This window comes from Ursus americanus, chromosome 27 (genome assembly GCF_024610735.1).
Source record: "Ursus americanus isolate L20-20 chromosome 27, mUrsAme1.1.p, whole genome shotgun sequence".
NCBI classification, from domain to species: Eukaryota; Metazoa; Chordata; class Mammalia; order Carnivora; family Ursidae; genus Ursus; species Ursus americanus.
The window spans coordinates 6,574,510-7,151,225 of NC_142153.1; the positions used below are offsets into that span (position 1 = coordinate 6,574,510).

At 40.9% G+C, this 576,716-nt stretch overlaps 1 protein-coding gene and 1 long non-coding RNA gene across 6 annotated transcripts; both read left to right on the plus strand.

Moving 5' to 3' along the window:
• The first annotated feature begins 60,885 nt into the window (after window positions 1-60,885).
• Window positions 60,886-92,508, plus strand: LOC148107604 (uncharacterized). 5 transcript variants are annotated; one of them, XR_015721957.1, is made up of 5 exons: window positions 60,886-60,965; window positions 62,944-64,828; window positions 65,626-66,187; window positions 66,438-66,600; window positions 79,823-92,508. It is a non-coding gene; the product is annotated as an uncharacterized LOC148107604 (long non-coding RNA). The 5 variants fall into 5 exon arrangements; XR_015721956.1 differs by having other exon boundaries at window positions 62,944-63,042; window positions 64,498-64,828; window positions 65,626-66,600; XR_015721954.1 differs by having other exon boundaries at window positions 65,626-66,600.
• A 9,820-nt stretch (window positions 92,509-102,328) lies between these two features.
• Window positions 102,329-446,461, plus strand: ZMAT4 (zinc finger matrin-type 4). Its single transcript, XM_045779181.2, has 7 exons — window positions 102,329-102,452; window positions 173,713-173,818; window positions 226,442-226,531; window positions 294,478-294,634; window positions 319,735-319,962; window positions 397,158-397,254; window positions 443,861-446,461. Exons 2-7 carry the CDS (start codon window positions 173,717-173,719, stop codon window positions 443,874-443,876), a joined length of 690 nt encoding a protein of 229 aa, XP_045635137.2. The 5' UTR covers window positions 102,329-102,452; window positions 173,713-173,716; the 3' UTR covers window positions 443,877-446,461.
• The last annotated feature ends 130,255 nt before the right edge of the window (window positions 446,462-576,716 follow it).

Here is a 576,716-nt window from a genome sequence, read left to right on the forward strand (position 1 = left end):
TGATACTTCTGGCTCAACTCCCTGGTCTTGATATGTTCAACTCACATTTGCTCTTTTCTACCTCCTTACAAGGAAATAGCTTAGTTACTTGAAAAAGTGGTCAGGGGTTTCTTTACAAGGACTGTCTTTATCCATAGTAAGAGGTCTTTTGTTTTTTCAAGAACTATTTTTATTTCTATATTTCTAGCAACTGAGGATGATGATGATTGTTGGTCCAGCTGGGCTGGGGACACAATTGATAAATTCATCTCCTTATAGAAATGGAGCTCATCTGAATTGAGAGCAGAGACCAGATCAGCCAACGTCCTGAATTTCCAGTTGAGACAATGAAACCTAACAGGAGTAAAGTACTTTCCCAAGGCACGTGGAAAGGGGCAGAGATCAGACTCAAACTTTTGGTACTGAGACCAGTACCATGTCCACTTTTCCAACCTGTGCCCTCCATCACCACTCTTCTCTTCTAGTTCCAAGAATGAAATTGATGTCCAAGAAAGTGGTCACCCTAGATTCATGTTTGCCTGGTTCCCAGCACCCTCCTGCCCCATCCAACAAAGAGGAGGTGGTACTTGGATGGGAGAAGGAAGGGTGGTGTGCTGTGTAGTGCTCTGATTGTGTCTGTCTTGGCTGCTGGGTCTCCCTGGTCTCTTGACTTTCCTGTTTGCTCTTGTGTCAATTTGTTGCTCCCTGATCTCACTCATAGGTTCCTGATTTTCTCTATACCCCTCATATATTTTGTTCCCTTGAGTGCCTCAGACCTTCTCTGTCCTCAGTCACATTCAGCTTGATGATACCCAAATTAATACCTGTAGTCAAAGCTTTTTCCCCTGGCTTCTGAAGCCTGTGGGTCATCCAAGTATATTTCCCCAGTATATGGTTCACAGATCTACTTGTGTATCACTTCCTTTTTTCTAATCTTTTTTTGGTCCTATAATATTTGCAGGAGCATCTAACCTGGCCCACGAGGCCCTCCATAAGCAGGCATCTGCCTCATTTTTGACATGATCACTCTATAGTCTCTGCCTTTCATTGTATACTACAATACCACCAAATACCCACCACCCTTCCCGTCCCCATGCACACGCACCTGTGACAGCTTGTAGTTCTCAACACTTTCTGTACCAACATGTCAACATAAAGAAGACACTACTACCCATAATATATGTGTGTGTGTGTGTATGTATGTATATATATATAGATATATCTATATATATCTATATATCTATATCTATATCTATATCTATATATATATATATTTTTTTTTTAACACGAAGAGTCTCATAGGAAAAAAAGTAAGTTCCTAAAGAGTAGATGTGTCCAAATCTTGGAGGGGAAGGATGTAGAATTTGAGAAAGCCCCCAGAGTAATTTTATTTGTCATCCCCTCCCTCATAAAGGGATTTTCTCCCTCACTGGAAATAGCTGTGTGAGGCAGATAGGATACCTCCACCCTTTCCCATGTGAGACAGAGGCTCCATTGTCCTGACTAGATTTCTGTTCCCTTAGACAAAATGATCTCTTTCTGTCGCCCCTGAGACAGGGTTCATTTTGGAATCTGAAGGTTTCCCTGTTTAATTGATGAGGAACTAATAAAGCAAGCTCTGTTCCTTGGACTGCAGCCCTCTTGATGGCAGAATTCTCATATCACTTTTACGCACATATTAAATTGCAGCCCAGAAGCCAAATCTTCGACTCTTTGTGAACTTAATGGAAAGCTCAGGAGGCAGGCAGTAGCAACAGGTAAATGATGAACAAGAGCCATTGTGTGTCTGGAGTTATTAAATTTTCTTTGGGGCAATCTCAGAAAAATGCTCCTGGGTCTTAGAATAATAGATTTTGAATCAGAATGGACCTTAGAGGTTATCAGAATCTCTTACCCAGGGTAGAAATCCCATCTACAGTGACCCTGATAAACGGTTATATCCAGCTTTTCTTCATGCACTCCCAGTGACAGGGAGCTCACTGCAGCTTGAGGCCACCATTTATTTTTAGAAAACAGAAAGCTTATGTTAGCAAGTGCTTACTTCATAGTTGTTCAAAAATATAATCTGTTTTTAGAATAAGTTTCTGGATGGAACCCAAAATACATTTTCTCCATATTTATTTCTTGTGGCTCTACATAGACGGAGCTAGGTAATCCTAACTGAAAGACTCATGGAAATGGATGGGCTCTGAATTCTGTGCCCAGGTACCCTGAGTTTGTTTGGAAAGCATTGATCACAAACATTTTGTTCTACTGTCAGGCCACATGTTCTCGTTTTGGTCCCCAGTCACTTTTTAGCATGAGGATATCCAGGATGACAGTTTTTCTGGTCTCAGTAACTACTGATTGGAAAAAGAAAGCATAATGACAAAAAGATAATATAATAATAATTCCCTTAAATGAATTTCTTTTCTAAGCCACAATAGCATTTACATTTATTAAGAATTTATTTTAAGTGCAGAACATTATTCATTTATCATGAAGACTCATTCTTACAAAGACTTGTATCTGCCCAGGCACCTGAGTTCTATGTGTGGGAAATTAATTATTGTGTTTTATTTTTTGGTTTGGAAATTGTGTCCCTAGACACTGGGAATATGTCTTTGTTTTGGATGACTGATATTTTCTTGTATATTTTCTTACCTTTAATAGTGTTTCTGAGAATCACCTTTTTGCTGCTGACCACTCTATTTATCCCACCTCCCCATGTACCATGGTGCCAAGCAAACAATCAGATTGAACAAAATAATCATGGTGGCAGCACAGAGTCTTATAGCTTCCTGGAACTCAGAAGGGGGCAGGAGAAGCAATCTGACATGATTGTAAGATCACAGGCTCAGGACTTGAAAAACTGAGCTTGCTGAGTGCCACCATCCCCTGTGTGACCTTGAGTAATTTACTATGCTGTACGTCTCCAAGCCTTTGTTTTTCTCATCTGTTATATGGGGACAACAATGGTTTCTATCTTATAGGGGTGGTATGGGGATTGGCTGGGTTGATAAATAAGCCCAACACAGTGTCCACAAATTCTAAGTGCTGTAGTGCTATTTCTCTTTTCCTTGTCCTCTTCTCCATCTTCTTCATCATCATCATTATCTTCATCATTATTGTCACTATTATCATCCTTACCCATGCTCAAGAAATAACACTTGGGCCATATTCCTGGCTATCCCCTGGCACAGGATAAATTGAGGCAACCAGATTCCTGTGGTTTGAGAAATGTCTCTTGACATGTCAATTACTGCAGAAGTGAGTGGTTTGGACAACAGCTAATAAAAGAGGCCTGAAGCTCAAAATACTAAACCTCGCTTGTAAACCACTGCCCACCATCACAGAGGCCAGGGGTCAGTGTACTTTCTACGAAGGGATAGATGGTAAATACTTTCTGTTTTGCAGGTTATACAGTCTCTGTTGCAACAAACAACACTGTCCTGGAGTGAAAGCAGCCATAGACAATTTGTAAATGGGCGGGCATGGCTGTATTCTTTCTTTATAGACAATGGCATTTGAATTCATTTAATTCTCATGTTATAAAAGAGTCTTTTTTTTAAGCATCAACAATTTTTTTAAAGATTTTATTTATTTATTGACACAGAGAGAGAGAGCACAAGCAGGGGGAGCAGCAGGTAGAGGGAGAGGGAGAAGCAGGCTCCCCGTTGAGCAGGGAACCCGATGCAGGGCTTGATTCCAGGACCCCAGGATCATGATCTGAGCCAAAGGCAGCCGCTTAACAAACTGAGCCACTCAGGTGCCCCACCATCAATGATTTTTAATCATGAAAACTATAAGAATCATTCTTAGCTCATGGAATATGTAAAAATAGGCAGCTAACCATATTTGGCCCATGGGCCAATTGACCAACTAAGCCAGTTCAGCACAACCGCTCCCTTCAGCCAAACCTCTGATGATGTCCGTATCTATATAATTCAAGGTACTCTTGCTCTTCTCAAGAAACCTATTAGCGAAGGGAGGGACATTCAGTGGGGTGAGCCCTGGGCTCCACATTCCTTCAGGGAAGGCCCTTGGCCCATCTTCAGGGCCAGGTCAATAGGGCTGTAGGTCCTCTCAGGCTAAAACTAAAGGAATGTAAGGCCTCAAATGCAAAGAAGAGAATATTTTAAATTTGACTGCTTCTCCACAGCAGATCTGAAATGTCCTCTTTTACCTTCCTCTAGGGATACCATCCATGAATGCTTTCTCCAAATTTTTTCTTCTTATTGAAAGGAGAGGCTTTTGAGGGAATGTTGGGAGGCTGGGGGAGGAGAGGGCAATTGACCAGCTGTCTGCAGCCAGACAGGCAATTTCACAAGGAGATTCCTGGAGACACATGGTGTAGTCTTTTGTACTTGCCTCTTCCACATTCCACCAAGAAAGTTCTCCCTGCTGGAGAACATGAGCAAGTGCACTGGGAACTCAGGCCTCCTAGACGCTGGGGCTGCCAAAGGTACACGAAGAGATCTGAGGATGGTCAGGAGTCGCCTGCTGGATTCTTCTATGGACCCTGGCTTTTCTTTAGGGGAGGAAACTGCCCCGGCCTCATCAGCAAGCCACTTTTGTTCAGTGCAGCCAATTCCAAGCAGATATGGGCTCAAATGAAGTTTTTCTGCTTTTTGTTTTGTTTTGTGTTTTGGTGAAGAAGAATGAGGCAAAATAAAACACACACTCTCTCATCTATGGAACATAAGAACTAGGAAGATCGGTAGGGGAAGAAAGGGATAAAGAAAGGGGGGTAATCAGAAGGGGGAATGAAGCATGAGAGACTACGGACTCTGAGAAACAAACTGAGGGCTACAGAGGGAAGGGGGATAGGGGAATGAGATAGGCTGGTAATGGGTATTAAGGAGGGCATGTATTGCATGGTGCACTGGGTGTTATACGCAACTAATGAATCATCGAATTTTGCATCAGAAATCAGGGATGTACTGTATGGTGACTAACATAATATAATAAAAAAACATTAAAAAAATAAAAAATAAAACACACAGCTTATGGTACCTGAAGAGTAGCTTCAGCCTTGATATTCTGCTAAAATCTGTTATTTGACTTTGGGGCCTTGGAAAGTCAAACAGCCCCATGCTGACTTCAGTGTCATGCCACCTCTGGACTTGTGAAATCAAAGATCCTGGGATTTCATTGGTTAACAGCGCATTTAATGTTAATCATATTCACATGGCATATTATTTGAATGTATTATTAATAAGTGAATATTTGCTTTCATATAAAGGTAAGCCCTCTAGATGTAACTTGGAGTGAAAGATCTCTTTGTGCTTTATATGTTGGAATTCTATTCAATAGTAAAATGCTGTAATAATATTTGTGAAAGCTGTTAGTTTTATATAAAAGTTGTCAAGTACTTTCAAACTCCTAAATAGACTGACCCTATACAAGTTTAAGAGACACGGTGAGAGTAGCCTAACTTTAGGAAGGATGCTTATGTATTTTTTGAGATAGCAAATGCTTGTAAACGTTTAGATAATCATACAAGATGGAATAATAGAGATTATGTCATATGATACTTTGATCTTCATATAATTGATATTTTGACATTCAAAACATTAAAAGATCTTGGAAAACTATTTAATTGTTTAATTTTTTATTAATTAAAAATTATTTAATTTTTGTCACTGAATCCCATTTAGGTTGTGAATTTTGTAAGACAAAATACGGTCTGGACTTTTTCATATTTGGTGAAAAATTCAAAACAGATAGTCATTTTTGTAAACACAAAACTTCATAAGGAAAAAAATAAAACCTGCAAAATCATAAACTATGACTCCCAAGATAGACCATCTTTGATCCAAATATAAAAAGTGTAAAAAAAAGTATGTAGGAAAAAAAGAAAGCATAAGAGATATATGAGATACTTCCAAATGTCTTGCTTCTTCCTCCATCAATCTGGATTGAACCTGAAGTTTTATAGAGCAAACTCTTATTGTACCACACTATTATATTAAACTCTTCAGATTTACTACTAAAACTTCTAAAGATAAGAAAAACTATTGAACAGTGGTTCAGGCTGATTCTCTATCTCAAAGGTTCATTCTATGAGGATACTATTTTGACTGTAGTCAAGCGTCGAATTTAACACTTGGTCATTTGGCGTCTGACCGACACCCTTGGGCCACAGGTCTGGCGAGGACTGCGCTCCCCTCCCTCTCAGGGGCTGCGATCTGAGAACCCCACGTTTCTGACCTGATCCCTGCTGCTCAGCGCAACATTCTGCCAGTAGGAGGCGCTGGCGGGTGATGCGAGAAGTCGGTCACTTTGCTTTCCGCGGTCCCAAGACTGCGGGGGCAGCCGTGCAGCCTCCCGATACAGGGGTACGGGGTTACCGGGGTACAGAGCGCAGAGACTCCTGACTCTGGCAGCAACCTTGCCAGTGACGGTCGTGGCAATGCCAGCGGAGGTGTTGCAGGCTCTAGCAGCGTCAGTCTGTGTAAGAGCATTGGTGAGGACTGGCTTTAGTGCTCATATGGAAAAGAGGGAAAATAAGGTTGTCAAAGTTGGAATGGCAAAAATTGACAAGGCAAGAAACAACAATTGTTGGAGAGGATGTGGAGAAAGGGGATCCCTCTACATTGTTGGTGGGAATGCAAGTTGGTACAGCCACTCTGGAGAACAGTGTGGAGGTCCCTTAAAAAGTTAAAAATTGAGCTACTCTATGATCCAGCCATTGCACTACTGGGTATTTACCCCAAAGATACAGACCTAGTGAAGAGAAGGGCCATATGCACCCCAACGTTCATAGCAGCAATGTCCACAATAGCTAAATCGTGGAAGGAGGCAAGATACCCTTCAACAGATGACTGGATTAAGAAGATGTGGTTCATATATACAATGGAATATTACTCAGCTATCAGAAAGAACAATTTCTCAACATTTGCTGCAACATGGACGGCACTGGAGGAGATAATGCTAAGTGAAATAAGTCAAGCAGAGAAAGACAATTATCATATGGTTTCTCTCATCTATGGAACGTAAGAAGTAGGAAGATTGTAGGAGAAGAAAGGGATAAAGAAAGGGGGGGGGTAATCAGAAGGGGGAATGAAGCATGAGAGACTATGGACTCTGAGAAACAAACTGAGGGCTTCAGAGGGGAGGTGGGTGATGGAATGGGATAGACTGGTGATGGGTAGTAAGGAGGGCACATATTGCATGGTGCACTGGGTGTTATACGCAACTAATGAATCATTGAACTTTACATCAAAAAATTAAAAAAATACATAAAAGAAAAAAAAATAGGATGCAGCTGGACTTCAGTGAACATGTCCACCAGGCAAAGAAGCTGTGTTTTCCTCATCTCAAGGATACAGATGTGTTTTCTTTAGTTAGATACAGAACTTAGATATTTGGAAATCAAAGTGGGATATTTATGACTTTCCTGTGTGTCTTCACCTTCAAATTCCTTGTTCACGGATAGAGGCAGGAAAAAACTGTAGAAGATCGGGGTAAAGTCTAGAAAGGACACATAATTCTAGTATGATCTCCTGCTAGAGAACTTGTAAACACAAATATGAATGCATCCATTAAGAAGAATTCCTTACATTTTTATAGTCTTTGGTGAAAACTTCAGCATGCATTATTTAATTTATCCTTGCAATAAATCCGTTAAGTAGGTTTCGTTATGACCCTGATTTTATAAATGAAAACATGGATGTTCGGACTGCTATGTGATTTGCCCAAACATATACAAGCTGGGAGAGCTGGGATTTCATCGTGGGACATCTGATTCTGGGTTTTTATTTTCTCTCTAAAGTAGTATTTCTTCTCCACATTTTTTTTAAAGTTCTCATCTCCTATTTTGAGAAACTTAAACATTTCCTTTCCTTCTTTAATGTTTACTTTCTATGCTAAGCGTATTGTGCTATTAAAATTTCATAGATTCATAGATATACATGTTGGAACTGGATGTAGGACACTCCCCTCCCTCTCTCCTCTACATTCTTTCATTTTTTTGGTTCAGAAATGCTGCCTTTTCATTACACTGCTTCTTGATGTCATTTTAGTTGGTCTTTATGATAATAAGCAAAAGGATGCGCATCCTTTTATAACGGAGGTTCCATTTTTGGATACTAATTTTTATTCATTTGTTGGTTAGCTATAATGATCTTCAAGTTAGTATTCAATAAACATATAAAGATATATACTTAATTATCATTTTTTGCATAGCTTAAAGATTTTACACATGAAGAACAAAGCAGTTGTCCAAAAATTCTAGGGACTTGGGGTGCCTGGGCGGCTCAGCTGGTTAAGCACCTGACTCTTGATTCAATTCAGGTCACGATTTCAAGGTCCTGGGATTGAGCCCCAGTTCAGGCTCTGCACTGGACGAGGGATCTGCTTGTGATTCTCTCTTTCCCTCTGCCCCTCCCTTCACCTCAATAATTCTTGGGACGCAGGTTTCCCCAGAAGTATGTTTATGTAGCTGCATTGTCTTCCAACATTTATTTTTATAGAAAAACATGAAGTCAATTTGGTTTTGTTCAATTTATATAGCCTTAAAAAATATGCTTTGTTTTTCCTGGATTGAAGTCTTTTAAGAACTTTTCTTTAATTTTTGCATAAAAATTGCAAATGTCTGTCTGTATAATAAGGTCTCTTTTTACTAATCTTTGTTGTGGGGACTTTTATGTGCACAGTCTTTGTCCTAGTCTGGGTTTTCTAGGAAACAGAGCCTGAGACAAAGTTCACGTATTAAGGCTAAGGAAGGTGCGATGCCAGGAGGGCAAGGTTGAGTGCGAGGCAAGGAGGGAAAGGAAACAGAATTTTGTGAGTTCTTGACCTGGGTAGAGCGTCATTAAATAACATAGCTAGTTCTGTCCTTCCTTATAGTTTCTTGTCTTTCGTGCTCCAAGTTCCTCCATGGGGTGTTAACTTCCCCTCATTTCCAGATTCTGATACTTTGCCACGTCCCATGCCCTGAAGCAAGGTGCTTCAACCATGTAGAAAGGAAGACCCAGAGCCTCTGCCATCTGGTGGGGTCCGTCCTGGCTGCTGTGGCTTCAGTCACAGTGGGTATGATGGAGGCCTTGCCTGTAATGGAGGGACGGTCCTCACCATGAGGGACCCCGGGCAGAGGTGGTGTTAGGAGATAAGGCACCAGAGGTCAAGGCTCTCCATTGAGCAAGTGGCCAAGGGTCCCAGGGGCAGGTGGTGTCAGACAAATCAGGGAAGAATGCAAACTGGGTCCGACACAGTCACAACTGTACATGCTGCTCATGTAGATAGTTCTTTTCTTTGCTCTGTCTTCGCAATTTTACTTTCATTAAATTTTTTTTCTTGGTCTTCTTCACTTAAATTTTAGGGAAGTTTTTCAAATTTGTTAAACAAATAACTATTTCAGTTACTTTCCCAGTGACATTTGTGCTCTTCATTGCCTATGAGTAAATTTGAATTCTGATACTGCATTTTTAGTTTTCTGGAAATCCTGGTCTCATCTAGGTAATGCTGTCATCTTTTTCTCACAGCCCGTTCTTTCCCTATTGCAAATGCTAAGTTAGTTTTCCAAAGGTTTTATTCTAATAGTAATTAATTCTAATAGTAAATAATTTTTAGAGGTAAGATTTTTTTCTTTCCCTTTCTTTAATTTCTCAATTCCAAAAAAAAAAAATTTTCAATTCCATTTTCCTTATTCTCATCTTTTTCCCCTCATAGATCTCACGCTGGCATTTAAAAACATTTTTTTCCTTCACTCTAACAAGAGTTCATCTATACTGATAAGCTTTATGCATTGCCTTTGGCTGCACTGGTCAAAGTGGATTTTGGGTGTCAAAATTCATGGTGTTTGCAGGCTTTTCACCCAGTGCTGCTTATCTGGACTGAAATGGGATTCTGTCTCCCGGCTGCCCAGAGCACATACTTTCTGTCTCTCTCTTTACGTAAGGGTTCATATCTCCCACGATCTTACTCTCAAGACTCTTCTTCCCACTGACATGTTTTCTGGATGCTACGGTCTTCGACTGATATAGAAAGAGAGATAATGGAGATATGAAAAAAGACTGGTGTAGTAAGAGCCAGCTCCCCGGCACTCTTGTGTTTCTGAGCCAGGGGCCAGAGAGTGGGGTGAAACTGAAGAACGCAACCACTTTCAGGAGGATGGGATTACTCTGTTACTGTCAGCAGGGCACAGGTGGGATATTTTTCAGTTCAGCTCCATCTACTTTATAGTTAATAAGAATTCTTCCCAGATGCTGGAAATAGATTAGCCATCAGTTCTAGTTTTTAGTGTTGTTTTTAGTTTTCCTCTTTTCCTGTGTCTTTGCAGGCATTTGGGGAGGACACTTTGAGAAGCTGTGTCAGAGGCTATTGACCCCAGGGCACTTTATGGCGGTGGTCTTTTGGGCCCCCATATGTGTGCCTCTCCTCCTCACTATTGGTAAAACTACCACTCATGGCCCCCTCTCAAATACCCTCCTCTCCTTTCTGTGTCATTACCAATTCTGACCATCCTACAAGTTTCTTTTCTTGCTTGAAGATCTCCTGGCCATTCTAGGACCCAGGCTCCTGGTTATGCTGTGCAGGTGAACAAGTAGTTATGAAGGGTCTTAGTCTTGTGCATGCATCAAATTTCTCCACTAGACCATTGGGTTTATCAGGGAAAGGGTCACATCTAATTGATCCCTCCTCCATCTTCCCCATAGAAGTGTACATATTACACACAGTGTCTTTTGTGATAGTCACTTATGGATGTGGAATTTCAGCACCATATCTAGAAGGCATCTTGACACCCACATTTGCTCCCAAACACTAAACATTTCCGTAACAATGGACTAGTTTTGGGGGAATGGGGGGGCACATAAGTTTGTAGGACAAGTGCACTGCCTGTATATGGGTTGACTCCTATGTACTCTTTGCTGAAACATCTATAGTGTACATCTGGTGGAGTCATGGTTACCAGCACAGACTCTGGTGTTAGTGGCCTCGGGTGGAATCCTGTCTTCGACATTGGCTAACTATGATCTTTCTGTGTCTCAGTTTCCCCGTCTGTAAAAAGGGCAAATATAGTATCCTCTCCATAATGTTTTTGTGAAGATTAAATAATTTAATACCATTTAATTACTAGGCTGGCACATGGTACATACCATGTAAGTTTTCTTTCTTTCTTTCAAAAACAATGCTGGTCTCATATTTGGATGTTTTCTTCCCAAAGCCAAGGGTCTCTGAAAAAGCATTTTATTTATTTATTTATTTTTTAATGATTTTTTATTATATTGTGTTAGTCACCATACAGTACATCCCCGGATTCCGATGTAAAGTTCGATGCTTCATTAGTTGCGTATAACACCCAGTGTACCATGCAATACGTGCCCTCCTTACTACCCATCACCGGTCTATCCCAATCCCCCACCTCCCTCCCCTCTGAGGCCCTCAGTTTGTTTCTCATAGTCTATAGTCTCTCATGTTTCATTCCACCTTCTGATTACCCCCCCTTTTTTTTCCCTTTCTATCCCTACCGATCTTCCTACTTCTTATGTTCCATAGATGAGAGAAATCATATGATAATTGTCTTTCTCTGCTTGACTTATTTCACTTAGCATTATCTCCTCCAGTGCCGTCCATGTTGCTGTAAATGTTGAGAATTCGTTCTTTCTGATAGCTGAGTAATATTCCATTGTATATATGGACTACAGCTTCTTAATCCATTCATCTGTTGAAGGGCATCTCGGCTCCTTCCACAATTTAGCTATTGTGGACAATGCTGCTATGAACATTGGGGTGCATATGGCCCTTCTCTTCAGTATGTCTGTATCTTTGGGGTAAACACCCAGTAGTGCAATGGCTGGATCATAGGGTAGCTCAATTTTTAACTGAAAAAGCATTTTATAGAAGCCTCTCTCTCCCCACCTCCCCCCACTGACTAACTGGCCATCTTTGCCTGAGATTTATCCCTCCATGGCCTGTCTTGCCTGTCAAGAGGAACCTTGCACATTTCTTTCACAGAGTTCCTTTTATCTCCCTTTAGGTAGTCTGACAAGGGATCAGAAGTAATACATTCATGGTGAGGGTAGTGGAGACCTCCTAGGTGACACCGTGCCAGGTCACATTTTTATTTGTGCTTTTGGCAAGCACTCCCTATTCACCTGCTATCGGCCTGGCTCTCTGCCAGGCCCAGAACACATTCTCTGGGGGCGCCTGGGTAGCGCAGTCGTTGAGCGTCTGCCTTCGGCTCAGGGCGTGATCCCGGCTTTCCGGGATCGAGTCCCACATCGGGCTCTTCCGCTGGGAGCCTGCTTCTTCCTCTCCCACTCCCCCTGCTTGTGTTCCCTCTCTCTCTGGCTGTCTCTCTGTCACATAAATAAATAAAATCTTTAAAAAAAAAAAAAAGAACACATTCTCTGACCCAAGAGGCTTCTGACTGTGCCGTGCATGTGCGTTGGGGCAGTGGTCAGAAACAGCCCCCTCCTCCTCCTGGAAACAGCGAGGTAGGTAGGGTGTTACCCTTGGTGTCACTGGAGACCATTTTAGGAGGTGGACAGACATGGCATTAAATTGGGTAACATAACGAGAAAGCTGCTTATTGTTTAATTCTCGGCCAGTCCTTCCAGTTACCTCCAGGAGAAAGCCTTCGTGTGACGCCTTCACCATCTGTCTAACACTGGCTAATTTTCCTTCTGAAAAATGGAAGAGGAGGCCTGAGGTTTGGCCCATTAGGCAGATAACAGTATCTAGCTAGAAAGTAATAACTTTATTTCATTTGCTCTATATCTTCAGAGTTATCTTCTACCTGTGGTAATTGACCCATAAATGGTTTTCCATTTATTGAAGAAATACGATGCCTCTTAAATATATGTTTATATATGTTAAATATAAGTACAGTTAATCACATAAATGTTAGTGTATTTAAGTTTAAAAAGGGATCCACTTGAAAAATCAAGGGAAAACACATATGTCTGCATACATGGCCAAACCATTGAAATGGAACTCAACAACCGAAGTCTGAGAAATAGTGTGTGGTGGAAAGGACTTTGGAAATGATGTGAATTATTGTATCTTGGCTCTGTCCTTTTTTAACTCTGTGATTTTAGGCAAGTTATTCAATGGCCTCTTCCAATGGGGGCTAACAATATTTATCCTTTAAAGTGATTCCGAAGTTTAAATGGACTGCTCTATGTTGCAGCACTTAGCGTACTTCTTTAGTTCCCTCTTTCCCCCTAAGTATACCATGAGGACCACTTCCTTCTCTACCACGAGAGCTCTGCTCTCTGCTGCTTTCCCCATCCTCCATGAGAAGAATCTGGAAAAGGTTTATCTTTAGTCAACTTTGACTTAGCAGATGTCTGTAAGAAATTTAATGAAAAGGTATCTATACTATACTGTACAAGGATAAGAGTCAGAACCATAATACCTGGAGGGTCTGGGTCTAGGTATTCCTGTTCCTTCTGCAGGTTCCTCTTAACTTCTGTCCAGTTATTTTATTTTATTTTATTTTATTTTATTTTATTTTATTTTATTTTATTTTATTTTATTTTATTTTATTTTATTTTATTTTATAAGATCTACCTATTTATTTTAGAGTGCGAGAGCATGGGGAAGCATGGAGGCAGAGGGAGAGAGAAACTTTAGCAGACTCCTCGCTGAGCCCGAACCTGACATGGGGCTCAATCTCAAGACCCTGAGATCATGACCTGAGTTGAAGTCAAGAGTCGGTTGCTTAACTGACTGCACCACCCAGGGACCCCAACTCTAGTCCAGTTTAAAACTCTGAGGTCAGCAAGACCTGTTTCTACTGGAGTTTTAGGCTGCCATGGATGCCACGCTAGCCGCGACTTGTGTGAGGCCTTGCTGGAGCTGCAGCTGGGGTACTTTTCCACTCAGGCCCCAGCCCTGTAGGAGGGGTCCTGAGTTAAAGCCCAGACTTGACCTAGTTTAGGGAGTATTGTAAGGAGATGTCTTTGGAGCCAAGGAGAGGTAAAGAGGAAGTGAAACAACTATGCCTCCTGGGGCAGAAAGAAAAAATGACTTCTGTCCTCTGTCCTTAGCTCCCTGATGTAGATGTAACAAGCCGAATGCTCAAGTGGGAGGTGGATCTTTTGGTGGGAAAAAGGTTCTGTGGCTGTCTTAGAGTGGAGAACTTTGGCCTCTGGGTCTCAGTTTCCCTCTCTCTGCCTCTTTCCTTTAGGGTAGGGATACCTACTTCCTGAGACTATCTTTATTTCTGGGAAATTAGAGGGGCCAGAGTAAGATACAGAAGAGAAGGAGACTGGCTGCCAAGTACCTTGTCTGGATTCACTGGCTTCAGGGAAGACAGACAAAAGACATCTTTGTCAGTTTATGTGACATGGTTCTTTGAGTAGTGAGGTCAAGCAGTTGAGGATTCAGGACAGAACTTATGTTGAGGGGTAAGGAGTAGAAATTTTCTTTTTCTTTTATTTCTTCTTCTTCTTCTTTTTTTTTTTGAGTGTAGTTGACACAATGTTACATTATTTTCAGGTGTGCAACATAGTGATTCAACAACTCTATACATGATGTTACTCTCACCACTAGTGTAGCTCCCATCTGTCACCATACAACACTATTACAATACCACTGATTATATTCCCCACGCTCTACCCTTCATCCCTGTTACTTATTCCTTTAATAGGTAGAAGCATGTATCTCCCTTTCACCCATTTGCCCAAACCCTCCCCCTCCCCTCTGGCAACCATCAGTTTGTTCTCCTTATTTATGGGTGTGATTTTGCTTTTTTAAAATTAATTTGTTTTGTTTTTTAGATTCTACATATGAGTGAAATCATGTGGCATTTGTCTTTCCTTTTCTGACTTATTTCATTTAACATAATACCCTCTAGGTCTATCCATGTTGTTGCAAATGTTAAGATCCCTCTTTGTAATGGTTAATATCCATATATATACATATGCCACATCTTCTTTATCCACTCTTCTATTGATGGGCATTTGGGCTGCTTCCATATCTTGGCTTGTAAATACAGCTGCAATAAACATGGGGTGCATATATCTTTTTAAATTAGTGTTTTTGTTTTCTTTAGTTAAATACCCAGTAGTGGAATTGTTGGATCAGTAATATTCTATTTTTAATCTTTTGAGGACTCCCCATGCTGTTTTCCACAGTGGCTGTACCAATTTACATTCCCAGCAACAGTGCACCAGAGTTCCTTTTTCTCCACATCCTTGCTAACACTTATTTCTTGTCCTTTTGATTCTAGTCATTCTGACAAGTATGAGGTGACATCTCACTATGGTTTTCATTTGCATTTCCCTGATGATTGGTGATGTTGAGATCTTCTTATGTGTCTGTTGACCATCTGTATGTCTTCTTTAGAAAAATGTCTATTTCACTCTTCTCATTTTTAAATCATATTATTTGGTTCTTTGGTGTTAAGTTATAAAAATTTAATATATTTTAGATATTAACCCTTATCAGATATATCATTTGCAAATATCTTCTCCCTTTTGGTGGGTCTTCTTTTTGTTTTGTTGATGGTTTCCTTTGCTTTTATTTTGCTTTTTTTCCCCTTGCCTTAGGAATTTTATTTTTCCATTCATTCATTTACAATTGAATTATCCTACAATATGTAAAGCATTTGCTCACATATGGTGGTCTTAATTACAGTGAACTCTTTATTACAGAACTCTACTTCAGTAGAGTATTTCACTATCAGACATGTAGTAATTGCAACTCCTGGGAGTTTGGGGACTGAGGCGAATGCTACCTTGGATCTTCTCAATAGGAATCAGGAAAGCAAACCAAGACCTCTCAAGTCTAACACTGACACTCTGCCACCACTGTGAAGGCTTTCTTGATGGCTCTACCATACTAAAAGCTTCACAGCTTACTGTCTCTAGTACATATTTGACCCACTTGGCATTTGTTGTCTTATAGAATCTTATATTTTGTTTAACCTGTCAATTTTATTATTTTTGTCTCTCCAAAGCTTCATAAATTTCTTGAAGAAAGAGAAAGGAAAGCAATATATTTATCAAACAATTCCAGGTATCATGTTAGGTTTATTTTACATTCATCAACTCTGGAATGTATTATTCATTTTTAAAAATCTATCTATCTATCATCTATCTATCTATCTATCTATCTATCTATCTATCTATCTATCTATCATCTATCTATCTATGTATCATCTATCATCTATCTATCATCTATCTATCTATCTATCTATCTATCTATCTATCTATCATCTATCTATCTATCTATCTATGTATCATCTATCTATCATCTATCTATCATCTATCTATCTATCTATCTATCTATCTATCTATCTATCATCTATCTATCTATCATCTATCTATCTATCTATCTATCTATCTATCTATCTATCATCTATCTATTTGTTCTTGAGAGAGAGAGTATGCATTAGCGGGGGGTAGGGGCAGAAGAAGAAAGAGAAAGAGAATCTTAAGCAAGGTCCACTCCCAGCATGGAGCCTGACACCAGGCTTGATCTCACAACCCTGAGATCATGACCTGAGCCAAAATCAAGAGTCAGATGCTTAACTGACTAAGCCACCCAGGTGCCCCAAGATCTATTTATTTTAGTTCCAGTGTAAGTAACATACAGCATGATATTCATTTCAGGTGTACAATATAGTGATTCAATAAATGCACTCTTAATCCCCTTCATCTACTTCACCTATCCCCCCACCCGTCTTCTCTCTGGTTAACTCTCAGTTTGTTATCTATAGTTAAGAGTCTGTTTTTTGGTTTGTCTTTTCTTCCCTTTGTTCATTTCTTTTGTCTCTTAAATTCCACATATGAATGATATCATATGGTATTTGTCTTTTTCTGACTGACTTATTTCACTTAGAGTTATACCTTGCAAATCCATCCATGTTATTGCAAATGGCAAGAATGCATTCTTTTTCATGGCTGAGTAATATTCCAGTGTGTGTGTGTGTGTGTGTGTGTGTGTGTGTGTGTGTGTGTGTGTTGACTTGTGTAAGTTCTTTATATATTTCGGATACTAACCATTTATTGGATTATGTAATTTGCAAATATCTTCTACCATTCAGTAGGTTGTCTTTTAGCTTTGCTGATTATTTCCTTTGCTGTGTAGAAGCTTTTTATTGTGGTGTAGTCCTAATAGTTTATTTTTGCTTTTGTTTCCCTTGCTTCTGAAGACATATCTAGAAAAATGTTCCTATGGCCCATGTCAGAGAAATTACTGCTTGTGGTCTCTTCTAGAATTCTTATGGTTTCAGGTCTTACATTTTGGTCCTTATTCCATTCTGAATTTATTTTTGTGGATAGCATAAGAAAATGGTCCAGTTTCATTTTTTTTTGCACGTAGCTATGCAGTTTTCCCAGCACTGGGAAAAGATTTGTTTGTTGTTTTTTGAGGAGGAGATCGTCTTTTTCCCATTGCATATACTTGCCTTCTTTATCAAAGTTTAATTGACTGTCAAAGTATGGGTTTGTTTCTGGGCTCTCTATTTTGTTCTATTGATCTATGTGTCTATTTTTTGTTTCAGTACCATACTGTTTTGATTACTACAGCTTTGTAGTATATCTTGAAATCTGGGATTGTGATACCTCTGTTTTGTTTTTCTTTTTCAAGATTGCTTTGGCTATTTGGTCTTTTGTGGTTCCATACAAATTTTAGGATTATTTGTTCTAGTTCCATTCATTTTTCTTCTAGCTGTGGAAATAAGACTCAGAAAAACTGTGACTTACCTAAGGTCACATGGGCATGGGCCATAGTTTGGTACAAACATCTAGCATGGACAGTTGCATACAGCTGTTGTTCATTAAGAAGTCATTGATGGACTGTCCTTAAAAAGAAAACAAAACAAAGCTAGCTACTTTTGGACAGGATGTAGTGGGGAATTTGGGTGATAAGACAGGATATGTGTGCATTTTCTTTCTTTGCCTCTGAATTCAAATCTTTCCTGCTCTCTAAGACACATGATCTTTTGTGACAATGCTGAGACCAGCTGTGTCAACATGACTAAGTTGTTTGTTACAGAAAACTCTCCTGGGAAATACAATACCACAAACCGACAAACAACTATGCTGTTCTCCTGTATTGGAGACAATTGTCTGCTCCTCTGGGTAGACCATCCGCTTATTCGGTAAGAGTTTACCTATTAAAATGTGCTCTAGGATTCTTGCTTCACTGTGTCCACCACTCCTAAACTATTTTATCACAGAATCTTCCCAGTGAGTTTGCTGCCTTAAGAGATCTAACTTAACCACTTGAGCTGAGACACCAAAGCCCTACAAATAACCCACTTCTAGCTATCCTTTTCTAAGACACAGATAAGCCTCAGTCAAGGTGTAGCTCTTCCTTGTGAGAGGGGCTTAAAATAAGCTTAATTTTACTTTATTATCAGATTTTCTGGTGATATTTAGGGTTTAAACAGCCCTCAAGCTTTAGCTTCTTTTCATCTTCAATAAGATAACAACATTGGGCTGGCTGGTTAGAATAGTAGGCTCTTAAGGCAAACCCGAAATGAGTATTTGAGAAAAGGCACACACGGTGGCTGGTGGTGAAAACTCAATATGGTTTCGCCTTTGTAAGATCAGCAAGTGCTGCTGGCTTCTATTAGTGTCTAGCCTTTGCTGAGAAGCCAGTTTGTAGAGTAAGTCAAAGGCATGGGTTCTGTTTTCTTGGAACTGAAATGTTATACATCCAAGGTACACCCTTTTAAAACAAGACTTCTTTTGAGAAGTGTCTAAGTGTTTAACTGTTATTTTTAATATAAAATTTGCATCCCTTGTGGTATAAAGAGGCTGTGGGGGAAATATTCAGTACATCAAAATTACTCCCTCTACCATATAAACATTTTTACTCTCCAGGTTTGTGAAGATGTGGAGATATATTTCATGGGTATGGATGATTATGTGTGGACATTTAAAAATACAAGTTGTTTATTTACCCACATTATTATATTAGATATTTTTAGCTAATATTCTAGCTAATATTTTCTGTGAGACCAGAAAATTCTCATTTAACTGTCTTAAACAAAAGAACATTTCTTATTCCAGATAAGAAAATGTCTAGCGTTCATTCTGAGACTGGAGCATGATGGCTGGGCAGTTATAGTCCTTGTCTCCATATATGATAAAATGAGTATTTTTTCCTTCATCTCATTTTTGGGAGTAAGAAATTCTTTTTCAGAAGAGGTCCAGCATACATCCCATCATGTATTGTTGGCCAGAATTAAACCATGCATCTTCTATTAAGCCAATCACTGCAGGGAGAATGGAGTTACTAGAACTGGCTCAGACTGAGTAGGCTCTACCCCTAGGAATGGGATCTCCTTTCTCTGAATTACACAGGGTTGATACTTAAACAAAATAGGATCCTATTAGCAAAGAAGAAGGAGAAATAGAAACTGGATGGGTAATTAACAGTGCTTACTAAATCTGCTTATTTAGTATAGCAGACTACATGCATATGGAATACAGCATAAAATCTCATTGGTGAACTTCCAAATTGATAGCAGGGAAGGAGATTAGTTAAAAGTACTAAGCATAAATTAGGTGCTGAGATAATTTTCCACAGGAAATGTATCACAGATAGGTAACTATCTGTTAAGTCAATGGTTTCTGGAGTACAGAGAAGACGGTGTCTTCCCTGGTGGTCCCAAAGACCTATAGGGAGGACACAGCTAGAGGCTCTGTCACTTTGCAAATCAAATTATAAACAACTAAGTGGATAAAATTTAAATGCAGCCATCCTGCGACTGAGTAGCTTTTTTGTAAAAAGCAACCCTCACTATTCATTTGTTTAAGAGCCCAGGAGAGGGTTAGCAAGCCAAGAAGTAGAGGAGAGGCTATAACCTTTTCCAATTGTTGTTTTCTATTCTTGGAGTAAATAAAGATGGGAAGGAGAAGAAACAATAAAAATTTTTTTAAAGATGCCAAGGGCCTTTGTTCTCAGTTTGGTCCCCAAAAGACCTGGTACAAAACTGTCTGTTCCTGGAGGAAACTATTATGAACTAATTTAGGGTTTTGAAATTCAAACCCAGTATATACATCTCCATGATACTTACAGAGCATTCCCAGATGATGTTCAAGTCAATAGCAAAGGTAATTATTTCTTCATTCCTTTGCCCGTTGTGTTCCATTGCCAATAGCGAAAATAATCTACATCTAAGTTGGTCACTAATCTTACTGGAATACATGATGCAATTGTATCTATATGTTTGTCTTTGGCTTGTTCACATTTTCAGGATGTTGTCCACTTTTTAAAACATCTTCATGTTTCATAAAAACTTTTCAAGATTTCCTAAGGTAAGATAATTATCCAGCTCTATATATGCGAGTGCTGAGTTCAGAGGTAACGACTTTTTCTCAGGACATGTAATTAGTTGGGGTTGGGGGGATGGAAGGTGGTGATGGAGTCTACATATTCTAACCCTAATCTTGAGGCACCAGATTGTATATGGACCATTTGCTCATTTGATTCCCACTGTGAGTAGAACTTGTCCTCTCACTTATAATGATGAGGAAAGGATTATTTTTGGATGACTGATGGGGTGGGGGTGGGGGTTGGTGGTAGGAGAAGGCAGAAGATAAGGAGGATATGGAGGTATAAGGTTCCTGTGGGATCTTTGGACCCTGCAAGTGTTCTGAACACAGAAAGTATCTCTTAAGAAGGTTAAGAAAGTGTCTTTTTAGGTTAGGGGATGGCTGAGTTCAACGATTCTATATAGCTTCCCTTTTTACCATTCAACACATTTTTATAAGTGAAGCCAAGTTAAAAAATTTCAGAGAAAGTTTTGAAGTAAGAAAGAGTCTTTAAAGGTCAGTGTGAGGAACTTCCAAGGGCTCTTAGGATAACGGTAGATGCCAAAATTGGAATCTCTGTAAGTGTTCTGCAAAAATTTCAAATAATAGCACCTGTACCCTATGTCTACAATATAACTAAAAGGCAGAGAACATGACAACCTTCAGTGATGTGTGAGGAACAGACATCTGAAACCAAGAGCCTTGGTTCTGGAACCCTCACCACAGGCTGGAGACTGTGCAGAACAGAGGAAAGTACATCTGGGTCCTCGCAGGGAAAGAACCCAGATAAAATCTTAGAAATCTTAGAAAGTGAGAGACCTACATGACTGGGAAAATTTGAAAACAAGTCTGAGACTTGGGTTCAGATGGCTACTGTAGAATCAAAAGTAAATGACATGAAAGCGTAGATGGGCAGAGGTCTTGGGAAAGTACCTATTGTGGCAGGTGACTTAAAAGAGGCTGGTGTTCCTTGGAGGTTTGATGGGAAAGAGAAGGAAGGAAGTGAGAGGTAAAAGTCAAAGCTCCTAGGGAAACAAAAGAGTGCCATAGTATCCAAGGACACACAAAACCCTTCCCCATTAAAAAAAAGACATTTTTAATTAAAAACAAACCATCTTAGTATAGTGAGAGAAAAGTGAGATCTTGAGTTAAGAAACCCATTGAGTCACCTAAATTCTTTACCCCCCCCCACCTACAGTTGTTATTGCTGACCCAGGAAAATATAAGACATTTTAGAAAAACATAACACAAAAGACAACATTCATATAAAGCTACTATGAGATGAAAATCAAAGATGACAATAAATATTACCCTTTTCCCCATCAAAACCAACCATAAGGTGGAGGAAAAGTATAACTCAACATTCTATCCAGTCTATGTATTCTTAAATAAGGATATTCAGACTTGAAACAAATGCCTTGGATCAAAAAATTAAAGATAAAGTGACTTAATCAATAAAAATTGGGGCATTGAGGGAGGGAATAAAAACAACTGACAGTACAAAACAAAATTAAAATAAGAGATAAATGGAATCAGAGAAAAAGTGATAAATATAGATAAAGAGGCCAAAAAAATCCTCACATATAATTGGAGTGAAAGGAAAAGGAGGAAGATGAGGATGAGGAAGGAAGAGAAAGAATTTAGGCTCAAAAATCTGAAAGAATAGCAGGAACAACCACAAACCAAACAAAACTAGAATACTTAAAAATAATAAAGGCTACTATTTATAATGAAGATATGATACTTATGATATCTATGCAACAAATAACATAGCAACTAACTTCATAAATTTAAAACAAAAAGAGGGAGAAATAGAAGCACATGTCGATATGAGACTTTAACATTCAGTCCAAGACAGGTCTGGTGGATAAAATATTAATGAGGATATAAAAGAACTTGTTAAGGTAGATCTAATGGATTTAGGTCGAATCTTATACTGTATTAGTGAAAACTCTTTAAAATTCGTGTAATGAACAAAACTCATTTATGAGGCCAGTATTATACTGATATCCAGACAAAAACATCACAAACATCTCGATGCAAATACAGAATAAAGGGACAAAACTATGTGATAATCTCATAGGAAAATAATTTGATAAAATCCAACACTTTTCATGATAAAAACGCTGAACAAACTAGGAATAGAGAATTTTCTCAATCTAATAAAGACCAGCTTTGAAAAACATGTAACATCATAAAGATTAAAGTCTGAATGCTTTTCTTTTAAGATCAGGAACAAGACAACAGTGTCTGCTCTCACCACCTCTTTTCAACATCGTAATAGGAGTTCTACCCAGAGCAGTTAGGTAAGAAAAAGAAATAAAATACATCTAAATTGAAAAAGAAGTAAAACTATATTTATTCACAGATGACATCCGTTTGTATATAGAAAATTCTAATGTGTATACAAAAATATTTTAGAACTGATGAGTTCGGCAAGGTCGCAGGATACAAGATCAATGTGGTAAGCAGAATAATGGTCCTCCTTTCAAAGATAGCCCACATTCTAATCCTCAGAAGCTGTGACTATGTTTGGTTACATGGCAACAGGGATTTAAGATTCTGATGAAATTAAGGTTGCTAATCATGATTTTAACATAGGAAGATTATCCTGGATTATCAGGGTGGACCCATGGGATCACAAATCCCTCAAATTGGAAGGTGGAGAAGAGAAAGAGATCAGAGTGATGAAATATGAGATGAATGTGATTTGATGTTACTGACTTTGAAACTGGAGAAAAGAGGCCATAAACTAAGAAGTCTAGATGCTGAAAAAGATAAGGAAACAGATTTTCCTCTAGAGCCTCCAGAAAGGAATGCAGCCTTTCTGGCACTTTGATTTCAGTACAGCCTTGGGCCTCCGACCTATAGAATTTTATATTTATAAAATCAACAGTGTTTATATAGGTTAGCAATGAACAATCTAAAATTAAGTTAATTAGGGACACATGCTCAGTTGGTTAATGTCTGCCTTTGGCTCAGGTGATGATCCCAGGGTCCTGGTATCAAGTCCCAGCTGGGCTCCTTGCTCAGCAGAGAGTCTGCTTCTCCCTCTGCCTTCTGCTTCCCCTGCTTGTGCTCTCTCTCTCTCTCTCTCCCTCTGACAAATAAATAAATTAAAAAAAAAACTTAGAAAATAAAATAAGATTAAGTTAATTAAACTACCTCATTTACAATTGCATCAAAGAGAATAAAATACTTAGAAATAAATCTATAAAAAAGTGTAAGACATGGACACTAAACACTATAAAACATAACCGAAAGAAATTAAAGAAGGTCTAAATAAATGGAAGGACATCCCATGTTCATGGATTGGAAGACTCATTGTTAAAACAAAAATACTTCCTAAAATAATCTGTGGATTCAACATTATTTCTATCAAAATTCTACCTGGATTTTTTGCAATAATTTACAAGATGATCCTTAAATTCAGAGGGATCTTGAATAGCCAAAACAATTTTGAAAAAGCAAATGTTGAAGGATTCACATTTCCCAATTTTTAAGCTTACTACAAGACTATTTACAAGAGTGTGGTACTTGCATAAGTATACAAGTATAGATTAATAGAATATAACTGAGAGTCCAGAAATAATCCCACATATTTATGGTCAATTGATTTTTGACACAGATGCCAAGATAATTCAATGGGGGGAAAGAACAGTACTTTAAAAAAATGAGAGTAGGACAAATGAACATCTACATGCAAAAGAATGAAGTTGGCCCTCTTACTTATATCATACACAAAAATTAGCTCACTGTAAGTCATTGACCTAAATGTGAAATCTAAAATCATAAATCTTTTATAGGAACACATCTGAGTAATGTTCATGATCTTGAATTAGGACTTGTTTCTTAGAAACTAAAAGCACAAGCAACAAAAGAAAAAAAATGGGTTATTAATTAAAAATAAATTAAATTAAATATAATATAAATATAAAAATAAATTAAAAATAAAAGCTTTTCTGTTTCAAAGAACATTTTTCATCTTTAAGAGAGTGAAGACAACTCACAGAATGGGAGAAAATATTTGTATTTCCTAAGTGACTAGTATCCAGAATATATAAAGTAATCTTCTGTCTCAATAATAAAAGACAAATATTCCAATTAAAAATTAGGCAAATGGTTTGCATAGAAATTTCTCTAAATAAGCTATTTAAGTGGCCAAGATAGTCAACATCATTATTCATTAAAGAAATACAAATCAAAATCACAATGTGATACCAGTTCACACCTAGTAGAATGACTATTCAAGAGGACAGACAGGGGGCGCCTGGGTGGTGCAGTAGTTAAGCATCTGCCTTCTTCTCAGGGAGTGATCCCAGCGTTCTGGGATTGAGCCCCACATCAGGCTTCTCTGCTGGGAGCCTGCTTCTTCCTCTCCCACTCCCCCTGCTTGTGTTCCCTCTCTTGTTGGCTGTCTCTGTCAAATAAATAAATAAAATCTTAAAAAAAAAAAAAAGAAAGGACAGACAATAAGAAGTGTTGGGGGAGGATGTGGAGAAAGAGGGACCCTCATGTATTGATAGTGAGAATATGAAATTATGTAGCTACTTTGGAAAACAGTTTGGTAGTTCCTCAAAACTCCAAACAAAGAGTTACCATGTGACCTGGCAATTCTACTCAAGAGAATTGAAAACATACGTCCACACAAAAACTTGTACACAAATGTTCATGGGAGCATTATTTATAATAGTCAAAAAGTGGAAACAATCCAGGTGTTTATCAACTGACAAGTAATGTCAAATGATAAAAGTGAAACAATTTAGTAACAAGTTTGATGTTCTTTATTCAAGGGAAAACAATCCATGGATTGGGGAAGCACAGTGTTTCACAAGCAGTGGAGCCCTCTTCCGAGGGATCTGGGGCAAGCGTGAGTATTACAAAGCATTAGAAGAGGCAAGGCGGAAGCAAGGCACCCTGGTGAGGAGATGGGGAGTTTCCTTATAAGGCCAGCAGGTTCTGTTTTCTAGGGGAAGATAAACTAGCTAACACTGAGTTGGAGCATTGTGAATGGTGCCTGTTAGGTTCTCCTGACAAGTGCTTCTTGTAAGTGCAACCTGACCGACATTTAGATTTGGGACAGGGGCCAGGCCACTGGCTGTCTCCATTTTGTGGGTGCCAATAGATATATTTTTTTCAGCAGATAAACAAAATGTGTTGTATATTTATACAATGGAACATTATTTGGCAATAGAAGGGAATGAAGTACTGATATATGCTACAACATGGACAAATATTTAAAATATTATGCTACGTAAAAAGAGCAAGACACAAAAAGCCATATAGATGATACAATTTTGTTTATATGAAATGTCCAGATTAGGCAAATCCATATGCTCTGGAATTAGATAGTGGGGATGGTTGTACAACTTTGTGAATATACTAAAACTAGATTGTACACTCCAAAGTGTAAATTGTATCTCAGTAAAGCTGTTACTTAAAAAATTATCATATACAGAGAACAGATTGGGGGTTTCCAGAGGTTGGGGGGTGGGAGGTGAATGAAATGGGTGAAGGGGGTCAAAAGGTACAAAATTGCAATTATTAAATAAATGTCATGGGATGTACTTTACCGCATGGTGACTATGGTTAATAACTATGTTGCATTGTAAATTTGAAAGCCACTGAGAGAGTAGATCTTATTTTTTTAAGATTTTATTTATTTATTTTATTTCAGAGATGGGGGGGCAGGGTGGGGGAGGGAGAGGGAGAGAATCTCATGACCCTGAGATCATGACCTTAGCCAAAATCAAGAGTCAGACACTTAACCAACTGAGCCACCCAGGTGCCTCTGAGAGAGTAGATCTTAAAAGTTCTCATGACAAGAAAAAAAATGTAATTCTGTATGGTGATGGATGTTAACTAGACTTACTGTGTGATCATTTTCACAATATATACAACTATCGAATCATACTGTATCCCTGAAACTAATATAAAGTTATATGTCAGTTATATTTCCATAAAAAAGTTACAGTGAAAATATTATATATCAGAATTTATGGAATGCAGTTAAAGTAGTGATCACAGGCATATTTATCACCTTAGATATTTGTGTCAATACAAAGGAAATGTTAAAATTAAATGAATTAAGTCCCCAGATCAAAAAGCTAGAGAACAAACAGCAAAGTAAACCAAAAAATAAGCAGAAAAAAGAAATAATGAAGATAAAAGCAGAAATTAATAGGGTAGAAAATGGAAAAATAGAAACACTGAATAAATTAAAATATTGTATCTTTGTATAACCCACCAGTTAAACTAATCAACAAAGAAAGGATGCATAAAGATATAAAACATAGGAAATTATAAATTACAAGGTTTGTGAGCTGTTTTTTACTCCCAGCACTTCTGACCCACTGGGTGTCCAATTCAATTCAGTGCTGACACTAACTACCTTTGCAGACCTCTCAGGTCAAGGGCTTGGTCACACAAAACTGCTCCCCCCACCCATTTCAAATGCCAGTTGTAAGTCCTGGGTCTCCTGTACTTCTAAGGATTGGGCTATAAATTCAGGGGTGTTCATGACCCCCCTTTTCAGGTTTGATAATTCACTAGAATGACTTATAAAACTCAGGAAATACTTTACTTCTGTTCAGGGGTTTGTTATAGAGGAACAGCCAAATGGAAGAGATACACAGGGTAAGTTATGGGGTGAGGATGGCAGAGAGCCTCCATGCTCTCTCCGCATGCACCACCCTCCCAGCACCTCAGTGGGTTCACCAGCGTGGAAGCTCTCTGAACCCTGACATTTTGGGGGTTTTATGCGGTTTCATTACAAAGGCATGATTGATTAAGTCACTGGTTATTGGAGATTGAACTCTCCAGCTCCTCTCCCATCCCAGAGCTTGGAGGGTGGGGCTGAGAGGACCAACTCTTCAATCATGGCTAGGTCTTTCTGGCAAGCAGCCCCCATCCAGAAGTTATCAAGGGACCCCTAGCCACCAGCCATCTCATCAGCATGCAAAAGGCATTCATATCACTCAGTAGATTCCAAGTGTTTTAGAAGCTCTTGTGTCAGGGACTGGAGACTAAAAGCAAATATAATAAAACATGCTCCTATCATCTTTACTACTCAGGAACTTCACAGCTGTAGAAGCTCTGTGCCAAAAATGTGGGATGACAACCAAAGATATACTTTTTATTATATCACAGCATCACAAAGGAACTAACATATTTTATATAAATTAATCTTAAAACCTAGATGAAACAGATAATTCCTTAGGAGAATGCAATTTGCCAAATTGATTTCAAAAAGGATAACAATTGAACAGACTAATTTTCATTAAAGAAATACGGAAAGTCATCAGAGAACTATGCCATTCAAAAAATAACTCATCAAGCCCAGGTGATTTCAAAGGTGATTTCTATCAAACCTTTAAATACTGATACTATACCAATTTTTTTCAGTTTAAAATGGATTACTTTGAAATTATTTTTGTGAAGCAATGCAATATTAATATTAAATGTAATAAAATATCACAAAAAGAAGAGAATGCAGATTGTTCTCACTTAGGAATATTTTGGCAAAATCCTAAAAGGTAGTAAATAGAATTTAATAACATCTTAAGAAAATAATACACTATGATCAAGTGAGATTCATTTCAAGAATGCCAGAAATGGTTAACTATTAGGAAACCTATTAATATAATTTGCCATATTATTAATATAGGAAAATGTTTATGTTCTTGGATGGGTATAGGCCTTCAACACAATCCGACATACTGTTAAATGGTAATTGATGGATACTTTTTAAACATGATTTTTATATATAGCATTACATTGCAAAGTGTACCACTACACCTTATGCCTAAAACAGCATCTTCCCGGTAAAAGAGTAGGGGATATTCTATAGGTCAAGAGAAAGGCAAGATGGCCAACATCACCAGTGCTAGATAATGCTATAGTGAAAGTATTCACCTGGGGCGCCTGGGTGGCTCAGTTGGTTAAGCGTCTGCCTTCAGCTCAGGTCATGATCCCAGGGTCCTGGGATGGAGCCCCGTGTAGGGCTCCCTGCTCAGCGAGGAACCTCCTTCTCTCCCTCTGCCTGCTGTTCCTCCTGACTGTGCTCTCTCTCTGTCAAATAAATAAGAACTCTTAAAAAAAAAAGAAGTATTGGTCAATTCAGGTGTAAAAAAAAGGCAGACTACATAAAAATATTGGACCGCATAAATTTTTACAGAAGTTTTTTAAAGTAAAAAAAAAGCTATAAGAAATGACAAATTGGAAGAAAATATTTACAGATACATCTCACAGAGACTGGCCTACTCACCCTGGGAAATCTTTGAAATTGAGGTGGATGAGACAATCGGAAACCTGATGGGAAAATGAGCACATAAGGAACAGACAGTTCACAGAAAAACATATCTAGGTGACTCCTAATCTTATAAAAGATGTTCAACTTCACTGAAAAAAAAAAAAAAGAAAAGAAAAGAAAAGAAAAGAAAAGAAAAGTGGGCTGCCAATTAAAACCACATTGAGGTATAATTTCTGTCCTACTGATTTGGTGAAAAGTCAAAAGGCTTCAGGGCACACCCTGGGTGAAGCGTGGGGGAGCAGGCACTCTCCTTTGCTGCTGGGGGCACACGCCATGGGAGTTCCCTGTGCACAGGAATCCTCAAACAGCAAACAGAAGGGCATATAACTGCGTTTACCCTTTGACCAGCAATCGTACTTCTAGAAATTTCCCCTGAAAATCGGTCTTCACAAATTTAAAATTATATATATAATATATATATAGTTAAAAATTAATATATATAAAATTTATATATATATACACATATATATATAAAGTTATTTATTACAGGTATTTGGAAGAGCAAAATACTGGAAACAAATTGAAAGCCTGTGAGTAGGAGAATATTCACGCAACAGAGCCCTGTTACGACCAGACACAACTGAGGAAGATTTCTAAGCACTACGTTGAGTCCTTTTTGAAATACATTAACAAAAAAGAGCAAAATGAAAAACAGTTACATTTACTTTGTTAACTTCTGTGTATAAAAGGTGGGGAAATTAAAATACGAACCTGTGTATGTATTGGTTCATTTTTGCAAAGAGGAAATACAAGAAAGGATAAATTAGACCCTAATAAAACAGTGACCAATACTGGTTTCACTGCTCTATTCTTGTATTTCTTTTATAGGTTTGAGGTAAAACAAATGTTGAAAATTAAAAGAACAAAACAACACTCCCCGCCTGCAGCTCCCTCCCTAGCAGCCTAATGGGAGTAGCGGTCCATATGTGGGGGAGAGGAAGTGTCCTCGGGTTTTGCCCTGCTGATTGGGAGGAAAGCAGTAATGGGTGATGGGTGGACAATTTGCATGTGTCAAAGGGCAAAATAAATCACCCGACCCCGGTTCTCATCACTGTCCACTTGGAATGTTCTCGTGTCTCGTGATTCAGTTTCTTCCTCCTCCTTCCCTTCCCTTTCTCTTTCCTGAGCTGTTGGGCTCTGAGGTTTTCAGAGATGGAAGAGTCCAGGCTCAGAGTCCAGGAGGAACTTGGACGGGCAACAGGACAAGTACAGTTCTTCTGTGTGGACTGTGGGAGATGACCACCGGGGCGCTTTGAGATACCAGAGCGGACCTTGTCTCCCTCTTCCAGATGCATCCGCGCAGTCTCTCCTACAAGATTTCTTGTAGGATGAGCGTCATCTACCCCAGAGAGGGCCACCTCCCCAGGTGTGTGGTGCGGGGATGTGCAGAAGGATAGCCCTGACCTCACTGGAACTTCTCTCTCCCCTGCAGGTCAAAATTCCTTGGAGAACAGCTTTCTGCTCAGGTGGTCAGCTGTGCTCCCTCCCTCACTGCCCAGAGACAGGCTCTGGAGGGTCTAACGTGCCTCCCCCCGCTGATCTGAAGGGGCTCTGAGGTGCTGGCAGCGGCAGTCGGAGAGGAGCCGCGGTCCAGTCTGGGGAATGAAAGTGCCCACAACCGGGGGCTGCTGGAGGTGTTTCTCTGTTTATCAGGACCAGGAAGGACACAGCACTAAAGGGAGATCTCAGCCATCCTGTCACTCCCCCTTTACCTTTTGGTTAGAAGAAGGAGAGAGGGAGGGAAACTGGTGAGCTGTAACTTCCCTTCTGAGGATGCTCCGTGGTTCTTACCTGGAACGGGGAATTCAGAGGCGCCGGGGTTTGATTTTTAAACCCAACCCACTTCTTATTTTAAATATCTCCTTTGTGGTGTAAGCTGATTGAAAGTGGGATGGGATTGGCCTCTCACTGATCTTTGTCTAGAGGAGCTCTTAGTTGTTTCCACCTCGGGATTTGACTCAGGACATCCCTTTAGTGAAAATGTGTAAGATGTAGGCTTTTTTTCTTTTTTCTTTTTTTTTTTTTAAACACAGGTGGCTGCAGTTCCGCTCTATTCCACAAGGTGGCAGGTTTTGCCTGGAAAAGGGGCTCTTTGCTGGCCATTGCCCACTCAGAGGCGTGGCTTCACAGAATTATGTTCCTTGACAAACATAATTTATATTGATTGCTTTTGTTAATGCATCTGAGAGAATGTATGTTTAGGATACAGTCTTGGTGATGTTTATTGCCTTTTCTATTTAGAAAAAGAAACTAAAACAAAGCAGTCTTTAACCCTTCCAGTGCATCCTTATTATACTGGATCAGGCAAAAATAACATCAGAATCCTGGAAAAGAGGCAGAGGGGGAGATGGGAGAAACAATTGGGCAGACACAGTGAAGAGCTTTCTATGCCATTGTTCTTTCACTGTAACATTAGTTAATAGCTCAGTATTGCCTCGTTCTAAGTAATTCGGAAAGTGGAGAATGCCTTTCCTGCCATTCCTTTGTGTTGCTACGATCATGCTCGCACATGGGCTCTGCACGGATTTGGTGTCACTACAGCCCTCCCCAACTCACACAATCACAGGCTTGTACTCTCATCAAGACAGTCTGCCAAAGCCCAACACCGTTGTTCCGTGGCGGCTTTCTTGCCTACTTGTTGATATATGTTCTCAGAAACGACTTCCCAACAAAAATACAGAGGGTTCATATTTGAGAAGAAACACAGAACTAAGGACATGCTGGAATCCTCATTCTGCTCTTTTACTTTCAGCCTAAAAGACAGGAGAAGATGCAAAGAGACAAGAAACAAATCCGAAAGCTCTCATTGGGATGACCATTAAAACAGTATTTTGCCGGGTACCTGTGCCCTGCCAGACACTTGTCTCACACTAGTGTTTTATTTTTTGAGGTCTTTTATTTTTTGAGTCTAAGGCAATTTTCATGATACTGGTTTAAAATCTCATGCAAAGGTTATGAGTTCATAGAAAACCTGAAACAGACCCATGAAGATGACAGAACTCTCTCCTGCCTGCTGCCTGTCCCCCTCCCGCCCATTTTCTTGGTCCCTGGCTGATCACCACTCATTGCTCCTGGGCTGACGCCTAGCAGAGGTGGTTATACTCCTGGGACTTTGAGCTGCATGAATCAGAAGGCCACAGACAGCCTTTCAGACCAGGGGCAAAGAGCACCTAAACGACATATAGTCAGTTACTCAAAGAGGGGCGGAATCTTGCCTGGAAGCCCATGGCAGGGGCGGGGGACCAGCAGCTCTGTGTAGATAGAAAGGCACATCAGCCAAGCTGGGGATTGGAGTCCTGGATGACAGGCACTGGTTTCTCACACCTGGCTTCCAAATCAAGGAGCCTGGGCAAATATTGCTTCCTATAGACTTTCCCTAGAAGCAATTTCTATGGAATAATACTAATAGGACACCACCTTTTCAAGATACTCTGCTTAAGGATTCAAAAGTAGTTCCTTGGATTCCAAATGTGCCGCTTTTAAAGGCTCAAGCTAGGGGATTTTAGAGGTGAGGCGGGCCCCCCGTTTCATCATCACACTTGCCTGGCCCCTAAAACTCTGGGCAGTAGGGACTGGAAGTCTGTTCCAGGCAGGCCCAGTGGACCCAGGGAAATCCAGCCTCAGCTTGCTCCCACACACCCAAGGATTGGTCCCACTTCACTCCATGCCCATGGAGCCTCAATGGGTTTCACGTCTTCAGGCATTCATGGCCTATTTGCCTTACTTTCCTACATGTCTAAGAAACATTTTCCTCTTTCCTCTGATCCTCAAACTTCTCTCACATCCTCTTTCACTGAGCAGATTGAAGCAACTGGAAGGGAACTCCCCAAGAGCCCCAGTACCACATCTCAGTCTGGAGCCGTGGAAAAGCGCTCCATGCCCCTGGGCACACTGCGCTGTCTGTGGACCCCCTCCCTCTCACCAACCAGGATCATGGCTCCAACCATTCTGCCCTCTCTCTCCCTCAGAAAGAACTCATTCTCTCCTCCCCTGGATGGTACCAGTCAGCATACAGACAAGCTGTTGATTCTTTCATTTTAAAGAAGTCAACAAAAACAAAAATATCCATCTTGCTCTTCATATTTTGCCTGGCTTTGCAATGAGGGTCTTTTCCTCCCACTTCTCTTAAACCCTCTCCAGTCGGGACGATTCGGCACCACAACTCTATAGAAACTGCTCTTAGTAAGGTCCCTGGTACCTCGTCTTGGTTAAATCCATTGGTGGGTTCATGGTTCTCTGTTTATCTGACCGTGGGCAGCATTTGACCTGGTTGCCCACCCCCTGTTCTCACAGCACTTTTTCCCTCCTCTTGCCTTCAAGGGCAGCTCATTCTTTGGCTGCTCTCTTATTCCACTTGGCTCTCCTTCTCCAACCCCTTTGCTGGGTCCTCCCTGGGGTGGGACCTCTTTCCTTCTCCACTGTGCCCACCTGCTCAGTGATTGTATGATTACAGTGGCCTGCATGCCCATGACTGTCAGCCTCATCTTCAGGCCCCAGGTCTCTCTGCTGAACTCCACATTCACAGATTCAGCTGCCTTCCCGACATTTCCATTTGGCAACCAATAGCCACGGCAACTCAACATGTACAAAGCTGAACTTCTGTCTTCTTGCTTCAAACCCATCCACTAGTGGCCTTCGCCATCTCTCTTTATGGTAACTCAATCCTGACAGTTGCTCAGGTCAAAAATCTGGGTATTGTCATAGACTCCTCCCTTTCTTTAATCTAACCTATTTGGGGCTCCTCCTGACATGACTCTATCTTCAAAATGCATCCAGTATCTAGCCAATTTCTCAGCATTTCCATGGCCACCAGCCTGGCCCAGGTCACCATCCTTATTCATTCTTGCCCCTACAGGGCAACACTGCTTATGTCATGTCACTTCTCTGATCAAAACCTTTTGATAGCGCTCCATTGTCCTATGTACAAGGTAAAAAGCATGTCCCCACCATAGCTACAGGAGCCCGCAGGAAAATCTGGCTCCCTGTTACTTCTTTGGCTTCATCTCCCCCTGTCCTTCCATGCCACTCCCATGACAATTTCACCCCCATCCACAGTGGCCTGCCTACCCTTCCTCAAACCTGCCAGCACTCTTCTGGCTGATGGCCTTTGCTCTTTCTGTCCCCTGTACTTGGAATACCCCTCTTCCCAACATCTTCTTAGTTAGCTCCCTCTTCACCTTCTTCAAATTTTCACCCAGTTATCGTCTTTTCTTTGGGTCTGCCCAGATCACCTCACTAATACTGGGTCCCCTACCTTATTGGCAAACCCCAGCTCCCATTATCCTGCTTTATGTTTTCTATTTTTTCCATATCACATATCACTATATATTCACATATGTATTTATTTATTATGTTTATTATTTACTCTTCTCTTTCCACTAGATTGAAGCTCTGCAAGGCAGTGACCTTCCTATATTTTATTCAGTGATGTATTCCAAGTGTCTGACTTACAGTCACCATTCAATAAATAATTGTTGTTGAATGGATGAATGGATGGATGGATGAATAAATGAATGAACACAAGCTGGACAGTATATTAACAGCTCAGTCCCCACCAGGAGCTGGACAGTGCCATGCTGTCTCCTGCTGTCTGGGGACTCCACCTTTATCTGTCTTCATTAGCCCTCCAGTGTGTGGGTGTCCTATTGGCGACAAATGTCCGTGGGCACTTCTTACTGGGTTTAAGTTTGGGCTGGTCTGGTCCAGGGTGCAGGTGTGCCCTCAGCAACTGAGCAGATCCACTGGTGCCAGGTCTCAGGTCTGGTGGGGAATGAGAGGCTGTGAGCAGGAAACACAGTCCAGAGGGGAGAGCGGCAGGATTCAAGGGGACGTGGATCTAGGGAGAAAAATGAAATCATGATGCGAGGTTTGAGAATAAAGTCTGAGAATGACATTAGTCATTGCTGGAGGTCTGTTCTGTGGGGGTATTGCTGGCTTGAGGCACAGACTGGGCTGTCAGACTTTTCTTTGTGAATGCACAGACTGGCAGATGTGCTCATCACTGTACAGCGTTTCTAGAACAGTGCCTGGCAAAGATGGTCGGTGGTAAGTGATTATTTATGGGATGCTTGAAAGTTTGTTGAAAGGGGTTTTTGAAGGATGAGACAGTTCCTAGTCCCTGGATCTAAACTCTGATCTAATAACCTCCCCCCCTCCTCCAGTACCTGTTAGCAGAAAGGACCCTTTATTCAGTAGATGATTATACCCTGGCAGCTTTGTGCTCTGTTCTCTGGGCTCCTGAGGCAGATCACCTGGGTGTGAATCCATCTGCGTGACCCTGCACACATTGCTGAATCTTTTGTTAGGGTTCAGGTTTTTTCATCTGAAAAATAAGGTAATAATATTTCTTATATCATAACGTTGTTGGGTTTGGCTCACATAGCCACAGTATTTGTTATTGTTGGAAGTCTGAAAACCTCTCTCATTGCATCCCTGGTCACTGGATAGGACCTGCATCCACGAAGTACGTGTCTATGGGATCATAATACTGTAGGCACTTACTTGATGTCAAGTTTCAGGCCGCATCTCAACTTTGGTTGTCATGACTCTTCTATTTCCTTCTAGCCTATCTCTTAGATGTTTAGACCAACCAGGAGCTCAGTCCGTCTCACCTCAGAGACATGGGCCTCTTCTTGGAAAAAGCTGGCTGTGGCACCAGCTTGGGCCTAGGTGGTTCTAATGGACTCCCTGTAGATCATGGTCCCGGGGGCTTTGTGTCACGTGAGAAGGTGATGCCAGGGGCAGGTGACAGCCAGTAGTTGTAGAGGTGGTGACCTTCAGACTTCTGACTTGCAGAGGTCCTCCATTCCAGACTGGTCCTGCCCAGCTCACCAGCTCATTCAGCCTCAGACTTTGGCTCGACTGCACAATTAAAAGCTTCCAGAGGGACTGGAGAGCAGCAGTGTGGTTAAATGGTCATGTGGTAGAATGCAGATGATTCATGTGTAAGAGGCCACTCCACCTAAACATGTAAACAGCAACTGTTACCATCTGTTGAAGCCTCTGGGTATTCGCTTAGTAACTTCAAAAGGATGAGCTCTGACCAGGGTCCAGAAGTGCACCTGGGTTTGGGAATGGCTCATGGCTGCCACCAGAAGCTGGTGATGAGGAGGGGCTGGGGCGGGGGCCGGACTGGAAAGGCCTAATTTTACTCCCTGATCTGCTGTTTACTAATCCTGTGACCTTGGACAAGTCACCCTCCTTTCCTAGCCCTCAAGGTTTTCAGTCTTGTTTTACTGGCAGAATCATTTTTTAAAAAGTTATTTCATGTGGAAGCCAAATTTATGGTTATTACAGATCAAATCAAAAGTAAAACTGCTCTGAATGAAAAGGGAAGGGGTTGGGATGGCCCAGAGCCTTGCTTATTGAGAATGTCCTCTCAAATGGTGCACATGGATGGGTCCTGGGGTGTCTCTGCTTTCCCCCAAAGGCTTTGCATAAAACAGCTTGAAGCCCCCTAGCCCCAGGGATGGGTAAGGCCCCTTCTAGCTCTGACAGGGGGTGTGATTTCATCCGGTAGAATTGCTATTGGGATTGCTAACATAGTAGTTAGGAATGAATGAGCTGGCTGTGGTACAGAGGGTGAGGAAGCAAAGATCTGCTGAGGCAGGAGAGGATGAGGAACCAGACCATGTATTCCCAGGGAAAAGCCATTCCCAGGACAGCAGCTTTACGTACTGAGTATCCGACAGGGCTCTCCGCTGGGGACCTCAACCTCTAGGATCTCTTTCAGCCATCTTGCTGTTCGGGAACCCCTGCCCTGTTTCAACAGATGCACAAGGCATTTGCCAGCTGGTTTTAAAATCTTTTATGTCTTATTGCCTCGTATCCCAGTTGGAGATGTGAAGATGAGTATGACACAGTCTCATCCTTGAGGTACTCAGTGTCTGGTGGGGGAATATCAGAGTGCTGGGAATTATTTGCATGTCTAGGTGCTCTCATGGAGACTGGGGAAAGGTCACTCCAGCCCAGAGGAGGGGGCCACTCCCTGTGTCTGGGGGAGGCCAGCAAGATGGCACAGAGGAGCTGCCCTCCAGGCTGTGGCATATATGTGTAAATATATATTTCAAATATATATTAAGACCGAGAGACCACAAATGGACCTGGACAGCAGTGGGAAGGAGGAAGGGAGCTGGGAGGGGCCCCTTAAGCAGGAGGAATAGTGGGTGCACAGTCATGGGGCCCTGAAGAAGGAGCACTGGACTGCTTTGAGAGCAAGTCTGTCTCCATACAGAAGCTCATACACTTAAATCCAGGTTTACACATTCCTCCTGGGGGGCCCACACTACAGAAGGAAAAGGCCCCTCCATGTGAGCTACAGGTTTAACTTTGGTGAATAGTTGGACATTTGGTGAATAGTTGGACATTTAGTGAGAAATGATGTCAAGTCGTTATTAAAATTATTAGAATTTCTTTCCTAGAAATTTCTTTCTGCTCATTGAATAAATTACCACATGAGACCCAATGCAAATATTTATTTTGGGCGCTCTCTGCATATTTCTGATGATACAACTGGTTGACCTCTCATCAAAACAGAGCTCCAAAGAGACTCTCTTAGTGCCCACTTTGTCCATGCTTCCTGAAGGCAAAGGAAGGGAAAGGGGCCTTGGAAGATTCTCACAGAGATTTGAGAGCAAAAGCAGCTATTTCAGTTCAATGACTTTTCTCTTTTTATCAGAGACAAATTCCGTAAGAGTCAATCAGGGCCTGGGTAGAAGGTGGAGCTCCCTAAGAGAGGGAACCTTCCCCACATTTTTACTTGGCCAACCCTCACCTCCCTGAATGCATCTTATGGGGTGGGGGGTGCGGAGAATCAAGGTGCTGGGTTTTGTTTCTGCAACAAAAACACGGTCAACACACATTGCTCAGACTTGACAATAATCTTCTCATCCTGATTACATTCCCACCCCCTACAAATAACACTTTTCTCTCCTTTGTCCCCCTCTCTGCTCTATTTTTGCTCACATATGTATTCCCTTGATACTTACACCTCAACATTCTGCCCCATCCCAATAAGCTGCTAGAAAAACTGAGGCTTTTATCCATCAATAGGAATAGTCATGCCCGTAAATGTGCATCTCATGAAGGCCTCTTCCCAGAAATTCTTGCTGAGGATGTTCCAAATTGTGCCCCTTACTCACATTTCATACAATTTGTCATATTATAGTCTTTGCAACAGATTCTATATCTGCTGAAATATGTGTAAATACATATTTCAAATATATATGAAAATTTATAAGTACATATATTCAACTTCCTTCTTAACAGTTCTACTCTGTCTCTACTTTCAAGTCTTTGAGGATTGGCTAGCTGTAAATTACACGTCATCAATGATTGTCTGACCAGGGAACAGGGACTCCTGGCGCCCCACTTGCTGAGGGGATGGTGGACAGTGGGCTGTGAGCCACAGGCTCAGGCAGTGAACAGACTAACTTTTGCTCATTCCTAAGTGCTGAGCGCAGTGCCTGGCGCAGAGTGGGTGCTCAGGCGTGATTCAGCCAGTGGGTGGATCAGTGTGATCTCCTCGACAATTTAAGTCCTGTGTTGATCAAACAAGATGAGGAGCTGACAAATGCCCTGTCTTAGGGAGTGGGAGTTCTCAGAATTGTGGCCGAGTGTGTGGTGTTGCTTCTAAAATGGGGCCCTCATGGATGCGGAAGTGTCCTTCTGGTGGGACGTGGGGAATAGTGGGCACGATGATGGTGATGGGGACTTGGAGTGGGATCAGTTCTTCCAAGTAAGCTACTCTTTATCTACAGAGGAAGGAAGATCTTCAGTGGCTTTCTCCTCTGCCGCCATCTTTCTGGGCTCCATATGGAGCTGGGAGAGAGAAAGGTCCTTCTCTCTATTCCAACCACTGGGGGAGATGAGCCTGGTGTTACTGTTGTGCCTGGGACTTGTCCTGGGTAGATTTTCTTCCTGAAGGAAGCTCTGCTTGGAAGTCAGGGAGGGAGATTGGCATGTCAACTCTTCATGCAGAAACAGGGATACCATGTGAGTGCACAGTCAAAGCCAGGCATTGTCAAGCTTTTCCTATAAAGTGCCAGATAGCAAATAGTTCAGACTTGGTTATACAGTCTCTGTTACAGCTGCTCATTTCTGCTATCATAGTACAAAGGCAGCCGGAGACAACACATAAACGCATGGGTACGGCTATGTTCCGATAAAATTTTATTTACACAATAGGCACAGGCCAGATTTGACCCATGGACTGTAGTTTGCTATCCCCTTCTTGAAGTTTATCACTCTAACTTGACAACTGGATTTTGATCTTTGTGCTCCTGACCTTTTCAATTTGCTGAATCCCACAGACCATGACTTCTGTATTTCTAACCCCAGCCTGGTCGCCCAGCCCCAACTGCTGGCTGTGTCTTTTCCTCGGACTGTACTTTTGCTCCTGCTGACCCTGCCATTACTACACATACAGAGACAGAGAGGAAGGACAAGGGAGCCAGTCAAGGGTAAAGCCAGAGGAGACAGTGGAATTCTCAAGAGGAAAAATGTAGGTGTCCATCTCTGGGATGGATGGATGAGGAATATAATCCAGCCAAGCTTCTTTTCTAAGTCTGCTGAGACTACTATTTAGTGTCTCCCTCACACAAAACCAACTCTAGAGCACTAGGTGAGGCTCCAGGGAGACATTAGAGAACTCTGGTCCGGGCTGGCATATAGTCTGGGAGTTAGGGGGGAAATCTTTTGATTTTTTGGATGTCACCTGGAACTGATGGAGACCCTCAGAGGATATGCATGTCATTCTGTCCCCTCTGGGTCAGGCCTCTCTTCTTGCCTCTAGTTGGACCTCTGAGGTATCACTCTTTCTATACAGGCTGGAACCTGTTGGAATTTGATGGAGTCCTGGAAGTCACTGGATCTAATTTTATTGTGTTTTACTGCTGAGTAAACAGAAGCTCAGGGAGATAGAACGACTCACCCAACATCACATGGCTAGTGAACAGCAGAGCTGAGACCAGGACCCTGGTCTCCTGACGCTGGCACCTGCCCTCAGCACTGCACCTACCTTCCCCAATATGCTCTCTTCTCAGTGCTCCTCTCCTGGTGAAGAACAAGCCAACATAAGTGGAAAAGACCCCCAGGAAATCTCTCAGCACAGCAGCTTACCCCTTCTCCCCGCCTGTTGCTCTAACCCATCCCCCACCCCCACCCCCACCCAGGGAACCACCTTCGTTCAGATTCTGCAGCAGGTAGAGCACCCTCCGAAGGTAGCTCTGGTGTTTCTAGAAGGAGAGTTCATTAGGAAAAGTAATTATTCAAATGCCTCAGGCAGAGCAAATTCTACCTTTCCCTCACTCCTCAACCCCCTGTGAGTTCTCAGGACACAGAGCCTCATCATCTGTATTCTCTCCATAAAATACACACTCCAGTGGTGTGAGCTGATAGGTATTCTTCCTATATTTTTTAAAAAGGCAAACACAAAATAAAAACAAGAGGACCAAGGAGATCTAATTAAGACTCCGTAAAGCAGGGGCTGGTATCTCCATGATCTGGCTGCAGTAAGATTGCTGTTTTCTTTCTATGCTGTCGCTGATATAAATGAGTTCTTAATTCCTCCTTTTGTGAAGAACAGGTTATCAGGCTCCTATTCATTAAGTTACTCCAGGGCCTGCAGCAGAGCTTAATGGTTCTTTAAATTAGCAGCCTCTGCCTTTAGCACTGTCGGTGGGGCAAGAATAGGGAGTCCTGGGAAGGGAAATAAATTTCCCAGGATTTGAGGGCTACGGGACATAGCAACAGATGAGTGACCTTGGAGGTATTTGGAGGGCAGGCCCATCTATCCCCGGATCCACAGGATGAAGTTCAGACTCCTCACTGTGAACCGAAGGGCCTCCCTGCTCTTTCCTCTGCAGCTTGCCTCTCCTAGCCTGATTGATCCCTCCCCTCACCCCTGTCTCCCCAGCCACACACATGGTGGCCTGAGGGACTCCCTCTCTAGGCAGCTCTTGCTATTTCCTATTCTTGGAATGCCCCTCTTTCTCTTCCTGCTTCCATCTGGCTTTTCTCAAGACTCACCTCAAGACCCTTCTCTCTAGGAGGACATTTCTGACCACTGAATTCCTCCCTTATGACTGTCAGAGATTTTGAAAACATCCCTGAGATTTTGCACACCTTCCTAGTCCTCTGGACCCTAAAGCCTCATGGGTGGGTTCTTCTTCAGATCCAGAGCTTGACTTCATGTTTGACTCATGTTGTTGAGGAGGGAAGAAGGGAGTAGGAGGAGGGGAAGGAGGAAGAGGGGCAGAGCAGGCTGTACAGGAGGGTAAAGCCACTTGATATTCAACACTCCTCTGGACCTGGATATTTGGTGAAGAATTGAGATGATACTCTGCTTCCTTTTGACGTCCCCCAACCAACACTGAGCACTGGCTTCAAGCACTTTTCATCTACTTTTTGTTCTTCATCAGCCTGTAGATTTCATCCCAATGCACCCTTTCTTACCGCCCCACCCCCATTTGCTGCGTTACCAAACTCAGGGCACACAGATGCTTCTTCAGGACCCCTTGGAAAGTGAAAGAGTTTAAAACTGAATGGGATCCCTTGCAAGAACACCGCCTCATCCACGAGTCATAGGGATCCAGACTCCTAGGTGCTGCAATTCTATGTGTCCCTTCATTTCAGGTACAAACCATTTTCAGTTTAAGTAATGCCACACCTCAGATGCAGAAAACCCTTTTACTATGGGGGTGCCTTGGTGGTATAGTCGCTTAAGTGTCTGACACTTGATTTTGGCTCAGGTCATTATCTCAAGGTCGTGGGATTGAGCCCTGTGTCGGATCCAAGCTGGGCATGTAGCCTGCTTAGGATTCTCTCTCTCTTTCTCCCTCTGCCCTTTCCCCCTCCCCCCCAAAAAACCTCTTTTACTACCATTATTATTTTTGCTATCCCTATTAGATGTGCAAGCTAAGTCAGGTGCCCTAGAAGCAGACCAAGAAAATGCTCCTAGGAAAAAGTAGGAGAGGGAAGACAGATAGACAGAGGGGGAAAAGAAGAAGCCAAGTGAGGGCCTGGCTTCCATTGACCGCATAGTGGACTCTGGAGGAGAAATTAGTCCTCAGAGTTTGTCCTGACTCTTGCAAGTTTGCTGGGCTCTCACACTCCCAAATCAGTTATCGGCTAAGGAAGGAGGGAGGTGGGGACTCCCAGGCACTTTGGTTCTCTGGGCTGAGGGACAAACTGACTTTCAGGTTCAGCCTTTAGACACAAATCCTGGCAGATGCAGGGAAGTGGGCATGCAGAGTCAGCAGGATCCGGCGAGGTCCGGATGAACCTCACAAGTGCCCACTATAGTGTGTATGTAAAACCTAACATCCCTTGAAACCACAGACCTTATAACCCATAGGTAACCTAGCCTCGTACAGGAAAATGAGGTCCAGAGAAAGAGAGAAATACTTCAAGTTGCACAGATTTAAGCAGAGCAGGGACTTGAGAGGACCTGAATGGGGGACTTCGGACCTTGGTTGAGGCCTCTTGTCTGACATCCAGCCTTCTGTCATCAATTTGGTATAAGGAAAAGATGTCCACTGGTAACCCATTGGGGTAAAACAATATACTGGTTCTAAATTTATCAACCATTATTTTCAAAGTAATTATACTGATGCAAAAAGATTTCTTCTCTTTAAAAAGCATTTACCGATTTCAATTGAATTGCAAGGCCTCCTAGTGCCTGAAAGGTCAGATATTTTACAAGAAACCAAATCCATGTTACAATTCAGGTTGCTTGCCTCTATCCTGCCATCCCCTTCTTTGCCCTGTCCCAACCTCTTGGATCACTGAAATGGGGTCAAGTGATGTGCCTACTTTCTTATAGGTGATCAGCGGATGAAATGGGAAGAAAACCCAGACTCCACATTAAACCAAGTTGAAGGCCAGTACTGTCCTGATGAGTCAATTTTTTATTCTTTAACTGCAGGTTTTAAGGGGAATTGTAATAAAATTGCTCTATAGGGCTTATGTGCTTGTTATCATTAAGAGCAGTTTGCTCAGCTAATTGTCAAGAATCGGGTATCATGTTTGCAAATTTATCTTACATGGCATCTCCAGCCTGTAAGTACCGCCAAATTTTGAACACCAACAAAAGCGAAATATTCTTCTCCACACTGCGCAAAATTGTCCAGCAAAGTTTCTCAAGCAAATTACCCTGCGGCTGCAATCTTCTCCACACGACACATTTACTGTCCCCACTGTGGGCCTTTGAGGGGACGGAAAATGAGTTTGGCAGCAAGAGCTGTCCTCGATTCCCCGCCGAAACAGTATCGTTTCTGCCTTAGTCATAAATAAATAAACTTAAAATGCAAAAGGCAGTTGGAGTGTCATTACCAGCAAGTGTTGACAGTGTTACCTCCTTGCTAATAGCATTTTAAAAATTAGGGGTTTTGCCATTGAAATTCTTCTGAGCACCATTAACAAGTCATATGGAAAGCAATATAGATGTTTGACAAAGAGCAATTAGATTTTACAGCTTGTGTGAGTGAGAAGGATCCCAGGCAGGATGAAAAAGCCCAGAGATCAATCCCTGCTCCCAGCCACCAGCGTAAAACGAACCCAAGTAGTTTGGGGTGGGGAAGAGTGGAGGGGAGTGTGTGTGACAGCATCTAATTGAAAACTGACAAATGAAACCAGCGACTGACAGGACCAAGTAAACATGCAGCTTCTTAGGCAGGTCTTACTACCCTGGGGAGATTTCTTATTCCTAGGATGGAAGGTGCTTTTCTTTTTTTTTTTTTTTTAAGATTTTTTAAAAATTTATTTATCTGACAGAGATAGAGACAGCCAGCGAGAGAGGGAACACAAGCAGGGTGAGTGGGAGAGGAAGAAGCAGGCTCCCAGCAGAGGAACCTGATGTGGGGCTCGATCCCATAACGCCGGGATCATGCCCTGAGCCAAAGGCAGCCGCTTAACTGCTGTGCCACCCAGGCGCCCCAGAAGGTGCTTTTCTGGTTTGGGTCCTTGACAGTGACCCAAATGGGGCTAATGTCCATTGGGACTGTGAATAGATTTTAAAGAGGTGTTCCTAATGGATTGTCTGCTTTGAGACTTAGATGTCTTTTAAGTGAAATTGAGTGTGTTACACTGATGTTTGCTGTCAATCCACTCACAGCTTTGAGTCTCCTCGGACACGTGGCCTGAAACCCAGGAAATGCACCTGGAATTTGGCAATCCCTGTCACAGCTAAAGCACAAGCAGGGCCTACCAGTGAAGATCGCTTGTGGTCAGGAAAGAGCAGCCCAGGAGGAAAGCTATTTATCCATGCTTCGTCTTACCTGAAATTAAATTAGAGTTGTGGAATGCTCCCTGTTGCAAAATGTACACGGGGTTTCTCGTTTGCTGAGCATACCTGGGGAGAATGTGGTTTAGGCCAATCTGGAGTCTCTTGTTTCAGGTTAATTTGGGGGGCATTTTCCATGCTTTAACAGTTGTGTCTGTATCAAAAAAACCAAAACAAAAACAAAAAGAAGTTCCTGCAATTAAGATTTAGAATTTACAAGGGACCTTGTGAGAGTAGCCAAGGGAAGTGGTGAAATTGTCTCCTGAATCCCTGCAACTGTTTAGTATCTCGCTCAAGGCTGGTGTAAGAATTAGGTCAGCTCTTGAAACCACCCAGCCTTAAGATATTACAATGCCATGAAGTTCAGATTTTATATCAAGATTTGTAGGAAGTTTTCCTCCCAGTGTTTCAGGGCCTGTTAGCTCATTTGTCAAATGGGAATAACAATAATACCTCTCAGAGGGTTGTTTAAGAGCTCTAAGACTTACATGAGGTCCTGCACGAATGAGATAATGAATATGAAGTTACAGGTAGTTGGTTCAGCAAGATGTACATCTATAAGATTAGTTTAAAACAGCTTTCAATGTCCCCTTGCCTGTGTACAGGGTCAGCCCCCTTCAGCTATATGGACCTTTTCCTTCTCTCTTTTTTGTGTGTGACTTAAGGGAATTCCCCTGTGCATAACATGTGAGCTATAAGTACCCTTTTCATTACAGACAGGAGCCCATTTGTGCTTCTTCCAAGAGAGACTGGTGAGGAGCGGGAGGGGGTGGTACTGTGGAGTCTGGCAGGTGGCCCACTGGGTGTGCAGCAGGTGTGGATTTGTCCCTGAACCTTTTCAGGCTGGCTGTGTTCTGGGTCCCTCTGGACCTGGGAGGGCTCAGTCCTATTTGGGAAATGGAAGTAGCTTATTGGCTTATCAAATGATCGTGAAAGCCTCTACTCTAAAAGCATTTGGGGAATCCTGTTTTTGAAGAACTTTGGGCTAGCCTGGGGGAGGGTCATGTTCATGGGTGCTTAGGCACAGGAGTACCCCTTTTTCTGAAGAGACAGACCCTAAATGAAGAAATAGCTACATCTGGTCATTTCCATGGGGGTCTGTGTGCAACCCTGAGACCTCTGAACGTGGCCCTGGTTCCTCATGTTGCCCGTTTTATACACGGGAGGGGGCTAGTTTGCTAAGGCTTTGGCATTGGGCCCTGTACTACCTGAGGCAGACATCTGGGTCCCCAAGAACAGCCTTTCCTTATAGGTCAGACTCTTACCAGTTCTCACCTGAGCACTAACTAGGCTGTGATTATGTGAGACCTAAAATCTGTGTCCTTTCCTGACCCCGGACAGAGGAGGATTAGTTTCTGTTGATCTCCCACAGCAGCCCTGCCCCCAGGCATACACTCTACAGGACCAATCAATGAACACTTCACTCACCAGGAATATAGGACACCTATGATGTCAACTAATTGTCTCCTGATTGTAAGCAATAGAAACAGACTCTGACTAGTTTGGGGGCAGAAAGGGGAGCGTGTTTAGACACTTGTAATAGCTGCAGACTGCTAATGTCCACCAGAGCTGTTCTCCCCTTCTTCCAGCCAGAGATGACATTTCCTAGCCTCACCCTGACAGCCCCGGATGCCCGGATGCCCAATTTCTGGCCAATGAGCATGAACAGGAGTTGCACACGTCACTTCTAGGCCTGGCCCCTAAGACCTTGTGGGTTCAGCCCTGCACATCTTTCCCTCCTCCCTTGGGCTGGAGTAGCTTCAGCTGGGGAGGCTTGTGAGGGCACAGGGTGCTGAAGGTATCAGAGCTGTGGCCACTCTGTGACTGCATGGAGCCCAACTGTCCCAGGCGGCTGCTACTATACCAGGAATAAGCTTCTGCTTTGTTTGAGCCTCTGCAATTTGGGGCTCTTTGTTTTAGCGGTTTGACCTTCACCCGAATTAATTCAGGATAGTGAATCAGAGAACTGTTGAACAACCAAGGCTTGAGAAAGCACGGCGGGGCAGCTCTGGACACCTCAAGCAGCAAGATTCATGCATCTACTCTCTGGTCGCTGCCATGAAGTAGCCTCCTCTTCATTGTCACTACTGGAGGCCTCTACTCATTTAGGCTTCAAATTCCCATGAGATGATCTGACTGGCCCAGCCTGGGGCAGGTCTCTACCCTGAGATCAGTATGCTGTGGCCAGGGAGACAGGGTCATCATGGAAATGCAAACGCTGAGGTTCCCTACCTCTTTGTATCTCCATTTTTTCTGGGAAAGGGGACCACTGGGCACCGTTGTTGTTTTTGCCATGTATACGCCGGAGTCGGATGAGGCAATGAATACATGGAGAGGGCCAGGGATTTGGGTTTTGGTGGGGAGACAGGAAAATGAATAGACACACGATGGAGAGGTATGAGCTAACACTGAGGTTTTTGTGAGCTATTATGAGAGCTCAAGGAATAGGCAGCTGACATGACTGGGGGAAGGGGCTCAGGAAGATGTAGGACACTGAGAGCAGGGTTACTGCGGTGGAAGGAATCTGACAGACTCAGGCTGACATTCCAGCGCTAGCGCGTGGCCTAGAGCAAGTTATGTAAATTACCACTCTGAACAAGGTTCCTCATTTGTAAAAGGAAGAGGGTGGTGTTACTACCTGTGTGATAGGACAGAGCTTGAGCTAAGCTGAAGGTGAGGAGGGGAAATGGTAGAAAAGAAGGGAGAAGAGGTGATATTACTGTTCTACCTGGACAGAATTCATGAGCAGATATCCCTAGGTGCCCAACCGGCCGTAATCAGTCTGTTGTTGCCAAAGACTCTTCCTGTTTGATCCGGATGCCATCTGTGACGGTTAGTTTCATGTGTCAAATTGGCTGGTCCATAGTTCCTGGTTATTCAATTACACACTCACCCAGGTGGTGGTGTGATGACATTTTGTAGCTGTGGTTAACATCTATAATTGGTTGACTTTAAGTGGAGGAGATTATTCTCAGTGATGTAGATGGGCCTCCCGCCATCAGCTGGAAGGACTTAAATGCAAACCTGAGATTACCCTGAGAAAGAAGGGGGTCTGCCTCAAGACTGCAGTGTCAATGCCTCCCTGAGTTTGCAGCCTGCTGGCCTGCCCTGTGGATTTCAGACTTGCCAGCCCCAGCAGTAGCGTGAGCCAATTCCTTGAGTGCATCTCCTCTCTCTATATATAGATGAACTACATCTCACTCTAGAAATCTCTGCCTATATAGAGAGATACTAGATATGAAAAATTATATAGAGATAGTAGATATGAGAAAAACTATAAAAATCATAATATGGTATATGTATATCATAATCAATTAGATATCATATGTGATATGCACACAGATATGTATTTCATTTATATGGAGAGAAAGAAAGATTTTCAAGGAATTGGCTCTTGCCCTATCTATCTCTCTGTCTGTCTGTCTATCTATCCGTCCATCCATCTCACCTATGGTTCGGTGTCTCTAAAGCCCTCTAATATGCCGGATCTCTACTCTTTTGCCCATCCAAATGCACACTGAGCCTACGGAAGTGTAAGCAGCTCTTCATTGTTATATAGGGCAGTGGTAGAGGGTCAGAGGTGGTGGCCCTGGAGGCTCTGTCTTTTTACCATGAGCTGTTGGGTTGGACCTCTGGGTCAGGTGGCATTCAGGGAGGCCCAGGCAGCCATGCTATGACTTCCAGACTCTTGTTCCTCTATTGGTTTTGTTTGTTTGTTTTTACTGTAGGTGCAAAGATTTAGTTACTCATGCTTCTCGTTTCAGGGCATCTTATCATACGTTCTCTCCAGGCCCCTTTCTTGGTGCTAGGCTTCGTCCTATGCTATTCCTTGTGATTCTCCTTCCCTGCCTGAGGCCTTTCTAACATACTTGATATATATTTTTTCATTTTAGTTTGTTTTGTTGTAGTATGTAGCATATAGTGTATAAGTATTTTAATGTACATAAACAGAATTGGGTTTTTTTTCTTTCCTTTTTAAATTCAGCAATATGTTTGTAATATCTCTTGCTGTAGGTCTGTTGCTTCTAACCACTGCAGAGTACATCACTCTGTATCCACCGTATTTATTCCATCCTTCCCTCAGAAATGAGCCCTGATCCCGCAATCAGCGCTGGAGCAAGCAGCCCCAGGTGTGCACCTCTGAGAATTTCTCTGCCATCTATACCGAGGAGTGGCGTGTATGGGCCATAGAGTATCTGAACGCTGAACCTACGCACTTCCAGAATGGTCCCCAGAACGGCTGCACCTGTCTACACTGCAACAGCACTGCCCGAAGGCTCCTATATCCCCATATCCTGGAAAACCGCTGGCATTATCTAGCTTTCTGATTTTTGCCAAGCTGGTAGATGTTAAGTGATGGAGCCTTGATGTTTAATTTACATTTCTCTAATTACTAATCAATGTGAGCATATTTTCATGTGTTTGCTGTGCTCGTGGACTTTTCTGCTACAAACTGACTGACTCTTCGTGGTTTTGATTATTTTCTTTTGGGGCCTCTGACTTTTTCTTGTTGATATTTTGATTTGAGAGAGTTCCTTGAAGATTTTTCAGTATTAGTCCTTTGTCAGTTTTAGATGCTGTAAATATTTCTTTCCATTTTGCTATTTGTCAATGAACCTTCATTGTACAAAATTCCTTAGTTTTGATGTTTTCGAATCCATTAAATTTTTCCCTTATGCTTTTTAGATTTTTAAAAGAAGTTCTTCTCTAACCCTACATTATAAACATGCTAGTTCTTCTCTAACCCTACATTATAAACATACGGCAACATTGTCTGTTTGCATTATAGTTAAGATTCTTAATTCTTCTGGAATCCATCTTGAAATGCTGGATTTCAAAAAGCTCTATTTTTCTTAATCTAGTGAGCCAGTTCCCCCAACCCTTGTATCAATAGTTTGTTCCAGGTTATTTTGTGGGGCTATAAAATTCCCATACCTACACAGGGCTCCATCTCAGCTCTTTCTTCTCTTCCTTTGGCCTGTGTTTGTTCATGCATGTTCTGTACTGTGTATTCCTTTGGTTTTATAGTATTTTTAGTAAGGACAGTCTTCCCACCTTACTCTTCATTTTCGAAGCTGACTTAGCTTTTTGTATGTTTTATTCATCTATATATTGCTATTGTTTTGATAAAAACTGGAAAGATACAAAATCTTTTAAAAACATGTGTATGGTATGAAGAATAAAATACAACAGATACCCATGTACTTACTCCCAATTGATGAAATGAAACATTATCCTTTGAGCTCCCAGAGCACTACTGCACAACCTCTTCCATGGCTCTATCCTCCGAGACAACCTTTCCCCAGAATTTTGTGTTGATCACTCCCTTGCTTGTCTTGGTAATGTGCATAACTAAATAGAGATAGTTTAGATTTGAAATTTTGTTTTTACCTTTGATTATTTTTTAATTGTGTATAAATGGACTTATAATGAATGTTTTCTCCTTCCACTTTCTTTATTCCCCCTTCACCTTATATTAGCAAAATTAATATCTGTTGTTACATGTGTTTTAGACCCTTAATTTTCACTAATGTATAGTATTTCATTGTCTGAACATACCATATTTTATTAATGATTTATTCTGATGTTGAATGAGTTGTTTTCAGTTTTCTCCTGCTAGTAGTGCTGCTAGAGACTTTCTTGTATATTCCTCCTGCTGCTCATGAGCAAGTATTTCTTTACAATGGAACTTCCTAAACTGTTGGGCCTCAGGACTCCTTTTATTTCTAAAAATTATTGAGCACCCTAAAAAATATTGGTTATATGAGTTATGTTCAATTATATTTATTGTATTAGGCATTAAAACTGAAAAAAATTTGAAGAAAACTCAATTCATTTAAAATAACGGTGATATTGGAACAGTGAAAATACTCTGTATGATACCATAAGGATGGATACATGTCATTTTACATTTGTCCAAACCAATAGAATAAACAATACCAAGAGTCAACCCTATTGTCAACTATGGACTTTGGGTGATTATGATGTGTCAGTATAGGCTCATCCATGGTAGCAAATGTTCTATTCTGGTGGGGGCTGTTGATAATGGGAGATGTGCATGTGTGGGGGCAGGGCATGTATGGGAAATATCAGTACCTTTCCCTCAATTTTGCTGTGAACCAAAAACTGCTCTAAAAAATAAAGTCTTAATACAAAAATAATAAACCTTTTTGTGTTGACATAAATAACATACCTTTGTGAAACATAACTCTATTTTCTAATATAAGAAAAATTAATGAAGAGTGTTGTTTTACATTTAAAAAACTCTTTAAGAGAAGATAGGTAGATCCTTACAACTGCTTCTACAATCTTATTGTTTTTTTTAAAATTAATTAATTTATTTTAGAGAGAGAGAGAGAGAGAGAGCGTGCGAGTGAGGTCAGGGGCAGAGAGAGAGAGACAAGCAGACTCCCCACTGAGCGCAGAGCCCAGAGGGGCTGGATCTCACGACCTTGAGATCATGACCTGAGCCGCAACCAAGTTGGACACTTAACTGACTGAGCCACGCAGGCGCCCCTTCTACAATCTATTATTAATTGTTGTTTTTGTTGAAGTACATGAAGAAAATCTGGCCTCAGTCAAATATGTATTAGGAAAAGGTAGTGATATTTTAATAGCCTTTTCAGATAATTGTGGATATTTTTCTCTGATACTACAGTAGACCCCCTTATCTGTGGTTTCACTTTCCAGTTGCCCATCATCAACCACAGTCTGGAAGCAGATAATCCTCCTGATGCCTCATCAGAAGGTTGATGCCTACGACATTCACCTCACTTTATCTCATCACAAAGGCATTTTATCTGCTTTCATCATCACAAGAAGAAGGCTGAGTACAGCATAGACAGATATTTTGAGAGAGAGATCACATTGATATAACTTTTATTATGGTATATTGTTACAATTGTTTTGTTATTAATTGTTAATCTCTTACTGTGCCTAATTTATAAATTAAACTTTATCATAGGTATGTAGGTATAGGAAAAAACATAGTATATATATATAGGGGTTAGTACTCTCTGTGGTTTTTCACATTCATTGGGGGTCTTTGAATGTATCCCCTGTGGGTAAGGAGGGACTACTGTGTACCAAAACTTGACAACTAGTAATTTCTCTAAAGGTTAGTTGCAATGTGAAACCATATCAATGACCTTTTTATACTCTGTTACATTAAAATTTATTGGTCTACCTTGTGCTTTGAGTGGATCTTTTACTCATGTATGATTTTGTGACGTCACATGTTGGTCATTTAGACTTTGGTTTCACTGAGTTATGCAGGTATTAAAAATAGTGACACATTTCATTTTAAGATATCAGAAGATCACATTCATTAATATCACTACTGATCTCATTAGAAAAGTCTTAAAGTATTGGGAAGTTGTCAAGCTCATGGTGGTAATTACAAGGTTTTCAAGATTCTGATTTTCACTTGAAAGGTTGAATTTTACCATCGGCAACAAATAATGTTAGTTTTCCCTAGAGCAAAAGGCTCCCATCATTCATTTTTGAGAAAATGTCTGTTGAATATTCAAGTCTGAATAACCATAGTTTATCTGTCAGTACTTGTTTCAAACAAAAATGATATTCCATGAAAAAATAGTTCAGCTCACAACCCAAACAGTTACACAAGGGCTTTTTCTCAAGACAATTTTCATACTTCAATATGCAACTGAAGTGTTTCAGGTATATTTCTCATTTTATCACATAGAATGTTAAAAAGATGTTTATCAAGGGCTGAGATTTAATAAAACTAATACCTTTTACTGAGTTAAGGACTTTCTTAAGTCATAATGGCATTTTAAAAATTACAAGTATGTGATAGTGATAATATGCAGTGGAAAAAGAAAATATGTCTAAGTATTATCACAAAAATAGTTTTGACCTTGCAGAGCCCCTGAGCAGGTTTCAGGGATCCGTAGGAGGTCTTGGACCATGTGGGGAGAGCTTCTGCTCTACTGTACGTATGTGGGAGTGCAATTGCTAGGTCATACAAGTATTCATATCTTCACATTTACTAGATAAGGTGAGCTTATTTTTTAAGTGATTCTAACAATTTCCACTCCTACTGAGGATGTGAAAGATTCTCATTTCTCTGCATTCTCGCCACACTTGATAACCAGATTTTTATATTTTGGCCAATATGATGGGTAGGCACCCATACCTCACTGTGGTTTTAACTTGCATTGCCCTGGGCGAGCACCTGTTCTTATCTTTACTGGCTATTTGTCTTCTTTCTTCCATCAAGTATTTAAGTTTAAGTGTTTTGTCCAAATTTTTTTCTTGCTTTTCTGTTTGTTGGCACTCTTCGTGTAATACGGATTCATCTCTCTTTTTCTATTTCTAGAACTCTTCCCTTTTCATCCCCCCCCTTCTTTTATCCTGAGGTCTGTCTGTCTTCCCTATAGAAAGTATACATTTTTAGGAGTTTTGAGCCCCCCCCCCCAGTATCTTTACACGTCTTGCAAGGACTGTGGCCCCTGGTATTGTTAGACAGTCTGCCTTTTTTTCTCCTCTACTAGGATGGCTGCATGGCAATGGACTCTGGTGTCCATGACTGACAGCTTTCTTCAGGAGGGAATGGGGGAGCTCTGTACCTAGGACATTGCCCACCAGGATTTCGTTTTCTTTAAGGCTTGTGCTGATTGCATAGGCTATATTAGTTGTCATGAATGAGAGACTTGGAGACAGAAAGGGAGAGGAAGGAGAGCTTTGCATGAAGAAGAGAGAGGAGGAAGAGATTTTGAGTGACAGGGGGAAAGGGAGGTGGCCAGAGGACCCTTTGAGCAGTGAGAAGCTGCATCACCAGCTATGGCAGCTCACTAGAAATGGGAGGTCATCCTATAGAATTGGGGGATTCCCAGCCTCAACAAGGATTCCGATGCCTGGGGCACAGTGTGCAAGATGCAAGACTTCTGATCTCCAAGTCCCCTGCAACTGTGCCCAATGTGGATGCCAGCACTTACTATGACTGGTGGGGTGGGGGGCTTCTGGTGGTCCTTGTGCAGATTCTGAGCACCTCATGAAGCTGAGCTCTCTGAAGTGAGGTTATCAGTTCCTCCCAGATGGATGAGGACTGAAAATCAGATAGAAAGAGAATAAAGAAATGGATATTTCTAAAACAAAAACACTCAAAAAGATATCTGTATCCCTATGTTTACTGCAACATTATTTACAATAGCTAAGATATGGAAGCAGTCTAAATGTCCATGCATAGATGAATGGATAAAAAAGATGTAAGATATATATATATATATATATATATATATATATATATATATATATACACACACATACACAATGCAATATTACTCAGCCATAAAAAAGCATGAAATCTTGCCATTTGCAACAACATAGATGGATCTACAGGGTATAATGCTAACTGAAATAAGTCAGAGAAAGACAAACACCATATGATTTTACTCATATGTGGAATTTAAGAGGCAGAACAAACAAACAAAGCAAAATAAGACAAACAAAAAACCCAGACTCTTAGCTATAGAGAACAAACTGGTGGTTGCCAGAGAGGAGGAGGGTAGGGGGATGGGTGAGACAGGCGAAGAAGATAAGAGCACACTCATTATGATGAGCACTGAGTAATGTGAATCAATTATTGAATCATTATATTGTAACACTTGAAACTAATATAACATTGTATGTTAACTATACTTGAATTGAAAAGAAAATGGATATTTCTTACACTCAGGTTTGGGGACTGATATTTATGACTGCTAAAATCTTAGCTCTAGGGGCGCCTGGGTAGCGCAGTCGTTAAGCATCTGCCTTCGGCTCAGGGCGTGATCCTGGTGTACTGGGATCGAGTCCCACATCGGGCTCCTCGGCTGGGAACCTGCTTCTTCCTCTCCCTCTCCCCCTGCTTGTGTTCCCTCTCTCGCTGGCTGTCTCTCTGTCACATAAATAAATAAAATCTTAAAAAAAAAAATCTTAGCTCTGATTTTATTTCTTATGAACAAATAATGCTGAGAACACACTCTCTTCTCTTCTGGCTCTGAGTAATAGCTCCCAACTTTTTACATTGACAAATAGTAATAGGCCCATGGCCAAATTAATCAGTGAATTTGTAGATAGTGTGGGTTTGGGAATCTGTCTTTTAATAAGCTTCCAGTGATTTTGATTCAGGGAACTGTGTTTTGTTTGCTAAATTTTTCCTGAGTGGTTGGTGAGGGATACAGTTTCACCTGACTCTGTCTCAACAACTGTGGTGCAAGATTGTTACCACTATTAAAGAAAATGCTTGCGAAATGCCCAGCATGAAGTTAAGGGCAATTAGTGATAGGTTCTGTTACAATGATTACTAAAACAGGTGTTACTTGGGTTTAGCTTGAAAGGTTGAGTAGAAGTTGGCTAAAGAATGGGGAAAAGGTGTGTCAGACAGAGAAAGATCAGCACCCTCCCAAGAGAGCATGACACATCCATGTGGCTGGAACGTAGAGTTGTTAGGAGGCTGCTTCGAAGGGAGCTGCTGGAGAGGTGGGCAAGGATCATGTCTTTGTATGCTGAGGGTTTTGAAAATGGAAACGAACAGGGGGAATTCAGAGGGGGAGATGAATCATGAGAGTCTAGGGACTCCGGGAAACAAACAGGATTTCAGAGGGGAGGGGAGTGGGGGAATGGGTTAGCGCGGTGAAGGGTATTAAAGAGGGCACGTACTGCATGGAGCACTGGGTGTTATATGCAAACCATGAATGATGGAACACTACATCAAAAACTAATGATGTACTCTATGGTGACTAACATATCATAATAATAAAAAAATTGGAAATGGCATGCTTGGCCAATGGATTGGAAGGGAGAAGGCCTGGAACTGTGGAGAACTGGGAAGGGCTGTTCTAATAATTCAGCCTCATCCACCTTGCAGTGCTGTGCTGCATGAGATCAACTCTTACTGCCCCTTGCAGTTTGGGATCTGTGCAGTAGTTGCTGTCTTCCTTTTAAGACGTGTCTGGTGTGTCATGTTTGTAATGATAGTAATCAGTTATAATTGCGCTGACAGTATCTAGTGAGAAAGAAAGCGGCCATGCATTAAAGCCAAAAGATTGGTCAAAACTATCCCCGTAGGCTGTGGAGCCCAAGGCCATATAAAGGGCGTTTGGAACTAGCATGTTACTCTCTGTGCCTCCCTTAACAGGTTATTTTCTGAGCTAGATAGGGTATTCCCCTTATCTTGTGGCTGGATGGCTGTGTCCCAAATCAAGGATGCATAATTCACCCTGGGGCCACCTGCCTGAGAAAGAGAGACCCAGAGGGCAAAAACCGAAAGAGGAAGTCAGCTTCCTAAATCCATTGTCCTTCTTTCCAGAAACCTGATGAGATTTTCCTTTAGACCTTGCACCTTGAGCCCCTTTTTGCCACCTGGCTTCCATCCTCTGATTTTTATCTCTTTTATTTACTGCTATCCCCAGCATCTAGAACACTGCCCGACACATCTTAGTCACTCTGAAATGGCTGGCGGCTGGATGAGTAGCCTCTGAGGAAGTGGGGTACTGGCTGCTGCAGGCTTATCTTCCAGCTCACCTCATTCTTGCCCGTTCCCTCCCGCAGGTCAGCCTCACTTGCTGCCGGCTCCTTCCCGCAGCTTGGAAAGGAGCTCAAGTCTCTCAGGTAAAAATAGAAACACTCTCCAAGGGCCCTCTAGCTAATATTCTGTCTGCCTTGTCTCATTTTCCATTCACTCCTCAAACTTCTCCCATTGTCCTCTGTGTCCCCCACTCCACTGGAAGGACCCTCCACAAGGTCACGAGTGGTGCCTGCTGAGTCACTGTTTGCTTTTCAGTCCTTACCTTAGCTTTCGTTTAAGGGCCACTTCCCTCTCAAAACTCCCCTCTCCCGGGGAGGAAATATTGTGCTTCACTGATTTTTCTCAGGTCCTGGTGCCTTATACAGCCCCTGGCCTCGCTTCTTCCTCTTCAGGCTTCCTCATCTTTGGGGCCCCTTAGGGTTCCATCCTCAGCCCTTTCTCTTCTGGCTCCCTTGTTCCCCAGGGGACGGACGTGCTGAGGGCCCACCAGTGCTCCCTTCCTAACTCCAGACTGATCACCACTTCCTGGACAGCTGCACAAGCTGCCTCACAGGAGACCCCAAGGGGTGACAGAAACAACCCGGGGTCTCATCGTGGGCGTGGGGGTCTCCTCCCTAAGACACCCTGAGGGCCAATGACTATATCCCTCAGGACCCAGTATTTATTAGAGTTGAATTTAATATGGGACATTGGGGGCACCTGGGTAGCTCAGTCAGTTAAGCATCTGCCTTCAGCTCAGGTCATGATCCCAGAGTCCTGAGATCGCGTCCCGCATCGGGCTCCCAGCTCAGCGGGGAGCCTGCTTCTCCTCTCCCTCTGCCCTCTCGCTCCTCCTCCCCCTGCTCTTGGTCTCTCTTTCTCTCTCTCGCCGAATAAATACATACAAATAAAACCTTTAATATGGGATGTCGGTGAAAGGGCACTAGAGCATGGAAGAAGCAGAGTGAAGTGGCCACCACCACTGAGCCAGGGGAGCCAGGAAGAGGTGGTTGAGGGAAGCCAGAGGCTCTGCGGGCCCTCTGCAGAGCTGACATTGAGACCAGGTACAGAGAGCACACCGTGGCTGGGGCTGGACCCTCAGGAGGTGGGAGAAACTACAGGCTGGGACTCAGGGCTCTGAGAAGGACACTGACCATGCTTCTCTTTCTGAAGGGATGCATCAGGCTGGCTGTAGAAGGTGCAAGAGCATCTGCACTACTTCTGCTGCCAGGGTTAGGAACCTCAGGGGCAGGCGGATGGGAAGCAAGTGGAGCAGGCCTCATCCTTCTCCTTCCCTGTTGCCCTCTAGTGGCCCTTGTTGCTAGAAGCTAACGGGAGCCCTCTGGAAATGGAGCAATGTGGCTGATTGGGACCCAAACTGATCCTTAGCATTTCATCATTCAGCTCCAAACCTGCTCCTCCCCCTGTGCCTCACGTCCCAGGTAATGCTCTACCTGTTCATGCTCCAAGTCAGCCCAGTGGAGTCCTCCTGGATGCTGTCTTTTCTCATAGCCCACGGCCTCCTTAGTTTTGAAGTTGTCCTTTCCTTTTTGTCCCTGGGGCCCTCTGCACTCATGTCAACCCTTGTCATCATCAAACTAAGAAACAACTATAATGGCTTCCTTCCTGGTCTCTTTGACTCCCTTCTTGATCCCTCCATACCATCCAAGCCTTAGCCAAAGTGATCTTTCTAAAAATTAATCTGATAATATGACTCCAGTGTTGCACGCTCATCCATGGCTCTTCTTTGTGACATGAGAACGTGCAGCACCCAGGAATGGCATTCTGAGTTTCTCATCAGCTGGTTTTCTCATCATCTATTGCCCTCCCTGGCCTGCCTTGTACCTTCTATGTCAGCCATGCAAAAGTACAGGTGGTTCCATGGAACTGCTCTCTCCCTCCACCATCCATGTCCCTCTGAAACGCCGACCTGCCATCCCATGTCTTGGCTATCTGCAAACTCCTTCTCATGTTCTTAAAACCAGCTGCCGGTGCTTTTTCTGAGAAGTCTTCCCTGATCTCTGCAGGGTGAGTTAATCATTTATTCCTTAGTGCCCCTACTGTGGCCTGTCTCTGTAATATTATTTACCACATTGAATTGCATATTTGCATTTGTAAATCTGTCTTCCAATATGAATTAAGATTAGATTCAGCAAAAAGTAGCAGGAAATCCCAAATAGTAAGGGCATAAAGAGTGTAGGTGCTCATTTCCAAGTCACAGGTCAGTTGGCAGGCATTCCCAGGCTGGCACAATGGCCAGATGCTTCCACCCAGTTGACCCACCTCCCCTACCGTACAGTTTCCATTCCTGGTCTGAATGGCTGGCTCTTCCAGCTCAGCTCATTGGGTTCACATTCCAGCCAGCAGGGGGGAGACAAAGGAGGGTGAAGGACACAGCTTCTCAAGCTCAGGCCACCTCCCCAGACCACAAAATTCTGAGAAGAGGATTGTACTAGCTTCCCAGGGCTGCCGTAACAAATCGCCTCACACTTAGAACCACAGAATGTACTCCCTTACCGGTTTGGAGGCCAGAATTCTGAAATCAAGGTGGCGGCAGGGCCAGGCTCCCTCTGAAGGCTCTAGGGAAGGATCAGTTTTGTGCTTTTTTCTTAGGTTCTGGTGGTTGCTGATGATCTTTGTCATTCCTTGGTGTATAGACACATCACTCCAATCTCTGCCTCTACCTTCACAGGGGATTTCCTCTGTGTCCGTCTGTCTTTACATGGCCTTCTGATAAGGACACCGGTCACTGGGTTTAGGGCTTCCCCAGATCCAGTACGACCGCTCTCAACTAGCGATATCTGCAAAGACCTTATGTCCAGGTCGGGCCACATTTTTGAGGCTCTGGGTGGACATGAAGTTTGGAGGGACACTGTTCACCTGTTCACTGTTCCTCTTGCCAGTATGAGGCGCAGTATCTGGCACATAGTAGGAGCTGAACAAAACGTTTTCAGAATTGCATGCAATGATTACTGGCTTCCAGGATGTTTGGCTACAGTTCCCTTCAATTAACATTCCCTGAGTTTCCTTTCCACAGGGCTGGTTAATCATTTTGTAACATTTTCTTATGAAAAATTAGAACCAAATCAGTGTGGGATGACTTCCTGGTGATATTCACACTCATTTAAAATTCATCTTTTTTTTTTTCAAAATAAGATATGGACATAGTTTAAAAGTGAAATAATGCTTTAAAGAATTAGAAGAATTTATGGCAACATAGAGCAATTTCCTTCCCATGCCTCAGTCCTGTTTCCCGGATACAACTCCTCTTCACTCTCCTGGCTGTGTCTTGTGGTATTTAACTCCGTGTTCCTAAGGAACCTGGGCATATTATCAATTTGAGTCATCGTAGCACCTGTCAGTGCCTTACCCCTGTCCCTTTGGCCTTACTTCTTCAGCGCAGGTGGCCTGCTTCTACTTGCCAATATCTGCATCTCTTTGCTTGAAGACTTTTCAGAGACCGCTCTGTCTGTGCTCAGGGCAGGCCAGAAGTGCCGAGGAATTACCCCAGAGGTAGCTGCCAATCTGATGGGCCTTGGCGTGTAATTCCCTCAGTCTGGCACACTGCTGGCTAACCCTGAGGCACGCACTGCACCAGACTTTCTCTGCTGGATTGAGTTCTGGTTGCCCCTGGTAGATTTGGGTTGATCATGAACCCTTATTGTTGGCCTCTCTCCACGCCTCTGTGGTATTTTATGTAACTCCCAAGTAAGCCTTTTTTTTTTAAATATATATATATACCATTTTTTTTATTGTGGTCAAATAGACATAACATGAAATTTATTATTTTGATGACTTTTAAGTGTATAATTCAGCAACATTAAGTACATCATATTGTTGTGCAAACATTACCAGTACCCATCTCCAGAATTTTTCACCATCTCAAACTGAAACTCTGCACCCATTAATGAATAACTCCCTGTTTCTCCTCCTCACCCCAGATCTCGGTAACCACTCCAAATAAGCTTTCACATTAACCCTTGTCTCAGGGTCTGCTGCTGGGGAAACTCAAGCTAGGATGAATATTAACTATTGATTTTGAATCATGGTCATTCATTCATTATTTTACTCAACCAATTAAGTATCTACTATGTGGTCAGTGGTATTCAATAAGATTTGTACTATACATGTTAGGAAATGTAATGAAGGAAAATAAAGCAAAGATGATGAGTTCTATAGGTTGGGGGCATTATTTTAGACACTTAGGCCAAAGCAGTGATATGTAAGCAGAGACTTGAATAAAAAAGGGCAGTGGGCCATGTCCTGTTGAGGGGGCAGTGCTCTAGGCAGAGGGAATTGTCAAGGCAAGAAACCAGAGATAGGAATAAAGTTGGCTGAGGATTTAGCTTTCTTACTCCTTCTACCGACATGCATACACACTCCTTCAATCTTCTCAACATACTGATGTAGGAAAGACATTAGGGTTCAAAGCCAACGGCCAAGAAAGAACTCATGAGACATCTTTGGTGCAAAAAAGTGGTTTTATTAAAGCATGGGGACAGGACCACTGGGCAGAAAGAGCTGCACTGGGGTCACGAGGACTGGCCTATTATATACCTCCAAGTTGGGAGGGGGTTAGGGATAGGGTAAGTCTCCAAGGAATTTTGGAAGCAAGGTTTCCAGGACCTTGAGGGGGCTAGTTATTGCTGGGAAAAGGCCCTTTATTACCATCTAATAAAACCTTAGTCATAAGACCCCCTTAGTCATGACCATTAGTCATGAGATGTATATTGGTGGGCCATAGGCTTGGGGATGATCACCAACATGTATCTTGGAGGGGTTTAGAGATAAAGGAAGTTTCCAAAGGAAATTGTACACGTTAATGTAAACTCACAGGGTCCTGGGAGTTGGGCTAAGATTGCCTGTTGTCCTTAGCAAAGTATCAACCTCAAGGCAGTTGAGTCCCTAGAGGAATGTCACTCTGCCTGTTTCAAGGACTTGTCAACGGGCTGTAGGTAGTAAGGAAATTTAATAATTTTTCTTCTGCCTTTGTTTCCCACATCATAAACTAGTAGTACATTGTTCCATTATTAGGCTCATACAAATGTTGTTCGCTGCTAAGCCACAGAGGGTGTTATTGTTATAGTTTTGCTCTTATGTAAACTTTTGTTTTTCCTAGAGTTAGACATTCTTTTCATTTGCTTTATTTAGTGTTGGTGAGAATTTGATACAGAAGCAGAACTACCAGTGTGTGTGTGTTAGTTCTATGGGTTATCTTCCTCCTGAATCTTCTGCTTTTCTGCTCCCTTCCTTAGGTGTGGGACGTGGCTATCTTGGGGCTTCTTTTCACTGGTTTTTGAATCTATCTCTGGCTTTCTGGATCCAGGCATCCTCTTTCTGGATGTAATCTCTACTTCTCCTTCTTTACTTTTATGTATGTATGCCTGTGTTAGGATGCTTGTTGAGAAGACATGACTGCTGATTGACCCCTGAGCTGGACCCTGACAATCAGAGTCTCCCTGCCCCCCTTCCCTGTCCTTGGAATATGGGTTCCATTTGGCTTCCCTGCTTCCAGAAGCTACCCCAAGGACACAGCCTTGAGATAGTGATGTGGTGCAGAGACCATCTGGACAGCACACGTGACTGAACCCAGCGAAGGCCTCTACATAAACTCGTAAGATTTGGTGAGCTGGTACAGAGATCTACTCGTCATCTTGCCACCCAAGACAAACCTTATAGGTAAGTTCCCTTTGCTTATTAAAAACGGCCACATACCAGCCTGGAGTGGCTTGCTTCTTTCTTTGGTTTGTCCCTGCCTTCTGAGTACAGGGGCTGGTTTCAGATTACACCTGGGATGCTCCCAAGGAGCTTGCAAACCAACAGTGTGTATGTATGTGGGTGTGTATGCATGCATGTGTGTGTATGCGTGTGTATGCATGTATGTGTATGTATGCGGGTGTGTATGCATGCATGTGTGTGTGTGTATGTATGTATGTGTATGTATGCGGGTGTGTTTGCATGCATGTGTGTGTATGCGTGTGTATGTATGTATGTGTATGTATGCGGGTGTGCATGCATGCATGTGTGTGTATGCATGTGTATGTATGTATGTGTATGTATGCGGGTGTGTATGCGTGCATGTGTGTGTATGCATGTGTATGTATGTGTATGTATGTATGTGGGTGTGCATGCGTGCGTGCTTATGTATGTGCGTGTATGTGTGTATGTATGTATCGCTGAATTTCATCTTCTAGTAGCTCCTAAGAAGTAATGTATGGGAGATAGAACTCTTATGTACTTCCATGTCTGAAAGTGTCTTGTTCTAGCCTCAAACTTGATTAATGGTTAGGTTAAATGTTTAATTCTAGATTGAAAATTGGAAATCATGTTTTCCTTCAGAACTTTGAAGGGCTTCTAACATTTGGTATTGTTCTTGAGAATCCAGTGCCATTCAGATCTCTAGCACATTACATATGTAAACTTCCTGTCTCCCTCCCTTCCCCTCCTCTCCTCTTTTTCTCTCTCTTTCTTTCAATTATCATTTGTGTCCTGAGTGTGAAATTTCATGATTAGGTTTTTTTCGTTGTTGGCATTTTTTCGTTCATTGCATTGGTTATATACAGGCCCTGTTAATCTGCCCAGATTGGAATTATCCTGCATTGTTTGTTTCATGTCTTTCTTAATATCTTCCTCTCCATTTTTTTATGTTCTTTTTCTATAGAACTTCTATTTAGTTATGAGTTGACCCTCCTGAATTGCTCATCATATTTTCCTGTCTGCTTATCTATAGCTCATTTGTTTGTTTCTTCCTCTCCTCCCCTTCCTTCTTCTTCCTTTTAAAAGTACTTATATTTTCTTGATTTCATTGAATCTTTAGACTTAAAACACTTTAATGTTCGTAATTTCGTTTTAATTTTATTTTAAAAGGAGCTTTTTATTCTCTAATTGCTCTCATTTTGGTATTACAGCATTCTACTCTCATTTTATGAGCAGATCATCTTTTTATATCTCTCTAAAGATATTGATGATCTTTGGAAATTTTCTTCTGTTTTCCACATTGTCTTTCTTTCCTGATAAAAAATTCATTTCTTTGTTTTGGTCTTCATATTGAGTGCTTTCCTTAAAAATCTATTGAAGCTTTGCTGTCTGTCCACATTTCAGAATAAAGGACTCAAGAGTTGATGTGAAGCTCTCTGACTGTGGCATGGCATTGACTCCCAGGCATCACTAATGGGTGGTGGGGCTGCAAGTGGGCTTTTTCATGGGGAAACCCTCAAATATAACTGTACATTTACTCTGGGTTATTGCTTATTAATACAGAATTCTGTTTCTTGAGAAAATATTGTCCCACCTCCTGCCTTGGGATGTATATCTTGTGACTGGCATTTGCAGACTGGGACTGGAAGGGGACATGAGGAGGGATGGTTTCTTTCTTCTGTAGACAGACATCATTCAGTTTCTTTCTTCAGCCTCATAGTTCACCCATGCTTGCCAATGTGTCTCAAGTGCTCTTTACTGAAGTCCACCCTGCAGGGGTATGGAGGGGTGCTATGGGCTGAATGTTTCTGTCTCCCCAATTCCATGTGAAAAGGAATCCCAAATGTGACAGGATTTGGAGGTGGAGGCCTTTGGGAGGTAATTACATGGAGCCCCTATGATGGGCTTAATGCCCTTATACGAAGAGATACGGAGAGCTTTCCTCTTTCCCTCCCCTCAGTCACATGAAAACACAGCAAGATGGCAGCCATTTGCAAGACAGCTCTCACCAGGAATCGAATTGGCCACCTTGATCTTGGGCTCCCTGGACTCCAGAACTGTGAGAGATAAGTGTTTATTGTTGAAGCCGTCCAGGCTATGGTATTTTGTTATGACAGCCCAAGCTGATTTATAAAAGGAGCCATTCCTTGTTTGTACAGGAATGGGGAGGAGATTTGGGAGCCTGATATTTTTGTATCAGAGTTTCAAGATGGGGCTGCCTGGGTGGCTCAGTCGATTAAGTGTCTGCCTTTGCCTCAGGACATGATCCCAGGATCCTGGGGTCGAGCCCTGAATTGGGCTCTCTCCTCAGCAGGGGAGCCTGCTTCTCCCTCTCCCTTTGCCCCCTCTCCCCTGACTCTTGTTCTCTCTCTCTCTCAAATAAATAAATAAATAAAATAAAATAAAATAAATAAATAAAAATCCAAAAAAAATTTTCCGGATGGTCTTAGTTTCGGTATCTCTTCTTGCCCCACCTTTCCCCAGAACTCAGCACCTTCATTCTGGGACCCCCAGGGTCCTTTGGGTGGACTGATAAGCTGCTCGGCTTTGTCTGCCCTATGTGGTGATGTCCCACCCACTCTCTGACTCCTGGGATTTTGCTGCTTTCTCTCTTCTGCTATAGCTTCTTCTCTCATTGTCTTTGTGGGTCTACTTCTTTACTACAATAGTGCTGCTGTTTCAGGAGGGAGCAGATATAAGTACTTATGCTCATTCCACATATTTACCTGAAGAGTCTCCCCTTTTGCTGGGCTGATGGTTATTGCTCTTCTCCACACTTCAGACTGCCCTCCTGTAGAATGTGTGCAGGGATGCTAGCAAGAGCAAGAATGAGGTCATATGTAAAAGTACAAGTCCTGGGCTAAACTATGGCATTGGAATGTGTGCTCTGCCATGCATGAGCTGTGTGTCCTTGGACAAGTCACATCCTCTTTGTGTCTCAGGATCCTCATGTGCGAAATGGTATTGTAATAATATTATAATAATATGAGAGATAAGGAAGATCATGCCTGTAAAATACTTCGCTGTTTTGAGCACAGAGTAAGTGCTTAGTAAATTGGAGCAATTGTTATTGTTAATACAATTAATGCATTAATGTATTTCTCAGAGATAAGAATGTCTCTGCAAGTATTATCATTATTACATCTGAGATTAGACCAATTATTATTTTTTTTCTCATTTTAAAGATTTTTATTTATTTATTTGAGAGGGAGAGAGAGAGAGAACACACAAGCAGGGGGAGGGAGAAGCAGAGTCCCCACTGAGCAGGGAGCCCCACGTGAAGCTTGATCACAGGACCTCGGGATCCTGACCTGAGCTGAAGGCAGACACCCAACCAACTGAGCCACCTAGGTGCCCCGAGATTAGACCAATTATTACAGGAAAAAAATCCCTATTGGTTTCAACAAAGCAAGTTATTTGTTACATTATTTATTTATAATTATTTAATATCATTTTGTTCTTTGTGGTTGATTTACTTCGTTATTGATGAAGCATCTAGTCTGTATCCCTGCAGGGAACACAGAAGCATGAAGGTACAGACTTTGTAGGGAGCTCTCCATTCAGCCAGAAAGAAGAGTTACAGAACAGCTCAAGAGGGAGTCACGAGGTAATGGCAGAAGTGAACCAGAGATGAGCAAGGAGATGTGGGGTTAGCTTAGAGAAAATGTGGCTTCATGGAAGATGTGGAATCAGTCTGGGTTTGAAGGAAGAGGCACTTCCAGTTGCATCAAAGAAAGGAAGAGGTCCTCTGGGTGGAAGAAGCAGCAGGATCTCCCCCAGGGAAGGAGGAGAAACTTTGTGTTTGCACATCACCTTGAGAAGAAGGTGGGGAGAAGCAGTCGGGGGTAAGTGTGGATATGTGAGGTGTAATTGGACTGTGAATGGCTTAGAAGGTGAGGCCGGTAATGTGGCAGATGCTGGATTCCTGCACAGGAGGATGGCTGATGGGCCTTCGAGCAGCAGGTCTCTCCCTGGTGCTTTACTTCGGAGTCCACCCGACCCTAAGGAGAATGAGAACTCAAGGAGAGTAGTTTCCAAACTTGCCTGAAAAGCTGAGTGATGGGATGGATGAAAAATTGATGGGAGACATAAATATTGCAGGAGAGGATGTACCAGATACACTTAAGGATAAAGTTAAGAGAAAAACCTACTGCTGCAGAGGAAATCAGCTCCTGCCTTGGGGAGACAGAGAGGAGGGTTGGGGGAGGGATTCCTGTCTGGAGCTCCTTGGTGCCATTGCCAGGCTTGGGGGCTCCCGAATCCTGGGAGATGCTGCGGTTCTGTGAAGCTCCGAAGAAAGAGGATTGCAAGTGTCCACTGGGTGGGGGTGGGGGTGGGGGTGGGGCAGGCGCCACCTTGCTCAGCCTCCGGGCTGCTGCTCTGGGTTTCTTCCAGCTCCTTCCGGGGAAATGCAGATTTGGCCTCAGAAAAGCTAAGATCTCTCTGAACTCTTAGGTACTTGAAGACACTGGATAGTTTCCCTGTTCCTCAAGCCCCAAAGCTCTTCCTGGTGCAGGGACTTCCTCCTGTCCTCTGGCTGTTGTCTAAAAACCCCTGTCACCCAGTGTGGTCCCCTAGAGGTCAGTGTTCCGGTGCTCTGAGTCACTGTTCTGTTTTCCCCTTCGATCCATGTTCACCTCAGAGAACTGGCGGAAGACCTTTCACCCCTGATGGGTGCGACGAGTCCTTGCATCTAAATGCCAGCTGACTACCTTCCTTCTGAAAGGAGTAAAGGGGAAGAGCTCGAGTCTTGACACCAGCTCGCCAGCACCCTCTCTACATCTCAAGCCATTTCTCATCAGCCTGTCTCTGGCAGTTTCTTCTGGGATTACTGAAGATTTAGCTGGACTGTGTGGAAGGGGGGTGCATAGTGTGAGGGAGTGTTTACAGGCAACTGAGGCAGAGAGTGAGAATGGTCATTCCCAGCGGTGTGTGGGTAAATGTTTAACAACCGGCTCTTGGGGGCGGAGGAGGACCCTTGACTGGGGACATCTGCTGATCTCTGTGGTGTCAGTACTCTCACCCCGACCCATTTGATGCCACCAACAGGATGTCCAGCTGCTCGCACAGTTTCCAAAGACTTACCAGAGTCTCACACAAGCTGCTAGACATCTTCCCCAGCACATCACTGGTCCCACTATCTCTGGAGACTTAGAAAGCCAAGTTGCCATGATGCCTTTTACCATCAGCCACAATAGAACTGGGTATCTTGCCTCCCTGAGCCTCAGGTGGCCAGGAATGTGGGTTTCTCTGGTGCCAGCATAGGTCACTAATGCAGAAGTTAGGAACTGGAGAATCATGTGGAGCTTTGGAGAGTTCCTTTGAACTCAGTGAGTGCCACAGGGCTTGTCTGGTGCACCCCACAGTCAGATGCAGGAAGAGGGAGGGCAAGTGGAAAGCCACTGCAGTCACTCAGAAAAGCCAATGATTGATCTAACTCTCCCCCGCTACCAGGGATAAAGACTGCAGCTCCTCTCACCGGCTGGAAGGTTTCGGATAGTGTTATTGCAAGCCTCAGAAGTCTGTGGTAATGAACGGCTAACACATATCGAGCTTCATTAACAGGCCAGGCACCGTGCTGGCTGCTCTGTAGGCAGCTCTACAACATCCCTAGGAGGTAAGTGTGATCTTTATTCCCACTTTACACACAAGGAAACTGAGGCTTGGATTCAATCATGAGCCCTAGGGGACACAGTTGGGAAGGACTAGAGCTGGGATTTGAAGCTGATTCTGTTTGGATCTAGAACCCATCTTCCTAAACACAATCTCCTAATTCCTAACCACATATTACCAAACACAAAGTCTAGGCCCTTCCTGGAACTCCGGGCAATCGGGTGGTGGACATATCCTTTGCTCTTTCCGGTGTCTGGCTCTCTGCAGCGGGAACCCATAGGACCTTGCAGAACTGGCCTTGGGGGCCAGGTTGCCATGTTCAGCTCACCCTGAGCGGTCTCCAGCTTCAACCCCACTGCAGTCAGGAAGAAGTCTGGAAGCCCAGGTAGTGTGGACCCTGAGGATGGAGGCAAATATCACCCTCTGTTATGGGAACAAATTAAATCCTGCCAATGGGGAAAGAGCTCAGTCTCTGAGAAAGGAACAGAGGGTCCTGTGGCTGTCACTAAGACCCCAGGTGCTCTCTGGAATGCTGTCAGGAAGACACCAGTGCACAGAGGAACTCATGCAGGGTAAGCGACAATCTCAGGAGCTGTAAGACACTGTCACGGGTCCTGTGGCAATGACAGAGGATGTTAATGACTGAGAAAGAATTAGGGACCTAAGCAGAACAGACTGAAGCATGTCAGGGTGTCTCCCCTAATTCATGGAAGATGCAATTTCAAGCAGGCAGTGCTGACTGCATAGACAGACGACTCCATACCCTGGAAAAACCGACTTCATTGAGTTTTCCTTGCTTGATTGGCTACGCCTTGAGAGCTCCCTCTCCCTGCATTCTATGACTCTGAGGCATAATCGGGTACCTGCTTATCTTTCTAGCCTCCTTCTCTCCACCACATCAAACCTTCTTCCGCGTCTTTGTTCACCCACTGCTGTCCTTGGAATGACCCCACCCCCAACCTTGGGTACAAACCTTCACACCTCCTTCAAGACATAGCTCACCTCCTCCTTTGGTTCTGGTTCCTTCCCTACTCCCTCCACCCCCTGCTGGAAGTATTCCTCCCTCCCCTGCACCCCCTAGCAGCCCTTCTGTATCTTCCTTGTCGCATGTTTTTATCTGTATCATATCTGTGTGCAAGGAAGCTTCTTGAGGGCATGACCCATGTGGAACTTATGGCTGTACCCACCAGAGCATCTGGCTTGGTGCCTTGCTCAAAATAAGGATTCAGAAGATATTTGCTGAGCAGGATTTTTTATCTTATTTTGGGTGTGAACCTACCCCCTAAAAATTAAATTTGGGCAATGACCTGAATTGGTTACCTGCTGGGCATGCCTCTGCCATTGCAAGGATTACCAGCCAGTACCTTATGAATTTGATGGTTATGCATTCATCCCTAAATATGTGCTCATCCTTAGATGAACCAATAAAATTTAATTTATTAATCTGCAAAACTGAGACCCAGACAGACCCTGACCTTTGATGAACCCACTGCATAAAAAACACACGGAAAGCACCACCTAAAGCAGAATAATGCCTCTGGTTAACCTTCTGAATGTCAATCTTCCATAGAACTTCTGCGTTAGAGGCAAGAGCCTCAATTAGATGAGGAAAGTCCGTGATAATGTGTTCAGTGCTACACTTCAAAATGATTAAGCGCAGAGTCTAGCCATGCAGGGGATCCCAGACATCTAAATGTGCCGTTGTGCTGAATTTCAAGTACCTTTTCTTGGTCTGCCTTGTAAAAATTGCCTCTGTCGGTTTTAATTCTGACTCAGCTGAACAGCAGGAAAGGTGAGGGCCAAGCAGCCAAAGTTGCAAAGGGAGTGAAAGTATCTACCACCTTACAGGGGAAATGCAGCAGCTTAGCTGCAAAGAGGAAAATCACCTGTTGTTCCCATGGGGATGCGGGGGTGGGGGTGGGGGAGAGCCCAAAGCGAACTAGCAGAGCTCAAGGAGAGGGTGGGGTATTACGTGCCTCGTCCAGTGGCCAGGGCAGCCCTGGACTGTCTCCACCAACAAGGCTGCCAGGGCCCCCCCGCAGCCTCCAGACCCACACAGCCCCAGGGCCCCAGGACACCCAGTTAGCACCTTGCAAACACATCAGCTGATCCCAGCAGTTCCTGGAGGGGAGGGGCTCGCCCTGACTCTCCTGGTGTGCTTTTTCTGCAGTCCCACCACCCTAATAACCTGCCAGAATCCCTGCCCCTGCTTCCCTACATTGCTCCCACGGTAGTGGGAGATTCACGCTGTCCTCCAGGCTCCAGAACCAGTTTTGTCCGGAGTCAGGGGTGATTGAATTTGTGCTCATCCACAGTGCGAGAAATATGGCCTTGAGGCAAACATGCCCCCAACAGACTTGTGTATCTTTGCTCATTTTATTTATTTTTTTAAATTTGCAATTTATATATTTTTTAAATTTAAATTCATTAATTAACATATCATGTATTATTAGTTTCAGAGGTAGAGGTCAGTGATTCATCAGTCTTATATAATACCCAGCGCTCATTACATCACATGCCCTCCTTAATGTCCATCACCCACTTACCCCATCCGCTCCCCCCTCCAGCAGCCCTCAGTTTATTTTCTATGATTAAGTGTCTCTTGTGGTTTGTCTCCCTCTCTGGTTTCATCTTGTTTTATTTTTTCCTCCCTTCCCCTATGATCCTGTTCTGTTTCTTAAATTCCACATATAAGTGAGATCATACACTAATTGTCTTTCTCTGATTGACTTATTTTGCTTAGCGTAATACCCTCCAGTTCCATCTGCGTTGTCGCAAATGGCAAGATTTCATTGTTTTGTTGGTTGAGTAGTATTCCTCTTTCCTTGTTTTAGACGGGAGTCCACTCTGTGTGACCGGTCTCCACCCCTGTCTCTCCATGACCATCACCATAGCTCCCCCTCACAAGAGCCAGTGTCATCGAGCCTACCTGCCAGGACTTGCTGAGAGCGTCTCACGGATTGTCTTACTGATCTCACCCTTTGGATGGTCATGTGGGTAGGAACTCTTTCTCCCATGAATAAACTGAGGCCTAGAAGGTTTAAATATTTGGCCCAGGTGGGATTTTTGTCCCACCGCCTTTTCTTCTTGCTGTCTACAGCACCTTACTCATCCCCTTTAGCCCATCTTCTGTCCCTCCCCTAAGCTATATAGCTGTGTCTTCACTGCCTGGCACATGGATGTGCCAGGGGCTCCCAGAGGGCTCCAAAAGTAGGTCTCCAGTCTCCTCACTGAACAGGGCTCTCTCTACACTGATCCTGGAGGCCTTCCTAGTACCATCCCTCAGCAGCTCACTAGCTTCTTCCCCAGACATTCGTCCACCGTAACCCTTGTCAGAATTCCCATCTCCTTCCCGCCATCCCCACGTGGACCGTGCGGCCATCTCAACTCCTCACCTTTCCATGAACACCTCATGCATTCTGGGCCCTGGGGTTTTTTTCCTCAAGAGTTTAATTATTTATTATTTATTTATTTGAGAGAAAGAAAGAGAGAGGCAGAGGGAGAAGCAAACTCCCCACTGAGCCCGATGTGGGGCTCGATCCCAGCACCCTGGGAATCATAACCTGAGCCAAAGGCAGATGCTTAACCAACTGAGCCACTCAGGCCCCCGCCTCTGGATTTTGCACAGGCTTTTTCTCCCTCAGAGAATACTCTGCCCTCCTTCTCAGATAGACCCTTCTTAATCCCTCAGAGCCCATCTTAAATGCTCTCTCCTTGGACAGTTTTCCTTGTGCCTGGTCAGTTCTACTGTGTTCCCACTGGTCAAGTAGCCTAGTCACTTGCGTCCGTGAATGTTGTTCACACTCCACTGTGAGCTCACTGGGAGTGGGGGACCCTGTGTTATCCATGTTTGAATTTCCAGTGCCCTGCACAGCCCACACTACTAGCAGACATGTCTATTTGAAGTTCATTCAAAGTTTATTCACATTCAGTGTGGTATTTGATCTTGACAGTAAGATTGTGAAGAAGAAGGGAGTTTAAGTGATGGAGAGAAGGGATAGGAACCCAGGAAATAAGAAGACTGGCAGTACTCCACCAGGAAAAGCTAGGAAGATGGCATGATTCCCTCTATTAGTCCATCCCGCTGCCATCACGAAGTACCGCAGACGGAGTGGCTTAAACAACAGAGATTTATTTTCTCACAGCTCTGGAGACTCAAAGTCCTACATTTAAGTGTTGATAGGGTTGGTTTCTTCTGAGGCCTCTCTCCTTGGCTTAGAGATGGCCATCTTCTCCCCGTGTCCTCACATGGCCTCTGTTGTATGTCTGTGCCCAAATTTCTTCTTCTAAGGACACCAGCCATTTTGGATTAGGGGCCAGTCGTATGCCGTCATTAACTTAAAACACCGTTTGAAAGGCTCTATCGCTAAATACAGTCACATTCTCCGGTATTAGGGGTTAGACTTCAACATATGAATTTGGGGGACCCAATTCAGGCTACAACATTCTTTATGGCTGATGGGAAGGGGATGAAGGACCCATGGGTGGTGTTCTGACCAGCACCATACATGCTAGTAGAGGGGGTTGCCCTCACCATCCCTGTCCCTCCGCCTTCCTACAAGGCCTAAGAGCACCCAGTAGGGGATGGAGCCTCAGCCATCACCATCCTTCCAGCCTCCTCACAAGGCCCAAGTCTATCAGCAGGTCCACAGGTATCTCAAACTCCCAGCCATCTTACTTTGGACAGACGACCTTGCTGAGTGTGCCTCTCTGACTGTCCTCCTTTCCTCCAGATGTCTTCATAAAGGCAAACCCTCCAAGGCCCTCTGCCCTGGTCTCCGTGCACACAGTGCCTGCGTCCTGAACGTGCTGCCACTGACTGTGGGTAGTCTTCCCTTTTGTTCTTGGTGAAATCTCTTGTTCTCTAATCATTAGCCTGTGTGGTCTTGTCATTCCAGCAGCACTGCCAGCTCCTTGAAACCTGCACTGTGCCGCACCCTTTTCTTCCTCACAGCCCCTGACTCGGAGCTGGCCCCGTGGTCTGCACTCAGCAAATACTGGTTGAAATGAAATGAAATGCATAGACATGCTTTGGTTCTATACACTCCCTTAACAGAATTAAAAACAAAAGTTCAACTTTGGGAGCAAAGCCCCAGTCTAACATTTTCTCCAGCTTTCCTCTGATTTCCTCCTTCCTCACTCTTCTGAAGGTTGAGGTGTGCAGGGAGTGTGGAGGGTGGTCTCGGGCACATCAGAGGAAGCAGCTAACCCACTGTGCCACGGCTCCCAGCTCTCCATCCCCCTCTGTCGTTGTCCCCTGCCCTCTCTGGGTGCCTGCCTCATATAGGTCCTTTCTCTCTCCTCAGCCCTTCCTCTGCAAACACACGACAATTTCTTGCAGGACAGAGCATTAGGTACGGGGGTCCTCTCTGGCCAGGTGCCTTGCTTCTCTGAAAGGGGTACTCTCTGTCCCAACCAGAGGTGTGGCATTGCCGGCTTATCCCAATTCCTCCCAGTGCCTCAGGCCAATTTTTATGTCAAAATAGGTCTCTGAAGCCCTAGTCTATAGCTGAGTGCCTTGAAAAATACTTTGCCTTATAAAATAAGTTAGGAGAACACTGTTTTCCTCTTGGGAATTCACGATCTAAATATACACATTAAAGGCTCTGAGAAGTCCTGCAGTAAAGAAACATGCTTACCTTTCTTTTGCCTGACTTTCCCTACCTTATGATTATACTCCCCATGACCCCTGGATAGCTCCCCCTCACAAGACAACTCTTAATATGCTGGGAACTCATTTGGACTTTGGGACTTACAAGTAGGGCAGCAAGTAGAAAGTAGAAGTGGGAAACATCAGGAAAGGTGCTGTGATAGCAGCAGCGGGTAGCAGGGCCCAGCATGCTGCCTGTCTGTGGGCTCTCAGAGCAGTCTAAAGTGGGAAGAAGCAAGACTTCTGGGGCCTGCCTCCTTGGCATATGCAATGGTCAGAGGCAGGAGGGAAAATGAAATTTCTTAAGTAGTGGCAACAGCAGAGCCGCTGGCCGCATTGCTGCCTCCCCTCCAGTGCTCCCCTGCATACCTCTCAGCCTGGCTGAGGGAAGACCCTGAACCTTGAGAGCTCAGCCCACAGCTCTGGTCAAGAGTCAGGGAAGTGGAGCCCTGAGCAGCTGTCAGGTGCACAGTGGGAGACAGAGCAGGCTTAGGCTTTGGTATTCTGTTCAGAAAGCCTGTCAGGACTCATATCAATAGACTGATATTCTTCTGATGAAATTTCTTCCCGTGGCTTCAGGGAAGAGCCTGGGATGTGGAGTACAAGGGAAACAGCTCCAGATCTCAGTGGTAGCAGTGACCTCCTCCCGAGCATGTGAAGTGGGTGCTGAGGCTCTTGGGGGGAGCTGGAGGGAATGTCAATGTCCCCAGAGGGAGAGCACTAGGCTGTCTGTGCATTCCTAAAGTGCCTCCCTTTCTCCCCTCTTTCCTCCCAGCCCTATCCTCATAGGCAGCTGGCAGGCGGCAGGGGTGGGATGTGTTGGGGGTAGGGTGGGGGCCTGGGGGGACTGTGTGACCTACCATGCAGGTGGCATAGGTACAGATCTCATTCAGAGAACTCCATCAACTTTCCACCTGCAGCCTGGGTCAGATGGCGGGTCAGGGCACTCTGTTCCAATGGGAGGGGTGAGGTACCTTGGCTGTAACGATGGGACTGCAGTACCAGCTAAGCAAGGATCACACTGCTGAGGCAGAAAAGGCCCTAAGGAACTGAGCTGGGTTGCAGTTACAGAGATAGATTTCCTGCTCTTTTCCATATCTCATCATTAATACAGAAGCCCAACCGTGTGTCTGATGAGTAGGCGGAAGGAGGCGCCATCACGTGACTGTGGGGGACCTGCAGACTTCCTGGAAAACCTTGCTTTTCCTCTGAGGTAGATGCTCTGGAATCTGTGCAAACTGCAGGCATTTCAGCATCTTGATTACAAGAGACAGAAGAGGCAGGGTGTGTGGCACAAATAAATCCCCAAAGAGCCCGTGCCTCCTCTCTAACTGTTGCACCTGCTTGCATGTTTCCTGGCCATGGCCCTGAGAGCTGCTCACTTCCTGAAGGTGGGAGTAGAGCCAGGAGGATGAGGCTTCAGGTTGTTGTATACATGAGGGAGATGGTGATCCCCTGGGGGCTGGACAGCAAGGCAAGACTATAGTGGAAGCCCGTATGACTGAAGCCCGGTGGACTTGGGTTCCCATCCTGCCTCTTACGCTTACTGGTCTTTGTCAGGTTATCAACTTCTAAGAGTCTTGATTTCTTCATCTGTAAAACTGGATTATGATACATGCACTCATTTATTTACCAAATGATATCAATAGGTATAAATACATACTAAGGTGTATTCTGGGTGCTGGAAGAAAAACAGCAAAGGACACACAAAGTCTTTCCTCATAAGATATTTATAGTCTAATGTGGGGAGATAAAAATCTCAACAAACAATTATACACTGTGTCAGATGGTAATAATGTTGAGAAGGAACATAAAGCAGGGTGAGGGAACAGAGAGAGACAGTGTACATGTGTGGGGTTGATGCTTACCTCAAGTATGATCAAGGAAGGCATCTTCGATAAGGTGATATTTGAACAGAAACGGGAAGAAAATGAGGTGCCATACGCTATCCAAACTTGGGAAAGAGCGCAACCAAAGGTGCTGGGGTGGGAGAGTGCCTGGCAAGTTCAAGGAACATGAAGATGTTGTGTGTGGCAGGAGGGATGGGGCTAAGGGAAGAGTGGGGGAGAAGAGAGTAGAGAGATTGTGTGTGTGTGTAGCGGGTGGTGGAATCATGGGCACCTTGCAGAGTTACTCTAAGTGAGATGGAAAAGCCACTGGGCGCCTTGATCAGAGAAATGACACAGCCCAACGTATGTTTTAGAAGAATCACTCTGACAGCTCAGTGGAAAATAGATTTTAAGACTGTAAATGGAGAAGCAGGAAGTCCAGTTGGGGGGCTACTGCATCTTCAGGTGAGCGATGACAACAGTTTGGATGGCAAGGGTGCTAGTGGTAAGCAGTACTCAGGATCTGGATATATTCCATAGGTAGAACCGATAGGACTTTCTGGTCAGTGGGGTAGGGTATGTGAATAGTGAGATGCAAAGACTGACCTTAAGATTTTGTCCTAAGCAGTTTGTAAAACAGATTTATCATATATTGAAATGAGCAATATGGTGGGATGCAAACACTTCAGTTTGTGTGGGGGGTGCTGGAGTCCGGAGTCTGGCTTTATGTGAGGTTGCAGGTGTCTGTTCGACAACCAGTGGAGATGATGAGCAGACAGTTGCATATGACAGTCTGGGGCCCAGGGGAGAGGCTGGGCTGGGACACAAGGTTGGGAATCATCAGTGTCTAGACAGTTTAAAAAATTTTGGCACTGCATGAGATCATCAAGAGAGTGAATGAGGATAAAGAAAAGAAGTGGTCTATGGGACACTCTGACGTTTAAAAGTCAAAAAAAATGAAACCACCAAGGGAGACTGGGAAGGTGTGCCTAAGACAGGGTATGGTTCCCAGCACAGAGCAGGTGCTCAGTAAAACATAGCCATCATCCTCCTACCCACAACTATGTTTATGGTTAGAGTCCTGGAAAATGAAGTTTGAAGCACAAACAGCAAGATTCAGGAGTGTGCACTTTATCTACATTTGTCCTCTTTTCCTTCTCTTTCCTCTTTGGTTACTCATTGCCCATGGTCTCAGACTCCCATCTACTTAATAAAAACAAAACAGAATAATAAAAACTTCTGGATATGTTAAAATGCCCAGTGTACAACTCGGTTCTAAGTAATCAAGAAAAGCTGAGTCTGGGTAGTCGGGGTGGGGTGAGTAATCACTGGGCAGAGTCATCATGGGGAGAGTCAGGAATCTGGATGTGGCTTTCTCCTCTTACAAACTCATGGAGTGACTTCAGGCAAGTGAGTTCATGCCTCCTGTCCTTGTGGAGAATGGAGACTTCCATTCAGGTAAGAATACCGATCAGCACATCAGTTTCCTTACTCAGATGGCAACTTGCCATTTGCTTGTCTTGTTTCCAAAGCATATGGATCCTATCCTCAATTATTAAAGTAAGATAATGGTTCTTTTGTTTTCCCTCTGAGAGTCTAACCTCGAATTTTTGGCTCTTTAGTACTCAGGAAAGTCTGAGTGAGAAGTGCCATTTAGGGGTGACTGTCCAAAGTCCCCCAACTTATCCATCCCTGTAGGCACTGTGAGACCTGTGGATCTCATTGGACCACCAGAAGGACAATTACTTGAACCATATTAGTTTATTTCCTTGAATAATTATCTTGTTTGAATTGTACTTTAGGAACCATGCCCTTGGCTTTAATTAAACGTCCTTGAAACACTCATGCAAAGTTCACTGCTGCATTTGCAGAAGAACTATTGTTGCAAACATCATCCTATGCCATTCTGGAAAAGCCTTTCCAAGTGTTTTTGTGGAGCACAAGTCTGCAGGATAGCAATAAAAATTTCATTATGGGGAAAGGTTAGTGAGTTTGGAAAAAAAGTATGTGTCCTTCCTGAAGGTCATCTAAAAGGCTTTACTAACAAAAAAGATGTGGATCCCTGGAAAGGGCATAAGCCATGCAAGATTTCCCATTTAATTGACCATAGAATCCTATTTGGGTGGCATATCTCTCAGGATTAGTCTTCCATGAGCCCAGAAGAAGAGTTTCTGGATGCTTCATGCTCAGATAGTTCAGGACCATGGACTGGGTCGTGGGAAGACACAGAGAGGAGGGCTTGTAAGCAATTGACAGGGGAGCCTGTAGGTGGATGATCAATGACTAGGCATCATCAGTGCCCAGTGGTCTTGGGCAGCTGGGTCCCAGGAGGCTACATGGCATCCAGGCTGTTTCAGTAATTAACTTTGCCATTCGTGGAGACAAGCCATGTGATCCTTGTGTAAAACAATACACAAAGTTAAAATATTAAAAAAATATATTTTAGTGTTAGAGAAGGGTGTAGAGGTGTTTGTTAGATTAAAGTTTCATGGTAGTGCTGGAGAGGGATGCCAATTGTTTCAAGGGCTTGCTACCTGGGAACTGCAGGGAGTCTCCCTTTTTCACTTCCAAACCTTTATACTTCATCAATCCTCAAATTTCAGTCTCTGAAGCTCTAAGAAAACCCTGGGGGAAAGCTCTGTTCCTCCCCTCACTGGGCCGATCGACCAGTGTAGGTGTGCGTGCAGGTTGCATGCTCTCCTATTGATGCAAGGTTAATTATTTAGATGCTAATAATTTCACTTTAAAGTGGGAATTGAAATATGTTTTGCTAAAGCTTCCAAAGAGGGGGAGGAAGGAAAGAAGAAGCTGGTAGATCAATGGTAAATATGATTGCCTGATGGTGTGGGTCCAGCAGGACCCAGAGGCTACATCCTTAGCTGGGAGGTACAGCAAGATGATCAAAATATCACAGGCATCCTTAAGAGAACCACACTGGCCAGCAGGGTGTGTGCGGGGTGTCAGCCTGAGTGGCTTTCAGATGTGCAGATATTTATGTGGTGAGATAGATGGGATGCTTAGTAAGTCCTCTAGCTCTAATATTTGTCAGACTTCCTGTAACTTTACCATTAGAATGAAATTCCTCTGACTCCTAGAGCTCTTTCTGTATCCAAGAGCCCTTGGACATGTGAAATTTCTGGGACAGTTCCTACCTTGCTATCACCCAACAGTGTAGCTCCAGGGTAGGAATGAGGGTAGTGGGGATGGAGAAAGGTGCTTGTGTACCCTGATCCCCGGTCTGTGTACCTCTAAGGTTAAGAAAGTCAGCGTGCCAGTTTAAGAAAAACCTCCAGGACCATGTTACCTCTTGGAGGCGGAGTAAGGATTGTTTTCAGGGTGGACTCCTCTTTTACCACGTGGTGGGTCTGAGAAATGAGGCACCGTGAGTTTAGCTGTTGTGGCATGGCCCGAGCCTCACCCACTGGGGTCTGGAGATGAGAAGAGAGAAAGACGTGCTTTGACCCCGTGCAGAGCTGCTCTCTCCAGACCATGCCCCGGGAGAAGGTTTGGCTTGTATCTGCGGAGGGGTGTGAGAGTAGGTTCCCAGGCAGGAGACGGAAGACAGGTCAGAGAGGGAAGCTGCATGATTGTCTCCCGAGGGACCCAGCATTAGAGAGCCTAATCCTGGGTGCAGGTCGTCTGCTGCCCTCCGTCTGTCTCCCAGGCAGGAAGCAGCTTCTGTGGGGTTCCATCAACTCCCTGAGAGGTAAGCAGACCGGACCGGAAGTGGCCACCTCCAGCCTCCGAAAGCATATATGTCTGCCGGGCGGCTCACACTGCACAGGGAGACGTACACACAGCAGGAGTATGCATGGAAGGGGCATGCACACGGGGGGAAGTCACAAGGATAAGTGACAGCGGTGGCGACGGGTCATGGGTAGTGGCTCTGGTGGGGTGAAGAACCCTCTGTGGACTTGCATGGACCAGGGGGTGGGGTGGGGAGGGGAGCAATCCGCGGTGGGAGTGGCAACTAGCCAGGGTTGCCCCACTGTGGTGGCTTTATACCTTTAAGGTGTAAGGTTATAGCAGAGCAGTAAGGCAACCTCCCCATCAACACCCCTTGGAAGCTCATTCTGGGGAGAACAAATATATGTGTGGGGGATGTGAATGGGGTTGGGAGGAAGGCCAAGTTTTTGAACTCGGTGAGGCTGTGTATTTATGGAGTTTGCTCTGTGCTAATGTGAGAGTTCTCAGAAAGGCCCGAGTAACAGCCTGCTGGAGACCCAGTAGCCCCACAGGCCTCCTGAGGCTGACTGGGCTGTGGGGAAGCCATTATCAAGGCCCCAGGGGATGTGGGTGGACAGCCGAGGAGTTGCCTGGGGCTGTCACCGCAGCGGGGAGCGCGGGAGGCAGGCATTGCACCCGTCTTTACACACCCTCCTCTTTTGGGTCATTCTTCGTAAGGACCCTCGGAGCTTCCCACAAGGCAGGTGCTCCATAAACGCTCACAAAACAGAAGGATGACTGAATGCGGCAGACAAGGGCCCTGACTGGGGAGGAAGGGGCCATCTGTACAGTTTTGTTCAGAGCCGTCCCTGAAGAAGCTGACGCTGGCTTTGCATTATGTGAAGGGCGGGCCCAGTGACCCTCCACAACCCAGGAATCCTGAAATATTTAGAAGCTCTAATGTTTGTACCAGGAGAGAACAGAGCTTCTTTTGGATGGGAAGTTCAATTATTCAGGAAGGTGAGAGTCCCTGCGAGGCTGGGAAGGCGGGAACACGCTGGGAGGCCCACCTCCCTGTCGGGCTGACTGGGGGGCTGAGCCCAGGGGTTCTGCCTGGGGGAGTCTCGGCAGGTCCTGTCATTTGCCCTGCTCTGTGGGTGATGGGGAGCTCCTCCCCAGCGTGCTGGCGCTCTCGGGTGCTCCCCTGTGACGATACTCATAATTAAATTGTGGCAACAGCCTATTTCTTCTAACAGAAGCTCTGTCTGAGTCAGTCTGGGGTTTGGTTCGAGGCAGTGTCTGTGGCAAACAGCCCTTTCGGCTGCCATCGCGGGCTGGCAGGTGAGTTCTGTCCTGACAGAATCTAAGCTGATTTTTGTCCTGATGGAGCTTGTAATTATCTGCATACGTAAACGAATGTGTACGCAGGTGTATACTGGTCGGAGCTTTCTCTTTCTCGGGGAAGCGTGGTTTTCAGCAGCGTGAGGCTGGGAAGACAGACGTTTCATTATTTCGAAAGTCCTGTGGGGGCAGCTGTCACACAGCGTTACTGCAGTTGCCCACGGCCCGCGCACAACACTGCAATGGAGACAGCTCCATCCAGCACAAGCAATGGTGGGGAATGGTTGAGAATCCTGCTGCGTTTTACAGGTCTCCTGAGGGAAGAACTTCTGAAGAGATGAACGCAAGTAGGTGTTACTGTGGTTGAAACGAGGTTTGGTTCATTCAGTCCTTCAAGAAGTTGTTTATCCCGCTATGTGCCAGGCATCTAAGGAGAGATGTAAACGCCTTCAGAGACTGCAGCTGCATGGAAGGAAGAGCTAGAAAAGCATTGTTTCTTTCATTCATTCATTCATTCATTCATTCTCCCATAGGAACTACAAAAAGTTTAACCCATACGAGGAGCTGCTTGCTCTGACCTTGACATTCTGGCTGGGAGACAAGGGTATGAACCAACAACTATAATGATTACAGCCCAATGGAGAGAGGCACAGGACAGGTGGTGGACTTGCACAGAGGAGGGATTTTTAATTCCAACCACTGAGGTCAAGTTCATTGCGGGTTCATGTTTATTCCCACAGGTGCTGCTGTGTTCTTTTCTGGAGCAGTACTCCCTCTTCAGAAGCGTGAGGACTACCAGCCTTCTTTCCTCCCGCTGTGTCTCAGGGTCACCCAGAGGGCATCTCTGCCATCTGCATGGATGGTCTGCTCTTGGGCTGGACTTCCATCCCCACTGCCAGGGGGAGAGCGCAGCTGTGCCTCTGTGGCAATTTGGCCCGATTCAGTCACTGGGGAAGACGGGGATGGTCAAGTTTGTGAGATATTATATATTTCAAAGTTATTTAGTCTTGAGTTACCAATCCTGGTTGCTGGGTGAGTTTCTAAATCCAGGGACCTGATAATTTCTACAGGGCCACTGTGGTTAGGCTGAGGGAATATTCCTTCCAGCTCTCCAGCCAGGCTCTAGGATGACAACGTTTCCTCCGTATTAAGGAACAACCATCTTTCATGGACAGAGGACTCGGTCTCATCAGGAACAGCACCGCACTGTGCCCTGGAAGGTTCTAAATGCCAGCAGCTCCACGCAGTGATAGATAAATGGGTGCAAGGCATGAAGGGACATTCACAGTAGAACAGAAACTTATGCCCAAGAAACAAGGAATGATGTTCAGCTTCTTTTCATCAAAGAAATGGAAGTTCTGAATCTGTAATTTTCCTGCTCATATAATTGGTACAAAGTTAAAAAAAAAACCCACAAGATGTGCTGTTGAGTATATAGGAAAGAGGATGTTTTCATCCATTTCTGCTGGTGGGGATATAAACTGGTGCAAACCTTCTGGAGTGTAATTTGGCAATTTTTGTATCAACAGCCTTAAAACGTTCATAGACTTTGAGCCAGTAATTTTACTTTTAGGATTTTGTCCTAAGGCAACAATCAAATTTATGTATAAGATTTATGTTCAAGAATATTCATCTCAGCCATTAGTGTAATAGAAAAAATATGAGAATCTACCTAAAAGTCCCACAATAGGGGGGTTGGATAAATAATTGATGGCACAACTAAAAAATGGAAAACAGTTCATTCATTAAAAATGATTTTCTCAAAGAATATTTAATGATGGGAGGAAACAGTGAAAAAGCAGGGCACAAAATGCTAGATGGAGTATTTCAATTTTGTTAAAATTTTAATAATGCAAGTACAGAAAGTGATTAAAATAACAGTGGAGGTTTGATGATGAGGCATTTTTCCAGTATATTCTTCTGTAGTTGGTGCTTACAATAGAGCATCACGTATCCTCTTTGAGCCTCGGTTTACTGCTCTGTAGGATGGGACTCCCCATGCCTATACTGCAGTGTGATTGGTCAGATCAGCCACAATATTTGCAAGTCCCCAGCCTATTGTGATGCTCAATGAACAGTTATAATATCATTGACAGCAGTTGCCAGTCACATACCCCTAATCCAGGCACTGATTCACAGCAACTACTAAGGCTATTTCCCCCTCTGCTTTTATCAAGACAGCAAAAAGATTATTTGAAAAAAATCTAAGGAATTTTTTCTGAAGTTCTTAATATTAACCTTCTTCAGAAGGATTGATGAAGCTCAGCTTTTTTAATCTAGTGCACTAATCTCCATTCTTTCCAGTTCAGAGTTCTCCTTATTCAAAATCCAGGTTCTGTTAACCGTATCTGTTAACTTATCATTTGCCTTGTCTCAGAATATTCTACTGAGATGATGCAAGCTACATATTTACTAATTAGAGAGAATTCTGGTCCCTGAAGCTGAAATAGTTCAAAGTTCTGTTTTAAGTGGAATCATCTTCAGTGGAAGAGAAACAGTGGTTTTCCCTGATGCAATGTTGCATGCAAAATGCCTGTTGCTTTCCTCTGTAAGATTTGGTCTTACATCTCTCTTTTTCTCTTTCTGAGGTCTCTCTGTTTGTGTCTGCCCAGAGGCCCCTGTTCTCTTGAGGCTGAAATTTATACTTGGTGGGAAGAAATATCTTTCAGGTGAGGTTGGAGTTGAAAAGGATCCCACTGTGCAAAAATTTTTAAAAAGGGCAAAATACATGTCTTATGAGCCACTACTAATTATCCCCTCTGTCAGCCTAGAGCTTTATTTTTAACTAATCCACATCTACCAACTGTGAAGGCCCAGCTCATGGGATCATTTTGGAGCTCCCAATGGGTGCCCAGGACAGGTATTAAGGCGGAGGTAAGAGGCACTCTGCCTTCTTTACCTACAAGTATTGGGGCATCTTCTTTACAAAATGACACATTCCCAGCTAATTTGACTCATGCGGAGGGGGAAAAACACTTTCCCAGCAAAGTGATTAGAGAAAGGTGGAAGCTAAGGAGGAAGAGGGCTACTAGGGTGGGGAAGCATTTTATTGTTAATCGATGGGTAAGATTGAGCTCCTGATCTGTAAGTCAGGCAGTCATAAACATGCCATGCAACTCGTGTAATGAAACAGCTAACAGACTGCGGCGGCTCACCCAGGGTGATGCCGTTGACCATCTGAAGATGAGAAAGCCCGTTTCGACTGACCGCCACACTTACTTCCCCTCGGAAGGGAACCAAGAGGAGCATCAGTATCACAGTTGGGGGTGCACAATCACTCCTTTATTCCTGCTTCAGTCCCAGATTCAGATGGTTGGGAGTGGAGGGGCTGTGGGGGGCTTGGAGTAGGTGTGCGTGTGTTGCCCATGGGAATGCTTCCTGTTTCAGGAAGCTCTGAACGGGGCACCTGCGGTTCCAAGTCAACACTCTGGACTCTCGTCAGGATACTTTCACTAGGAGCTGAGGTGACTTTCTTACCCTGCTACTAATATCTGAAATGAGGACAATGCCCACCAACTACCCAGGGATGCTATGCAGACTCTGGGAGCTAGTGGAGAACCCTAAAAGTCAGTGGTGCCCACAGGGGGCATTATTACCCCCTGGGATGAGCTTCCGCTCTACTTAATTCATTTGGAGAAAAAAAAAATTCAGCTTCTCTTTGATGCCAGCTGCTCAGGAGACATTCACTTGTAATAGGATTACAGAGGTTTTATTTATAAATGATGTTTCTTTTCTCTTTGTGAAATAATTTATTCTCATTGTAGGGAATTCAGAAAATACTGAAGATATAAAAAGGAAAACAAATTTCGCCCTTAATCCTATCACTTAGAGGTAAACACTTTTAATATTTTCAGCTCTTTTAGCTGACTAGATAATTAGGTAAATGAAAAAAAACACCCACAAACATTATGGTGGGCCATTTCCTTCGTGGGGAAATGGTGTGTCCCATGGGCTATGCCTCTAGCTACCCGCCGGGGAATTGAGGAGGGCAGATTTCTTTAGCTGGGTTGGTTATCTTCCAAAAGATAGTTCTTGCCATCCAGTGTCAAAAGAAGATGATACTATTGGGGTGCCTGGGTGGCTCAGTCAGTGAAGCGTCTGCCTTCAGCTCAGGTCATGATCCCAGGATCCTGGGACTGAGTCCCTAGTTGGGCTCCCTGCTCAGTGGGGAGCCTGCTTCTCCCTCGGCTCATCCCTCCACTCCTCCCCCTGCTCCTGTGTGCTCTCTCTCTCAGATAAATATATAAATTAAATCTTTAAAAAATTAAAATAAAAAAAGAAGATGATACTATTATCTGCTGATGATTCCAAGCCAGTTGCCATTTCCCTAAACCTGAATGCATGAGACCTAGTACAAATTTAAGCAATTCTTTATTAAAGACTTTAGGCAGTTGGCCCAGTATTATACCCCTGATCAAACTATTTCACTTTTTTGGACCCAGTCATAACTTGTCTAGGCATTTTGTGTGGGTGGGGGCAGGACGTCCTATTTGACACCCCTTTTCTCTCACTTTGTCTATTCATTTCCTTTCTTTCCTAAAATACCTTTTCTCCAGGATGTATCTCCCTTCCCTGTTAAATAATCCAATGCCATTCTCCCAGGTCACTTCTGTGTCTTCACATTTTCAAGCTAAACCATCTGCTAAACAATATGCAAGTGCTCCAGAAGTTGGGATAATTCCAACTCAGGGCACCCTCCCTGAGGAGGTGGGGACACTGTTGTTCCATGGATGGGGTGGAAAATAGGACATGTATATGGAGGTGGCTGGCATTGGGGAGGGAATTCCAATCCAGGATGCATCTGACTTTCTTGACTAATATCAAAAATAAAAATTATCTCACCATCAAGAAAATGATTTCTCTCAATAAGAGAACTATCTTATTTTTCATTTTGATATAACTTTGACACTTTTTGTTTTCCATGTCATGACTAAGACTCATGCAGGCAGGCCAGGTCTGAGGGCCCAGACGGGATCCTACAGGAACAGCTAAGAGGGTCCTTGGCTTCACGCAGGAAGGAAGTCAAACATGAGCCAGCTATAAAAAGAGATACAGACAGAGCATCTGGGAGACTCAGAAAGGAAAAGAGGGAGCCCAGTCTTTGCTTTGGGTCTGGGGGTTTTTGTTGATGATTGTGGTCTGGTCCACATGTCCTCTCAGGCATCCAGGAACTGGTCAGAATGAGGACAAGGTCCAGGTGTGATCATAAGTCATTTATTCCCTGACGTCAGCGGTCTTGGCATCTAGCACCAGTGATCTGGAATACACGTATGATAACTTCATCCAGTCATTCTCACCTGGTCCTTCCTTGGATGTTATCTATTCTGGAGAAGTCATTAACTCCTTGTCCCTTGTGAGGAGGACATATGTTATTTGAATTCTGAGGTGTGTGTAGAGTGGGTTGGGAGTACAGGTCCCGGCAAGAATAGAAGTCAGATAAGAAGCAAAGGAAAAAAAGCAAACAGATTTTTCTCTCATGGAGTCCCTTCAGTTTCCCTGTCTCAAGACCTTTACATGGCTACATATTCTCACCTTCCCTGCCTGAGATTCATCAGAAAACATTCTTTCTTACTTTACCTGGCAACAGAGAACTCCTTCATTTTCCTCTAATGACAAGAATTCCCTTTGACCCTGGGAAAGAAGCGAGCGAGATTCTGATGTTGGGACGGTGTAGAAAAGTGACCATCTTTCTGCTACAAGTACGATGAGTGAGGGGCAAACGATGTATACTGATGTATGACTGTTACCAATCTTTGCCTTTCTCCTGCTCCTTCTTCCTTCCTTTTCTGCCTGGTAGACCTGTCCTTTAGGTTTGGGGTGCTGTACAGGGGAGGGGGGAAGAAGGAAGGAGGAGGCTATAGGTGAGTGGGCAATTGGGCTGGTGGAGGAGACTTGGTGCAAGAAATTTTGAAAAGTGTGAGAGCAGCTGCTGTGGGGTAGAAAGAAGGGCCAGAAGAGAAAAGGCAAGTTTAAAAAATAATTCTGTGATGTATATATCCCCCTCAAAGACTCTAACAAAAGTACTTCAGCTATTTTACAATTCCTTTTTGGTTGCTGGACTCTACAGTAAAAAAAAAAAAAGTTCAGTTCACTTAACTTTATATCATGTCTCCATGTCATTAAGCATTATTTTAAAGACATGTGTCTTAATGGCTCTATCATGTACCATAATATATTTAACCAATCCTCTAGTTTGGGATAGTTAATTTCAATTATTTTGTTGCTTATGGATAGATCTGTAATGAATATTTTTGTCTGTAATTCTGATGATGTCATTTTGTTGGGGTACTTGATGGTAGTTGGCATAACAAACTACCTAAAATCTCAGTGGCAGATTAAAGGTTTATTTCTAGTTCAATTTGCTGCCTAGGGTTGGAGTGGGGGAGATCTGTTATTTGCAGATAGCTTTGCAGATACTCAGGCTCCTTCCACACTGTGGCTTTACCCAGCTCAGGTCTTCAGAGCCCCACACTGAGTCCTCTGCTCTGAAAGACAGGGAAGAAGGAAGCTTGGAGACTGTTCATAGTGCACCTGTGAGAAATCAATCCACGCTGGATTGTGAAGGGACATGCAAGGAGGCTGCAAAGGGACTCTGGCTCAGGCAAAGGGGAAAGGACGTGGGTATTGGCTAAGAACTAGCTATACTGGTTTACTCTCAGGTCTTTGGAATATAAAGGGTTACATTTCTTTTATTTTTTAAAATATTTTATTTGAGAGAGAGAGAGAGAGAGAAGGAGCGGGGGGAGGGGGGCAGAGGGAGAAGCAGACGCCTGCTGAGCAGGGAGTCTGATGTGGGACTCAATCCCAGGACCTGAACTGAAGGTAGATGCTTAGCTGACTGAGTGACCCAGGCGCCCCTAAAGGGTTACATTCCTGTGATCCTTTGCCAATACTAGAGAATTGTGTTTTGCTTACAGAGACATTGAGCTTGGGTCTTTCCACATCTTTCCAAAAGCTCTTCTCAGGCTCTTTTTTCTACCCTACGGCCCCCTTGTCTCCCCAGAAGCTCTGGCAGGATACAAGATACCATCCAGGAGGAGCTCACACCTGCTGTAGAACCATGCCGGTGTTACCCGCGTCCCCAGCTCCTTGCAGATCTCAATGCAGGCTTATTTTCCCAGATACAGAGCAAAATCGTAGCTGGCTCTATGGGTGTTTCAAGGCCCCTGATTCTAAGACTGAAGGATGACTCCATGCCTTTGTGAAGTGCTGCTAAATATCAGGACCCCTGCCTGGGAGGGATGGTGGGAAGGGGGAAGGTGGTCTCAAGGCACTGACATTTCAAACACAGCTGCCTTCCCAAGCCATGGTTACAGGCTTTAGTAACTTCGCAGTCATGCCTGTGATTGAGCATCAAGACCATTAAATGCTAATTGAGTTCGAAAGCTCCCGCCTCCTGCTCTAAAACTTGCTGGCAATAAAGGGCTCCTGGCCGTGTCTGGAGTTATGTACTGGGGACAATGTGGTCAGCTGCCACTGTCCACCCTTGCTGCTGTTCATCTGGACAGGGAGCGATTGCTACGCACAAACAGACTTTTTCTTTTTAAGCAGAATGCCGGTTGCTGTGGCTAAATCAATACTCTGGAGAGAGCTGTTTGCCCTCAAAACTGCTGGTGCTCATAGGACGCTAACGTGTGCCCTGACGTCCATCTGCTTTTTGTGATCTATTTTTTCAGATATGAGGATTTGGCAACCTTGCGATTTGAAGTTTTCCTGGAGGGAAATTCAGGGGATTTCCCCCAAATTAATGCAATTTTTTCTTTCCCAAGCAGCTCCTTTTCTTGGGGGCCCAGGAGAAAGAGCTTCTGTGAAGCTCTCCTTCCATATGCACCTCCCACCATTCTCTGTTTTCATTTTCCCTCTTGCTTTGCTCCCCTCCTCGCCCTGCCCCCCACCCCTATCCATTCCCAGGAGATCTAGGAACCAGGTCCAAAGGTAAGGTTTCTGGAGAATGGTTATATTTTACACATGTCTTGCAACTAGAGAGATCCTTGTTACTTAGGTGAAGAATCCGAGCCAGGAGTTGGTGGAGTATTGATGTTGGAATCCCTGTCTCTCCACCCTCACCAGCCATTGTGCCGGCCTTGCCTCTTCTCGGAGGAAGGCCTGTGTCATCTCGTGAAAATACAACACCAGGCACAGGGACCATCTTTGTTGTTGTTGTTGTTGTTGTTAAGATTTTATTTATTTATCAGAAAGAGAGAGAGAGAGAGCACAAGCAGGGGGAGCAGCAGGCAGAGGGAGAAGCAAGCTCCCCACTGAGCAAGGAACTTGATGTAGGACTCGATCCCAGGACCCTGGGATCATGACCTGAGCCAAAGGCAGACGCTTAACCGAGTCCCCCACAGGGAACATCTTGGCTGAGAGAGCAGGAAGAGTAATGCTGCTGATGTGCTCCCAAACTCCTGCCTTACGGGCTCTGTGTCATTTCCTCTTGGGTGTACAGCATGGGGTCCATTCCTTAGTGCCCTTCCAATTCCACCCACCCTCTGCATGGGTGCTTTCGGACGGCCACTGAAAAAAATGAACAAGCTCAATGCCTACCACTTCCTGAGTGCTGACGTCATGACACGGGACCTATAATGACATTAGATGATGTTTGTTGAGCTCCTACTGTTTGCCTGTCAGTGTGTAATGGCTGCAGTTCAGTCATTTAACCCTTTGGACAACACTGTGAGTTAGCATCTTACTGAAATGGAAACTGAAGTTCAATGTGGTTAAGTAACAAAAGTCCATGTTTTACCCCCTACACTAATATAAATTATAGAATATATAGGATATATATGTTATAAATGTGCAATATATACTATACCTGTTACATATATTATCTATTTTATGTACTATGTATTTTTTACAATCTTTGCCAAAACCTTGCAAAGTGGATGTTATTATTTTCATTTCATGAAGAAGAAAGCAGAGGCTCTGACAGCCTGAGAAATGGTTATGATGTTGCTATGTCACAACTAGCAAGTCATTGAACAGAGATTTGAATCCCAGTAATTCTTCTTTTTTTCTTTTCTTTTCTTTTCTTTTCTTTTCTTTTCTTTTCTTTTCTTTCTTTTTCTTTTTTCTTTCTTTCTCTCTCTTTTTCTTTCTTTCTTTTTCTCTTTCTTTCTTTCTTTTTCTTTTTTCTTTCTTTCTCTCTCTTTTTCTTTCTTTCTTTTTCTCTCCCTTTCTTTCTTTCTTTCTTTCTTTCTTTCTTTCTTTCTTTCTTTCTTTCTTTCTTTCTTTCTTTCTCTTTTTCTTTTTTCAAAAAGGCTATGCTCCAAAACATATTTTGGTCAAGTGGCTTAAGTAACTCTCCCTCAAGGTTACCACTAAAGCAGAAAATAGGACACCAGTGCTTCATCAGAAATTACCAAAAGGCAGAATCGAGGAAGAATAATGAAAAAAGGCCCAAGGAGATGAGTAATGCCCCCCCTGGCTAAATAAACCTCTGGAAAACAGACCCACTTTTTAGAAACTCCTGTGAGGGATGGGCCTGGCCCTGGAAGAGAAGCACACCCTGGGCCCGAGGTGCCTTTCCGAAAAGAGAGCAGAGGACTTTTCTGCAAATCATTTAAGTTACCAGGAGGTGAACAATTCTTTCCTGAGCATTGTCTTGTCTTTTAAAAGAACCTATAAGGGGACACTACTTTATCTCCAGTTTAGACATAAATTTTGCCATGTTTTAAGTTTTGGTTAGACATAGAACCAGAAGGAACATTGGCTTTTAGAAAATAGACAATGGTATAAATTATATAAATATAAGCTTTATTAATTAAAAAGAGACAGAGTCGGTTCATATAAACTTGGTTTTGAGAGAAACACGGATGAGGGAGCCATTTTATTTAGATGAAGGAGAAGTTTCAAGGAATGGTTAGCAGCTGGTAATACCTATTTTGTGGGCTAATGTTGAAGCAAGTAAATAATGACCTCAGGGAAAGATCAGAGTGATGTTTTATCGAAATCTGGGGCTAAAGGGACCTTAGAAAGTATCTAGTCCAGTGATCTCACTATAAAAATGCGGGAACTGAGGCTTGGCATGAGGCTCAACCTCCCTGTGGTCACGGAGATACAGTTGTGATGCCCAAACCTCTCTTACATATTATTTCTTGAATAGCTGTGCGCATCAAAAGCAGAAAAGGTGAAGAACATTTGTGTTTCTAGTCTTAGGCCCTATCTCTCTGGTACTTTTTGCCTTTAAACCCTGTTTTGTCCCTATATGGAACTTTTTTTTATTAGTTGTAATCCATATGGTCTTTTTAAGGAAAAGACCAAAGTCAAGGACTTCAAACATTATTTTATGTATTTTTTTAAAACAATATGTGCATGTGGTACAAAATCAGAAAGTTATAAAAGGTAAAGATTTAGCAAATGGTCTCCCTCTTATTCCTGGCTCCGCCCAGGCAGCTCTCCATCCTTGAGGGGCTCACTGCCAACAGGTCCCTCTGTGCCTTTCAGAGTATCCTAGCTGTGGACAAGTACATGTATAAATATGCACTTCTCTTTTTCTTTCTGGTTTACACCAGTGACAGCACACTCTTCAAGGTGTCCTTCATCTTGCTCTTACCATTTAGCCATGATGGTGCTCAGGTCAGGCTGCCCTTAAATATGTCAGAGTCGAATATTGATTATTTCCAGTTAAAGTTACTTGAGAAAGAGGCGGTGCAAGGAGGGCATTCTGACCCTCCTGTCTGCCCCCTGAAACCTGGAAATAAATCCCCCTTGTGAAAGGTACCCTCCCTGCGCCAGGAGGGAGAGATACAATCTTACCGCCAGAGATTGAGAATTCAGGTGTGAAAAGGAAGGCTATGTAAACAAAATTACACTTGGTTTTTTCCACTAATTAGTACCCAAGCCAAGTTACATTGTCTTGTCAGTTCTTCACAAATATATTGTTTCTTTTCTCTTTTTTAAAAAAGATTTTACTTATTTATTTGAGAGAGAGAGAGCCCAAGCAAGGAGGACAAAGGGAGAAACAGATTCCCAGCTGAGTGGGGCGTCCTGACTGGGGCTCGATCCCAGGACCCTGAGATCATGACCTGAGCTGAAATCAAGAGTCAGATGCTCAACCAACCGAGCCATCCAGGTGCCCCACACATGTATTGTTTCTTTGTTTAAAGGGTATATAAACAGCCTGCTGTGGTCACCGTTAGGTGCTATGAGACTGCTATATGTGTGAATGAAATTAATTTTTTCCCTTCTATTAATGTGTCTTGTGTCAGTTTAATGAGACCAGCCAAAAGAATCTAGATGTTTAGGGGGAAATTTTCCCCTCCCCAATAGCAACATACCTTGGGGAATGCTAGCATGTCAGATTCTATCCAGTGTTTCTTTCTCTTTAAATGCCTACATAGTCTTTTATAGTCTGAAAGTACTGGGATTTTTTTTTTTTTTACACATTTGAAGGTTGTGTCCTCTCTTTGCTCTTTCAAACAATGCTGCGATAAATATCTTTATACATACATCATTTTGCACATGTGGGAATAAATCTGTAGTATGAATTCCTAGAAGTGAAATTATGGGGATAAAAGGGATGTGTCCTATATTTTGTTGATTCCCCCAGTTTTCTATACCACTAGAAGAGAATGGAGTACCTGTTTCCCTACTCCATTGCCAACACATAGACTCATCAGGCTTATTTTATTTATTTATTTTTTACTTTTACGCTATGTGAAATTGCAAAATATCTGATTGTACTTTGCATTTGCATTCAGAGTCAGGTTGAACAGCCTATGTTTAAGTCTTTGCAGAAATAAATATTGTTTCTTTCTTTTGCTCATTTTCCTACTAATTACTGGTCTTTTATTAATTCATAAGAAATTTCTCTATATTAAGAAAATTAGTTGCTTATCTGTATTATTATTTATAAATATTATCTCCATTTTGTTACTTGCCTCTGATCTTGTTTATTGTATATCCCACCCCTCCCCACCCCTACTAGCCATGCAGAAACTTTCTTTATTGTGAGCAAATGTGTGGATCTTTCTCTTTGTGTTTGGATTTTATGTCATATTTACTAAGACTTTTTCCACAAAAAACTATAATACAAAATCTCATAGTATACCTTAAATACTTTTTAGTATTCCCATTATCGTCTTTAAATTTTTGATCCATCTGAACTTTATTTTATGGAAAATATATGCTAAAGAATATACCTCTTTTTTTTTAGATGGTAATACAGCTGTCCAAATTTCTATAAAGTAATCCATGTTTAGTGCACTGATTTGAAATGCTACTTTATCACATGAATTCAAATCTACTTCTGGTCTTTCTGTTTGGAACCATTAATTGGTCTGTCTAGTCAAGAAACAGCACAACATTCTTATTCCTATAGTTTACAATATATTTTAATAGTTGGTGAGGTTCTACTTTTTAAAAACATTGTTCATTCTTTTTGCTTATTTATTTTGTATTATGAAGAATAAAACCCATTTGCCTGTTTGTCCCTCTCCTTCTAAAAGTACTATGGGTTGCATTATTTTATGATTAATTTAGGGGAAATTGACATCTTAACGATGCTGTGCCTCCAGACCTAGGTTAAATAAAAATGATGATAATATGTACCATTATTTCAGTTTTGACTTTAATGGGAATGCTTGTGTTATTTCTACAGTAAGCCTCACACTAGCCTTTGTGGTGATATCCATACACAGATACATGCAAATATGTACATAAGTGTATTATACTTTTTAATGAAGTGTCTGTATATTTCTATTTCACAAAATTATCAATAATTGATTTCAAATTCATCAAGTACTTTTTTGAAATCTATAGCAATTATTATGTGATCCTTTCTCAAGCATTTGATTCATTCAACATATGACACCTACTGTGTCCCAGGAAATACTGCAATTACAGGGTATCTAGTAACAAACAGAGAAGACAGGTCTCTACCTGCTTATAGTCCAGTGGTATCATCTCAAACCTATTTTGAGATGATAATATGGTAAATTATGTTAATCAACTTTCTAATATTGAATCGTTCTTTGATTTCTACGGTAAGCCTCACATAGTCATGGTGTATTATTCTTTTAATGTACTACTTGATACTGTTTGTCTTGCATCCTATTTAAGATTTATGGTTTGACTCAGAGGTAAAATTAGCCTATATTTTCTGTGTGTGCTCTCTTTTTTCAGATTTTGGTATCAGTATTACCTTTTTTTTAATAGAAAGATTTAGATGACTTCCTTCTGCTTAATATTCTTTGAGTCAGTTTGAATAATGTCAGATTTATCTTTTTCTTAAGTTTCTGGTAGTATCCCTTTGTAAAACAACCTGCTGTCTCTTGGGGGTATAGTTTTTTGACAATTCTCTTTGTTTCTTTTATGGTAACTGGTCTGTTTGGATTTACTATCTCATTTATGTTGCATTTTAGTCTCTTATATTTTCCATTATGTCTGTTTTTTAAATTTATTTGCATAAAGATGAATAAAATATTCTCTTCAGATAACTTCTTCTGTATTTGAGGTTATTTTCTTCTTATTTCATACTTGAATCATTCTACTTTTCTCTTTTGCTTGATTGGGTGAGTTAGCAACTTATTAATTTTATTGTTTGCCTTTGTCAAAGAACCATTTAATTATGTATTTATCCTGCCGTTTTTAGTTTCCTGATTATTAATTTCTGGTTTTATTTTAATTAATCATTATTTCTGTTTCTTTTAGGCACATTTTGTTTTTTATTTCTAACTTGCTTATTGTATGTTTAATTAATTTTTTCAGTTTCTTTTGATTATTAATGTAAGTATTTAGGACACTTTATATATTAATGCATTTTTTTTAAAGATTTTATTTATTTATTTGACAGAGATAGAGACAGCCAGCAAGAGAGGGAACACAAGCAGGGGGAGTGAGGGAGGAAGAAGCAGGCTTCCAGCAGAGGAGCCTGATGTGGGGCTCGATCCTGTAACTCCAGGATCACGCCCTGAGCAGAAGACAGATGCTTAACCATGAGCCACCCAGGCGCCCCATTAATGCGTTCTTAAGGCATTTTCTTCAAAACACCATTATAGCTGTTTTCCATAGCTTCTAATATGTCGTACTTTCATAGCTAAGGACTATTGATGCCAAAATGACATTTGTCCCCATAATGCCAGAGTCAGTATCATGATCTTGAAGACTTTTGATTAGAGAAATAAAGATTAAGACTTACAAACTCATTTGAGGGGTGCCTGGGTGGCTCAGTTCATTAAGCGTCTGCCTTCGGCTCAGGTCATGATCTCAGGGTGCTGGGATCGAGCCCCGCATCAGGCTCCCTGCTCAGTGGGGAAGCTGCTTCTCCCTCTGACCCTTCCCTCTCTCATGCTCTCTCTCTTTTTCTCTCTCAAATAAATAAATAAATAAATAAATAAATAAATAAATAAAATCTTAAAAAAAGACTTATAAACTTATTTAAAATAGTTTTCCACTCAAATATTTGGGAGAATAAAATCAAATCACATTAAAATAAGTAAGATAATTGTTAAAAGTGCCAAGCTGTCTTTATTATTTGATTTTCTTAATACATTGCTCCCAAATACTGTATTTTGAATTAATGTTGTTTAAAAGGACTAACATTTTTTTTACTAGATTACTAGAAAAAAAAGGGAAATTACTATTATCTTTGGTCTCCCAAAGTCCTTTTAAGTAACACTTTAAGAGGATCTGAGTATTTTATAATAGGCATATTCATAAGGAAGAAACCATAATTTACTCTGTATCTGTACCCTTCAATCAAGGAGAACTTATCTACGAGGTAGTAAATAGCCCAGCAAGCTTCCTTGTGTACATTAACAAGAAGTAATGCATTGTTTTCATATGACATTAATCAGACTCAAATACATTTATTGAGAATGATTTCATATCCAGCACTATGCTGATGAATTCAGATACATCAGCTCATGTAATAATCCTCCTAACTTTAAGATAGGCATCAACGTAACTTTTAATGTTAGGGAAACTAAACCTCAGAAAAGGTTGCTTGCTCTGGGTGGTAAAGGACATAGCTGGGAATTAACACCAGATTCTCTGATTCCTTATCCAGCTCTTTCCAAATTAAAAAGAATGCACCAAATATCGGTCAGGTAGTATATCTTTTTTCCAGTCTGCTCTGAAAATGGCAATTATGTCAGACTGACAGATGTTTCATTCTTTCTATAAGCATTCATTGAGCACCTACTTTCTACAAGACCCTCCTTGCACAGAGATCTCCTAGTAGATGAGATGCTCTGCTACCCAGAATGTTTGCTGATGCAAAGGAACAAGTTGTAGGGCTTGGGAGAACCGAAGTCACCAGGAATCAGAGGAGGAGGTCACTCAAGAAGAATGCAGACCTGGGATTCTGAGGATGCTCCGAAGGTTGAAGAAGGTTGGAGGCCATGGAAAGGAGGAATAAAGCAGGCAGGAGGAAAGGTTGCAAATAGAGTAGGGTATCATTTATTATAATACACAAATAGTGGGTGTTTGTTCTATTATTTTTTAAAGGTCCTAATATTGAAAATTAGCCAATTTAATAATGACAATAGCAAGACAAAAAGAAGAAGCTAAAGAAAAGGAAAGGGAAAAGTAGTTCCCGGAAGCCACAGAAAATTACAATTTGGGAAGTGTAAGATATTGATTAGGATGTCATCCACTCTGTCCCTTCCATCTTCAGGCAGAATTAAAATGTTCCAATAAGATGAAAGAACATAGCTATGGACTAAATTGTGTCATTCCAAAACTCATATATTTTTTTAAAAATTTATTTATTTATTTGAGAGAGAGAGATAGAGAAAGCACAAGCAGGGGGAGCAGCAGGCAGAGGGAGAGGGAGAAGAAGGCTCCCTGCTGAGCAAGGAGCCCTATGCAGGACTCGATCCCAGGACCCTGGGATCATGACCTGAGCTGAAGGCAGATACTTAACCAACTGAGCCACCCAGGCACTTCTCAACATTCTTATTTTGAATCCCCAATGCCCAATGTGATTGTAGGAGATAAGACTTTGGGGGAAGTGATTAAAGTTAAATGAGGTTGTAGGGCATGGCTTTGATCTGATAGGATTAGTGTTCTTATAAGAAGAGACACCAGCAGCTCTCTCTCTTCACCCTGTGAGGACACAGTGAGAAGATGGTCATCTGCAAGTCAGGAAGAGAGCCCTCACCATAACTCAACCCCGCCAGAACTTGACCTGGGACTCCAGCCTCCAGAACTGTGAGAAAATAAATTTCTGATTTTTAAGCCACTCAGTCTATAGTATTTTGTTATGGCAGCCCAAGCTGACTAATACAAACATATTATATTTTAGAATAGTTCCCTAAAACTCGAACTCCTCACTAACTCATTAGTATCAGTGACCTTGACAGTGATCAGATAAAAAAAAAAAAAGGGTTAGCAGTGAGGTGAGGGGACTGCCAGAGCAACTGAAGAAAGTTTTGTTAATCACATATACCCTACCGTCCGGAGGTAATTTTAGGCAATGTTAGGGAACCCTCGAAACTTGGTGAGGATGTTCAACAAAATAAATTGGGAAAGGTGAGAGAGTTTTGTGTAGAGTTGCTTGTGTGTAGAGGAACTCACAAAGATGTGATATTTAGGGGGAATTCCTAATCTTTAAACGTGAAGTCAAGAAAGGAAATCATTCCCTCCTACAAATATGATTTGTTACCCCAGAAGATGAAGTCATTGTAAATGGGCCAAAGGTTTAAGCCAGTGATACAATTCATTCATCCACTCATCCATTCTTCCACAAATACCTTATGGAGCCCTTGTGTGTTTCAGGCCTTGTTTCCTGGTCAGGTCAGGATGCTGCTCTTGGATTCTCCAACTTCCATGATCATTACATATTGAACAGCAAATATTCTTTTCATTGATCTTGGTTTTTAAAATGTTCTATTGGTCACGACTCTTTGATAAACATTTGTTTATAAACTCTGCCCCTCCAACCCCCACTTCTTAAGATCTTCAGTATCAGAGTGAGGAGTCCAGCAGAATTTTCCCAGCTCAGTTTTGGAGAAGCTTTACATTTACTTCATAACCTCGAGAAATATGTTTCTAACCTGCCAAGATGGAGAATCCCAGCTGGGCCTTTCTTTGCAACTGATTATTAGCTTCATTAAAACTTCCACTTATGAATTGGCAACATTTATGCCTTATTCCCATAGACTGGGTCATTGTACCACGCCTATTACAAGGGCAGAAGGACCATATTTCCTTACAGAAATGCTGCCCTCAGTGGAGCCAGGAGGGAAGAACTATGAAAGGAACACCAGTTCATAGAAGCTGTAGATCACAGAAGCCCAGCAGTGCCTTGAAAGTTGGTGAAAAAAATTGAAGGCCACTCCTGATCATGGCAGTGACATTGCTATAAATATATTGGCATATCTGTTCTTTTCTAGCCCTTCAATGTCTTGAGCTATGGAGACTGTTTTAAGGAGCTGTGTCTATTTCAAAGCTTTCCTCTGGAAGCTTAAGACCTTCTTAACAGTTCTTTAATAGCTAAAAAGCAGAGTTGGATTCTGAAACTCCATCGCTCAGACATTTTGTAAAACCAATGCTAAGAAGATTTAAGCTGAAAAGTTGGTGCCATCATTCTTTTCTTCCTCATCTGCCATCCTGCTGGATCCTCCAGCCCCGTCAGACATCCATGCTGCACGCTTAGAAATGGGGCTGGTTGTAGTGAATTTGCTGGTTTTAGAGTCAGTTGCTGAGGTTCCCTGGGAATAACCCCCCAACCCAACTCCTGAGAAAAATCAGTAACATGCTCGATATGGCTTTATGTCTGTCTGCCTTCACAGACAACTTTAGCCTAAAATCTTTAAAAAATCAAACGTTTGCTCTTCTTTTTTTCCCTCTAGGCAATGTAGGCGAAGAGGGGGCATTTTATTTATTTATTTCATTCGGTTAGCTTTACATGTTTTCTTTTCTCTAAATGGCTCAAAAACCAGTATAGGTCAACTCTAAGAGGAAGAATACAATTTTAGGAATATTTATCATGAGGTTTAAGATTGATAATTAAAAAGGAAAGCAAGAATCATAAACAAGGGAAGAGGAGAGAGAAAGAGGCATGAAGGGATGACAAGAAATACACTGGAGTTCAGGATAAAGGGAAACTGGAGGGAAACTGGATCCCAAGACCCTCTCTTCATAGTTAGCCCATCTATCTTGCACCATGGGACCAAAGCCAGGCCCTCGGCCCTGGTCTTGTGCATATCAGCAATAATTGGTCATTCCTTACCCTTCATACAAGTGAAGAGACCTTGTTTAAAATAGGCCTTGATTGTCTTATGATCCTAAAATAAAGTCAAAAGAAAAAAAAAATGTCTGGTTCCCTTAATAAACTAGGTGGTAAAACAGAAGCATTCCTCACAGAGGAGGAGGGAGATTTATTTTGGTTGGGGGTGGTGGCTAAGGGGAAACTGATGGAATCTTACTGTCTCCCTTTTAGGAGCAGTCAGAGCCTTTCAGGACAGAGGATAAAAGGCTCGGAGGTCTACCAGCAAACTGATGAGGGTCTTGGTGGGGAGAAACCAAGGGAACACAGTGTTCTAGAAGTTGTTACAGAGCAAACCAGCACCTGTCTTCTGGAGAGTAGCCCAGAAGGGGAAACTGAAACAGCCAAGCAGACAGGAGTCTTAGGGAAGGAGAGATGTGCCTGGCTCTTGATGTCTGGCTGTGGTCTTGTTAGGAGATGGCAGGGTGGGAGGAGCAGCCAGGGGAAGATCAAGAGGCCTGAAGGAGCACGCTCACAGGGGGTGCTGTGAAGGGACTGGGGCACATGAGGATGAGGGTGGAAGAGGTTAGACAGGTAAGATAGAGCCAGGTGTCACCTAACTTCAGAAGCCAGACACAGGGGAGGCCAGGAAATTTAGGCCTATGTTTCTCAAACCCTAGGCTACTCATATGTGTGAAGCATCTTCCTGGAAACTCAGTGTTGCACAAATACTTGGGGCAAATCATTCTTTTTTTCTAAAAGATTTTATTTATTTATTTGAGAGAAAGCACAAGAGAGCATGAGCAGGGGAGAGGGGCAGAGGGAGAGGCAGAAGCAGACTCCAAGCTGAGGAGGGAGTCTGATGTGGGACTTGATCCCAGGACCCTGGGATCATGACCTGAACCAAAGGCGGCCACTTAACTGACTGAGCCACCCAGGCGCCCCTGGGGCAAATCATTCATTAACCCATGTACTAAAACAAACATGGATATATTTTGGAGTAGACCACAAAATTGGCATGATTTTAATAATAAAATATGCATACTTAAAAAAATTTTTGGCTGGTAGCGATCACCTGCATGACACCGGTATTCCCCGGGTACTCTTTTCCACATTCGGTTCATTGATGGGGCAGTTTGAGAATTTCCTTAGGCAAGAGGAAGTGAAATGGCATTGCCCAAAGCTGTGCCTTGTGCCTGGAGCATATTTTCTGCCCCTCTGAGCATCTTCTGGTCCCACTCCAAGAGCTGGTCTGACATGCTGGACTAGTGGAGCGAAGTGGTTATGCATCACATCCATAGTGGCCCATGCCAAGACATCACTGCTTAATATCAAGTGGCAGGACATTTCTGTAATCTTTTGTAGGTTGGTTTGCCATCATTTTCCCAACAGCCTTAGAAATAATTATTCTTACTCTGATTTACAAAAGAGAAAATGATGTGTGGCAGGTATTGTGAACATGGCCAAGGGGTCCTTTCAAGAAGACTTCTATGTTAGGACATGGGTTCTGTCAGGCAGGGGGTCCAACAGTTGTATTCACGTGTGTGGACCTGTATTCTGGAAGGGGGCTTCATGCCAGTGTGATCAGCCAGCCTCATGGAAAGCATGCTGACCTTCTCAATTCAGTTCTCCAACTTCTGTCAATTGATGCACTGCTGGACAATATTTAATGACAGCTTTTAGCTCCATATTTCTTATGAAGAACTTAACTGAAGCAAAACAGAATGCAGGTGGGCAATTTAATCTTGCAAATGTCTGTCTGTCTCTGTTTTTCTCTTTCCGTCAGGTTATTTACAACTCTGGCTCACTAATAAATACAATCATGACTTGAACCACCAGAATCACCTGCTTTTACTTAGCAGGGTATTTTAAATAATAAAATATTCCTTACTGTCTTCAAAACCTCATGAAGCCCTGTCTATTTTAATACCAACTTTCTGAAGACTCATTAGTAATTAATGAAATCATTAAGAATGGTTCATGGTGACTGACACCTTCCTGGCAACCACAATCCCCTCTCGTACTTAGTGGAAATGTCACTGGCTCCACAGGTTTGATTTGGGGGGTGGAGTGGGCGGGTGGAGGGCGAGGGAATTAGATTACATAAAGTTTCCCAACAGCCATCGGCTGGAAGGGAAAGCTGTGAGTATGTTCCTCCAAGTTTCTCTACTTAGGGAGCTGTGCTGGGAGAAGTTTTCTGAAAAACCTTTCCTTCATCCAATGCTGGCTTTAAGAAATCCTGCTAATATCATGTTTTCACTAAAATGGTATTGTGTGGCTCAACTCAATTAGCAAAGATGTAGTGTTGAAAGTCACCCTCTTTTTTTTTCCCTCATGTTTTCACACATTTCCTTCTTTCTTGGCATTGCCTAGATTTATTCTCCTCTTCTCCCTTTTAGGAACAGAATTTGGCATAAATAAATGATAACTGAGAAAATGGTATAAACAGAAGCGTAAACGCAGGGTTTCTCCAGCCTCCCACGGAAGGTCAGGGTGATTTGTTGTAGCAAGTGGTTATCCACAGGAAAGATGGTAGTTCCAGTGGCTGCTACTTCATTTGTGTTTTAATAAAGAAACCACATTCTTGCCATAATGACTCAAAGTGGAGCATGAACCCCCCAAAGCCTCACAGACCACTAATGCACTGAAACTGTTATGTCAAAATGGACTGCTCTGCCAGGGCACCGGCCACGGAATGGAAGTCAGTACATTTCATACCCCAATGCATTTAAATTGTATGAAGCTGATATTTAATACAAATACAAGTGCCAGTGGAATCTGCATATTTAATATGCATTCTCGAACTCTCAGAATTAAGCAGTTGATCTATGGGACACAAAGGGATCATCCTTCTCTCAAAGAGAATATTTTATGACCAGGCAGTTTAAAAGGCACTGACATAAACAACTGTTTGCAGCTCTCTCTCTCTCATCTTCAAAAGGCAAATAGTACATGTAAGGACAAGCTGTTTTAGACAAAGCATTTTAGAAAATCACTTGAAATGCTTCCTTTTCCTTTAAGGACAACTGAACTTTTGATAGATGCTCAAGAGAGTTTTTATAATTTAGTTTGTTTCTTGTTTTTTTTTTTTTTTTTTTTTTTTTTGCAGGGGACAGAGGGATAATGTGAGGGAACAAAGCTGAAACCTGCTTCTCTTGGATGTGGAAATCTTACTGCTTAAATCATAAAGGTGTTATTTATGGTTTTTACACCATGACTGAACATGCCAGATTTTCTGGGGCAGTGTCAATTTTAAATGAATAGCTAAGTTTAATTTCATCACTGCATCTTTGTAAGAATTTCACCTAGACAAGTGAATAAAATTGAAAACAAATATTTTGCCACATCCCCTGTCCTAGTTTTTTATTCTTAATATACAGTCACTCTCCTTTTAGCTATACTGATATTTGGAAAGCCATTATGGAAATGACTTAATTTTTGGAGGTATATGTCTCACAAATAAAATGTGCATCCCACATCTCATTTCCTTCTAATGCTTGAGGGAGAAAGAAGGCATTGATGAAGAGCTGCCTCATTTTCTAGAGAGAACAGAGGCCCTGAGCGCCGAGAGGGACTTCCTAGCTGCAGTAGTCACCATGTCAGTCTGAATTCTTGCCTGCTGGACTCCAAGCTGGGCCCCCTCCCCACCCTGCCCCTGCTGGATGAGGGCTCACAGCACGATGATGATTCCATGAGGCATAGCGCCATGCACACTTTTTGTTTTGAATTGGGTTTTATTAGTCATCCCACTCACTGAGTACTAGGTGCTGTCTGTGGAGTTATAAAGATATACACGATGCTGTCTCTGTCCTTACGGAGCTTGCAATATATTAAGGGAAGCCAGGTATGTACCCACGAAGCAGAAGCTCACTGGACAAGGCAGGGGGATCATGCCATTTGCTTCTGAGGATGCAGATGGTGATAAGGGTTGCTGTGGTTCCCAGCCACGGGGGAGGAACTGGAACTACAGCCTCAACCACTCAAAGATGTGCAGATCCCAGAACTGTGAACAGTTAGTTTCTAACTAATCTGAAACTTGACATTCTAAGAGCTTTCTTTAAAAGATCCCTTTTAAATTCTTTTTATCTTCTTAAAAAAATTCCTCTACCAAATAATGTCCTTTACATAAGGTGAAAAAATATATTAAGGGAAATAAAACCCAAAACTTGTGCTTTATGAATTTTTGTTGAACAAGGAAAAACATTTAGGCTGTCCCCATCCCTTGAGTTCTTTCTCTTCTTTCCCCTTGCCTTGGTTGATGACAAGAGTCTAAACCATTAATTGAAGCCAGGTCAGAATAAGCAAAAGTGAGGTGAGCTCTGGACCTCCCAGAGAGAGCAGTGAGGAATTCCAGACTTTCACTGACATTAAGAACAGCCCTTCTGAGACTCCGAATAGGCTGCAAAGGGAAATTGTCTTCCAGGCTGGGGTTTTAGGTGGACCCTGAGGAAAAGAACTGATGGACAAAGTCCAGTGAAGGCACATAATATGTTCCCTCAAATAATCTAAAATGACCTTCACATGCCCTCCAGGGTGGCCCCGGGAAAAAAACATCAATATATTCCTTCAGCCCTTACCTTGCTCAGTCTTCCAGAGCCTGACACAGGGAGAAACCCCACTGTTATATTTCTCTCTGCCCCCAGGAACGTTCACCAGTTGGGGGGAAAATGAGGCCAGAAAATTGTTGCTATGGGCTCTGTTTTGTGGAAGTTAAAATGCTGGAGCAAGAATCTGATTGCTTGATAGCTCCATCTCTCCCTCTCTCTTTCTCACCCCCCCACCCCTTCCCGAGAGCTCTCCTTCTCTCCTACCTCCCCCACCACCCCCTTTATCTACTCTTCCCTCCTTCCTCCACTGGACTCTCAGTCCTGCCCCCACCCGGGCCCGAGGAGAGCCTTTCAGGTTGTCAATGAAACATGGAATTATTTCCTTTGATGGCTTAGATAATAGTAGGAGCCAAAGCAATGAGTGAGGTCGGCTGAAACCAATGCAGTCCTGCCCGGGACTAGAGAGCCAATCGCAGGAGCAGAGGGCGGGGCGTCGGCGCCAGCAGATAATTGCTAAGTGCATCGCTAGCACAGTTGGGCCGAGCTGCCGAAAGGTCTGGTCGCAGAGACAGGAACGCGTAATCCTCAGCGTGCTCCATCCCGACGGCATCCTTCCCCGGCTCGGCAGGGCAGGGAGCCTCTGGCCACCAGCCCCTCTGCTCCGCGGAAAAGGTACTCCTGCCTGCGTCCCGGGGGGTGCTGCTCTGGCTCTGCCGTTCTCAGTGGCTGGCAGTTTAGCATATGTAGAGGGATTGCAGAAAGAAAAGTTTAAGGGAGGAAACGTGACAAAGGTGGGAAATCACCGTCTTTTGTTGGGATGAAAACAAGCTGACAATTTGGAAAACTTCTGCGCTGTCTAGAACTGGCGTTGTTTACTACTCTCTCAATTAGCTGCACTCGGGTCTGTGGAAATGAGTCTGGTCTGGGGCGAGGGAGACGGCACGGTTGGGGTGTAAATTCAGGTTTGCTGGGTGAAGGGAATTGGACCCCTGGATTTGCTGCTTCCTGGCAAACCCATCACTGGGAGGCTGATGCTGAGAAATATGATTGGTTGGTTGGGTTTTCTGCCATAGGGTCTGCCCCCTTTCCATTACCTTGACCTGCCTTCCACCAACTATGTGACCTTCAACTCGAGTCCTTCCTCAAACTTTTGTCTCCTTCCACCTTCCTCCCTTTTGCCCACTGTCTCAGTTCATGTTTTTTTTTTTTTTTTCTGGTGGGAAAAGAAATTTCCTGGGGTGTGGGCCGCTGTCCTGTTTGACCTGATGGGCATCTGTGACACACAACTTGGTGAGAAACAAGCGAAACAGTTCTTAGAGGAAGAGAAATTACTTAATTGATTAACTTCTGAAAACTGGAAGACTTTCCAGGCTTGGTGTGTCCTGAAATAAAGGGGATGGAGCTACCTGGTATCCCCTATGAAGGTTACACCCTTATCAGAGAAGGACTGTCCAGGGCAGAGCATGCCAATGGCTGTAAGAGGCGGAAGCTGGTGGGAGGGGCAGACTCCTAGGGGCTGCTTCTGTTGAGGTACGCAGGTACATCTGGACCTCAGAGGGTGCTGGGGCCACCAGCTACACTGTTTCTGTTCATTGCTCTCCAAGCAAAAAAGCTCGCCATGGTCAGCAGCTGGTTCAGCCTCGAAACACCCTTGTGCATTCTAAATTGCGGGACCACAAGGGCCTCACTTGCTCTGAGACCCACTTTTCGGTCTGGGGAAAAGTCCTTTCCTGGAGCTTCTGCAAATGGGAGGTGTTAGATAGGCCTCCTAGGAAGCAAGGTCCCCATGGAGAGAAAGGTGATGTGCTTGGTCTTGAACTTCCTGCCCGCTTTGGTGCAGGCAGCTCCTATTTGAATGCCCTACAGCAGTTCACCAGGTATGTCCTCTGACCTGCTGGATGCTCTGAAGCTGTCAGTCCAGGACTGATCTTACAAGTCCCTGGGGCTTTGGGGAGGTCAGGTGAATTACCTCACCCTGATTTCTCTCCTCAACCTGAAGCTGCGGAGCTTGATTCCCAGTCCCTGCAAGAAGTGAATGTCCTGGGAGGGATCCTCCAGCAACCCCTTGTCCCTGTGACACCCTTCCTGCTGAGGTGTGGATGACAGTCACCTTTCTCTGGCTCCACAAATCACTTTCAGCTTTTAATTCTTTTCTTTAACTGCCACAACAGGTCCTCCACCTCCTTTACGCAGCTATTTTGGGTGGGAGTCGTTATTGTTGAAGCTCTACTCACAATGGTTAAAAAAACAGCTGCCTGATTTTTTTTTTCTTGGTCAAGATACAGTCAGCTTTCTCTTCTGCACATGTTGTCTGACAGTAAACAAAACAAACTTGCAGCCCTGCAAATTATGGCTTTATGTTTGGAAGCCTGGAGTGGACGCTGAGCTTTTGTCTGCTGTTCGGGCGTATTTGGGCAGACACCTTCTCCCCTGTGGTCTGTCTGGGGCACTTGACCCCCAGAGAGCCCAGGAGAGGCAGCACCCAGCAGGTGGGGGGAGCTTCAGAGGGGGCACTTTGGTTTTCAAGAAGGCAGTCATAAAACTAGAAAATGCTTTTGAGTTTCAGGGGTGCCTCGAACCAAAAACCGGTAGCGAAAATGGAGGGTCCTTACAACTGATGTTGACCTGCTAGATTTCTACATGATAGAGGACATTCCAAGTAAGGCTTTTAAACCAGCTCCTGAATGGTGACTCATGCCTGGAGAGGAGAGAGGCAGGGTTGGGGGAGGGAGCAGAGGGAGCGCTGGGAAGTGCAAGTGGGACACACTGGAGCGCTTGCCATGTCTTCTCCTCCTCCTCATTCCTCTTCCTTGTAGTTCCCCATTTGGAACAAAGATTGCTAAAATAACAACTCTAGACTAAAAAAAGCATAATAGGAGCTGAAGAATAATTGATGAAATGCAAAACACCATCATTGCAACTTCACCTTGGATGGGGCATGAAATCCAGGATCAAGCCTCACTGCTGTGATCCACTTTGGAGATTTCAATCTCCTGTTAGGCTGATTGGTTCCTTGTGAAGCATGGCGCCTGTTTGTGTGTGAAGGGACTGATTGGTGCTCAGAAAATTAAATTTGTTACTCGTCATTTCATCAAACATGGTAGCTTTCTCCAGACCCTGGGCAAGCACCATCCATAGATCTAGCATTTTCTCCTCTCCCCACCTGGGCAACTAGGCTTTCTCTCTTTTAACTACGGAGCTGAGCAGGGGTTGCCCCTTTCTGCTTTCACAAGCCCTGGGTGACTTACCTGACAAGTAAAAGTCCCTTCCTTCCTTTTCTGTTCTCTTTCCTGTCATCTCTTTTCATCATAAACACATCAGTCAATAATCTCTTTGCCAACCTACTTGATCTCGTCATTTTGTGCCAATTTTCCTGTTAAAGAAAACTGTCCCCTGAAAATAGGATTGAAAACATATGAACATTTTTATCAGAGAAGAGCCTTTTAGTCCTTCTATTTTAAAATTTAATTTTGTGGTTTTGGGGAAATCAAATAAGCACGTTTATTAGTGTTAGGTGTTTTTGTGAGTGCTGTTGAGATGTCTTCTTTTTTCTCTTGGGTGGATGCGTGAACTCCCCAGTTATTCTGGGGGTGTGTGTCTGGAGTATCCCCCTAAAGGTGAAGAGCTTGGAGCATATGCTTCTCTTTATTCATCACAGGGTGAAGCCTGTTTTGAAATCTAGGCTCTAAATTGTACTCACCACACATGGTTATTTTACCCCTTCATTCTTAGGAAAATTTCATAGCCCAAATTATTAGTAAATAGTTCACATGACTTACTTTTCCTTACACACACACACACACACACACACACACACACACACACGCCCCCTTCCTTCCTCCCTACTCAGGAGCTTTTGCATGCCAAACAATCTTACTTAATCTGATATATGCCTCTCTTTCTCCCTTCCTTTCTGATTCTTCCTTCCTGTCACTTAAGGGCACCCTAGAGGTTGAGATTTAATTTTAGACACCCTGCTCACCTCACTTCTAAAACAGTTAGCCAAGGGAAGTCAAGAATTCTGGGATGCTCATGGAGTTTCCCTGTGGGAGCAGTGAGACAATCCTTCACCATGTTCTGTTCCATGCAGACCTCACCAGAGCACCTGGGGTGGTGCAGCTACCCCTCATGAGACAGGCAGGACAGACCGTTCTGAGCGCAGGCCTGTTAGATGCACAGAGACTCCATCAAGCAGAACCCTCACTGCTCTGCTGTCCTGACACCCACCCACCTTCAGCCCCCATGCATCAGACTGACCTTGGACACATTAGCCAGCAGTGAAATGTGCCTGTCATTCTCCCAGCTCCTTTGTTCTTTGTTCCCTTCTTACCCCTACATCTCTCTCTCCAGAGTTAGAAAGGATCAGATCTCTTTATTCTTACTAGGGTGTAAATAGTTAAGAGTGTTGTCACTGACAGAGGTGTTTGAGTTCTTAATGGAAATCAAAGCTGTTCATGGTGGACTTGCAGACATCTGCCTTGGGAATCGGAAGATGGACTTTGGGTGGGGAGTGTCTGGGCTGTCGTGGACCTTGGCTTTTCAGTTCAGGCTGGTCGTGCTCTCACCCCGTCAAGGACATGCTGCAGCCACTCAGGGCATTGCACCGACAATATTTGTCATCTAGCACCCAGAACCTGATTCCTCAGCCTTGACCTTGGGCACTACACTTATTTTGCCTATTCTGACCTCAGTTTCTTCATATATAAAGCCAGGGACTTGGACTATGCTCTCATTGATCCCTTTTCTGCTCTGTCCTTCTCTCTGGATGTAGCCACTGGAGTTATAGATCCAGCTGGGAACGTTAGAGCTCCAGAAGGACATGGAGCTTATGGAGCGTACTTCAGTGTGGGCCACGGTGCCCAGGGATGCTTCAGATCTGGAATCCATGAAGGCAGGTCGGAGGGATGGTGGCTGCTATGCCACAGGAAAAACAGGCTGAGGGGTGATGTAATAACTGATTTTGGTTTAGGAGGGGATGTTACATGGAGGATGGCGACCAGCTGTTCTCCATCTCCAGTAGGATTGAACGAGAGAAAATAGACAGAAATTGCAGCAGATGGACTTAGATTAGGTATGAGGAAGAATTTTCCGTCAGCAAGAGTTGTTAAAAAGGGAAGGTTGTGGAGCCTCCGTGATGATCTTTAGGAAATGGATAAGCAGAAGATTCAGCTGGAGGAGGAGGCAGAGCGCTGTGAGGAGCCTGAAGGAGGGGCTGTCTGGTCCTGGGATCCTGGCCCTTTCCCGAGGAGGGCCCTTTGTGGCCGAGAGCCAAACTCCCTGGGATGGAAGGAAGGGGTGTAGCCAGCCTGCATGGCCCTCCAGGTACTGCCTCGATGGGCAGAGCCTGTCCACTGCTTGAGGCTCTCTCTTCAAGTCTAATCTTTCCTTTCCAGATGTGGCAAACAACGCCCAGCAAGGCAGCAAGCCTTGGTGTCCTCATGCCCTGACCGGATTGCAGGGTCAGGAACTGAATCGAGATCCTCTATCCCTTCAGTCAGTGTATTTGCTTTGTAGGTCATTTTTGCTCTTGCTTCCAAATTGAATAGACCATTTACATTTTCTGGGCTCCTAATTTTTCTCTAACCAAATGGTGGAGACAGGGATACCTGCCGTTAAGCAGCGTTTTTTGAATGCCCTTTAATAGCATGGCACAGTCAACTCCACCTTCCCTGATTTATACAGCAAACTCTTCAGCCTCAGTCAGTGATTGGGAAGGGCTGCTGCAAGGCCGGGGCTGGGAGAGTGCCTGCCAGAAACCGGCTCAGAAAAGAGGGGACTGGGTACAGTGGGAGGAGGAGCAGGAGGAGTGATACGAAAAATATTATTCAATCTGAATCTTACAGAGCTGAGAGACTTGAGACATCTAGTTCAAGCTCCTCATTGGGGAAGTGAAATGAGAGTTCCACAGCATGGTTAGGATCTGGATGAGACGCTTAGATGACCAGTTACCTTTACAAAACAGAATTGGGAATCTCATTCGGGTTCTCATTTCTTTTCTTTTTTTTTTTTTTAAAGATTTTATTTATTTATTTAACTGAGATAGAGACAGCCAGCGAAAGAGGGAACACAAGCAGGGGGAGTGCGAGAGGAAGAAGCAGGCTCCTAGCGCAGGAGCCTGATGTGGGGCTCGATCCCGTAATGCCGGGATCACGCCCAGAGCTGAAGGCAGACACTTAAGGACTGCGCCACCCGGGCGCCCCTTGGATTCTCATTTCTGAGAGAGGCTTCTACAATGTGGGGCTGAAATTCCACTATTCCTTCCAGCCAGACTTGATTCATTACTGGGCAGATATGTCTCTTGAGCATGCTTGGACCCCCCTGGGAGGAGCTTTAGGGGAGGCCTGGGGAAGGTACATACTGTGGCAAGGGGGTGGGCTGTCCCAAGGCCTAGAGGCGGGCTCCCTGTGGGGTCAGGGCGGGAGCAGGGTGCTGCTGACCCGCTGGCAACCTGTGGATGGAAACAGCCTCACACTCTCGAGAATGAGGCAGAGGCTGTGCCGGCTGTGCCTTGCAGTGGTTTGAGTCATGTAGGAAGCAAGATGGATTGGTGAAATGAACACCACAGAATAAATTCATAATTAGGAAGCGCATGTGTGTAGTCACTGAGTACAAGGAAAGAAACATGGAAGGCTGTGCTGGGCTAGCTAGGAGCTGGTAGGGGGTATCCAGAGCCATGTTTCTGTGCTCACAAAGGCATCCTGAGCACTGTGCCCAGCACTGAGACAGGCACTGGGGAGTCTGTCAGAAACAAAACACGTGCGGTCCTCATCCTGTGGGAACTTGCTAGGGAAGACCATTAGCCCCTGAGGCAGCCAAGCAGGATTGTGTCTGAGGAGACAAAGGGGAAGAGGGCACAGTGGGTGCCAGGGGCCTGGCTGCCAGGTGGTGAGACAGGCTTGAAGGGTGGAGAGAGCTGGGGAAGCTGAGGGAGAGGAGGAGGGGGGAGGGCACAGGAAAGGACAGAAAGGCCAGGGACTGCAGAGCCTGTCCTGGGAAGGTGAAAGAGCCCACATCCATGGAGAGAACCTCGAGAAAACAGATGGTCAGGATAACCCAGGGTGGCCTCATCTCAGCCCTGCTGCCACTGTTCCTTTCCATTCAGAATGACACTCAGGCTGACTTCACACTTCTGTCCTCAACTTCCATGTCACAGACTGCAGCAGAACACAATAGGTGTGGGGAGCAGGATGCTGGCATATGCTGGGTGTGGGGTTGACACGTGGTTACCCTTACTTGATATGGTCAGAGGAGGCCTCTTGGAGAGAGCAACACTTGACAGGGACTGGAGAAATAAATAGGATCCCACCAGGTGGATGGGGAGGGGGAGAAGGAGGGCAGCCACTCTGGCAAGACTCAGAAGCGTGAAACAGCACAGTGTGTCAGAACACTATGAGTAATACTTGAGTGTTGCTGCGTCTGAGCACACGAGGTATGTTTTTGGGGGTGCGGGAGAGAGAGAGGGTGGGAGTATACCCAGGTAGGAAAGGACCAGCTGGTCATAGTGAGGAGCAGAAGGTTTTTAGGCAGGAAAAGGCAGTCACATTTGCATTTAGGACACATGAGTTGTGAATGGAGGATGGGGGTGAGGTTTGGGAGAGACCCAAAGCCGGGCTAAGGGGATGGTCCCGAAGTCATTTTGGTGCCATCCAGGTGAGCAGCGAGGAGGGAAGAAGGAAGACTCTGGCAATAGGAGAAGAGGAGGGGACAGCTTCACAGGGTGACACTTTGACTTCCTAAATTATCCTCAGTCAGGCAAAAATGAAGAGGAATTTTTCATCCTCTGGAGGAGAAGCTGACAGGTGACAAGGAAAGTTCACACGGGTAGATGAGAAAGAGAGAAAGAGAGAGAGCAGTGCCCCCCACTGAAGACAGGATGGGAGCAAATGGGTTTCAACAACAGGAAAAGGATATAAGCTAGACATTAGCATTAATGCCTTAATGGAGGGATTGTTAAACACAGGGACAAGGTCAGCAAAGACGGCTATGAACTGATTCTCTTCTCCATCGAGTATTAAAAAATCAGTCTGTCCCCTGATGAAAGAATAGGCAAAGGATGTGAACAGGGAGTTCAAACAGAGAAAAGAAACACAAATGACCAGAAAAAAAGATGTACAAGTGTCCAACCTCTCTAATAATTAAAATATTACATTAGAAATAAGATACCATTATCCACCTACCAGATGAGCAAAAATGAAAACGATACACCCTGTGTTGTTATGAATGCCAGGACATGGACATTTGCAGACCTAGCTGGTGGGAAGATCATTTGCAAACACAGGAGACATGTCTCAAAAATATACCCTCTAAACCAGCAAGCAATTCCTCTTCTAGGAATTTATCCTACGGAAATAATCAGAGCTGTGCAAAATAGTTCTAATCAAGAATATTCCTTTCAGCATTACTCATTATAACAAAACATTGTATGGGGGGATTAATTAAATATAATATGGCTCATCCATAAAATGGAAATCAAGGAAGCTATTAAAGTTACATTGAATAATATGTAAGAATATGGGAAAATGCTAATAATATATATAAGTAAGTAAATACAATTTTGTAAAAAAAAAAGAAATGCATACAGTCATGAAAAATAGAATGGAATATAATATATCAGAGTGATAATGGTGGTGATCAGGAAACATCTGATTCTTTTATTAGACTTTTCTGTATTTCCCAAATTTCGTACAGCGAATGTGTTGTTTTACATATCAGAAAAGCACGCTCTTTAAATTAGTTACTCAAACCACAAATGTTGGAGCAGGGACTATACATGTAACAATGTGTCCGGCACAGCACTATCTTGCTCCCTAAAAGTCGAAAGGCAGACAGCCAGGTGTCCTCAGTCCATTCGGTGAGATCAGATAAACACGCAGAGGCAGCGCTCTTGCTCAAAGTCAGCTTCTGATGTTGAGGGTGCAGGATCTCTGTGCTGGGAAGGGTGACCACAGGCAGGGGCAGCCTTGCTGCTTCCTCCTCCCCCTGCCCCCCACACATTGCCAGCCTTGTCCCTTACAGTGGTCAGACCTAGCTTAGCCTTTAGTTGGTATGTTTACATGCCTCACACACATCTGCAGATGTTGTAAGTGGAGAAGTTGAGGCTCAGAGAGGCTCAGGGTCAGGGTCACAAATCTAGTGAGTGGCAGAGCTAGGTGACAAGGAACCTGGGTGTCAGAGCCCGTGCACGCTTCCTGGAGTGGGCTGTTGTATATAGCTTCTCGTGCTATTGAGGCCAGCTGGCAGATTTCCAGCAGGAAGGTGTGGAGCCACCCTCCCCTCCTTCCCAGAAGCCATGCCTATTGCTTAATTCACTTATTAAATAAGACCGAATGAATGCACCGCCAGCTCCTGCCAGCTATCACATTCAGAGGAGTGACTTAGGGTGTGGAGGGTCTCCAGCGGTGCCCTCCTGGTTCTGCTTCCTGACTGACTGCCTCATCTGTGGCTGATTTTACAGACTGCTTTTGCTTCCCGTGGTGCTTTCCTTTGTTGCATAAACTGGGCAGCCTGAGAGTCCCGCTCTCCGTGGAAGTCACAGCTGGCTGGCTCCATGGTGTGTGCCCAGGCTGCATGGGGGCTCTCTGAGGTGCTTTCCCTCCACAGAGCAGGTGGTGGCTCCGAGGGGCACATCCTTGGGGCTTTCACAGGCTTAACTGGGAAGAGTGGAGAGGCCTGCTAAAAGGTAGGGCTGGATGAGGAGTGGTGTGGGCTGTGTGGCTGATTTGCTGCTCTATTTATTTTAGTAATAACGCACATTTGTATGGTGTTTTGTATTCACAAGCCTCAGAGGTGGATGGGGCAGGTGTCTTTCTCCCTTTGTGCACAGGAGGAAATTGATACTTGGAAAGGCAAAGCCACTTGCCTCAGTTTGTATGGGCAATAGGCAGAAGAGCCAGCATGGAACAAACCAGATTTTCCTCCTGCAAACACCACCCCACCTCGTAATTAACAGGGGCTTCTTGCTGGCCACGTGTCCTAGGTGCAGCAGGGGTGGGCCACAGCACCCTGTGTGGCCCTGGCAGGTACTTGATGACTTAGTTGATAGTAGCATACACGAGGGGACTCTGGAACACAGGTGCATTCAGCTGAGTCCTGCCGTGAGGCTGAGTCCAGTAGGTGCTGAGAAAAGTAGATGCCAACGAGAGTGTGCGTGGTCACGGAAGGCTTGTGGAGGATGAGGCTCCTCAGCGCTGAAGGATGAGGGCAACTGGAACAGAGGAGGGACCTTCTTGGTATGAGCTGCGATCTGGAGGCAAGAGCTAGCATGCGATGTTGGAGGCCACTGAGGGGCCTTGTGGCTCGGTCAGGAGGTGATGGGGAGAGGTGCCTTGCATGTCCCTCGTCCCAGGCTTTGCTTCATTTTTCAGAATCCCTCCTGTGTAATAAGCCCAGGCAGTGCCACTGGGAGGAAGCAAGTAATGAGTTGGGGTTCTCCTATGGATTCCCTCCTTCTCGCTGTCTCTCTTGGTTTTGCTTCCACTGAAAAAAAAATTGCCCTGTAGGGTTCCAGAAGACAGGAAGGGGCATTGGGTTGGTTCCTGTTCTGCCAGCCCTCCCCTGCCTGCCTGGAACTTAAGGTTTTCAGAATGTGAGAAGAGGAAAGAAATGTTATGAGCCAAAAGGAAAAGAAAGAAAAAGGGAGCAGAATAGGGAGTCGGAGGGGAACTCAAGAGGGGTGTTTGGAAATGAGGGAGCACACGGAAAACGCAGAAGCAAAACCTCTTTCTAAATTGTAGATTTTTTAAAAAGATTTTATTTATTTATTTATTTATTTATTTGAGAGAGAGGGAGAGAGAGAGCGAGAGAGAGCGCATAAGCAGGGGAGGTGGCAGAGGCAGAGGGAGAAGCAGGCTCTCTGCTGAGCAAGGAGCCTGATGTGGGGCTCCATCCCAGGACCCCAGGATCATGACCTGAGCAGAAGGCAGACGCTTAACCTACTGAGGTACCCAGGCACCTCTAAATTGCAGATTTTTAAGTGTGACAAGACACAAATAAGAAAGGAAAAAGAGTCTGAGACTACCCTTTCTTTTCAAATTTTTAAACATTTGGTCATCAGCCTCATTTTGCAGAAGAACCTGAGGCAGGTGCGGTTCACAAAGCTGGCTGGCTGTGGATTGCAGGCTGGTGCTGTCAGCTGGGCCACCCCCTCTGGCTCACACCTTCTGGTCCAGGCCTGGTGACCATGGGGGTCTTGGAGGGGGAAGGGGGCTCCCTCTGCCTCCAGAGCCGCCCCTTGCCTATTTCTCCCTCTGGCCTCTTCCTGGTTTCCAGGAGGCTCTGCAGAGAGGTGCGGGGAGCAGCTGGCAGGCAGGACCCTTGCCGCTGGGGACCTAGTAACTTGTCCATTCCCTGGGACAGGTCAGTGAGGGATACTGCAGGCTACAGGGCTGGGAGAGCTTGAGGCCCTCCTCTTTGATTTCACCATGATGGAAATGGTGAGTTTCTCTCTCTCATCCTTCAGTTTCCTGAACAAGGATGTGAGCTTCTAAAATGTTACGTGTTCACTTATTCATTGCTCAAAATAGTGAGAATTGATAGTCACAGTTCTAAGGTTTTAGGATACAGTACTGGACAAAACTGACCCAGCCCCCATCCTCCCAGAGATGCTATTCCAGGGAGGGGAGACAGATGGCAAACAAAGAAGTCAATTTGTAGGAGGGCTGATATGTGAAATGGGGAAAAATGAAGCAGAGCAAGGGGATGGGGAGAGTGTGTGGGGAGGGTGTGTCCGGAGGGTCTCAGTGATAAAGTAACACCGGAGCAGAGACCCAGGGCTATGAAGGTGATCTATGCGGATGTCTGGGGGAAGGGCAGGCCAGGCCAGGAGAGGCCCTGAAGCTGGAGTTATCTGGGGGTGCAGATGTAGCCATGAGGCCAAGGTGAGCTTTATCAAACCCCTGAAAAGTTTTGAGCAAAAGAGTAACATAGTGTATGATTTAAAGGGATTTCTCTGGCTGCCTGGCACGTGCCCTGAGAGCACTTGGGAGAGCTGTGTGGAGGCAACAATCCTGGCCGGAGAGGGTGGTGGCTTGAATTAGTGGTAGCAGGGGGGTGGGGGTGGGGAGTTGGAATAGTCAGATTCTGGATATATTTTGAAGGTGGAACCTATTGAATTTCATGATGGGTTGAATGTAGCGTTTGAGAGAAAGTGGGTTCACAGATGAATCCCAAGGCTTTTGGCATGAGATGGAAGTTTGTGGAAGTTTGTGGAAGGAACAAATTGGGGGAATCAGGAGGTGAGAATTTTGTTTGGGGAGATGCATCCAAATGAAATGCCTGCTAGTCAGTTGGGTTATGGGTCTAGAGTTCAGAGAAGTCTACGCTGGAGAAAAATCTTGGGAGTTGTCCATGTATTGATAATATTTAAAATATGGGGCCAGATGAGATAACCTGGAGAGTGAGTGTAGAAAGGAGCTACAAGGACTGGATTCTGGGAACCCCAATACTTACAGATCTAGAAGAGGAATTGGTGAAGTTTTTGTTGAAGAGCCAGATAGTAAATATTTTAAACTTTCCGGTCCATGGTCTTTTCTACCATGAGTCTGCTTTGCCTTTGCCACACAAAAGCAGCCACAGACAACATGTATATGAGTAAGTGTGGCTGTGTTCAATGAAACTTCATTAACAGAATCGGGCAGCTGGCCCGCGGGCCGTGTTACTGACCTTTGTTCTAGGATTTGAAGATGAGCCAGCAAAGGAGACAGAAAAGGAGCAGCCTGAGATAAGGCTGCCTCAGCACCTATGTGAAGCATTTTCAAGGAGGGGTGATCAGCCAGATCTCGTCCTGCTGGTGTGTGAAGTCGGTGGGGACTGAGAACAGAGCATAAGCAGGGAGGCCACCGGCGCACTGATGGCATGGGAGGTGAGGGCCTCGTTGGAGCGGTTGGCGGAAAGGTGTTGGAGATGGCTCATGAGAACAACTTCATGGAGGAGTGGAGGTGTGTGTGTGTGCTTAAAATGGGAGAAATATCAGGATGTGTGTGTGCTGGTGGAAACAATCCCGTCAAGAGCACAGAAGTGATGCAGGTGACAACTGCTGGAGCCACGGGGAGGGCGGAGCTGGGACCCAGTGACTGGGACGGGGTGGCCCGGCTGGACGAGTAGACAGGCAGGGGAGGAAGGGCAGTCATGGTCACAAGGCAGTCGGGTGGGTGGGTGGGGGGCGTGGTGGGATGGGTGGGGGTCAGAGTGGGGACTGTCTCCTGTTGCTTCATTTTCTCAGTGACTGGGAAGGAAGATCAAGAGCTGTCACGTGGGGGCACCTCACATATTGCATGGTGCACTGGGTGTTATATGCAAATAATGAATCATGGAACATTGCATCAAAAACTGGGGAGGTACTGTATGGTGACTAATATAACAAAATAAAAATTAAAAAAAAAAAGCTGTCAGGTGGGGAGGGCATCTCGGTCAAGGGCTGTGGAGACAGATGCCCCCTGAGCACAGGGGGAAGGGGTTGGGAGACAATGGAGAGGGTGTGAGTCTCTAAATCAAAATTAAAATGTTTGTGTCGATGCTATCACTTGAGCTTTCCACTGTAAAAGGGGCTCTGTAAATTCTAAAGAGTTATGACTGAATTAATAAGGCCAAGATGAGGGTGTGGATTGAAAGTTCTCAAAAAACTGTTTCAGATTCCCATAGGCCTGGAGCTGCCTACCCAGGTGGCTCTTGTACGGCTGTATTTTTTTTTTAATTGAGCTATAATTGACATATAACATTATATTAGTTTCAGGTGTACAACATAATGATTTGATATATGAATATATTGCTACATGACCACCACAATAAGGCTAATTAAATCCATCACTATGCATAGTTACATTTTTTTTTGGGGGGGGTACGATTGTATTTTGAGGAAATGGAATTGCTGACTGGAGTTACTATCACTCCTCCGAAATCAGAAGTTGTGTGAGGTGGGGAGAGACCACTGGCCTGGGGTTGAGGGAATTAGGGGAGGCCTGCTGCAGTTTTTTTCTCTCTCCTTCTAAAGCTTTTTTATTTGAGACTTCTTACTTATTTTTTACATCTTTTTATGAGGCAGGAGAGAGGAGGGAATGAGAGGAGGATTCCTCTCTCTAATTTTTATGTGAAGACATCTCTCTCCTGGGGAGAGAAGGGACCTACCAAAGGTCCTTGATCTGAATGTGGGGTGGACCCCATAAGGTGAGGGCTGAACCCTCTGGTGTCATCCTCTCAGATGCCCTAGGACAAAGGGAGGTGAGGGGGAGAAGTGGCCTCCTGGAGAAGTCCGTACAGTTTGGGAAGAGGGAACAGTTCATAGAAACTAGGAAGAAATAGAACACCTCCTTACTTCTAGTTAGATGCCTGTAGGGAGAGAGCAAGGAAGACAGACGAGGGAACCAGTGGGATTGGTGGAAGGAAACTGACTTGGGAGCTTCAGAAAAGAGAATAATCTAGGATCATAGACCCAGTAGAAAGCAGGGCAGGTGTTTACCTCCGAGACTGTGCCGTGTGTGGCACTGGAGGGGTAACTGCGGCTTGAGGGAAGTGAGGGATGCTCGGGGAACTTCAGAAAGTGTGCCAGGGGAGCCAGTTTACCTTAATACACTGTCCATGCAGCCCAGGAATGGGCACAGCCTAGGACAAAACTGGGCGTGTACAGGACCTGTGATTGTCCCCGGGCCCATCTGTGTTTCAGAGAGGGCACTCTTCTTTGATGACAAAGGGTCTAAAACGCTGTGCTCACTTAGGGAATGAGGTTGCTTGTGGGAGTGATAAAGGCACTACGGAGTTTGTGGTTCAGGGCTGACCAAGGAAGAGGATGCATTTGTCTTTTCTCCAAATCTTATTGCTGGTGGTCTTTCGGAGATGAAGTAAAGAATATGGAAGCGCAGAGGTGTAGGGACCCAAGTTTATCCAAATCCAGGTTACACCACAGGCCTGGCTCAGACAGTGCGTGTGGCTGCTCCAAACCTTCGTTTCTCCAGCTCTCAAATACCAAACGATACCATCTCAGATTTATTGTATGGAGTAAGCAGAGTGTTAGCTGTAAAGTGTCCAGTGTGGTGCCTATAACAGAACACATATGCAGGAATCTGTGGGAATGCAGGGTGACAGGGGTGCGGGTGGGAGGGGCAGCTTCTCTCTAAGGATGGGCCAGGCTGGGCCAGGGTAGTGGTCTGGGGTGAGTAGGTCATGGATTCCATGTGCTTCTGCTGCAGTAGCCATCTCAGGGTGGCTAGTAAAAAGGTCAGAATACCTGTTTCTGAGTTTCAGAGTTCGAGTGCTTCTTCCCAAATACTGCTGGTCAAGGTACCAGAGAGGAATGGTATAGAATGGCCAAAAAGTGCGGTGCCTTCAAAAAAATAAATCTTGCAAAAGAAACTCCGAAAGCTGCAAGAACCATAATATTGAGAGAGATTTAGAGGGAACCCAAAATCCCTGCAATGCTTAGAACAGCAGGAACATAGATTTCTCACACTAATCAAGTGATTTGTGGGAAAATCCTATCCATCTCCCTAACCTGAGCTGAACCAAGCAAATGGTGGCTGCGAGTCGCAGAGTGAGCTCCGAGGCAGGCACAAGGCTGGTTTATGACCCTGCAGAACTTCGCCGTGGCATGAATTCCAGGGCAAGCAGGTGACTCCCAAGGAGAGGAACCCCCTCAGCCAGCTCCCTATCAGCTGTCAGTGCGAGGTGGTTTGTGGGCTAGGAGGGTGTCTCTGACCTGCCGGTGGCAGAGTTTCTTGGGCTTTCATCCGCTGAGAGGATTTCACGTGTGTGTGTGTGTGTGTGTGTGTGTGTGTGTGTGTGTGTGTGTAGGGGTGGGATAAGCACACATTTCCTCGGGCGTCCTACGAGTGATGTGGTGGACAGGCACCAGGCCGTGAACTCTCTGCATGGAGAGGACACTTCCAGTGGGCCCTTGCCAGGTCTGTGTTTTCAAGCCCTTCCATGCTGTCTGGCTCCATGCAGTTGATATTATCACTTTTTTGTTGTGAATGGATATTTCCCAGTCTAGGTTTAGTTAAAAATTCCAGGGCATTCTGAGTAATCTCAAGAAGGCTTAGGTGAAGCCAGTTTAAACTTTTTGCAATGTAGAGAGGAGACACTTAACGTGTCACACTTGACGTGTGGGGAGATGGGTGGGTGGCTGGGTTGGGCTGAGGAAGGAGGGGTTGGGGGTGATGTGTGAATCTTGGCACAAGTGCGTAGTGTCAAAACATCCAAAATGCTGAGGGCTGTTTTTCTACACAGAAAAATAAATTCGTTAGAGTTCAGAGAAAGAGGACTACAGTGGCTAAAGACACAGAAAAATGTTTGACTCTATGACTAATCAGCAGAGCAGAATGGGTTTCTGGTGTCAGGCTCTCATCCTGGCTCTGAGAGTGAGCTGCTCGACCTTGTGAAAGTCATTCAGTTGGGCCTCAGTTTCTCCCTCTGTAGCGGGAGGCTGAGAGGGCCTACCATACCGGGATGCCATGTCGTGGTGAGGTGAGGTCCAGTCACCTCTTACCACTGATAACAATGCCAATAATAACAATAATAAAAGTGCTAATTAGAATGGAAATGAGATGCCATTTTTCCAGCTATAAAATTACTGAAGGTTAAAAATGACATTGCTCAGTGTCATGGTGATATGATAGAATGGTATAAGGTCCTATTATTAGAACTGTAATTGGTGCAACCTTTCTGGTAGGCATGATTTTGGGGAGTTCCGAACTTTCCATTTACTTCTAAGATTCTCTCCTGAAGAAATGGTCGGAGATGTGAGGAAACATGTGTATTAAAGTGTACACTGTGGAGCTATTAACTTTTCTGAAACACTGGAACCAACTTCCTCCCATAGCAGGGAAATACTTAAATAATCATGGTACATCCATACAGTGGAGTAGTAGGCAGTCACATAAAAATGCTTGAAGAATGTTAGTGACGTGAGACCATGCCCATCAGCCATAGGTTAAATATTTTCTAAACTGCTTAATGAAATACATACATATGTGCATAAACATGAGTAGAGTACACCAGGATGCTTACAGAAACTCTTTCCAGAAGGTGAGATTGTGGAGGATTTTTGTTTTCCTTTTTATATTTTCTTCTGCAGCTCCAAATATCTTACAGTGAGACTTTATTAATTTTTTTAATTAAAGTAATTAAAAACTGATGGAAAGAACAGGAGATCTGGTAACCTGAATGAACCAGGTGTTTGCCCTGAATGGGAGAAGAGAAATGGGAAGCATTTCTCGGGGAATCAGGTCTGGTGTGGATTCCCCGGAAGCTTGTTGGGAGGCTGTGTATGGATCCTTCTCTCCCCGTTCCCTGACCAATGTGGAAGAAACCGATGTTTTGGAGATAAAAACAAACATTTAGAAATGAAGAGGCAGAAGTGGGTATAAGGTGAAGACAGCAGCAAGCAGAGCAGATAGTTTGCCTTGGTTTGCTCTCAGCCCTGAAATCCATTAGCTTCCTGGGAGCCACAGATGGTGACAACCCACATGTCTAGTCACTACCAAAGCCATACCCAGACTGGAGCCTGCTGCCCTCTTTCCTAGGAAACCAGGAAGAGTATCTTAAAACTGCAGCCCTGCCTACAGAATGCTCCTAGAACATGGGGGCTGGAGATGCCAGGGATGATGCAGGCCAGTTGACAGGGGCCATGGGTCCAGGGGCAGGTGTGTCTCACAGGACACAGTGGTCCCCAAGCCTGGGCCAGGTTACAGGGGTGTCTCACCTATGGCATCATGCAAGTTGAAGCATGGGGCATCTGAACAGAATGTTTACAAATTTTATAATTCATTAAGTGTACTCACAGAGCTGGCTATTTAATAGAAATAACTCTTTTATTCAACAAATACCTTTCGAGGACACATCATGTGTCAGGTCTGTGGCCTGGTGAATAAAGCAGAGACCTCAACCTATGTGGAATTTACTCTTTTCTGTGTATTGGACAATTTAGTTCTGATATATATCTTTAAAAATCTGGAATTTTTTAATATATTGGTTTTGCTTAAAGTAGGACACACTTGCTTTAGGTCTGCAAAATACTGTAGAAATAGTGATTTTTTTTCCTTTAGTGCAGATGTCCCAAAGTGTTATATAAGTTTAAATATTTTTCTTTAATTCATCCTTGTGACATCTCTGTGAGATGGGGCAAGGAGGGGGTGCTGCCTGCCTTCAAGTGAGGTGAGGGAAGGGACATTTTTGGCTCTAGCTTTGGCCCTGCTGAAAACGTCAGGGCAGCTGCGGACCTGAGTTCAGTGAGGGTGTCTCTCTTGATTGACTGTTGATGGCCACTGGCCACTCAGAGGGCCCATTGCTGAGGAGATGTGTGTTCTCTGCCCTCTGGAAACCACTCATTCACCTCGAACTTTTTTAAACTTGAAAATACAATGGCTATTGTGTTATTTTTTCATTACACTCTGTGCCAGAATCAGGTTGCCTAAGATCCTTTGCGGTACAGGATTATGTTTAGCAAATGTAAATCATAACTTTTGTAAAGATGCAGCCTTCAGCTGTAGAATGTGTTGTGACTTAGGTTTTTCCTCTCTGCTTTGGAATGCACCCAGATGTTTTGCTTCTTTTAAAGATCTGACATGACCATGGCCGGCTCTATAAATAGTACCAAACATCAGCTATAATGCTGGCACGACGCTGATTTTTTTTCCTGCCACCCACTGAAAGTCTTGGGAGAAATTCTCTCTCTCTCTCCACACACGCACGCGCCAGCTCACGCACACACACACACACACACTTACAGTTATATTTAGGCATAAGTAAAAACCCTGAATGTGTTCAAACACATACGTATTTTGTTTCTTTTGTTTTTAAGGAATTAGGTAAAAAGGAGTTAAAGAGCTTTCAACAACAGAAAACAAAAGGACTTTCCCAAGTATCTATGATGTCCAGGCAGAGTACTCAATTAAATTACCCCCTGCCACTAAACCTCACAGTCCAACAAGAGGACAGCTTTATTAGTAACTAATCCTACCAGACTTCCTGGGCATAAAACGTGAAAAGATTCCTTTTATACGTTCCTGGGGATTTTTAATACTTATAGAAAGAATCTCTAATGGTTGTATTAGTTTGCTAGGATTCTGGTAACAAAGTACCACAGACTGAGTGGCCTGAGGAACAGAAATTTCCGGTCTCACAGGTCAAAAGGCTGAAAGTCCTGTGTTAAGGTGCCAGCAAGTGGGTTCTTCTTGAGGGCTCGAGGAAAGGAGCTGTTCCAGGCCTCTCTCCCTGGCATGTAGATGACCACCCTTCTTCCTGTGTCTCTTCGAAATGTCTTTCCTCTACATGTCTGTCACTGTGTCCAAATCTCCCCCTTTCATAAAGGTTCCATCATACTGGATTAGAGCCTACCCTAATGACCTCATTTTAGCTTGATTACCTCTATTAAGACCCTATCTCCAAAATATTTAAGACCCTATCTCCAAATAAGGTCAGGCTCTGAGGTATTGTGCGTTAGAACTTCAAATACGAATTTTCTGGGGTAGGGGGTACAATTCAACACACAACAAAAATCTTTTAGGTAATACTTGTACATCTGGGAATAACTTGCCTTAAACCATCTGAGATTGATAATATTTCTCCCCCTCTTCCCTCAGTGAGGAACAACTTTCCACGTTTCCCATTATTTTCAAATTTAACTTTACTAACCTGATCCCCCCTACTGTAGCCAAACCCATTTCCTCTTCTGTGGAGCAAAGAGAGGACAGCTGGTCACCAGCCTTGGTCTAGTGGCTTAGTAGCTATCTTGAAGGACATGACATTCCACCTTCTCTTTCTCCCTCATGTCTTGGCCTCCCTGCAGCCTGACCAATGGTCTCCTATAAAGAATGTCTTGGAGGAGGTCCTGTCCTTCTCCAGTTGGGTACCCCTGAGTACTATGGGCTGACTTGGCACTGCTGAGGGGCGTGGGGAGCAGACAGAGCAGGGAGGAGCTTCATCTGCATTCAGCTCCCAGCCTAGCTGTCTTCTGGGGCCACCAAGCCCCGACTGCTAGTTTGCATACCTTCCTCCACATCCGGTGAAGACACCATATACCACACACACCACCTGTTTCCCCACTGTTCTTCTTAACTTGGAAATCCCATAGGTAGTAACTAGTATTTTCACTGCCAGGGTGGGGCTGTGAGCACCGATATGATATATTGTAGTTAATACTTTTCAGACACATGCTCGTTCATTTCTTTTTCTCTAATCAGCTGCTCACACCAATATGCTGTATTGTGTTTAATACTTTTCAGACACATGCTCATTAGCTATTTCTTTTTAACCCGTTCCCTTGTCTGAACCAAGTTGACATGCTCCTTGGTCTCCCTGCTCAGTGTTTCATGTTCTTATACCCACACTCATCACACCCAAGGGGATATGTTGGGCAGAGGCAAGACTTAGCCTTGGCTATCTTTATGCTAAGTACACTCGCCTGGACGAGAGACTTTATATGCACTCCCATAAGTGACACTTGGACAGGGAGCCAAGGAAGAATCTAGAGTTCCTCTAGGGAGAGCTAGAAACCTGAAGGACAGGGATAGAGCCTGGTGTGACAGAGAAGAAAGAATTTAGTTTTGTTCCTGGCTGTCCTGCTACCTTCCTAGATGCTGCAGGGGAATATAGTTGCCCGTTCCGGAGACAAGCACAAATAAGTTCCATGCATGGAAGATCGGTGGGTATATGTCCTCGTTGTGGTGTGTTCATCTGTCCTGCTCCTGAAATTCTGAGTAGTGCAGCTGGAAAATCCAGTAGGAAAATGGGAAGAGGGGGAGGCATTTTTCTTCTGTTGAATTATGAATACAGACACCACCGCCTTCTTTGGTTTTGCTACTAAGATAAGCCATGTCAGAAGCTACACCTGCTGCAGCCAGTCAGGTCAGACCAAGAGGTATGATTAGGGAAGGCCTTGGGCCACTGATCAGATACAAGCAGTAAAAAAAGTCTCAGTAGCCAAAAGTCATTCATGTGCAAACGTGTAATCATTAAGAAATTGTGTTTGAATTAGGTATGCTTAGCTGTCCTGGGAAGGGTGCAGAGGACCAAATGCCAAATGTAAAGCACATTTTGTAGTTTTCCCTTGGAAGTGAGAGTGAAGGGAAAGCTTAGGAAAGCTGTATCTCATTAGCTCGGAAAGGGGGGAGCATTCTTTTCTGAGGGTGTCAGCCATGGCTGTGGGCCCCCAGTTGTAAGGTTTAGTGGATGGATCATTCCAACCACACAGTAGGAAACTGCTAGGTGAATCCTGGAGTTTTACTCCACTCGGGGGGCCGGGGGGGGTGGTCTTCCCCGGTATACCTTATACCCGTGCATTTAAAAGCAAACATATACATGCTTTCCCTGTACCTTCCACCCCATCATCTTGAGGTGAGCCCAGAATGTAACTCTTGCTCTCTCAGAGGTTCTTTTCTTCAAGAGAATGCCAAGTGGTAATGATCTTAGCAGCTGGATGTGATAGGTGCATTGTAACAAATGCCACAGTGGCCCACACCAGTTCTGCTTCTCGAAGAGCACTTAAGGATAGACATGCGATGGGACACCTCCTAAGTGTTCAGGAGTGTGCCGAGCCCACAAGAGGCTAAGGCATTGGCCCTGCCCACAAGCTGCATGATATAGATGAGGAGACAGACATACCTCAAATGAGCGGAGAACAAGGAAGTGTTCAGTGGGTGCTAGACAATGCAGTGAACATGCAGAAGAAGTTGGCCATTGGGTGGTGGTCAGAGAAGGCTGCAAGTATAAGTACAAGGAAAGGTTGAGCTAGGGCTTAGTTAGACTTAGGAAGTATAGGTGTGTGTGGGGGAGAAGTCAGGTTCTCGGGCTGGGAATGTGGCATGAGCAGAGGCCCCTAAATAGGCATGAATGTGGCAGGTGAGATGAAAAGGAGAATGACCTGAGATCTCTTGGCCACTAGCCTGTGAAGGTTGATGATGCTTTGCAGAACAGTCCTAATTCATGTTTCTATAAAGCAGAAGTGGTGAAGGGGAAGGACACCTCTAGCTCGTCACAGAATCCCAGGCAGCTGTCATCAGTACCCCTTTCCCTGCCTGGTAAGGCTGTGGCTCCTCTTCAACCCAATTCCCCACTGCCTTGCTAAACACTGTGTGCCCTGTGCCTAATATAACCCCCGACTCTTCTCTAGAGACCCTCGGTTGGCCCACTGCCTGAATTGGCCCCCTCTACCTGAATGCCTCCCCTCAACTCCACAGGTTCAAATCCTACCCCATCCTTCAAGGTTCAGTTCCAATGTCATGTCCTCCATGGAAACTGCCCTTGTCTCTCCTTTCCTGTCCCTGGCTCTCAAGGATGCTGTAGTCACTTTTGTGTACTTCTATTAAATGTTCTTACTACTTACTAGTGAATATTGATTGAGTTCCTACTATGTACCAGGCAGTATTCTCTGTACCTTGGATAAGTCAATGAATAAATCAAAAACTTCTGTTCTCCCTGAGTTTACATTCTAACTGGAGAAAACTGATAACGAATAATACAAATGATACATAAGCAGATTATATACAATTTTAGAAGGTGATAACTGTAAAAAAAAGAAAAGAAAAAGGAAAGCAGAATCCTGGGGTCAGGAGGAGGGGGTTGGGAATGCTGAGCTAGGGGGAATGGCATCAGGTTACAGTTTTAAATAGGGTTATCTATAAATAGATCTCCTGAAGAGGGTTATATGTGTAAAGACTTGGGCAAAGGCCCTGAGGTAGAAGTGTGCCTGATGTGTTCAAGCAACAAAGAGGCCAGTTTTTTTTAAGGTTTTATTTATTTGAGAGAGAGAGAGAGAGAGAGAGAGAATATGAGTGGTGGGGAGGGGCAGAGGGAGAGAGAGAGAGAATCAGACTCCCTCCTGAGCAGGCAGCCCGATGTGGGGCTGGATTCCAGGATCTGGAGATCATGACCTGAGCTGAAGGCAGATGCTTAACTGACTGAGCCACCTAGGTGCCCCAAGGAAGCCAGTATTTTTATATAGACTGAGAAAGGTAAAGAGAAGCAGGGAAGGAGTTCAGAGAAGAGTAGGGGGGACATCATATAGGGCCTTGTAGACCAATTTTAAGGACTCACAGAGCCAAGCAGGATTTTGAGCAGAAGAGTGAAATGATAAGATTTATTGTTTAAAAAATTCATGCTGGATTCTGTGTTCAGAATAGACCAAAGGCAGGAAAATGTGGAAGCAGGAGACCAGTTAAGAGGCCACTGCAGTGGTCCAGGTGGCCTGCACTAGGGTGAGGCAATGAGAAAATGGTCAGATACTTTGCATATTTTGAATTTTATTTTTAATGAGTAGGTTGTGATATAGGGGAGAAGGACAGGAACCAAGAATGACTACAAAGATTTTGGCTGAAACAGTTGGAAGGCTGGAGTTGTCAATGCTGGTGAGGGGACAGGCTGTGTGTGAGAAGGGGCAGTGGGCCAGCGGGAAGTGTTTGAACTGGTCTTCATTGACTGGGAACTATGTTAGGAGTAGGTACACCATATGATGCGCTTTGCTGTCTCCTTAGGGACTCGGGGATTGTACTTGATGTGTGTATCATATTCCGGAGCTGTTAGGATTGCAAAGAATTCCTGCTTTGGGAGGACGTCAGTTAATTTCTCAGTGATGGTTTAGATCAGATCTCTATGTCTGGCTGCGTCCCCAGCTGGGCATTTTTGCTTCTTTGACATTAACCAGAGGTTCAGTGACAGGTCTCCAGCAGAGGTAGTTTGATGAAGATTTGATCTTAGGTGGGTTAATCTCATGAGCCACCAGGACAGTTGATATAGGCACAGAATATTTTGTTGGAACTAATCTTTCGTCACCTAGTCATTATCACACCTAATGAAGATGATTAATCGGTGTTAATTAGTATGCTAACAGAGTGCGAGTACTGTTAAAAACTAAATGTTCCTTTTGGATTCTGGAGAGACTGGAATGGGGGTAGGGAAGATAAGGAGGGTGTATTTGGCTTTACATATAGCCCCATGCTGCAGAGATTTCTGGTCAGAATCCCACTTTGTTGGTAGAGAGATTTGGTTGGAAGCACACACAGGCTAACGCAGGTTACTTTGTTAAAATATTTTTAGTGCGGCTGTACCAGTGATTAAGATTGTTGACATTGAACCTGCTTATGTTTATGTCATTGCAAGAGCAGACTCTTTACCTACAGGTACTTATGGAACATCTACTCAGTGCCAGCCATCATGCCAGTCATGGGGGAAAGGAAGGGTGTCTGACACACTGTCCCTGTCTTTAACTTTCTGTCTGTTAGAGAAGGCAGATGCGCAAACAGGGATAGGTAGGGTGGAGTCTCAGAAGAGGTAGCCGCCGGTTACTCAGCCAGAACCAGAGGGGCTTTCTAGAGAAGATGGCGGTTAAGTTGTGTGGAGATGAGTGTGAAGTGGTTCTGGCAGATGAAATGGAAAGGCCGTTCCAGGCAGATGGGAACAGTGTGACAGGAAATGAAGCTGAAGAGGCAAGCCTAGCCATGAAGAGCCTTCTAGGCCGTAACAAGGAGTTGAACTTTATCCAATTAGTAACAGATAGATATCAAAAGTTTTTAAGCAGAGGAATGATGCAAATTAATGACTGCGTCCCTAGAGTGTCATGAAAGATGGGGTTGGAGAGGTGGGATTCTGGAGTCAGAAAGATGAAAGGCTTTGACGGTAGTCCAGGCCAGAATGATGACCTGGATTAGGGCGTTAATGGTGGAGACCACTTGGAGAGGCATTGGTACCTTGCTGCACCTAGGTTACTTTTGATTCTTAAAACTCCTCTATAATGATAATGACATGTACCAAGAGCTGGGCACTTTCCTCACTTAATCTTTCCAATGACCCTGTAAGGTAGGTACTGTTAAGAACAGATATGTGACGTAAACTGAAGCACAGATAAGGAAAGGATGCCCAAGGTCTCCTCTAACCAGGGATTTCACAGTCCATGCCCTTAACCACACCATTGTTACTGCCTCCAGGGTAGGTAAAATCATCCCATTTCATGGATGAAGAGAATAACAAAGAGACAGGAGTTTTGGGGGAACGAGGAGAATGGAAGAGTCTAGGATGGCTATTAGTTTGGGGATTCTCAGGTCTCAGGAAATATGAAAATTCTGCCAATGGGCCCAAGCATTCCATAAGGGGTAGTGTCTGGGGTGGCAGTTAAAGGAAAGAAAAGGCATGCGAGTGTGTCCCTGTGAGGAAAGAACCTTCAATAGGAGAGAATGCAGTTCAGTTGTCACACTTGCCGACTCCCTTTTCCTCCTCTGGAGAGGGAGCAGTCGGTGTGTGGTGGGAGTGGAATACCCTCCCGTGGGCCTCGCTTACTTGGTTCATATTAACACCTTGACTCTTCAAGTGTCTCAGGGTGGAACCGAGGTTGTCAAAGTGGAATTGACATCCTCAAAAACAACGCAAGTCAAAAACAGCGGGGTGGGCTCTGCAAGGTCGCCTTTCCTAACCCCCAGGGCTGCTCAACCAGTTGAAGAGCTTCTGGGAGAACTTTGGGGGGACCTTGTTTGACCCGTTTGTGTGTGTCTCGATCTTCCAGGTGACAGGGGTCTCTCTGTGGGGGCCTTCCTTTGTCTCTTGTTGCTAGATGACTTGGCTTTCTCATCGAGGTCAGGGAGCTGAGGAGGCAGCCTCTTGAGGAGAAACCATTTTGCCTAAGTGCGGCTGCAGGGACTTCCTCTTCAAGGATCTGTGGACCACTTGGGGGGGTCTGTCACTCCCCAAAGCAAAAGCTAGGGTCTAGCAGTCGATATTGCTCTGCTGCATCAGGGAATCCCGGCACCAAGGCCTCTGGGAAGGCTGCTGTTGATTTGGAAACATCTACCCAGTGACAGGGAAAGGTCAGAGTGGCAGCTTTCAGTGACTCATTTGCATCTTGGATGATGTTCTAAAATAGCTTATTTCTGAGAGCCATTAAATACTGATAAGTGAGCATTTTTGTAGACAGAAAAACAAATAAGGAGCGACATTAACATTATCTTTCCTGTGCACATGTGGCTGTGCACCCAGGGAAGACTGATTTGGAGCTTGGCTTGCCAGTCAGGTGACATTGGGGGTTTCTCCGATGGGCCAAAGGCAACACATCCCTCCAAGCTGCGGCTGCCCCCTTCCTTTTCCCCAAGGATTCTTCATCTAAATCTCTTTGTCACCTTGTGTGGAAGATTTTTTTTTTTTAACCTCTCGGGGCTTCAGAAACTGAGGTTTATTGGTACTGACAGCCCCTGATTATTTAAACTCCTGGAGGCCACAATTTCTGCTGTGCTGGTCCACAGAGAGTTCGGCTGGCTGGCCCCTGCTGACCGCCCTGCTGGTTCATGCTCTAAGGCCCACATGGAATAGCAAACCTCTCTTTAAATTCTAAAATAGCTAACAAAAACTAAAAACAAGCCAGTCCCCTGCACTCCTCCCTGCCACTGCCAACCAGCAGCACCTCTCTCCTTAAATGCAAATCTAGTTCTCTGATGACAGTCTGATAACTTTAAGCAGCAGAAATGTTGCATGCAGTTTACTCTGGGTATGACCCACAGGGGTGCAGGATGAGAGGCTGCTGGAGGGAGAACCACGCTGTCACCCCTGCCTTTGCATCCCTACTGACCCCCTGGGACAGGGCCAGAGGCCTTCCTTCCCAGGAGGAAACTTTGAGACCATAGTGGAGGCATTTACCAGGACGTTCATGGTCCTGTCCAGGCTGGAAAGGCAGGAGGTGGGGGGTGAGGGGTGGGAATCACTGTTACTTAGCAACAGCCACATCCTGTGACAAGACTTGTGTCTGAAGGAAAGAGGTTTTCACTGGCACCTGGAGAGGTTCCCTGTGCCTTTCCCCAAGCTGGGGAAATCTTGGGTTGCTCTGTGGGGCACCCCCTTCAGGGTTCCTCACTGTGGGTGCTTCTCTTGCTCTGAATAGGGGCCTCCTGCTGAAGTGTGAGGTGTGTATGGGCATGTGTGTGTGTGAGCATGTGTATGCACGAGTGTGTGTATGAACACGTGTGTATGAGTGTGAGCATGTGCACACGTGAACATGAGTGTGTGTTTGAGCATGTGTGTAAGCACGCACGTGTGAGCATGGATATGTGAGTGTGTGTACGCATGAGCGTGTGTATGAACATGTGTGTGAGCACGTGTGTGTAAGCATGTGCACACAGGAGTGTGTGTGTGTGTGATCATGGTGGCTGTGGTGGGGAGTGGAGTGCAAGCAGTGGCTCCATCGGTGTGATTCCAGAGGTCTTGGAATCGCCCTCTACGTTCAAGTAGAAGCCTCCCCTTTGGACTGACTGCTGCAGTGACCGCACTTCCCACATTTGCCCACGTTGGCCCTAATTTCAAATATCCTGTTCTACTTGGAAATTATGTCACATAGGTTTCCCTGAAAGCCCAAAATTATGATGAATTTCTTTCACATTAGGCTTTAATCTGAGCTGAAAAACACATATATTTAGGAGTAGTAACTCCTGAGTTCTTATTATCATTCTAGACTCCACAGGAAGCAGTTTATCAAATCCTTTCCTGAGAACACTTCTTTAATGGAAGAGAAAAGAACATGAGGGAATGGGGCCAGCCAATGGAAGGGTTGGGTAAGCTTCCATTGCAGAGGCTGAGAAGCACAAACTGGAAAATGGGGTGGGCATGGAAGATAGATAGACCCACATCTCAGCACCCAGGCTGGCTGGCACGTCTCAGTCTTCCTTGGGAAGACTGGCTCACTGTTGGTGATGCTGGCATTTACAGCCTCATATCCTGGTGGGCAATCTCTTTTGTGGTTTTTTCCTACCATCCCCTTGCTTCCACTCCTCCCTAACCTTCTCTGCAGTGCCATGGAGGTTTTGAGAATTCCTGTTCATTGCAGCCTAATGCTCTTGATATTTCTGGAGAGGTAGTTCTGGTGGTCTTTTCTCCACTGCCCCCAGCTATTCTTGTTATGTTTGCATTCTCATGAAAGAGGGAGGAGTAGGCTTCTTAAGAAATTCCTTCTCTTTTTCATACCCTTTACCTGCCCCTGATCACTCTTAAGCAAATGGTGTAGCAACTCTTGTAAAATAGAAATTCTCGCCCAGTGTCTCAGTCAGGCAGTCAGACATAAGCTCCTGACAATGGAGTAATAACGTGCTTCCTTTGAATCATTCCCATTCCTCTGGGGATGGAGAAGTTTTCAAGTAAACTGTCTCACTCATCAGCCAACCTCCTTGGAAGGTCTTGGAAAGGTCATGGGACTTGCTTTAAAAATAGGGGGGCTGGTGAAGAGAGGGAAGGCTGACACATGCATCTGGAGAACTATGAAAAATAAGCAGATGGCACAGCAAACAAAAGCTCCTCCTCAGAGAGTGCGTCTTTTAAGACTGTGGTTCCTCTAGTACCCTCTTCCTTAGACTAGAGAGAAAGTCTCCGCTTTATTTGCAAGAGCACAGTCTAGCCTCATTTCTGCCATTCATTTTTAAGGTCCACAGTTGTGAAATTGGCTTTACTTCATCAATTGGCACATTCATTCAATTCCTTACACTTATTTTTATTTTCAGCATCTATTATGTACGTGATGTTTGATGGACAAATATGTGCCAGAACTACTCTGTAGCTCTAAGAATCCATCTTCCATCTGGGAGGAGAACATATAACATGTAAAGAAAGGCTAATACAGAGGTCTTTAGTAGTACGAGGAAGACACGGATGAAATAAATAACTAACTTCTGGGAAGGATAATCTTCGCTTCCAGAATTAACTAGACTTCTTAATTTTTATCTTGTGTGAAATTGGAAAGATCCTCAAGGATGATGATGAAAAGATTAGGGAATGAGATCAATGAGAAAGAGCTAATGAGTCTGCACTGCCTCAGCCAGAAGAGAGGTGGAGAGGTCCTGCTGATGGCTGCCAGGTGCATGGAGGATTTCTTCATTAAGAGCCCATACATTATTCTAAGTTTGCCTCAGAATAAGGCTATCAGTGATAGCTCTTTTTTAAAAATGATCTATCATTCTGCAGATTATATGAGGAGTTTTATACCCATTGTTCACTCACATTTTTTATTACTATGGAGAACCGTGTGTCAGTTACTATCCTGGACACAGAGGTGACTAAGGCAAAGTCCTTGCCCTAATAGAGTTTGGGGATCATCTCATTTTGTCCCTATAATAACCCTGGGAGGTATATATTTTTATTCATCTTTTACAGAGAATGAAATTGAGATTAAAAGAAGTTAAATCTGTAAGTACTGTGCCAAATTCAGGCATAGTAAATGGCAGGATGGAGGTTTAAGTCTAAGTCTGCCTGACACCATAGCCCAGTGTTACGCTCCACACCCACAGGCAAAGAATAATCCTCTAGATATCAGTACAAAGGCGGTAGGCACAGTCAACTGGTAAATTTTTATGGGAGGCTTATATGTATATCCAACTAATAGCATATTATATAAGACAGTAGTTATGCAGAACAAACCAAATGTGGTATAAAGTTGTAGAAGAGGAGTAAATTTCCTTGGTGAAGATGAAGGTTGAACTGGGTCTTCTAGAAGCATGAATGGTACTTGTGTGGCTGAAGGGAGGGTCTTCCAGTGAAAGGCAATAACACAAACATGAGTGAGGAGAGGTGGGGGCAAACATGAGACGCGTAAGGTAGAATGAAGAATGGTATGTGAACCAGAGGGTTCAGGTGGGGGTGCTGTGGCCAATGGGGTTGGACAGGTGGAACAAAACCCATTTTGCAGGACTGTGAGGTCAGGAAGGAGAGCTTCAGTTGGTGTCGTAGGTAAAATTATGAACTTTTTAATAAGGCAGCTCCCTAAGAGTGACGGTGTTTAAAATCATGAATTTGGTGGTGGTATGCAGAAGAGACTGGGTGAGCAGAGCCTGAAGTCAGGGAGGCTGACTGGTGTACTGCCTTTGGTAGCAACAGAGAGGGATGGATAGATGTTCCTATGAAGCTTGTTAAGATAAGCATCAAACCTTAGGGCTCAGTAGTGGATTGTGATGATCTTTGCTTAAAGATGGGGTGGGGTAGGGGGAAGGTCTATGACCTTGGACTTTGTTTTGCCTTCAAAATTGTAACTCAAACATTTTTTTCCCTTCAGCTTTTGTGTCCTGGCCCCGGTTAAGCCCTGACAATGTCCACATGCCGTCTGTGATTAATGGGCTTTCTTGACCCTGGTCTCAGGGCAGGGAAGTGTTGTGTCCTGAGAAAGCAATGGAGTAAACCCTCAGACAGTGCAGGGCAGGAGGTGTGCCAGATTTAATTCTTTGTTCATGGTTCTGTAACAGAGCTTAGCTGTGCCTGCAGGCAGGTGTCCCAGAGCAGCTGGGAGCACCAGGTACAGAGGAGGATGACTTGTTCCCCTCACAGAGGTTTCCAAGCTGCTCTAACCCATGGTTGCTTTGCCTACTGGTCTCCTGATATCCCATGGCTCTCTTGATTTTGTCCACTGTTAATATTTTGAATATAGGAGTTTTATAAATACAAACTCAATGGAATTGAACATTTTTATATGAATATACTTGTAAATCATTTGTTGATTTTTCATTCAACACATATATTGATAATACATTATTATATATTATACAAATATGTTAATATGATTGACCTTTAGACAATGTGGAGGTTAAGGGCACTGATCCTATGTGGCCAAAAATCCCGACTTTTGACCCCCCCCAACTTAACTATTAATAGCCTGCTGTTGACTGGAAGCATTGCTGAAAACATAAATTAACATAAGCAGTTGATTAATACAAATACATATTTTATATATTACATGTATTGTATACTATATTCTTATAAGAAAGTAAGCTAGAGAAAAGGAAATCTTTTAAGAAAATCATAAGGAAGATAAACACATTTACAGTACTGTACTATATTTATTGATACCATAAGTTTTTATATTTATTGAAAAAAATCTGCAGGTAAGTGGAATTGTGCAACTCAAACTTGCATTGCCTAGCTTATTTGTGCTGGACACTGGGCTAGTCTCTGCAGTATAGCCGAGGACGGCAATCCCTACTCTCGTGATGCTTGCAGTCAGCTAGTGAAGACAAATAAGGAAAATAAACAGGCAAATTCTATAGCATTTTACAAGATAGTAGGTGCAGGGTGGAAAAATAAAGTAGCATAGGAAGAATTAGAAATGCTGGTGGAAGGGTAGCAGGAGATGATTGGAATTCTACATAGGATGGTTGGTGATATTTGAACAAAGACACAAAAGAATTGGGTGAGCTACATGGCTATCCAAGAAGAGCCTTCCAAATGGAAGCAACAGCAAGTGCAAAGGCCCTGAGGTAGAGCTTGCCTGGCATGTTTTAGAAGCAGTAAGGAGGTCAGTGTGGCTGGAGCTAAGGAGCCGAGGGCAGAGCAATAGGTGACTCAGACAAACAGGCAAAGAGGGCAGAAGGGTGCAGACCATATCCAGCATGCAAGGTCCTGCAGCCCCTGTAAGGATTTTGGCTTTTGCTCTGGGAGCAATGAGAAGCCACTGAAGAGGTCTGAGCAAAGGGGATCATAGGATCTGACTTATGTTTATCAGGATCACTCTGGTTGCTCCTTTGAGATTAGAATAAGTAGCAGGAGAGGACAGGGAGGGACCTGGGGGGAGAATATCACAATGATGTAGGTGAGAGACAGTGGTGTCTTCCAACAGCATGGCTGCAGGGCTGGTGGAGAGCTCGGTGTATTCTGAAGTTAGAGTAGGAGAAAGAAGAGTTAAGGGTGACTTTGTCAGCACATCTGTTCCAATCCAGTGCTTGCAAACCACAGTCGCTCTGTGGGTAACCATTGGGCTTACTGTGCCCTCAGGATGCTGCTTAAGTGCAGACCAGTGGAAAAAAGTATTAAATAGTTTCTCTATTTATGTGCCCTGTGTGTGTGGATGTGTGTGTGTGTGTGTGTGTGTGTGTGTGTGTGCAAGTACGTGTGTGAGTGTGTGCATGTGTGTGCTTTCCTGTGGATACTCACATCCATAGCACTGAATCCATTAATGGAAGGCATTGTCTCCAGTCTCTCATGCTCATGCCAGCTACTCACACACTGGAGAGAAGCAAAAACTTCCCCTTGCCACGGGTAGAGCATTTTGGTTGCACATTTTGCAGGTGTTGCCCTCCTCTTAATTATCCATCTACTTCCTTTCTCAACCCCCTCCTTTTTGGAAGTTATAAAAAAAAAAGCCACATAAAACAGCCAGATGTGAGCCCAGTCTCATCAGTAATCCATAAAACACCAAACACACCCCACTCATCTCTCATGCTTTATGAAAAGTTAAAATTAAATCAGGGCAGTGTTATTAAGCTAAGTGATTTTTGCTGGATTCGGATGAAATCCTGTGTGTGCCACATTGTTTGTTGGAAATGTGCCTGGGGTGCCTGTGGGCTCCGAATGCACATCCACCAGCTATTAGTGGAAATGGATCTGCTTACAATGGGGCACTTGAGGTTTCCCAGCCCTGGGACATCGGCATGGTGTGTAGAACACTCATGCCCAGCCCTAGATCCTCCGGTGCTCACCAACCCTTACAAGTGGAGATAAGATACAAGCAAAGGGGTGCAGCAATAGACATCCTGCCTTTGCAATGATGGATTTGGATTCCAGAGGGAAAGCTGCAGGAATAACCTTTCTAGGGGCCCTGGATGGTTGGTAATAGCAGTACAACATTCTGAGGATGCCGTGTTCTGCAGAAGCCATGAAACATAATTGTTGATCCGTGCTCTCAGCCAGGAGATACCCGAGAAAACCAGGCTGGCTTAGAGCTTGGCATGTATATCTGGGGTGGCTCCTGGAGCTGATGCTTTAGTATACCCATTCATTTGCTTCACGGCTCTCTTTCTTTTGGAGAAGGTGAAAAGTTAGTTCCTTTGGCATCCTATCATCTAAACATCTGTTGGGAAAGGCAAATTGAAGCTCAGCAAATAGTAGGACAAGGAAGGCCATCTTTTAGGACTCAGACTTTCACCTTCCGCCCAGTGCAGTGAAAACAGCCTAAGACGGAATCACAAAGTGTAGGCTTGAGGCTTTGCTTTACAAACTGAGGCTGCAGACTTCAGGGGACTAATTTTCTAAGTTCTGGCTTCCTTCTGGTCCCAGTAAAATAAGAATAATAAGAATGATGTAATCCTTCTTAGGTTGTTGTTGGGAGAGATAAAGTGTGTTTTTAAATCACCCAGCTGGGGGTTAGCGTGGAACAGATGCAGTGTCAGTGCTTATTGCTCATCCTTTGTGGACCTGGAAGGAAAGAGGCCTGGGGTCACGGACAGGTTGCCCTGGGGGGCGGATCATTTCCTGCCTGGAAGGCCTCTCTGCCACAAGGCAGGGTAGCTCTCCACTGCAGACCTGCACAGCTCTCCTCACGCTCCGATGGCAGTGCTGGAGGAATTGTGTGCAAGATTTTGTTTGAAGGGGACATTTTCTGAGGGATATCAGTCTTGGCATGTATTGGTGCATTCGAGTCTGCATTCACGACTTCCTTTTTGTCTTGGACTTTGTAGTGCAAAACATTGTGTGAAGCTCAGAAGTGTGAGAAAGTAGCATTTGCCACCCTTGCTACGAGTCATTTAGAACTTGTGAATTCAGCAAAAGATTGATTCTTTCAGCCTTTGCCTTTTCTGAGAGATATCCACACACATATACACACACGCACACACATGCACAGAGACATTTTAGGGGAATCTTGCATCAAAATTTGCCAATACAATTTAATTTCCCATTTTTTTCCTGACCCTGTTCAGAATTCATTCAGTAAAGTTTTGTGCTGTCTTCTAGGTCGCTCTTTTATTCAAAGAACCGACTTCCTAAATAGAGAAAGAATTTCAATAAGTGTTTCAATAAAAGTGCTCACGATTTTATATTTTTAGGAACTTGGTACTTCATAAATATTGGAATTTCATATCATCCAAATCAGCGTCAGTGCATTTTCAGTTTTTGATATGTGGTCACATAGAGTTCAGTATTTGAGAAATGTAATTTGGTAGACTTTTTATAGCCATCTCCTAACGTGCTAGAGGCTGTCTCTATATCTGCTCAAGTTCAACTTCTATCATCACAGTGCATAAAAATACCAGTCCCTGGGGCAAGTCATGACCCCACTGTAGTCAGAGACCAAGAATTTAAAATTAAGACATTGTGCCACCTGAATGACCTGGAGTCACAATGATGTCGCCAGTCATGGCTGCCAACAACTGTGGCAGGTACTCACACCACTCTGGGCAAGCATGGTATTTGACCTCTTTTGCCCTTGCCACTAAGCTGTCTCAATCGTCAGAATCATCCCTTCCCACCCATAGGGGGAGGACTGGAGGTGTCAGCATGGCTACCTATCTGAGGGTCACCGAGGGCCCTCTCTCCTAGAGCCACCTCACCAGTAGAGTGGTTTTTCTCAATTTTCCCCCGAATTCTTTTGAAATGCAAACACTATCAGGTAAGTAATGTTTTAGTGTTATTTTCATCTGTGGGCATATATCCAGTGTAGTAAAGGGAGAAGAGGAAACTCTCAAAGGGAACGTGTATCACAAGATAGACCATTTGCTGCTGATTTTCAGGACACTGGCAGTTGGACCGGCTTTTCTGTCCAGGATGAAATGGGCCAGATTTCCTGAGCTTGGGACAACACGACTCTACTATATTTCTATCCAAGCAAAAGTCAGATGCTTTCATTTACTGGGGAAGGTCATTTCATCAAGCATACAATTCCATGCCATGTGCAAACATTGCTTGTGTACTTTCTATATGTTGGACATTGTGCAAGGCACAGAGATGAATAAAATATGAATACAAATATATTCCCATTTCTAGGATCTTATGATCTTGTTGCTGAGCAAGTAATAAGGTGTGATAATTATTTTATATAGGTAGATGTTGCAATAAAAGTGTGTATATAATCTTAAAATGAATACTTGATCACGAGTCTTCGTGATAGATAGCTTTACTTTGGTTTCTGACATAAATTAATGTTTTTCACAAGGTCTTCCATAATTGATGTCTCATAAAAGTTTACTATTTTGTTTAATTTGGGGGGATTTCATCTATTGCTGTGTTTCAATGACTGCCATTATATGGATTTCTCTCAAATCTCTATCTGCAGTCTAGTTCTTACTCTGAGTTGCTTTACTCTTGTACATTTAGTTACCTCCCGGGCATTTCTCCCCGGAAGCTCCAGAGGAATTGAAACTTAACCAGTTATAAATTGAATCCATCTGCATCCTACCTCCCAGCCTCACTTTGACCTCCTCCTAGGTTGTTCTCTGCCACAGTGAATGGTCCCACCACTCAAGCCAAATGTCACACCATAGGTCTTGACTTTTCCTTTTCCTTCAACCACTTTCAAAGGATCCTCAACACATGCAAATTCTGTTTCTTACTTATTTCTTTTGTACCTCAATTTTCTCAAAATTCTCTTTCGATTCTAGAATAGCCCACCATAATCTTTCACATGACTTTGTATATGCACTCTTTTTTTAATAATAATATTTTTTATTATATTATGTTAGTCACCATACAGTACATCCCTAGTTTTTGATGTCAAGTTCCATGATTCATTACTTGCGTATAACACCCAGTGCACCATGCAATACGTGCCCTCCTTAATACCCATCACCAGCCTATCCCATCCCCCCACCCCCCGCCCCCTCTGAAGTCCTCAGTTTGTATCCCAGAGTCCATAGTCTGTCATGGTTCATTCCCCCTTCTGTTTACCCCCCTTTCTTCTTCCCTTTCTTCTCCTACTGATCTTCCTACTTCTTATGTTCCATAAATGAGTGAAAGCATATGATAATTGTCTTTCTCTGCTTGGCTTATTTCGCTTAGCATTATCTCCTCCAGTCCCGTCCATGTTGCTGCAAATGTTGAGAAATCATTCTTTTTGATGGCTGAGTAATATTCCATTGTATATATGGACCACATCTTCTTAATCCAGTCATCTGTTGAAGGGCATCTCGGCTGCTTCCAAGATTTAACTATTGTGGACAATGCTGCCATGGACATTGGGGTGCATATGGCCCTTCTCGTCACTACGTCTGTATCTTTGGGGTAAGTACCCAGTAGTGCAATGGCTGGGTCATAGGGCATCTCAATTTTTAACTTTTTAAGGGACCTCCACACTGTTTTCCAAAGTGGCTGTACCAACTTGCATTCTCACCAACAATGTATATGCACTCTTAACCAGTTTTCCCACTTTCAGTCTTGGTTCTTTCTAAACATTTTTCCACACTGTGGTAAGAGTAATGCCAATCTGATCACCTCACTTCTCTGCTTAAAGCTCTTCAAAAGTCCACCTTGTCCTTGTGAGAGAGTCTGAACTCTTTCATAAGGCTTATGTGACACTGTCTGCTTAGTTCCCTGCTTTTTTTTTTTCTTTTTTCAGACTCATGTCTTGCTACTATTCTTGTCTTCCAAAAGATCATTGGATCACTTGAATGGCTTTCTCTTCCCTGAATGCATTATCTGTTTCTAACCCTTGATCCTTTGCACAGCCTGTTCTTTCTACCTTTTCAGTCTTAATTCATCCAACACATGCATATGGAGCACTTAGCATGTATCAGGTCCTGTACTGAGGGCTGGTGAACAAAATAGATATGGTATCTCCTCTCATAGCCAGTATTAAAATGAATATACAAATGGTGATAAGTGAAGGAAGGGACAAGGGCTATATGAGAGTGTGGGAAGGGCCTCATTTAGATTGGGAGGAACAGTCAGGAGGACTTCCTTGAGGCAGTGAGGAGGTCTGAGACCTGCTCCTCTTTGGAGTCTTTCCTTCCAGAAGCTTCTGCTGGCCTTCCCAGCTGTGAGTTTAATGGCCTCCATAGGGCTCATGTAGCGCCACACACTTCCTTGTTAGATTTTTTGTTCCATTGTGTTGCAATCACCTGTCCATCTCCAGACTTTACGCTCCATGAGGGTAGGGTGAGAGCCTGGTTTGCCATAACTCCAAATTCTAGCACACAAATAGATGCTCATGAATATCTGTTGACAATTTTAGGTAAAGTTGGAAGCTCTTCCCAGGAATGTGAGAGACACTGTAGTACGTAGTCTGTGTTCCCTGCCAAAATTCTCCATGGGCTGAACAGATTCAGGAGCCATTATCTAATGTCTCAGGTGGTCAACCCACATCTCTAGGGCTGTATGTCACCCTCCACTGTGGCTCTTCAGAGCTTCATGTGTGCCCCTGGAAGCAAGCAGGAAGAGACATTGCCATTGTCCAAAATAACAATATCATGATGAAAAGAAATAACGTATCTTTTGAAAGGACCTACGATGATAGTGGATATTGTAATAAGTGAAAATACGTCTGTTCTAATCAATAAATCAATTATGCCTGTACATCTGAGGGGCAAAGTGTGACAATGACTCTGGTGAATCCTGGCTCATGTCTGGATTCAGTTTGGTTGCCAATCATCTGATGGATCCCCTGCCTCACCTCAGGCTAGTACTAAAATCATGCCAACGATCATTTTGTTAGAGATCAGAAAATCTCTAAGAAAAAGGTTTTTGTAGCTGGGGTCATTACCAAACACTGTGTATAAACAAATATTATCCATATTTTCAGATGTGGAACTGAGACTGAAACAATCTGTAACTTGCCCCAGGCACAGATCCCAGAGTTGGGTTTAGTCTTTGATCCAATTGGCCACAAAGTCCAGATTCCTTTTGCTGTGCCACATAGAATTGTATCACTTCTTGGTAAATAGATTTAACAACCTCTTCCTCCAGAATAACCTCAACATCCTTTTCTGTATTTTAGGGTTGTTTGAGTAGTAAGACTGAAAAGTAGATGTGGGAGATGTTGAGAGTGCACGTCTGCCATCACTACGTGGAAATGTGTAATTCTGTGATCCTTCCTACTCTTAACCCTTATGATTTAACTCAGCTGTTGCCAGTTATAGAGGAGCTTGGTTAATACTGTAAGGTAACATTTTCACCACTGCATTTGCAGTTGGTATATCTGTCATGTAAACACACAGCATTTGCTTTGACACCGGATGGGACATGTGTAGACTGGTAGCAGAGTTACTGCACCTTACCTTGAGATTCTGCTCTTAATCAGAGTTGTTAAAAGCTCACTAAAGGCAACAGCTGGCCTTTAATATTCCTTGTCCACCAATTAACTCTGAATCCTTAAAATGTGTGTGTGTGTGTGTGTGTGTGTGTGTGTGTGTGTCTGTGTGTGTGTGTGTATTACTAGACCCTCCAACTGCCACTGCCAGGGAATTTAGGAGATTGAAGATTTGGGTTTCCATGCATGTACTGCTTATGCGGAGAGGAGAGAGTAGAGAGGAAAAGCAAGGAGCATCAGTTTTCTTTCTGTAGGTTTGTATCACTGGTTAAACCTCTTCGTCCTCTCATGAGGGTGGGGCCAACCATCCCTGTTAGGGAGAGCTACCTGGGATTGCTCCCCTATAGCTTCTGAGGCAGAAGGGAAGCAGGGAGGCCTTGAAGGCAGACCTGTGACTTCACTGGGTATTTTGCATAAATCTAATTTTCCTGGAAAACACAATCCTTCTGAAGTTGCTGAGGTCAGGAAGGCAAGGCAGGCACTGGCAGCCCTGGCCCAGCTGGGGAGGAAACAGCATTTACATAGTGTTTATTCTGTGGTCAAGGGCAATTACAAAGGCTTTCTTTGAACCTCAGGAGACCCTGCCTCAATTTAGTTACCAAATGCATCTTAATGATAAGAGGATGCCAGGACACAATACACTTTACCACATAAACACAGTCATAAACACGGCTGTCCTTTGGGGCCACCTTTTGTCTCCTGAGCAGGTAAATGGCAAAGACCCATGGACAGTGAGAGTAGACAGATTTCACATGTTTGATCATGTTGACAAGGAAGACAAAGGCAAGCAGATGAGCATGGTAGACGAGAACAGAAGAGCTGTGAATAGAAGGAATGAGAGGGGTTTGCTAGTACCTGGAAAACTCCAGTGAACTCTTCATGGATGGAGTGGACAATGTGAGCTGAGGGGTAGGGAAAACCTCCTCATACATCTGCTGCTGGCCTTCCATGGAGCCCACACTCTTCCAGTTACTTGTTCTGGATCGACACACGAATCTAAGACCCACAGAAGTGAAGCCATCTTTGCAGGCACACATAACGTTTTGACCTGTAGTCTTATAAAAATGCTTCCATATGCTTGCTTATTAAACCTGCCAATCCAAAGAGGAAAAATCACCACCTGGTCTCCATGCAGTGACTGAGGGGCTGTTCTGCTCAAGACCTTGTACTGAGGAGATATCAGGGAGCTTACAATGTAATAGAGGGTAAGAGACAAAAACAAATATTGCAAACTATAAAGAGTATATTTTGAAGAAGCTGAAAATGAGCACTATCTTACCGCCTCTTTGATTTCCCTGTTTTATTAGTGGCAAATTTCTTCTTCCTGTCTGTTCAGGAAGTTGAGAGTTGAGAAAAATTCAGAGGAAGAAGAGATAGTGACATCATGATTTGGACTTCATTGAACCCCCTCTCTGTCTAACCTAGCCTGTGTGGACTATGACTCCCTGGGGCTCATACACTGTCCAGAGTGTGAGGGTCTAATGGAGGTGATCACTGGGTAAGACTCTTTAAAAAGCAGTGGTGAAGTTAACAAGTCAGTAAATAACAAATGTTGGCAAGGATGCTGAGAAAGGGGAACCCTCTTACACTGCTGGTGAGAATGCAAGCTAGTACAGCCACTCTGGAAAACAGTATGGAGATTCCTCAAGAAGTTAAAAGTAGAGCTACCTTATGACCCAGCAACTGTACTACTAGGTATTTATCCCAAAGATACAAATGTAGTGTTCTGAAGGGGCACCTGTACCCCAATGTTTATGACAGCAATGTCCACAATAGCCAAACTGTGGAAAGGGTCCAGATGTCCATCAACAGATGAAGGGATAAAGAAGATGGGAGATTTTATATATATATATATATATATATATATATATATATATATATATATATATATATATATATATATATCCACACACACAATGGAATATTACTCAGCCATCAGAAAGGATAAATACCATTCACATCAACATGGGTGGAACTGGAGGGTACTATGTGGAGCAAAATAAGTCAATCAGAGAAAGATAATTATATGGTTTCACTCATATGTGGAATATAAGAAACAGTGCAGAGGATCATAGGGGAGGGGAGGGATAACTGATTAGGAAGAAATCAGAGAAGGAGGCAAACCATGAGAGACTCTAAACTCTAGGAAACAAACTGAGGGCTGCTGGAGGGAAGGTGGGTGGGGGATGGGGTAATTGGGTGATGGACATTAAAGAGAGCACATGATGTGATGAGCACTAAGTGTTTTACACAACTGATGAATTACTGAACTCTACATCTGAAATGAATGATCTACTATATGTTGGTTAATTGAATTTGAATAAAAGAAAAAGCAGTGGTATGGTGCACTGGGTGTTATACGCAACTAATGAATCATCGAACTTTACATCGGAAACCGGGGATGTACTGTATGGTGACTAACATAATATAATAAAAAAAATTAAAATAAAAAAAACTAAAAAAAAGCTGTGGTGAGCATTATGATAGCATCAAATGCTGGAAGGATAGAGCTATTCATGTAAGTGGTGGGGAGACCTGTAGACAAGTCTTACTGTCATCAATATTTGTCACTGGTCAATTCTCTTTGGGAAAATTCTCCAGCCTCCATGAGAATTGACTCTGATTCTACCAAGTATCATTGACTCTGTGGTGGAGGGCTGTGGTTCCCCAACCCTTTCGTGCCTGTGGATTTGCTGGGAGAGAAACAGTTTTTATCTCTGCTGAAGGTGTCTCTGGCCCTCTGCTTGGAATCATCAGAACTTAGCAACTGAGACCCTGAGGGGTTTTGAGTCATTTGGCACCAGGACCATCAAAGCAGCCAGCAGAAAAGCCCATAACCACCTCTGATGGGCTCTAGTGGGCTCCATTAGGATTCAGGACATGCTGGCTTTGCAGGGTAAAAGACCACAGCTTGTCAGAAAAATAATGCAGGCTCAAATAGTTTCTGGTCTGGACAAACCATTTACAAAGAGCCTAAGTTAAGTGGGCAGGTGGCCAATTTTTGAAGTCTAGTGTCATTTGAAATGAACACAAACAGTGGGGGATGGAGGAAAACCGTGAAAGCCACTGTGTTCAAATTAGCTGTGGGAGTTTTAGATATTGGTGGTGTACAGTGTTCATCTGCTATAAACTTCATCTCAAACTTCATGCCCTACCTGTCCTTGGATTTTGATATTCCATTAAATAAACTCTATGTGTCACTTAGTTTTGTTTTCCTTCAAAAATTAGGCCATTTGGAGCATCCCACAGTATTTCCTTTTCTTTTTTCTTTCTTTTACCCAAATATAGAAATTGACCACCAGTGGTATCTGGCCAAAGTCTTTTGCTTTTCTCTTCTGTATTGTAACTTCCAAAAACCATTTTTACACATCCTTCTGCTGTCCCTCCCTGCCTGTGTTGGCTCCAGTTCCTCCTGCAGTCTTTGGGCTGAGGCCGTGGTCTTTAGAACCCCTGTTAGGTTGATTGCTGGGAGCAAGGTAGGAGGAGAAATCCAGAATCCTGAGCTAACTCTGCAAAGGACTGACCTGGAATCCCTACCTACCTAATCCACCTAGTCTTGTGCTTTGAATTCTCATTGTGATCTCTATTTTATTATCACTGACATTTCTTTATACTGCTTGGGGAATATTGTTGTTTACATAGCTATGTTTTAAACTCCCAGGGAAGGGACTTTGTCTTCATTTCTTTTGTGCTGTCCTAGCCTCAATATCTACAGATTTTGAGAGCTGGTCTACATACAGCTGATGCTCCATAAATGTTTGCATTTTGGGGTATCTTACTGGTAAACCATTTAGAACACTGGTTTACAAAATGTGATTCCAAGGACCACTGGGATTCCTAATCCTTTCAGGATCTCTTTGATGACAATATTAGTTTCATAATAATAGTAAGGGGTTATTTGCCTTCTCTAGTTAGACTGATGAGGTGCAAACAAAAATGGGTAAAATTGCTGATGCCTGCCCAAATTAAGGCGATGGCACCAAACTATACTTGAAGTCAGTGTGACTGTCACATGCTTGCAATAGTAAATACAAACAAAAACAAAAACTTCCAGTTTCTTATTTTTTAATTTATTTTTATTTTTTAAATAATTTTATTTTGCTATATTAGTCACCATAGAGTACATCCCCAGTTTTTGATGCAATGTTCCATGATTCATTATTTGCGTATAACACCCAGTGCTCCATGCAATATCTGCCCTCCTTAATAGTCATCACCGGCCTATCCCAATCCCCCACCCCCTCCCCTCTGAAGCCCTCCGTTTGCTTCCCAGAGTCCACAGTCTCTCATGGTTCATTCCCCCTTCTGTTTATCCCCCCTTCATTCTTCCCTTCCTTCTCCTACCTATCTTCCTATTTATTATGTTCCATAAATGAGAGAAACCATATGATAATTGTCTTTCTCTGCTTGACTTATTTCACTTAGCATAATCTCCTCCAGTCCCCTCCATGTTGCTGCAAATGTTGTGTAATCGTTCTTTCTGATGGCTGAGTAATATTCCATTGTAATATATGGACCACATCTTCTTAATCTAGTCATCTGTTGAAGGGCATCTCGGCTCCTTCCACGATTTAGCTATTGTGGACAATGCTGCTATGAACATTGGGGTGCATATGGCCCTTCTCGTCACTACGTCTGTATCTTTGGGGTAGATACCCAGTAGTGCAATGGATGGATCATAGGGTAGCTCAATTTTTAACTTTTTAAGGGACCTCCACACTGTTTTCCAAAGTGGCTGTACCAACTTGCATTCCCACCAACAATGTACGAGGGATCCCCTTTCTCCACATCCTCTCCAACAATTGTTGTTTCTTGCCTTGTCAATTTTTGCCATCCTAACTGGCGTAAGGTGGTATCTTAGTGTGGTTTTGATTTGAATTTCCCTGATGGCTAATGATTTTGAACACTTTTTCATGTGTCTGTTAGCCATTTGTATTGGAAAAGTGTCTGTTCATGTCTTCTGCCCATTTTATGATTTGATTATTTGTTTCACGTGTATTGAGTTTGAGAAGTTCTTTGTAGATCTTGGATACCAGTCTTTTATCTGTAGTGTCATTTGCAAATACCTTCTCCCATTCCGTGGGCTGCCTCTTAGTTTTTTTGACTGTTTCCTTGGCTGTGCAGAAGCTTTTTATCTTGATGAAGTCCCACAAGTTCATTTTTTCTTTTGTTTCTCTTGCCTTTGGAGATGTGTCATGAAAAAGGTTGCTGTGGCTGATGTCAAAGAGGTTGCACCCTATGTTCTCCTCTAGGATTTTGATGGATTGCTGTCTCACATCGAGGTCCTTCATCCATTTGGAGTTTATCTTTGTGTATGGTATGAGAGAGTGGTCAAGTTTCATTCTTTTGCGTGTAGCTGTCCAGTGTTCCCAGCACCATTTATTGAAGAGACTGTCTTTTTTCTAGGGGATGTTTTTATCTGTTTTATCAAAGATTAGTTGCCCAAAGAGCCAAGGGTCTATTTCTGGGTTCTGTATTCTGTTCCATTGGTCTATTTGTCTGTTTTTGTGCCAGTACCACACTGTCTTTGTGTTCACACTATTAGCTAGGATCTTTTTGAGAATTTTGGCATCCATATTCGTCAGGGAAATCGGTCTGTAATTCTCCTTTTTGATGGGGTCTTTGCCTGGCTTGGGGGTCAAGGTAATACTGGCCTCATAGAATAAGTTTGGTAATTTTCCTTCCGTTTCTATTTTTTGAAACAGCTTCAGGAGAATAGGTATTATTTCTTCTTTGAATGTTTGGTAGAATTCCCTGGGGAATCCGTCAGGCCCTGGACTCTTGTTTTTGGGGAGGTTTTTGATCACTGCTTCAATCTCTTCATAATTAATCGGTCTGTTTAAATAACCAAATTCTTCCTGTTTCGGTCTTGGTCGTTTATAGGTTTCCATGAAGGCATCCATTTCTTCCAGGTTGTTTAATTTATTGGCATAAAATGTTGATAAAAGTGTGTAATGATCCTTCCTATTTCATTGGTGTTGGTTGTGATCTCTCCCCTTTCATTCATAATTTTATTAGTTTGGGTCCTTTCTCTATTCTTTTGAATAAGTCTGGCCAGTGGCTTTTCGATCTTTTTTATTCTTTCAAAGAACCAGCTTCTAGTTCTGTTGATCTGCTCTACTGTGCTCCTGGTTTCTAATTCATTGGTCTCTGCTCTAATCTTCATCACCTGCCTTCTTGTGCATGTGTTAGGCCTGTTCTTCTGTTCCAGCTCCAGCTTCTTGAGGTGAGAATATAAAAACTGCATTTCAGATTATTCTATTCTTTTGAGTGAGGCTTGGATGGCTATGTATTTTCCCCTTAGGACTGCCTTTACAGTGTCCCATAGGTTTTGGACTGATGCGTTTTCATTCTCATTGGTTTCCATAAATTGATTAAGCTCTTCTTTAATTCCCTGGTTTACCCAATCATTTTAAAGCAGGATGTTTCTTAGTTTCCAAGTGTTTGAGTTTCTTCCAAATTTTTCCTTGTGATTGAGTTCCAGTTTCAAAGCATTGTGGTCTGAGAATATGCAGGGAATAATCTCAGTGTTTTAGTATCAGTTGAGACCTGTTTTGTGACCCAGTATATGGTCTATTCTGGAGAACGTTCCATGTGCATTCGAAAAGAATGTGTATTCTGTTGTTCTGGGGTGTAGTGTTCTATATATATCTATGAGGTCCATCTGGTCCAGTATGTCATTCAAAGCTCTTGTTTCTTTGTTGATTTTCTCCCTTGGTGATCTGTCTATTGCTGAGAGTGGAGTGTTGAGGTCCCCTACTATTAAGTATTATTATCTATATGTCTCTTTATTCTGGGTAAGAGTTGGCTTGTGTATCTTGCTGCTCCCCTGTTGGGGGTGTAGATATTTATACTTGTCATATCCACTTGTTGGATACATCCTTTAAGAATACTATAGTGTCCTCTGTATCTCTAACAACTGTCTTTAGTTTAAAATCTAATCTGTCTGATATGAGAATTGTTACCCCAGCTTCCTTTTGAGGTCCATCGGCATGAAAAATGGTTCTCCATCCCTTCACTTTTAGTCTGGATGTATTTTTCATTCAAAATGAGTCTCTTGTAGACAGCAAATGGATGGGTCATGTCTTTTTATCAAATCTGCAACCCTGTGGCGTTTATGGTAGGATTTAGGCCATTCACATTGCGAGTGATTATGGAGAGATATGATTTTAATGATGTCATGTTGCCTGTGACGTCTTTGTTTGTATAGATTGTAGACTTCTGTTCTGTAACACTCTTGGGGCCTTTTTACTTTTATAGAACCCCCCTTAATAGCTCATGTAGGGCTGGTTTGGTGGTTAAAAATTCCTTCAGTTTCTGCCGATCCTGGGAGGTCCTTATCTCTCCATCAATTCTGAATGACAGCCTTGCTGGATAAAAGATCCTTGGCTGCATGTTCTTCTCAGATAGAGCTTTGAAAATACCCTGCCAACCCTTGCTAGCCTGCCAGGTCTCTGTAGATAGGTCTGATGTTATTCTGATATTTTTCCCTCTGTACGAAAGGATTTTCTTCCCCCTGGCCACTTTCAATACTGTATCCTTGGATCTGTATTGCAAATTTCACTATGATGTGACATGGTATAGGTCTGTTCTCATTGACCTTGGGAGGGGTCCTCTCTGCCTCTTGGACACAAATGCTTGTTTCCTTTGCCAGATTAGGGAAGTTCTCAGCTGCAGTTTGTTCAAATATCTCTTCTAGACCTCTCTCTTTCTACACCCCCTTGGGGATGCTGCTGATTCTGACATTGGAACGTTTCATTGAGTCAGTAATCTCCCATAATCTACATTCTTGAGATTGGATTTTTTTTGAGCCAAGTTTCTGTTTTAACTTTCTCTTCTACCATCACATCCTCCAATTCACTAATTCATTCTTCTGCCTCATTTACCCTGGCTATCAGAGTGTCTAGTTTAGATTGCATTTGATTCATAGCATTTTTAATTTCTGCCAGATTCCCTCTCATTTCCACCCTTAGAGATTCTATATTTTCGTTAATATTTTTTCAATCCTACACATCATCTTGACCATTGTTATTCTGAACTCCATTTCTGACAATTTTGTTATATCCATGTCCATCAGTTCTGTGGCAGAGGCCACAGATTCATTATCTTTTCTTTTCTTGGGGGGATTTCTCCTCCCCATCATTCTGATGAGGAGAGGTTGCGGGGATGCCCAGAGCCCAAATTATTGACCAGGACCCAGGCATTGTGCACTTTTTTATAGGGACCTTAGGGATGTGGGCTTCTTGATTTTTCAGCCTGCCTTCTGGCGGAGAGGCCTGCCGTGCTGATACTCAGGCAACCCTGTTTGGATAGAGTCTCCCTGTCCCCTGCAAGGGGGATGGGGATGGGCACAATGTGAGCTGGTATTTCCAGGCTTTTGTTCTCTGGTGGCTTTCCCTGGTGATTTTCTGTGACTCTTCTGAGAGTCAGAGCCGCAGTGGCCGAATCCTAGCCTCTGTCTCAGAACAGAGAGATCGCAGTCCGCTCGCCACTGAGCTCTCTTGGCCACTTTAACTCTGTTTCTGTCAGTACTCTAAAAACCCTGTAGCATCCCGGGTTGTGCGCCCCACAGCCACTCTCCCAGCCCTCACTCAGTGCTGGCATGTCTCTGTCCTTTTTGCTTCTAACACCGCCAGCCACCCCCAGTTCCCGTGCGCACTCCTGAGCTCCCTGTTTCAGTGTGGTTTGTGCGTGCTCTGGAGCACCAGTTTTCAGTCTGGTCGCGCACACGCTCCCGAGCTCCTGGTATCAGTCCGGTTCCAGTGAGCGCTCTGGAGCTCCGGTTTTCAGTCTAGTTCGAGTGTGCGCTCCAGAGCTCCCATTTTCAGTTTGGACGCGTGCGCTCCCGAGTTCCTGGTTTTTGTCTGGTACCATTGAGCCCTCCAGAGCTCCGGTTTTCAGTCTGGTCGCACGTGCATTCCCCGGGTCACGGTCTCATTCTGCTCTTTTGCGGGTGCCGGTCCGCGAGTCTGGCCTGCTCCCCAGTGCAAGTGGCTACTGCTTCCCGGCACCCCAGTGCATCTGCTTCCTCCCCCTTCCATTTATCTTCCGATATCTGTGTGCGGATTCATGGCTCCCCGCTTCGTACCTCAGTATTCAGTACTGGAGATGTTCGTTTGTAGAGATCCAGATGTATCTTCCTGTGTCTCAGGTTGATTCCGTGGGTTTTCAGGATGGTCTGCTAGATATCCAGCTCAACTCAGGGGACCAGCTGAGAAAGGGTTCCCCTACTCCTCTGCCATCTTTTTTCCTCTTTGCAGAAAGTGGTCGCTTTTCTGTTCATAGAGTTTCTGCTACTCTTCTTTTTTCTCCAGTTGCATTCATAAGTATTCAAAATGGTTTGGTAGCTCTCTAGCTGAATTCCTGAGACCAGACGAACTTTAGATCTCCTGCTCCTCTGCCATCTTGGAACTGGAACTCAAAAACTTCCAGTTTCACTTAAGAATGTACTAGTTCAAGTTTTAGAAATGATTGTGTTCTGAACACCAACACTTGGGCACACATATTTTGAAATGTCTTGTGTGATAAAGTGGGGATGGACTTCTGTTCCATACTGATATACCTGTGCAATTGTTTGGGTTGTGAACTGAATTAAAATTCTTTTCTTGAACACGATTTTTATTTAAAAAAATGGCTGACAGACAAATTGTAGTGATTCAGATTTAAATATTTGGGAAATATTTTCTTAAAAGTGAATGAAATGAGCCTCCCATTTCAAGGCAAACAACTGAATGTATTTCTTTCCAGTGGTACTATTTAAGCATTCAAGCAAAAATTAGAGTTTTGGAAAATTTATATCTCTCACGATGAACTTGACAGCTTTCTAACCTTAAAGACTTTTCTGATGAGATGGCTGATATTAGTGCATGTTTTTTTTTGACATTATATAATGAAATTTGTCAACGTTTGGAAGATCTATATAACTCAGTGACTGTTTTCCAAATGATCAGTGCATGTTGTTACAAAATCATTGATGGGAGAAAAATAGTCCAAAATGCAAGATAAACCAATGGAGTTTAATATAATGGAGTACAAAAAGTTCACTGATCATGGTTTCATATTTCACATTGCAATTAACACTTAACCCTTGTCAAATTTTGGTGTAGTATCAAAGAAAATTACTCATAATGATCTGATAAGGGTATTAAATCTTCCCTTTCCAACTACATATCTGTGTGAACTGGATTTTCTTCATATACTTTAACTAAAACAGCACATTGCAACAGAATTGAAAACAGATGCAGATGCTAGAATCTAACTCTATTAAGCTAGATATAAAAGAGATTTGCAAAAATGTAAAACAATGCCACTCTTCACACTAATTTTTTTTAAAAATTGTTTCAAAAATTAAACTTTTTATTTTAAAATAATTTTACATTTATAGAAAAGTTCAAAACATAATCCAAAGAGTTTCTGTGTGCCCTTCACTTAGTTTCTCTTAATATTAACATTTTACATTACTATGGTATACTTGCCAAAACTAGTAAATTAATATTGGTACAGTATTAACTATAGACTTTATTTGGATTTCTCCAGTTTTCCTATCAAAGTCCTTTTTAGGTTCTAGGGTCCAATGTAGAATACCACATTGCATTTAGAATATAATTAATTTTATATAAATATATATGAAAATATAATGGTTTGTTATTATCTTTAAATAAGTTAATATTTTTAAAAATTTCAGTATTAGTTTTTAACACAGTAAATACTGATAGTTGTGACCCACCAAAGCCCTTTTAGATTCCCTAAAATTTTTAAGTGTGTAAAAGGGTCCTGAGAACAAAATGCTTGACATCTGCCAACCTAGAATATATTGTTAAGAGGAGAATTTGCAAACAGCTAGCCTGTAAGGACAGTCATAAGGTTGAGGGTCTATATAATGTCTCTGGAGAGTTTATTCCCTCCTCCCCTCCCTCAGTGCAATCTATAAATACACATGGGTATGAAAAACTAAATTCATTGAGAAAGAACCTGGGTACTGGAGACAGCATGAGATCAAGCCACTTAGCTTGGTCAGCCCACAAATGTTTACTGAGCTTTGACTATGTACTTGGTGGCATGCCAGGCCCTGGGGATACAGCTACCCATAAGATAGTGGGAATCTCTATCTAAAGAGCTTAAATTCTTTTGAGAAAAGTTAGGCAACACATAAACAAAAAAAATCACATTGCTTTTTGTACTGACAGGTGCTCTAAAGCAGAGTAAATATGGTGTTGTGATAGAGCAGTGGCAGTAGGAAATGGGTCGGTGGGTGGGTGCATATGTTGGGCTTGATCATATTTGGAGGAAGGCAGCCAGGTGAAGATCTGGTGGATGAACATTCCAAGTATAAGGTTGGTATGTTCCAGTGGATGGAGAGATGGCCAGCATGGCTGGAGGGTGGTATGTGAGGAGAAGAGTCAGGGACGATGCACCTGGCAAGGCAGGCAGCATCCAGATCAAGTAGGGCTCATGGTCCAGGTAGGGAGTTTGGATGTTGTTCTCATTGCCTGGGAAGCTTTACTAGGCTGTAAGCAGGGGAGTGAGAGTGTCTGATTGGTGGACTCACCCTAGCTGTACGAAGGATGGATTCTAAGGTGGCAAGATAGAGACAGAGAAAGAAGTTAGGTGCCTTTCAGTAGTCCAGGGGAAAGATGATGTTGGTCCAGGCTCCAGGTGTGCTGCTGAAGATAGTTAAGATATTGTCAGGTTCAGGATCCATTTTTGAGTTAGAAGCATCGTGTCTTGCTAATAGATTGGATGTGGGCAGGAAGGAAAGAGCAAATCAAAGAGGGATCTTAAGTTTCTGTCCTGAGCAGCTAGGTGAATGGTTGTACCATTTACTGAGATGAGGAAACCTTGAAAGCAGGTGAATTTGCAGATGGTATTCAGTAGTTCTCTTGGGATTCAGGTTGGGTTTGAGCTCTATTGCATATCCAAGTGTACACTACAGTCTAATTGAGCAGATCAGTATCTGCTCTGCTCAAGACACTGATCTAGGTGTTGAAGGAGATCCTCATGAGACACACACACACACACACACACACACACACACACACACATCATGTTTATTTCTCTCTCTGATTGTAATGCTTTGGAAGTAGAGGAGTGAAGTGAATAATGCCATCTGGGTGAATTCTCCTATTTTCCCACCCCATTAACAGGGATATGTTAAAATCGAGGTACAGGTACTGGAGAACATCTAGAAATCAGGGTAGTGTGTGTTCTTCAGGGGACAGGTGGCATGTTTGGATAACCATTTTGCAATTTTTTGAAATGCAAGAGATAGCAGTATAATGTCTTTTGTCTCTTTCTCCTTAGAAGCTTAGAGCATTTCATCTTACTCCTCCTTCCTATATCTGTGGGAGAGAGGTGGGCGGGAGAATGTCATTACTTATAAATATATTATGAGTAAATAATGAAAGTAGTTAGAAAATCAGAAAAGAAGACTGTTCCTTGTGGGGTGTCTGGACATGTTTGTTTGGTTTAAAGATGATGAAAACAGGGCAGTTGTGTGTTGAGAGTGACCTGCAGTCAGCCATGGTGCCCGCAGATCAGGGAAGAGGCTGATGGGCTTAGCGTCTTCCTCACTCACCTCCTCCTACCCCTCTAACATTTCTCGATTTGCAGGTTGGGCTCTCTGGCTCTCTCTAGGCGGCTGTGTGGGTCTGACCTGGCAACTTGTGATGCCAGCGTGGGGTGGCATCCACCAACCTGACAGCAGCTTGTTTTCCCTGCATGACTTGCCATCTGCCAGAAACAGAGAGCGCTGACCTGCAGGGGACCTCTGAGCTCTCCTTGGTGCCAACTCTGGAGTCCTCTCCAAAACAGATTCTTTGGGGGTGACTGGAGCAATGTGGGTGCTGGCTTTGTCTTTAATCAGGAACCATAGTGAAGGCAGTTTTGATTTGAGGGAGGGAATAGCTGAAGAATTATATAGTTCCCCCTGCCAAAGTATTAATATTATTGGTAGTAATAAAGATAAAAGTAGCTACCATCTTTTTAATCTCTACTATGCACCAAGAACTTTTAGGTTTATCCTCTTTGTTCTCCTCACCACGATGAAATGATATGGTTCTTAATATTCCTATTTTTTTGATGAACAAACTGAGGCTCAGAGATTAAATGACTCCCCCAAAGTTGTATAACTAACAAATGGCAAAGGCAGCCCTCACACCTTGATGTAACATGTTCCTGTGCTTTTCCTCCTCTATTATATTCTGCTGCCTGACTCATGCCTCACTCAGCTCATGCTTCTTTTCCCTTAAAAGTTGCCTTAGATTCCTCCAAAGAACTAAAAACAATCACTATCTTTTTGAGTGCTGGTTTTGGTGGGGACCTTTATTTAAATGCTTTATTTCACTGAGGGGCTACTCAGGGAGGACACCTGACGTGATGGACCCTGGCCACGGGTGTGGAGTCTGGGGTCACGGAAAGGAGAGTGTGACTTGTGCAGAGATGTGTCGTTTTCAGGGTGGCCTTCTTTCTCATGGCCAACTGTTGCTTTGGGACAGAATCATTTCCCTCCAAAGATCAGTATTTCCCATTCAAAGCCCTTTCTCCTTGTTTCTCTAGTCCGCCAGACTTCATTTCCCTCTATTCAGGGTAACATTGATTTCCCAGGACAGCTGAAGGCACGGAGAGGTAGACAGAAGGGGCACCTAAATCCAGGGTTCCAGCAGATAAACCACCCCTCATTGTCAAAATTACTGCTGCCAGAAGGTTGCCTGGTCCCTGTGGTTCTGAGGAAAAGTCTGAGGCTTAAATTAGAGGCCATATCATGTGTGCTTTTGAAATAGATTTCTCATAATCCTTGGGCAACTTAGCACTCTCTGGAGGCCAAGAAGGGCTGACCTCAGGTTTTCTTGTCAGAGCCCTGCGGGCACCGACTTGATTGAAGCAGGTTCAGCCTGCACCTGGTGGATGGACTTCCGCTGCCACGTAGAGGTGATGCCAGGGAGCACTCCCAGGACAGAAATCAGCTCTGTAGGTGCCTTCATCTGCCTCACAACCCAATTACAGAGACCATGGACATTATTAGAGGAAGGGCATTTTTCTTACAGTTGCCAGTGAAGTGGAGCTCCTTGGGAGAGCAACCTGCAAATACGTGAGGCCAGCTGGTGGCCCCGGGCCTGGAGCAGCACCTTCTAGAAGTGTGCAAGGGGAATGGGTGAACTCCTCTTGTTACGGAGGAAAGTGTGGAAATTTCGTTGGAAGGCCCTTTGCCCTCCTACCTCCTCCCCTTGCCTGTCCTGCCTCGGTGCCAGGGCTCTACCTAGAGAGACTATGTTGCTTTGGGAAACAGCCAAGCTCTCTGTTTGTACACTTAGCGTCGCAGGGAGGTAAGAATAATGCAAGGAACTTACCGACGTTACATGGAACACTGTGGTTTGTGTGGCATTTTCATGTACATGTCATTTAGCTCTCGTTACACCTTAGTGTGATCAGCAGGGCAAATATGACAGCACCTGTTTTCTAGATGGAGAGACTGGAACACAGAGGTGGCTTTCTCCAGGGTGACTGAATGGACCCATTTCTCTTTGAAGAGGGCTTGAGGAAGGGGGATGCATTTAAAAGCCAACCAGTAGCCTGAACTTGTGCTTTTCATTTTCCTTCTGAAACAAAGAACTACCTGGACCCTTTCTACCCTTAAAAGGTTGAAGGGACAGTGCCAGCTCTCCCTGAGAGGTCATCCCAAAACATTTCCCAGCAGCCGGGGTCGGATCCATCCCACAGAGTTCCTACTCCTGTGTCCCACCTCTGTCCTCACCCAGAGGGAAGCAGGGCACTCCTGCAAAGGAGAAAGACAGGGTGAGGCGGAACATCGGCAGGACATGGGGCCTTTTGCTCATCAACACTTTCACCATTTATCAAAGGAAATGAAAAACAAACAGTGCAGCAATTTTAATTACTCTGCATTGAGGAGGTGATCAAACATGCAGTGACTTTAATTATGGAATTCAGAGACGGGCAGCTCGGAGCTGCATGGCTGCTGCAGCCTGGCCCGGGGAACACTCTTCCTCTGCAGAACAGACCTCCGTGGTCCCCAAACCTCAGCTGCAGGACCTCTGTGCTCCTTTCATGTCTGATAAGGACACATGGGAATGGGGGAATCTGTCTCCCTTGGGGGCTAGAGATTGGATCGAGTGTGAGGGTTGGGGCAATGGCAGAATGGATTGAGGAGAGAGAAGTGTGTGACCTTCGGGTTGTAGGAAAAAGCAACAAGTGTTACTTGGGGAGCCCTTGGAAAGGGAGCTCATGAAGAGTTGCTAGCTCTCAGGTCTGTCGGAGCCAGCTGGTCTGCAGACTACTTAGTGCAACTTTGGCAGATCTGCTCTTTGATGCTTCAGGAAGGCTATTGTGAAGTCGCTCTCTCTGGGGTTTGAACGGGGCTGAAGTCCAAACTTTGGAATTCCGGGATTCACAGACTAGGAGCGATCCTGCCTCCTCTCTGCATGGAGCCCATATGTCAGCTGGCTGCTGTCTTCTTTTGACATCTTGCCTCCTTTTGGGGCTGGTCCTAATTGGTGCCCGGCTCTATCCTTGTTAAATACATTTTCACCCTCACTTCCCCCTCCAACCTTAGTTTTTGTTTTTGTTTTAAACTAGCAAGTGCCTTTAGCCTGAGAGGTTGAAACATTTCAAAACAGGCTTTTTGCGATTCCTAGGCACCGTGAGCACAGGTTTTCACCGTGTTCTCCCAGCAGTCTCTTGGGGTTCTCGCCGTGTCAGGACTATCTTGCCTGAACACGAGCAACTGTCTTGCCTGCAGTCAAATTACAGGATGCCGCTATTTTTTCCAAAGCTGCCACAACCTGCAGGTCTGATAGAGCAGCTCACCAACTGCAGCAGGGCAGCATTATCTCTCAGAAGCAGTGCAGTGCCAACTGGCACGCAGCATCTGGGAAGACCAGGAGCCTGACTGAGGGCACTGTGTTTGTAATTGCCTGGAGATAGCCATTAATAACTTTAAACTTTTTGTCCTCTTCCATGGGCAACCGGCAGAGTGTTGAATCTTGAAACGAGACTATTTTCTCTGGAGAAGCAAAGCTTTTGAAAATAATAATGAAGATGTATAAAATGTTCTATTTGATGCTCTTTAGCCATATTGATCTGGGAATGGGTCCAGGGCATGCACACACTTCTTTCAGCAGAAGACCCAAGTCACAAGGAGATGGGAGAGCTGAACTAATTGGAACGTAGGGCTCTAAGCACCGGAGATGTGCTATTTTTTGGTGGTTGATACATAGTTCAGAGCCTCACTCAGCACCTACAGTCAGGATAATTGGGGCTTCATCTTAAATAGCCCCCTTCCTGGTGTGCAGGGCATTCCGTATCTTTGCTTTTGTTCCATTGACACATAGTCTGCAGTACTGAGGTCACCCTGTGAACTTCCTCCTGAAAGAACCTGTTATTTCTGCTCACACCAATGCTATGAATGCCTGAGTTCATACCTTAACGTTGCCACAGTCCACGTGACATGGGACGAGTCACTTAATTTCTCTAGGCTTCAGTTTCTGCTCTGTCGGATGTGAGCTAAAAATACTTTTACTATCCCAACTGAGTTTAAAATGTAATGTAGAATGACTTTAGAAGGTTAAATATGTTGCTAATTCAAGGTAAACTATTATTTCATTTAACTTCTATGTGCATATGTGTTTTTGTTTCTTTGCTCTTTGCCCTGGTCCCCTACTTCATCATTTTTCAGTTGTCAGGCCTGCAGGTTATACCCTTGGGCATTTTTCAGAGGCCCCAGGCTGGGCTGAAGAAGGTGTTCAATGTCCATTGGTTGGGCTTTTGCTGAATTTGTTTCAATTTCGGTAATATGAATTTTGTTTTTTTGGATGAAGTGTATAACACAACCTGTAAACCTGAGAGGAAGGAAGGGATAGATCCTGAGAAGGGATAGATGTGTTGAATAACCATTGTGGGTGTTGAAGGCTGGAGAAGTGCTGAGGACCTGGAGATAAAAGCCTGAAATATCTAGAATTGCTATTCCTGTTGCTTTGGGAAGGTCGGAAGAGAGTTTTTAGTCCAGCATGTGGAGGTAGTGTCCATAACCTTGGAAAGCCCTCTGCTCCCTGGAAAAATGGGTTGTGTTAGTCTGTTCCTCAGCTCCCTCCTGGCTCTATGCTCTTTTCCAGTGTACAAATGCCACCTTGCTGTGAGCTGGACAAAGGGGTCCTGAGATTTCGCTGGATCTCTGATCCAGCAGAACCTGGTAAATTATACACGCGGGGCCTTTGTCAGGAGCTGTGGAGCTGAGTGGTAATAGGGGAGGTCACCCACCTGATGTGATAGGATGAAGGATCTGGTTCCAATTTATAGTCAGGATCCTGGAGGTGAGGGACTTTGAGACAGTGAGGCTTCATGCAGAGGGAGAAGGTAGAGGGAAACACAAATTGTTCCCTGGCCTTCCCATCCTGCACAGGGCTTGAATTCAGGGGGGCAGATGTTTTGGAAAAGTCTTTAGGAAATATATTTTCAAATATTCTGTAGCAACTCTGGTTGACTGAAGACCAAGCAAGGACCAGCCAGATCGGAGCTCCATAATTATTACCTTCCCCTTGCAGAGATTTGAAGTGGATTAAGTGATTAGAAGTGCCTAATTGCTTATGGACTCCCTTTATGACACTGGCAGGTGAAGACAGCTTGTAAATTACTGCTTTCTCCTGACCCCAAATCAAGTGCAGCAACATAGGCAGGATCTCTGACAAAACTGGACAGGCAGCAGCTGCAGCTGGCTTTGCTTCTCCTGACCATGAGATCTGGAATTCCATCAGAGCCTCAAATTATTTCTCCTTTTGGCAAGTGGGAAGAAAGGAAGATAACTGGAATGTTTTAATAAAGATTAGAATATCCCTAAAGCAAATGCTGAAACAACAATTTGATTTAAAGCTTTGGAAGGATGGCTGGATTTGGAGGCAGGAGACATGATTTGAGTCCCTGCTCTGTTTATACTAGTTATATGGACCTCATACTGACCTTTCCTTGGGCACATCACATGGGCTTTCTGGGCCTCAATAACCACCTTCCAGCGTAATTGTGAGGTTTGTGTAAAGTCACTATATGGGACTATTGAATATGACATAAAATGCTTGGCCAGTGTGTTAGTTTCCAAGAAATCAAGGTGTCAGCAAGACCACGTTCTCTCTGAAGGCTCTAGGGGAGAGTCCTTCCTTGTTTCTTCAAGCTATCGGATGATCCCTGGCATTCCTTGGTTTGTTGACGTATTACTCCAATCTCTGCTTTTGTTCTCACATGGCTTTTTCCCCCATTTGTTTGTCCAAGTTCCCCTCTTATTATAAGGACACTAATTAGGACCAGCCTTCATTCTGTATGACCTCATCTTAACTTCATTACATGTGCAAAGACTCTATTTCCAAATAAGGTCACACTCACAAGTCCTGGGAGTTAGGATTTCAACATACCTTTTTTAAATAATAATTTTTATTATCTTATGTTAGTCACCATACGGTACATCCCTAGTTTTTGATGTAAAGTTCCATGATTCATTACTTGAGTATAACACCCAGTGCACCATGCAATACGTGCCCTCCTTAATACCCATCAACATACCTTTTTTTAAGAGACACAATTCAACACATAAGTCAGTAAATGTTGGCTATGAAGATGAGTATCTAGTAACATTTTCCCAGATGTCCTACAGATGTGGTCTGAATAGTGGATGAGGCTTAATTAAGGCCATGGGATAGTGTGGCTTAGAACAGAGGTGTACTTGGTGGGAAGAGGAAGAGTTGGTGAAATCACTTGGTATCCCTGTAATGCTACTGCCATCCAAAGGCACATTTATTTCTCTTAGCATTGCCTTCTGTTCCAGCTAACACCCAGTGTAAAGGAGGGGCTAGTAATGGGGAAGGGGAAGACATTATACTGACCTATCCTTCCAGACCTATTCTTAATCACAGAGCCTCAGTTTCTAATTAGAGAGTGGAGCCCCTACATGGCCTCTAAGGTACTGAAATGTCTGCACAAGTATGTATGTGCTGCTGGCTCTCCCTGGAGAAGGCCCTGTCCAGGACAGCTCAGAGATGTCCTAGAGGTGGAGTCGTTCTCTTTAGGACCACCCTCTGGGCTCTTCTAATAATTTTAAGGGTAAAGCTCAAAGACTAAAACCAGAAAGTGCTATTTAGACATGGTTAGCCACACCATTGCATTTTGGTTTTGCTACTACAACACTAGCTGAAGTGTCTACAATGGTGCTGGGCACTGAGTACAATGAAGAGAGGGTTATCTTTCTGGAGGCTCCCAGAAAGTGAGGGTGCACACAATTATAGGAATGCATTGTGTCTGTCATCTGTGGGTCTACACCGAGAGCTAGGAGAACCAACCTGGATGAGGGGAGGAGGAGGAGGAGGAGGAGGAGGAGGAGGAGGAGGAGGAGGAGGAGTCCCAAGGAAGGAACATCCAACACATTGCCTAGTGGGGTGATGAAGAGGTGAAAACACAGTGTAACATTTCACAAGATAGGGAGGGAAGAGCAAGCAGGGCACGTTATCAGCAAGGCAGGGCAAGCCTTAGGAATGGCTGGAATCAGTTGGCAGTGCAGCTGGACAGGAGGCTTGCCTGGTCCCCAGATGCATTTACATTTCAGTGGGAGTTAAGAGTTGTTCAGGTTTCAAACATGTTCTCATCAGAAACTGTAAGAGCAGCTAAGGTTCTAGAGGAGAGCCAACCAGTAACTGGGGCCAGCTCCTCTGTGTGTTCACTACAAAAACACATAGTAATGCACTATCTTTCCCCCAGGGTCACAGTGACTGTCGGTCTAATGACATCTCCAAGAACATCTCTTACTATAAGACAAAACAACCTGTGTTGTCGTTGCTCTTCTTGCCCTCTGACACCGGCATCCAATGGGATTCTATTGTATATAGCTTCCATTTTGTGGGACTCCATAGAAGATTAGCCGCGGAACTCCCCCGGGTGCCAGGTGGCTTGAAATATCTCATTAGGAATAACTGTGTGTGAAGAAACAATATTTTTAGCAATGGGTAGGAAGTGTTACTGAAATATGACTTATTTGACATTATGGGACTTAGAATCATCAGTTCAAGTCAGATGGTATGATAGTAACTGTAACCACACTGGAGACCGCAGATCAAAAGAATGGGAAAATGGGATTCAGCACTAGAATTTTTCTCTTTTTTGCATATTATTAAATAGTGCAGAGCCCATCTTAAGATATAGGATTACCAGAACCAATTCTTTGCCTAGTATTGCACAAATGATACTCTGCAATTACGTTTACGGACTCTTGGAGGAATTCTAGGGCTTTGGGAATTGATCAAGTCTTTGGATTTCTGACAAGCTGAGGTCTGTAGTGGAACCACATGTGAGGTTTGCTTTACAAGGAGGCAAGTGAGAAGAAATGTCCCAGTGAGGTTTTGCCAGGAGACAGACCCTACAGAGTTTGGTGTTCAGGATGTTTGTTAGGAATGATTCCTGGAATGGAGACCCAGGGAAGGGAGGAACAGAAGCAGAGCTTTGGTGCAGATGTAGTAGTTTCAGCGGGCCCCTGAGGAGTTCTGGGGCTATAGTGGCCTGTTGAAGTTGTCCCATGTTGGACTGCAGTGGCCAGGCTTTTTCATCCTTGCATTCATCAGTCACTGGGTTTGGGCCACCCTGGGTAGGGTGTGACCTTGGGTGAGACAGCTCTCCACAGAAGAGAAGGACGGAAGAAGCCTGAATGCCAACTCCACTGCCTGCAGTTGAGACAAGTTCTTCTTCAAAAGGACATCTGGGCCACACATCTTTCCTTCCACCACAAGAAGTTCCAAGTACTTTTCTTGATGTGGGTCTAGACCACTCAGTCAGTAAGCAAGTCACAGCCCATTGACTTGGGAGGATGACCTATTATTTCTGGTTGGTGAGAAATAGGAATGGCTGCTTGTGATAAAATTGCATTGGTAGGGTTCAGTTTTACATGGAATTGGTACTTAAATTTACTTCCCACTCTGACCCTAACATCTTCACATGTCACAGGTCTCTGGGTTTAATCATTCTTGACAAAGTGCTTGCCTATAAAATCTAAGAATGTGGCAGGAAAGGTGAGCCTGGTCCTACCCAGATGCTCCTCCTCTGGCCCCTCTCCCTGGCCCTCCAGGGATCTGACCTGGGAAGATGATCTTTGTTGGGCATCTCTCCATCACTGGCTCCCACCAGTCAGTCACAAGTGTGTGGATTTCCCCAGGCTTAAGAGGGTAGCTTTGATTACCTCCTTGGTCAAAATGATTTCTGAAAAGAAGATAGTAAGTATTCTGGACTGGAAGTAAGGTGTGAGGAAAGAATGTTATTTTAGGAGTAAGGTACCCTCATTTTGCCTTTGACTTCAGCGCAAATATGATTAAGCCCCATAATCTTACTGGGTGTCTTTTCTGGGTCTCTGTGCATGTGAAGGATGAGCTTAGGTGACGCCTGAGGTCCTTTCTAGTGTTCTGATTTCTTTATACACATCTCCATTGTGGGATGGACTCATTCCTCTCTCATCCACTCAGTTCCTGATTGCCTGAGTCCCATGCCTCTTTACTTTTTCCCTGCTTCAACTTCCACCTCTGGCTAGTGTCCCTGTTCCATGACACTGATCTACCGTTCCACTGAGCAGCCCTTCCTCCCTCCCAGCAAGTAGGGAAGGTAGGCAGGAGGGAGCAGGGGTTGTGGTATTGATTTAGGGTCAGTCTGGCTCTAGTAGAGAAATGAGGAGTGGCATTCAAAGGGTATCACCCAGCCTCTACTTGATATGCTTGCTCTTTTCCCTGAAGCCAGAAACTACTCAGCCAGGTGATGAATCTATATCAATATGGTTTCTTTCATTACCTGAAAACTGCCCAATCCATGCTCACCTCAACTGAAAAGATGAGAAGAATTGATTCAGGGCAAGAATTTGAAAGTATAACCACATTAGGAACTGAAGTGGTGAGATGCATGTTTCCTCCCAACATCAGGGCTGTTGCCAGACAGCCAAGCTGTCATTTCTGGCGAGGTGACAAGACCCCAATACTCTGATGTGAAGCACTTGCTCATTACCTGGCATCCCAGTGGTCATGACCATCTGCTCACTTTGCCCCCTCACAAGATGGCAAAGCAGATTTTGCAAGACACCAGCACCAACATGCCAGGGGACGAGTATACTAAATATGTTCAAAACTGGAGAGAAATAGAGTGGCCTTCCTAGAAGATGCCACTGGTGTTTGAGGAGGGGCTCCTAGTTAAAAATACTTTAAAAAGGGGCTCCTGGTCAATGACCCAGCACACAGGCATGTCCTAAAATGATGTACACTTTCCCATAAATTGCTTGATTTCAGAGTCCCTGGTTTTACATTGTATTCCCTTCAAATGAAGAATAGGTTGGTACTGTCCTGAATGAGCATCGCCAGTGAGGTCTGGGCTGTTTAATGTCATTACCCAGAGCACTGAGCAAAAGAAGCAATGTTAAAATCCAGTCTCTCAAAGTTCGGACCTCTGAAAGTCTTTGGCTTTTTCCAGTTCCCTCACAAAGCATGTAAGAGGTGTGACTAGGTAAAAAGTACACTTCTGTGTAATTGTTTTTCAGATGGTCAAGCTACTAATGTTTGAGTTGAATGAGTAAAGGTAATGCTAAATACACCCTGGAATCACAGTGTCTTAGTGCAATAGAGGTTGACTTCCCAGTCGGCACCATGGCTTGGGGATGTGGGTCTCTATTCCAGTTAGTCCTGCAGGAACTCTGGCTTTCAAAGACCCTGCCTTATTTACATGTGGTTTCCCAGATTGACCAGGGCAGCAGTATCTGACCTGCGGAAGACAGAGCTCATAGAAGACCACGCAGCAGGCTCTTAAGGGCTCTGCCTAGAGGTGTTCACATCACTTTTGCCCATATTCCATCGGCCAGAACTCAGTGACATGGCACACTAACTTCAGGAAAGGATGGGAAATTCAGCCTAATCTTTTGTGGCTGGGGAAAAGGAAAAAAATAACTATGTCTCTGTTAGAGTGGAGGATTCATTTCCAGAAAATCATGTCTCATCATTGGTGCCTACGTGGCATCTATCTATCTACCTATCTACCCATCATCATCTATCTGTTTATCATTTACCATCTTTAATAACAGAAAGAGCACCCCCACAACACTTTCCAAAGCAAAGATCTGGCAACATGTGTATTTTGTCGTACCACTTTCTCTCATCCCGCCCTTCTGAAGTAATCCTCACGCTGAATCCTGTCCTCATTTTTTTTGCCAAACATTTTTGGATTTGTGTCTTATCTACGTGTATCCCCAAGACATATATATATATATATATATATATATATATATATATATATATATATATATATATATATATATTTAAAGATTTTATTTATTTATTTGACAGAGATAGAGACAGCCAGCGAGAGAGGGAACACAAGCAGGGGGAGTGGGAGAGGAAGAAGCAGGCTCATAGCGGAAGAGCCTGATGTGGGGCTCGATCCCATAACGCCGGGATCACGCCCTGAGCTGAAGGCAGATGCTTAACCGCTGTGCCACCCAGGAGCCCCCAAGACGTATATATTTTAATTTTAGTTGTTTTGATTTTGTGAAAAGGATCTTGGTGTATGTGCTCTTTGACTTTTCTCATATAAATATTAGATTGCTAGGATTCATCCATGTTCTGATGTGTTGCCGAGCTTCATTTGTACCTGACTATACCTCAGTTCATCCGTCCATGCTTCTTTAGATGCGCTCTTGGACTGATCGCAGGTTTTGCTATTTGAGCAATGCTACTATCATCATCCTTTACATGCCTTGTGTTGTATATGAGCAAAAGTTTTTCTTGCCTGTAAACTAGGAATGCAGTTGCCGGGTTGTTTAACTTGATGAGATAATGCTTAACTTTCAGCTGACCCTCCTGCCAATAAATGTATAAAAAATCCTGTGTGTCTACACCTTTCCTAACACTTGATATAGTCAGATATTTTAATTGTTTTATTATTGGGCTCGGTAGGCATACTTTTATGTGCTTAACTTTCCCTGACAGTTGAATTCCCTACGCTATCATTATTTTCACTACTTCTTGTATCCCAAAGCAAGAGGTAGCAGAAGATCTCAAACCATCTCTCAGATTGGAAAATAAATTCTGACGGAAAGATTTCACAGAAGGAGAACTGCACACAGCCTTTTGTCAGTTTATGGATGGGTAGTCCCTAACCCGGCAACATATTAATTCCTGTGTCTTCCCATCTTGGCCACTCCAGATGCTTAGATGTGGATGCCACAGTTTTGCTGATTTTAGAAAAAGCAGCAGACAAATGGAGACCAAACCGGATTCCTCAGAGAAGCCAAGTCAAGTTTGTAGGCTGTACTGGAGAATGGAGCTGAAAATGTCTGCTGGCTGACTGACGGCCAATGCAGTAGCCTCGGAGTACGGATTAAAATGAAAGTAATAGTTTTCCCTGCAGCAGCTTGGTCCGGCTTGTCTGTGCCCTCCTCTGAAGTTGGATACAGGTGCAGAACTGTGCCTCCAAGCCCTGGATGTGATAGCTGCTTTTAAATCTGCCCTCGATCTGTCTGGTTCAGTAGGGGCAGTCTTGTGAAGATAAATCATGTGAACGAGTTACAGTAATGGAATACTTATTTATGAACTGTGTTTTCCAAGGCTTGTAACCACTGTTAAAAAGAAAGGTCTTGTTGTCGTTCAGCTTGTTAAGAGAATCCACCCGTTTTGAGTATGTGCCTGCTTCACACAGGTAGCTAACAAACTGGAAAGTGAGCAATCCATGTTGGCTTTCCGCCTTTGAATGGTGGGGGAGGGTGGGAGGCTATTCTTTAAAATATGAGTGGCTTTTCCAGCTGAGCGCACAGCCCTTTACTTTGATGGAATGAGTGACAGGAAACCTAAGACACGTGTTCTACTTCCTTGTGTTTTCTCCACCTCTCCTCTCCTACTCTTTTTGGGCTAGCGATCTTTCTGTTTCTCTTTGCCTCTGGCTTTCCTCCTCTGATGGGAGCTCTGCTTTTGCTTCGGCTTGAAGTGATAAGCCTATGGAAAATCCAAGCTCTCCATCCACCACCCTTGTCTCCCCTCTGAAAGTGCAGAAAAAGAAAATGCTTCGGATGCCCTGATCGGCAGAGGTGCTGAAGTTTACTCATTAATATCCTACCAAAGTGAATGATGTTTTCCCTGACGAGAACACTCTGTCATGCCACCCAGACCTGTCAGCTGGGTGCAGTTCTTGCCAGACATCTCGGGCCCTCCCCCAAAGTGGCCTTTGAAAGGGCCTTTCGGAAACCCAGACAGAATGAATGGCTTTCATCCTTTGGAGTACCTGCTAGCCCTGTCTGCCTCTGTGCACATCCTCTGTCTCTACTGTTAGGTAGGGGCAAAGGTCCCACACTGGAATCTTAGTGAGGACTGTTGGACCACGGGGCAAGTGGAGATTCTAGAATGACATGCGGGAGAGCAAGAGCCATTGTCTACCAGCTGGTGTGAATATTTTATTTATGTGTAGATGGAGATGGGAATCCTGTTCATGTTTATGTAGAATGGGGTCTGCTGGATCCCAGTACGTGAACCTTTTCTGCAAGATCAACCCTTGTAGGTGTTGTTCACTGCTGTAAACCTAGTGCATAGACAACACTACGCACATAGTAAATGCTCTATAAAAATCTGTTTAATGAGTAAAGGAGGAATCTTAGTGAGGCTACCTCATGTGCTGGACTTGAGCAGAGGCCATTTGGTGAATTGTCTCACAAAATCTGGGAGGGGATAGAGGAGTCTGAAGCCTCAGACTCTTCATGGCCCCTGGAGCCTACCATTCAGACTTGCACATTCAGGCGAAGGACAAGGGGTGGGGGAGGGGACAAGTGCAAGGGACCAGGCACGCATGCCTCCTCAGGTGTGGCAGAGGCATATGCATGTGCCCACAGGATTGGCCCAGGCTGGGGGCATGCTTGCTGCTCCTCTTCCCAGACGTCACCAGGCTAGCCTGTGCCATCTGTGAGGGAGACTGACAGATTTGGTTCCACGGCTCGGGGCCGAGGGTGAGGCATGTGTGCCCAGCAGTGGCGGAGGCCTCAGTCAGGGTTCACAGAGCCTGGTTTTATACGTGAAGAAAATGGTGCCATTAAAAGGCAATTATTCAAGTGGTGTGAGTCAGCCATGCCGCTCCTGGCAATGCCAAGCAGGAGAAGGGAGTGGTGTGGGGAGTTCTCTCCCCCCCTCCCTCTGTCTCTTAAACAAAGCTCAGGCTGGATAGCAGAGCTTGCACCTGCATGTGGACGATGTACAGTAAGGGCCTGGACTGCCAAATTCCTTTGTCTGAGCAGCATCAGGAATGGGGGCAGTAGCATCAGACCAGAAAGGGGGAATCCAAAGATTCTTTAAGCTGGTGCTATATTTGACCTTCACCGGATTTCAGCTGCTTCTCGGGAGGTTCCAGGTTCCCCTGTCTGGCCACCTGTGGGGTGTGTGGTGAATTAAAGGCAAGTACGTGCTGGAGTCCGCAAGGCCCCTGAGCTCTGTTGGGGCATCAGCACTTCATCTGTGCTGCCCTGGGCTGCTCCCTGCCGCCTTTCTCTAGCATACTTTCATTGAAGACCAAAATGCTTTCATTTCTGGAATATTGTTCATGGTTGTTTTTCTTCTAAGGCTGCTTGGTCTGCTGCCATGGCAGCCAGCCCTGTGTTGCCCACTTCACGTGGAGGGAGGTGTGAAGGAGACAGGACAGACCCTGCTTCCAGCTCGTCCTCTGGGCTCTGGCCTGAGTAGGGGTGGGTGGTCACTGTGGAGATGTATGCTGAAGCTACAAGCTCATCTCTCAGATCTTCCTCCTTTTGTTGCTAGGGAGGCTAGAGCGAAAGGACAGTGGCAGGATCTGAAACGGGAAGGGAGCAAAGACCAGGGCACAACCACAAGAACCCCAAAGGTGGATTTGGGTTCAGGAGCACTTTTGCAAGTGGAAAGAAAACTCAGAAAGATCACAAAGGCTGATTTGTTTTGTGCTGGAGATGGGCCAGCTCTAATTCTCACATCTTTTCCCTTTCTGAGCAGAGTGGAATCCCCTCCAATATTGATAAAACAAAGCAGGGACAATTTCAATAGCCTTTGGATATTAGTAATTTTGAAATGTGGCTGAATTTAGACAGCAGCGGTGTGGCCTATGTCTGTTTCACGTTCCTAACCAGAGGGAGGTTCCTTTTAATTGGTGGCATTTTTGTCTACTATTCAGCTTGTCAAATTTGAAAGAGACAGAATTTCAGTCTCTGCTTTGGGCAGGAGGAGGCAGAGCTGTCAAGAGTGGTGGCCTTCAGAGCCAGGCCCTTTGGAGGAAGTGGGCATGTGGCATATGTCAAGGGTCTTAGACTGGCTGAAGAGGCATCAGCCAGACTGGACAGAAGGGAGCGGTGGTTTTTCAGGGTATCAGGTCAAGTGGGAGGGCTACCGGATCTGAGGGTGAGTTAGTTGGGTTGTGGAGACAACAGGCTCTCTGGATGTGCAGACAGAAACAGACTAGAGTGACTGTGCATGGGAAAATGCATCCCATCTTGGTTCAGGTAAACACAGGCAAGAAAGTCTGAGCCCTAAGCAGTTAGTTTGCATGGCTTCACCTGGAGAGTTGGGGCTCTCCGGGCCACAGCATGTTAATTCTAGGGAAGATGTCTGCCCTCTACTTTCATGTTAAGTATTTTTAATGATGCTTCCTGGACTGGCAGTGGGGGACCTGACTGAAAGGCTCCTTACCCTGAGTTTTGCCACTAACAGGCAGCCCAGGTGAGGGTTAAGCCAGTGTGCATAGCCAGCCCTGGCTTGGTAACCTGACTGCCACTTAGGAGCTGTGCAACTTTTGGGTAGTTACTCAACTCCTAAGCCTCAACTTCCTCATGTAGAACGTGAGGCTGATGACTCTACCTGCTCCTTGGAGGGAGTTAAATCAGGTAGTAAAGCTATTAGCACTAAGCTTGGCTTAGAAACAGCACTTACTATGTTTATAGGAGTAAAATACGATCTTTATTCCTTCTGGTCCAGAGCTTTCATGAGGGTCAAGTGCTGTTGGGAGGGGAGCATTGTTAGATGAGCCGCAATCCCTGATATTGAAGAATTCACCAAGTCCTATGGAGTGGTAGTTTGGAAGTTCAGAACTCTACCCCTAAAGGCAAGAGTAGCTCTTTAGTTGAAATTGCCACGGGTCTGAAATACTATTTTTTTTTAAAAGATTTTATTTATTTGTTTGTCACACAGAGAGAGAACGTGCACATGAGCAGGGAGAGTGGCAGGCAGAGGAAGAGGGAGAATCAGGCTCCCTGTTAAGCAGGGAACCTGATGCTGGTCTCGATCCCAAGACCCTGGGATCATGACCTGAGTTGAAGGCAGATGCTTAATCAACTGAGCCACGCAGGTGTCCCTGAAATACTATTTTTAAAAGGGCTAGTGAGGCGAGAGAACAGGTGGGAAGTAGGTTATTATATCTTATAGATGAGTTTTATAGTGAAAATGCCCAAACCTGTGACAAGACACCCACTGGTGGGAATCACCAAGCTGAGGGCTTCTCTCTGCATGGGACGGGGGTGGAGGAGATATCACTCTGGGGAGCAGGACTGCTGTTCCTCCATCAGAGCTACTGCAGTGAGTGGCTGCAAGTCCAGGGTGGTTTAATCCTGACTTTGGATGCATGTGCTTTCCTTTGTGTCCCCCAGGGTGCAGGTCCCAGTAGATGAGCTCTGGTGGGTGAGAGAGAAGGTGGGAGAATTCTCACCAAACTGCCCCATCTGCCAGTATCGGCACTTACTGGCAACAAAAATAGATTTAAATGTTTATGAATTGTGGGGTCCTCATGGGCAAAGGCCTGAGTGTTAGCTGGCAGTAGAACTCAATGGAAGTGAGCCATTTTTGTGGATGATATGATTAATACAAAAGAGAAACCCTGTGATGACAATCAAAGTTATGACTTCAGCACATCAACTCTGTAATCTGCCCCCTTAGTCTTTAATGTGGTCCTATTTATTTCTCTACTTAAATATTTTCAGCATCCCTCCTGAAAATAAGAATAATGATAATACAAAATTAATAATATTCATCATAATGGTGGTAATAGCCATTTTTCAGTGTCTACCATATGCCACAGTCTTTGTTAGATGCTTTTTATCTACATCATCTCTAAACCTCACAGTGAGTCTGTGAGAACGTTTCCCCTGTTTCACAAATGAGGAAATGGTGGTTCAGGGAGGATATGCAACTTTACACTCAAAAATCTTGTTGGCAAGCAACCAAACGTGGATTTGAACAAATGTCTTTTTCCTCTGAAGAGCCTTACATGGTTTTTGGGATCTTTGAGTCAGGAGCTATTTTGGTGTTATAAGAAATGGAATGGAACGAAGAAGTTACTCTTGGCCATGAAGCCTCAGGTTTCTCTGGCTTTTCAGGCTGTGTTCCTGAAATCTGTTCTTGCGAAGCAGAAAGCAGCAGAGGGGAAGGCTTCACGTTTGCATCTAAAGATCCTAAAAAAGGCCATTCCTTGCACCTTGAGAAACGTTTTGGGACCTGCTGTTTTCCCTCCATCTCCCCTCCTTCCATCTGGGGCCTGAGCTTTGTATACCCTTCTCTCCCTGCATTTCGCTGCCTCCTTCCGTTATGTTGCATATTCCCAAGCAAACCCCACTGAAGCCCCTTGTATATATCTTCTCATGCCTACTGGTAGTAATATTTTTCTCCATGCCAGCAAAAAGAATTGGAATCTATTGGGTTTGAGCCCATTTCCCTCCACTCTAATCCTATCCATTTTAAAATTTTTAACTCTTATAGAACCACCCTGAAGATTTCCTTATAATCCCTTTGTCTTCTCAAATCCTGTATTGCTTTTTACTACCCAAATTACACTTGCCGCCTGTGCCTTACATATTTGTATGCATGTTTCTCTTCTCACTCAATAGCTCATAAAGATTTGGAAGACAGGAGTTGTGCCCTCTGTTATCCCAGTGCCTCACACATAGTAGATGCTCAGTAATCATTATTGAATAAACAAAAGCTCTCCCCCTCTAAATTCCTTTTGTTTATTGTACCTAGCTACACCTCTGAGTCTTACGCTGTCACTACTACCAGATGTAAATAGATTTATTGCTATATAGAGACCTGGGACAGCAAATGAGAATCTGATCAAACTCCTTTTCTAATACTGCCTCCAACTTCCCTCTGGGCTTCTTTAGTAAAATACAGGTAGCACTGTCCTTTGTGAATACTGAAGAGTGATAGGTTATTCACATCTTCAGTGTTTGCTTTGGGATGTGCCATTGTGGGGAACACTGAGGAAGTTTTCATTCCGGTAAGTTTCAAATTCAGGAAATCAAACTCCTTTCTTCCCCTGCTCTTCTCTCCCTCCTCAGAATGCCCCAGGGCCTCAGAATGTAGTATAGTCAACATGTCCCAGATTGGGGGTCACCACACATTGGCTCCCATTAGACAGTGGGGACTGACCAGTTACTAACTGATCGAGGGCCCTGCTCTGTCTCTGCACTAGTTGCTGATTCAGCACCATGGACAAGGCTAAAGAAAGGTAGTCTGGTTTTCCTAGTTCTTACCAGCTCACCTGTACTTTTGAAGACCAGAGAAGCTGAGAATTCTATTCTAAGCAAGTGAGAGAAGGGAACAAATGGCAGCCCTCTTCCTGGGGAATTCCACTCTTTGAATCATAAATCAGGTTCTCTAGTTGTCTAAAGTGACCTAAACGGAGAGTTCTCTTTTCTTGGAGAAAAGGCCTATGCACAAACCAGGCTGACACTTGCCTACTAATTGCTTCCCACTGGAATTTAACTTATTCAGGTTTTCCATTTGGGCCTTGTAGATTTCAGAGGGGTCTTTATTGCCATTTTACTGCATATGGGCCTATTCCAATCGATATTCTTATATAAAACAGTGGAAAAAGCCATGATATTCTCTTCTTCCTTTGAATTTCTTTTTTAGTATACACATTTTTATATTCTGCCTTTAAAGCTATTTCTGCTACACAGCTGTTTTACCGAGACTCAGACTCCTACGGGCCCCACTCGGTCCGACACGTACCTTGAATATCCTTTCACAGTGTTTGATTTCTGCAGTCGGTTGTATAATGAGGAAGGAGTGTGCAGTGAGTTTGGAGATTCCTATTAACCAGGTCACCCATGAATCTATTTTTGTGCACTTCTTTATTAGAAATAGCAGGGAACATGATGATATTTAAACACAACTACTTATAGAAGCTCGGCTTAAAAAAATACATCTTAGTAGGTTTTCTTTTCCCATTTGGCATTTCAAAATGTTGTACTACATTTTCCCATCATCAAAACACCTCTCCTCCATTTGCATTCTGGGATGTGAGTAGAGACCATTACACATGACGGTGTACATTTTAGATGGCCATTTGGATTTGTGATCCTCCACTTGACTAGACCATACCTGAAATGCTCCTTCTGTTCTTGGCACTGCCTTTGAAGAGGAGCTGTACAGACCAAGATGATAAGTCAGGATGGGGTTGAGAATAGATAGAAAAGAGCTATCTTCAAGCACTTGAAAGAGGATATCTCATGAAAAAGGAGAGTAGAATTTTTCTGTGTCGCACCCAAAGACAGAATGAATGAGTGAAGCTACAGTGGGACAGATTTTGATTCAACCTGAAAAATACCTAACCGCTAGAGTTGCCAGACTCTTTGGAACAGGTTGCCATGTTAGGTAGTGAGTCTCCAGGCACTGCAGGTGCTAGACTCCAGGCTGGCTGAGCTTTTTGCCAGGAATGAGCCTTCCAGAAATAACCTTCACCTAGGAGAATCAGAAGTCCTTACTATCTGGCATTATCGTTGGTACTCAGGGCATTGGAAAACCAGAGCTACCATTGTTTCTTAGGAGCAAAACCTGTGAATCCTTTTGAATTGTGAAAATCAAATGCTCTGAATGGGCCCTTACAACCAAGGACAAAGACAGAAAGTGAGTTTGTAGTTGTTGAGGCAGACAGCTTTTTATTTCAGATAGATATTTTATTTTGTAGCCCAACTATTTAAATGGTTTAAAAAATCACTTAAGATGTACCACTGTCCTTTATTTTGTTGTATTGGTCAAGACTTGGCCAACCTTAGTATATCAGTAAGAATGTAATGATGATCCCTTTCAAATGAAGAGAGTTTTACAGTTTATGTAGTACCTTCTCCTATATTTCTCCTTTTGATTTTTACCACAATTCTCTAAAAAGGTATGGCTAATATTTTATCTCAATTTGTGTAGGAGAAAGCTAAGACCTAGAAGGTTTAGTGACTCATCCAATATCACATGTCTGGCAAGTAGCATGAGACCTAAGGTGGATTTGGAGTGTGGAAATTGGAATCATGCAAACCAGGCAGGATATATGGCCATGCCAATAATCAATGATGTGACTTCAAACAGTCTCACAGATAAAATGAGGACGTGGGAGCAGAATGAATGCCAAGGTTCCCACCACATCCCTATTGTCTGAAATTCTCTTGCCTCCCCATATGTATGCTGTCTGGCATAGTCCTTACTTTTTACCTGGATGGTAGGAGGTAAAATGAAGTGGAGCTTGTGGGTTGGAGGAAAACATTCACCTGTGCTGGTGTGCATTTCTATGGTGGTAACATTATGCTTCAGATGCTATGAGATAACTTCGTGACAGATCACTTTCAGAAGCTTGAGACTCTTGGCTGCATTTCAATTCAGGATTTGGAACTTGACGAAATGTTTATTTACTTTTGTGGGCTCAATTGTGGTGCAGAATGATGGAGGTGGCTTTTATGAGTATCAGTAGCCATGAACGTGGAAGAGTGAGCATGAGGTGAGGGCTCCTCACTTTAAAAGGTATAAGCTTGTAAGAGAAGTTATAGTTTAGCCCGATTTTATTTTTTAATTCTGTAAGTATAGCCATTGAACTCAAAACTAAATTTTATATTTCTTATAAGTTTCTTTTTTAAAAAATATTTTATTTATTTGACACAAAGAGAAAGAGAGCACAATCAGGAAAATAGGGAGAAGCAGACTCCCCACTGAGCAAGGAGCCCAAGGTGGTGCTTGATCCCAGGACCCTGGGATCATGACCTGAGCCAAAGGCAGATGCTTAACTGACTGAGCACCCAGGTGCCCCTGCTTATAGGGTTCTTGACAAAGCTAACTTGTTTCCATGTATTAAAAAAGTAATATATATTCATTGTAGAAAATTAAAAAATAAACAAAATTACGTAAGCGATTACGTACAATCTCAGAGATAACTGCTGTTAACACTTTGTCAAAACTTCCTGGAATTGGGGCACCTGGGTGGCTCAGTTGGTTGAGTGGCTGCTTTCTGCTCAGGTCATGATCACAGGGGCCTGGGATCGAGCCCCACGTTGAGCTCCGTGTTCGGTGGGGAGCCTGCTTCTCCCTCTCCCTCTGCCTGATGCTCCCCCTGCTTATGCTCTCTCTCTCTGTCAAATAAATAAATAAAATCTTAAAAAAAAACTTCCTGGAATGCTTTTCTATGCACCTAGACATATTTTTAAACAGATTTAGTATACTATTGTATGTACTGATTTGTAAACCCTTTTGTTAATGGTAAGTGTTTTCCTATCTCATTAAATGTTCTCTTAAAGAAGAATTTGACTTGCACTTGGATTTGGGAGGCGCTTTGTGTTCTAGTATGTGGATGTTTCAAAATTTATTCATTCTCTTTTTGTTGCATATATTGAACACTTACAATATTTTGTTAACATAAATCACATATGAAAATACCCTCTCACATAAATCCTTGGCGGTGCATTAGTTCTAAGTCTGATTTGTCAGAAAGAGAAAACTAAAGGTGCATTTCTGTTTTGTAGGGTACCAGCAATTCTATTGGGCACTTATGAGAAAATATACACTCTACACTTACCGTGGTTAACTGACATGGTATCACCTATGGTGTAGGGAGGTCTCCCCCACTGCTCCCATCATGGGGTCTGCCACTGTGCTCCTGGCTTTTTCTCACAGTTAATGTCCTGCATAAACTTCAAAGCAGTGGACTCATTTCTCTTTTCTGTTGATTCTCCTTTAGCCTGATGAAGTCCTCCGATATCGATCAGGATTTATTTACAGACAGTTACTGCAAGGTGTGCAGTGCACAACTGATATCTGAGTCTCAGCGCGTGGCTCATTACGAGGTAAGGAGAGCTTTTCCCACTCGGTATTTTCAGGGAATGTGGACTGTGGTTGTGGGACTTGAGTACAGCTCCTTTTGGTCTCGGGACAGGTTTTAAGAGCCACAGGGCTTGAGCTGGGACAAATGTGCATGTGTAGGGTTGGGACTGAGGCTTAGGGACATCAGTCTCGGCTCTGGCTGCTTCTCGGATTCCTTTTTTTTTTTTTTTTTTGGTAGCTCAGGTCCTGGAGACTCAGTGGGCTTTCTCTACTTGTTAAATCTGTCATTGCTCATCCCTGAAGTTCCTTTCAGGGACACAGGGCAGGATGCATTAGTGCCAGCTTCCCTTTCCTTCTATGACCCTGAAGATAAGCTCAGAGGCCTTTTGTTAATCACTGTCTGGAGAGAGGGCAGCATCAGTGAATCAGCACCAAACTCCTTCCACGTGATGGCCGCTGCCCTAAATGTGTTTATCAGCATAAAGACTTCACCTGTAAAGTTATAACAAAGTTTTAAAATCCAAATACTCTTAAAGGACCTAATTCGGTGGCCTTGGCTCTTTAGGATGGATGAACAAATAAATGACTGTCTTTCAATCTTCTACTGAGAAGAGAATAAGAGAAGAGAGGCTGGCCAATGTCTGGGGAGGGAACAAGGTGCTTGCCCTGGAGACAGCGGGAAGCTGGGGAGCCCCCAGACACTGAGTGTTGCCCAGGGCATATTCGCTTTTAGAAAGAACATATACCAGTGGGAACATGAGTTTTCAAGTGCAATAACTTGTGAGTAATTTTAGATTGAAGGGCTTAGCCAGCAATTTTCTTTTTGTCTGACAAGTCTGACAAATGCCAGTTGTCACTGTCACTCACCAGGCTCCTCTGAGCCTCCAGTTCCTCTGTGCCCAAGGAAGAAAACAATATTAACATGCACACATACACACCCAAAAACAATAAACTGACCCTGTGTACATCTCAGGATTTTGTGTGGACCAAATGAGACCTATTGAAATAGTATTTGTTAAAATAAATTGGAAGCTGTAAAGTGTACCACAGCACTCACAATTATATTGCTTTTCATTATTAACTCCATTGCAGCAATATTCTGATGAAGGTAAATAAAACTTGCTCTTCTGAGAAAACTTTTAAAAATCAGAACCTCTGAAAAAAGTTAGCATATTCTTTTGTCAGCAGGCAATCAAGTGTTAGAAATAAATGTGAACTTGAAAGGATGATCTCAAATGGAAGATATCCATGTTTTGAAGTTAAGAACTTTCTAATTTCTGTGTATATTGCTTTGTAAACACACATGGTTTTATTAATACGATTTTCCCAGTTCAGAAAAATCAGGGGATTTGTTCCTGCTCCCACATTGTATAGCTTCCTATTAGCCCTTTATGTTCTCCCTTTATTAGACTTTTTATGTTCATTTTTAATCATCTTACTAGATTCTTGAGGACAGAAACAGAGTTTTATTCATTTGATCTTCCATAATTCCTGGAACAGTGCCTGCACATCCCAGATGCACACTTAGCATCTGTTTACAAAAATATCCTGGTGGCACAGTCCAGCACTGCTTTATTGTTACCTGAGCTAGAAAAGTAATGTCAGAAAATTGAAAAAAAAATTTTAGAGAAAAAGATCTTAGCTGCTCAATTCAGGGTTTAGTTATTTGAACTCAAGCTTTTCTGTTAACCACTCTGCATCCTTGCCGTGACACAATTTAATTGTTTAGACGATGTGTTACTATTTGTTGCATGTAGCATAGATGAGGTAGAGAAAAGAAAGAAATTACAATAGATCTGCAATTAACAGTGTTACACATCATCAAAACAACATTAAATGCATTGCCATTAAGCATGGATGGGGACCCTGAATGATGCTTCACTCCCTGTTTCCGGGCAGAGGTGGGGCACTTCTTTCAGAGACAAACAGCACGTGTACTCTTTCTGTAAAGCAGCTAGGGATGTGAACAGCACTCATGCCTCATGAGATCTCTGGTCTTCTAGCTTCAGTCAGGAGGCTTCCCCAATCACTTCATCTCTAAGAGGATGGCTTCCATCAAGCGATTTTGAAGGCCATTTGAGAACTGGTAATCTGATCTATTCATTTGCCCCTCCTTCCATGTACACTCTCTTTGCTAAAATTGCATGAAGAGTGGGTATCTATGGGTCTGAAATCTTACTCAATTCATTGAAAATGTTGTCACACTGAGTCTCAATGCTCTATCACTGATGGATTGTTTTAACTTGATTTTACTCAACTAGAAAATTTTCCCAGCTTCCCTATGGGGAAAATCAAAAAGAACCCGCTGTGTACTTTCTGCATGTCCTGCACTATTACTGTTAGTTATTGCAGGGGATTCTGAAGCTGTGTGAGAAATCATCTCTGCCCCCAAGAAGCTCATAAACTTTGTTGGGAGGAAAAGTCATGGGTAGTTCAGTGTGGTATAAATACATATGTGATACTGAGAACGTGATCTGTAGAGTTCTGCTGCCCGCTCCTAAGGAGCTGCTGATCCGATGTGATATAAACAGAGTGTTAATTCTTCTGCCCATTTGACTTTCTGATATCTGCTACGTCATGCTGTTAACTTTTTAGATCTTTTCATATTCCAGATTCTAAAGAGTGAGTCACCACCAAGAGCTATTATGGTCAAGAAAGATTTGTTGGGAATATCACGAATTATCTAGCCCTTCATGGATGGGTTAAGTTGAGAGTTGCTGGAATGAGGTCTTGGTATCTCGAAGGAGCAATGCAGAAGCTGGGTTGGCATGAGGGAGGATTTGTGTTAGGGAAAGGAGGTGCACAGTAGTATATTAGGAGTAGTGTGGCGTCAGAATGTAAAGGAAAGGGGACTTTGTATTCTTGTGTGGCTGTTAAGCACTTGGGAACTTAACAGTATAATTGAACATTTCTGAGTGACAGTCCATTGGTGGTGGTCAAGGTGTATTGTTGGAAAAAGAACAGCCTTCATATGACTTTTGCTATGAGACGTGTGTGCCAGTTCTTTGAAGTAAAAGAGAGAAACAGAACAGATGGGTTAATGCTTAATAGCTGTATGCTCCATTTAAAAGGCTGAACCTTTGTATAGGAGGACAGAAAAACCTAATATATGTCTAATGGACCAAACTTTTCCATGCTGTATTTTTAAAATCTCTTTTTGCATATGAAATCCTGAAGTGGAAAAAATGGGAAATACAAAGACATTATTATTTTTCTTACTTGCTAAGCATTAATAACATGTTAATGTTTTGGTGGAAAATATAATTAGATGTTGTCTCTGCTCACTGAGTCAATAGAACAAGTAGGCACAGACACAGAAGGGAAGGGAAAGCTTTCACATGGGCCTTTCAACATGCCTGGCTATTATAGAGGTTAGAAATAGTTTCCAAGTGAGGCCACTTGAGTAGTTTCTTGTAGTTTTAAGTGACTAAAGAATCATTTTTCTGCAAAAGGAGAGTTGCTTACATGAGTGAAGGAGTGGTTTCCTGGCATTGTAGGAAAAAGAGGATTTGTATAGGGAACGCCACGAGAAATGAAACCAAAAGGACAGAGATGTGTTTTTTTTTGTTGTTGTTGGTTTTTTTGTCTTTTGTTTTTGTTTGTTTTTTTTTTTTTAAGTAAAGCTGAAGGAAAAATATGAATGAGTGATCTAGAAGGAAAGAGAGAACTCTTGTCAGGCAGACCCAATGAAGTCAGACATAAATGTGCCAGTCCCTACAGCTTGCCCCTTCCTGTGAATGCTAATATCCCTTGTGTTGCTGTTCCATGTATATAATTAATTGTTCCTTACAAAATCAGTGGCTCAGGTGTCCTGGCACCTTCAAACAAGATTGTAAGGTTCCTGAGGGTAGGCAAGATTCATGCACTGAGTTTCTTCAATTATTTCTACAGCACCCACCCTAGAGTTTGTCCCATGGTCTTGTGCTTGTAGGCTGTAGGTTGATGAAGAGGCTGTGGTTGGGGACTGGAGGAGGGAAACAATGGGTCACATTGAATGGAAGCATCGATGGGTATACCAGAGGAGGTACTGGTACACTTTGGGAGTCAATCTGTACTCAGGAGCTCGCCTCAAGGTATAGGCGATGGTTTCGTAGTTATAGGAAAGACAATTCTCTAAACTGATGAAAAACCCTTCAAACATTTCTGAATCTTGAAGTAATGTCAGTCCTGATAAGTGAACCCCCATTAAGCCACTCAGGAGTGGCGGAGTCCAGGATTGTTCTCTAGTCAGGGACACAACAGGCACATAGGACCTACAGAGGCATGCTGAAATGGATGTTTCCTGTTTCTCTTGTTTTGATCGTCTTCCAGTAGAACTTTGGCCTTCCCTTGCTTCTGCTTAATCCAGGGGACTAGCCAAAGGACAATCTTCTGGTCTCTGTAAGTCAGGTAGTAGATGGGATGTAAATGCTTTGTGGTTAGACACCATGAGGTGAAATTTGAGGTTCCTAATATGTGCTGATTAAAGCAGCATGCTTTTCTATACTACCATTGCCTTTAAGGATTTTTCTCCCTTCATCTCTCATACCTTCTCAACTTTGCTTTTCCTTTTTCTTTTTTCTAATTGTCCGAGTATGTATGCAGGCTGCAGCTATATTCCATGTTTGAGAGCTGTTGGTCAATGTCATGTTAGGTTTCTGCAGCCCATCAATCCTACCAGGTACTATACTAACTGCACTTGAGCTCTGTCAGGGCTCACTGGGTCAACAGCCATCCTGGACATTGCAGGTGATATGCTCCTGGAGATGCAAATGCTAATTGGATGAGGACAATGAAAGATCTTTATATCAAGCTTCCTGTGGAGATGCTTTTTTGCACTGTACATTGAGAATCATTGTTTCAGTCTCTCCAAATCTCTTACAGTCATGACATGCTTAATTTCTCCCAGATGCTGTTAATACAATTATTGGCTCATTTGCTGAGGCTAAAGCTATTCTTGTTACCCTCTGTAATGTCAGAGGACTTCAACCTATTCCCCATTGTCTACTAGTCTTTACCTCTATTTCTTGACCATTTCATTGAAGACTCTTGAGATTCTGTAAAATTTCTAACTATTCTTATATTTTTCTGTTGTTTTATTCCAGCAAGTCCAGTCGTTTTATCTTTTATCAATTATCACTAGTCAAAATAGTTCACTGGAACACCAAATGAATGGTTAACAAAGAGTCTACAATGAAGAAAACAATAGTAGGCTGAGCACTCTGGGCAATACACACATTGGCTAAGAACCACCGTCAGATGGTGTGTGCTTAATGCTCATTAGTTGAGGGTAGGTAGGGTATGCTCTGTAGCATGAGTTCTCATTTCCTTAGAGCATATGACATCACTCAGGGGATTTTAGGAACCAGGCTGCATTCCACTGGCTAGAACTCAATCACATGGTCCCACCTAGCTGTAGGAGAGGTTGGGAAAAATAATTTATATGTGCGGGAAAATGAAATGGGTTCAACAAACACATAAGATCATCTCTGCCACAGTCTATCCCTCTGTTCACCAAAAGTCCATTCCATTTTTCTTTTAACACATAGAGTACATGTCCCTTCTCCATGGGAACACCCTTACGCCTTACCCTCAGCTCAAATTTCAGGGTCTCCAGGAAGGGAGTGGGTCTCTCCATGGGATGTGGATGTGATTCTTCTTGGTCCCACAGCTTGTGAGCAAAACAGAAATGTTAATTACCTCTCCTCTTCCTCCTTTAGAGTGGTGATGACAATGGTAATATTTATTATTCAGAAAAATGAGAAAAAGAAGACAGAGAGTAATCACTGGCCCATAGCAAAGTTGGCATCCTTCAGGGCAGGCATTAGGAAGTCCCTCTTTTCAGAGAGTGGGGGAAGTTCCCCAAATAGATTCAGATCTTCCTCTGTGAGAGGGACTTTCTTCTTCATTTTTCTTAATGAGCCCTGGTTCTGCCCTCCACAGTTCTTCCATGTCCATCGTCCTTGCCACATCTGAAATGGATTTTGGGTCCTACACCTTCCTTGGGGACTGCCAGCATTCATAGCCCACTTCCTTCCTGAGACTGATTTAAGGCATATAGAATATTCAAAACTTTTCTAATTCAAAATAATAATTGCTTTGGTGATACAATTCTCTCAGTGATATAGAAGGCTTCTGATTTGCTTTTTTTCAGAAGTCTTCATTGGTTGTCACCATGTAATTCTTTCTCTAGACACAATTTCAAGGCTACTTGTTTATTTTACTGCTTCCTCATTTCTGTGTCTCTTTCTGTTTTTCAGTTTAATGGTGGCCATCTTAAGGTTATCTAAAAGTAAGTGGAAAGATTACATTCTTAATCCAGTTTTTGCCAAAGTCCTGAGTCACAATATGCAACTGAGAAGTCTCACTTGGTCTTCAACATATAATGTCTTTTCCTATGACATCCTTCATCACTTTTTGTTACTGGAAGCAATTAGCAAATGACTTTTCTAACTAGTTCCCAAATTTCTGGAATAACTCTTCTTTTTTCTTTCTTTCTTTCTCTCTTTCTTTCTTTCTTTCTTTTTTTCTTTCTTTCTTTCTTTCTTTCTTTCTTTCTTTCTTTCTTTCTTTCTTTCACTTCTATTTGCTTATGTGCCGGTTACACATTACAGTTCTTAGGATTTTTTGATTCTTTTGTAAAAAAACCTGACCAACAATCAGTAACAGACAATTAGTAGCTGACAACACATACCAAGTGTTCTGTTTTTCCATTCTCTTATGGTTCTTTTAGAACTATAACTATCTCCTAGCATAGAATCATCTAGTTCCCCTAGAACAATAAGCTCAATGGGCAGGTGGTCTACCTTCCCTGTTATTGTAGTCAATAGTTTTGCCAGTGTTTTGCCACTGTATAACCTGGAGCTGCTGTTTTGTACCCTCCCTACTTACCATCCATCTAAGCTAAGTCAATGTCAAACATTTAAGTTTTTTGTTATGGAAGAACCTCTATTTCTATGTTGGACAAGGTAGGCTACACGTAGTAATAAACAAAGTAAAAATTATTTATTACTCACATTATAGCCCACTGTGGGTTTCCAGAGGGGATTTTGTACCTCATAATCATTTAAGACTCAAGCTAATAGAGGCTCTACCATCTTTGCTCCTGATATTGCCCTATCAAAATCCAACTGGCACCTGGGAAACTGTGATGGGCAATATGGGTGATTTGTGTAGGACATTTTGTGGGGCCAGGCCTGGAAGAGGCATCATGTTCACACACATTCCATGAGCCAGAACTCCATTGTGTCTTCTTCTGACTGTATGAGAGACTGGGAAATGGGCTTAGCTATGTGCCCAGGAGGAAAATGGAACCAGTTTGGTGAGCACATAGCATTGTCTCTGTGTATTATATGTGTATGGTACTACAGGCCACATGGCGATTAGGACTTTCTTTGGGTATTTTAGTGATGAAATGGAGGTGGAGAAGAAAGGGAAAGAGAGGAAAGCCCGTGAATCCCAAAGGGAGTGGGCTTGGCAAAGAAACAATTCTGGAAATCAAGTGTCTGGGGGCTGCCATGAAGACGATGCCTATTCATTACAGTGGTCTGTAGGAAACTGAAGCAAACGTGTTGTTTGTCTAAAAGACAAGGGAATAATATGCTATCAAATTAGGATTTTCTCTCCAATTCCTCTGACTTAATTGGTCAAGCACAGAGGTTTTCCAGTTGGAATTTGGGGCCTGTGTAGTGAGGGGCATGAGTGACATGTAGGATTTTCCCTCCACTCCACCTTTTTGGGCTTAGGCAACTGGTCCCCTAGGCCCTGAACTCTGTGGCCCTCAGGCATCAAATGGTCTGCCCTTTCCACACTCTGGTGGTCTGGGAGCAACCTCTGCAGGGGTCCAATTGTGCACCAAGGCTGAGGGCACATATGTGGTATCTCAGTGTCTTTTAAAGATGGATGTTTAAGAGAAATTTCCATGTGCTCTCCCTTGTAGGAAAGGTCATTCATCTGCTGAGAGCTAGCTTATTATTGGCAGTCGACTCTTTGATCTTGTTTACTGCTTTGCTTTTGCCACCAAATTCATGGCCGTGTCCAGCAACTAGACAAGGTTCTACATAGAATTTTACTGTACTCAATTTATCTCTGGATACCGTTATTTTCCCTGTTTTATTTTAAATCTGTGTCCCTCAATTATTTATTTTATCCTTTTGCATTAGCTGTAGATGTAACTTGATCTGTTACAGTCTTTGACGAAAATAGTGGGGTATAAATATATAAATATTTAATCTTTTTACTTTAGCATTTTGTTCCTTTTTTGAAGCGGCAGTAAATTCACGTGATTCAAAATTCAAGAAGCATGAAAGAATGTGTATGTGAAAAGTCTCTCACCTATTCCTCAGCTCCCCAGTTATTCTTCTCAGATGACAACAGTGTGATAATTTTCTTTGAAGTATTCTATGCATATAGATGCAACTTAATTTTTCCTTTGAAATATTTTCTGCAGATGGTGACATGCTAGACCCTCCATTTTTTATTTGTTTTAATTGTGGCATAGATCTCCTTATATAAATATAATTCGTAAAGAAATATTTACTGAATTGACTGATAACTCCTTGGTAGCACTGATATAACCGGTAGAAAAAAAAAGAATCTCTCCCTGTGAACACTCATTGAGTGAGGCAGGTGTCTGTTGATTTTCGGATCCCAGCCTGTGCTGGTTGGTTATTGACAGTGACAATTTTTCTTCCAGCTTTCCATTACCAGCATTCACTTGAAAACATATGCATTCCTGACCTCCTCATAGTAAGCCATCTGGGCTTGTTGATTTTTTTTTTTTTAAAGATATTAGCAGACAGAGGATTCTTAAAGGCTAATGACCTGAGTCAGTGGGCTTGAGTGTTGATTTAAGCCATGTGTCTTTGTCTACATTTCTTCTGATAGTGGGAGAAGGTGTTGAGGACAGCATGCTTTCCTCCTCTGTGATTTGAAAATTTAATTAGTTTCTTTAGGCTTTTTCTAATATGACTTAATTTTGGGAAGAGTTTTTCTAACTTTGAATTCCATCCCTTTTTCTGAGGGTCATATAAAGACATAAACGTACCTCATTGGGAAATACCCATGCCACCTCTGAATTTCTTCTTCCTGTGCCCACTGCTCCTGTCTCCTTGCTCAATCTTTCAGGTATCCTTGGTATCTGGGAGGCCACCACTATGCCAGCTACTAAAAAGGCTTTTACGTCCACTCTCTACTGATTCAAATATAGAAACAGTCCTTCCTTCACCTTGAAAAATCTACAGGCAGTTTGAAAGTTTTTAGATTTTACTAAGAAAATAGGAAAAATAGAACAAAACTCTTTTCTATCTGCTACCAATCTTCCTTCTCTGGGCTTCTAGAGAACCCGTTCTGGCCTTGCAATCACAAACTTTGCCTCTGACCTGGAATGTTGCCTTGCCTTCTGATCCAAGAAATCCTGGTCATTTCATGTTTTCATTAATTCTTTGTAGCTATTGACTTACTGCAAGTAAGTCTATCTTCTGGAGACTAAGCTTCCCAGGTTCTGCCTGAACAATGCCTCTTATCTAATTCCCCAGTGTTCTACGGCCCTAAAGCCAGCCCCCATGTTTAACCTAGGAATCCTTTGGGATGCTGTCATTTGCTTTAAAGCCCGAAAGCGATGTCTTCATCTTTTTCCCCTTCATGGAAACGTTCATGCTCCCTTTTGGTTCACCTGCTAAACTCTCTGTTTTCTATCCATGGAGTAAATGCACTCTCAGCTTATTGTCAGAGCAGGCAAAACAGGGCAGAGTTATAAAAAGAGCTTCTGGTGTACTCCAACGTCAGAAGGCCTGTGTTGTAAGTATAATCTTAATGAAGTCACTTAACCCTTCTAAATTTTTAGCTCCTTCTTCTGTAACATGAGAAGATTTAGAGCCTTCTTTCGTTTTATCCCCACTCTTCACACCCATCCCCACAGGTAACAATTTTATTAGGTTTGACGTGTTCTTAATTTGTGTATGTTCTTTAAAATATGTATTGCTTTGTGGGCATGTATACTTTTATTTCAGATATTTATTTATTTATTTATATTTCAGATTAGCTTTAGATTTACAGAAGAGTTGCAAAAACAGTATGGAGTATTTCTGTATACCCTAACCCAGTTTCCCCTATTATTAACATCTTGCATTACTATGGCATATTTGTCACAGCTAATGAACCAATATTGATACATTATTATTATTATTAATTATTATTATATAACATACATTGTAAAGTGTGACGTCCGTACTTTATTTAGACTTCCCTAGTTTTTTTTTTTTTTTTAAGATTTTATTTATTTATCCGACAGAAATAGAGACAGCCAGCCAGAGAGGGAACACAAGCAGGGGGAGTGAGAGAGGAAGAAGCAGGCTCATAGTGGAGGAGCCTGATGTGGGGCTCGATCCCATAACGCCGGGATCACGCCCTGAGCCAAAGGCAGACGCTTAACCGCTGTGCCACCCAGGCACCCCTAGACTTCCCTAGTTTTTAACCAACTGTTCCTTTCCTGTTCCAGGATCCCATGCAGGATTGCACATTACATTTAGACATCATGTCTCCTTAGGCTCCCGTAGACTGACATATTCTCAGACTTTCCTTGTTTTTGATGGCCTCGGTAACTTTGAGGACTACCAGTCAGGCATTTAGTTGAATGATCCTCAGTGGAGATTTTCTGATGTTTTTCTCATGATCAGTCTGGGGTTCTGCGTTCTTGGTGAGGAAGATCTCAGAGGTAAAGTGCCATTCTCACCCCACATATTAAGTATTATCAACATGACTTACCACTGTTAATGTTCACCTTGATCTTCTAGCTCAAGGTAGTGTTTGTCAGGTTAATCTACTGTACATTTACTCCTTTTCTCCCTTTCTGTAGTGTGCTTTTTGGAAAGAAGTCATTATGCACAGTGTAGGCATGTATTTTTAATGTATACAAATGGCATCGTGATGTGAATCTCATCCTTATCTTGTTATTTCAGTCAGCAGCATGTTTCTAGGAACCATTCATGTTCCTACATGATGTCGAATGCCTTGCTCCTGACTGCTGTGCAACATTCCATGTATCATATTTTGCTTTCCCGTTCCTTCAAGGATGGATACTTAGGTTGCTTCCGGTGCCCCACTCACCTGCTCACCCAAGCAACACTGTGACAAACATCCTTAAAAAAGTTTCCTAAAGAACCTGTGTGGGACTTTATGTGACATGGGTATATAGGCAAGTGTGGAATTAGTGCACAGAAGCCGTATTATTACTTATTTATCTAAGCCTTGCTTCGTAGCGAGGTGCCGCATAAGGGATCCCATATCCACATCTCTGTCAGTAATTGGCTTTGTTCAGCTTTCTCACTTTTTTCTAATCTGCTTGATATTTGATATCTTGTGATTTTAAATTGCCTTTCTCTAATAATTATGAAATCTGAACAACTTTTTAGTTGTTTACTTATTAGTCCTTTTGTTTTCCTTTATTTGATGATTTCTGTTTATACCTTGTGTCAATTTTTCTATTGGTATTCTAGTACTTTTCTGTTTGATTTCCTTATATATTCCTTATTGGATTTAGGCATTACAAATATCTTCTGTTTGGTCATCTTATTAAAAGTATTCATGATACCCTTTGTTAATTTTGTTTGTTAAGCTTGTCAATTTTTATGTGATTAAATTAACAAACTTTTTGCCTTACACCTTAAGAAGTTCTTCCCATTGATAGAACACAAAAACATTAAATATACTAGCTTCTATTAATTTGACACTTCTATTTTTTATATTCATGTCTTTAAACCTATTTGGAGTCTGCTTTTATATATTGTGTAGGCACGAATACACTTTGATTTTCCTGTGTGTAGTCCACCAGTTTTCCTACCACCATCTTCATCCCCTTCTTTCCCATAATTTTTGTATGTTAATTTTCTTCAGGTACTTGACCCCAAATCAAACCCTTCTGTACTGTTCCATGGTCCTATTTATCTTCATCTGGGCCAGTGCATGCTGTACTTAATTACCAACCTTGGGAATTATGTTGTAATATCTGAGAGTGACCAGTCGTATCTCTTTCCTCTTCTACTGCACAGTTGACTTAGCTATTTATGCAGTGTGCAATTTTGTTGTTCATATAAATGCTTGAACAAATTCACATGTTCAGTTGAAATTTGTATTGGAATTCCATCAGATTTTAGAATTAACTTGAAGAGAATTGATATCTTTATAGTATCGGGTCATATTGAAACAGGGATATCTATGCACTTACTCCATTTTAAGCCAATTTCTACATTAAAATTTCAGAAAAATGTAGCATATAACACATGAGCACATATGTAATTGTTGTGTAATTTAGTTCTTAATAATATATGTATTCTCTTCCATTCTTTTCTTTTGCTAAGATTTAATCATTGCTCTTCAGCTAAACTGTAATCATGTTGAAGACAAGCGCCATGATTTTAATTTCTTTTTTTTTTTTTTCTTCACTGTATTTCAACCTAGTGGGGGCATAATGAATACCAGGGGCTTTTTTTGGTTTTGGTTTTGGTTTCGCTTTATTTTTCACATTGTTGCCTCTTTTCCTCTGTCTTTACTGGTTTGCTTGCCCCTTCCATCTGCCTCCCCTGGGTGAAAATGCCTAATGCGGCTGTGTAACAGTAGCTCACACCTACCTCCATTTATCGAGTGAGGCTAAGCACTTTTTTTGCAGTGTGGTCCATTTCCTCTGGGGATGAGCAATGTAACTTAAAACTCTGCTGTGTCAATAAGTCAAGGTGAGTTTTCAGCTTTATACAACCGCATTCCCGACCATTAGAAAGATGTTAACATTTATTGCCGAGATGTCTCTTAAATACCCTGTGATAAAAAGCCAAAATATGCTATCTTTTTTTTTCCAATTTCACCCTTAAGCTGCATTTTCATTACCACATTTTCTTTGTAAAGTGCTATAACATTCTTTATTGAAATTTTTACTGTTTCAGGTGATCCCATAATAGTCTCCTTTGATCTAAAGGAAAAAAAAAGTTTTATTTTCTTGAAAGAAAAGAAGGTGTCATAGTGGGTCCTTTTTATTTTGCTAGTGACATGACTAACCCCTACCCTTTTGGCTACTGCTGCCTTGTGTCTGCTTTTCAATCTATATAATTATGATGATGCAGAGACATGATTTGACCCATACCTTATCCAAATGCATATAATAATAAGCTCTATGATAATGAGGTTTTCCCGGTTTAAAAGCTGTTTTAGTCTGATTGTGTCACGAGGCAAGGAATTAAGTCACTTTGCTTTGGGACTGTGTGTAGCAAGACCACGTTTGGAAGAAATAATTACAAATCTGCTGCTGAATGAGTTGAGGCCGCTGAAAGAAGCATGAGATCCCTTGGCCCTAGTACTTGAAGAACACAAATGTCTTTGGGATGGCTTGGCATGCCTGAGATAAGACCCTGGTGGTGATATTTATGGTCTAATCAATATTCTGATTCAGTTAAGGAGAAAACAAAGTTTTGAAGTTAATCTGATGTCACTGGGTCTTTATGGCATTTAGACTTTTTCATGAAATGTTTTCTGATTACAGGAATATGAAGGAATGTTTACTACACGAGCACCTTAAAAGACCAAAGTGTGTTTGCTCAGAAAAACAATCTTAGAGCTAAAATATTAATGTGGCAGAAATACGCATTGCCTTTTTAATAAAAAATAAAGAGTGGTGCTGGGTCATAAGGTCCAGGGCTATCCCCTAAATCTTTGAAAGACATGGACCACCTGCAGTAAAACCTGTTCACTCCATTCAGCCTTGTAGGACTGACTCCGGGATTTAGAAGGGTCTCGTCCTGCCCTCTGGGGATGCTCGTGTGGGAAACTGCAAGTCTCTGCAGCTTGTTTTTGTGACAGTGGTGTACAGAAGGACACACTGGTTGATGGGCTTATATTTAGGTCAGCCAAGTAGTACAGGATTCTGAGAGGTGGGTGACTTGCAGCTATTTCTGAACATTTTTTTCCAAGTTAGGAGCGTAATGATGAACACCCGTGATGTTTGCCTGCATTTATTCTCCCAACATATTTTTAAAACATCTACACTCTGTAAATATACCATAATGGATTCCATTTGCCTCCTCCATGGGGATCCCTAGTTGAAAAAGACAAAGATATTGCACTTATTTCGGGTAGGGAGTTAAGGCAGGAGCAGAAATGACAGCCATACAAATGAGAAGGGGGTGAGCAGCCTGAGAGGAGCATACGTATGTGTTATTCATCACAGAGATTTACGGTGACTTGGCTAGAAAGAAAATGAATTTGACTTATTCTTCTCTATTTAATGAAATGTGAAAATAAAAAGAGCTGCCTGAGTCTTGTCTGTAGACTAGATATGTGTTATAATGTATTTAATAATTAAAAAGGGGAAATGTGATTGCTTCACATACAGAACAAAGCTCTGATTATGGCAGCATGTCTCTAAAAATTAAGGCTGCTCAAGGTCCCACTTCAGGAAATCTTGCTTTTTTTTACTTGGACATTTGTCCTGTGTGTGATCATAAGGAAGTACATATCCATGTCTTCAGGAAATAGTCATTTCTAATGCCTGAGTCAAAAAGAAAGAAAAGAGGGGCACCTGGGTGGCTCAGTCGTTAAGCATCTGCCTTCGGCTCAGGGCGTGATCCTGGCGTTCTGGGATCGAGCCCCGCATTGGGCTCCTCTGCTGGGAGCCTGCTTCTTCCTCTCCCACTCCCCTTGCTTGTGTTCCCTCTCTCACTGGCTGTCTCTCTCTCTGTCAAATAAATAAATAAAATCTTTAAAAAAAATAAAAAATAAAAAAATAAAAATTCACTGGGTCTTGATAATTCTCTAAAAAAAAAAAAAGAAAGAAAAGAAAACAGAAAAAAAGAAGAGGAAACAAAGCAAAACACTACAGTGATCCTCAGTGTTTTGGTTCCCTAGAATTTTAGGAGTTTGTAGTTCTAAGAACTGTCCATGTGTAAGACATATGGAATGGGGTTTTCAAACTGGGCACAGGCATGGTAATCTTGACACTTTGCGTATTCTTTTGGTCTTAATTTTTTTGTTTGTTTTTGTGTTTTTAGAGTGGTGGGGGAGGGGCACAGGAAGAGGGAGAGAGAGAATCTGAAACAGGCTCCACACCCAGCACAGAGCGTGACAGGGGGCTCGATCTCATGACCCTGAGATCATGACCTGAGCTGAAATCAAGAGCCCAACTCTTGACTGACTGAGCCATGCAGGTGCCCCTAGACTTCAAAACTTTTAATGGTAATTTTGAATGCATATATTGGACCAAATATAAAGATGAAACATTCCTCTTTCCTGTGATAACAATTAAGACATTTTTTATGAGATAAGATTTTAGATTAATAAGTTATTGTTTCTCAGATAGGAGTCATCAGATCCTTGAGAATTTCTTCTTTTACTTAGAGTTGAGAAACTTTGGCTTAAACCGTCACTGCACATTGGAGTTCACTGTTTGATTACTCCTTTGGGGGCTTACTATTTTTAAATGGCTTTCATGGCATGGATTTACAAAGCTGGTCAGGCAATGATTTATATTATTAAAGTGATCACTAGATTGATTTAATGATTGTCATTAATATTCTAGGTATGTTAGTGATGCTTAAAAGTTTTGCTTAAAAGTGATGCTTAAAACTCCAATGGTAGAGGGGACAAATCTGTACATTTGAAATAAAGAAAAAAAAATGTTTCCCTTCTTGTTTGACTCTTTCTTTTTCTCTCCTTCTGTATGTATTAGGGATGTCCTATACATCTGTCTCTGTCCATATATTAGAGAGAGAAGCAACATTTTTGATTCTCTATCTTTCCATCATGTATTATCTATCTATCTGAGGGACGGACACAGACAGACAGACAGACACAAGAGAGAAGCTAGAGTAGCTGCTAAGGGAGAAGGAGTCAGGAACATGTCCTATTCACAGTCAACTGAGGAGGATTTGGGCTGGGGGGAAAAACATCAAGGCCCCTGAATGGTAGGAAGTGTTCTGAAACCTGGAGTGGAGAAGGGGGCAGGGGGTGGAGGAAGGTGGGCGGCCTATAACTTTAGTCACTGTTTTGTTCACTGGTGAAACACTGTGCTGGCCCAGGATGAAGCCCTGGGAAGTAAAGTTGAGAAATAGCCGCCACAGCAGTAAAGGTGAGAGAAGATTCATCTCCGTTGAGAGCTGCTCTGGGAAAGCAAGTGCACATTATCTACTTTATCAGTGATGATTTCCTGTGTCAGAGCACACCGAAGCTGGAGGTGATTGGGACCGTGAGCAGCACCAGCAGGGACCTCCATGGCTCTGAAGTAGGATAGATTTATGCAGCATATGGAAACTCGAGGCAGCTCTTCAAGGTAGAATCAGTCAGGGGGTAGAGATGTTTATTGGTTTCTAAGTGTTCTTTTCTGCTTTTCAGAACGTCTTTTTTCATGTGGCTTGCAAGCAGGGTTTGAAAAATAAGATGTCCTGCCCACTGCGGCTTCTCATATATTAACAGCCTGGTGTTAGGACCTTGGAACACAGCCACGCAGGTTGGCAAGAATATATCCCACTGTGGGGTTTCATAAATATTTGCAAGGGGAGGAGGAAGAGAACACCAGAAAGTTCTTCCTGAGTAGTGTGTGGGGGGGGGGACATTAACTTGCAGATCAGGTCTCTGGGCACAGCCGTCCTGGTTCATGCTTGGATTTAAAGTTCTTTGAAGGCTTGCCCAGAGCGAGAGGAGGCGGGGGATGAGCAAGGAGCCGATCCCTCCAGCTGTGGTAGAAGCTATTTGGTATGTTCTGTGTCCTCTTACAGCCCTGCTCTGAAGCCAGGGTGGCAGTAGGGGCCCTAGAGAGGGTGAAAGGCTTGGGCCAGGACACTACCTCTCCCAGGACCTGCTGGCACCCTTGAGACCCTTGCCTGTTTCCCACCTAGCTCACCCATGGAGGGCTTTGGCCTGGACTTAGGGGTATTGCCCCATATCCAAAAGTGCCTGTTTTAGTATATTTACCAACGGACTAGTCTCAACGTGGAGGATGTTGCAGGTGCGGAGTGTGTGACTGGCCAGCTGACTCCCTGCTTGCTATGCTCCCCCCACAGACCTTATTTATGGCACAGTTTCACTGACCGAGGACCAGCCCTGTACCAGTCCTCATAGGCATCATCTCATCTCATTGTCTCCATGACTTTCAAAGCAGGTATGATTTTGCACTTGCCCTTTGAGGAAATTGCAATTCGAAGAAGTTATGCACTTTGCCCAACTGCAAAACCTGGGCCCTGCTATTTAGGAAATTTCCCCAATACTATCTTGCCTGGTCCTGTCATACTCCCCTTTTTCTCTGTCTGAGAAGGGACAGACGACACTGCAGTTGAATCCAGCTGTGTCCCCTTTGATTCAGCAAGCATGTACTGTCCCCTCAGAATGTGCCAGGCCCTGAGCCTAGGGCCCAAGAATACAGGATGATTGGTGCTGTCTCTGTCACAGCTTGGGTCCCCTGGAGGGCCAGGATGCCTGTGTGCATAACAATTGTTAGACACATCAGCGTGCCCCAGGTGTCAGGTCAGAGCCTCCCTGATACCTGGACAGCAGCTGGCACTGTGTTTTGGTGGGGCAGTTTGCAGCTGTGTGGGGGGTCATCAGGCTGGATGCTCAGAGGAGAGCTGAGCGGGGCTCCTAAGAGTGGGGAAGATTTCAGGAGTGAGACAGGGAAAGGAGACTCCAGGCCAGTGGTGACACAAAATCTCCAAAGGCAGGCTACCTGGGAATGGCAGGTAGCTTGGCTGTGCTGGAGTGCAGACAGAGAAGCATGAGTCCTCCTGGGGGCCCAAGTATCTGCCCCGCACTTCCCGCCATGCAACTGGAGGTCCAAGGAACTGGGCAACTCCAGAGGAGACAGGGCGTGGAGCTGGAAGGTTTTGCACTGAGGCCAATCCTGCAAATTCTATGAGTGGCCATTTGCCCTAGAACTTCATGCAGCTTTCCAGACACCTAAAAGGAAGGGAGAATACAAGGTGACTTTTAGCTGAAGGGGGAAAGAATTCCAGCTTGGGTTCCATGAAGAGGCAAAAGCAAATGCTGTGAAAAATGTTTCCGGCTTGCAAATCCAGGCGCCTTCACCTCGGGGTCCCTGTAGCCGCTGTGTGGGGCGGGGCACAGGAGGGAAGGAGAGACCATGCTAATTAGTGCACTGAAGGCAGAACTGTAGGTCTGCAGTTTTGAGTTTGTTTTGTTTTGTTTTTTAAATACCACGGAGACAATGATAAAGGGCTGGGTGAAACTCAAGGGTTGTGGTTAGCCGACAACTCTGTGAATTGCTTTGTGAATTGCTGACTTAAGCACTCATTCTTTGACTTCCTCTCTTCCTCCTGTGCTACATGGTACAGAAAGAGACACCCTGAGACAAAATGTCAATTTCTTGTTTTCGTTTTCAGTGCCAATCAAGGTAACTCATGCAGGGACCATTTCTCTGAAGGGAAGGGAGGGGGCGAAGATTGAGGGTGGTGTAACTTTTGGGCAGGACAGCAAGGGTGAGGTCTCACATCTCTCTCAACAGCACTGCATGCCGAGCCTCTGTTAGGTGTGCACTCCCCAGTAGATGCACACCTGCTCAGACTTTCAAGGCAGGTTAAACATGGCCTGTGACTTCCGATTTCCATATAGCTGCTCAGGCCCTGACAGCCAAGCCAGCCAGAGGGGGAGAGAGTGAGGTGGTTCTGATCCACAAGGTCACAGCAGAAACCTCCCCATCGCCTCACATGTTCCTGTTGCTATTTAAGACTGAATGGAAATAAAAAAAAGAAAAGGTGATGGGCACAAAGAAAAAGAAAATGTGGAAAATTCAAAAGTCACAGCTATATTTTTAAGCACTTCTTTTGCTTTTCAGGTTCATTTTGTGATAGGAAAGGATGAAAACCTGTGTAGGCAAGTGTCTTGTATAAACCCTGAGATACTTGCGGTGATAGTGAATGGAATATCAAACATCCCTCTGGATGCTCAAGAATGCCATTGGTTTGCAATTTGCAGAATGGAAAATGTTTATTATAAAGTATGAGGAAATTCTGATATGCAACATTAATGCAATGGGTTATAGAAAATAAATCTGGGAAAAAGGTTTATACCCTGAGTCCCAGAGCCTGAGACTTTTAAATCAATACTCCACTGATGAGAACAGTTTCCCAATTGATGTATCAGTGCAGCCAGTCAAAGCAAAAGGGAGCCCCCAGGGAGGAAGCAGGTGTGACACTAAATTCTCCCCTTAGCCTAGGGATAGCCGAGACTCTGAATCGAATTTCTGTAACTGTAAATTCTAGAGTTAACTATGTAGGCTAGAAATTGCACTAAAAAGCAGTCTCATGGTCTGGTGATCATGGCATTTCATAAGGATACCTTGCAGCTTTCAATTTGTGCCTTTGAATGCCTGATGGGGCAGACGCAGTGGCGTTTCTATCTGTGTGCTCAGGAGTCGGGTGCAGAAGGGTCTCTTTGCAAGAATGCTCTGTTCGGGATGTCCAAGCTGTTAGCTATGACCGCTCATGGAGGTCCGTTGCCAGGTCAGGTGGTATGATGGGATGTGTAGCTGTAAATATAGGCCCAAGGTTAGGGCTCTCAAGGCCAAGTCCGGCGGAGATGTGTGATTGGACAAGGGTCTGGGAAGTGATGACCATTGTGACAGGGCCATAAAATAGAATTACTGATGAGAGCTTAGTGAGCAGATTAGGAAGCAGAGGCCCAGAGGGGGCTTCTGATGGCTTTGCCTTGAGTTTCTAAGCTAAGACCAAGTATTTCTGCATTTGTTACTCTTCCTCTTCTGAGCTTCCACAGCCTTCTGTGCTGTCAGGAGGAGAAGGTTCCGTTTGCCACTATCCCCCAATCTCCCCACTACTTCATCTGTAGGTTCTTGACCCCCACTCACATAACTTTGTCACACAATAGCATCACACAAATGTGATAACTGCTGGCTGTCTGGTATCCAGCTGAGACAGAGCCTCAAGGAGGGGGGGACTGAGGCTGAAGCTTCAAGCCTGGGACATACCTAGGGTGGGAACACCTGTGTCCATAAGGAAAGGGAGTTAGAAGGGCAGGGGAACAGTGTGTGTGTCTGAGCCCTGTCACCATGTGCCTTCCTGGTCCAAACAGCAAGCCCTGTGGCTTCTTCCTTAATTGTCTTTCTCCTATCACTTAGCTGGTCCACAGCGAGCGAAAAGCCCAAGTAAGCTCCTCAAGAGGGGGCCTAAAGAAGCCTAACTTTTCACTCCCCTTATAGATAACGCCTGGGATCATCTGGTTGGTGAAATAGTTTCTGACGCAACATAGCGTGTATGCATTTCCTCTGTACGTTTTCCAGGTATAGACCTGTAGTGTGTTGAGCAAAAACATTTGTGAAGCACTCAGTGTCTGATCAGGGCACATCCCAATGCCTCTAAATGCCAATGGAGTCTCTTCAGATTATGGTGGAGACAAGCTATTTCTCATTGAGGGTAATTCTCTCCGTAATGTATTGCAACCTGCTGAGAAGGCTGGCGAGTTTCAGCATGCTAGTACTATGCCATGTTATGGACCAACGTGAATAGATCAATGCATTTTATTTAGTGATATCTATATTTCAGTTTGAGTAATTTTTCTAAACCTAAAAATAAAAATTGCCTTTACCTCACCTAAATCAGCCCACACAGATAACTAATTCCAAGGGAAATTCGTTTTTTTTCCGTGAAAGTGGACATTTTGTTGAACTGAATGAGAATGCAGAAGGATGGGGAGAAATAAACATGTTTTGTTTTTCACGGATGAAGCTTGCAGATGTCCTTGAGGAGTGTACAGATCTGGGGCAGAAAATACACAAATACGTGCTTCTCCCAAGATAGCAGAAAAAGGGGGGGGGCAAGTCCATCACACTTTTCCTAAAGAAGGTAACAAGAAGAATCTAGATGGATTGTAATTATGGATGTCACATCTCAGGGGACCCCTCAACCTTGAGAAACCTCAGGGCCAGAAAAATGACGTAGATAAAAGTGAGTGACTTCAGTCCTTTACGAGACCTGCAGGTTTAAAAACATTGAGACGTGGCTTGTCACGAGCTATTCATTTTACTTGGAAATGTTTGCAAGTGTTGGACCTTTAAGCATGACTTGGAGATAAGATTAAACATCACCAGAGCTTTAGAAACACCCCCAAATGGAAAATTTGTAATGCTCGAAAGGAAGCAGAAAATCCGCAAAAGGATTTTAAGGCAGTTGTTAAGCCCTGCTATTAGGAAAGAAAGGTCAGCCTTAGGCAGATTGGAAAATTGATGGAGCGTGTCTTTGGGACTCACCTGGGCTCCTTGAGGGCTCCTTCTGCGGACGCTGAGCCTGCCTCTCCCCTCCTGAAGCATACAGCCTATCCCAGTCTCTCTCCCCTTGTCCTCCAGTCTCTCTGCTGGGCGATGAAAGGCAAGGTGGGTTTTTGTTTTTGTTTTTTTATTAACTATTTTTTTTTAGAGTAGTTTTAGGTTTATAAAAAAAAAAAGGAACAGAGTACAGACAATTCCTATACAAAACCTTACCTTACAATTCTCCTGTTATTATCATCTTGCATTCAGGTGGTACTTTTGTTGTAATCGATGACTGTGCATTGACACCTCATTATCACTGAAAGTCCATAGTTGACCTGAGGGTTTACTGTTTGTGTTGTACATTCTATGGGTTTTCACAACTGCATAAAGACATGCTTCCAACATTATGGAACCACACAGAAGAACTCACTGCCTTAAACACCCCTCATGCTCCACCTGTCTATCCCTCCCTCCACCTGTCTATCCCTCCCTCCACCTAAACCCTGGGCATCCACTGGTCTTTTCATTTTCTTCATAGTTTTGCTTTTTCCAGAATGTCAGAGAGTTGGAATCATATGGTACGTGGTCATTTGAGATTGGCTTCTTTCTCTTAGCAATATGCATTTAAGTTTCCTCCAGGTATTTTCATGGCTTGGTAGCTCATTTCTTGTTTTCTCTGACCAACGCTCTGTTGTCTGGATGGACAGTGTGTTTATCCACTCACAGACTGACAGACATCTTGGTAGCTAATGGTAAGGTTTTTAATCTTTGGATTGTATTAGAATTGCTAAAATTGATAGGAGAAAGTGGCTAATTCAGGGAAAGGTAAATGTCACAGTCTGCTATTTTTTTTAAGACTACTTTTTAAGAATAGTTTTAGGTTTACAAGAAAATTGAGAGGAAGGAACAGAGATTTCCCACATACCGCTTTGCACACCCCTCCCGTGTTGCCAACATCACTCATTAGAGTGGGGCTTTTTGTTTTTAAACCCAGGATGAACCTACCCTGACACATCATAACCGCCTATAGTCCATAGTTTACCGAAGGGTTCACTCCTGGTGTTACATATTCCATGGCTTCAGACAAATGTATAAGGACGTATATCCATCATCATAATCCCATTCAGAGTGCTTTCACGACCCTAAAAGTCCTCTGTGCTCGGCCCATTCATCCCCAACTCCACCTCCACCCCTGGCAACCGATGAATTTTTATTGTTTCCAGAATATCATATAGCTGGGATCATACAGTATGTAGCCTATTCTCACTGACTTTTTTTCACTGAGTAATATGTATTTAATTTTCCTGCATGACTTTGCACCGTTAGATAACTCATTCCTTTTTAGCACAAACAGCACATCATCTGGATGGACCGCAGGTTATTTATCCACTCACCTGCTGAAGGACATCTTGGTTGCTTCCAAATTTTGAGAATTATGAATAAAGCTGCTGTAAACATCTGTGTGCAGATTTTTTGTGGGGCCATGCATTTTTAGTTTTTTTTTTTTTAATCAAGATTCTTTTCCTGATTATCAAAGAAATATAAAATTGAACCATATGAAATTACCAACATGTGACTTTTTCACTTATAAGGCTAGCAGTTTAACATGGTTCCACATAATATATGCTCTCAGAATATAGCTCAAATACAGAAGTAGTGAAAATTAAAAGTGGAACAGGATTTTTATTATAAGTAAAGTAATATAAAATGAGAGGAAGGATGTATTACGTCTCAGGGCCCATCCAGACTTGTCTCAGCCCGAGACACCTCATCCCAGCCTTGAATCTTCTCCATCATCCCTGAAGAGGTGAGCTCACCGAGCATCTTGGCTGGACGGCAACACCTGGAATTGGCAGCCCTCAGCTGTGTGGTGACCCTCCCCGCTGAGCTGGTGATGCCCACAGTGACCTGATAGGTGAGATGGCCAATAGACACCAAGGCACAGGCCTGGCCTTCTATGGCTTCTCTGTCTGTAGCATTGAAAGAAGACAAACTTTGTGGGACCTACTGCTGCTCTGTGTCCTGCAAAGTGCACTGGCCTCAGTTCACCAAATATTAAATGCTTCTGTGTGTCAGGGGTTGTTTTGAGCTCTGGAGAGTCCATGAACGATTCTGACTAGCCTGTGCCTTCAAGGAGCTTACACTGAGGAGGCCTGGACATAGGACAGGGGAGATGAGAACGAATGTCCTGACTCAGCCTGGGCCACTGTGATGGGCCTGTGTGACCTTGGCAGGCCACTCAGCATCTCTGAGCCTCCACATTCTTGGAGGGTGAGAGGAGATGGGCTAATATATTTGAAATTACTCTGTAAATTATGCATTGCTCTCTTAGGGTCATGTCTGTGGTTATTGGCTTTCAGATTCCGACTTCTGCTTTGGAAAGCCTGGGCTTTCGTAGTTTGAGGCCCTTGGGAACTCAAGTGATTTTAGTTTCCATGCTACCCTTCATTCCGTTGTATGGTTTTGGAACCTGTCAAATCTGTACTTGGCCCTGTGCTCTCTGTCAGTCATCCTGTAGGTATTCCCTCCTTCTCTTCTGCATCCATTTGCTCTTAGGGTTCTGGCCAGGTCCAGCCAGGCTGGACACAGGGGCACACAGAAAAGATGATTTATAAAGGCAAGATAAGAGTTTAGGAAAACCAGCAAGGAGTAGTGAGCCTCCCCAGGGGTTTCCAATGGCAGTTTACCGCTTGGGAGACACAGGAGCTGTGTGGTCCTTGGAACCTGGGGGATCTGGAGAATCTGGAGAGGGCCAGGTGGGGGGAAGCTGTGGCCTTTGGTGGCAGAACAAAGGAAGGCATGGGGAAAGCGTGGCCTAGGAGGCCATGTGTAGTCAGGAATAGATGCCCTGCATTCTTTCTCTTCTGCTCTTCCATGCAGGGCCAGCTACATAATACAATGTATGGGATGCAGTTCAAAAATTGCACTAAACCCAGTGCAAGGCCTTTCGGAGGGTTATGGCCTTTGTGACTGTGTGGGTTGCACTGTGTTAACCATGCTTCCGGCCTCTATCAGCTTGATGCTTTAACGTCTGCCGTGCAGTGTAGGCTGGACATGCTTGTTCTGGACAACCGAGGAATATGCCTGAGTCACCTTGCCTTGGCCTCTTGCCTTCCTTCTCTTCTCCCCTGAGCTCAGGAGGCCACTTTTCAAATACAAACCAACCAACCTGGAGTCTACACACCTGACCACCTCCTTTGTTGAGCTTTCCCCTGGGCCAGTGTACACCTATCTTAATCATCCCAGGGCCAGGTACCACATAAGTAGGGACAGCTTCTGTGGCCCAGAGCATATTGAAATTAGCCAAACAAGCGAATACTAGGCTTGCTTACTCTGCGTGGCCCATTCCTTCCTCTGGAAACCATTATAAAGGCTGTTGCCCACAGTTCCCCTTCCTCTACATCATGACTACCCAGGTGATTCCTTGTGTGGTTCCCCGAGACTTCCTGACCTAAGAGTTACTGGCAAGTGGGGGCACAAAACCCTAGGCTTCAGGGCCCTGTGGTCTGCCCTACATTTCTACACAGAAGGGCCCACGTGGGCATGGAGAGGGCATGAGAGTGCAGAGATGGTCAGACCTCAAGCCATAATGATCAAAAACACTGCTCCCCAGTCTGCAAAAATAAAAACCCAAAGTACGTCCTTAGTGCACTGTGCCCTCTCCATTGAGAACTGTGAGTGATAGACTAACTTTCAAAAGCAGTTGTCTCCTGATCTGCTGGACTTACTACAGCTCACCTTTTACCCTCATGCACTATACTTAGAACACATACCCGTGAAGCTGTCCTGTCTGCATGCCACCCTGGGACTTGCCCCAGAGGGCAAGAAGCCAGGCAGTTTATTCAGATCAGCATTTTGAAGCTCAAAGAATAGTGTGGGGGGGGAGTGGATTTGCTGGGTAAAGTACGCCCAGCACACACCTCTTCTTTCCCGGGAAGGTGGCATGGTTTGACATTTGTTCAATCGGTGCATAGAAGGCCTTAACATTCCTCATGCTATTTTCACTGGTAATCACTTGAGGACAATTCTTTTTTTTTACACGAGAAAATAAGAAAATTCTTTGTTTAGTTATTTTGTTTTCAGTGAGTTTTTTTTTTTAGAATTTTTATTTTGTTATATTAGTCACCATACAGTACATCCCCAGTTCTTGATGCAGTGTTCCATGATTCATTACTTGCGTATAACACCCTGTGCACCATGCAATATGTGCCCTCCTTAATAGCCATCACTGGCCTATCCCAATCCCCCACCCCCCTCCCCTCTGAAGCCCTCAGTTTGTTTCCTAGAGTCCACAGTCTCTCATGGTTCATTCCCCCTTCTGTTTACCCCCCCTTCATTCTTCTCTTCCTTCTACCAATCTTCCTATTTCTTATGTTCCATAAGTGAGTGAAACCATATGATATTTGTCTTTCTCTGCTTGACTTATTTCACTCAGCATAATCTCCTCCAGTCCTGTCTGTGTTGCTTGACAAGGCAGGAAACAACAAATGTTGGAGAGGATGTGGAGAAAGGGGATCCCTCTTACACTGTTGGTGGGAATGCAAGGTGGTACAGCCACTTTAGAAAACAGTGTGGAGGTCCCTTAAAAAGTTAAAAATTGAGCTACCCTATGATCCAGCCATTGCACTACTGGGTATTTACCCCAAAGATACAGACGTAGTGAAGAGAAGGGCCATATGCACCCCAATGTTCATAGCAGCATTGTCCATAATAGCTAAATTGTGGAAGGAGCCGAGATGCCCTTCAACAGATGACTAGATTAAGAAGATGTGGTCCATATATACAATGGAATATTACTCAGCCATCAGAAAGAACGATTACACAACACTTGCAGCATGTTTCACTTTTTAAGAAATTCCCAAACTGTTTTCCCAAGTCGTTGTACCATTTTACATTCCCACCAGCAGTCTAGGAAAGTTCCAGTTGCCCCAAAGCCTTGTGAACACTGGTATGGTCAGTCATTATAATTTAGCATCCTATTAGGTGTGTAGTGGTATTTCACCCTGGTTTTAACTGACAATTTCCTAATGGCAAAGGGTGTCAGTTGAGCTTCTTTTCCTGTGCATTTGACATTCGGAGAAATTTCTGTTCAAAGTCTTGCTTCTTAACTATGTCTTTGAAAACAGTACTTCTTAATTCCAGTTAAGTCCAAATTTAATTAATTAATTAAGTCTGTTCACAGTCTGTGGATTGTCCTTTTTGTGTCCAATGTATAAAATCTTTGCCTAATTCATGGTTTCAAATTTCCTCCTTTTTTTCCCCAGAACTTTTATTGTTTTAGGTTTCACAGTTAGATCTATGATCCATTTGAGTTCATGCTTTAATGCAGTGTTAAGTATGGATCAAAGGTCTTTTTTTTTTTCTTTTTTTGTTTTTTGCCTATGGACATCCAAGTTTTCCAGCACCTCTTGTTGAAAAGACTATCTCTTCTCTATTGATTGCTTTTGCATCTTTGTCAAAAATTAGTTTCCTGTGTGAGTTTATTTCTACCACTCTATTCTGTCCCATTGATCTATTTATTTTTATATTGATACCAATACCTCACTCTCTTGATTACTGTAGCTTTATGATAAATCTTGGTAGGGTAGTGTAAGTCCTCTAACTCTGTCTTTTGTTTTCAAAATTGTTTTGACTATTCTAAGTACATTGCAATTCGTATTACTTTTATAATCAGTTCAGCAGCTTTCACAAATAGAAAGACTGCACAGATTTTGGCTGGAATTGCACTGAATCTACAGATAACTTACAGGACTGACATCTTAACAGTGTTGATTTTTATAACTTATGAACACAGTAATCTCTTGGTTTGTCTTCTTTAATTTCTCTCAGTAGTGTATTGTAATTTTTAGTGTATGGGTCTTGCACATATTTTGTCAGATTTATCCCAAATATTTTATATTTTGGTCTGTTATAAATAGTGAATTAAAAAAATCAATTCCTGATTTTTTGGTTGTAGCACATATGGAAGTGATTTTTAAATATTAATCCTGTATCCTGAAACATTACTAACTCAGCTATTAGTTCTAGGAGCTTTTTAAAAAAGATTCTGTTGTATTTCCTACACATACAATCATGTTGTTTGTGAATAAGAACAGTTTAATTTCTTCATTATGCAGAAATAAATGAAGACCACTCAAATGAGAACAAGCGAAGGCTATTTATTCATAGCTTGCTATAATTAGGGAGTCAGCCACCATCACTTGCATTTGGCAGAGGCTCAAAGGCAGGCAGAGGAGTGGGACAGCTTTATAGTTGAAAAAAGGTAGGGATTCAGGTATGCCCTGATTGGAGGCTCGTGGCAATGGGAAGCTATAGGTGGGTTAACTAGAAGTGGGTTTTCTATTCTATGTGATTGGCTTGGAACCGATATATGTCTTTCTCCAGTTGATCCTAAGCTGGAAACAGGGGAAACTATTAGGAAAGCTTCAATTATTCATCACATTCTGACAATTTTGGGCTATTGCTACAGGCACTGCTGTTTATATTGGTTTGTACAAATAGAAGTTTGACTTTCTGGACCAGTTATTGCAGATGGTAGGTTGACTTTCAGAACTGGTGCTACTATCGTGTGTCAGAGACCCATCTTCACATGCAGTCTGGCCATTGACCACTTGTGTATTTAGTTTTCACTTTATAATCTGGATTCATTTTATTTCTTTTTCTCACTTTGTTGCACTGGTTAGAACCTCTAGTACAACCTTGCAAGAAGAGGTGAGAATGGACATCCTTGCCTAATCCATCTTGAGGAAAACATTCAGTTTTTTTGCCATTAAGTATAATGGTAGCTTTAGCCGTTTTATCAAGTTGGGGAAGTTCCCTTCTATTCCTAATTTGCTCAAAGTTTTATCAAGAATTGATGTTGGATTTTCTCAAGTGCCTTCTCTGCAACTATTGTGATGTTCATATGAGTTTTCTTTTTTTTCTCTCTCCTTTTTACTTATTTATTTTTTTAAAGGTATGGTGAATTACATTGACTGATTTTTCACATATGAAACCTACTTTGCATTCCTGGGGTAAATTACTTGGTCATAGTCCATTACTTGGTCATGTATCCATTTTATACATTGTTGGATTTGATTTCCTAAAAATTTGTTAAGAATTCTTACATCTGTGTTTATGAGGAATACTAGTCCAGTTTTCTTTCTTTGTAATATTTTTAGTTTTGGTGTCAGAGTAATGTTGCCCTCACAGAATGAGTTGAAAAACACTCCCTCCTCTTCAATATTCTGGAAGTGTTTGTGTACAATTGGTATTATTTTTTCCTTAAATATTTGGTATAATTTACCAGTGCAACCATCTGAGTGTGATGTTTCATTTGTGGGAAGGTTTTTAGCTACAATTTCAATGTCTTTAATAATTATGCTATTTGGGTTACTTCTTGTGCTAGCTTTGGTAGTTTGTATTTATCTAAGTTGTGGAATTAATTAGCACAATGTTGTTTATAATATTTTCTTATTTTTTAATGTTTTTTTATTATATTATGTTAGTCACCATGCAGTACATCCCTGGTGTCTGATGTAAAGTTCGATGATTCATTAGTTGCGTATAACACCCGGTGCACCATGCAATACGTGCCCTCCTTACTACCCATCACCAGTCTATCCCATTCCCCGACCCCCTCCCCTCTGAAGCCCTCAGTTTGTTTCAATATTTTCTTATTATTTTAGTATCTGTAGAATCTGTAATGATGTTACCTCTTTCATTCTTGATATTGGTGATTTGTGTCTTTTATCTCTTTTTTGACTTATCCGTCTGACTAAAGGCTTATCAATTTTACTGGTCGTTTCAAAAAACGGCCTTTGCTTACGTTGATTTTTCTCTATTTTCTTCTTTCTTGATTTGCATTTTGATTGTTATCTTTTCCTGTCATCTGCTTTCATTAGGATTAGTCTTCCTTTTCTAGTTTTTTTTTTTTTTAAGATTTATATATTTGAGAGAGCGAGAGAACACAAGTGGGAAGGACAGAGGGAGAAGGAGAGAGAATCTTGAGCAGACTCCACACTTACTGTGGAGCTCAATGCAGGGCTTGATCTCATGATCCTGAAGTCACTACCTGAGCTGAAACCAATAGTCGGAGGCTTAACCGACTGCACCACCCAGGCACTCCATCCTTTTCTATTTTTTAAAGTAGAAGTTGAAGTCCTTGATTTGAGAGATTTCTTCCTTTTTAAGATAAGCATTTAGTGCTCTAAATTTGCAGTAGCATTTTCAAATTCTCTATATCATGAATCACAGTGTTAACTTTGGGACATTAAAAATGGCCATGTTCTACCTTTGCATTTTATAGGTAAGGTATCATAAATTAGTCATCATTTCAAAGTTAAAGTATGTTCCTCCATTAGTGTTTAAACAATTCAAAAAAATTCTCTTGTGAAACCACTTTGGGAATGTTAAATTATCTTTATACTCAGAAACAAACTTTATTTTTTTAAAAGATTTTATTTATTTATTTGACAGAGATAGAGACAGCCAGCGAGAGAGGGAACACAAGCAGGGGGAGTGGGAGAGGAAGAATCAGGCTCCCAGCGGAGGAGCCTGATGTGGGGCTCGATCCCAGAACGCCGGGATCACGCCCTGAGCTGAAGGTAAACGCTTAACGACTGAGCGACCCAGGTGCCCCACTGAGCCACCCAGGCGCCCCCAGAAACAAACTTTAAATTTCTATTCGGTTTTAATCTTTGTAACAGATTTCAAAAGTACATTCTACCTATTCACTGTTGTACCAATTTTCTTCCGTTAGCATGACCTGTGCTTGTGTTCATCTATGCTAGGGCCCAGACCCTCAAGGAAGGGGAGTGCCATTAGACATACTAAAGCCAAAAGAAGATCAAGAAATGCCAGGCTGAAGAAGAGCAGCTGAGTGAACTCTGGCCAATATGTCAGGAGGCACAGGACTGAATGAGGAGGATAAATAAATGGATGATCATGGAAGGTGATGTTCAGATTTCACAAGAGAATAACTAGATGGTGCATGCTGGCTGTTTTTTCTTTTGCTAGCAATAACTCAACCAGAAATAATCCACATGCAGAAGACTTATGCTGATTTTTGACCCTTGTCTCAATATGATATGAATCAAGGGTTTGGAGAATAAATAAATGAATGAATGATTGTCATGTAATTGTACACACTATTTACTTGCCTCAGTGTGTGGCCATTTAATTCCTCTCATAGCTGAAATACCACAGGATTTTAATTTTTAATTTTTATTTTTTTGGTAGAGTTAATTTAATCTACCAAAGAAATCTAGAAAGTTAATAGGGCACCAACATTAGTTAATTTCCTCTCTCATGTTGGCCCAATTTTCATAAATATACTCTCAGCTGAGAGGAGTAAGATTCAAAATACTAGGAATTGGATTTAAACGTGACTTAGAATCAACATATCACCCCTTGTTGAAGTCCAGAAAAAGGACTGCATGGAGGAGAACAGATGGTTGTGTTTAAGGCACTAATTTCTGCTAGATTCCTAATTCAGCAAAGAAGAAAGGAACCAGCAGCCGCAGCCTCCCCTTGGCTGCTAGTTTTGTCATGTAAGCCAGAAACAACTGCACTGGGCTGTTGAGGAGCTGAAGACAGCTAAACCCTCTTTTTAAAAAATAATAATCATAATTTTTATACCTGTATTCATCAGTTTTCAAATTTTTAGTACATTTATATGAAACAGAAAATTAGCAGGTGAAAAGAAGTAGGGCGGGCTTACTTGAAATCTAGTTAAAAGCAGGTGGCAGGAGGGAAGAGGCTGTGATGGTGCTGCATGTCGTGTGGTGCCTGATAATGCTAGGATGAAGATGGTGTTATTTTCCTTGGATGAGAAAATGTCCAGCCTGAATGCACGATTACACTGGCTTAATACTTCTCAGTAGTCTTGGGCTGACGTTATATATGCATATTTATCTGTGGGTTGACTTTTGAGAAGAGATTCTGAATCAAATTAGATTGTCAAGAATGATGAGGGTAAGGAAAAGATTATAGAATAGTATCTGTTAGAGAAAGACAAGCAGAATGGAGTTTGACAGTTCTGTTTCCTTTGCTTTAATTTCAATCTTCAGACAGCAGGACTAATTAATACACTGTGTAATCAAATCAAGAAGCATTGGACATCTATTGTATATCTTGCCTTGCGAGAATGTAGAAAATTCATACCTTGCCCTTTGCCAGTCGTGGTGGTTTGGGACTACATGAGCTATGTTGGAGCTATTAGATATGTATGAGATATGCTGGAGAGTATTTTATGAATTGCTTAAATGAAAACAATAAAGAGGCTAAAATACATGATAAAGACAATGAGAGCTGTGAGGGTTTAGAATAGGATGAAATTAGTGTCTGGGGCAACTGGGGAAATGTTCATAGAGGGATCAGTCTTGGAACAGATATAAAAGGGTTGTTACTTGTAAGTGTAGTGGGAGGTATTGTGTATCTCAGGAATTGAGAAGACAATCAGCAAACATACAGAAATAGGAAGAAATATGCATTTTGTGATCTTATGATAGTAGGGGGAAATTATCCTATTGGTATGGCATTGTAGTTAAGGCAGTCTCTGAAATCAAAAACTGGCTCAAATTCCTGCTCTACACACCCTACTAGTTGTGCAACCTTGTTCAAGCTAAATTTAATTTAACATCAAGTACAGAGGGATAAGTTAATTAATCACATTCAGGGTTTGTAATGCATTCTCAAAATTGGTCTATGCAAGGTGCGTCTCCTGTTTACTTATTTATGTACTTTTATGCCCACATACTAGGAAGGACTTGACCTTGGCCAAGGCAGCTCTCCTTAGCTGAGAGGTACCCACAAAGGGTTGACAGCTGAAGGGTGTGTGCTGACAGCACTCCCAGTAGTAGGGGCAACAAATTCCCCATTGAAGAGGGTCTGAGTAGTGCATCTCCCTGTCCATCAAAATGGCTAAGCTCGCCTACGAGTTCTAATGGTCTATTGATTCCTTCAATTGTTCTAGATAGATGTTTTTGTTAGTATTTGCAAACAATGAATTTTAGCTCTTTCCTTCATATTCTCAGACCTTCTTCCCTCCCTCCTTCCCTCCCTCGCTTCCTCCCTTCCTCCCTCCCTCCCTCCCTTCCTTCCTTCCTTCCTTCCTTCCTTCCTTCCTTCCTTCCTTCCTTCCTTCCTTCTTTCCTTTTTTTTCTGTTTCTTTCTTTTTTTCCCTAGTGGTATTAATAAGTTTCTAGTGTTGTGTTCAGCAGCAACAGTGACGGTGGTCATATTTTTCTTGTTACTAGTCTTTAAAGGAATATAATCAAAATTTTTTCATTAAATTTAGTAGTTGTTGTAGATTCTTCATATGAACTATTGGAAAAAAGAATATTCTTATCTTTCCCCAGTTTACTAAGCTTTGTAAAAAGTATAGATGATGGATTTTACCATATGATTTTTCTGCATTGTTGAGGTATGATTTTTCTCTTCCTTTAGTCTATCAATGTGGTAAATAACATTGATTTTTTTTAATGTTGTGCCGTGCTTGCACTTCTTAGATAATACCTGATGGATTGTGACACATTACTTTTTAAAAAACACAGTGTTGTGTTGAGTTCATTAATTTTACCTAAAGGTTTTGACATCTACATTTAAAAAAATGTAATAGACTTTTTTTTTAGAACAGTTTTAGGTTTACAGCAAAATTGAGAGGAAGGTACAGAGTTCACAGTATACACCCTGTCCCAAACAAGCACAGCCTCCCTCATTATCAACATCCCCTACAATATTGGTGCATCTGTGCATCAGTTGGTAAACCTACACTGATACACCATAACCACCCAAGTCCATAGTTAACCTTAGTGTAACATCCTTGGTATTGTACATTCCATGGGTCTGGACAAATGTATAATTATATATATCCATCATTATAATATCATAGAGTATTTTCACTGTCCTAAAAGTCCTTTGTGTCCTATCTGTTCATTCCTCTCTCTCCCTAAGCCCTGGTGAGTGCTGATCTTTTTAGTTTCTCCATGGTTTTTCCTTCCCCGGAAGGTCACATAGTTGGACTCATACAGTATGTAGCCTTTTCATACAGGGTCCTTTCACTTAGTAATATATATTAAAGTTTCCTCCATGTCTTTTCATGATTTGACAGCCCATTTCTTTGTACGACAGCCCATTGTCAGATGCATGACAATTTATCCATCCACCTATGGAAAGACATCTCAAAACCTGTTTCCAGAGTGCCTGGGTGGCCCAGTTGGTTGAGTGTCTGACTCCTGATTTTGGCTCAGGTCATGATCTCAGGGTTGTGAGATCAAGCCCAGGGTCAGGCTCTGTACTGGGTGTGGAGCAGCTTGGGATTCTCTCCCTCTACTTCTTCCTCTGTCCCTCCCTCCACCCCTGCTTGTGTGCACTCTCTCTTTCTCTAAAAATAAATAAAATGTTTTAAAAAACTTTGCTTCCAAATTTTGACAATTATGAATAAAGCTTCTATAAACATCCACATGACGGTTTTTGTGTGGACATAAGTTTTCAATTTAAAAAAATCAGGACTTTTTTTCTGCTTAACAGAGGAAAAAAGGTTGATCCATATGGAACTGCCAATATTTGATCATTTTTTCACTTACAAAAACATCAGTTTCATACAGCTCAGTGTTCATGAATGTGGTATATTACATTGATCGATCTTCATCTGTTATACCTAACATCTCACATGGTTGTGGTGTGTAATCCTACTATCTTACACTTTCGCTTTTTATTTTTTTATGATTTTATGTTTTTGTTTCATTTTGGTAATATCTTCTCAACTCCTTAAAATATTTATTAATGTTATTTTAAATTTTTGGTTGGTATATTCCAATATCTTTGCTTCACTTGGTTTTGTACTTGCTTGAAAGAGCACTGGTGTCCCAGATAAACATGGGAACTTGCAAAGGGAGCTAGACCCAGGAGGAAAGTTGATAACTTCTTTTTGGAAGTATTGAATTTGGCTAGGATAGTAGGATGACTAAAGGAATGTTCTGAAGGCAGTTAAGAAGGGCATGGACATTGGGAAGGAGAAGGAAAGAGGAATTGTGAGAAATGAAAACTGGCAGTCACAGAGTCTGAGAGCTGGGAGATGTCAGAGCAGTGCCTCTGCCCAAAGCTGACTTGTTTCAAACTCTGCACTTCTCAGCCTCCTCCTGCTGGTCTTGGAAGAAGAGTCTTGAGACTGACTGGTTCTTTTTGAGTTTGTCTTTCACAGAAGTGCAATCCAGCTGAAGCTGGAGATAGCTCTTTTAGTCTGTTTCCTTTTTCTTTCAAGGTGAGCTTAGCAGCCATAGAAGGGGAAGGGAGAAGATAATAGAAAAGTGGAAAGCGAAGATGTGGATTTCAAAAATCCACTTGCCTTCTAAGTATTTAGGGAGCAGCTGAAAATCCTAATTTCAGTTCCCCACCCTAGCAAATTTTTACAAAGTCTGACACCTTCTTTTTGAAAAATCCTACGATTCTGAATCAGGTGGCCCAAAGACCAAACTTTGAGAAGGAATGGAAGGAAAATGACCACTTCAGGTCTAATCCATTTGCAGAGGGGCAGGCTATGAGGTGGGACCTAGGAATTCCTGCACTCTCCTCTTTGTTATATCACCAAGAGGGGGTGCTCTGCATTCCACTGCATCTGGAAATGTAAACTCCTGCTATGTCTATCTCTTGTCCCTCTAGCTGCGGGCAAGGAGTGACCATAGGGACTCTGGGAACATCTGGGACGTATATATTGAATAGAATTGCCTTCTACTGAACACGTGTATCTCTCTGAACCACCGACTAGAGAGGATGGATTATTTCAGAAATTCCCAATTTTTCTTTAATCATGCTATCAGTTCAAAGCAACCAGAAAACAGACTAAAATCAGGGACTTCCAATGAAAATCAGGTGGTGGTGGATCAACAGGTGATAGCAGGGTTGCAGCTGGCAGCCATGTGCATGTTTCCCCTTAGGGTCTGTAGGATAGTATTAAACAACTATTGCTGGGAAAATTAAATATGCTTCAGGTTATTTGACTCTGTTTGGGGATTACTAAAAAAACAAAAAACAAAAAACTTTTGTTTCTTGGTCATTAGGTGAATCAAAGCTACCAGTCACTAGCAGCACACCCAGACCTTTCCAAATTCAGCAGCAGTGAGGATTTCCACCTCTGCCCCAATTCAGTGGGTTAATTTCATGTGCAAAAATTTAGCTCAAACATTGTGGGAAACAGTAGGGTGGGGAGAAATGGATATGTCATTCTGTGAATATTATTTTACACTGAGAAATGTTCCTAATAAATTTGCTGATTCCTTTTTTTGACATTATATTCATTTCAAGTACACCAGAGGAACCTGACTTTAAAATATAAAGCTATAAAACTTTTTTTGTCAGTTAGGGAATCTCTTTGTCAGGCAGATATTCTACTGTTTTGTTAGTCCATTAAAATTCTTTTTCTTTTCTTTCTTTCTTTCTTTCTTTCTTTCTTTCTTTCTTTCTTTCTTTTTCTTTCCTTCTTTTTTTCTTTCTTTCTTCCTTTCTTTATTTCTTTTTCTTCTTTCTTTTTTTTTTTTTTACTTTTGCTGTGTTTACACTGAGACCTAATTGAGTTCATGTTATATTTATTTCAGCTTTGTTGAGGTGTAATTGACAAATAAATTTATAAGATATTTAAAGTGTACATCATGCTGATTTGATGTACTTATACATTGTGAAGGGATTTTCTCCCACCTAGTTAATTAATCTATCACCTCACATATTATACATATATATAATGTATATATAAATACATATAACTAATAATGTGTATTATGTATAAATATAATATACAAACATAATATATAACTATACATACAACTACAGTATATACATATAATATATATAAAAACATTTAAGTTCTACTCCTTTATCAAATTTCAATTATGCCATACATTGTTATAAATGTATACAGAATATACAGTGGAGAAAGGATAATCTCTTTAATAAATGGTGTTTGGAACACTGGACAGCCACATGCAAGAGAATGAAATTGGGTCCCTATCATATACCATACACAAAAATCAACTCAAAATGGAGTAAAGACTTGAATACAAGACCTGAAACTGTAGAACTCCTGGAAGAAAACATAGAGGATAAGCTCCCTGACACTGGTGTTGGCAAAAACTTTGTTTGTTTGTTTGTTTGTGTGTGTGTGTGTGTGTGTGTGTGTTTTGTTTTGTTTTGTTTTGGATTTGACACCAAAAGGAAAGGCAACAAAAGCAAAAATAAGCAAGTGGGACTATAAAACAAAAACAAACTATAGAACAAAAAGTTTCTTCTCACCTGGCTATGTAAATAGTTAACAAGCATTTACAGAGAGACTGTTGTGTGCAGAACTTTTAAAGGTGCATTGTAGGGATGGATCAGAATTATAAAAATAACAAGAAATTGAGTTTTCAGTCATAAAAACAGAGTTCTACTTGAGAATAATTTTAGGGTACATGCCAAAGAGTATAAAATATTAGGGTAAAAAGAGAATCCAATGTGAAAATGTTAGACAGTGTAAAGAGGCCAGATGTGTGCCTTCCTTCTGCTGCCCTTATTGTCGTTGTCTGGGTGATTGTCCTGCTTTTCTCAGCTAGTCCTCCATTTCATGAGGGCAGAGACTCTATCTTACCTTGGTTTCTCCCCAGACTAAACCTTACTCCAAACAGGTGGAAACTACACTAGTGTCTGTCCATGGTAGTGGTGGGGTTAATCTTGGAGGACTTCCCACAGTGATGTTTTTATAAGGTGCTAAAATTTTTCTCATTCCAGACATGAATTTTATATGGGAAACCAAGAGACCTTGGGAAATGATAGCCCAAGATTGGCTCATGTTCCTTATGCTTTCACATTTCAGAAGGATTTTATAGCTTTGTTGCTTCAAATCACTCAGTCTTCCCTGACTTTAATTACTGATCACACTGGCTTTATTTTTCTCCTCATCTCTAACTTTAACTTCTTTACAAAGGGCTTCTGGGGAAATATCATTTTTTCCCCAAACAGCAAAAGAGAGGTCTAGATGAGGTATACCATATTATTTATCCTCCAGTGTTTTCTTATTTTTCATGTGATTCTGCTTAAAATGTGCAGACATCATGGAGACATATTTAGCTCTATCCTCACACCACAAAAAAATGGTTCTTCCGCACTTCGGTGGTAAAATAATTTTTTGAGTTGCAAGACTTTGATTTAAAATTGTAATGCATTGATGTAGTCACTTGTGTAGGCAGACAGAAGTACAGATTTAATGCAAACATGTTTTTACACAGTCATGAATATTGCACATCCCACTATATACACTTTTCTCCAACAAAAATTAATTTTTCCTAATGCTTGTTTAAGATAGGCATTCTCATTTCAAATGCTCTTCAAAAAATATTTCAGAAAAAATGAAATGACATAATGCTAGAAACTTTGCTTTTGAAAAATGAACTGACTACTGTATATAAGAAGAAAGTCTCCGAGAAAGCATTTAGTTGAGAGGATGGCACATGTCTCAGTCAGCTCAGGCTGCTATAACAAAATACTATAGAATGGTTTAACAACAGATATTTACTTTCTCATAGTTATGGAGACTAGAAGTTTAAGAGTGAGGTGCCAGTAGGGTTGGTTTTTGGTAGTGTCTCTCCTTGGCTTACAGAAAGGCTGCCTTCTTGCTGTGTCCTCACAAGGCCTTTAATCTGTGCATATGGAAAGAAGAGCTCCCTGGTGTCTCTTCCTCATCTTAAAAGGACACCATTCCTACTGAATTAAGGCTCTACCTTTCTGACCCCATCAACTTTAATTAACTCTGTAAGGGCCCTATCTTGATATACAATAACATTGAGGATTAAGGCTTCAGTATGAATTTTGGGAGGGACATAGTTCAGTCTATACAGCACAAATGCCCAAGATACAATAAGTAAAAACTAAGAGACATATTACCCTAGGCTACAACAGCTTACATATTTGACCACAGTTAAATGAGACTTTACCAAGCCAGCATCTGGTGAATGGGGAATTCTTGGCAACAGTGGAGGAATTGACTCTGTCCTTTCCCAAACCTCCTCTACCTCAATAAGCTGGATCTGTATGTGCCATGGTGTCCTTGGCAATATGACTTACTCTGAATCTTGACTTTTGTACCAGTTGCAGCAATTCCTTAGTTTCTTCGGTTTATGCTTCATGCACAATCTTCATCAATTTACCTGCTGAGAGTTTTCCTCCAATGTGCACACTCAGCAAAATGTCTGCAGTAGTTGTTGCTTAGAACTCTCTTTGGTCTGCAGGCTCAGTGCTTCTCTCTAACCTGCACTGCAGCAATGGGGTACAGAGATGGAAACATGATTGATGGGTTTGATTTCATTTTAGAATGGAAGGGAATGTGTAACAATTAAGTACATACCACTTTCAAACTGTTGTTTTAATTAATCAAGGGTCTTGGGCTCTTGTTCTGGTTTGCCTCATTCTTTCATCCAGGCCTTTAGTCACTCAACTGAAAAACCTTTTTTGAGCACTATGTGTGATAGTTGAAGGGGAAACAACAATGAACAAAATAGATATAATCTCCATTCTCTGAGAATTTATAAGTTGTGGGATCTTGAGCAAGTCTCTTGATCTTTTTGAGACTTATTATACTCATATTAAGGTAGGACTATTACAACTGTAAATCATGAGTGCTGAAGTTAATCTTTAAAACTGTGATTCCCCCCCCCCATTACTGGAATGATTAGATCTCTTAAAGAATTTGGAAAATTAAAAAAAAAAACATACAAAAAATCAACAAACTGAAAAGGCAACCTACTGAATGGGAGAAGATATTTGCATATGATATATCCAATAAGGGCTTAATATCCAAAATATACGAAGAAGTTCTACAAGTCAACAACAAACCCTTCTACCCACAAATAATCCAATTAAAAACTGGGCAGAACACATGAATAGACATTTTTCCAAAGAAGACATACAGATGGCAAACACATGAAAAGATGCTCAACATCACTAATCATGAGGGAAATGCAAATTAAAGTCACAATGAGATATCACTTTACATCTGTCAGAAAGACTGGAATCAAACAGACAAGACATAACAAATTTTGGTGATGATGTGGGAAAAAAAGGAGCACTCATGCACTGTTGTGGAAATGTAAACTGGTGTAGCCACTGTGGAAAACTGTATGGAGTTTCTTCAAATGATTAAAAATAGAATTACCATATGATCCAGTAATTCCACTACTGGATATTTACCCAAAGCAAATGAAAAAAACTAATTTAAAAAGATGTATGCCACGCTATGTTTATTGCACCATTATTTACAATGGCCAAGATATGGAAGCAACCCAATTGTCCACTGATAGATAAATGGATAAAGAAGATGCTATACTGTAATAGATAGGCAAAAAGTAGAGAAAGGAATCCAAGCATATCACTATAGAATGCCATCAAACCACAAGGGAAGAGAGCAGGAGAAGAAAAGAACACAGAACTACAAAAACAACCATAAGATAAGTAACAAAATGTCAATAAGTACTTACCTAGCAATAATTACTTTAAATGTAATTGGACTAAATGCTCCAGTCAAGACATAGGGTGATTGAATGGATGCAAAAACAAAACAAAACAAGAGATTGATTTCAGACCTAAAGACTATGCAGATTGAAAGTGAAGAAATGGAAAAACATTTACCATGCAAATGGAAATTAAAAGAAAGCAAGGGTAGCAATACTTATATTGGACAAAATGGGCTTTATTCTTTTTTTATTATTGTTATGTTATGTTAGTCACCATACAGTACATCATTAGCTTTTGATGTGGTGTTCCATGATTCATTGCTTGTAACACCCAGTGCTCCATGCAATATGTGCCCTCCTTAATACCCATCGCTGGGCTAACCCATCCTCCCACCCCCCTCCCCTCCAAAGCCATCAGATTGTTTCCCAGAATCCATAGTCTCTCAAGGTTCATCTCCTCCTCTGATCTCCACCTCCTTTCATTTTTCCCTTCCGTCTCCTAATGGTTTCACTTATTTGTGGAACATAAGGAATAGTATGGAGGACATTACAAAATGGACTTTAAAACAAAGACTGTAACAAGAGACCAACAAGGACACGACTTTATGATAGAGAACAATCCAACAAGGGGAATAACAATTGTAAATATTTATGTACTCAACATCGGAGCACCTCAATACGTAAAGCAACAATTAACAGACACAAAGGAAGAAACTGACAGTAATTCAGTAATATTGGGGGGACTTTTAACACCTCACTTACATCAATGGATAGATCATACAGACAGAAAATCAAGAAGGAAATAGTGACTTTGAATGACACATGGAACCAGATGTACCTAACAGATATATTAAGATTATTTCATCCAAAAATAGCAAAATACATATTCTTTTCAAGTGCACATGGAACATTCTCCAGAATAGATCACATGTTAGGCTGCAAATCAACTCTCAATAAATTTATTTATTTATTTAATAATAATATTTTTTATTATATTATGTTAGTCACCATACAGTACATCCCTAGTTTTTGATGTAAAGTTCCATGATTCATTAGTTGCGTATAACACCCAGTGCACCATGCAATACGTGCCCTCCTTACTACCCATCACCAGCCTATCCCATTCCCCCACCCCCCTCCCCTCTGAAGCCCTCAGTTTGTTTCTCAGAGTCCATAGTCTCTCATGCTTCATTCCCCCTTCTGATTACCCCCCATTTCTTTATCCCTTTCTTCTCCTACAATCTTCCTAGTTCTTATGTTCCATAGATGAGAGAAACCATATGATAATTGTCTTTCTCTGCTTGACTTATTTCACTTAGCATTATCTCCTCCAGTGCCGTCCATGTTGCAGCAAATGTTGAGAATTTGTTCTTTCTGATAGCTGAGTAATATTCCATTGTATATATGGACCACATCTTCTTAATCCAGTCATCTGTTGAAGGGCATCTCGGCTCCTTCCACGATTTAGCTATTGTGGACAATGCTGCTATGAACGTTGGGGTGCATATGGCCCTTCTCGTCACTATGTCTGTATCTTTGGGGTAGATACCCAGTAGTGCAATGACTGGATCATAGGGTAGCTCAATTTTTAACTTTTTAAGGGACCTCCACACTGTTTTCCAAAGTGGCTGTACCAACTTGCATTCCCACCAACAATGTAGGAGGGATCCCCTTTCTCCACATCCTCTCCAACAATTGTTGTTTCTTGCCTTGTCAATTTTTGCCATTCTTACTGGTATAAGGTGGTATCTTAGTGTGGTTTTGATTTGAATTTCCCTGATGGCTAATGATTTTGAACTTTTTTTCATGTGTCTGTTAGCCATTTGTATGTCTTCATTGGAAAAGTGTCTGTTCATATCTTCTGCCAGTTTTATGATTTGTTTATATGTTTCTTGTGTATTGAGTTTGAGAAGTTCTTTGTAGATCTTGGATACCAGTCTTTTTATCTGTAGTGTCATTTGCAAATACCTTCTCCCATTCCATGAGCTGCCTCTTAGTTTTATTGACTGTTTCCTTGGCTGTGCAAAAGCTTTTTATCTTGATGAAGTCCCACAAGTTCATTTTATCTTTTGTTTTTCTTGCCTTTGGAGATGTGTCATGAAAAAAGTTGCTGTGGCCAATGTCATAGAGGTTGCTGCCTATGTTCTCCTCTAGGATTTTGATGGATTCCTGTCTCACATCGAGGTCTTTCATCCATTTGGAGTTTATCTTTGTGTATGGTGTGAGAGAGTGGTCAAGTTTCATTCTTTTGCATGTAGCTGTCCAATTTTCCCAGCACCATTTATTGAAGAGACTGTCTTTTTCCACTGGATGTTTTTTTCCTGCTTTGTCAAAGATTAGTTGCCCAAAGAGCCGAGGGTCCATTTCTGGGTTCTCTATTCTGTTCCATTGGTCTATGTGTCTGTTTTTGTGCCAGTACTATGCTGTCTTTGTGATCACAGCTTTGTAGTACAGCTTGAAATCCAGCAGTGTGATGCCCCCAACTTTGTTTTCCTTTTCAACAATTCCTTGGCTATTCGGGGCCTTTTCTGGTTCCACACAAATTTAAGGGCTGTTTTTTCCAGTTCTTTGAAAAATGTCTTTGGTATTTTGATCAGGATGGCATTGAAAGTATAGATTGCTCTGGGTAGCATAGACGTTTTAACTATGTTAATTCTTCCGATCCATGAGCATGGAATATTTTTCCATCTTTTTGTGTCTTCTTCAATGTCTTTCAAGAGTGATTTGTAGTTTCTAGAATATAGATCCTTTACGTCTCTGGTTAAGTCTCAATAAATTTAAAAAAGATTAAAATGCTATCACCTTTTTTGACCACAATGGTAAGAAACCAGAAACCAATCACAAGACAAAAATCTGGAAAGAACACAAATACATGGAGACATTAAAAAACATGGTACTGAACAATGAATGGGTCAACCAAGAAATCAAAGAGGAAATTAAAAAAACATACATGGAGACAAATGAAAATGAAAACACAGCAGTCCAAAATCTTTGGGATGCAGCCAATCTGTTCTAAGACGGAAGATTAAAGCAATACAGGCCTACCTCAGGAAAGCAAAAAAAAAAAAAAAAAAAAAAAAAAACCTGAAGTAAATAACCTAACATTACATCTAAAGGAGCTAGGAAAAGAACAAACCAAGTCCAGAGTCAGTAGAAGGAAGGGAATAATGAGGATTAAAACAAATAAATGAAACAAAACTAAACAACAACAACAAAACAATAGAACAGATCAATAAAACCAGGAGCTTATTCTTAGCCAGACTCATCAAGAAAAGAAGAGAGAAAGCACAGATAAATAAAATCAGAACTGAAGGAGGAGAAATAAGAACTGACACCACACAAATAAAAAGATTATAAAAGAATATAATGAAAAACTATGTGCTTACAAATTGGACAACCTAGAAGAAATGGATAAATTCCTAGAAACATAAAACTTTCCAGAACTGAATCAGGAAGAAATAAAAAAAAAGTTGAACGGACGAATCACTAGCAATGAAATTGAATCAGTAATAAAAAAATTGCCAACAAACAGAAGCCCAGGAACAGATGGCTTCACAGGTTAATTCTACCAAACACTTAAAGAAGAGTTAATACCTATTTTTCTCAACTATTTCAAAAAATAGAGGAGGAAAGATAGTTTCTAAATTTATTCTATGAGGCCAGAATTACTCTGATAAAGACACTACACAAAAGGAAAACTATAGGCCAATATTCCTGATGAACATAGATGCAAAAATCCTCAACAAAATATTAGCAAACCTAATCTAATAATACGTTAAAAAAAATCATTCTCTATGATCAGATGAAACGTATTCCAGGGATGCAAGGGTAGTTCCATATTCACAAATCAATCAGTATATAACATCACATTAACAAGGAAAAGGATAAAAACCATATGATCATCTCAATAGATACAGAATAAAGCACTTGACAAAGTACAACATCCATTCATGATAAAAATTCTCAATAAAGTAGTGTTAGAGGGAACATACTTCAACATAATAAAGGCCATATAGGAAAACTCACAGCTAATATCATTCTCAGTGGTGAAAAACAGAGCTTTTTCTCTAAGATTAGGAACGAGACAAGGATGACCATTTTCATCACTTTCATTTAACATAGTACTGGAAGTCCAAGCCACAGCAATCAGACAAGAGAAAGAAAAGCATCCGAATTGGTAAGAAAGAAGTAAAATTTTCATTATTTGCAGATGATATATGCAGAAAACTGTAAAGACTCTGCCAAAAAATTACTGGAACTGATGAACGAATCTGGTAAAGTCATAGGGTACAAAATTAATATACAGAAATCTGTTGCATTTCTCTACACCAATAATGAAGTTGCTGAAAGAGAATTTAAAAACCAATCCCATTGACAATAGCACCATAAAGAATAAAATAAGTAGGAATAAACTTAATCAAGGAGGTGAATGACCTATATTCCAAAAACTTTAAGACATGGATGAAACAAACAGAAGTCACAAACAAATGGAAAGATATTCCATACTCATGAATTCGAAGAACTGATATTGTTAAAATGTGCATACCATCCAAAGCAATCTACAGATTTAATGCAGTCCCTATCAAAATACCAACAACATTTTTCATAGAACTAGAACAAATAATCCTAAAATTTGTATGAAACTACAAAAGGCCCTAAATAGCCAGAGCAATATAGAAAAAGAAAAGCAAAAGTGGAGTTATCACAATCCCAGATGTCAAGATATATTACAAAGCTATAGTAATCAAAACAATATGGTACTGGCACAAAAATAGACATATAGATCAAATAGATCAATAGAACAGAATAGAGAGTCCAGAAATAAGCCCATGTGTTTATGGTCAATTCATCTATAATAAAGGAGGCAAGAATATGCAATGGGAAAGAGACAATGTCTTCAACAAATGGTGTTGGGAAAACTGGGCAGCTACACGCAAAAGAATGAAACAGGACCACTTTCTTATACCATACACAATAAACTCAAAATGGCTTAAAAACCTAACTGTGAGACCTGAAACCATAAAATTCCTAGAAGAAAACATAGGCAATAATTTCTTTGACATTTTTCTAGAGCTGTCTCCTCTGGCAAGGGAAACAAAAGCAAAATTAAACTATTTGGACTACAACAAAATAGAAACTTTTGCACAGTAAAGGAAACCATCAAAAGACAAAAAGGTAACCTACTGAATGGAAGAAGATATTTGCAAATGATATATCCAATAAGGGGTTAATATCTAAAATATACAAAGAAGTTCTGCAAGTCAACACCAAAAACCCCCAAATAATCCAATTAAAAAATAGGTAGAGGTCATGAACAGACATTTTTCCAAAGAAGACATAGGGATGGAAAACAAGTGAAAAGATGCACAGCATCACTAATCATCAGGGAAATGCAAGTTAAAACTGCAGTGAGATATCATTTTATGCCTGTCAGAATGAAGATAAGAAATAATAAATGTTGGCAAGGATGTGGAAAAAAAGGAACCATCATGCACTGTTGCTGGGAATTCAAATTGGTGCAGCCATTGTGGAAAATAGTATAGAGGTTCCTCAAAAAAATTAAAAATAGAATTACCATATGATGCAATAATTCCACTGCTGGGTATTCACTCAAAGAAAATGAAAACACTAATTTGAAACTTTACATGCACCCCTATTTATTGCAGTACTTTTTACGGTAGTCAAGATAGGGAAGCAACCCAAGTGTCCATCAATAGATGAATGGATAAAGAAGATGTGGCATATATATATACACACACAATACAATAAATAGATAAAGAGGATTAGGATTATACTCATCTTGGTGAGTACGGAGATTATAGTGTACACCTGAAACTAATATAACTTTGTATGTTAATTATATGTGAATAAAAAAGGAAGATGGTGTGTGTGTGTGTGTGTGTTTGTGTGTGTGTAATGGAATACTACTCAGCCATAAAAAAGAATGCTATCTTGCCATTGCAACGATATGGATGGCGCTAGAGGATATAATACTAAGGGAAGTATGTCAGGTGGAAAAAACAAATACCATATGATTCCATTTATATGTGGAATGTGAAAAACAAAACAAATTAACAAACAAAAAAGTAGAAACAGACCCATAAATATAGAGAAGAAACTGGTGGTTGCCAGACCAGGAGGGGGCAGTGTGATGGGCAAAATGGGTGAAGGGGAGTGGGAGTATAGGCTCCTAGATATGGTATAAATAAGTCATGCAGGTAAAAGCTATCACATAGGGAATATAGTCAATGGTATTGTAATAGTGTCATATGGTGACAGAAAAAAGATTTCAAAGCATACATAAGAAAAATTGAGATCACCTGTGATCCGTGATAAACAATGTTACCCCTTTGGTATGTTTCTCCCTAGACTTTTTCTATGTCTATGTGCACATGTACTATCTATATCTATATCTATCTACATCTATATCTCTATATATATTTTGTTTGTTTAAAAAATTTTGCATCATTTATGTTCTTGTTTGAAAGTGACTTTTTTCTTGATATTATTTCATAGATTTTTAAAATGTCATCGATATTATTAATAAACTTGATGGCAGTTTTGGTAATCTATCATATAGATATAATATTTATCCCTCTTAGGATACTTTATTTTCTCAATTTCACTATTATAAATAAATGGCAATACCTGTTTGTGCTTCCTTAAAATCAATTCATAGGAGTAGAATTGTTGAATTGAACAATTTTTTCTGTTTTGAATATATATTGCAAAATTTCTATCCTGGAAGCTTATATCAATTTACATGCCTAGTAACTATGTACAAGAATCTTCATTTTCCTGTATCTTCACTAATATAGGTATGCTTATTTTGTAAATATTGTCTACTTAGTGGCACAAAATATTTTTTAGTTTAAAAATTATAAGGTAGAATTTGGATGAACTTGTCGTATGTCGTTTAGCTATTTGCTTTTTGCAATTCCTATTTATATCTTTTGCCTATTTTAATATTTTTTAATAAATTTGTTAGAGTACTATATCTTTGGCATTAAACCATTTTATTTTACATATGGCAAATATTTCTCCTACTTTATGGTTTATATCTTACATGTATTTCAGATTAAAAAATACCTATTTTTTAAAGCTACTATCAGTCCTTCTTTTGCTTTGTTGTTTAGAAAACTTTCCAATGACAAAGTTATATATATATATATATATTTCTAGTTTTCTCTTTGGTTCCAAATTATTGGGTCTGTTTTGGGACTTTTTATTCTATTCTATTGTATTCTATTTGTCCATTTGTTCTGATCTTTCATATGTAATATCTCCAGTATCATTTTCCCCACTTCTTTATCCTATTCCTCTGCATTCTAGAAAGTGTCTCTATGTTGACTTCCACACTGATCTGCAGTGTTGATTCTGCTCTTGTACTGATGTAAAAGACCTTCGAAATGAAACCATATTTTTAATGTCCTTTCTTTATTAACTCAGGCAGTATATCTTTATTTCAGTCAGCTGTCTTATCTCATCTTTTAGCTTTTACCCTCAGTCTGTATTTTCTTGAATTAAATGAAGTATGTGCCATTTAAAATGTATTTCTATTTTTTGTAGGAAATATTTTGCAAATGATTGCTTTATGTCTTTTCGTTGAGAGTTTTCCGAAGTCTTCTTTTCTGTTATAGAAGCTTTTCCTAGGTGCCACTGATTCTTGGCAGAACAGAGTTCCTAGTGTGTAAGGATTGGCCTTTGATCCTTTCATGGTACATCTGAAAGCTTGCAGGATCTTCTGATCTGATCCATTTGTAGGACCATTTCAGTAGCCCATGTAGGAGGCCTGGAACCTGGGTCCTTGGACACTTCCAGCAGAGGACATTTATTTCTTCCCCACTGGGGCTGTTTCTCTTCTGAGCCCATCTTCCACTCTAAGCATAGGGAGTTTCTGTATCCAGCCTCCTTCCTGTGATAATAAGGAGAGATACGTCACTCTGGAAAAGAGTCTCAGTCATCAGAGGGGATCTCCAACATTTGTGGTTTTCTCTTTTTTTAAATTTGCACTTTACCTTGACTTCCTAGTGATGTTGTGCCCCGGCTTTTCCAGGGCTCAGACCTGAGGCCCTCAACCTGGGAGTGTAAAGTGGGGTTGTGCCAGGGTGCCTTCTTCTTCCTGCGAGGTGGAGTCCCCATTTCCCATCCACGAGTCATTCTTGGGTAGCTGGGGAGTTAGACCCTTGGTGTTTGTTGTCCTTCCCTAAATCGGCTCTTCTTCACCCTAGAATGAGTAGAAAGAGCTCAAAATTGGTGGCATGTGAGAATGACTCTTTTGTAATTATCAGTCTGTTTCAGGTTTTCCCTTTTCCTTATAGTCTGCCTTATTTTAGCTGGTTTCTGGAAGAGGTATAATTAGATACCTAAGATGAAATAAAACGGTTAAGACTTAACTAGGAAATCAGGAATGGATCTTAAAGCTTATTTGAAATAACACCTCTCCTGCTAGCCTCACAAATGTGACTTGAGGATAAAATGAGATGGTAAATGTCAAAGGGGTTTGAATGCTCTTTGGAACATTATGCAAATACTAAGTTACTTTGTTATCTTCACATTTTATGAGACCAGAAACCAGTAGCCTTGTTGGAAGCAAATTTAAGTTGTGAATTTTTTAAGGGTATGTGATAATGGAAGATGGCTATTTAGGTGAAGCACAAAGCCATTCTATTTCGATGTGGTCCACCCCCTTCTTTCACACAATACATCTGAAATAGAGGTTTGTCTTGTTCTTTATCCCCCCAAAGTGAAGGCTGGCCTAAATTTCCTCTTTAGACTATTTCTTGGAGTGCCAGGAGATTGTTTCAGCCGAAGAAACTAATCTGCAGATAGGTCTGCCCCCTGCACAATGCCCAGCATCAGGGGCAAAGGCTTTAATTAAAATGGAAGAGTTGGTAATTTCTGGCCTATCTGGGAAGCTTAAAGTTGATGTGGTTTGAATGAAAGTAATGACTTTTGCTTAAAATGCAAATATTAATGCAAGAGCCAGGGACTGACTTTCGGTGCAAGCCAGAGAGATTGTAATTTCTTTTTCATGGTTTTTCCCTTAAAGAAATGGCCCTTTTCTTCCCTGAAACCCTGTAATATATACATTTAACATGTAAGGTACTTTTTTCTTCTTACATTTCCTTTCAGTTGGCAATTTGCCTTTTTAAACTCTTAAAAGGAGTGCATATTTTAGGTATTAGTAAATCTTTGAAAAAATCATGGGGATTTGTTTTTGTTCATATTTATTTGGATGACATTAATGCATTTCAGAAGTGGCTTTCCCTCCAGTTTGGTTGTCTGGGTGGCATTTGCCCACTGTGCCCATAATCTTCATTTATACACAGGAAGTGGAATGACCACATTGTGAAGAGGACACATACTTACTGTGGCATGTACATGTACCAAAATAAAATTTTTAAAGTTAAAGTAATGTGTATTGCTCTTGGGTTAAGTGAGCTTATCGAATCACCAAGTATTGTAGTGAAAAAAATGTAATGCATTTTGACTGTTGGTAAGACATTAACAAGGGTAGATGGAAATGTGGTCAACTATATCCATATATGAACATGTGAGTATAAACAGATTCCAGATCAGTGTGTATTTTACTAATTACAATCATTATGAGTAGAAAGTAGACTTATTGAGGAACTACAATGGCTTGAGCATTGTGAAGTTATTACTTTCATGGTAAGGGAAAATTTGTTGTAGAAATAAAGAATGAGAATCATTCATACTTTCTCTACCCTAATAAATTATGCTTGTTTTTCTTTTTCTTTTTCACTTCTTATTGATATGCTTACAAATATTTATAGAATCTTAATCACAGTACACAAGCAATTTTTGTTTTACCATTTTTTTATTCAGCATTCATTATGTAGAAAGCACTTTTTCAATTTCCAACTGAACATAAGGGCATCCAGCGGCTGCTCTAACCAGCCTCTTGTTCAACATGTAACTGCCTCCCTGATTTGCTGTTCCTAGTTAGGTAATGCTGCAAAGAACATCTTTGCTCAAATCTAAGTTTAACTCTTTGTGGGAAGGTTTTGTTTGTTTGTTTGTTTGCTTTTAGAATAAATTAGAAAGAGTGAGGTTACCATGCCAAAGTTCAAGCAATTTCTGGTAGGTAAGGGGTTGAGTGGAGCCTGTTGGATGAAGATGCTGTGGGTGACTCAGTGAGTTCCACCTTGAGGAAGAGGTGAGGATGCCAGGAAGAAAGGAGAGGATTCACTAGCCAAGCTGCATCCTGATGTTGAAGGCCCCAGGGCCGAGGCAGGAGAGTTGTAGGGCACCTGGGAACAATCTGCTAACAACCTCTTTCTCCTTGACAACCGACATCATTTGGAAGTGGCTTTGGGTTTGAATCAGTCTAACTGGAAGGATATGGCTCCACAATCCTGTCACTGAGAAGTAGACTGTCTTCTGGGTTTTTAGGTCCTGTCCTCAGTGAGGGTGGGCCTGTGGGTGGGGAAAGCATTGGGTCCAGCCCTGGCAGCCAGGGAAAAGCAGCAGGAGGACAGAGGCAACAGGGAAGCAGCTAAATGATTAACTAGAATGCCTCCACCATCATTCCAGAATGAGGTGGGATTTTCCAAAGCTATTTTCTTCACCCATACACAAGGGCACAGGCAGAACCTGGAGGGCTGTCAGTCCTTCCACCAAAACTGGAGGCTGGGAAAACTGAGGGAGAAAAACAGGTCTTTAATGAACAAAATCCCTAATAAGGCTCAGATCCCAACATCTCTCATCACTAATGGCTTCACAGCAGAGCTTACCCTATACTTCCCTTTTCTTTTCAGCTACAAGATTTGTCAAACTGCAATTAAATAACCCAGTGAACTCCGCCTATGCTGGAAAGAGTCTTTTTGAGAAAGAAATGTAATATTTTAGCAAAGAGAAAATCCAACCACAAAACAGGCCACATTATGAGATTTCCAATTTTGCCACGATTTTGTTCTCTAGGAATTCAGGGCTTTGAGCAGATCGATGGTGTTGGGTACTGTGATCCATTCTTCTATGGAAACAAATGCAACAGTGAAAGTCCACTTCAGCCACATTTGAGCTCACACTGGTATTGCTTTGTCTTTTTACTAAATTACCTGTCACTGAGTTCCCCAGCCCAGCCTCTGTGACCACATTCAGAATCTTGCAGGTTTTTAAATGTTCTTTTTTTCTTTTTTTGACTGTAGCAGTATTCTTAACTTTTCCACTACCCCTTGCCTCCAAAAAACCAACAAAACTAGAAAATGTATACAGATTTTAGTAATCAACATAGTTCTCTGCAAAAAAAAAAAAAAAAAAAAAAAACCAACAACAAAAAACCTGCACTAGTCTGCACTGCATCATTCTCAAAAACATGCAGAAGCTGAACTGTGCTGTTGAAATGATCTGGCACAGGTCCATAGAGGTCTCTATTTCACGTCCTACCAATCTCACAGGCAAACAAGGCTCCAGGTAACCCTGGATTACAACTTACAATGCAACCTAGAAATGGCTACAAATACATTTCAAAATCACACTTCAGTACTTTTACACATCTGTAATATCTTTCATGTTCCATTAGCACTTTTAAACCCATTTAAAGTCCTTGAAAGTGTTCAAGGACTGTTTAGAAGCATGTTTTTTAGAAGTAAAATAAAGGAATGAAAAAAGTGATAAAGAAGGAAAACCAGGCAGAGGGAGTTACATCATATCCTGTAAACAAGTTGCAATTTGCTGTGTGTTCTCTGAAAATCACTTTGCCTTTGTCACTAATCCATGAAGGCAAGCCATCACGCAGGAGTTTGGCTGGTCCCCAACTGTAAGTAAAGGCAAAGTGGAACCAAGGCCTGGAGAAGAAGGAAATACGCCCTGAGCAAAGGAAGGGGTTAGGGGATCAGAATTAGGTAGCTATGGATTCAAGGAGAATTCCTATCCTAGCACTGTAGATTCCGAGTTCAGGATTGGTGCCCTCACTGGTGAGACACGTTAAGCATTATGTGGATTGCAATTTTTCATACACACTGCCTCATTTGATTCTCACGGCAACCCTAATAAATATTATGTTCATTTTGTACACAGTGAAAATGAGACTCAATTTAGGTATAAACAAATTAGACTGACTTGCTCAGTATCACACAGCCAGAGAGCAGCGGAGCTGCGCTTGGGTTCTGAACTTGTGACTGTTTGTGCTCTTTTCACTCAGCCATCCTCAGGTGGCAACTTGGAAGTTAGCACTGCCGTATTCTTTAAAGGGGAGGGAAGTTCAGATGGGCTCTCAGTTGAGCCGAGCAAAGGAGTAGAAGAAAGATGGAAGTAGGATGCGATCAATTTTTCCATGCTGGGCATGGACCCATCAATACAGGCAGAAACCCAGAGTCCTGCTATTTCTGCAGGCGGTGGGGCTTTATTGTTTAACTGCTCTGCCTGTTTGCCTGCAGTTTGGGCTCTGATCAGTCCTCAGACTTGCATTTGATATCTTTTGTTTGCTCGTGATATCCAACTCTGGAAAATCTCTTTTGATAGCTCATTAGTGAGGCTCCAACATGGGACAACTAGACTGAGACTTCTGTTGGAGATGCTATGCATGCCAGCTCCCAGGGGGCATTGTCTGTCCTCAGCTCCTATGGGCAGGGCAGCAGGAGTGTGAGACAAGGCAGGGGACCCAGCCTTCTATGACAGTCGATCCTTGTATTGTTCTCTCTCTGACCTGTTCTTATTTTGAGGACAATTAAATATATTACTCACTCCAAGCTTAAACATCCCAATGCTTTTACCTTTCTTCTTTTATTGTCTTTTCTAATTCTGAAATAATGTTTTCTTTATAACTTCGAGCAAGTCACTTAACCTATCTGAATCTTCAACCCACATAATTCTCAGGAGCATGTGGAAATGTTTTTAATCAAAGTACTACTTTGCATTTGCAGTCACTGGCTATGTTTCCAAGGATTTAAAATGCCTTCTCTTTCATAGTATCTGCTTCTGCTTTTCCTTCCCAGAGTCGAAAACATGCAAGCAAAGTCCGACTGTATTACATGCTTCACCCCAGGGATGGTGGGTGTCCTGCCAAGAGGCTCCGGTCAGAAAATGTGAGTATCTGGCACCATCTGATATCCTTAGATGGTCTGTTCAGTTTGCCAAGAACTCTGTAGGCCTGGGAAGTAAAGTCATGTCCACCTTAGCAGGAAAGCTAAGGGAGTAGAAATAGTTCTCTTTAAATACTCCAGAAAATATTACACGTAAGCAATCTTTTTCCTTTTTCCTGCCCAAACATGTCGGTATGCTTCTGGGGGACTTTGTGATGATTCTGTGCCAGGGCAGAGCAGAGAAAGAATGTACAGAGAGGACAGAGAGCAGCTGGGTGAGGAGAGTCAGGAGCCATCAGAAGAAAAAGAGTAGGAAGGACAGCCTAAGGAGAAACCCTGTCAGAAATACTTTGCTGTTTACATATTTTAGTTTTCCTTTGGTGTATAAAACTAAATGACAGTTTATTCATTTATAATAAAAACTGTGCACATCTTGCAAATAAAAATACTCAGGGTTTTTGATCAGTGTGCCTCTCCCTGAGGGAATAGTCACTTGGGAAGAAAATGACAATTAGAAAGTTGTTTTGAGGATGTAAAATCAGAGCAAAGGGTTTACTTCAGCCAGGCCAAGGCAGGGACTGATAAAATAAATATTCCTTCCTCCCAGCAGGGGTTACTTTTCCTAATGAGTGGAATATTCATGTCCATCCATTGCAGAGGTCCTCTGTGATAAACACTGCAGATTAAACAAAAATCGCTTGTCCTTTGAGTTCTGAGGAGGCTGCAGGCATAGAATTTATACCTTATGCTCTCGCTTGTGCTTGTGATCCCTTTCTCCTTCTGCTGCCGGAGAGATGGCGGTATTCTTTTCTTATTAAAAATTAATATATGATCATTGAAGAAACTTGACAAGAACTGTGCTTGCGTGTTCTTCACAGGAGAAAAAGAGAGAACAAGAGAACTGCTTATGACCACAGGTAGTGAGCATCAGGGCTGGTGTTAGTGAATTCCAAGCACACCTCTTATATCACAGACGAGCTGTTCATACACAGACTAATCTGGAACAAGGTGGAGCTGTCTTGACCGCCTTGGTGAGAAGCATTTAGACCTTATTAGAGGCAAAAGATGTCACAAAAACTTTTCAAGCTGCTAAGAAATGGGACCGAGACTAGTTCTGTCAGCTCTTAGCCTTATGACCTTAGGCAAATAATTGATCTCTCTGAACTTGTTTCTTCAATCAGGCCATCATAATCATACTTCCTTACTGGGTTTTGTGAGGTGCACTGTTACATGCCAAATACTGAGGAAAGAAAGATGAATAAGGTACAGACTGGCCTTAAAGAAACTCAGAGTTGAGTGAGGGACATAAACATTGCATAAAAAACCAGCTATAATCCCACAGTGTAGGTGTTTATTTAACATTCTGCACAAAGCTCCATGGAGACCAAGGGCAAGTTGATCCATGCCAGGACAAGTCACTCAGGGATGGTGTTACTGAGAGTTGGCATTTGAGCTGGGGGTCTTTGGGCTTGAATGGATTGTACCAGTTGGAGGAGGTGGGAGCAGACAGGTGCATTCTTGGGTGCATTCCTATCAAAAGAACTTATTAAGCCCCAGGAGAGTTGGCCTGAGCCAGTTTTTATGTAATTTCAGAATCCTGTAGCTACAGCAGAGTCCTACTTTCCATCAGGTATCTATTAGCAGAGAGAACAGAATTAGTTCCTTTTCCCTGAAATCATCCAGTGATGATGCCCATGTCCCTTCATTCAGTAGCCATTTTGTGTCTTATCATAATAGTCAAAAACAATAGGGTTCACAGACATTTGGCAATTAGCCCTTTGAACACAGATTTTTTTCTATCTACTCAAGTTCTAATCATGAATATTGTACTTATTTATGTCTGAGCTCCTAGGGAGGGCTTGACTGGGCAGACAGAAAGGGGGCACTGGGACTCATACTGGTGTTACTCCAGGACATGGTCTTGGCCATTCTGGTCACATCCATGATTTACTCCACTCAGGCTCTGGTTCTGCCACTCACATTGGGGACAGTTTATGGAGGGAAGATGTTTGGATTTTTAGAGTAAGAAGTATTTGTGAAGAATCTTTACCAAAGAACCCTTTGAGAACTTTTGCTTCTGGTGTATCCTGGAATTTATTCTATAAGAATAAATCAGTAAGCAAGAAAAGAAACACAATGAACTTACTTTTTAAAAGAAAAATAAAGATTTTATTTATTTATTTGGAGAGGGAGAGAGAGAATCTCAAGCAGACTCTGTGCTGAGTGCAGGGCCTGACTTGGGGCTCGATCTCATGACCCTGAGATCATGACCTGAACCTAAATCAAGAGTTGGACATTTAACTGACTGAGTCATCCAGGCACCCCCATAATGAACTTACTTTTTGAAAGAGATAGTTGATGCTTTTATTAGGATATGTGTACACTTCATAGGTGAATACATCATTTGCCTTAGGCATTATGACATACCAGATACAGCATGGAAGCCAGTCCCTCATTAGGGCTGTGAAAGTTGATGTCGGTAATTTTTTGGCCAACTTTCTTTTGTATAGACTCATACCTAAGGGTTGGAAGACTGAATATACAAATAGACAATGGCCAGCCTTATATATATATCTAGAGGGAGAGAGAACTTTGATACACATGAAACTAAGGTAACATTGGGTTTCGACTATACTTTAACTAAAAAGACATTTAAAAAAATAAAGAAAAATAGAACTTTGACCCACAACCTATAACAACCAGCCTTGGAAACCAACCCATTAATGTAAAGTAACCAGCCAAGGAAGCCTAAGTTAAATTTGTAGGAAGTCAGACCACTATCTCTATGAACAATCCAGGAGGCCAAACAAAAACCCCTGAAACAATAGGCCCCAAATGGTCTGGACTTGGTTAATACCCGATAGCTTTCCTAATTTTTGTCCCTGCTTCCAACTTGGAATCAACCAAAGAACGTCAAATATGCACCCCTACCCATCACGTAGGGGTGTGCACTTCTAGTTTGTCTACCTGCAGCTTTCACATATGAACAGCCTCCAATCAGGGCACACCTGAGGTCTCCCCTTTATTGTGTTACAAAGCTGTCTTACTGAATCTTGCCTGTGAGCCTTCTCCAAATGCATGTAATGGTGGCTAACACCCTGGCTATGGGAAGCTCTGCATAAATAGCTTTTCTTTTTCTCATTTAGTTTGTCTTTGTTTATTTCCATGGGGTTGTAAAATGGGGATAAAAATAACATCTAATGTATGGTTTTATCACAAGGCCCAAATGACATAACTCATTTATTCAGGACTTAGTTTTCAAAGGTCCTTCTCCAGTTGTTATTATTATTGCTCCCCTTTCCACCAATACCCTGTGTTCTTAGAAGAATATAATGCTCTGCTCCACTTGCCTCTCCATTTTTGCCCATCCTCCCCACTGCTCTGCTTCCAGGGGGCTGTGACAGGTTTGTATCCCAGTCTTACCTGACTGAGAACAGTTTCATGGCTGCCCTGAATACCCAACAAGGTGAATGACTTCTGAAAACAGAGAAAACTTGTTGCTAAGTTTCCATGCCCTGACTATGCATGAACCTGGGGCCCACACTGTTTCCCAAAACTGATGGGGCTGATAGGTAATGGCAGCCATTCCTCCCTCCCCACTTCTTAGCCTTCTGGGGATACATAGTAACTCCAAATATACATCCAGATGAATGGAAGTGCCTATGATTATTCCCAAGATCTACTGTCATTTCTACTCTAGGTCATTTGACTTTCTTGTTTCTCAAAAACATAAAATTCATTTCTGTCTCCTATGCTGGCATTCCCAGCTTTTTAAATTCCCCCCTTCATATGCTTTACTCTTTAGAATACTCATCTGGATCTTCTATGTTTTTTTCCCTGAAACTTTAGAATGAGACATTTTCCTCCCGAGGCCACAGAGGAAAATTAAATGTGAAATAAATTGTTATAGTTGATTGCCTTAGAGAAATTTTCTGTAATCTTGTGAGCATTAGAGCCAAAAAGGACTTTAGGGAACATCTAGTTCATTGAACGTCTCGGGTTTTCAAGATACTTTTTAGTATCTTCTCACCTGCTTAGGGAAAAAGAAATGTCTACCTAAGAAACAACATTTTTAAGTAAAAAGATGATTTAGCTTTATTTTTATTCTGTAAGGATAAGTAACTGCCAACAAAAATCACCAATCAGTATTAAGTAAATAGTGTTTTTACATGGAGTTAATAGAATTCCTTCTAAGTGGAGAAACTTGACATTTGGTTAGTGTGATCAAGCTTATTACTTTTAAATACTTACATGATTTCCTATAGATCTGGAATATTCAGCAGAGCTGGAGAACCTCCAGGACCACTTTCATGGGTCCCTAAAATCCTGTATTTCAGGCCTGGAGGACTCTATCTAATCTAACCTCATCTTGTGACAAAAGTGAAAATAAGGCCCAAAGAAGTATCGTGACTTGCCCAAATTGGTCAGGCCTGAGATTGAGACCCTCCTTTCTCCCCTAAGTTCTATTCCTATGCTTCTCCCACATATCTTGAAATTGTATCTTATATTTAGGCATTGAAGCCATTGCTGGGTCCAGAGCCAGAGAGCACTGCTGTTCCGGGGCAAAGTAATAATAGCTGGTACTTAGCAGGCACTTCCCACTTACATTCTAAATGCTTTACATACATTAACACATTTAATCTTCACTCCTGTGTAGGGTAGAAACTATCATTATCCCCACTTTACAGAAAAGCAAACTGAAATAGAGAAATTAAGTCACTTGACTCTGGTTCCACCACTGGTAAGTGGCAGAGACAAGGCTGGGGAAATATAAAAGAAAACCAAAGAAAATTCCTCTGGTACTGCAGACTAGCTCACCATGTCACATCCTGAGATAGGTAGCAAGCATCTAGTAAGTACTAGGGGTACAAAGAGAAAGGACACAACCCTTCCCCAACAGAGATCGGGATCTAGTTGGGGGGCGGTGTCCAGTGTGCAGTCATGTCTTCAAATACAGTGTGAGGGCTGTACAAGTGCTACCATAGACATCTCCCAGGGCATCATCTGGCACATGGGAGGGGTCCCCAACCTCTCCTGGTAGGATGGGGCTGGACAAAGCTGCCTGGAGAAAGTGGCGCTGAACTGATTCTTGCGGGATACACGTGGGTGAGCCCAGGGTATAAGGGTGGCAAAGTGCTCTTCTTCTTTTTTTCTTTAAAGATTTTATTTATTTATTTGAGAGAGTGAGAGCACAAGCAGGGAGAGAGACAGAGGGAGAGTGAAAGGGAGAAGCAGGTTCCCCACTGAGTAGGAGCCCAATGCCAGGCTTGATTCCAGGACCCTGAGATCATGCAGACACTTACCCCACTGAGCCACCGAGGTGCCCCGCAAAGGGCTCTTCTGAGTGCGGAGTCAACATGAGTAATGTCTTCAGGGAAACAAAATTCAAAGGTATTTCTAGAGTGTAAAATGCCAGTGGGTGGCTGTGTTAGATTCCCAGGACTGCTGTAACAAAGTACCACAAACTGGGTGGCTAAAAACAACAGAAATTTATTTTCTCACAGTTCTAGAGGCTACAAGTCTGAATCACAGTGTGGGCAGGGCCTCCCTCTGGGGGCTCTGATTGAAAATCGTTTCCATGCTTCTCTCCTAGCTGCTGGTGGTTTCTGGCAGTGCTTGGCGTTCCTTGGCTCACAGCTGCGTCACGCCAATCTGCTTCTATCTTCACCCGGTCTCTTCCTTATGTGGGTCTCTGTGTGTTCTCTCCTCTTCTTATAAGGACAACTGTCATTGGGTTTAGAGCCCACTGTAACAATCCAGTATGATCTCATTGTAACTAATTAATCTGCAAAGACCCTATTTTCAGATGTCACCTGTTCAAGGTGGACATGAATCTGGGGGGCACAGAATTCACTCAGTACAGCAGTGGAGACAAAAAATGAAGTGTTGGATGGTGGGGAAAGGTCCAAACGTATACTGTGCATAATAGTAGCATTTACTTTGTCAAAGTGTGGATTTCTCAAGTGGTCTGCAGCTCAATTCATGAGCACTTCACAAAGATGGGTGCATTTACCCATGAAAGCTGTGTGCTTTGGCTTCCAGCTGTGCATTTGGAGCTAGAAGTAGGGATTTTGTCCCTGGCTCGGCTACATATATTAGTTTTACAACTTTGTTTTGGACTTTCTAAACCTTAATTGCCGTGGTTATAATCAGGGCCTATAAATGCTGCCCTGCCTACCTCTCTGAGTCATTAAGGGACTCAAATAAAAGCTTCCTCTTTGTGAAGCTGCACGATAAACTGTAAAGTGTGTGTGGAGTGTTCTTTCATTGAGTTTTTAATTTTTGTCTATTGGTTCCATTTTTCGTCTCCACCATACAATACACAACTTCTCTAGTCCAGTTAGGGGCAGGCCTGCTGTTTTCCTGTAGAACACCTGAAGGGCAATTAGAACACCGTAAGTGTGAGGTCGTGCTGATTTATAAAACAAGGGTCAGAAATAACTGCTGGCCAGACGCAGGTTACTGCCTATTTTTGTGAGGTCCACAAACCAAGAACGGTTTTTACAGGCTTACATGTTTGGGGGGAAAAATCAAAAGAAGAGTATATTATTATGTGAAAAATACATGAACTTCAAATTTTCATGTCCACGGAAAAAGTCTTTTTGGAACATAGCCATGCCCAATCCTTTACAGCTCTATGCATAGGGCAGCAGCAGAGCTGGGTTGCTGCAATAGACTCGAAGTCCCACAAGCCTAAAATGTTTCTACTCCAGCCCTTTACAGAATGTGTTTGCTGCCACCTGTGTGAGGTGGACAGTTTAGGTGAAGATAGAGGGGGTTTTTCACTCCTCTAGTTGCACGTCTTTCTACTCGCAGCAATGATTCCTTTATGTCATTCCAGACTCTCAAAGCTGCTTTGTCTTTGTTCCTTTTGAATTTTAGTTTCTTAGTGGCCAGCAGGTTGAAAGCTTTGGCCAGTAGGAAGCACCATTCCAAACTTCTGGGCGAGAATAGACACTGTTGCTGTTTTGCTTAGTGTCTCTAAATTCAGATAGCTTGAAATGTAGGAAGGAGTCATGTTAGAAGCCTGCAGCACTGTGCAAGCAACGAGGACAGTTGGTTTCTTATGCCATCTACGCAGCAAAGCCAGCTCAGGGTAAACCAAAACTCCTGGCTTTTTTTGAGATAATCCTGATTTAAAATACTCATTCTTGTCACTACAAATCAATGGTATGTCCTGCAAAGTTCAATATTTCCTCTCTAAAGTGTACCCAAAAGTGGAATCAAATTTTTTTTATACAGATACACAGATAATAATTTAAATGAAAAAAACGCAGAACTCCTCATTAATGCCGATGTGCAGCACGGCATTCGGCTATCTATGACTCTCTGGGCCCTAGACGAGGCCTCTAGCTTGGGACTGTGGTTCTGAAACTCATTTATATCATAGTTATTACTTTGATCTAAAATCCGATCCAGAGGGAAGGAAGAAAAGGATGCCCCAAAAGACAGCTATGAATTTTTTTTTTTTTTTTTTTTTTTTTTGCCACAACAGAGGTAGTGTAGTGGGTCATTGATTCTACTGTTGACATACCCTTGGATCATTCTCTTCTTAGGTGGTCACTAATTAAGCCCTCTTTCTGTGTCAAGCTCTACACTAAATACTTGCTAGATATTTCATTTGAACTTTACAAATGCAAGTAGGAATCTTTATTGCCTGTATTGAAAAAGGGGTTATGGGGCACCTGGCTGGCTCAGTCCGAAAAGCAGGTGATTCGGGGCGCCTGGGTAGCGCAGTAGTTAAGCGTCTGCCTTCGGCTCAGGGCGCGATCCCAGCGTTCTGGGTTCGAGCCCCACATCAGGCTCCTCCACTAAGAGCCTGCTTCTTCCTCTCCCACTCCCCCTGCTTGTGTTTCCTCTCTCGCTGGCTGTCTCTCTCTGTCAAATAAATAAATAAAATCTTAAAAAAAAAGAAAAAGAAAAGCAGGTGATTCTTGATATCGGGCTTGTGAGTTGGGTGTAGAGATTATTTAGAAATTAAAAAAAAAATCTTCAAAAAATTTGAAAAAAAAAAGAAAGTGAAGACTGAAGCTTAGGTCAAATATCTTATCTCAGCTCACAGACCTTGTGAGTGATACAGCCAAGATTCAAACACAATATAGTTCGGCACTAGAGCTGGAGCTCGGTGTTACAATGTAGTCTTCATTTATTTATTCTATTTTAAGAACTATTAATTGACTTCCTACTAAGAGTCAGGTACTATATTGATTGCTGAGAATTTCATGAGGAAGGAAACAGATACATACAGTTGCTATTTACAAAGTTTATAGGACAGTGGGGAAAATGGACATTAATTTCTTTTTAAATCATAGAAATATACAAGTGAAGGGTAGTAGAAAAGCATAGAATGGGGAAATCATAGGTCTTTGGGGTCAGAGAAGCTTTCCCTGAACAACTGATGCTTCAGCTGTGTCTGAAAGGCAAGTATGGAGTAACTAGTCAAAGAGCCCAGGGGAAGCAGAAGAATGCCAGGCAGAGGGGACAGCATGTTCAAAGGCCCTGCACTTAAAGGAATCACGGCACACTTAAGATAGAAAATGAAAGCCAGTGTGGCTGGTGTTCAGAGACAGAAGCAGGCAGTGACATCAGATGCAGAGAGGGGATTAGTGGAGAGAGGAGTAGAGGTGAACGGTTGAGCAACAGGCTTTCAGGAGGCCACTGAGAGTTCGGCCTTGGATGAGGTTGACGGCGGCAGCAAACAATGGCAAATACATAGATTTGAGGGATACATTGGTAAAAACGGATCAACTGGAGAACGGATGTGAAACACAAGGAAGTTTCTGAATGACTTGCAGTTCAGAACTTGAGCTGGGTGGTTGCTGGCCCTCCTGCAGGCAGAGTATTCTTCACCCTTAGGGGCACAACCCAGAGAGCAGGAAGATCTGAGAATCAGGGTGGGTTGTGAGGAAAACCCTTTCTACAGGTTGTTCCATGCTGGTCCCGGCTGAGCAGAACTGAAGTTGCATAGAGGTGAATTTGCCTCCAGCCACAGGGTAGGGGAGAGCAAGGGAGAAGTGTGTGGTGGACTTTTGTCCTCAGAGTTTCTTCCAGTGAAGGTTTTCTACTTTTCTATTGGAGCGTGAGGCCAAGCCAGGGGCCACCCCAGGAGCTGGATCCCACAGAGGCACAGGCTAGAGGTTCCCCACAGGTGCACTGATTTCCAAGGTTGGGACAGGGTGCTGAATGAATTCAAGGCAGTCACCAAGTGCAAGGGCTGGGGAGAGGAGAGAATCAGAATGCTGGTATTCTGAATTAAGACAGCAGAGTGGTTTTTTGGAGGGCGTCTAGAGAGAGAGATGCTGAAGTTGTCGGTGGTTAAATAATGTGCTTCTAATAGGAGGACTGGGGTTATTTAGAGAGTTGGAATAACTCCGAAGTGGTCTTAGGACCTAGATCCAGTGACTTCCAGTGGATCTGTCCTGTTCCTCCTTAGTTCAAAAGGCAGAGATGGTAGGACCCATAGTTTTAGACTTTATGATGACAGGGACCTTACCTTATTCATCTTTTACTCCTTCCCACAGAGGCGTTCCATAAATTATTGTTCATATTTTCATAATAAGATATTATTCTACTTTTTCCTTAAAAATTATGATTAAAAATAGTTTTAATAAAAACACTGTCATTTGTATGGGAAGTCTTACAGAGTATTACCATGAAATTATATTTTAGTTATATTCCTATCAAAGTGCCTTGTTAAAAGAAGATTTTGTTAAATTGGGTTTGTTCAGGAAAATCTAAAAGTAGTGAACATTGTTTCTTTGAACACTGCTTCTTCACCAGGTTCTTGGTCTCATGTGGGTCATCTTCAAATAGGAAAATGTAAGGACAGTGAAGGGATTTGGGAGGTCATGTTGTCATAGCACAGGCTGGTCTCCAGTAAGTGTTTCTGCTGGGGACTCACATGTTCTGGCTCTGTCTTGCCTGTCTGTAACCACCCTGCTCACTTATTAGCTGCCCCCTCAGTGGCTGCTCTATGACCAACTGTTGCCTGTCTTCTGCTGTCTGCCCTGGAAGCTTAGCCCTATTGTACCGCAAATCAAGACTGTTAGTTGGTGTGCAGCTAATGGAGGTAAATGTCCTTCCCACATTACCACCCAATTTCAGCCGTAAGAAAAAAGGAAACTGATAGGAAGTTCTTCTCTGGAGGACATTTTGGCATTGCCTCCAGGGCAAACAGGTGGATCATACTTACTGGATGACGTAAAACATGGAAGAGTAGAGGTCAAATGCCTTAGCATGTGTCTTTCACTTTGCACACCAAATGGGCTCTTGAAAATGAATCAAAATGTGTTTTTGTTTAGGGTAGTTAGAATAAAAGAATTCTGGGGACCACAGACTTCTCTAACTTCAGCTCTCAGATGTCAGTCTGGATGTTGGCTTTTCTTTCCGAGGGGCCAGGAGGGGTGTGTGGGAGCCCCTAGATGCAGCTTGATGGCTCCTTAGCATGTGGCAGCTGGGTTCTTCGGCTCTCTTCCCTGTATGCTGTGTTTCTTCTTTTCAGGTGTCCGCATCTCAAGCAATCTTTCGTGTATCAATTTTTTTCCCTGATGGTTTTCCTTGGTTCACATTCTAGAATCTCACAAAACATAAGTTTGTTCTTCTCTTAAATCCCAACTCTTTCCTGAAAAAATTTTACCACTCACTTTTAATCAAATGTCTGCCCTTATGTGTCTGGGTACATTTATCTCTATCTCTTCCCTGGCTGCTAGGAGGGGTATGAGAGGATCTTGCCTCCCTTCTTCCCTTTGTCCTACACAGCACAGTGAGTCTTTACTCTCTTAAGGCTATGTCATAAATCATGCCTGCTGTCTTCCCATTAGGCGACCCCATGTGCCCATTCTGTTTCTCCTTAGTAACCTCTGGGCATTCCTCATGCTCAGAATATTATTCTTGCAGAACAAAGAAGTCTGTTTCCTTCACTACATTCTGGTTTGTGACTGTTTGGCTTTGTTTAGGTTGATGTGTTCTTTTAGGAATATATATTTTTTCTTCTTGCCCTAGAAGCAGCCAACGGTTGTACCATGAGAATATAAGATACATTTATAACTTTCTGTGACCTGGTTTTGGTGCAGGTAATGCTGAGACAATGATGAATGTACCCTGATAAACACCAGAAAGCCTTGAGAAAACACATTTGAAAAATAGGGATGATGTACTGAGTTCTACTAATTTGAAGTAAAATGTCTTTTTGGACTTGGATCCAGCAAACCTGTCTCATGCACCTGCCCCTTTTACAGACAATACTGGGAGCTTCGTGTGTGTGGTCTTACCTAATTTTCAGAGAATTTTATCATGTGAGCATTACGATGCCCATTTTGTAAATGAGATAAAGGGGGTTCAGAGAGGAAAGAAGCACACAAAACTAGAGGTCATCTGTCTCTTGGGCCTTTTCCATCCGGCAGCCTTTGATGCATTGCATTTATTGAAGGACATGCTTTCACTTTTGGCTCAGCCATTTCACATATTGGTGACATTAGTAGAGCTAGATTCTTGTAGAATATTCTTTATGGGAGTGACCCAAGGAATTCTTCCACTTAAGGCTCCAGTGGATTGGGACGATGTTCGCTGGGTCATCCTAATCATGTATTTTTTCCCCCTCAGGTCCCTACTGAGGGTTGATAACCTTACACATATTGAAAATCTGAAAGGCAGATACTATGGTGCTCCCTGATTCCGTGTCATGTAAAGGAATGAGCACAGGCATTGGGGACTGCTCTGAGGTTAAATATAGCCTCTAATTCCTGCTAGTGGGGTGATATTTGTCAAGTTCTTGATCTTTCGTAGACTTAATTTTGCCATCTGAAAAATGGTGGCAACAACCCATATATCCCATGACTCCCATGAGGAATGAAAATGATCATGAAAATAAAAGGAGTAGGGAGGGCAGGCCCTGGGGGTAGGTGCCTGACAACTGTTACTTCTTTTCCCTCTAATGCACTGGGTAAGGGTGACATTCTTTCCGATACTGGATTTGATCAGGAGAAAACACACAATGGACTGATGAGAGTGAGCTGGTGGGGAAATTCATCGGTCTGTATTTGAGAACTAAATGCTGCCGAGAGAGATGTTTTCTGTAGAAGCCATAAGTAATTGCCAAGGAACTAGAGAGACTGAGAAAATATTGCAGTGTTCAATAACATTCTTGTTTTAAAGAACCTAAACTAATACAAAGAGGGAAAAATATGTTGTTGGCATTAGCACATCGGGGTTTGCTTGGAGGAACACGTACGTCTTGTCATTCCTTGGCTGTTATCCAGCGCCAATATTTTAGTCTAGCTGGAAGAGAGTCAGATCTTTGGAACAGCTCTGGGTGACAGTGGCACTCCCCTCAGCCACGTGCACAGCACAGTTCTCTTATTCCCCTCCCTTCTGCTCACAGGTGGCGTTGTTCAGTCATGGCACAGTGACTTTAATAGATATTAAAGATGTGGCTGTTTGAGCGTGTCATTCTTGAAACCCCATCAGAACTCTCTATGGAAGCATATGTGAGTGGATGTGGTCCAGGGCCATTACTTGCTGCAACAGGAACTGTTCTTCTTGATCTGTGACACTGAATAGCCAAATAGACTTGTAATCATGTATAATTTGTCTATTAGTTTTGTCTTTTTGCCAAGCATAGTTAAAATTGTGTAGAGAAGGAGATTATTTTTATTGTGAATTCCTGATGGAAAAAAGGCATTTTTCTTCAGAGTTATTAACTTGGTTTTATAGCTGACCTTTAAAGGAATGTCTATGACTTCAGATACTCAAGAGCTCAGCAAATATTATCCTCCATATAATTTAAATAGTCATTATAGTTTGGGCTATAAGCACTGAATGTATACCAGAAGATACAATGTTTTTTTTAATTTTTGAGATTTTATTGTAAAGGAAAAAATCTTGTTTTATTGGTGCATTGAGTGATGGTTGACCTTTTCTAATTAAATTTCCTCTTCACATTTTAGCTGTACATAATTCTAGAAGGTCACCGGTTGGCAATAGCAACCCCAGAAATGAATGGTCATGATGTCACATCCTAGAATTGACAAATTAGTTTGTTTGATTTCTCATTATCCATTGTATCCATTGTTGTAATGGAGGATGGAAACATTCAAGATGGATTTGTGACTTGAAATTTCTGGAAACCAAGAAATTTAAGTCTTTGATGTCTTTTTATTGTCCATCCCTTTCTCCATACAGATTTTTAATTTTTATGGGTTTTTTTGCATTGTGACATAGTGTCCTGGACAGCAGTTCTCTGCTTTCATGGCTAACGATGCAAAAAGGAGAGAAAGAGAAGAAAGGGGAAGAGAAAAAAAAAGTGCTATCGAGGCAAAAGTAAAGTTAAATTGTAACCAATGAGTATCTAAGCCTGGAGGGGATTTTAAGGCTTCTCAATGCAAGTCTTGTCACCTAGAAATAAAACAGAAAACTGTTACGGTCTTGTCTGCATTTCACTTGTACTTCAAGAAAGGGTGAGAGATCTTGGACGGGTCATTAATCGTTCATGGATTGTTTCCTCCTCTGGACTAAACAACCGCTTATTGCTTTCTGATTTTAATTAATTGCAATTTAAATATTCTCTGGTAACCAATATTATGATTCATAAATAAACTGGATTGGTGGGTTGTTTATAATCTCAGATATTTCTTATATTTTGTAATGCAATGATTTTTTATCCATATAATCCATTAATAATTGCTTTGTGCCTATTCCAGACACAGAGTAAGTGGTGAGCAAAGCCAGACCCAGAGTCCTTGCCCTCAGTTGAAATGGCAACTCTGATAAATGCTATGGTTGAGTGGACATGGTGCTGAGAGAGATCATTCGGGAGAGGTGACCTGTCTGGGAACTGAGGGAAGATTTCTCTGAGCAGGATTCCTAAGAGGCATCTGAAAGGTGCAGAGGTATTAACTGGGTAAAAGGCTAAGGGAAGATTCTAGGGAGAGGGAACAGAATCTGGGGATAGACAGAAGGCAAGCCAAACTAGGGCAAAACACAGCAGGTGTGATGGTGGAAGAGGCTAGAAGGGTCATAAAGTAGGAGGCAGACCACTGAGGTTTTTAGGGGAAGGATGACAATGTAATTCATCATCCAAACTGGGACATCTCTAAATGTGAAAGGGCACTATTGATATGAAACTGGAAAAATGGGTGTAAGCCAATATGTAGGATGGAAGACTCTACTTAAAAGCCATTTTAAGAAGTCTTGGTTTTTACTTTAAGTGCAACCAGAATCCATTGAAGAATTTTAAGTGAGGAGACTAAAATGATCAGATTTGGCCTTTAAGAATCATTAAAAAAAAAAAAGAATCATTATGACCCCTTTGTTCTTGCAGCATTATTTGCAGTAGCCAAAATATGGAAGCACCCAAGTGTCCATCAATGATAGATGAATGGATAAAGAAGATGTCACACACACACACACACACACACACACACACACACACACACGCACACACACACACACACACTGGAATACTACCCAGCCATCATAAAAAAAGAATGAAGTTTTATTATTTGTGATAATATGGCTAGACCTTGAGGGCATTATACTAAGTAAAATAAGCCAGACAGAAAAAGACAAATACTACATGATTTCACTTATAAGTGAAATTGAAACAACAAAATGAAATGAAACCCAGGCTGATAGATACAGAGAACAAATTAATGATTGCTGGAAAGGAGGGATGGGAGTGGGCAATGTGGATGAAAGGGATCAAGGGATACAAACTTCCAATTATAAAATAAATAAGTCATGGAGATATAAGTATAGCATGGGGAATACAGTCAATAATATTGTATTAATTTTGTATGGTGACAGATGGTAACTAGACTTATTGTGGTGATCAGTTTGTAATATATGCAAATGTCAACTCACTGTGCTGCACACCTGAAACTCATATGAAATTGTATGCCAATTTTTCTTCAATGAAAATAAATATAAAAATAAAAATCACTCTGTTGCAATGTGAACAAAAGACTAAAGGAAGTCCCAGAGTGGAAGTGGGTAGACCTGTTACGTTTCTATTATAGAGGTTTAGGGGAATTAGGAGTTAGCAGAGGTGAGAAGTGAGCAGATCTGAGAGAAGTTAAAGTTAACATCACCAGGGATGGAGAACTGATTGCACTGAAGGCCCTAAGTTGTTTCCACTCTTTATATCCATGCCCTTTGGTATTATCCTCCTCACCCGACTCAGGGCTTAGCTAGGCAATTTGCTTTCGCCAGTGGACTAGTAGCAAATGCATCACAAGCAGAGCCTTGAAAAACATGTGTGCATTGCTCTTAGACTCTTGATGCTCTTCGACTCTTGCAACCAATCTGGGCTAGCTGATGGGAGGATGAGAGAACATGTGGAAAGAGTCTGGGCATCCCAGCGGAGGCCACCATAAATCTGGAAACCTAGCCAGCACCAGCCAAGTGAACAGCTGACTGAAAATGTGGAGAGCAGGTGGGCCTGGCTCAGACCAGGAGAACCACTCAGCTGAGCCCTGCCTGAATTGCTGACCTGCTGAATCATGGACTGAGGTAAACAGCTGTGGTTTTAGACCATTCAGTTTGGCATGGTTTGTTACATACCAGTAGATGCAGAAGCTGTTCATTGAGAGAAGACCGTGGAAGAGGGCCAGTTTAATTTAGATGTGCTGACTTTGAGGAAGTGACATCAAACAGGAGTGTGTTGTGTAAGGGAAGCTTAGCTGATTATCATCGAAGTAGTGACAGAGGATTAAACTAGCTCTAAAACAAAATTTTGTGCATTTTACTACTGTACGTTCAATACAACAATACTGAATGATCTTTTTTTGTTTCCTCAAGAGGGGAGGTGAGTGATGAGCAATTATATGAGTATGGGGAAGATGTTTTAATATGTAACTTAGTTGGACTACTACTCTGCAATTGGCTTTTATATATTGAAAATAGAACCCCATAGTCACAGAACTGTGAACTTCTAGGTATTTTCAAATCTAGAATAACCGCACTCTAGTGGACTTATCTTTTATCCCTACAAAAACCTGTTTCCTCTCTTATAGATCCTTTTATGATTTTATGATTTAATATTACCAAATTTCTTCAATTTCCTCAGTCTAAAAACTATTGAATTATATGCCCTCTCTAATGCTGTTTGCTTCATCTCTGTCCCTTCCTGCTGTTTCAGAAGATCAAGCCTTCATTAGCTCCCACTTGGCTTGATGCCTCTGCTTCCTCACCCTTGTTCTAAATATCTCTTGTCTTCTACCCAGCCTAGAAATGTCACTAGGATTGCCTTTCTTATGTCTAGATATGATCTTGTCCCCATCCTCTTTGTACAGCTTTGATGATGCACTTTCTTGCAGGATAAAGCCTAACTTGATGACAGAGCATCCATGGCCACTTCTGAGGGCTGCCAAACTAGGGCTTGACTCACCTGTTATTTTTGCTTGAAGTTATAAGAATTGCAGGATACTAAGGGCAAAGACTGGATGAAGGATTTCATTCTCCCTTCATTCCCAGCCAAATATGGTGTCCATAGTCCCATGCCTCTATCTGAAGGTGCAGTTCTAGAACTGTACAAGGGACCTATATTCAGGGTGAGTGTTGTTCGGTTATTCAATTGGAAGAACACTTGTGAGTTATTGCTAAGCAGTTCTAGGCAACTACACCAGAGATGGGGGCTGAAGTGGCAGAAGGACAGACCCTATGTATTCTTTGACTTAGGACAGAAATGGCAGGCCTTTAAATACATCTGATCACATTTATTTTACCTCATTTGGGACATGGATGAGCAGTGTGTCCCTGTATTTTATAGAAACTTAAAAGAAATCAAGCATCGTTACTAAACCAGCTGGGGGCCTACAGATGGGTTATGCCCCATGGCCTCTCCTCTATTTCTTCACCCCACTACCCAGCTTCCACCCTGAGCAGGGCCATCTTCAGTCTCTGCTGGCTGGGGACCCAGAGTTCTTGGAGAATCTGCATAAAAAACCTAAGACAGTAGACACAATCTGTGAATGAATCCTTTCGGCTTCCCTTGAGAAAGAGACATCTAACATGCAGTTCCAGGGAACCTTCAGTCCCAGGTATGGGATTTTCTCCAAAGACTCCCTTAATGGGTCTTCATTATCTCATCCAGTCAACCTTCTGGACTCAGCTCCTGGCATTTACCTAGACGGACCCTAAGATCATGTCAAATCAGATACTCCTCATTCACCACAGGCTAAGATTTACCCCTAGCTTTGTTTCATTTTATTAAAGCTGTTCACCCTCTCAAAATGAATGCCTGTTCTCCCCCATTCACAGTCCAATTCGAATACACCTGCACAATGAAGACCACCATGACCTATGACCCCTTCTCAGCATTCTGTTTTGTAATATATATGTGTGTTTCCTGTATACTAAGGGCTCCTCTATCTCCATAATAAGGCCCAGAGGGTAGGGATCATTTAGTCCTTTTCCACAGCAGGTACTTAGCACATATGGGGTGACTGAATGAATGGCCCTTGGGTTTCAACCAGACATCTGTCAGTGCAGGATATCATTACTTTTAAAGTGGACTTTTTGGTTCTTAGCAATTGCTTAGCGGGCGACCTCGGATCAGCTGTCTGGGGCTCCTGCCTGACACTGTGGGACTGTTAGGAAATAATCAGGAAGGAAGCCTCCTGCTCAGCTGTCATCTTGGGTTAATGCTTTCAGGTGTTAACTGAAATGACCCAATTAAGCAAGTGTTTTAAAGCCCTGAATTCTTGTTGAGTAGAGAAAAAGCTCAATTATTCAAAGGCTCCTTTCAAAGAAGTCTACGTTTCGCAGACACAGAAACCAAGTTACCTTTTGTCAAACAGAATTATTTTATGATTTCCCTATCTGATTATAAAATGATATACAGTGATTATTATTTCTATATTGTTTTATTTATTTTAGTTGAAAATGAAAATTTTTTAATTTAAATTCACTTAGCCAACATATAGTACATGATTAGTTTCAGATATAGAGTTCAATAATTTATAAGTTGCATATAATACGCAGGGCTCATTACATCACGTGCCCTCATTAATGCCCATCACCTAATTATCCCAACCACCAACCAGCTCTCTCCAGCAACCCTCAGTTTGTTTTCTAGAGGTAAGAGTCTCTCATGTTTTTTCCTTCCTCTCTGATGACTTCCCATTCACTTTTCCCTCCCTTCCCCTATGGTCCTCTTTGCTGTTTCTTATATTCTAGATATGAGTGAACCATATGATAATTGTCTTTCTCTGATTGACTTATTTCACTCAGTGTAATACCCTCCAGTTCCATCCACATCAGTGTAAATAGCAAGCATTCATCCTTTCTGATGGCTGAGTAATATTCCATTGTGTGTGTGTGTGTGTGTGTGTGTGTGTGTGTGTGTGTGCTTGTGTATATATATACCACATCTTCTTTATCCATTCATCTGTTGATGGACATCTTGGCTCTTTCCACAGTTTGGCTATTGTGGACATTGCTGCTATGAACATTGGGGTACAGGTGCCCCTTTGGAAAACTACATTTGTATCTTTGGGGTAAATACCTAGTAGTGTAATTGCAGGGTCATAGGGTAGCTCTATTTTAACTTGTTGAGAACCTCCATACCGTTTTCCAGAGTGGCTGGCTGTATCAGCTTGTGTTCCCACCAACAGTGTAGGAGGGTTCCCCTTTCTCTGCATCCTCGTCAACATTTGTTGTTTCCTGTCTTGTTAATTTTAGCCATTCTGACTGGTGTAAGGTGATATCTCATTGTGGTTTTGATTTGTATTTCCCTGATGCTAAGTGATATGGAGAATTTTGTCATGTGTCTGCTGGCCATTTGTATGTTTTCTTTGGAGAAATGTCTGTTCATGTCTTCTGCCCATTTCTTGACTGGATTATTTGTTTTTTTGGGTGTTGAGTTTGTGAAAAATCCCATTCTTGAGAGATATCATTAACAGTATGGTATAGATCCTTTCTGGTTTCTTTACTTGGATATATCTGCATATGTATATATATAATATTTTGATAGTTATGTATCTATATTTGCATATGTGTATACAGATATAACATTTATATATAAGCTATATATAATATTTATATATTAACTATGTATTGGCAGAAATATTTCATGGATATTTCAATGTGTATATATATAGTTAATATATATAAAATGGGGTCACACTTAGTAATATTTTGCGTAATAAGACAGTTCAGTCAAATTCCTATTCCAACACTTAACAGATAAGGTACATTTTATCATTTTTAATGCTTTATCTTTTTAATATTATGTTGAATGAATATTCTGCAATTTATTTTATCAATCTCTTATTAATGGTTATGCATGTTATGTCAACTTTTTAATTATATTTTTGTCCACTTGTACAAGTATTTATTTCAAATAAAGTCCACTGGTGGCATTGCTATGTTAAAGTGTGTGCACATTTTATAGCCGTTTGATATATAGATAGTCATATTGCCCACCAAAAAGATTGGACTGATTGTATTCCCACTATTAGCATATGAAATTGTCCATTTTACCTCATCCTCACAAATACTAGGTATTATTAATCTTTTTAATCTTTGCTAATTTGCTAGGTAAAAATAAGGTTTCATTATTTGATACAGCTTTAATTATGGGCAAGGTTGATTATCATGTCCTGCGTATACTCATCTTTCCTAAATATTCATTACCTTTTCCAAATTCTTTATTATGTCATTTATCCTTAATTACTGACCTTTGCTTTTGTTGTTTGTCTCTCTCCCCACCCCACACCATTTGGACAATTGTCTTCTAACTTTGAGGGATGTGTGTGTGTCTGTGAATGTATGTGTATATGTGTGTGTATTTGTCAAAGGCCAGGACTGTTCAGATGAGGTTTTGCTGAAATAGATGAAACCAAAATCAGCTGAAACAAATTCTTCCAGAATGTATGAAATAGTTTAGAAAAAGGAAATGAGGGGCGCCTGGGTGGCACAGCGGTTAAGCGTCTGCCTTCGGCTCAGGGCGTGATCCCGGCGTTATGGGATCAAGCCCCACATCAGGCTCCTCCAGTATGAGCCTGCTTCTTCCTCTCCCACTCCCCCTGCTTGTGTTCCCTCTCTCGCTGGCTGTCTCTATCCTGTCGAATAAATAAATAAAATCTTTAAAAAAAAAAAAAAAGAAAAAGGAAATGGAAATTTGGGGGAACACCTTTGCATCTGAGGTCCCTGCAAGTCAGTTAGCACGTTTCTGCTCCTGACCCTCATTCCTTGAACATTTGCCTGGTCTGTTCATTTTATTCAGACAGGAGCTACAGTTTTTAACCAGGGAATCCATGAACCTGCAAGGGATTTGTTGGTAGAATTCTAGAGATTTGTAAAGTTAGATGGGAAAAAATTACATCTTTGTGCACTGACGTTTTGAAATTTAGCATTTCTTTCAACTATAAATGTGAGCAACAAACCGTAGCAATATTAGCAGTTCCTGATAATTGACACCAATAAAAACCACCACTGTTTTAAAATCACATGCTATTGAAAAGATATTGTAATATCATTTGTGCTCACCACTATTATGAAATGAAGTTAGTTTTGTTATTTTATAAAAAAAATAGGTTACTCTTTTGATCACAAAAACATCAAGTATTTTAATAGTCGCATTTCACTACAATTGGTTTCTTTTATAATCCTGTATGTTTTGTTTTATGCATTTAAAAACATTATTTTGAGAAGGGGTACCTAGCCTTCATCAGACTAACAAAGGCATCCAAGGCATAGGTTAGGAATCTTTGAGCTGGAGAGAGTAGCGAAGTTACTAGAAGTTTCTAACTTATTCCTTGCTGAGAAATTAGTGTTCCTTCCTTTGCCCTGACTCCTCCTTTCCCAGCATCCTTCCATCTTCTCCGGGATACCTGTTGTGGGCCCCTGGAAGCTTTTCAAATGTTCTATCAAATATGTTAGCATCTATCCATATTCTACATTAAATGCATTTTTATTATAAACATTTGAAAGAATTATAGTAATTTTACTTTTTAAATTACTTGATTATAATAAACTAATTTAATTTACAACTGACTGCGATTTCTTGACAACCATTGTGCTTACTCAGGGGTTCTTGCAAAGCAGGAAAATCCAACATACAAATTGTTTTCTAAATGTAATGAAATTTTTATGAGCACTAAATTTAACAATTAATGAAGTTGACATAATGATATGTTTTATGTACATTTAATTAAACATTTAGTAATAGCAATTTTGCGGTTTTCTTTTTCTATTTTGGAGCCAATTTTTTTTTAAGATTTTATTTATTTATTCGACAGAGATAGAGACAGCCAGCGAGAGAGAGAACACAAGCAGGGGGAGTGGGAGAGGAAGAAGCAGGCTCATAGCGGAGGAGCCTGATGTGGGGCTCGATCCCATAATGGCGGGATCACGCCCTGAGCCGAAGGCAGATGCTTAACCACTATGCCACCCAGGCGCCCCTGGAGCCAATTTTTTGAAGTCTGTTTTGTAGGTTCGGAAAGCACCTAGGCCCTGAGGCCTTGCTTGTACTGCCAATGGGGCACTGTGCCACCAGAAGCAGCCTTTGCACAGAACACATCCTCCACCTCCCTCGTTCAACTGAAACCTCCCTCTACACTTTGAGGGTACTTTCTGGCCACTATCCAAAGGAGCAGATGCTGCTGGCTCCCCCTTCCATGGGGCCTGCAAGCAGTTCAGTCCATTCCCAGCTCCTCACATCTTCCATTTATCCTGCAAAGCCCACTCCTCCTTCCAGGTCCCTTCCAGCCACACACACTCTAGCTCTCCTTTAGCCAACGTGCATGGTCCTATCTCGTGTGCTCTTTGGTGAGTCTGCAGTCTCCCTGCTGCTGTCCAGCCACCGCATGGACCAACTGTCACAACTTTGTGGACAAGCTATCCACCCCTCCAACCTCCAAGCTTTGCAGCAGGGTTTCAGCTCTGTTCTAGGTGTATCTCCAGCTGCCCAGACAACACATCATCATTTCTCAAGAGAGATTTGCCACCTGAGAATAAATGAATGTTCTTTGGCTCCATTCCAGGTCATCGCCCCCATCGCCTTCAACATTACCCAGCACTGAACCTCTTCTGAGGTGTTAAAATGCAACATGGAAACTTCTGGTCACAACTTCCTGTTCCTCTGGCTCTCCAACTCTTAAATGTGAAGTTACCTTCTCTTTACCTCACTGGGATCTCCAGCCCTTTCACTCTTTTCCTTTTCAACTCATCCAGCACTTACCTGTTTGTTTTGCTTCTTTCCGTGCTCTCCCAGACCAGTCTTTCACCAGCACCTTCGGTGTCCTAGCTATAGTAGTGACAATGGTAGTGATATTAGTGACTTGCGTTACTGAATGCAGTCAGGGCACTAGACTCTCAACTGCATGTTTTACATGCGTTCTTTCTTGTGACTCTTTGAAGTGGGTACTATTATTATGTCCATTAAAAAAATTAAGTTGAGGATAAAAATAGATGAACTAACTTGCTTAATATCAAATAGTTTAAAAGTTACAGAGCAGACACTTTGTCATTCTTCACTATATATGTATATATATATAGAGAGAGAGAGAGAAATTTCTAGATAAATCTCTATATATCTATATCTGTGTTTATAGATACTCTTTATCTATGTGCCTATAGATATATAGATATGAAATCAGATGTCTCCTCAACTTCACTTCCTTTCCTTGAGCACATTTACACTGGTTTCTCATCTCATTTACCTCCCACCCACAGGGACAACAAGCACCGTGGGAATGTTGGCCAAGGTTACCAATGACCTGCTAATGACCAGTGTCAGTGGGATTTTTAGTCCTTTTCTTACCTGATTTGAGCATACGACAGCAATGACTTCTAATATTATTCAAACAAACAAACAAACAAATAAACTTGTTCTTAGATTCTATGACTTTTCTTTCATCTCCTATTTCTCTGACATTTTTCATTGTCATCTGATGACTTGCCTTTCATTAAGATTTTAAATTCTGATATTCTTAGAGACCCCAGCATTGGCACCCATCTCTTCTCTTTCTGAATATTCTATCTGTATTCTTTCACTTGCTGCCATGGCTTCAATCACTACCCTGTCTACTCACATTCAGCCCTCCCTCCTGCTTGTAGATCTGGGTATCCATGCACTTAATGGATTTCTCCATATGGGACATCTGAAAGTCCCATAGGTACTGCTTATGTTTAGTCAGAACTAAACCCATTCCCTATATTCCCAGTCTTGGTAAATGAGGCTCCAATCTGGATATCCTGGGGTCATTCTTGTTTCCATCCACTGCTTTCAGTGAGTAAGTAAGTCCCATCTGTGTACCCGCTTAGTCACTCTGACCTGTTTCCTCCAATCACCACTGCTCTGGTTTTTGTGTCCCGCCTGGCTTCATCCCTACCCATCTTTCACACAACTGGCAGAAGATCCTTCCAAAATTGCAGAATCCATTCCTTCATGACCTTTCCTCTGCTTGTACTATTACTTCCAATCTCACCCCCTTTTCCTTCTTGGGGGCTGTTTCCTTCTCCTCTTCTATAACTTGTCATAAAATACTTCCAGCATTTGTGTGGATTTTTTGTACCTACTGTTTTTCTCTAGTTTGACTATATTCTTCCTAAGCAATCCCTGTGCCTTTACATTTTGTATCCCCAGTGCTTGCTGTGTACTTTTCTCACAGTTGGTGCTCAATAAATATTTATTGAATGAATGAGGATCACAGAAAGCTATTTTGGGATTGTTAGCTAAAACTTCGTGCTGAAAGATATAAATAGCAATGCCAGGAAAGCAAAGGCTTCTGGGTAATATCAAATTTGAGGGAAAGTACCTGACATTTTCTGACTGAGGTTGACTTCTTGTTATTGGAATAACATTGTCCACTGGGTCCTTCCCTTTAACATCCTGTGCATTTTCATGGTGAGCTCTTTGCAGTAGGCCAGCAAAAGTTAGAGGAGCTATCATTATTTTTACTAGGAGGCCCTATATGTTTTCTTAGACTCTGGCCCTCAGCCAACGAATATACTCCTCTGATGGCCTTTCCTTCCTCATATTTCTGAGACCATCAAGCTCAGGTGAGATGAGTCAGGCTCTTCCTTATTCCATCTAATGGACTGTAAGTTTGAAAAGTCAGAAGGTAGACAGTGTATCATGTTTTTGCTGCTCTGTGATGCTTTTCTAATCTTTCTTTTTTGTGTTCCTCCGTAATTCATCTGAGATGCTTAGCTTTTGAGAAGACCTCACTTCTAGTCTCACCTCAGTTACCAGCTTACTGTGTGGCCTGGAACAAGTCACTCAGATTCTCTGTGCTTGTTTCTCTTTCTGTAAAAGAAAGGCGCTTTCCAAGTTTCTATCCTGGCATGAGGTTCTGGGGTTTTAAGTACTGTGGTGGTTCCTGTAGTTAAACACCCATATGCCTTTGTTTGCAGTGTCTTAATAGAGCGATGCTTAGCTCACTGTTTTAAGAGGACTGTTGCCTGTGCTGAGCACTGCACTTTGCCAGTGATGGTAGGTGGATTCTCAAATGTCCATTCTCCGTAGGGAGAGTTGGAAAAGTGGCTGCAACACAAAATATATTTCCTCAGGCTTTACAGTGGGTTAAATTCCTGAAACCAGCTCTCAAACATTTTTATCAAGCTTCTAACTCATATCGTGTATTTTAGTAATTAAAAAAAAATCTGGCACTGTTCCATAGCAACTTCTTTCTAGATATGTCTCCTGAGGCAAGGGAAACAAAAGCAAAAATAAACTATTGGGAATTCATCAAAATAAAAAATCTTCTGCACAACAAAGGAAACAATGAAAACTAAAAGGCAACCTATGGAATGGGAGAAGATATTTGCAAATAAAATATCTGATAAAGAATTAGTATCTAAAATATATAAAGAACTTATCACACTCAACACCCCCAAAATGAATAATTCAATTAAAAATAGGCAGAAGACATGAATAGACATTTTTCCAAATGGCCAATAAACACATGAAAAGATGATCAACATCACTTATCATCAGGGGAGTACAAATCAAAACCACAATGAGATATCACCTCACACCTGTCAGAATGGCTAAAATCAACAACACAAGAGACAGCAGATGTTGGTGAGAATGTGGAGAAAGAGAAACCTTCTTGCACTGTTGGTGGGAATGTAAACTGGAACAGCCACTGGGGAAAACAATATGGAGGTTCCTCAAAAAGTTAAAAATAGAACTACCCTGCAAACCAGCAATTGCACTACTAGGTATTTACCCAAAGAATACAAAATGCTAATTCAAAGGGATACATGTGCCCTGATGTTTATAGAAGCATTATCCACAATAGCCAAATTATGTAAACAGCTCAAATATCCATTAATTGATGAATGGATAAGGAACATGTATATTTACAGTGGAATATTACTCAGCCATAAAAAAGAATGAAATTCTGCCATTTGCAATGACATAGATGGAGCGAGAGAGTACTATGCTAAGGGAAATAAATCAGTCAAAGAAATACAAATACCATATGATTTCACTCATAAGTGGAATTTAAGAAACAAAACAAATGAGGCAAACCAAGAAACAGACTCTTAACTATAGAGAACAAACTGATGGTTACCAGAGGGGAGATAGGGGGTGGATGGGTGAGATAAGTGATGGGGACTAAGGAGTGCACTTGCTGAGATGAGCATCAGGTGTTGTATGGAAGTGTTGAATCACTATATTGTACACTTGAACCTAATATTACACTTTAAGTTCACTAACTGGAATTTAAATAAAAACTTTTTAAAAATCTGGTACTGTCTAGACATGGACTCTTCTCTTCTAGATGACAATCATTTTCAGATAACTGGCTACTCTGAGCACTAAAAATATTTAACCATATTTATGGGAATCCTTATAAAATACATGGAACGTGATGTTATCCTCTGTAAACAGAAAATACTGAATATAATTCAAATTTCCTGTGTAACTAAGGTCATCTCTTTTATTCTTTTATTTGATATACATTTATTATCTCTAAATATATTCCAAGCACAGTGCTAAGTGTTGGGTATTTAGTCTTCATGCACAGATTTATCACCACCAGAGAAGCCTTATTATTATGGTTCCATTTGTACAACTTGAGTATTTTGCTGTTATATAAAACATCTAGAGTTTTGAGTAATAAGGTAGAATTTCTGCTCGGAACATCCAACTTGGTGAGCAGTTCAGATTGTCACATGCTCCACCAGCACGTGACAAAAGTGGAGTCAGTCAGGCCACAGACCCAGCCTTTTAGGCACTAGTCATAGGTGTTCTCCCAAGAAAGAGCTGGAAATAGTTTATGTTGTTCAAAACTCAAACTCAACCAGCCCTATAATTATTAGGTCACAAAAGATACTGATTTTATTGTATTATTTGCAATAAAAATTGATATAGAGCCCATATGATATATTTAGGGTATTTTTCAAATCCTTGCACATTTATTTAATTCCACAGCCAAAAATATTTGTTGCAAAATTCAGGTAAGAGAGCATTATTGCAAAAATGTAATTTCTGTGTTAATGTCTTTAAAGACATTACTGTCTTAAATTTTGGACACTTCAGATTTCTTTCGGTAGGGGACTTTCAAGGTTGGCCTCTGGAGTAGCTATCTGTAGCCCTATAGAGTAGTTGTGTTCTGGAAAAGTTGCTGTATAATGTAAAGTGAATCCTAGTTCCCCTTCGGCTTTTACTATAAACCTCAACATGCTTGTCTATAGAGGGTGTGGAGTAGACTGGTGAATATTTTCTCCTGGGGGCGGGCTGCTTGCCAAGGTCTTCCTGAATGTAAGACATGCTACCCTGCTAGCAGATCACTCCTACTTTTTTTTGTCTCCACTTGGTAGTACCTTTCTAATTCAGAATCTGGGACACTGAGTACTTTCTTAGCAGGAGGCATTTTTTTCTTCATGCGGAAATCATCAGAGTCTACTCTCAACTATTCCAGATTTTGTTTTCTTTAATTTTGCAGAATCTCATGAAATTGGTTCTGGCTCATAGACAGATGCCAATAATTAATTACACATTTCAGATACTGGATCTTAAAATGGAACCATACTTCCTCTCAGGAGCCATTTGAAAATGTGGGAAGGTATTTTTGGTTGTTACAGTGGGGTCTACTGGCATTGAAAGGAAGATGGCTAGGGATCCTACATGTCTTGCAATGTGTAAGGCAATGTTTCACAGGTGAGAACAGTCCCATCTAAAATGCCAAAAATGTTTCTGCTGAGAAATAAAAAATTAACTTTTTACTGATTGATTGATTCAGCAAATATTCACTGAATACCTATGCCAGACGCTGTTTTGGGCATCTAAGATACAATGAATAAAGTCTCTGCCCTTGTGAAGTGGAGTAATCTGCAAGATATCAGGCTGGTGTCTCTTTGGTTTCAAGAGTTTGTTTAGGTGTGTTTTATTTTTATTTTGAATTCAGAGTTGGAAAACAATTGCACAGATGGTCTTAAGTACAAGGGAGATGGGTGGCTGCCTTGCAGTATGAACCACTTTATAAATTCTGTTTCCAGAGTGACTTAAAGTTATTGATTCCAATAGTCAGCACATTTGAGGGACAATGAGGGAGAAAAATCCATAAGACAGAAACACAAAACATGTCTTAATTCTTAGAATTAGGAATTCGTTCTGTTTTTAAAAATTGTAAGCACCAATAATGTTTTGTAAATTTTACAATTTATAAATTATATAATTCCTTAAAAAGAGTTTTTTTACTTACTACTCTAAAAATGTATAAAAGGATTTTCAATTTATACATATAGCATAAATTTGAGTATTTATCAATAAATATATATCAATAAATATTGATATATAAATATATATACAGTATGTTTGATATTAAATTGAAAATCCTTTTATACATTTTTAGAGTTGTAAAATTCGTGTATGTTCCTCCTTCTTGGATTAGTCAATACCCTTACTGAGATAACACTATCAGGCAATAAAAATTTTAGTATACAACACTTGCTAATAACTTAATCTTTAATAGATATAGTGGATACTTTAAGACATTCTGAGCTTCAGGTGTGCTTTTGATCATAAATTAAGAATCAATAATTTGCAAAGCATTATTGGTACTATATGTTGGTTAATTGAACATAATAATAAAAAAACAAATATACTATTAAGGTGTACCTCATTTAAAACTTTTGAGATAATTCTAGGAAGCTATACGTAAGTGAATTATCCACTCCAAGAGTAATTTTTTACTGGTTTGTATTTTATTTTGAGAAATGTTTGATCTTGTGCTCTGACCCTACTGCTGATCTTTTATCCTATCTTTCCAGTGCCTGCATCTTGCTCTGGATTTCCCACCACAAATCAGCATGTTCTCAACTGAAATCATCATCTTATCCAAATAATTTCCCCTTCCCAACTAGCTTCTAATGGGGAGTGTCACCATTCTCCCAGTCACCTAAACTCGAACATTCAGTCATACTGAACTCCTCTCCATGTATCCACCTAAAACCATAACTTATTGTTCTTGTCTCCAAACACATGGTCTCTGACACGGGAATCCTGACTTTAAGTTTCATATGGGTCTTAGAGAGGTCATTTCTCAAGGCTGCAGCCCTGACGAGAGGATGTGCTATGAATAATCTCATTTATACGCCAAAAGGGGCTATATTTGGTTTTCTGGACCGCCATACGTGCAACGAAACATAAGAGCAGACAGTGGGTTTTCAGAGCAGTCTGCAGTTTCTCCTTCCTAAAGAATTGATGAGTAACCTTCATTGGCAACTCCGAGAAAATCATTTCTGAGCTGATCTTCTCTGAGGCTCCCACTGCTCTTGTTGCAAAGTGTTCAGTCTGCCCAGAAATGTCCAGTACTTGCTTCAGACCCTCATCAATCACTTGGTCGTGGTTTGGTCCTGTGCACCTCTGCTATAGTTGGGCAGCATCTTCTCAAAGCCAGTGATGTTGGGGTCACTGAAATACTTTTTTTGGGAGGAAGAGCCTCCTTCTCTTTGAAGCCCCAACTGAAAATGTATACTCCATTTTGGCAGCACTGTGACATGTCTTGTGTAGCACAATTGAATATCCTCTAGGCAACAACTCATGTGACTTAAGCACACTTGTTGGATATCACTATGTGGGCTTGGGCTGCTATCACTTCTCTACCAAACTATGATGACATATTTTTTTTAAGATTTTATTTATTTATTTATTTGACAGAGATAGAGACAGCCAGCGAGAGAGGGAACACAAGCAGGGGGAGTGGGAGAGGAAGAAGCAGGCTCCTAGCAGAGGAGCCTGATGTGGGGCTCGATCCCATAACGCCAGGATCACGCCCTGAGCCAAAGGCAGACGCTTAACAACTGCGCCACCCAGGCGCCCCTATGATGACATACTTTTATCTGATATTGCTGCTCTCCATCTTCTGTCCTTGTAGAAGATGCACAGCATTTTAGAGGCAAATGTTGCTCTCATTAAATAAGCATTAATCCTGTTCTTTCTTTTCGCAGGAAGCTTAGCAGCTTTTGATTTCCTAACAAAATCTATCACAGATTCCTTTCCCTGGCATTTATGGCTCTTCTTGATTCAGCTCCAACTTACCTTTACAATTCTAACTCCCACTCTTGTTCAAAATCCACACTCAGACAAACAAATCCCTTTGCCATGCCCCACGCATGCCTTATAGCTTCTTGTTCCTGTTCTCATTCTTTGCCCACTCCTTTATGCATGTCTAGATTGTTCATCTTTTCTACTTGCAATCACTAACAATTAAAATTCTGCTATCTGAGCTGTTACCGTCTTTTTTATGAAGACTTCCTTGAATTTTCTACTGGAAATGGTGCCTCTGTTATTTTAATGTTCTGAACATCTTGCTTGTACCTGTTACCTCCTGGATATAGGTGATTGTTAATATGTACCTTCAGGGGTGTCAGCTCCTTTAGGGCAAGGATCGTGTCTTCCTCATAGCACAGTTACTTGTGGGAAGGCTCAGGAAACATTTGTTGAATGAATGAATGAACGAATGAATTATAGTTACTGATTAAATAGAAAATCCTTTATTGAAGCAAATAACTTCCTGTTAATTTAGACTTTTTCTAAGGTTGCCTTTCATTACCAATGTTTCTTAAAATGAAGCCCACCTATAATAGTTATCTGGAATCCATGGATATGTCATTCTTAATGAAATCTGAAAGCAGTGCCTAAGGCTCCACAGAGAGTAGCAATTCTTTTTTGCCTGCCCCTGGAGTTGCCTTGACACAATTTGTAATAGGCTATGACTGCCCAACAAACCCAAAAGCTTCTGCATTTCAGCAACTTGTTAACAGATGCCTGAACAACTCCAGTTAATTTGGTAGAATATACAGGATTCACTTTGAAGTGTATGATATTATTAATACAACTCCTGTGAATTAACATTATGACTAAGCATGCATTGCAAATTAGATTCAGTTACCATCTTTCTGGCAAAGACTTTTTAAAATGTAGAACATAATGGAGTTTCAAGGCATTCTGGAAGTGAAATATACCAGAGATTTTGATTTTTGCAAAGACACTATCAGACCTAATGGAGGTCCAAGAGTGGCGTCTATTCTTCCCTCTGAATCCCTATAATAACTTTCTCCCTGCAAAGGTGGACTCAAGCTCTTATAAAAGGATGTCAATTTATTTCAACTACATCAAGATTTTTTTTTTTTAATACAGGAGGTCACGTTCAGTTTGTGGTTTCTGGGTGTCCCTAGTTCCCAACTTCTGTATTTCTTTTCTTCCCACAGCTGGGGCAACTGAGGCACGCGGGCCTCAGACCATTTTTGGGGAAGGGATGATGAAGATCTGTCCCATCACTCTTAAAATCAGCATCAGTCATGCCTGCGTCAAGACTTATCCTGACCTCATGTACCATTGGATACTTTAGATAGCTGTTAAATTGTCCTTCCTCCTTTACTTGAGTCCCATCTTGGTGACTAGCTACTGTGAGGCAGGAGCCCATTCCTGTCAGTGCCCATGCTTCTTGGGCATAAGAGCTCTGGACACAAATCCAGCCCAATAGTTTGGGCCTTGAATCCAATGACTGACTGTCCTAACGTCAGGTGCTTCTTTTTCGCTCAGGCTCCTTACAGCTGCAATCCCAGCATCTTCACTGTGTGCTTTCCAGCTCTCTAAAGCCAACCATATGCCTAAGCCAGCTCTCCTTTACATGTTGGGACTTCTGGTCTCCCAGTACCTGCTACTGGTTCTGACCTTCCTTCTTCAGGAGTTCTTGTCAAGACCCTTTGTCTTTGAGCCAGATCCTTCCTTCAGGGGGAGCTATTTCCCTGGGACTTCCCTAGATGCTTATGAGACTCTTACCAGGCCTACACACCGGTCAGACCCACCATGTACATACCTAGGTCTGAACCATTTTATGGAACACATGTGGAGAACCCATTTAAAAATTCATATACACAGAAATACACGATGTGTACAAATCAAGTAGTTTAGACAATAAAGAATGAAGTGTTGTGAATATGTTAGGTTAGGCAATTAAAAAGTGATTACCATATGGTGGCATATTCGTGCAAATATGTAAAAAATGTCTATTTTTATATGATGCAATAGATATACTCATCTTTTGAAATGAGGGATATATTTATATCAACTCATCTTTAATCACAGTTTTACTTTTATGTATTTTTATTGAGGTTTTGTATATGTTAAGTCATTAGTAAAAATAAAGCAGAGAATGCTGGTCTGTTTTATTTTTCAGCATTATTCAGACAGAAAAGACTACTGTGTTTTCTCACTATGTTTTTAGGGTCCCAGCCCCTTAAGTCTGGGAAAGATTTTGCTCTGAAAATATTCATGAATTCATGAATAGGTGTTTCCATTCGTGGTTAACTGTGATAAATATTCAATTTACATTTCTATTACTATGGACATCTTTTTACTTTTAATTTAAGTTAAAGCAAATATATTTATATCATATGAAAGCCTTCTGTGTATCACAGGTCTGCAGATTTTAAAAATCATTTGGTTATTCAAATACATTACTGTTTATATCTTGTCAATCATGTTCTCATCAAGAACAATTTATTTTTAAAATATTAAGACTTCATAGATCTTGGATATCAGTCTTTTATCTGTAGTGTCATTTGCAAATATCTTCTCCCATTCCGTGGGCTGCCTCTTAGTTTTTCTGACTGTTTCCTTAGCTGTGCAGAAGCTTTTTATCTTGATGAAGTCCCAAAAGTTCATTTTTCCTTTTGTTTCTCTTGCCTTTGGAGATGTGTCATGAAAAAAGTTGCTGTGGCCAATGTCATAGAGGTTGCTGCCTATGTTCTCCTCTAGGATTTTGATGGATTCCTGTCTCACACTGAGGTCTTTCATCCATTTGGAGTTTATCTTTGTGTATGGTGTGAGAGAGTGGTCAAGTTTCATTCTTTTGCATGTAGCTGTCCAATGTTCCCAGCGCCATTTATTGAAGAGACTGTCTTTTTTCCACTGGATGTTTTTGCCTGCTTTGTCAAAGATTAGTTGCCTGAAGAGCCAAGGGTCCATTTCTGGTATCCAAGATCTAAAAAGAACTTCTCAAACTCAATACACAAGAAACAAATAAACAAATCATAAAATGGGCAGAAGATATGAACAGACACTTTTCTAATGAAGACATACAAATGGCTAGCAGACACATGAAAAAAATGTTCAAAATCATTAGCCATCAGGAAATTCAAATCAAAACCACACTAAGATACCACCTTACACCAGTTAGAATGGCAAAAATTGACAAGGCAGGAAACAACAATTGTTGGAGAGGATGTGGAGAAAGGGGATCCCTCTTACACTGTTGGTGGGAATGCAAGTTGGTACAGGCACTCTGGAAAACAGTGTGGAAGTCCCTTAAAAAGTTAAAAATTGAGCTACCCTATGATCTAGCAATTGCACTACTGGGTATTTACCCCAAAGATACAGACATAGTGAAGAGAAGGGCCATATGCACCCCAATGTTCATAGCAGCATTGTCCACAATAGCTGAATCATGGAAGGAGCCGAGATGCCCTTCAACAGATGACTGGATTAAGAAGATGTGGTCCACATATATGATGGAATATTACTCAGCCATCAAAAAGAACGATTTCTCAACATTTGCAGCAACATGGATGGGACTGGAGGAGATAATGCTAAGAGAAATAAGTCAAGCAGAGAAAGACAATTATCATATAGTTTCACTCATTTATGGAACATAAGAAGTTGGAAGATTTGTAGGAAAAGAAAGGGAAGAAGAAAGGGGGGGTAAACAGAAGGGGAAATGAACCACGAGAGACTATGGGCTCTGGTAAACAAACTGAGGGCTTCGGGGGGCGGGGGGTGGGATAGGCTGGTGATGGGTATTAAGGAGGGCACGTATTGCATGGTGCACTGGGTGTTATATGCAAGTAATGAATCATGGAACTTTACATCAAATACTGGGGTTGTGCTGTATGGTGACTAACATAATATAATAAAAATATTATTATAAAAAGAATGGATTTTTTCTCAAATAAACTCTTCAATTTTTTAATAAAAAAATAAAATATTGAGACTTCAGGAAAAAATGCACAAAAACAGGAGTAATATGCATTAGCTGAAAGTTCTTTGTTGCTTTGGATATTGATTGGTTATTTAGGATTTGGTTAAAACTTGTGGGTAATTAACTGTAGTATGAGTTTGTTTTGTAACCTAACATGGTTGACTAGTAAATGTTTGTAGAGCCGATAGCTTGCATTTATTTATTTATTTATTTATTTATTTATTTATTTATTTATTTATTTATAGAGCATATGAGTGGTCAGGGAGCGGAAGAGGGTGAGGGACAGAGAGAATCTTAAGCAGGCTCCACACTCAGCATGAAGCCCTACTCGGGGCTCGATCTCACTGCTCTGAGATCATGACCTGAGCTGAAATGAAGAGTCAGATGCTCAACTGACTCAGCCACACAGGCTGATAGTGTATTAGGCTATATTTCAAAAGTTACTATATATACAATGCAAGAACTTCAAGGAGCTTTCACCTCTTCTAGCCTAAAGGCCAGAAAGCAATCCATAGATCTCCCATTTGGATTCTAGATATGATAGAGATAATTAACTGTCCTCCAAGATTTATGTTCTAAGTTTCAGAGTACAGAATCATCACTGACAAGTGTCTGCCCAGTAGAGACATCACTTCCTGGGCTTTGTTACATTTAGATGGGTTATAATACTAGTTCTCACCGGTGAAATGTGAACAGAAGTGATGCACATCATTTTCAGGAAAAATTATTTTAAAAAGAACGTGTGCAGCAGCTAATAGATTTAACACATTTGTGGTATCGTCATACACTAGAATACTGTTCAGCAGTATAAAGGAAAGAACTACTGATTTATGGAACAACATGAGTGAGTTTCAGAACACTATGTCAAGCAGAAGAAGCCAAACACAAAAGAATGCATATTGTGTAATTCTACTTTACGAAGCCCAAGAATAGATAATACTAACCTGCAGCAATAGATATCAGAAAGTAGCTGCCTGGAAGAGGATGATGGATTGACTGGATGGGGGAATTTTCTGGGTATGGGAAATGATTGACATCTTGTTTTGGATGGTGATTATTACAAAGATTTAACAATTGTCAAAACTCATTGAACTGAACACTTAAGATCTGATCATTTGTGTATGTGAATTAGACATCAATAAAAAGGAGATATGCTCTCTCTGCTCTTTCTTGACCCAAACTCTAGATCAGTAGTCCTCAGCCAGAAGCAATTTTATTCCTCAGGGTGCTCTTGACAGTATTTGGAGGCATTTTTGATTGTCATGCTTCTGGCATCTGGCTGATAGTGGCCTATGATGCTTCTAAACACCCTCCTATGCACAGGACAGCCCCCCACAACAGAGCATTGTTCTAAAATGCCAATAGTGCCAAAGTTGAGAAACTCTGCTTTAGCTGAACGCAGATGGCTCTGAGTCCCTAGAGAAGGATCAACCCACAAGATGGAAAACTAGTGGCCTGAAATACCAGCATTAACTGTTACATGAACAAGAAAATTTTTTTTTATATTTAATGTTAAGGTATTGAAATATTAGGGTTTGTTTGTTTCAGGGGCAACATTACTTTAACTAATATTTCGTACTTCAAAATATTGATACTAAGAATAATATTTATGGCAATGTCTTCTTTATGAGGAGACGTGAATGAAATTTATGTGAAATTTATGTGAAGTCTTAATATCAAGAAAATCTCTTTTGCCTCTAAACCATTATTGTGATTTTATCTCATGTTCGTTGTCAGTCTTATAACTTACTGTGTTTCCTTTCTTGTTTCAAATTATAGAGAGCTTAGTACTCAATTTTTAGGTGACTTCCAGCAACTCTCCAGGAACATATGGTTTGCATTTTTACATGTTCTCCTTACCTCTGTAGTTAATGTTTTTCTTCCCTTAATATCTGCCAGCACCAATTCCCATGACCACTTATTTTCCCTTTTGGTATTTAGGTTTTTTAAGGTTAGCTCATATCCTTTGTATAAAAATGCAACTTATAAATATAAAAACACATAAATAAAATATTTATTCAAATACCCAGTGTTCCTTTATTCAATATTTTGAATTAATAATGGTTTTTGTATTCCAGACCTGGAAGGGATTTTCATCTTGTCTTAACCTCTTAAAGTCCAGAGAGATAAAATGAGGTACTCGAGTTTATGGTGATAGTTCATAGAACTATTTTTATCTTTAAAATACAAGATATTCTCTACTGTATATATGAAGCACTGTACTTTATACCTGGCATGCAACTTGCTCATCACTAACTGGAAATACCTTGTGAGTTATTCTTCTAGTGGTGAAAAGGGATTCATGCCAATCTATAGCTAACATTGTTGGTTGCCTACTCAACATCCATTTTCCCTTTCCTTTTTCCTTCCAGCAGAGCCCTCATGTTTTTCACATCAGGGCCCTTCTCAGCTAAGCCATAAGCTTCAGGGGAGAGAGATATCCATTCCAGCTCCAAGGGCTCAAGCAGTGGCCCTTGTGTTCTTGCCAGTCATCAGTTTAATATGGTAGCCTGTGGTGCTGTGCTGGCTACTGAGATACAAGGCAAGACAGCTGGAGGGTAGGGATGGCAGTTATGGGAATAGTTTCCTTCAATCTTAAAAATAGACTTGAGAAGATTGTTCTGCTGCTGGACATTGCTGTCTCAGCATGAGATGACTGGAACTCCAGCCGCCACCTTGAGGCCTTAAGGAGGGGTAGCCTAAAGCACAAATCAGACAGGCTAAGCATGGCAAGCTGGGAGGATCAAAATAACCCGGTACTTGTTGAGTTGCTAAGCCGCTAACAAAAGTAACCCAGAAGCTAAATTACTGCTTGACATGAGAAAAAAAAAATCCTTAGAATAAAAAATTCCTTGATTTAGTGTTTTCTTTTACTTGCAGTTAAAGGTATCCTTCCAAAATATCTTTTTCTACATTTCTTTTTTTATAATAATTTCTTATTATGTTATGTTAGTCACCATAAGTATATCCTTAGTTTTTGATGTAGTGTTCCATGTTTCATTATGCAATACATGCCCTCCTTACTACCCATCACCAGCCTATCCCATTCCCCCACACCCTGCCCCTCTGAAGCCCTCTTTTTGTGTCCTAGAGTCCACAGTCTCTCATGGTTCATTCCCCCTTCTGTTTACCCCCCTTCATTCTTCCCTTCCTTCTCCTACCGATCTTCCTATTTCTTATGTTCCATAAATGAGTGAAACCATATGATAATTGTCTTTCTCTGCTTGACTTATTTCACTTAGCATTATCTCCTCCAGTCCCGTCCATGTTGCTGCAAATGTTGTGCAATCATTCTTTCTGATGGCTGAGTAATATTCCATTGTATATATGGACCACATCTTCTTAATCCAGTCATCTGTTGAAGGGCATCTCGGCTCCTTCAACAATTTAGCTATTATGGACAATGCTGCTATGAACATTGGGGTGCATATGGCCCTTCTCTTCACTACGTCAGTATCTTTGGGGTAAATACCCAGTAGTGCAAAGGCTGGATCATAGGGTAGCTCAATTTTTAACTTTTTAAGGGATCTCCACGCTGTTTTCCGAAGCGGCTGTACCAACTTGCATTCCCACCAACAATGTAAGAGGGATCCCCTTTCTCCACATCCTCTCCAACATTTGTTGTTTCCTGCCTAGTCAATTTTTGCCATTCTTACTGGCATAAGGTGGTATCTCAGTGTGGTTTTGATTTGAATTTCCCTGATGGCTAATGATTTTGAACATTTTTTCATGTGTCTGTTAGCCGTTTGTATGTCTTCATTGGAAAAGTTTTCTACATTTCTGATGAGCTAGGGTGGCCTTAATATTTATAGGACTCCTATTGGGGGTTGGTGTGAAATCTGGGAAGTGAACTAGAGAATGGAAGGCTTCACTTTAATCAGAACATGCTCCAAGAATCTGAACTTACTAGCCCAAGTGCCTTAGACAGGGTTAGGAACCTGCTTCTCTAAAGGGCCATGAGGTAAGTATTGAAGCCATTTGACTTCCATTGCAACTACTCAGCCATTGCTGTTGTAGTGAAAAAGCAGCCATAGACAACACATAAGCAAATGAGTGTGGCTCTGCTCCAATAAAACTTTGTTTAAAAAGGCAGGCAGTTGGCCAGATTTGGGCTGGCCATAGTCTGTGGATCTCTGACCTAAAGTACAATCTCAGCCCACCAGGGATGTTCAGGGCTGATGGGGCCCCAAGCAGCTAACTATGAGACCGCCAGCCTGACTCCCATCTTCTTTCCATTCACTTGCACTGTGTGTCCTCTGGGAAAGAGCCATCTTCAGTAAGATGGTGGAAAGGCCAAAAGTCAAGAGAGAGAAAATTGAGAAATAAGAGATTCATATAATTGACAGTCTACCTAATCAGTTACTGAATAATTGATGGTTGGCTACATTTTTTAAAACCATTTGTCTGAACTTGATGGCACTGAACGAATGAGAAAAGATGCATCTGGAGCAGTTTTGCTCCAGTTCATCTGCTTTAACAAACAACCTCTTTGGCCAAATAAAAGCAACATGATTAGCTTTCAGAATTTGCACAAAAGCAGGTGCATCTGGGTAGTCTGTAAGGATGTTGTTTTAATTAGAGAAATAGGGGATATTTTATTTCTTAAAGTGTTCCTCTGTCTCATTTAGCCAGTGGACTATTTAAACACACTTACAGGTGTTTGTAATAATGAACTCTGTCAAAAACAACATGCGGTAGTGGAAATCAGATAGAAGATTGATCTAGAAAAGTATCATGGATGGATATCTGTTGAGAAAAAAGAGGAAAGGAGAATGGAAATTGGAATATCCCAGCTTAGATGGCATAATGATAAATATTATCAAAATTATATGATTATATAATTGAACGTTCGGAAGAATGTTTATTGATTTTATGAAGTTCTCTTTTTCACATTCTCCCTGTTTCTTTAAATGCAGTGCTCTCTCTGACAGAAGGTAAAAATGAAATCATGATTTTAAAGGAGTTCCTCACTGTACATAGCCCCAGAGTGAGAGCCTCCCAAAGGATGTTTGGATGGGTCCTCCCCTGTGATGGCAGCTCAGGAGCAGTGAGGTCTGTGTGTCTCTGACTAAGCATTGTGCTTTCAAGCAACGTCTCCTTGTGCCACATTTAGAAGAGCAGTGTATATTGTGTCACACTAACGCATGCTACCATGAAATATTTGTATCCAGCACTTTTGTTAATTCGGATTAATACAAACACACACAAGAAGAAAACAGAACCAAAGAAACGGCCCTGTAAGAAGCACCTCAGGAAAGATGTAACATTAGCTTTGTTTCTAATTAGGTCCTCTTTGCCTCTTTGGGGATTGAGTGAACACAGCCACTACAAGACATGAATCCCTCTAACTCTTCTGTATCTCTCCCCACAGCCTGATTGCCTCTTTACAATTAATTGAAAAACCTATGTTTTTAAGTTGATGCCAGGTGACTTAGCAGGAATAAACACACTTAACAGGTGTCTCAGGAAGCACACCTCTAATGCCTGGTGATTCTGAAATGACTTCCCTCTTGAGTGTGCTCCCTGCAGCTTGGCTCCTAGCTGGTTCTCTCGCAAAGTGGCCCACTTGCAAGTCAGGAGGAGATGGGAAAGGAGTCGTTGTGCCAGCTTTATTAGTGGAAATACAGATGGAGTAAACAAGAAGCACAATCTTGACTAGCAGTTCATCGGTCAGTACAGCTCATTTGCAGATGAACATGGAGAGCTGTGAGTACCAGCTTCCTTCCTCATCTTAGGTCTTGAGCCTCTCTTTGTCCTGGCTCTTGCTGACCTGTCCACCTTATCTCCTCCCTCAAGTATCCTACTCCACATTTCTTCCCTTTTCCAGATGGTGCCATCCTGTCTCCACATTTCACAGGTTTGACAAAATCTCACCCATCCTTCAAAATTCACTTTAAGCATTTCTTCTTTGGGGTGCCTGGGTGGCTCAGTCGGTTGATTCTTGATTTCGGCTCAGGACATGATCAGAAGGTCCTGAGATGGAGCCCTGTGTGAGGGAATCTGCTTTTCTCCTCCCTCTCCCTCTGCCCCTCCCCACCATAAACAAACAAACAAACAAACAAACAAACAAACAAATTTTTTTAGAAAAATAAACATTTCTTCCTCCGGGAAGGTGCCAGCTCTCTTAGGAAGAATTATTTTGTCTGCCATGTCTCCCCTTGTCTGTGATAGAACATATCACATATTAAAATCAACTGATCCAGTTATGTGTCATTCTCTCTCCTTTCCTGGTGGGCTTCTGAAGGTCAGAGTCTGTATCTTATTCATCTTTGATGCCTAGCAATAGTAGAAAATTAGTAACTAGCTGTGAATATGTCAGACAACTGAAAAGCTAGATGCCATCTTAAAACATTGTCCAATGATGTACTGATCTACAAACAGGTTAAAATCAAACTTTTTGTTTGGTGGAGGGGAGAGGCTGACAGAGCATATCACCTATGTATAATATAATAAGTTTTAAATCCTGCTCAAAGCCAAAGAAGTAATTTTATACCCTGATTCCTGTGGGATGTAGGTCCACAATAGATACCACATCTGTCTCCATGCAGGGATTTGTCAGCCCTTCCCCCCATCCTATCTGGATCACATCACAGGCAGTCGCAGAGCCTAGTCTGTCTACCTGATTTCCCATGGTTCTTTATCCAAGGGTGACTTGACTGGGCAGAGAACTGAGAAGAAGAGGTAGTGGCTTTTTTTACAGAGATGTCTAAGTGCAGGAGAGAGAATCTCCCAGAGGATGGGAGAACACTGAAGTGTAAAGGAAGCAGGGTAGCTAACCTGGCCCTTTGGGGAACAGTCTTGGCTGGGTGTGATGTGAAGGGACACCTACCACAGGGGCTTTAGGAGACTGGTCTCCACATGGGAGGGTGATAGGCACTTATCAGAATGCACTTTTAGATGTGACATCTTAGGACATTTCACTGCCCACGTGGAGCACGGCCCCCTTCTCCCCTCAACAGTGATTTCTTCAAGACGAGGAGCAAACTTTGAGACCCCGCCCCTCCTCAATAGTAACCAAAGTACGAATGTATTGTGTTTCTACAATTCATTTGTGAAGCTGCTGTCTGGAGTTTGGAATCTTTTATCCATAGAACTAATAGTCTAAAAGCTGGTAGATTTCTTTTTTCTTTTTTTTTATAATTTTTATTTTGTTCTATTCGTCACCATACAGTACATCCCCAGTTTTTTTTTATAATAATATTTTTTTATTATATTATGTTAGTCACCATACAGTACATCCCTGGCTCTTGACGTAAAGTTCCATGATTCATTAGTTGCGTATAACACCCAGTGCATCATGCAATATGTGCCCTCCTTAATACCCATCACCGGCCTATCCCAATTCCCCAACCCCCTCCCCTCTGAAGCCCTCAGTTTGCTTCCCAGAGTCCACAGTCTGTCATGGTTCATTCCCCCTTCTGTTTACCCCCCCCCATTCTTCCCTTCCTTCTCCTACTGATCTTCCTATTTCTTATGTTCCATAAATGAGTGAAACCATATGATAATTGTCTTTCTCTGCTTGACTTAGCATAATCTACAGAACATTTGCAGCAACATGGACGGGACTGGAGGAGATTATGCTGGTTAGATTTCTACATGGTTTACTAATCGTCATTAGCCTGTCATGTACCTGAGGCAGAGAATCAATAGAACCTTTTCAACTATACCTAACCAATCTCTATAATATGATTTCTATAAGAAGGCACATTTTGGGCCTCAGAGAGGAATGCTCATTCCCTCCTCCCTTTCTGTCCTGACTCAGGAGGCTTCTAGGCCCTTGGTTTTCATAGGCAATGCTCTGAGAGCTATAGCCTGGAGCATCAGGAGGTTTTCCATTGTTTTAACAAGCCACACTTCTGCTACTGCATTCATAGAAGACCTTACTCCATCTCTATATTCTCCCTGAGTGAAAATGCACTTGTAGAGTCAGTCAGGTGAGGAAGAAATGGCCTTGTTCCAGTGATGGGGTGGGGCCTCCAGCTCTTTGTGTTCTTCTATGTGGGCCATTCTTGTGTGGAGAGTGTATATGTTGGGGGTAGGAGGATTAGCTTATGAGTGTATGAGTGTGCAAGTACATGTGCATATGTGTGAGTGTGCATGCATGGTCTCACAGGTAGAGATGGATGGAGGCAGTGTTTGCTTCCATGTGCCAGTTTGGTCTACATGTAGATTCCCATCATTCCATTGGCGCTTCCTTTAGCCTGCTACACTCCATAGTTTTCTCCTCTTTCTCTTGGCCAGAAGTGGTTGTTTGTTGGTTTTCTGAGTCTGGCTTTTCCTCTTGGGGTCTCATCACCTAGTTTTATTTTTGTGTATCACAGAAAAACAAGTGAATGATTTATATATGACTTTATTACATCTAAGGACAGTTTACTTATGGACACATTTAGGGCTCTTTATAAAGAAAAGCAGAAAGTGCTACAAAAACATCATTACAAGCACAAGAAGAGAGGTGGGGAAGTGACTTTAAAGTATTTGTGATCTGACTGTGTACTTATCTGGTTATAAACATGAATTTCCTATCCCCCTAAGATGCTTCTCGCTAATAGTTTTAAAATGCAGACGCATAGTTTGGCTTTAAGATAAAGCTCTATAGTTCACGAAACCTCTAACCTCAATGTCACTTTAAGGCTTAAAAATAGCTTTCTCATGACATTTGCTATTCTCCCTCTGAGCCTGTCTCTCCACCTCCCTCCCCTCATTCAGATTGTGGTGTCAGGAGATAGGGACGTCTAAAAGAGTTTACGCAATGATTCTGAAATTTTGTCTGGCCCGTGACTTAGCTGGCCATTCATGTCATACTCCCTGTCATTCATTTTCTGTAACTCAAATGGATGATGACAGCAGAGGTGGGGGATGATGCAAGTGTTTCTGACCTCAGACAAATGTTTGTATTCATACAAAGCAATCATAGCACTTTCTAGAAAATGAAAGAAAATTATTAAGCAAAATTTGGGGATCCTTACCCTGAATTGTGCAGTAATCCTAGTGCCGTTCACACTGAAAAATGCTGATTGACACCATCCATGGTGACAACAGTCACCTAAATGAGATTGCTTTAATATGGACCATTTAGAGTGCTGGTGTTTCCAAACAAATTTTTGAAGCTAAATAATATGGTCAAGAAGGGTTAAAGAAAGGGGGCGTAATCAGAAGGGGGAATGAAGCATGAGAGACTATGGACTCTGAGAAACAAACTGAGGGCTTCAGAGGGTAGGGAGGTGGGGGAATGGGATAGGCTGGTGATGGGTAGTAAGGAGGGCACATATTGCATGGTGCACTGGGTGTTATACGCAACTAATGAATCATCGAACTTTACACCAAAAGCCAGGGATGTACTGTATGGTGAATAACATAATATAATAAAAATATTATTATGAAAAAAAAAGAAGGAAAATTGTGAAGGAGAATGGAAAGTAAAAGATGAAGAGAAGAAAACAAAAAAGAAAATTCTTTTTAAGGGAAGTCTTTGGGATATAGCAATAATCTGCAAAAATTATAAGAATATGATATAAATGCGTATAACCACCTAATTTGCAAAAGAAGAGAATTGTATTAAAGACGCTAAGTAATTTGACAAAAAAAAAGTTGATAAGTAGGTTTGGATGCAGACATTCATCCTTACTTTGAAATTAGGGAAAGGTGAATCCATTGTTGAGCCACACTCATGGGAAGTAGAGGATTACATAGATGGTTGCTTGGTCCTGCTGTGGAAGACATACCAGAACTCTCTCCAGGGCCTGACACCCGGCCAGAATTAGTATCGAGGAAGGAAAGAGCTGCTGAGGAGTGTGGGATTTTGTGTCTTGTGGCTCATGGGAGAGCAGCACATAAGAAGGTTTTGAGTATCTTTTCCATATGACTTGCTATCTATTCAATTGCATATTTTCCACTGCTTTCTTTCTATTTTTTTACATTGACAAATTTTATTATTTTTTTTTGTTAAATTCTTTCTTTTTTCTTCTTTTCTCTAACGGATTGTCATTGAAATCTTATGCCAACGTATTAATTTAAAAAAGGAAAAAACATCACTTTGGTATAATGTATTTAAGAAGAGCCCCCAGGTTTATTTCTGGGCCTGCCCCATTTCCCATCTGGTTGGTTAGTATTAAGTGCCTCCAAGAATTAGACTTGATTATTTGTTTTTTCCACGTCTAAGGGTCCTGGAGATTCTGTGTCAATGCCACAGTTAAACTTTAGGAAGCGTGTGTGTGTGTGTGTGTGTGTGTGTGTGTGAGAGAGAGAGAGAGAGAGAGAGAGAGAGAGATTTAGAAGAAGAACTTGAATTCACAGGAATGTGAGGGACAATTGCTTACACTCAGGAAGCCATTTTCTTGTACCCCCAGAAACCATCTCTTCAGAGCCACCCTGAGGACCATGGTATGCGTGGGCTGTTTGAGAACTTCACTTTGGCTAAAGGTTTTGTTTGTTTTTCTCTGCACGTGTTTCTCTCATTCCCTTGCTGTTGTCAAGGTGAATCCACTGAGAAAAGGGTGTGGGAGGTCAGTGAGGCGGTAACTGCACAGGAAGTTTGTCAAGAGAATCCTATCTAAGGAATCATGGGTGATTTCCGTTTCTCCCACCTTTCCCCAGATCTTGGTCGTATAGTAGCCTTTGAATAAACTGGTAATTTAAAAAAATAATAATAACGACAGTGTCCTAAACCATTTGTTGTTCCAGCCATTCTGGGAGTATTGTTACAAAGAATTGCTCCCACAACAAACCGGCTTACTTTTGTCTTCAAGGATAGGAATCAGTAGGGCTTGGTTAGATTGTCCAGTTTATGTGGGCCCAAAATAGATTTCTTGCTCCAATCCCAGGCCTAGCTAAGAGGGTGCCAAAGTCTGGGTAAGGTCAGCTGAACCTCTAAGGCAGGCTGGGTGACACTGCATGATGGGTAGCCTCATGTGTAGGGCAGAAATGCTACCAGTTATGAAACATGGGGTGCTGTGTTAGTTAATTAACAGCTATTTATAAGTGGGTATTCTATATGAAGTTCCAATCCAGAAGCTGGCAAGAAGGAGTAAAAGGGAACTAAAAAGCAACATGCTAAATGCAATGTGGTATCCTGGATTGGATCCTGGAACAGAAAAAGAACATGAGAGGAAAAACTGGTGAAAGCCGAATAAAGTCTAGAGTTGAGGTCATAGTAATGGACCAGTGCTAATTTCTTCATTTTGAAGAATGTATCATGGTTATGTAAGGTGTTAACATAAGGGGAAGCCGAGTGAAGGGTATAGAGGAACTTTCTGTACTATCTCATCTCAGCTTTTCTGTAGATTTAAAACTATTACGAAATAAAAGTTTATTTAAAAATAAAACAAAAAGGCACATACCATCCAAGCTCATAGTACCCTTACTTTGCTAAACTCGGTCTCTGTCTGATGTTGAAAGATTCTCTGAAATTATGACTACATAATTTATGTAAGTTTTTTTCAAGGAATACACATTTCTACTGGATGTTTTTTACTTTGCGTATTTCCTATTAGAAGGTATTTCTTTTGGATGGCTTGCTTAGTTGAACTGACACAGAAAAACTAGTGAATATGTGATTTCTTCTGACCTTTTTGTACATGCTGCATCAGAGACCAAGTACATATTAAATGATAAATGAGAATCTCAGAATACCTTCCATCTGGCCCTTTCACATTGGGCCTTCAGGGCCTTCAGTGTGTGCAAGTTTTAATAGCAAAGGGATGGTCCCAATGTGCTGGGAGAAGAAGGTATTACTGAGCAATCAAAGGTAAAATTACAGGATTATAACAGAGATACAAAATGTTTCAGCGAGTCTCCTTGTTTAAAGAAATTGCTCAGAACTTTTCGTAAAAGGGTAGTGTTTATTACCCAGAGAGATTAACTTACCAGCGAAACAATTTCACAACGATAGATACGCTAGTAGTTGAGGGAATAAGACAGAAAAAGTAGAGCTGCATGTGGTCTCTGCATGCTGCACTAGAGAAGGGGTGAATGGCTCAACTCCAGCCCAGTCAGACCGCTAGCAAAGTAAACCAGCCTTGGTAGTTGTTGATATCTTCAGGAGACCCCACTTGTAGAAATCTCCATAGAGTACAAAGCAGTAACGAAGAGCTCCTGACAGAAAACTCTTAGACATTCCATCCCCGCCCCCCGCCCAACCAAAGGTCTTTCCCTTAAGTAAAGGGTGAGAGACTCCAATAAAATAATTCCTGCAATGGTCTTAGGGCATTCTTTAGATAGGACAGAATCACCCAAGCTCTGTCCCACTGGGAGAATTACTGATAAAGCATGTCTAAGGTGGAACCCTGGGAATTTGTACTTGCAGCATGTTCTCTGGTGATGTTGCTGCTGCAGATCAGGGTACCACTATTTGAGAATGTAACTTTCTTTGTGAGTATTCATGGTGAATCTGATTGAGATATTCATTTATTTTTCCTTTAAAACTCTCTGTTACGTTTTTTTCCTTTTCTTTAGAGCTTATACTTTTAGTTCTTTCCCCCAGTGCTGTAGCAGTAAAGACAGCAGCAGGAATTGGAGTCCAAGTGTCTGTTTCTGATTGTCCTCTCTATAGATACTGAAGATGGGAAGAAAGGCATTTGGGGAGATAAAGATTAAAAACCATGGGTGTTTTAGATTTGGGCAAAAAACACCACATATCTTCTTGCGTTGGCAGTTTTTCTTGAGAGATTATAGGGTGTTAGGAGCCCTGCAATTTCTTCAGAAATCTGCATAGGTAAGGAATTTGACCCATTTGGGAACCTGTGGGATAAGGGGCCATGGACAGGGGACCCAGATATTGAAGTGGGTGATACTGTGGCTCTGCTTGCTGGAGACATCCCTGAAGATCTGCTCCACCTATTGCTCGGTTTCTTCCCAAAGAGCTGAAAGAGAATCTCACTCAAACATGCATGATCTCTCCCCTTTTAATTGTGAACTTCCAAGATTGTGGGAATCAAGATGTGCACATTCTTTCTTTTAAAAATTATTTTCAAAATTTGGTTTCTTTTTTAAAATAGAAAGGAACACATAATTGATATGGAATGTCTAGATAACTTATCAACAACAAAGAAAAAATACAAGTAATCATATAGATACAATCTTTTTGATGTTTAAAGGCATGTTTTTCCAGCTTTTGTCTTCACTCTTTTCTCCCTGTGTCATGTACATATGGATAAATAAAATCTATGCATGCATATACAAATATTGCTTTTTGTATGTGGCAGCATGTGGACCACGCTGGTTGTTGCCTGTAGATGATTTTGCATCTCATTCAGCATAGAGGCCAATCGATGTCTTCACTCTGACCTATGATTTGCACCATTCCCATCCCCCTCCCTGAGCTCATTGCTTCTCCTTTTACTCTGATGCAGCCACACTGGGTCTCCTGACAACCAGTGAACACATGGGTCCCCCTCATGCCCAGGACTTTTCTTTGTGCTCTTCCCCCTACTTTGAACACTCTTCCTCCAGATCCCTGCATGACCAGTTCCTCTTGTCTTTCATGTCTCTAGTCAAAAGTCCCCTCCACAGCGAGGTCTTCTTGGGCCACTTTAAAATATCATACACTTCTTACACAAACCTCATATTCCCCCTCATTTTTTCCCTACTCCTGAGCAATCATGATGAACATACTATGTATTCTACTTATTTGTCTTACTTATTAGCAGCTTCCCCAGCTAGAGTATAAGCTCCATGACAGGGACTGTCACCTCCACTGTTCCCTGTACTATGCCCAGTGCAAAGGTGACACTCTATGAATGCTTGTTTTAAAATGCCAAATGAAGAAGCTTAGCAATGCATGAGGAATCATGGTCCATGTCCATGAATACTGTCTATCCTAATTTGAATACCATTGTTTTCATTTAGTAACTTTGTTTTCCATTACACCAGCATAAATACACTGCAGTTTATTAAACTTTAGTTTAATAACTAATATACTATAGCTCATTTGAATATTATCCTTGATTAATTTCAGGATAAAAATGTTTCCTTATTTGTCTGTTGTAGTCAGTGCTTTAGCAAAAATCCTTGTATATATTTGTTTAAATCTTTGAAAATTTTCTTTAGGTAAATTTCCAGAAAAGACATTTCTGGTCAAGAAGAATGTGTCTTTGAGTTTTTTAGTACATATTCTCAAATCACTCTCCAGAAAGGGTGTATCTTTCTCAAAGCAATGATTTAGAAAGCTGATTTCTCCTCCCCTTTGATAATACTAGATATTTTTTAAAAATACACCCAACTTAATGAGTTAAAAATGGTAACATTAAAAAAATTGTTTCTGTCATTACTGGTAAAAGTGATCTTTTTTCATATTTTTATTAGACAAGCATATTTCTTGTAAAAATTTTATTTATTTATTTTAGAGAGAGAGAGAGAATGCTAGGGGATGGGCAGGGAGAGAGGAGAGAGAGACTCTCAGGCAGACTCCATGCTGAGCATGGAGCCCAGTGCAGGGCTTGATCTCATGACCCTGAGATCATTACCTGAGCCAAAATCAAGAGTTGAACGCTTAACCAAGCAAGTCACTCAGGTGCCCCCATACATATTTCCTTTATACATTTTTAATTTGTGTTCTCTGCTTAATGTGGGGGGGAGGTCACCTTTCTTTTATAGCTTTGTAGGTGCTCTTTATATAAATAAGTATTTTAAAAATGCATATGGTTAATACTATTTACCATTGTCTTTTAAATATCTTAATGGTACTTGTTGACATGGAGAACATTTTAATGTTCATGGAATGAGATATGCATACCTTTTCTGTTTAAAACTATTTTTTTTATTTTATGTTTAAAAAGCTCAACCCACCCTGAGATTATCTGAATATCTCTATATATTTCTTCTAGTTGTTTTATGGCTTTATTACTTTTCCTAAATTGTTATCAATCTTGCATTTTCATTTATTTGATAATGTTGTTTCCCTTGCTGACTTGAAATTTCCCTGTATTACACAGTAATTAGAATCTATTCTTTGGCTGTTTCTCCTGTTACTTTGTTTTATAAACCTACACATTTCTGTAGCAGAAACCTACCTTAAAATTATTGGTTGTTTTTCATATTTGAGGCTAAATCACCCCTTGTTTTTAATTTTTATAATTATGACAGCTTTTTACTGTTTTGTTTTCTTTTGTTTTTGCTTTCAGAAGAAATTCAGAATTATTTTTCCATATTTTTTTTCCATTTTTCTCCAGTGGTTAAACTTGCATCAAATTTGTAAATAAATTTGAAAAGAAATTACTTCTCTTGGTGTCTGGTCAGCTAATTAACCTTTTTTTTAAGTCATTATTAAATATGACTCTATGTGCACATCTCCTGACCAGTTCCTAATTTCTGCAAATTCTTGAACTTCACAGGAAAGCTCTGCTTGCTTAGATAGCACCTGTTCCTACCCTAGCTGACCAGTTTTCCAACAGTAAGAATCAATGAATGCCTCAAGGGCACCTGGGTAGCGCAGTCGTTAAAGCGTCTGCCTTCGGCTCAGGGCGTGATCCCGGCATTCCGGGATCGAGTCCCACATCGGGCTCCTCCGCTGGGAGCCTGCTTCTTCCTCTCTCACTCGCCTGCTGTGTTCCCTCTCTCGCTGGCTGTCTCTCTGTCACATAAATAAGTAAAATCTTTAAAAAAAAAAAAAGAATCAATGCCTCACATTAAAGCTGCCATTCCCAGGATGCCGAATCACTGCAGCTTCCCCTGTGTCTGCCCCTGTCGCCCATCTTTTTGCTGGAGAGATGGGAAGCTGCATCCATCTGTGGATATGCATTAGTTTGCCTTTCCCTACCCAGCTGGTAACTGGGAGTGAATGCCACAGAATGCATGCAGAAAGAGGACAAACAGTAAATGTTTTATCAGTTCAGGAAGCCATATGATCAAGGATAGCCGTTTGATTTTTTTGTTGGTACAAATCTGAGTTTGGGCAAAGGACAAGGGGGTGCAGGCAATATCTTTTCTTAGGGATTTCTCTTTTATGAGCTGCAACTCTGGAGAGGTTTATAATAAAAACAATAGCTTATTCCTAAATATAGCTCTTGCTCTAGGTCAGGCCCCATTCTGAGTACTTTATACATACAAATTCATTTAATCCTCACTAGTATCTTATGAAGGAAATCTTATTATTATTCTAGTTTTATAGCTTATCTCAATTGAACTCCTTATGCCTTACAGCAGGCAGAAATTCACTTTAAATTCTGGCATCAGGTGGTCTATCAAATTAATTTTTAGTGTGTGTTCCATCTTTTTCAGTCCTCATTAATATTTTAGAGTCATACTTAGTGAAACACTTAGGGCTGCCAGCTAGGTGCATTTTGAACTGGAATTAGTACTTTTTTTGTTAAAAATAAAGCAGAGATATAAAATTCTACAAAAGAAGGATGTATTATTTACTAAATTCTAAGGCAAACACCCTTGTAACCACTACCCAAATCAAGAAATAGATGGTAGCCCATCATCCCAGTGGTTCCTCTGTTTGTCTCATCCCTATCTTGAATCTCTTTGTTTCACCCAAAGTAACTGCTATCCTGACTTTTCCATAACCATTTTCTAGGGCTTTTGTATAGGTAGATTACAAAGTGTGTCTCCCTAATTACCAAAATTCAGTCTTGCCCACTTTTTAAAAGCTTGACGTAGTTTTTCATCTGAGTCTATAGTTTTTTTCTCCATTTCCTTTTTTCCTTAAAAATTTATCAGTAAAAGAACTCAGGGGCATTTGACTCATGGAGTTTTCTAAAGTGTAGATTTTGCTGATTATGTATGTGTGGTTTCGTTTAACACTTTTTCCTTTCTGTTCCTTGCAAATTGGCAAGTGGCTCCAGAAACATGATATAGGGTTTGGGATGGATGCATTTGGCAAGAGTGAAATGGTGTTGAGTTCTTTCATCAAAAGGTGCATAGTATCTGATTCTCTTTTTTTGTGATGATAGCAGCTGCTGATATGCAATGCCTAGATCCATTAATTCATTGAAGGTTGCAAAATTGTTTTCTTACATCATTTCTTTTTCATTGATTCACTAGAATAATTTTGAACAAGCAGTTTTCCTCATTTTCTGTTTCATGCTCTGTGCTATGGTCCTTTAGAAAAGGCAGAAAAAATTGCTTCATTCTGTCCTTTTATTTACCAGTTTTCCTATTAAGGAATTGACTCCCTATCCTTCTACAAAGGTGACCAAACAGGCTTTAAAGAAATACTTTCATGAATGCAGACATTTAACATATTTGATGGGTTTTGATCAATTGCAGTTACTACCTCATTTCAAATTTAAATTGTCTCCTGTTTTGCCAGGAGAAGCCTCTTCAAGTTTGCCCCCAGTCCTTGTGTCATGACTGTAGTAGTGATCTTTGATAGCATCCTTGTTAGCTAGTGTGGCAGGATTCCCCAAGCTCATCTTACAGACTTCTTGGAATCACCTATTTTTCCCCCTAAAGACAGTCTCTTTTAGTGTGAACAGTATTTAAAGATTGCTATGGTTTCTGAGTGCTAGGGATGTTGTATTGAGTTTGTAATTGTTTTTAGGTTTCTTTAGTGGACAGAACTAAGAAATAGATGTATTTTTATATAATACCTCATGAGAAAATACTGATTCTTCCAATTCAATCATGATTACAGTATTTTATACTTACTGTCCCATAATCTTCTGTTTACTCTTTTCCTACAGTGAGCATCTTGATTCTCAAAGACTCAGGAAATGACAAAATTAGACCATCCCCAAAGTACCCCTTTACTCTATCCAGTATTACACACATAACATCCTGCAAAATAACCATATTATTACTATGCCACTAATATATTAACTGATAAATCTTTTTTACAGCATATATTCTCTCCATTTTTAAATTCTAAAACTATATTCACATTATCTGAACATATAGTCATTACATAGACTTCCATTTATATATACGAAGCTTCATTTATCTTGATTCTATAAGTCATTATATATATCATGCTGTCATTAATTCTTACATTGATGTCTCTCTAGTCATTTTGGTTATTTGAATCTTATATTCCAATAGATACAAGAAAGGCTCATGAAAACAAAGTTACCTGAGTTCTTGTTTGTTCTCACTTTGGACCTTTTAAATTTAAATGTCAGTTTTGCTGGATATAAAAAATTGGGCTCACATTTCTTTTCTTGAGAATGTAAACTGTATTATTCCATTTGTTTTTGGAATAAAACATTGCAGTTGCAAAGTCTGATGGCAATTGAATTTTATTTATAAATAAGTTATTTTCTCCGAGGCCCAACTGAATTTTAAAAACATTACTCCAAAGTTCAATAGTTGTTCTGAATCCACATTCAGAGTATGTTCTTTTGATATATACTTTTTAAATTTTAATTTTTGGAAAGACCAGTGTACTTGCTTTCCCCCCTTCATTTGGCTATCTTTTTCAAAGTTTGTTATTATTCATATATTGGATGATTTTTGTCTTTCTTCAATTTGTGACTTGCTATTGAACCTCTTTTTATCTCTTCTTTAAGAATTTTAAATAGTTTCCTTCATTTTAACTTCTATTTCTCTTAGAGAATTATTCAATGTGTGCATTCATATTCTGTTTCTTCTTGTTTCGTTTTTATTTCCAAAGTGATTTATTCTTTTATTTCCAGTTATTTTTGCAGTTCTTATACCTAACTTGTGAATTTTCTTTCTTATGTTGCTCTTTCATCTCTTGTATCATTTTCCTGAAGTTTCCTAATTTGCTTTGAAATAGAAGCAATGGAAGGTCACTTTCTCATGAGCACCCACTGGCTATTAGAGGTTCTGCTACTCTGAGGTCCTTCAGATGCCCCACTGCTTCACTCTCAGTCCCTGCACAGATGCTGATATTGTACAGTATCTTTATGGCTTTTATTGGTTTATTTTTATTTGCTTGTATTTTGAGGTTCATAGAAATATCTTGTCACTTAGTTTTGTTATGAATATTGTCTGTGGGTTTTTTCCTTTGGCTATCCAGTTTTGTTTTTATTTGGGGATTTAAAGGAATGGAAAAAAAAACCCAGCTGCTGCCAACATCTCAGAATCCTCATTTTATTTATTTATTTATATTTTTCATCAATCATCAGATATTTATTAAATGCCAGGTCCTCTTATAGACACTGAGATGATACCTCTGACCAAAACAAAGTTCCTGCCCTCAAGAAGCATACATTATAATAAAAGAAGATAGGTATTAAACATATACACCAGTAAAAAAGTGAGAAAATATCAGATATAAGTAAGCTCCATGAAGAAGATACAAAAAAGGTAATATGTACCCAATCTTTAGTCCATTTCAACATATAAATAATTAGAATAGTTCTTTCTAAATGACAAACCATGTTTTCATATATTGCATTCTTTTATCCTGACTTTTATCTCACAAATAGGGTAGAGTTTTTTCCCCCCATGTAACTGGGAGGAATTTCAGACTCAAAAATTATAAGTGACATGCAGTACATTTAAAGTCAGGGCTTAAACTGGCATCTTTTGATACCAACTCTGCTCCTCTTTAATTTAATATTTCATGTTTTTCATATCACATCACACAAAACACTGTGCTGGAGGCTGGGGATGATACATTTTTAGCCCAAGGAAGTATTCCATAAGAGATAATAAGATGTATGCTAAATGATGTTAGTGTGTAGAGAGAGGGTTAAATGAGGTTCTGCAGGTGTGAGGGAAGAATGAAGTTTCCCTTTCTGTGGTGGAAACTACTGGGAAGGCCTTGATGAAGGAGATGGTGTTTGAGTGACCCTTTCATATAGAGAAACTGAAGGAATTCTGAGTGGGATGAGTCATGTGAATAAAGACATATAGGGATGTACTTGATATAGTTGGAAGATAGCTAGAGTTCATTCACTGGTTTATTTTTTCCATCATATACTCATTCAACAACTTTTTTAGCTACAAGGTGCCACACACTGTACTGAGGGAGAGGTGTAATGAGAGATAAGAAAGGAGCCTAGTCTAGTGAGGGAGACTACTGCTCTTTAACTTGATACAAAAATGAGATCTGACGGATCAAATGTTCACTCACTTGCAGTGTTGAACAGGAAAAAGCAGCTAGGAGTTGGGAAGAAGAGAAATTTAGAGCTGGGATTTTGAGCCACCCTCTTGGCAGGGTCCTTTGTGTTCCTGACCTTGTAGAAATCCATTTTCTTAGAGCATATTGTGTTTGAAAAGCAGCACTGGGGGGAAAAACTAGAAAAGTATGTTGAGAGTTAGATGGTAGCAGACTTTAAATGTCATGATAAGGAATTTATTTTTCCTTAGAAAAGTGCTCTTGAACTTTTTTGATGAGAAGACTGACCCAAGCTGCCAATGCAGTATGATGGAAATAGTACCACTTTGAATTTAGCTAGATGGGGATTCAAAGATCAGCTCTCTCACGTTCTCGAAGTATCACACACTGGCAAATTTCATTTTCATGATCTGTAAAAATGGGAATTTATTCATTTATTTATTCACTAACTCCTTTCTTCATGTATTCATTCATTTTTTAATTCAGTGAATATTTAAGAATTACTCATTGCGTTCTAGAGCTACACTGTCCAGTCTAGGAGCTACCGCAAGTGGATCCAAAGTACACTTAAAACGTGGATAATTTGAACTAACATGTGCTGTAAGTGTAAAATATATACCAGATTTTAAAATCTTGATATGAGAAAAAGAATATGAAATACCCTATTAATAATTTTTATGTTGAATACATGTTGAAAGGGATAGAATTTGGATATATTGGACTAAATTAAAAAATATATTTTTAAAAAATTAATTTCACAAGTTCTTTTTATTTTTTTAAAATGGCTTTTAGAAAATTTAAATGTGACCATATTTGTGACTTGAACTATATACTATATGACAGTGCTGTTCTAGATACTGGGCATACAGTACTGAATAATTTAGTGGTAGGAGACAGATAATAAATAAGTGATTTCAAATATCAACATCATATAATTTTAGAATGCAAAATAGGTGCTGTGAAGAATGTAAAAGAAGGGCATCAGTAGAGAGGCACTCAGGCTGAAACAGGAATGATGGGGGAAAGAACCTAAAAGTGGGTTAGAGATAGAGGTAGACAGTTTGGGGGTACAGTTTAGAGGACAAGGTTACTGGATTTGTGGATACATTGGATTTAGAGGAGGAAGAAAAAGGGAAGAGGAATAAATCCTACACTTACCTGGGGACCATTGGGAAAGTTAAGTGTGACAGAGTTTATAAGGCACCTAATACAATGCTTAGCACATATGACTCTCGGAAAATCGCAGCTGTGCTTACGTGTGGCATCTGAGGCTGTGCCCAACAATGGTGAATAGGGCTGCTATGAAGGAGATCTCTCTGGCATGGATTCCATTCCAATTTTAAGGCTGCTTCATCTCTATCCAATCTTAAAGTGATGTCTCAAACAAGAAATAAAGTTTCTCATTTGGTACTTTTTGATATGTCCAGTGTTTTCAGACATTTGTCTTCCTGTCTTCCCAACTGCCTCTCCTACCATCTTTGTTCTCTCTGGCACATCTGTTTATTTGTAAGATTTTTGTTAGCTACTTCTCTTTGTTAGTGGGGCTTCTCTAACTTATGTATTTATCCTCTCTCAGGAGCCCTGGCTAATTTCTCCCTTTTGGGGTCTTATAAGTACGGTTACCATCTGTTTAAATATTTCTTCAGTGACTGAAAAACAAACCAATGCCTTCCAAATACCAAAGGCACACAGTGACTTCTACATCCCCCCTGAGTAGAAATCTTCCTTGTCGCTTTCTTTTATTGTCAAAAATGACCATTTCTCCCCAGTACTATGAAAATAGTGGATTTTCATCCACTGAGAGGATGGTTTCTATCCAAGTGACAGGGTATGTATCTCTCTAGTTAATGGTGGAAAACAACACCCATGCCAGCATTAATGTAGACTCTGCAGATGTAGGCAATGCACCTTCTCCATGGGCATCTGGACACTACCCTCCTCTCTAGCCAGTAGAACACACCCTTACATGGGCAAATTCACACTGTAACATGTCACTGCCACTATATACATATCGGTATTGGGTAGGAACTTTATGCCAAATGACCTTTGTCTTTTCCTGAGATGAAACAATACAGTTGGTAAAAGAACAAAGAGTTATTTTATGTGGAAAACAGATTTGCATGACTTAGTTAGAAGTGGTTAATGGATGGCCACTCCAAGTCATTCCTTCGGCAACTATTTATGTCATGCTTATCGAGTTTCCTCTGTGTATCCAGACCCGTGGCAGACAATGGAGATGAAGGGAAGGATAATTCCCAAATTAATCTTGTCTTCAAGATGTTTTTGGAGAGACGATCATTAAAAAAAAAAAACCCACTAGCAAGACATTTATAGACCAAGACCTAATAAAAATGTACAGCACAGTTGTTGAGGGGGTGAGGTCAGCAGTGAAGATATGTATGAAGTTCACAGAAGGCCTGAAAGGGCCCCTGGATAAAACAGCCCTTGATGTCTAGATGTGATTTGAATAGACTGGGAGAAGAGAGAACAGCATGACCTAAATGGAGTGGAACAGGACGCATGGGAGAGACAGAGGCAGAGAAGTTTGCTCAGGACCCTGCAGTCAGGCAGGAAGCATGATTTCTGGGTCTTTAGGTCCCAATAAAGTGGGAGAGAAGGGAAAGAGACATCCTTTCCTGTTCCTGCCTCTTTTCAAAATTAAATACCAGACTATAAGCAACAACATGCACAACACTGGAAAAATTTGCATTTATTGTACAAGTCATCTTACTACAAGGTATGCACCGAGAAGTACAGTTGCTTCTGCCTCTAGCAGGGGCTGTCGGATGGCTCTTGCCTTAAGGTGTAGCTCTGTAACAGCTACAGGTAGAGTTCCATTATAGCTGTAAAATGCCTTTAGCCAAAATAAACATCAATGCCCAGAATTCCACGGATGGCCAGCTAGTGCTCAGAGGAATTCCGAATATTACAAGGCAGCCCACACGAACAAAATGATTCTCATTATTTTTTCCTTTCTCAATGGATCTGCCTCCAAGCAGAAGATACCCAGAAAAGAAAAGAAAAGTTAGGCTTCAGGGGTCATTTCTTTGGGCTTTTGAAATTATATAAATGCATCTGTTAGGCTTTTTCTTTTCTATAGCAGCTTTATTGAGATATAACTTATATATCCTACAGTTCACCTATTTAAAGTATACCATTCAAGGGTTTTTAGTATATTCACAGAGCTGTGTTAGCTATCACCACAATAACTAGAGCATCATCATCACTAGAAGGAAAACCCCTTCGTGTTTGCTTCCCTTATTCCCTAACCTCTCCATCCCTGCTCTCCTACTCCTTGACAATCTTTAATCTACTTTCTGAATTATAGATTTTTCTATTCTGAAAATTTCATATAAAGGGAATCATACAATGTATGTATGGTCTTTTGTGATTGACATTTTTCACTTACTTTACTGTTTTTAGGTTTGTGTATGTTTTGGCATGTGTTGGTACCTTTTTTGTTGTTGTTATTGCTGATAATATGCCGTTGTATGGATATAGAACAGTTTATTTGCTGTTCTTCAGTCGATGGCCATATGACCTGTTTCCATTTCTGGGCTATTATAAAGTATACTTCTATGAATATTTATGTACAAATTTTATGTGGACATATATTTTTATTTCTCTTGAATGAAATATATATTCATTTCTTGTTATCTCGGAATTAACTTAACCAGAGACGTAAAGGATCTATATTCTACAAACTACAAATCACTCTTGAAAGACATTGAAGAAGACACAAAAAGATGAAAAAATATTCCATGCTCATGGATCAGAAGAATTAACATAGTTAAAATGTCTATGCTACCCAGAGAAATCTAGACTTTCAATGCCATCCCAATCAAAATACCAATGACATTTTTCAAAGAACTGGAACAAACAGCCCTTAAATCTGTGTGGAATCAGAAAAGGCCCTGAATCGCCAAGGAATTGTTGCAAAGGAAAAACGAAGCTGGGGGCATCACGTTGCCAGATTTCAAACTATACTACAAAGCTGTGATCAAAAAGACAGCATGGTACTGGCACAAAAACAGACACGTAGACCAATAGAATAGAATGGAGAACCCAGAAATGGACCCTCAGGTCTTTGGGTAACTAATCTTTGACAAAGCAGGCAAAAACATCCGGTGGAAAAAAGACAGTCTCTTCAATAAATGGTGCTGGGAACATTGGACAGCTACATGCAAAAGAATGAAACTTGACCACTCTCACACCATACACAACGATAAACTCCAAACGGATGAAAGACCTCTATGTGAGACAGGAATCCATCAAAATCCTAGAGGAGAACATAGGCAGCAACCTCTTTGACATCAGCCACAGCAACTTTTTTCATGACACATCTCCAAAGGCAAGAGAAACAAAAGAAAAAAAAATGAACTTGTGGGACTTCATCAAGATAAAAAGCTTCTGCACAGCCAAGGAAACGGTCAAAAAAACTAAGAGGCAGCCCACGGAATGGGAGAAGATATTTGCAAATGACACTATAGATAAAAGACTGGTATCAAAGATCCACAAAGAACTTCTCAAACTCAATACACAAGAAACAAATAAACAAATAAAAAAAATAGGCAGAAGATATGAACAGGCACTTTTCCAATGAAGACATACAAATGGCTAACAGACACATGAAAAAATGTTCAAAATCAGTAGCCATCAGGGAAATTCAAATCAAAACCACATTGAGATACCACCTTACGCCAGTAAGAATGCCAAAAATTGACAAGGCAGGAAATGACAAATGTTGGAGAGGATGTGGAGCAAGGGGATCCCTCGTACATTGTTGGTGGGAATGCAAGTTGGTATAGCCACTTTGGAAAACAGTGTGGAGGTCCCTTAAAAAGTTAAAAATTGAGCTACCCTATGATCCAGCAATTACACTGCTGGGTATTTACCCCAAAAATACAGACATAGTGAAAATAAGGGCCATATACACCCCAATGTTCATAGCACCATTGTCCTCAATAGCTATATTGTGGAAGGAACAGAGACGCCCTTCAACAGATGACTGGATTAAGAAGATGTAGTCCACATATATGATGGAATATTACTCAGCCATCAAAACGATTTCTCAACATTTGCTGCAACATGGACGGGACTGGAGGAGATAATGCTAAGTGAAATAAGTCAAGCAGAGAAAGACAATTATCATATGGTTTCACTCATTTATGGAACATAAGAAGTAGGAAGAGCCGTAGGAGAAGAAAGGGAAGAAGAAAGAGGGGGTGAATGGAAGGAGGAATGAACCATGAGAGACTATGGACTCTGGGAAACAAACTGAGGGCTTCAGAGGGGAGGGAGTGGGGGATTGGGATAGGCTGGTGATGGGTATTAAGGAGGGCATGCATTGCATGTTGCACTGGGTGTTATACGCAAGTAATGAATCATGGAACTTTATATCAAAAAATAGGGATGTACTCTATGGTGACTAACATAACATAATAAAAATATTATTAAATAAAAAAAAGAAATATATATTCATTTCTCACATTTTATGGTAGTTATGGTATATGAAGTCATCAACTCTGAATTAGCAAATACTGAGCCGTTGTTCCTAGGGGGAATACAGGTTTATGTGCCTGCAAGTTGCTGGTAACAAGACCTTCATCAAGTGATCAATACATAAACTTGTTTTATGTATTTATGTTTCTATTTAATGATGCCTTATTTAATATATTTCTTACAAATGATTGATTATATGTTGTACTTCTTTATAATAAACCCTAGCTGAGAAGATTCTAACATTTTCTTGACTCTGGGTAATATGGTAAATCCCACTGGCTTTTAGCTTTATAACAATGCTTTTAATTATGCTTTTACTATCAGTTATTATCTCACGCATCCACAAATTTAGCCACTTTTCCATCTTTTCCATAGCTTCATCGTGCACCATAGATAATGCTTTAGCTCTTTCTAGAGTGGTTTCACATACATATCAGCAAATTTCATCTTCCATATTCTGGATGTACAGTATTATTAATTAACATGGAACTCACAGCCAACATCACTATTACTCATGCTTGAATGAAGCTTATTTAACATGTGTATTTCCTCTGTAAAGTACACCATGATCTTGTACTTCAGAACACTAGGCAGCCCTTCAGCATTAGCCTTGGGGGTCATTTTAGGCAGTGAAATCACCAACAAAAAGCACAGAAATGCAAAATACGTGGCACTAAATAGACCATGAAAAGAACACTTGTTTATAGTGTAAGAGGTGAAACAAGAAGATAGAGCATTATCTTGTTCAATCTCATCTGGGATCATGCACATCAGGTGATTCAAACTTTTTGCCCTTCCGTGAATATCCATGAATGATGGCAGAAATGCCACAAGTGTTGATTTGGGGGTTACACATAGATATTTGCAAGAAGGTAAATTTGCAAATGCATATGTATGAGTAACAAAGATTGACTGGACCTAGAAATGGAATTGTAGGGTCATATGGTGACTCTGTGTCTAAACCTTGAGGAACTACTGGGTGGCTTTCCAGTGTGGCTGCAGCATTTTACATTCTTGCCAGAGTGTGTGAGGACTCCTGTTTCTCCACATCCTTGCTAATGCTTTTTATTACCCATCTTTTTCATTCTCACCATCCTGGTGGTTGTGAAGTGGTGTCTCATTGTGGTTTCATTTGCGTTTCCTGATTGTTAATGATGTCAAGCATATTTTTATGTTGTTATTGGCTATTCGTATATCTTCCTTGTAGAAAAGTCTATTTAGATCCTTTGCAAACTTTTAAATTGGGGTTATTTTCAATACCAGTAAGGAGACTTCAATACCACACATTCAGTAATTGATAGAATGACTAGGCAGAAGATTAATAAGGAAATAGGAGGAATAAGAAGACTTAAAACAACTTGACCTAACAGATACATATAGAATTGTCCAGCTCTCCCTTTAATTCTACCAACTTTTGCTTCCTGAATTTTCTAAGTACATATGTAATTATATGTATGCATATATATAATTATCATGTTCCTGATGGTTCAGCACATTAATCATTGCACAAAGCCCCGCTTTATCTTTAGTAAAAATTTTTGTTTTAAAGCTGTACTTTGTTTGATATCAGTTTGATAACCACTACAACTTTCTTGTAGATGCTGTTTGCCTGATATAGCTTTTAATTCTTTTTACTTTTATCCAACTGTATCATTGAAGCTAAAGTGTTATCTCCTCTAGACAACATATAGATTCGTTATGTTTTCCATTTTATCTAATCTTACCATCACTATATTTTGATTAGATTTTATATTATTTTTAAATACAGTGTTATTATTGCTGCAGTTGGATTTATGTGTACCATTTTACTTTTTATTTTAGTGTCTTTACTTTTTACTTTAGGAATAGTGTCTTTTTTTCTCCTATTTCTTCTTTACCACTTTCTTTTGCATTAAGAAAATATCTTGTACTGCAAAATTTTAATTCCTTTAGTGACTATTCCCTATATTATTTTGGACTTTTTCTTTAGTGGTTGCTTTAGGGCTTGCTGTATATATATCTCAATTTATCAGAAATTGATCCTAACTTAATTGTACCCAGATATAGAAAAGTATGCCTGTCCTCTCTTCCCCCTTTTTGTGCTATTATTGTTATGCATATTAGGTATATTTATATTATAAACCCAACAATATATTTTTATAATTGTTAATCCATATACTTTTAAAGATTTATTTATTAATTTTAGAGAGAGAGAGAGAAAAAGTGAGTGAGAGAGTATGGGGGAAGGGCAGAAGGAGAGGGAGAGCATCTCAAGCAGACTCCCAGGTGAGCAGAGAGCCCAATGCAGGACTCCATGTGGGGCTCAATCTCATGATCCTGAGATCATGACCTGAGCCAAAATCAATAGTCAGACACTTAACTGACTGAGCCACCCAGGTGCCCCAGTTAATCTATTTAATTTTATATCTTTCAAAGAAGCTGAGAAAAGAAATGTGAGCTGGATATATTTTAGTGTTTGTTGTATTAACCTTCTTATTTACCCTTTCTGGTTCTCATCATTTGTTCCTATGGATTTGAAAATTACAATATGGTGTCATTTCCTTACTCCAGCACAACTTTGCTTCCACCTACACCTTTAGTGCTGTCAAATACATTATATATGCATATGTTATTGGAACAACTACAAAAAATAGATATTTCATACATATACTTTTTAATTAGTTAAGAAAAGAAAGAAGAAATATGCATTTATAATTTTTTATAATTACATATTTGCCTTTGCTTGTGTTTTTTTTTCTTTTCATAAGAATTTCTATTATTTTCTGGTGTCACTTGCTTTCAGCCTAAAAAACTTGCTTCAGTATTCCTCATAAGGAGGATCTGTTAGTAACAAATTCTCTTAGTTGTTTTTTCTTTTTAATCTCTAAATGTCTTTATTTTACTTTAATTTTTGAAAGATAGTTTTGCTGGATATTGGATTTTTATTTGATAGATTTCTTTTTCTTTCAGTACTGTGAATATGCTACCCCCCTAACATCTGGCCTGATTTCTGATGAGAACTTAGCTGTTGTTCTTGTTATGGTTCCCTTGTATGTGATAAGTTCTTTACTCTGCTACTTCCACATTTTCCCTTTGTTTGGCTTTCAGCATTTTTACTGTGATGTATTTGGGTGTAGAACATTTTGTGCTTACCCTACTTGAATTTTATTGAATTTCTTGGATGTTTTCCTTCAAATTTGGGAGGTTTTCAGTCATTATTTCTATGAATATTTTTTTCTTTCTCTTCTTCTGGTATTACTATTTTATGCATATATTTGTATACTTAATGGTACCCTACATTTCTCTGAGGACCTGTTCAATTTTCTCTTTTTTTTTTCTTCTCTCGGATTGCATAATCTCCACCAATATATCTTCAAGTTCACCAGTTCTTTCTTCTGCAAGTTCATATCTGTTATAAAACCCCTCTAGTGAATTTTTCATTTCAGTTATTGTGATTTTTAACTCCAGAATTTCCATCTGATCTTTGATGTAATTTTTATTTATTTGATAACGCATTGCCATCATATATTCTCTTACCTCTTGAAGCATGATTTCCTTTAATTTTTGAACACATTTGTAATTGTTTGAAATCTGTGAAGTTGCTTTGAAGTCTTTGCCAGTTAAATTTAACATCTGATAGGTAGTAAGGAGGGCACATATTGCATGGTGCACTGGGTGTTATTTGCAACTAATGAGTCATCGAACTTTATATCAGAAACTGGGGATGTACTGTATGGTGACTAACATAATATAATAAAAAATCATTAAAAAAATTTAACATCTGAGCCCTTTCTGTTGTTGTTTTCCTGTGTGTAGGTTATACTTCCCTGAATTTTTTGCATGTTTTATAATTGTTGTTGTTGAGAACTAAATATTTTAGTTAATATATTGTAGTGATGCTGGATACAGATTACTCCATGCTCCAGAACTTGTTTTTGTTGTTGTTTGTTTATTTATTTGTCCAATGTCTTGGTTACTTTAATGTCTAAGACTATTTTAGTAGTGTCTATTTTTCCAAGATGTGCAGTGACTAATGTCCCTGCTCAGCAGCTCAGCCTTAGGAATGATACAGTCACTGTGGGATGGCAATGATTTGTATAGGACTTTCTTTGACTGTCTCTTTCTCTGATATCTGTTAAACTGCCTGGCACTACTGGAATCATAGACATCTTTTAGACTCTGTTAATTGCTGGATGATTGCTCTATTGTTTTTGTCAATGCCCTGGAGTATAAATGCTGCACAGTGTGATCTAATTAAATTTTGTACTTTTTGTAAGACTAGTTTTTGAGTGAAGTCTTCTTCTGACTCCAGAAGGCTCTCCTGAGCTATCTCTTTCCCTGGTTCTCTCTGGTAAGCTATGGTTTAGCTTGTTGCTTTAATGGAGCTATCAGCTTTCTCTTAATACCTTACCAGCAATATTTCCATTGTTTCTGAAAGCAACCTTAGGCTTAAGCCTTTCAATGCTCGATTTCAAATGAAGTCAGTTTCTTTGGAGAGAATTTAAAAGCTTTCTGTTTTTATGTACTTTTTCTTCCCCATCTGTTCTTAGGGAAAAATTTCTGAGCCACTGCTTCAGAGTAAGGGACAGGGACAGTGGCTTGCTTCTCCTGGAATGACAATCCTGCTTTATTAGCTAGGCAGAAGTGTCAGGGTCTTGTCTTCTCAGTTTGTCTCTCCTGGCATGGAATCCCTGTCCTACAAGCAATCTGGGCAAGGCAATCAGGGTCCCAATATTTTTGGTCTGCTGTGCTTAAGATAGAGCTTTTGTCCTATGAATGAGTGTGGATGGGGGAAGAGAATATCTGATCTCTTGGCTACATTGCCAGCAATTTATCTTCTGCATCTTGGAGCAGAAAGGGTACTAATGTTGGTGGTCTGACCTTCCTAATAGCGCCTAACCAGGAGCTAATGGGAGAGAGAGCCCTATTTTCTTGACCACACCCAATCAGAATGGAACTTCTATCATGCTTACCTGGACAGTTGGTAGGGAGGGAGAGGGTCATCTCTAAAGTACCATATACTCTTGCTATTCTTACTGGGAGAATATATTTTTTGAATAAATATTTCTTAATTTGCTATCTTCTCTTAGTATTATTTCCAGAGACTTTAAAGAATTTTTAAAAATAATCTTTAGCAGTTATGGTTGTTTTGCTGGGAGCAATTTTACAGAATTTCTCACTCTGACATTCTGGAAGTGAAAATCCCTCTCAGGCTTCTTGTACGCACCTGAAGGAGAATTAAGGCAGTTATTTGAGTTAAGTAAAAAAAAAAAAAAAACTTATAAGATATAAAAAGGACTTTCAGGACTTGATTTCTGGCCAGAGTCAGCCAGCCTTTTCCACCTTGATTGAATTCTTCTGAAAACTTCTTACCTTTGCAAAATGCTATGACTATGCAGCCTTAAGATACTCCACAATTTTTTTTTCATTCAGCAATGTGGCCATTATGTCGAAAAAGTCTGAATTTTTGCCTCCAGTTTGAAACCCATAATTTAGGATAATCTTAGACTTCCCTTCATTTATTTGATATCTTGAGGCCATTCTCAATTCTTTACGCTAGAAACTTTAAATGTATTCATGGAGGTCAGCTCATCAAACTTCATGGAATTTCTGCCCTGAGCCATATATCAACATTGCTCTGGGTGCAGTGGGAAACTCCAGTAAAGATGATATAATCTGTAACTGTAAGAAGCCATTAATCTGAGATTTAGGTAGCCAAGAACACACAATTAAATTCTACCACTTTGCAGGCCCTTGGTTAGTATTAAGGTTCTTCCTGGGTAGTTGTGTTTCCACCAGGGTCATTAGAATAGTCCAAGTTGGTGGTATTTATAATTGTATCATGCGAGTTACATTGGCTTCTTTAGTAAAATATCCAGTAAACATGTCCTGCTGGCTTCAAAGACTGCCTAACTTCTCAGGACACTACTACAGTTTCTCTATTGTCTGAGACTTAAACTTTCTTGGTCCTTCTTCTACAACTATGGCATATATTCCATGATATTTTCTTACCTAACTATTAGTTTTTTTCTATTATACTTTGATTCTTCTATAAGATTATGTGAATGATATTGCCCAGGAGAGCAGAAAGCTAGGTATATATATTAAAACAATGATGAAACTAACATAAATTTTTGGACAATGTTCGTCTACTTGAACCTTCAAGTTAGTTTATAAATTGTTGATACCTCTGGTTCTTTTCCTGGCCATTGTCATGTCATTTTGAAAGATTTTGGCTGACAACTATACTTCCTCGCATTATGTCTCCTCTTTTGATTTTTATGTCATGTGAATTACTGATCCCACAAACCAACACTCAGCCCTACTCAGTCAGTAAACATCTATAGGTCCCCCTGTGTGACAGACATTGTGCCAGGGGCTGGGGCTTTAATACCAATGAGATGATTTCCTTGACCTTAAAGGAGTTTTGTAGGCTTGTGAGGGGACCAAATGTGAAAACATATGCATGTAATAATTCAGTGTTCTATTATAAAAGATGTGCAGGACACATAGAGGACCTAAGGTCGATGCTCAGTTTTGTAGAGGGAGACAGAAAAAGCTTCATCTCAAAGAAGTGATGATTAAACTGAACTGATTCTGGAAAGACTGGATTAGACAAGAAGTGATAAGGAAGGCATGAGAAAGGCTTAGAGATGAAAATCCACACAAATAGCCTTAATTTGCATTTTTAAAAAATTTTATGATTGAGGGAGTGTAAGTCCAATAGGAGACTATGTTTTCTTGATTATACTATTTTCCTTTTATCTTCTGATGTCCTTCCCAATTCTCCTGCTCCCAAACTCCTTAATAACAGAGAGCAGAGTCATACTCATCTAACACAGCATCTAACATATTTGGCAGGTCCTTAGAAATGTGTTGAATGAATGAGTATCATAAATCAATTGATTAGTATCTAGTTTAAAGGCAGCTCTTTACCCTAAAATGATTTCTGAGTGTACTTCATATACTGATACCAACCCCTGTGTTGGGCTTTCAGCCTTTTTGTAGAAATGTCTACATCTTGGAGCTCCAGGGAGAAGGGCCAGGTTTGGCCAGCACTTTTGCTAAAAGTGCAGAAAGGATTCACAGATTGTAAATAGGTGTAGAGTGTAGGTTAAGCTTTGGCTTATGATCTTATTCCTAATTTTAAGAAAAATTACATGCTTTGACTCAAATTATGCATAAGAAGGTGAAAATGAGTAATTTAAGCATCCACTTTCATCTTAACAATCTTCTTTTTCTTTTCTTTTTCTTCATCTTCTTTTTTTTAATGTTAATATCAGTATAATGGAAAGTACCAGTTTGGGTCTTTCAGCCCTCATGAGATATCTACTCCTCATTTACTGGTTCAAACCCTTCAGTAACTCCCTGACTTGTAATTTCCTGATATCTCTGGACTCAAACTCCCTCCATGGGTTCTGTAGCATCTCCTAGGTGTGATTGGAGAAGTAGGTAAAGAAAAGCCTATTTTTCCCTCTACTACTTAGTCTTGTTAGTTTCCATAGTATACAGCACAAAGGTGTGAAAGCATTAGTGATTTTATTTATTTATTTATTTATTTATTTATTTATTTATTTATTTCCGAGGGTGAAGGGAAACCTCAAAGCAACTCAAAGCTTTAAATATCATCAGTAAGGATGACTCAGTAGACATAGCCTCACGACATAACCAGGTGTCCTGCCCTAAATATTTGTCTCTGTCCAGGAAAGGACCTTTGGGAGAGCTCTTCTTCTCTATATAGGCTTCATTTCTTCTCAGTTATCCTCCACCCCTAGCACTACATTTCCTCAAATCTCACCCATTAACTGTGATAATGGGGTCAGGGAGGCACACTAAGATTTAATAATCTAAGGTCAAGAGAATAAATGGCAGTAGGTGGCCCCTTCCACCAACAATACTCCTCCCAAAGACCAACACTAATTATGAGAGAGAGAGATTACAAATGAATGCCTTAAAGAGAAAGGAGTTATTTTTCTAACTGCCACATAATCTGCAAGGCAACACTCTCTCCAGCAGTTTGGACATCTTATTATTCTGCAGAAAATATATAATTCCCTTTTTCTATCCTATCCCCACCTTTATCCTTCCGCTTATACCATTTTAAATTGTACTGTTTGGGCCTGCTTGGAAGAAGAGAAGGGGCTATTACAGGGCCAGATCCTCATCCAAGGCTGCTCTTTAATAGAAAGATGCTTCACTATTGCTGTCCCATTAAGGAATAGATTAACTCCTTATCTGAGAGTCCACCTTACCCTCAATTTCTCACTAGGCAGGAGGGGAGCCCATGGATTAATCTTCCCCTTGTATAATATAGGTAATTGATGGTCTTTGTGCACAATAGCCAGGTCACATGATCTAACAAAGGATTTATTTTTTTCTGATTCATGCTTAACTTTCATTGTCCTACAAAAGAATAAAAATCAAGCTGGATTTAAGTATTTTGTGCTGTGTTTAACTAATCACCTTTCCCAAAGAAAAGAAAATTATACAAACTGTTGTAGAAAATTCAGCAGGCATGGCCATCATAACTTTATGATATATACTCCAGTTAATTATGAAAAATGTTCAAGTCCTTTAAGAAATCTTAAAAAAGAAAATCTTGAACATGTGGCCATGTATCCTGGTGAGGCTAAAATTGGTGAAAGACAGAGCTGTATGCCAAATGATAATTTCTGCTAAATAATTCAGGCCATCTGAACTCTGATAATTTACTTACTTTAATGAGTATAATGGGTGCAATTAGAGACCCTCTCCCTCATGGTGCCAGACACAATGTGCTCTCACCTTATCATGGATCCTGTTTTCCTTGGGTAACTCATATCTGCACATGTGTCCTGTGTTCCCTGTGTCTGGCACTAGTAGCCACTAAATAAATGTAGGTTAAAGTCAATAACTGAAAATGTTTTGATGATTGTCATGAAGAAAAAAAAGTTGCAGAGCAAAAAGTAGACATTTCAATGAGAAAGTCTGTGTTACATCTCATTTGCAACAAAATGGAATGGGAAAAAAATTTAGGACTTGGGGTTCCCTCTAATGCTGTTTTTTTTTTTCTTTCTTCCTCGTAGGGAAATGATGCCGATATGGTGGATAAGAATAAGTGCTGTACACTCTGTAACATGTCCTTTACCTCGGCAGTGGTGGCTGACTCACATTATCAAGGCAAAATCCATGCCAAAAGGTTAAAACTGTTGCTAGGAGAGAAAACCCCACTAAAGACCACAGGTATGTGTGTGAACAGTGATCATAGGAGACACTGAGGTCCAGGCGCTGCACCTGCCCTATTAATTATGCTCCCTCTTCAGAAGAGGCTGCCTGAATAGAGGCTACAGGTAGATGCCCTTCGAAACCTAAAGGGATGGGCAGGTAGCCCAGCTGACCTTGCTGCCATAAGACTATTAAATACAATTGCAGGTGCTCATTCTCTCACCTTGGCTCTTTCAGCTTAGTAATTCATCAGCTGACATCTTCTGCAGGGCTGTTTGCATCCTGCAAGATGTTGTCTATCATATTTATTATATATTATGTAAGATACTGTACCTATTATGTAATGAATGCTTTTCTTCCATAGCTTCAGTGTGTAAGCTGTATGGGTGGTGTTTTGTGTCTAGTGGGTTGATTCACCTGTGCCTGTATAATGCAGGCTATGATCCTGCCCTTATCTTTGTGAGGGTGGGGATGAGGAAAACTGTGGTCTTTAAAAACAGTTTCTTTTGCAGACAACTAAGGTGTTTTTCATTCTTCCCCCTGAGGTGACAATTCCTGTTGTTGTCTGTAATTTAAGCCTGTTAATTTTCACAACAAAAAAGCTTAAGTATTGATAAAAGATCATTTGACCCTGTAATTGCTTAACTAAAATAATTCTTCATAAGTCTATCAAATTATGAAACTAAAATGCTGTTATAATTGAATCGAGTTAGACTATTTGGGCAGGGTTTAAATTGAGGTGAAGTTGTTCCTAGGCTGGGTTATAATCCCGAGAAGTTGGGGGTATATTTCATGATGTCTACTCTTCCAATGCAATTAAAATTTAGCAGTGCATTTTATCTTTCTGTCTAATGAATCGTGCATAAATCGTGGGCGTAATTATTTTTTAAATGGTATTTTGGAGATTGGAGAGAGCCTAAAACAATACTTGGCTTTTATTCTCACCAGTGTTTTCCTTAAGAAAAATATCTTCTTTCACCTAGAGAATAGCAAGGAATCTTTTCACTATATTTTTCTACTTAGTTTAACTAAAGGGTATTGTTTTTGTAAAGGTGGCTATGACATTCAGATATAGGATGGGGTTGCAAAACACCTGAAATCTGGAGCTGAGCTCAGCTTGTTCCACACCCTGTGTGCTAGCATTTTATAAGCAGTCACTCAGTTGAAACTCCTGATTCTTGCTCTCTAAAAGGTTGGATATTCACCTTGTAACCTACTCCCCAACAAATTTCTTAAAATAGACACCTCAAAGAAACAGTCACTGGAAAATTTTTACCTGTTTTCCACAAATGAGTAACTAGCCCATTTGTTCTTTCTGCCTAAGCAGAGAATTGCTGTTAAATTTAATTTTGGAGGTAGTGATGGAAGAGGAGAAGCTCTATCTTTGTTTATCATGTCAATTAGCAAAGGGGAGAGTTATTATTTCTGTAAAAAAAAAAAATCACCACATGGCACAAATGGTTCTTTGTGAATTTAAATACATCCTCCAGATAACCAAGCACCAGTTTGTTTTCCTGAATTCAAATGCCCTCCGAGCCGGTAAATATAACTTAGAGGTAGTTTGTTAGTTTCCATCAGTATATTCCAAAGGAAAAATCAAGAGCACTTAAACTGCAACCTTGACTTCATGACTTTGTCTTGGTGTCCACAGAGCTGGCCCAGTCCTCAGTGTGACCAAAATCACATTGCCAGTTAGGCCAGAAGGATATGAGGGTGGGGTGGGAGGTAAGTAGCTCTATCAGCTTGTAGCTTGAGCTGGGGAAGCAGATTTCAACTGCTTTATGCCAGCATCTCCCTTCCTCATCAAACTCACAGTGCCCAGGCTGCACATTTCCCTTCTCCGTTCTCTCTAAAGCCGCTTGGAGCGGAAAGGGTCTTGGAGGATGGCAACACTAGACAGAATTAGAGGGTCTGGGAGCTAAATTGGTCCCTGGGCTTGGGTTGGTGTTAGCCCAGCTGCTAGCAGGAAGCAGAGGAAGCAGTGTGTCCTGCTAGAGCCAGGTGAGTCATAAGGTACAAGGATAAGCAGAGGGCAGGCATTGGGAGGTGTAGCAGAGGATAAGATTTGAGGGTTTAATAGGAGAGTGGAACCTAGCAATGGAGAGTTTAGGGATAGAGATCGTGCAGAGATCAAACTGGGTACCAGCATCAGGAAAGTCTGGCTGGTGGTAGCAGGGCCCTAACTGCAGACTGGTATAAGTAAAGGCTGTTAAGAGTGTGACAGGGAACCATCATTTAAGACAAGAGGATTGGGCTAGAAGTCAAGTGTAAGGAACAAATCAGGAACCTGGTTTCCAGACCAAGGATGTAGGTTGAAGATTGGTCTCAAACACAAATTCACATACTGTAAGTAAAGATAAGGACCAAGAGGCACCAGAAAAGAACACCTAGGCTGTGGGCTCCCTGAACTATGAAGTTCAGTCCCTCCAGCACCCTGAATAGAGTCAGGATGACCTGCCATTCTTTCTTGCTGCATGAGGCTAAGCCCAGTGGTCATTCTTAAAGGATGTCACCCTCTAAGCTGTGGCTGCCCTATGCACATCTAGGAACAGCTCTGCCTAATCAATCAGCTTGGCTTGAAATTATTTCTCTGATGAAAACAAAAGGGGGAAAAAAAAGAACATATAAAACCCAACCAACTGAATTAAGATGCTAAGGAGAAACAAGTCTCCTGCTCAGATATGCCGTGTAAGGTACCCCTCCCAGAATAACAAGCTCTTGAACTGTAGTGATTTCTGGGTAGGGATAATTGAAGCACAGCTCAGTGCTTCCCCCAGCTATTCCATCTGACGAGGGTGAACAATTGGTATCTGTGAATCATTACCTTTCCGCCTACTTAAGATGTACTTTGATCAAGCATCAACTGGATCTCCTGCAGAATTATTGCAGTTCGAGTTGTCTTCTCCAGATGGGAACATGTTTACTGGAATTTCTGAAATGCTTGACAGATCTGCAGGGACAAATACCAGCTCCCATTCTTGTTGGTTAGTGTGCTTCAGAATCTCTGTTCTCGTTCATGCTCTTCTAGATCCTGCTGTAAGATGAACGCTTGAGAATTCGAGGCCCACTGTGTTGTTGGGGGTCAGAAGACCTCAGCATGGAGGTCTTGCCCAGATTGGGACTGGCCAGAGGTTGCCATACCATGAGAAGGATTTAGAGGAGGCACAGACCAGAGGTTGGAACAGTGTAGGGCATGACAATCCTCTCTTTAGGGGGAGAATAAGGGAAGCAGAGGTGTTTTAGCATGGAAAAGAGATTGCTCAGGGGCAAATCTTTGGAAAGCTATTATGGGAAAAAAGAGATTCATGGTATGGGTGTGTTTATGTGTGTGTCTGAGTGTGAGAGTATGTAAAAATAGGTGAGTGTGTGTGAGTGGGAGTGTGTGAGAATAGGTGAGAGTGTGTGGATGTGAGAGTGTGAGAAAACATGGTGAGAATACACGAAGGTGAGTGCTTGTGTGTGTGTGGGTGTGAGAATATGTGAGTGTATTTATGTAAGGGAGTGTGTGAGAATATGTGTGTGTGAGAGAATATATGTGTATGCATGTGTGAGTGTCAGATAAAGTGTGTGAAAATATGTGAGAGTGTGTGTATGTGTGTGCATGTGAGTGTATGAGAGCATTATGAGAATATGTGAGTGTGTGTGTGCATGGGTGTAAGAGTGTGTGGGAATGTGCGAGTGTGTGAGAGAATATGTGTGTAATGCATGTGTGAATGTGTGTGAAAGTGTATGTGTGTAAGTGTAATTGTGTGAGAGTGTGAGAATATGTGAGTGTGTGTGAGAATATGTCAGAGTGTGTATGCATGTGTGAGTGTGAGTGCATGGGAAGGAGTGTGTTAATGTGTGCTTGGATGCAACAGATATACCCAATTAGTGGGTAGAAAATTAAAAAGTTAGATTTGAACTCAAGATAAGAAAAAGATTTCTAAGTTCCAGAGATTTCTGTAATGAAACCAAAAGGAAAGCCAACTAACTGGATCAAGATGTTGGAGAGAGCAGTGCCCTGCTCAGGTGTGCTGCTATGTAAGCTGTCCCTCCAGAGTAGCAGGCCCTGGAGCTGACATCAGACTCAGGCAGGATGTGTGGCTGAGGGGGGTGGGGTGCTGTTGAAGCAGAAGCTAGCTGATACTTGGCAGGGCATTTCCTGAGGGGATTCCATCTGAAGACCTCAGCCTAGATGATATTTAAAGTCCTTCCACCCTGATTGCCTGCCTGATGCTACAGTGGGCTTACCCACTGACCTGATAGGCAGCAAAAATGTTGGCCTGGAAGTCAGGAGACAGGAGCCCAGACCTCATCTTGGCCTAAGGTGCAGTGTGATCTTTGGTAGGTCCACTATACTTTCCAAGCTCATTTTTCTCATCTGTCATTTCATTCTAACACTAGATGTGGTTATCTCACTGACCCTTTTATGGAGCAAACGATAGATTAAAAAGCTTCAGAAAGTAGAAGGTTATTCACAGGTGAGCATGTGGTAAATAAGTTGACGGGGTTGGGGGGACAGCCTGAGTCCTTTCTATCAAAGATTCTGACTTCCTGGTTAACACAGGGTTGTTCAAACACTACCTTGGGAACAGCACAAAGAGACATCATGTGTGTCTCCTTGGAGACAAACCTTTCTGAGACAAGTTCGATGAGCCAAGGCAGGGCCTGGCACCGGAGCTGCCCACTGGAGTTAGGCAATGCTGGTGGGCATCGGGGGGTAGGGGATGGCAGCGGAGCTGAGGAGACAAAAGGGCCCTGGGCATCAAGGGGACCCGTCAGGAGGAGAGAGGGACCCCATCATTAAACTGGGGGCAGCACCCTGGATCTGAAACTGATAACTGGCAAGTAGATGAAATAGTAAATCATTTTCAAGACCAGAACTCAAGATCTTCAAGGATGAAAGAAGGAACCAGACACCCAAATGAGGACCCACAGCAGGTAGAGAACACCGGGAACGTGGAAGAAGTTCTGTTAGCAGAGACAAAACGCAAATTGATGAAGGGCTAGAAGCCGATGCCAAACCTCAGAGGTCAGGCTGCCACCGCTCGAATTCTGTTTACCTCAGGCTGGGATTTGGCCCTGGATGCCCCTCACAAAGACCTGAGTCTGTGGGTGAAGGTGAGCACTTCTAACAGAGTGAGGAGGATGAGGAACCAGACAGAGCCTTGAGGCTGTACGCTGCATCATGGCTTCATTCTGGGATCCACAGTGAAGTGTGGCTTTTCCCAAACAGCTGCCTGGGTGGCGCATAGGGTGTGTGCTAGAGGGCTGCAGGTCTGCCAGTGACTAAGCCCCGAGGGCAAGATCACTGCCTGCAGGAGACCAGACGGTGGTTTCCAAGGATGTCCCTGTCCTGATCCCCAGAGTCTCTATGAATAGGTGCTACACAGGAGGAGTTAAGATTGCATATGGAATTAAGATTTCTGACCTCTAGAATGATAATAAAATAAAATCGTGCTGTTTAAAGCCATTAAATGTGTGGTAATTTGTTACAGCAGCCTCTAGGATAGACACAGACCTAAGTAAATACTTAGCCAAAAAGGTAGCCCTTGATGTGCCTTCCACATATTCAACTCAGGGAAGCTCACGTGCAATGTAGGCAGCACTGACGTCACTCTGGCCAGGGACTTGCCTGAGGGGCAAAAGTTCTATCTTCATATCAGGGTCTTATTCCCCAAACACAACTTATTACTGTACCCTGCAAAACCTCTGGTCTATTTCCATCGAAAGCAAGGTGAATTCCTTCTTCTAGTGTGCAGAAGCTTGTACAAGTTAGTTCTTCTGGACCTCCCACCTTATTGCCTCTATCTGCTCCACAGACCTTTTCTCTAGACAGGTCTTCTGTACCACCAGCCCACTGCGCTTTCTCGGCCACTGTCCTATAGCCCAGAGGCCCTTCCCTCTTCCTGCTGTGGGTCTCCATAGCTTCATCTTCCAAGCATCGGTGCAGGCCTCACGTGGTCTCTGAAGTGTGTCATGGCTGCTGGAAATTGCAAGGCATATGGCACCAGCTTTGAAGGCAGACATATGTGAAACCACCCCCCCACCTTTATTAGCAGAAGACTTCACTTGCCTTAGCCTCCTTTTCCCCATCTATACAGTGGGTATAATGCTATGACTTCTATTAAGGGTTTTCTATCATGATTATACAGGCTGTTAATAAATGCAAAGTGCTTATCACAGTGCTCAATAAATCTTAGCTCTGTCTACTCAGGAAATGGAGATGTTTTTATTTACTCTTCTCTGAATGCTGTGCCATATAATTTTGTACTTAAAATATCTTATCTGTTGTCTATGGCTCCTTCCACTTGGTGAGTTTACCTTACCAATTAGTCTTTTTTTTATAATAATTTTTTATTATGTTATGTTAGTCACCATACAGTATATCCTTAGGCTTTGATGTAGTGTTCCATGAGTCATTATTTGTGTATAACACCCAGTGCACCATGCAATATGTGCCCTCCTTAATACCCACCACCGGCCTCACCCATTACCTTTAAGCACTCTTCACAGAGGAACTATGTCTTCACACTTATTCTGAATTCTGCCACATTCCCGTACACACGCTTGCCTGTCGTATTCTTCTCCATGACAGAGAGTGACAGAAAAATGTAATCTGGTGTTCAGTCCCTGCTTGAGGACTAGTACAAGCATAGAAGTATGGGCCGGGATACACAGTCACAGAAACCTGGGGGAAAAGAAGAATCAAAACATCCACAGAAATCTGCCAAACAAAACATTAATCCAGTGTGACTGGGTAGATGGGGGAAATGGGAAATGGAAAGAGCTAAGAGAAATAAGCAGGAGATCAGATTTGAACAGAGGTTAAGTTGGAAGATAGAAGCAGCTTGAATGCTCAAAAGGCTAGCCACTGAAGCTCTGGATTGTGGGCTGGGGGCTTTGGATGTCTGCCAGGCAGGGGGCTATTAATAAAGGTGTTCGCCTGGCCATCCAGGGTATGGACTAGCTGATACCAGCAGCCTTGGAGGAAGCACAGCCAGTGCAGGGGGCTGGAATAGGGGAAGATATGAACTGTAAGCCGGGAAGATCTCAGGGTAAGGATCAGGAGATGGGGAAGGAAGCTGAGTTGGGAATCCAAGGGGTATCAGGTTTGTCAGATGGGAGCAGGGCAGAACAAAGTCAGGGCTGGGTAATTCTGCCAAATCCATTATTGTTGGTGGCCTCAATTGCTCCTGCCTCACGGAAGGCAGTGTAGCTTCTAACACCGAGCTCAACCTATGTTTAAGATGTGTCACTATTGCCTCCAGGAGTGGCTGCAGGAAGTCCTAGCTGCCTCTAAATGGAGCTTCTCACTGAGTGGAGGCTCAGCCAGCTCCAATCCCACCTGGCTTTCTAGCCATAGGTAGTTCAGACTGCATCGAGCATGGGGCCCTCTGTTGGTGACTGACCCAGAGAAGCTGGCATTCTCAGACAGAAAATGTCCACCCCAAGGGATAGAAGTCCTTTCTCCATCAAAGTTGAAATTCCCTCATCTGGTACCACCATAAGAGAATTCATAACGTGAAGGTTTTATTTCATTATTTTCTTAGCTTAGTCCCTCTCAACCAACATCCTGTGTCCTGGAAACACAAAGATGAATGAGATGCTCCTTGCCTTCTGGAGGCTCCCCATGGAATAGGAGGGAACATTGACACTGAAATACAAAAAACAACACACTGTGAAGGTCTCCAAATTCAAGAGGATATTGAAAAGGTTAAAGTAATTGTGGTTGGAGTGTTCTGGGAAGAACTTATGAGGAGAGCCATTTAAGTAAGGTCTTAATAACCATCTAACCAATGGAGATTGTTAGGGAAGGGTCTCAGTTTCTCAAAGGAATCCTTAATCTAGACCTGGGTTTCTCATCTCAGGAGTCTTGACATTCTCCATTGGGGGAGGGGTTGTTCTATGCACCATAGGATGTTTAACAGTGTCCCTGGCCTCTACCCACTAGATTCCAGAAGAACCTCATTAGTTGTGACAATTTAAAAAAAAATGTCTCTAGACATAGCCAAATGTTTCTTAGGGGGCAAATCTGACTCCATTGGAGAACCACTGATGTAGATTAGGGATTAGCAAATTTTGGCCTAAGGACCAAATCTGACCTGCTGCCTATTGTATGATCTGCAAACCAAAAATGGTTTTTATGTTTGTAAATGGTTTAAAAAAATCAAAAGAATATTGTGACACTGGGAAAATACATAAAATTCATATTTCAGTCCATAAATAAAGTTTTATTGGAACACAATCATACACATTCATTTATGTTTGGTCAAGACTGATTTTGGGCTAGAGTGGCAGAGCTGAATAGTTGTGACAGGAACCATATGGTCCACAAAGCCTAAAATATTTGCTACATGGTCCTTTACATGAAAGATTTGCTGACTTCTGATCCTAATAATGAATGATCTCAAGGAAGAGGCAGCATGGAGAGAACGGTACTGGTGGGTTTGTATATAAAATGCAAGCATTTTCCTGGGCTGTACACACCTATGAGGAGCAAGGGGAGGCACCAAACAGGACGGGGGTCAGCAGATAGAAGGACTGAGGGCAGAGGGAAGTTTGAGAGATGTACCTTGCGGAGGTAGCCCAAGAATTAAGAATAAGGGGAACCCTTCCCCTTGTTAAGAGCAAGAAAGGTCTCCAGAGAAGCTGTGAGCCTCGAGTGACAGCCAATGTCTCCACTAGGTCTAAAATTCTAAGACATTTATGAAGACTAAACAGATGACTATTACCCAGATTTTGCCAAAGCCTTAGTATGCTTATAACTTGTGATTTTTAATTCTTAGTTGAAATCTATGATCCAATCTATATTAGATTCCCAGAGCTGCTGCAACAAATTATCATAAACTGGGTGGCTTAAAATAACAGAAATTTATTCTTTCATAGTTCTGGAGGCTGAAAGTCCGAGATCAAGCTGTGGGCAGGACCATGCTCCCTCTAAAGGCTCTAGTGAAGAATCCTTCCTTGCCTCCTTCTGCCTTCTGGTGGCTGCTGGCTTCCCTTGGCATTCTAACCTTATCAATCCGATCTCTGTTTCCACTGCCACACGCCCATCTTCTCTGTGTGTTTCTGTGTCCTTCCTCTTATGGTAAAGACTCCAGTCACTAAATTTGAGGCCCGCCCTCATTCAGTATGACCTCGACTTGGCTTAACTAGTTACATCTGCAAAGATCTTGTCCCAAAGCAGTTCCCATTCTGAAATTCTGAGTGCACATGTATTTGGCCAATTTATTTTAACTGATGGCACATGACAAAGGCCATAGGCCCTGAGATTATGCTTGCTAGCTAGTGTTTTTCCCCCTTTTCTCATGGTAAACTCATCAAACAAGATAATTGAAATAAGGAGACTGCGTTCTTACTTAAAATTCTAAAGAAGACACCATTTAGCTATTTTTTAAAAATTTTTTGAAGAGAATATGAATTATGTAATAGAAATCTGAAGCATAGGAAAAAAAATCTGTAAAATACAGGTATTCCCCATTGTCTCCCATTAATCAAAGTGAAATTTTAAGATTATCTGTAATCTGAATAGTTAGGTATTATATTTAGGATTAACAAGAAAATTAATTTGTGTTTGTGGCAGACAAGTTCCTCATCCAAAATTCATTTCCTTCCGACATTCCCCAGACTTTGAATTGATTATGTGTAGATGTAACGTGCATTACTTTAAAACCAGGCTACAAGACAGAGGAGGGCCATTCAACCTACATTAGACTTTGCAAGAACAAGAAAGATGCCTTTATTGTGACACTTTGGGGTTGTTTGTTATTGCAGGGGAGACTAATCTATCCTGGTTGATTCATTGTCCCTTAAAGTTACTGTTTCACATAGAAGCTTTTATGAATACATCTATCATTCTTAGCAAAAATGGATATTGAGCACTCTCTTTTATGTAATTCTCAAACATCATTGGCTTGACAGGAAATGGCATCAAACTTGGCAGTAACCTTTCTTTCATTTTTGACCCTTAAGAGTTTGAAATTTCTGTAATGTGTGTATTTTTTAACAACAGTAGAAGATTGACAGCAAACACTTCTGAAGCATGTTCCAGAAGCATCACAGCATTATGGCTCTGTTGATGAATGCATGTAGAATGCTTCCTGGCATGTAGTAGGCATTTAACAAATATTTGTTGGATGAGTGCAAATTAGAAGGATACATGAGAATAATGATAGGCATTTAAATACCTATAGGTTTATTTTGTATTGAAGTTACCTTGGTTCTTTAAACTTCTGATAAATATAATGATCAAAGGCAGTGGTTTCCCAGCTTTATAGGAAGGGTCATACGTGTCCTGTCTGCTTGCTTGATTTAAAGAAACTTTTTCTCCTGGTATGATAGGTGAAATAAAGAGTAACACAGAGTATAAACAAAGGCTCTGAAGTCAGACTCCATTTTACAATGTTATGCCCTTGTGAACTTATGGCAAAAAAATACATGCATTTATCTTAGCTTAGTTTATTTATGTATTTATTTGTCAAATTTTTAATTTAAATTCCAGTTAATGAACATACAGTGCAATATTGGTTTCAGGAGTAGAATTCAGTGGTTCATGACTTATATACAACACCCAGTTAGCTTAGCTTAGTTTAGGCATGAGTTATATGTTGTTGACTTTGAGTTAAATGTTAATGAATCAAAACTATATATTAAATAAGGTGTCTTTAAACAGAAGCACACATAAAACAAGGTTCTATATTGATCAGTTGACTAAGATGTGACGATAGGCTGAATTTCCCCTCAGGAACAATGGTTTGGTATTTGCTTCTTCCGTGTTCTTTGGAGACTTTGTAAGGAACATAACTAACTGTGAATAACAGGAATTGACTATATCAAAAGTTATATTCATTATACCTATAAAAGCATTTCAAAAATCCATTCATCACTCAAAAATGAATAAAAATATATAACATTTCAAAGATCCTAAGATGTGGTAAAAGCATAGTTGAGAGGGCAGAGTCTAAACTAATAATAAAATAAGTGATCATAACTGATAATGTGAAAGACATTCTATCAGAAACATCACATTCATTGTTTCACTTGCTCTTCATAAAAAGCACGAAGTCTAAAGTATCGTTCTCTCTACCTGTGAGGGAATTAAGACGGCAGGGTAACGCTTGCCTGATGTTATGCAGTAAAATAGCATAACTGGAACTTGAACCCAGGGCCTCTGATTGTACATTTCAGGACCTTTCCTTCATCTGAGGTGGTAACAAATAATGCTTCAAAAATGATCTACAGATTTTTGCTCACCTAGTGAACAGCACAGTTCAGACTCTGAGGCTCTCCCTAAAATGATCGGAAGCAACAAAGCCACAAAGATAAATTTATAAACTTTAAATCAAGTATTTCTCATTTGTAGGAACAGTGAACAATGTGGGAAAAGGATCAGATAAGCAATGATCTCGTCCACTCTGCTTGTCTTGTGTGTAAGTGTGTTTATCATATATTCCTCTTCTGCAATCTTGTTGCTTCTCTTCTTTCCTTCCTTATTTCCTGCTGAAAATGAGAGAGACAGAGCTTTGGAACTTTTCCATAAATTTCTATGCCAGACACGGAATTGCTTATTTGAGTTCTCTGTTGAATGAATAAAGATCAGGGTATTCTAGATCTGTTTGTAAGTTACATAAATTCAAATTTTAAATAATATATGCACTCCAGGTTCAATCAATACCTCCTATTTGCATATAAGATTTCATACACTACAGCAGTTCTATCATCTGAATCAGGTTATTTGGTTTGCCAGCATGGCCTGTCTAGATACTTGTTTTAATAGATGCAAACAATACTTTGTCAAACAGGCAGATCTTCATAGCAGTGCATTTTCTTCTAAATTAGAAAAGCTGGCATGTTCTAAGATGTCATCCTTAGATCAATGCATTTGTTCCGATGATGTTTTTGTCTTTTCTAATGCTTACAACTACAACAAGTAATAGATTCATAGAATTGCAGAGCTGGAAGGTGTTTACCAATCATTGTTTCAACCATCTCATTTTCCTGATGAGGAAACAGGCCTAGAGAGAGGTAAAGCCATTTGCCCAGGGTGATATAACGGGTTGATGGCAAAGAGACTTCTTTTGTTTTGCAGTAATCTTTCCATGATGTCACATTGTCAAAACAAATAAATAGGGTTTAAATAAATTAGCAATGTGAAGTGAGCTAACTTCTTTTGGCCTCTACATGTTTGAACACTGAATCACAAGAGGCTTGGGGCAATGATTAGATCAAGGCTACTGTCTTTTTATTTTCTATTTGATGACCAGCAAAACAAAAGATCAAAGATCGAATGGAATTAAAGATTTTAACAATGAGACTACTGCCTAGATGATTTTCACAAATCCTTTTCAATAGCATAAACTCACTTTTCTTTTTTGGATGATCAAATAGTGGCATAAGACAGTTGATTATTTCAGCAGCTTTTATGATGTGGTTATACCTTTATTCCAGAAAGTGTTCTTTAACACATTTTCATTAAGGAATAGAGTAGAACAATAAAATTGTCAGTTTCCTGTGCTTACGCTGAAACTGACAATAGAGGAAGTGGTCAAGGCGTGGAATCCATACACAGAAGGCATTACTATTCAGAAAAAACTCTCAGTGAAAGATTTTCTGGCAATAACTCTTAAATCAACCATTAAAGATAAGAACCCTAAAACTGTCTAGTCTATGAAATCGAGAAGGCACTTGTAAAGTAAGCATTCTACCTAAAATAATTGGTAGTAAATGTCCCAGACTGTGTTCTTATCCTTTGAAATATCTGTATATTTTAAATGGCAGCCTCAAAAGTCTTGTGTAACACTCAGGTTGGTTTCTTTAATAATCAGATACAATAAGTATGAATTACTGGATAGCACTTGAATACAATAAATATCATATTTCTTTGTATTTTGAAAATCAGTGTAAATTACTCCTGTCTTCTAGCCCTGAAGATGGGTTAGAATGATAGTCTTGGTCATTCTTTGGGGGTACTCTCTCCTCCCTCTTTAGGGCCACACAAGGGCCTAGAGGCATAAGGGAACCCTCAAGGAAGTCTCCCAGCCTGTGGGTTCTGGCTACCTTATGGTCACCCAGGATGCTGTTGTGTGCTAGTCCATAGGCTGTGGGTGAAGCCCTGGGGCTTCCCCAGAAGTGGATCTCAACTTACTTGTCTCCCTCACAGGCTGACATATTCCTTCAGGTCAGAGACTTCCACCGATGGTTTCATGCCCTTTGTGCCAAGTGAGGCTATGGAAAAGAAGCCAAGTCTCCATTATGTACATTTCTGGGGGATGTCCTGCTGCCTTAGACATACTGCTTTTAAGACGCCCGGGTCTCTACCCATACTTGCAGCCCCTAATAAGATAATTCCTTTCCTGGTATCAGAAGGTACTCCCTTCTTTGATACTCAGATCCCTTTGCTCTTCAGATAGCCCAGAATAAGTACATTTGTTCATTCTGTCCTGGGGGTGGGGAAAGCCAGAGTTCAAGACTTAGACCCTATTTTGGAAAGCAATGGAAAACACCTTTTATTTTTATGAAGTGAGTCTATTGGAAAATAAGACAATTATTTAATTTCTCAATAGGTTGTTCTGCTGTATAAATTGTTATGTGACGTAGACTCCAAACCAGTTTACTTATTTGAAAGCTAGAAAAGATAAAATTTTGTGTTTTCGTATTTTACTCTCAGCCTTTAGAGAAACTGCTTCTCTTGTGTAGGATTTCCTGCTAATTGTTTGCTAAATGCATACATTGTTGAGTCCTATGGCTGTCATTATGAATACATCTAGATTTTCAAGAGGATTTTGACCACTTTGAGGTACCATGAATTGCAACCAGTCTTATTGTTGGTGATACTGGCTAAAGATGTGGTCTGGGGATTCTGAGTGCAGTCCTTGGAACTGAGAGATATGGAGGTCTCTGAGAGAGTCCTCAGTGATTTGTAGGCATGATTGTTGCTCTACACCACCTGTTGAGATTTCATAACTGAGAAGCAGGAGACTGGAATTAAAGGTGTACTCAGGAATTCCTGCTGTAATTATATCTTGATTATGTAAAGTGCTAATGATTATCGTCTTCATTTTGCTTTTCAGTCAACAGAGCTGATGAAATCGTAATACTTGGACCTTTCATTTTGAGTTAGTAAAACTCATATATCAAGCGTGCTGCTGGACGGGGGAGGCAGGAACTAACTCTGGCATATATTTGATCTTGACCTTTCTTAACACAAGGCGAAATCATTTTTAGTCAAAATAAGTCAGAAAGAATGATGTCCATATATCTGCCTAACCTTGATGTTTTAATATTCAAGAGTTTTGCCTTAAAAAATGTTGTTTCATCCCATGCCTAGCATGGAGTTTGGGTTATCCCTAGAAATTCACAGAATCCTGAGTTACCATCTTACCCACCTCTGTTTCCAGCAAGATTCCATTTAACTCTTAAGTCCCATCATCTGGCATGGTTTAAATGTTCTCCCTTTCACTCCTGGGTATTAATAATGGTCTTATTCTACAAACCTTCCTCAGCTACCCACCCCAGGGGCGGTAAACGTGTCTTAACATTATGCATCAGTTCCCTTAAGCTTCTTGTCTTCTAAAGGCCTACCATTCAGGCTCAGTCTGTTTTACCTTTTTAGCAGCTTTGGAAAAACAGCTGACCATCAGTCTAAATTCTGTAATCCTCTATGTGTTTCAAGTGTTATTAAGTAATGCTTCAGCTTCTCCTCCTCTGGCTAAGTAATCCCAAATCCTTTATTACTCATACACCTTTCTTCCTTAAGCCACCTCACTGGCTCTTCTCTCTACTTCCTAGCATTCTACAATCCATCCTGGATCTCTTTGAAAGAATCTTAGATTGCTGTAGTCACCGCAAACTTATGACCAGATAGATACATGAATGTTTCATGACCACCAAGTGAGCTTTTCTGACTTAGTCTTCCCACACACTCCCTTGTCTCATGCTTACTATGTTCCTGGTCTCTGGGAGGGCAGCCTATATGTCAATTTGGTAGAACTGATGTCAGCGTGGGACATGGGAAAACATGAAGTAGGAGTTAGGAGATCTTGGTTGCAATGTTCATTTTCTCTGTGGCCAGGATATCTGGGAACTAACTTCTATCAAGCAGGCACAACAGAAAATGAGGTTGAACCTTTAGCTCTACTTAATTTTAGAAAATATTTTCACTACAGAAAGTCACCCTATCCTGAGTTAAATCTAGTTTGATTTTATTTCAAAACCTATTATTTTCTCTATATCTGTTGCCTCTTAGATTTTTTGAATAAATAGGCTTCTGTAGAATTTGTGCAACCTAGTAAAATAGTTCTGTGAGTTAATTAAAAGTATTTCCATTAAAAAAAGGAATTTTCATTCTATATTTCAAGCTGCACAAGGACTGGTGTTGTATGCTAATAAGGAACATGGTGCCAGTACATAGAGTTGAATAAATGAAACATAAAAATGCAGATGTTTCATAAGATTGAGGTAAAGTGAGGTCCATGCCAGGTGCTGTCCCTCCAATCTGATCCTTCCTAACCCTGGCTGCACACTAGGAGCACCTGCAAAGCTTCAAAGCCTGCCATTGCTAAGCTCCACCTTCAGGGATTCTGATTTAATTGGCCAGGGGTGGGACCTAGAGTCCATAAGTGTTCAACATCTCCCAGGTGGTTATAACCCTTACCAGGGCTGAGAACTGTTGATTCTAATTCAGTGCTTCCCAAATTTAATTTGCAGACCAGTCACCTGAAACTCTCCTAAATGTTGATTCTCATCTAGTGATCCAGGGTGGGACCTGAGATTTGCATCTCCAATAAACTGCCAGGTGAAGTTGATGCTCTTGGTCTGTGAAGCACACTTGCAGTTGCAAATTTTAAGCAGCGTCACTTTCACTAGCTGTTAATGGCACTCTTGTCCTAAAAATTCTCTAATAGAAATCATTTATATTCTCTCTCATGCACTCCCATTTGGCTGTGTCTGCATGGCAACAATGAAGTATGCAATTTGCAGTCAAGCCATAGTTAAATGAACAATTATGGACGATACATTTAAATAATTCAGGCTCTGGGTTGGCCTCTGTTCCCTCAGGGACTAAATTAACCTAATGATTTTCTAACATTGATTTGTAAAATCTTATCTAGTCTAAAATCTTTTCTTTATTTGCAGTCATCCTCTGACCACCAACTTCATTGCTTAATATGAGAAGCAGTGATATAAGGAAATTGTCTTTAAACTTGTAGGGATTGGAGAACCTTCTTGCCTTAGCATTTGACACCCTGGATTCTCGTGATCCAAGGGTTGGGAGCACTAACATGATGGAGAAAAGTAGCTCCATCTGTCTTAGAAGACCTCAAGAAGTTCTAGAGTTGCTTTGTGTTTATAGAGCTAACTCAGAATAGTATTGAACTTTCAGATTTAGCAGTTTCCAAGTGGCAGTTAATAAAAGAGTACTTTATTTCTGGATTAAATCCAAATAGATACATGCAAAATATATGCATAGCTAATATTCATATTCATTTAGTTTTAAATATGAAGTAGAGGCAATTTTTGTAACTTGCAAACTGTGGGTTATTAAGGACAATGCGACTTTTAGGGATATATGCTTAAGGTCACTCAACACTCAGGTTGAGTGGAGAAACATGATTAGGGAAGCATGCTAGCTGAGGGTGAAGTAGAGATACATACGTTCTCTTCAGGGGACAATATCAGTACTAACTTCTCTAAAACGACTTCTAAGTTTTCAGCTTCCTACAGCTCAGTCCAAAAGGCTACCCTTTCTCTCTGTCTACTTCTGAACTTAGCCTGTGCTTTATCTCTGCTGTGCTTCTGGAACTGGTTGCTTTTTTCATCTTTGAATCCTCCATAAATATGCATAGGATATAAGAAATGATCCAGGAAGCTGGCTCTCTAGTTGAATAGCTAATGCTGGTGGATAAGTAAATCATTCTCATCCGTGAGCATGGGATATAGATTAGGTGAAGTGAGGGATGGTGCCAGCAGAATGAAAGAATAAAAGCTGGTACCCGTCCTCAGGTTTCAGCTCATTAGTTCTCCCTCACTCTGCCAACACTGTCTGATCTGGGTGATGCCCTAATCTTTGGATTAGATTGGACATTGTCATCTTTGTTTCCTGTTCCTCACTGGTTGGCTAGTTGGAATGGAGGTAGGCAGTAGCCTCCAAATATCCAGGTTCTTTCAAAGGACTGTAGCATCTAATGTTGAAAATGTGAACTTCCTCAAGATAGGGGTTCCCATGGTATCTAATGGATGTCTCTATGCTTTTCACAGAATTTTAAATGATCTTATGGTTCCCTTGTGTGTTTATTGCTTCATCCCAGGGTGCCTCTATACAGTTTGGGAACTGTGGCCATAACCAACCAGCAGGTGTTTTTAAGATCAGTCTGGACAGGGAGGATGCCTCCCTACTAGCAAAATTTCCTAAAGTAAAATTCCTTCTTTTACACAGATAGCTTTATGGAGAATAAACTGTTCCCCTCATTCAGTAAGGGTTTATTTAACACATACTATGTGCCAGGCCTGGTTTTAGAGACCTGGGATACATCAGCAGACAAAACAGATCAAGATCCTGTCCTTGTGGAACCTACATTCTACATCCTCTGTTTTCACCACATGGAAGAACGTGGAGTATCGTAGCCTTAGGATTCTTTTGTCAAACAATATGAGAAAACTATAAAAGGACTTTCATCTCCTCTGAAGTTCTGTTTAATGGCTCATTTTCAAAGATTAAGGTTCTGCAGGAAACAGGCATACTTAAGATATTTAGAACCTAATCAGTGACTGAAACTAGAGGGAATTATTCTATATTAATGAAAATCAATGATCTATGAATACTATATTAATGAAGACTGATGATATATGAATGTAGTGTGGGTGAGGAAGCAGTTCCTGTTAATAGGCTGATTATAATTAGAGTTTTGATACAAAATTGAATTGGAATGATTGTTCTGTTAAGTCATCCTCGCCTTTGTTTATTCTCAGGAAGTGTTTAATGGCATGTATTTTGGAACATGAAATATTTTACAGTGTCTTTAATTTCCATCATGGCATAAAATAAATAGCACATGGATTTTTCTATCTTGCAGTCTTGGATAGCGGAATTCACTTGCAAACATATGAGAAGGAAGAGTGTTACTTCATTTTATCTAAATAACGAGAGTGATTTTTGGGTTTGCCATACAGTGGGAAAACAGCTTTCCCCTGTATCTTTTGGAGAAATAGGAGAAGCTGGGGCTTTTACATCATTTTCTGGCAGAGCCAGTTTTCTCCCAACCCATTTTCCCCCAAATCAACAATAAATTAATAAATCATTGCAAATAAAATCTTCTGCAATTTAATTTAAGACCTGGTTGTGGCGCCACAGGTCTCCTAAGCAGTGTTTTCTCTACTTTGTACTAAAACAAGTTAGCATGAAATGTGGTCTATATGTAAGTTGTAAAATAAAAATGTTTTCCCTCTGCATCAAGGAGTGTATATCCTCTAGTATAAAACAAATCACCATAATCCACGACTAAGAAACAACTATTGCTAAGAGCTTGATTTATAGCCTTCTGGTCTTTCTATAGTTTTAAATAGGTGGGTGTGTATAATTTAATAAGAAGTAATTAGGTTTGCACCGTACATATAAACACAGTTTAGTTTACATTATATCCTGAGGATTTCTTCAGGTCACTAATTTTTTTTTTCTAATATGTGTTTTCAATTGCTGCATGGTGTTTCAGAGTATAGATGCCCACAATTTATTTCATCTATCCCCACATATGAACATCTAACTTGCTTTTAACCCTGTAAAGTCTAATGAAATCATCCAAAATTTAAAATGTAGCTATCATACGCCATTTATGAAAACATGAAAATCCACCAAGTTGATATTAACTGAAATTTACTAGTCCTTTTCTTCTTTTATTCATCACATGTTCATAAAGCATCTACCATCTACACAAGATGCTCTGTCCTCTGATAACAATACAAAGAAAATGTACATTTTGAGTCTCGACTTTTCTGTTTGCATTGAGTTGAGGCATTTACCTGCAGAAGAGACTAGAAGACTGAACACACTGACAGCTGTCTCCTCAGCCAGGGCCTGAATGGCCTAGTCAAATTTAATTGTCAACAGCATTTAGGGGGAAAAAAACCCAAACACAAACAACAGTGATACTTGCTAAAGGATTCCTACTATCATTAATTTGATTTAGGGTAGGAAAAAAGAGAAAAAGGAAAGGCTGCTGATCACAGGGACTAGAAATTGGAAAAATTGTTTTAGAGAAAATGCATATTTCCAAATAATCCCCACTGAGAACAGATGCTGAAGTCTGGGAAATTTGTTCTGACTCTATGGTTAATCTGTTTGTTTATTTGGCCTATCACTTCTTCAGCATTACTAGAAACTAGTTGGCATTAAAACATGGTGTTTGGTCTTTGTGTCAAAAGATCTGGTCTTTGTCATTGTCTTTGCTGCTTATTAATTAAGGGGCCCTGTGATAGTTGACTTATCTCCTTGAGCTTCAAGTTGCCTCATTGGTCAAACAGGATTTGGGGACAACTTAAAGAAGAAGATACATGGAACAGACTGCACAATATCATACAAACTTGAAGAATTAGTATTATGGATAAGAACGCCTTAGGTGAGAAAGCCACATACATTAAAAGAAGTTAATTCCTGGAACTTTTTCGAAAAGTCCTTTGTGAGGATGGACTAATTTTTGTTATCCTAAAGCCTAGAAAGCATCAGGAATGAGTGGAAGAGGAAGAAAGGAAAGGACAAGGAAGGAAAGGCAAGGAGAGATGGGGGGAAAGAGAGAGAGTAGGGAATGTCAGTGAAAGTTGCACGTTGTGGGGTTGAAGACACTCTGAGGCCATGGTCCAGAGGGCAGACAAGCAGGTGAGGATACTATTGCTTGCTGTGTTATCCCCTTCTCTGGTTAAGGACACCCTGTGGTGATCTGACAAGTAAAGCTTTGAGAGCTATTGCTAGATCCTTCCTGGTTGGTTGAAAGAAGACCTGCTCTAGTCTCCCAAGCAATTATTTCCAAAATTTTTACTAATCCCTTTTTCCAGTGTGATGTTAAATCAGGTTGGACTCCAGAAGGTAGGGTGGTCAATTCGTTCTAATTTGCCTCGGATTGTCCTGTTTTAGCACTGAAAGTCCCATGTCCCGTGAACCTTCTCAGTTCCAGGCAAACTGAGATGGTTGGTACTGAGCCAGAAGCTTGGAGTGAGGAGTCTAGATGCCATGCTAAATGAACAGAGTAAATGGCTTCCTGTTTGAAAGTAAAATTTCCAGAATGATGTGCATAATCGGAACTCTCTAAAAAAAACACAGAAATAGGCCACCCCAGCAAAAGAAGTTTGAGATAATACTGACTTTCAGTATATCCAGTTGAACCCACAAGACAGGGAGACTGGGATGTGTGTCTACACTTTGACATGATGCCTTTCTACAATTTAGCCTTCACCCCTCCCCCACACACACATACCTCTACCCAGAATCTTGTCACTAGGTTGCTAGTATTTATGTTTGCACTTAGTACTTAAGGCCTAAATGACACAATTTAGAAGAAACAAGAAAACTCTTGGTTGCCAGTACTTTATTCACTTCTAATGCAAAGAGCATCCATCCATCCATTCATTCATTTAGCAAAAGGCATGAGATCTATTATGTGAGTGGCACCATGCAACGTGCTGACTCATGGCGAGTCTGCTTGTACACAGTGTTACATTACAAAGTGAGGAAGTGTTCTGAGAGGCACACACTGGTATGCTGGAAGTATTTTTGTCTTTAGATCAACTGAGGTTATTCTACTAGGAAGAGATGCATATTATTCTACAATATTACTCAAGACAACTTAGCCAATAGTCTATAAATAGCTGTTGAGTGCTTGCTTCTTGACAAACATTATGCAAGGCATAAAAAGGATATTGAAAATGATTCCATGTCAGGTGATTCTTAGAAATCAAGTTTTGGAGACTGGTTTCAATTGTCTCAAGTATTAGAACAACTTGAGTTTATTTTAGTTACTCTGAATTGGCTATGATTTTCTATTCAAAATACTGGGGACTTAATGGTTTACACTAAGTGATTATATATATCATATAACATATATTATATATTTTATTCACATTTCATTTATTTTATTTATTTATAAATTTATATTTATATACTTATATAAGTATATAAGTATTTATATAAGTAGTATTTATGTAATGTGGAGTGCAGTTGGCAAAACCATGAACATTAGGGTCATTTTAGTATTTATATAAATATTTATATTTATATATAAGTATATAATTCATATAAGTATTTATATAATATTTATATTATTTATATAAGATATATATATATGAGTATTTATTATTTATATTTTTTATTTATATGAGTATTTATATAAGAGATATATATACATTTATATAAGAGATATATATTTATATATCTATTTATATTTATATAGTAGTAGTATTTATATAAGTATTTATATAAGAGATATATATACACACACACATATATATTTCTATAAAGACTATAAATAACCTCTTCTGAATTCAGGTTTTAATAAAAAATGAATCATGAAGAAAAATTTGAATTTATAGGTTTTGGTTCCTTTCTGAATTGAAACGAGAAGAGATTGTGGACATATGTTAGAGAAGACAGCACACACCAAAATATCAAGTTTTGAAGTGTAGGTATTATGATCTAATTTCCCTAATACACGCACACATACACACATGGGTGTATACAACTAAGATTATAATGTGCTGTTTAAGAAATATCAAATGAATTGTGCAGTTAGTAAGTGTTTTGAGTTTAGAGGAGGGAGAACTACTTCTTGCTTGGGTTGTCAAGGCCTCACAGAGAAAATGGGACTGACCAGCACCCTGCAGGGCAGGTGTTTAGCTAGGAGGAGAGGAATGGTGGACAAGCCTGGAGATGGTGCCAGTCAAAGGTAGGGCGTACAGTGCCTCAGCAGTTCGATGTGTATATGAGTTTCTGCTTGAGACAAGGGATCAGAATTATTATGTAACTTTCATAATATTAATTTATAACATTAGCTGCTATTTTGGAAAAACGTTTATATCTTGAAGAAATGGAGAAATTGATCAGGGTTTTAAAAAATGCCAAGTAATTATTATTTCTTTCTGCTTCATAGATAATGATGTGGCATTTTAGCCACTGGCCCTGTTGCTGTGGGATGTAGTATGTGACTTTCTTTTATGTGAAGTTCTAGGAGGACTATTGTATAGTCATTTTCAAACAAAGTCTGGCAATATTTGTGCCAGTGCTTCTCAATATTGGCTGTACTTTGGAAACATGGGCCCGGTGATGTGGGAGGAGATATTAAAGCATCCTGATGCCTGGCTCCTACCCTGAGATTCTGATGTAATTGAACAGAATTGGTCTGGGGACAGCCTGGACATAGAGATTTTTGAGGTTCTCCTGAGTCTAATGTTCGCCCAAGGTTGAAAACTACTGGTTTTGGTTAATGAACTCCTGGTTTTGAGTTGTACAGAGAGGAAGTAAAGTCAATATTTAGCTAAATATTTTTGCAATTAAAATAAAAACATAAAGCATGAAATTTAAATAGCAATGAACTATATACATCAACTAAACTGTTCTGTCATAAGCATGTTTTCAAACCAAACAATAATCTTTGCCCTACTTTGCATTCATTTTATTAGAATAATATACTTTTGCCAAAGAACTATGGGTGTTATGATCCATGCTCACACACAGATTTAGCATTATTATCTGGAAACTGCTCTCTTCCCATATAACCTCACTATTTGGCATCCAGTCAAAGCCATTAGAGAGAGAGAGTGAGAGAGAGGAGAGAGCTTCTGTAGTTTGTTCCATCCCCACACTATGGGTTTTAAAGAGATGGTGACCCTGAATTTTAACCTTGTGGAAACCAGAGACATCAGAGATTTGCCAAAGGTCACACAGCTCAGTGGGTGATGGAGTCCAACCCAACCTTGATTTCTGACCTCGAGTCAAGGTGGGTTCCACTCTCTCATGTTGCCGCCTTTGTCTTTATAGGAAATGTAAACTGGGTTGAGATTGGTGACAGTTGAAAATAGGAGCATAAGAAAAATTAAACTTTGGAGCTGTACACTGGATAGTAGCATTACTAAGGAGAAGAAGCTACAATATAGATGCAGCATTAACCTACTGTCTTGTGTGAAGGATAAGATTATCTTATTTGATGGATATTCTATTGTGCACCACTCCTGCCAGAAGTGGTATGTAAGGTATCAATAGATAAAATTGACTTAGATGTTTTTTTAGAGCCCAGTTGAGAGAAAAGTAAGTTATGCTTCAAGAATCAGCATTCATTCTGATGGCAAACATATGATATGTTTTCCATTGCAATAAAAAACAGTAGATGTATATAAATCCTCAGAAATTGATAAGGTTGCAGGATATTTTGAAAACAAGATCCACTTTTCTTCAGAAAAGTGGGTAGAAGTCCTTTTACATACAGGTCAACTTTGTAGCTTTTATTAGCATTTCTAAGTCATAACAGATGATACTGGGTGGCTGCTGGGGTGGTATGGCCCACTTTTGAGCTTTATTTTCACGTGGTGATATATAACTGAATCTGGCAATGAGGCTTTTAAGAGACTTACATTTCTCTAAGTCCCAATAGAAATAATATCATTTAGTTTCATCTAAGCTACCTAAAACCTCCCTATCTGATGAAATCTCTGGATAGAGAAGAAAAGACTTTTTCAAGATATTGCCAGAACACCAGTCATTTCTTGAATCAAAATGTTATTTAGCAAGTATTTATTTGTGTGTTTATTATTTAATCTGAAAAAAAAAAGCACTCACATTAAACTGATTTGAAAGCTTAGGGAGTTGATTAAGTGTTTACTTAACTTGTTATTGAGCTTCCAGATTTAAGCTTTTCCGTGGAATGACCCTAATGTTTATGGTTTTGCCAACTGCACTCCACATTACAGAGGCAAAGACCAACAGAAGGTACTGCTATATTGCATTATGACTAATGGGCCATATGAGAATTTAAATGCTTTTTCTTTTGTAAAATATTTGGATTAGAACCTTTTTCCAAAATTAAATTAAATCTTGTATAGAACAAAGATGATTGAGGTCTAGAAAAGTATATAAATTTGCTTATTATAAAATTGCTTATTAAGAAGTATAAAAAAAGTGTTTAGAGGTATTGTGAAGAACATGGGCCTTGGAAATTAACAGTTTGATTTGGAGTCCTGCCTTTACCATAACTAGATATGTCATCATCCAGTGAATGGTTCGGCATCTCTGAAGTCCATCATGTGAGATATGGAACAGTAATCCAAGTCATAGTTACTGTGAGGATGGAAAGCAAATTGTGTATTGTAGTGCAGAAAGAAGTTATTTTTATTTTCTCTTAGTAAACTCCTTCAAGTTAGGTTCTTTTTTTTTTGTTTCTGGGCCAAAAATAACTGAAAGCTCACAATGGAATGTTTTAAATTAATAGCTGGGGCTGTGCGATATCAAAATAGTGGTATTATGCCTTTTCAGTTTAGATAAGCAACATCTGCTCTATACTGTTTGTCTTTTGGTCTTTTAAAACAATATTGTACTTTCAACATCAATTTTAGCAGGTATGAGTCGAAAATAACCTATCACAGTAAACAGAAGAAACTGACAACAAAATTAGCACGATTTTTTTCGACTGTTAGAATCCTTGTAACTGAAAGATCTGCTTCTATCACTAGGGCAAATTCTTTATTTATTGGTTATTTCCAGTTATAACACAGAAATGTCTAATTCATTCATTCAGAATCTTTCAAGCCATAATTGTTAAATGTTTACTTCAAGTTTTGGCTATAATTTGATTAATGGATCTATCCCTTACCTCCAAGAGTTTATTTTTGAAAATCTTCCTTTTTTCCTAAGGGATGGTCTCCTGAACTATCAGATTTAAGCATAAGAGCGTAGAAATCTGACCTCAATAAATTAGGAATTTTCAGTTGCATCCCCTTCGAAAATGAAGGCTGGCAAAGATCATTTTCCTGCTTTCAGTAAGCTCTGGATTTCGAGCTCTAGAATGAACATGAGACACTTCCATCTTCAGATATTGAAGACAAGTGTACTCAGTAATGGACTAACCTGGCCTGTTGTTCTCTCTGGTTGTTTTCCTTCACAGCAACACCCCTGAACTCACTTAAACCTCCAAGGGTGGACACTGCTCCAGTGGTACCATCTCCATATCAAAGAAGAGATTCAGACAGATACTGTGGGCTCTGTGCAGCCTGGTTTAACAATCCTCTCATGGCCCAGCAACATTACGATGGCAAGAAACACAAAAAGAATGCAGCAAGAGTTGCTTTACTAGAACAACTTGGGACAACTCTGGATATGGGGGAACTAAGAGGTAAGAGAAACTCTTAATTTCTGCCACAGAGCTGGGCTTTCAGAGAAAGATTGTGTTTTCACAAATTGCATTGATTACTAAGGAAAAATCTAGGCTCATCTAAAAGGAGTAGAAGGAAAAGGAAATGAGCAGAAAACTAGCTTAATTTTTGTAATCTCCTTCATTTCAAACTCTTTGTTATTTCCATATTTTTATTGACTATTTTTCAGATTGAAGCCACCCATATATGAACCAGATATTTTCCTTCTACTTTACCATTTTTTTTAAAGAGAAGGAGGGTGTAGGAGGTAGGGGCAGAGGACAACAGAAAGAGAGAATCTCAAGCAAGCTCCATGCCCAGTGTGGAGCTTGAGGTGGGCTTTATCTCACAACCCTGAGATCATGACCTGAGCTGAAATAGAGTCAACTGCTTAGTGGACTGAACCACCTCTGCTTTATCTTTAAACACCTTTGCTAATGAATGCTTTTGTAGATGAGCAGTATGAGAGAAGAGGCTAAAAGGGCCAAATAGCATTATCTTATTAAAACTTTTGTGCTTTTATGAATCCAACCCAAATGAAGCAGCATGTTGACTCTATTTAATAACTTAAAACAAGCCCAAGTCCCTTTAATAGAAATATCTAGGAAGCTGAGATAAGATGGTTCCACCATATGGTCAACACTCAGCTTCCCCACCACACCCTGCCAGATGTTTTCTCAAGTGATGGAAAGCATGCAGCATTTGAAATTCATATGCGGTTTCACAGAAGCTGCTGAGTAGAGACTCGGGAACCATAGGGGAGGATCATTCGTGTGGATTTCTTAGGAAGACATATACCAATTCGTGGGATTTGATAGGATCTTTTATCATCAACAACCATTTAAACATTTTTCTCAATCACCTAAACATTTTTGATCAACTCATGTTGGCAGTGTATTAGTAGAACAGAATCACATATAATTTTTTTTTCTGAGAAAATACATGTTCTCAGGAAAATAATTTTGCAAAGGGTGCTATAAATACTATACTTCAGGTGTTATATGGGTTAGATGAGCTTTTATGGGCCCACCAAGAATCATAATGCATAATAGCTCTAATAACAAAATTTATAATTCAATTTTGAGAATTTTGAGAATGCAATCTGAGTCTAAACTGGGCTCTGTGTGTAACCTACAATTCTTTCCCTAACTGGGCTATGAGCCTCCAAGAGGGGTTGTTGTAGTCAGGAAATGCCCTGGTATAATTTTAGACCAAGATAAGTGGGACTGAAGTTCATGCTGTGTGAGCTGAAGGGGTGGGGATGGGGGTCAAGTCACTTATGGTTTTGTTGGTTGAGGAAGACTTCACTGAGGAAAGAAATTTGAGTGGGAACCAGAAATGTGCATTTTAGCAGGCCTTCCATGTGAGCAGATTCATATACGTACAAAGAGAGAGGAAAGCACAAGCTGTAGCTGGCAAATAGACACATTTTCATGAAAGAATCGTCTAACACTATATAGATTAAGGATTGAAGGTCCATTAGTACATCTATAGAGCTTGATTAGAGATGGATTTTTCCAAGATATGTAATTAAGAGCAACAAATAAGAACAGACATTAAAAACACTTTATTGTGGTTTTGTTTTTAGCTACAGAAAAACAACACAGGGCTTCATATTTCAGAATGTTGGATAATTTCATCTCAGAGCCTGTTTTGAATTGTTGGTACTATTGCTTTTTGTTGGGGGTTTTCTTCTATTCTCTGTCTATGTCTTGTTAAAAAATACAAAAAGAATCTCTCCATAGCTGAAGGCCTTCCCGAAACTCGCTGCTACTGGCAGATAACAAGTTGGCTCAGTGACTCCTTCACGGCAGGGCACTGAAGGAGAAAAATAGGGCTTTATTTATGTTTTGTGCCAGATATTATGACTTGTGGAAGAATTATTTCTAGAGCACATTCTTCTTGTCTATTTTGAATTATCAGTGCTGCATCTTTTATGTACAACCACATTTAATGACTTGGGCGTCTGAATTCTGTAACATTTGAGCATCTTGTCTTTTATACAGAAGACAAAAAGGGCTGCTCTTTGACTTGATAACTCAATGTGACTGTGACTCAGTAGCATATGAGATGTGATTAGCATTGAACACAACGTCCTTGAAACCAACCTTTTCATCCACCCCAACTGACGTTTTGATGTATGTTTATTCAGGCATTAAATATTGCAAAAGCTTGAGGAATAAAGCAAGGATGATAAACCAGCACACACACACACACACACACACACACACACACACACACACACACACCCCTATTTCTGGAATGTTTTTAAGGCATTATCAATCAATTACTAGGGACAAAACTACTAATTAGTAAATATAGGTATATCCGTAACTTTTTAAAAACTCATGTCATGCAGCTAGAGCACAATATGGCAACATTCAGGCTTTCTCTCTTTCATAGAACTTCTCAGTTTTTTAAGCAGTACACCATTTACTTATTACAGTTTTCCTGATTTTCTGTCTTCCTCCCTACTCCTATGGATTGTTAGATTGAAAACAGACATTGATGTCTGTTTTGTTCACTGATGTGTTCAAAACGCCTAGGACGACAGACACATAATAGGTACTCAATAATTGCTAAATAGATAGAGGAAGCAAAACTTTAAAAAAACACCTAAAAGCCTACATTCTTTTTTTTAAATGATTTTTTATTATATTATGTTAGTCACCATACAGTACATCCCCGGTTTCCGATGTAAAGTTCGATGATTCATTAGTTGCGTATAACACCCAGTGACATTCTTGACATGGTAATCATTTTTATTTTTAAAAGGATCCTGATGGAATGATTTTTACAAGAAATTATGATTTTTTTCTTCTAATTTTTAAAAATGGTGTCTATTTTACATACTATGAAATGCAGGCATTAAGTGTTACATAGTTCAGGGGGTTTTGACAATACAAACACCTGTATAACCCACACCCCTGTCAAGATATAATTTATCCATCCCGAGAAAACTCCCACCTGCCCCTTCCCAGTTCATTTAACTTCCCATTCCAGGGACACACTTTTCCTATTTTTTCACCTAGATTAGCTTTGCTTATTTTAAAACTTCATGTAAATGGAGGAGACACGTGTATGTTGTGTGTCTAGCTTCTCTTACATAGCATATTGTTTTTGAAATGTATCCATTTCTTGCATATAAGGCAGAGTAGCCCCTTGCTTTTTATTGCTGAGTAGTATTCTGCTATACAAAAGTTCCACAATTTATCTATTGTCCTCTTGATTTGTGTGTGTGTGTGTGTGTATGCTATTTTGAATAAAGCTTTCATGAACTTTTTTTTTTTTTTACCAAAATATCTTGTACTTACCTTGGTAAATACCTGGGCGTAGAATTGCTGGGTCATAAAGTTGAAAGTATTTTTAACTATATAAAGAATGATCAAAATATTTTCCGAAGTAGCTGCATTCTTTTGCATTCCCCAAAACAACATAAACAAATACCACATTCTCACCAATATTTGTTTTTTTCAGTTTTCAAAATTTTAGCCATTCTAGTGGGTGTAGAAAAGTATTTCATTATGGCTTTGATTTGCATTTCCATGTTGACTAATGATGTCAAACGCTTTTAATGTGCTTATTGGTCGTTTGTATATCTTCCTTTGTGAGGTGTCTGTTCATGTCTTTTGTCTACTTTAAAAAAAGTGTTGGTTGTTTTTCTTTTTATTATTGAGTAATAGGTAGGAGTTTTTCATATGTTTTCAATACACATCCTTTGTCAGATATATGCGTTGCAAATATTTTCTCCTAGTTTGCAATTTGGCTATTCATTTCTTTAAATGTCTGGTGAACAGACATTAATAAATTATAAAAGCCTGATTAACCTTTTTTCTCTTTTATGATCATTGCTTTTTGTGTCACATCCAAAAAGTCTTTGCCAGCACTCAAGATCAAACATGTTCTGACATGTTTTCGTCTACACATTTCATAGGTTTAGCTCTTTTATTGAGGATTATGATGTATCTCAAACTAACTTTTATGTGCGGTATGAGATAGGAGTTGAAATACATTTTGTTTTCATACATTTACCAAGGTCTTTCAGAAAATTTGTTAAAATATCTTCTTTTCCTCATTGAATGATCTTGGCACAGTTATTGAAAATCTATTGATTGCACGAGTCTCTTTGTGTCCAAGCTATTGTGTTCCATTGATTTCTTCGTTTTGTTTATGCCAGTACCACATTGTATCAATTCTTTTAGCATTATGAAAATCTTGAGATCGGGTAATTGCAAGCTCTCCAGCTTTGTTCTTCTTCCTCAGTATTGCTTAGCTCTTCTAAATCCTTTGCAATTCAATATAAATTTCAGAATCAGCTTGTCAATTTCTACACAGAAAGCTTGTTGGAATATTGAATGGGATTGAATTTACTATGTATCAGTTTGGAGAGATTTATTTAACTTCTTCACAATCCGTGAACATCCTATATTTATTTATTTATGATTTTTTCAAGTTCTGTCAGCAACTTTTCAGTGTAAAAGTTTGGAATATTGAATGGGATTGAATTTACTATGTATCAGTTTGGAGAGATTTATTTAACTTCTTCCAATCCGTGAACATCCTATATTTATTTATTTATGATTTTTTCAAGTTCTGTCAGCAACTTTTCAGTGTAAAAGTTTGCACATTTAAAAAAAAATTTCCTTAAGTATTTTCTGTTCACACTAATATAAATTATTTTTTTGAAATTTCATTTTTATGTGTTGATTACTGATATAGAAAATGCAGTTGATTTTTCTATATTAGTCTTGATTCCCGTAACCCATGCATAACTTTCTATCCATTATTGGTATATAATTAAATAACACAAAAAATTGCACCTTTTGTATTTTTTGGTATTCACATTATTTAGTTATTGGAAAATCTATAGAATTGTGTTAGTGTTCTTGCCTTCCTTTGCTTCAAGTGAGAAATCAAACTTTAAAACTTATTATTGTAGATTAGCAAAGAATTTTAAATGGAATTGGCCTAAATGGTTATTAATATGCATAACCTGGTTACTAATTCAACTTCAGCGTTATTTGTTCCAGAAAACAGATGTCTCTACTTCCAAGTTTTAATTTAACAAGAAAAATAGTCACCCTTTTCTAAATATAGAGTACAATGTAGAAAACAAAGGAAGTCATTGAATTATGAAATTATAAAATTCAATGATCTCAAAGTACTTTAGATGTTTTTATAGTTTAAATTCTTCTTGCTACCATAAAACACAGATATCAGGTAATATCTTATTTAGAAATAGTGACAGTATAAACTATAAGATTATAGTTAGGTGGAAACAGTATACATTTTGCAGAACTTTATTATTTATCCTTTTAAAGGTTGTAGGGTAAAAAATGCTGTTATTTCATTGTGTCAGAGGAAACTAGAAATCTGAAGGAAATTCTCATCTGAAGACAGAAAGTAAAGGAACTCATTTGAAAATTTAATAATGTTTTGAGCATATAAGCAGATAGTGTTGGAAAGGACATCAAACGTCATTGAATTATACTCCTTTATCCTCCCTCCCTTCTTTTCTTTCTTTCTTTCTTTCTTTCTTTCTTTCTTTCTTTCTTTCTTTCTTTCTTTCTTTCTTCTTTCTTTCCCTCTCTCTCTCTCTCTCTTTCTCTTTCTTTCTTCCTCTCTCACTCTCTCTTTCTTTTTTTAAAGAGCAGCATTCTGAGGGCCAGAGAAGTGACATGACCATTTCCCTTCTAAATTATGGCTAGACCCACAACTCCTAATTGTGTGCACACCAATTTCTAGTGACTCATCATTAACTAAATAGAACTCTGAATAATTAACTCTTTAAAAAAAACAGTTGAGTTGGGGACTTAACTGTTTTTAAATGCATAAACCTTGCTTTGAACTAAAGTATAGAATGGGCATAGTCAATTCTCAGTTTTCTGGGGATGAATCATTTACAAAGTGCCTTATATAGCTTTAAGAAAGGAGTTTTCCCGACATTCATGACTCCATCTCAGCTGGAATGAATATAGAAATGCAAAGAAATCATATTCACTATTCACAAGGGCCTGGTATTGGGAAGCAAAGTTCTGTGAAGAGAAAACATTTCCCCTGAGGGGTCACAAGTATTTATTACTCTCTCTATAATGCAGTTTCTGCCTTTACTAGTGGGAATGGGGATTAATTTCCAAAGGATACAAGAAGCTTGTATAGGACTTCAAATCATTAAAGCAGCATGTGAGTCAGAAAGAGCAGACCTATCTCAAAATGAACAGAACACTGAAGTAACAGATTTTTACCCTTTGTGTTATTTCTGCTGTGGATTTTCAGGTGATAATGGATTGTCTGTCTCATACTTTGTCCCACTTAATCTTAGTTTGGTCTTTGCTCATATCTCAGGCAGTAGACAGCTTAGACCCATCATTCAGTGACACCCCTCTAGTTCCAGCTACCTAAGATACCTGTGCAGTGGTGCTTGGGCATTGGGTCTGCTTCAAAGTGTGCTCCAGTGGAAAAAAAGGTGTTCTAGGTAAAAAAAAAAAAAAAAAAAAAAAAAAAAAAACTTTTCTAAGACAACCAGTCCAAGTATTGCTGTGTAAAAATCACCTCAAAGTGTAGACGCTTAAAAAAAACATAGATTTTTACTATCTCCCAATTTCTATGGGGGGAATTTGGGAGTGGCATGGCTGGGTGATTCTGGAAAAATTTAAAAACTGAATGAAAGAAGAAAGTAAAGGTGACTCATTCATATGTTGGCAGGAGACCTCAGTTTTTTTCCTCATGGTCCTTTCCCAGATTTGTCTTAGATGCTCCTGCTATGGTGGCCAGTTTCCCACAGAACGAGACATTCGAGAGATACCAGGTAGAATGCTTGAAGGTTGCAAGGTATCACCAGCATCCCATTCTATTCGTCAGAAGTTAATACCAGACCATATTCAAGGGCTGGTAGAGCATTAGACTCCATCTTTTAAGAGAGGATTGTTATAGAATGTGGGGACATTTCAGACCACCACAATCATTTAGAAAGCAAGTGGACAACTGTATGTAATAACCACTATTCTGCCGCGTGGTTGTAGACTTTAGTGTGAAAAGCATCTCATTTACAGGTGGAATTAATATATGCAATAGACACATCAAGTCAAGGATTTCATTTGTTTTTAAAGATTTTATTTATTTATTTGACAGAGATAGAGACAGCCAGCGAGAGAGAGGGAACACAAGCAGGGGGAGTGGGAGAGGAAGAAGCAGGCTTCCAACGGAGGAGCCTGATATGGGGCTCGATCCCAGAACGCCGGGATCATGCCCTGAGCCAAAGGCAGACACTTAACAACGGAGCCCCAAGGACTTCATTTTTTAAAACTAAAATCTAACAGAGATGTTGGCCTATCCTCATGAGAACCAAGAAAATAGTCTCTCTGTGTTCCTCTGCCCAAGGTCTGGGCCTGCCCTGATGGATAGCATGGCTGGAGTCAGCAGAGACAGGACATACCATTTGAAGTTTGCTTTCATCCAACAGCCATCCTTTCTTCATCCAACAACCATACTCCCTTTGTTCTTGGTCAATCCAATATGCCTGAGGGATTCCAAAGATTTGGGGATCAAATTAATTGGGGTTAACAACTTGATTGTGGGCTCCCAATCTCCATCTGTGTTGATAGAACCAGAAGTTCCAATCAAGATTTTAGAAACAGAAAGCTTGTTACATGTTATTGCTTGGGTTCCTCTTTGATTCTTCATTTATTTATCCTTTCATTTTTTATTCATTTGCTAATATTGAACTCCGACTGCATACCAGGCACAGTGTTGGAGATACTACAGTGAATGAGAGAAAAAGGTCTCTATCTTGGGAAGAAGACAGGAAATAAACAAACAAAATATTTTTAGTCTGTAGCAAATGCTAAAGGGATAAAGGTAGGGTGATATAATAAATAATGAAGTAGGACGTAGGTTCCTTTAAAAGGGATGATTGGTGACAGCTTTACAGAGAAGCTGACATTTTGGACTGTGACCTAAATGAGGCAGAGGATCCAGACATGAAACACCTGCTCATTCTTTGCAGAAGTACTAGCAAGTGCACCGCCCTGTGTGGGGAAGGGGCTTGGCACACCTGAGGACTAATGGCCGGCAGAGTGCCTGAAGCTAATGAAAGGGGTAAAATGAGATTGAGTTTAAATAGAGTCACATTGTGCAGATCTTAATGGGTCATTGTCAGAGTTTTGATTTATTCTAAGTGCACATAGGTGTTTGCAGCTCATCTTACTTGTGAAACCACATGATCCACTTTTTCTCTACCGATGGGCTTGCTTCATTTCCACTCTAGGTCACCTCTCTTCCCTCTGTCTTGCTCCTGTCATTCCTGTGAATACACCCTTTACATACTTCCTTTGTTCAATGCTGCCTTTCTCATTCCACTAGCAGATTTTTAGGGTAGCAAAACTTTCTGGCTGGAGATCCACTATTCATTCATGTTTTTTCAGGGCAAACAAAACAAAACAAAACAGCACCCTGGAATTGCTTTAGTGTTTAAAGGAAAGATCAACTGACCTATCTCTCCTTTATGGTATGGGTGTGGGTGAGTGAGTGCTTTGGAGAAGAGAAATTTCTTGGCAGTCATTGAATTGAGAGGAAACAGCTCAGAAACAGCATATTGGCTACTGAAGAATAGCAGGGCTATTAAATTGGAAAGTATTAGGTTTATTTGGGCATGTTAGGGGCAGTTGATTCATGGGAAAAAATGGACCTAGTAAGTATGCACTGAAGTCTTCATTTTAGAACAGAGGATTCTGGCTACTGATTAAGCATTGTCTTATTGGACAAGTAGAAGAGCCAGACTGCTTAAGTATGGAAATGTAAAGGGGACAGTGGGAAAGGAGCAGTGAAGCTACTAGACTTCCTTCTTCTTCTTCTTCTTCTTCTTCTTCTTCTTCTTCTTCTTCTTCTTCTTCTTCTTCTTCTTCTTCTTCTTCTTCTTCTTCTCCCTCCCTCCTCCTCCTCCTCCTCCTCCTCCTCCTCCTTCTCCTCCTCCTCCTCCTCCTCCCCCTCCTCCTCCTTCTTCTTCTTCTTCTTCTTCTTCTTCTTCTTCTTCTTCTTCTTCTTCTTCTTCTTCTTCTTCTTCTGTTATGTTAGTCACCATACAGTACATCCCTAGTTTTTGATGTAATGTTCCATGATTCATTACTTGCATATAACACCCAGTGCACCATGCAATACATGCCCTCCTTAATACCCATCACCAGCCTATCCCAATCCCCCTCCCCCCCTGAAGCCCTCAGTTTGTTTCCCAGAGTCCATTGTCTCTTATGGTTCATTCCCCCTTCTGTTTACCCCCCCTTCCTTCTTCCCTTCCTCCTCCTACCGATCTTCCTATTTCTTATATTCCATAAATGAGTGAAATTATATGATAATTATCTTTCTCTGCTTGACTTATTTCACTTAACGTTATCTCCTCCAGTCCCGTCCATGTTGCTGCAAATGTTGTGAAATCGTTCTTTTTGATGGCTGAGTAATATTCCATCATAGATATGGACCACATCTTCTTAATACAGTCATCTGTTGAAGGGCACCTTAGCTCTTTCCACAATTTAGCTATTGTGGACAATGCTGCTATGAACATAGGGGTGCATATGGCCCTTCTCTTCACTACATCTGTATCTTTGGAGTAAATGCCCAGTAGTGCAATTGCTGGATCACTGGGTAGCTCAATTTTTAACTTTTTAAGGGACCTCCACACTGTTTTCCAAAGTGGCTATACCAACTTGCATTCCCACCAACAATGTAAGAGGGACCCCCTTTCTCCATATCCTCTCCAATATTTGCTGTTTCCTGCCTAGTCAATTTTTGCCATTCTAACTGGCATAAGATAGTATCTCAGTGTGGTTTTGATTTGAATTTCCCTGATGGCTAATGATTTTGAACATTTTTTCATATGTCTGTTAGCCATTTGTATGTCTTCATTGGAAAAGTGTCTGTTCATATCTTCTGCCATTTTTTTATTTGATTATTTGTTTCTTGTGTATTGAGTTTGAGAAGTTCTTTGTAGATCTTGGATACTAATCTTTTCTCTGTAGTGTCATTTTCAAATATCTTCTCCCATTCCGTGGGCTGCCTCTTAGTTTTTTTGACTGTTTCCTTGGCTGTGCAGAAGGTTTTTATCTTGATGAAGTCCCATAAGTTAATTTTTCTTTTGTTTCTCTTGCCTTTGGAGGTGTGTCATGAAAAAAGTTGCCGTGGCCAATGTCAAAGAGGTTGCAGCCTATGTTCTCCTCTAGGATTTTGATGGATTCCTGTCTCACATCGAGGTCTTTCATCCATTTGGAGCTTATCTTTGTGTATGGTGTGAGAGAGTGGTCAAGTTTCTTTCTTTTGCATATAGCTGTCCAATGTTCCCAGCACCATTTATTGAAGAGACTGTCTTTTTTCCAGGGGATGTTTTTATCTGCTTTGTCAAAGATTAGTTGCCCAAAGAGCTGAGGGTCCATTTCTGGGTTCTCTATCTGTTCCATTGGTCTATGTGTCTGTTTTTGATCCAGTACCATGCTGTCTTTGTGATCACAGCTTTGTAGTATAGCTTGAAATCCAGCAACGTGATGCCCCCAGCTTTGTTTTTCCTTTTCAACAATTCCTTGGCGATTCGGGGCCTTTTCTAGTTCCACACAAATTTAAGGGCTGTTTGTTCCAGTTCTTAGCTACTAGACTTTCTTATCAGTGGAGTCAGGTGGGCCTTGGAAGATAAGTGGAAGATATTCAGGTTGGGCTGTGGAGTGGGACGGCATTGCAGGCTGAAGACAAAGCCTATGAAAAGGTATGGCGGCAAAGAAATAGGGCCCCTTTGAAGAGCTATATGGTGTGGCTGGAGCTTAATGCCAGGTTTGGGATTAATGGGAGAAGTATGGAGAAATACAGTCGGATCATGGTAGGAGTTGAATACTTTCATTTAACCCCGAACGCCGTGAGACTGATCACAAGATTTTTGGCAGGGAATTTGTATTTCTGAAAGAAGTTGCTATAGACAACAGCATGGAGTTTGGGTTAGGGAACTAGAGAGAAGACAGGGAGATTTTTTGAAAGGCCATTAATTTAACCCAGTGAGAAATTATGCCAACTTGAATTAAAGAAAATAGTAGCACTGAGCATATAAGTAAAGCGAATAAAATGAGGGAAAAAATGGGTGTGAGTTCAGTGGAATTTGGTGGACAGTTGGCCCTTCAGAGCCCCTGATGGCCATCCCTTCTATGGCAGGGCCTGTCCATGATTTACTCTTAACTTACCACCCCACATCCCACATTACTGTGAGAGCCTTCTTCTGAAGCATGAATCCCAGCCCTGAGCATTTGGTTTTATCAGTCCCGATACTTTTAACCCAGTTTTGGTCTTTTCAAAGTTTCTTTAGGGCAGGGTGGTCCATGTTTTATTTTTGTTCACATAATTGACAGAATCCAGAACAATATATTGCTGATAGGAGGTCCTGAATGAATGTCCAGGGATTTGAATGGTCTTATCCTGTTAACCAACTTAAAGACCATATTCCATATTTTCCAATTTCTAAGTGCAATCAGAATTACGTGTCTCGGGGCGCCTGGGTGGCACAGCGGTTAAGCGTCTGTCTTCGGCTCAGGGCATGATCCCGGCGTTATGGGATCGAGCCCCACATCAGGCTCCTCCACTAAGAGCCTGCTTCTTCCTCTCCCACTCCCCCTGCTTGTGTTCCCTCTCTCGCTGGCTGTCTCTATCTCTGTCAAATAAATAAATAAAATCTTAAAAAAAAAAAAAGAATTGCGCGTCTCAAGGTGATCCTTGAACATGTCCTAGTGCTTAATACTTGACAAAAAATTGCTATGTCAAGTAAGGTGCCTTTTTATTGTATTTAATAAATTAAAACAAAAACATTAGTTCATTTCTTGTACTAATATTTTCAATCTCTGAAAGCTGTATGTATTTTATCTAGTTAAGAATCAGCAGAAAATAGGACCTTTAAGCAGTTATGATAATTATAGAACACAATTCTAAATTGAATGGTAGGGAAAGAGGTGCCAGAAGAAAATACTCAGCGTAGATTACACCTGGTTATTTTTGCATTATTATTTTTAATGTGTTTTGACACTTCAGCTGTTGCATATAGACTCACTCTGATCTTCAGAGCCCACATTTTGGGTTAGATAATTCAACTGCTTAAATGGCTTATGTTCCTGTCATAGTATTGAAGTGGGAAAATAGTGTGATATAGAAGAGATCATTTTCATTCATTCATTCATTCATTCATTCACAGTTACTAGGTATCTATTTTGTGCAGGCTTTGTGGCTACAGTTATATAGAATATTGAAATGTCTGACTCATCTTCTAAATCTCAAAGGGTTTAAAGTCTGAAGAAAGAGAGGAGAGCAAGATAATACCTTTATGGAAATAAATATAACACAAAATATGAAAAAGAAATGAGCTTAGGAGTTATTACAGTCCAATGCATTGGGATTTGAAAATCAAGGAGAAAATACTTCTAACTTGGAGTTAGCATCATACGTATGGAAATTGGTGACCAGGTTCTCTAGAGCGAAGAGATCTGCATGTCAAAAAGCATGGAGACATGGGAAAAGTGTGAGCATAATTAGTAATCAAGTTCAGTGGGGTTAGATGCATAAGTGAGACAAAGCTGGGAAGACAGATCAAAACCAAATTATAAATAGCCTTGCATGTCAGGCAAACCCGTACTTCTTTTGACAGCCACAGACTTTTTTTTTTTTTCTTTTAAGTAGGGATATGGCTGGTCTCATACGTGCTTTAGGGGGATTACTGTGTGATGGACTGGAGTAGGGAGATTCCAGAAGCCAGAAAACCAGATGGAATCAATTCAGAAGCCTGTGTGAAGGCCTGGAGAGGACTGGAGGGTCAGCGGAGAAGGGGGACGGTGAAAAATATATTTCTTTCTGCACCAGTCAGTGTACTCTTCCCCTCAACAAGATTCAAGGTAGCAGGAGCATTAGAATTCTGAAAGACAACTTGGCAAAGCCTTGGGAACACTAATAGGAAAAAAATATATAAATTTAATGAGTAATATGAGTAATAAATTTCTGCTTAATCTCAAATCCAACAAGGAATGTGGTCAAACATTCACAGTAGTCCTGTAGGACAGTTCTTTCTTCAGCTGAGTCAGATTCTTGTCTGTTATTGTTAATAATGAAGCTAATAAATGGAACACTGTCTAAAGAAGCTTGGTTAACTCTTTATCATCACTGACTAGCTTTCAAAAAAGATGAGGTTGGCTTTTAAAATGGAATCATTCTGCCTCCATTTATGCATTGTGAGGTTGCTCATTAAATAGAGAACTACATACCAACTTGGATTTCTAATTTCAGAATTAGCTAGTATATTAGAGAGAGCCGCAAATTTGGGACGTGGAACTAGTGTCCTTGGCTGTGAGGGGTTGACCAAGAAAAGGACAAGAGCAACAATCAAAACACACCTACCAAAATCCAAGCCACTTAACTGATCTGTAGTTGCAAATTTGGGCTACGTTAAGGAGGCTGACAGTGTTATGTGAAGCTGCTAACCAAGCCATTTTTCTTCTCAGTACCTTAAGGCTCCTCTTCAGTATTGACTGAAGGTCTCTATTGTTTGGTTTAAGCTCAAGAACTAGGATAGTATTTTGAAAGAGCTCAGCACAATGTTTTCCTAAGGTTCTTGGAACGTGTATCTGTTACACTGGATCTTAAATAGCTCTGGGCTTTGTTAGTGGCATGCATTCATTTGACAAAAGAAGGGATGCTTGCAAAAAGATGCGAAATCAGGAGAAATCTGTCCTACAACAAATAGGAAAACTATTTTGTTTGTTTCTAAAATTATAGCTTTAACTCCATGCAAAATAATAGTCATATGTTCTTTTATTTTAAAGCTGCTACAAACAGACCTGATTTTCTGCAGTAGGTGGGATTCTGTAAAGTTGATTATAAGTTGATATTAAAGTATATGAAACAAATATTAGATATATTCAAAGTAGAACATATCTACTGATGTTTTTGTTCACTATCTTATTTTGACTAGTTTCTAATGAGCACTTACCATGTGATAGACATTGTGATAAACCCTGGAATGTAAAGATGACATTGTCCTGGAATGTGAAAGAAGACATTCTTCTGTCTTCAGGAAGTCTATAGTAGTGTCACTGCTGTGGCAAGTGAAATATTGCAAACGCTTTCTACTTGAAGGTTTTGGCGTATCTTCTGTATGTAAATGCTTAGATATATGGGAAAGAAAAAAAAACAGACAAAAGTACAGTCCATTCTACACTTTCCATCTATTTTTCAAATAGGTTCTGCTACTGGCAATTACCATCTCCTGTGAATGTTTCTCCAAAAAAGTGGGGATTTTATATTTGAGGTTGAGGTAAGGAAGGAATCAGCAGGCATCCTGATAGATTGTGTCTGGAACCTTTGATTGGCTGTTTGCCCGGGACCAAAGCTGCTACATGAAAATGGAGAAATTCAATCCTGTAGATGCTTTTTATAATGGAGTCACCTGGAAGAAAGATCTCTTTCTTTATTCATCCATTAGTCCTTCAACAAATACTTACTAGGTGATTATTACGTTATAGACATCATGTTCAATGCTGGAGATGCAATAATGAATAAAGCATGGTCCCTGCCTTCAGGAAACTTCATTGCTAGTAGGAAATTCAAGCATTTTAATATTACGTAAAGACTGTATTTAAAATCCCCAAATGGTTTAGATGCCTTTACTGTAAGAAATAGAAAAATTTCTCATAAAATCTTGGGAAAACCTCTTTAATTTAAAAATACAAAGCAATAAAACTAAAGATTTCTTTGGAAATATAGAAGCTGGTGGTGTGCTGCCAATAGAAACGTTATTTACCAAAACAGATTTTTTATTTGGAAGGTGTATATGATGCTTACATTAGCTAAGTGGTCTCTTAGACCTGAATAATGAACACAAATATGCAATAATTTGAATTTGGAGTCTATTTTTACAAAGTATGACAAATAATGATACATTTACTGAAATAGCTAATGGACCAGTGAAGTGGTAGCATAGCTTTTCACAGATACCAGCTGGCAAACTGTTAAATGATTTGAAATGAGTTATCAAGCACTGCCGTTTTGTAAATAAGTCTTGATTTCCTTTGCCTTTACATGTGAAAGAGAGGCATCCATTGCTCAATATGAACCCTTTTGGGGGAAGCTATGGTTTCACAAAATCCTGGTGAATCAGTAAGTTTCAGTACAGTGGACTCAGAGTCAGAAAACCTGGAGGTGAGTCCCAAGTCCTGTTACCAAGTAGCTGTGAGAACTTGATGAGCTGCTCCACCTCTCTGGGCCTCAGTTTCTTCTCTATAAAATGAACATGTTGGCCTGGGCCATTCACATGTCTCTTCTCACATTATCTTCCATTTAGTTTCCATCTAGGTCAGTGTGAACCACGGAGGAGCACTTCCTTTGAGTCTGCGTGCTAGACATATGGATAGTTTCACCTCCAGAATAGGATTTGGTATATCAGATGGTCCAAGCCCAGCTTTAATGATGAACTGATCCTACCTTGGCCCATAAGAAAGGGTTTTATTTTGTCTCCTCTCTATTCTTTTGATGACCTATGGACTTCTACAGTCCAAGGGCAGTAGAGGAATTGATTCAGGTATGTGGTGATAGCAAAAAGCTTTTTATTTTTATTTAGCTTGAATCTGAACAAACTATATCTTAACAGGCAAACCAACAGAGGAGGCACTTCAAGTTATTCCCCTCATATGTGAGACTGTTGACAATCCTCAAAAGTGAATGCCAACTTTATCTTTTTACTCATCTCTTTATCTGGTCTCTGTTCCATAACCCTCCCACAATTTCAAGTCCACATCTGTAAGTTTCCTATTTTAGTTCTCAGACATAAAAGTTCTCCAGTGGAATCAGGGGTATTGGCCTCTACAACACACATGCACACACACATGTAGCCACTTATACATATGTGATTACTAATCATATATATTGTTTTAATTGTCTCTCACTTTTGCCAAGTACAGTTACCATGTGAATGAAATTTACCATTGTTGCTACCCAGTCATGGAGATGTACTCTAGTGATAGTGGATTAATTCCTATCAAATCAACTCCTACTGATAATTATAAACTCTGATCAAAATATTAAAATCATTTCCTTGAAAGCAATGAAGAACATTCAAAAACAAGCAGGAACTTGAGGAAAGTAAATACTTGTAAGAAGAAAACAACATTGAGTGGTTTCCCCCATTTTTATAGCTTTTTAACTCAGGGCTGACCCAAGACAGCACCAAGCTGGTTAGCTAAAACTCAGATAAAAACTCATAGTCTTACTGGCTCGAAGAACCAGAGGAAAAAGTAATGGGGTACATAGCATTGGGAAGTTGAGGGAAAATTTAAGATAGGAGAAAGCCACAGAGGGGATGGCTCAAATTTTATGTATATACTCTGCCTAAACTTGTACCTAATACCTAAGCAACACATCCATGAGGCCAATTACAAACAGCCTAGTTACAGCTAAAAGTATTGAGCAGAAAGTTTAACTGCTGCCCCATCCCAACACACATACCACTGGGGAGGCCGAGTTTGTAGTATGAGTTCAGCTAAGGTCACTGCCTGCTTTAAAAATCAGTGCTCTTTGGAGAAATATAGCAAAATCTGGAGTTTACACAATGAATCATAATGTCCAGATACAGTACTAAATTAATATATATGCATATGAAAAAATAGGAAAATGTGACCCATATTCAAAAGGAAATGCAATCAATGGAGATAATACTGAGGTGATCCAGCTAATGGATATGCTCAGAGACATAAAAGAAAAGGTAATCATGATGAGTAAGGAAATAGAAAATATAATCTATAACAGAAACAAAAATAACCAAATGAAAATTTTAGATGTGACAAATAAAACATTCAAAATTTAAAAATTACTCAGAGATATAGAAGAAAATATATTCATAATTAGTAAGGAAGTAGAAAATATAATCAGTGATAGAAACAAAAATAACCAAGTAAAAATTTTAGATGTGAAAAACAAAACATTCAAAATTTAAAAATTACTCAATGTGTTTATCCTCCCCCACCCTGCACTGAATATGTTTATAATTAATTGGATTGATGAAAGAGTCAGCAAACTTGAAGTTAGATCAATAGAAATTATCTGATCTAAAGTAATCAGAAAAAATATTAAAAAAAATAAAAACATCATAGCAGTGTATGACAATGTCAAAAATTCTAATATATGTGAAAGACACAAATTTTCACATTTAAGAAGCTCATGAAGTGAGCTAGAATCATGCACATCATAGTCAAACTGATGAAAACAAAAGATTAAGAGAAAATCTTGAAAGTAGCCAGAGAAAAATTACATGCTACAAAGAAAGCCACAATATGAATTATAGCTGATTTCTCATTAATACCAAAAAAATTAAATCCAGAAGTCAGTGAAACTCTTCAGAGTACTGAAAGAAAAACAAACAAACCTGTTGACCAGTAAAAATATTCTTCAAGAATAAAGGTGTACTAAAGACATTTTTAAATGAACAAAAACTAAAGAATTTTTTACCAGCAGATCTGCACAACAAGAAGTGCTAAAGAGTTCTTCAGGCTATCCAGAAATACCAGATGGAAAATCAGATCTTGAAGAAGGAATGAAAATCACCAGGCATGTTAAATATGTAAATTAGCATAACAGGCTTTCTTTTCTCTTAATTTCTCTGAAATACATATGATCCTTTTTTAATGCCTCTGTTATAAAAAATGAGATGTAATTTAACAGAGATGTGATTCATCATTTCAAAGTATACAATTCAGTGGTTTTTAGTATATTCACAAACTTGTGCAACCATGAACACAATCAATTTTAGAGTGTTTCATCACTGCCCTAAGGGCCTCTGCCATCAGCGGTTGTTCCCCATTCCTCCCTTCCTTTCTGACACAGCCCCCCATGAACATTCTGTCTCTGAACTTGCTTGTTCTGGACGTTTCATGTAAATGGAATCCTACAACCTGAGCTTCTTGTGTCTGGTTTTTTTCACTTAGCATATTGTTTTCAAGGTTAATCCATGTTGTAGCATGTCCTGTACCAGTACATCATTCATTTTTATTGCTGAATAATATTCCATTGTGTGGATCACCTTTTCTTTATCCATTCATCAATTAATGGGCATTTGGGTAGTTTCCATATTTTGACTATTATGATTAATAGTCAACTAATTTGAACATTCATGTAAAAATTTTTTGTGTAGACGTATGTCTTCAGTTCTCTTGGATATATATCTAGGAATGGAATTGCTGGGGTATGTGATAATTCTTATGTTTACCTTTTTAAGAAACTATAAACCTGTTTTCCAAAAGTGGTTGCAGTATTTTATATTCCCACCAGCAATGTCTGGGCATTCTAGTTTCTTCACATCCTTGTCAACATTTATTATTATCTATCTTCTTAATTCCAACTATCCTAGTGGGCTAATGACATGAGCATCTTATCATATTGGACATTTGTTCATGCTTCTGGAAAAATACCTATGCATATCCTTTGTCAAGTTCTTTTGTCTTTGTTTTTGTTTTAGATTTTATTTATTTATTTGACAGAGAGAGAGAGAGAGTGAGAGCACGAGTAGGGGGAGTGGGAGAGGGAGAAGCAGGCTCCCCCCTAAGCTGGGAATCCAATGCGGGGCTTGATCCCAGGACCCTGGGATCATGACCTGAGCTGAAGGCAGATGCTTAACCAACTGAGCCACTTCGGTGCCCATTTTGTCAAGTTTTTAATTGAGTTATTTGTCTTTTTATGTTTGGATTTTTATAGTTTGGATACTAGATTTTTAGCAGATATATGATTTGCATTTTTTTCTTTCATCCATGGGTTATCTTTTCAGTTTCCTTTAGTAGTATCCTTTGAAGCACAAATATTTTTAATTTTGATTAAGTTTATATGTAATTTTTGTTTGTATTTTTAGTATCTTGTCTAAGGGAGCACTGGTTAATCTAATTGTCACAAAGATTTACAGCAAATTTTCTTCTCTTACACTCAGGACTTTGATGCATTTTGAGTTAATTTTTGTATATGGTTTGAGGTAGGAGTCCAGCTTCATTCTTTTGCATGTGAATATCCAGTTGTACCTGCAGCATTTATTGAAAAGACTATTTCCTTATTGAATTGTCTTGGCATCCTTGCTGAACCTCAATGGACCATAAATGTATAGGTTTATTTCTGGGCTACCAATGCTATTCTATTGATCTATAGGTCTATCTTTATTCCAGTACCACACAATCTTGATTACTGTAACATTATAGCAAGCTTTGAGATCAAGAAGTGTCAGTGCTGCGACTTTATTTTTCTTGTTCAAAACTTATTTTGGCTATTCTGGGTCCCTTTCATTTCCATATAAATTTTAGGGTCACTTTGTTAATTTCTTTAAAAATAACAGCTGAAGCTTGATAGTGCTTATGTTGAATCTGTAGATCAATTTGGAGAATATTGTCATCTTAACAATATTGTCTTCCATGAGGAAAAGATGACTCTCCCTTTATTTAGATCTTTTAAACATTTTCAACAATATTTTATAGTATGCAGTGTACACGTCTTGCATCTATTTTGTTAAGGTTATTCATAATATTGTATTATTTTTCATGCACTGTAAGTAAATTGTTTTCTTAATTTCATTTTTGGATTGTTCATTGAAAGTGTATAGAAATACAATTGTGTGACCGTTTTATATTGATCTCGTATCTTACACCTTTGTAAAACTCATTTATGAGCACTAGTAGTTTGTGAGTATGTGTATTCCTTAGGATTTTCTATATACAAAATCATATGATCTGCAAATTGAGAGGCCAGAACCTCCAGGGCATTACTGATAGACATGGTAAGAGTGAACATACTGGTCTTGTTCCTGATCATGGGGAGAAAGCTTTTAGTTGTTCACCAGCAAATATGATGCTAGTTGTGGGTTTTTCATGGATGTTTTTAATCGAGTTAAGGAATTTCCTTTCTATTCCTAATTTAATGAGTGTTTTTACCAAGAAAGATTGTTGGGAATTGTCAAATGCTTTTTATTCATCCACTGAGATGATCATGTGATTTGGGTCTCTTATTCTATCTATATGATAAACTACATTCATAGATTTTTATATGTTGAACCAACCTTGAATTCCCGGTATGATTTCTACTTGGTCATGCAAATAATTATTCTTATTTTTCTGAATTCAGTTGCTAGTATTTTGTTGAGGACTTTTATTACTAGGGATATTTGGCATAGTTTTCTTGTAATGATTTTGTCTGGGTTTTGTGTCAGGGTATACTATAGGCCTGTGGTGAGATTGAGATTGAAGAATTTGAGGACTAATCAAGGAAAAAAATATGACCACCAGGTGATAGTAGCACATGGGAGATTTATTTGAGTGGTGCTTTGGCAGATTTGCATGCTGAGAAATTCCCTCATAGTATAAGACCATCCAGAGGTTATAGCACAGGGATCACCATCCAGAAAGAGAAGGTCAAGGGAGCTACTAAGGGAAAGAAGGTTGGGAGAAGGGACTTACATGTATAAGTGATGTCTCTGGGCAGTTTGGCAGGATGTCTCTGAATCAAAGAGCTCTGAAGGCAGTAGGGCTTCAATTAGGATTTTATAGCCACAGGATTTATTTTATCTATGGCTAGCAGATTTGGGGTGTAGTTTCATGGGGTGTGCAAATCAGGCAGGCTCTAAGTGCCTAAAATCTGCTTATTTGAACTCTGTTTAAAACAATTAGATGTGTAAAAATTTGAGTTTTGTGTCAGTGGGCTTTGAGCTAATAAATGTTAGCCTACTGTGAAGAAGGAAACAATGTAAGGCTAATATGCAGGGGCTGTCTTTGGCTCATTTATATAATATGGCTTCATAGAGTGAGTTAGGAAGTGTTTTCACTTCTTTTGTCTTTTAGGATGAGTCTGTGAAGGATTGGTGTTAATTCTTAAGATGGTTAGTGGAACTTACTATTGAAGCCATCTAGTCCTAGACTCGTCTTTGTGTGGAAAGTCTGATTACTAATTTGATCTTTATTTAATATAGGTCTATTCATATATTCTGTTTTTTCTTAAACCAGTTTTTGTAGTTTTTTTCCCCTAAGAATTTATTTCATTTCACTAGGTTGTCTTATTTTTTGTCACACAACTGTCAATAGTATTCACTTATGATCCTTTTTATTTCTGTAAGATCATTAGTGATGTCCTCACTTTTATTCCTGATTTTAGTAATTTGTGAGTTCTCTCTGTCTTTTTTTTTTTTTTTTTGGTCAATCTAGCTAAAAATTGATTAATTTTGTTGATTTTTTCCAGGAATCAACTCTTGGTTTTGCTGATTTTCTTTAATGTTTTTCTCTATGTCATGTATTTCCACTCTAATGTTTATTATTTACTCCATTCTGCTTTTGGTAGGGTTTATTTTGCTCATTTTCTAGCTTCTTAAGATGGAAAGTTAGGTTATTGATTTCAGATATTTATTTATTTATTTAGGGGGTAGGGGCAGAGGAAGAGGAAGAGAGAAAATCTTAAGGAGACTCCACACCCAGTGTGGAGCTTGACATGGGGCTCAATCTCAAAACACTGAGGGTCCCTGGGTGGCTCAGTTGGTTAAGTGTGTGCTTAGGCTCAGGTCATGATCCCAGGGTCCTGGGATTGAGTCCTGCTCTGGGCTCCCTGTTCAGCGGGGAGCTTGCTTCTCCTTCTTTCTCTGCTGCTTCCCCTGCTTGTGCTCTCTCTTCTCTCTCTCTCTTTCTAAAAAACAAAAACAAAAACAAACAAACCAACCAAACAAACAAAAACCTGAGATCATTACCTGAACCAAAATCAAGAGCTGGACGCTTAACCAACTGAGACACCCAGGCACCCTTTTATTATGTTTTTTAATACATGTATTTATAGCTATAAATTTCCATCTAAGTATTGCTTTTGCTGTATCCCATAAATTTTGATATGTTGTTTTCATTCCATTCATCTCAGTGTATATCCTGCCAGCATTTTGATTTCTTCCTTAGGCCACTGGTTATTTGAATGTGTGGTTTAATTTTCATATATTTATGAATTTCTCAAATTTCTTCCTTTTACTGATTTCTAATTTTGTTCCATGATGGTTAAAGGATATACTTAGCATGATTTCAGTCCTTTTAAATTGACACATGTTTTTGGACCAACATATGGTTTATTCTAAAAGATGGTCCATGTACCCTTGAGAAGAATAGGTATTCTGCTGTTGATGAGCTAAGTGTTCTGTAAATGTCTCTAGGTCTACTTGATTTTCAGTGTTGTTCAGGAGTTCAATTTCCTCCTTGATCTTTTGCCTAATTGTTCTCTCTATATATATATTGAAAGTGGAATATTGACATCTCCAATTATTAAAGTTGAATTGTCTGTTCTCCCTAAAGTTCTGTCAGTTTTTGCTTCATGTACTTTTGAGGCCCTGTTGTTAGGTGCATATATAATTGTTTTATCTTGCCGATAGTTAATCTATATTATCATTATAAAATGTCCTTCTTTATCTCTATACCATATTTAGACTAAATAAAATTGACATCTATAGCATGAAGAATGGAAATGTAAGGTTCTAACACTTTATGTGAAGTGATACAATATTATTTTTAAATAGAATAAAAAAATTAAAGTATGTGTACAATAATCCTTAGAGAAACCACCAAAAAATACAGAGGTATAGCTAAAAGATAATAGATAAATTAAAATGATATTCTAAAAAAGATCAATTAAATCTAAAGAAACATGAAAGGAGAAATAGGAAAACACAAAATACATGAGATGAACAGAAAACAAGTAGTAAAAAATGGACCCCAAATCTGACCATCTTAATAGTTACATTAAATGTAAATGGATCAAAAGACATTTTCAGAATGGACAAAATCTAAGACTCAACTAAAACAGTGGAGACTTAAACATTATTAGCTTAAAATGGAGTCACCTCTTTGTGTGAATTTATTCCAGAGGGGATGTTTATCTCCCACAGTGTGAATAACTCACAGTAAAAAGATTATGGTTCTTTTGGTAAAATATGTGTAGTATCACTTCAAAATTACCCTGTTTTATTTCTGTTACATTACTTTATACATATTACTCCATATGGCTATTCATACATCCTACAACTGTGTATACTCTACTTTACAGATGATTTAAGGGTGTTCATAGGAAATTTTGACTTTAGTGTATTTTGTTTCATATGGAAACTGTGTCCCTCTTGCATTGTCACTGAACTGTACTTAACTCACCTTCCTTGTATGAACAGCTACCCAGTAATAGAAATCTTATTGCCACACTTGAAGCATTCCAATTATATCTCAATCAGGCATTTCCTTTAGTACCTTAATCTTAAGATTCTTCATAGCCCATCCCCTGGACTAAAGAGAATTCTTTTCCCCAAGCAAGAATATGGCTGGACATAAAATTTCTCTCCTATTGATTTTTTCTCCATTTGTACAGATATTTAACCAAATAAAGACCCTTACTACAGTGGACCTAAATTTCCTATCTGTTCTATTTGACTCCCTACATTCTTCTCTCTAATCTATCTGGTTTAGTTTAACTTTTAAAAGCACAAAATTTATTATGTCATGGTTCTCCCTAAAACATTATGTGTCCCTTTGCTGAGCAAAGTTAGTTCTTTTTCAACTCAATAATTAATGGTTTTCATTCTTATTTCCATTTTTAAAAGAAAAATTTAGAATAGTTTTAGACTTACAGAATTGTGAAGCTAGTACAGAATTTTCATATGCACCACACCCATTTTTTCCTATTAACATCTTCCATTTGTCAAGTACATTTGTCACAATTAATGAATCAATATTGGTAGACTGTTATTAACAAAAGTCCACAATTTATTTAGATTTCTTTAGTTTTTACCTAGTATACATTTTCTGTTCCAAAATCCTGTACTCCATTGTAATTATTAATCATGTCTCCTTAGGCTCCTTTTAGCTGGGACAGTTTCTTAGAGTTCTGTTGTTTTTCATGATCTTGATAGTTTTGAGGGTATTGGTCAGATATTTTGAAGAATGCCTCTTCATTGGTGTTATCCTCATGATTCAACTGGGGTTATAGGTTTTTGAGGCAAAGGCTATGGTAGTAAAGTGCCATTCTTATCACATCATATTAAGTGTACATATTATCAATATGACTTATAATTGTTGATGTTAACCTTGATACCTGTCTCATGATCATGTTTGTCATATTGCACTTTTTGGAAGGAAGTCATTATGCATAGTTCACACTTGAGGAGGGGGGAATTATCAACCACCTCCACAAGAATGGAGTATCTACATAATTTAATTGGAATTCTTCTGCATGGAGATTTGTTTTTTCTCCTCATTTATTTATCTAATCATTGATTTATATCATTGATTTATAAACTTGTGGATATATTTATTTTATACTTTTGATTATAATCCAATTCTACTCTATTTTTTTGCTCAAATTGTTCTAGATTTTACCACAAAAGACCCTTTTAGTTAGCTCCTGTGCCTCTTTGATGTACTCACATATTGCTGAGAGTTTTATTGGGTTTGATTTATTGGGATTTTTGTATATTTATTTGTTTTGGGTTTTTTGTTTTGTTTTGTTTTGTGTTTTGTTTTTTTTTTTTGCACTTCTTTACTTTCTGGCGTAACTAGATGTTTGAGGCTTATCTTTTAAATTTCCAGCCTTGGTCCTAGAATCAGTGTTTTCTGGAAGGTGTTCTGGTTCCTTTTTTTTTTTTAAGAGAATGATACTAGAAACCAAAATCTGGTTCTAGATTTCCTGCTTACTTTGATGTTTCCCTTTTATTCCATCAGTCAAATTCTTTCCCTTCAATTCTTTTTTGTATTTTCTTTCTCTTTTCTTTTTTCCAATTTCCATCTATGCCGTTTAGCTCCTCATTCCTCTACTATAAGAGTCTCTTAAATGGTCTCTCTCTTCAATCTATTTCCCACTTGGCAGCCAGAGGATTTTTATAAAATACAAGTCTCATTATGCCATTACCCTGCTTAAAAACCTTCATAAACTCAGCATTGCCCTCAGGAGAAAGTTTAAGCTTAATATTGTTGGAAAGAATTTTGGGATCTGTTTGCTATTTTCCTCTCCAACTTCACCTCTAAAAACTCTCACTCTCGGTTTACACTGCATCCATACTGAAATAATTTTAGTTCCTTATAAGCCTTGCATAGTTTTATTCCTGCAACACTGCCCTTACTCCTCTCTTTTTGCCAACACACACACACACACACACACACACACACACACACACACACACCTCCTCAGATAGATTCCTCCTCAACTTCTAGATCTCTCCCTATATGATTATTTTCTAGGACACTTTCTCCAGGCTGGGCTCCCTTCTTAATATTCTCCTACAAGGAGAACCAATATCTTTGTTTCTTGTTGCAGCCTCATCACAGTGTTTGACAGTTAGCTTTTCACGCGTCTCTTCCTTCCAGACAGAAAGCTCTGTGATGGCAGGGACTTTGTACATTTGTTTCATCACTGTATTATTAAAAGAATCAAATGTTTAGCACTTGATATACACTAAAGAAGCATTTGTTTAGCGAGTCAGTAAGTGACTCATGGGGTATTTCCTGTCATGCTGGTCTCAAGGGTATAGTGGTCACCTAATGTATTTCCAAAGGTTTGTCAAGGATTAAATGTATATAAATTTTTGTAGGCAGAGTATCACTCAGTATGTGAGACATCTCCTCCATGATGGAAAGATGTGAACAGTTAATGCAACCAATCTATTGTTACTCATAATAAGGCAGAATTTCTAACTTCCTTGTTATTCATTTCCAAATGCAAACAGAAGGCAGAGTGCAGCTTCTGGGCTGCTTGAGATCAATTCTAATGTGTGGGCATGTGCTTGGTTAAACAGACTGGGAAACCAGCCATGGAGAAATGAACAGGAATTCTAAAGCTGCCAAGGAACTTACACCTGCACCTCATAGCTCAGAATAGAGCCTGTTCTCAAAGGTATTACCAAACAAGTTCCAAAACTTCTACACTTTCTCCCTGATTGTTACACACTCACAAAGACACTAACACAAGAACGAACAAATAAGGTTTGACATTGCTCACCCACACCCTTTTATACCCACAGGAAACTTTGGTATCTTTTAAATATTTTTTTTCCTTGAGAAACTAGGACAATCATTTTGCTCTCATGAAATATGGCTTGAATGTGAGGTTTCCAGAGCTACCCGAATGGAAATGATCTGACTCCTTCTGAACATATGTGCAGCAATGCACTTCCTCTAAATCTGATAGTATGTTATAGACATTGCCTTCAATCCTCTCCTCTTAACTTAGATCTCCCTTAGATGGGGAATGGAGAGAATATTAATAACCCTCCTTTAATAGGTTTTCCAGGAGAGAGCCTAAAGCTGCCAAACTTTACCAAGTTTTTCTCATGAAGGAGAATATGTTTGTGTATCAGGTTTGGAAGGAAAGTGGTATTAAATGGAATTAACTGGATATATTTGTCTTCAAGGGATTGGCTCTATGTAGTCAAGTGAAGAAAACAGAACAGCTGAATACACTAAAGTGGTTTCTTTAGTCTTCTAGAAGCCATGCTGATTGTGTATATGTACTGTCCCTCTTGGCCATGCTAATTAGGATGACTAACTGTTAAATTTTTTTCCCTACTCTCTATCTTTGATAACCCAGGATAATCATTTTGTCAATACCCTATGTTATTTAGTGCTCATCCATTAGAACAGTGGGCCATATGGTGCAGGTATGATTTTTTTTATAGCCACTAGGTTTGTCAGATAAAATATAAGATGGTCACTTAAATCTGAATTTCAGATAATCAAATATTTTTTAATATAAATATACAAGTAGGTAATATCCGGGACATTTTTACAATAAAAATCAGTTTTTTTAATCCAAAATTCAAATTTAATCAAGCATCCTATTTTTTTTTTTATTTGGTTAACTCAATGTCATGCCGAATCCTTCAGGCCAAAATATTTTTAAAAATTTTGAATTTCAATCCAAGAATAAAGGACTATTTTAAAAGAAGAAAATGGGTTTACTGCAATTTTACATCAGCTTTGGCTCCTCGTGATCCCAAAATTTGCAAAGTCATTTTTTAAAAGATTTATTTATTTATTTTGAGAGAGAGAGAGTAGGCATATGAGCTGGGAGAGGTCAGTGGGAGAGAGAGAAGAGCAGACACCACACGTGGAGCCCCATGCAGGGTTGGATCTCAAGACCCTGAGACCAGGAGGTGAAATCAAGAGCTGGAAGCTCAACAGACGAGCCACACAGGCATCCTCCAAAGTCATTTTGAAAAAAAAAAAAAAAAGGAATAAAGTTAGCAACACTGTTTTTTTTTAAATAATTTGTTTCTGTGAAAATCACTGAAAAGTTTAAATTATGTAAACACTTCTGAGTTTTTACTACATACCTATTCCTCTAACATGATTTGAAAAGTAACCTGAGCAAAATAAATGTAAATGTTTTTCCACATAAAGTTTGACTTCTTTTCCATTACATTGTGACATCAAAGCCTCAGCAAGCTCCTCTTTTCTTTTGTAGGGTTTTTATGTCAATTTTGTCCATTACTAACCTTTGCTGTACTTTTCTCAGACAGATGATTTTATCTGCCACCTAAACATAGAACTCCGGAGATACTGGAAATATTTAACACAACTACAGAATGATTCTTATTGGGATTGAGCTAGCGTTAGCCATTCTCTTAAATATTTAAAAAGTTGATTTGAAAAGTTTATGAATTCTTAAGCAAGTCATGTGTCTTCTGCTTTGTTTTTGCTTCTGCGATATATTCTGTCTTTTTTTAAAAAGTGAATTAAGTTAACAAAAGCTTCTTTTTGTTTTTTTCAAACAAGAACTCCCCAGAACTAAGAAGAAAGCCTCTAAGAAAGGGATAAAGAAAGGGGGGGTAATCAGAAGGGGGAATGAAGCATGAGAGACTATGGACACTGAGAAACAAACTGAGGGCTTCAGAGGGGAGGAGGGTGGGGGAATGGGATAGGCTGGTGATGGGTAGTAAGGAGGGCATGTACTGCATGGTGCGATGGGTGTTATGCACAACTAATGAATCATCGAACTTTACGTCAAAAACCAGGGATGTACTGTATGGTGACTAACATAGTATAATAAAAAAACATAAAAAAAAAAAGAAAAGCCTCTGGTATATCTTTAAAATTACTTGGCAACAAAATAAACCTAGATATAAAAAAAATCCTTTTTTATGGGGTGGTTGGGTGGACCAGTCCGTTAAGCATCTAATTCTTGATTTCAGCTCAGGTCACGATCTCAGGGTCCTGAGATTGAGCCCCACATGGGGCTCTGTGCTCAGTGGGGAGTCTGCTTAAGACTCCCTCTCCCTCCCCCTCTGCACTGCTCCCTGTTTGTGCTTTCTCTCTAAAATAATAAATAAATTTTAAAAATGCTTTTTGTTAGTTGTGTGTTAGCAGGCACTGATTATTCTATCTTTGTGATAAGAACCATACAAAAGAGAAGCAACTCTTAGGATAATGATTTTTCCTCCCTGCAATCAAGGTGGAGTGATTGTTGGAGGACTTCATAACTGTCTCTTCAAGCATCACTTAATGTGTGCACGTATTGAATTCTGCTGAGCTACCTTCCTAGCCTTCACATCCTCTGTAAGGTTTTCTACTAATATTAAGAGAGTGCAAGGAAAGACAGAGGTCAGGGTAAGGGAGTGACTTGTGTTAGCTTGTCATTCTTTCCTTTTTGTTTTCAAAACTCCTTCTCACTTGATGGGATTCCTGGGTGGCTCAGTCAGTCAAAGCATATGAGTCTTGGTTTTGGTTCCAGTCATGATCACATGGGTCATGATCTCATGGATCATGAGATCTAGCCCCTTGCGGAGCTCCATGCTCTGTGTGGAGTCTGCTTAAGATTCTCCCCCTCTGCCTCTCCCCTCTCTCAAATAAATAAACCAACCTTAAAAAAACAAACAACTCCTTCTTACTTGAGTCCTCTCCTTGATCTTTCTATTGTGTAAAATATGTGTAATTACATATATAAAGTCCTTTTGTTACTTTGAGATGAGCATCCACCTTCAAAGCTATAAGGATTAGACCCAGGCAAGCAGGAACGCAGAACCAGGTAATTTCATCAGTGTGTGTGTGTGTGTGTGTGTGTGTGTGTGTGTGTGTGTGTTCTTGCCTTCTCTCACTCTTCCCCTCCCCCTCTTTTTTTTTTTTTTTGTAGTGAAAGTTATTTGAGAAAATCCAACTTTACCTTGGCTGAATCTTTTTGTCTTTCCATTCCACCCCCGTAGAGAGTTGTTAGAAAAATTCTCATGACCAAAAATGGTGGAAACTCTGAAGCTCAAGAGTCCCTGTCTGAGCTGGATCCCTGAGTTGGTTTGTAACCTTATGCAGATGTGAGGACTCAGAGCCAGCCTGGGGGCATTAGTCCCAGCAGGGTTTGTCCATCACACAAACTATATTCATTCTTATTCAAAGCCCCATAGAAAACTTTACCAGGGTACAATTTTCATATCCCCAGTTTCCCCATCTAGGTCTAAACAGTCATAGACAAGAAATAAAGTTAAAGAGATTAGAAAAAATGAATGCAGGAATTCCATCTAAGGAATGGCCAGTCAGTGTTTCTGACCATGCCTCTGTCCATGGCATGAGTCCCTACCACCTCCAGGCTTTGCTCAGCTTACAAAGCAGGAGAACCAGGCCCACAGTCATAGGGCTGGGAGCTCAGGGCAGTAGGGGTAGCCCTGTTTGCCAGCATAAAAGGTGCCAGAGGAGTAGTGTGAGCTTACTGCAACATGGAGTAATCATTCCATTATTATATAATGACTTAACAGTTATGTATTAGACTCATCACAACTGGGTAATAGACTGAACTCATAAAAGCTTTTCTATGTCATGTAATATTTATAATGTGCTTTCTATTTATTATCATTTTTAATACCTTCAAATATGAACCCTCTACATTTACCTAGTGCTTCCCTATTTTATAGAAATCCAAACAGTGTATGTGTGCATTGCTGACCCTCTTGTTTAAGCACATTTTCTTCAAAACACTAGAAGCATTTTCTGAGATCTTAACCTCCAGGCACAGCCTGAGAAATGCAAAATTGAGAAGTGGGTGAAGTTTGACTTTAAAGCTCTGATTTGTTTCTCTGATGCCTTGTTTGCTCTCATAGAACCTCTCCTGCAGTACCTGTCTTTCTGCTGCTCGTGCCTCTAACCCTCCCCACTTTGTGTCTGATGACACATGTACTCTCGTGTCCGTAGGCAATAGCTTGTCCTATAGAACAGACTCTCCGTGGATTTCCTCCTACAAGAGGTGCTTTTTAGCCATTACTTCAGCTGTGTGATGAAAGACTCTATCTCTGATTCAATGAGTATAAAGTAAAACAAATTAAAGATTTGTTATTTCTGTTTTTGTTGTTGGCATCAACATCTTCCCGGCACCCGCCCCCTCAACCAAACTGCAGCACCATGATGTATAATACTCCACACGCTGACCTCCCAGGGACTGGTGCACAATGTCGTGCTGGGTCTGGGAAGGAAGGAGCCCTCCATCCAACAGCAATGTGAGTGGCCCAGGTATTCTTACAAGCAGCCATTCGCCCAGGATGCTGTCACAGCCTGGACTGTCTCAGGGGCTTACTGTACAGAGCTTTATTGCAGCAAGTGACCCACTTAATAATTATTTTAATATGGCATTGGGAGGATTTATGTTTCTAAAATGTGATTTTAATAATTCTCTAATTGTGTCCATTAATCTTTCTCTCCTTTTGGGGAAACAGGGAGTGGTGGGTGCATACCCTAACTGCATGTTAACACCTTTGTAAAGTCTTTTTATCCGGACCTTGAGTGATTCGGAGACTTCCACGTAGAAATCACACATTTACTGGGACTGTCAGCCTCATTGTCATTAATTCTGATTCGGTGCTCAGCAATTCCCATGACAACTGTTGACTTTTATTGTCTCTCTGAAATTGGTTCCATTCTGAGAATAATCTGAAACTAATTTCATGTTATTTTATTTTGGTTATATTACTGTAGTGTTCCCTCCAACCCCTTCTCCGACACTTGCAATTTGGCTGAGAAATGTAGCTTCAAGACAGAGAAGACATTTCACGAGTTCTATGCACCCTCATGGGAATTGCAGAGTTGTTTTTTTTTTTTTTAATCTATTTCATTATTTTTTTATATTTGAGACTCAGACTGTCTTCTTCTTTTTGGAACTTTTGAAGGAGATTATTTTTTCAGGAATTATACATTTGAGCCTCAGCTACAGAAGCAATTACTTTTTAAGGATACCTAGTTCTGCATTTGGCAGCTCTCAGATCAGAAAAAGGTATTGTGACTCCCTCTGGAGGGAGGTGTTTGTTAAAAAGATGAAAGGTTTTCATTAAAAAACTTGGCAATTGTGTCTTATGAATTCAGGGAAATTAAAATTGATCTCAGGGCCCCAGTTCCTCGTAAAAGATTCCTCAGTGTCCCAAACGTACCTACCCGTTAGACTGTTACTTGATTGTCTGAGACACAGACACTTCCCTGCGCATTGATCCAGTGTCTGTGGCTACTGGTTGGCACTCCAAGCTCCACTATTTAATCATGAGCTCCTCTGGGCTGTGCCACTTGTGATCGCCCTCTGTTCTTCTCTTATCGCTGCAGAAGCTTTTGCAGGCACAGCAAATTATCCTCTTTTTCTAAGTTGTTGTTTATTTTCCTGAAAGAATAATAGAAGGCAGCTGAAGAAATGTGAAGATGTTTAAAGCTGACCTTCTGAACACCAAAAAAACCCCAAATGAACAGCTATTGTAAGGCAATTTTTATTGTGTTTGTCAGAATAAGTTGAGCGGTGGCTTAAAAAAAATGATGGATTCGTGCAGGACTTGAGGCAACTGTTTGACTTTGTGTCAGAGATGCTGGTTTTTTCCAAACTGAAAGTTTTCGTGCACCATACTTCAACCCCTACTGCTTGGCGGAGTTGGTTTTTCAATTGCAATCAGTTCTGAGAGTGCAAGCACGTTTCTCAAGAAGGAAATGCCTACAAAGTGTGTGTGTGTGTGTGTGTGTGTGTGTGTGTGTGTTTGCATTTGGACATGTAAATTTCTACTAAGGGATTTTCTTATGTCCCTTAAATAAAAAAGCAATGACTGGTTGAGAAGTGTGTTTGAATAATCATGAGCTCTTTCGTAAGTTTCCTCAATTCTTGTTGTCAGAATTTGCCAGTTCTGTATAACACATATTATAGCAGTCAGCTAAGAAGCTTACTCAAATGTCTGTAACCTTTAAAAAAAGGCCTGGGTCACTGACATTTTTTCCGGAAGGCAGTGATGGGGCCCCCAAAATGTTTCAGAAAGTAGTCTTTCCTCCTCAAACTTTTACTAATGAGATTATACTTTATTTGACTTAATAAGCTCTCCTTTTAAAACATTGCTTTGCAGAACATATGCATAAAGGTGAGGTCTATTAGTCACTTGCTCTACAATAGCAAATATTTTCAGGAGTTTTTTCATGGCCGTGACACCAAAGTTAAGGGGGAGGTCACTAAAGATGCAGAATGATTTTTCAAGGCTACAGCATTAGTAAATGATAAGATGAGGATGCAAACCTAGGACTTTCAAACTGAACTCCAGTGCTTTTTCTGGAACATTGCAGCTACTCTTTTAGTGGGAATTCCTTTAAATAAATTTTTAGTGTACCTCTACTACCAGGGAATAGGGTTTTGATTGCAGAAGACAGGGTATCTTGGAACATAAGCAGGTTTGGGTGCTAGGTGGAAGAATGTGAGTGTGTCAGCATGCGGTGGGGTAGAGGTGTTCTTTAAAAGGACAGAGATCACAGAGAACAGAGGAATTAGCAGGGGTTTGTTAGGGGAAAAGAGGATACACAGAGTAAGATAGAAGGAAGCAGTAATAAATTTTCCTTAGTCATTCTCATCATTTGTGCTCAGGTTCCTGGAGAAAGGTGTGATCAAGATTTATAGAAAATCATTTCCCAAGCCAAGTTGGTTCCTTGGCTAAGGGGGCCTCTCAGGAATCATACAAATGGAAAAGCTTTATATAGATTTGGGAGATAAAACCTGTTGTCCGTGTGATTTGGGAGCATTGAGTTTTATGTATTAGTAGCTGAGCAGTTTGCAAATGGACCACTGGGAAATTGTTGCCCTTGTCTTTGAGAAGATCATGCACCATTTAAATTGGGAAACAGAATCAAGACATATGACTAGACTCTAGAAATATCCCTAGAAAACCCCTGTAAGTATATACAAATTAACATACAGCAAATGATGTGCAAGGTGCCAAAGGGATGTGTGTAATGGACTCATCAGAATCTGTAAGAAGCTAGATTGCAAAATAAATCATGCATTAGTAGCTTTTCTATAACTGGGTGAATGGCTCCATTCCTTAGTAGCTTTTATGCACAAGTTAATTGTGTGAGATTATTGATGTTTGAGTTGTTTTTTATAAAGTTATCAGAAGGTATTATGAATGCAAAGAAAGCAATTGAGTTTAAGATCACTGTGCTGAATGATTCCCCCAAAAAGGAAACCTTTACCTGCAAACAGTGCACATTTCCTTCCTTCCCAACTCCCCACATACAGAATTAGAACTTCTAGAGCCTCTTAATTACATGTAGAATGACTGCTTGATGCATAACATTATTGCCTTGACTTACTTTTAAATTTCTGGGTGAAATTAAGGATGTGGAAATAATCTGTCTCTAGGATTGGTATTATTAGAAGTGTTTCTGGGCTGTGAAAGATAGTTTCTTAGAGGTGACAACAAATAGAAGATATTTCTCCCCAGCTATTTAAAGGGACAAACCTGAGATAAATGCAAGTTCATTCACACAATTCTTAGATGCATAGAGAATGGAAGCTCTTTTGTTTATCTAAAAGCTATTGGGTCTTTTCCATGTACCTCTAACTGCTGTTGGCCAAAAAGAAATTAACTTTATTCAGTCCAATGGCGTTTAAAGCTTAGTTGTATCTGATATTTGAACAACCTTTAGATAACACTCCATCTATACGGTACTTGCTCATACCTCTCCTTTTGCTCCTGCCTACAGCAAGAAGTCATCCTATCTGAGCAGTTTATAGATTTTTTCGAAAGCCATGCTATGTTCTCTCCTGCTTATTACCAAATGATAATATAAAAAGCGTACTATCATAGATATAAGAAAATAATAAAAGAGAACAATCTATCACGATGGTGGGTTGAGTAGTGGTTACCAAAAGATATGTCCACCCAGAACATCAGACTTGTGACCTTATTTGGACGGAGGATATTTACAGATGTAGTTAAGATCTCAAAATGAGATTATCCTGGATTAATGGGTACTAAATCCAATAATGAATGTCTTATAAGAGACAGAAAAACAAACAAGCAAACAAACAAACAGAAACACAGAGAGCAAAGCCATTTGAAGATAAGAGAGGGCAGAGATTGGAATTATGTATGCCAGAAAACAAAGTATGCCAGGAGCCACCAGAAGCTGGAAGAGGGAAGGAAAAATTTTCTCTTAGAGGCTTCAGAGGGAGTGGGACTCTGTTGACACTTTGATTTCTGACTTCTATCCCCCAAACTGCAAGAAAATAAATCTCTGTTGTTTTAAGCCATGCAATTTGTAGTAATTTGCTATAGCAACCTTAGGAAATGAATACAGCTAAAGACTACCTTTCCACTGTAACCCATCAATTGTTAATCTCCACTTTGTATTTCTCACGTGCACACATATTTGACAGAGTAGTGTTATGGTATAGGTTCCAGTGAAAGGGGAAGAAAGCATTATCTCCTCCAGTGCTGTCCATGTTGTAGCAAATGTTGAGAACTCGTTCTTTCTGATAGCTGAGTAATATTCCATTGTATATATGTGAAATAAGTCAAGCAGAGAAAGACAACTATCATATGATTTCTCTCATCTATGGAACATAAGAACTAGGATGATCAGTAGGGGAAGAAAGGGATAAAGAAAGGGGGGGGTAATCAGAAGGGGGAATGAAACATGAGAGACTATGGACTATGAGAAACAAACTGAGGACTTCAGAGGGGAGGGGGGTGGGGGAATGGGATAGACCGGTGATGGGTAGTAAGGAGGGCACGTATTGCATGGTGCACTGGGTGTTATACACAACTAATGAATCATCGAGCCTTACATCGGAAACCGGGGATGTACTGTATGGTGACTAACATAATATAATAAAAAATCATTAAAAAAAAAAAAAAAGAAAGGGGAAGAAAGGCTATTGCTTATTGAGCATATTCAATGTGCCAAATAGAGCGGTCACTTGCTCTCATGGGGCTTTCCTTTTTTGTTGGGTATGGTTTTCATCCAGTTAGTCCAAAGAATCTTTCAGGGTTGGGAGAGTTAGGTTGGAATGGGGAGCAGATGATGATCTGTTGCAGAAGAAATGCAAAGAAAAGTAATTAACATTACCCTTTTGATATTCAAAATATTATTGTGCGGTAATACAATGGCCATGAAAGCTAGGCTAATGTCAAAATGGGAATTTTTCAAAATCCCTCTTTTTTCTATCACTACCCACAAGTCCATCCCCCAAATCTACCCTTCTGAGTATATAAAAAGCCAAGCTTAGGCAACTCAAGTCAGAATTTTCCCAGGGGTGGAATATCCTTTCTGCCCTGTTTAGTGAGACCTTTGTCAGTGAAACATGCTGTGTACTGACAGAGAGAGGACAAAGTGTAGGGAAAAGAACTAGTCAATCATTGGGCAGAAGTGTATTAAGTGAGGGTGATACTTAGTGCAGAAGAAGACTTTCTCCACTCCATTACCATCCCACGGGCCACCCCATATACACCTGGTGTAGCAACATCAAAGTGACTTAGGCATAGTGTGCGCAAGCTAACAGGCCTTGAAAGTTTCATGTCTCCAAGCTTCCCTTGCTTCCCTAATGGTATATGCAGGTCCCAGAAATATTGGCAACCCTGGCTGGGAGCTTCCAGAAGGGATTGCCAAAGTAGGGGCAGGATGGCTCCGTAGGAAGAGCTTCCGAACAGTTCACCCAGGCAGAGTTGAGTGGTCGTCACAGTCAGAGTCTCAAGATGTCTCCAGTATCTGGGGGAGCTGAAGTGAGTCCAAGTAAGCCAGGAGTACTACTATGATCTATCCATGCTCAGAAAGCAGCTGGATCATGAATTACCCCAGCTACTACTGCAAATGCCAGCAGGGAAACAATCAAGTGGCTGAATGACATCACCTTGGAGGTCAGCATTGCTGAAGGACACTGAGCCCAGGGACCTCCCCGTTACCACACGTTTGCATAAGCTACAACTCTGCACATACACCCAAATGTTACAATGAAGAGGTGGCTAGGAAGGCAGAGATGACTGAGAAGTAAAAAAAGACAAAAGCATGTAAGATCTCATCTTGATATCCTTACCTTAACCACACCTGCAAAGACCCTTATTCCAAATAAGGTCACATTCTGGGGTTTTAGGTAGGCATATCTTTTGAGGGCCAATATTCAAACCACTATAGTGATATATTGTTCTCTTTTGTCACTTTCTTATTCCTGTGATAGTATTGTTTTTTACATTATCTATTAGTAATGAACAAAAAGAAAATAGCATGGATTTCAAAAAATCAACAAAACTCTATGCCTGGGCTGATTTCCCTTTTTCTAAACTTGTCTCTGCTTCTCATTCCTGAAGAGGTTCTGTGTGCCTGGCTATCTTTGTATAGCAATTCTTGCATCTAGAAATGAGCTCTGTAAAGCTGGTTGTCAGGACATCAAGGATCAAATATTCCACCCCAGGAATCCACAACCCTGTCTGTTCAACTACTAAACAGCCCTATAAATAGAATCACAGAAATTCTTGGTTCTACTTAACTAGTTGGACAAAGCAGAAAAGGTTTCCCTGCGGTCATTTAACTCGGAAAGAAGAAGTGAGTGAAAATCTAGTTCTCTTACACATAGATATAAAATATTTTCAGGGCAATGTTGACTTAAGAGGGTTAGTCTTTGTATTTGAAGCTGAAGCATTCACCTTGAATTAGTCGTCATCATCTCAATGTTAGGGTGCCAGCTTAGACTTAGGTTCAGGAACTTTCTAAGGGGTAGTTCTCCAATCAGAGCCTTAGAATTTTCATCCCCCAAATCTTGGAACATGAAACCTTCTTGAAATGTGATGCCATTCCTCTTTCCATTCCTCTTTCCTCAGAGTAAGGATTCCATTCCTTATTCTGTGAAGTAAGTGGTTTGGACCACATGGTACCATTTTGCTCCTCTTATGTCAGGAAGTTTAAAAGACTTGATTTGACTATCCCAATCTATCTCCATATGCCTCCATTCAAACGTGAAACAATGAGGGAACAGGCCAAAAAGGAAAACTGAAACTATCTCGCATTTGAGCTAAGTGGAATTAAACAAGTCACTCAACCTTACTGTTCCATAGTGTCTAATCTGTAAAATAATGGCATTGGAATAGGTGATCCTACGTACCCTTCCAGCTCTAACTTTGCACTGTCTAATGTGATAGCCACTGGCTATGTGTGGCTATTGGACACTTAAAAGTAATGTACATTTCTCACTAATATTTTTATATTAGTTATATGTTGAAATGACAGCTTTTTGGATATATGAGATAAAATAACATTATTAAAATTAATTTAATCTGTTTTGCTCTCTCTTTTTTTTTTTTTACTATGGCTTCCAGAAAATCTAAATAACACATGTAGCTCACAGTGTATTTCTGTCGTATGGCGCTGTTCTATAATACCTATGCAAAACAGTTTTGAGACTAAGGCCCATATGTCCAGTTACATACAGTGATCATATGCCATGTGTGCTTTTAATTTGCATGGATATACGTATAAATACCCGCACATATACACATACGCAAGGCATCTTTTAAAAAACAATGTTACTGTAAAAGCATGTTTCATCCCCTTCCTTTGTTATCAGGCAATCTAGTACCACCACTCGTCTTGGTCATAAACACTCAATTTAGGAAAATAAAGGCTTTGACCGAACACAAATTTTGTATCAATGTAGATCACCTTTTTAAACATTACTTATTTTTAGAAAAAATAATACATGCCATTGACAGGTTATATACTGGTAAGCGATTAAGGAAATGGGGGAAAAAAACTTAAAACTTTAAAAAAATCAAACTCGTAGAGATAAAAAAACAACCTCATATCCAGATACCCTCACACAACAGGTGTGTGTTCCCGGTGACTGGGGCTCAGCCATGGTCTTGCTGCCCTGCTCTGGCTCAGTTCTCTTTAGCACCCATGATACATATACCACTCATAGCCCCATTTTCCCTCTATTCTCCCAACACCAATTATTCCTCACTCCCTAAGCCTATTTTCTGCTGATAATTTATCCTTTCCTTTAATTATTTATATTCTCAGAAAAAAGTTTTCCCTTATTGAATATCATAAACCAGATTAATTTATCCCCTTGTTCTTTATCTTTGCGCAGCCTGCTCTGGGGAAAGCACTGTCATAGGCACTCAAAGAAATGCAAAGATAAATTAGACTTAGAGCTTAACCTGTACTTCTTCTTGAGGGAGTGCGTGAGATTTCTAGAATGTCAATCTGTATATGTGGGGTAGTCTACTGCAGTGGTGAGCACAAGATAAAGAGCAAGTATCACAATGCCTGTGTTTTAATACTAGCTCTCCTACTGTTTGGTTGTGTGAGCTTGGACAAGCAACTTTATCTCTTTGAACCTCAGCTTCTTCATCTGTAAAATGGAACTGATACCAGTTATCTTCTCCATAGAATGTGTATGAGGTTTAGAGAAGATAATTTACTTAAAGGGATCAGTTCTGAGTCTGGCAGGGAATATGTTCTCAATGAAGGTGAGCTACTGTTTTTTTAATTACGGAATATAACTATGATTTAATTATGGATATAACTATGATTATAGTCCTATAAGCAGGCTTGTACTTGTATTTTAATATATTTACATATAATATATATTATATTATTTATATATACATATATACACAGATATAATCCTATATATATTATATATAATCCCATATGTACATATATATATATATATATATATATATATATATATATATATATAATCCTATAATCCTATAAGAAGGATAGACATTTGAAGTACAAATAAAAGTGCTGGGAATTTTTTAGAAGTAGCACATTCTTCCGTTTGAAGAAGGAAGGAAAACTTTGTGTAGAATGTGGGATTTGCTCCAGACAAGAGAGAGTTTACCTAAATACAGATGAGGATTGGATATTCCAAATGGAGGAGCTGACATGAGTGACATGAAACTTGCCCTATGGAACAACCAATGACTAATTGGGTGTTGAAAATACGATTTCTGAGAGGAAGTAGAGAGAATTAAGATTGAAAAGGAAGACTGAGAATAAGACTTCCTCAAGTAGACAATATATTTTCACATGATCTTCCATAAAAATGCAACCCTTTTATTTCCATTGTATGGTGTATCTTTATAACCATATTTAGATTATAAGTAGTAGTGATTCTGTATGGATTTGTGTTGGCATTTTCCCTTGTGGCTACTCCTTAGTTTCATTCTCTCTAAATTCCAAAGAACCCAGAAGCAATATGGACATCCTTCTAGTTTAGTAATGTCATTTCCAAATCCCCATGTCTCTGCTCTAAATTACAAATCATGCTCCTTCAAGTCTCATGCCATCCAGCTACCAACTTCTAGACTTTCTTGTCACCCCCCCTCCAGCAATTCCTCCTTTCCATCCAAAATTTCATGCCTGGACTGCAGCTTTCTAAACTTTAAAATAGTTTCTTAATTCTGCTATAACTGTTCTCCATGTGGTCTTGTCATGTAACAGATGAGGGGGCTGGGTCTTAGCCCCACTATTTATTAGCAGTATGACCTTGGATAATTTGCTTCACTTCTCTGAGCTTATTATAGCAATAGGCATAGTGTAAACTTAATAAAGTTATTATGAAATAGGATGACGCATCTGAAATACTTAGCACCATAGTTGGTACATAATAAACCTTCCAAAACTTTTGCTATTCGGTGTTATGACCGTTAGTCCTTTAATCCATACATTACCATCTTAACAAATCATTCCTGTCTTCATTTCATTTCTTATTTAGCCTAGATGTGAACATGGCTCCTAATCTTCAGTACATCTCTTATTAGTACCCTCAGGTCCCGTGCCTTACATGCCCTCAGACAGGCTGTAACCTGGAGCCATCCCATTCTCTTTACCTCCTCACCTATGATCAGGATGTTGAGGCTCCAATGAGAAAAATCACCAAAAACTTAAGCCATGATAAATTAACACAGTCCTTCCTTAGCTCCTAACTCAGACTTGGGCTCTTTTGTGTATCCCTATATAACATTCTTTCCCATTCCCTATGAACAGACAATTCCGGGCTGACAAATTGTCTGAAGTCTTTACCCTCTACCATGTTCTCTCTCAGCTGGTGGCTTCCCCTCATCCTACAGAGACAAAATTGAGAACTTCAGGCGGTAAATCCCATGGCTTCTTGCCTCTGTATCTGTAGACTTACTTTTACCTCCTCCTCCCATCCTCTCAAAGGATTCTTTCAGAAATAGAGCTGTATCAATTACAAAGCCTTATTAACATACCTATTTGTTGAACCCAGAGAGTGCTTATTGCTATATGACAAAAGATGCTTTTCTCATTGGATTTAAAGTCTGAATAAGCAAGCTGAAATAATTCAAATATGAAAAATTAGCTTAGAAAGTATTTAAATCTCACAGGTATAAGATGTTTTAATTATATTCCCTGCTAATACACAGTTGAAAAATTCTAAGAGGTAGAAGAAATATAATTCAAATGATAAATTGAATTATAGTATTGTTAATAAATGTTACTGAATATTAAATTTAGGAGTGTGTATCTTTTTGGTCCATGAAAACAGTAAAACAATGAAAATTCTCTCTATATATACACAATGCATGTATATATACACTTTTGTGTATATGTATATGTGAGTGTGTGTATATACGTATATATATTCTTCTTTGTCTTTTGTTTATCTAAGCATAAGATTCTAATGCCTGACTATGCTACAGATGTATCTGGTTTTGAAATGTTCTAGTGACATAATGTGGTGATACATTTTTTGTGTGCTTAATGCCCTTGAACATCTCAGTCTCTCATAGAATATTCCACAGCAATATTCTTGAGAGGAACACATGTCTCAGATTTTCAAGGACAAATCAAATCTCAAATCTCCTGACCCATTAGTTGTTTGATTGTTGATTGATTTAATAATCATTTGTTAGCTATCTGCTCTACCAGGCACAGTACAGTGGGGAAAGTAGGAGCAAATATAGATAAGAGTAATGCAGTTTTATAGACAGAATTACTCGGGAAAACTGCAAAGGGAAAAAACAATTTAGATGAGGTTATCAGGAAAGCTTCACGGGGTCATATGACCTAAACTCCAGTTTGGAAATCTAGTTCATCAAATGAGTAATTCCACAGTTCCTCATTCCATCCTCCTTTTATTCAAATTCCAAACCCTGTGCATTGTTGCTTCTCCTGTGGAGGGCTTCAGTGGTAAATGGCTCTCTCCAGCCTACCCACATCTTCTCTGTGCTTTTTAAAAATCTCCTTAGTTGCCCTGATCACTGCCTATCCACCCGACATCTCCCATTAGCACCTGCAACTTTGCCCCCTCTTCACTCAAAAGATACACGGGCATTTTTTCCTTCAGTCTGATACCTGATTCCACACCAGCAGGATGAAGATCTGTCCTCTCAGACAGTGTGCTGGGTGCAGAGCTCAATTGCAAACAAACAGATCCTTAAACAACTGGCTTACCACTCCTCGCACACCCTGTGTGTTTCCTGCTCAGGGCACGGTGGCCGGGAAGGTGACAAGTGATGGGACAAGTGGGCAGATCAAGAAGACAGGATTGGCAGTTAGCTGGTGAGTTTCATCCTGGGCTGCTAGTCTTGGCCTTATACACAGATGACTTGTACACCCTTGGGGATTATTTTTCTTCAGTTTCCTTAGTTGAGAACTGAAATCCCTTCTAATTTTGCTATTCCTAGAAAGAAGCTACACAAATTCTGATTTTGTCAGAATCCTCAAGTTACTCAACTGGGAACATTTTTATTTCCTATTGGCTTCTGAAATACCACACTTCCCTAGTTTTCTTCCTCAATAGCTGTGCCTTCTAAGGCTCCCTGACTGTCTTCTTCTTGCTTGCATATCTGATTCTAGAAATTGAAGTGCCCCAGGGCCTCATCCTTATCATCTTCTTTTCTCTATCTATATGTTCTCCCTCAATGCTCTTCTCTAGTCCCACAGCTTCAAATACTGTCTTTACCGTGGTGAGTGACAGATTTATTTATCATGCTCTAACCTCTTCCCTGGTGTATCCGCCTGTCTCTTCTACATCTGCACTTGGTGTCTGGTAAGTATTTTAAACTTAACATGTCTCGAGTAAACCAATTGCCTCTGCACCTGCCATTGCCAACCCTGCTTCCCACCTTGTTGCTGTAAGTGGTACCCCATCCATGCAGTTACTCATGCTAGAAACCTGAATAAGAATCATTACTGATTCTTTTCTTTCTCTCCATTCCCACATTTTTCCTTCCATGAGTCCAGTTTTCTCTTTTTCAAAATATGTACCTATGGTCTGGTTATGTTTAAGCATCTCTACCATGACCACCCTGGTCTAACTACTTCGACTCTCCGACCATAGCCATGGCCTCCATGTTCTTCCTATTCTGCAGGACAGTCAGAGTTATATTTCTAAAGCATAGATTATATTCTTAAGTACCCCTGCTAAGACATCTCTAATGGCTTTCCATTGAAACTGAGTAAAATACCATAAGGCCCACACGATCCAGCACCTGCCTTCCCTTCTCTCTACTCTTCCCCTGGTGTACTATTCTCCAGCTGCTGATTTTCTGTACACTGGGTACATCACGTTTGTTCCATTCACAGAGCCTTTGGTTATACTGCTCCTAATTGCATGGAATTCTGTTCCCCAGATCTCCACATCCACATGGCTGCCACCTTCTCATTATTCAGGCTGACCTCAAATGTCATTTTTTCAGAGATGCTTCCGAACACTCTAGGAAAGGCACCCCCTACTCCATTATGCTCTACTGTATTACCTTATTTCAACTTCAGAGCACTTGGCAATGTCTGAAATTATCTGATTTTTTCCCACATGTTCACTATCTGTTTCTGTGTACTGAAGTATAAGCTCTTTGGGCCAATGACTCTGTTCATGTCTTCATGGCCACATCCTCAGAGGCTGGGTCAGTGCCTGGTCTGCAGGAGGTGCAGAGTCACTATTTGTTGATTGACTAACTAAATACTAGGTTCAACCAGCTTTTGCTGCTTTGCCTCTTTAGTGGCTAGATGGTAGTTTTCTTCATAGAGAAAATCTCCTTTATGTGGTCCAGTCCCATCAGCTCAGTCCCTGAGGAGGGCAGGAAGAGAATGTGTATTGATATCTGAGAGGAATTGATGAGCACTTTGAAATCTATTTACAGCTAATCATTTAATCAAATATTATTCAACAAGTATTTCTTAAAGGTCAAAGGTGGTTAGGCATTAGAGCCTGGGTAACAAAGGCAGTAAATCATGATCTGTCCCCTCAAGGAGTTCACCATTTGGTAAAGAAAGTGGACACTGTCTTAGTCAGCTTGGACTTTCAAAATAAAATACCCGAGCCTGGGTGGCTTCAGTAACAGAAGTGAACTTTCTCACAGTTCTGGAGTATGGGAGTCCAAGGTCAGAGTACCACCAAGGTCAGGTTCTGGTGAGAGCCTTCTTGCTGGCTTGCAGATGGCTGTCATCTTGCTGTTTTCTCACACAGCCTTTCTTCAGTGAGTGTGCAGGGGGAGAAAGAGAGAGATTTCTCTCTCTCTTCCTTTTATAAGACCACCAATTCTATTGGATTAGTACCCTACTCTTGTGACCTCATTTTTAACCTTAATTACTTCCTGAAGACCCCATCTCCAAATACTGCCACAGTGGGCTTAGAACCCCAACATATGAATTTCGGGGGACACAGTTCAGTCCATAGCAGACACATACACAGGTCCTTGCAGTGCACCAACAGAGGGAAACACGGGGTGCTGTGGAGCACAAGCAGGAAAAGGCTGTGCAAGCAGGGGTTAGCCAGTCCAGATGCCTCCCCAAAGGAGTCGGCATGGGCCAGTAATGAGATCCTGGCAAACTGATGTTTCTCATAAGCCTCGAGTGTCTGTGGAACATAGGGGACAAAGAGCAAACCTATCTTCCGGAAAGTGTCTCCCATTGGAATCAACACATTGGCACTGTGTTGTTTGCATGGGGTAGGCAGAGACTTCGGTATTTCTGTGCTTTATTACTGCAGTGCTGAAACTTGGAGGGAGAAGAGGTCCTTTATTTCATCTCAGGATCGATGTGACCTGTCAGGGCTCCCTGTGGTTTCTGGACCTCTACATGTCTCATACCCCTGGTATGATGAATTTCCAACAACTGAGAGAACTGTTGTTTCCTGGTTGTTGCTAGAGTGTTTAACGCAGTCCCTCGTGCCCGCTATCATGATATTTCCCGATAGTCAGAGGAATGATAGATCTGGGGATCTACAGGCTTAGTGATGTCTACTTCATCCAGCCAGGTTAAGCAAGGCCAAGCTGAGGCAAAATTCCCAAGTTTGCCTCCTTGATTTCTTGGCTATTCTTTTGGGTAAGTTGCACATTAGTAAAAGTGAAAATAGGTAAAATAATCACACCAGGCACTTGTTAGTATTTTCTCATGCATTATCTCACCCACCCTGGAAGGAAAATAGTATTAGTCGTGTTTTTCAGATTCATAGAAAAATCCTTAAAGTGGTTATGGTACTTGCCAAGAGCTGCCTCCAAGTCTGTACTCTTGTGTCTAGGCCATGTTGTCCTAGTGTCGCATGCTGGCCCCCTGCAGCTGCCACGAAGCCAAGGACTCAGATGACCAGCCACTAAGTAAGCGACCCCTTCCTCTGTTTTGATGGCATCCTGTGCTGCTTTCCCCAGTCTTCATTCTGCTCAGTGGTTAGCAGTGTCCTTGTTAGGACCCTCGCTAGACAGAAGGCTCTCTGAGGCCTCAGATGCTGTTTTCTTTGTCTTGATGTTTCAGCCCTTAACAGTCTGACACCTGAGAGGGAGACCATACATGTTTGTCATAGAAAGTGTTCATGCCATATCACCTCTTAGAATCTTAACATTTGAGCTGGTCTTAAATACCCTCTTTAGCAAATAAGGCACAAAACTCCAAGAAGGAAAGGAATTGTGTAAGGTCTCACCCTGTGAGTGCCATTGTTTTGAGGAGAACAGATTCTCAGCCCAGGGTTCTTTCCTCTCTCGAACCCCGTGCCAGCCACGCCAGTCCTCAGAAGGGCCTCCCCTTAAGTGTTTGAGGAAAGAGGTATTTCAGACAACGGTCCCTTCCCAGGCTCCTTCCATGGTGGACCACACACATATATTCATCCTCCTCACTGTTTCCTTTAGCAGATGCAAGTATAAACTCTGGATGTCTGAAATAAACTATTTTGTTTCCTTTATGTTTCATATGTTTAAATTATAAACATAGTAATTGGTTAGTAAAAAAGAACTACCAGGTCATTTATCAACTGAACTTCCTGTCGTGTTTTCACGTGTTGCTGATGTGCAGTTTGCATATGTTATTAAATCCTTTGAACTAACTGTTGCTACTAAGCTTATGATAACTGTTATTCTGGTGAATGAGAGTAGGGTTTCTATTTTTACTAAAAGTAAGTGAAAGCTTCAGTATGTTCACACCTTGTGAAAGGTGTGTTAGCTCTAACTTAACAAGTGATGTAAGAAAGCAATGGGTAAGCTTTTAAAATATGGCTTGACCTACTCTGAACAATTCATAGATGGCATGAAAGAATCATTAGAAAAATTAAATCTTAGACTCTGCATGACACTTAGAGATTTGGTCCAAGTCATTCATTTTACAGAGAGGAACAACCAAAGAGGACACATGCAATGTTTTCCTGATTCCCCCACCCCATTTCCCAGTGACCTTGAAAGCTGAGGGCTCTAGACCACTTCCATATGGGGTACAAAACATCCCGGAAGGTAAGACCTGAGGGCTCGATGCCATCAAATTAACAATATCACATTGTGTCACTATTGTTGCTTTTTTCAACTCTAACCTTGGTACTTTAAATTCCCGGCCCTGCCTGATACCACCAGGGTGAATCTCTCTTCTTTCCCCTGTTCTTATTATTTGCTCCAACTTCTGAACCCTTGAATCTTTGCATATTGCCAGCTGCTCAAACTCGGTCTCACTTCAGAGCACCAACTAGTAGAATTATACCCTGCTTCCAACTATTTTTCTCCAGATTGAAATACTGATTTGGGACTATCTTCGGTCTCTTGTGTCTGTATTCATCCTTCAGTGAAGCAAGATCTGGCTTGCCAAACATTCCAACATCCTCCCATCTCTCTGTCTGGTGGTTTTTCCCCCAGACAAGTCGTCCTTGTGTGTGCTGGCCTATCTCATGAGCACAAGCTCTGTCTGTCACCAAGCAACTTTCCCAAAGTCCCCCCAGTCCCTCCGTGGTAGGGCTGAGACTAGAATCACAGGGTCTCTCCTCTCCAGCCCACTGTCTGTAATATTAAGTTCATATTAAGCTAGAATGACGGAAACCAGAAAAGGTGGCTATCACTTCTCTAATAAAATGACTTAGGCCCCCATTTTTTGAAACAGAACATTGATAATATTAGAATATAAATAATTCTGTCAAGACTTTACTAGTATTCCAAATGGTCTAAGATGCATTGCAAATGAATAAGCAGCAGGGGATATATAATCCAATGCCTCTGCTGAAAAATAAATGTACAGCACAGGCTTCAAAAGAGCCTCAGCCAAAAAAAAAGGCTTGTGTGAGAATACCACTAAATATAAACAGATCTTCCTCAACACTTTGTTGCCAGTTCGCATACAGATTATGTTAGGCACTATAATTGCAGAATTATAACCTATCAGGGATATTTGTTATGGGATGACTCAAATAGAAGCAATAGGAAACCAAGTGGCTAGATCAAGAGCTTAATAATAAAATCTGTAAAATGAGCAATTGGGAGTGAGGAATTGTTGGTTGGATAATTTATGTTATAATAATGTATGATAGATTTTACATTGGGAACACCTCAAAATCTGAAACGAATCTGTCTCCCTTTGAAAAAAATCCTTGCCTTGCTATTAAATTGGTTTCCTAGATCTTATAGGAAGTGTCCTGAGCTACAAAAATGGGTTTTGTGGGGTTTTTTTTGACAGAGGAATAAAAGCGATGTTAATCAGGTAACAGATCTCCTAGCCCTGGGCAGGGAAGACCTCGTTTTGTCCTGGTTCTGTGGCCTATGGCCATGAGTCCTGCCATGCTCTGGGGAAGGCTGGAGGGGGGGCCCTCTGACATGTTTCCCACATCAACCTTTGCTCTAACATCAGCTCTCTTGTTGCTTTAACTTAGCTGGACTTTTATTTTTCACTTTAAAGTTCGCCTTTGCCGTTGACCCTTCAGGATCGAGAGTGGCAGAGGTGAAATGATGGCAAGATGGGTTGTACTCAAGCCCTCTAGCAATTCTCAGCCTGCAATGTTCCTAAATAAGCTGAGACAGTTTCATATCTTGGGATCTCTCTGACTTCTTTTTTTTTTTAAATAATAATTCTTTATTATGTTATGTTAGTCACCATAGAGTATATCCTTAGTTTCTGATGTAGTGTTCCATGATTCATTATTTGCGTATAACACCAAGTGCACCATGCAATATGTGCCCTCCTTAATACCCATCACCGGCCTATCCCAATCCCCCACCCCCTCCCCTCTGAAGCCCTCAGTTTGTCTCCCAGAGTCCACAGTCTCTCATGGTTCATTCTCCCTTCTGTTTAACCCCCCTTCATTCTTCCCTTCCTTCTCCTACCGATCTCCCTGCTATTCCTTATGTTCCATAAATGAGTGAAACCATATGATAATTGTCTTTCTCTGCTTGACTTATTTCACTTAGCATAATCTCCTCCAGTCCTGTCCATGTTGCTGCAAATGTTGGGTAATCGTTCTTTCTGATGGCTGAGTAATATTCCATTGTATATATGGACCACATCTTCTTAATCCAGTCATCTGTTGAAGGGCATCTTGGCTCCCTCCACAATTTAGCTATTGTGGACAATGCTGCTATGAACATTGGGGTGCATATGGCCCTTCTCTTCACTACGTCTGTATCTTTGGGGTAAATGCCCAGTAGTGCAATTGCTGGATCATAGGGTAGCTCTCTGACTTCTATATGGCTAGCGAGAAAAATCTAGATTTATATTTTGTATCAAACACCCTCCAAATGCTGGGATTTTCTTTGGCTGGTGGCCTCACAGTTGTGAAGCCAAATGTTTCTAGTGTGCTTTCTTCTTGTGAGTTAGTGACTCACTCAGAACAATGAGATTGAGGTATCCTCAAACATGAGCTGTGTTTCAAGTCTGGAGAACACATTATTAACCCACAGTTAAAGAGTGTGCATTGGACTGTTTGTAGTGGATGGGGTCTACTCGGATCCCTCCCTGCTCTACAGGACTTGCTTCTTCACTCAGGGGAGTGCAGAATGGCTGAGTCCCCTTTGATGCCTGGGATTTAAATGTCAACAGTGGATAGCTGGTGCTAAGAAACTGCTATTGGTAAGCACTCTTCCCTAGATATTGCTGACTGTCTCCAGGTTCCTGCTTCTCTCTGGCACCTGCCTATGTGGACCTCGTTTCTGCTGGCTACACTGTCTCCACTTTGTGTCACCCCTCGACCGAGAAAAAGGTTCTGTCGCAGTCTGTCTCCTTGCTTGTCCATTCCTGCTGCCCACGTCTGGACTCACAGCTTCCCGGTCAGTGTCTGCCTTAGGAGCACATCCGTGAGTTCGGCTTGATTGCAGCCTGAATCCCACCCAGCACAGCCTCAGCGTTGAAGGTGCCAAGTGTGCTCTACCCACATAGAGAAGCCCAAATTATTTCTGCCTTCATTTTATTTTATTTGGCTTGTTTCTTTTACTGCCTTCTCCATGCCCCGAGGTAACTTCCTGAACTAGGAAGGCTCCAAAGAGTTTGAATGGGCATTTGTATGTCCATTTGTGAGTCCTTGTGGGGCCAACCCCATAGGCTCTCTGTCCATATTACAACTCCTCAGTGCACATCAACTTGACTTACCACTGTTGCCACCAGCATCTCTTTGTCTGAGGGCTTTCTCTGATCACCTGAGTCCATATTCCCGTCCCCGAGGTAGGCTAAAAGCATCAGAGAATTAACATTCCCGCGGCCCCCACCACAGCAACCCACTCTCAAATGACTGACTAGGAGAGAAGAGTTGGTATATAAGACCTTTGACCCTCAGCTGGGATTCCTCTGCAACACTCCGCAGACACTCTACTTTATACTTACTTCCTAGTCCCAGGGGGAGTCAACTGTGTTCTTAGAGCTCACTTACTGGAAAACAAACCCTTCATTAGCTGTTTTTCTTACCTGCCTGTTTTCCCACTCCCTCAAAAGGGTTTCCTGGAATTGGCTCCAGAATAAACTTCTTGCACTTAATTCCTTGAATCAGTCACTTCTGGAGAAACCCACACTAAGACACTACTTAAACAATACCAAGTAGGGACATGACTTAGGAAGCTATTTTCCAGACTGATGCATGGTTGGTTTGTGTGAACCAGACCTTTGCTGCTCTTCTCCTTTCTGCCTTTTGTGTGGAGCTGACCTCTATAAAACCCATATTTTTTTTCTTTTTCCAGGTGTAGGAAAATGTAATATGCTCAATAAAAAATGACCACGCAATTTCAATCTTCATATTAAACAAATGAGTATCTTGGATTTAAAAGTATTAAAAGACAATTAAAAACCTTGTACTAAGTAGTATCTGATTTTCTGTCAACCCAAACTGCATCCTCTTAAAAGATATTTAAACCATGGTTTCATTTTTTAAGTCGGGAGCATCGGTTAGACACGATGAAATATAGTTGCTGTCAGGAAGTATTATTTATGCCTGTTTTTTTCCCAGACCCTCTGACAGAATTGTTTGTGAGCGTTTAGCCTCTTAGAGTGGTGATACAGGAGATAAATACCAAGGCTCCTGCGGGACTCTCTGTTACAAAGAAAAACACTGCCTCATATTGCCTTTGTCCTGGATACCCCAGGAATTTTTTTTCCTTTTTGTTCTAATTGGACTGATATTTTTAAAAATCTCTAAATATCAAATCTGAAAAGTCAGATGAAGATGGTGCTTTTTCTAAAGGTTGTTAAGCTTGTTAGAATACACACAGACTAGAAACCTAGTGCCTGTAGGTTCATATGAAAAAGCAATAGTGATACTCAATCATACCTGTTAAAGTTGGAGAGTGGGGTAGAATTTGAGAGAAAATTCTAATGGTCTGATCTGTGCCATGTGCTTTATTCGCTTTATTTTTAATCTCATACCAATTGTCTACAGCAAAACTACCCATGGGAGGGAAACTTCCTTTTACACAAGATAAAACATTAGGCTGATCTTGGACTTCCTTAGTGGATTGCATATTCAATAAATGGTTTGCATCTGTGGGCATAGCTCATAGTATATCATCTGGTTCTCAGTGATATGATAGTTAGTTGTGTGACTTTTCTTCTGAATTATGCTATAAGCTTATTGATGGTGGGGACCCTACTTCTACTCTTAAATACCCCATATCCCACATCACGCTACTTACTTAACTAAGGTATCAGAACCACAGAGGGTGTTTCACAGATATTTGCTCAAAGAATATTCATAATATTCTTGATCCACAATTTCCATTTCACTTTAGCTTTATATACATTCTGAAATTCCCCAAATCCAAAAGATGGTGTCTATTTGTGTAGAGATCTTCCATTCTACGGTAACATTAAGAATATATTCTCAGAAGCTACTTGTGCTACAAAATTTTAACAATTTTTTTGGATAACATTTAGGTTGAACTGTTGGAAATTAGCAGTATTCAAAGTATGGGGAGCATTGGATTCATCCTATCCAAAATACAGACGCTTAGACCTTACCTCTGGAAATTCTGGTTCATGAGTCTGGAATGGGGCCCAGAAATATGTGTTTTTAAGAAACTGCTTGTGTACATCAATGTTTTACAACCACTGCCCTAAAGTCTTGCTATTGCTTTCCCCTAAAGTCTAATATAAAAACAAATAAACACATGGGGAACACTTTGTGTATTTTTAAGTATTTTTTTAAAAATATATAATATAAAGAATATGATTCACTACATCACTTTATGACCCTTGTGTAAAGATCATCATGACATCATGAGAAATTTCTCCCAAAGCTCAGGTCTAGTAATAGTTTTCTTGATAAATTTACTTCCTATTATTATTCACTTGTGAAACTTTTATTTTTCCTTCTTCATTCTGGCTGCTAGAAAAACTAAAAGCAAAATGTTTTGAAATTACTATAGCTTGCCCCAATAGGCTTTTAAACTATAAATATTCATTTTTCTTTTCCTTTAAGACTTGATGCAGAAAAGGAGAATGAGCCAAAGGTTCTTATCTTATTGAAAAGAGGCTTCCCTTTAAAGTTGCATAAAATCCTTTTTAGAAGTTCTCTTAGTCCTGAATTCTCTAGAAAACAGAGCTTGAGGCAAGGATTAAATGTTGATGCTTTGTTTGCTAGGTGCAAACCCAGGGTGGCAGAAGTGAGGGAAAATGGAGGGAATGCAAAGAAGGATGTGAGGCAATAATACAATACATTGCTGTGTGGGCTGCTGCTTCATGATGAGCTGTGAAGAAACACAGGTAGTCCAGCGAAGCTGCCACTCAGTATGTGGAATGCCTCTGGACTGTCTGTATTGAGGAGATTCATCTTTAAAAAGCCCATAAGAGGGAAGTCCTTTGTTTAGACTCATTCCATTTCTGATTTTCTTTGGGGCAAAATTGGCCCCATGGAAAGCTAATCCTTTCATACTTGCAGAGTGTGTTATCCAAGCCTTCTGCAGGCTGTGTTGGGATGCCAGATCCCATGTTCTGCAGTGTGATGTTCCATTCAAGTTCAGAAGTTGTTGAAGAAGCCAGGAGCTCAGTGCATGTGCCTGATGCACCACTCTCAGTAATGCCAAGTGACTTATTGGCCCCTGGTGATGGCATCAAGTCCAGGAAACCGGCCAGCCAAAGAAATTCAAGATGACGGAGAACATGTGCATTTGATGTACAAGTCGATAAGGAAGTAGGGAACAGGTTAAAGGTGTAGGGTGGAGGAAAGGCAGGAGGGAATAAAAATCCATAGCTAGTAGAGCTGTAAATGTAAGAATGTTGGGAAAAGGGCAGAGTTTATTTACTTTAAATTAGCAAGTGAAGAATTCTTAGCTTTAATGATTGAGTAGAAATACAAGTAACTGGAATATTGGAAATAAAAGAAACCCGTTTATTGGGAGGTAAAAGGATTGAGTGTATTGAGGGAGCAAGAGCACTTTTGGACATGTTAAATTTGAGGCATCTGCAGGTCACTCAGGTGAAGATGCCAGTTGGCCGTTGGAAATGGGAGCGGAGTTTAGGAGTGAAGCCAGGACTAACCATAGGAACTTTAGATCATCAGCATGGGGGGAGTGCTGACCTCCTTGGGTGGGTAAAATCAGTGATAAGAGCAAGAAGAAAAGTGGGCCAAACACAGAAACTTGAGGAATATCAACGTACAAGGAATGGATATTGTGTGTGCGTGAGAAGAGTTGGCAATAATGGACACTTAGAAAGAGTTGTCAGAGATATGGAATTAGAAATTTTCTATGGGTGTCTCTAGTAACTTACTTGGCATGGAACCTGCATTTCCTGCCCACTCTTTGTGTGGACACAGAAATGAGTCTTTGGGTCTGTAAATATCACCTTTCAGTGTGTACATATTCATTTAGCACACGCATACTCATGAAAAAGAGAAAAAGAAAGAGAATATAAATGAGAATTTATTGAGTATCTGTACATATCCTGAGCTATGCTGGGCAGTTGACATATGGTGCTACCTTCTTTCCTTTACAATAATTCTGTGAAGTAAATGGTGTTATCATCATTTCTTACAAAGCAGGAAACTTGGCCTCAGGGCTTGACAATAGTAAATAATGGTGCTGGGACCATTGGAAACTCAGGTTTGTTTGAACCCAACATCCAGGTACTTCCCCCGTACTGGACTACCCCTGCCTTTCAACCATGGCAATAGGGGTCTGATGGTAAAAATCTTGCTGAAAAACCAGCTTTCTAGATGGAAGAGAGTTCCAGACCCTCCTTCTTCTAGTTTAGTGCTGCACTTTAGCTGCTTGTCTGTAAAACTAAAATAGATGATAGTAAAATTTTATTTTTAACCTCTCTTGAGAAACCATTTGAACATTTGAAACTTGTACTTTTCATCTTTACTGATCTCCCTCACTAGTGCTCAGAATAATGAACACCATACAAATGTTTTCTCCAAAAGGAAATCCTACATTGACATGGTATAGAACAGAATAATGTTTTTCTAAATGTGATTACATGCACCAGGCAATACGTTGAAGTGTGAATTTTAGAGATTAGATATATTCCACAGATAATATGTAAAAGTTCTAGGCAGACAAATTAATGATGACACATTAATGTCGTTTAAGTGGACCACTACCCAAATAATGCTGTAGCTGACATGCTGGGCCTATATTATTGCCTTGAATAGATTTTCAAAATTTGAATGGAATATGCTAAAATAAAAGAGCACAGTGAAATAAGCTATTACATGGTCCATTAAAACTACTTTTAAGTGACTCTCTATAGCAAAAGATTCCAAAACTTTTGCATTTGCAAAAGAAACTTTTCAATTAAGCATAGGCCACTGTTCTCAGAACTCCAAGGGAAGTGCAGATGCCATTCTAGGTCTTTTTGAAAATGATAATTATATATTTGTTATGTGGTAATGAAGGGAAATCTCCGTAATAGCCATTTCACACACGAGCTAAGACCAGACAAGTAATGCAAAAGAGTAAATCTGGTTATTTAGTTTGAGAATAGCCGAATGGAGAAAGTTAGTCTAGAACGTCCTGGGTTTCACAGACAACCTGTTTTCTCTATTGCCCACCTTTTTGTTGTTTATAGAGGCTGCAAATTTGAGTCAAAGACACATCCAAAGGTTCAGAACTGCATGAGGTACCAACTCTTTCTTATTTACAGTCTCAAGGAAAACATGGCAAATGTACAAACATCAAATTCTTATTTCTGTGCAAAATCCAGGCACTTTTCCCAAGCAGAAAAGATAACAGAATTAAATTGTATTCATGCCATTTATGAGAGAAATTGTTCCTGCTTCCATCTAAATAAAGCAGACGATTCATTTTCCCTTAAGTGATTCAACTGGCAATCAAGCTTTCCAGACAGGTGCAATAAAAGAAATGTATATAATATGAGGGATTATCTTCTTGATTAGAATATTTTTGTGTGATTTTCTTTGGATATCCCTGCATGGGATGAATTGTGACCCTGCATAGCTCCTCATACAATCCATTTTTGCTTTGTAATAGTGTGTCTACCTACAGTGTAATGTGCTTACAAAGCTTTGCCTGTTTGATCTAGGATAAAAGGTGAGTATACACCCAGGTGTTCGTCGTGTGTGTGAAAAATATTTTTGGTATTCTTTAAATTTATCTGTGTGTGTTTCTGTGAATACTTTCTCAGTTTTCTGGACATATTGTATAAAATGGAAGTTTTCCAAGCTCTGGATTCAATAATCAATGGAGATTTATTTGTGAATTCTTTGTAGTTTTGTTTTTAAGGATTGGTATTATTGGAAGATACTTTTGTTTTTATTCTTTAAACAAGCTATGTAGAGTTCACCATTTGGAATCTGTTAAAATTGCAGTGCACTAATTAATTTTCTAACAACTATAAAGTTTAGAGATGCTGTCTTATCTCAGAACTGGTTAAATACATCAAGATAGATTGAAGAAGAGACTAGGGCATTGATTTGGTCATTGGCACAGCAAATTCTGTGACCTGCATTTTCTCTGAGTTAGCGCTCTGTGGGTTCAGCTGGAACAGGGAATATCTGAAAGGTAACTGAGCGAATGGAAAGGGCTTGAAAACTTGAAGGAAGCCAAGGTCCAATGCTGTGAGAAAAGTCTGGAGGGGTGACAGACCAAAGGACCCTGAATTGGTTATCCATCAAATAATCAAAAAAAAGTGAGGGTAAAAAGGAAAATGAGAAGAATCCAGGGAAAAAAAAATCTCTGACTGTTATTTTGTCATAGTGAGGTGTATGTGTGGTTTGGCCAAGTTCAAAGGGCTAATAGTAGGTCAGATTGGCCAATATCAGAGCCTAAACTGTGGGTGTAGGGTTTAAGTTCTTGCTTGAAAGCAAGTAACCAACCCCTTGGGCAATGGTCAGCATGCTGCTGTCAGTAAAACACAGAGTCAGACCCAGGAATGCTCAATGTGAAATGGGGGAGTGTTCCCATGGAGGACTATGGTTTTGAGATTTAGAAGCAATGAAGAAACTTCAGTAGTTCATGGACTGGTGCTGGTCCAAAAACTGATTTTTACAGGTCTGTAATGAGGCAGGTCTAGAAACTGAGAGTAAACATTTAGAAGCTTTTTACCATAACTTCATAGAGTACTTTTAAGTCTGTTTGGTCTAATAATAGAACTTTGGGCTTGCATCTTACATGTCTTGGTTTTTTATTTTATTTTGCTACTAATTTAATTTTTATTGGATTTTATGCAAGTATGCTCTGCAACATACTGAGAATTAAAAGTCAATAAAAATGAAAAAATCTGGTCTTTAACCACAGATATTTTGAGAAGCTCAAAATGTCTCTTGACTATGTAAGAGAAATAAAACAGACCTCTGTGTGTCCCAGTTTCTTCCTTGCCTTCTACCTTTGCCCCATTTTCCTTTTTTCCCTTTCTTTCTTTCTTTCTTTCTTTCTTTCTTTCTTTCTTTCTTTCTTCTTTTTTCCTTTTCTGTTGTCTACCTCCCTGCCTGGCAACTTTGAACACCTGATAAATCACAAGGCTTACTGAAACATTTCTCAGAAAATACTGTGCTGATGGTCTTCGGTACCCAGACTGCAGCCTCAGTGAAAGCCATCAGGGCACAATTCAAGTTTGCCCTGCCTAAAAATCCTGACCCTGTTTCAACTGGGGGCCACCCTGTCTTCAGTGCTCTCTGATGTCACATCAGCTGAATAAAGCCTTTCGGTTTTATTTGCATCCCTTAAATGGTTTCCTTCAATAACTGAATATATTCAAGCAATAAAGGGTGCTGAAAATGAAACCCATTTTCAAATTGAGGAGCTGGGGATGAGTCTTATACTGCTGGAAGTCTATGTTATATGCTTGACATTTCAGTGCTCAGGTATAGACTGAATAGTAGATTTCCAAATTCACCTGGCCAGAGGGAGAAAACTTACTTCTTTTCTTTTGTGCTGGACTACTGTAATTGAGGAGAAGGGTAGAGCAGCTTTCTGGTCTCTTTGTGGACATTTGAAATGGCACTGGGGCAGCAGTGGGAACAGACATAAGGACATAAGCACTTTTTAGGCATCATGACCAAGGCAAGAATCTAATCTCTAGACTTGGCATGAGATGGAGATCTATCAGTCTAGACATCTGGAGCCCCTTTGGAAACTTCATTATGTGGGGCACCACAGCAAGATCAGATGACAGCAGGTATGACTGGCTAGCTGCTCAGTCCCTGGGTGTAGGAACAGAACTCCCTCACTTCCTCCTGCTTGAGATTGACGGGGGCTCTAGGGACTGCCCAGGTGAGGTATGTGTGTGCATTTGCCTGTGGGTAAGGGCAGTTTGTCCCACCTGTGAAGGAGGAGAAAGGATATGTGGGCTGAGACCCAGGCAGGATTCTGCCAACTTCCTGTACTGAGTTGTGTAGGAATGCTTTAGTTGGTCCATATTTATCTTGGTAGACTTGAAGATATAAGTTAACAGAATTCAGACCATAAAAAAGGTCAGAATAACAGAGAAAAATCTGAATTCAGGGAAACTTTACCTTCCTTATCTGTTGCTTTTGCCCTAGGAGGAATGACAGATGTTCTAATTCATGGAAATAAGGCAAAAAAGGAGCTTTCTCCATCACCTGCATTTCCTTCCCTCCACCATTTAATTAAACAGCTGTTTAGTGAGCTGCTCTACGAGCAGGACTCTTTGCAGGTGCTGGGGTGAGTAAAAGGATAACTGTCTTGAAATGCCATTGTGGCTTCAAATCAGCTTTTAATTTAAATGGGGAATGTAAACATAGGAAAAATTAAATTGTATTACTTTGAATAGTTCAGGACCAAGAGAAGCTGCAAACTCTGCATGATTGGTAGAGACAGTCACTCCCCAAGGATCCAGAGGATGACCTGGGCACCGTGCACTGTGAAGGACAGACGGAAGAAGGAAGTGGTGCCAGAACTGAAGGCTGGTTGGACTGAATGATGGGTATCCTATCTGCTTCCCCACCCTTCCCCTTAATACAGCATATGCTTAAGCAATCACCATCCTCATACATCCTCCCTCCAGCCCCAACCTGCCTCTAGGCACAGCCCTGGGAGAGGAAGCCACACATGGTACACTGCACAGCCACATGCTTATGAGCTCTCAGCACACTCCAACTCTTTGATTCAAAGAGAGCGGATGGTTCCCTAAGATGATGTATCACGGTGTGAAGTTACCCTGTTTTTTACCAAAGGAAAGAAAACTTTAGCTCTTTTAGTGGAGAGGACCCCTTATACTAAGAAAGTCCTTCTTCAGTGAAGTTCTTTAATATTACCTTGGAAATTTAGCTCTTCAACTTCCTGAAAGTTGGTGTAGGAGACATTTAAGTCTATATGTGTATGTTGGTGTGTATATGTATGTGTATGTATTCATGTGTGTGTGCATGTATGTGTGTGTGTATTGGACGATGAGAGCCCTCCTGATTAACTTTATTTTTTTGATGTGTATATAGGATCATTTATTTATTTATTTTTATAATTTTTATTTTGTTATATTAGTCACCATAAAGTACATCCCCAGTTTTTGATGCAATGGTCCATGAATCATTATTTGCATATAACACCCAGTGCACCATGCAATATGTACCCTCCTTAATACCCATCACCGGCCTATCCCAGTCCCCCATCCCCCTCCCCTCTGAAGCCCTCAATTTGTTTCCCAGAGTCCACAGTCTCTCATGGTTCCCTGATTAACTTTAATATAGACCTGAATTGAATACCTACTGTGTGTCAAGCCTTATGTTAGAAATACTAAATAAATCAGACATTCCCTGTTCTCCAGGGATTTAAAATCAAGTAGGACCAGAGGTCAGAGCATTAGGTAATTAAAATGCAATGGAGAAAACAAGAAGGAAAAAGGATGGGAGAAATTGCAATGACTGAATCTGGGACCCTAACAATTTATTTTGGAAATATGTCGGAATAGAGGTCAATGCCAGGCATTTGTAAGAGTTCTAAAAATCTCAAAAACTTTTGTTTGATTTAACCATGTCTACTTATTGAATTAACTATTTTCCAGTCAAATTTTCCCACCAAATTATAACTGCTGACTAAAGATCAGTTATTTGAATTGGCTGAGCAGGAAAAATCCTGTGACAATCCACACACCTGGTAATTGTTATACCTAGAAATTATTAGTTGGAACATCAAAAAGGAATTTTGTAGCTGTTGAGATTTTATCTCATGGGATTGTAGGTCTAATATTTTATCTATTTTTCTACACATGTCCACATACAATTCCACAGTAAATTCAATGTACCCTTTAATTAGGTACTTTGTGCATTACTTTGATGTTCAAAATAAGCATATCAAATGGTGGCATATGAAAAAAATGAATTGTATGTGTGTTTTTTTTTCCAATCTGTAGTCTAATTTTATGTCATAAAACTCAGGGAGTTTTTAAAAATACACATATACTTTGTCTCTTCAAATAGTTCCTTTAGGAGAGGCACGTTGGAATTTTGGTGGGAGGAAGAGAGGCTCTATAGTTATTTTTAACACCCTGCTCCCCCATTCACAAACACTGGTTTTAAATAAGCATGAAATAGGGGTGCCCAGGTGGCTCAATCAGTTAAGCCTTTGGGACAGGCCATGACCCCAGGGTCCTGGGATCGAGCTCCCCGTCATGCACCCTGATTGCAGGAAGCCTGCTTCTCCCTCTCCCCCACCTCGTGCTCTCTTTCAAATAAATAAATAAAATCTTTTTTAAAAGTAAATAGGTGTGAAATTCAAATAGTAGTTACGTGAATTTTCCCATCCAGGTAACCAAAAAAATAAAGGATCATTTGGTTATTTCTCTAAAGATTAAGCATTTCTTCAGTGTTCAACTGATCTGTATTATCTTTTATTTATTTTAATTTTTTTTAACTTAAATTTTAGTTAGCGAGCATACAGTACAATATTGGTGTCTGTATTAGCTTTTGATGGTTATTCATCTCATTTTTCATCCATCTATCCATTCATTCAAATATTTACTGCATGCCACTCTGTATCAGACACTCCTCTGAGCTTGTTAAACAGAAAGACAAAACTATATGCCTTCTTGAAGGTTAGATTTTAGTGCAGCATTTCAGAAAATTGTTTTAAAGAGTAAAATACATATGAGATGCTGCTAAGTGCTAAAAGAAAGATGAAGGGAATAAAGGAGGTGATGAAGTGAGGAGGTTTGCAATGCAACCAGAGCAGTCAACAAAGGCCTCCCAGAGAAAGTGACACTTGGATGAAGATCTGAGGTGGCTGAGGACAAGTCATGCGCAGATCTGGCTATGAGTGGATGGAGGGGTGAGCAAGGGGTGGGGTCGAGGGAGGTGAGGCAGAGAGGCAATGGGGGAGATCGGGCAGCATGACCGTCTGAGGCTGCTGTGATGACTCCGGCTTGTCATCAGTGTGTGATAGGAAGCCACTGGACTGCATGTTTGCAGGATCTCTCTGATTTCTGCGTTGAGAACTAAGGAGGTAAAAAGAGCAGCCGCAGGGAGATAGGGTAGACACCAATTGTGATAGTTCAGATGGGAAATAAGCAGGGCTTAGGCTAGGGTGGTAGCAGCAGAGGTGTCAAGAATGGATTTTGGATCTATTTTATCCAGATATTCTACTTCTGGGTATTTACCAGGCACAGATCCGTGCTCATGTCAGCATTATTCACTGTAGGCAGAAGGTGGAAGTGATGTGAACAGAAAAACAAGACGTGGTATAGATGCATAAATGGAATAGTATTCAGCAGTGAAAAGGGAGGAGAGTCTGACATGCTCCAACATGGATGAACCTGAGGACAGGACCCTAGATGAAATAAGCCAACCACAAGAGGGCAAATACTGAGTGGATCCACTCATATGAGCAGTCTGATTCAGAGACAGAAAGTAGAATGGTGGTTGCCAGGGACTGGAGGGGGAGAAGCAGGGGCATTGCTGTTTAATGGGTGCAGAGTTCCACTTTATAAGATGAGAAGAGTCCCATGGGTGGAGGGTGGCAAGGGCAGCATGGCAGTGTGGATGTGCTTTACGCCACTGAACTATACACCTCAACATGGTCAAGTTGGCACATTTATGTTATGTGTATTTACCACAATTAAAACAATTTACATTTTTAGAATGTAAGAATAGATGCTGGATGTATTTCGAAGATGGCGCTAGTCCTGCAGAGAAGCAGCATGCCCCCGACCTGGATGGGGTGGAAAGAGGCTTGGGGGCTGGCTGTACACCTTTGAGTCTGAGCAGCCTGGAAAGCAGAGCTCTGTGGAAGGAATGGCTCTGAATGGAAAGCAAAAAGCTTGGTTTTATTTCAGTTAAATTTCAGTTAATTTCTCTTGCCTTTCTTCTTTGGGGGGGAGAAGGGGATATTCTAACCTCATTTCTGGGCATTTTATGCTTTTTGAGCTACCCATCACAATGGCCTGCAGGTTCTCACATTGTCTCAGCTTCCCATTGCAAGTATATACAGTCAATTCTCTTTATTCACACTACTTATTCCATAAATCCCTCCACCTCAACACTGACTGAGCTACCACTGAACCGCCGCTCCTAGGGGAAATACGTACATTTGTCTGTACACACATCTCACATAGATTATACTCTTCTCAACAAATCACTCATACCAGTAGAGTCTTTTTTCTTTATATTATGAAAGTGTTAAGTGGCTTGCCTGAGGCCATCCCACTAACAGGTGTCAGAGCTGGGATTCAAACTCATCAACTCGCCCCAAAGCTGGATTTGCAGGACTACACTGGCTGGTCCCTGCCATCTCCATCCTCTGGTCAACTCTGTGGGAGAGCTGAAACAGAAGGCAGAGTGTCATCTGTCTAACCTCTTTTGGGAACACACACGTGGGCTGCTCTGTACATGTCTGTGAATGACCACAAGGCATCGCCAGTATTGATTCGGGGATTACAAGTAAGTTTTAGCGAGTAAGTGATTTTATAAATATGAATCCATGAATGATATCATATATCATGTCCTATTGTATCATATATCATTATGTGGATATATGGATAATAGAAGATGATAGATAGATAGATAGATAGATAGATAGATAGATAGATAGATAGATGATAGATAGATAAATAGATAGATAGATATTCTATTTAGATACATCCAAGTTTACTGGGAAGTCAGATTGAGCAATTGGAAAGGAATTGCCACTCTCACCAGAGCCACTGCCTGCTCAGTATTTATAAGGACTCTAGAGAACAAATGGCATTGTTAACAGAGGCTGTTAGTGGAGGGAAAAGCCCAAATCTTCAGATAGATCCTGAGTGCACTCTTTAAGAATAAAAAAGATGCAATTACACGACTTCCAATATACCCTTCTGAGCTTTCCTTTTTATCTAATATATGAACTTAGTTAATTACCTATTCAATAGCCTCAATCACTCAATTTAAGAACAAAGCAGGGAAAATACATTGAGATCCACTGTGTCAACAGCTTTCTAAGAAGCAGTTCATGTAATGTCATATCTTCCATGTTTTCAAAAAAAATGTTTAAATGAAGAATAGGGATAATTTTCAATTCAACTTTATGCCAAGCAAATATATAGGATGATTAGTTTATAAGGAAACATTTGACCTGTCAAAAAAGATGTGTATAAATAGCATCTGTAGAGAAGGCAGCTTGCCAGAATAATTTGAATATGCCTCAGAATTCTAAAAAAGAGAATTCTTTCAGAATATTAAATTATTATGACTCTCCCATTCATGAGTTAGAGCTGTATTTTTGTCTAAGACAAAGGATCATCATTATTAAAAATAACGACTGTAGTTTACATTTATTGAGCTGTTGTGTTGTTATTCACCTACATTAAGTCTTTTGCTTTTCATATAAACTCTCTAAGGTAGGACAATAATTATCTCCAACTTACAGATGAGGGAATGGAGACACCTGAGGTTTAAAAACAAGTATAGATTCAAAGAGGGAAAAATACAGTTTCCAGCCTCCTGAAAATGATCGATGGGTCCATCATTCTTCCATGTCATTTGTTTCCCATATTCTTAGGCTCCAGTATATTTGAGAATTATTGAATCTGTCTTTCCTAGATTTTTCACAATTTTTTTTCTTTTTCTATAATCACGTTTCCTCTACCTGTAAGTTGTGCATTTTGCTATTGTCTGTTACATTATAAATCAAACAAGATCAGGCACGTTTCTATAAATAGGTAAGGCTGGACAATGGTATTAAATAGGGAGCTCTCCTGCCATGTGTCCTGGAGAAAAGTCACTTCCTCAAGTCACAGTAGGGCCACATGTGTCAGGGTATCTGCCAGGGGAAGGCAGAGCAGGCAGTTTCATGGTAGCAGTCATTTGAGGCCCAGTGACTTCATAAAGCTCTCTCCCAACCCTTCTGGCAAAACCAGAAACTCCACCTTTAAAGTTATTTTCTTTGCGTGTTGAAGACTTTTTAATTTCAAACATCTCTACTAAAGGGCCAATCCTGCAAGGAAGCAGCATAGAGCCACGACTTAGCACAGAGCCAGGCTGCCTGCTCAAAGTAAGGTAAAGATCTGACCATAGGAGATGGATGTCTATAAGCAGGCAACAGTGACTAACAAAAGAACTAGAAGGACACCAAAGATTATATTCCTATACCTAACGGCTGTTTTGTGTGTGAATGATAGAGGGAAAGAGCATAATCTCATTTATAAAGTGATTCAAAGGAGATACAGACAATTAGGACACTTGCTGTTCATACTTCACCTTTGAGTCCTTCTTGGGCTAGATCTCTTAGAAATGACCACCAAAGCGTCTCCTGCTTCCTGGGGCCTTTCGATTGACCAGGTGGCTGGTGCAGCTCCAGAGCAAGTATTGCTAAAGAGGGATTTGGACTTCCAGTGGAGGTCTGAAAGAGCTGACAATCACTGTGTCCTCAGCCGATACAGCTAAAAGGTCAATACCATGATTCTTTGACAGCTGTGGCCCTAATAGCCCTACTGACAATTCTTCAGGGAAATCACTGCAGCCTGTGATCCTGAGCCCTTGGGGAGAAATGAGAAATGGTCTGAAGAGGCATCCCTGAAGGACAGAGAGGAAGGGAAGATCTGTGCATCTGTGCTTTCTACACACCTTGCGGGTTACAAATGACTATTTGGCCCTCATTTAACCTGTTGTATAATTTGATGCCATAACCTATAACTTCATGTTAGGAGTATCGTCTAGTTTAGGTGTAATGGAATCGGTAATCAGCAATTGTGATGTAGAAAAAAAATAAATTTTATGAAAACACTTTACATAAAAAAATGGTCCAGCTATTTAGTTGTTTATATCCACAGAGATCAATGGCTGTGGGACTCAAAGGAAAAAGCACATTTCGTGTTCTGTGAATTTCCATTTGTATTACATCAACATCCAGACCAGGAAAAAGGTATTTTGCTCATATGTGGTTATTTAATATATTTTTAAAAATCGCTTGAGTACAATTCAAATAACAGATTGCTTCAGAGTAGGTTTATTTCTGTTTTCTTAACATTTAATTCAACTCACAAAAATAAAGAAAAACCAGTTCAATCCTTTGGGTATTATCATAATAGTAGTGATAACCTCTAAGGCTAAGGTCAAGGTTGTATGGGGCTGATATGCTCAAAGCATGAAAATGTATCATCTATCCTCTGCCATGTAGAATACATCTAAACCTTCTTACAGTAAAGCAGCTTTTTAAATATTTAGAATAAACTACTCTGTGCCTTCTGAGTCTTCCCAGTAGGGTGACAATTTTCCAGTCCTTTCTTGGGTCAGGCATCCAACATGGCTGAAATTGTCTTTTAATTACTGAGAATAAATTTATTCCATAGCTTTAGGTTTTGTTCGTTTGGAAATAGCTTTTGAAGATCCAAAGCCATTTGCTTCCTGATTCCATTTTCAAGGCTTTACATATATACTATTTAAGCAGAGAAAGAATTGTTTTAGAAAATGTGTGTTCTTTGTTTAATTGACTGTTTGGTACCCTGCAGTCTATGCCCATAAGCAATGAAATGAATTCAGAAGGCTAAGCATTTAAGCATCCTGTACACGGTAATGACTATAGGATGGAGGAAGAGGCTCTTCTTTAACTGGCACTGCATCAAATCCTGATCTTAGTGAGGTCTCCTTGGCTTAAACTCACAGGGAAGAGATCTTCCATAGTGCAAGTCTAATATTGGACATAAAAGCATTCCTCATGTTATCCTTGTGAGGGGTAGCTTGACAGAATGCAGTGGTTGTCAAACTCTGCTCTACAGAGCCCACACAGTCCCTTACTTGTGGTACTCTAAGTGCTTTGCTTGGAGTGTGGTGGGAAACCAACTGGCGTCTGAGCCCCCTAACCGGTATTTCAACTAAAGCAGCTATGCTTTGTCTATTTTACATATCAGTTTCAAATTAAGGGGGTGTTTGTTTGTTTGTTTGTTTTTAAGAAACAGGATTCTTGTACTTTCCTTCTCTCACTCCCATTTTTCTAATAAAAGCTCTAATGTAGTTATTAAGGTCACTAGCTTTGAAATCAGAAATAGGTGGACTCAGATCTAGCTTTTCCACTTGCTAGTTCCATGATCTTAAATGTCTTAAGACCATGGTTTTCTCACCTGTAAAATGGGCTAATAATGTTCATAAGACAACCAATTTATTTTTAAATTATTACTAAATCATTAAATATGATCATGTTTAACAATTACTAAATTATTAAATATGATAATAGTGACTCCTTCACTCTTCTAGAAAAGCTTTCTTCCTTCTGCTTCCTCAATATAACTTCTATCAGTTAGGATTTGATCAGAGGAGTACAAGAACCATGAATGGTGTAGAGTAAGGAACTCATTATAAGGATCAGACTTTATGTAATTATAGGAAGTGGTGAGTCAGTCTACATAATGCCGTTTCTTCTGCATCTAGTGCTGGACCTGAAGTCAGCAGGGTTAGCAGCCAGGAAGCAAAAATGGTTGTGAGGTAGGGAAGAGCAAAGATAAACTACTCATGAGGGAAAACTGGAACTGAAGACTGTGTCTGAGTATTGGTGCTCCAACTTCAAGGATATGGGTGACCTTGCACCGGGTTCCCACACCCGCATCTGGCCCTGGATTCAGCAACACCAAAAGTAGGGATCCAGTGGGAACAGGGGATATCCATGGACCTGGTTCCTACCCTGTGCATCAGAGTAACATCAAGAAGTTCTAACTTCTATATTCTCTTCCCTTTACCTATATCATCTCCATAGATGATCCAATTATTCCTATGGTTTTAACTACCACCTACATTTTGATGACTTCCTGGTTTACCAAAATATTCCTTAGCCTGAATTTTCTATGATTTATGTTAAGGTGCTAGAGCTGGAATGACACAGACATCGAAAGCCTGCCACTAGCACCCTACCCCTCGCCAATAAGAGACTTGGCTAACAGATGATGGTGATCTTTCTTTATCATCTAAAAGGAGGACTCATAATCTTTTCATAGCACTCTGGCAGCCACTACCAACCAATCAGAATTGATATATGAGCTGCATTATATTTGCTATCCCTAGAGGATTAGGTAGAATTAATTGAGATGGAGCTTAATGGGGATAAGCAAGAACAATAATCAAATATAAAATTAGAGGAAATGAAAATTTGGCTTAGCATAAACCTGTGTGGAAAAGACTTAGAATTGATTGACAGTAGGTTCAATATAAGTACGTATTTCAGTAGGTCATTGTCGCCACACACACACACACACACACACACAGCTTTAAAAGCATTGTTAGAATTAATGGTGTACAAGGGCTGTGACCGTCCCGCTATATGTTGTATACTGACAAAACCACACTAGAGACTTGACCTTCAGTTTGAGGGTTATAGCATAAGAATGCCATCAACAAACAGGAAATGCCATTCAAAAGGTAATGGTAGAGATCATGCAGGGAACTTGAACCTATGTAATAATGAAAAACATTGTCAAAGTGTCAATAGACGTTCAGCCTGGTAAACAGAACCTTAGGGGGCAAGATAATTTTCCTCAAGAATGTGATGTATTTGAAGAGATGGTAATAAAATTGTGCACAAAGCAGAACTGAGGCCAGTGGCTGAAGTCAGCCATATTTAAAAAAGAACACCTCCAAGTGCAAGCTGATACAAACAACTCTGCTTGTAAAAAACTTCATGCATCCACCATGGGGTTTATGGTTTCTCCAGAACTTGTACCTTGGGGAGCTTTAGATAACGTAGTTTTTAGGTTCCTCTCTGGATTTATTGAATCACAGTCACCCGTAATTTGTGTTAACAACTTGCACTTGATTCTCTAGAGGCCAGTGTGAGGACCACTGGACTAGATAAGCCCTAAAGAGCCTTTTGTATTTCTGTGACTTCATTCCTAGTCACCTGTTACAGGAGGCAGAATGCGTAATTGTTAGGAGCTTGACTCCTGAGCAGAATGCGTGGGTTCAAAATCCAGCTGTGTCTCCAACCAGCTTTGTGATTTTGAGTAAGTCTCTGTACCTCAATTTCCTCATCTGTTAAATCAGGATAATGGTAGTGTCTGCTCATAGGGTGTTGCAAAGGGTAAATGGCTAAAGTGAGCACAATGGTGCTTATGTATGGCATATATAATGTAAGTATTGCTACTATTTTTTATACTGGAAGATGACAAATCCATTTAGAGGACCATTTGATTAATGAATGTGTAAGAAGTAGGGAAGAAAGAAATAATTCAAAACCAAATGCCTTATTTTTTTTTTACTTTTATATTATTAATCATCTTTCAAAATGGTCCCAGCTTTAGTAAGCACTGAATACAGAACATATGGAAATATTTCTTGGCGTGTACAAGGTTATCAAAGCATATACAGGAAAATGAAATTTACTTTCTAGTAATGTAAAACAATAGAATTTGTAGTGTATAAATGAGGAGGAACAGAAAATGGCAAAACTTGAGTCTCTAGTTTGCTGAGGTTTTTGTGTAGAACTACATCTATTAACTTTTCTTAATAAAATGAAATATGAGGATGTTGGGTATACAATCTGATGAATTTTGGTCAATGAATATACCCTGTAACTACCATCCCAATCAGGTACTTTTCTCTGGAAAATTTTCTTGTGCCCCTTCCAGTCAATCCACTCCCCAAAGACAACATTGTTCTGAATTCTGCTATTATTAGAGAATAGCTTTGCTGTTGTTAAGCTTTATAAGGGGTTGAAATCATACAGTTATGTGCTCCTTTGTGTCTGATTTCTTTACCTACATGAGACTCATTGATGTTGTTGCATAAATTAGGGTTTTTTTCATTTTATTTTGGTTTTTTGGTTTCTAGGTATTATTCCATTGTATGAATATATTGTATTTTAATTATCAATTTGTGTTGATGAACGTTAGATTGTTTTGAGATTTTGGCTATTAGACATAAAGCTGCCATAAACATTCTTGTACAAGTCTTCTTTTTTTATATACTAAGTTTTTGTGTCTCTGGGTTAAATAGTCTAGGAATAGAATTTCTGAGTCTTAGGGTAAATATCTGATTAACTTTATAAGAAACTGACAGCTTTCCCCAGTAGTTTTACCATTTTTGCAACCTCCTCCAGAGGTATGAGAATTCCCATTGTTCTATATGGGCATTTACATTTGGTGGTGTTTTATCTGATGTCAGCATTTGTAGTGGGCACGTGATAGTATTTAATGGTTCTTTTGATTTTTATTTCCCTGGTGACGAATGATGTTGAGCACCTTTTCATGTGCTTATTGATCATTTTTATATCTTCTTTTATGACTAATCTGATCAAGTATTCTGTCCTTTGAAAAATTGGGTTGTATATCTTTTTATTATTGACATGCGTGTAGGCGTTAATTACATATTCTAGACACAAGTGCTGTATGAGATGTAGGCATTAGAAATTTTTTTTTTCTCTAGGATGTGGCTCCCCTTTTTGTTTTCTTTATGGTGACTTTTTATAAATAGAAGCTTCCATTTTTTGTAAAATCCATTTTATCATTTTTTTTTATGTTTAATGTGTTTTGTTCCCTAGGAAATCTGTGCCTATGCCAAGTTCATAAAGCTCTTCTATATTTTCCTAGAAGCTTTATAGTTTAAGCTTTTGCATTGAAATCTACAATTAATGTCAATTTTAATGTGTGCTGTGAGGCAGAGATTGATGTCCATCTTTTTGTTTCATACATTTATCTGGTTGTTTTAGCACTGTTTGTTGAAAAAGCCTTCTTTTCCCCATCGAATTGCCTTGACACCGTTATTGAAAATCAATGAAAGTGGTCAAAAGGTACAAATTTCTAGTTATAAAATAAATAACTACTAGGGATGTAATGTACAACATGATGACTATAGTTAGCACTGCTACACGGTATTTTTGAAAGTGGCTAAAAAGGCAGATCCTGAAAGTTCTCATAATTAGAAAAATCTATTTTTTTCCTTTTTCTTTTCTTCAACTTTTTAATCTATGTGAGAGGATGGATGTTAACTAAACATATTGTCAAGTTATTATGGGGTACACCTTAAACTTCTACAAGGATGTATGTCAATTATATTTCAATAAAACTGGAAAAAATATCAATTGACCCTTTTGTGCACACCTAGTTCTGGACTCTGTATTGCATTCCATTGATAGAATTTATCCATCCTGATGCTAATGCAACACCGTTATGATTATATCAACTTCTGTAGTAAATCTTGAAATCCTCAAGTGAGAGTCCCCCAAATTTTCTTTTTTCAAATTGTTTTGACCATTTTAGATACTTAGATTTGCACACAAATTTTAGAATGCACTTGTCTATTTCTATAAAAAGCCTGTTGAAATTCTGATCAAGTTTGCATTGAATCTACAGAACTGTTAACAGTAATGATTCTTTTGGTTCATGAATATGGTGTATTCTGTCCTTATTTAGGTCCTAGCTCTTAATTTCTCTCAACAATGTTTTGTAGTTCTCAGTCTTGTACAGCTCTTGCTAAATTTATTCCTTTTATTCTTAAGTGTTTTAAAATATTTTTGATACTATTATAATGATATTTTTCATTTTTATTTTCCAGTTTGAAGCTATTTTAAGAACACAATTTTTTTTGCTACTGCCTTTGTATATGGTGACCTTTTTAAACTCACTTATTCTAGTAGTTATTTTGTAGGTCCCTTAGGATCTTCTATATAAACAATCATATCTTCTATGAATAAAGACATTTTTACTTCTTCATTTCCAAATCTGTGGGCCTTTCACTCTTTCTTTCTTCTTTCTTTCTTTCTTTCTTTCTTTCTTTCTTTCTTTCTTTCTTTCTTTCTTTCTTTCTTTCTTTCTTCTTCTTCTTCTTCTTTCTTTCTTTCTTTCTTTCTTTCTTTCTTTCTTTCTTTCTTTCTTTCTTTCTTTCTTTCTTCTTTCTTCCATTGCACTGCCTAGAATCTCTGGTGCAAGGTGTATACAAATGACAAGAGTGACATTCTTGACTTTTTTCTGATTTTAGAAACTTCAGTATTTCACCATGTAATATATTAGCTGTAGGTTTTTGATAGATGCTCTTTATTAAATTAAGAAAGGTCTTTTCTACTGTGCTCAGAATTTTGATTATTGATGGATATCAAAATTTATCAAATGCTCTTTTCTGCATCTATTAAGACTATATTATTTTCTCATTTCATGTGTCAATGTAGTGAATTATATTATTTGATTTTAAAATTTGAAAGCACTCTTAACTTCCTGGAATAAACAAACTTGGTTATGATGGAACTAATATGTGTACATGCATACACACACATCTGCATCTGTTATGTGTTTCTAATTTTTAAGGGATTTTTTTGGTCATATTCATGACAAATATTGGTTTGCAATTTTATTGTCTTAGAGTCTATCAACATTTTTATTGGTGTTATGTTGGCTCTAAAATAAGTATGGGAATATTTTTTCCTCTGTTCACGAAAAGAGTTTGTGTAAATTGATATTATGCAATCATGTAATGTTTGATAGACTTGTTCAAGGAACTTTTTGGTTCTAGAGCTTTTTTTGAGGGAAAATTTTGAACAAGAAATTCAATTTCATTAGTAGATAAATAAATGACAATCCTGATTTTCTATTTCATCATGTGTTAGCTTTGTTAAATTGAATTTTTAAAGACATTTGTCCATCTCATATACTTTGTCAGATTTACTGCCATAACATTGTTCATGATATTATTTCTTTTATTATCCTTTTAAAATGCCTGTAGGACCTGTATTAATAACAATTCTTTTATTTTCATAATTTATGTTCCTTGTTTTTTATAACCTCCAACAGATTAATACATGCATTAATCCTTTCTAAAAAGCAGATTTGGGTTTTGTTATTTTTTGTTATTTTTCTGTAATTTGTTTCTATTTTATCGATTTCTTCCCTTTATTATTTCTTTTCTTCTACTTGGTATTGGTTTAATGTTCTTGTTTTTTTCTAGTTTCATAGGATTTAAACTTTGACCATTAATTTTGAGTCTCTCTTCCCTTCTGGTATGGAGCCATATACATTTCACTAAAAACTGATTAAAGACTGATTAACTGATTAATATGTAATATGGTCATTATCATTCAATTCAAACTATTTCCTAATTTCCGTTTGGATTTTTTTTTGATCACAGGTTGTTTATAAGTATTTTAGCTCTTTTTAGAAATATTACCATTATTTATTTATTTCAATTGCAGTCAAAGAAACCACTCTACAAAATATAATTACTTGAAATTTAGTACAATTTTTAATGGCTCATCATATTCCTTTAGTTTACTTCCTATATATGCTTGAAAAGTTTGTATATTCTGCAATTGTTGAGTGCAGTGTTCTATAAATACCCATTCGTACAAAATGGTTGATAGTTTTATTTAGATCTTTTGAACTTTACTGAGTTTTTTTGTCTTATTGCTTTATCAACTACTGAGAGAGTAGTGTCAAAATCTCCTGTTATTATGGACTTGCCTATTTTTTTCATCTATTTCTACCAGTTCTTGTCTCATGTATTCATAAGCCTTATTATTAGCTAAATTTCACTTAGAATTGTTAGGTTCTCCTGATGAATTTCTCACTTTATCATTATAAAACATCCTCTTTATATCTGCAATATTTCTTACCTTGAAATCTGTTTGCCTGATATTAATACGGTAGCTCCACTTTGTATGCTTATTGCTCTCATGGTATGTCTTTTTTCTATCCCTTTACTCTTAGCCTATAAGTGTACAAAATATACCTCTGGAGACAGTATATATTTAAATCTTGCTTTTTATCTAGACTGACAATTTCTCTCTTTTAAATGTTTGGTCCATTGACATATAATATAATTATTAATATGGTTGAATTTAACTGAACCATTTGCCATTTATTTTCTATTTTTTTCCATCTGTTTTCTATTTTCCTATTCTTTTTCTGCCTTCTTTTTGGTTAATCAAATATTTTTTTTTATTATCCTATGTAATTTTTTCATAGGCTATTTGGCTTTGTATCTTTGTTTCTAGGGGATTTTATAATTTAATACTCATCCTTGAATGACCACTGTCTATTTATAACTAATATTTACCATTTTATGTAAAATATAATCTTTTAACAGTATTGTTCTACTCCTATCCATTCTTGTGCTATTGTTATCATATATTTAACACATATATACACATTATAAACACCATAATACACAATACAATGGTATAGTTTTTTAAATGGTTTTCTCTCTTCAAATAAATTTAGAGAAATAAAAAAGATAGATATCCACATATTAATCATTTATCATATTCTTCATTTTTTCCTGTAGATCTGAGTTTGTATCTGGTGCCATTTGCCTTCCACCTGAAGAGCCTTAAAAGCGTTTCTGTGATGTAGGTCTGCTGACAAACTACTCTCTTAGTTTTTGTTTATTGAAAATGTTTTTATTTCACTTTCAATTTTGAAGGATATTTTTGCAGAATATAGAATTCTGGGTTGGCAGTTGCTTTGTTTTGTTTGTTTGTTGAACAGTCCTAGCCCATTTCCATTCCTGGCCCTCTCTGCTTACTATTCACTCCCCCTGGACAACTCTCTAACCAGTTTTTTACATCACAGCCTAAATCTCATCCCTCTGGTTTCATTTCACACTTCTCAGAGAACTCTGTTGACCATACTGTCCAAAATCACCCTTCCTCCCCATTTCTCTCTCATTATCCTGTATATATCCTGAGTGACATCTTCACAATCTGTAATAACGTGCTTATTTGTTTACTTGTTTCTTGTCTTTGAACCTGACTAGCTACATCAAAAATTATTTGGTCTGTTTTATTCTCTCCTACATTCTTGGCATTCAGCAAAATTAGCTGGCATTGTAATAAAGGTGCAATGATGTTTCAGTAATGTAAAATGGATACAAGTGAAGTTGCAGGGGCACCTAAAGTCTGGCTTTGTGAGACTTGAAAAGACACATTGAGTAGTCCCATACTGCTAAACACTCCAGGACCATCTGTTTTACACACTGTGCTAAGAATACAAATGCAAAAGTGATGCATCTTCAAGAAGCTTTCCCAGATTTTCTGCGTTAGAAACAATCTCCCCCTCTATTCCCATACATTCCACTCCTCCTGACTGTGGTACTTTTTATGATCTACCTTGCACTGTTGCTGTTTTTATATATGCCTTCTCTCTCCAACTGGACTGCCAGATCCTTGCAGCAGTGACTATATTTTCCAACACATACCAGCAATCCTGCAGAAATAACCTTTAGGTATGCTAAGGTTTCAGGATACTCTTAATATCATTGCACTGAAAATGAGTTGAATAAGGAAGTTAGCATTTTTGTTTAATAAGATTCTCTAGTTCTCTGAGGAAAAAGGAGCTGTATAATTCCAAACTAATTAGGATTTCAACTGAGCATTAATAAAGGCCTAACTTCCCACCAAGGACACTGTGTCATGTGTGGGGGAGGACTCCTCTGCCCCTTCTCTGCCTTTGTTCTTGTTTATACCCACTGCCTTTCTAGTTTATGCTTCCTGTAGTTTACATCGTAATAAAGTGCCAGATATTTCCTGCCCACGCCTCTGTTGGGCTGCAAAGTATGAGAACTGTAATGAAAAGCACAGATCAGAATATTTTTTAGATTCGTTGGTGATCTTAAAAATGCCCATTTTTAAAACATAAATATTTATGTCTGTTGCCAAGGTGAACCTCCATTTGTTATGAGGCGAACTTTGATTAGTCTGTAGTCTGAGGAGGACCCATATAAATAGTAGTTACCTTTTATTATGACAGCATTGATGGAAAACCCAGGGAGCAAGGCCTGAAGCTGGTTTTCGTATTCTGATTCCATGCATAAAAGAAGGAATGGACCAGTCCTGCAGAAGCATTCAAACAGCTCACATGCTGGTTGTGATAACTTATATTCTCTGGGTTTGTGGACTACAGTCATCTTTCTGAGTCATGCACACCTGTGAAATGGAAAGGTGATGTAAACACAGCTCTTCTCTATGGCATAGTTTCTTTTCTCTCTCCTCTCTTCTCCTCTCCTTTCCTCTCCTCTCCTCTCCTCTCCTCTCCTCTCCTCTCCTCTCCTCTCCTCTCCTCTCCTCTCCCCACCTCTCCTCACCTCTCCTCACCTCCCCTCTTCTTCTCTTCTCTTCTCTTCTCTTCTCTTCTCTTCTCTTCTCTTCTCTTCTCTTCTTTCTCTTCCCTTCCCTTCCCTTCCCTTCCCTTCCCTTCCCTTCTCTTCTTTTTCTTAAGACCCAGAATTGTTCTAACAAATGCAAGTAACCAAAAAGGGTATGAGTGCATGGGCCAGTTTCAGTTCTTTTTAAGGTGTAAGTGTATTTGTGCATGTGTGTGGTATGGTTTGGGTTACAGGTCTGAAACTTCTTATAGATTCCCAGGCCCAATGCAAAACTTATAGAATCATAATCTCTGGAAGCTGTGGCTGGGAATCTGCATTTCAGCATGATTGCTAGAGCGTGCATCCACACTCGGAAGTTTGGGAATCATTGCTTGAAGTAATAGAGAGTTAACGGCTATCTGTTGCATCTCTGTGCTGTCAACCTGTGCTGGGAAAGTTTTCAGTTCCTTAGACGGATTCCCAAGAAGATTCCAGAGATCTGTGGTTTTATTGTTTTTTTTTTTTCCCATAACTGAATTGACTCTAAATTGAAAAATTAGGTAAGTCAGTGTCCAATTATGTAATTGAAACTGAATCAAAAACAAGTTAGTCCTCACACTGGCCAGCCCAGTTTATCATAGGACACGAAAAACAGGTTTCTCTGAAACATGAATGGGGTCCCTACGAACTTGAAAGGCTCCAGGAAGTTCTGCTGTTTGTCACGTTATTGATGATGTTGCAACATTCTGTCAGTAGGACTCGTAGGACGTAATCAGAAAGCAACGTTATTCTTGCCCACCCCCGCGCCCTTTCAAACCATCTCTGTGGGGTGAATTTTTTACTACTCCTTGGATAAAAACTAGGGTGAGTTTCATGAATTTTTACTCACTTTTAAGCTGAAAAGAGTTCTTTACTCCCATTCCTAGATACATAAAAGTACTTTGTCATTAATTGATCTATCCAGGATAGAAAAATAATTTTTAAATATCTCCAAACTTTATTAAAAGTTAGTTTTTTTCCCCTCCCTTAGATCAGATCTACTTGGGCTGCCTATTTGCTGTGGGAAAAAAGAGTTCAGTAGGCTCCTCTCTTTTTCTCTGCCCAGGGCTCTTGCTTTTCTTCTAAGGTTTTGCTTTTATCCCTTTAGCTCAGAAGGTTGCCTCAGGTTCCTCCAAGGCTGATGGATGCAAGGTTTCATGTTATAGTGGCAAGGGTGATAAAAGTTGACTTGATAGATAAACATACAAAGCTGGCATAGATGCTGCCAGATCTGGCAGTGGCTGCAAACTGACTCTTCTTTTCATGGGGTGATTTCATGGCTTTTCAGGAACTCAGCATTACTTGATATGGGCTAAGCATTTCCTCTGGGGTCACTTTAAGTCTCTAGATACCCAACTGAATACTTTTAACATCTTTCTGCCGAGGTCTGATGCCCTCAATTCCGATATCCAAAACATTGCCAAACCGGCTCTCCTCATACACAGGACACACGTGGGTCTGTGGGAAGCTGTCATGTATCTTTTACTCTGACAAGCTGTGAGAATACATGCCAATCCTGCCACCTTTCTTGCTTTGCCATCAAAGTTGCTAACAAACCACAGACTCCAGCATTTCGAATCTTGCAGGGGGTATAAAGAGTACAGTACATGACTTTCCAAGTGCAAGGAGGCACTTCTGAAGATCTTTAGGGAGTTAGTTCCACTGAAGTCTTTTCCTATAGGTTTGAGGTGAGAGTGAAGGACACCCGCAATTCACATGGAGGAAGGTAAGTAAAACAGTACAATACGACTCCTTTAAGAAATCTTCTACCTATTTCTTTCATTCTTCTCCAACCTCTTTTAGACTGGTTGTGGGTGGTCAGCTTGGGATTAGAAATTGGTTCTTGACTATTTCCTTTGGATGTTTTGAACTGGGACTTTGATACTTCACTTTAGTAATGTGGTTTTAGGGCTTCAACTTAGGGCTTCATCTGTGACATTGAGGAAAAAATTAATTCCATTTTAATATCACTTTGAAATCATAATAGTAGCTAATTTATGTTGATCACTTGTTATCTACCAGATACTCTTTCATACATGCTTTATCTCACTCAGTCCTTCCCACAATCCTTTCAGGAAAGAGAAGTCCAGAGAAGTCAACTAATTTGTATAAAGTTACCCAGGCTGCAGGTTACACAATTCTACTGAAACTGTGCTTTATTTTCCTTTTAGAAAAATGAGAATGATTTTGTCTCTTAGAAAGGTGATATGCATTATCAGGGGGAAAATGCTATAGCTGTTTATAATTCTGGCTTTACAATGGTAAGACATAGAATGTTGGAGCAAAATTAATAACAACTGTCACTTGATAAGCATTTTAATATATTTTATTTGCCTAATTCTCACAACAACCTTGTGATGTGAATGGCTTTGTCTTCATGTTGAGGCCAGGAAGAAATTGCATGATTTCCCCTAGATCATACAACCAGGAATGATTGGAGCCAAGATTTAAATTCAAACTTTCAGATCATGATTCACAGTTTACTTTTCTCTCTAGTCTGATGGGACACACTAACAGAAGGAATGTGTTTCATGTGGGTCTCTGAGCTGTGGCAAATGTTTAAAGTTTGGTTATAGCTACTTTCTAACACATTTGAGTCTAGATGAATCAATATGATAAAGAAGTCAACGTTTTTACTAAACTCCTTGAAAGCAAAGAGCATCTTATTCATCTTGGAATCCCTAGTGCCTGGTCCAAAGTGGATACTTTATTAATGAATGAATTGAATGAATTAAACTGATAAACAAATTAATGAATAACTTTCTTTTAAACTCTTTGGTGGAAAGCAAGCTTTTATGTAAATTAGATTATTATCCATCTCTTGGGTATTTACATTTTATAAGATGATCCTGGAAGAATTCAAATGAATAAGGTCTAAAGTTGAATTTGTGATTTTGCCATTGGAATAGTGTTGAAAGAATAATTGAGATGGAGTTTTTCTCTGGAGTCTCAAATTTCATTGCAGATATGACAGTATACTATGTCTATATGCCTTAAGGAAAAAGTAGAATTGTCTTTGCTTGGGTAACAAAATGTCCAGAAATATTGTATCTCAAGGAAGCATGTTCTAATAATTTTAGGCATCCAGAAATGGAGCAGCCGGCTTCTAACTTCTACTAAGAAGGTGTTGGTTGGGCTCTGTAATTAGGATTGAAGTGTTAGTGGGGTAGACCAGATGCCCTGTTACATACTTTGTTCTAAACTTTTAGAGATTCTGGTATTCATTCAGGTAGCGATGGCAAGGATGCAGCTAATCAAGTCTGTCTGTTGTCCACAGGTCTGAGGCGCAATTACAGATGTACCATCTGCAGTGTCTCTCTCAACTCCATAGAACAGTATCATGCCCACCTGAAAGGATCTAAACACCAGACCAAGTAGGTACTTTCATGCTTTCATCCTTCAGTCATTTTGTATATAATTTATAACATGGTGGGGGGAAAAAAAGGCTAAACATTTTACTTACTTCAAAATAAGTCAATGGAAACGACATCTCTTTATCTCCAAAGTTCACCTGATATTTATGCTAGAACCTCTGGGGTCTGTCTAGCACAACTTAAAGAATGGCTTCTCCTTTTTTGGCACAAGTAATACAGTGTCTTTTGTTTGCTTGTTTTCATTCTTTAATTTTTTCAAGAACAGTTCAGCACATTTTCACAAACTTGGGGAAACTTCTAGATCTATACTGAGTGTTTTTAAATAAACAATGTTATCTCTGTTTGGAGGATGTGCCAGACTTCAGTGTTGTGAAGTTAAATTGTGTGAATGTCTTCTGCCACTTAACATTTCTAGGTGAATATTGTTGATTAGTATAGAAACCTAACAAATCCCCTGGTATATTAAGTTATTCACATGCATAGCAATTTCCAATTAAATGGCAGCTTGTTCTACCTCCCCCCCCCGCAATTCTCATAATTTTAAACCAGAAAATGTTATCAGGCATAATTTCAACTATATTTATACTGTGCATCTTTTTTAAAAAATCAGTGATGTTAGCTTTGTAAGTATTTTTAAAATAGCTGCTGGGATTATTAATAAAATCTAATAAAATAGGAAAAAACAAAGAATGTCTCAAAAATATATAATCTTCCTGGGTGTAATTTTTTAATTTCTCTCATATTCATTAGCAGAATCATTCAACAGATTTGGCAATATCAAGGTCTCATGAATAATGAATGATTCAGTCAACAAACATTTATTGAGCACCCACTACGTGTGAGACTCCGAGGTGTGCCCTCGGGAAGAAAAGATGAACTGAATGAGGCCTTCTTCTTGTGGAGCTCCCTTCCAGGCTGGGGAAACAGCCATGTGAACACGGGGATTGTTCTCTAATACCATAATGTGTACACCCAGATCTTTGAGTACCCAGGAGGGAGCAACCAGGGTGAGACTGACAGGGACATCTGTACAGAGCCTGAGCACATGAATGAGGTCGCGGTCTGATTTTGCTCACCTTCTTAATAACCATGGTGACTAGTACAGCACTAGATACATATGAAGGGCTTCATAAACATTTTTGATTGAATGAATGTGTGATTTTAAAAGATAAGTAACAATTTTCCAGGCAGGGATATGAGGAAGGTGCATTCCAGGCAAGGACATTTTTTTGCAAAGATATTATAAAGATGTAGGTCACAGGTGTCTGGAGTAGGTGAGGAAATTTAAGCCCAGGATTAGTTATGGACTCTCAGACTTTCCTCAATTTGCGCCATCTCATGAGTCAAAACCGCTTTCATGACTTGCTTTGCTCTGATCCACCCCCAGAGGATTTGATCAAGGTAATTCTTCAAAAAGAAGATTTTTCTCTGATTCGTAATGGAGTACCTAGAGCACTTGTATTGAATACTGGACACTGCGGCTCCCACCCCAGTCTATCCATTGTGTCTCTAACTAGCATGTTGTAAGAGGCACCAAATGCGTTCTAATCCACATGCATCTGATGGACACAGAGACATATCACAAGTAGCTGCAACAATAAATGATAATCTTTTAGGGACATGCATTTATTGCTCTTAATAAATAGAAAATGGTAGACAATAGTGACTTTAAGTGGCACAAATTCTGTAAGTAAATAATGCAAATAGTATCTCCAGCTTCAGGAAAGTATCTATTTCTCTATGTGTACAGGAATTTTCACATCCATCATCTCATTTACTTCCATGAACTACCTTCAGATAAACGTCATTAACCTATTATTTTATACAAGAACATGAAAGCTAAGAGAGACCAAATAACTTACTGAACATCACCTTGCCAAAAATGGCAGAACGAGGATTGAACCTAGCGGTGTCTGACTCATGCTTCTACTTATCCCATCTCTCTGAGTTACCACAGACAGGCCTGGAATGGAGGACTGCCAATAGAGTACAATGATGAATTTTGAAAAAGAGAGCATTACTTTCCAGGTGGCTTTAATAAATATTTGTTACTTGAGAAAAGTGCATCTCCTACCATGCTGCCTTCTTTCCAGAAAAAAGACACTGTCTCTACCTCAAAAGCACAAGGTTGCTCTCCTAAAGAGTGAAATGAGGGAAACATGAAGAAACTAATTGCAAAAGCCCTGTCCTACATGATTATTTCATCTGCCCTTATAGCTAATGGATACTCTGTGTGTGTGTGTGTGTGTGTGTGTGTGTGTGTGTGTGTGTGTGTTTCTAAAACAGATTGTTCCATAATTTTCTTGTAATCCCCTTGTCAGGTTTGGTATCAACTTTATGCTGCTCTCATTAAACAAGTTGAGAGGTTTTCCCTCTATTTCTAATCCCTCAATGAGTTTGTGGTAAACTGCTATTACTTCTTATTTAAATATTAGGAAGAATTCATTGAGAAGTCATGGAGATTATACTGTAGGAATATTTTTATTAAAAATTTAGTTTCTTTAAAGAAACACTGCTCGTATTTTCTATTTCTTCTTGTATCAGTTTTAAATTAGTTATTTTTCAACGACTTTGCCATTTTATCTACATTTTTAAACGTATTGATATAAATTTGTTCATGATATCTCCTAATTTTATTTATAATTGCCTGTGGAATATTTTTCATTCCTAATATTGTTTATTTGTCTCTTCTTTTTTAAAAAATTTGTGATAATTTTTGTTAGATTTTATCAATCCTTATTAGTCTTTTCGATGAATGAATGTTGGGGTTTGTTGATTTTCTCTGGGTATTGTTCTTTTCTGCCATTTAAAAAATTATTTTCTTTCTACCCCCTGTGGTTTTAATTTGTATTTCCCTTAGCTTCCTCTTGGAAAGTGTAGGTCATCAATTTTCCAGTGTTTCCTTTCTTCTAATATATGCATTTAAAGCTCTCAGTGTTCCTCAACAGATTGTTTTAGCTAAAATCCACAAGTTATTTTTTGTATCCTAGAGGTTTTAGTATGTAGTATTTTTTATTATTATTTATTTCAACTTATTTTCTGATTCTTACTGTAATCTCTTCTTTTACTCATGATTATTTAGAAGGGCTTTGCTTACAACCTAATATGTAGGGGATTTTTCTATTTATATTTTGGGGTTTAATTTGTACCTGGGTTCCACTGTGGTCAGAGGACATAATCTAAATGATTTCTCCTGAAATTTGTGCAGACTTGTTCTATGCCCAAGGCAAATGTTCAATTTTGGTAAAACTTCATGTTCCCTTGAAAAGAAAGTGCCTTTTTCAGTAATTGGGTAAATGATTCTTTATATCAATTAGGTGAAGTTTTTTAATCTTGTTCAATCTTCTACATCCATACTGATTTTTTGTCTGCTTATTACATTCATGAGAAACAGAGGGACTTAAAAACTTCTGACTATAAGTATGGATTTGCCTATGTGTCCTTTTAATTCTATTTCTTTTCTTTATATATTTAAAGGTACACTATTAGATGCTTACAAATTTAAGAATTTTTCAAAATATTCCTATTGAATTGGCCCTTTTTATCACCTTTTGTCACCATGAAATGTCCTTTGTTATTAGTAATATTTTCCTTAAAGTATACTAACATCTGCTCTCCCCATCTCTTCACAGCTTTCAAAGTTTCCCTTTAAATTTTATCCAGCTTTTATTTTTTTCTCAAGTGAAAGGTTAGTACAATATCAGAGCTGGAATTGGAAGTCAGCCAGATGGTTCTTAAGGACTCTAATCTGAGAGATTAAATCAACATAAGTATTAAGATGTCAGTAATTTTCAAGGTCTCATATTTATATTTTTAGTAATAACTTCTAGAGAGGTGTTGAGATGAGAGATTATTAATTTGTGTAGTGGAAAGAGCACTGAATTTTGAGTCAGGAGATTTTATTTCTAGTGCAAATATGCCTCTGAGTGACCGGGGGCAGTGACAAATCTTCTTTAGGTTTCAATTCCCTTGTAGATAAGTGCTTAGTGATGACAAGAACATGACAGGTATGTGTCCACTTTCCATACCTTGCTCATGATCCTGGTATTCTTTCCTGCTAATCCTGAATTCAGCCTTCACATTCTTCTCAACACGGGTCCCCAGTCAACCTTTACCGTTATTTGCAGCTAGCAATGTTCCTCCAAAATTATGTCCACAAAATTATGTCCAGAAGCTCAGAATGCGAACTTTTTTTGTAAATAGGGTCTTTGCAAATGTAAATAGTTAAGAATCTCAAGACGAAATCATTCTGGATTTAAGGTGGGTCTTAAATCCAATGCATAGTGTCTTTATGAAAGGAAGGAAAGGGATCTTGGGACACACTGAGAAGCAGGCCATGTGAAAACAGAGGCAGAGACTGGGATTATCTCTACAAGCCAGGGAACACCAGGAGCCAGCAGGGGCTGGAAGTAACAGGTTCTCTTCCAGAGCTTTTGGAAGGAGCTGCTGACACCTTGATTTCAGACCTCTGTCTTCTAGAACTGAGAATAGATTTCTATTGTTTTAAGCCATCCAGTTTGTGGTACTTTATTTTAGGGTAGCCCTAGAAAATGAATACATTGTGAAACCTACTTACTTTGTTCCACAAGTATCCCTTAGTCGTATTTTTCTGGGCACCTTCTTCCTTGTCTATGCCAATAATGGTGATGATGATGACGATGACGATGATGATGGTGGATACGGCAAGAGTGCCACCACTGTTAACTGAAGTGAATCTTCTGTGCAACTGGGGTATAGCAACAAATTAAAATGCTTTGAAAGTTTTACTATGTATAATATGCACAGCATCCCTGTTAATGACCAGATGTTCACATCTCCTTTTTATAGGTTAGAAAATTGAGATTCATAGAAGTGACTTGTCCAAGACCCCCAAAATTTTTGGTTGGCAGACCCAAGAGCAGAAGTCAGGTTATTGGCCATCAGTACTATCACTGTTATAATAATACTTAAATAATACCATTATTATCATATTGCTTTTTCTAGTACTAAAGAGATTTTTTCTTTTTTGCAAATGTTATAAACAGCAAAATGGCAGTCAAATTTTGCTCCATTATTAAATAATGAGAGAAATATTAAGTATCTAATGAGATTAAAGGTTTAGAAATGCAAATGATCACACTGACATATGAAGCAATTGCCTATTAGTAGATTTTTCAGGGTTTCCAGGGGATATAGTCTGTCAATTAGTACAAATGATTAAAATGAAATTTAAAGGCACATGAGTACATACCATAGACTAATGAACAGTTCCCCTATAATGTACTTAGATTTGAGTTTAGGGAACACTTCAGGCCTCAGGACATTATATTACCTAGAAATAATGGATATAAAAGTTGTCATTACTTACTTTGATACTTCAGTTGGTTGAAAATGAGACACAAGTGTCTAAGAGAATAAATTACGCTGACCAAAAGTTAGTAGAAATTTCTAAATGTGCTTCTCCTTTGAGAAGATGCTTTAAATGATAATATCCATTGCTTTTTCGGCAGTTTTTCCCAACTATAATGAAGCCTCCAAACAAAGCCTTCATATTATTCATTTTCCCATCATATTCATTTATTTCTTAAGCGAAGTAAATGATTAAGTGATTGAATGGATAGTTAGACTAATTTTCAGAGCTGGAATATATTTGTTTTAAATTCCTTGGAATTTAGTTCCTGCATTTAGCATAGCAGTTAGTTATCTGAGGAGTATATAATAATAAATAAGATAGTTTTACAAATATGGCAACCATCAAGAACCATCTATACTTTTAATAAATAAAAGTAGCTTAAAACCCCAGGAAATATTTGGAAGCAAGCAAATAAACAAGCAACAAATCAATGCATGGATGTCTTCAAAGGCTAAAGATCTAGATATTTTTTGTGGAATTTTCAATGTGGTTTACTGGTACTAACCAAAAATTTCTTTCTTTTTTTTTTTTTAAGATTTTATTCATTTATTTGAAAGAGAGAGAGAGAGGGCAAGCACGATAGTAGGGGAGGGAAGGGGGAGAGGGAGAGAGAGATCACAAGCAGACTCCCCACTGAGCTGGGAACCTGATGTGGGGCTCGATTCCCGGGACCCTGAGATCGTGACCTGAGCTGAAGGCAGATGCTTAACCGACTGAACCACCCAGGTGCCCCTAACAAAGAATTTCAGTAATCAGAAGGTTTAGGACTTTGGTATTGCGCTATATGTTTTTCATAAGAAAGTTTTCTTTTCTGAAAAGCATACAATATATATATTACCAGTAACAACTGGGATAAGCAGGGCATAAGACAGGCTTTAAAACAGAGCCACTTTCCCAAGTAGGGTCAAGTTATTTCCCTTCAGCTGATAATTTGTAAGTTGCTAAGAAAGACTTGAAATCAGGGCAAAATCTGGAACTCAAGGCAACTTCTTTGCTTGTCCCATGTTATGATTCTGGCTGTGCAAATTGGCTCTTCTAGGAAGTGGGGCTTATGGAGTGTCACCAAGCCTTTCTAGCCAAGGGGAATCCCAGGCCCTGTAAATAGGGAGCTTGCTCAATGTCCACAACAAATAGCCAAATTGTGGGAAGAGCTGAGATGTCCATTGACAGATGAATGGATAAAGATGTGGTGTATGTATACAATGGAATATTACTCAGCCATCAGAACGGATGAATACTTACCATTTACATCGACATGGATGGAACTAGAGGGTATTGTGCTGAAGGAAATAAGTCAATCAGAGAAAGACAATTATCACATGTTTTCACTCATATGTGGAAAAAAAGAAACAGCAGGGGTTCCTGGGTGGCTCAGGCGTTAAGCGTCTGCCTTCAGCTCAGGCCATAATCCCGGCGTTCTGGGATCGAGCCCCACATCAGGCTCCTCCTCTGGGAGCCTGCTTCTTCCTCTCCCACTCCCCTCTTGTTCCCTCTCTCACTGGCTGTCTCTCTCTCTGTCAAATAAATAAGTAAAATCTTAAAAAAAAAAAAAAAGAAACAGCACAGATGATCATAGGGGGAGGGAGGGAAAACTGAATGGAAGTCATCAGAGAGGGAGACAAACCATGAGAGACTCTTAACTCTAGGAAACAAACTGAGGGTTGCTGGAGGGAAGATGGATGGGGGATGGGGTAACTGGGTGATGGGCATTAAGGAGGGCACATGATGGGATGAACACTGGGTGTTATATGCAACTGATGAATTATTGACCTCTACATCTGAAACTAATGCTGTACTAGACGTTGGCTAATTGAATTTAAATTAAAAAAAAAGGGGGGGTGTCCTGCTGCAGGCATGAGGGACAGGGATGTGGCAGGCCTGTGGGTCAGAGGTGTTCTCCCGCCCTGTTTTTAATAGGCAGAACATTCAAGTCCACTACTGTCTGGAGCCCTTCCCTCTTTGAGGAAGGCCTCTGATGAAACAGAGTTAAATTCTCAAAAGGAAGAGACAACAGCCTATAGAGAGAATTCCAGAGAAACCAGAGAAAAGCTATACATCTCTCTATATATAGCACTAATGCACAATCCTGAAAGCTCTATTTTTCCAAGTCTCACTTGCATGCTTTTGTTATATATGCCATACCCAGGGATACATTATAATTACAGTATGTGACTAGATTAGGCCCTTGCAGGCTTAAGAAGTACTAAATAGGGAGCACTTTCATTCTTTCATATTACTTCTAGAATTTCCAATGGCACCTAATATTCTTTAGCTCACTCATTTACTAGCCCCCTCCTTTGGGGGGACTGATAATCATTATTTTGTGTTGCTTGAAATTTGCATAAGTCATGGCTGTCTCCAGAGTAGTTACGAGCTGATAATTTAATGTCTCAGATTTAATTGTGGACCTCACTGGATACCTCTTATGTTCTTTGTTATGCTGCTTCAGCGAGTTGTCCAGGACCAGTCACCAAGACTTGGTTTGGAGAAGTACATTTGCATCAAGAAGAAAAAGAACTGGAAGGAGCCTGGCCTGGGAGGCACATAGCTAGAGTCCCCATGTCAGCACCATGTGTCACACCCTGCACAGCTTTAACAGCAACAACAAAAAATTATTTTAAAATCAGTCTGTTGAGACTCAATTTACACACAGGATGAGTAGATTTTAGTGGTATAGTGGGATGGGTTTTGACCCTTGTATCCACCATGTCACTAGCAGCCCAATCAAAGTACAGAACATTATTTTCATAACCACCAAAAGTTCTCTTGGGCCCCCTTTAGGCTCACACCCACCCAGCCAGCCAAACACCGATTTCTGTCCCCACAGCTTAGTATGGCCTGCACTGGAACTTAGTGGAATAATATAATATGCATTCTTTTCTGTCTGACTTCTTTCATTCAACTCAACGTAATGTTTTGAAGAGGCATTTGCATTGTTGCATGTGGCAGCCGTTCTTTTTTTCTCTGTGTGTTTTTGAACAAATCATGTCCTCTCACTGAACTTCAATGTCTTCATTAAAACAGGAGGTGGCTGGAAAATGGGGGTCATTAAAGTCTCTGTCATTTCTAACATTCTCTAATTTTATGACTTTGAGGTTTAACTTCTTTGACTTTTTAAAATTTTTCAGCTGGCAGAAGATTGGCTGTAAAAGAATTCTTTTGTGTTTATTTCTCTGCTGCTGCAGAAGCTGAGCAATACTTGAAGAGTTAGCCCTATGAGAGGAGGTATCCTTAAGGCCTGGCCTTAAACAAAAGGCAAAGGGACTTTTCAAATGCTTATGACTTTGGGCAAAAGGGGTTGGAGTTGGTTGTATAAAAAGATAAAGAAGCTTATTTTCAACTTTATTCCAAGCTATGAATACAGAGCATAATGCTGGTGGCTTCTTAAGCACAGGAATAGGTAAGAGGGAGTCAGGAAGGTTCTAAGGTAGACCTTGGCCCCTCACCTGAGCAGTTCAAGCTTCCAGACTTGAACTCTTTCTGGGTCTTCTGTAAGTTACTAAAACCACCTCTCTCACATTTCACTAGAGTTCATAAGAAATGAGAGTATGTCCATTTCAAACTATCTTTAGCTGCCATTGACTTTTACTCCAACCAGACTTCAGTAGACTATTGAGTTTTGCCAGCATTTGTCTAATCTCAAAGGTTATCCTGGAACATGAAATGCCAGGGAATTGGATTAAATAAATGAAAGATCTCACTTCATTTAGGTCGATTTTGTTGGGGAAACAGGGAGGAGAAATGAGATGAAAATGGAAACTTGCCCTCGGTTGCGTTATCTTGTTCAGCACTCTATTGCCTCTCTTCAGGATGCAAGAGAGGATTAAGCAGGTTCACTTGGCTGTGATTTCCATAGTGTAGATGGGGTAGAGGTACGTGATTGGATAGATCAGCCCCTCACCCTATTTAATTCAATCCCATAACCAAAATCTATTGAATACCTACTATGGGGGGGCATTAAACAGGCCTTGGGGACAAGAGAAAAAGAGGCAGAGATAATTATACATCTCACCAAGTTTATAACCTAGTTGAGGGGATGCAACATGTAGTCAAGTAATTACAGTTAAAAACCTCATAGGATATTGTAAGTGTAAGAGGTACAAAATGTTGGAATTCAGAGGAAGGAGTCATTGTATCTGATTGGGGACCATTAGGAGAGGTGATTGTGAAGTGAGTGCCATGAAGTGGTTTGGTAATGAGATCATCTGGGTTCAATCCTTGCTCCACCATCTGCTAACTGTGTGACCTAAGCATGTTACTCAAAAGCCTCTCTGTACCTTAGTTTCCACATTAGGAAAATTAGCAGATTATTGAAAAAAACGTAACGAACTGACTGCAGTAAGAATTGAGGTTTTTTTTTTTTAAGATTTTATTTATTAGAGATAGTGAGTGAGAGAGAGCACGAGAGGGAGGAGGGTCAGAGGGAGAAGCAGACTCCTGCTGAGCAGGGAGGCCGATGCAGGGCTCGATCTTGGGACTTCAGGATCATGACCTGAGCTGAAGGCAGATGCTTAACCAACCATGCCACCCAGGGGCCCCAAAAATTGAGTTTTAAGAACACCAAAACCAACAAGAGCAAAAAATACTAAAGTGTATAGACAGTACAGTACTTGGCATGTTGTTTTTCTGTCAATAAGCACTCATTGCCTTTCATATTAATGAAACTGTATTTGAAATGCACCTCAAAAAATGTGTAGGTGAATGTTGAGGTAACATTTAGTACTTCGGTTCCAAGTACTATTTCTGCAAGTTTGTCCAGAGTTCTTGGTAGCAAACTCTTATTTCTTGCCCAAGGTTGGGGCTTCCGGACTCACACACAAGTGCAAGCCTGCTCAGTGCTTAGAACGCAAACTTACCTTAATCAGACAGTTGGATATATATATAGAGTGGTTTGAGAGAGGCCTTCTAAGAATGTCCTCATTTTGAGTTTCTTGTGCTCACATGCTTTCTACCTTCTCTGGGTCCTCATTTTATACAACAGTTTCAAGCTGTTTCAATTTCCCAACTCCAGAAAGAACATTATCCGAATATCCCCATGACATGTGGTCTTTATACCCCAGCTCCTACTCAGGTTTTCTGCTTTATCCAACTCTCTGATTACCAGTTGCATTTTGTCAAACACCTGTAATTAACACATTTTGCTCCAAAGACCATGGATTATACACCTTGAAAAAAAAGAAATTGAAGAATCTTCCTGGCTTAATTTCCAAAAATCACTGTCCTAACATTCTTTGAGACTCCCTGGATAGAGTTGCTTTACCATTCTGAGCATATGAGTTTATTTTTCTTTCCCATTCCCATTTTTTTTTATTTTACCAAAAAAGTATGTTCTTTCTACTCAGACATCTATGGGTTCATACTAGATTATGGCTAATCTCAACATTAGCTGATTAAATCCAATTTTGAGTCACCATGTTTGATAAATGCCTGATCTTTCAGAATTGGAAGGGTTTTCTCAAAAAACAAATTATCCCTCTGTATGAGGGTGACGTCTCTTTAAGCTTAGGCCACTAGTATTTAAGTTATAACTTAATGATAAACATTTTGAAGATTTTGTGTTGTTTTTTCCTTTGAGTTAATATTATTTAGACCATTCTATGTTGTGTTAAGAATAGCCAGATACAGCCAAATTCTGGACTTCAATCAGAATATAAATTTACATAACCATGATTATAGTCATATATATCTGTCACTCTTAATAGTCTTTACAGTGAACGTGTGTGTTTTTCTATAGCTTTTAGGGTCACAGAAAAATCTTAGTCCATTTCATGCTGAGTAGTCAAATACAAATCAAAATCTATAAAGCTAGCTTTCAGAAATGTTGGTGATATTTCAAGCTCAGGACGCAAGTAGTTCAAAGCTCTACCCACAGCCTCTGGTGCTATTATACTCTCCAGAGATCTATGTCTTTTCTCTTCCTTATTCAAGTGCCCTTTCTTCTAATGATACCTAACAGGATAACATGTGCACTTTACTCTTTTTGATTTCCAGAACCATCACCACCGAACTTATTTCTGTTCTAACAAAAAGATCTTATAATAACCTTGAAGTAGATGAGTTTCAGACCTCTAATTTTATTTCCCTGACACTGGATAAAGTTGAAATAATAGATTTCATTTCCTAACATCTTTTCAGTGCTAAGTAAGATAAACTTACTAATAGGTAAGATTTTCATGGTCAGACAACTTACTAAATTAGAATCTATATCCTTGAGTATCTATATCAGAAAAGGACACTTTAGGTTTCAGTCGTAGATGGGTTGAGCTGGGTGTTATAAAGTTACTCATTTTAAATCCAGCTTTAGGTCAGCATAATTCTTACTCAGGGCAACTGAATAGGGGAAATCTTCAGATTTTTCAGCAGCTCCCATACGTGGAAGGTTTGGAAGTCAACTATACATGTTTCAGTTGTGTTATTCCATATTATGTAAGAGGCCTGAAGGTGGAAGTGTGCCTCCCATGGAAAAGAAAGACCAGATAAAATGTAATCTGAGATGTTCACTATAGCGAGGAAATTTGGTGGCCAACGTCTGTTCCTTATTTATTTATTTATTTATTTATTTATTTATTTATTTATTTATTTATAGAGAGAGAGTGTGTGCAGGAGTTGGAGGGGTGGGGCAGAGAGAGAATCTTAAGCAGGTTCCATGCTTAGTGAGGAGCCCAACACAGGGCTCCATCTCATGACACTGAGATCATGACCTGAGCCAAAATCGAGTTGGGTGCTAAACCGACTGAGCCACCCAGGCTGTTCCCTTTTTAAAAGTGAAGGAAAGAAGTCAGGCTCTCTTATACCAGTATGTCAGGAAAACATCAGTACGAGGAAAAGATATATCAATGTTTTCAACGTATGTACACATTGGAGAGGCCTCTTTCAAGTTTAACTCTCAAGAAACCCAGTAGCAGGTAACTAATGAGTCAACCTTCTAGAACCTGCAAGTAATATTTCTATAGTGAATCTACAGAGTTCATTTCTGTGGATTGGATTTGGTCCACTTATGGTCTGGAGGTTTTCCATAAGATGACGTGTCATGGTTAAGGAACACCAGAACATTCACTGATTGGGTCAATAATTTAACAAATAAGAGGTCCACTGTGTAATAGGTTCTAAATCACTTAGTAGAGAATAACAAATTAATAAGTTACATTTCCTATCTTTAAAGTGCTCATGTAATTTTTAATGCCTAAGCCCAAAAGCTTTGTGATCCCAGGGAGATCCCTCAATTCTTGGATCCATTGAAATTGCTGGAGAGGACACTGGTGCCTCCGTACAGTGATGAAGGTCAGGGAGCTCTCTGAGCAGCTGGTGGTGGAGTGCAGCTCGGGGACCGGGCACAACATGAACTGCTGTGCTTGCTACACAATGTTATCACCAGAAATGTAGGTTCTAAGTGCCCAAAGTAGCCTGGAACCTGAGTTATGAAGGGAAGAAAGAAGTCAGGCTCAGGCGACATCAGGGATGTCAGGTACAAACAGGATGAGGCACCAAGAAGTGCTTGTTGTTTTGTTATATGGACTTCAAAGGCCTTACCCCAAAAAACTACTTTTTTTCCTCAAAACTTAACATTTTCTGTGTTCTTTTTTTTTTTTGAAAAGCCCTCATTACTTATTTATGGTGATTTAAGTCTTGTAACACCTAATAGGATATTTCATTGCTATTAAGTGAGAGAAGAAACCAGGAATGAAAATTACGTTAAGAATAAATGACATTTGTGATCAAAGAGTGATGATTAGAGACATTTATCTGTCCAACTTCTGTTAGAAACCACTGTAATTATTCTTTCTGCCTTCATGCTCATAACGCTTTCTCTAGTGTATGGTTCTAGGAAATGAGAGCAAATGATTAGCTCCTATAAGATAATGCACAGATAAAAGAGTAAGACTGAATCAGATTTTCATAACAAAAACTGCTTTATTGTTCGAAAGCAGTTTTTTGGGTTTTTTTGTTTTGTTTTGTTTTGTTTTTTACTATCCATGTGGGTAATTTTTCTTTTAGCCTAGTAGAAGGATTGTTCCTGGATCTTTTGATTAAAATATCTCATCCTGGGCCCAGAATGGATGCTCAAAAATTAATATTCTTTCTTTTCTCAACTGTTCAATTAGGGTTGAGGCCAACACAGGATTTGAATGACTGAAGTCAATGAATATCATGAATATCATTCCACAATATTCTCTGGTAATTGTGAATAATTTCTTCATTCTCAAGAGAGGATGTGACAGGCTGTAACACTCGACCTGCCTTATGATGTGATTTCAGGGAGTTGTTTTCTTCTCTCACAGTGATACCCTTCCCCCCATACACACCTGCTAGTTAATTGCCAAATTATTTTTTACCATAGGAAAAAAAAACATATTGTTGTCTACTTTCTCATAGAAGTCCCAGGGATAATGGCATAATGGGATGTGGGATGTGTAAATAACAAATAATCAGAATCTTACCTATGAGAAGTTTAGGTGAGAGTGGCCTGAGATAGAAATATGAGGGCCATCACTGAGTCAAGTAGAGAAGGCTGGAGGAGGAACTGAGACTTGGCAAGGGCAAACTTGGCCTGTCTGGGCTCAGGGCCAGGCAAGATTGAAGAGATCATATTTGCTTTCCTATACTCTGGACTTATAGAAAGACAAGTGAGAAATATAGCACTTAATGAGTTAAATATTTTTTCTACACAAAAATATTTTTAGACTCCCTTACCATCACAATTTTGTCCATTATGATTTCTTTGGTTTCTCTAGCTTAGTGCTCATAAAGCAAAGTCTTCAACTATTCTTGAATACTCATAAATGTGCCTGACCTCATGACTCACCCATTTTTATGCTTTGGAAACACAGGAAATAAGTAGCTCCTTTATCATTTTTAGTCAAGGAGAGGGGTGTAGATAGCAGATATGTGGTCTCCAAGAGTCTGGGGGAAACTGGGATGAGAGGGTAGGGAAGACTCCACTTTCAACCACTGAGTGTAGGCCAATAGCTGCTGGTGTGGGAGGTCTGACCATGGGGAGAAAAGGTAGGGGTGGGAAGGGGCTAAGAAGCCCCACTTCTGCTTCTGAGCCTCCTCCCCACTACCATAGTCTCTGACTGGTTTTCAGAGTCAAAGGAACAGAACCACTGTAGTCTAATAAATCATGTGCTTATCCTTATCATCCTTCCGCATCTGTATGGGTGCAGTCAGAGATTTGGAGGTGGAGAGAAATGCATCGTCGAATCATGCAGATTTAGGCAGACCAAAACAATTTTTAAAAACATTGTTCTAAGTCAAATTTAAAAATCTAGTTTAAAACATTTCCATTTCTTTCTTTCTTTCTTTCTTTCTTTCTTTCTTTCTTTCTTTCTTTCTTTCTTTCTTTCCTTTCTTTAAAACTATTTCTCTTGGGGCGTCTGGGGGGCTCAGTCATTAAGCATCTGCTTTCACCTCAGGTCACTATCCCAGCATCCTGGGATTGAACCCCCGCATCGGGCTCCCTGCTCAGCAGGCAGCCTGCTTCTCCCTCTCCAACTCCCTCCTGCTTGTGTTCCCTCTCTCACTGTCTCTTGCTGTCAAATAAATAAATAAAATCTTAAAACACACACACACAAAAAAAACTATTTCTCCTACTATGGTGTTCAAAGAAAATGAATTGCATCTGTTACCTTTGGCTTTAGATAGCCGATACAGTTATGACTTCCAGGCATGTCCTTCTTTTCTAATTCTCAATTCGATTCAGTTCTGTATATTTACTTGATGTCTAGCTAAGTGTCTGATATCACAAGGATATAAAACCAGCCAGTAGTGTGATTCCTGCCTTCAAGAAGCATAGGGTTTAACTAAGAAAACTAATTAACAAGCAAACATAATAAAAGAGCGTAACAATGCTAATATATGAGAGTGATTTTACATAACATCACTTGAAGAATTGAGAGAAGGGAGTGGTAAGTGCAGACATGAATAATGAGAGAAATGTGCTTGGATGAGATGAGCTGGAAAACAGGGATGAGTTCAGTTTGGGGTGGGCTGAGTTTAGTGGCAACTAGGTGGAGATGCCAATGGGCATTTAGGTTTATGGGTCTGGAGTTCTGAAAATAAATGACGTCTGGAGATACAGATTGGAGAATCATCAGCCCATAGCAGATTATTGAAGTAGATGAGATGGGAATAGATGAGATCATTGGAGGAATGTGTCTAGAGAAGAACAAGGGTAAACACACATTCATGCACGCATGTGCACACATGCAGACACACACAGGGTGACAAAGGAAGAGAAGTCAGTACCTTTTCTCATAATGATACATTTTATATTCTTTTCTAAGTAGAAGAACAGGATAGATTAGTGCTTCAGAAACCAAGGAAGAAAAATATTTCAAGAATGAGTTGAACTGATTTCAGTTCAGAGTCACTAAATACCAAGAAGTCAAGTAGGTAGAGGACTAAAAAAATCCAGAGTTTGTCACTTAGGAGGTGATGGTTGATTTTTGCCAGGGGAGTCTTGCTGACGTTTTGAAACCATGATGACCACAATCGCTGGGATAAGAACGAAGTAAGGGAGGTCCTGACCAGTATTCTCACTGGGTGAGGGAAAGGGCCCTGCTGTCCCAGAGATGACCCAGTGAGAAGGGCAGAGGGGGATGTGTAGCTATGTGGCAGGCAGAGAAGAAGTGTTTGCATGAGAGCTCAGATTAAATAGAAGAACCTTCTTTTAAAATAAATAGTATGTGAAATTTCATAAAAACAGAACTCTATTAAAAATGAACATATTGGGTCAAAAGTACTACCCACTGAACTTTTTCCCTGGGCTCTGCTGTTCTCTAGAGCTCTGAGGAACCATTTGATAACCAGTGTTGACAGGACAACAGAGGAGAGTCACAAGTGCCTGCCTTTCTCCAGCCTGGGGTATCTCTATCTCTGATAGAGATTGAAAAACCTTCATGAGTTAAGTTTTAGACACATTGCTTTTGAATTAATGGTACTTTATCCAAGTGGGAATGTGCTGTAGGTAGTTAGAAGCAAGTTTGGTATTCAGATATAAGCCAGGCTTAAAATGGGGATTTTGGAGTCAGCTAGATAGGTGAAAGTTAAAGCCTGGAGAGCAGGGTTAGCCTCCAAAGTAGAGAAAGGGGCAGAGAGAAAGACCAGCACAGTGAACAGTGTATCAGCCAGGATTCAATCTGAGAAGCAAAACCACTAGGAGACCCTTTCTTCTCACACTTTTCTGTCATACACACATTCATTTATGCACCTACACACGCTCTCTCTCTCACACACAGACTCTCTCATACAGACATGCACGTTCATACACAGACACATAGAGACACAGACATGCTCTCTCAGACACACACGCACACTCAGACACACACACACATAGACCCACAGACTCACACTCTCACGTAGACCTGCTCTTTCAGACACACAGTCACACCCAGACACACACTCATATTCAGATACACACTGACCCACACTCACACACAGAATCACACTCTTACACAGACATACTTACACTGAGGCACACACTTATACACACACACTCTCACACAGAGACATAGTCTCACTCACATATACTCTCACAGACACACTCACACACTCACACACAGATGCCCAGATGCACAAAGACACACAGAGACACGCTCATACACAGATATACACTCACACATAGACACACGGTCTCACACAGAGACATAGTCTCACGCGCACATTCTCACAGACACACACACAGACACACAGTCATACACACAACCCTCACACATGCACACATACATAGGGATTTGACCTTAGACAATTGTGGGAGATGGTTTAAAACCCTCTAAAACTGTTGCCTTTATATCTGATGCTGGAGCCTGACATATGCAGGACAGGCTGTTGGAAAGGAAATGGATATAAAGTGGGGAAGAGCAAGGACAAGCTTGAATTCCCAAGCATGAGCTGGGATCTGTGAGTGTGCACAGAAACATGTCAGTGGTCACCACCTTCGACCTCAGTGGAGGGAACGTGCTGCAGGAGGATCTGACAGTTACACGTGTGAGCTACAGGAGCACTGACCTGAGTGTAAAAAGACAAAACCAGAAATGGACAGGGAAGGGAATTCTAGGAAATGGCGTTCAGCTTAGCCATGTCTTATAGCATGTATGCTTTGTAGCCACGCAACAAAACCACCACTGTACACTAATAAAGCTGCTAAAAAGCAATATAAGGCAGAATAGTCAAATGCCAAATGAGAGGCCGAAACATCAAGTGCTGAGTCATTTTGTCCCTCTTTGGAAAAAATTAAACAAACCAAAAATAAAGTGACTTCAAAGGCTTCCAATTTTCTCAGGAACATAAACTTGTTTTATTAATGAGTGCCATTCTGAATCTCTTTGCTTTAGGTACATATAAAAATTATAAATGAAAGGCCATTTCTTTTTTTAACTGAACCATATGTCTTTAATGAAAATATTATAGATTCACATGTATCAGATAATTGATATCCAGCTAGGAATGAATTATACCCAGAATACTAAAAAATTAAAATATCACCTGGAGAATACATGATCTTATCTGCATTCTGAGATTAATTTGAAGGGAGAGATACAATGATTTGTTTTCTCATCGATGAGCAAAACAAAAGTTCTTCTGGTGCTATGGCTCAGGGATTTATTGCAGAAGTTTCATGGGAAACAGACCATCTGTGGTTGGAAGTATTATTATTTATATAATTTGTTCAGGACAACAAGTTATGATAAAATATCCAATTTCCCTTGGTGAAATTGTCTATTTTACTTTATATATATATATGAAGTTTGACAGGATTAAATAGGTTCACCACTTTGTGAACGGGTGGGGCTAAAGACGCATTGGGTGGCACAAATATTGGTCACAGAGGGGCTTATAGGATCCTTCCTTGGTTCTCTATTTTTTTCTATCAGTGCACTTTCCAGAAGAGATCTAATCCATTTAATACATACCATCAAATCCAGCCCACACCTTTCCTCCACACTCCAGACTCTGTAGTTGGGCATCTCAAACTTAACAAGATTAACAAGAGAACACTTGATTTCCCTCCACGACCTCATACCCCCTTCTTCCCTGGGCTCCGCACATCTCTAAACAGCACTACCATTTATCTAGTTGCTCAAGGCAAAAGTCTGCAAGCTAACTTTGATGCTTTTCCTTCCCCCCATTTCCTTGTCTGAGCTATCAGCCAGTACTGTGACGCTGCCTCTGTGTATCTCATTCCTCCATCTCTGCTCTTGGCATCCTCATCCAAGCCTCCAGTCTCTATCTTTTTTGGACTCCCCTGCATCAGCCTCCTAACTTGCTGCCTGTGGGCACATTTGCCTTCTTATATGCCATTCCTCACATAGCAGCCAAAACGAGCTTTTACAAATGCAATCAGATTTTATTCTTCTCCACTGAAAATCCACTGAAGGCTTCCCGTTGAACTCAGAAGAGAATCCAAACTCCTCCTGCTGGCTCACACAGCCCAGTGCAATCTGACCTCTACCCACCAATCTGTGCTAGCTCAGACCAATCTTCCCCTGCCCACTGTGCCCTGGCAATGATGGCCAACCTTCATTCTGATTTTTTTCAAACAGCCAAAATTTTTCTGCCTTAACTTTGCATCTCCTACACCAGCTGGAATCTCTTCCTAACGTGTTTTCCACCAACCACCACAAGACTAGCTCCTTCTTGTCAGCCAGCTCTAAGCTTCAGTATCTCCCAGGTGTTCTCTGTCACATCATTCTATTTTAACTCTCTACCAAGCACTCATTCTCTTCTGCTCTTTCTTTTCCTTCCTTCCTTCCTTCCTTCCTTCCTTCCTTCCTTCCTTCCTTCCTTCCTTCTTCTTTCTTTCTATCATCTCTTTCTCTATACTCATCCATCCATCTACCTATGTATGCTTTCACAAATAGAACAAAAGATGCAGAGGAGTGGGGATTTTCTGGATCTTGTTCCCTGCTATATCTCCAGTGCCCAGAAGGGACCAACACACAGAAAACCTGAACTGCATTTTAGTATTAAAGAGAGTCAGAGTCAGATCATTTTAATATAAGATGGGAAATACCGTGTTAGGGGAAGGCAGAGAGAACTATGGAAGCACAGAGGAGCAACCAACTCAGCCTTGTGAGAAAACTTCCCTGGAAGAGGTGGAACTTGACATGAGTTTTTAATGAATCGATGTACAGGAAATTAGGTAAGGTTGTTGGTCTAAGAAGTGATACCACCATTAGAAAAAGCTGATTTATACCTTTAGAAAAGGGCCTGGAGTGTAGAGAGAGAGAAATAGGCCTGAGACATTAGCAGGAGATAGGAGCTAGCATAAGTGGTCCTCAATGTCATTAAAGAGAACAAGGGGGAGAGAGACAGACAGACAACACTTATCCTACAGGTAGTGGAGTCACATGGAAGGACTTAAAAATATCACTCTGGCAGCAGATTGGAAAAGCCTAGAAACATAGACAACAATTAAGAGATTAGTGAGGTAGTCCAGGCAAAAAGTGCTGAGCTTCTGAACTGGGAGGGCAGTTACAGCACTGGGTGAAAGAAGGGCTAAGGGCATCATCTAAGACATAAATGGTACTATTCAGTAAAGGACAGACGCATGCAGATGGGCTCTGTGCAATAGCCTGGACTTCAGACTCGAGCTTCATGGGCTGGTGACTTCACTTGAATAAAGGACGAAAAGCTGATTTGAGAGAGAGAGAATAAAAATCATGAGTTCCCTTTTATTCTTGTTAAGTTTGAGATATCTGTGCAGCATTAAGAGATATAAGAGTGTGGGTGGGGGGGTTTTACCAAATCAGTTAAGAGTGAAAATATAGATTTAGGAATCCCCACGGACGTGCTCATTCATAAAATGAGCTAAAGTGCTATTGAATAAAAAGAGGATATAGACTAAAAAGAGATGCAAGTGAGGATGAAACCTTGGCAAATAGCAAAATTTAAGTGTGGTTGGAAGAAATTATATGAGGGAGATCAAAAAGGAATAGTTATAGAGGTAGGGGAATCATGTGGCTAGCATCTCAGAACACTGGTCAGATTTTTAAGGAGGGAGTGATAGAGTCAAAGCAAGAGAGAAATCTGGTAAGATTCAGGCCAAGTGCTGTCTGTATAAGTCTGGAAGTCTGGAAGTGCAGTTTTGATAACCTTAGTGAAGGCAGTGTGTGGAGTGGTCAGGAGAAAAGATAGCCTGGGGTGTTGAAGGTCAAGGAAGAGGTGAGGTAGGGAAGGTCAGGGAATAGTGTATTCACTGGATGACTTAACTTTGCATAAGAATGTGAGAGAACCCAGAGAAGATGGGGCAGAGAGCTCAAGGCTTGAAAGACAGGAGGATCCTGTCCTCTGGTAGAAGGAAGGACCCACACTCTGAGACTGGAGGAAGAGCAGAGGGATCATAGGTACATTATTCATTGGAGAGAAGGAGGCAGGGGGGGTTTCAGCTGCGTGAGTTCAATCTTATCAGTAAGGAAGGACTGATGGTCTGGAGGAGAGACTGTGTACTTTCTAGTAAAGAACACAGGCTCTGGCAGTTACTAGTTGTCACATAACTTACTAGTTACATGACGTCTGGAAAGTAGCTTACTTAACCTCTTTGGGATTCAGTTTCTTTATCTGTAGAATGGGGATACCAGTGCCAAACTTATGGGATTATGAGAATCCAGTAAGGTCATCATCATAAAGCTAAGCATGGTGCTTTGCTGAGGCAAGCTCTCAGTATGTGTTAGTGGTTGCTATGGTTGTCACTGTTGATCTTGAAGGCTGCAGGGGATATCTAGGATGGTGACTAAGAAGTATTTGAGAGGTGGGTGATGAAGAACCAATGAAAAGATTGGTGAATGCTATTTTTTTGAGTGGAGGGCAAATGTTATTGATAATCTTACTGGGATAGATGAGGAAGTGGCATGAGGCAGAATGACATTCCGCCCAAAGATTTCAGTGTAATTATGATTGTTTAACACTTCCAACTAAGCTCTGTGAAAACAAAAGTTTATGTCTAGTGTTCTCACTGATGTGTTTCCAAAATCTAGATTAGTTTGTTTAGTGAATTTCTGTTTGTTTTTAAAGACAGTGATGGGTTTGTAATTGTCCAAAGCAGAAGCAGAAGTTGGTGGTTTATTGCAGTTGTAGCTAAAGCCTGCTCAATCCTTGACTTTTAACCAAATACAAACACCTCGAAGTGACGAAATTACTTAGGGATAATCCCATCTTTTATCATGTTGGCTGTAACTATGAGGAATTTTAGGGACAGAAGTACTACGATGGAGCCGTAATGACTTTGATATATATGACACCTGTAATACCTATACCCTCGAGTGGCAGAAGTGGCCTGGGAATGCTCTTGTTAATTTCCCTCACTTTCAAATGTCCTCATCTGAAAACATGTTAACAAGAGCTGTGCCATTGGATATGATGATAAATAAAATAAAGTATGTGAAATACCTGGTGTACTTCTTGGCTCAGAATGAATAATCGGTAGTATTTCTTTCTTTTCTCTCCTGTATTAACTAATGCAGTCATTGGCATAGGAATGGATTCATGCCAAGAGTATGATATAGAAGAAATTATGCTAGATTGAAATTCAGGGATCCTGATTTCTCATGCCTTCCGTATCACTTCTATGAAACTTTAAGCAGTTCACTTTAAGTCATCTACAAAATGTAAAATAATAATTTTCCTACTTTCCCAATGGGATTATTGTGAGGATCAAATGACATCAGGCATGAAATGCTATATAAATGTAAGGTGCCATTATTTTGATCCTTAAAACCACCTGATAGACATTCTTATCTTAGGATGAAAGTCAACCACGGCTTTGGAATTTTTTAGCGTTTTCGGGCCCCATTTTTCTGTGATGGCATAAGAAACTCAGCAGCTACCTTGAGACACAATATACCACCTATGACCTATAACTCTAAAACATCAGAAAGTTCAGGTTTCCTCTGTATTAACTATCTACTATTGTGTAAGAAATTTTCCCAAAGCCAAGTAGATTAAATGAGGAATAATTGCTATCTCATAGATCCTGTGAGTCAGGAAAAATACCAAGGAATAGCCTGGGGCTGCAGTCATCCACAGGATTGAATGAGGCTGAAGAGTGTGCCTTCAAGATGGCACACTCACATAGCTATTGACAAGAGGCCTCTGTTCCTACCACGGGGTAGGAACTCATGAGATGGCAGCTAACTTCTTCCAGAGGGAGAAATCCAAGAAGAGCGAGGAGGGAGACAGAGTATCTTGTGCAACCAAGTCTCTGAAGATACATGCCATTAACTGTACTATTTTTCTAAAAGCCCATCAAGTCCAGCCACACTCAGGGAGGGTTGGGGTGGAGACTAAGCTTCTACTCTGGAAAGGCGGAATGTGAAAGAATTTATGGACATACTTTACAGCCATCACACCTCTCTATAGTCAAAGTCTAGGAGTGATCACCTGGGGTCCCCTTGGACATCAGTAGAGTGTGTAGCCACCTGTGCTGGTTGGTGATACATTTACCATGAAGAGACTTATCTAATATAAATATTAGTTCAATTTATTGAAAGATCTCTAAGGTGAATAGTTTATCTGATCCTTTCCAGGAGATAGGTTTTAGTAAGTGGACTAAGGACTGGACATGAGGATTTGAGAGTAGGAACAGGGATGGGGGAGGGGCCAAGCAGGGGAAGGGCAGAGAATTAGTCACTGAAACACAGCTTCACAAATGCATGTGTTTATGGAGGGCTGGACTGTAAGGCCTGAGGAGACTAAACTCTGAAAAGCAGCAGTAGAAGCGGCAGCTCGATTGGTGGCCAGGTGACCTAAAGAGTGGAAACCATACTGGAGAAGTTACTCAGACCCTGCAGAAGAAGAGCTCTCCTCAGAACTGGAGCTGGGAATACAGCCCAAAAGAGTGAGTGGGTTCACAAGAGGAGGAGAGGGTTATTATGAGAAACCTTTACAAGTAGATTTCAATTTTGGAGAAATACCAAGTTGTAAATTCATCTCAGACATTTAAAATGCATTGGATGCCACCACAGCCCTGGCTGTCAATTCAGCCAGCGTTTACTGAGCAACAGTTGTGTGTCAGATGCTGTTCTTATGGTGCACACGTTTATTATCTCATTCAGTCCTCAAAAACACTGTTTGGGAAGTTTTACTATTATTCTCTTATAGCAGATAGTGCTCGGGGGGTTATGTTCTTTGTTCAAAGTTGCACAGGTAGCAAAAGGAAAAACTGGGATTTGAATCCAAGTTTTTAAACTTTATTACCTTTCATTTCTTAAATGAGAAATTGAAAATGCAGATATATTGGAGATTAACTAATATTTCTTAAAATATAGTAACTCCCTAATTAAAAGACTGACCTGTGGGGCGCCTGGGTGGCACAGCGGTTAAGTGTCTGCCTTCGGCTCAGGGCGTGATCCCGGCGTTCTGGGATTGAGCCCCACATCAGGCTCCTCTGCTATGCTTCTTCCTCTCCCACTCCCCCTCCTTGTGTTCCCTCTCTCACTGGCTGTCTCTATCTCTGTCGAATAAATAAATAAAATCTTTAAAACAAACAAACAAACAAAAAGACTGACTTGTATGGGGAAGCTAGAGCCCCATTGTCCTGTGAAGAGTAACTTGCTCTTGACAACACAATTTAAAATGGGGGTGCTGACTTTCTCTCAGATCTCATCTGCACGTTTATATCTTTCTCATTCAAAGATAAGGTGGTGTGCTCCCCACAGCAAATTGCCCACCTTTCTCGAACATTCAGGCTATACCCAATCCCAATGCATCTTCTCCCACATAACAACTAATGACAGCTTGACTACTAACACAGGCCAACATACAATTACAAAAGTTTAAATACTTATTTGTAATTATACTTGTAATTAAAATATCGAGAGGACAATTTGATAACTTTTTTACAAACATTATCTGTTAGAATTTGCTCATTCATCATTATTCCTTTGAGGAAATAAAACATTTTCTCGTTCTCCCTCATGTTTCTCCACGACCTTTGATTTCTACCCCTGTGCTCCAGGCTGTGTGCCATTCATTCAGGCATTCCTTCATTTTGTCTGTGAACATCAACCATTCACACTTTCAATATGTGTTTATTGAGCATCTAGTACATGCTAAGCACTTTTCTAATTACCAATTTGGTTATGAGCTGGCCACTGTGTTCAGCTCTATGGGTACAGAGATGTGTGAGATAGCATCATTATCATGAGCGAATGCAGTATAATAGGAGAAGTGATGGAATTTTGGGTAGGATACAGGGGAGATGTATGAATATCTACGTCTCTAACATGAATAGTGCTCTTATTAGTTACAACATATAATAGATGGTTATTACATATGATGTATCACTTTACCTAGGGGTCATAACATAACATGTCAGATAAAAAGGAGGCTTTCCCCAGATGGTCACTGCATGAGCCTGCGACTGGGTCCCTTGAGAAGCAGCTGCTAAGAGAGGATGAAATGTGCAAGCACATCATTAAGGGAAAGATCTGAGAGCAAAGTGCAATGTGGTGCAGGAGAAACTGGGAAAGCTGTCAGACCACATGTCTGGCCCTGAGTAAGGGAAAGAGGGAAGGAAAGTAGGGTGGAAGTATCCTAGACCACTCCATGGCCCTTGGATGGCAGAGCCCAAGTCAGCCTCAGAAAGACTGCCTGCCTTCCAGAAAAGGATCTGCCTTAACATCTTGGCTGCCCACAGTCAAGGTCTGGGCAGAGCCAGGGGAAGCTGTCAGAGCTCAGCAGTGGAGACACTTGGTCCACTCTGCTCCCTGTAACTGCAGGCCTGGGAGGCACATTGTCACCATGAGGCCAGCACTCCAGGCAGAGAGGCCAGATTAAACAAAGGATCTACTTCAAGCAGTTTGGTGCATTTTAAGAGAACAACAAGCTCAAAATGGCTGGAGTATAAGGTACATTTTGGCTGGGGAAAGGAAGCAAGAAGGCAGGTATTGAGAACGAATACCGGATAGGTTCAGTAGCCAAATTACAGTCTAACGTGTAGATCTAAAGGATGTGGGCAATGAGGAGACATGGGAGAATTTTAAGTAGAGAAGGGACCTAATCAGGTTTTAATAAATCAGTGGATGGGTTAGAAGATGTGGTAAGAAACAGGGAGAGGAGGCAGAACAACTTATGTTCTGAATGCTCACAGCAACACTAGAAATGCAGAGGCTCAGGAAGGTACTTGATGAGTAGAGCAAAACTCAATCACCAGTTATGTGTGAGGGGACTTTGATTCCCAGAATTCTGGCTTGGACTGGACAGTGGAGCCATTCCCTCAGCTGAGGACTGCAGGAAGAGACACTGGTTTGGGAACGAAAGTCTTGGACAGTGTGGCATTTGAGGTCTCTCAGCACTGTTTCACCCAGTGCTCAAAAGGTAACTCGAGGCTTGAGACACATGCTGGGGAGCTGTGAGCCTTTCTTCCTCAGGAGACATTTTAATGACCCAGAACAGCTAGCCAACTGCCTCAAATCTTGTAAGGGGACGGCATCCGTGAGCTTGCTTCTTGCATCCCTGTCTCTCTTTTGACCTTTGTCTACTTAGCAGAAGTTAGTAAAGAGAAAAACAGCCGCAGATTAATGTAATGACTATGAGATCATGAGATTGCAGAATGAATTTTTCACCAAATGGATGAGGCACTGTATCAGCTCCATCCTTGTCTTTGTCTTTCTTTGTTTTGGGAGAACACAGCCTTGCACTCTCCAGGCAGATACGTGGAGTGAATCTACAGACACTGGCCAAGAGCGCCCTTGTCTCTGGACAGCTGCCAACGGATGGGTGGTGAAACAGATCTGACTTCCTCGCCCCAGCAGGGCAGAAGTCACCCACAGAAACGGTCAGAATCTCTAACAAAACAGTGTGTTTTGCTTCCAGACTTCCTTCCTATTACTTAAGTTTCATGCCATTAATTCAGACCACAGAAAAATTGCCAACCAAAACTGTATACATAAATCACACAATCTTCAGGCCAGAGGGGAGAGAAAGAAAGATTAGTGTGATTATCTGGGGAACTTGAAGAGGGTTTTAAGTACTCAGGTGTGCTAAGTACTCCATAGCATTTCTTTCTCCCCTCTCCTTTCCTCCTCCTCTTCTCTTCTTCCTCTCCCTCCCCTTCTCCCCTTCTGTCCTTCTCCCCTTCTTCATCTTCTTAATTCACTGAATCCTTAGTGATCAGGCCACTTCTGGGTTCAAAACACACTAATGGCTTTCCAGCTTGTTCATCATAAAAACCTAAGCCTGTACCTTGGCCTACAAGGCCCAGCACACATTCAAACCCTCCTACCTCTAGTTATCCTTTTGCCTTCCTCCAGCTTCTCATCCTCCTTCCCTCAGCTCCAGCCACATTGACCCCTTTGCTGCTCCTGGAGTCCTCGGCAGTGCTCTGGCCTCAGAGTCTTTGTATTTGCTGATCCCTCTTCTTCCCAACAACCGCCTGTCACCTGGCAAGTTACTAGCACGTGCAAACGGCAATCTCCCTGGATTCAGAATTATAACTCTTGTTCTCATATCATCCACATCCCCTGCCTTGCTTTATTTTTCTTCATAGTCCTTACCACCTTCCAATACACCATATAATTTTATTATTTTCATCCATCAGGAGTCTCTCCATACTAAACTGTAAGGCATGGAGATTTGCCACTTTGATTTCCTGCTGTGTCCTCATCACATTACAACAGGCCCAGGCTTTAAAGGGGCAGATATTCATTGTTCCCATTCATAGATGGGGTGACTTAACTGAGAAAACCGAAGTCATTTTCCCCAGTCATGTAACTAGTAAACAGCGGAGCTTAAAATCAAACCCAGGTCTGTCTGGCCCCAAGACCCACATTCTTTATGCCACTCTATGGTTTCCATCCTTTCCAAATTATCAACTAAATTCTTTCATAGGATTGGGGTGATTCCATTCAGGCAATCTCTCCTCTCCAGACTCTGAGTTCTCTGTCAGGGAGTCAGACTGTGAGGGACCTGTGTGAAAGGCCAAGAAAGGAAAGAAATGACATCAAGGATAAAGTGGGGGATCTGCATGCTCACAGGAGTTCAATGCCCGGCCCCTCGTGACCTCACCGGAAACCTGCTTCCTCACATGCTGGCTGGATCGCAGGTGCACAGACTGTGGGAAGACTGGTGGTGCTCACGTGCCAGCCAAGGGTCCCTTTTAGATCAGCATTCACAGACGTCTAATTGGAGTTTGCTGTTTATTAACAGAAGCTGCTTTGCGGTTCAGAAAGGGGAGTTAATCAAAATATTGCAAATGGTGCACCTTGAGAAATGTCACTTCTTGGCATGATTGCATTTCCATATTCTTTCCATGTTTGCTTGGTGTGCGTATGAAACGCTTTTAAAAATCATACGCTACTCACACCAGCCCCTGGTGGCAGGATGTGTCTGAGTCTGTTCAGAGGACCCGGCAGAAATGGTATTGAACCATATTTCAATGCAGCTTTCTGTGCTGCATGTAACCTACATTTCTGTAGTGATTGGTTAGGAGCAGAGCAGTTCCTGGCACTTACAGCTCACACGGAGTCCTGGAGAGCCCTGACTCCCTTCTCCCTTCCCTCTCTGTCAGGCATCAGGGAGGAAAGGTCAGAGGTTGGACGCAGATCATCATGCCGCCTCAGGGACCAGTGCTTCCTCTGAGGACCATTGGAATGTAATTCATTGCTTCTGTCTTTCTTCTCAAGTATTAACAAAGTCAACAAAAAAGGATTTTTTTTTTCCCCATCAGGACTTGTCAGCCCTGGATGAGAGCAGTCAGCATGAATTTTAATCACAATGTCTATTTTTCAGCCCTGAATTTTCCATAATCAATTTCTTTTTGTTTATTAATTGAAAGCTAATATGTACAGAGTTTGAGAATTGCTGGGTCTTGACCCCTAGGAGACAACTCATTCGCATTCGGAACCTGGCTGGCGTGTGCTTCTCCATAGAGCCCAGACTTATGTAAGAGGAACATTAGAAGCTGATCTTTTTTCTTGTTGAAGTGATTCACCCTGTAGTTCTTTAAATGGGTCAATTCGTGCTGTAAGTTTGCACAAAAGAGTCAAATCCTCTCTACTTATTTATTTATTTCAGGGACAAATCTACATAGGAGGCGATATACATGTGGATTCTCCTTAATCTGCCTCTCTTTGTTACTGTGCCTTGGGGTGCTCTGGTGTGTTTTCCTCCAGTTACTCTATCCTGTTTACCTTTTCTGAGGTGTGTGAGTGAGGCTGTGTTGCACAGGGGGCAAGACCACAGCGACCCATTGCAGAGCCGTAACTGTGAGCAGAAGTGCCTGCACCGAGGGCATTTGACTAAGCACGCGTAGATTGCTTTGTCTGTTTGTCTGTCTGTTTGTTGGCTTGTTTACCAGGCTTTAATGAGGGGATGTCAGTGTTTCAGAGACTACTGGGGTCAAAGCAGATCATTCTTTGGTTGTTCTACTTGACACTCCTTAACACCACTTGTCCCATTTACTGACTCTATTTGTTGGCTAGGACACCGGTAACCAAGGGCCACAAGCAGAGTAGCTCAGACAGCAGCTGGTTTCTTCGCTCACAGCCCTGGAGGCTAGAAGTTCAGGATCAAGGTGTCAGTAGGACCATGCTCCTTGTAAAGGTGCTGGGGAAGGAGGCTCTAGGCCTCTCACCCAGCTTCTGGTAGTTCCTTCGGTTGTGGCAGCCTAACTCTGATCTTCACGTGGCCTTTTCCCCCTGTAGACCTGTCTGTGTCCAAATTCCCTTTTCTGTAAGGACACTGGTCAGATTGAATGAGACCCACCCTACTGCAGTATAACCCCCACTAATTACATCTGCAATGACTGTGTCCAAATAAGGTCACATTCTGAGGTACTAGGGGTTAGAACTTTAACATATGAATTGGGGCGGCATAATTCAATCCATAACACTGATCATTTTTATTTGCTGTTTCATAGCAAATTATCCCTAGCCTAGGTGCCCTACGCCTGGGTGGCTCAGTTGGTTAAGTGTCTGACTTCAGCTCAGGTCATGATCCTGGGATCCTGGGATGGAGCCCTGCATCAGGCATCAGGCTCCCTGCTCAGCGGGGAGCCTGCTTCTCCCACTGCCCCTCCCCACTTATTCTCTCTAGCTCTCGCTCTCTCTCTCAAATAAATAAATAAATAAAATCTTAAAAAAATTAACAAACTTGGTACCCTAAACATTTACTATCTCACAGTGACTGTGGGTCTAGAATCCGGGCATGGTTTAACTAGGTTTTCTGGCTCTGAGTTTTTTCTAAGGCTTCAGTGAAGTCTGCACAAAGGGTGAATCTGCCTCCGATCTCACTCAAGTGATTGTTGGTGAGGTCTGGTTCCTAGCAAGTTGTTGGAATGAGGGTCTCCATTCCTCGGGGCATACTGGCCAGAGGCATTTCTAGGCATGGGCAGCTCACAACAATCTGAGCAAGCAAGCGAGAAGGCAAGAGACAGTGTAGGAGGGGACAAGAGAGAAATAACAGTCTTTTATAACCTAATAGTGCAATAACATAGTCCATATTCAGTCTTTAGAAATAAGGCACCAGATCCAGCCCACACTCAAGGGGAGTAGGGGGATGCCTGTGTGGCTCAGTGGATTAAGTATCTGCCTTCAGCTTAGGTCATGGTCCCAGGGTCCTGGGATTGAGTCCCTCATTGGGCTCCCTGTGCAGCGGGGAGTCTGCTTCTCCCTCTGCCGGCCGCACCCACTGCTTGTGCTCTCTCTCTCTCTCTTTCTCTCTGATGAATAAAAACTTTAAGAAAAGGGGTGAGGGGGTCACACCAGGACACTGAAACTGGGATGCAGGGATCTTAGGAAGGCACTTCAGAAGCTGCTTACCATCATCTGCCCTCTGGGTCGTCCTTTTTCATGAAAGCTAGTACATGTTTATACCCAGCTACTTTGCTTGGCCTGCTTCTTGACAGTAGACATTCTGGGGTCTATTGACTTCTTCGTTTTTTTTTTTTGTTTTTTTTTGTTTTTTACTGTCTCTATTCCTTTCAGTCCAAAATAACAGTATTTCTACTGCAATAATTTTCTCAAAACTCTGAGAGATTTCTGTGAATCTTACTGGGGTTTGTTGTACTAGAAAAAAGTACCACCCCGAAAAGCCTTTTTCTAGCTTTGGGCCCTGTTGAGAAGGCAGAGACAAAGCCCTCACACTTCCCAGAGGCCCTGTTGTTCCACTGGGACAATGTGTGTGTAGCGTCCTTACTCTCTTTAGCAGCCCCTGGGTGGGACCCACTAAGGGTCTGATCCTCAGATCGTTTTGAAGTCCTCACCAAGGGTAATGCTGTCTCATTCAGCTTTATCTCTAGATCACATTTTCCTGACTATCTACCTGGAAGCCATTTCTTAATTTTAGCATCTTTTGCTGTCCTGAGATGCTGAGAATTTTCAAAATCATCAAGTCTTGGCTCCTTTTTATATAGCAGTTCTTCCTTCTATCTGCCACTCTCCCAGTTTACTGTAAGCAGTAAGAAAAGTCTACAACACGGTTGAAAAATTAGAGCTTGATCACCAAGTTCCTTGGTGCTGGTCAAGACCAAGTTGTGAGATGGAAAATGTACTTTAACAGCCACCCCCTCCCACACACACCCTGGAAATAAATACAGATGCTCCCTTTGGCATCTCCCTACTCTTCTGCCCCCTCACTTACCAGCTTCACTGCCCTTTGCAGTTCCTGACTACTTATGCCAACATTTTTAGTATGCCCAGCCTGACAAACATCTTGTTTCTAATAGTTCAAGTATATTAGATTCAAGTCCTTCGACACTTAGAATCTGTAATGATAGATTAATCTTACAAGCAAACCATTGACAGTGCTGTAGTTAGCTAATATGTTATTCCCACTACATTATCTCAGTGAAAAGATAAAAAATATACTTTAGGGAGTAGTAAAGTCGTATAGTTACATAAAGTTATAACTCTAATGATTTACATTTGAATAGCTTTTCCACTAATTTTACTGTTTACCAGTTACAAAGGTAACCCATTTATTCCTCACAGAAGTCCTATGTAGGAGATGTCCTAACCCCAGTTTAGAGATTACAGAACTGAGGCTCAGGAAGGGTGAGTCATTTTCTGTCTGTTTTCTATCTGACTTAGATGGTGTCAAGTGGCACCAGGACTCCAGACTCCACCTCAGTGTACGCCACTCTGCATCAGATGTCCTACAGAGACAATGTAAAGGGTATAGTTACTTGGAGTGGGGATCATGGTGGATTTTCACTAGGATGATTTCTACATGTGTCTGATTGCCTCCACATCATTGAGTTTGCCTACTACAGACACTGCAATTACTTTTGTTTTGGTCCAGACCCAGGTTCACTGGATGATGCTGCATCAGACCATGGTCTCCCCGAGACTATTTGTGAGCACATGCTGGCTTTCTTGATCCTCTTCCTTGGTCATCGTATATGTATAAGATAGTTTGGCTCCATTTGCAAAAATGCACTGCCAGCTTTCACTAGTGGATTTGGTCATCTCCTGAAAGGTTTGACTGTGTTTGTAGTTGGTGCTGGTTAGCAAATAAACTGAACCTGCAGGGGAAAACAAAAGAAAGGAAAGGAAATTGCAGAATCCTCTCAGAAACTTCTCTATCTTTGGATTTGTCATTTTAGAGTTTGTGATAATTTAGATGGGCTGACAGAAACTGCTGAACTTGAAATTGAATATCTTAAAGGACAGTGACCTTGGCCCAGCCCCAGGATTTCAGCATGTTGGAGGTGAAAGAACCTCTGGAATGGCTATGTCCATTTCTTCATTGAATAGATGAGGAAGTTGAGGCTTATGGGGGGCATGAAGCTACACGTGTAAATGTAGCTATTTAGCGGTAAATCCGGACCTAGATCATAATTGAATGCTTTTTTTGAGTTCATTTGTTGCATAGCATGTTTTAGGGGCTTCATAATAACATAATAATTGTCAAATAACTTGTTAAGAAAATTGCACTATCATTGAAATCCTATTTTTACCACCAGCAGGCCAGCCCAAGTACCAGAGTCCTTCCTGCCCCCTCAATGACCCCTGCATTGGTACAGACCCTATGCCTCCTCTGTCAGCTTCCAGCTCTCCCCTTCTCTATCCCAGCCTCACATCTCTCCCTGCAAGCTGGCTACATCCCATCCCACCATGCTTCACAGTCCCCTTCCCAGAAATCTGCTTCATACAGTATTTCTTTTCTTTTTTTATCACTTTGGTTCCCTGTCCTTCCTTTCCCTATGAGTTCACCATATACTCCACCAACACATGCTTCTGCCAACACATTTCTTTGCTTCTACTACTGTGCTTCATAGACTTTAACCCCTCTCTGCCTAAGGGCTGGCTTGAGGAGTGGCTTTCTACCTCTACAGTTGCTGATCTGGGAATACTAGGCATCATTTGGAATGATGGCCTCCGGGTTCTCAAAGGCATGCACTCCAGGACATTTACACATGAGCTGAAAGAGAGGAAGACAGTCTATCAAGAGTTTAGACATTTCTTCTTTCCTGATCTCTGAGCTTAGAGGCACTGAAATGTTTGAGAGTCAGCTATACATTATTTGAGTATAATAATTGCCATTCTCTCCATTAAACACATCCATTATTCTTCTTCATTTTATTTTGCATTTTGAGGAAAATTAGTGGATTTTACATAGTTGTAGAAGTTATAAAAAAAGAGCTCTGCAAGGGGTCTGGGAAGATAGGAGGATCCTAAGTTCACATCATACCATGAATACACCTAGATCACAGCCACATCAATGCAACTAACCCAGAAAATAACCAAAGACTGTCAGAACATACTCTCTACAGTTAAGCATAGAGAGGAGACCACATTGAAGATGATAGAAGGACAGAGATGTGGTCAGGAACCAAACTCCCTGTGAGACCAACCACAAACAGGAGGGATGCCAAGAGCATGGTGAAGGGCAAGGAGCACACCACACAGCAAGCATTTCAGACATGGGGGACTTGCCCTGGAAGATGAGTCCCCATAACATTTGGCAGTAAGAACTACAGGGACTTAACTAGTTTTTATAATCAGTGGGGCTTAACTCTGAGTACTTTAAAAATCAGCAGGCTTAGCAATGGGAGAGCAACAGAGCTATAGGAAACTGAGTTCCTGCCCTTAAAGAACCAGCATAACATACAACCCTGTGGATACAGTATAGAAGCAGCAGTTTGAAAAGCACCTGGGGTATACTGGGAGGATATTTATTTACTAATCTCAGAACATGGACTGGATGTGGAGAAGTCTTTATGAAACTTCTCCAAGGGCAAAGGAGCTAGCTGGCACCATTTCTCCTCACCCCCCCCCAACCTTCAGCCAAATACCCAGATAACTGTCAGAACCAGTGTGTGAACATTCACCACCTAGCTTCATAAAAGCACACCCTGCCCCCATGTTCTCCTGCAGATCTGCCCAACCAACCTACCAACTTGGTGGGAGTCCCTCTAAGGTGGCACCTGACATTCTGCAGGAAGCCCTAACAGTGACCAGCACTTGCCCTAGGTAGAGGGGAAAATACACACACCAGTTTGACTGCAGCCCCAGCAGTGGGTTGGAGGCAGACATCTGATCTCACTGCCAGCCCTACCCACCAACAAATACCTCATGATGTCAGGGGAAGGAGAGCCCCATAGCTTGGGGTACTGCAACTCCAATAGACAGACTAAGGACAGACATTTGATCTGATCCAACTACAAGCTCAAGGTAGTCCCAGACTAGTCCCTTAAGGCACAGGGACCAAGCCCTGCCCACAAAAGACAAAGGGGACCATTGCAACCAACTGTACTAAAAGCAAAAGCATTTCAATCACAAGAGTAGGGTGCACAAAACACACATAAGAGACACCCCTGAATCACCGGGGTCTCATGAATAGAGGACACTGCACTGCCAGACATGACAGGACCTCTTCTTCATAAGGCCACTACTTACAAGACCAGGAGAAATAGCTGACTTGTCTAATACATGGAAACAAACACAGAGAATTAGACAAAATGAAGAGACAGAGGAAACCATCTCAAATGAAAGAGTAGGACAAAATCACAGCAAAAAAGCTAAATAAAATGGAAGTAAGCAATATGCCTTATAGGGAATTCAAAGTAATTGTCATAAAGATACTGGACTTGAGAAAAGAGTGGAGGATCTCAGTGAGACCTTCAACAAAGAAATAGAAAATATAAAAATGAACCAGAGATGAAGAACTCAATAATGGAAATTAAAAATACACTAAAGGAAATAACAAGTAGACTAGAGAAAGCAGAAAAACAGATCAGCAAGCTGAACGACAGAGTAATGGAAAGCAACCAAGCTGAACAGCAAAAAGAAAAAAAAAGTTAATAAAAACAAGAATAGATTAAGGAAACTCAGCAACATCATCAAGCATAATAACATTCACATTATAGGGATCCCAGAAGGAGAAGACAGGGAAAGGGGGGCAGAAAATTTATTTGAAGAAATAATAGCTGAAAACACTCCTAATCTGGGAAGGGAAACAGAAATCTACACCCAGGAGGCACAGAGAGACCCCAACAAAATCCAAGGAGATCCACCCAAGATACATAGAAAGTAAAATGAGAAAAATAGAAAGAGTTTTAAAAGCAACAAGAGAGAAGAAAATAGTTACATAGAAGGGAAACCCCATAAGGCTATCAGCTGATTTTTCAGCAGAGACTTTGCAGACCAGAAATGAATGGCATAATATATTCAAAATGCAGAAAGGAAAAAAACAAAACAACAACAACAACAAAAAACCTGTAGCCCAAAGTATTCTATCCAGCGAGGTTATTGTTCAGAATTAGAAGGAGAGATAAAGAGTTTCCTAGACAAACGAAAGTTAAAGGAGCTCATCATCACTAAACGAGCCTTATGAGAAATGTTAAAGGGAATTCTTGGAGTGGAAAGAAAAGTAGTAAGAATATTATGAGAGGATAAAAATAACTTCACAGGTAAATGCAAACATAGTAAAAGTAGTAGATTACTCACTTATATAAACAGTATGGAGGTTAAAACACAAAGCAGTAAAATCAATTTTATCTATAAAAATCAGTCAAGGGATTCACAAAATAAAAAGGATCAATAAAATTGATAAGACATTAGCTAGACTCATCAAAAAGAGAGAGAAGTTTCAAGTAAATAAAAGCAGAGACAAAAGAGGAGAAATAATAACCAACCCCCACAGACATACAAAGGATTATAAGTAATATAAAGGATTATATATTTTATGTGAAAAATTTGGACAATGTAGAAGAAATTGATAAATTCCTGGAAACATTTAAACTTCCAAAACCAAATCAGGAAGAAACAGAAAATCTGAACAGACTGATTATTAGCAATAAAATTGAATCAGTAAGCAAAAAACTCTCAACAAACAAAAGTCCAGGAACAGATGACTTCACAAGTGTAGTCAACCAAACATCTAAAGAATAGTTAATATGAATTCTTCTTAAACTATTCCAAAAATTAGAAAAGGAAAGAAAGCTTCCAAATTAATTCCATGAGGCCAGCATTACCCTAATACCAAAACCAGATAGACACTAAAGAAAACTATAGTCCAATATCTCTGATGAACATAGATGCAAAAATCCTCAACAAAATACTAGCAAACCAAACCCAACAATACATTAAAAAACAAAAATCATTCACCATGATCAAGTGGGATTTATTCCAAGGATACAAAGGTGGTTCAACATTTGCAAATCAATCAACATGATACGACACATTAAGAAGAGATAGTACATAAGACCATATGATTATCTCACTAGATGCAGAAAAAACATTTGACAAAGTTTTTCTTCATGATAAAAACTCTCAACAAAGTAGGATTAGAAGGAACATACCTCAATTAATAAAGAACATAAATGAAAAACCCATAGCTAACATCTTCCTCAATGATGAAAAACTGAGAGCTTTTCCTCTGAAATCATGAATAAGACAAGGATGTCTACTCTCACCACTTTTATTCAGCATAGTACTAGAAGTCTTACCCACAGCAATGAGACAAGAAAAAGAAATAAAAGGCATCCAAATTGGTAAAGAAGTAACACTTTCACTATTTGCAGATGACACGATACTATACAAAGAAAACCCTGAAGACCACACCAAAAATTACTAAAACTGATAAATGAATTCAGTAAAGTGACAGGATACAAAATCAATATACAGAAATCTGTTGCTTTTTTATACACTAATAATGAAGTAGCAGAAAGATAAATTAAAAACAAATCCCATTTGCAATTGTACCATAAAGGATAACATACCTAGGAATAAATTTAACAAGGAGATGAAAGTCCTGTATTCCAAAAACCATACAACACTGATGAAAGAAATTGAAAATGACATAAACAAAAGAAGAAATATTCCATGCTCATGAACTGGGAGAACCAATATTGTTAAAATGTCTGTACTACTCAAAGCAATCTATAGATTTAATGCAATCTCTATCAAAATGTAACATTTTTCACAGAACTAGAACAAATAATCCTAAAATTTATATGGAACCACAAAAGAACCTGAATAGTCAAAGCAATATTGAAAAAGAAGAACAAAACTGGAGGTACCACAATCCCAGATCTCAAGATATACTACAAAGCTATAGTAATCAAAACAGTACGGCACTGGCACAGAAATAGATGTAGAGATCAGTATAACAGAATTGAAATCACAGAAATAAGCCCACGCTTTTATGATCAATTAATCTACAACAAAGGAGGCAAGAATATACAATGGGAAAAAGCCTTGTCAACAAATGGCATTGGGAAAATTGGACAGCTACCTGTAAAAGAATGAAACTGGACCACTTTCTTATGTCAAACACAAAAATAAATGCAAAATAGATTAAAGACCTAAATGTGAGACCTGAAACCATAAATCTCTCAGAAGAAAACGTAAGCAGTAATCACTTTGATATCAGCCGTAGACACATCATTTTAGATATGTCTCTTTTGTGAAGGGAAACAAAAGCAAAATTAAGCTATTTGGACTACATCAAAATGTAAAGCTTTGGCAGAGCAAAGGAGACCATCAACTAAACAAAAGGGAAACCTACTGAATGTGAAAAGGTATTTGCAAATGATATATCTGATAAGGGGTTAATATTCAAAATATATAAAGAACATATACATCAACACCAAAAAACCCAAATAATCCAATTAAAAATGTGCAGAGGACATGAATAGACATTTTTACAAAGAAGGCATACAGATGTCCAACAGATACATGAAAACATGTTCAACATCACTAATAGGGAGATGCAAATCAAAACAACAACGAGATATCACCTCACACCTGTCAGAATGCTAAAATGGAAAACACAGGAACAATAACATAACAAGAGCAAGTGTTGGCAAAGATGTGGAGAAAAAGGAAACCTCATGCACTGTTGGTGGGCATGTAAACTGGTGCAGCCACTGTGAAAAACAGTGTGGAGTTTCCTGAAGAAATTAAAAATAAAAATACCATAGATGATGGATAAAGAAGATGTGCGTACATATAAACACACACACATATATATGCATATTCCATTTTGTATAGCTATATAAAATAGAATATTATTCAGCCATGGAAACAAATGAAGTCTTGTCATTTGCAACAACATGGGTGGATCTAGAGGGTGTAATGCTAAATAAGTGAAATGAGTCAGTCAGAGAAAGACAAATACTATACGCTTTTGCTCATATGTGAAATTTAAGAAACAAAGAAAAGAAGAGACAAAAAATATAGAGAATAAACTTGTGGTTGCCAGAAGGGAGGTAGGTGAAAAGATGGATGAATAGGTGAAGGGGATTAAGAATACACTTATCATCAGCGGCACTTGAGTGCCTCAGTCCATTAATCATCAGACTCTTGGTTTCGGCTCAGGTCATCATCTCAGGGTAATGAGATCGAGACCCACGTCAGGCTCCGTGCTGGGTGTAGAGTCTGCTTGGGATTCTCTCTCTCCCTCCCTCTCCCCTCCCCCTCCCCCTCTGTGTGCCCTCTGTCTCTAAAATAAATAAATAAATGAAATCTTTAAAAAAAAAAAGAGTACTCTTACCATGATGAGCACTGAGTAATGCATAGAATTGTTGAATCATTATGTTGTACACCTGAAACTAATATACCACCATATGTTAATTGTACTTGAATTATATATACCTACATATATACATAATACTTAAAATTGTATATATGTATAAATATACATAAAAGAACATATAAAAGAACTATGTTTATGTTTGAAAACATACCTGATTTCAGATACTTTTGCTGTTTCTAGACCAGCAATGTCCAATAGAACCCCCTGTGATGACTGTCTCTATTCTATACAATGTAGTTGCCACTAGCCCCATGTGGCTATGCAGCACTTAAAATGTAGGCAGTGTGACTGAAGAACTGAATTTTAAATTGCATTTAATTTCAATTATTTTATATTTAAATAGTCACATGTAGCTACTGGGTAAGATAGTGGACAGTATAGTCTGGACCATTTTAGCCTTTTTTTGTTTGTTTTTTTGGCAGGAGGGAACATTGTGTACCCATCAAATATTAGCATTCATCCCTCCCCCACTATCTTTGTGTTATATGCTATTGTTTTCTGTGATTCTTCACCTACCCTGGAAACGTGTAGAACCAGAGCTGCCCTTGGGGTCCAGAAAACATATTTTACTTCAACACCCTGTCTTTCTTTCTGCCAATTACATAAGAGACAGTAATCTATTTAGTGTAAAGCAGGGGCCCGTGTAGCAGAGTAATACTAATACTAGTAATGATAATAAGAGACAACCTTGATTTGTTGTTCCATACGGACCAGGTACATCATACTTCCATGTATACTAACTCATTTCAACTTCATAGCAGCCTATGAGACCTATGCTATGATTACGTCATCCCCATCTAATGGATCAGGAAACTGAGGTAAAGTCCACAGAGCTACTGAATGCCAGATCTGGCATTTGAGGTCTGGCATTTGATGGTAGAGCTCATTCTCTGACAACTTCAGTATCCAGAGTTTTTACTGGGATTCCATTACTTATGATAAATGATAGATTGAATTCTTGGCCACGTGACTGAACTCGATCTTCAGCCCTTCCTCCTCTCTACAGAGGTCATGATGTCATTTGGCTCAAAGCCTCAACCCACTAATCACATGGTGGATCTTTCCAGCATGGCCAGCCTCCATCTTGAAATTATGTAGGGACTCACTATGAGTCACCTCATTAGCATAAGCTGTCAGGGCCCACTATGAATAACAAAGGCATTCTTATCATTTTATTGATGTTTTTCTTCCTGTGCAAAAGCTTTTTAGTTTGATGTAGTCCTAATTGTTATTTTTGCTTTTGTTTCCCTTGCCCTGAGGAGACAGAGCCAGAAAAACATTTCTATGGCTGATGTTAAAGAGGTTACTGCCTAGGTTTTCTCCTGGGAGTTTTATGGTTTCAGGCATCACATTTAGGTCTTTAATCCATTTTGAGTTTATTTTTGTGTATGGAGGAAGAAGGTGGTCCAGTGTCACTCTTGGCAGGTAGCTGTCCAGTTTTCCCAACACTGTTTATTTACTGTATATTCTTGCTTCTTTTGCCATAGATTAATTGACCATTAAAGTATGGGTTTATTTCTGGGCTCTCTATTCTGTCCCATTGATCTATGTGTCTATTTTTGTGCTAATACCATACTGTTTTGATGACTACAGTTTTGTAATGTGTCTTGAAATCTGAAATTGTGATCCCTCCAGCTTTGTTCTTCCCCAGGTATGCTATTGCCTCCTCTGTCATAGATGAATTAACTATACATTTTATGGTGACAGAAGGTAACTATTTGTATCATGGTGAGAATTTCATGATGTATATGTTCTACCCCTGGATCTAATATAATATTACATATCAATTATATTTCACTTAAAAATAAATAAATAAGTACACACAGAGGAAAAAAAGCCAACTGTTGCTTTGTATATGTTAAAAACAAAAATGAAAAACAAAAAGTAAAGACACTCCTAATAATTGGGGAATTCCAAGGGCTTATCTCCACCCCAGGAACTTGGGACAAAAAAACACAAATTCTTTATTATGTAATGGCTACTTCAGAAATGTTCCTTTCAAATGATTAAGAGTAAAGATAAGGACAGAAGAATCTCTAAATTTTTTGTACTTACTGGATATATTCATATATACTATCTCATTTAATCCTCATGACACTCCTGTGTGGAAGATACTACTGACATCTTGGTTTTATAGATGGATAAGTCGAAACTAAATAAAGTTAAAAACATGGTACATAAATATCCAACTAGTAATAATAGGTGTTGGTGTTTATTTTTTAATTTCTTTTAACTATTTTTTAAGGTTTTATTTATTTATTTGACACAGAGAGAAAGAACACAAGCAGGTGGAGCAGCAGGCAGAGGGAGAGGGACAAGCAGGCCCAGGCAAGAAGCCTGATGCAGGGCTGGATCCCAGGACCCTGAGATCATGACCTGAGCCAAAGACAGATGCTTAACTGACTGAGCCACCCTGGCACCCCCAGGTGTTGGAGTTTAAAATCAAGTTTTCTAACTTTAAATCTCAAGCCCTTTGAATCTATAAGAATAGTAGACAGAAATAAGAATAGAAATGTTTTGAATTCTTAGTTGTTTTTCTTATCTATAAAGGAAGGCCAGAAGTGGATTTGCCCAAGATATAGGACAGGGAACTGAGGAATGTGACTCTCTGGGAGTCACGCTTCTTCCCAACATCCCAATTGATTCCTCCTCTGGTCTCCTGTGTTTTTTGGGGAAGGTTATGCATTGATTCTGTGTCAGGCCTTATTGCAAGCATTGAAAATACAGAAATTGAGTCCCAGGTTGCTCTGAGAGAGGGCAGACAGTAAACAAAAGATGGCAAGATGATGTGGTTAGAGAAACAGTAGAGGAAAGCATGTAGGATGGGCCCTAACTAGGACAGGGTGGGGAAGAGGGCATCAGGAAACAGTTCCCCCAGGAAACAAAGTAGGAGCTGAAGCCTAGAAACAAACCAGGACTAACCAGGCCTCCAGGACTAACCAGGCCTATAAGCAAATGGAAAAAGGGTACTGGGCTCTCACCTAGGTCTAGGAGGCTGATGGGTCCTGGTGATGCTCCAAATCCCAGTGCTTTGCAGCTCCCTTGCTCTGTTTGCATTTGCCCCAGTTGTGGCTAGAACCCCATTGTAGGAGGAGTGGAGTCTGGGGTGTGAGGATGTAGGCCTCAGAAATGCTAAAATTTACAGGTGTGTCAGCGGCTCCATTGAGTTTTTCATCTATAAAATGAGGACTTAGGACTTTCTTATATGATCCCTGGGGTCCTTCTGCTTCTAACATTTCATTATTTTGTGATTTTATGAAAAATGTTTTGCAAAGCAAATGAATAGTGTAAACAAGATTATAGAGAGAATATTTGCCTTCTTAAGGGAATAAATTGTTCTCAAGCACTTTAGAGCATTCATTTGCATATAAACAATGCAAAATCTATATAAACAGAGGAGGCTTGTTTTCTTAGGTGTTTTGGTAAGTTAATTACAAATCATTCTTGTCAATTTTGCTAGTCGTGTATTAGGAAGTGATGGACTTGCATTCATTTTAAATATTCTATATTTTTGAATATTCACAGCTTCTTGAATGCTCATAGTATCTGACTTTTCTCTCAATTAGCTTGAATTTTCTTAAATGATTTATTTATTCAATGGGTTATAAATATATGGGATTTGTTTTTCTAAAAAGGATTTGGAGAAATTCATCTTGCGATACCCATATGTTAGAGGTGACAACTGAACACCCCACTTTCAGTTCTCTTGAGTTGGCATGGGACTACCCAACAAAGTCTACAGCAACCTTTGTTTTTAACTCCCAATGTCTTGTGGTCTTTCTACATCTTTCTCCCCCTACACATTTGAGTGCTTCTCCCCTCCACCACCACCTCATATCACTCAGACTGCATCAACTTCCACTAACAGATAATATTTCACAAGTATTTTATTTGTCTAGACAAATTTCAAAGATCAGGGTGTCATACAGAGGTAGCACCATGTACAGAACAAATCCATTTTCCTGGTTCCATTCTCTCCATGCTTCATCTTTTCTCCCACATTTTTTTTCTCTTCTCCTCTTTCTTCTCCAGCCCCCCTCAACCCCCTGCCATTCACCATTCTCAGAAGCAAGACACATTGCACCCCTTGTCTGAAGCATAACAGTATACTGATCACTTGCTATGGCTTGGGCATTTTCTTGAGATTTTGTTCTCTACTCCCTAGTGGCTGCTCAAAACATTGCAACTGCATTTGGTTGGGTCCACGTAAGTTCAGGAAAGGATATTTTAAGGAAGCCTGCTTCCACTAAGAGGACTGGGAAAAGCGGGAGAAGCCCATAGGTGAAGGATGAGCTCCCATGAAGAGCCTGTGCCAACCGTAGAAGCACATGGGAACGTGGCAGGTCCGGAAACCTCAAGTAACTCCCTGTGATGGGAGTTTAGCATGGTTACAGGGATCACTGACAAAAAGATGAAGCTGGAGAAGATGGTGGTCACATCACAAATGACTTTTGTGTATTACATTTCTCTCCAGTAGGCAGTGGGAACTCAGTGAAGCACTACAACACCAGTGTGATGATTCAGCAGAGCTGGTTGCAAAGATGCCAGGGAGAAGCCAAGTGTCATGTCAAGGGCCTGGAATCTGACACAGGGAGAGGGTGCAGAGGACATGACACATTTCAGAATGAAATAGGAGGACAATAAGACTTATGGTTGATTGGTTATGGGGTAGGGGGAAAAAAAAAACAAACCCGGGAAAACACTGAATTTCTGCCTTGAGCTCTTATTTGTTGGGTTAGGGAATGTAGGAAAAGAAAGAATAGAAATTGGGAGAAGCTTGATTTGGGAAATCTAGTTTAATTTGGTTTATCTGTGTCCTATGTAATAAACTGAGTAAGTCCTTGGATATTATTCATGGCACATCTCAGGCAGTAGATTGAACACATTCAAAGTCATGACTGTTCAGTGGCATGTGGTGGAAAGTGTCTAGAACATAGCTCCTCATCCAACAAACCTAACACATTCTGGCCACATCATTTCATAGACGCCATGGTCCATGATTTCATTTCTCATGTCCCTGTAAACTTGCTGTCTGGTTTCAGACACCAGGCTTCATCATGGTTGAGGATACACTGCTTTGTTTTTTAATTGGCTTATTGAACAGTTTAAATTCAGTGTGGGATAAACACATCAATTTTTTTCCAGTAGCCATCTCCAAACACAATGTGTCAGTACACATTCCCCATCCTTCCCCCCTACCTTGATAACATCTCATAAAGACCACATACATTGGTCATTTTCCATGATGAACACAGTTCAATCTCAGTATTGAAGACTCCTTTTTAGGTAAGAAGAATGAGATCTTGCCATTATGGGTAGACTTAGAGGGTATTGCTAAGTGAAATAAGCCTGACAGAAAAAGACAAATGCCATATGATTTCATTTTTTTGTGGAATCTAAACAACAAACAAAGAAATTTTTAAAACGTGGAAACAGAGCCATAAATACAGAGAACAAACCGGTGGTTGCCACAGGGTAGGATGGAGGGGGGGATGGGCAAAATGGGTGAAGGGTAGTGGGAGGTACAGACTTCCAGGTATGGAATGAATAAGTCAAGGGGATGAAACATAGAACATAGTGAATATAGTCAATGGGATTGTAATAGGATTGTATAGTGACAAACAGTAGCTACAATTGGGGTGAGCACAGCATGTGTAGAGTTGTTGAATCCCTCGGTTGTACTTCTGAAACTAGTGTAACACTGTGTGTCAACTATACATCAATTACAAAAAAAAAAAAAAAGTCCTTACCAGTATACATAAGACCTCATGCCCAGTTTGGAGCACCACCCTCTCTGAACTTTCCAGGTCTGAATGCGCAAAAGGGTAGCTAGTACAAAGAGAACCTTTTTGACTTAACTGGTCCAGCAAATGTGCTTCTCATTAGGCTTGGGATCTCGGAATGCAGACTCACCCCACAAGGCCATCAAGTCTCTGTGTAGGAGGAGCTCCCACAGGGGCTGGGGCTTACAGAGTCGATGGAGCCCCACAGGTCACAGACATGGACATTTCTCTCTTTGGAAAGCAGAATGTACCCATTCCAAATTGCTGTAAGTTTTTCTAACTGCATTCTAAGACCCGAAGAAAAGTACCTAGTAACCTTCAGTGACATTCTTTTTAAGTGAAGTGACATCTATGTTGTATCATTTTTATGATGATATATGTCAAAAATACAGGGAGCCCTATGAGTGTGTTGGTACATATACAATGCAATTGAAAGTCTCTTCAAATGGAATTAAACTTCAGACTCTGAAAACAGAGACTGTCCCTCACCACAAATGGAAACTGTATAATGAATTCTTTTATCCCTATGCCTTTCTTCAATTTTCTATTTAAAGAAATTTCTGAAAATACATGAATTATGCAGCTTATCTCTCAGATGAAAAAGAATTTTCTTCTTGGATTGGATGGCTGCATATTTATTAATAGCAGTAAAATTTTCCATGTTCTTTTGTATCAAATGGGATGCTGACTAAAATATGAAGGAGCCTTTTCAGCAATAATAAGAGTAACGGTTGAATAATTATAAAAGCTATATGGAATTGAAAGACATTTTAATTTGTCATTACTTCTGTGTTCAGAAAGGATATGAATAATCATTATGACTATAAAAAGGACGAGTGTGATATTTTTGCTCATTATGGGATTAAGTTCTTAATATACCACTTTTACTATAAGTTAAAAAAAAACAAACCGCTTTTAGTTTCCTCTAATGATGTAATCATAACTGAAGACTGCTCAGCTGAGTGTGTGTTTCGTCCTCTCACTGTTACACGGAGGTGCGACACTTTAAACTCATTTTAATTTGAAAAGTGTTGATCTTTGCAATTTATAAAAATTAGATTATACTTGTTTGCTTAGTGAGAACTTTTAACCTTTATGTCACATTAACACACGAAAATAGCAAGGACTGTAGAATTTCCTCAGGTCATGACTGGATGGAGCAGAAACTGAATATGGGATACCAAAACAGGATTTTTCTTTTTATAACAACCATTTAAAAGTGGCTGTGCTTATCAGGGTCATTCAAAGGCAAAATTCCAAAGCAATTTTTTTTTTTACCCAGAAATGCATATAGTTTCCGTTTTCTTTTGGTTTGCATTATACAACAACATTCAAACTCTTATCCGCATCCTAAGAATATTCTCTGACAGCACTTTTTTTGGAAAATAAAATTTCAAGATATGCTATGTGCTTCTAGGTGAGTGATAGAATTCCCCTTTGTAGCTTGTGAATTTTCATTTACCAGATTTCCACTACAATATTTAGCACTTAGTGATGAGGGATAAGAGACTCTATGGGAAGATTCTAACCTGCTCCTGAACTTTTACCCCCCTCCCCTCTAAAAATATAGCTTTAGGGATAATTGTCAACTAGGAGCAGAGACTGGGCAGCCTCACTGCTGCCAGAGGACATGTTCTATTCTGTGAGAGAAATTCTCTGCACAGCATGTCAACAAGTCTTTTGATTCTCATCTTTCCCAGGGTTCAGCCCCCATCCCTAAGCAGCTGTGTGAAGATGTGCCATTGCCTTAGCCAACTGAAGACTCAGTGTTCTCACTGTTAAAATGGGAAGAAATGACATCCAAATTAAAGGTGGTTGTGGGGATTAAATTATAAGTAAAGTAATGTGAAGTTCTGGACACATAGTAGGCATTCCATAAATGGTAATATTTTCTTATCTTAAAGGAAAACAAAACCAAAAACCTTTAAGAATTAGGTACCTATTTAATTTTAATCAATACTTTTTGAGAGTAAAGCCAGAAAACATATTTTTTTCCCTATTTATCTAAAGGGGATAATTCTGAATGAATTGAGAATGTGGTTTATAATAATAATCTGAAATCTAAATGCTATAATGTTGTTCTCCCTCCCACCAAGAGGGTTCTACAAGTCATTATATCTGAAACTTAAGGATGGGTCTAAGTGGTCCACCATAAATATAAGCCAATTTGTCATTCTCATTTTAAGAACTTTCATAATGAATTTAGCTTCTGGATTGACAGGATTGAGATATATATTTCCTTGTACATACATAGAGATGACATTGGTAATTGAGTTATTATATTTACAGGTTATTTAGACTGTAAAAGATTCATCATATAAATTTGACTTTAATTTGATGGCTAACGTGATGTGGGGGAGAGACTGAAAGAGAAAGAGGGGAAAGGAAGGAGAGAGGAGGGTTGGAATATGTAATTATGAAAGAAGGTAAGACTGTGTTCCCTTCTGTCTTATAGCCTGAAGAATAAGTAGTGAAAACATCAATCAAGAGATGAGAAAAAAAAAATGTCAGGATTTCTCTGCCTGGAGAATTTGCTTATCAACCACCAGAGGAGGATTCTTTCTTGAACAATGAACATTTCTTATGAGGATTCACAAATTAACATATGACTAATCTTAGTTTTGGAGAGTGAATGAGCTTTCTTGCTTTCTTTCTTTTAATTTTGTGGTAAGTTATGATATTTGGATGGATTTTTTAATTCTTTCCTGATGATCTATTTAGCACATGTTCTAAATTATAATCCTATAGCAAACAGTGGGAACATCACTCAAACTTAAAGACAGTGGGAAGATCTAAATTTATTCTAGATTTCTTCAACATAAATTATTCCATTAAATCTTTGAGGATTGAGATTTAAAGCACCTTTATCAAGAAATACACATTATTTTTTCATCACGCTAAACATGATTGGTGGCAACATGCACGGAACCAGAACGAGTCACTACTAGCAGAAGATACATAATGGACACAAATACCACTCCTTCATTTCACCTTCAAAATGGTGGACGAGGTTAGCCATCTGAATGACAAGAATAAAGAGGGTGAATAAAGGAAGAAGCCCATCCTTTTTTCTGATCACTCAAAGAACCGTTTCTCAAGGTTAAGCCAAGTCCTCTTTGCAAGCTGCCAAAATAATAGCTTAGGAAAAGAATTAGTTTGCCTGCATGGTGATCCTCTTAGGCAAAAATGTCTTCACAGCAGTTGACCTTGATGAAATGTTTTCCCAAAGGCATCCAAGAGAAGAATTACAAACCCCCGAATGAGAGGGAAATAAATGAGTATTTCTTACGAAGTTGGCCTGCACTGTGGGCTTTGATGTGGGTGCTGATGATTTGGGGAGAATTGTGTAAGTTCTGGAGAAATGACAGCCTTGGGTATAGTGAGTCCCCCTATTCCTCTGTTCCTCACTGAAGTCCTCTCACTGAGCCAAGGTTCAGTCACTTTGGCAAGAACACTACTGGCCAGTATGACAGACTGGAAAACTGTTCCTCTCTGATGGGGAATGCCTCTGAGTGTAAATTCTAAAGATTTCTCCGGGTTTAACTCTTCTCCGTCGTGACTGGATCTGGTGTCCTGCAGGCTGGCTGCAAAGCTAGATGTTTAACTCCTCTCCACAGTGTTTCTCAGTGTTCTGACTGGGGTTGCCCTTTGAACATTGTGACCACAGGCAATTGATCTCCTGGTGTCAGGATTTTCCGGGCGTCCCTTGTTTTTCCACAGAGAGCTGAGGTGGTTACAACTCAGTGAGCAATAAATGAAATGACTTAGAAATGCACAGTGTTGTTATGAAGGTGTTTGAAATTTGGCACCACTCCCTTGAGAGGGCCCACTCAGGAGGGACCAGGGTTGCTAGTTTCTGTGCCTACGGGGAGAAGCAGCTGCACCAGCCACGTGCTGTCCCGTGGGAAGGAAGGAGGGTTTGATGGGAAGCAATCTATCTTGCCGTTTTGGAAAGCACACAACAGAGCTGCAAACCTGCAATGATGACTTTTCTTCCAGTGTGTGAAATAATGCTTTATTTGTCAATTCCGCTGTAAAATAAGCACTGTCCAAGTAAAAAAACCAAAACAAACAAACAAAAAAACAACAAAAAACCAACAACAAACAAAAAACCCAAAAAACAAACGAACAACAGCAACAAAAAAAACAACTTTGTTTCTGTTTATGTTTAGTGAGTGAGCTCATACCTTCAAGTGTTTTGTTTTGTTTTGTTTTTAATAACCTGATAGAGTTGAGCCTATGAACATAGATCTCTTCTGCTTTACAGAGGGGCTATGCCAAACCCTTTACAGATAAGCTTCCAGATAGAATAATCAGATCATTTCAGAATTCCTCATCTAAATACCATTGCTCCTTGGCAACCTGTCAAGTGAAAGTGAATATCCTGCCAGAGATTTTGCTTGTTTGTTTTCAATTTTTTTTTATTTTTGCATAAATAAGGGAAACGATTGTTCTAATGTACCATGGAGTTGACGTATTAAGTCTTAAACAAGAAGAGCCAATGAATGTTATTTATATATTCGGAAGTCTTAGATAGAGACACTTCTGCTCGGAAAGCTAGCTATTTGTTGTTCTTTCTGTTCTTATTTATTGTTAGTAGTAGTAATAGTATAGTATGGTTATATTTGTTTAATTAGGTCATGTCTTACATTCAGATTCATTATGGAACCCGTGGGAGTGAGATGTAAGATAAATATTTTCAAATAGCCAAATTAATTCCAGCAGAGAGGAACAGACCCATGGGACCTGGTGGTTGTAGAGGTGTTCGGGTAAGGCCACCTGATGACAGCAGAGATTCCCAGGGAGATAAGAATGAGTCCTGGGATTTCCCGTGAAACCTCAATTCAAGGGACCTGGGGGAGAACCCTATCTATTTGAAAGAAACTATCCAAATCATCAATATATAAAGTATTTTCACTGTTCCAGAGTACTTGGAGTCATGGCAACTAAAGTAACCAACTACTGACATTTGAAATTTCTTCCAATGAAGGAAAAATGATGCAAAATTAACATAATGCAAAAGCTTAATGTATTAATAATTTTAATAATCCTTATATTAGAGTATTTTTTTCTTTGTATTTAAAAAGATACTTACTAAGTGGTTGAAATCGTCTGTGTCTTTGTATAGAGACAAAATACTCCTACGGATCTGGTTGTTCAATTCGCTTAACTTTTCAAAGAGGCTTTCTTCTTCAAGCACAGAGGTAAGCTTCTGGCCAGCACCTGTGCCAGTGGCCACAAATGCCATGGTAGTGAAGCCCAAATTAATGAGTTTTCATTATATATAACCGCAGCCCAGTGCACAAATAAATACCATCATAAAGCAATCTGCTAAGTAGAGAGGACCACGGTGATCCCTTTTGCTGATAAAAATAGTAATAAAACTCTCATCTGCAATTGCTTGACCACAAAGACCAATATAGGATTTGTTTTTTCATTTGCCTCTTGGATGACATATAAACATAAATTGGAACTGCAAGTGTCTTTATACCTTTCTACTGCATTGAGTTTATTAGACCATTCAGACAAGAGAAGAAGACTCTGAGACAGATGAAAAATGCTAATACTCCCAGAGGCAAACTTGAGCCCCGGGCAGGAGAGGCAGTGACCATACCTCCTCCAAAGCTGATCTTTGAGTGAGGTGTTACTGACAAGTCACTGCAAGCACAGCATACTGAAACTCCTGTAACAAACTTTCTATACTGTCAGGTAGTGAAATAACAGCCCTCTCTACATTCCATCCAAGCTAAATATTCATTGTTTGACCAGCTTGTACAAAGAATTGATTGTTGTTCTTTTGCAACCAGAATGAGAAAGGTTTGATCAACATATTACTAAGGGGAAAGTTTTATTTTTTTTCTTTTTTGGCTTCTTACCTAATTTATTCATACTAAAGTCATGCTAAACTACCTCATAGGTTTGTGGTGTTAATTAGCTAATTAATAAACGTCAAGTGCTTAAAAATATAAATCTCTATATAAATGCTGCCTTAGTTGGCTTTCTAGTTTAAGATATGCATGTCAAATTAACTATCTATATATTTCATTGTAATATTCATGTTGGTAAATTTGTCTTCAAATTTAATATATAAATATCTTGGTGTAAAATGAAACTCTGAGAGCCCCAGCATGGACTCAAACTCAAGTCTGGCAAATGTAGCACCTAGAAGTAAACAAATGTACCTAGAAGTAAACCAAAATGTTTTCTTAAGCAGATTTTAAAGCAGGCCTTCTCAAGGGTTGGGGATGGGGGTTGTCAACACTGGTTTTAAAGAGTGTATTAAGTAATTTTGTATTATAATAGTTAAAATGCCAACAATTATCAATGACTTATATTTAAAAATTAATTGCAGTGGGTTTAAGGTCATGCTTGTGGTGACATGTTCAGTAAAGCATAGAGGGAAGAGTCATAACGAGTCCACATGTTTCTGAATACCTGCAAGAGAGGTTGTTTGGATGGACATCTGCTTTGGTTTGTATCTTCCTAGAAAAACTTTGAAAACTGTTTGCTTGTTTTTTTAAAGGATACAGCCTAAACAGAAAAGAAAGGAATTAATGTCTCATGGTTTCTTAGTAGCATCATCTGAAGGGTCTACGGCAACTATTTAGAAACTAATTTTACCATGGCTCTACTCTGCTGCCATGTTTTCCCTGTATGATTAATTACTCCTTAGCCACTGTTCTGAGTAGCAGTTTTATTTGCTAATTTCAAATGCCTCAACTTAATTACCAATTCATTCTGACCTTTAAAAACCACATTATATAATCTTCAAATTATATGAGTGAAGGAAAAAGAAGTCCTATTTTACCTGTCCCCCCACCTACAACTATCACTAACAGGTTACATTGTTTCTGAAGAACAGTCTAACTATTGCTATAGGTCAAACTTTGACATCATCTGCGGTTGTTTGAAGACCATCTCAAATATCCTCATTGCACAGGTGGGCACTAGGCTCTGCAGAGGCTGTTTCAATTTCAGAATGTTTACGTAATGTACAAATGTAGGACATTTGGCTGCTAAATTTATTCCTTTTTTAATTAAAGAAATAAAAGTGAAATTGATACGCACAATAATGAATTCCCGTCTTGCATCCTTGCTATTTTCTTAGCACATTTTCTACTTGAATTGTCATTCTTCAAATGATTAAAAGTCTGACTGTTAGACTACCAATGATGGTAAGATAAGGTTTCCTGTAGTGGTCAACTCGGTGACCACCTATTCTGTTTTGAAATCAAATGTTTTACTGTATATTCTTGTATTTCTTGAAGTTGTCTTCATAGCTAAGAGTAAGGGTTAATCGGTGTGCATAACAACATTAGCGTTAATGATTTTATTATTGATAGTCCAAAGTCACCATGTTGTGTCAACCCCATGTCCTATCAGTCCACTACTCTAGCTGTAACTCATCTCCAAGAAGCTCAGAATGGGAGGATGGGATTAGCCTCCTTAGTATTAGTTCCAAGGAAATTATTAATGTTGCATATGTATAAGCAAGGTAGTAGGGATCTTCCTCTATTTTGTCAAAAATATAATCTCCTCGTTTGAGCATAAGAATAATGGATTGAACGGCAGTCGTCATGGAAGGAGGGCAATCTACAGAACTCTTATTTTACACAGAACTGTCAGAACATCAGAGAGAGCACATCTTGAAGAGAAAAGACAATCTCTGTCCTCTACGTGTCCAGCTGGCTTCCGGAGCAAGAATAAGTGGTTCAAGTTTTCCCTCCTTTCTTCTTCTGAATTAATTCTTCTTGTCACTAACCAGATTGACTTTGTGGCTATCATGTTGATGGACCATAAGGAGCACATATTCAGAACTTTGGAGTACCTTGTGCTTTTCTCCACCGCTCTGTTGCTCACCTAGAACTTGCTGTTATTTAAAAAAAGTGTTAGTAACAGGAAAATATAGTCAGTATATGGAGAATATTTGCCATTTCAGCAAGTTTCTACTTTTGACTCGATATCTTTTTTTAAAGCCTCTGTCTTCATTATCCACTTCTTTACCATTTAATTTAAGGCCAATTAGAAGCCTATCTCCTACCTCTTTATATAAGCTACCATTTCTCTGTGTCCTTTAGATGTAGAGAGTTTAATTGTGATGAAGCTAATAAGTACCCTTTACAAGCCATCCGTGGGGGTGTGGTAATAAGGTGAGTGTTCCACCTGAGGAATTGCATCAGCCCTTTACTCTTTGATAGTTTTGAAGTGTGAATGAACCACGTACTTGAGCTTTTCTCCCAGTTACTCACTGGTTCAGAAACTTCCCATTTTCCCAGATGAATGGTAAGCCTCTCTGGGAGGACTTAAACTCAATCCTTACCCATTTTTGTATAGTAACACGTGTCTCCGCTACTATAACACCTTTCTCTGTAGATGCTGAGCACAAGACAGTGCAGTTCCCACTTTTTGTGAATTTTGGATATTCTCTGACATATTGCTGGGATTTGAAGAAAACAAATCATTTCTCCTTTGCAACGATCTGCTTTAGCCAAAGATTTTTTTTTTTTTGAGAGTAGAGATAGACACCCCAGAGAGCAAAAACCAAAACCAAAATCTATTTATCTTTTTTTTTTTTTTGCAAACTCTAGTAATCCAGTTTATAACAAACAAGTGCTAAGGAGTTGCATGTGCTATGTTCATCATATATGCATATAGTAATTAGTAGTTACTTAGAGAATACTAAATTTCAGATAATGCATAAGGTATAGGGGAAATGTATCAGAATTAAAACAAACCTGGATTTAGAATATGGTTCTGACATTTCCTTACTCTACGATCTTGGACAAATTATGTAAGTTTTCTGAGCTTTAGTTTCTCAATGTTTAAAATGGGGCTAATGGTACTTTTCTTACAGAGTTACAAATGTTAAAGAACATAAAAATTTCATGTTGTCTTCTCCCCTCTTTTCCACCATCCAACTAGCTAATAATTATTCAATGTAAAATAGACCCATGCAGTGTGAGAGCTGGAAGACACCTATAAAACTATCTTGCCCATCTCTCATTTTGCTCATTCACATTTCAAAAAAAGGGTGGGGGAAGGAGAGAGGGAGGCAAACCATAAAACAGACTCTTAACTATAGAGAACAAACTGAGGGGTTTGGAGGTGAGGGGCACAGGGGTTGGGCTAAATAGGTGATGGGTATTAAAGAGGGCACTTGTTTTGATGAGCGCTGGGTGTTGTAAGTAACTTGATGAATCACTAAATTCTACTCCTGAAACTAATATTACACTATATGTTAACGAACCAGAACTTAAACAAAAACTTGAAACATTTAAAAAAAGAATATATATGAAAAAGTATGTATTTATATATACACTTATTTATTTTTCTCTTTTTTTAAAGTTTGTTTTGTTTTGTTTTTGAACGAAAGAGCACAAGCGGGGTGGGGCAGAGGGAGAGGAAAAAGCAGACTCTCTGCTGAGCAGAGCCAAAACCCCGCCCCCCCGGGATCATGACCTGAGCCAAAGGCAGACGCTTAACTGACTGAGCCACCCAGGCCCCCTACACTTATTTATATGTATTCTTCGTATAGCATTAAAAATTATGTTGTGTAGCCAAAAACAACAACAACAACAACAAAACTTACATGTTGAGATAGAACCTTACATGGGAGAGGGTTGATGCTGGTATAACTCCAATAGGGAACAGCTTCCCAGAAGAGCAGAGCCCAGAGTTTCAGAAGCTGTCAATGTGAATTCCCAAAGGACACCTTTCTCTGTCTCACTTCCTCTGCTTGCCCCCACCTCCACCCCAGGCTGGAGCTCTGTCTACCTGTCAGGCTCTGACTCAGTGCAAGGACTGCACAGTTGCAACTAGCGAGGAAAGCTCATGAGAGCTTTGCTCTAACACAGAAGGATAAGACATATGACTCCTCACCGTGTTCCCATAGGCAGAGCATCCGCATCAGGCAGAATTCAGCACATATTTTTACATGGTATTTGTACATAGTCTACATGCATGTATGCAAATAAATATGAACCTATTACCACATGACCTATTCATTTTTATACTTTTGTCTATTTTTTGATAAGATGCAGGATGAATAGCACAGCTGTGGAATATTTCCTTTTGTTCCTTTGTCTCATGATAGGAGCTATTTAACTGTAAAAATGAAGCTGGATTTATGACTGCCAGTCTGTTGAGTGGTAATAAATGTCAGACAGACATTGCTGAGTCATAAACTTTGTGAGTTTGAGCTTAACCTACTGCATAAATCAGCTTACTAGACACGAGCCCCCTACTTCAAAAAGTTAACTTACTACAATGGTCATGAAGTTCAAAGATCTTCCAGCTCTCTAAACATGTCTGCCCTTTGGCACCCTAAATTTGTCTTCATTGTTAACTGACTAGAGTTGCCTATGCATTTGCTCAGAAATCTGACCTATGATTCCAGTTCTCTGTATCATAGATATTAGAGAAACAGGGAGGTATTGGTGCATAGCCAAAACACTCATCCCTGGGAGTGGATGAGTGAATTCCTGTGTGGTTGGAGCCACCTTACTTCTGCCCAGTCATGTTAGGGGCACCATGGGGTTAGGAGTCCCCCTTGTCTCTGAGCAAATGAGAGCCCTGCCTGGCAGCAAGCCGGGTTTGGGAATATACTGTTGCCTTCTGCCTGCAGGCCTAGAGGACCTCAGCAATTCAGAATAGACATTCAAGCAACATCAGGCCGTGTCTCCCTGTGCAGCCCTCAAGGTATGTCCAGCTACTGACTGCTTTCTCCAAAACCCAGCTCCTGTGTTCCTCATTCCTGAAGACTGGTCCCTACATAGAAGTCATGTTTATTTCACCAGCCCCTTCGGTCTTGCAGACTCATACTGCTGACTTCTCCCTTGAGTAAGTTGGGTCCTGCTCTCCCGGTGAGCTCTCTCCACCAGCCATTCCTAGCTTACAACCCTCTTCCTGCTAGCCTTGTCATGGTTACTAGATGGGACATTGATAGTCCTGACAGGTGATGGGGAGAAAGGAGACATGCGTGTATATGGTTGTACACATTTAATATATATGGAATTTATATAGTATATAGTGTTTCAGCAGCTCGATTATCTGAAGACATTAAATCATTTATAGAAATAATCATGAATTTAATTTGAAACTTAATGAATTAGGAGGCATCATCGTGCGGTAGCAAGAAGGGAGTTGAAGTTTAGGAGGCTGGAGGTTTAGCCATATTCTGCCAGGAGAAAAATGCGGGCTTTCATAAAGCAAGCTACTTTCCTCACCCTAGGCCCAGCTTCTTTGGGTGAAACACAGGGATGGGTATGGACTAGATGGCTCCTGTTGCTATATAACATGGGGAAGTCAATGGAATACTAAAGACTGTGACTGTGCATTTTTACTATTGTACATATAATGAAGCGATGCCTCCTGCATCAAGATTATTTCAGTCTTTGGGAGTTGAGTTACAGCAATGCAGACAAATTCGTATGACCAGATCTCATGAGGGTGACACTGATGCCACTTATATCACTAAACAGAGTTGGCAATGCCTTTGCCCAGAATATGATACTACCAGAAAGCCCCAGAGATGTCCAGAGCATTTCTGGTATTTTACCTTGTGCCCTTAGCAGTGACAGGACGGTGGCCTGGGACGGTCGAGGCTTACTTCTCACATGATATGGTTCTGACTCATTCATTCTTCATTTTCTTGACTGTGCAATTGTCCAGGACGCCCCTGGTTTCAGTTTACTGTGAAAGAGCTACCTTAATTCTACCGCCAAATATGTTTAAAATGTTAGCAATGAAAACAACTAAAGAAAGAGCCTTAATTCCAAGATCAAATCCAGGTGCAGTTCCAGGGCAGCAGAAGGAAAAGTCTCCTCCCAGCCACAATGACAGTTAGACTGCTCTGCAGACTAGGTGTCATCAAACGCACAGATGTATAGCTGCCATCAGTCATTGCCAAGAGTCATCCTGTTACTGCCTGCCTGTCGCAGCCCAAACAGCCTGTTACTATTCCCAGGCCCCTGAGACAGAAAGAAACAGCACACAAAGGGTGGGCCCTTTGAGAAGAAATGAGGCAACATTCTTTAGCCTGGTTTTAGGAGTGCTGGCAAATGCCTTTATGAGACAGTGAAGAAGCAGGGCACTTTTCATATTGGAAGCCGCAGTGAGAACAGGGCAGGGCAGCAGGAAGCTCTCACACCCTTGGGCACAGTGCTGCTGCAGTGGTTTTCGGGCTCTGGTTCCCTCCAATCGATCCCATTTGAATCAGGCTGACTATTGAGAGACGGAAAATCGCTGTCTGCTGTCGTGGAGAACGCCCACTCGGCACTGGAGGGACAAAGGGAACAATGGAGATAAGGCTTTGGAACACAGCATACAGGAGACAAGAATCGCTTGGGTAATAACACCAGCACCACGTTGCATGAATGCTCTCTGCAGGGAAAAAACTCCCTTGTGTAATAATGGTTGTTAAGATGAGAATGTAAATAACAGGGAGAGTTTAAATTGAATATTTGACAACACTGAAATCCTGTGAGCATGCATTGAATTTTTATCTTTTAAAAAAAGAGTTTTATTTAAATGGAAGGCCTGCAAAAGCTTCCAGTGAATCCCTTATATTACTTAGTCGGGGAAATATTTTCTCTGTGCCTCACAGTTGGAAATGACAGGTGCTGTTTTCTATGTAGGGGGGAAAAAGTCCCTTGGGAGAGGGTGTTTTAGGTGATTACTTAAGCCAATTTGCTTCTAAAATGACAAGACTGGCAAACTGCCCATTATCACATTGGCATATCAAATGATAATGATGTTCCCTAGGAATATTAAGGCACTATATTAGTTTCTACCTCCATGGGCAGGAGGGAGGACTGGCTTTGGTGGAATCACTGTAGCTGCACAAAGGTTCTAGATTGTTGGGGGGCAGGGGAGGAAAAAAAGGAGGACAGGAAAATAGAATTCAGGCAAAATCAGGACTTCAGGAAGGGGGAAAAGTATGAGTGTTCAGAAATTTCTTTAGCTATTTGTTACTAGCCCAAAGAGGACAAGTTGAAATAGGAAATTCCTCAGTGTCACCTAAAACGGGGACAAGCCAAGAGTTTGCATGTTGCCCGCGGGTCATGTTCCGAGGTACCCTGGCCCCCAAGGTCTATAAAAGGCTCAGACACCAGAATTCTAGTTCCAGTTCTGCCTCCAACTCTGAGACTCTGCAAGCCTTTCTTGAAGCCTCGCTGTTCTTGCCCATGCAACGTAGGCCTGGTAAGCAATGAGCCACAGGTGTCTATTCTGGTCAGTCCACACCAGCCATGCTGCTTGCTATCCTCTGGCTTTGTCAAGAAACCATCGAATGAGCCCCACCTTCTCCACAAAACAGAGGGGTAGCTCACTCTGCTTGAGCATAACTTTCTGTCCCAAGTGACCACCCTTTGTCAGCTCTAGGCCCTTTAGAAAAGGAGGAGCTGAGGGAGCCTCTGGTCACCAACTGTTGCTGGTCTGCAGTGGAAAACTACTGTAGCGTGGCCTTGACTGGGCATGAGGAGTTGTGCCTTCCTAAGTGAAGCCCCAGGGACCTCAGCATTATGTCTCAGCAGAGATGAGGAAGCCACTGAGTCTGGGCAGAGACTGAGGAGAACAACCAGTTGACAAGGGCTTGCCACAAGCGGAAATGCTCGAAAGGCCATTACGAAATTTCCAGACGACCTTGGAAAACTCAGGTGTCATTTGCAAAAGTGTTCTTATCCAGTGATAGGGCATAGTATGAACATGGATGTGTGAAAAAGACCGAGCAGCTGATCCAAAGTTGCCAGGGAGAGGCTGAAAAGAGAGAGACTGGGATCCAGCTCTCTGAATTAAAAGAAAAAACAAAAAACAAACTAAAAACCAAAAACCCTCAAGAGCCGGGTAACAGGTGTGCTGTCTGGGGTTGGTCGTGGCTCCTCAGCTGGAGCTTGAGGGAGGCCTCCAAGGTGGGGTCCCAGGTTGTGTGAATCCGGTGCTGGCAGCAGGGACTAGGAGGTTACAAGCAGCCGGGCGCAGTGGGAACAGGAGCCGCGCAGGGGTGAGTGCTGAGAGAGCACACAGGGGTGGAGGTGATGCAAACAGGCAGGCAGAAAACAGAACGAAGCCCAGAACCTCATGGGAGACACCAAGGAGCAGCACCAAGGAGACAAAGTGAGCAGTGCCTGGAGCAGGAGCTCCAAGAGTGGAACCAGGTCCCTAGAACATCTACGACATTCTACCAAATAGTTGGATGTGCCCCAACTGTATTTCAGACTTCTCTTCCTATTTCTGCGGAATTTTGTCCCCAGACTTCGAGGGTCTCTGCCTGTAATTGTGTGTGGTGGGTCGATGGTGGATTTCTTTTCCAGTCCATTACTGGCCGGGTGGTCAGGTCAGCCAAGGTGCTCAGAGGCCAAGACACAGGGATGACACGGGTACTGCAAGGGGTGCCTCAGTGGGGGCAGAGCTGCTGATAAACAGTGCCCTGGCAGGGATGACCTTGAGGAATTAGAGCAGTGGAGAGGGACAGGTGGATAGCAGCTGCCTGTAGGTGCTAACTTAGGCTCTTTTGTTGACTCTAAAATTAATACTGAAGGATAGGCCTGTTTTGTGGGTAACATTCTGTGCTATTGTCATTCTTATTTTGATGTATTTCAGAAGCCTAAAAATATAGTATAGAAACATTCTCACAGGAACACCAGGGTGGCTTAGTTCCTTAAGCATCTGCCTTCGTTCGGCTCAGGTCATGATCCCAGGGTCCTGGGATCGAGTCCTGCATTGGGCTCCCTGCTCAAAGGGGAGTCTGCTTCTCCCTCTGCCTGCTGTTCCCCCTGCTTGTGCTCTCTCTCTCTCAGTCTGTCTCTCTGACAAGTAAATAAATAAAATATTTAAAGAAAGAAACATTCTCACAGTTTAAGTAGGAAGCTGTGTTTGACTGTCGCAAACAAAATTCTAATTAGCAATGCAATTGCTAATCACATAATTGATATCTGAATTTATACACCCGGAAAGTGTAACTGCTTATTGTACTGAGAAACCGAAGGAACTGTGTTAGAGTAATGTGCAGCTCTCAAATACGTAAGTGAAGTGCTTTCTATCTGATGAAAAACCAATGTGTTCTGGTGCTCACAAAAATAACTTGTTATGTTAATTTTCTCCAGAGTGAAATATTTGTGAAATATTCCAGGCCAATTTAAGTCATTGATATGAGTCAGTCAATACCTTAAAACTTTAACCATTGTTTTGGAATAGCTACCATTTTTCCTTTTGGAAATCTTTCCCCCAAATTTGGGAAAAGAGATGAAATCAAATCTCTCTGTGGGGTGGAACAATGATTTAGTTCTTCACACATTTACAGAAAGCTATAGATCATCCATGTGGTCTTTCAATTTGGAAAGTCTGTTAAATATAGTAACTTTGGCAAAAGAAAATTAGACCTCATTAATCCTCCTCTAAAAGTAAGTGAAATGACTTCATGAGAGGCTGAAGGCAGGAAACCAGTTATTTTCATCCTTTACTTGGTGGAGTAATTCTGGTCTTGGAAACATGATGGGCATCAGACATAGAATGCAGCTGATAGATGGCGAGAAGTAATTAAGAAGACCGTAACTACCACGTGCCCACTGAACTTGGTCAGAGTCTCTTAAAAATGAATCCGAGAGAAGGGAGGCTTGTTGGCAGACATGTCCTCACCTATGGGCTGCAGCGCCCTTCTTGAGGACCGGGTCCTTGTGGCATTCCTGCTCCCTTCCAACTGTAGGCTTCTTGGAGTGGATACAGCTGGAACTCCGGAGCTCAGGAAATGAGGCAAAGACAGGCGAGATGACTTGTCCAAAGTCCCAGCTGACTAGTGGCAGAATTAGGTCTAGAATCTCAGTGGTGCATTCACTCTGTGAACTATGGTGCTGGATGCTTACCACACCAGAGCTTGGGCAAGGGCAGCGAAGGCCTCAGGTCGTGGCCTCAGCCTCTGTGATAGGTCAGTCCCTGAAAATGCTTTATGCTCCCCCGAGGATTGAGAACTTGGGACCCAAGCCCCAAAGAGAAACCTGGAAGAATATACCAAGCTCCGAAATGTTTATGATCCCCAACCAATGACGAGAAGGTGTAAGCTGTAGCCCAGAGTATCTTTCCGACAGAAGGGAAAGAGAAGGCACTCTTTACAGATTTGACAGCAGAGACTTTTCTCCCTTGCTTATGTACACTTCATAGCTGGCTCCCCTTCCTAGAATACAGCAGTTCGAAGCACACTGTAAATGTGTTGATGATCCCGAGGTGTGGCAGGTGAACTGTTCGGTTCACATTTGCCTTAAAGCACTGGGCTGCCATGGCTCACGTAGCACTGCCCACATTTCCAATGAGCTCCCCAACAACTCCTACCCATTTGAGCCGGCCAAAGGAATGCCCCATGTGGTCAGCCACTCTTTCACCACTTTTCCTGGTTGTTGCTGTCGTGCAATATGCTTTGCACTTGCCCGATTTGTTCTGCCTTGTAGAATCCTTGCAACAGCCCAATCCATGGCTCACTTCCACAAGCAAAAGCACATGCACTATTTTACACTTTTAAAAATCCACTTTTAATTTTTTCATGCATCGTCTTTACTTTTCTCCCCATCTGAATCAAACGTCTCTTCCATTGGTGCTTTCAACAATTCTTCTGGTGACTTTTTGCACCCATTGAGCTTAATGATGTTTGTAAAACATTTCAATACAAAGTCCGAACACAATTGAACCAACCAGCCAACCAAGACAATGACTGGGCTGGAGTGTGTAAGTGTAAGGCTGCACCTTTCGGTGGTAACTGTAATTGATGGGTTTTTTTGCTCCGGTGTGTAGTCCTGCTTGCTCCTCTGAACATTATCATTTGATGGTTTGTAAGCAGAAAAGCTTCAGTAGCTGAGTTTTAACAAGTCAAAAATAGGCCCTGAGCTATTTCTTAGCTCTTTAAAGAGTGAGCAAAGCTCTTTCAGAATGCCCTATCTGGGGCCAGGGTACCAGCAATGGTACTAGGATGTAGCCTGAATGCTTTCAGTCCTCAGCCTGAGAACCTCCCCCAAATCCCCCATGTTTCGCAAAGCCAGACCCTGTCCTGCAAAGAGGGAGAGAGTAGGAGCTCAGAACAGCCTTCCTTCCAACAGCCCGTTCTCTGGCTAAGCTCTCCTCTCCTGGGCATGTGGAGCCCCCCACTTCCCACCCACGCCCTAGGTCCCGGGGGCCTCTCCCACAGCCTGGGAATCTCTGTTACCTTCCGCACCCTGGAGTCTGGGGAAGAGAGGGAATATTCCTGTCAACCTTAAAAATAAAACAGCCAGTTACTTTACGAAGCAAAATGAGTTAATTCAGAAAGAGCAGGGGAATTGCAATTTGACACAAGCCAACTATGGCAAACCATAGGCAAGACCAAAAAAGACAAAGGAAGGTCAACTTTTATTAGGTTTTAGGAGGAAACTGGGGAGGATTGATTTGAACAAAAGTTCACTGGGGAAGAACAAAAGTTCGAGGTTATGGCGGTTTCTCATTGGCTGCAAGTGATGGTTGCTGCGCTGTTGCTGGGGCAGAGAGACTTCTGCTTCTTTTTCATAAAAGCAGGACATAAAATTTCTATGTGAAAAATGTCCTCCCTTGTCAAAATCGCTCTTACCTTCCTTCCCCTTGGGTATCTAGCCTGCTGTGCTGCCTGCCCGAGAGCGCCCCCTGCAGGGTTTCCGGATTCCATTTCAAATGAGGTTTCCACCCTCCCACCAGCCATGGGAATGAAAGCCAGCTGCTGGCTTTATTCCTGCAGGTTCCTTTGTTTTAAGCAGATTTCAAAGCATGACCCCAGCTCTGCCTGGGTGTGTGTGTTTCCATTTGCACTTCCAAAGCTTCACCTCCATCTTGTCCTCTAAGCCAGGCTCGCTGATTTCCATATCTGTAACTTAGGTATAATGATACCTATTTCAAAGTACGGTTGTAAGAATTCAATAAGACAATACTTGTAAATGTGCTTAGCACTATACTATATTCTTACCAAAGCATTTCAAAATGATTTGGTAGAGAAATGTCGCAGATATTATATTATGTTATAATATTATATCATATCATATCATATTTGTAACATTGCTAACATTATCAAGTAACCTTTCTTAGTTAATATGTTAGACTGTATTTTCTATTGTTAAGATTGTCCCACTCTTCTTTCTTTTAATTTTACCTGATTATTTTTGCTCACCCCACCCTAACCCACTCTCCCTGCTTTTTAGTTTTCTGTGTCATTTTATTTTAGTTGTGTCTGTTATAAAAAGTGTATTACTATGGGGCTTAGTTCTTTTTTTTTTTTAATTTTTACTGAGAGTCTTTGTCTTTTACCAGAGGAATTAAATCATTATATATTTTGGCAGTCCCAGAACTTTTAATTTGAGGTCATTTTGTTTTTTGTTTCATGTGTTTCCTTTGTATTCTTTGAGTTATATGTGCTGTTTCCCTTCTTTTCCTCTAGTTACTTGCAATTTAAATAAAATTTAAATTCTGTAATGGTTACCTTTAAGTTTTTCTAATCATGTACTCAAAAGTATATTTCCTTAATTTTTGATGTAAAAAAATCAATTTTCCCTAACATGAAATTAAGAAATCAGCATGGTTTAGGTAAAAATTGTTTGATCCTCTTTGCCCCCTCCAAAAAAACTGTTATTGTGAACGTTGTTCAATTGCATTCTAAGATCTGATACAGATGACAAAGATCAGATCCAGTCTGACCTTTTATTAACAATAGTTAAAACACATGTTTGTGGGAGTTTTTTTGCTTGTTTTTCTTTTCAGGAAGTTGAGAGGGGGGCAGTCCAAGGCTAGTGCAGCTACTTAAGGATGTTTCCAAGGGTCCAGATTCTGATGGCACATCTCTACCTTTCTTACCTGTGTTTCTGGTGTGATTTTTGATCCAGGGACACTAAGATCAATAAAGCACATATCTTGCTCTCAGGGTGCTCAGAGCATACTAGGTACAGAGGATAAAAGAGGCCACCAATTCTTCGGCACTGTCCCCCTTTTCGAATCTGGTCTGGTTTCGACCATTATGATATAGCAGGTGCCATGAGGTGCCAGTTTTGGGTCCAGGGCCTACAGACTACCAGTTTCCAGGTCCTTCTTCTTGTAACCTGGACCATTATGTAGGAAGTCTGATCTGGGTGGTCCATGGGAGACTGTGAAGCTATATGGGGAGGAAGAGGTGCCCAGCTGAGCCCAGTCATTCCTACCAAGAGCAGACGTCTGAGTGAAACTGTTTGCACTCGCCAGACCAGACCAGCTGCTGGCTGAATACTACCAGCTGACTCTGGGGGTGCCCCATGGAGCCAAGGACTCACTCAACAAGCCCTGCCTGAATTCCTGACCCATTATATGGTAAGATCAGATAAAATGATTATTTTAAGCCACTTGGCATGAGAATAATTTGCTACACAGAAATGGGTTACCTAGAGAGGTACATATATAAACAGACAATTATAAAACATTGTGGAAGCATAGTGTTAGTTGCCTAGGAGAATAGACAGTAATTTAAACTGTAACAATAAGCACCTCTTTCTAACCAACAAAAAGCTTAAAAATCTAAATTTATGTACACTTTTTTTTCAATTTTATTTATGTATGTAGTTATTAGTCAGGTCTCTTTCAGTGGCAAGCAGCAGAAATCTAATTCAAATTGACTGGACTTCCTGGATTTCAGGACTGAGGAAAAAATCCCAAGGTATCAGAGAGAGGGGAGAGAGGGGGTACTGGGGAGGTGGAGGGAGGGATTCTGCACATAGGTCGTAGGTCCGTTCTTGGTGAGGGGAAGCTGGCTGCTAACGGTCCCCATGGAACTTCTCCTTTCCCACTTGATGTTATGTTCTTTTTTTTTTTTTAAGATTTTATTTATTTATTTGACAGAGAGAGAGACAGCCAGCAAGAGAGGGAACACAAGCAGGCGGAGTGGGAGAGGAAGAAGCGGGCTCCCAGCAGAGGAGCCTGATGTGGGGCTTGATCCTAGAACGCCGGGATCATGCCCTGAGCCGAAGGCAGACGCTTAATCGCTGTGCCACCCAGGCGCCCCTGATGTTATGTTCTTATGAACAGCCTCGGGGGGCCTGACCAGGCCTGGCTCTGCTCACTCCCATGGTCTGAAGTTCAGGAGGGAGGGTCTATGGGATGAAGAATGGGCAAGTCACTGAGAGAGCTTGCAGCAGGGCTGAGAGATGTCACCGCTGTCCGGGAGATGCAGTGTGTGAACTGACAAATTCCGAAGAGTTTCAGGAAAAGAGATATTTGAAAACAGACACAATTCAATGTATTGCAGTTCATTGTTACTTTGAAAATGCAGATTACAGGGTATGTTAAAATTATCATTAAGTTCCTACTAAGTGCAAAGCACCGTGTGTACTCTGAGCAAGATTAACATGGAAGATTTGACCTTAAGAATCTTCTGATCTGATTTTATCATGATACATAAAAGCTGAACAGTTTTAGCAGTCATAAAAGATATAACTATGAAAAATTATAGCCTATTTTAGACTAATTTCTGAATATTGTTAAAAATGTAGTTTTATGAAGGGTTCAAAATGTAATCGTCTTGAACAGTCTGTGAAAGAAATGCTGGAGATCCAGCACCATCCATATTTTAACAAGGAAAAAAGCCTAATATTATTGATGAAATACTGACTATTGAGGAAAAAAAAAAAACTAATACCCCTTCAACATACTTGCATTTTAATTATCTTATTACATTATCACTTTAGAAGTATTTTTTCTTATTTTAAAAATGATTCTGTTCTGTATTTCTGGGAAAAGACTTAGGGTGAGTGAAAGGTCTGGAGTTCGAAAGTGCATATACTCAGTTGACGATCAAGCGTGATGTGACGAACTTGACAGAAACAGCTGTGTCATTCCTTTTTATGTCATCTACTTTTCTTTAGGGTTTGGGGGAAGAGAGGTATGTTTATCTGAACACTCTCGTAGTTTTTTACTAACTCTTGAAATACAAACCTTTTATTAAAGGTATGTATGACTCTTCAAATAAATTGTTAAAAAAAAATTAAAAGAGGCATCTGGGTGGCTCACATGGTTAAGCATCCAGCTCTTGCTTTCGACTCAGGTCGTGATCTCAGGGTCGTGGGATCGAGCCCTGTATCAGGCTCCACATTCAGCATGGAGTCTGCTTGAGATTTTCCCTCTCCCTCTGCCCCCCCACCCCACTCATGCTCCTGTGCGCTCTCTCTGTAAAGTTAAAAAAAAAAAAAAAAAAAGGTATGTAAGTTCTTCGTTTCTTTTCACTCATTTTGCCAGCTTTCAGCAACTCTTTCAATCTGCACCTTGGGTGTGTCTTTATATTTATGAATGTTTTCCTCTGATTATGTATTTGATGGTTGTTTCTGTTCCATTTATTCATCTCGACTTTAGTTGTTTGCATCTCTTTGCATTTTTTTTTTAATCTACACTCCTATGGAGCTTTGAAAACGCGTCCTTCAGCTTGCTCCTTTGATTTTTTACAATATTGATTATGTGTTTTGGGACTTTTCATGCAGATTGCGGTTCTGTGACTGCATTTCAATTGTGTATATTCTTTCCTTATTTCACCTAATGACTTTTTTTATCTCTTCCTGATTTTCAGCTACCTATTTTTTCATCTCAACTTGTTGACTCAACAGCTAATCTTTCAACTGCCTTTTATAAAGTGCTCCTATTCTTGAGTATTATTGAGAATTTAAGCAACATTAAGCAATATTTTCAAAATATATTTTTGGTTCCCACACTACATGATGAAAAATAGGTGTTTGTGCTTTTATGTCTCAAGATATATCCTTGATGTTTATTTTTTTATTACTATTCATCCTTAAACAGGGCAAGAGGTATTATGGTCTATAGTTTGCCCTCAAAAAAAATGGCATTTCTTAGCTCCCCTGTTTTTACCTGTTTGAATTTGCACGTTAGATCTCAAGCAGAAGGATATGTTGAAGTTTAGAATCCTTAGCTGAATTTTGTCTAATGTGTATCCTTTAGACCTCCCCTGTTTAATACAGAAGCCACTGGGACACATGCAGCTATAAATTAATTAAAATTAGATAAACTTAAAAATGTGGTTCTTCATTTGTACCAGCAACATCTCAAGTGTTTAATAGGCACTAAATGCAGACCCAGAACATCTCTGTGACTACAGAAAGTTCTGTTTGTCTGTGGTGCTGGAGACTGAGGTCCATCTGTGCAAACTCCACAGTTCCCTAACTGTGCATATCGCTCCCATGTCCTTCCTATCTCTACCCCCTTTATTATATTCTTACCATTCCCAGATGGGAAATAATCTCAATTATCTATGTCTCATGTTGGCCATTGCTAGGAATTTGATTCCCAGAACAAAATATGCACGTGGAGACTGATTCCCAGGGAGAGAGAGTATTTGTGGCATGCATTTATGGGTGGGTGGGTACGAAGGAGGGAAAAGACCCCAGCCACTGCAGAGCAGCTGCTTCATAGCAGGGGTATGGTTGTTGGCCTTCTGGCTGACCAAGGCCCCTTGCATCTTAAGAAGGGACAGATAGTGGGAATAGTGAAAGTTTCCTCTGTGTCTACATGGTCCATTGTTGTACCTCAAAGCTTTACCAGTGTTTTACTCAGGACAAAAGCATTCACCAATGTTCCTCTCTCCAGAGAGAGACTGCAGTTTAAGTTGCCTTTTTTATTTTAAAGATTGTTCCAGTGGAAAGGTTGGGAAGGGTCAAACACCTGTTGGAATCGAGGTTGTCTTCACCTGAGTGTGCCTAATCAGGTTTGGCTTTCCATGACCCTCTCCCTCCCTGGGTGCCAGTGTCTGTGTTTCTCTTTCCATTTCTTCTCTGTCCCTCCCTCCCTTGTCTCCAGCTTTCTGTAATCCCTGCAGGATACATGTGTCCTCTGGCATAATACCTAATTGGAAGCTCAGAAAATATACCACATTGAATACATTCTTTAAATAAGGACGAAGGTACAATTTTGGAATGATTTCTTCTCTTACGAATGTTTTTACTGGCTTTCAAATAAAACTTCTTTCTACTCCATTTGTCTGGAAAAATTATCTGAAATCCTAGCATGCCATATAGAGAGGGGGCCAGTGTGGACTAGACAAAATTCAGAATATATTCAAAATACCCCAGTCCTCTAGCCTGCGTGCAAAGATGGGGTGTTTCCTGCTGGAGAGACTGAGTGCCCAATGTCTGTGCAGCTGTAAGCATTAGGACAGTCTTCTTTCTCTGTTGTTTCAGTGTAAAAACTGATGTCACCAGCTCCTGTCAGTTGGAAAGAGCATGCAGAGCAAAGGTTGACATTGGTGACATGGAGGAATAAACACGGATTGGGACCTAAGGGTCCTACTAGAGAGACCCTCTCTACACCCCAGCTTCAGGGGAATGAAGACAAATCCTCCTTCCATCATGACTTGTCTCTATAGTAAATGTATTAGGGGTCGTGGGTTACTCTATCCAGCTACAAAGACCCCTGGCTTCAGCAGCATTAAGACAGGCCAGGTTACGAGGGGCATTTCCTTCTTGTCCCTGGGCCCAGACCATTGCAGAGATCTGGAACATACCCCATGTTCACTGCTGTCACTAGAAATGCCAGCTGGCGGTTAAGCCTGGAAGGAGCCTCAAAGCTAGTCCTGCCTTTAGATCCCAAAGCATGGAAAAACAATAAAAATATTATGAGCTGTATTCCACTTCCAGGTTTACTACTAAATAAAGTGCAACACAGTCTCTTAACCTCTCTAGTCCCAGACAGTCTGTAAAAGGAGGAACTGGATTAAATCAGTGGTTTTCCATGGGGGTGTGGGGAGGGGTGGAGGGAACTATCGGAGACATGCTGGTATCTCCTGATGATCGTGTTCTAAATAGGCTGCCAGCCCCTTCCCTCATTCCAACCCAAATGTATCAGAATTGCAGTAGGGCATAGGCTGGATGGGAACTTTGCAAAAGCTTTGCCAGGCATTTGGATAAGAACACCCAACCCCAGGTGAGAACCCCTGGACTAAATTGTCCCGAAAGACCCCTTAGGCCTTGGCATTCTGCGATTCTGTGAAAGCGATCGAGTCAGCAGTAGTACTCTGGTTCTGTCCTTCCTTAATCATCTGCTGTAGATTAAGGGAAAGAGTTTGAAACAACGTAATGCAAACAGAGCTTATATTGATTTTTTGAAATTAGTTTGTAGGCAGTTGCTTCCCTGTAGCCTCTACACTTGAGATAATATTGTGAGAGATGGCACTGGTCTGGGTTGAATGAGATGCTGGTGAAACGGATCAGGCAGAGGCATCCAGGTAGAAGTCAGGAGTTAAATACCATGGAAGTAGCACCTGCATCTGGAGGAGGCCAATCCAGCTGGGGCCAACTCTCGCAGCGGTGGAATGTGTGCATTGGTGGGATTCAAACCCTTTTGTTACTCTACCCCATGCTTTCCCTGGAAGGACATTCTAGGGCTTTTCCCTCATTTCCTAACAAGGTCAAAATGTTCTTTCAAATTGAGATGCTCCAACAGCCTCTTGTACCGTCTGTTTTGTGATACGTGTCACACTTGCAGTCAATGGCTTGTTGAATTGTCTGTCTTCTGTACTAGAGTGTGAGCTCCACAAGAGTAAGAGCCTTGTCCTTCATGTTCAACCCTCTGCCTGTGTGGTGCCTGGCACATCATGTAAGCTCAATAAAATATGAGTGGAATATGAAAGCTACTTTGTTTAAAGATTTTTTTTGCCTGTAAAGATTTTCTCCAAAGATACGTTTGTTCTCCACACCACACTAGCCTGGAGATCTTTATAATTCCCTTGCCCCCTGACCCCTGGGAGTCTCCTGGTACTCCCAGCCCCCATCTTAGGCTAAGCTTCTTTCCTAGGGTAAGAGGGGGTGCTACACTCTGAAGTGTTTCCCTCATCTTCCCTCCTTCTCTATCCTTTATTACTACTCCCTCATCCTTCCTCCTCCAGGTTCCATAGGCTTCTGGCATCAGGAGTGATGTCCCACTATAATGTGTAAGTATTTGCCATGGGCTCTGAGGTCACTGGTGTCTCAGGGCTTTGAGAACTTGCTATGACTCTGGGATAGTAAGGGACTGAAAGAAAGGTAGCATCAGGGCTGAGAAAAAAAATTTAAAAAACAAGAACTGTAAGACAGACAAAAGATAGGTGAGTTAAGAATTACCTGAAAGGTGGTGCCTGGGTGGCTCAGTCGGTTTTGTATCCGACTCTCAATTTCGGCTCAGGTTATGATCTCAGGGTTGTGAGATCAGGCCCCATGTCAGGGTCTGTGTTGGGTGGGGAATCTGCTTAAGATTCTCTCTTTTCCTCTCCCTCTGCCCCTCTTACCTTCTCTCTCTCTCTCTCTCTCCCTCTCTCTCCCTTTCTACCTTTCTCTAAAATAAGAATTACCTGGAAGGCAAATGAAACCCCAATACCCACCCCCCGCCCCATAAGCCCAAAAATGTTGACATATCCAAAAGATGAAAAAAGAAATAGAAAAGAACACCTAGATGGGAGGTTAGGTATTGGGAGTGGGTTTAACAATGAACATTGAGCACACGTCATCACTGGGGTCTGGGGTAGGCCAGAGAAAAGGTGAGTGGGGTGGTAATTGATATGAGACTACTCACTTCTGAGGTTTCTGTCCTTGGGCCACTTTGCTCCCTGTTCTCTGGCACCTCGGCAGCTAAAGCTTCCGTATTGCTGCCTCTGCACACTTAAGGCTTTTCCAGGTTGGCAGAGCTGGTAAAAACCATGCATAAGGAATGCAAGAAGCGACTTTAGAGCTCTTTAGAAATACTATACTCATTGGAGAAAAATCAACAAAACAAGGAAAAGAGCATTTTCAAATGTGTTGACTTGTATTTATCTGTATTTATCCAAGTTCACTGTTCTCTTAGCAGGTTGCAAATTAATACTTCAGGCCAGATTCTGAATAAGCCACAGGGGACCAACAAGAACCTTCATGCCTGGGAACTAAGAAGGCCTAATGGATCAGCTGTCACTTCCTCTGTTTGGCTGGCAGTTAGAGTTCATGTCAAGCCATTTCTCTACATTATCAAAGTCATGGAGTATTTTACATCTTTCAATAACACTCACCATTTGGCAGGCTACAGCATGCCTCCTTCCCTGCCAATTTGTAAGATCATTTCTGCTGGTAACCCACACAATCCTGGTTTGCTATCTTTCCCAGGCCAGCAGGAAAATGCTGAGAGAGAAGCCAAAGATACCTTTAAGTGTTGATGAAGAAAAGAGAAGTCGTAGACTTCAGGAATTGAAAAAGACTCTCAGGCAGGCCTGGACCAAGAGGGGCAGTGGGAGTGATTTGAGTGTCTTGGGCTGTAAGTTCATGCATTATCTGGAAAGGACTTCCCAACAGTAAAAAAGGAGTAACAGTCAGTCTGCTTTTTATTATCCAGGCCACCAGTAATTCCAAACAATGACAGTGATGAAATATTCCACTGGGGTGGCCTGTATCTTGAGGTGTAGTTTCTTGAGAGTGAATTAACCCAAGTCTTTCGTTCATTGATGAGGGAAATGAGGCCCCCATGTCTTCTGGTGGCCCTTCTGCTAGAGCGTCTCATAGAACCCGGTTCTCTTTGCTGCCCCCTAGGGGCCTTTTGGCTCCATTACGCTGCCTGACACCAGAGCAAGAAAACAAGGCCTGAACCCTAGTAACTGGGCAAAATTGAATTATACCAAACAAACGAAAAAAATCTAAAAATCCTGGAAAAGAGCCAGAATATGCCCTCAGGTCTTGACTTGTTTACAAATCACATTTTCAGTCTTAAAGCTATTTTTCTCTCTTCTGCCTTTGATTTCTATATTATATAACTTTTCATCCAGCTTCATTTCCTTTTTAAAATCATTGTAAGACTCTTCTGATTTTCCATCTGATTGTATAGTGTGTAGGAATCTCCGTTCTCAAACTTAGGTGTGCAGAGGATATTGAATTTTTTAAATAAAAATTAGTTTAATTTAGACTCCCAGCTTTCATCCTACCAAGGGGACAGGAAACTCAACCTGAGATATTTAGGAGTTCTCTTACTTCAAGGTTTGAGTCCATGCTGCTGGGGAGTCCCTCCATGTGCCTCACAGTCCCTCCCACCATACCTTCAGTATCTTGGCCTTCCCTTGTGGGAGTTTTCTGTTTCTCTGCATAACATGGCTTCCTCAGGGTTACTCAGGAAGCATTTTGCTGTTGAATTTTTTGGCACTGTATGTTTTTTTTATCACATGTGATTTTTTTTTCTTTTGAAATGAATTCTTTCTCTCCTGGGCTTTAAGGATCAGAAACATGTTATTTAAGATCCAGCTGGAAAGGAAATTAATCCAAGGACATACATCCACAAGCAAGCGTAGGAGTAACTTGACCAATACTCAAGTCAGGAGGGATTTTATATTTGATTTATATGTGTGAGGACAATGAAGTCATTACTCTGGGTGTTGTATCTCCCTGAGTTGCTTCCCATTCTGATCTCCCTCTGCCCATATCACTCCCTTTCCATGGAAAAGTTAAAATCATTTGTTTATACTGAATCTTTGCCTTCGCTCACAAGGGATGGAATAGAGGGAGAAATGGGGCGTCTGCCTATATTGAGTGTACTTGTGGGCATGATTGCCCACACTCATGGCTCATTGATATGAATTAGGCTAATTTATATGGAAAATAGCTGAACCAAACTGAAATAGACCAGGACCCATATGCCTCTGATGGGTAAAGCATTCTGTTACAGAAGCCAAAGTTGTGGGTTCAAAGCCCATTATGTTTAGTTAGCTCTAAAGAAGCAAAAACCTCTTTTGAAAAGTTATGACCTTAAAAGGCCATCTCACAAGTCCACTTTATCAGTCACAGGAGAAACCTCATGAAAATGTGTCAATTGATCTACATAAATCCAGTCCCACCAGAAGGAATGTAACTCAAAATATGACCACGTGTAGGAAAAATGGAACTGATCACTACATTGTATGTGTTCAATGTAATAGCAGCCATCACAGTTTGTAAATATCCTTATTAAAAAACACAGAACATTTATTTAGTGAGAAATTATTTATTACTCATCTTCTCTGGAGGTAGGTGCTCTGTTAGAAACTGATGATCACAAGGTAGGATCCCCACTGATACTTAGCTACCAGGATACAGTATGAGAAACATGGATAGTTAATTAACTAGAGAAGTGGATATAAGTGGACCAAAATAAAAGTTAATGCTTGCAAGCTTCCTTGTGAGAGGGGATGGTTAATGGAAGAGGTGAGCAGGATTTTAATAAGTGAGGTCAGGCTGATGGGAGTGGCGATGAGGAAGAGTCCAGGCTGGTAATACTGTCCGAAGGATGCATACCACATGGGCAGAAGTTGTAAGACGAAAATTAGTAGGAATTATTTATGGTGGGCAGACTAATCTCAATAGAGAGAGTTTTGGTAAGACTGAGTGAGAGATCAAAGGAGAAAAGTGGGTGAGGACCAGATCATGGAATGGCTGGAAAGCTGAATGAAAAGATTTAGACTTTACTTTGTAGATAATTCCAAGTCCTTGGGGACTGTTGGAATGGGGAATGGCATGATTAAAAAATAAAGATTTTTAGGTTTTAAGAAAATAAATCTGGTACCTTTCAAGATACGTTGATGGGAGAGAGGCTGGAGAGAGAAAAACTGCTAAGCCGACGATATGTTAGTTGAAACAACAGGAGCTTAACTACCATGGTTGCAAAAGCCTTGGGAGAGAAAGAAAAGGTATGAATAGTGAAATGGAGGCACAATTATTAGGCCTTAATGGCAGCTTAGATACGAAGAAGAGAGGGGTGAAGACTCAAACCTAATCAAGCTTTCAGATAGCTGAGAAAATGGCGGTAGGGATTTATCGCCATAGGAAGCCCATTTGGGAGTTTCAGTTCAAGCAGGTGGTGTTCCCACTAGTCAGTGCTCACCTGTGCCCTGCCCTTGCCCTGTTTGACCAAAGACACAAAGTCCTGCCTCTTGCAGACTCAGTCCTGCCTCATTCCTGCACCACCGAGAACCCAGACTTAAACTTCCCCAGGAGCACTTTCTCTCCCGCGGGCAGGCTTTGCCATAGTCTACTAGTCTCCTGGCCTCTACCTACAGTCTCCACATCTCACAGCCACTCTGGGTGGCCAACTCACCTACAATCAGAATTTGATGCTCCTATTTCAGGTCTGCATTGGGTCTAAAACTCACGTCTGAGACCAAGTTCACCTCAATGACCCTTTGCCAGGTTCCTGCTGCCTTTCCCCCAGGGTTACATCTTGTTTCTGCCTTATTCTTCTTCACCTAGACTTACCACCTTGATTTAACATTCTGCTGTCTCCCTGATCCTGAGAATCACTGCCATTCATCACTCTGGTCCCACCTGAACCAGACCCCTTAACTATGGATGTCAGCTTAGAATGGGTTTGAGTTTGCCGTCTTGGTCTTTCTCCTCCAGATAGAATTAGCCCTTCTTTCTTGACTATGATTCACCCAACCAGTTGTCACCAGCTTTTGGCCTCAGAGCCAGCTCATTGCTTGGTTTCTTTGAACTCTTGTAAGATAAGTGACTATGCTATGACCCAACAATTGCACTACTGGGTATTTACCCCAAGGATACAAATGTAGTGATCTGAAAGGGCACATGCACCCCAATGTTTATAGCAGCAATGTCCACAATAGCCAAACTATGGAAAGAGCCTAGATGTCCATCAACAGATGAATGGATTAAGAAGATGTGATATATATACACGTGGAATATTATGCAGCCATCAAAAATGAAATATTGCCACTTGCAACAATGTGGATGGAACTAGAGGGCATTACGCTAAAAGAAATAAGACAATCAGAGAAAGACAATTATCATATAATCTCACTGATACGTGGAATTTGAGAAATAAGGCAGAGGATCATAGGGGAAGAGAGGAAAAAATGAAACAAGACAAAACCAGAGAGGGAGACAAACCATAAGAGACCCTTAATCTCAGGAAACAAACTGAGGATGGCTGGAAGGGAGGGGGTGGGGGGATGGGGTGGCTGGGTGGTAGACATTGGGGAGGGTATGTGCTATGGTGAGCACTGTGAATTGTGTAAGACTGATGAATCACAGACCTGTACCCCTGAAACAAATAATACATTATATGTTAAGAAAAAAAAAGAAAAGAAAAATGACTATGGCTGTTTCCTTAGTGATGGTTGATGATAAAAGTGTGAATCACAATTCAAAATGTTAGGGATGTAGTTCAACATAAGATATTGAAGCTGACACAAAGGGTCAGTTAGACATCCAGATTTTGCAGTCATCTCCATTGATAAACACATAATTACAGCTACTTACTAAAGTAAGGGTCAGATACACATGGACAAATGAGTCAGCAAGTAACATTAACAGCAAAACTTTGTGTCCAGAAACATTCCAATTCTTATTGTCTTTTTAAAAATAAGACTCTATTTTTAAAAAGAAAAAGCAGCTATATTTGGGAGAAGACAGAGCACTATTTCTTCTTCAATAATTTTTTGAGAAAAAGAGATTTAAAAATGACCAGAGATGAAAAGCCTAAACGTTGAGAGAGTCTACTAACAGGGAAGCAGGAGAAAGAATAGAAAGGCTATAGTAGGAGGATGGCAGGGCCACGTGAGGGAGACGGGGGGAGTGCCGCTGTGGTGGTTGGAGGTGACAAATCCCACATAGGTATTGAAGAGACAGTCAAACTTGCATCCCCATAAAAGAATTTCCAATTCTTTTATTTTTTTAATTAAAGATTTTATTTATTTATTTGAGAGGGAGAAAAGATAAAGAGAGAGAGACCAAAGAGCAGTGGAGGGAGGGGCAGAGGGAGAGGGAGAAGCAACTCCCCACCAAGCCGAAGCTCCATGCAGGGCTTGATCCCAGGACCCCAGGATCATGAACTAAGCCAAAGGCAGATGCTTAACTGACTGAGCCACCCAGGCACCCCTTCTTTCCCATTCTTTCAACCCTTTCTCAGGGAAGAATTTGTGATAGCCAAATAATGTAGGAAAACAGTCTTTGGTCTTGCATATTTACCCTCAGACAGAGGGGTCTGATCAGGAGGACTTCTCAGCCTGGCAGTGGTGGGGTTCTGATGGCTGGGCACTGGGGCCATGCAGGCTTCTACGTGTATGTGCCGCGTCCACAGGACCAAATTATATGAGGAGAAAGAACAAGCTCGATGTTTCCAATTCAGTATCAAACAAAAATACATCACAGCCTCAAGCCAGTGGATATTCTGGGAATGGCCTTTTTTCCAGCCCCTTAAATGTAACCAGCTGGAAGTCTTTTTTAAGTGCTGTGCTATTCAACCTCTGACATGAAGGATTTGCCTTTAATGGGGAAGCTACTTTTCAATGTAGAGGTGGAATACTAAGTCCTTAGCTTATTCTCCAGGGATTCTCATTCCTCCTGATAAAACAGGCTTAATATATAGACTTAGAAAGGAGCAAATGTGTTGTGAGTCTGGAAGCATGAAGGTGTATAGATAGGTAGATCTGAGGAGTATGAGACGTGTTCTACATCCCCAGGGAACTGGACACCTTCTGATGAGAAGTCAAAAGAAAAAGATCTGAACTTTATTTCACAGCCAATATGGGATTCTGTTGAAAAACTATAGAAAATAATTGGGATGGACTAGTTTTATTTAATTTGGGTATAAATAAAGGAAGTCTCAAGGACGGTGATGCAATGAATAAGCAGCAAGGTCTAGCACTAAACTCGGCATGATAAGATGGGTGCCTCATTAACATTCTTCTTAGGAAGCACGCATGGTACTGCAGGGGGCACTGAGCCTGTATTCCAGTATCTATAATCTTCGGGGGCCCAAGGCATTTGATAGATAGGTACAGGGAGGGGGACCATCATGTAGGTCAAAAGACAGAAGTTGTCTCTGATCTTCATTATTTGTGTGATTCTGTGCAAATTACTCTCAGTTTACTGATCTGAAAAGTGACTATATTCATATGTCCCATAGGATTGTCACAAAGTTTGAATGAGTTAGTACATGAGAAAAACTTGGTAAACTGAGCAAACACCAGGAAAAGAGACTTTTTATTTATTTTATTTTTTTTAAGACTTATTTATTTGAGAGAGAGAGGGTGGGGCGGGGAGAGGCAGAGGGAAACAAAGAAACAGTCTAAGCAGACTCCGCCCCTAAGAAGGCAGGGCACAGGCCAGCCGGATGCTGGGCTCAATCTCGGTGACCCTGAGATCACTACCAGAGCCAACACCGGGAGTCAGAGATTTAACCGACTCCCCCACCCAGGTGCCCTGAAAAGAGGCTTTTTGAAGTACAAATGGTGAGAGGGAAGTCTCAGAATTCAGAGTCAAACATCTAGGAATATAAATGTCCAAAATGTCCTGGAGGAAGAAGTAACCCAATAGGTTTCATTTCTAAAACAACAGGGATCTCCATTATTGACTTTATCGGCAGGTTAATGGAGAGCTCTGTTACGAATGGGGTTAATGAAGCTGGCACATTCTCGCTCCTCATAGACATCACTCAAGATTTGGATGCTGCTGATGTTTGCTCAATAATAATGACTGGCCACCTGATCTGTGAACAAATGTTTCCTATACAGAAAACTTAAATGGGACTCATCAGAAGAAAGTCACATTTTGCCATGGTATTCCATAGGAAAACCACACTGCGCCCAAGATGAAGGGAAGCTATACATGATGGTAGCTTATTTCAAAATGTTTCTGGTCATTTACAAACTGGGTGACTTTGGGTAAGATATTTAATATATATTTCATATATAAATATATTTCATCTCTAAAATAAGTAGTAAGTAATGCAACCAAGTAGATTGTGGTGAGGATTAAATAAAATGACTACATGAAGAATAAGTCTACTAACCACTAAGATTCTAGAACACAGAAGAATGTTAGTTTCCTGCCCTTTTCCCCTTCATTCCCTGTTCAGAAGTTAAAAATGAGCACAGTAATTTAGAAGAAGTTTTATGACATAGGGCCCTTCTTAAGAGGCTATTTATTAGTTCAGGAAAGAGATGGCGGAGGTTTGGACTAGGCAGTTGAGGTGGGGCCATGAGTTGTCAGATTCTGTGTATTTTAAAGTTTGAGCTGGTAGGATGTGCTGCTGAATCGGACTTGGGAACTAAGAGCAGTCGGGGGAGGTGGGGAGCTCCAGGTGTTTGACTTGAGTAGCTGGAGAATTGGGTTTTCACTTACTGATTGTACAAAATTTGGAAAGGAACGCATTTTAAGGTACAAAATCAGTTTTGCACAAGTTACATTAGGAGGTCTATTAGATATCCGAATGAAAATGTGAGGTAGGGCTCTTGAGTGGCTCAGTCCATTAAGCGTCTGCCTTCAGCTCATGTCATGATCCCAGGATCCTGGGATCGAGTCCCGCATTGGGCTCCCTGCTCTGCGGGGAGTCTGCTTTTCCTTCTGCCTCTGCGTCTCTTTCTCTCTGTCTTTCATGAACAAATAGATAAAATCTTTTAAAAAAAAGTGAGGTATCAGTTGGATACATAAAGCTGTACACAGGGATCAATAGACTCAGTTTCCTAAAGCTCATGACCATGGTTTGGAGACATACGTGTAGGCAGACAATAATAGTCTCCCTCCGTAAGAGCTATAGGAGAGGGAGAAACTAAGTCCCATGTGACCCAGGGGAGGGGGTGTGTGTCTGTTCTGCAAGAGTTTTTTGGAGGCCTCCTAAGAGGAACTCCTCAGTCGTCTGAGAGAGGCTGCAAGGCAAGGAAGTCACCTGGGGGACAGGAGAATGAAAGAACGGCCCCTGAGAGAGGTGCCTCGACAACGCAGATGACACCACTGAAGTCCGATTAACAGAGAGCCCAAGGCACTTCTACTCTGATAACTTGTTAGCACCCAGGAAACCTGTGCAGCCAGCACCCCAGGGAGGGGTATTTTCCCATCAGGAGAGAAGAGAATGTGACCTCAGAATCCACCGCTGCCTCACCTGGAGCAGCAGAGAATGGGGGTGGGGGTGCACTGGAAGAGGCCACCATAGCACCTAGAATTGGAAATTGGCAAACACACAGGAGAAGGCCCATGACTCCCAGAGAAGGAGATGTTTGGGACTGACCTTGATACAAATCTGCTCCTGGGCAGACATCAATTCCTGCTCAGTTACTAATGTGTGTGAGCCTTTGTGCCCTCAGCTTTTGTGGCCTGGGAGACATGGCCAAATTCAAGCTCTCATTCTTTTACTTTATAAAAGGGAATTAACTTTTGAGTGACTTTTCCTAGTTTTAATGAGTTGGTGTTAAATGGGTACACACATAATTCTGCACTTTTTGATGGTAGCTTTCTATCTCTGTGTTTGCTAGCACCTGTGCTGGTGTGCTTCCGTGCAATCCCAACGTCCATGCTTTGGAGTTGAAACTGATTAAGAAAAAGGAAAAAGAAAAGAAAAAACATATTTGTGCCTGTTGCATACACATCAACTTCCTCGGTGAAGTCTTGCATCTCCTTCTAGTGAGAGAGGGCAGAGCTGGGAGCTCTGTTTCTATAACAGCCCATAAGACAAGGAGACAGGATTATTGCTTGCAGCCAATGTTAAAATGACTATCTGTGTGGTATGAGATCCTGTCAGGATGCAAACAGGACCTGCTTTCCAGAGCTTCCTATTTAGTCAGAATCTTGGGCTTCTGAAAGTGATGTGCAGGTGTTATATTTTTGGAGCATTAAGAAAAGATGGGCAGAGAAAGCAAGACCCCCGCTAGGTGCTCCTGGAGCTATGTCCGTGGGCTGTCCCTGTCTATGATCCTGTCCTATCCTCGGTGACATCCCCTTCTGCACTTTCCACCAGGTGTACCTAGCGGTCCACTGCTCAACCCTAAAACCAGGGAAAGCGCAAGTCTCAGGAACAAAGACTGAGAGTATCATGCTTGGCTGAGATTCACATCATGAAACCAGAGCTGAAAGGTACAAATGTGGGTCCACCTAATAAGATGGCTATTCTGATTTTTATCCAAAGGTTTAAAAAAAAGCATCGAGTTAAAGAAATTAGAGAGGTGAGTCTCAGCCAAAACAAGATCTTAAAGTGGACAGGAACCTCTGAGAATCCGATACTGGGGACATTTGTCTTCTTTCTTAAGATATGAGAATGACAATGGGAATCTTTCTCATTAAATGCCCTTAGGATCCCTCCCTTTTTTCAATTGCTTTACCCTTCTCTGCTTTATGCCATCATGCTTGAGTTACACTGACTCCAAATTATTGGCTAATTCTATTTTTAAAAAGGAAGAAAAAGGGACATATGAGTACATTCTGCTCCTCCCTTCTGATTGGTGGGCAAGCACAGAGATGCTTGCATATTTTGGTGAAGCAGCCAGACCTACAAAAAGTTGTATTGATCCCTTCCAGAGTTTGCTGAGTCAAAACACGGATTTATGAGTAGAGAAGTGACAACATTACTCAGAAATAAACATTGCAGGTAGATCTTGCAGTTAATAGGAATTTATTGACACAAAAATGCTTCGTCTCTTGTAATTTAGGGGGAAAACCTCACAAGCACTGTTATCTTTTTGAAAAAATAATTGTAGCTTGTCAGGGCCTTAAGAATGGTCCAGATCTAGAAAAATGCCCTGGCAGGCACCTGGTGGGGGAATGGGACTGGGGTACAGTGGTCCTTTGCTAGATCACAGTAGTCTGACATTCTCAGGATCGTGTTAGTGGGCACAGGCTGAGAATCAGGGCCCTTGTGACCAGCATGGGCACTAAGATCCCAGCACCCACCATGGATCCCCATGTTGGTGACTGTGCCAGTTTCAAGGATATTCTCAAAGTGCAGAGTAAACAGATTCTTGAGCCTGAGGACCAGACAGGAATCCGGGGTTGAGATTATCTTCCAGGCAGATTCTGCTCCCTTCTCTAATTCAGTCTTTTGGACTCTCATATTCTGGAGACAACAAAACTAACACACAAGACACTATTAATGAGCATTTGATGACAACACAGAATGTGATGAGTAAGACAGTCAAAGTTATAATATTAAGCAAAATATTAAAGAATTCTATTGTGAGAGGGCTTATACCATAAAACTGAATTTTATGAATCAGATGACCTATACTGAGATCTATCATATTTGTTGGGTAAAACATCAAGTGAACCTTTTTTTTTTTTTTTTTGCCACTTTTCTGCATCTACCACCATACTCCCTGTCCTGGTATCCTTCCCAACACCACTGTCCAATGTCTACCTCATCTCGGTTAGGCAGGGATAACCTGCTTCCAGATTCTGGTCTATTTTGTTTCCTCCAAGCTCAGGTCCAATGAAGGGTAGCCTTCGTGAATGAAGATCATGGACATTGAACTAAACTTTGCCAGAGGAGCAAGATTTCCCCCTATAAATAGGGAAGGAAGGTCACTTCGCATCACAGTTTTATCACTATGTTCATCCTGCGTTTGCCTAAAAAAATGAGACCCAGATATTTTGAGGTAGAAGGAAGAATATTACAATCAATGAAGCAAGGTTCCCCAACCTCTTTTTAAAGCTGATTCTAAACATTGTTTAGAAATATAAACATTGTTACACAAGAATTTAATTTTCCCCACTTTGCTTTCCAAATCAGTGATAATGTTCCAGTCCCCAATGCTCAATTTGGAAAGATTCAATGAACCTGTACACTGAAAATGAATAACACACAATCAGATCCTGAGCCCTCCTGAAGCCGTTAAGCCTCAATATATATGTTTTTAATATTAGTTGATGTGGATTTAATATAAACCAAGTATCCTAGTTAATTAAACGTGTTGCTAGGAATATTTTCAAAGCTTAATTCAAAGTCATATTCAACGGGCTTGGGCACCATTTTCATATCACTGGAGTATTATCAGTTCATCCTGGATGAGTAATAAACACTAGGAAATATATAGTGAATAGCGTGTGTTTTCCTCATTTTCCTAATACTAGCTATTTACAAAACAAAACAAAAACACTGAATCTCTAAGAGTTGTCTTCCTGGTAACCCACATAATTTCTCTCTCTCTCTCTCTCTCTCTCTCTCTTTCTCTTTCTGAAAGAACTCTAACAAAAACATAAGAATGCTCCAACAAAGCAAGTCTGAAAGGCACATTTACTGTGGGCACCCTTAGATATTTTTCTCCCAGAATATAATGGCTATGTTTGGAGACTCTTTCGATTGTCATGATGGGGGTGGCAGGGTGGGTTTCTGTGACATTTGGTGGGTAGAAACCAGAGATACTGCTCAGCATTCCAAATACACAGGACAGCTCCCACAACAAAGAGCTAACCTGTCCAAAAATGTCAGTAGTGCTGAGGTGGAGAAACCCTGCTGTAGAAAATCAATCTACTGAACATAAGCTGTCCCAGATGTGTAAATTAACCAAAATAAATATATGTCTAAGTCTTCTCAACTTCATCTCCCCACTTAGAACATATGCTCCTTCTTTTTCTTGCCTAATAAGATATGTGTCTTCCCAGTACCCAAGACAAAGCTAGTCTCAAATAAGGTTTCAGTGCTTGTTGATGGATGGACTATACTCACCCACGTTTATTTATTTGCTTAAATTTACAATCATTCGCTCCCTTAAACAAAAGCACAAAGCCAAAATAATAAGTCACAATGGAAGACATTTAAAACAAAACAAAAAACCAAAAAAACAACTCCACTCCATATTAGGTTTGGATACATGATCTCACAGCATTTGAAAACCTGGCAGAAGAAACCACTCCTTTGTTCATCAAACATTCAGAGAACCACTACTATGGTTCTATGTGATTGGTTATTGGGAATATAGAGATAAATGAATACTTTCCCCCTGTGCAGTCTAGATATATAAGAAGGCAAAGAAACGACCAGTTAGATAGAAGTGTGATAATCCATATACAGGCAAAAGGTGGTGTGGGAGCCGTAAGAGGGGAGGGGTTTACTCTTTCAGTTTGGGAAATATCTGAAAATATTATATATCGATGGCTGAGTAGAAATTTTCCAAATGAATAACAGTACAAAAGAGTTATATTCTTGTTGGGGGGGTGGGGAAGAATCAAAGATAAAGATATGAGAGCACATGGTAAAGTCAGACAGATATTAGCCTGGTAAAATTTAACTGTCAGACAAGTTGGGTAGGGGTAAAGCTGAAATCATAAATTGAGGATAGATAAGAAAGAGCCATATAAACCAGGCCAAGGCATTGGTTTTGTCTATAGTTGATATTTAAGAAAGGGAACTCTCTTTCCTGAAGTACAAGGTTCTGTGCATGATGGCAGGAAGGTTTTTTAAGAGAGTTTTGGAGGCTGAGAAGTTTGATGGGTATGGGGGTTAAAATTCGACCAAGAAATATCAGCTTGTTTTAATAGACATCAAATCTACTAGTCAAGATGTAATCATTTTCTATGCAACTGGGTGAGAGTCAAGGAGCGATAATGAAGACATCCATGCAGTGGCCTTGGCCAAGAGCTTTCTTCTAGGAGCTGGTACACCCATCAGTAAACACTTGTCCTTTCCTGTGGCACGAATTCATGAGGATGCATGTCTGCTGTTAAGTGGCCACAGGGATGAATAGAGGTCTCCAGAATCTGCTCTCTGCTGGCTGTCAACAACCCCCTGCTTTCTGTCTTCCCTTGATAAAACAAATACAGAAGCTATTGCACCTCAGAGATCTGCAAGAAAATATAAGACCAAATCACAAGACCATAGATGTGGGTGAGAAACTGGCATTAAGCCTGGTCTATCACTTTTGGACTGTTAGGTCTTCTTCCAACAACTGTGGTGATGTCTTGTCCACTTTTCTTTCTTTATTCAGAAGAAATTTCTCATTTCCTTTTTTACCCCCTCACCTTTTTTATTAAAAAAAAACAGTTTCTTAAATTATAAAATAGTATATATTTTTTTAGATCCAGAAAAATATAAAGAAATACAAATTCAAATCAGCCACATTCCCAAGTTCTAGAGACAATTGCTGTTAATATTGGAGAGGAGGGCATGATATAATCAGATGAAAGGTCCACATTCTATTTCAGATAGTGTGCAAGATTAATTTGATAATTTGTTTTACTTGAAACTCAATCACTAATAGGCTCTGTGAATTAGAAAGAAAGGAGAGCATACCACTGCTATCAAAAATCTTTACTTACCTTTTTCAGGTAACTTAACACCAGGCAATGATGAGTTAGACCCAACAAGACATGCACCAACTCGCTGCATCTGGCATTTAGTGTGTCTTCCAATGCGGTATTAAGTCAGTGGATTTTCATGTGAGTGGGCCTTTGTGAGAAAGTATGAGTTGCTGCATTTTGATATCAGGCTCTGGTTGGAATGCAATAGCTGTTGAAGACAATGACTGTCAGATCACCATTCCACATGATCATTGGCCAATAATGTCAAAAGTCACAGAACCATTCTGTACTGACAACCATTCTTTTGCCTTTTTTACTGCAGCCTGAATGGTAGGCATGTAAAGGATTGATCTTCATTTGTTAAATGGGACTCTTTTCATTCAGTAACTAATGGATTTGAGAGACTATGCTTCCTCTACAGTTCCTGGTGACATCTGGAGATAAATCTTTATTCATTCAGGTCAAATTATTTCCCCATTAGACACAAAATCACTGGATGAGATCCACTGGAATCGAGTTGAGTTATTGCTCTCTTGGCTTATCTGATGGAGGTCCTGCAGTTCAGTCAATGCTCAGTGACTCTGGAGAACTGTGAACAGCTGCTGGGTAGGGCCAGCTCCTGGCATCAGCTGTGAGGGTAGCTACCTCCACAGTGTCTCAGAGGACCTTCTGTTGCTTCCTATCTTCTTAACCATACCTAAAATTATTGCTTTGGTGACACTAGGCATCCCACATTCAATACCAAGATGAAGGAAAAAAGTAGAGAGAGTATGGGGAAGGCAGGAGGTAGTCCTTTTGTGCCTATACCATGTGTCAAGGGGCTCTCCTTACCTACATCTTCAAGATCAGTAGACTGAGCTACAAATACTGCCCAAACATTGTCAGAAACAACATACAGTACTGGGTCATTGTCGTAGATCCCTCTAAGTTTACAGATGATCTGCTTGCTCTTTAACTCCATGGCACAGTGGCTCTTGGCCATATTCCCCTGCTTTGCTAACTGATCCTGGCTGCTTCCATTGAACAACTTTAAAAATCCTGTTTGGGTGAACAACATTTTGGCTTCTTGCTCTTCTCTATTCTCCTCATTGGTTAGACATCGCTTGGTGATATTAGAATGAAAATTATTCACTCCAGCCCTAAAATCCTACAACCTGAGCTCCAGGGACATTTTGCCTTCAGCCCAATGTTATCCCACCCCCATCCCAGAAAACATCCTCCTGAAAACAGCACACAAAATTCTCACTGCTCACTGAGTGAAGTTATCTCATGTTCACTTAACAAGTGAAGTCACTGACCATGACCCCAACCTCAACCATTGCTCTCTTAAAATCTCTGGGTGACATCTAACACCCTACCCCCACAATCAATTTTTCCCTATCAGGGGGGTTGGAAAGGAGGGGTAAGTTCAAACTCCACCATGACTGCCTCTACTCTCACCAGACCATGGCATATTCAGTCTTGTGAGACTCAGAGAAAAAGGCCTCAGAGTTGTGCTTTTAATTAGTGAGAGAAAATAGGAAACCAGCTTTTTAGAGCAGGCTTTACTTTGCCAAGGCTGCAAAAGCTCCTTTCCTGAGTGATTGCTGTAGCCTAAATGCCCAGGTTTCAAAGTACTATACTCACTTTCCACTAAGGAAAGTGTGTGCTGCCAGGAAGGCAGGATGCCCAGCCAGCAAGTAACCTAGACGTTGTCTCAGTCCTGCCCAGACAGCCAGGAGGAAGCTGGTCAGATCAGGTGCTCGACCACTCCTCCCACTGCCTCCACCCACAGCACTGCCTCCTAGCCTGTAGTTGGACATTCTGTTAGCTTAACTAAGACTGGAACAATGATGATGGGCAGGAGGTATGTATTCCAATAATACTGAAGAAGTAGAATTGATCAGGACTTGGTGACTGCCTGGGAGTTTGAGTAAGGCTGCTGGGGGAAGTACGCATGATTCCTGGATTCTAGGATGACTGGGAGCTCAGCATGGACCACAGAAGAAGAAGCATGTTGGGGAAGAAGACATTTGGTTCATTCTTTCACCCATTCATTCTTTCAACAAATATTATGTATTTTATATTAGTATTTTAAAAGAGTAAATAATATTAATTTGCTATTTAATTTGCTTATTATTTTAAATCTGTTCACATTTATTAATTGTTCACTCTACGGCAGGCACTAATCCAGATGTTGAAGATCTAGCAGTGAACAAAATAGACTAAAACTGTGCCAAGATGTAGTTTATATCATAATGGAGGGAAACAGACACTACACAAGAAAATATAGATTATGTGGGGGCACCTGGGTGGCTCAGTCGTTAAGCATCTGTCTTCGGCTCAGGGTGTGATCCCAGGGTTCTGGGATCGAGTCCCACATTGGGCTCCCTTCTCTACTGAAAGCCTGCTTCTTCCTCTCCCACTCCCCCTGCTTGTGTTCCCTCTCTCTCTGGCTGTCTCTCTGCCAAATAAATAAATAAAATCTTTAAAAAAATACAGATTATGTGTTTTTGTAAGGACAATGAAGAAAAATAAATAGGGGTGGGGGGTATTGGGAATATTGGGTGGGGTGGAAGTGGTTAATCTCCAAAATATATGAAGAACTCATATAACTCAGTAGCAAAAAAAAATTCAATTAAAAATGGGCATATAATCTAAGTAGACATTTTTTCCCCAAAGAAAACATATAGATGGCCAACAGGTACACAAAAAGGTACTCAACACCCGTAATCATCAGGGAAATGCAAATCAGAACCACAATGAGATTATCATCTTACATCATCACCTGGTAGAAAAGTTACTATCCAAAAGATAAGAAAAAACAAGTATTGGTGAGGATGTAGAGAAAAGAAGATCCTTTGCACTGTTGGTGGGACTGTAAATTGAAGCAGCCACTATGGAAACAGTATGGAGACCCCCCCAAAAAAATTTAAAAATAGAATTACTGAATGATCCAGCAATCTCACTTCTGGGTATTTATTCAAAGAAAATGAAAACACTAACTTGAAAATATATCTGCACCCCCATATTCATTGCATCATTGTTTATAATATTCAAGATATGGAAACAACTTAAGTTTCTGCTGATGGGTGAATGGATACAGAAAATGTGGAGTAGAGGGGCGCCTGGGTGGCACAGTCGTTAAGTGTCTGCCTTCGGCTCAGGGCGTGATCCCAGCATTCTGGGATCAAGCCCCACATCAGGTTCCTCCTCAAGGAGCCTGCTTCTTCCTCTCCCACTCCCCCTGCTTGTGTTCCCTCTCTCGCTGGCTGTCTCTGTCAAATAAATAAATAAAATCTTAAAAAAAAAAAAAAGAAAATGTGGAGTAGAGAAGATCTTGGGGCCTCAGAAGTGATTGGGTCAGGTAGTGAAGACAGATGAGTTAACTCCTTGACCAGTTGTGTAAAGGGCTCATGGTGATCCTGATGAGAACAATTTACCTTTGTGGGTTGGAAAGTGGGGGTGAATGCTTAATTGTCATGAGACAAAAGATAAGAGGAGGGGATGATTGAGCCATAGTGAATATATATAACTCTTTGGAAATTTTCTTGAAGAAAATCAGAAAAATGAGGACTATAACTGGAATAGGAAGTGGAGACAATTTTTTTTCTTAAGATGGGGAAATAATTCCATGTTTATAAGAAAACGGGAATGACCCCAGAAGAGCAGGAACATTGGATGATGCAGAAGAGAGGGGGAGATTTCTAGACAAATGTCTTTGAGTGGATAAGAGGGGACAAGATCATGTACATTCATGGACAAGTAAGCTTAGTTAGGAGCAGACACTGTTTATCATCCTTAATAATAGGAAAGAGGGTAGGGTATATGGGCACACACAGAAGTAGGTGAGTAGAACTGTGGTGGAAGATTATGGAAACTCTTTCTGCTTCTGTTTCTTCAGTAAGATGGCAAGCAGTCATCAATTGAGCAGCAGGAAGGTAGAGGAAATTTTTGGAGGTTTGAGGAGAGAGAAGTAATGGAACAGTCATCTCAGAAAGTAAGAGAATAAAATGTAATATGATTATTAGACAACACTAAGGGTCACATTGAGGTCTGTGCTCATATTTAAAGTGAGATCAGTAGGTATGATTTTTTTTTTTTCCTAGCCAGGTTTATCTGCTTGCAAATGTACTGAATGAAGGTGAGTCAAAGTTAACAAAATTGAGGTTTTATGCAACGTGATTATGACAATAGAATGAAGGTTCAAGGCAACTGAAGGTCAACGAAGGGAGTGATTATTTTAAACTGGGTTAGTAGGGAAATGAGGACAGTAGAGTGAAGAGAGACTAAAAATATGGCAGGACTCACGGCTTGTAGGGAGTAAGTAGACAGGAAATGCTAAACAGAGAGTGTGCCACTTGGCGTGGACATTATGGAGGTGTTGCAGTTGCTGATCATGTGGAAGTCTCAAACGTATTGAATAAGTTGCTTACAAGTTATTCGGACTGAGATCACCAGAACAGGTTTACAAAAAGGATCAAAAAGTTCAGGGCTAAAGGTATAAGGTTGGCATTTGGTAGAAGTGGTGGTTGAAACCATGCGACTGAAGTGGTTAGAACTGTCCAGGAGACCAGAGAGGGAGAAGGTACTGACTTCTTCTGCCTGTTGTTCTGGAAAAGAGATCAGGCTTTTCTATCATCAATGAGAAGTAGAAACAAAATCATAAATCTCCTTTGGAGATGCAACCCATTTGCATATGCACACAGTGAAGTCACATGGATTGAGACAAGGTCCCATCGTGGGCTGAGGTCCTGGGTACCTTAAGAGAATACATGTGTTTGAGAAGTGGGTTAACTGTGTAGTGTTTATTGCTCTAAAGTTTCATTTTCAAACTTTGCCATTTGTAATGTTTTGCCAAAAAGCTGCCCTAGCTTTTCACCTTTCTAGGAATTACAAATTTTGTCAGTGTAATCACTCATTAAAATTGCCCATCCAGAAAGAAGAAACTAAGCCTCAAATGTGAGTATATGTTCACTGGCAAAGGAAAGTAGAGCTCTCTTTGGGCAATGAGACCTAGTGAGAATCCTGCAATTAGACAAGGCTTGAAGCACCAGAGATTTTTAGAATATTCTGTTGCAGTGGTACTCAATTTTTTATTGATCTCCTTTAGGAAAAAGCTAATTATTTTTTATTCTCTTGACTGAATTGCCAGCAGTGTGGTTTCTCAGGCCCATTGCTGCCATATATATACAGAATCATTGTGCTTCCTGGTGAGTTCATTGTCTTGCCTCCACACCAGACAGCCTTGAATTTCCAATTTTCAGATGAAGTCACCAATGACAATACTCTTCTCATGTTTACCCCCTGCAGAGCTTGAAGGGAACTGTGGCAACATGAGGGGAAATGGCAGAGTGCAGCTCATTGTGATGAAACCCACACCCCAGCACTTCTTCCCCAGTAATCCTCAAATGTTCACGTGCCTGAGAGTCACATGGAGGACTCTTTAAAACAGTTTCCTGGGCTCCCAGACGTTCCAACTTAGTGGATCTGGAGTGGGTCCTGTCTGTTTGCATTCTAACAAGCACACAGTTGATGCCAAGTCTGCTGCTCTGAGAACCATACTTTGAGAACCACTGCCTATACCACAATAGCCAAGAACAGAACCCTACGTACTAATACATATGTATTAGTTTATGCAAGCTGCCATAACAAAGTACCACAGACTGGTGGCTTACACAACAGAAGGTCATTGTCTCACAGTTCTGGAGACTGGTTGGCTTCTTTAGAGGCCTCTCCCCTTGCCTAGTAGAGGCCGCTTCTCCCTGTGTCTTCACATGGTCTACTCTTTGTGTGTGTCTGTGTTCTATTTTCTTCTTAAAAGGATACCAGTCAGGGGTGCCTGGGTGGCTCAGTTGGTTAAGTGTCTGCCTTAGGCTCAGGTCATGATCTCAGGGTCCTGGTATCAAGCCCAGCACCAGGCTCCCTGCTCAGCGGGGAGCCTGCTCCTTCCTCTCCATCACCCCCTGCTTGTGCTTTCTCTCTCTGTGTCAAATAAATCAATTTTTAAAAAAGGACACCAGTCATATTGGACTAAGGCCCACCTATATGACCACATTTGAACTTAACTATCTCTTTAAAATTTCCAAATACAGTCACATTCTGGGGCACTAGGAATGAGGACCTCAACAGATGAATTTGGTGGAGGGCACAATTTGCCTCTAACAACACTCCTCTGTGGTTTCAGCTCCATGAAAACTGAGCCTCCCTCACCAATAGTTGTGAGAAAGGGCAGCATTCCAAGGAGACCCCAGGTGGTCTCTGAAAATTCTGGAGGGCCTCATAGTAAGCTGAGAAGAGCGAAGATAGCAGCAGATGTGACCCGGGTGTCACCAGCTGAGCAGTGAGACTGGCAGGCTTAGCTTCCTGCAGAAAATCCACATGGTCACAGACACCTCTGGTGCTCCCAGCCTGACTTTTCTGAAGGCTTTCCTTCCTGCCAACCTGCACACCATCAGCTTCATTCACTCGACTCCTGTGTACTCAGGGCCCATCCCATGCCAGGCTGTATCTAGGAGCTAAGGATGTAGCAGTGAACAAAGGTATTTCTGCCCTCCTGGAACATGCAGTCATGGGGGCAATCTAAGTCCCCTTTCGCTTCCTCAGGCAAAACCTGGTGTAAGGAAAAAAACCCTACACATGGAAGAAACTTGAGCAGCGCAGTCTCTGAGAAAACACACCCACGTGAAAATGCACACACAACAGAAATGCAAAATGTACTTTGATGCTAAGTCCCCTCTCTCCCTGCCTCAGAACCTTGAAACCTTTTATTTTAGAGCAGAAATTCAAACCATTTGGTAAGGGTTCTCTTTGAAAATCCAATGAAACAAATGGATGTTTTACTCAGAAAAAAAAAATGCCTAAGAGTCTTTGAGGGCAATTTTATGTGTAGCTTTAGGAGTTTTTAGAGTTTCTGAAGCCCCCCATGGACTCAGGCAGGGACCTCTCTTTATGGTGATTATACGGATAGTTGCAGCTACAAGTTTTAAACTTACTCACCAGGCAGTCTGCTAAAGCCATTATGTGCATTATTTCACTTAATCCTCACAAGATGACCGTATATAGCTATCGTTATCCCATTAGCTTTTTGAGAATGAGGATACCGCAGCTCTAATATAATAAAAAGAGCAATGTCAAAGTATGACTCGGGAATCATAGTCACGGTCACATTTGTCCTCTGCCTTTTCCTCTTATTGTGAAATGCTTAAAGGTTTAGAGAAGAGTAATAAAGATAGCACAGAGACTTCTCCTATGCCCTATACCCAGCTTCCCCTGATGCCAACATGTCACATAACCATGCCAGATTCATCAAAACAACAAAAATGATACTGATCAGCTTAATTAAAAAGAAGGCAAGAAATACTGCTGCATAAGCAGACACAGAACAACAGGCACAGCTGTCTTGGTTTGCTGGCAAAAATATCCCATTCAATTGAATTGTCTGTGAAGTTTCAGTGAATGACATCAGGGTATTTGGGATTCACCCTGATGATTATATAATATCAAGAAAAATCTAATGAGATTCAGTATTCTCTTCAAGAATTAGTCAAAGTTACTAGAATTTTTTATTCTGATAGTACTGTTTAGGGGTCCATGATAGCAAGAGACCTAGGATTATCTGGGAGGAAGAAATAGAACATCAGAGAAACTTCATAGCACAGGGGTCAAGCATGCAGGCTCTGAAACAAGGCTGCCTGGATTTGAGTTTCTTAACTTTGTAACTTTTTGCATGTCATTTATCTATCATCTTTGTGACTCTACTTTCTCATCTATAAAATGAGAACAATGGTCTGACTTCAAACTCTTGGTGAGATTGAGTTAATATGTATTGGATTTCTAATAAGTCCAATGAGATGAGCCTTGAATGGGTACCCAAGGTGTCCCACTGTTCTTTTTTCATTGGTTACTCCCTCCCTTCCTCTTTTTTTTAAATAATTTTTTTATTATATTATGTTAGTCACCATACAGTACATCCCTAGTTTTTGATATAAAGTTCCATGATTCATTACTTGCGTTAACACCCAGTGCATCGTGCAATACGTGCCCTCCTTACTACCCATCCTTCATACCATCCTTCCAACATCTCAGTTTTATTCTGCCACAATCCCCAGCTCTATGGGGATTCTTTAGCATGGAACATCTACAAGATGGATAGAACTCTCTTTTGTTTATGGATTTTCCCCTAGAATATCTTCAATATGTTATTAAAGTAAAAGAAACTGTTTTCTTCAAATAAGAATGTTACACAATGAAGGGCATAAAGGGTGACCTTTCCATTGTATCCCTCTACCATAATTTTTTGAGCTTTACAACCATGGAGTTCCACTCTGTCTTACAATAGTTACTAGACAGAGCTGAGTGGAAAAAATTGTTACATCAGAGCATCCTCAATGTCAGACAAGATATAGCCACATGGGAAACATAGCAGAAATAATGCTCTATCTTCAGCATGTTCTCATCCTGAACACAGCATCTGGAGTTTGCAAGTTTGGATTCTAAGGCTTCTAGGTTCAGGTGTGTGGGTAGTGGCTTACTCTTTTTTGGCCCTGCAGAAGGAAGAGTGTCAGCAACCCTCAAAAAAGGGTGTTGTCAATTCTCTCCATCTTCTTGCCCAGTTACTGCTTTCTCACTTAGGAAAGGGTGAAATATCTCCCTGGTAGTGCTTCTGGTAAGGGTCATGAAGGATCTGAGATTTTGTTCCACTTGCAAGCCAATGAGTTAGCCTGCTACAGTTTTATAGATATTAGAAGAAGACACAAGACTCCTGGGTCAGAGACCAAGGACTTTATTACTCATGGCACAGCAAAAAGCATGAGTTTCATGTTCCCATCGCTTCCTCTTGCCTCCAGGTCCCATGTGGGCAATGTGCTAATGGACCAAGGTAGATGCGGCACACATAATGGGTTTGTCTCAGCTGAGGAATCCGAAGGTCAGTAAGCCTCCAATCTTATAAGGAGGCTTCTTCTTTTTTTTTTTTTCATAATAATATTTTTATTATATTATGTTAGTCACCATACAGTACATCCCCGGTTTCCGATGTAAGGCTCGATGATTCATTAGTTGCGTATAACACCCAGTGCACCATGCAATACGTGCCCTCCTTACTACCCATCACCAGTCTGTCCCATTCCCCCACCCCCCTCCCCTCTGAAGCCCTCAGTTTGTTTTTCAGAGTCCATAGTTTCTCATGCTTCATTCTCCCTTCTGATTACGCCCCCCCTTTCTTTATCCCTATAAGGAGGCTTCTAGCAAATGTGTCCAACCTGAAGGAGAACATTATCTTTATTATTCTGGTCAGGAAACAAATATTCTCTCTTCCTTGGAAAAAAGATGCTATTACTATCTTAAAAAGATGTTTGCCCTACATAGTTTGAAAGATAAACTGTCAATGCTTCATCACAAGATGTGGCAGAAATGCAAGACACCCAGATAATTATCCAAGGTACTACTGGCTAACCATGGATGACGATGGTTATAGACTTGTGGTTGTGCTGATCTCCACCAAGGAAAATCTTTACAGGGGCTAAAGAGGGATGAGTCTCAGCATGAGGAGAGAAATGAGCATGTGAAGAAGTTCTTACTTCTTAGGCCTAATATTGAGAACCAATGGATTCACACTGAGTACCTAAAACCTCCTGAACTTGGGGCAGGGTGTATGAATCAGTCTGAATTCACCTATTCAGTGTCCTTTAATCCATACATCACAATGAGAGAGGCACACTGACTCTAAGGTTTGGCTCTAATGCAATACAAAGAGGTCTTTGACATGAGCTCTGAAATTATTGCTTTCTGACAGAATGATTCATCTAGAATAATTTCTTAACCTTTTTAAAATTATTGCTCCCACAAGGAGTTTTTGTTGACTTTATTTTTTCCTAATTGCCTCTCCTCCGTGAAATTTTAATACCACAGATATAGTATATCTCTTCATGTACTCTGCATAAACAATTGCAATAACAAAGCTTTCTTGTGGATTGAAGAACCAATTTTCATCTTCTTTGGGGTTGATATTATCCATATTGAGGATTCAGAGTCTAGAAAATTATTGTATCAGTTAGGGAAGATATTAGTCTGGATCCTCTGAGAAGCAGATGCCAAGATAGGTTAAACATGCAAGAATTTTATTAGATATGGTGTGGAAATATATGAAGGGAGGGAGTCAGATAACATCATTTTCTAGGCTCAGATCATAGAGGTCCCATTGGATGGTGGTAGCTGAATGTGGAACAAATATCATTCACAGGTGATTGGTATTTGTAAATACCTGACACTTGCTGTCCAGCACTGCTTGGCATACCTCTCCCTTTGCTCATATGAGGTACCACTAACCTGATGGAGAAGAGGCTGAAATCCCTTCTGATGGAATGGGCTTTGGAGCAGACACAGAATAAAACCAAGAGTTTCTTGAGGTTGGCTGGTTATCACATGTGTCTGACTGCACTTGAACTTCTGATTTTTTTCTGCAATGCCACCTGCATTGTAGATGCAGAAGATGTAGAAGATGAGGCTTCCCTTGACTAAGGAGAGTCCATGAATACGTCTAGACATTCACTCTTTATTTGTGAAAGGAGAAACTTGCAAACTTCTGCTTCTCCCCTCAATCCAGGCGCATGCGTTAGTTTCTCTGACTGTCCACAGCTTCATGTTCTTCTCTTCCACCCAAGTCAATTGAAATAACAGAGTGAATCCTTCTGACCTCTCAAAATGCATAAGGTTGGTCAGCAGAGCTGGGGTTTATGGGATTTCCACCAGCACTTTTGTAATTCTCATGGAACTTTACCTTATGACATCCCTCTTCTTTTCAATGTCATATGTAAAAATAATTCTAACCTCATCAAAAACTGGGAGTCCTTTCATCCTTTTTCTGCCAGGTGGTCAATAATTTAGCACATGCTTCCTCAGCAGTTTCTAATCTGCCAAAAAGTTGCTTCAGAGCAAGCAGCTACTTAAGTTTCATGACTTCTACTCCATGTACCACGTCTAGACTCTCCACAATTCCCTGCAGCGCCTAACCTCAGAAACATTTTATTTCTGTCACAGTTTCCTGTTCTATTTAAACTGTAGTTTAAATTCATTATCCACGGGGACCTACCGTAGCTCCCCTCGCCCCACTCCCTTCCCATTCCAGACTCACAAGCTTTGTAGGTTTCTGGTATTTCAAGCGCAGTGTGCATGGCCTGTCCTATTTTTGTCAGCCCAATACCCTGAAGAAAACAGGTCTGGAACTGATGTGGGTTGGGGTTCTCTCCCCAGACTTAGAATATCACTGATGGATCTTCTACTTTCTGAAGTAATTCAAACTAAAAACAAATTCTTTGTAGGATATTTACCATCTGTCAACATAACTTTGAAAATGCTATTAATTCCTTCTGCACAAGGTCCAGAATGGGGAAGAAATATAGAAAACGAAGGGGACAGAGAACTGTGCTCTGCTGTATTACCTTTGTCCCTGGCCAAGCCTGAAATCCACCTGTGAACAAAGAGGGAGATGTTTTGACAATGCATTTTTATAGGACATAAAGGAGTCATGTTTCTAGAGCAGTCCTTAGTTAGAAACTGGGGCAGAATGACTTGGCTTCTAGAAGGGAGAGGGGGTTCTCTGTATTGATTTATTTAAAGAAGCTAAAAATTCCAATATTCCAGCCCCAGGGAATCTCTGGGCTTGGTATGGCTGAAAGATGAAGTTACAACCTCCATTTTGTATAAGATTCTCTTGCTCATAAATAGGAAGTTCAGCAGCAGAAAACATTCTTGTTTTTTGAAGATTTTACTTATTTGATATATATAGAGAGAGAGCGTGAGAGAGCACAAACAGAGGGAGAGGCAGAGGGAGAGGGAGAAACAGGCTCCCCGTTGAGGAGGGGAGCAGGGCTCAGTCCCAGGACTCTGAGATCATGACCTGAGCCAAAGGCAGACACTTATCTGACTGAGCCACCCAGGTGCTCCAGCAGAAAATATTTTATCATTGTATGAATTAAGAATGCATTAAACAGCATGACATAAAATTTGACTAACAGTGGCTCAAATCGTGTGAGATATATATCATACTTAATACCAAATCTATAGGCAGTGGATTTCTAGGTTGACATAGCAGCTCCAACCCAGACCTGGTGGATATGCATGAGATTTTCTTAGCATTCCCATAATGTTACCAAATGGCTAGTTCAGCTCCAGATATTAGCTCTTTGTATGACTGTGCCCCAGGGTAGGAATTAGGAGGATGGCCAGAGCAGAGAGAGACAGAGAAAGAGGGAGAGAGAGTAAGGAGTAAGAGAACAATTGAGACAGAATCCTTCTTACGACCCTCTCATACATAATCATCCAGAAACTCCCCAGCAGACATCACCTTACATCTCACTGGTCTGAACTGACCCAATACTTCCTCTAGATCACCTGTAGACAGAGGGGATGGGGTCCTGAAGCTTGACTAAGAAATGGCCACAGTTTATGTCCTGAGACCTGGTACATTGCCAGCTTAAAAAACCGAGCATTGTTGGCAAAGAAGAAAAGGAGTCAAGTAACGGATCTGTGACCATAAAGGCAGAGCTGATGAGAGTCAGCTGGTGCATAATGCTGGTGCGTTTCTTTGGCAGTGAAATCTCTGACACTCTTTACAATATTTTGAAAATTACACCTAAATAAAAGGACTTTGGGGGTTATCCATTCCCAATGTTTGCACGCCCTTCCAAAAGAAAATCCTGCACTATTCTCAATTATAATATGTATCATACTACAGAAAAACAAACACACAATGAGCTGCCGGAGATCAGGATGAAATCTTCACCTCCATTTTCGAATGTCTTTTACTGTGTTTGGCACATAAAAGACACTCAGAAAATGTTTTCTACTTGAATTAATGGAATAAACCTTCAGTGAATAGCTGAGCAAACTTAGGCCCATGGAAGAGAAATGGCAAGCCCAAGGTCATTCAGTTAGTTATTCCCAGAGCTGGAACCACAACTTGGTTCTTCTGCTTTGACTTTAGTTTTCCCATTTTCACATGCTACTTGTCCAAAGGAGGTATATAAGGATGTTTTTGTGTGTGTACCCTAAAAATAATTGCTCAGGAAACACTATGAGGGCAGAGACACAGAATAATCTCTCACCTAAGATCGCACATGGGATCAGAAGAGAATAAAAACCATGACCTTAGAAGATAGAAATGCTCCTAGGAAGCTGAACCCGTAGATGGAACTTATTTTGGGAGTAAGAGAAATGTTTTTCTTCTCACTTGAAGAATCCCAGGTTCCAACGGAGCGTGGCTGCCCTGTCTAGGAAGCCCCAAGTGGCACTTCCTGGCCAGCCTCCTGGCTCTGAGTTGCCCCTCCTGTTTGGTATTTTTAAAACACTTCCCTGGAACGTATGAACTATCTTTGGGTTTTCCTAAACCAGAGGGTAGTGGATGAGGGACGAGAAAGAATGGGGAATGATTCTCCAACAGTCCTGTGTCTTGTCCAAACTGTCCCCTGCGGGCAGAATGGCATTTATTTTAGGAGACCACAGATGATTAGCACATTTAACGTATCACTGTAACAGCCACAGCCAGTAACGGGAGAAAGTTTATTGGGGTTGATTTTAGATTGTGATTTGTTTTCCTTATTACATAGAGTAGAAAACAACTCCCTTTTACCACCTTGTGGAGACACTAATAAGCCTTTATCTCTGGGTAGAAGGCTTTATTAAGAAACCCTTTCCCTGGGGCGCCTGGGCTGCACAGCGTTAAGCGTCTGCCTTCGGCTCAGGGCGTGATCCCGGCATTATGGGTTCGAGCCCCACATCAGGCTCTTCCGCTATGAACCTGCTTCTTCCTCTCCCACTCCCCTTGCTTGTGTTCCCTCTCTCGCTGGCTGTCTCTATCTCTTTCAAATAAATAAATAAAATCTTAAAAAAAAAAAAAAAGAAACCCTTTCCCTGTCCCTGTCCACATTCTACTTCTCTACCCCCTGGAACAAGTTGTCTTTTATGTTAACCCAAGACTACGTTACCCAGAGGAATGGCCTTGCCAGACTCATTACTTCCCTGTTGTTTTCACTCAGTTACTCACCAAATGCTCCTGGAAATCATGGTGACCGGGAACGCCAGCATCGGGGAGCATTATGTTCTTGTTGGAGTCAAGGTGTGGGACAGAATTTGGGCTCCCAGTGGGGAGAGGTCCATTTATAGAGAAGACTGATGACCCAGGTCTTAGTTCTAGCTTCGCATCTGAATGATGAGCTGTATGATGCATTCTACCCTCATTTCAAATAATGGCGTGGCTAATTAAAATCAACTTGTAAGTGAGCCAGCCCCATCAACTAATATTCTGTTCACAGCTGAATTTTTATGCACTCAGAAATCTGTTGTCTCCCCCACCTTTTCCAAAGCATCTGATGTAAAATAGGTGCCTTCCCCCTGTTTTCCTCTGGGCTTTATTTTCCCTCTTTTGGTGCCCAAACTCCAGCGTTTGCAAGGTATGCATGGCACCAAGTGTTTGTTTGCTGTGCTCCCTATGTGCTCAGCATTCCTTAGAGTGAGCGGCTCCGGGGTCCCCGCTGTCCAGGACAATCCTTCCAAGGGGGATGACAATGACCAGCACAGAAGTCTTGGACTCTAGAAAGAATCTTAGCTCACTGCAGACATCCTTCTAGCCCTGCCTGTGGCACTGAGCTGTGAGAGTACTGGAGGCCACTAGATGCCACCCAGGCCTCCCCAGCATGGACTCATAAAAGTAGGAAAGCAATTCCATCTGGGTTCCAGGTGAGTCCTGTCAAATTACTGACGAACGGATGCTTTCAATGCTTTTGAGTCACAATCCAAGAGTGTCAGCCCAGTGTCTCAGCAAGCTTTGGCTGGGATAGCGTAGACCCCTCGGCCCCAGGAAGGTCCTCCCGTCCAGAGGGCAGTTTGGGGCTGACAGGGAGCACAGTGGAGGACCGGGCGAAAGCGTTGTGCCGGTGTCTGAGTAGCTCTGCCTTCCTATACCCACTTGGCACCTGTTAGAGATTATAAAAACTATATATCCCAGAAAACCTACAAAACCTGAACAGAACAATTATGATGGAACAAAGAAAGCTGCCAGAGCTATACACTACCTGCTCACCTCAGTCCCCTCAGGCCCAAACTGTTTCACAGGCCAAATCTTTCACACCGTTAAGGAAAAAGTAATCCCGATACTATTGATGCTGTTGCAGTATGTGGAGATAAAGGAAATCTTCCAAACTGATTTTATAGACCCAGCATAGTATTCATAATAAAACCTGATAAAGCATGGTTAAACACACACACACACACACACACACACACACACACACACACACACACCAACCTGCCTTATGACCATGCACTTACCATAAAAATCCCAAATTCTAAAATAAAATGCTAGAATATAGAATCAAGCAGCATATTAGAGGATTACTACATTACATCAAGGAATGTCAAGGTTTGAATATTATAAGATCTATCAATATTGGTTCCCATGTCAATACATTATTTTTACCATATTACCTTAGGTGAGGTATGGTGAGGCCAGATGACCATCAGGAGAGAAACCTGAAAGAGTTTTACAGTTTTGTTACTCACGGTTCCCTGGAGGAATGCAGCACACTCTCCAGGCCCCTGGGGGGAAACCCTGGGTAGGTCACAAGGCCCAGAAGGGCAAACACCTTTATTGTGGTTTCTAAAGGAAATAATGGGCAAGGTTGGGCAGGCAGATTTGGCGTGTGCTACTTGAATGATCTCAGCTGGCTCTGGGGCATGGAGACTGTGCCTGGGTGTCTGGTGTCTGGCCCTGGGGCGAATAGGGCCACATATGATGGCCTAGAGTGGGAAAACGCCCAAACAGGAGGTGATGGTGATATGGACTTAATTAGCTGCTCAAGAAGGGGAGCCAAAGGCCCTCTGGGCAGGGCCTTCAAACTGAGTCAAGGTGACATTTAAACAGCTCTATTATGTAAGCAAAAGGAAGTAGTAGCATACCATTTCAACAGATCTTAAAAATATATGTGATAAAATATAATATACCATTGCTAATTAGAAAATAATAAAAACGGAATAAAAATTTATAGAAACTGTTAATACAATTTAAAACTTTCTTTGCCATGATTCTATGTGCAAAAGCCAGCATTAGACTTGATGAACACACTGAATTCTCATTAATGTCAGAAACAAGATAAAGACGTCCATTATCAACACTTTTTTAATAATACTCTGAAGTATTAAAAAATACATATTCTGAAGTATTTTCTAATACATGGAGAAAGAGAAATAAGTGGAAATGCTCAAGTTACTTTTGCATATGATGTAACTGTACACCTGGAAAATCCAATATAATTATTAAAATATTAGAAGCTATAACAAAGTTTAATAAGAAGTCTAGATACCACTTTACGCCAGTTAGAATGGCAAAAATAGACAAGGCAAGAAACAACAATTGTTGGAGAGGATGTGGAGAAAGGGGATCCCTCCTACATTGTTGGCGGGAATGCAAGTTGGTACAGCCAGTCTGGAAAACAGTGTGGAGGTCCCTTAAAGAGTTAAAAATTGAGCTACCCTATGATCCAGCCATTGCACTACTGGGTATTTACCCCAAAGATACAGACGTAGTGACGAGAAAGGCCATATGCACCCCAATGTTCATAGCAGCATTGTCCATAATAGCTAAATCGTGGAAGGAACCGAGATGCCCTTCAACAGATGACTGGATTAAGAAGTTGCGGTCCATATATACAATGGAATATTACTCGGCCATCAAAAAGAATGATTTCTCAACATTTGCTGCAACACGGACGGCACTGGAGGAAATAATGCTAAGTGAAATAAGTCAAGCAGAGAAAGACAACTATCATATGATTTCTCTCATCTATGGAACATAAGAACTAGGAAGATCGGTAGGAGAAGAAAGGGATAAAGAAAGGGGGGTAATTAGAAGGGGGAATGAAGCATGAGAGACTATGGACCCTGAGAAACAAACTGAGGGCTTCAGAGGGGAGGGGGGAGGGGAATGGGATAGGCTGGTGATGGGTATTAAGGAGGGCACGTATTGCATGGTGCACTGGGTGTCATACGCAACTAATGAATCATCGAACTTTACATCAAAAACCAGGTACGTACTGTATGGTGACTAACATAATATAATAAAAAAATATTATTATAAAAAAAAGAAGTCTGGTTACAAAATTAATATATAAAAACATACATCCATTGCCAATCAGTTATAAGGTATAATAGAAAAATAAGATGTTATTTAAAGTAGGAGAAATATCTAGGAATTAAATTAATAAACAATATGTAAAACTGATATACAGGAAACTTTAAATTCTACTAAAGATCTTAAAATAATATTGAATAAATTGACTAAGAAACTAAGAAAGTTCACTAATATAAAAATTCTTCATACATGTTCTCTGAATTAATATTTTAAAATTGCAGTAAAAAAGCAAATTGGAATTTGGAGAAATTGATTACAATATTTTGAAAGTAACCTGAAGGAATAACTTCTTTTCTTTTTTTAAAGATGAATAACAAAGTAAAAGAAACTTTACCAAAAATGTAATTTTCATACTGAAATTTTAAAATGTTTATATTGGTACAGTAATAGATAGGTAAATAGACCAATCAATGTAATACAATAGTAAGAAATAGATCTTACTATAACTGGGGGATTTTGTGGGTGATAAAGGTAGTGGCGGGGGAAAGGTATAGCATTTGCATTATATTAAGACAGCTTGTTAACCTTTAGGAAAAAAATCAGAGGCAAATTTATTAAAGATTTGAATGTGAAAAGATGGAAACAAATATAAATGAATTTCTTTACACAATTGCAGTATGAGACATCTCTGAACATGACAAAAACCAGGCAACCATTAAAAAAATTAATCTATTTGATTCCTTAAAGGTAAAAATAAAAAAATAACAAGTCATAAAGAAGTGACAACCTGAAAAATATCTATAATGCATTAATAAAGGATTAATTTTCTCTATTTTATAAATATATAATTATTTTAAGTTGATAGACAAAGAACAAACAACCTTTTACAAATTGGGAATTCAATAATTCTATTTTAATAATTTCTTCTGGAGAGATATTCGTACAAGTATGCAAGCCTGTGTTTAACAGTAAAATAGTTGTAGTGTTATTTTTAACAGAAGAGAGGAAAGAACAAAGGAAGGAGGGAGGGAGGGAATGGGGAGAGACTGGGACACAGAGATAGGGAGAAAAAAATCTTTAAGAGGAGATCTATCAATTAGAAATTGGCTCTAGATAAAATCTTTCTTAGAAAAATAGAATATTTCTTTCTCTTTAAATCCAAATGTGCTATCTGGAAGGCTTTGGGATTTTTTTGAATTTCTATTTAAAAAAGAAATTTCTGCTTTTATACTCCATATTTTCCTTGTATTACCAAGGATTCAATGCCCCATTAAATAATATGTAAAATTCAGTGAAATAGATAAGATAAAAAGTAGCATCAGTAAAAATAGAGAAAAAAATGAGAAAGCCAAAAGGGCCCATGTTTTTGAAATGTTGTTTCACAATTTAAACTGAGTTTTCTGGTGGTCCAAGCAAAGCAAAAAAAAAAAAAAAATAGAAGAAAATCACAATGCATAAGTGATTTTTTTTTTTATGTTGAACACAGATTATTTTTAGTCTTCAATTTTAAAGAACTTCTTGCATGGATTTTTAGATTACTTATTTTTGAATGTAGGGGACACTGGACAATGTAGCAAAATTCATTTTCAACAATATTATTCCTATAATATATACTGTAGCAGGTTAAAATTGAATAAGCCATTCCAGATATTTCCATGACCATTTTCAAATGCCACTATTTGGCAAATGTGATCCTGGAGAAATGGCAGATAGAGAAGAAGCGTTTTGAACCCAGAGAATCAACAAAGCATAATGATTTAGACATTGAGCAAGGTCTCTGGATCAGACTGCTGGAGGTTGAAATCTCTACTCCACCACCTGATACAAGATCTTTGGGAAGTTGCCTTAGCCCATTATGCCTCAGTTTCCTTTTTTTGTAAAGTAAGAATAAAAATAATCACTAATTCATGGGGTTGTGATGATTAAACTACTTAATATATGTAAAATGTTGAATAATACATGGTATATAGGAAGCATCAAAGTAGTGTCAGCTAAGAAATGATGTATTTTATCATATTAATCTTAGACTCATATTCAGAATGCAAACAACTGAAAAAGATTTTTAAAAACACTGTTATTTGTCAAGATGAATAATAGTTCCCTTTAATCTTTGCACATTAAAAAAAGCAGTCAATTTCTAGAAAACCACACGTAAATCGTTATTGTACTTTATTTCACATTTGTTCTTCCAGTTTTCCTTGTATAAATCCATCAATTCTGGGTATTCATATGGTTCATTTTGTGGACAGAAAGGAGCTGGATGGTTACAAGTGTGGAAAGATATTTCTACCAGGACAGCAGGAGTTTAGCTGGCACATTTACAAGCATGACGTTTCTGTGCTGGGCTCGGAATTCAGAAGAGAGAAAGTTTCAGAGTGAAGGACCAAGAGGCACTTTATAGGAACAGAGTAGCTTTGTTACTTAGGGAATAGCTTTCCAGTGTATCGTAAAGAGTCTTTCCTCTGCCCAGTGGATTTCTGGGTTGAAGACTAGTTTCTCATTAGGGAGTGACCCAGACTGCATGATCAGAAGATTCAGGCCAGCCTACCACTGAAATTTGAGGTTCCAGGGAGGTCAGGAACCTGCATGTTTAAAGTGGTTTAGGTCACATCTGGATCAAAACATGAACCATCTGGTCGTTTCTTGTGACCCAGAGGCCAGTGCAGAGTTCCTTAGAGTAATTTAAAAAAATACACATGCCTAGGCTATACTCCAGGGATAGTGACTTAGTTGAGCTGGTTTAGAATTTTTAAAAAGCCCCCATGAGATTTTTATGTGTTCCCCCAACTGAGGATTACTACCTTAAAAAATAGATTCACATCCACGGATATACGTGGCCAAAGGGGGAGGTTAGCGTTCAGAACTTTTATAGACACCACTCAGATTTTCAGCCAGATATATGCGGCCCTTTAAAATCTGGATACAGTTGTCTCAAATCCTCAGTACGAATCCCACAGAAAGACCACTGCCTCACTGCAATGTCTTCCAGTTTGAGGGATATTATATTTGCCTGGTGACCTTTGGCCTTAAGCTTCAATTTCTGCTAAAACCATTCAGTTTATGGCTTCTTTGTTGTTATTCTGGTTTTTTTGTTGTTGTGGGTTTTTTTTGTTTTTTTTTGTTTTTGCATTGTCCTAGCTCCGTCCTATATCAAGCCATATGTACAGCTAAGTTCCTGTCCTTAATTTTCATGGAAAACCCCTCACAGATTGTTGTGCATTTCTCAGAATTACAGAAGTTTTGTGGAAGGTGGAATGGGATCAAGTTGCCATAAGCCATATAGGCTCTGAGTGAATACACACCCCTGATCTTAAGAAGTGATGGCCTTTAAAGCTTCCTAGATTTCACGGGACTTCTCTGCTACTTGTCCTTCCTCTATCCTCCATCTTGCTCTGACTCCTGTGTTACTCTTCATTTTTAAAATTAACTTTATTAGTTTATTTCACATAAACCAAACTGTATTCACTCCAAGTATACAATTTGATGAGTTTTGACAATTGTATACATAGTAAAACCACTGCTGCAATCAGGACGAAGAATGTTTACATCACCCACAAAAGTTTCCTTATGCTTTTTTACAATCCAACCTCTCTCCCCCCAGCTTCGTGCAATCCCTACATGCAGGTGACTTCTTGTCACCATAGATTAGTTTGCATTTTATAGAATTTTCTAGAATTTTCCTTTTTTTAAAGAATTTGTTTATTTATTTGACATAGAGAGAGAGAGAGCGCACGCACAAGCAGGGGGAGCAGGACAGGGAGAAGCAGGCTGCCCGCTGAGTACGGAGCTCAATGCGGGGCTGGATTCCAGGACCCTGGGATCATGACCTGAGTCGAAGGTAGACGCTGGACTGACTGAGCTACCCAGCCACCACTAGAATTTTATAGAATTTTCTGAAAATAAAATCATAGTATTTAATATCTTGTGTTTCTTTTCTGTGCCTGGCTTCTTTCACTCAGTATAGCGATTCTGAGATTCACCCATGTTTATTCCTGGGAATGTGTCGTAGTATCTCATGGTATGGATAGACCTCACTCTGTCTACCCATTCAGCTGCTGATGAGCATTTGAGTTGTCTCTAGTTTGGGACTATTGCAGTACAAATCCCACAAATACTGAAGCATTTGTGTACAAGCCTTTGTGTGGACCTATGTTTTATTTATCTTGGGTAAATGCCTCGAAGTGGAATGGCTGGGTCATATGATTAGCATATGCTTCAATTAAGAAAATGTCAAAGCCTTGTATGTTTTACCATTAGCAGCGTATTAAAGACATAGTCATACCACATCTTTGCCAACAATTGGTACTGTCAAGTTTTGGAGTGGGAGGCTTGTTGTTTTTTGGTTTAGGATTAAAATGGGTAGGTAGTAGAACGATGTTTTATTTTTCAGTTCTAGAATTTCTATTTTATTCTCTTTTATATTTTCTATCTCTTTGCTAAGAGTCCTGTTTTATATTTATTACATGTGTATTTCCCAAATAGTGGCTTAAAAAATCCTTATCTGGTAATTCCAACATGTGGGACTTCTCAGGATTAGCCTCTATTCTATGTCTTTTTCCTTAAGAATGACTCCCATTTTCCCGGTTATTTTTAGATCAGGTAATTTTGGAGTACCCTGGACATTATCAATGTTATTTTATGGTAACTCTGGATTCCATTGCTTTTTTTCTTGAAGACTGTTCATATTTTTTTTTCTTCTAGGAAACAACACATTTGATTAGATTCAGACTTAAGTCCTTCTTCACCTGCAGTGCACACAGGACAAAGCTCAGATCACATCTTTTAGTCTTCGCTGAAAGCTGTTTTGAGTCTGCTAACATGTGCACTTGTCAGGCACCAGCCAGATACTGAGGCAAAGTTTACATAGGGGACTTGGAGCTTTTCTTTGCGACTTTCTCATTCCCACCTTCTCTCTTCACTTTTGGTGGCTGGGGTTCCTCATACACTTCCCTTTCCTTCTTCAGTACAGAAAGATAGTTGCTTTTTTTGGTTTCCCTTTCAAAATCTCTCTGCTTTTGTTCATTTTCAGTGCCTTCAGATGGCTGTATTTGGTAATGTGCTCAATGTTTATTTTTATCTGTGGGTGGGTCAGTTAAGGGTTATGCTTTTATACCATAAGCAAAATTCTCTTGTTCATGCTAACATCTAATGCTCTCATCTTTCCTGCTAAGAAGGTAACTATTTCTTGCAGATTTTTTTTTTTGCCTTATTCCAACCCATCTTTTTAAGGTCTTACCTTCCACCCTCAAGTGACTGATGGTGTTTTCCAAAATAAAAATAGTCCTATCCCTAAGACAAATTTGGGTGCCAGCTGTTAAGATAGACGATCTTTCTTTCTTTGCCTGTCTTTCTTTTCTTTTCTTTCTTTCTTTCTTTCTTTCTTTCTTTCTTTCTTTCTTTCTTTCTTTCTTTCTTTCCTTCTTTCTTTTGTTACCAAGCCACAGAACCAGTAATTCAAGATGAGAGTGGGGCAATAAACACAAGGAAGACTGAGCATGGAACACTATCAGACATTCTATTGTTCTGCATACTATGATCAGTTGAAAATGAGACTGAGAGAGAACAGTGAATGACTGTTAGCAATCACCTTAACTAAATAAGAAAAGCAGCCCAGAGTGCAAAGTGGCTGTTTTAGAACTGAAGCGGAGAAAGGCCCTGTAATTGGATGACTGGATACGAGGAAGTGCGGTGGGGGCACCGTGTGCCATCTATAACAAGGTTTGGGGCAGATGACAGATAATGACTTAGAAAAGCAGACATCGAACTGAAGCTCTGAGTCGTTTGCAAGGAGAGGACCATTCCCACCTCCTTAGCAGGGAGAGATTGGAAATAAAAACCAGAATGACATCATCCCAGCATGACTCTGATCAAAGTGTTGAGTGACTTTGTACATTTTGTAGTATGGTCACCTACTGATAGTTTGTGTTTGCGTCTTCCTGGAGTTTTAGAGAAATAATCCTATTCCTGTCTGATTGGAGTAGAAAATATCTGGTCACTGTCATGCTGTGCATGCAGGCACATTTCCTGCTGGGGGCTCAGAAGTCATTGTACAAAAACGGCTCCAGAGAGATGCTAGAGGGAGACCCCGGGAACTCTCCCAGGAAATAAGGTTTCCATCTGAAAATTAAACTATTTAACCGTAAAAGGTTTCCTGGGCCAATCCAATTATTACTTTCTTAGCAATGTGTGTGTGTGTGTATATATATATATATACATATACATATATATGTGTGTATATATATATATATATATATATATATATTCCTCCTCTTGGACTCCCTGGGGTAGCTGCACCACACATTAGCTGCTCTCTTTCCTCTGTGTTCAGTCCCTTGGATCTAAACAACTGCTCACATCACTATCATTCTAAAGACAACATCCTCAGTCTCATATCTTCCTCTAAACTAAACTCCATCTACTCTCTCTAGCTCTTGGTTGAGCTACCTGAAAGAGTAATTTTACATTTTCTGTCGACTTCTTTGTCTCCAAGTCACTTCTTCGCTCATTAAAAAGTATTATTATGAAGTGTTTCAAATATTCAAAAACAATATAAGTCACGTACATAGAAACTATGAATGTCATTACCTGTGAAATCTTTGCCTATCTTAAGAAATGGAGTGTTAGCAGCAGCACTGAGCCCCTGGTGCATTTGTGTGCAGTGGGCTCTCTCCTGCTCACCTTGGGGTTCCATTATTCTGATTTTTGTGTTTTTCATTCTCCTTCCATCCACCATAGTTTTACCCATCTGTAAGTATCATTTAGTGATTTGTTAATTCTTTGCATATTTTCAACTTTATATAATTTGTCATGTATTTTTTTCTATACTGATATTTCCTGTCAATTTGTTAGTAAGAATTTTTGTTTTGCATTAACTGGCTGTACCATTCATTTTTAACTGGTGTATAACACTCCACTCCATGACTATAGTTGAATTTTTTTTTCCATTCTGTCTTTGAATGACATTGAAATTCTTTCAGATTTTATCATTTAAAAAAAAAGTTTGTCTTTCCACTTTATTCTTAGGAGCTCTTATCTACTTTTATAACCTTTAAATATATTCGCAACATTTAATTTCCCTCATTTAGACTCAAATATTCAAATTCTGTTGGACATTTCCATTTGTGTATCTCCCAGGTGCCCCATGCACATAATCTTTGATTCCTCCTTATTCTTCATCCTGCATCTAATTACTTGTGAAAATTTTTACCTACAAGATATTCTGGAGTCCATTCCCTCCTTGGCAACCCTACTATCCAAGTTTAGTCTTTTATAGTTTCTTACTTGGGCTGTTGAAATAATGACCCAGTGAGTTTCTGTGCTCTGCCCTCTTAGTTACAACCACCAGAGCGATTTCTCTAAAATGCAACTTGACCATATCACTTCCTAATTTTAAATATCCCCTGATATTTAATCATATGAAATCCAAGCTCCTACCATGATATACAGGCACTTCACAGTTTCCTCATTCAGATCCCTTATTCCTCCCTGTTTACACTTCAGAAAATAAACACTATGTGATTGTCTTCCTCCAGACCTTGCATATGTAGCTTCCCTGGTAGCACACCCTTGCACCTTTCTTCAGCTGACTACCTATTTATTTATCAAGATTCGACTCACTGTTACCTTCTTATTGTGCCCTGTTCCTACTTCTCTCATGGACCTCAATTCATTGTTGAAGTATGAGTGTACATGGCTACATTTTCTTCTAGAATATCTAACAAACAGAATACCTTTTATTTTTATATATTGAGCACTTAGTACATTGTCTAGCTAATATTTTCTCAAAATGAAGAGAGAACTGTTTTTTTTTTATATAATGATTTTTTATTATATTATGTTAGTCACCATACAGTACATCCCTGGTTTCCGATGTAAGGCTCGATGATTCATTAGTTGTGTATAACACCCAGTGCACCATGCAATACGTGCCCTCCTTACTACCCATCACCGGTCTATCCCATTCCCCCACCCCCCTCCCCTCTGAGGCCCTCAGTTTGTTTCTCATAGTCCATAGTCTCTCATGCTTCATTCCCCCTTCTGATTACCCCCCCTTTCTTTATCCCTTTCTTCCCCTACTGATCATTCTAGTTCTTATGTTCCATAGATGAGAGAAATCATATGATAGTTGTCTTTCTCTGCTTGACTTATTTCACTTAGCATTATCTCCTCCAGTGCCGTCCATGTTGTAGCAAATGTTGAGAACTCGTTCTTTCTGATAGCTGAGTAATATTCCGTTGTATATATGGACCACAACTTCTTAATCCAGTCATCTGTTGAAGGGCATCTCGGCTCCTTCCACGATTTAGCTATTGTGGACATTGCTGCTATGAACATTGGGGTGCATATGGCCCTTCTCTTTACTACGTCTGTATCTTTGGGGTAAACACCCAGTAGTGCAATGGCTGGATCATAGGGTAGCTCAATTTTTAACTTTTTAAGGGACCTCCACACTGTTTTCCAGAGTGGCTGTACCAACTTGCATTCCCACGAACAATGTAGGAGGGATCCCCTTTCTCCACATCCTCTCCAACAATTGTTGTTTCTTGCCTTGTCTATTTTTGCCATTCTAACTGGCGTAAGGTGGTATCTCAGTGTGGTTTTGATTTGAATTTCCTTGATGGCTAATGATTTTGAACATTTTTTCATGTGTCTGTTAGCCATTTGTATGTATGAAGAGAGAACTGTTGACCTGAAGTACAGGTCAAAGTCTTTCATTGGACTCTACCACTGTGGTGTGAATGAAATACACTTTGAGACCACCAGTCTTCTTTTCCTCGATTTTCAAGCAAATTTCTGATGTCTAATTAGTTTTCTTAGTACCTTAGAATATATAGCATATGGTCTCTATAAAGAGATACATACTGTTGTAAATTGAGCGTGCTGGTGTCACTCTGTACCCCCACTTAGTGTTCCCAGTTACTACTGCTAAATGACAAACCTACCCCCAAATTAATGATATAAAACAATAACCACTTTATTGTGCTCACCTATTCCGAAGGCCAGAAGTTCAGACAGGGAACAGAGGGAATGCCATATCTCTGCTCGAGTGCCTTAAACAGCTGGGGTCTGGAACCGACAGGGCCCTTCTTCACTCACATGCCTGGTACCTGACAGTACTGACTCCATCTTTGGCTCTCCACCTCGCTCACATTCACTTGATGACCTCTCTTGAGGCTACGTGTTATGGGCCCCTTGGAGATTAATATGGATTCAATTAGAAATTTCTGCCAAGGCTAGGATGGAGGGAGACTTGCTTTGGGTTCCCATTAATCTGTTAGAGAGTACGGTATTACCCTTTTTTGACACATGGGTGGTGCCTCAAGATCTAATTAAGGTTATCTGTCAATTAGATGCCTGTGAACCCTTAGGTCTCACTACAATGCCCTCCTGCACATCCCCTCACTCTATAAAATCTGTGGACCAAGGTCTGGACTTGGTGGAGAATCACTGTACCATGCCTGGATTGTCATTCCCCTGATTTCCGCCCCCCTCCCCTGTCAGTAAGTTACCCTGAATAAAACTCCAGGCAAACTGAGGACAGTCCCGCCCCCCATCTTCTCACACCTAGGCTGGGTCACTTGATGTCTTGAATACTCACACATGGTATCTCCAAGTAGCACAAATTTCTTGCAGAACAGTCCCTGAGTCCTGAGAGGGAGCCTCTCCAAGAGAATTATGTGGAAGCTGTCCGGCTTTTTGTGACTCGTCAAATGGAATCATTTCTGCCACACATGACTGGTTGAAGCAGTCATAACTTCATTAGTCTGGGGACTAATAAAGCATAACATCTATACATCTGAGACTGATGATTAGACTCATGTATGGGGTTGCTTTCAGGAAGCTCTATCTGAGTGCCCAGCTGGCATCCTATCTAGTGTTCCTCCTAGGGAGGTCCTCAGCCAGGAGGAATGATTGGTTTCTTATTTACCTGGCCTCCCTGGGACAGGTGGCATTATTACACATTAGTAAGAAGAATACTTTCTCAGTTTCAAGGTGTTAGGCCTTATTTGTTTCAGGGGCATCTCTAACCTTTAAGATTGTTCATCTGGGAATAAACATGACCTTTTGTGATGCATCTCAGGGCCTCCCTGTGGAGAACAGACTGTGAGGATATTACTCTGATGATCCCAAGCAGTCATTTCCCATGATCTCATTCTTTTTTCTCTCCCCTCTTGTTATCAGTCAAGTTTTTTTAGATCTTGGAGAAACAACATATTGCTCCAGGGAACAAGATATTTTCCGTAAATGCAGGCTTCGCCCTAGGCCCAAACACACCATATTCTGGAATCAGTCCCCTCATTCAGTTAACACTGATGTTTAGCAGGCAAGATAGCCTGCAGCCTCTGGAACCAACCACAGCTCCTCAGTTCCCATGTGCCTTTGGCCTTTCCTTGTCAGTCTCCACACCCAGTCCCTGCCAACCACCACCACTACTCATTCCTTTCCACGAGGGTGAACACTTGCTGCATCTCTCACTCTGGATGGCTTCCTTCTGGACAGAGATACGTGTATTGTCCCAACCTATCGGAGGATGGATTACATACAGGTAGCCCATCTGAAAAGCCAGACCATTTCGACATCTTGGGAAGAATTTCAGGGTGTACTTCACAACTTCCCAGATACACAGCCTTCTTTCAGAGCTGCACCCAGACTTCTGGGCTCTTCCTTGTGGCTCCTTTGCTATCAAAGGCACATCTGTTTCTTGCCATCCAGCCTCAGGGCCCAGCTTCTGAAAAGGCACCATGTCAAAGCCCACTTTGAGGCCAGTGCCCTTGTTCCCAACGTTCTTCTTTTCCCAGTGCCATGCTTAATGGTTTTCCCACCTGGTTCTCTGGGAAATGATTAAATAATTAAATTAAATGATTAAAGAAGGGTTTAACAGTTATAGGGGCAAGGCATGATAGGGGGAGAAGAAAAACCCATTCCTACAACAGAAATTTTAGTGTACTACAAGAACAGACAACCCAGAACTCAGGAGGTAAGCCATTTTGTTATGGAAAAGTTCTAATTTGTTCTGATTTTGTTGTGTTCTTCTTTTTCTTTTGACTTCTGTCTCCATAGATAATGTGCCACTTCAGAGCAGGGGTGCTGGTTGTGCTGTTTTCTTGAAGGGATGGGGAGATGACGGAAAATCTGGTTAGCAATTCTTAGCATCAAAGTTAGCAGATTTGTCCCCTGGCAATTGGCTCCTGCTGCCAGGGGTTGGCTGGGCCTGTGGTGTTGTGACTGCAGGACCCTAGGCCCCTGCTTCGGTTTCCAAATGGGATCATCCCCGGGCAGCTAAGCTGTTGCCTTTTGTCAGACTCTCTGGGTGCATCCTTTACAGATAAGTGGGCTGCCGCCCTGCCATATGGGTTGCTAATGGTGCAGCTGCCCCAGCAGAGCTGCGCACTCGGGGCTGAGGGGGATGGGCGTGCTGAACAAATGGTGCCTGACACCAGAAGACAGCACACTGTCTGGGAAGCTCCCTGGGGCTTAAGTACATATTGATGGAAGCCGAACACAATGCCTCAGAAATCTTACCTGCTGCACACCCAAACCTGCCTGCTCTGAACCGAAGGTGTTGAGCGTGTCATGCCACTCTCCCTGGGATTAAACGCTTTGACTGTTTGGTTGGGTATTACAGATGATGATTCGGGAGCAAGAGTGAGTTGGGATCTTCCCTGCCACTTCATAACAGCATGGAATTTTCCGAGTCTCAGTTTCCCTCTTTGTAAATCAAGGATACTGATACCCATCTTAGAGGGCTGCTGTCATGATTACTTCAGAAAATGGATATAAAGCACTTTGTACAGTGCCTGGTAAAATGATCATGGGCTATGCAGTCGGACTGACTTGGATAGTAATCCTGGCTTTGCCATCTACTGGCAGTGGGACTTTGGGAAGGAAATAATGTGTTAAGGGACTCAGTTTGTCTGTTTAATGGCTTATCCATCTTTTCTTAATCAGTTGCATTGGAATTAAAGGACAGTTTATGACCATAGGAAAGTGTCTAGCATGTATTAGAGGAGTAAAAATTCCGTTTCCCTTCCTTTGTCTGCCCCAGCTTGCTCTTACTCATCTGGCATCCATGTAGGAGAGCACCTTCCCTGCCACCATCAACTGTTTATCAAGGTCAATGCGGACTTGCCTGTCAGGACCTTGCTGGAGATTCCATGCCTCCAGTTCACCACTGCGGTCAGGAGTGGATTTTTCACCTGAGCTGGCAAGAAAGAAAGGTGCATTAATGTGGCACCTTCAAACTATACGTTCACAAGGACCAATAACCATCCCTGAAAGGCACAGGCCCAGGATTTACATGTGTGGTGAGTCATGATTCACCTCATTCCTTCCAGACCACCACAATGAGATCAAAAGAGAGTGTATGAAGTCATTTTGCCTCTGTTTAAAAATATGGGCCTTGGCTATAGAATATAAACTAGCATGTAAGCTATTCCTAAATGGAAGAGGCATTTGATGGGAGAAGAAAAAGAGAGAATCAAAGGGAAAAGGAAACAAAGGGAAACTCAAGGACAGTGACTGAAACAGAACGTTACAGAAAGAGTTCAGGTCTATGGAGGCAGATATAGGAGCTTGGTGGCAAAGGGAGGGTGACAGGAAAGAAAGAGGGAGAAAGATGGATAAAGCAACACCTCTTAGCACCTGCTAGCCTCCTACTCAGCTGACTGGCTCTGAGATGGAGAGAGACATCCCAGGAAGGGGCCCCGCTGCCGCCCTGGTCCTTCATTCAGTACATTGCCACCAAGTCTGCCAGGCGTCCCTAGGGTCTGGAATGACCTGGGCAAAGAAAGCTGGAGATGTCTCAGATGTCTTTGTGCCACTGATGTAAGAGGTTGAGAGTAAGAAGGCTGCACCATAAATTCTGTGGCTGAAATTCAAAGCAGGATGGCAGAGCTGGACTGTTGTACTTAAGGAGGGAGTCTTGTAATGATGAAAGCTGGGACATTGAACAACCATCTCGGGCATTCCAGGATCATCACAGTCCAGGTCAGAGCTCTGACAAGGTGCTCGGGACACCCTGGAGCCTTTCACAGCTGTTACTTACATCTGATGTTTCAGTGTACCCAAGAGTCAGTAGCTGGGGAGAGAGAGCTGCAAAATTATTGCTTACATTTTTCAGACGGGAAAAGCAAGTATTGGCTTATTAGAATTAGAGTATAGAAATGGAAGAGATCTTGGTTATAAATGCTTTCCAAAGGGATTTGCAATGGCTCACCATAAACACAGAGATCCATATATACTGAAGCTGTTAACAAAGACTGAAAAGGTGAAAGGGACAGAACAAAGAAGAGACATAAACAAACCCAAACTCCAAACTCCTCTTTAAAATCTGCGCAACTGGAGCTTAAGCTTCCTAGCAACCAAGACAAAGAAAAACAAATGAACTCCAAGAGCATCTAATCCAACCCCTCATTTTATGGATTAGGAAATGAAGGTCTATATTATTTTTAAAAGCTTTTCATCAATGAAATGTGTTTCTGTAGTTTCTGTAGCTAAGCCTGGAATTATTTCCACTTTAATGTTTCAGATTGATTTTTTTTTTTTCAAATGGGCTTTTTCACAGGGCACTGCTGACCTCCCAGAAACCAATTACGCATCAGAGCAGTGCAGGGTGCTACATGGAAAGTTAACCTTCGAGGTGCTATAACAGTTCACGCAACAAGAAAACAGTGCCTTTACTATGAGTGCCATTCTCCTGACTCTCTGTGAGCCACATATTTTAGAAGCCTTCTCTACTCCCTTCAGTCAAATCACCCCAGGGTCCTATACCCTTTTATCTCTGTCACCATACTGCCCTTACGTCCCCCCAGCTCTCCACTTCTGCTCATGTTTCTTGGGCATAGGGCAAAGTGAGAGGAGTCCCACGAGAACCCTGGCTTGATACAGAATATCTGCTGAAACTTACCCCAGGTGTTGGGCAGTCAACTAGCAGGTCATCCAGCAAGTCAGAGAACAGAGTCCTCCCACTTGACCCTTGGTGGTGCACCAGGAAAGGAACGTTGCCTCTCCATGGTTTTTCAGAGGCAACAAGTGGACCGATGGAAATCTGAAGATTCTGAAGCAAGAGGGAGGAAAACCTTTGAGAGACAGCCCTGTTGTGTCCCTGAGGTGATGGGAATTGTGACCCTTGGCTGCCAGCACAATGAAGAGCACTCTGGAGTAAAGCGAGGACTTGTCATGCATTCTACACTCACGCGTCTTCCTACCCAAGGCACAGTATTGGATCTGCTGCGTCTCTCCCACTTCTCGTCCCAGCTGGCACTGCAGCAAGCAGCTCTACATGGGTTGCAAACACCTGCACACAAGTACAGCCTAGCAGAATCTCACTTCACCCCTGTGCCAGGTGCCCCTTGCTCCCTATTTCAGGGTTTCTTGGCTTGGCAACTTGTAAGTGTGAACTGTGGGGTAAGACTTTGGTCAGGGGGAGATAGGGGCAATTTATAGCACTTCTTGGTGGATGCTTCTCAAGGACACAACAACCTGTCATGTTTAATGATGACTCTTGCCTCAGGGTGTTTTGGGTTGTCTATCTCCTCTTCCCCTCTTCATTCTCCTCACTCCTCTGTCCTGTTCTATGAAGTTCCTTAGTGAGCTAAAAGCATGAGAGCCTCTACTTTGGGCCCAGCTTTTTGTGGAAACTGGGCAGAGATAAGTACTCACCTTCTGAGCCATTTCTCCTGCTTTTAATCATACTGGATTGGGCTTTCCGGTCAGGATCACTGAGAGGAGTTCAATTCTACGGTAGATTTAATTTTTAGTTTTGGCCACCTAGAATTGACTTGTTTTCTTAAAAAAAAAAATTATTTTCTTGTGGTAGTCATCTCTTTTCCCCTCCTGGTTATGCAGAGCCAGTGAAGTTGGTTCCAAATCTAGCTCAAGGAGCAAACATGTGGTTTAGCACCAGCCCATCAGAACACTGTATACCCCCAACCAGGGGCTGATCAAGGATGGTCACATGACCCAAACTGAGCCAATACAACACTATAAAAACATTTACTGGGACTGGATAAGAGGCATATTTTCTAGGCCCAAACCTGGAAAATGTGGGAATAGAGCTTCTGCAACCATCCTGCTACCCAAGAGGGGAAGCCATCTCATGATAGCTCCAACATAGAGAAAGCAGAGCTCACAGAAATCAGAATCTGGTAACATAGTTTGACCAGAGTCTTCCTTCCTGCCTTCCGCATCAAGCTATGGCTGAGACCCTAGACTTTTCATTTATTTGAGCCAATAAATTCCCTCTTTGCTTAAGCCTTTTTTATTGTTGTTCATTTGCAACCTAAGGAATCTTGACTGATTTAAGGGTACAAATTTGCAACTAGTAGATAAATAAATCTTGGCGATATAATGCTTAGTATTGTGACCATAGATAATAATACAGTATTACAAGCATCAAACTTGTTAAAGACTAGATCATAAATATTCCCACCACAAAAAAGAAATGATAATTACGTGACTTGATAGGGGTGTTAACCAATGTTACAGTGGCCTTCATGTTGTAATATAAAATGTGTCAAATCAACCCATTGTTCACCTTAAACTTACACGGTGTTATATCGTGCAGTTAAGAAAAAATCTTGACTAGAATGTTTTCTAAAATTTATTTGTATTAAATGTTGAAGATAGAAAAAAGAATATTTGTAAGATTTAAAGAACAGCCACAATTCAAACTCCCAATTATTTGCCACCCAGTTTAAGAAAGAAAACGTGGCTGTTTAAAGGTCTCTGTAGCCTCTCCTGGATTCTAAGCTTTTCTGTACACATTCAGAAGTAGCCACCACCTTGAATTTTGTACGATTCCCTTGCTTTCCTTTATGATTTTATCACATGTTTGTATCTCTAAGTAATTTATTGTGGTTTTGTATGATTTTCAACTTTATATAAATGCAGATATGGTGTATATATTCTTCTTTGTCTTGCTTTTTATTTATTTATTTTTTTTCTGTGTTCATGATTTTATTTTTTTATAATAATTTTTTATTATATTATGTTAGTCACCATACAGTACAGCCCTAGTTTTTGATGTAAAGTTCCATGATTCATTGTCTTGCTTTTTAAATTCAACATTATATTCTGGGATTCTTTGGTATTGCTGCATACAGTTATAATACATTTACTTCGATGTATGCACACACTACAATTTTTTTCTGGCTGTAAAAAGACATTTTTATTTCTAGATTTTTTTCTGTTTGATATTACACACAACTCTCATATAAACATTCTTACATATGGGTCCTCATGTACGTGTATATAAGTTTCTTTAAGGTTGGTATGCAGGAGAGGATTCTTTCCATTGTAGTTTACTTTAAGTTTCTTATTTACCAGATAAGTACAAATTGTTCTTTAGAGTGGTTTTACTAGTGTATAATTCCATAAACCATGAATAAGCATAGTTTTTTCCATAATTTCTCCCAATCTCGGTATTATCAGACTTTAACTGTTTACCAATAATGATGGATGTGACATTATATCTCTTGGGTGGTTTCAACTTATATATTTTTTTCTGATCAGTAATAATGTTGAAATCATAACTGTATCATAAGGATTTGATCACTGTTACCTCTAAAGGTAAAAAATATATATTATCATCTGTTATTTTAAAATGAACACTTGACAGACATGTTTGATTAATTAATGAGAAAACCAACAAAATAGTGAAGTGTTCATGAGAATTGGAAAGAAGGAAGAATTTGTCATGGCTGATGCTTGGATGAGATGGCTACAGTTCATACAAAACTAGTTAATATCCTATTGTGTAATAAGACTCCAATTTGGGGGATTATTCCCCCTGTAAGACAGAAATCATTTGCATCTATGCCAAACAGACAAAAATTTGGCATTTCCATCAAAAATTATTTGCAGTGCTGTAAGTTTTTCATAAGTTATCATTTATCCATACAGAGTTGAAAACTACCTTAATCAATAGTAAATAACAAGTCAAACAAAGAACAACATTCCAAGAGGAGACATTGGCACAATTTTTCTGTAAAAAACAAGATAGTAAATATTCAGGGCTTTGTGAATCCTATGATCTCTGGGGGAGGTATTGATCTCTACCCATGAAAGCAACCATAGACAATACGTAAATAAATGAACATAGCTGTTCCATGACATTTTATCAATCTATCCAAAAAAAGATGATGGGAGTCTTTGACCTATAGACACACTTTGTAGACTCCCAACCCAGAGAATCTGACAATCCACAGATGGGCCTGCCAGAAGACATTCAGAAAGAACATTCAATAATCCTTCTGGTCTGTTTTTATAGTTTAGATAATTTTCTTAAAAGTCTCCCTTTGGATCATGAGTATCACCAAAGATTATTCTTGACCATGGAAAAGCTGATCTCATTGTGCTGGGGCCTAATTCATTTACATAGTTGCAGTAAAAGGTGTTAATTTACATATATAAGACACCTTTTATGCTGTCAGCAAATCTAGGGCCCTATGGTCTTAAGCAACTTGTAAGGCCAGAAAATTAACTTCTGCCTGGAGAAATGAAATTGTTGCAGTATTTCACAGATGTCTCACATTGCTCTTATTTTCTCTTCTAATTTGAGGCCAGGGAATCAAACTCAAAACATTCATCTCTACCAGTTTTATCTGCAATATGTATAAGTAGGGGTGAAATCCTCTCTCCTTTACTACAGTGTCTGGCCGGTCAGAACGTAGCCTTTCCTTATTACCCATATGGGTAGGAAGGTTTAAGGCAGGGCTCAGCATACTCTCTATAATGGTCCAAATTATAAATATTTTATACTTTGAGGACCATGAGGTCTCTGTTACAACTACTCAAATCAGCTGTTATAGCACAGAAGCGCCATAGACAATATGTAAACGAATGGGTGTGCTTGTGTTCTAATAAAGCTTTATCTACAAAAACAGTTGGTGGGTTGGATTTGGGCCACAGGCCCTCGTTTGCCAACTTCCTCTTTAAGCCATACAACAGGTTCTAGCCCAGTTTTCTTGTCATATTTCATAGAAGATAAAGAAGAACTGCCCAATACTCCAAGACAAATTTGTCATTTTAATAGAGAGGAAACCTAATTCCTGGTTTGCATCAGGATAATATTTGATACTAAAGGAATGACAGCTCTTTAAAGAGATTTTCGAATAAACTCATTAAAACCAGGACACCTTTGGCAATATGTTAGAACATTTTATGACTTCTTTTCAGACTTATTTGCATATACCATAATTCAAGGCCAATAAAATTACCTTCGGCAAAAGAAATTCAGATTTTGTTCTTCACTATCCTCTTTCACATTTTAAAACAACCATTCATTTTATTTTAAACAAAACTATCCTCTTTTTTCACTTAAGTCAACAAAGACACATGTACTTACCTTACATGCTAAGTTGTACCTCTGTGCTGTTATTGCTTCTAGTAGCCTCTCAGTTATGTATGTTAATTATACCTTTTCACCAAAGTGTACAACACCTATTTCACAGAGCTAGGAGGAAGGCGGCAACTGTTATATCAAGCATTTCAGCAGACCTGCAAAGCTCATTTACATATATCACATGACTCTTACAGCCACGAATATATATTTTCTACACCTTTTTACCTTTCTAAAGTGGCAAAAATGAGCACTTTTGTTGACATTATCCAGGGAAGTAGCCACTGTATAATGCATAACAATGAAAAGCTAAGAAGCTTCTCTTAGTTGTATTCTATCTTACTTAGAAGTTAGCCAAGTATTCAAAGATCATATATATTAAGCAACACAAGTAATATTGGTTTAAGATCTTAAAATTAACCATGAGATTTGGCAATTATGTAAACTGACATACTGCCAAACATAATAACTATTGGTATAAAAACATTTGTCAGAATTGTAATTCAATTTAAAGACATCATTTCATGTTTTTCATGATCTGAAACATTTATGGGAGTAATATAAGCTTCTTTAGTAAATGAACTAGCATAATAAGTTTAAGAAGATTAAATTCACCAACTTCATCACTAAAAAAATAAAAATAAAGACACTAAAAACAAATCCACATCTTCCTTTAAAAAACAAAATAAAATGTGTATTTGTATTATACTCAACACTGGTAAAACCAGGGAAATACATATTACTGTTTTGAAAGCATATTTATCACACCAGTCTGATTTGCTCAAGAATTCATTTTTATAACACGAGTGTAGCTTCTGATTTAGCAGTTTTATGAGAAGCATTTTTTTCCCTTTAAAAGTTAGCACCCTTGAAGCATTAGAAGTTCAATATCTTTGTTTTCTAGGTATTACAAGATTATTAGGTTTAAATAAATTCGTATAAATGTTTGTAAACCAATGAGAACAGAGCTCATTTATTTTAAGGGAATTTATGAATTAATTTATTCATATATTCTGTATATTAATATAAATGCACCCACACATGCACAACACAATGAGAAGAAAAGGCTTTTCCTAACTATGAGCACAGAAACCTTGCAGTTTAGGCTTTACAACTGCAGCCACAGGACAGAATAACACAGAGAGCGAAATGCACCAATCCCAATGTCAAAGATCTATGCTCATTTTCAGTGGAAGCAAGCCAGTTTCTTGCACAAACACAGAAACAAACAAACAAAAAAATCTAAGAAACCAAGTTCTCTGTTATCGAGACCAGATCCCTATCTCTGTCTGATAGGGATGACCTAATGGTGAGATCAAAACACCAGCCCACCAGTCATCCTTGCTACCAGTGAGCCATAGCTTATGCAATATATACAAATAAGAACTAGAGGCCAACTGAGCCAGGAACCAGAAGCAAAGAGAAAACAAAACAAACGCCACAGTGTTAGGAAGGAAAGACAGAAAAGGAAGGAAGAAATGAATGAAGGGAGAGAGAAAGAAACTGAGAGGTAACAAAAGCAAATTTGCATTGCCTCTGAGGATTCATCCTTAGAAGTCAAGAAAAAAACTTGTTTAGGCTTAAACCATCCCTGAGGGGCACCTCTTGGGCATCAGAGTTTAATTAGCAATAGATGGTAAGCCAACTGGACATCTCAGTAGGATTTCCAAAAGCATCAAATATCATTTTCAAAAGCTAAAATCTATGTCTTATACACAAACATAAAGTAAGCATGTGCTAAAGATTTATGTAACTTATTAATGATAGAACCAGCTAGAAGATAAGCTTGGTTCTCTAATCTCAATTTAAATACTTATTGGCTCATTTCTCTGCTCAAAACCTTTACTGAGCCCTTATTTTCTCTTTTTTCTTTTTTCTTTTATTTAATTAATTTATTTATTTATTTTGCATCTGATTGGCATGGAAAATCTAAGATGAAGAAAATCTTGGATTTCATAGAATGGAGCATTCACAATAAATTTCCTACTTCTTTATCAAGACTTTGGACTCTGAATCTATCTCTACAAAGATGCAATCCTTGTCTTATAGGAGCTTGGGAAAACTCTGCAAACATGACCAGTGATCAAATAAGTAATCCAGGGTAGAAACCCAGTGGCCACTGAGGGATGACTTGGTCATTACAGTTTTCAGAGCAGGCAGGCACTGAATGGGTTCTGAAAGTCAGAAGTCCTTCAGTAAGAGACATTTAATGGAATAGACACTGAGATTTCATTCTTAGTATGTTTCGGGAGGATTGAAGTCAAGGAGAAGATGAATTGTCAGTTGAAAAGCAAAAATTTGTCTTTTTGTGTTTTTTCACTAGTAGTAGGTTTTGTCTTTTTTCAGAAGAAAATCAAACATAAAATATTTCCTGGAGGTCCATATTATCTGCATCTTATTTTTATCATGAAATCTCCAGACATGAGTGAGTGGTAAATTCGCCCATATACCCTTTATCCCGAAAGCGAAATAATTTTGTGTATCAGCTTGAAGGCAATACAAGAAACTTGAACAAAAATAAGAAAGAAAAAGAGAGATGGGGAGGGGATGGAGAGAGAGACAGACAGCCATGAAACTGGCTTTTCTGCAAAACTTAACAAAACAAAAAAATTAAAGCCCAGCAAGGTATGAATCAGAAACTTAGCCGATTTCTAAATTCAAGGTGTAGAAGGCAATGCTGGAACCTCGGGAGAACTTGTGTTAACATGGATCCTTTAATGGAATTGGATCGAGGTAAACCTGAGATGTTTAACGTGATTAGGTGAGAATGAGGGCTTGTATAAAATAAGGTGCTGATCCAGGAGCCTTTCGTTTGTTGTTGCCACCTTTACCAGAGAAAGAAAACATGGTCTCTGGATAAGCCCCTGGTAGAACCACCTGCTGTGAAGGTCCTCTGAAAAATACAGAACTGCTCTTTATGTGAAAAGTTAATAGCGGGTACGGTAGAAATTTCTTACTGGAGCAATATTTTTCGAAGAATATGAAATAGGACTTGGCAGTTCCTCCCATTAAAAGATTTGAAGTTTAAGTTTAGATTTCAAATTACTGTAGTTCTGCCAACTCCAAATTTGGCCTTCTAGCTATTTTATTTTTATTTCCCCTTAGTTGTATCTATAATTCCCAGTGGATGTTGACTATGGCCCATGATCAACAGATGAACTCATTAATGACTTGTGGAGAATTTTTAAACACGGGTCCTATGGCCTCAGGATATTCTAATTCAATAGGCCTAGAACAGGAAATTGGCATATATTTTTAACTATTCTTTAGAATTTCTGATGATGAACAGACTTAGGGACCATTACCTAAGAGTGTTGGGAAGAGAATTAAGGATGTAGGTTAGTCTGCTTTTCTTGGAGCGTGCATTCCAGGGGATTGCAAAGGTGAGTTTTAGAAGCAGGGGAGAAGTGGGATGTTGGATCAAGAGAAAGGAGATGTGCTGAATTTGGGGGGTGAGTGTAAAGAAAATTTTTTAAATGACCTGAGAAGCTTATATTTTGGACAATAATGAAGGTAACAGAGAGATCTTGCAGTTAGCCTCGAGGTAGCCAAGATCAAAAGTCTGAGAATTTCCCTCAGCCTCTTAGGACACAGCTGTTGCCTGGTCGGAGAAGCCAGACATGGCGGTGGCTAAGGAATTTCCTTCTCTTCCTCAAGAGGGAGGGGCAACAGGCACCCTGTACGTATGCCTGATGCAGTGCACATTCCCTGGCCATCAGGTCAAGGACACATATCAAGTGATATCTGATAAAACATCTGGCCTACCTGCAAACAATACCTTTCCGGAAAAAAGGTCAAGTTTGGAAAAAAATATTTTTAGGTAGGGCACAATTTGTTTTAACTTTTATCACCTTGTAATTCAGCACTTGATGTACCTTAATTGAATTTTCTCCATAAGAGAATGTGAGAAACTAAAAAGTGAGCTAAGTAAGAGCTGCTGCAGTGGGAATATAGACGTAACTAAGAAAACAAGACCTTCTTACTCCTTGTAGCGGGTTGAATTGTGCCCCCTCCCACCACCCCCACCCCCAAAGATATATCTATGTTCTAATTGCTGGAAACTGTGAATCTGACCTTATTTGGTAAAAGGGTCTTTGCAGATGTAATTGAGCATGAGATCATCCTGGATCATCTGGGTGGGCCCTAATCCAAGTGTCTTTATAAAGAGAAACACAGAAGAGAGATACAGAGAAGAAGGCCTTGTGAAGACACAGGCAGACACTGGAGTGATGCGGCCACAGCCAAGGATCACCTGGAACCGCCAGAAGCTGGAAGAGGTAGGAGAGGAGCCTCCACAAGGAGCACAGTCCTACTACCACTTCAGTTTTTTACTTATTGCCTCTGACACTGAGACAATAAGTTGCAGTTGTTTTAAGCCACTCAGTTTGCAGTACTTTGTTACAGCAGCCCCAGGAAACTATACACCTCGATCATGACAAAGGAGGGAGATGGTCTTCTCTCCCCACTGTTTTGTACAACATGCATATGAGGAAGAGGGATGAAGAGGGGAGGCCCGTGAGGAGGTACACGAGGTCTAGAATGACTGAGAATGGCAGACGGTCAGAATGGTGGTGGAGGAGTGCATTCCAAGGACCACGCTAGGAGGTGGGATACTATCAATAATGTGGACATGCTTGTCATGCAGCCAAGAAAACAGCAAACAGTGGACAAAAACAGTAGCAGGGGAAATAGGAATTGGCAGTTTTTGAGAATTTCAGTGGTCCATCGAGCTAGTGAACCTGTTCTGGATTGTTCCTTGGGAATGGAGGGTTCACCAGGATATGAACCGCCCATGATTCTTCTGGTAGGAACTCCATGACAGAAATTGCTGTTATTGCACCCTTAAACTCAAACACCAGGCAGGTCAAAGTGGGGCAGCGCCAGGTTATGAACTCAGTGCTTACTCATTAAATGGTAGGTTCCAGTTTTTCCTGAGTTATCCCTTGGCCAAAATCACTGTTTCAAATAAAACCAAAATTATTACTGAAGGGATAACTGCTAGAAAAAGAAAAGTGGCTTGGGAGAAACCTGTGTTTTTGGTTGTTTATTCACCTTTCTCCTGTGTAGATTGAGCAGAAGGAACATTCCTTCAAACACCGTATTAGAAAAATTAAGCCTCCGTTCACACCAGGGCCAGATAAACACAAGAGGTTATCTTAGATAGCATACCATCTTCAAACTAACACTTCCTAAATATATATTCACTGTTTATTTAGTAGAGGGGGGAACAAAGGGATTTCTGTTACTATCTTGACAGAATTCAATATCCAATTTTTAAGGAAACTCTTCCACTTTTTAATTTACTTGTATTTGCTAAAGCGGAGTCAATATGCATGGAAAAACAAAAACACAAACTTTGTAAAATGTTTTCTGTTTTTCCTTAATTCTTTGCTCTCCAGTTTACTCTCATTATTTTCAGAAGCAGACAACTCCCTGGGACACATTAATAGTTTACAATGTACATAATTAAAAGAATCATTAAATTTTGGTAAGTAGTGCGACATCCTGCATTGTTTTATTCAGAACTTCAGTTAACTAGGATTGCCAACATGAGTGACACAAAACTCTCAATAGACACAAATCAGCACTATAGAGAATTATTTTTAAATGTCTGCTTCATTCAGAAAAAGGCAAATACCATGATTTCACTTTTACGTTGAATCTAAAAAACAAAACAGGAATAGACAAACAAAAAACAGAATCAGACCTATACATACAGAGAACAAAGTGATGGTTGCCAGAAGGAAGGGGAGTCGAGGGATGGGCAAAATAGGTAAAGGGGTGTGGGCGGTACAGACTTCCGGATATGGACTGCATAAGTCACAGGGATGAAAGATAGAATACAGTGAATATAGTCAATGGTATCGTAATGTTGCACGTGACAGATGGTAGCTACACTTGTTGTGAGCATAGCATAAGGTATAGAGAAGTTGAATCACCAAGTTGTACACCTGAAAATAATGTAACATTGCGTCAACTCTCCTAAAAAAAAAAAAAAAAAAAAAAAAGACTTGTCTATTTCTACTGGTTTGGTTTAGAAGCAATTTGTGGTTGACCAGTTATATGACATGTTGTACCTGGAAATGAGGAAAGTGATGTCACATTTCTTTGACTTTTTGTTTTTTATAGGCAGACATCTGGGGCAACTGCCTTTCTTTCTGCCCTTGATTCTGGGTCTGGGCTTAACGCTGGTCTCTCTGGGTCTGCTTTTACCAAAGACTTGCACCTACTGACAATTCAGAGCCTGCAGAACATGGCCTACTAGTCCAAACTGTCCCCATCCTCAAACCATAGTGCCTGTCCTGTGGTTTCCAATATGCCTTTCTTTCTTTTTTTTTTAAGATTTTATTTATTTGACAGAGAGAGAGACGGCCAGCAAGAGAGGGAATACAAGCAGGGAGAGTGGGAGAGGAAGAAGCACGCTCCCAGCAGAGCAGGGAGCACGATGCAGGGCTCGATTCCAGGACCCTGAAATCACACCCTGGGCCGAAGGCAGACGCTTAACGACTGAGCCACCCAGGTGCCCCTCCAATATGCCTTTCGTGACACTGTAGGTCACACAAAACCCTCCCCTGTGAAACCATTGCAATTATTGCATGTGGGTTAATTTGGAAACTTAGCTAATTAACATTTTCTATTAAAACTCAGAGTTTACAAAGTGCTGATCATGAATTACATATTCTAATCATCATGAAAAACCTGTGAAGTAGGATTTATTATTATTATCTTCTAATTTCAAGATAATGAAACTTGAAGTGATTTGCTCAGGATCACACATGCAGTGCGTAGCTGCTGCAGGATTCTAACCTGAGTTAGTCATTCATTATTCGTTCCTAAGTACTATATCTCATTAATTTCAAGTTGTGTGTTTTGTTTAAATTTTAACATTTATAAAATGTTTTGTTTTATAATTTTTGTTTCTTAAGAGTACAAAATATAATGGTTCCTTACATTAATGCTACCTTAGATTAGATGGCATATTGTATTTAATAAGGGCTTACCAGGTGCCAGGAGCTGTGGGGAGCACTAGAAATAAAACTGTGAGCAGCAGTCATATTCCCCACTTTCGCAGAGTTTCTAGTGTTTTACCTACATCATTATACTACCCAACCATAGCCTGTTGTAAATCGTTTTCTATTTTGTCCCATGTGTTGGAAGCAATAGTCTTAACAAGATTACAAGCCACTCGAGGTGCTGTGTCTGGCAGAATTGCCTTCCTTGTATGCAACCTATGGTGTCTTTCCAGTGTATTTTTTCTGATGCTTATCTTGACCTTCCACACCAAATAGAATGGGTCCCAGGTGGTAGAATCATTATATTGATCCATATTTTTAAGATACTGTTTCTAGAACTTGGAAAATCACAGCTGGGCCGGTGATGTGGAGACACAGACATCTCTGCAGTTTTGCTATGCTGTAATTTCCCAATATTTAGGATCTGATTCCTTAGGAGCAGAGGAGTAGTTAATAGGTAGCTCCCCACCCCAGGTGTACTGCCCCCAAAATAGCACCATCACACTGCCAGAAACAGGACAAAACTGAAACAGACTCTGTTTCTTTATAGTGGCCTTGGTATTAGCCCCTGCTACATGATCAAGTGCAGTGTGGCTCTGAAAAATAGTGCAGCAGAGAAACCAGAGCTCCAGCCTGGCTTTATTGCTAACCAGCTGTCAGTCTCTGAACCTCCATTTACTTGTCTCTAGGATAAATGTATTCGCGTGAATGATCTCCAAGTTCCTCCTGCTTCTAGCAGTATAAGGAGTGGAGCCAGCTAGGGCTTGATTTTATTTTCCCACCATGTGCTTTCAATTAAGGGTTACCATTCAGCAGATGCTGGCCCCTAATTACAGGGATGTGACAACAGTTGAATAAGAACTGACTCTGGAAGATCCCACATCAGCGGAAGAAGTCATGGCTTTCATAATAATGAACTAATTAATCCTTGTAGTAGCATCACACCGAGGAGGCTGGTGGCTAAAGGCTCCTGTGACCCTGTCTCCTGATGAAAGAAAGTGTGGGAAAACCAGGAAGGATCATGCGGACAGATAGGCTTCTGCTATAGAGATCTAGGCACTGTCTCTGTGCTGGCTTTCCTGCCCAGGCCAGGTCTCGTGGCCAAGTAAGTGACTGATATGAACAAGTAGCGAATCCATCTTCCAAGCCAGTATCTTCCCAGGGATCTCAGGGGAAGTCACTTCTGATAGTTAGAATTGAGAGACAGGCTTGCAATTTCACTGCTTTCTTTTTGTTTATTTTAATGCTTGAAGTAAGGCTGTAGTTACGTGTACATGCCTTTGTTCGAAATCATATTCCCTAGGAAATAACTAGATTGTTTCACACATACAAAGTCAAATTTCCTTTCTTTCAACATCTTGACTCTGAGAAGGGGCCAAAGTATCAGGAATCCATGAAATTCCCGAGAGCTGGTAAATTCCAGCTACCCTTGCTCATCGAAGGCTATGAAGTAGAGCGAACATTACGGTCAAAAGACAAACTGACGCCGGTCAAAATGTGGGAAGGGAACTTGAAGTACTTTGACCCAATGCTATATTTGAAGAATGCAGTGCTCTGACTTGCCCAAGGTTGGTTAATTCTTGAAGCTGTGTTCCTCTGTTCTCCATTCCGTCTCCTCCTCCCACCAGCCCTCATGACTGTGTGAAGTGATCAGGTACAGAATTCTGGAATATCACAAGTCTCCCCAGGGTGTACGCTCATCCTGCTGTGAGGCGCTGAGCCAGGAGACAGAGAGTTTGCCCAAGATATTGTCTCAGGGGCAGACGGAGGAAGGAGATGGAAAACATGGAACATCAAGGAGAAAACATTTTAATTAGTAAAAATGAAAGTTAGAACATCCCCTAAGACTTCCTCTTCACATTTTTTATCTTCTTAAATTAGAAGGAAAGTGACTATGTTGCTAAGAAAAGCATGCTAGCCATGACATCAGATATCCACATTCCAGTTCCAGCACTTTTTTTTTAATAATAATTTTTACTTTGTTATATTAGTCTCCATACAGTACATCCCCAGTTTTTGATGCAATGTTCCATGATACATTATTTGCGTATAACACCCAGTGCACCATGCAATATGTGCCCTCCTTACTACACATTCTAGCACTTTCCATGGCCCACCTAGCACTAGAGCGGAGCAGAAACAGCCATGCAGTTGGAAGAGAGATTGGCGAGCCATTCTGCACTACCTGCCACGGACATGGAAACAAACATTTCTAGTGGGTCTCTCTATATCACGTGACAATGTGTGCATTTCTTTTTTTAATCCTCTGTATCTTTCTCTACCTCCCTCTATATTTTTTGACAAAGAAAATCTATGACAACTTAGCTCAATCACATATTAGTAGATCCAAGCATTTGTTTTCTTACCCTTTTCAAACAGGAACGATAGTAGATACTTGCAGAAATCTTGGTATAGTTGAAGGAAAAGATACCATGTGGGTTGCGTGCTGTAGTTGCTCAATAAACATAGTTTCATTCCTCTGACCTTTTTTTTTTTTTTAAGATTTTTATTTATTTATTCGACAGAGAGACAGACAGCCAGCGAGAGAGGGAACACAAGCAGGGGGAGTGGGAGAGGAAGAAGCAGGCTCCCAGCGGAGGAGCCTGTTGTGGGGCTCGATCCCAGGACCCTGGAATCACGCCCTGAGCTGAAGGCAGATGCTTAACGACTGAGCCACCCAGGCGCCCCTCATTCCTCTGACCTTGCAGAATGTCTCTTTGTTATCTCCATATCCTCATCACATAAAAGGGAATGGTGATAATAAGCCATAAAGCAGCCAGAATTGAAGAAGATAAAATATGTGAACATGTTATGGAAATGACAGGCAGCACTGTGTGATAACAAGTCTGAATACAAGGATATAAAAAATTTATACAACCACGGAAATTACAATGTAGTGCTATATAAATTGGCATAAAATGATGTCTATTCCAATGAAAATACCACTATACACACACCAGAATGGCTTTTTTTTTTTTTTTTGAGAGAGAGCATGCATGCAAGCGGTGGATAAGGGGCAGAGAGAGGGAGACGATCTTAGGCAGGTTCTGTGCTGAGTGCAGAGCCCGCCTCTGCTGGATCTCATGATCCTGAGATGATGACCTGAGCCAAAACCAAGAGTCCGATGCTCAACCAACTGAGCCACCCAGGCGCTGCTAAATTATTTTTCAAGTGATAATACCGAATGCCGACAAATGTACAGAGAAACTGGATCTCTCATACACTGCTGGTGGAAAAGTAAAATGCTACAGCTACTCTGGAAAACAGTCTGGCAGTTCCTTACACAACTAAATATGCAATTACCATATGAACCAGTAATTATACTCTGAGGCATTTATCCCAGGGAAATTAAAACTTCTATTTACACAAAAATCTGCACATGAATATTCCAGCAGCTTTATTCATAATAGCCAAACGTTGGAAAAATACACATGTCTTCAGTGGGTGAATGGTCAAACTGTGGACATCTGAACAGTGAACTACCACGAAACACTAAAAAGGAAGACACTACTGATACACACAGTAACTTGGATGAATCAGTAGGGTATTATGTGAGCGGACATATACTGTGTGATTCTCTTCATTAAACATTCTTGAAATGACAGTGCCACTGACCTGGAGAACAGAGTAGAGACTGGAGGAGTCAGAGATTGGAGAGGCTGGGGAGGTGAACGTGGTTACAAAAAGGCAATGTGAGGGATGCTTGTGGTGTTGCCATTGTTCTCTACCTTGACTGAAGGGATGGGTACATGATCCTATGGGTTTGATAAAACTGCATTCACACACACACACACACACACACACACACACACACACACACCAGAGCACAAGTAAAACAGTGAACATCTAGATGAAATCAGTAGATTGCATCAATGTCAACATCCTGGTTGTGACATCATACTATAGTTTCCTGAGATAGTACCATGGGGAAGCCAGTAAAAGTTACCTGGAATCTCTCTGTATTACTTGCTACAACTGTATGTGAAACAAAAATGGCCACAAAGTAAGTTTAATTTAAAAATGACGCCTACATTACTTACTATATGAAAAGGGAAACTTCTTCTATAAAACAGCATACTGGAAGTTGGAAGAATACACGGTGAGTCAGGGTTCAGTGGCACATAACAGAATTCACTCTACCTCTGGAGTCGCAGAGGAATTTAACACAGAATTAAGTGCTTGCGAAGTCACTGGAAGCGGTGAGCCGCAGGCTCTCGCCTGACTGTCCAAGCAATGTCGTAGAAGGGACCACCGAGAAGCTGCTGGCTCTGCCCCTCTCAGTGGTCTTGCCAGCTCAAGACCCACTACTTCGGCTGCTACCACACACGCGACCCGGGTGCTCTGTGTCCCACGTGGACCAAACACAACACAGGCCCGCCCCGCTGCCTTTGCTGATTCAACGATTGTGCCGCTGTCGGAGAGGCTGCGGGCGCAGCAGACGCTCCAGCTGCATCTCGTTTGCACCTTCCAGACTTCGCGCTGCCCTTTGGTTTGGGGGCAGGTGGATCACATGGGAAACCCGAGGTTGAAGGGAGCCTGAGAAATGTGCGACTTACAGTTCTATCTTCTAAAATGCAGTGAAACCTGCTACAGGAATTCAAATCGAGCTCAGGGAGCCATTCTGCAGTACCTGCCACAGACATAGATCAAATTTCCAGTGCAGCTCTACGTCATGTGATAATATGGGTTTTTTTTTTTAATTTTTAAAAATTCCTTTCTCTATGTCTGTTTTTTTAACCAAGAAAATATGTGACAATATTAATAAAATCAAAATCTATTCCAGTTTTGAAAAGCCAAACCAAACAAATATTGAATGAACACGTTTGCAGTGTGGAGGCAGGGCCACGGGGATTAGACCAGGTCATTTTAAAATTACCTTTGGAGTCCAAGAGCCTAAATTTTCATGATAAATGGCAATCTCAGCCCAGAAAACTTTAGGTCCAGGGTTGAAAACTGGAATGTCTGCAATAAAAAGTAATATAAATGAGTGAAACTAGCCAGATCAGATAATAGAAAACGGGATGAGTATGGCAAATATTCCATGTCTGAAGTGGAAAGTCACGATTTTGCTCCAGCTAATTACTGTCATGTGAAAATTCAGGCCCAGGGCTATCCAACTTCTGGTTTCTTTTTAAAGGAAAGTAGGAAAGAAAGAACTTTCATAGAAGATACCATGATTTCAAACGTTGGTTTCTATGCCACAAAGACAAGAGCTCCTTGACAGCCTGTTGTTTAGGGAGTCAGTCATTCCTGCAAGCTCAAGGTGAAATATTTTTACTAACACAATGACATCCAAACAGAGCACCCCTATGAGTGAGGTCTGTCCAGAGAGCCCCCAGTATGGAAGCTCTGTTTTAGGCCCGTGTTCCTGTATCTCTGTCTTTGACGCTCTAGCAGATACTTTCCTGAACAACAGTGACGCCGTTGGAGGCAACCCAGGCAGGCCAGTGTGTGTAGTTACCATGCGAAGAGCTCACAGGCTTTGATAAGTTTCCCCAGAGCAGCCCCGGGGACTAAGGCAGAGATGAGTCTGGTGGCTGGTCGGTGGTACGCCCTTTGTCTCTGCTTTGTCTCCCGTGAGCATCATAGCCACTGATGTGTCAGGCAAGGCACAGGGCAGGAGGGACACTAATGCTTTGAGACATCATTCAGTACTGAATTCAGTCTTACAGTTTCCCCTTCGAATTTCTTCCTAGCAGGAAACATAAACGGATAAGGACAGGCTACCAGGGAAAGGGAGAACTGGCTACACACAAAGACTGCTGTGGCTTTTCTGATACCAATAGCTAATGTTAGGTTGTGTTTTCTGTGTACCAGGCGTTGTTCCAAGCACCTTACATATATTAACTTGCTCGATCCTCATGATTGCCTGTGAGGTAGGTGGGTGGTGATTATTCCGTGTTAAAGATGAAGACACTGAGGCACAGAGACTTCTGGCCACACATCACTGGAGATCTGGGCCCTGTCTGATCAGAGTTGCCCTAGCAAAGGACGATGTTGCTCTCAGCATCATGGAACTGGGTCACTGATACTGTCTCTGCACCGGCAGGCCAACGGGCCACCTGTAGCTGCTTCCCCAGCCTTTCCTTCTGCTTGTGGGCATAAACCCACAATTTTTGCCTGACTTGGGCTACCTGTCGCTCAGCTCCTATCTGGGCTACCCTGTGGCCTCTCAGGGATGAAACCTACTATTCACCCATGAGCGGACAAATTAGAAGTTTGGGGAATTAACTCTCGGTAGTGGTGAACTTTGATCAATGGAAGGTAAGAATCTGCAGATAAATTCTTCTTTCCTACAGTCAGGGAGTAGTTTCATACTGTTTCTTCAAAGCTGTGTAGCAAATCTGAGAAATCAGCTTGTCATGAAGCTATGATCAGCCCAGGTCTACACTGCCTTGTACCTGTTCTTCTGTCCCTTTCCCTTATTCTTGCCACAGTAGGATTACACTCCCCAGAGATGTGTGAGCACAGAATCTTGTGCCTTCTGCTCTGGCTTCTAGGGAACTCACTAAGGCAAAGAACCCACCCAAGATTCCACAGCAAGTAAATGCCAGCACCAGGACTGGAGTCTGTTGCCAGGCTTGATGTTGTCTTACCACTCAGTATACTTCCTCTAAAGGGAAAACATGAAACCCTGGCTTGCAAAGTTCATGTCATCTTTGAAACTAACCTCTCCCTATCTGCCAAGTGTGTTGCTGCAACTTCCTACCTTTCTCCAAACTTAAGTTGAACCTTAACTTTGCTAAAGGGGGCTGGAAGTTTCCTACGTAAACTGCTAACCTTGCTGATTCTGTATCACCCAACTAAAGGATGATGGCTTTTAGAGGGCAAGGTGTACTTGACTGCAGGGTAAGAAATCTCATAAACTCATCACATAAAGTCATTAAATGACAGCCACACAGCTGTGCTTCAGAATACAGCTTTGTTCAGGTTGAGAAACTAATCCCGACTTCTCTCCAAAACAAAACAAAAACACACACCAAAAACAACTTATTGTGTTCTTATTATGAACCAAGTGAAAAGTCAAGTACAAAACGTGCAGCTGGGTCAAACACCGCTGTGCTGGTAGACAGCCCCTTTTGGCAGGGAACATAGCTATGTTAAGAAGCACGTTCAGCAGTGTGACCAGTATACCTGCATTGTCCCTAATGAAGTTTCATTTTTTTAAAAGAGGTCTTTGCCTTTGTTTATTTGCTCAATTGAAAACACTTCAGGTAAATAAGTAATGAGGATGCTACTAATTTTTTTAAGGTGTGACATCCCACATCTGTGTGGAACACAGAAAAGTAAGGGCTCCTCAGACACAAGAAGTAGAATCACAACATACTGGATCTCATCCACAGGTAAGTCATGTTCAACTACCAATCCGATAATAAATACTGACATCTATCAAGTTCCTGCTCCATGTCAGGCTTTGCAAAGCCTTTACCTATTTTAACTCTTTTGAGTCTCACAAGGGTAGGCACTATTAATTCTTCCTCATTTTATAGGTGAGAAACTGGAGCACAGAGAGGTTAGGTACTTTTTCCAAGGACACACAGAAAGCAGGTGTATAACAAGCATGTGAGCACTGTGAGCTTGGCTGCGGAATCATCCTGAACCCCCATGCCACCCACTCCCTCTCTGAGATCTGATTATTCATAACCTTCAGTGGTTGGAGATCTTCTGGCTTCTCTTAAGAATGATTTCTGGCTTTCTTTTCAAAACTATTCCATTAACCTTTTAGAAATAATTTTTAATTTCTCCATTTGTGACCTCCTGCAGTGACAAGAATAATATTGAGTGTCCAATCTGGGACACTTTTGAGAATAAAGGTGGAATACTATTAATAATTAAACCAGGACAACAGGTAAAACCAAGACTGTTTCAAATAAACCAAGATGAAGAGTTACCTGAACATACAACATTTACCCCCAAAGAGAAACAGTGTGAAATCCTGAAAAGCTGTCAGACTATTACAGAGTTAGTAGGAGGAGTCAAGGGCTCCTTAGAATGGAATCTTTCAAAGTCTTTCCTTTTCTTTAAAGTATTTCAAGCTTCTTAGATTAATACAAAAGGTCCCTCATTATCTGGCTCTTGCCTACTTTCCTCAGCTCCAAATTCTTTCTTTCTCCCTGATCCTGTGTTCTGGTTCTGTGGGTTATGTTAAGTGTTCCATTCCTTCTACACCTCTGTGTCTTGAGCATGCCATTGCCTTTTCTTAGAGTGTCATTTACTTGTTCTCCAAGTGGCAAACTCATGCATCTTTGAAGAACCAACTCAGAGCTGACCTATTTTTTTTTTCATTCACTAGACTGTGAATCCTTTGCACAAAAGTGTGGGTCCAGGTTACACAAATAATCAGCAGAGCCAAGAGGTTTACTTGGATTTAACTGGCTTCAAAGTCAGGTGACCTGGCTCTCAAAAGATTAGGCGAAAGTTTTTCTGGCAGGAAAGTTGGGGAAGGAGGGAACCAAATTCAGGCCAAGGGAACAGCATACAAAAAGACTGGGAATTCAGGAACATTGTGATGGGAAATGGACAGGAAACACAGAGAAGCAGGAGATGGGGCTGGCAAGGAAGAGGGGCCAGGTTGTGCAGGGCCTTGCAAGCAGTGCTAACACACCTCACCAGGGTTGCACACTGAGCCACAGGCTCTGCCAAGGGTGGTCCTACTCTAGATGGTTGCAGAGATGCTCATTTCTCAACCAAATTCCTGAGGGTGTCAGGTTGCCCCTGAGATGGAACTATCAAACTCTCTTGTACAGAATAAAAAGAAAATAGCCTCTACATCTCCATTATTGCTTTGATTAGAAAAATGTTATTAACCTTTCAAAAACTTACCATTTTATTTTCTTGGAGTTTGGTTAAGGTCCCACACTTATCTTGAAAATGCTGGTTTCTGCACTTTTTTTTTTTAATTGAAGGGCTTTAGGGCACATTTAATTAAGTTGTGGTATATCAACTGAAACTTGCAATATATTAAAAATATGCCACTGCACAGTTCACCAATTACCCAATTTCTAATTTGAGTCCCATTGTCATTCCAAACTTGCACTAGAACTCAGAACTTACACTCAGAAGAAATGACTGAGGGCTTCGGCAATCACAGATATGTCCCCAATGCATTTGGGATTACTTAAAAACAATCTGTCTAAAATAATTCCAGTCCCAACTTTTACTTAGAGAATCACAAAGTTGGAAGGGGCCTCGGAGCTCTTCTTTCAAACTCTTCCTCTTATAGAAGAGCAACCTGAGGTTTAAAGAGGGTGAGCCATTCAACAAAGATAACCGAGCTAAGGGTAGAAATCATGGGTCCTGAGCTTTGGCTGTCAGAGCACCGTCTTAGAGTTGGTTGGCTTTCTATGCCTATTCTTGGGTGACATTTACTTTCTAGAGAATCTGTCATAGGGTCCTGGTATTTTAGGCTGGAGATTTCACAGCCCTCATTTGAGCCTGATTCTCCTACCCAGCTCCTTATGAATTACACGATCTGTGTCATTGGTTTCATAATTTATTGCCATCAGCAGAAATAGGATCCAGGCCCCTCCATGCAACATGCTCCCAGATTGCCTCTGGAACAATCGCCCCACAATGTCCAGAACAGGAGGATAGAGTCTGAGGAGATCCAGGCAGTGAAGCAGGAACGAGACTGTAGATTCGTACCCCTATTTAAGTCACTTAGTGTACTGGCAATATCAAAATGTACTTCAAGGCGAAATTGGAATTATCTATTAGCAATTGTTTTTCATTAACCACTGCTGTCTGCCTCTTGTTAGCAAAGCCAAAGCTGAGCTGGTGAACAGCTGCTTCATATTCCCACACAATTGTTAGGGCAAATGTCCATAAATTATTATGCAAACGTGCTGACTGTGACTGAGTTGATATAATGGTTCTCAATTGAATGTACTGAATTTCACGTGTCAGGAAGTTTTTCAGTAGGTGGATCCATACCGCATTCAGAAGAATGCTTTGCAGGAATTACTAGGAAGGACTCATAACATGGAGGACAGTAGTAAGTTTTCCTCTGTTTAATAAATATTATTGCAATTACATCCTTTTAATTAAAATAAAATGTTAAGAAAGAATACCATACTGGTAATCCCATCACTCAACACTATTTTGTTTCTGCCTGTTGCTTTTCAGGCTTGAAAACCATGATTGAAAATTTAAAAACCACCATGAATTTGCCCTTTTCCAATTTTGCTTTATAAAATTTAATATACAATCAGCATTTTTCCCAATTTCTCGTTTTTACTTCTTTCTTAAATAACTCTGTTTTACCAAGATGATATACTATAATGTAACAATTTTTCTCTTTTAATCTTGTTCTATTAAAAATTGCTGCCATTAAATATATGTCTGATTTTTCTCATTTGTATAGAATTGTTTTCTTAAGAAAAATTTTCATGTTTGGACTGGAGATGTGAACATGCTATAACCATCAACACTATCTGTGTGTGCCAGTTTTCCAGGAATCTCAGCATCCTATCTTTTATTTATTTATTTTAAAATTTTTGCTAATTTGCCAAATTGTAAAATGCACTCCAGTTGCTATATTGTGTTTATTTTATCAATTGATTGATTGATTGATTGATTGGATGAGCTAGTCTGTCAAGAACTATTTATCAAATGAATGCCTTGCTAGAAGCTGGAAAAAGAAAGCCAGGTGAAGTCCTGTGCCCTAAAGAGACCTCAGCATCTAAGTTAGTGGCACAGCACAGCATTTAAAAATGCTAAAAATAGCATTTTAAGAATAATGGTGCAGTTATACACAGGGCAATGTGAGGGAGGATGGGGAGGGTGCATAACTTGAGTCAGAGGTGTAAAAAGGGATTTCAGAAATGAAGTGACGAGTGGGGCACATGGCTATTCCAGGAAAAGAATCACAGAGAAATCACGGGCCAAGGCAGGGATAGAAGCATGAGAGGGAAGATCAGCTTGGAAGAGCCATGGATCTAGCTGGAGAGATATACGAAACTAGGCCATCATATGTCTGCAGCATGGGCTGCATGGAGTTAAGTGGTGAGAGAAGGGACAGTCATATTAGTTAGCACTATTTTGGTTTCAAGTGTCATAAATGTCATGTAGAAATAGCTTGAGCAAGAAGGAGGAGATGGAGAAGAAGGGAGAGAATTATTTGTCATAAAGAACTGTAGTATCTCAGTGAGCTTAAGGACAGCAATATATCCAGGTCTTATTAGCAGAAAACTTAGACCCTGACAAGCATTTCTCTCCTCTCTGCTCTCTGTATCTTTCTGGATTTCTCTCTCTCTCATTTCTCTTCTTACCAACGTTTTTGCTTTTTCAGTTTATTCTGCAGGAAATTTAACTGCCAGTGGCTTTACAGTGTACAGTTTAAACATTTAAACAGACTTACATCTTCTCTTGATTCTAGTTCAAAAGTTACCAGGGAAGTCCTCTGACTGTCCCTGCTTGAGGCAGAGACCCACCTCTGAAACAATTTACTGAGGCTATGAAGGCAGGGCATCAGGGTTCTATATGAACATGCAAGTTTGTGTTGAAAATGTGATAGCCCCAGGCAGAAGAGACCATTCCAAGAAAGGGGTAGGTGGGTATTGAGGTCCTAGAAAAATAAAACAACCGTTGTCCATCATCATCGAAGAGAAAATCTAGGGTATAATCATTAACATTAAATAATATGCAAAGGACTTTCAATTTCCTATAAGCAATACAACTTTATTAACTGGCCAAAGTTTGTATCCCCTACTCTTATATTCCCTACTCTTCTGTTTGTTCTGGAGGATTTGGTTTGCGTGGTCCACTCTTCCAGAGCTGGTGGCGAAGAATGTGGGAGTTGAATACCTCCTAAGTCTTCAGTGTTGGCACAGCAGGATGTCGGTAAACTACTGCATTGTAATTGGAATATGTCTTGACCTTGATCTTGAAAAAGACACGCCTTAGCATCTAACCACACAGTCTGATTGAAGACTTACCCAATCTGGACCAGAGTCATTCTAAGGGGGTGCTGTACCTTCCTTTTTTTTTTTTTTTTTTTTTTACTTTTTATTTTGTTACATTAGTCACCATACAGCACATCCCCAGGTGTTGATGCAATGTTCCGTGGTTCATTATTTGCATATAACACCCCATCTATCCTCTTGGGCTCTGTCTTGATTTGGAGCAAATCTGGCCATTTCTCTTTCTTTAATCCCACCTTTTTTTAGTGCTTTCCAAATCAGTGTAAACCATAAAGTCATTTTGCATTAATTGGTGGTTAAGAAAAATAAGAAAAAGGAAAAAGCTAAAGAAATTTTGAGCAAAAGTTTGAAATAAGCAGATTTCTTCTCCTCTAAAATTTTTAAACATTTTTCCTTAGTGTTAGAATGATCACTCTGGCAGCTGCAGAGGACGGATTGCTTTAGATTGAGGTTGGAGGCAGCAACACCAGGTACGAAGATTGTTCTATTAATCCAAGTGAGAAATGATGAAAGCCTGAACTAAGACAGTGGTCTTAGAGACAAAGATGAGGAGATAGACATTAGATATCGATAAGAATTGATTAATCATTTAGGAAGCTTTTTGCAGCAACTAATAGGAAAATAAGCACTACAAACTAGCTCTAACAATAAATAAATTTCCTTGCTAACAACATATTAAGTCCAGAAAGAGTTTAGACTTCAGATTTGCTTACCATGATTCCTACTCTGTACGTCCACTTGATTTTCTATGCTCACTTCATTGTGTTGATTTTATTCTCAAGATGGTAGCAGGATGGTTATAGCAATTCTAGATCTACTACCTGTGCATGAAGTCATCCATATAGAGAATTATTTCCAGAAGCTTGTCCAGAAAATTGGGACAAACTTTCCAGAAGCTCCTTATAAACTTTTCCTTGATTCTCCTTAGCCTGGATTGGGTTATGTGCCCATTTCTGAATCAATCATGACAAGGAAAATGGGATTATGGTTGGGCCAATCAGGAACATTCCTGAAGTTGATGGTGGGATTCACTTCCCCCAGAAACAAGTGGGGTGTGTGTGTGTGTGTGTGTGTGTGTGTGTGTGTGTCTGTGTGTGTTTGTAGGAGGGAGGGGGAGTTTGGGTGAGAGGGTGGTAGCTTGAAATCTGAACAAAATAAGAGTTTTCTAGAAATGGGACAGGTACCCAAACTACAGATATGTGTAGTAGACAACATTATTCAATACGACTGGTAATTGTTTTGACATGGGAAAGTGAAGGGATCGGCCACCACGATTCTGATTTACTAAACTTGATGATTACGTAGATTTATCAGGATAAGAAATGAAAGAGGATAAACAGATTTTGGCAGAAGATCAGTGTTGAAGGGCATGAGGCACATCCATGTAAAGATATGAAGTAGGCATCTGAACATACTAAAGCTAAGGAGAGAGTTTGGATGAGAGATATATAGTTGGGAGTTGCCAGCATATGAAAGTTATATAGCACACAGGTGCACTGTGAGGTCATTGTTGGACAAGATTACCCAAGGAAGTGTGCAGAGTGAGGAAAGACAAAGATAAAAATTCATCTCTGGAAAAGGCCAAAGTATAAGGTTGGAATTAACTAAACTCATTTGCATATCAAAGAGGTGTTTCTTGAATTTGGATAGCTGGTGCAGTGAACATTTCTACAAAACTAAATGATTTCTAAGTTCCATTTGACAGCTCATTATTTTTAAAGCAACATTCTCCCGCAACAAAATTCACTTACACTAAAGAGTATGGAGAGGATTTTGGAGTTAGCAACAATGAGATTTGACCTAAAGTAATAAATACTTCATAGATTGTAAAAGTGTTTGGAATCTTTTTATGACACTAATAACTATAGTTAACAGACCAGTGGCTTCTCTTGAAATGAAGAAATGTTTGGTGAACTTGTAGTTGGTGGGTTCGCTTTTAGCTGTAACAAATTAAGCCTGACAATCCTATAAGAGGGCCTTAGGAAAATCTCAAAGAATATTAAGGTCAAATCCAACTGAAAGTATGGGGATCTCATTCTATCAAACCCAAAGTGAAAGCACAAACATGTAGAGTGAAAAATCATCTGAGTTTGCTAGATTTCAGGGAGCTATGAGGACTCTAGTCTTCCCCACCACAGTGCGGGGATGAAGAAAACCTCCCTCTCTGGTGCATATGCCCAAATGCAGGAAGCAAAGCCTGTCCTACTAGCTGACCAGCCTGAGAAGAGGGCAGGGCCAGCAAAACCCTGACACAGAGAAAGTGAAGTAGCAGTCCCAACTTCAGACCTTTCTTATTTAGAGGACATTTTGCAGCTAGAAAAGGACCTCATGAACAGTGCTGCTAAGCCAAAGAGAAAAAAGTTTTTTCAATGCTAGATAGAAGCAACCGAAGGGTCAGTCCTGACAAATGCCTTAGGAAATTCAGAAACAGTTTAAAAGTGAGGCCTTCCTACCTCCTTGGGGTGGAGATGGGGACAAGAGTCAGTGACCTCCAGGCTGTTCTTCCACCCCTGGAATTCCGTGCTCTTGTTGTTGATAGGCACTTCGCTGTAGGGTAGGAGGAAAGGACTGGGAAGCCCTGTGTCACTACAGCACAGCTGCTCCCTGGCCATGTGACCTTGTACCCACAACATTTGCTTGGATTGGCTTTCTCCATTTGGAGACTAAGGGAGTGGACTGGCTCTCTGAGGGAGTGTCAGTGCAGGGGTGGAGAGCAAATTTCCCATGTTCACAACCCAGCTTCACTGCCACTATGACCATGGGAGATGTCAGGTAACCTGCCTGTGCTCCCAAAATAGTACCCGGTCCAGAGTGAGCATCATGTAATGTTGGCTACTTCTGGTCCAGCTCTAATTTTATGTAAATCTGTGATTCTAGACCCAGCATTGAGCATGATTCTTTTAGCCCGTGTCAAGATTCGTAAGAATTAAAAATGCTTCTATAGACACGGATGCATCTTGGGATTATTCTACAGCCAGAAGCTCATGTTACTAAGCTGCCTTCTTATTACCTTTAAATATTTCTAAACCCTTTTAGGGAAGATTGTTTTCAAAATAAGGTAAAGAATTTCAATTAGGCTTTGTAATATCTTGTATAACTGAGCCCTGAAGGATTTCTCTCCTTTGTATTAAATGTTGCTATATTACAATTAATTACCAGAAGAGAAAGATGAGAGTCCAGTGGCTGCTTGATGAGAACTGTCCCTGCCCCTGGCTCAGCAACCCCCATGCTCCAAAGTGAGGTCCACTCCAATTGCAGGGGGATGGGAGGAAGGCGAAAGGAATCACCTCTGAGAGAAAGAATGCTTCTTGAACTGTTCCACTTGCAAGAAAAGTGACATTTTAGGTTCTATCATTCATTCATTCTCATTCATTCATTCCTCCTCCTCCTTCTTTAATAAACTTTTAGTTACTGATGTAATAACCCTTCAGATTAGGAGTATGCGTGAGAATTGCTTGTGGTAACTTGTTAAAATGTATATCACAGTCTTTTCCTTCTGATTTAGTAGAGCTAGATTGGGGCCAGTCATCTGCCATTTAACTAGTATGGCAGAAGAACTGGGCTCCACTTGGAAAACACTTCTTAACCGTGAGGCATGGTGAAGCCAACACAGGACAGGCTGCAGGCAACACAGAAAAAGCATTTTATACCTCTCTAAATCGATTTTCTTCAAGCATTTATTCAACATTTAATCAATGGCATTTGTTTGGTGATATATTTATTTGGAAACTTATTCAATTAATACTTCTATTGATAAATAATCAGGAAAGATTTACCTAATAATTCACTTCTATTATCTGAAGCTAACTTTGTGCTGTAAAGAAAGCTCAGCGGACAGGATTATAACAAGCATTATTCCGATTTGGAATTTAGATTTTGGATGCCAATTTCAGAAGACCATCATCTGATTTATCTTAGATTTGCACATGCAACATGCAAATATTTAACTTTTAATTTACCTTCCAGGGCACTCTGGAATGCAGGGCCAATTTACACCTTACTAGTTATCTAATAAGTCCCTGTGGAAAGCTGAGTTAATTGGCATCACAATTCCTATTTATCGCCGTGATATTTTAATGTTCTTTTCAGATTAGCATGAGTGCTAGCCGATCTCTTCTTCCTTAATCTAATCAGGGACCAGTGGAGATGACTTAGGAAAGATAGTAAGCATGGGCTTGCACCAGGCTCCAGATCATGTCCAAGGTCACAGCTGATGATGCAGAATGGCATTGTTATCCAAGTACGTCCAGGGTGTTAAATGTGAGGACCCTCCACGGGATTCTCAGGAAAAGATGGTGGCAGTAGGTTCAGTGTAGTCTATTCATTTGGAAAATACCCTAGGCTGCAATTAGTACCGTAAGGGAGTAGGATTCTCAGAGGGGATACTTGCAAGAGCCAGGCAGATGTCTGGGCTCCAACACTTGGCCTGAGTTCAAGGCAGAGTCCAGTCCTGGAATGACCAGCAGGAGCTCACATGTTGAGGTATGTATCCAAGGCTGCAGGACCAGTGGGTATCTAAGAGTTCAGTGTTCAATTTAAAGCCGCAAGTGCACATTTTAGGGTAGCTGGCCAAAGCCTACTCACAATCCCCTCAAAACTTTTCTGTCTGGATCAGGATTATCTCAGGATATAGGAAGTATTGTCTTAGACTTTAAACAACTGCTCCTAGTTCCAATGGCTAGGAAAAGAAGAACGGGGTAACCCCCCAAAAATAGGGTTTTATGAAGTCTTTAACCTGTTTGAAGGATAAATGCTGATCACAGAACTAAAAACTTCCAAAGGTCCAGTGTTAAGGGAGTGGGGTGATCTTCGGGTTTACAGTTACCTCCTCTTTAGAAGCCTGGAAAGTGTATGAAATTGAATGCTACCTCCCACATTTGCAGTGTTTCTCCCCCATGCACTCAGGGCAATTACTCTGGTTCAGGTACTGTCCTAAGTGTAACGTATGCATGCACACATGCATATTTCTGACTTACTCCACGTGATAACCCGAAGACTTAGCACTGGCACTTCATTCTAAGGATGAGCAAAATGTGTCTTTGAGAGGTTAAGCAATTTACCCAGCCACAGGTAAGTGGTGTAGCTGGATCTGGACTCTTGTGGTGTGCCCTAGATACTGCCACCAACCACATTGCTCTGCTGTTGAAGGCTACGTTGTGTATAGTGTTTATAGTGAAGGCTGTATCATATATAGAGTATATAGTAAAGGCTCTATCTCATATGGGCTATGTAGGGAAGACTATACCATGTCTAGAATATATAGCGCAGTTAAAGGAACACAAGGGCAGGAGGAGAAAATAGGGCTCTGATTGGCACCTCTGCCCTTAGTAAACTTTCCTACTTCACTTATTGTCCATTCATTAAAAACAAAATAAAACAAAAAACTGTACGGTGTCTTCTATGTCCCAAGCATTGCTTTTGTGAATAAAACAGGCAGATTCCTGTCCTCATAAAGCTTAAATAACAGCACAGAGTACAGATGATAAACGATGAACCTAATAAATACATTACAAATATAATGAAAGTTATTATTACAAATAAAATAGAAAAGTACATCCAATAAAAACAAACACTGTGTTGTTTGTTAACAATTGATAAGTCCTATGAGAAAACAGGAAGTACAATGAAGGGACATCAGGAATATCAGGGTTTTACATGGCGATTTTAAATACGGTGATCGGCATAGAATTGGATTCATTAAGAAGGTGATATTTGATTAAAAAAAAAAAAGAAAAAACTTGGAGAAAGTGAAGGAGTTCCTGAAGCAGATGTCAGAGGAAAAAAAGTCCAGGCAAAGGACCTGGACAGTGTCAAAGCCTTAAAACTAGAGCTCCCCTGGGACATTTGAAGAGCAGCAGGTGGACAGAGTGTCCAGAATAGCTGGAGTGGTAGAGATGAGCAGTAGCTGGTCAGAGATGGTGGGCATGGAAGTCCTAAAGGGCCTCTTACACTGTTGTAAAGGATTTGGCCCTCGCTTGGTAAGAAATGGGTAGCCATGGAAGAGTCTTGAGGAGAGGAGTGACATGACCTGAATTCACTTTTTAAAAGGATTATTCTGACGGCCATGCTGAGAGTAGACTATAGAGAGGCAGAAGTGGAAGCTGGGAGACCCATTCTACTGAGGCTGTCACAGTACACAGGTCCAAGTGCATGGTGGTTTGGCCTGAGGTGGGAGTAATGGCTGTAGGGAGAAAATTGGTCGGATTCTGGATTTACTGTGAGGATTGAACCAGCAAATTTTCTTGATGGATTCGATGTGAGATGTTAGAGGAGAGGAGCCAAAGATGACTCCCAGGACATGAGGATGAACCTCTGGAAAGATGCTGTTTTATCATCAGAGATAGGAAAGACAATGACATTGGCAGATTTGGGGTCAATATTATGTGCTCACTTTGGGGCACGTCAAGCTTGAAATAACTGTGAGATATCCAAACAAAGTTTTGAAGTATCTCATTGGATATATGGCCCAGAGTTCAGGAGATACCTGAGCTGAACATATCCAAGAATCATCAGTTTATAGATGGTGTTAGCAGGCAAGCTCCTGCAGGAAACAGTGACACATTCAAAGATTTTACCCAAAAAGAATTTAATAAAGGAGCTATTTACAAAGATGTTGGCGGGATTAAAGGGATTTACAAGGAACCACAATGCAAATTCAGGTCATTATTACAGTGAGCATCAAGGGAGCAGCAAAAATGGAAAGTTGACCATGTTCGGGTCTGATGGAGAAACAGAGAGGGGATGGTGTGCCTGAAACCCTGGGAGAGGTAGAACCATGGAAAATTCCATCTCCCAAAAGCCAGAGTCAGAAGCCAGTCAGCAAGGGGGCCTGGGAAATGTTCTCTGCAGGGGCCTGCCTTTTGGGGCAAAGGAGGGTGGAGAAAGGATCTGGGGTTGAGACTAGGCAGAGAACCAAAAGCACAGATTATGTATAAAGCCTGAGGCTAAATAAAATCTTTAAGGGAGTGAGGGGAAATAGGGAGAGGAAGAGGACAAAGGACTGAGCCTGGGGCTCTCCATCATTAAGTGGTTTGGGAGAAGAGGAAGAACTAGCAAGGGACATTACAAAGAAAATAGCCTTGGGGTAAGATGAATAGCAGAAAGTATGTAATCCTGGAAGCCAGACAGGGTGATCAGCTGGGTCAAATGCCTCTCACGTGTCACAGGAGATGCAGGCTGAGAATGGACCCTTGGATTTAGCCAATGGAAGTTACTGGTGTCCTTGACAGGAGCCATTTCCATGGAGTGGTGGAGGCAAACATCTAAAGGCAATGGCTTTCAGGGAGAACAGGATGAGAGGAATTTCAGTCGGCAAGATACACATTTTTTTTTTTAATCTAGGAGTTTTGCTGCGAAGAGGAACATAACCATGGGACAAAGGTAGGGAAAAAATGTAGTCAAGAGAAATATTTTTTAAAATGCATGAATCACATCATGCAAATTCCCATCCATGATAATGGGAAAGATCCAGTGGAGAGGAAGAATTTATCAGGAAAAGGAGGGGAGGGGAGGAATACCTAGATACCTTGTCTTAGCTCATGTTTCTTCTGTGGAAATGGGATCAGAATCTTTCTGAAAATTCTTCCAGAATCAACTTTGAGGGGTTGTTTAGAGGGTGAATGAGGTACAGGACTATGTGGCATTCTTCACGAGTGTCCAGGACCATTGGTGTTGGCCTTTCCAACCCCTGTCCCCCACCTGGATCTCAGAGCACCCTTAGTCTCCCCTCCAGGGCAAGAACAGCCAGTTATTTGGCACCTGCTAGGCACCAGGCACTGAACTTCATAAACATTAACATGAATCTTCACCTAGAGCTCTATCTCTAATTTCCAGGTTAGAAAAGTTGCACAACAGCATCTCAAGGAGGTTATGCAGTTTATCAGCCAGAGCTCACAGGAGGCAGAACCACAATGCAAATTCAGGTCATTATTACAAAGCCCTTATTCTATTCTGTCTCCCTGGCCAGCCTCATATTATACTCTTGTTTCCCTGTATCACTTTTGTCTTTCCTCTTCACTGACTATTCCTTCTTCCTCAAAATCTCAACCTCCTCACTCCCAGCTGCTTTTCCCTCGATTGAAAATAAGTTTTGATAACATTAATACTTTAGAGCAACTAAGCTCCCCATCCAAGGAGTGCTGGTTTTCTTCTAAAATGGGATATTCTTGCAAAGACAGAGCTCCCTCCCCTTCCCACAATGAATCTCTAATGGACTTTCACATACGGCAACAACTGGAGAAAGAACAGAGACTTCCAAAAGCTTCTGAAATCTAGCTGTGCAGGCCAATATCTGTGCCTCTGAGAGATTGCTCTGTCTCTTCATGCCGTTTCTTTTAGCCTGCTACTTACTCTTCAAGTTCTCAAGAATTTTGCAGGTCCACACTGAACTGCCCATTTTCCTGGTTAAAAATTGATCAATTCCAAATACTTGTTCACTGCATTTCAAGTACTCCTCTCTCTCTAGTTCTTTTCTCTCTTGTACTCTCTTCCTCTCCCTGTTTCTGTTACATGCACATACACACCCAGCTCTCTTGCTTGGAACTTGGAGAGGATTTGGGGAGAATGGAGTGACCTGTCACTGTTGCTAATAGGTCAGATCAATATCGCGAAATGTGCCACATCCTTCTTCATTTTCTCATCATGCAACAATCGATAGCCTTGCCTTCTCTGTAAACCTTTCTTAAAGGTTCCACACTTCTCATCTCCCCTTGTTGTTTTCTGGGCTGGGTCTGCTCTCTCCAAGATATCCAGGACAGAAAAGGAGGAGCTGGTCCTAAATGTTCCAAGTTCAAGTGGCTTGTGCTCACTGCTGTGCTGTCCGTGGCACACGCATGTGCACAAATGTGCGGTGTATGAATAAGCATGTGCGTGTGTGTGCAGGTGCATGCATGTATGGCTTGAAAGTCAGAGATCAATAACATCCTCTTTCCTTTACCCTCAAGAAACTTAACCTACCAGAGGAGGAACACAGTGCAGAAGGATTTATTCTTCTCTAGAAATTAATGTCATATAGAAAAACTCCTTTGCTCTAATGACTTGCTACAGCAGGCAGTTGGAACAAGCAAATAACAGGACCCGGTATCCAATGATGGTGCTCAGCCCCAGTTTGCGATGCTGAGTCCGGATCCTAAAGCTATGTGTTCTGATGAAGGTCTCGTGGGACATGTATCTGACCTTAGGCAGAGCAAGCAAATGTCAATATGTTGTGGTTTGAGGGCTAGAGCATTCTGCTTACACCGAACAGAATGGCACCTCCCTGTGCCCACCAAAGTACCTCAGACTCCCGTATTATAAACTACCTAGAGCTAGGTATTAAAGACAGCTGCTGAAAAGTAAACAAAACGCATCTGTGTGTGGGGAGGTATAAACCCATTCTTTCCCGATCATGCATTAACATATCAAATTAGTATTAGGCACCTAGAATATTCCCAGGGAATGGGGTCAGGAAGGGTATGGTATGCCAAATAATGGCGTCCCAAAGATGGCCACATCTTAATCCCTGGCACCCATGCATATATTGCCATACATAGCAAAAGGCTCTTCGCAGCTGTCATTAAGTTAAGAAACTTGAGATGGGGAAGCTGTTCTGGATTATTCAGGTGGGCCCTGTGAAATTACACATCTTAAAAGTAGAGAGAGGAGGTAGAAAATGAAATGTGATCCCTGAAGTAAGGTGAGGACTCAGCCTGCCACTGCTGGCTTTGAAGATGGTGGGAGGGAGCCATGAGCCAAAGCATGTGGGTGGTCCCTAGAAGCTAGAAAGGGCAAGAAAACAGATTCTTCCCTGAAGCGTTCAGAAAGGCACTAAGCCCTCCTAACATCTTGATTTTAGCCCAAAAGACTTGTGTTGGATTCCTAACAAGCTGTAAGACAACACATTTGGGTTGCTTCAAGCAGCTACATTTGTGGTGTTCCATTATGGTAGCAACAGGGAACTGATAGAAAAGGACAGTTTTCAAAGAGAAAGCATTCAGACCTTCAGAAGCCTGGGAAAGAAGCTGGCAGGGGTCAGGGGCAGGCTAGGATGATGAAGTGAGCCCTAGGAAGACAGGCGGTAGGGCTGAGGAACTCATGGAGAAGAAATACAAGATGAGGCAAATATGAGCCAAGATAGGACAGCTCTTGCTTGAGCCCTGCGGTGCAGGGAGGTGACTCCAGGTGGTGTCAGTGGAGTCAGGGCTGGGGAGAAACAGGTGAAAAGGCCTGGCTCCAGCTCCTGTCTACACACAGAAAGAGGGGGCAGGCTGGCAGGTTGTGCCCTGGAGGCCCTGGCTTCTCTTCTAGATCATCAAAGGTATTTCATGTTCCTGTCCCAGCCACCTCCATGTTCATTCCAGTCTCACCATCAGAGGTACTCCAGAAAGGACCTCCAATCTCAGTAAAACTCTCAGTATTCAGGTGATGAGATTCTGTGACACGTGATGTAAGGCTTGTCAAATACAGCTTCCCAGACAGAAACGAAAGGTAGGGAAAATAACTATTTTCAGAGAGCAACCTATATTTTCAACCTGGCTGGGAGAGAAAAAAATGTTAAGTTTCAGAAACATACTGCATCTTTTTTGGGTTGCTGAAGACAAAATTTGCTGGTGTATAATTTTCAATGACAAAGGACTCCCAACTTGTAGCTTCCATGGAGAATTTTTACCTCCACTTGCTCCTGGATCTTAAGTACCATCTACAGAGTGAACACTTGGTGCGAGGTGGTAGGTAATGATGAATGAAACTACCAATGTTGATCTTTCTAGAAATTCTCTTCCCATACATCCAAACCTGCTTAACTGGTATGAAAATTATCTGAAAAGAGGGGCACCTGGTGTATTTTATACAGTGACAAGCTTTACAATCCAAGCAAGAGAAATCTTTCTCTTCTCATCCTCCTTAAAAATGCCAGAAGCGTGTACCGTCTGAATCAGGAATTGTGTGACATGAATTTCTCCAGGTGATTGGTTTCATGGGCTCTTGAAGAGAGCATCCCTCACCCCATCTCTGCACTCCTGAGAATATCTGAATGACGGACACTTTTAGCACAGCGTAATATTAAGAAATGTAATGAACAGAAAATACTACACAAAATGCCAAGAGAATAGACTACGAGAAGAATGTGGTAATTTCTAGTTACATTTGGCTATGAAACCTATTTACCTCAGCTGTCTCCATGGAGAATCGAGTCCTTTCTAGGTGGCCATTTGAAGCGAGAGGTCCACTTAATTCAGCTTTTAGGATCCCACCTCTCAAGACCCACGTGGACTTCATGCTGTCTCATCTCCACTCTGACACTGGGACAATAGCCTCCTCTTTCCCCGGGCCAGCTGGGTTTCTGACATGCCCTAAATGCTACTGCTGGGCAGAAAACCCTCTCAAGCATGACCTGGGGAGTTCCTATGGTTGCTATCCTCAAGAATCTATGGGCCACAAAGAGATCTCCCAATGCCTAGCTGACAATTTTCCATGTTGCTAAGAGATGGTAAACCTCATTTTCCTAGTATTCTGCCACCATATTGCTTTTCCTGTTTCCACTCCATCCCTGCTCTGCCATCTGTTCTTTGCTTTCCAGGGGGATGCTTTTCATCCCTGTAATGCTTCCTGGGCTCTAACCACTATACTTTGAGTTGACATGTTATTGAGTTCAGCTGCTGTCGTTGTCAGTCTGTCCATCCTAGAAGTCCTGTTATGAGGATGGTAATCTGCATTCTCCTTTCTCGTGTACCCAAAGGTTTGAGAAATTCAGCAGGTTTTGACAAAAGTCTTAAATTTCATAGATCAGAATCTTTTACACAGACCCAGGTAGTAGGATATACTGAGGTAGAAAAAAAGGAGCAGGAAAAGGAGGAAGGGAAAGAAAGGGGGTGGAGGAAGATGAAGAAGGAGAAGGGGGGAATAAGTAGAAGAGGAAGAGGACAGGGAGTTGTGTGTGTGTGTGTGTGTGTGTGTGTGTGTGTGTGTTTAAGTGTTAACTTCCAAATTTGAAGAGGGAAACCTGTAAGTAGGGTTATAACTAGCAACCAGATATAACTGGAATTGGTCCTTCGGTCCCTCCACAGGCTGATTAAGAGCACATGAAGAATATGCCAAGAATCTGTTTACTAGCAAGGCTAGGTTTCTGCCTTATGTACAATCGGCTCCCAGAAACACATAGGTCACCTTGCCATTGGCCATGGCCACGGGCATCAAAGGGAAATACTGCACAGGTGCCAAGAATGCAAAGCCATCTGCAGCAAGCCTACCCAGCGAGGTTCTCCCTGTGCGGTGCTGTCATGTGACTCCTCTTCCCTTCGCATTCACCCTACCTCTCTCTGTGCCCTTCCTCTGTTCTCGTTGGAGACTGAGGCTGCAGAAAACTCCAAATATCATAATCAAACAGGCCTTTCAAGTCTGTAGGGAACTGACGGGTAAATGAACCACTGCAAAAAAAGCCATAGAAAATAGACATTGATCCGAACTTGGAGGTGAAGTGTGTGAAATTGTTTATAAATTGTCTGGATAATTGTAGGCACTGAAGTGGGACATTAGAGCTTCCATCCTCTCTTGGTTTTTTGCACAGCCTTAATTAACTTTCAGACAGGAAAGAGCATACTGTTGAAAGCAGAGCAGGGCTGGATTCAAATCTTGCCTTGTAATACTTACAAATTTGATGTAAGACTAGTCACATTTTTACCAGGTCACAATTTTCTTACCTGTAAAATGGAGATAATGTTTCTTTGAGCTATTGTAGTAAGACTTCAAAGAAGTAATTTGAGCAAAGCACATGGAATAGGGTCTGGCACATACTAGGTGCTCAGGCTGCAGAGTTTATACATGGCCTGAGGGGTGGCAGCTGGGAGCAGGAGGAGAGGAGGCACTGAAGAGGAAGTGGGGGAGTTGGTCAAATGCCATATTGTGATGTGTCTTGGGTGCCCTGCTGTGCATTTTGGACATTGTCTTTTAAAAACTAGGGACCTGGGAAAGGGTCCTATTTTAACTTCCTGGCGTTCCTTGGATCCTGTTAGAACAAGGACCCCAGATCTTCAAATCTTCATCCTGTATCAACTAAACTTGTTATTTTCTCCTGCAAGCCTGCTCTTTCTCCTTAACTCCCGATCCCTATGAAGACTCTTGGGCTGAAGACCTTAGATTTACCCCTTTTCTTGGCATGAGATCTTCTTCCTACACTTTTCTACTTTGCTTTCTGTCCCCAGAGACATGCCTGAAAGAATGACCCCAACGGGCTCCTATGCACTTCCTTTCCATTTGGTCATGTCAATAGGGAGCCCGAGCAGGAAGTTGAGGGAGTGGGAGGATAATGACCTTATTATAAGGAACTTATAAGGACCTTGGGACTCCTTCCGTTGGGTTCACAATATCCCTTATCAGAAGATTAATGCTCCTTTCAAGGTGGTCTGCTCTATAGGACTTGCCCCCTTGATCTGGGTAACTGCTTTCTTCCCTGTCCCTTTGAACCTCACTCCAACTTCCTGTACAGTACCTCATGATCGCCCTGTACCCTGCCAATACTTTTGTAAGGAGACCCTTTGTAAAAGAAAACAAAACAAACAAAATAAAAAACAAAAAACAAAGCCTCCTCAAATTATCCTAATTGGAGAAGTCATCTGTTTCTCCCTAGGAATTCTCATTGACTCAGGGCCAATATCTCTCCTGCTGCTCAATAAAGAATCTAGAAGTCATTTGAATCCACTCTCTCATACCTCTAATTCCCACCAGTCATCTAGTCCTGTCAGATATACCACACACATATTTCTGGAAGTGGACATTTCCTTTCTATTCCAGTGGTTGTCTTATTGGCTGAGATCTTGATTATTGCCTGTTTGGGTTTCCCAGCTTCCTGCCAAATGATTTCCCTGCCTCCGTGTCTACTCTTCTTCAATCTGTCCTTTCTGTTCCCATCAGAATAGTATGCAGACCCTTTCCCAGGTCCCTAGTTTTTAAAAGACAATGTCCAAAATGCACAGCAGGGCACCCAAGACACATCACAATATGGCATTTGACCAACTCCCCCACTTCCTCTTCAGTGCCTCCTCTCCTCCTGCTCCCAGCTGCCACCCCTCAGGCCATGTATAAACTCTGCAGCCCAGCTGTTTGTGGCCACATCCCAGGCAGATTCCATGGTACAGACTTGCCTTGAGAAAAATGGGAATAGCGAGAGGAAGCAACAATTGAAACGGATGGTGTTCCTCATTCCTCTTGTGCTAGATGAACATTTATCCTGAGATGCACTGAGAGACAGGAGCTGTAAACCCACCCAGCCCCCTCCTTCTGCTCTTCACTCCTTCGCCTCTCCTAGTGTGAGTGCCACCACTCAGCCTAAGGTTTGAAGATAAATACATTTTGTTGAACATGACTTTGAAACTCAAGCCAACTCCTTCATCTGCTGCTTAAATGAAGACACACAATCTTGTTTCAATATTGGGAAACAATCTCTGTTAGATTTAGTAAGGAATGATATGTCAGTCTCCTAAGGAGTTTCCAAGAGTACTTGACTATTGCAAGACTTCCTTTGCATGCAGACTGGCTAATTGTCGCTTTGGAATGTCCTACGCTTCTCCACACCAAGGTGCTTTGTCATGCTGCTCAACTGCTAGGAGCATCCTTCCCACCCTTTCCTTACTAGATAAAACCTACACTTTCTCCAAGAGTCAGCATAAAGCAGCCAGGTGTTCCTTCCTTTCATCTTGAAAAGCCCTTAGTAGATGCTTCTGTTCTGATACTGTGCTATAACCAGTTACTGGCCTAGCTCCCCACTGAACTGTAAGCCCCTCGAGGATAGAGGTGAGTTCACTTCGTAGCTCTTGGTACCTGCCATTTGGTCTGCTAGGGTTCCAACTATGGATCGCACCACATCCCTAGAGTGATATTTATAGCAAGGCTGCAGAGCTGGGTCATTTATTGAACAGGCTTCGTGGCCTGAGAGAAGCATGGATACAACAGGGAACCATCAGACACTGCTCCATCCTGTCACAGGAGAGACTTTGTCATAATGTCAAGTCATGTTAACCTCTCAGAGAAGCTGGAGTGGTCAATCACTCACTCTCTTATGAGTTTTTTCTTTGCAAGAAGCTCAGTCAGTAGCATGGGATAGGTCCACTCAGCTGCTGAGTTGGAGCTTGATTAGAACTTTGCATCATTGGTATATAAATCAGAGTCCAGGTGTGCTCAAAGGGTTTAACGAAGGGACTGGACTCTACCGAAGGGTAGCCAGTGTTACTGGGCTATAATAAGAGACCATGAAATACCCAGAGACTAGCAATAGCATAAGCATTATCACACCTAGCCTGAAGGGACAAGAGGAAGGAGCTGTTACTGGACCCCAGAAAGTGGGGGTCTGCCCTATAGGAGGTGTGGCTATTAGTAGGGAAGGAGCAAGAGGGCTAAATGCTCCAAACTTTCTTACCCTTTTCAAATTCTTCTAGTACCTCCTAATGGATTAAACCAAATTGGAAACCAAAAGACAATGGATCCCTGGATGAGCAGTCCATAAGCATTGGCTCCATGGGGCCCAGACCTGGGAGAGAAGGCTGGAGAAAGATTTGGAGGGGCAAATAAAAAATAGTGAATGGCCATGTGGAACACTGTGAATTGTCCATCATATTCTGCAGAGTGGTCTGAAATCCTTAGGGTCTGTTATGAACTGAACTTTGTCCCTCCAAAATTCATATGTTGAAATCTTAACCCCCAAGGTGATGGTATTTGGAGGTTAGGTTCTTCCTTTGGGGAGGAATTTGGGATTAAATGAGATCATAAGGGTGGGGCCCTAAACCAACGGGATCGGTGTCTTTATGAAAGGAGACGTGAGCGCTCTCTCCCTCTCTCTCACTCACACTCTCTTCTCCATTCCCTTCCCCCCTCCCTCCCTCTTCACGTGTACACACACACAGAAGAAAAACAACTATCTATAAGCAAGGAAAGAGGCCTTATCAGAAACTGAGCTTGCTGGCACCTTGATATCAGACTTCCAGCCTCAGAACATGGAGAAAATTAATTTCTGTTGTTGAAGCCACCCAGCCCATGATATTTTGTTGTGGCAGACAAATCAGACTAAAACAGAGTCCTTGGAAGGGTATGCCAAATTATGACAGAAGAACCATTCCTTTTTCCACCTACACCAATAAGTATGACTGGGCAAAAATTACTCCATGGCGCTTCCTAGAAAACCCAGATTTCCAACATATTGCTCGTGATATTAAATACACAAATTCACAGATGGGTAAGAAATTCAAATTTCTTTATTTCCTATAACTAATATTAATTGCTACTTTGCCAGGTAATGAAAACTTACTTTCAGTTAATCCAAAAGCCTTTTAATATCGTGGCTTATATAATGCCAAAGTTTGAGGGTGGGCATGTGGTGTTTGATGTCTTCTTTTGTCTATGTGGTTTCCTCCTAGAGCCTCTTGTTCCAGCTGCAAGGCCATCTGTGGGCTGTGACCCCATGGGCCATGTGCACATGGGAGGCATTCTATTGCTACTCTTTCCGTGCTGTGACAAATTGCAAATCTGTCTCAGACCCACCTTTCCAGATACACCACAAGACCATTGCTTTCTCCTCCTCAATTTTTCCATTTTGCAGGACTCTCCTTGGAAAGGATGGGGGCTGCAGAGGGATGTCACTGATCTCCTCTGATCTTAGAGTCTCCAGACTTTTCCAGGGTCTCAGTCACCTCCTCCCCAAGGCTTAGACATCTCCAATATTAAATTATCTTGGCTTCTCTTCTGATTCCTTCCCCTCCTTCAACCAAAAGAATCACTTATAGTCTCAGGAATTCGGAAAACTTGTTCTTTTTCCTAAATCCTTCCAAAGTCAAGAATTTGTTCCCAATCTTCATTTTGCTGTATTATCCTTTCCCTGGGATGATAAAAGGGAAATGAAATTAATAGGAAATTTGGGGTGGGAGGAAGAGGAAGCATTACCTGTAAATACTATCTTCCCGTACAGAGGCAATGCATGAGAATTGTCACTTCATAGGAAAGCCTGGGAATGTCAGGAGTCACTCTTCTAGTGTTGCTGTGACACAGAGTGGAGCCATGGTGCTATTTCACAGTGCTGCCTCTGGGTCCCACCACCCCCGCTCTTTGAACACTGCCACCAGCTTAACCCTCCATCCTGCAGCACAGCCTTACTTCCTATAGGCAATGAGTGTGGGGAGAAAGGGCAACTTCATTCATTTTTCCCATGTGGGAGACAAAATCCCAAAGTGGTTAGGTTTCAGGAAAATGAATTATTTTCCCCAGTCTTGAGAAAAGAAAGGAATGGAGGCTGAGTTGTGGATAACGAGCCAGAGATGAGCTAATACTCAGAGTTGGAGAGCAGGCTAGCCCATAGAGCATTTGGGAAACTGAGGCTAGAGCACCAAGGGAAGGTCCAGAAGGGCACCAAATCTGGGCAGGCAGATTTGGCAGACAGAATGGAGATAAGGAGCCAAGAGTTTAGGGCAAGGTGATCAGAAGAAAAGTCATACCAAGAGGAATGTAGCCGACGGGAATGCAGGGCTTTGAGCAATATGGTTTTGGGGCCGATTGGGCAGTGGTGGTCTAAAGATCCAGCATAAGGGCCCAGTAGAGAAAGCACCCACACCGTGATTAATGCAAGCTTTCCTGAAGCTTTTGGGAAGCACTCCCTGCTCCAGCCAAGCATCTGTGGTTGGAGGAAAATATTTTGTCAAAGACAGAGTAATATTTTTATATATTTATGATATCAAGTGTGGAACTGAACAGGCATTGTGCTTACGAGGATATACGTATAACAGGTCTCTCCAGCCTGGGAGGCATTTTATCTCTTGGTTTTATGAGCCATCTGGACAGGAAGGATCACAGAGAAATCCCCCAAGTTGCCAATGACATTCAGCATTTCAGCCTTTCCTGGATGTAAGCCAGTAAGCAGACAGATAACCGATAAACTCTACAAAGGTTTCTGCCCACTTTGCTAGGTGAGGGGTCTTGAGATGAAGACTAGCTGGCTCTTTTCCAAGTCATCTCACAAGGTGGTATTACCTTGATGAATTCACTGTGCCCATGGGATCCCAACTTTGTCATTGTCCTGAAGTCAAGATGGAAGCAGGGACACTGACTCACACTAACCAAATTAAAATCAAAACACATCAGGAGATTGAAAGCTTATTAGTACACAGTGAAAGTTATTTTGATCCAATGAAAGGAATTCTCATTTCTCCTCCCGGGGACAATCCCTTCCTGGAGAGGTCAAAATAATAACTCTCAAGTTGCATGGTAAGCAGAGAATCAGAGCAAAGGATATGGAGAGTTTGAGAGATTTTATCCAGGCCATGGCGTGGTATGATGAATCATTTTTGCCCTTTGCTACAGAACACCTCTCTAGTAATTAAATTAAGGTCGTCTTGCAGATTCAGTGTCTTCTCAGCTTGGACAATGCTGGAAAAACACTGCCAAGTTCTGTCCGGTTGAGCTATACTCACTGTGATCCTGACTGTTCCTTTATGTTCATGCATTACAATACAATTGATTAGACTTTTGTTTACTAAATATTAACCACATTCCTGTCCTGCATGTCTGAGATCCAGGTCACCTTGTGTGGAGGAACTGGGGGACAATGCAAATCCCTTGGTCACATATTTACAGACAGGCTCTTATTTACTCATCCAGATTTCTAAACATCGTGTGTGGATTTTACTAGTTGAATCCTTAAAAGCTAATCTTACTTCTCTTATCTTAGAGATCCTAGGGGACATCTCACAGTTCCTCCCTATACCTACAACACAATATTCTGTTAGAGGGCTGATAAACGTTAGTGTAAACAAAGGGGTACATTTTAGGAAAGAATGTCTATGTGTTACCAATAATATAGGTAGGGCACAGGGCATTGTTCATAATCCATTATAAGCAAGGGTATCCCTTTAAGTTTGAAAGGGGTTTCATTTAAGAAAAACTCTTTAATAAACTTCATAAGACAAAATTACAGAATCAATTTCCCAAATAGGAGATACAGGTTAAAAATATAATGGGCACACAGGGGTGCCTGGGTGGCTCAGTCGGTCAAATGTCTGACTCTTGATTTCAGCTCAGGTTATGATCTCAGGACTGTGAGATCAAGCCTCACATCAGGCTCTGAGTTCAGCAGGGAATCTGCTAGAGATTCTCTACCTCAACCTCTCCCTCTGCCCCTCCCACTCACACATGCTCTCTCAATAAAACAAATACATAAATCTTCAAAAAAATGTAATGGGCACACAAGTTCTTGATAAATTCTTGACAGACCTTTATAGATTATTAAAGAAGACAATGGAGTCAGGATGTCATGTGTTATCGGGCACTGCCTTTAAAAGGGATGATGCTGCCCCAGGTGGATTGTGACCCAGAAGGGCAATTTCTGCTTTGCCTCCTCACCTCCTGGGCATTAGCAGGTCAGGTTTCCTGAAAAACAAACTGAGACTTAGATGTGGGTGCAGAAGTTTTCCTACAGAAGTGCTTTTGAACTCACTACCTAAAAGAAGTGAGGGAAGCACGATGAGGCAGCAGGAGAAGTTGGGCCATCATTTGCCAGCAACAGGGACAGATCTCCCTGAGTCTTGCGAGAGACTCTGGAGCTGGCATGGTCCTTTGCAGTTGTCTCGCACTGAGATAAGGGCATCCGGCCTTTATTTAACCTCCCATCCCATGGGGAAGGAGTGTGACCTTGTGTCAAGTGGCCTTCTTTGACTGAAGGCAAAGCTGAGAGAGGGACCCAGGGGAGAGCCTTCAGCCACTAACACTCCCAGCAACTGGGGAAATACGTGTTCCAGTCCCGGTCAGTGCACCGGCACATCCAAGCAATGGGTGCTCACAGTCTCTGACTGATTCGCAGTGTCTGGCCCTGCAAGCTGGGGACAAATCCACTGTAGCAAGTGATATATTCCGGGTCTGGTGTATTGTTAGCTAAGAGATGACAGCACTGTGTGAAAGACATTCCCAGAATACAGTGACCATTTCACCATAAAAGCGTTAGGTTTCCTGTGTCAAACAACCTCTCCCTGACAAACCAAGAAAGAGCTAACATGTGACACTGCCCAGCGAGCCTCTTGCCTGGCTCCATATTCCTAGAGGCAGGATGGTGCAGTACGAGCAATCTGGAAGGCTGCTCAGAGGGGTGACAGGGCAGAAAACACACTGTTCAACTGTGACCCTGATCGTGGTAGGAAGATGTGAAAGAGGAGCTGGTCATCTGCTTGTAGGCAACCTCAGAGAAACTGATGAGATGGACTCTGGTATCCATTTCCTATCCCTTCCCCTACTCTGGCAGCGGTGCCCTTACTGAGACTCCCCTTCACCTCTGTCCCTCTCTTACATCACGCCACTGTCGGGAAATGACAGGACATGCATTAGCATTAAGGTGCAGATGACTCACAATCATTGTTCTCCCCCACCCCAGGAAATATTTAGCTTAAGTCTCTGGCAATCAGCTATACAATGCAGATGGGATGTTGGCCATATTCCTAACAGGACAAGGCAGGGGATCACAGAATTTCTGGAAAATGTGGAAAGAACAAAGAGTTGACTGCCCATTATTCTTTTCTTTTTTGCTAACAGAAACCCAATTTTATTTTGAATGGCGTGTGCTAAGCTATTTACCCGGCTCCCATGTAGTTAGATGTGGCCAAATTGATGTAAGTAACAGTCACTGGGAGAAGCACAGAGGAAGGAATTTTAAATCAAGCTGGCTCTGCTGGCAGGCTTTACTTTTGTTCAGCACCTCTCTTTCCTTCTTCCTCTTGCTGGGAATGTTGAAGGTGATGGCTGGAGAGTCAACAAACACTTCAAACAACGAGGTAACCTTGAGGATGATGGTGCAGAAGGGTACAGGCAACTAGTCCCATGTTGTCTCTAGAGGTACTGTATCAACCCCAGACCACCTACTTCATTCACGTGAGAGAGAAGTGAACGTCTACCTCGTTTAGATGGCCTATGTGGGTTTTCTGTTACATGCAGCTGAGATACATTTCATAACTGATGCAAAATTTGGTTGCTAGAAATAGGATGCTACTAGAGGCAACAGAACTGAAAATACCAACCTGGCTGAATGGAGGAGAGGGGGAGGCAGAACTTAAGGAGTCCGATATTGTAATCTGAAAACCGTGCTGCCCTTGTTACTGCAGTGGTGAACCGTTCTGTGAGTCTGTTGCCTACTATGCCTTGGAAGTCAGACTGCATGCTGGCCAAGGTTGAAGTTGGGAAAATAGTAGGAAAATTAAAAATGTTGATATGCACTAGCCTCTTCCTGCTGCTTTCTGTAGAGTCCTACAAGAGAGAAAGAAACTCAGAGTGGAGCTAGCCATACCATAAACACAGATGGTGAGAAATACCAGTTTACTGATGGAGATATTCCTGCCTATAGTCTTCAAGCTGGGTAGAATAGGAGTCTTATAATTTACGTCTTGCAGGGTTGAAAAAGCCAAACTCATTTGTACCTCAAATTGAAGCAGTTATAAGTAGTGGCTGCAAAATTGCTGTATTTACAGCAGATAAGACTGATATCTTTTCATAGGAAGTTAGAAACCGGGTGAAAACATAGGATTAAAGGTATTACATTCCTGTCCAAGCTCATTACATCTGATGAGTCCAGGAAGTGAACGTTATTCTGAGAAAGCAAGGCATAGCAGAGCACAGACGCTGGTAAGTAAAAGAGGAAACCCTTCCTGCTTAAAAGCTCTTCTTAGCCTATAAGTACTTTGTGGACAACAAAGACTAGTGGAAGCCTGGTCAACTTAAGAGAAAACAGGATAATAATCATAATAAACCTAAACAGGGTCATCAGTAGCCTGAGACTTTCCTATCTTCAAAGCAATCTCTGGGCCCCCAAACTGCACCAGCGGCAAGTGGGCTAGGAGAGATATACAGCCCCCCAAGGTAGGACGCCCCACTACCTACTTCAAAGGTGGTCACAGAGGATGATAAGCAATCATAAGACTTCCAGCATGCAGGGCTGGGCAACAGAGGAAGAGAGACAAGGAAGAGAGTTCTTCCCAGAGAACAGAACTGAGGCTGCCTGATAAACAAATGCATCGCACACTCCACTGAAATCCTCCACTGTGGGGCTAAGGGTCCTTACTATTTTTACCCAAAAAGAATTGAAATTGTTATGGATTTCTGTTTCTCAGTCTCCCCTTTTCCAAATAGAAGGTTTGTGCTTATTTGTTTGTTTTTATGGCAATACCCCATTTCTTCTTCATCCAGGTGTGTTGATAGAGCAGGTAACTTGCTTTTAGGTTTATGTGCAACTGGATCACAAGAAGAAAGACCCAGATTTGATGCAAAGAACTGCACATTGTCCAGATACTTTGAGCTAGATAGAACAATCAGATAAGAATTTTGAATTGACTCTTTCAAGGAGGTGGTGAATATCTTTTATGCATAGTCTTTATGCATATTGGATAGCAAAGGGGTAGACTATGCCAGAAACAGTTGCTTAACCAGTATTCATTCTCCTCATCTCTCCTTCTAACAGAATTTGAATGCTCTTTGAGACAATGTCCCCATTGAGGGTGGGGAATGGAGGGAAAGAGAGAGAGAGTACTTTTAACAAATTTCCTTAAAGCTAAGGGTGGCTAATGAAATGTAAGTGGTGGTCATGGGGGTCTTCCAAGAAAGCTAATTAAAAGGGGGAATGCTTCCTCTGAGAGGCATGCTCTTTTGCATGTCCTCTTTTCCCTCTTCCTGCCAAAAAGATAGAGATAATGGCTGGAGCTCTGCCAATCAGCCTGGCCATCAATCAGCCTTGAGTATGAAGCAATGCTCTAAGATGGTGGAACAGAAAGACGGAGGTTGTCTCCCTACAAACTATGCCTATATACTAGTCTTCCTTACCTGGTATCACTTTTTCTTTTCTTTTAAAAGAGAGAGGAAATAAATCCATTTTATTTAAGCCACTTGGTATTTTCTATCATCTTCAGATTAATCAAGTCCTATATGGTAGCAAGGATGAGCACCGCCTTCACACTTCACAAATCATTGCTTCTTTATATTGCCAGCCATAAAGCAGACCTTGGTAGTCGCAGAACTTCCAGCCTGAACAGTCCACATATACTGAGACTGAAGGTTCTAAAAGCCCATGTTTAGAAGGAACTAGGAAATGGGTCACATGGGTCATGATCTTTGAAACAAAGCAGGCTGTGCACAGGCCCTGTACATCTGCTGGGCAACAGAACTGTTGATAGGCTGAGACATGGGACAGACAGACATTAGGAAAGTTTGTGTTTAAGCCAGCTTGCTAGGAGTCTATGGAGCCTAGATGCTTGGTCCCCTAACTCTTTGTCTTATTAAAAGCACTGTACCAGTGTCATTGAAAAAGAGGTCTAAGTCTCATGGCCTAGCAGAGGGAAAATTCTAGGTCCTTTCCAGTTTAAGTTAAGGCCATGTGAGAATAGGCACTATAGCATATTGCCTGATTTCATTTTTCCAGAGTAATAGGGATCTTGTTGTTGCTGTATGAAATTTTGCCAAAACTTAGTGGTTAAAAACAACACAAATTTATTCTCTTATAGTTTTGAATGTCAGAAGTCTTTAAGGGTCAGCAGAGCAGTGTTCCTTCTGACTTTAGGGGAGAATCTATTTCCTCACTTCTTCTACAAGCTTCCTGCATTCCTTGGGGTGTGGTCCCATCCTCCATCTTCCAAGCCAGTCGTGTAACATCTTCCCATTTCTCTCTCTGTCCCTCTTCTTCCATCATCACATTGCCTTCTGTCTGGCTCCAATTTTACAAGCTCCCTCTATAAAGACCCTCTGATTACATTGGACCCCCCCCCCCAAATCTAATCTCCCTCATTTCAAGATCCTTAACTTAAGCACAACTGCAAAGTCCCTTTTGCCATATAAGGTAACATATTCGCTGGTTCCAGAGATTAAGACATGGACACACTGAAGTCAACCTGATATCCTCTTGACAGGTCCACATTTCCCAGATCCCTAAATGTCTCCCTCTGCAAGCCTCTCCTATTACCTGAATTTTTTGTCATTAAAACTTTTATCAAGAGCCCACTGTTAAAATTAATGGACCCCTTGCAGCCAGCTTTTCATCAGATACCCTGTCAACTTGTACCTATCTTTGCAAAGAGGAGAAACAGGATATAGGCCAATTAAATATTATTAAGGGAAAAGTTGATATGAGAAGTCTTATTGCCAGTGTGAGCCTACATGGGACACTGCTGTAGAGACCCTAAACAAGATGGAGCCATCAGGGGTCACTTCATAACAATCCAGTAATGGGAGTAAATGAAAGCACTGTTCAGGAAGAGAAAGAGGATATTAGATAGACATAGTAGAAAAGCAGAGCCTTCTTCTTTCAAGATTGTCTAGGGATAGTACTATTGGCAATAGTTAACATTAATTACATTTTCTTATATGCCAATGTAGTAGACTAAATTATTGGTCCCAGTTCTTCATACTTCTTCCCATTCAAATCTATGCCTTAACCATGCAACTTCACAGTGCACCACCAACAAAATAAAGATATATTTCCCTGGTTCTTGACTTTGGACTCATCCATAAGAACAGTTTGGCCAACAGGATATCACAAGGTAAGAAAAGAAGCAGGGGTTATTGAGCTTACTTCTTTGGGCTTGTCATCTCATGCCATAGACATAGAAAACTATTTCTGCCCAAGGAGGATGAGAGAAACATGGCACACCTTGATGTAACTTGCAGCTCCAAGTTGCCCCAGTTGATCCACAGACGTATGAGAAGGCCACTGAGATTTTGTGATTGTTTATGTCACATTACTTAATTTCCTGAGCGAGATGGAAATTGTTCTAAGTGTTTTACATGTATTAATTCATCTAAACCTCACTATGATCTTACAAAGTAGATACTATATTTATTTTGCAGATGAGGAAACTGAAGCATTAGGCCATTAAGAACCTTGTTTAAAGTCATGCAACTAAGAGATATTGGAGCTACAGTTTTAATTTAGGTAGTGCATCCATTAGTTCTTCTTTTTTTTAAAGAATTTATTTATTTATTTGAGAGAGGGAAAGGGGGAGGGAGAGGGAGAGAGAATCTGAAGCAGACTTTGTGCTGAGTGTAGAACCTGACATGGGGCTCAGTCCTACAACTGCAAGATCCTGAGCTGGGCTGAAAACAAGAGTCAGATGCTTACCAACTGAGCCCCCAGGTGCCCCATCCACTTAGTTCTTAACTACAGGATCAGATTGGGTCATGGCTAACTCACAGTTTTCTTTCTTTCTGTTTTCTTCTCTTTACAGCCCATTTTCAATCTGTTTTAAAACATTAGAATTTTAAATCTTTTTGTGAGCATATCAGATGAGAAATCCACTGGGCTGAGTCTGAGGTTCTGGGCTCTTATCCTACTACCAATAAGGAATGCAAGATTGTCCCGATATAAGCAAAAATTTTATTTGTCAATTCATTACCCTCGTTTTCAAGGACTGATCTGGTGAACAATATGCTGGAAAAACAAGAACATGTGCCTAGAAATCAACCACCGTGTGACTCAACTGACAGCCAGGGGACATCTAGTTTCAGAAGGCTAGTTATGTTAGAGATTTTTAAAAATCAATACCTTCTTTCTTTGCCTCAAACTCCTGAAAAGGTTAGTTTTATTCTCTTCAGAAACTTTTATTTTTTTTGTTTGTTTTTTTGTTCTTTTTTTTTAAGATTTTATTTATTTATTCGACAGAGATAGAGACAGCCAGCGAGAGAGGGAACACAAGCAGGGGGAGTGGGAGAGGAAGAAGCAGGCTCATAGCAGAGGAGCCTGATGTGGGGCTGGATCCCATAACGCCGGGATCACGCCCTGAGCGGAAGGCAGATGCTTAACCGCTGCGCCACCCAGGCGCCCCCTCTTCAGAAACTTTTAGAAGGTGAGTTTGTAGGAGGATGAGAGAGCCCTAGGAAGTAAGTAGTTATCTACAAATAAGACATAAGGAAACCAAACATGAACAAGAACATAGATAAATGTAGATACTGGAGAGTCAGATTCTTGTGAGGTGAAGAATTAACAGATTCTAGAAGGAGAGCCACGGAAGTTCTGATGCTTCCAAATAAAAGATAGGAAGCTAACAAGTCTAATGAGTCCCAGAAGAAATAAAAATGTAGGTATTACTGACCAGAGATAGTGAAAATGAGGACTTTTTAAGATTTTTTTTTAAATTTAGTGACATATACAACACCTGCTATCTTTTGTCTGGCACTGATTTGTAAAAACCATTAAAAGCAAGCTGATAATGTTATTGTGGGAAGTGTCAAGGGAGTGGAGAGCCAGGAAGACTATTTCTACTGCTCAGTCTTGGATGATGATGATGATACTGATAGTAATGATGATGTCAATCAACATTTACTACATTAAGTTCATTATGGAATTGCTCAATTTAAATTTTTTAAAGCAACCCTGTCAGGGAGATTCTATCTCTTTTACTGACGTGGAGTTTGGGTCTTATAGCGGTTAAATCATTCTCTAAAGTCACAAGGGTAGTCAATGGAACTAGTGTTTAATTACAGAAGGTTTGACTTAATGTCTCTTAAGAAACAAACAAAGAAACTCTTGAAAACAGGGAAAGTGGCTGCCATTTTGGAAAGGAAAGGAGATGTGACAGATTTCCTTGAATTTCTGGGATAGGTGGAAGGGCACACATATTGCTGACTGGTGAGGAAACCTGTCATATACGTGTAAAAGGATAATCTGTTAAGTTTTGACAGCCACATCTCCCTGACTAACCAGGATGAATATATTAGGGACCTCAGTCTGCCCTGGCCTCTAACGTGTTTTTCCAGACTATCCAACAGAAACTCTGTACTCCCTCTGCCTGACACATTGATTCTTTGCTTTTCAGAATGCACCCTCATGCAGGGGGAGGGCTGGCATGGCTGGCAGGGGATGGCATTAGAACAGGGGCAGGAGAAGTATTCTGTAGGCCACGGAGCCAGAGCAGGGAGTTCTTCCCAAGACAATGGGAAGTACCAGGGCGACAAGAACAGACTAAATCAGCAGCAGCAGAGAAAAATAGTTCTGAAGGAGCCAGAGGCATATATAGAAGTCAAATCTTTGAGGGTCTCTTGGGTGGTGCAGTCCATTAAACATCCCACTCTTGGTTTTGGCTTAGGTCGTAACCACAGGGTCATGAGATCAAGTTCTGCATCAGGCTCTGAACTCAGCACAGAGTCTGTTTGGACTTTCTCTCCCTTTCCCTCTGCCCTTCCTCTCTCTCTCTCTTTCTCCCCCCTTCTTTCAAATAAATAAATAAATCTTAAAAAAAAACCAAGGTCAAATCTTTGGAACCAGAAAGTTGAGACCAAGAAACAATAAGTTAGGTGAAAACTCGGTGGGCAGCCTGGACAGTTGTTTTAATGCAGTTTGGTGTTTGAAATTGGCTTCTATAAGCCTGCAGAGCATTGTGAATGAATGTGTTGGTCCAGTGTAAAGGACCAGGCTTGGATTGACACTGGTTGGAATGGGGCCAAGTTTAAACCCTGCTCTGTTTGATGGAGGCCTAAATTCTGGGTTCATAGCATGCCAATCCCTCTCTCAGGAAACCTGTTCTTTACGCTACTAGCTGCTAGCTGGAATCAAGCCCAGCTATGAGCTGGCCATCAGGAAGCACAATGTAATCATAATCTCTGATCATAAGAATCTTCTATAATTTTTATTTCTGCTGCAGCCTCTTTTTAACCAATCCCGTTAGTCTGTACTCCCAGACACCAACACAAGTCCATGTGACCTCTCCACTGCACTCCCCCATTGCTAGACCCAGGTCTGCACACATATCAGTTTTTCCTGGCTCTGTTTCTGTCACCTCTGGTCATAAGCATGTCCTAGGTACAGAGGGGAATCTTTCCAGGACAAGAGAGATTTTTTGTTAAGGGTAATAGAGTTGACAGAATGAATAATGTCCAAAGTACCTGTTTCTTTTTTTCTTTTCTTTTTTTTTTTTTTTGCCTGTTTCTCTCAAATTAATTCTCCCCCCTCCTCTTTTCTAGCATGTCTTGTGTTGTAAGAAGCTGAGCCTGAAAACTACGTTTCCAAGGCTCTCTTGCTAATTTGTCGAGTTCACTAATGGGAGTCGCTGGCAGGAGACTGGAAGGCAGAAGGAAGGGAGAGGCCAGGGAATTTCTCTCCCTCACTCCCTCTGCTTTGGGCTGCATCTCTGGAAGTGACTATGTCTCCCCCATGGTGCCAGCTCCCATCAAACAATCTTCCTGTGGCCCGGCTGCTACCGACGGCCCCTACCACCGGCACAGTTTCCCTGGATAGCTCTGGCTCCTAAGTCCTGGTAACGGCATCTCTTCCTTGTTTTTCTCCAGCTCTACGGGTGATAGGAGTGTCCGAAATGCCAACTCTGTGAGTTATCTCACAGTGCTTTCTTTGAATTTTTAGCTCCTCCCATATCTTCTATTTCCCCATACTAAAATATTTCTGTTGGCTGGAACCTGCCTGATACACACTAAAAGGTAAATTCAACCAGAATAGGGAAAGGAAAAAGAGAAAGTGGAGAGAAACGAGGATTGCCCTGCATTGAAGCTGACTTTGGAATTGCTGGTATTGTCCTGGGGTTGACCCTGATGCTGCCAGGGTGGGTAGGGGGCTGAGTGGGGCCACTGGAGGCTCTAAATGGAGTGCTCACTAAATTCTACAGATTGCCCAGGGCTCCCTGCTGCCATGGGGGGGCCAACCCTACCCCAACCCAAACTTTCCAAGAAGGGATTGGTCTGGGCCACCTTCCTTCTGTAAGTGGTCTAGAAACGCCCTGTTTTCAGGAATTTTTTTTTTTTGGTCGGGATTCAAATACTGTCATAAAATATCTTCATCACAATAAAAATGCAAAGTACAAAGTTGTCGTTCTGCACCACATCACAGAAGGATGCGGAGACATTATTCAAATGTGTTCAGGGCAATTGCTGCACATGCACTTGCAGGCTGACGGGGACTTAAAAATAGCACATTCCATTAAAAGGAAAAAAAAAAAAGAAAGAAAGACTCTTTGGTAACAAAATAAGTGACTGTTCTCTTTGTCCCTTTTTTATACAGACAGCAGCCTCCTCGCCAGACTCTGCAGAGTTGCAATTTTCCAGGAAATGTGAGGGACAAGCACTACTTGTAGTAAGGGGACCTACGGAAGGAGGAAGGGACAAAGCGAGGGACAGACGACCTTAGAATCACCATCCCCTCCTGCTGCCCGCTGCCTCCCCAGCCCCTGCACAACTTACCTGCCACTGCCTAGGTACCGGCGATAGCTGACAGTACAAGCAACTGCGTCAAGAAATGCTGTGGTACTGGTATTAGACAGGGAGGTTAACCAGGGCACTTTGTAGAAAGTTCAAGTTGTCAGTGATTTAGAAATTTTTTTAAACTTACCCACTTATAGATGGGAAACTCAGACCCAGAAGAACCAAGTGACTTCTCCACGGCTGCTCAGTTAGGGGTCAAAGGAGAATTCAGGGTCCCAAACAAGTATTCTTTCCACTCTAGGATGGTGTTGAGTCTACAAAGGACAGGCCTCATAACTTGAATTTCAATTCTTCATCTCTACCTACCTCAAAAAAGCTGAGATGATGGATGATAGATAGATGACAGCAAGATAGATAGAGTACTCACCCCCAAGCATGCATAATAGAAAGGCTCCCATTCAGAAGCTGATGTGGCATAGAAGTGCTCAGAGGACGCTGGTCCCTCCTGGCTAGTTCTAGATGATAGAAACGGGGCAAGTCTTATGACCTCGCTGAGCTTCATTTTCCTCATCAGCAAATTGGACATATAGACACAAACCATAACTACCTCATTAGGGTATCACGCTGCTAAAATGAATCAAAGTATAGAACAATGTGGGGAAAATGACATGTTTGCAGGTATTAGGAAAAGGCAGGGGTCATGAAACGACTTGAGGGGCCAGATAGCAAATATTTTAGGTTTTTAAGCCAAGACAGTCTCTATCGCAACTATTCAGCTCTGCTATTGTACCACGAAACAGCAATGGACAATATGTAGATGAATGAAGGTGGCTGTGTTCCACTCACACTTTATTTACAGAACAGGCAGAGGGTGGAATATAGCCTGTGGGCCATAGGTTGCCAATAGTTGGGACAAAGTCCTCCCAGTTTGTTAAGTGCATCCTCACTGAGAAAGCCTCCCTACCTCCTCCTCCATCACATCCCCCCCTCCTAGCTCTGGGCTTGATGACTCAGCCCAAGCCTTATTTTTGGAGCACCAGCTTTTTAAGGCAAAACATAGCTCACTTGAGGGGTTTAAGACACATAGTCATCTGCACCAGGGAGATAAAAAAGCTAAAAGCACATTTATAACCACAGTCACAGCCATCCTTCTTTATGAATATGTTTATGTCTGCATTTAGACACACAGCCACATACATAAAGTGATGTAGAAAAAGGAATGTGGCTGTGGATGGAAAAATATATCAGTGGATTTCATTGAAGCTATAATATTGGACTAGATAAAAGCATAAACAACAACACTTGATATTTATATCTCAGTTCTAACTTTTTAAAGCACATTCTCATTTACTTTCACTTATCACTATCAGATTGTGAGGGCGTTTTGACAGATCGGAGAGGAAACAGAAACTTAGCCAGAGTCACAATCTAACTGGTTGCAGATCTTGGGGTCAAACACATTCAGAGGCTCCGTCTTGCAAGCGCAACTGAGCGTTTTCCTCTCACACTGAGACCCGGTTGGCAACAGAGGAGAAATTTAGCCACAGTCCTGTATCTTACTGGAGTATCATGGAGACAATCTTCTTTGAGAAAATTACCCCTTCTTCCCTGGCTTAAAATTATGTTCATGTTCATTAACGCAAAATGAAACTATTTTAGATGCACTGGGATGGGTGGGTGAACACAAAAATCAATCCTCAAAAGGAACTGGGGACTGGATCAGGCTAGATTGATGGTTTCTTGGACCATGGGTAGACTAATCATCTGTGGATGAGCTGGAATTCAGAAAGCTCCTCCCGCTCAGAGCATGAAGTGAAATATGCCTGTCATTTCCATTGATTCCATGGTGGGGGTCCCCAGCCCTGAAACAGAAGAGGCAGGCATCTGCAGCTGGCTTCAGAGGAAGGATAGGGAGAACAGTGTAGCTGCTGGCTTCATCTTAGAGCAACGGTGGGGTTGGAACAACTAAATCATGTAGCTGATGGATATGTTTCAGATGAAACTAAGCAGGACATCAACACAGACACTACATTTCTATGCTTGGCCATACCGCCCACCTAGAGGAAAATAAATTGCCTGAAACACAAGTGCAGGATAACTTTGAACCCAGAAGAGGAGCATAGGGCAACATGAAAAAGTGCCTCCTTGTCCAAGGGAGACTGATATGGAGGGACCATCTTGAGGATCAAACATATAAGATTGGAAAAGTTCTAAAAAAAGACAAGAAGTCCCTCTGAACTATTAACATAATATCCACATCTATTTTAAACTGCACTCTTATACCTCTTTCTGGCATCCACTTGAAGCTAGCCTTCACTGAAGTCTAAGCAGGGAGTCACAGAGCGGGGAGGACAGGCTGTGGCCAATTTATAATAACATGAGGTCCATGAGCATTTATTGGAATAAATTAAATTTAAATACAAAATTTGTCAAGCACTAATTGTACTTAAAATTCCTCATGATTAGAATTCTTTCACCATTTACTGCTTTACTTCAACCCAGTGGTTTACATGTAATTAATCCTTGCTTTTCTAAGGAAGATGCAAGAACTTCCTGATATAGAAAAGCTGAAAGCACTTTCCCTTAGGGACGCTGTAACATCTCACAATCCTTAGCAACTTTAGTGATCGAAAACATGTGAGCTCCACTAGGCCCTTATGACTTGTGCCAGCCACCTAACCACGCTGTGGAGTACGGTTTCTTGGAAAAGTTGTTCCCAACAACTGATCTACAAACAGCTGCTGTCTCCAAGTTCATTGTAAGTTTAGGACGGCCGGTGTGTCCACACAGAGGTATGTGTGCGTGTGTGTTTATCCAGTGCCTCCCCAACCCCCTCCCTGTTCCACGGAATGAATACCCACTCTTCCACAAGCCTGGTCCTCCAGTCATTGTTTTGTTTTAAAGGCCTCGTGTGAATATGTTCACTTATTTGCATTTCTTCCCATCCCCCATCAAATGAAGAATTGTCTGCCAGAAATAAATGCTTCCAGCAGCACCTTCTACTCTTGGCTGATTATATTCCCTGAAGAAATCTGCCACCCATGGGCTTTATCTCTATTGTGTGGAGTAAATAGAAGCATTGAAACTGTATTTCTTTTCTATTTTAAATAGCAACAGAAAGAAAATGGGAGAGAAGGGAGCCCATGTGGCTATTTCCTAATTATACTCCCAACTGGGGGGATGGAAAAGCCCCAGTGAAGTGAGTGTGGGACTTTAGGGCACATGTCCACACCACAATCCTCCAGACTCAGCTCATTCAGGCATCAACTGATCAAATCAATGGGGAGAGCACCCCAGTAGAAACAAAAATCTGACAAGCAGGCTTTACCCCCACCCCTTCTCAAAATTGTGAATCTCTGTTCTAAGGGGTAAGGGGATGAAGGAGAGGCTATTAGAAAATCATGTATTAAAAGGACACCAAATCATTAAAAATAACAATAAAAAAAGAAAGAGAAGGAAAGGAAGAAAAAGGCAATTTCAGCTTCTCTCTTCTATTCATGAGTTCACCAGGGAGACAGATGTGGGAAATCAGCTTTCCTTGCTACCCTGTCTGCTCAGTTGTGGGTGTGCAGAATCCCTTCTACCATCTCTATTTCTAGGACAAACCAGGGACCCCTCCTCCTCGAAGCTCCTGGTGCTACACTCATTTACACACAAAACCCACGAAATACTAGAATGTACAAAGACTGGGGACATTAGGGAGTTTCATATATTTAAAAAACAAAAACAAAACTAGTATGATTTGCAAAGACTTCCCAGCTCAGACTTGGCCAAAGAGAACTTAGCGACTCTTACCCCCTGGGCCAAAATGAAGTGGAGATTTAAGCTGATTTGATGAGAGTGGGAATGATTGTGTGTCTGCTTGAGAGACCAGGGTGGGAAGAGAAGCTGAACAATCAAGACTGCCCATCCATAGAGTTCACAATATCTGTTGTATAATAGAAAGTATATGGCTCTTGAAGTGAAAACCTGAGAGCGAATTTCAGCTGCACTGGTTACATAACCCTTGTATGACCTAGGAATGACATTCATACTTTCTGAAGCTCAAGTCCTTCACTTGCATATACACTGGGGATAAGAAGTGCTCTTGGTGGGGCGCCTGGGTGGCTCAGTCGTTAGGCGTCTGCCTTCAGCTCAGGGTGTGATCCCGGCATTCTGGGATCGAGCCCCGCATCAGGCTCCTCCGCTGGGAGCCTGCTTCCTCCTCTCCCACTCCCCCTGCTTGTGTTCCCTCTCTCACTGGCTGTCTCTATCTCTGTCAAATAAATAAATAAAATCTTTAAAAAAAAAAAAAAAGAAGTGCTCTTGTTAGCGTGAAAGCGTTTTCTGATAATTATTGTGAAAACATTGTGACAACTGTAAAGTGCAGTTCAAATAAAAAGGTTGTATACCTTTTAACTCTGTTTATCAGAGGCCTAAGCAACCCAGGTGTTAATGACTCACCGATTTCTAGTCTTTCAAAAAATGAATTCTGAGTAAGATTGTCTTTAAGACTTGGCTAAAATATAGGTAGTGGCTTTGGCTATGTAATAAATTCATTATTTTGGTCTATTCCTGTTCATTAGTTACATTCCACAGCGTTGCTATTTAGATACTTAGCATATAAATTGACAAATGAGCCATTGTTCTAATTTAATTAGATTTGGAACAATATTTTTAGCACATAATGACTTTCTAATTTGTAAATTTACATTTGGGTTTTTTGGATTGGTATGGGTAAATAATAATAATTCTTAATATTTATATAGTATTTCATAGTTTACCAGACATTTGCACACAATTTTAACTCATTTCATTCTCTCAGAAACTCTATGAACTATGTAGAGCATGGATTATTATATCTATTTTACAGATAATAAAGCTAAAACTTCAAAAGACTCTACGACTTTCCCAAAGTCACACTGTAAGTGGCCAGATTCAGGCCTGGAACCTATAATGACAAGAGGTCTCCCCATTACATTAACAGTACTTGTTCCTGATCCAAAGACCCTACCTGACCTTCTCACACACCTGAAACCTTTAGTCTATTCATAGCCAGTGCTGGACTTGGTGGGTTTGTGAATTTATGGAATTGCTGAATCATTGCCACTCACAGAATGACAACAATCATCTCTCCTCTTGGTGAAGGGGAAAGTTTATGAGAATGGCCTTTGGGCACCTGGATTTCTAGATCCATTTGGGAAAATGTTTGATCCCCATGGTGGTCCCTTACCCTAGCAGGGTCCCTGGGAAACTTTTTTGTGTAGCCATACAGCTCTTTTCCTGGGATCATGACCACCCTGTACTTGCATGACAAACAATTTATTTTCGTCTTGGTGGGTTGTCTGGTCCAACCATAGAAGTGACAGACAGCAATCAAAATGGAAGCCATTGTATCCTTCATTACCTAGTCTTAGAAGGGACATACCATGCTGTTGTTGTTGTTGTTGTGTTTTATTGATTTCACAAACCAACCTTGGAGCCATCTGGGAGGGAGCTATGGGAGGATGTGACTACGCGAAGGCACAGCTTATGAGGCTGCCTGCGACACTGGCTACCACACGTCATGTGGGATGGGGGGTGAGGAGCTTCACAGATGTTGCTTAGGTCATCACAGAGGACAAGCTGTCAGAGGAGAAACGGTTGTTCTTTCTGGATCCCAAAAACAACCTCCATTATTATAACCTCCTCCTTCCACTATAGTAAGGAAGAATGAGAAAAGGCTACCAATTAGGGTCCCACATGCCCGTGGCGAACAGTGGAATCAGTGGAATCGTTTCCCCTATTTCTGCAACAGGCAATGTTCCAATCCTGAGAGGCAGAGGGCCTCGGACAATTTCATGCTTGTGGTGAGAGTGTATAGCTACAGATGGTGTGAGGACTACTCTTGCTACAGGTCAGATCCCGGTTCTCCTTAAGCTAGTTTGGGTTATTTCTGGGAGATAATGGTAGCCTAGACACCAAAAAATATGAGGTGGATGAGGACTGGTGATCACTCCACACATCATGCTATGGGATTATAATGTAAGAAAGTCCTAGACTCAATTCTTCCCCACTGTAGGACATCTACTAAACACACACTTGTTAGCAAGTAGGCATAAAACAACGGCATGAATTCTGGTTTTCTGTCCTTAAACTCATCAAACCAATTCTGTATTAAATCCTGTCTAAAGACAGGATTCTGTTATCAGTAGACTACTCTATATTACATAACCAGAATCTTCTATCCTCAAGCTGGTCACAGGACCATAGCGAGATAAAGCGTCACGTGCTCCCTCTTAGAGAAAAGGTTGCAAAGCTGGTTAGATGTTCAAGCAAAAGTGAGGGGAGTCTCTATGCTAGTCTAGCTAAATAATACGTATTGAATATCACTAATCTGAGAATCCATCATGCTAATTTCCAAAGTCTCTGATGCTGATGTCAGACAAAGATAGTTAAACTGTGAGTTGTATTCTTCATGTGTTAATAAGACTTAGTATTTTCACAGCATTTTTCCTAGTACCTGGCATAAAGTTAACATGTATTTGTTCAGTTCAAATAAAAGGAGAAACTAAAAGCCACCCATAAACTGTGCCAGCCTACAATGCCAGGAGTGTGAGCTCCAGAATACAGCAACTGACTGCCCTAAAATGTGGTTTTAACTAAGCACAAATAATATCACACTGTTTAGGCTGATGTCATTTTAAGTAAATTACAGAATCCTTGGAGGTGCTAAGAGTCTGAACAAAATTTGCAGATGACCAAAGATCAGATGCACTGAGTTGCATCTCAGTAGACACTGGCAAGGACAGAGGACAGGGACGGACCTGGCTTTGTGCATGCACCCCCCCCACCACACACACACACACACATGATGCCACAGAAGTCCCCCTGAAAGTCTGCAGAGAAGGATGAGCCCGACAAGATGAAAATTGCTTGAAAGTGACTAAACAATGTTCTCTGCTCCCCACATTGGAAAAAAAAATGCAATAATGCTTCTAAGATGTAAACTTCTTTCTTAAGTCCTTTCAGATTCTCTAGTGGGATCAGCCACTATTTTCGTGGTATGCTCAACACAATGAGATACTCTGCATTCTATTCTCCAGTATCCCTAACCTTAAGGGCTACATGTTTTAACAGCTTGTAATTCCTATTCCATCACCTGAATCTGATGTTATAATCCCTTTATTGGGTTTTAGGTGGGAAGTGACTATTTATATTTTTCATGCTCTGAAACATTCTCCCCAAATAAATCCTCATTGCCCCTTATCTCTATGGTAATCAGCAAGCCTGCCCCCCACCCCCCAGTGATAGCAGCTGTGTCTAAACCACCCATCTGCTGTCTTTCTGGGGCTCTGCCACGTTCTGCTTCATGCCCACTTGCAAGTGTATCACATTTCTATTTAGAAACATTCTGACTGCCCTGGTTATTTTTGGCTACTTATCAGTGTGCACATCTTTGGCAGCCAGTGCAACTGTGGAACTGTCCTGCCCCAGCATGCCCACCATGTGAAGACTGTGTCCGTGATGGGTAAAGTTGTAAAGACAAGTGGATGAGTTGATGTATTCCTCCAAGGGGACTGTGGCTGGTGGTGAGGTGGCAGGGTGTCTTAGTCCAATCTGGCTGTTGTAACAGAATTCCATCAACTCAGTGGCTTATCCATAACAAAAATGAATTTCTCACAGTTCCAGAGACTGCAAATCCAAGATCAGGGTGCCAGCATTTTGGGTTCTGGTGAGAACTTTCTACTGGGTTGTTGTTTCTCCTTATATTCTCACATGGTAGAGAGTGCCAGAGAGGCTGAGAGAGCTCTCTCCGAAGTCTTTTGTGTTTCAGTTGAGGTATAATTGACATATAGCATTATATTCGTTTCAGATATACAACATAAAGATTTGATATTTATATTGTTAATCTTAAGAATAAAACTGCCAGTTATTTTATCAGCAAAAGATGGGTTTATTCATGAATAGCAGAGAATTATAATCCAGGACATGCAAGCTATGGCAAAACCATAGGCAAGGCCACAGAACAAAAGAAGGAATTCTCTTTTATAGAGGAAAGGGGGAAGTTGGGAGGGCTGTTGTAAACAAAAAGCCCACTGGGTAAACTGGGAGCTCAAAGTATAGTGGTTTCTCATTGGCTGAGTTGTGACTGTCTCTCATTGGCTGGGCTGTTGCTTGGGGAGGAGGAAACCTTCCTCCCTCCTGTTGGGATAGTAAAGTAGCATCCACCTGTAAGGTCCCTCTTTTCCTATTGTGTTTGTAATGGAAGAAGAGTAGTAGGGCATGGAAGCTCCCCCTGCTGGCATCCCAACTCCATTCTAAATGGGGTTTCCTTTTATTAATTTTCACAACATACATGGCAAAATGATCACAATAAATCTAGTTACTGTCCATCACCATACATAGTTACAATTATTTTTCTCATCATGAGGACTTTTAAGATTCACTCTTCACAACTTTCAAATATGCAATACAGTATTATTAACTGTAGTCAACATGTTGTACGTTATATCCCCATGATTTATTCATTTTATAGCTGGAGGTTTGTGCCTTTTGACCCCCTTCACCCATTTCATCCACCCTCCACAACCCAGTCACCCTCCCTCTGGCAACCACCGATCTGTATCCATGAGTGTGGGTTTGTTTTGTTTTTTAGATTCCATATACAAATGAAATCATGTGGTATTTGCCTTTCTCTGTCTGACTTATTTCACAAGCATAATGCCCTCAAGGTTCATCCATGTTGTCACAAGTGACAAGACTGCATTCTTTTGAATGGCCAAATAATATTTCATTGTGTGTGTGTGTGTGTGTCTTCTTTGTCATTCATCCATTGATGGATTCTTATGTTGTTTCTGTATCTTGGCTATTGTAAATAATGCTGCAACGAATATGGGATGCATGCATCTTTTCAAGTTAGTGTTTTCATTTTCTTTGGATAAATACCGAGAAGAGAATCGCTGGATCATGTGATAGTTCTATTTTTAATTTTTTTTTTTGCGGGGTGGTGAGACTCCATATTTTTTTTCATAGTGGCTACTACAATTCACATTCCCACCAACATTCCCACCAGCACAAAGGTTCTGTTTTCTCCACATCCTCACCAACACTTATTATTTCTTGTCTTTTGATAACAGCCTTTCTAACAGGTGAGAGGTGATATCTCATTGTAGTTTTGATTTGCATTTCTTTCATGGTTAGTGATGTTCAACATCTTTTCATATGCCTGTAGGTCATCTGTATATCTTCTTTGGAAAAATGCTTATTCAGCTCCTCTGCCCATTTTTTTTTTTTAATTGGTGGGGTCCTTTTTATTAGAGCATGAATCCCATTCATGAGGGTTTTGACTTCATGACCTAATTACTTACCAAAGCCTCCACCTCCTAATACCATCACATTTAAGGTTAAGATTTCAACATATGAATTTTGGGGGACACAGATACTCAGTGTACAACACAGAGGAAAAGGAAGGAATGGGAAATGTAAGTGCTGGGAGCTCTGATCACATATCACCAGAATAGAAATTCACATGGGTTTGTGAGTATACACAGAACCTTTCTGTTTGTTTTTTTGTTTGTTTGTTTGTTTGGTTGGTTGGTTGGTTGGTTGGTTGGTTGGTTGGCTGGCTTTTTTGAGGTGAAATTTTGTGAAAGGTGAAATAAAATGTACTCATTTATGTGAATGGGTTTTAAAATGGAGCCAAGAGACCACCAAGGAGGTGGATCTTATGCATGTCCTCCCTGGGGGGGAACCACGAACTTTTGAACTGGTCCAAATCCCAAATATTCCAAGGACTCTGCAGGAACACCTGCAACTTTCTCCAGTAATGGACTTTTGCTTAGCTACAGCCTTAGCAAACACTTATGTTTTGCCAAGATTAGTTTTCTGCCTCCAACACCAGTCAAAATTCCTTGTAAACAATGCACACAAGCATTCCCTTTTTGTCTTTAAAAACTCCCGACTTTTGCTCCCTAATGAGAGATTATTTGGGTTGCTGCCGGAATCTGTGCTCCCCAAGTTGCAATTCTAAGGCACCAAATAAATACTTCTGTTTTATTTCAGTTTTTCCTCTTTTCTTTGTCAACATTTCCATGACATAAAATTACCATTTAAAAGTTTGCAATTCAGTGATATTTAATGCAGCTTTCATGTTGTACAACCACCGTCTCTGTCCAGTTGCAAAATATTTTCATCATCTCCAAACAAAATCCCATACCCATTAAGCAGTCACTTCTTCCCCTCCCTCCCCACAGCACCCAGCAAACAGCACTCGGCATTCTGTCTCTATGGTTTTACCTATTCTGAACATTTCGTATAAATGAAATTATACAGTACGTGGCCTTCCCTATCTGGCTACTTTCACTTAACGTAATGTTTCCAAAGCTCATTCATGTTGCACCATTTATCAGAACTTCATTCCTTTGTATGGATGAATATTATTCCTTTGTGTGTATAAACCACATTTTGTTTACCTCATCCATTCATGGGGGTTTGGTTTGTTTCCACATTTTGGCTATGGTGAATTATGCTGCTATGAATATCCACGCATGAATATTTACTTGATACCTGTTTTCAATTCTTTTAGGGTCTATATCTATGACTGGAATTGCTGGGTCGAGTGGTAATTCTGTGTTTAATTTTTTTGAGGAACCTCCATATTGTTTTCCACAGCAGCTGCAACATTTTACATTCCTACCAGCAATGTGAAAGGATTCCCATTTTTCCACATTCTTGCCAAAAGTTGTTATTTTCTTTGTTAATTTCATTATAGCCATCCTAGTACCTGTGAAGGGGTATCTCACTATGGTTTTAAATTGTTATTTTAGACCGCAGGCTGGTGCTTTCCCCAAATTCATATGTTGAAACCTTATTTTCCAATGTGATGATATTTGCAGATGGGGCCTTTGGTAGGTAATTAGGTCATGAGGTTGGAGCCTCCACCATGAGAGGACGCAGCAAGACAATGGCTGTCTACAGATCAGGAGAGGGCCTCTTCCAGAAATCAACCACAGCGCCATCCTGATCTCAGAATTGCCAGCCTTGTAGCTCTTCAGAGTGAGTAAGGGTAGAGTCCCTGGGAGGAGCAGATGATTTTAAAGTATGCATAACTGCTCTGGGATAAGAAGACTCTTCCTTGGGTTCCTGAACTTTTTTCCTTGGGTTACTACATGCTGGCAGTCATAGGACTGGGCCCTCCCTCTAAGGGTGAAGTGTAGCAGCAGAGAAAGATGGTTAATGGTTAATGTCTGGGGTATTCTGGAATGGGTAGATGACATGATTTTCTGGAGGAGGACAGTGAAACGGCAGTGCCACAGACCTCTGTGGACTTGGATGAAATCTTACTTCTCTCCAGTGAGTGGAAGTGATGCAGAGAACAGCTTCTTATGAGCCTCGCAGGGACGGCAGGAATTTCAGTTTCTTTACTTCCTAGTGCGAAACAAATTATGCCATTTGCTTTTCCTGTCATTTAATTCAACTTCCCTTTCCGACACTGTGGTGTAGAGAAGGAAAAATTCTTCCTCTACCCTCAAGGTCTTCCAGCTGGACTAAGAATTAAATTTGCATGAGACAGATCAACAGGAGAAAAACCAAAGTTATATTAGGTGTGCACAGAAGCCCAATAATGAAATTTGAGACCTGAAGTAATGACCAAGGTAGACCAATGTTTTCAGACAGAAACAATAAATCTGAGGAATTGACAGGATGAAGAAAACTGAACTTTGGGAGTTTCAATGAGTAAGGAATTCTACACAGAATTTTGGCTGGGATAGTAAATTAGTAAAATATAACAAGAATTATTTATACAACCTTCTTGGCTGTAAATTTCCTATCTCTGGTGATAATGATGTCTCTTTACCTCCTGGCGCAGGCAGGGTACTTTTCATATCGGAACATATTTCCTGCTTTCAGGGGGGACAGAGGAGGGTCTGAATGTCCTTCTTGCACAGACTATCTCTTACACAACTTTTATTTGAAGTAATCAATATGCCAAAGTGACACATTTGGGGGCACCCTGCTCTTAGCCCCACAGTGGTCAAGAGTATTTGGAGGTCTGGGAATGGTAAGCTATGGAGCAGACGTCCCATAGTTTGGTTGGGGGCTTGCTCCTAGAGAATAACGATGAATTGCCATAATGTTACCAGTTTCTTCTTTCTACAGAGGCCCCCGGATAGAGGTTACATAAGACAGCCAGCCTACCCCTCCCTTCCTCTGTGGCTAATGTGGAGGCAGCCAGGCTGAGTGCATCCGATGCCCTAAGGGGATGTTCCATACATTAAAAAAAGACTTTGTGTGAGACAGCCAAATCCCAGATGCATTTACAAATCTTTCCAATAAACTGAGGCTACGGTGCAATTCTTCCTGGAATAGTGTAAAAAGAAAGAAAAATCTCAAAGGAGGGAAAAATTGGGTACTCTGGAACATCTTCCTTTTAAATGAGAGTGAGAAACTGGTTCATACCTTGAAGCAGAGAGTTTAAACTTGTAAGGTTCCTGAACCCACTGCTGTAAAACAAACAAGGGGCAACCAGAAACAATGGCAACAAAGAGACAAATCCTGTTCGGTTGCTCATCTAAAAACAATGGGCTAATGACCCTTAGCAAGGCTACATTATGCAATTAGAAAGATGGAAAGCAAATACCCTTAATGTGAAGGCTACACACTTTGTTCACCCCCTGCAATGATACCAGACCTCGTTTGTGCTGAACTCATCTGTCTGCTGCTCTTGAGCCATGAAATTATTTGTCATTTCTCTCTAGTGAACTGTTAATGGGGAGCACTAAAATTCAATTTAAAAGTGGGAGTTACTACATAATACTATGGTTGATGATGGATTATGGGATTTAAAGAAATGTCCACATCATAACTTTTTTA

What these genes read in the sequence shown, in the direction of transcription:
- ZMAT4 (XM_045779181.2), top strand. Translation starts at nt 173,717, where the DNA reads ATGAAGTCCTCCGATATCGATCAGGATTTATTTACAGACAGTTACTGC. An exon ending in AGCGCGTGGCTCATTACGAG is followed by an intron (nt 173,819 to 226,441) that starts GTAAGGAGAGCT and finishes TTTCCTTCCCAG; the next exon opens with AGTCGAAAACATGCAAGCAA. An exon ending in AGAGGCTCCGGTCAGAAAAT is followed by an intron (nt 226,532 to 294,477) that starts GTGAGTATCTGG and finishes TCTTCCTCGTAG; the next exon opens with GGAAATGATGCCGATATGGT.